The following is a 526,384-nucleotide window of genomic DNA, read 5'->3' as shown; positions in this document are numbered from 1 at the left end:
ACTGAATAGACAGCCCTAGCCTTAGGCCGCTTTTTAGATGGACATAATACGGGTGTTTTTGTTTTTCAGATGCAACACCTGGACCCCCTGGTTCATCAAAACATAGGCTTCTATGGTGCTTTAACTCTGGTTTTGAGGAATCGTGTGAGGTCCAGGTCTTGCATCCCGAATAAAAAAAGCACCGGTATTATACCCCTCTGAAAGCAACCATAACCACACATGAGATCTTTTACCCAGTTGATTAAGATGTAATTTCATTTGGTCCGTATCGTCGTCACTACCAGGTTTATTTTATTGGTAGATTCCATTCAACCTTTGTGATGCTTCTTAGTTTTTCTATGTCAATGGACAACTTTGTAAAGGTCACTTTGGTTGGAAGGTCTGAGAGCTTGAACCCTCACCAATGTCCTTTAAGCTGCTGGTTGCTATTTTTTTAAATTTTTGAAGTATAATTTTTTTTTTTTGGGGGGGGGGGCAGTGACATTTCTCAGATGATAATTATGAACTGTACATTCATACATCGAAATGTCACAAAGCAAAATGAACTCCATAGCCATTTCCTAAACTTGTCATGCATTCTGTGTTGACACTTGGTGACTTGCACTATTGTGTATTGTTGAGTATTAGAACCTATGCCTTTTTTATATCTGCTTTTCTTCCAATGTTTTTCTTTTTCTATGTTTTGAAGAAGTGACTTGGTCATGAACAGCCGATACTGGCTGATAATCCGGTAAATTGTAAAATCATCCAAGAGGCTATATCTGAATTGGAAAACAACCCCTAACACCTTGCTCGCCCACTAGAGTGCTTCCAATAGGACAGTTTAAACTTAATGGGACACCATTGAGTTACTAATATAAAATACATTCAATCTAGAATAGACACTGAGATCCCAAAATATGTTATAAAAGGCAAGTGATAGAAATTGACAAGTGTTTCTGTGACTATGGAAATACATGAAAAAGTGACTTTGATGGTAACGTCTATCCTCTATATGCTATGCATTAAGGATATTCAATCACTTAGGCTGGATTTACACGGGACATAAATGCTGCAGATTTTTCCGCTGCAAATCTGCAGCAATAGCCGCACCTGTTATACAGTGAAGGAAATAAGTATTTGATCCCTTGCTGATTTTGTAAGTTTGCCCACTGTCAGTCATGAACAGTCTAGAATTTTTAGGCTAGGTTAATTTTACCAGTGAGAGATAGATTATATTAAAAAACAAAACAAAATCACAGTCAAAATTCTATATATTTATTTGCATTGTGCACAGAGTAATAAGTATTTGATCCCCTACCAACCGTTAAGAGTTCAGCCTCCTCCAGACCAGTTACACGCTCCAAATCAACTTGGTGCCTGCATTAAAGACAGCTGTCTTACATGGTCACCTGTATAAAAGACTCCTGTCCACAGACTCAATTAATCAGTCTGACTCTAACCTCTACAACATGGGCAAGACCAAAGAGCTTTCTAAGGATGTCAGGGACAAGATCATAGACCTGCACAAGGCTGGAATGGGCTACAAAACCATAAGTAAGACGCTGGGTGAGAAGGAGACAACTGTTGGTGCAATAGTAAGAAAATGGAAGACATACAAAATGACTGTCAATCGACATCGATCTGGGGCTCCATGCAAAATCTCACCTCATGGGGTATCCTTGATCCTGAGGAAGATGAGAGCTCAGCTGAAAACTACACGGGGGGAACTTGTTAATGATCTCATGGCAGCTGGGACCACAGTCACCAAGAAAACCATTGGTAACACATTACGCCGTAATGGATTAAAATCCTGCAGTGCCCGCAAGGTCCCCCTGCTCAAGAAGGCACATGTACAGGCCCGTCTGAAGTTTGCAAATGAACATCTGGATGATTCTGAGAGTGATTGGGAGAAGGTGCTGTGGTCAGATGAGACTAAAATTTAGCTCTTTGGCATTAACTCAACTCCCCGTGTTTGGAGGAAGAGAAATGCTGCCTATGACCCAAAGAACACCGTCCCCACTGTCAAGCATGGAGGTGGAAACATTATGTTTTGGGGGTGTTTCTCTGCTAAGGGCACAGGACTACTTCACAGCATCAATGGGAGAATGGATGGAGCCATGCACCGTCAAATCCTGAGTGACAACCTCCTTCCCTCCACCAGGACATTAAAAATGGCTCGTGGCTGGGTCTTCCAGCACGACAATGACTTGAAACATACAGCCAAGGCAACAAAGGAGTGGCTCAAAAAGAAGCACATTAAAGGAACAGTGTCATCACAAATATTTTATTAATATGTTAAAGATGTTAGTGCCTTAATATAAACGTTTATTTTCATTTGTGTGTTTGTGTTTTACTGTTTCTTTTTTTCACACTTTTTTTTCCCTATGGGGGCTGCCATTTTTTGTTCCATTTCTGTGTGTGTCGATTAACGACACACACAGACATGGAATACGGCAGCCACAGTCCCATAGGGACTGCGAACGGCTCCCGTCCCATTGACTGCCGTGTACGGCGTCTGTGTGGGAACTGCGCATGCGCCGCTCCCACACAGTCCTATTCGAAATTGGCGCCGTCCGGCGCCATTTTCCTGTGGACCGGAAGTCGCGGCCGGACAGTAATATTACTACTTCCGGTCGCGGCTTCCGGACAAGTGCACATGGAACAGCGGCAGCAAAGGGAGCGGACGGGCCGCGGCGGCAGGAGCAGGTAAGCGATTTCAATGTATGTTAGTGTTTGTGTGTGTTTACTACTGCATGTAAACCTACTACACTGTGGGTTACCTCAAAAAATGGCGACGCACAGTGTAGCAGGTTAAACCTTTCAAACCCCTCGTTTATCCCGGCACTAGCCAGGATAAAGGAGGGGGGGATGCTGAGCGCTCACTAGAGCGATAGCTTTTAACCCAATGTTGCAATGCTGCAATTTTGGGAACTAGCTCCAAACAGCTCCATCTAGTGACCAAAAATGGGTAGTATTATAAATTTGAAAAAATTTATAATATTTCCTGACTCGCGAAAAAAATAAAAAAAATTTGAACAATGTTTTATCACCCACACACTAAATGTTTAAATTTTAAAAAAAAAACATGTTTTTGGGGCGACACCATGCCTTTAAGGTCATGGAGTGGCCTAGCCAGTCTCCAGACCTTAATCCCATCAAAAACTTATGGAGGGAGCTGAAGATCCGAGTTGCCAAGCGACAGCCTCGAAATCTTAATGATTTACACATGATCTGCAAAGAGGAGTGGGCCAAAATTCCATCTAACGTGTGCAAACCTCCTCATCAACTACAAAAAACGACTGCTGTGCTTGCCACCAAGTATTAAGTCTTGTTTGCCAAAGGGATCAAATACTTATTTCTCTGTGCACAATGCAAATAAATATATATAATTTTGACTGTGATTTTCAGTTTTTTTTATTTTTATATAATCTATCTCTCACTGGTAAAATTAACCTAGCCTAAAAATTCTAGACTCTTCGTGTCTTTGACAGTGGGCAAACTTACAAAATCAGCAAGGGATCAAATACTTATTTCCTTCACTGTATGTGAGTATTTATGCAGATTTTGCTGCGGATTCCACCCCTTCTACATTGTAAAGCATGAAATCCGCAGTGAAAGCCCAAAACATGAGCAAGCTGCAGATTTGAAAATCCCCAGCATGCACTGCATTTTGTCCAGAAAATGTGCAGCTTCAGGTGGATGAGATTTTTTTTTTTTAAATCCCATCCACGTGGCTAGAATCGTAATACGCTGCCATTTTTTTGCGGAACAAGCAGGGAAGACTTTTTTTTTTATTATTACATTGTCCATGTTTTCTGCTGTGGTTGGTTTCCTTTCTTGGTTAAAAACAAATAATGGTGGGAAAACAAGTTTACTTATATTAACAATCCCTTTTAAAATGTTTTATAGTGCAGTTCCAAACTAAAAGTGTACCCACCGTTTTTAGATACATTTGCTAATATAAAGGGGGACTTTTATATACTATTATATAGCCGAATCATCATCAGGAGCGATCTGAACAGTGGCCGAGCCTGGGTAGATTTGCGGTAAGCAAATTCCCTGATGTTCCCTGCTGGTTATTATAAGGTCACACTGTAGCTTATAGTTTGTCAACAAGCTCCAAAGACACTTCTAGGAAATGTATTTTCCCTACAGCTTCCCTGCTCTTTGTGCTTTCAGCAGGAGTGATTCTTTAAATGGGTAGTATATTAGGAAGTTGCATATAATGTCCTACCCTAATATGTTTAGCAAGTGTATTTCCATACTGGAGGCGCACTTTAAGACTTTAAAGGGTACAAACTTCTGACGTGTAATAGCGACATGTCAGAAGTTTTAATTGGTGGGGGTTCGAGTACGGAGACCCCCACCAACCGCTAAAACGAAGCAGCAGAAGTGCTTGTGTAAGCGCTCCGCTGCTTCGTTTCTGTTTGGCTTTTCCAGAAATCAATGTAGCGGTGTGCGGGCTCATTGGAACATCTCTGAGCCCGTACTCCGCTACATCGGCTTTCTGGAAAAAGCCGAACAGAAACAAAGCGGCTGAGCGCACACACTAGGACTTCTGCCGCTTCGTTTTAGCGATTGCTGGGGGTCTCATTGCTCGGACCCCCACTAATCAAGACTTCTGACATGTCGCTATAACATGTCAGAAGTTTGTTGAACGTTTAGTTACCCTTTTAAGCTGCTACCAGGATAGCCATTCAAACCCCCTGCAATAAACTTGCTACACATTAATTATGGCCCCAGTCGGGGCTACTTTAATGAGGTGTTTTACAAATGTGTCTGATTAGTAGTTGTGTTAGTGACCCTGCAGAGGATTTCTAGGGTGTAGAGTCTAGGTAGATGAGCAGTAGCAGGTTGTGTTGTCTTCTGTTGAGCTGACAGGCGGGTGTAGATGTGAGCATTAGGCCGGATTCACACGAACTATTGCAAACTCTGACGTGGAAAAACTGCCGTTTTTCACGTCCGAGTTGCACCCGTGCAGGTCCCATTTTCATGGATCCCCATAGACTTGAGTCTATGGAGGGTTCTGTGAAAATGGAAGAAAATAGGACATGTTCTATTTTTCAACAGACACTTCACACAATCCATTGAAACAGCCTTGTGAACGGCCCCATTGAAATAAAACAACGGCCGTCACACTGATTTATTCTACATTCATGTGAATAAAACCTTACACTGTGACACTTGTATCCTTGAACTACCTGTAATGCAAAAATACATGCCAGACCGTTTTTGTCAATGACTTTTCGGAAAAAAAAAAAAAATAATGTTTTACGTTGCAAGTCTTACATGACTGATATTTAAGGTCTTCATTTAGTTTTGAAGGATTTGTGACCAGTAAAACAATTTTTTTTTATCCATAAAGTTTTTGTTTCCAACAGAAAATAACAGGCAACACTGGTCAGTCAGGGTTGCATGCTGAAATTGAGGTTGGTTCTGCCAGTAGTAAGGCTACATGAAGGTAAACGGATTCCACGTGTTTATGAAAAAAATTCAGGTGAGAAGGATCAGGCTTTCCATTAGGCCCCATGCATACGACCATTGCCCATAATCACTATATCATTATAAAGTATAGGAGCATGGTATGTAAAATCAAAAAATAGGACGTCCTATTTTTTACGGAAGATTTCTACAGCACGGACACCTTTCTGTAAATATATGGGAAGTTGTCCGTCGGCCACATAAATGAATGGGTCTGTAATTACGGATGAAGTCTACGGTTGTGTACACGGGTCCTTCGCTTTCTTCCTAGTCTGGGATTTATTCCCACTGTTCCTATTAAAAAAAAAAAAAAAATGACATTTATATTTCATATAACCTGTCCATTGTTGTGCCAGTATTGGTGACCAAGAGCACAAGCCCGGTTTGTTATATAGCTAGACAAAAGTATATGGCACGTGGAGCTTTATTATTACACAGTCCATATGCCTGGGCTACACTAGAACTTTAGTTGCACAACAGTTATGGGATAGACAGGTCCATAAGAATGAACAGAGTTGCTTTATTTGTTAATTTCAATTCTTTTATGACAGGAGGTGCACAGAGGTTGCTTCTTAATGCAATTTTGGTTCAAATTGCAACTGTTGCACTTGATAAAGGTGAATTGGAAAAGAGTTTGTTGTGCAACTTTACGTCTATTGGAGCAGGGACATTGTGTAACAGTGGCATCATCCAACTTAAGCCCCACAATTCACAGCAAAAGTCATAGTGTGGCTCTCGTCTTAAAACTCTTCCTGCGGCCCCTGACCACTGCCCCTGTATTAGTGCCACCATATGCTGACAGCATCTGTTTGTAGTTTGTTGCTAAGGAGCAATCGACAGAAGTTAAATGTGGGAGATGTCTGTAAAAGTGGAGCTTAACTTTAAATCATTATCTTCAAATCAAATAGTTTTTTGTTACAGTATTAAATGGCTACAATGGTCTTTACAACGTGCTCTTTAAAATTTGCTGATTTTGGACCTGGCAGTCATTTGTATAAACTTACCAGGGTTTAGTCAATTGCAAGACCTAATAATATAGAAATGCAGATTCCCCTCCAGCTATCTACTAGCTTACTTTGCTGTTGTACTTTGAGAGATAGCATTTCCGAAAAAACAGGCCACCACCGGTTTGATGGACAAAGACCATTGCTGGTTCTCTTGCAGAAACAGGAGATTCAGAATCATGGGGGGGGGGGGATTGGCAGGCATGCAGGGAAACCTCTCCAAAAGACCACCTCTTTGAGAAGGCCACCTTAAGTTGTTCTGTATGGTTTTAAAAAATAAAATCTCTATAAGGCCCCATGCACACGACCGTGTTTTTGCGTCCGCAATTCCCCCGCAAATCCACGGGAGAATTGCGGACCCATTCATTTCTATGGGCCCATACACACTATCCGTGTTTTCACGGGTGTCCGCACATCCGTGCCGCAGAAACTCAGGACATGTCTTATTACGGGCCGCAAATTCGATGCGGACATGCCAATAGAAGTCAATGGGCCCGTGGAAATTGCGGATACACCTCCGTGTGTCATCCGCAGTTTGCGGATTTGCGGAAGTGTTGCTAGGCGACGACCGGGAATGAGTTCTGTCGTCATCCTGTTTTACCCAGGCTTTTTTTTTTTCATCCGCATTTTGCGGATTACATACGGATGAACTGCGGATTAGATACGGATGAACTGCGGATGACATTTCACGGAACACGGTCCTGGAATTTGCGGACCAGAAAAACACTACGGTCGTGTGCATGAGGCCTAAGGCTTCATTCACATCTGCGCCAGGGTCCAGTTCCAACAGAGCTTTTCGTCGGAACTGGACCCTGACTGACACAAACGGAAACCAAAGGTTTCCATTTCCATCACCTTTGTTTTCAATGGTGACGGATCCGGTCTCAATGGTTTGTTTGTCTGTTGTGCAAGGGTTCCATCGTTTTGACGGAATCAATAGCGTAGTCTGAACAGGACCCTGGCGCAGATGTGAACGAAGCCTTAGTTACACAATGTGGTGTGAAGTCTGGAATTTAATGATCCTTTGCCTTAAAAGAGCGCGGTATTGTGTGTCTTGCTTCTAATGTATTGATCAGCCTGTTTCACTAATTTGTCGACTTGCAGAAATGTAGAATTTTAAAGGTAACGTGAGGATTATGGCCATTTTCTTTCATCGTGTGTAATCTGCTGAATTTGCTTTCACTGCTTTCGTCCCTTTCTACTCTTATTTAAATATTTATAAGCTAGTAAAAACAGCTTTATTTTTTCAGCTCTGATACTACGTAGAATTGTGCCTTTTTGTCCATATGTCAATAAATGCTGTACATTTTGCTAAATGATTTGTCTTGTTTTTTTTTTTTGTTTTTTTTTTACATCCCCATTGTCCAATTCTGTTCTGTATCCTGCTAACATATAGATAACACAATAGGCAATTAGAAGAAAATACTACAGCAATTATAAATAGTCTCATGCAGCTATATAAGGTATAGTATAGGATGCATCCCATTTATACAGAATATATAAATCTACAAAATAATGGGACAAAGTACCACAATAATGGAAAAAAAATATCAAAAACTTTATTAACAAATGAAACACAATAAAAATGGAGTCCTGCAATGGATAAATCAACATCACCGGAATAGAAACTACAGAATTGCCCTGTGTCCAAAGCAAGCATTAAACATATGATAGATGCATATCATGGGTACAGTGCTACGTGCTTTTAAAAGTTGCATAGCAACGTGTCATGTGTATGAGAAATCGGCACAAAAACATGCAAGCTTGTTCACAGGTAAAGATAAGCGGCAAAATGTGCGGACAAGTATCAAATGGTAAGTCAAATACAGTATCCTGCCCTAATACATACCCATCTGTAATATCTTTGACCGGGATGGCGCCAACCCGACACGCATTTCGGCACAGCCTTCGTCTGGGGGTAGTCATCTCACAAGGGCAGTAATGTATGGCACATTAACCAATCAAAGGATTTGTCCATCTTTCCCCCCACAAAGAATCAAATGCTATTCTGCAGCTCAATACGATTGTAACGATACCATATGTATATCGTTTTTTTTATATTTTGCCGCGTCTGCACTATAACTGCACTATAAAATCACTTGTTTCGGCAAAAAATCTGTCGGAGGTCTTGTTCTTTTTTCGCGGGACGGGCTGTAGTTTTTAATGGTATAATTTTGGGGTACATGCAACTTTTAGATCACTTTTTATTCTGTTTTGGAAGGGGGTAGTTACTCTGAAATTGTATTTAATTTTTTCACTTTGTTCACCGTGCGGGTAAATTAGCGTGATATTTTTATTGTTCGGGTCATTACGGACACGGTGAAATCAAATGTGTACTTGTTTAAATGTTTTCCATTTTTTCCTATAGCAAAAGACTTATGGGAACAAAGGCGGTTATTGTTTTTTTTAACTTGAAACTTACTTTTTACAACATTTTTATTAACTTTTTTTTTTTTTTTTGTCCCCCTATGGGACTTAAAAGCATGAAACAAACAAAAACAAAAAGGTACGATCCTGCATTTCATGAAGAAATCTCATGACTTTATTTTATAAACATTAAAAATGCACCCAGCACATAAAGACAAAGGACCAGTACGCTTACGCATCTGAAACGCCCAAAGCGTTCTTAGTCATAGCATTGGTGCTGTGAAAGACGCTTTGGCCAGGGCGAGGTCCGTGCACTGGATCACTGAAGACGCTGGACAACGGTGAGCTGGAAAAATATTTTAATTTTACTTGAAGGCATGAAGCCCTTATCGCTATTCTAAAACATTGCATTACCTACATATTGAAGTGTACACCGTGTTCCAAATTATTATGCACATTGGATTTAAGTGTCATAAACATTTAATTATTAGTTTTTCAATTAAACTCATGGATGGTATTATGTCTTAGGACTCTTTGGATCATTGTAATCAATCTCAGACACCTGTGATAATTAGTTTGCCAGATGTGCCCGATCAAAGGAAAACTACTTAAGAAGGATGTTCCACATTATTAAGCAGGCCACAGGTTTCAAGCAATATGGGAAAGAAAAAGGATCTCTGCTGCCGAAGAGCGTGAAATAGTGCAATGACTTGGACAAGGTATGAAAACATTGGATATTTCAAGAAAACTTAAGCGTGATCATCGTACTGTGAAAAGATTTGTGGCTGATTCAGAGCACAGACGGGTTCGTTCAGATAAAGGCATAATGAGGAAGGTTTCTGCCAGACAAATTAATAGAATTAGGCGAGCAGCTGCTAAAATGCCATTGCAAAGCAGCAAACCGGTATTTGAAGCCGCTGGTGCCTCTGGAGTCCCGCGAACCTCAAGGTGTAGGATCCTCCAGAGGTTTGCAAGTGTGCATAAAGCTATTATTCGGCCACCCCTAAACAATGCTCACAAGCAGAAACGGTTGCAGTGGGCTCAGAAATACACGAAGACTAATTTTCAAACCGTGTTGTTTACTGATGAGTGCCGTGCAACCCTGGATGGTCCAGATGGATGAAGTAGTGGATGGTTGGTGAATGGCCACCATGTCCCAACAAGGCTGCGACGTCCGCAAGGAGGTGGTGGAGTCATGTTTTGGGCTGGAATCATGGTGAGAGAGCTGGTAGGCCCCTTTAGGGTCCCTGACGGTGTGAAAATTACCTCTGCAAAGTACGTAGAGTTGACCACTTTGTCCGTAGTACAAAAAGAAGAACCGTGCCTTCCGTAGCAAAATTATTTTCATGCATGACAATGCACCATCCCATGCTGCAAAGAATACCTCTGTGTCATTGGCTGCTAAGGGCATAAAAGGAGAGAAACTCATGGCGTGGCCTCCATGTTCCCCTGACCTCAACCCTATTGAGAACCTTTGGAGTATCCTCAAGCAAAATATCTATGAGGATGGGAGGCAGTTCACATCAAAACAGAAGCTCTGGGATGCTATTCTGACATCCTGCAAAGATATTCAAGCAGAAATTGTTCAAATACTCACAAATTCAATGGATGAAAGAATTGTGAAGGTGATATCAAAGAAGGGGGTCCTATGTTAAGATGTAACTTAGCCTCTTAAGTTTTTTTTGATTGAAAGAGCTTTTGATTTCTGTAAATATGACTCCTGCTGCGAATTCAACAAATTACCATTTTAGTTCTCTTTACAACCTTTAAAATGTTTTGATCTCTGTTGTGCATAATAATTTTAAACCGTGCATTTTGAGTTTTTTTACTTAAAAAAAAATAAAATCTGTTATCATTAGGAGATTTGTTCAATAAAATTTGCGTTATACTCCAACGGTTGATGGCTTGAAGATTATACTGACTGTCATTTGCATCGACTATTTAGGAAAATCAGTGAAAAATAACATTTGCATAATAATTTGGAATGCGGTGTATTAGAGCTGTCCGCTATTCACTGAGAGCAAGCCTATTAGGCTTAGCCTACAGGGGGGCTTGATAGACTTCCATACTAGGAGGCCATTGTTAGGCCTCCGGTTGCCATAGCAATCATTGGCACACCCGCGGGTGCTGATCGTTGCCACTAGCAACCATCTGGTGTGTTCTAACCAAAATCAAAAGCGATCGCTGCATCTAAGGGGTTAATTGGCCGGATCGGAGCCTAGCTCCGGTCCTGGCTGTTACACAGGATGTCAGCTGTGACAATCAGCTGATGCCCGTGGCTAATGGCGCAGGCTCAGCTTCTGAGCCTGCACCGTTTTCTTGGCCCTGATAGGCCTTTTAGGCTAAAAGGCTTCCATACTTGCCCATTTTTAAGCCTCCGGTTGCCATGACAACCATTGGCATCTCTGAGACTTTGTCTCGGGTGCCGACAGGCTAGAAAACACCAAGATGCAGCTATCGCTGCGTCTAAGGGGTTAATCGGCTGGATCAGAGGCTAGCTCTGGTCCTGGCCGTTACACCGGGGGGTGGGAGCGGCTGTATAACACAGCCGACAACCGGAGGTGAGGGTGCTGGCTCCGCTTCTGAGCCAGCTCCATCACCATCACGTACAGTTACATGAAAATGTGCTAACACGCCAGCGCCCATCACATAACTGTATGTGATTTTGCAGGAAGGGGTTAAGATCAGCGGGTTAACTTAAAGCACCTGAGGGCAATTAACCCCTCCCCTTAATTAGGTGCACAGCAGAAAAGAAAAAAAGGTTTTTAAATTGTGTCAGTAGTTAGAACATAGGCTGCACACTTGGCAGCTAGGTGGCCATTGTTGGGCCTTCGGTTGCCATAGCAACCATAGGCACCTCCCCCTGATTGCATCGATGCGGTGCCGATCGGCTACAAACTACCTAAATGCTGCGGTTGCAATTGACCGCAGCTTTTAAGGGGTTAATCAGCGGGGATCAGACCTCGGTCCAGTCCCTGCCGTTACAGCAGAGTCATCTGTGATATACAGTTGACACCTGCTGGTGATGGAGCAGGCTCAGATTCTAAACCTGCTCCATCACTGTTACGTGACAACGCGCTAACCCCTCGGCGACTGCGACACAACTGTACGTGATACGTCGCCAAGGGGTTAATAACCAAATCCATTTACTTTCGCACTGGGTGAAATGTGGTGATGTTGCCACCCTGAGTTCAAAGGATAATACAATCGAAACCTTGGGTTTTGAATTCTCTCTGTCAACCCAACATAAATTTTGGGACATGGGCAAGTTGCATAGTAAACAACTGCCTTGGTTGAACAGATAATATAGTGGGTTATGACATATCTTTTGTTGCCCAAAGAATAAAAAAATAAAATAAAAAAGGACCTTAGATTGTTGGGAGAGGGAATACATTGTCCACAAGGGGTGCAACCACATCTGGGCCCCTCAGTGCCAAAGACACTTGGTTTGGGTTACAAATGACTCCTCTAGTGATCACGTTGATTTTTTTTTTACCTTCTTGCCTTTATATTGGGGTACACAGACAAATGCTTTACAAGTATAGGATCAGTTAAAAGAATAGGCCAATCTTTTTTCATACATTCTCTCATTTTGTTTCAATGAGAATAACGTAATAAATGTCATCGGTTTTTTTTTTGTTGTTTTTTTTACATCATTTGTATAAAGTAACTGTTGACGTGGTGTATTCTTTGCTCTTGTATATTCTTTTATTTTTATGAATCTGTGGCTATTACCACGGTCTTATTTTAAGATCAGTGGCCTGTTGTTTAAAACGTTCATCAGTCAAACAGATTTGTCGCATACGAAGAAACTGGCTGACCGGAATAGCCCGAGCGGTTTGTACTGGATGAGAGGAAGTGGCATGGAGAAATTAATTAACTGATGTATTTCTACAGAAAACATTTGTCTGAATATACCCACATCCAAAAGTTCTACTTAGCTGAAATCCCATGTGTATGTGAAACGTATATTGCGGGAGCTGGAGTCAGCATGAATTCATGTAGCTGATCCGAAGTACCCGGCCAGATCATGAAAACATCATCAATGTAACGTGCCCAAAATAGGACACTGTCCATTGATGCATCATCTGCTGACAGGAACAGGTCCCTCTCTCACAGTCCCAGTAACAAGTTGGCGTATGAAGGTGCACGGGCAGCCCCCATAGCTGTGCGTTGGAGCTGCAGGTAGAAAACATTTAAATATATTTTTTAATTTATTGTAGTGCTTTGTCCCATTATTTTGTAGGTTTATGTAATCTGGATATATGGGATGCATCCTATACTATTCCTTCAATAGCTGCATGAGACTATTTGTAATTGTTGTAGTATTCACTTCTAATTGCCTGTTGTGTTATCTATATGTTAGCACATTCATTATACGCTGTATTTTTCACAGATCCTGAGGTAACAGACAACATGGACCTTAGGGCAAGTTTTAGCGGTCAAGGAAATGTACGTGAACTCCAGAGTTCTCTAAAAAAAAACAACTTTTGCTCAAGTGCATGAAGACATGGTGGAACATGTCTTCATGCTGGTTGAATTGGGATGTCAACCAAGTTGAATTTTTGGATGTACTACTCGAACGTGCCTGTGGGTATATTCAGACAATTTTTTTCCCATAAGAATGCTGTAATGACGGGGTAAGGAGACAGACAGGTGAGCCCTTATCTACCCGCCACTCAGTCCCTGCCTAATTGCACGACCCATCCTAGGCGACGGCGTACAACTGGGCGACGGTCCCTACGCTCAATATGTGCACTAGAGACAAACAGACGGGTACACAGAAGCTACGGGAAATGGGGCAGTTTCCCACGGCAACACCGTGAGCAACAAGAGTAGTGAACGAGCCGAGTCAAACCAGGAGTGTACGAGGTACCAAACGCAGAGCAAGAGAGTAGTCAGTAAAGCCAGGGTTAAATTGAAGCAGAGGTCAATAGAACAAGCAGGAACAGCAGAGCCAGGAAACCAGACAGAATCACAGGCAAGGAAGAGCAGGAAATGAAGGTATAAATAGACAGAGGGCAGGATCTAGCTCCATCTGGCCAGGCTGTGATAGGTTCTCCCACTCCTCAGCCTACCAGCCTGAGTGGTAGCAGATGGAGTCACTATCAGACCTAGGAGCAGATGCAGACTGATTAATCACGGGCGTCGACACAGAAGCGGTGTCAAGCAGATCCTTTACAAATACATCTGTTAATTCATTGCTCCATGCCACTTCCTCTCATCCAATTCAACCTCAGGCTATTCCGGTGGCCCAGTTTCTTCGCATGCGACAACAGGCTGCTGAGGTTGAAACCTTGTGGGTGGAGTTGCAAAGAGAGGTAAACGCTGAAATTATTTCTCGTGTAATCTATAGACCCCCCAATATAACTGAGAAAATGGAAGGTCAGCTATATAAACAGATGGAGCGGGCAGCACAGGCTGGTACTGTAGTAATAATGGGAGATTTTAATGATCCAAATATTAATTGGTGTCATGGTTCGGCTTCAACTGCAAAGAGGAGACATTTCCTCAACCTGCTGCAGGAACATTTTATGGACCAGTTTGTGGAAGACCCAACTAGAGGTGAAGCTCTGCTGGATCTGGTCATTTCTAATAATGCAGAGCTTGTTGGGAACGTCAATGTTTGTGAAAACCTCAGTAAACGTCATCACAATATAGTTACATTTTACCTATACTGTAAAAAGCAATCACAGGCAAAAGCACTTAATTTTAACCCCTTCCCGACATCCGCCGTATATATACGGCGCTGTCGGGAAGAGGTTCCACAAACCACAGTACTATTACGTTGCGGTGAGCCGGCACCATCACCACCGGGTGTCCGCTGTATGTTACAGCTGACACCATGCTGTAGCAGTCAGGACCAGAGCTAGTCTTCGATCCGGTGATTAACCTCTTAGATGCTGCGCTCAAGAGATCGCAGCGTCTGAGGGGTTTTTAGACACCGGCACCCCAGCGACGCAATCGATGGGATGCCGATGGTTGGTATGGCAACTGGAGGCCTAACAATGGCATCAGTGTCTGCCTTGTATGGAAGCCTATGAGGACCAACCTCTGGCGAGTCCTCATAGGCTTGCTGTCATTGTATAACTAACAGCTCTAATACACTAACGTATTAGAAAAGCGATCAGTGTTACAGGCCTTCAAGTACCTTAGTGGGAAAAAAAAAATCGTTTAAAAAAATATGCATAATTGGTATCACCGTGTCCATAACGACTCAAACTATAAAACTATTACGTAATTTATCCTGCATGGGGAACACTGTAAAAAAAAGAATATAAAAAACAAAAACGCCAGAATTACTGTTTTTCGCTCCCATCTCCTCCCAAAAAAAATGGAATAAAAAGTGATCAAGAAGTCACATTTACCACAAAATGTACCTATAAAGCAGCCCGTCCCGCAAAAAAAAAAATCCCTGACACCGCTTTGTCTATGCAAAAATAAAGTTATAGGTCTTCGAATATGGCGAGACAGAAAAAAAATGATTTTTAAAAAATTGTTATTGTGCAAAAGCTGCAATTCATGAAAAAAGCTATATAAAATTTGGTATCGCCGTAATCGTATTGACCCAGGGAATAAAGTTAACATTTAATTTATGGCACACAGTGAATGCCAAAAAACTAATTTCATAATTGCTTGTGTTTGGACATTTCATCTTTCAAAAAAATTCAATAAAAAGTGATCAAAAAGTCATTTTGTGTTCCAAAATGGTACCAAGGAAATCTACAGTTTCTCACAAAAAAGCAAGCACTCACACAGCTCCATCAACCGAAAAATAAAAAAGTTATGGCACTAGTAATTCGATGATGAAAAAACATCCCGTTGTGCAGGGCAGAGGGGAACAGTTTCAGGGCCCTAGTATTTAGGAAGGGAAGGGACATAGCACATCTGCTGGAAGCGAGGGCACCCGTATTATACCAGGGCAACACTTTACCAGCAAAATTTACCAAACTACAAAGGAGGACTACAAAACTCCCCAAAAGGTGCAGAGTGTTACAAAAGGTTATAACAGAAAGAATACAGTTTATCAGTGCGACACTGGCCTGTGCATAACTGATTGCTTCACAGCGTAACACACTTCTCATGGATGGTTTTATTATTTACCGTGTTATTATACCCCTTAATATTATGCCCTGATGTACTCCGCACAGATTACAAACTGAACACATTATAAACTGAAATACCAGTAAGGGGGATTCACACGAACGTGTATTCGGTCCGTGCGGGCCGCGTGGTTGTCACGCGCCACGCACAGACCAATACAAGTCTATGGGGCAGTACAGACAGTCCGTGCTTTTTGCGCAGCATTTGTCAGCTGCGCAAAAAGCGCGACATGTTCAGTATCTCCGCGTATTTCGCGCATCACGCACCCATTGAAGTCAATGGGTGCGTGAAAACCACGCAGGTCGCACGGAAGCACTTCCGTGCGAACCGACTGAAACAGCGCACCAGCTGTCAAAAGGATGAATGTAACCAGAAAAGCACCACGTGCTTTTCTGTTTCCAAACATCCAAATGGAGTGTCTTTGAGATGAGCGAACCCGGACAATCGAACCGAACTTCACCGGGTTCGGCCGAACTCGTTTTGGCCGAACCCGGCAAAAAAATTTCCGGTACGCGACGTCAGGAGATAGTCACTGTCCAGGGTGCTGAAAGAGTTAAACTGTTTCAGCACCATGGACAGTGACTACCGATCACAATAAACATGAACCTGTAAAAAAAAACGAAGTTCTGACTTACCGATAACTCCCGGCTTCTTCCTCCAGTCTGACCTCCCGGGATGACAATTCAGTCCAAGTGACAGCTCCAGCCAATCACAGGCCAAGCACAGGCTGCAGCGGTCACATGGACTGCCGCGTCATCCAGGGAGGTGGGGCCCGATGTCAAGAGAGGCGCGTCACCAAGGCAGCGGCCGGGAAGTTCTCGGTAAGTACGAACTTTTTCTTTTTTTTTAACAGTTTTCTCGATATTGTGTTCGCCATTCACTGTCGAGGGTGCTGAAAGAGTTACTGCCGATCAGTTAGCTCTTTCAGCACCTTGGACAGTGACGGGCGTCGACTAGCCTCATCTCTATGATGGCGGCTGCGCGAAAATCACGCAGCCGCGCATCAAACACGGATGACACACGCAGCTGTCAAATGGTTTTTGCGCGCGCAAAACGCCGCGTTGTTTGCGCGCGCAAAAACGCAACGTTCGTCTGAATCTGCCCTAATACTCAAACAAAACTACCACCAAGCAAAATCCACGCTCCAAATAGCGGTCATTCCCTTCTAAGCCCTACAGTCTACCCAAACAGCAGTTTACGTCCACATGTAAGGCATTACCATACCCGGGAGAACCCACTTAACAAATTATGCGGTAAGATTCTCCAGTGGCAAAAGCTGGGCATAACATATTGTGTGGTGAAATGGCATATCAGTGGAAAAATTGAATTTTTTACTTTGCATCACCCACTGCGTATTAATTTCTGGAAAACACCTGTGGGGATTAAATGCTCACTATACCCCTTGATAAATGCCTAATGATAAAATGGGGTCACTTTTTTTTTTTTTTGTATATCAGCGGTTTTCCAAATGCGGCATGGCGTCAACAAACCATATCAGCAAAATCTACGCTCCAAAAGTCAAATACCATTCCTTTTTTTTCTAAAACCTCCCACCACATGTGTAAACAGCAGTTTATAACCACATATGGGGTATTACCATACTCTAAGAAAAAGCACCCCAACACTTGTAAAGCAATTTATTCCTTTATTCCTGGTGAAAATGAAAAATGTTGATCCTAAACCTACATTTTATTGAGAAAAAAATATTTTGCATTTTCACGGCTTAATTCAAATTAATTCAGCAAAAAACGTTTGGTGGTCAAAATTTTCACTATACCCCTAGATGTTCCCTCAAGGGGTGTTGTTTCCCAAATGGAGTCACTTTTGGAGTGTTTCCACTGTACTAGAACTACAGGGGCTCAGCAAATGCGACATAATGCCCAGAAACCATTCCAAAAGCCAAATGGTGCTCCTTGCATTCGGAGCAATACCGTGTGTTCAAACAGCAGTTTATGGCCGCGTGTGAGGTATTACCGTATTTGGGAGAAGTTTCTTTACAAATGTTATGGTGCTTTTTCTCCATTAGTTCTTGTGGAAATTAAAACAAAATTGTTAAACCTACATTTTATTGGAAAACATGTAGATTTTCATTTTCACGACCTACTTCCAATAATTTCTCTGGGGAAGCCCCTGACATCACTGTCCACATATGGACAGTATGTCAGGAGCAGAGCAGGAGTCCCAGGCAGAGTGTTAATAGCGCTCTGCTCTGGGACTCCGTCTCTAGGGTTTCCCCTGACATCACTGTCCATATATGGACAGTGATGTCATGAGCAGAGCTGGAGTCCCAGGCAGAGCGCAAGTAGCACTCTGTCCGGGACTCCTGCTCTGGGGTTGCCCCTGACATCACATTCTGGTCCAGGAGGATCCCCTGCATATGAACATTAACGTCAGGGTTTCCTCCAGCAGAGGAATCCCCGGCCAAAGAGTGGCATCTACAGGGGGGCTGTGTGGCATCATCTACAGGGAGGGCTGTGTTGCTCTATCTACAGGGAGGGGGGTTGTGTGGCACTATCTACAGAGGGCACTGTGGCACGATCTAAAAAACAGATGTGTGCCACTGTCTACAGAGTAAAATGTGAAAGGGGAAAAAAAGAGAAGAGGAAAACAGTGCTCCTCTAAGGTAATACTGTTTTGAAGGTATATAGATAACAGTGCATAGTGAGCTGGTTTACTCACCTAGTTTTGTTGTGCAAGTATAGGCACAACGCTACTGCTTTGCATTGATATTAGTGATGGTCTTTCTCTCGGTGCCCCGCTGCTATCCCTCGGGTGAAATCCTCTGTGCCCGGGGAGAAAGAATCAATAGATTATCTATTGACTATCTACAGAGGGCAATGTGGCACTATCTACAGGGGGCAGTGTGGAATTATCTACAGGCATCAGTGCGTGGCAATAACTACAGCGAGTAGTGTGTGACAATATCTACAGGGAGCAATTTGTGGCAATATCTACAGGGGGGCCATGTGGCATTATCTACAGGGAGCAGTGCGTGGCACTATCTACTGGGGGCAGTGTGGAGCACCATCTACAATACGCACTGAGTGTGGTACTATCTACGCTAGTTTTTACACTACCAGCAGTGGTCAGCACATATCGTCTAGCCCTAGTGATAAAGCCCTAGCCCTAGTGATAAAGTGCGACATCACCTGCCAGTATATAACAGGAAAACCAGAGAGAGATACTGGCTACCAAAATAGTTGTCAGCCAAACTAGTCCAGACATTTTTGTTAGTTTATTTTTATTCAGAAATTCTGAAAAGCCACGCCCCATCAGATAAGACACACCCACCTGGAAGGAGACACGACTGCGGAGCTCTAAGGATACCCGTGTGCCACTAAGTGGTAGGGGGAGACGCGATGAGGCAAGGGAGAGACACACCTGATCAGGGGATTCCTGGGAGTAACAGGGGGGGGCACACAGGTTACAGAGGAAGGGAGAGAGAAGATGGCAGGGAAGAAAAGCAACTAATGCTACATTCGCACGACAAAAATAAAAACTTCTGTCACACGGCTGTTGCTCACTAACATTTTTAAGGAATCATTCCTTGGAACGGCTGGTAAAAGCTGATCCATATATGGACCATGAAGTCAGGGGCTACTCCTGGAGTGGAATCTCTGGCCAGAGCGCTGCTGCCGCCTTATAGGAAGAATATATATATATTGTGAGGGTTTAGCATTAGGAGAGGTTGGTACAGCGGTTTCTTTGTAGCCAGAGACAGGGACACCGTGCATTAAAATGCCATTTATTCTTGTCAAAGAAACAGCCTCTTGTACAACAAGGCAAAATACAAAATAAATCCTGCTCGTCTGAGCACTAACTAAACAAGATATTTATCGAACTATACCGAGTGCCTTCCTACCAGGCACTGGACACAAAGTAACACAGGTCTTTACTCACATAGAATACAGGCTACTCCAGCCTTAGTAGTCTCCAGTCTGAGTCAGGGGCGAGACTCCCACACACTGTGTCTGCATCTTTTTATACACAGGCTACAGGTGCAGCTAATTGAGCAGCAGCCTTGTCCTACAAACAACTTGCAGCACTCCAATATGAAAAAAATGGTGGTTTATTCAGTCAAGCACAAAGCGACGTTTCTGTCCTACAATAGGACCTTTATCATGCTTGAATATATATATGGACAGAGACGTTAGTGGCTCCATCTAGGAGCGGAATCCCCAGTCAGAGGGATTTCGCTCCTATAGGGAGCTACGGTGGTTTTATCTACAGGGGGAACTATCTACAGGGGGGTGCTATCTACAGGGGGGTGGTGCTATCTACAGGGGGGTAATGCTATCTACAGGGGACACTGGCGCTATCTACATGGGCACTGTGGCACTATGTGGGCATCTAGGAGCGGAATCCTCAGTCAGAGGGATTCCGCTCCTACTGGGACCTACAGTGGTGCAATCTAAAAGGGGCGTGGTGCTATCTACAGGATGGGTGCTATCTAGAGGGTGGGTGGTACTATCTACAGGGTGGTTGGGCACTATCTACAGGGAACACTGGCGTTATCTACATGGGCACTGTGGCACTATGTGGGCACTGGCATTTTATATGTGGGCACTATAACACTATCTATAGTGGCCACTGTGGCACTATGTGGGCATTATCTACAGTGCACACTGTCACTATTTACCGTTACTATCTACTTGGGCACTGGTGTTTTTAGGGGGTTGGGGCACTATCTACAGGGGACACTGGTGCTATCTACATGGGCACTGTGGCACTATGTGGGCATCCAGGAGCAGAATCCCCAGTCAGAGGGATTCTGCTCCTACAGGGAGCTACAGTGGTGCTATCTACATGGGGGCTATCTACAGGGTGGTTGGGCACTATCTTTAGAAGACACTTGCGCTATCTACATGGGCACTGGCACGATGTGGACACTGGCACTTTATATGTGGGCACTATGGCACGATCTAAAGTGGCCACTGTGGCAATATGTGGCCATTATCTACAGTGCACACTGTGGCACTATCTACAGTTACTATCTACTTGGGCACTGGTGTATTTAGGGGGTTAGGACAAAAAAAAAACCCTGGCAAATGAAATCCATCAGTTCTTTTTAACGGCCATGAAAAAACGGATGGCAAACGGTCATTAAAAACGGACAGACGGACTAGAAATGGATCAAAATTTAGAGACACACTGATGCAAAATGGCCATGAAGAACTGACAGTTGATCAGTTTTTAATGGCCATTTTTTTTCACTGTCGTGCGAATGTAGCTTAAAGGGGGTTTTACACAAGACTATTATCGGGCAGACGGCATATAACGCTCGTTGCAGATAATTGCCCTGTGTAAAAAGGGCAGCGATCGTCAGATGAACGAGCAAACGCTCGATCATCTGCTGGTCGTATAGTTTTAAAAAAAGTAAAAGATTATCGTTGTCGGCACCACGTCTCCCTGTGTAAACAGGCAGACACGCTGCCAACATGATGATAATGTATGGGAACGAGCGATCGGAGTAACGACTACTCATCCCCATCCATAGCTCTGTGTGACAAGAGCAAGAAAGCGCTGATCAACAATGTCTTGTTGATCAGTGCTCGCTGCACCGGCCGAGTGTCGGCCAGTGTTAAAAGGGCCTTTAGGCTTCATTCACACGACAGTGAAAAAAAGTGGCCATTAAAAATCTGATCAACGGTCAGTTTTTCATGGCTGTTTTGCATCAGTGTGTCTCCAAATTTTCATCTATTTCCAGTCCATCTGACCGTTTTTAATGGCCATTTGTCATACTTTTTTCATGGCCGTTAAAAAAAACTGATGGATTTAATTTCAGGGTTTCTTTTGTCCCAACACCCTAAAAACACAACAGTGCCCATGTAGATAGTGCCACAATGTCCCTGTAGATAGTGCCACAGTTCCCACTGTAGATAGTGCCAGTGCCCATCGTATCCACATAGTGCCACAGTAGATAGTGCTGCAATGTCCCTGTTGATAGTGCCAACATAGATAGTGCCAGTGCCCACATAATACCACAGTGCCCACATATAAAGGGACATAGTGCCAACTTGCCCACTGTACATAGTGCCACAGTGCCAACATATAGTGAACTAGTGCCCAGTGTCAGAGTGACCATGTAGATAGTGCCACACAGTGCCCATGCTGATAGTGCCAGTGTCCCCTGTAGATAGTGCCACACCCCACATATAGTGCCACAGTGCCCATGTAGATAGCGCCACTCCCCTGAAAATAGCGCCACTGTAGGAGCGAAATCCCCGGCCAGAGCCAACTCTGGCAAGGGATTCTGCTCCTAGAGGGAGCCCCTGACTTCTCTGTCCACATATGTCCCCGGTGCTGACGCAATGCCCAGGGATTCGCTCTCGGAGGAGCCTCTGACGTCATTGCCCATTTATGGACAGAGACGTTAGGGGCTCTCTCTAGGAGCTAAATCCCCGGCCAGAGTGGGCTCTGGCCCGGGATTCCGCTCCTAGAGGGAGCTACAGTTGCACTATCTACAGGATGGGTGGTTCTATCTACAGGGGGTGGTATAAAAGATCTGCCAGACACAGCTTCTGTGTCGACGCCCGTGGTTAATCAGTCTGCACCTGCTCCTAGGTCTGATAGTGACTCGATCTGCTACCACTCAGGCTGGTAGGCTCAGGAGTGGGAGAACCTATCACAGCCTGGCCAGACTGTTCTAGTTCCCGCCCTCGGTCTATTTATACCTGCATTTCCGGCTTGTCTGTGCCTGTGATTCTTTCCTGTTTCCTGGCTCTGCTGCTCCTGCTATTATTATTGACCTTGCTTCATTTTGACCCTGGCTTTACTGACTATGCTCCTGCTCTGCGCTTGGTACCTCGTACACTCCTGGTTTGACTCTGCTTGTTCACTACTCCTGTTGCTCACGGTGTTGCCATGGGCAACTGCCCCATTTCCCTTAGCTTCTGTGTACCCTTGTCTGTTTGTCTGTCATACACATATTGAGCGTAGGGACCGTCGCCCATTTGTACGCTGTCGCCTAGGACGGGCCGTGCAAGTAGGCAGGGACTGAGTGGCGGGTAGATTAGGGCTCGCCTGTCTGTCTCCCTTCCCCGTCATTACAGGTGGATGGTGCTATATACAGGGGCATGCGATCTTCAGGAGGTTGTGCTATCTACCTATCTGCCATGTAATTGATGCAGATGGCAAGCGAGCCCTTTTTCTTTTTTACATTTCTGTCCAGGCCCCTGATGGCAGTACTGCCAGTATCGCCCTGATGGCGGCACAGAAGGTATTAACTAATAATATCATTCTATTTTCTCGTTGACAATCATGTAATTTTCTAATATAATCTTTAAAGGGGCTTTCTCAGCACAGACAACCACAGGATATGCCATAAATGTTTAATAGATGCAAGTCCCACCTCTGGGAGTTATGGAAACAGCACAGCAGAGTAAGCTAGGCTATTTCCATAATCCTGGTCACTTCTTCACCAGGGCCGGCCTTAGGATAGATGGCGCCCTGTGCGAAATTATCTTTCGGCGCCCCACCCCCATCATAAAAAAATGCCCCATAAAAAAGTAATATGCCTCCCCACAGTATAATGCCCCTTTAGTGCCCCACCCACAGTAGAACAATAATAATATTTAATAATATATATTATAACCTTTTCAAGGACACCGTATTTTGTCCTCTAATTGTGCCCACACAGTATTATGCCCCTAAGTACCACACACAGTATATTGCCCCCTGTACTGCCCCTACACAGTATAATGTCTGCTTAGTGGCCTACACACAGTATAATGCCCCCCTCCCCTGGCTGCCACATAAAGCCCCCCTTGTAGATAGTGCCCCATGGTAGATTGTGCCATACAGCTTCTGTGTAGACAGTGCGATAATCCCCCACCTCCTCCATGTACAGTGCCATTCAGCACCCCCCCTTGTAGACAGTGCCCTACAGCCCCCCATCTCCCCCTTGTAGACAGTGCCCCCAAACAAAAAGAATTGTACTCAACTAGGCCACTCACAGATGCCCCCTGTAGATAGTGACACACAGCCCCCTTGTAGATAGCACCCCTCCCTGAAGGCGTGGAATCCCCCTGCGGCCAGGGATTCCACTCCTGGACAGAGCACTTGATGTCTCTGTCTATATATGTACAGTGACATCAGGGGCAACTCCTGAAGCGGAATTCCCGTCCACAACGTTGCCAACGCGGTGACCGGGGATTCCACTCCGCAAGAAGCCTCTGACTTCACTATCCATAAATGGACAGAGACTTCAGGGGCTTCTCCTGGAGCCGAATCATCAGCCAGCGCGCCGGCAACGCTGTGGACGGCGATTCTGCTTCAGGAGTTGCCCCTGATGCACCCAGTTTGGGAACCACAGGCCTAGCAGAGTAGGGGGATACCTCCCTGCTCTGCTATAGTGTTCAATAGTATCTGCGTCCTAAGGACGCAGATACTTTTAAATGTGGCGTCGCTACCGCTGTAGCAGCCACAGCGGCTGCTAGCGGCGCCACCGGCCATGGTTGGGCACCCTCATGCCCAATGTCGCCGCAATGGCTGCTACAGCGGTAGAGACGCCACTGAGTGAAGAAGCACCCAGGTGGAAAAGGCAGCTGCTGAGTCACCGAGCGCTTCTGAAACACAAGTAGGGGAAGGGAGCCAGCGCAGCTCCCCCTTCCACCTGCTGGAGTGATGAGCCCTGTGCAATGGTACAGGTCGGACACCCCTAAGGCCGGCAGTTACGCTGTTTTCGTAACTCCAATAGAACTGAATAGTAGCTATGGAAACAGCGTAGCTCACATGCTACTCTGCTCCCATAACTGCTATTTGCAACTATGGAAGTTACGGAAACAGCGTACCTGAGCGAGTCACGCTGTTTCTGTAAGTGCCGACAATGAAAACAGTAAGTGGCTGGGAGGCAGCGTGAGCACAAAAAGCTAGAACAGGGTTTAGGGGGCCCCGTTCTAGAGATAGGTGCGGGTGGGACCCGCATCTGACATTTATGACATATCCTATCGATATGTCATAAATGTCCTTCATGGGAAAACTCCTTTAAGGAAAAATTTACTTTATTGTTAATTGATCATGAAGGTAGTTGATGTCTTGTAGATGCAGAGGAGACAGAATTTTAAATGTTTTGTGGGACCTCGAATGCACACAGTTTATGAAAGTTGACATTGGTTTTCTTGTAACTATTATGTTAGGTAATTCCTCAACACTTGGATTGTAATATTATATTCTGTGAAAACTGATGTTGTGTAAAGTATTGTTTTTCTAAAAGATTTAATGCATCAGGAAAGAGCATTCAGAAGTAAGTCATCTCAGAGGGAGGCCTCCTGGTAAGGACCACTTTATGCAGTATAAAGTCATTTCACATATTAACAGATAATTGAGTATCCCCATGCCATTTCACACTTCATAGCGCATAGTCAAATGGCCTAAAGAGGGAGAAACTCCTTAAATCATCTTTAAAAAAATTATCCAACTCTTACAACTAAAATGTCTTGAAACAAAAGATTTTCTTTTCCAAGTTCATGTTACTTTTCTGGTGTCTATAAGGCTAAGCATGCCATACACATTAGAATAACAAGCTGGACCTGTTGATTTGGGGGTAAGGGTTCAGGGTGATAGTCATACATTCTAATGTTACATATTTGGGAATTTCCCCCCCCAAAAAAAGACACAGGTTCGTCAAGTCCATCCTATAATCCTACCATGTAGTAGGACAGCCCGACAATTCTAGATTTTAACATGCCCAATCCTGTAATATATGTCGACATTTGTATTCTATTTTAAAAGGGGCTGTTCCATGAGGATAACCACGGTCTATATTAGGGCATATAGATGTTATAAGGGGATGACCCCCAGACTCACTCTATGAGCCAAATTAAAAGCTGTCCATGTATTACATGAATGGCCGCCATGTAAATGTCTGGCTGGACACAGCTTCCCACTGCAATCAGCTGGGGCTCCAATCTGAAAGTGGTCATCAACCTTTACATATACTTCGCCTGATTACTACTGTTTTCTTATGCTTTCTCTGTCATTTCACTGTCCTGGCTTTTCCACTAGCTGTGTTTTGCGGTTAGTCTTCATGTATATTAATAACATACTGTACTGCTGCTGTTTGGTAACCTGTTTAAAATACCCCATAAAAACAGTTTTCAAAATAAAGAACAATACTTTGTTACAATGTGTCAATGAGCATTATCCTCAGGATAAGCCATCAATAAATATATGATCGGGAAGGATCAGCTAATTTGAAGGGGCCGCGGCGCTTGTGTGAGTGCTGCTTTCCCTTCATAGCTCATACTTTTCAATACTGTAAAAATGCTGACACACTTGTAGTGGTGGTTCACAGTATACAGCCTCCTCCCATTCTGGAAGAAGGCTGTAATACCGTGAACTGACGCTCCATGTGTATCAGTGTTTGAGAGTATTGAGCATTAAAAGGAATGAATAGGAATCAACGTTTGCACGAATGGCGCAGCCTCGTTAAAACAGCGGATCGATGAGAGTTGGATCCCTTAAGTATGCCCTAACAGGAAATATGGTCAGACAGCCCTGGGGTCCTTCAATAGACCCTGGCATGTCTGTCCATATAAATCTAGAAACTAATATTCCCTTAGCCCAATTTAATCCTCTGAGGACGCTGCTTTTGTGGCAAAACATGTTCGGGGGGGGGGGGGGGGGGGCTATCGTGTTTTTAATATCAATGTTAGGCTAGCACTTTCACTGCAATCCAATCTCTAAATCAGCGGATAGTTCAGCAGTCGGCAGCTGCTGACCCAAGCATTTATATTCAGTCACCACAAATATCCATTTATATGCTACAGCAACGTACTCTGACGTGATACGTTGTGCTAGCCTATCTTGGCTAATTTTTATTTACCTTATATGTTGTATGTCTTTCCTTGGACATTTTAAACTTACAGTATTAAAAGTTATTTTATTTTTTTCATTATTTAAGTAGTTGGGAACAAGAGAACGGCGGAGATCAGAAGCTTCTCTTATCTCCACCGTTAGAGCGGGGCTGTGTATTACAGCCATCGCCCCGCTTCTGAACGCACAATCAGCGTGATGTGGACGCTGCTGCACTAATGAGTGGCTGCGCCGACACTAAAGACAGTGAACATGGGTGCGCTCACCATGTTCTTTGTCTTCAGGGCCGACCGCATCACAATATATCATTGCAGTGACTAAATTTATTACAGTACTAAGCTGTGCAGCCCCACAGCTTGGTATCGAAATTCTTGAATTCACGGTATTGAAGGTGCACAGCATTCAAATAGTATCGATATTTTGATGCATCGTCCAAACGTAGTTGTCACTCCTAGACGCTTCCACTTCACAATAAGAGTATACGGATATCCCTTCACAGTACCACATTCAAAGTGACTGAGCTCTCCAGTACAACCAACAATACTACCAATGTTTGTCTCCATAGATTGAACGGCTGTGTGCTTGGTTTAATGTACCCATTTGCAATGGATGTGACCGAAATACCTGAGCTCAATAACTAGTTTTGCCATATAGTATATATTGGAATAAAAGTAAACACAGTCATAGCTTTTTTTTTTCAACCGAGCGAAGGAAGATTAAACCAGATTTGCCATAGTCTACACTAATAACTCTGATTCCTTGTGCCTTTCTGGAATCAGTCAGACCGTCAACTTCAAGAAGGAATTGAAGTGCTGATTTCCTGTAGTATAAGGGGATGTCCACACTGAGTATTTTGCAGAGTTTTTTGACGCGGAAACCGCGTCGCAAAACTCAGCAAAAACGGCCCGAGAACGTCTCCCATTGATTTCAATGGGAGGCGTCGGCATCTTTTTCCCGCGAGCAGTAAAACTGCCTCGCGGGAAAAAGAAGCGACATGCCCTATCTTCGGGCACTTCCGCCTCTGACCTCCCATTGACTTCAATGGGAGGCAGAGAAAGCGTATTTCGCGCTGTTTTATGCCCGTGGCGCTCAATGGCCGCGGGCGAAAATCGGCGTGCAGGGAGAGGAAAATCTGCCTCAAAGTTCCAAACGGAATTTTGAGGCAGATATTCCTCCCTCAAAATACTCCGTGTGAACATAGCCTAAATGCGATCACAACAAGCTACACACAATGACTAAGTTATTAAGTCAAAATATATTTTTCACAAAAGAAAGCCAGCCGCTTTTCTGAAAGGAATGTCAAATCTCATCATTTACTTATTGTGCCTTAAAGATCTGGTGTCACAACTGAGCGTCACACATCATTCGTCTGCAAGAATACATTGTTGCTGGGAAAAAGCAGATGCCAATATACCCAATAAAACCTGATGTTTATCTTGGAGTCAACCTATATCTATTATCTATTGTGACATGATCTGTTCGTAAACAGGTGAATTGGGAATACAATATTATCTTGTGAATATTCATGGAACGATTAGCTTTTCATTGACCCTCATTGGTTTAGTTGTGTACAGAAATTCACCTTTAAAGAGGCTCTGTCACCAGATTTTGTAACCCCTATCTGCTATTGCAGCAGATCGGCGCTGCAATGTAGATTACAGTAACGTTTTTATTTTTAAAAAACGAGCATTTTTGGCCAAGTTATGACCATTTTTGTATTTATGCAAATGAGGCTTGCAAAATTCCAACTGGGCGTGTTTAAAGTAAAAGTCCAACTGGGCGTGTATTATGTGCGTACATCGGGGCGTGTTTACTACTTTTACTAGCTGGGCGTTCTGACGAGAAGTATCATCCACTTCTCTTCACAACGCCCAGCTTCTGGCAGTGCAGACACACAGCGTGTTCTCGAGAGATCACGCTGTGACGTCACTCACTTCCTGCCCCAGGTCCTGCATCGTGTCGGCCACATCGGCACCAGAGGCTACAGTTGATTCTGCAGCAGCATCAGCGTTTGCAGGTAAGTAGCTACATCGACTTACCTGCAAACGCCGATGCTGCTGCAGAATCATCTGTAGCCTCTGGTGCCGATGTGTCCTCGCTCGTCCGACACGATGCAGGACCTGGGGCAGGATGTGAGTGACGACACAGCGTGATCTCTCGAGAACACGCTGTGTGTCTGCACTGCCAGAAGCTGGGCGTTGTGAAGAGAAGTGGATGATACTTCTCGTCAGAGCGCCCAGCTAGTAAAAGAAGTAAACACGCCCAGATGTAACGAACACAATACACGCCCAGTTGTACTTTTACTTTAAACACGCCCAGTTGGACTTTAGCAAGCCTCATTTGCATAAATACAAAAATGGTCATAACTTGGCCAAAAATGCTCGTTTTTTAAAAATAAAAACGTTACTGTAATCTACATTGCAGCGCCTATCTGCTGCAATAGCAGATAGGGGTTGCAAAATCTGGTGACAGAGCCTCTTTAAACACTAAAGGGTAAAATACTTTTCTTAATTAAACTAGAACAATTTAGAAGAATAATACATATTCAGTAACCAGGATTGGGGATCTTGAGAAAAATGATAAAAATTGCAACAGAAGCTTGTAAAAAAAGTTCTAGCTTAGGGGGTTGTTCACATCTGGGTTGTGCTATTCCGTTGTTCTGCTCCCTCAGAGGAGCAGAAAAATGGATCACTGGAAGCAATAGTTTCATTGCCCAACGGGTACTGCCATCGGCCGACAGAACCGATTGACTTCAATGGGTTCCGGAGGGGTGTCCGTGAATTTGCTGTACTATGGTTTCCAGTAATCCATGCTGGATCTGCGACAGAGGCCACGAACAGAGCTTCCAACACAGATGTGAACAGCCCCTTAAGGAACTCGCTAACAAAAACTATTGTCACTATGTGGAACATGCTTTAGATAACCCAGGTCATACTTGATCATTAACTCTGGAACACTCAATTGGTCAATTAACCTTTATGCTGTTACGTTTCCGTGTTCCCAGGTAATAGAAACATTACACAGGTTTGTGTCTATTTTATATTTTTTGTGTACAAAAACAGTTCATTAGTGCATACATGCGTGATCCTGAAATAGTTAATAATTTGATTAATAAACCATTCAATAGTTCAAATAATTCCATTGAATAAATATTACCATGGGGCATATTTTGAGACTTTGCTTTCTCTTATAGGCTTTCAGCTCATTGAGTTGGTTGAGTGCATGATTGATAGCTACAGATGTTCTGTTGTATTACCTTTTTCCTATACTGTATTTTTTTCTTGCAGTCACACATTGGAGCTGTATTTACCATATATATATTTGACATGTTATCTGCTGTCAGCCGCTCATGATTTCCCCATTGCAGAGCTAGAGATGAGTGCCTTAATAGGCTCTCCAGCAGCAGCAAAATGCTATTTCATATAGTTTTTATAAGTTTGTGACTCGTATACCACACGTTTTTTTTTTGCTGCCACATTAAGGCCTTATGTACATGGCCGTCTTACCAGCTCCATACAACCTCGCAGTTGTACAGAGGCGTAATACAATTCCCATAGACCTCTGATGCCATTCTGAGGTTGTTCTTAAACAGAATCAAACTGAAAAAAAATTATTACATCCTTTATCGAATGCCATATTATGAGGCTATTCTACCCTAGACTAAATGACCTTCAATACCTCACAACATTGTGCCTCTACACAGGCTCCACAGTGTGAATGACACCTTATACTTATTTTTATTATAGGGTACGTTCTTGAATAATGGCTCTCTGCATCTCTTAATGGCTATTTAAAGGATAAGTCACATTTGCCTCTGGTTTATTAATACATCCACAAATATTATTTCGTATTGGCCACTGGGTACTATTTGGTACTATTAACTTTTTTAAAAACGTTATTTTCCTCGTTTTCATTATCTATTTTATATAATAATCTTTGAGAACTTTGAACACTACAATGCACAAGAACATGAATAGATGGTAACGGACATACAGAAAAAAGCACAGCACTGCGGAATAAGCAACAGGAAAACAAATAAATTGTTAGAAGTTTGCCGAACGTTAACTACACTTTAAGCTGTTAAATGCCGCCAATAGCGACCGCGGCATTTAACTTGTTTACAGAGTGAGCTCCCTCTGTCACCAATCGGGGCCCACAAATGCAATCGCGGGTCTCCGATGGGGTGTCATGGCAGCCGGGGGCCTGATAAAAGCCCCCCAAGTCTGCCCTGGGCATATGCCTATTAGGACGCGCCGGAGGCACGTCCTAATAGATTGCCTGTCAGATTTACACGGACAGGCAATAATGCTCTGGTATACGAAGTATATCAAAGCATTATAGCAGCGATCTGAAGATCGCATAGTAAAGTCCCCTAGTGGGACTGAAAAAATAAGTAATTAATGTGAAATAAAGATTATTAACAAAAATTACAGTAAAAAAATAAATAAAACAATTTTTTTCCATAAAAGGTGGTTTTATTTAGTAAAAAAGTGCAAAAAATAAATAAAAGTACACATATGTGGTATCGCCGCGACCATAATATCTAAATTAATAAAGTTAATATGTAATTTAAACCGCAAGGTGAACACCGTAAAAAAAACCCGCAAAAAACAATGGCGAAATTGCAATTTTTTTCCATTGCCCTCCAAAAAAGTCATAAGAAAAATGAATCAATAATTCCCATGCACCCCGAAACAGTACCAATCAAAACTACGTCTCGTCCCGCCGAAAACAAGCCCAAAAAAATCACTACAAAGATGGAAAAATAAAAACATTACGGCTCTTGGAAAGCGACGATGCAAAAACAAATAATTTTAGTTCAAAAGTGTTTTTATTGTGCAAAAGTCGTAAAACACAGAAAAAAACTCTAAATATGTGGTATCGTCGTAATCATACCGACACATGGAATAAAGGTAACGTGTTATTTACGCTGCACAGTGAACGGCGTCAATTTAAAACGCATAGAACAATGGTTACATTTCAGTTTTGTTTTTTTTTATAATCCCTCCCAAAAAAAAGTTAATAAATGTTAATAAAAAAAATTATATGTACCCTAAAATGTTGCTATTAAAAATAACAACTAATCCCGCAAAAAACAAGTCCTCATACAGCTATGTCGACGGAAAAATAAAAAAGTTATAGCTCTTTGAATGCGACTATAGAAAAATGAATAAAATAGCTTGGTCATTAGGGCCTAAAATAGGCTGGATCAGAATATATTACAGTGGGCAGGACTTTCAGAAGTCTTCATGTGATCCTACTTGCTCTGAACATTGTACTTGAGCATTACTGATGGAGTTGTAGACTGAGCTTGCACAATTTATGGGTTCTGGTGGTCATCTCCACTGGAGACCATATTCAATCAAGTAGCAAACATTGCTGCTGTAGTGGCTATAACAAGGTCAAATTTGGCAGGTTTTGTAATCCCCATATATTGTAAAAATAAATAGTCTATAGGGCGCAATCTAAGTAAAGCAATTTATAATCACATGAATACCACTTTGTGTCCTTTCTGACCCCAGCATCTCCTTTCTATATACTCGCTGTTTCCGTATTCAGACTAAATATTTGTTGATTAAATCATTGTAGGCCAAATATGAAGAATTTTTCAGCTAAACTGATTTTGTCCATTTAGAGGGAGAGATTTTGTTATACAGATGCATAAATCTTCATGTAAATTCATAGGCATTGCCTTTTATCTTATAAATACATTTAAAAAAAAAATATTAAAATAGAAAAAATGTTTTCTAGTGAAGTATGTAAATTATGAAGAAAACATGCCCTTAATTAAATGAAAATCTCTTGTCATTTGAATTCCCTTTGAAGTGTAAATTTCTTATACAAATTATGCTTGGTGACTAATGCAAAATTATATATTTTCCTGTTCTAAACTAATGCAGGAGAATTAGTGGCTGGAAGAAATCCTCAAGGCTATAAGCAATGACAGGCAGCCATTTAGGGCGGGTTCACACGTGGCGGAATTTCACTTAAATTCCGCTGCGGACACTCCGCAGCGTTAATCCGCAGCGGTGCCGTTTGTCCATTGACTTACACTTTAATTTAGCAGTGTTCGTTTAGACGAGGCGTAAAATTCCGCTGCGGAGCATAGGCTGCGGAGCGGAATTTGGTGTCCGCAGCATGCTCTGTCTGTTGCGGAGCAGTGGCGGACTCATGGCGGAATTTCTCCATTGACTTCAATGGAGAGTCAAAATTCCGCAATGAAGTCCGCAGATCTTATGTGTGCTGCGGAGCGTATTGGTTTTGCTACCATGACATTTCTTCATTCTGGCTGGACCTATGTATTTCTAGGTCTACAGCCAGACTGAGGAAGTCAATGGGGCTCCCGTAATGACGGGAGCGTTGCTAGGAGACGTCTGTAAATAGTCACTGTCCAGGGTGCTGAAAGAGTTAAGCGATCGGCAGTAACTGTTTCTGCACCCGGGACAGTGACTACCGATCTCAATATACATGTATCTGTAAAAAAACATATAAGTTCATACTTACCGAGAACTCCCTGCGTCTGTCTCCAGTCCGGCCTCCCAGGATGACGTTTCAGTGTAAGTGACGGCTGCAGCCAATCACAGGCCAAGCACAGGCTGCAGCGGTCACATGGACTGGCGCGTCATCCAGGGAGGTCGGGCTGGATGCCGAAAGAGGGACGCGTCACCAAGACAACGGCCGGTAAGTATGAAAGTCGTTTACTTTCACTAGGGAAAGTGCTGTCCCTTCTCTCTATCCTGCACTGATAGGGAGAAGGGAAGCACTTTTCCCGCAGTCCGCAGCAGCTAGTCCGCATCAATTTTCTGCACATTTTGTGCAGATCCGCAGCAGAATCTGCAACGCAGATTCTGTGCGGCATTGATGCGGACAGTTGCGGAGGAAATCCGCCACGTGTGGTCATGCCCTTACTGGGAAATGTACAGCACAAAGGTGGTTATTTTTACAGATGGATCTCATAGTGCGGTTTCCCTTGTCACCAGAATCACAATACTTGTCAGTTCTTACATGGGGAAAAACGGTCCTATGTTACATTTACACAATCATCAAGTTTTGCATAAATTTGATAATGGAAAAATATTTCAAGCTTTTATAATGAGGAATGGTCTTATTTTCCCACTGATGTCATCTCTGGCTTAGAGAGATTGAAAAAACTAAAATAGCAAGGGAGTTTAAGAGATTTATGTGGCCCGTGATTCACCCTTATAATTAACACTCCATTAAAGTCTATAGAAATGATATACATAATGCAGCGCGCCTTCCTTTTCTCTAAAGTTCTGCAATTTGAAGGATGGGCCAGGAAAACACTTATGCAATTCACTGAAAATAAAAAGCACAGACAGAACACCTCATAGGACAGTAGCCATTTATTGCGCTTTAAGCGGTGTTGGTGGAAGAGTGCTCACCTATTTTGGTTGGACAACCGGTGCAGCATGACAAGGGTATCAACCTGGGTGAAGCGGTCTAGATTTCTTCACATGCTTGGTCTTCCAGACTCCTGGCTGGCTATAGTAACAATCTGTTTTGTTAAAAAGGTACTTGACTGGCACAACCCTTGGTTTGTCAGAATAAAATAACTGGACTGAGTCCTTGTGAGCTTATAGGGTTGAAAACTTCCTCATCAGATAAAAATGATATGTCTCATTTTTATCTAATGAAGAGGTTATCTCATAAGGACTCAATCCAGTTATTTTATTCTGCCAAAGGAAGCGTTGTGCCAGTCCTGTATCTCTTTAAAGAGGCTCTGTCACCACATTATAAGTGCCTTATCTCCTACATAAGGAGATGGGCGCTGTAAAGTAGGTGACAGCAGTGCTTTTTATTTAAAAAAAAAACGATCTGTTTTCACCACTTTATTAGCGAATTTAGATTTATGCTAATGAGTTGCTTAATGCCCAAGTGGGCGTGTTTTTACGTTAGACCAAGTGGGCGTTGTACAGAGGAGTGTATGACACTGACCAATCAGCGTCATGCACTTCTCTCCATTCATTTAGGCAGCGCATAGGGATCCTTTTAGATTGCGATGTGCTGTCTTATACGAACACATTAACGATACTGAAGTGTTTAGACAGTGAATAGACATTCCACGGGATGTCTATTCACAATCTCTGCACTTCGTTACTCTGTCTGTGGTAGTTACAGCAGAGGACTCGTAATCTCGTTGTAACCTGTCACTTACCGCGTAATCTCGCGAGATTACGCTTCCTCTGCTGTAAGTACCACAGAAACAGTAACAAAGTGCAGAGATTGTGAATAGACATCCCGTGGAATGTCTATTCACTGTCTAAACACTTCAGTATTGTTAATGTGTTAGTATAAGACAGCACGTAAGGATCTAGCAGGATCCCTATGCGCTGACTAAATGAATGGAGAGGAGTGCATGACGCTGATTGGTCAGCGTCATACACTCCTCTGTACAACGCCCACTTGGTCTAAAGTAAAAACACGCCCACTTGGGCATTAAGCAACTCATTAGCATAAATCTAAAATCGCTAATAAAGTGGTGAAAACAGATTGTTTTTTTAAAATAAAAAGCACTGCTGTCACCTACATTATAGCGCCGATCTCCTTATGTAGTATAATGTGGTGACAGAGCCTCTTTAACAAAACAAACTGAAAACCTAGTTCAGTAGGGACTGGCAGCTGAGACAAAGTGCAATGAAAAGTAAAATAAAAATATTCCAGAAAATTCTGACAATCCTCTCTTTTGATCTTGTTTGGTCTCATTGCTGTGTGACAGTGGCCCTAATTGCAGTATATTTTCGTCAGTATTTTGCATTAGTATTTGTAAGCCAAAACCAGCTTCCAAATATTAATGCAAAATTCTGCGGTGTGAAAAGTGGCCTAAGACTGAAAAACACAAAGAAATCTTCTATGTGTCCTAGGGGATCAGTCATGTCCCCCTCCTCTTCACAATCCGGTCTGGCTGAAAGACAACTGGCTTGAGTACGAGCATCCCCCTCTGCCATGTCTGCAGTAGGGGGCACAGATTGTTAAGCCACGCCTCTTTGCCAAGTCCAACCCCTTCGCAGCTCACCAGCCAACAATTAGAACAGATCAGCAGGAGATTAACCCCTATGTTCTCTGCAGGATTTCAACAAGACTGTTTATTTCAGGAGCATGCAAGAAATATGGCAGACTGACATACATTGTGAGAAAGTTTCTTTTGTTTACTTTTATCATTCATTCCTAGGTTTGGTTTTCCTTTTATTGGTGAGAAATTGCGTATACATGGCCCCCTCACCACTGGAAGGGACAATGGAAATGGCTTATTTTCAGGTTTGTTGGGCATCTCATTTGCCAGACCCTTACTTCATTAACTAAATCGCTGCTCATGTTAAAACACAGAATAAGCACAGCAGCCTCCTGTCACTACCATCAGAATACAGCCAACATTTCTGGCAGCCTGTTTTCAGTAAACGGAGTGAGAAGAGCAGTTGTCAATGTTCTGTCTCCATTTAGAGAAGACCGATCCTGTAGACAGAACTTGTATTCTGCGGACTACAGCAGAATACATTTGCTCTTTACTATTAACCACACCTTTCCCGCTCATAAAGAAAGTGGTTCCGATAATGCTGATTATTTTCTCATATAAATCTTAAATCGGCTCCTAGGTGGAGCTTTATTGCAAGAATGCGCCTTACACCACTGCTGGATGAATATATAAAACTTTCTATGTAGCCATCTACAATTCCCATTTATAATATTAATGTGGCTCGGATGTTGACACAAGAGAGAGTTGGAGAGTGGCACAAAGCTCTAAGCACTGGTAAAGTGGGGTGGAAATTTGTATACAGCACCTGTTCAATAAAAGCCATATACAAAATATCAGGGTGTGCGACCTGTACAGTTGCACATGGCGCATTATGTGTCAATACAGAAGGGGGCACAACTAGCCATGATGGTCCAAGCAAACTGAGTTTGCAACCCAGATCCCAAAATTTGGTGCCAGGACCTATGGAAAGGCAACTTCATAGCCTAGTTTATTGATGTGACAAATTTGGGCACTGTATGTTTGATTTATTTGGGCTATACAGTGCCCACCAAAAGTTCCGGAACACCCTCATAACTTTTGAACGGCTCGAGGTAGAGGGTTGAAATTTGGTGGGATTTAATGGGGTCATAAAATCTACCAGTTAATGGAGGGGTGGGCGGGGGCAGCAAAATCTTAAATGGCACGGCGGGTGAGCTTGGGAATGTCACATCAAGGTGACTTTAAATTACATATTATTACAATCGCCTCGGCGATACAAAATGGACTTGGTCTACGATTGTAACATGATTTCATGTGTACGCATTTCGGTAGTCGCTTGTGAATTTCAGAGAGCGCTAATTCGGAGAATAATGCTAACACCGGCAGTAGCCGATAATGAAGATAACTTTAACGTTAAATATCTCAGCATTTAAATGACAGTTTACAGTGTCATCTCGCAAGATTACGCTTGCCTTGCTGTAAATCTCACACAAACGTTACCGAAGTGTCAGGATTCTGAATAGACATCCCGTCATGGCTGGAGGTGATGCCTATTCATTGTCAGGACACTTGAGAAACGTTAATGTGTGTGTATGTGGCTGCACATAGTGATCAAGTAAGATTACTATGTGCCGTGTAAATGAATGGAGAGAAGTGTATGACGCTGATTGGTAGGGGGCACAACATAGCATAAAGCTAATATAGGTCATAACTCCATCAAAAATGATATTTTTTCTTTATAAAAAAAACACTGCTGTAATCTACATTACAGCACCGATCACATTATGTACAAGATAGGGCACTTATAATGTGGTGAGAGAGCCTCTAAGTCACATGGAGGAACTAGGGATCTTATCTGGGGTTTAAGTCTGGAGGAGGCTGTTAGGAATCTCTTAATCCAGGGGTGTTCTGCTAATTTAGAATTAAAAAAGGAATTTAGTGCAGAAATCTGAACCTTTAAACGTGCTAGGCCTAAGGTTCTTATTTAATCCTGCCTGGAGAAAATCCAATATTAAAGGGATATCTGGTTTGTCTAAAGGATTAATATCTCGGTCTGCAAAATTCAAAAATGCTTTCCAGGCCCTCAGATATATTTTTGAGGTAACTTGTTTTCTACTAGCTAGCAGGGTGGAAATGACGGACTCTGAGAATCTCTGCCTAAGGATTATCCTTTTCTTTCCAGGCTGTCAGATGGAGTTTCTGAATCTCGGGGTGCATTACTGGGCCCTGGTAAAGGAGATTTGGTACGTTCGGGAGAACCCATGGTAGGTCTGAGGACATTTTCTCTAACCACGTGAACCATGGTCTCTTTGGCCAGAAGGGGGCTATTAATATCACGCTGGCCTTGTCTTCCCTGACCTCTCGGATTACTCTTGGAAGAAGGTTTATGGGGGGGGGGGGGGGGAGAGATAGCCCCTCTCTTGACTCCAACATTGGGAGAATGCGTCAATCGCTGTTGGGTGTTCTAAGAGGTCTAGAGAGAAGAATCTTTTGGTCTTTCTGTTTTCCCAGGATGCTATTGAGGGGGTCCCCCATTTGAGGATGATCTTCTGAAATACTGTTGCATTCAGACTCCATTCTGACTGGCGAAGCCTTTCTAGGCTTAGGAAGTCTGCTACCTGGTTGTCTTTTCCCTTAAGATGGACAGCTGATAGGGCAACAGGTGGTGCCAGAGAACAGATCTGTGAGGATAAGTCCATCAGCAAGGCCGATCTTGTACCCCCCTGTGGTCATGTTGTTGGAATAGATTTTTAAGTGTCGACCTGAAATTACCTGTATGGATTTCTTCATGGCCTGAAGAACTGCTGCCAGTTACTTTAAGTTGGAGGATCTCTGAACCTGTTGATCCCACTGACCCTGAAGAAAAGAGGAGTTGTCATGAGCTCCCCACCCCCAAGAACTCGTGCCTGTGGTAATGTTGAGAGTAGGGGTTAATTTCCAAGGAATGACCCGAATAAGGTTTTCCCTGTTCACCCACCACCAGACAGCCTGGCTGCAGATGAGATGTGTAGGGATTGGTCTAGGGAAAGACTGCTCCTGTCCCACTGACTGAAAATGTCCCACTGTAGGGCCCTGGATCTGAAGTGGGCCCATAGTACAGCTGGGATGCACGACGTCATGAGGCCCAGGACTGACATAGCCTAGGTTGTATGGTCTAAGTAGAGCTCTCATACTCGGTCTATCAGGGGATTGATTTTCCCTTCTGGAAGAAAGGACATTTGCTTGGAAGAGTCTAGCAGAATTCCTAGGAATACACATCTGTTTGATGGGGTTAAATTTGATTTTTTTAAATTTATGTTCCATCCTAGCCTTGTTAGTATAGCGCGAACTATCTCTATTGGTAGGGTCAAGGTCTGAGATATTTCTGTGACTATTAAAAAATCGTCCAGATACGGGATCAGGAGGATGTTGTTTGTCCTGATGTAAGAAGTAATTTTCGCTGTTTCGAGAATACCCTTGGGGCTTGTGAAATGCCAAAGGGGAGGGCTCTGTATTGTAGGTGAATTAAAGACCTTTTCAGGGTCACTGCTACCCTCAGATATTTTTGGTGAGGATGGCATATTGGTTCGTGGTAGTAAGCATCCTCCAGGTCTAATCATGCCATCACACAGTCCCTGGAGAGGAGATTTATAGTTGACGCAATGCTCTCCATGCAGAATTTTTTGTAGGTCAGATAAAGGTTCAAACTTTTTAGGTTTATTATGACCCTGTGTCTTCCTCCTGGTTTGTTCACCAGGAAGAGAGGGGAATAAAAGCCCTGACCGGTCTCTGTGCTTGGGACCTAAATTAGGACTCCTTTTTCTATGAGTAACAGGACTTCTAATTCTAAGACTCTCTGCTCCTCTGGGTCCCTTAGAGGCGTTGTGGAAAGAAATCTGTCTGGGGAAGAGACCTCTATCACATACCCTGCCTGTCTTTATGATTCCTAAGATCCAAGGATTCGCCGATATTCTCTGCCAAACCTTGAAAAATAGGGAAAGACAACCCCCCACCATGGACCCTTTGGCGTCATTGTTGGTCTCTATTTTTCGGGTAGTTTTGGGGCCTGAAGAGGAAGCCCTTATTCTTCCTTGTAAATTTTGAAGATCTAAAATCCTGTCCCCTAGGGTTAGGTCTTCTGTTATTAGGCCTTTTGGAACAAAAGGAATCTTTTGTTGGACTTGTTTGGGTAGGCAACCCCTTTTTGCTATTGGACGTTTCTTCTAGAAGGTCGTCAAGCGGGGGCCCAAAAAGATAATCTCCAGAGCAGGGAATAGCGCACAGCTTCTCTTTTGACCCAGCGTCTGCCTTCCAGGTTTTTAGCCAGATAGCCAGTCTAGCGGAATTTGACAGGGCTGCTGATCTGGCAGAAAGGGAGGATAGGATTTGATCCCTAGAGGTCTTGTCTTTCAGATGAAGCTCTAATTGTGCGAGCCATATTTTTAGAGATCTGCCACGCAGGTGGCTGCAATGCCCGGTTTAAAGGGCCCTGTAGAAGCTTCCCAGGTCTTTTTTTTAGATAGAAGTCGGCCTTTCTATCCATGGGATCCGACAAGGAGCCTAGATCCTCAAAGGGAGTGTTTCCTTGAAATTTTTGCCACTGGGGCATTGAATCTAGGGGTTTTATTCCAGTCTTTACATACATCGTCCTCAAAGGGATATTTCCTTTTGAGGAATATGGGAATACCCGCTTTCCTATCAGGATTTTTCCATTCTCTTTTAATGAGGCTGGTTATGTTCCTATGGATGGGAAAGGTTCTATTCTTTTTAGGCCCTAGGCCTTGAAACATTATGTCCTGGCTAGACCGAGGTTCTTTAGGATCATCAATGTTAATAGTTGCCCTTACAGTCTTGAGAAGTTGATCTAGGTCTTCCGTTGGGAACAAAATTTCTCTCTCCCTCGTCTTCATCTGAGTCATCTAAGGTGATGTACTCTCCTCCTTCCTCTGGTTGAGAATCCTTTTCTGCTGAGGAAGCAGATAGATCTATCCGGCTAGAAGAGGCAGGTGGTAAATCCTTTTTTCTTTTAAGGGACTTTAGGGAGTTCCTAACTTCTGCCCTCACAATATCTTTAATACTTGAGGCTAAGTTTGTAGACTCTTTCGAGATAATGTTGTCTAAACACTTCTGACAAAGTCTCTTATTATAGGAGGATGCTAGTTTGTTTTTACAAACAGCACATTCCTTGTTGTGGGTTTTTTCCTAGGTCAATCCCTGGCCTAAACATATGCAAAAAAATGGGAACAGTATTTAGTAAGGAAGGTTTTTTTTTTTTTATCTTAACCCATAGTCCTGACTTTTCCTCAAGTACCGGACTGGAGGATTTGGTGGAATCCGAGCGGTCAGCGCGTTCTGGTGCTTCTCCTGGCGTTTCCATAATGGAGGAAGAAGCTGGAGACAGAGGCTCCTGATGTTCAGGTCTAAATAGGCCTTGAATTGGCTGGGAGGTCCTCTGCTCCGGACGCTTGGAGGACCTTCTCCCCGCTAGGGTCAACCAGAACCAGCACCTCCTGGAGTGTTGGACGCGTCAATCCGCCGGAAGTGACGCGTCGCGGTGAACAGAAGTCTCTCAGTAAATGCGCCGGAAGCTGCCAACGCTGGGCATTGTCTGGCCCCACTAGGGAGATGAATATGACCCCGGGAGACCGCTCTACCACCAGAGGAAGGATTCACCCTGTGGACCTTAAACCACCTCCGAGGAGGGAGGCGATGGACCAGGAGAGAAGGGAGTAGCTGTACCAGGCTTAAGGTTGCTCCCTCCAAAAGAGACTTACCTTATTTCCACTAGTCGTGCTCTGGAAGGTGTAAGACCTTGCTAGGGTGTCTACAACCCAGGGAGAAGAATTTTTCCTCAGGACAATCCTTCCAGCCGAAGGACAGGAAACCTGACTGGGTGTGTGGAGGGGTGTGTCCCTTTTTATATCCTCAGGTTTCCTGTCCAGCGGATGGGATGTCTCTCCAGGGGTGCTGTCATAGGTGAAAGGGTAAATGGAGCAATTGAAGAATACTACAGAAGTATTAAAAACAGTAAGCAAATTAAGTATAAATAGTTTAATCTTACAAAATGGCGTTATTAAACAATAGAATATAATATTGAATCTTACAAATAAAAAATTTAATGAAAACATATTTGCAACAGGTGTTTCTTTTTTCCCATTATAAAACCGTCATAGATTGTCCACAACTGAACGATTTGTATTGCTGTCTGCTGCAGCATTGACAAATAGTCATTAATTGTTTATGTTCTCCCGTCTTCTGCTTTAGGTTATATAATCCCAATTATAGGAGTTGTATTTTTATTTTTAGATGTTCTCAAGGTCCAGTTTATGAGTTGTTTTTCTCCTCTGGGAAACAACACGACTGAGCTGCAAAAACATATGCAAATGGTTAAAAGAAAGACAATTTCTCTGAGCAACAGAACAACAAGTTCACGTTGAGAAATAAAGCACCAATTCTCGGCATGAGATTTCCCTAATCATGTAAGAATGTTCCTGGGTAATTGGACAAGACTATCAAAAATCTAGATCTACAAATAAAGTCAGCTCTAATTCTTTGCAGAACTTTTATCCCAGCGTGCAGCATTAGTATACTGTACTAGCCCAGGAATAGGTACATGTAAAGTTAAATTTTACCAGAGTAATGCTGAAAGAGTAAAAATTGCATTAAAATCCCTGTCATGGATGTACTTGTCCTCTTTCACATGTGTCAAATTTCCAAACTTGACCGTCCAGGATTTGCAATCTTAATAAGAATAAAACAATTAATTTGTCCTTTTCTTGTACCTTCCCTTTAATCTTCCAGCCAAGAATTGTCCAGACAGCACCCATAGATCCCACCATTACAGTATAGATAACAGTTTATGGGAAAGCTGCGATCTATAGTGTACATGTTCACAGTGCTCCTGCTTGTATATAATGCCATTTATAGAATAAAGTGTAGCTATTAACATTGGCCACATCATCATCATCATCAAATGGAAAATCTAGCATCTTATATATATTATATTGTTATTCGTTTTCTCACCTCTCCTGTCATGTGAATGGGTTCAGGGTTTGATTGGCTCATTAAAACACCTCAATACCCCTGCAGCCTGGCACATTAACACACAAATACCCACTGCAACTATTACATTTTCATATCTTTATCATATTGCGGTGTGTGTTATTGTGCTTGGCTATCTCAAGTATTCACGCCATAATTAGAATGAAAAAAAAAGCCATAATATCATTTGTCAGCTAGTCGGCATGATACTTGGCCAGGTAGCATCAGATTTTTTATTCACACTGAAAAATAAGTAATGATGACAAAAAAAGTAATATAAATGTATTAACCCCTTGGCAACATCCGACGTACATGGATGGCAGAAGCCGACGGTGTATGTATGGAGCAAGCCCAGGAGCAGATTCCTCTCCAAATGCAACTGGTATCAGCTGTATATTACAGCATAAAGTCGGTTTCCCACGGGTCGGATACGCTGCGTATAAATCACGCTGCATATCTGACCTGGGACCCGCAGCACCTTCCATCCGAGAAATCAAACCACTATGAGGCGCGGTTTCTTGGATGGAATTTCTACCAAATAGAAAGTCTATAGGTCCGTACACCAACTGCTCGGCTTTCCGATAAAAGCCGATCAGAAACTAAGTGGCACAGCGCTCACCCGATCAAAACTTCTGACATGATGACAGGTCAGAAGTTTTCTGAAAGTTTATTTACCCTAAAAAAATTAACAGTTAAAAAAACGTGTAAAATCAAAACCCTAATGCACAATGTCCGAATTGCTATTTGTTTTACAATCTGTGCCATAATTTTGTTTTAACAGCCTTTTAGTTTATTATATGGTACATTAATTAATAATTTAATACATTAAATACAACTCGTCCCGAAAAAACTAGTCCTCATACAGCTATGTAGATGGAAAAATAAAAACATTATAGCTCTTGGAAGGTGGGAAGGAAAAAAAATGAATGAAAACTGGCTGCGGCGCCAAGTGGTTAAATAGTTCTCATGATTTAATATGACATTTCTCTGTTAGATCACGCAAAACAATTTTTCTTTTGAAATCATTTTTAAAATATATGCTGCTGTCTGTAGATCTTGATATTACATACTTGTTATGGTGCCCCCAGGTGTTCTTTTGATTCCCGATTAGACTGTCCACCTAATCTACTAAGTGCTGGTAAGAAGAAGCCACTTCTAGTTCTGCCGCCCGTGTACAAGAGGATCCAGGCGGTGGGATTGAGCTATTTGTTGTCTGTGACCTGCACTGGACACATTTGGGGGATGTTCTGGGACAGCATGAAAACACCAGGGGGCGCCATAACTAGTATGGAACAGCAATATCTACACACAGGAGCATTTTTCAAAAAATTATTACAAATTAAAAAAATTGTTAGATCTAACAGAGAAATTTAATATTTAATCGTGGGACAACCCCTTTTATCTAGAGCGGTCTTCTTATGTGACACATACTAAACATGTCTTTACAATGACCCAGAAGAAAGCACCATTGAATGTTAATACCAATTGCAACTGGAGTTGCCTTTTAAACAGATACATACAGTCAAATATGAAAACCAATAGAAATACATGTGCTGATGTGCCAACATTTTGCAAGTAGAATTATAAAATGGCTGATTGCCGTGGGCACTATATTTTCCATGCATAGTTTTTTGACCGCCAATGTGTCAAACTAGTAGCAGTAAGAGTTATTTTTCCTATGCTTCCTCCCTACACTAACTTAACACATGGATTCTTTTTAAATTATTCCGTTTCAGCGAGACTTTAGGCAAAATATCGTCACAGTAAACCATGCTGACTATGACAAATCCTCTTACTTGACCATACCTGAAAATATCGGATTCTGTCTTTTAACATATCGAAAGACCAAACGTGCATTCAGATACATGGACCAAAATCTACATTGATATTTTAGATTCGGACACTTCCATTACTTGTAAGTGAGGATATATCTCGCAGCGTGTTTTACCAACATCATTTGACATGCTGAGAGGTTTGTCAGAATCCATACAATAAAGATAATTGAATATATTTTATTCTGCATTAAATGTACACATTGCATTCTTTATAACAGGGGTGTGGAACGTACGGCCCGCGGGCCGTATAAGGCACGCAAGATCATTTGGTCTGGTCCGAACTCACTCAGACCACGCTGCCGCCGCAGCATTCGCTACTTGACTCCGTGCACCCTACTCACCATTTAGGAGCAGGAGGAGGGCAGACGGAGCCAAGTATGGCGGCGGTCTTAGTGAGATCAGTGCGTGTTGGCCCGAGAGTGGACCATTACGGTTACCTGACCTGAGTCACCTGACCCAGTCAGTGACGTGAGGTCAGCTGACTGGACCACTCCCGTCACAGCACGCACCGACCTCACTCTGACCGCCGCTGCCGCCGTGTCATTCCCTGCTTGGCTCCATCCGCCCTACTTACATTACGGAGCAGGAGGAGGGCGGACGGAGCCAAGTATGGCGGCGATCTGAGTGGGACCGGTGCGTGCCGGCCGGGGAGTGGACCAGTCCAGTCACCTGACGTGAGGTCCGGTGACTCACGTCAGGTGAGTAGACTGGTCCACTCCCGATCCGGCACGCACGGACATCCTCGCTCAGACCGCCGCATCCTCATTCACTAGTAGTGAATGACAATACTTGACTCCAGTGGCGTAACTACCGCCGTAGAAGCCGTAGCGACTGCTACGGGGCCCGCGGCATGAGGGAGCCCATGTCGCCCGCCGGCACGGGCCCCCCACCATGGCCGCAGGCTCCGCTAGCAGCCGCTATGGCTGCTACAGCGGGACGCCACTGAACACTACGGCAGAGCAGGGAGGTATCTCCCCGCTCTGCCATTAAACAAAAGACATGTATCCCCTATCCACAGGTTAGGGGATACATGTGTGATCGCTGGCAGCGATAGGGAGAATGGGGGACTGAAAGTCCCCTGAAGTTCTCCATCACAAACCTCGGACTTCCGGAGTCTGTGTCGGCAGCTCCGTAGAAATGAATGGAGCGCCGGTCGTGCTTGTGCGCATGCGCGACCAGCGCTCCTTTCATTTTTATTGAGCTGCCGACACAGACGCCGGAAGTCAGAGGTTAGTCATGGAGAACTTCAGGGGACTTTCGGTCCCCCGTTCTCCCTATCAATGCCAGCGATCACACATGTATCCCCTATCCTGTGGATAGGGGATGCATGTTATTTGTAGGACACACTATAGGTCGCATTTTTTTTTGGGGGGGGGGGGGGCTGTACGGCGTTCCCTACAGTGGGGGGCGATGTTTGGCGTTCCCTGCAGGGGGGGGCGCTGTATGGCGTTCCCTGCAGGGGGGGGCGCTGTATGGCGTTCCCTGCAGGGGGGAGCGCTGTATGGCGTTCCCTGCAGGGGGGGGGGGCGATGTATGGCGTTCCCTGCAGGGGAGGGCAATGTATGGCGTTCCCTGCAGGGGGGGCGCTGTATGGCATTCCCTGCAAGGGGGGGGGGCGCTGTATGGCGTTCCCTGCAGGGGGGGGCGCTGTATGGCGTTCCCTGCAGGGGGGGGGGGGTGCTGTATGGCGTTCCCTGCAGGGGGGGGCGCTGTATAGCGTTCCCTGCAGGGGGGGGGCGCTGTATGGCGTTCCCTGCAGGGGGGGGGGGCGCTTTATGGCGTTCCCTGCAGGGGGGGGCTTTATGGCGTTCCCTGCAGGGGGGGGGGGCGCTGTATGGCGTTCCCTGCAGGGGGGGGGGCGCTGTATGGCGTTCCCTGCAGGGGGGGGGGCGCTGTATGGCGTTCCCTACAGGGGGGGCTGTATGGCGTTCTCTACAGTGGGGGCTGTATGGCGTTCTCTACAGTGGGGGCTGTATGGTGTTAGCGCCATACAGCCCCCTCTGTAGAGAACACCACACAGTCCCCCCTGTAGATAATGCCACACAGTCCCCCCTGTAGAGAACGCCACACAGTCCCCCCTGTAGATAACGCCACACAGTCCACCCCTGTAGATAACGCCACACAGTCCCCCCTGTAGATAACGCCACACAATCCCCCCTGTAGATAACACCATACAGTCCCCCTCTGTAGATAACGCCATACAGTCCCCCCTGTAGATAACGCCATACAGTCCCCCCTGTAGATAACGCCATACAGTCCCCCCTGTAGATAACGCCATACAGTCCCCCTCTGTAGATAACGCCATACAGTCCCCCCTGTAGATAACGCCATACAGTCTACAGGGGGGGGCGCTGTATGGCGTTATCTACAGGGGGGACTGTAAAAAAGGCACTATCTACAAGGGGGGGGGTTGTGTGACACCCAGGGGAGGGGGGGCCCCAGTCAAAAGTTTGCTATGGGGCCCAGTCTTTCCTAGTTACGCCCCTGCTTGACTCCATCTGACTTCCTCCTGCTCCGAGTCCTGACCTAAAATTTAGAAACTTAGCGGAGGCCTGAACGTAGAAATTTAGCTGCAGTGTAGACATAGGACCTGTCCTAAACGCATGAAGTGAGGTCAGGTGACTTAAAGGGGTTTTCCCCATCAAGGACATTTATGATATATCCACAGGATGAGTCAAATCTCAGATAGATCGGGGGTTTAGGGGGCCCTGTTCTAGAGAGAGAGATCTGGGACCCTCACCTACCTGTTTGTGTTGTGGCTGAAGCTTGATTTCTGACCATGAAGAAAAAAAACGTGTAAGTCCCATAGTACTGAATGGTAGTAACGGAAACAGCATAACTCGCATGCTGAGCTGCTTCCATAACTGCCATTCACTACTATGGGAGTTACGGAAACAGCTTAGCTCAGTGAGCTACACTGTTTTTCTTCGTCATCAGAAATCAGCCGGAACACAGAGAGGTAGAACGGGGTTTCGGTGTTTATGGGGTCCCGTTCTAGAGAAAGGTGCAAGTCCCAAAGGTGGGATATCTCATAAATGTCCCTGATGGGAAAACCCCCTTAAAGTAAGTCGGAACAACTCACTGCTGGAGGAGTACTTTTCAAAACTTACAATTGCAAAAAGAGTGGACTGTGCTCCAGACTGATCGACACAGTAGCAACATCATCAATATCGGCTAACGTCACATGCCTCACTAAAGAGAAGCAGTTCCTGCCATTACATTAGGGGTGAGTTAATTAAAAATTAGCATGCTAGATTTAAGTTGCTCATTTTGTATGGCCCGCAAATGTTATCCAGTGTTACCTGCTTGGAAGCCTCTACTGCTTGCCCTTCTGAGTGATCCAGGCGTTTCTGAAGCCTCAAGCCTTTTTCCTGTAAATCTGCGATCAGGTTTTCAAGCTAAATAAAAAGGAGGATTAGTTAAATATCTTATTTCTAAATTAAGATATAAATACATGTGCCCAGTACAAAATATCTTCACGTTCATTGTCTGCCTCATTATAAAGGCAGATAACAGTTTATATATGGGTCATATACACTACCAAACATAAACTGAAGTATAAATGACAATGGTGATTAACAATATAAGGTCCTGTTAGAAAACTAGGAAGGCCACAATGTAAACTGTACAGCTTTGTGACCCGAGTTGTTATATGGAGAAGCAGTTTGCAGCAATGCAAGAAATGTTGGTTTGTCCAACTTCGCCACACAGCGGTTTTTACTAAAGCAAAAATGTACTGCATCCAGCTGCTGTATAGTCCAGGCAATGAACCATATCAACTGTATATTTAAAGAATACTTGCCAACTTTGGAGAAGGGACAACATGTAGCTTCCAAAACACATTGTATAAACCGGTGCACTATACGTACCATGCAAAAATGTATGTCTTTTAAAACACACACAAACACACATCAAAATAGACTTCCTAAACAAATACAGAGCCCCTAAACTTAGACACCAGACCTCAGACCACCTAAGAAATACGAACCCTAGACCAGATGCTCCCTTAACCCTTTCGCTGCCGTAACAATTTTTCACATCTTTGACATGCACAAATGAAACCATAGTTCTAATTTATTTATTTTTTTTAAAGTATATTATACCCCCTTACCCATCCATTTTCTGAAAATACACCTCATACATTGTAAAAAAAACGCCACCAAGCACTTAAATGTTAATGGGCGAAGTCATGTAGTTTTGCTTAAGAGTAAAAAATTTGTAAAAAATGCATAACCGTTATTTTTGTGGCTAAAAGTGTGAACCAGAGAGGCGCATGCGTGCGGGGCTAATGGTGGACGTGTTTCCCAAGAGCTCAGCACCTCAACGGGAGTATACAGCTATTTTTTAGCTATTTCTAGCCGCTCACCTCGCTCACATTCAACCGGAATTCCTCCTGCTTCCTCTCAGGGTTCTTTTGATGGCGAAATCAAACGCCAAAAAGTACGGGATCGTGACCAGATCCATGGCTGCTGAGATGGAGCCTCCATTGCAGATTGCACACGCGCAGCAGGCCATGATGGCGCTGAACCCACCTCACCGGACCCGATACACAGCGTGGATGGAGGTACCCCATGTTTTCAGAGCCCAAGCCCTGCCTCAGATTTGTTTGGGGATGATTACTCCAATGCTTCCTCCGCAGACGCTGCGGTACGGGGGTTTTCAATTAGCCAGGCTGGGTCCCCTCAATTATCCTCCTCGCAGCTGCAAGTGGACACTGGGGCATATTCTGGTCACAAAGTTCTTATTGCACACTTCTCACAACGCTTACTGCAAGAACTTGAAAAAGCATGTGTGGCTGGATAAAAATCTATACCGAATTGGACACTTCTTTGATAGACTAGGTGTAAAACCCTGTCATTATTATCAGTCTATCTACCACATGCCGGACTGAGATTTTTCGCTTTCACCAGATTCACCATTTTATGTCCTCATTTAAACCTACTTTGGTTCTACAAAGTACTTCAGTATTTGAAAATTTATGCTTGAATAATTCTAGTGGTCATCATCTCGTCTAATATTTACTAATTTTTGGTTTCTCCATTGGACAAACAGTCATATATGTCTATGTGGGAGAGGGACTTACACACATCCTTTACTGTTAGGGAATGGCAAGATATGGCAGAACGTACTGCGAAAATTTCCATTAACGCTTCGCTGGTCGAAGCCAATTATAAAGTATTTTTATGTTGGTACTTAGTTCCCTCTAGACTGGCCAAGATGTTCCCTTCTTCCTCATATTCTTGTTTCAGACACTGTGGATGTGTGGCAGACCCTCAGCATATATGGTGGGATTGCCCGAGGGTACACAGATTCTGGCGACAAATCTTTAATATGTTATATTCCATAACTCAGATTAACTTGAAACTGTCCCCGTCACAGGCATTACTTAAAGGGAACCTGTCACCAGCATTTCACCTATAAAACCAGCAATACCTGGTGGTAGTGGGTGAAAAATCATTTCTATATAACCTATAATTATCTTCTTAGTCGGCTCTGTAGCTTTAGTATTCAGTATTTTAGTGTTCCCACACCATATGCTAATGAGCAGAAAAGAGTAAAATCTTCGTTTGAAAAGAGTCATATCTTCATTCCTCAAGTCTTTCCGAGTTTACCCCGCCTCCTTACTTTTGATTGACAGCTCCTCGCCTTCCCCAGCACACAAAAAAACCGCGCTAGTGCATTAATGTCCTCTTCTGGGGTGCGCGCACAAAGGGACACCGGATTATTATAAAAGGCGCAAAATGTTTGCAGACCGTTATTTACAGTCGGAGGAGGAGCTTGGGAGAGGGGATTAAGGCAATGAACTTTTGATAGCAGCGGCCAGTGGGGGATATGTGAAGTTCAATAGGTGAATTGCTGGTGACAGGTTCCCTTTAATGAGACCATCCCAGGATTATCTAAGGCCTCTCATACATTTGTATCCTTTTTCCTGGCAGCCAAAATTGCTATAGCTAAATCTTGGAAAAGTCATGTGATTCCTCTTCATCTGGTTAAGACTAAACTGAATTGGATTATGGTCAATGACCATATACACTGTATGGTCTCAGATAAGGAAGAGCTCTTCCTTCAAGTTTGACAGCCACGGCTTAGTTACCTTGGGACGATCTCTTAGGTTAATTTTGCCTAGAAGACATTTGACTCTCATTCTCCTACCTTTCTCCCTCTTTTCTCTCCCTCCCTTTTATTTCTTCTTTCTTTTTTTTGACATGTGGCAATATTTGGGATATATTTGTCTGTCATGATTCGATTTATGGGGATTGCCCCCGGCTGCTACTTACATTGTTTTATGTATGGTTTACCTTTTCTTGAAAACCTTCAATAAAAATTACTGAAACATAAAAAGTGTAAAGCAAGTAGTACCTGAGACACGCAACATCTCTTAGTACAAAATGTGAGGAGTTATGCCTATTTCTACATGCACATATTTTCACGTAACGGACCAGGCCAAAAATCTCTGCGATTCAACTACGTAGACTCCCTGAAGGTGTTAATATAGACCTCAGACGGAACTCCCCTTAATACAGGCCCTAGACCAGACACCCCTTAATACAGATATCAGACCTGATCATCCCTTAAAGCAGACTCCAAAGCCCCTTCAATATATACCTCAGAGCAGACCTCCTTTAAATATAGACCCCCTCATTAATATAGACCCCCTTTATTATAGACCTTCGACCAGACCCCCTTTAAAATACACCCCAGACAAAACCGCTTGCTTAATACAGACCCCACTTAATATAGACCCCCCCCCCCTAAATTTGCCTGCTCTTCTGGGAGTCTAAGATAACTCCTCCCTTTCCTGTAGACATTTTGGGAGATTTGGCAAGTATGATTCAAAGTGGCAATTGCCAGCATTCAGATATAAATATAACGTTATGGATGAGTATAATAATGTATTATGGTGTTTTAACATCTTCGCTTAACGTCTAGCCTGGGAAGGTCTTTCCAGATAACGACCAGGTAATATCCACACTGAATGGGTGAAATTGCTCTTTAAATCCCTAATAACACGAATTCTCAAATCTGACACATTTATAAGAGGATTATCGGTTTTATTAGAATTTCTAAAAAAAATATCACTTGAGAAATGAAAAAAAAAATCTAATTCTATTACACACTGTGAAAAAAAAAAAAATCAGCTTGAAGGGATTTTAAAATTTCCATTCACAACATGTCACAGATGGGTAACAACACAAACGTGTCACGTCCCCCTTACGGCACACTACGTGGGAATGTTTCTTGAGCTTTACAGGTGAAGTCACACATACAAGACAAGAACTATGTTCCTTAAATGTAATTTATTTATAACTAACTTCTTAAGAATTTGTTGCGATATGTGTAAAAGACCTTGATCTGGGCAGCTAATATTTGTAACCAAAGAAGCTTATGAACTCCACTACTGGTGGATTCATCCAACTCAATAGATCTCACGAAAACAGAGCCATAGGAGAGGTTCTTAGAAACTTATCAAGAGTTTTATTTTCCAAGCTGCCCCAGAAAACTAAACATGGCTGCCAGGGGCGTAGCTAAAGGCTCATGGGCCTGATGCAAAAGTTCTTATTGCCCCCCCCCCCCGCAAACTTCTCATGGCCGACGGCCCAAAGCCTTTAGCTGCATCACTGGGTCTCCTAAGTGACCCAACAATGCAGCACTAGCAGCCAGGGGCGTCACTAAGGACTTAAAATGTCAGGGGAAATAGCCCAAATACATATACCCCCATGTGTGTGTGTGTGTATATGTGTGTGCATATAGCAGACAGCATATCTATAGCACTACGACCCTATAAACTATGGATAGGATTAGATACAGTGGCTCAGCAGACAGTATCACACAATTGGATTAGATACACAGCTCAGCAGATAGTATCACACATGATAGGATTAGATACAGGGCTCAGCAGACAGTATTACACGATAGGATTAGAGACAGGCCCAGCAGACAGTATCACACATGATCGGATTAGATACAGTAGCTCAGCAGACAGTATCACACATGATAGGATTAGATACAGTGGCTCAGCAGACCGTATTACACATGATAGGATTAGAGATAGGGCCCAGCATACAGTATCACACATGATGGGATTAGATACAGTAGCTCAGCAGACAGTATCACACATGATCGGATTACATATAGGGCCCAGCTCGCTGACATTGCGGCTCCAGCGCTGGACCCAGGAAAGGTAAGAATAATAATTGTTTTGCTTTTTTGTGTGTTTTTTTACAGGTTTGATCGTTGGACTACGTCCGATTCGAGGACTACTTCAATGATGGCGTTTTTTATTCTCGATAAAATGGTTAATGAGGGTTGCGTGTTTTTTTATTTCAATAAAATATTTTTTCTATGTCCTTGTATTTTTTTAAACTTTATTATTACCGCCTTAGTAATAGCCGCTGGCTGATTGACAACCCCCATTACTAAGGCAGGGTTTAATGTTATGCCGGTGCAGAGGCTAACACTAACCCTCATTATTACCCCGGTGCCCACCGCCACCAGGGGTGCCGGGAAGAGCCGGGTACGATCCAGTACCCGACCATCTGTAGTAATTGTCGGCCACCGAGGCGGATGCAGGCTGGTATTATAAGGCTGCGGAAGGCAAAAAACAGCGTCCCTCCCAACCCTGGTAATGCTGTGTTGTATCTGTCTGGTTATGAAAATTGGGGGGGGGGACCCCACATCGTTTTTTTGAATGATTATTATTGTTTTTTTAAAGGATGTGGGGTCCCCCCCATTTTTCATAACCAGCCAGATACAATAAAGCAGCAGCAGTCTAGCATTACCAGGGTGGGAAGGGCTGCTGTTTCTGGCCTGTCCCAGCCTGATAATACCAGCCTGCGCCCGCCCCGGTGGTCGACCATCGCTACAGATGGTCAGGTACCGGATCATACCCGGCTCTTCCCAGCACCTCTGGTGGTGATGGGTACCGGGGTAATAATGGGGGTTTGTGTTAGCCTCTGCACCGGCTAACACTAAGCCCCGCCTTAGTAATGGATGCGGTCACTCAGCCAGCGGCCATTACTAAGGCAGTAGTAATATAGTTTAAAAAAATATTTTATAGAAATAAAAATAAAAAAAACACACAACCCTCATTAACCATTTTATTGATAATAAAAAAAGCCGTCACCGAAGTAGTCCTCGAATCCGATGTAGTCCAACGACCGAACCTGTAAAATAACACAAAAAAACGATTAGTAACACATATGGTAGGCTAGGATACAGGGTCCATGTGTGATACTGTCTGTCAAGGTAGGCTTAGATACAGGGTCCAGCAGACAGTTTCACATATGGGCAGTAATGTTATACAGTATAAGATTACGGTCTGCTGGGGCCCTGTATATAAGCCTACCGTGATCCTGTCTCATGGGCCCTCTAAGCCTGCTACATTGTAGGCTTAAAGGGGTTGTCCAGTCCCTAAACATTGATGGCCTATCCTCAGGATAGGCCATCAATAGCTGATGGGTCGGGGTCCGTCTCCCGGGACCCGCCAATCAGCTGTTTCGAAGGGGCCGCAGCACTCGTACAACAGCTGCTCCCCCTTCATTTCCCTTACTAGCTCACATTGTGAATCGCCGACACGGATTCACAGTGTGAGCAAGTGACCGGAATGAAGGGGATGCAGCTCTCGTACGAGTGCTGCAGCCCCTTCAAAACAGCTGATTGGTGGGTCCCGGGAGACGGACCCCGCCAATCAACTTCAGCAGACAGGGATATTAATCTTACCCTCCTCTTCAGCCGCAGCGGATGTCCTTACTCTAACCAGCATCAGAATGCTGTGCGCGGCTCATAGCGTTGTGACGTCAGGACCTCTGCTGCTCTCCAGAAGCAGGAAGGTAAGTACTGTAGTTACTATATTAACAGTGTCCCGCGGCCCCAGTTACTATAGTAACTTTTTATTGATGTGGTGCGGGGGGCCGCGGGCCCCCTGGCTTCGGGGGCCCAGTCACAATTGCGACCTATATAGCTACGCCACGAATGGCTGCTATGAATGGAGAAACCACTTTGTCTTCGAGACCGTATTTATACAGAAAAGCCAACATGCTCTTCTAGGATGATTCTTCACAATCCCATCGGTGTTCGCTTCTACAAAGACTTAAAACTTGAAGAACTTGAACTGTCTAGAAAAGTCGAAACTAACGACTTATTTCTTTTTGGTGGTTACTTATCTTGATTATAAATATAGTAAAGCTCATGATGTCTTACCTCAACATTTTTCTCATAGGTAGTTTCCAACTGAGAGACTAACTTTCGATTGTGTCTCTTCTGATCATTCAATTGACTTCTGTAAAGAAATATGGGTCAATGAATTATACAGTAAATATTATTTTAACCCTTACTCTGTTTCTCAAGTAGTAACCACTCCACTATTCATACCCAGATACAATCATGTCAAGCGCTATTAATATGATTAGGATATTGAAGCCATACAACATATCTGTGCACCCAGCTGTAGTGTAAATCTTTCGTAATGCCTCTTGATCCCCCAGTATTTTACCCTCAGCGTGTGATGACTCATGAGGATAAAGTTTGCAGATTCATTTAGAGGTCACTTGATGATCATAATCCCACTTAGCAGAGCGGCAATAAAAGCAATTCATTCTATAACAAACTATTTAAATGGTTCGTGGCAGAAAGCAGACACGGGCTTAATCAAAATGCCAGGTCCATTTTGCCTAAATGAGTCAGAAAATAATGAAAAACTGCGAATTACTTTATTACGCTAAAACAAGAATAACCTTCATTTATAAATCTAAGGAAAAAAGCATAGTGTATATTATTGGTGACAGCATTTTTATAGTGTACTTTGGTAAATGCCTCGAAGTGCACAGAAGTCAAAGAATATCAGCCTCAATTTAAGTGAAAATTAATCTCATTTAAAGCTTAATTACATACATCCGTGTGGTAGGAATATCTTAAACCCCATGTACAGAAATAAATTGTGTTAGAATGCAGAGATCACATAGTGGAGATATATTTTATTATATCATCTGTTCTTAATAAAGAGCCTTAGACATGGTAGGATGAGTAGGATGCCATGATAGACCGCCGTGCCATCATTCTCTTTAACATCTCCATTGCTACTTACCACCAGAAGTATTGTATACGTCCGGCCACTTCAACACACATGGCCCAGGGTACACTACCTAGTCTCTCTAGACAGATACGTGCCTATCTCCATAGGCTATGTCACAGACCTCAGCCACTGAAAGGGAACCTGTCACTCTGCACATGCAGTCTACTCTGCTGGCATTATGTTTTAGGGCGGGAGAAGTGGAGCAGATTTATATATAGTTTTGTGCAAAAAAATCAGTATAACCTCTAATTTATTTAAATCCCTGCCCATGGCGGAATTAAGAGTCCAAGTGGGCGGTCCTGCTGAGTGACTGACAGCAGTGTCTGTATTCAAAGTCATACAGGGAAGACTGTCAATCAATAGGTCAGTCCGCCCAATGGACTATTTAGCCCACAATCAGCAGGTATTTAAGAGTATAAATTAGAGGTTATACAGAATATTTTCCCACAAAATTATGTATCAATTTGCTCAGCTCGTTCTGCTCTATAACAGATCGCTATCAGATAAGACTTTATGTTCATGTGACAAGTTCCTTTTAAAAGGCAAATTCTGGTTTCAGCAAATAAAATGTATTCTTTGAAGAATCAAAAGTGCAACACACAAACACATCGCACAGAAAAGTTTGTGATATATGAGGTTTCCAGCACAGGCTTTACTTCAGCCATTATACAATTATGTTTAAGTTTATGCTGGTTTTGCATGGTTTTTAGAAGATGCTGTTCAGACTTTTTTTTTTTTTTTTTAAGAACACACAGACGAATTTAGACTCTTGAAATAAAACAAGCGTCCAATGAATGTGTCTGAAATAATGTTGTGCAATTCTAGTCTTGCTTATTTTTCATGTCCTTGCTGCTTTGGAAACAATAGGAGTGGCTCTGCCTGCTACGATACATTGCATTTTTTATGTTTTATATAACTCTGCAATCTAGATTAAAAACGCATTACTGTAAGCAACCTTTAAAAAGCCAGAGAAGCTGTAAAATCCTGTAAAAATCGCAAAAATTAAGTAGCTGCAAATATTTCTGGCACCTGAAAGTCAGATAAACAAAATGCTTTTAAGCTGCTTAGAGGTACTAATATAAAAAGCTACTTGAAGGTAAAAAGCAACCTGAAGACCGCACCATCGGTGGAGCTGCAGATGATACTGACTAAGGAGTTTTGAAAAGCTAGACATTTAACATAGAGCACATTTTATTTCTCAATACCTTTGCCTATTTCATAGCTTGGCAAATAGGTTTAGGATGTGCCAGCTGTAGCTGGTGCATTATTCATGATGCACAGATAACAAATTAACAGAGCTTGTGCCAGATGTGTTTTGTTCTAGTGAAAAACCGGCAATATGCTTTAGTTACTCTCCGTGATTATGGATTTCTGTATTGTGCCAGTACCTGCAGCTGTCTTACTCAACCAGCAGAAAAAGTCTTTAATGATATTCTTTTGTCAAGATGGGACAGCTGCCAAGCAAAACACACATGCAGTTCGGGAATATAAAAAAGTAATACTTTCAAAAGTAAATACAGAAATGAGTGCGGATAGCATTAGTATGCACCTTATATCGGGACATTGGTGATCCACTCATTTCTGGAATACAAGGCACTTGGGAACTTCTAGCAGTGTGAACAATCTTATCAGGCTAAACACAATCTCATTTTGTTTGATGGTGGTGGCATGGAAATAGGTGACTCTGCCTGGCACTACATATAGGAAGAGGTAAAGATGCAGATTACTGTGGTGACATGGATGACACCTTCTGTTTAAGAACTCTACAATTTCAAAACATTAGTAGAATCTATATAAAACGTTGAGTGACTTCATCAATCTTGTACTGATCCTGGGTTAAATGAATTTTTCTCTTTCTCCTATAAAAAGGTCCCATTTACATGTTGTGGATATCATTTTAAAAACTTTTTTTTTACTAGGGCTGGATGTATTTCTAAACAAAGCATACCCGCTCTTTTGCCTTTTTGTGCCATTTTCCCTCATTGAATTGAACTTCATTGTGGCATAGAAGAGGTTCTAAACAAAATCTCTAAAACTACGGCTTTTAAAAAAAAAAAAAGTGCTACCACAAAAGTGAGCTTCTTACAGGACAATAAATGCAATTCTTTACAAAAATACGCCTTTATTTATATTTAAACTAAGAAGTGTAAAGGAGACCACCCAGAAGGAATTTATAAAACACTCTTTATTGTACATTCTGAGATTCCGATGACAACACTTCCTGTCTTGATTTCTGCCAAGTGCCGTGTTGTCATGGAGACCTGGTGTGGGTACAAATCAAAGTGCAGCCATATTATAGTCATGTAACCATATATTAGTGCGCGCACGCGCACACACGCAAAAACTGGAACACTGTATGGGAGAAAAACAAATATTTGCAAAATGCTAACTAAAATGCATTAAAGAAAATCTGTTTTATAAATCAGAACCTAAACAACTGTACAAACTACAAAATACACAATCTACCTACATACTCAACACATGAATGAGCATTGTTCCCTGGTCCTGCTTCAGATAACGGTACATAATCTTCTTCCATATACAGTGAATATCTGGTGCCCGAGCCTAAATGTATATACATTCGTGTGAGTATGACCTATAGTACTGGATGGACTAGACAAGCCAAAATGAAGGAGTGAAATATCATGTATATTAACACCCATGTAATCATCACTCTGATGTAGGAAAAGGAGCCACAATTTGCAAAAACGCCAAGAAGCTGATGGCAGGGAAGCACCCAATGACTATAGATTGCTCTGTCTGCCTCAATGTACTGCAGATACGGGTTCTATTAGGCTGCTAACTCTTCAGAGTGACTGCTTCTCCCATACCAATTTAAAAATCTGGGCAACGTTCCAGCTTAGTCTCTGAAAGATTTACAGATCTCCTGTCAGCACACAAACAGGAAAAAAAAAAAAAAGACACAGACGCGCACTTATATTCAAATACTATATCCAGCGGAAAACAAAAACTACCAATGCCAAACACGGCTCTGCTTCCATTCTGAATAATGATCACGTTTAAACAAATACCAGCTGTTTAAAGAATATTTTCCTTAAACTGTCCGTACTATGGAGGGTCACTATTTGCTGAAGCCATTCTCAAGCAGTATAAATAAAACCGCAACACTCAATTCTGCTGAGCCAGTTTTTAATTAGCATACCTTGGAAAAGCAAAGCACTTGGATGAGCTTCAAGTCTCAGCAAAAATGTCAGCTAAAGGGCACGAGAATGAAAGAAATGTGTATGCAATGCATATTGGTAAATACAGATGAAGTGAGCGCACACTTGTGCCATGCTATCAATTATTTTATACACTTTGGTTCCTTGGCAAAACAGATTTTTTTTTTTTAAGCAGAATAAAAATAGAATCCGCTAGATCATGGTGACATTCTGGAGTAGAACGGTTTCACTCGGCTAAAATGAAGCCGAGTTTGCAAAACACAATTTATTAATAGGGGAAATTTGAAGCTTCTATTACACACATCACTTGTAGGAGATCTGACAGTGCAGAGACCCTTCCTGCTGTGTTTCTAGCATTTCCACTCAAATACCTTTACTAGTTACTTTTCAAAGAATTTTTCTACTGTCTCCCGCAAAGTGGTTTAGTTACAAAAATAGCAGCAGCTGGTTTTGTCTAACTATATGGTCATAAATGCAACGGTCTAGGTAGCAGCGCCACTTCCAATACAATGGCAGCTTTTTTCTTCACTGTAATTACACTGGTACCTGATCGCTGCAGCGCAATTACACAGGATGTCATGGTGATGTAGGTTAATAGAACTTTAGAATACTGCCACCCCCAATGACTATAGGGTGAAGAGGTAGCCTAGACCAGGGGTAGGCAACCTTTTATGTATGGCGTGCAGATGACAAAAAAACAAATCAAAGAAGAACTACTCATTGTGCAAACATAAAAGTCATATAACACAAACTGTTACCATGTATTGGACATAAACCAATCAGTTTATTGAACTTGCATTTCAATGTGACCCTTGTCCCTGACTTTCTTTGCAAACATGATCCATCTTTGGTGCATTCGAGGTGACTGAGCTGAATCCAGGCCTCATAGTGGTCGACAGTTGAAATTAACAAATGTCCACTTTATCCCGTTTAGCTGCCTTGTTATAATACAAATATATGAAGAGCGGCTACTGAACACCATCTTAGAGGGGGCAGCACACAGGAGAGAGAGTGGCTACTGAACACTAGCTTGGGGGGGGGATGCACATAGGAGAGAGAGTGGCTACTAAACATCTCAGGGGGCTGCACATAAGAGAAAGTAGCTACTGAACACCATGTTGGGGGAAATGGATACACATAGGAGAGAGCAGCTATGAACACCAGCTTGGGGGGGGCTGCACACAGGAGAGCGGTAACTTTCTTTTTAAATACACCTGTTCTGTGATTTTAGTGGCAGAGTGACTACTGAACTCAGTCTTGGCGGTGCAGAACACCAGGAGAGAAAGCAGCGCTGCATTATGTGCTTGGCGAGGCTGAACACCAGGAGAGAGAGTGGTGTTGCATTATGTGCTTGCAAAGCACACAACAGAGCGCCACCCCTGGTTCAGTGCCAACAAATACAGAATGGAGCGCTGTGCTCTTAGTGTTCAGTGCCACCAAACAAATAATGCAGCGCCGCTCTCCCCGTTTTCAGCACTGCCAAGCACACAACGGCACTGGACACTGGGAGAGAAAGCGTGCCAGCAAATCATGCTCCATGTGCCAGCTATGGTTATGGTCCCCTGGTCTAGACAATCCCTATCAAGTGAAGCATCTAGTATTATATGTTTGCAGTCTAAAAAAATAGAATGGATGGGCAGAGACATGTCCCATAAATCTCCCCAATTATTCCACACCAGAGAGACAGTCAGCGAAACGTATTGCTTTTCGACTAGTTGCCTAGCCAAAAATTGGTCATTTATTTTCTTGAAATTAACGGTGTTGGTACAATGTCTGCCTCTTGCGATCCTCCTCTTTTAGCCAAAGGCGAGGTCAGGGAGGACAGAAACCTTCTATGGAGCAGGAGGGCAAAGAGTGGTCCTTATGTGTACATATATTACACGGATTCCAATTAACGTCAATGTTCCAGAGAAATAAATAGTGGGTAACTCCTTTCCCCCATTGATAACAGACGATTGATGAAGGTTGCTGCAATACTACCAGCTCCTCCAGATCAGCTCACTGTTGTGGCCAACGGACAAGGGTTGCCCAAAGTTGTTAACCTCTAAATAATGAAATGTCTTTTGTGTACCTAGTAATGTAGCACTGTATTCCTTATTAACTAAAGGATAAGACTCCTCAAATAATACTTTTTTTCTAAACTGCAGCATCCAATAGTGCTGTAAACAACCAGGTTTATATCGAATACGCAGGGTTCAGTTCTCCAAAATATAAAAGCTGGAAATTATGCACTTTCACAATAAAGTTGATGCCTGAAAATATCAAGTTGCCCGTGTTCAGCCTTTGTGAATGAGATCTTAATGTGCCCGTACACGTTAAACGAACATCGGCCGAACCAACTAAAATTGTCAAGACGGGTTGACCATCTAAGGTGTACGGGGTCTCCGGACCGCAGATGTTGAGGAAAAGAAGGATCAGGTATGTTGGGTTTCAACATGCCTGATCCTCTCTCACTGGTCATAAGCCGCTGCCAAAGGTGTCTGGTAGTGGCTTAATCCCCTCTACTCATTGGGTGCATGTGTATGTGGGTGTCGGGGAGGAATAGCTATCAGCTGATGGCTATCTACGATGTATCACCACCTGTTGCTGCTGACTTGGGGGAAGGGGGAAGTTGCTAAAGGCTGGCCTTTTCGTAAAATTGGCTGGGCAATTCGAAGGTATCAGGTCATTAGTGCTTTCTGTAAAGGCACAGGTTTTAAAATGCAAAACATATTTTAATAAAATTTTTAAAGATTTACTGGTTATAATAAACACCTGTACAGACAAAGAACAGGGCTTTTCCATACAGCTTCCATTAACCAGTAAGAAAACAGATATCAGCGGTCATAAAATAAGAATCCAATGAGGACCAGTGTCTGCATTTTTCACTTTGTAGCTACTTTGGCATATTCAAAGATTTAAAAAACATCACGTGAACTGTGAACTTTATTCCGAAGTACACGATGCAGTAATCCAGTATATGAGAGTGTGTAGAATGTTCTGAAGCCCTGTATTCATACTTTTGGACCATGCGTAGTTATGAGCCAGCAGCGGTTACAGCCCATGGACTATCACCACAGACTAGGACTGAATTACACAGTGTTTGGAAAATGTGAGATAACAGGAGAGATTGTCACAGTCTCAAAACATTTCTATTGTAATTAAGAGGAAAAAAAGAATTTAACTTCACTCACAGCCCATTAACGTTGCATCAGGTAATTCACGTGCGACATGTTGTATACATACCGCAGCTTTCTCAACCTGCTCTCTGTGCTTCTAGTAAGGTTGGTTGTCTCCTCTTTCCACTTGTAGCTTGCTTTCTGCTGAGCCATCAGAAGCTTCATTAATTCCTCAATAGACTTTCGATATCCGTCTTCCATTTCCTGTAACTGCACCTTGAAGCCTTGCTCCTTCACTGAAAATTCATGTGCCAAAGTGCTTAACTACAAGAATAAAAAACAAGCACTGACAAAGTGACACAGTCCTCACACAGAAAGAGATTTACCAGAATATCATATTTAAAAGGGTCCCTAGACAAAAGGCTGATGACAAGGTGTCCCCCCCCCCCTTGCTGGGACCCTCAAGGATCAGCTTTATTCTGTGGGGAAACCTGGCAGTAAGTGTTCAATTTTGCTGCAGCACCACCACAGGGGAAACAAAGGCATTACACACTGCCCATTCAGATCAATGAGCAATCCATGTAATTCAGGACAGATCCTCCAGGGCGAGCAAGGCTCTTTGTATCCACTCTCTTCTCTGGCTAAGAGATGAGGATCCTCAACAGAACACCACCTTTATTAACTCAAAGTTCACTCATAAGGTATATGAAAAGGTTTTTTTTTTCTAAACTTAGACAACCCCTTTAAAGAGCAATTCTACCCAAAATGTAACATTTATCTTTGGATGGAATCTCGACATAACATTCAAGTATTATTAAAGATCCACAGTGGGAAAGACCCAAGATTATTTTGTCAGCATTAAAGTTTTATTCATAGTTTTAAAACATTGCTGTATATGAAAACATTGTGGCCTAGTGAATAAATGCAAAACTTTTATTTAATCAGGTTGCATTATAAACTACAATAGTTTTCACTGCCCTTATGGAAAATATAGAGTATGACCAAAATATCATAAATGTTCAACCCAAAATGGTGTCCCATTGATAGTTAAAGCCCAACTGCACTCAAAACCTGGAAACTCAGGTTTGAGAGCAGTAATTTCCTGCTGAGCTAATATTTGCTGTCCCTGAACCGGTCTGAGACATCGACTTTGTGAACAAAACAGAATCTCCTACACCCGATCCTCCTGAGTGACTGCTGATATACTACCTGACAAAATAATTCTGCCTTGTTTCATTCATCAGTGGTAGTCTGTTGTAAAGTGAAGTTTATTTGCAGCCAACTTATTATTATTAATGATTCATTTTTCACATATAGCAAACTTTATTCTATTGGACAAATGTATCGTTAGGCAGCCATCCACTTAAAAGGGGTTTTCCAATAAGAGATAGGGACCCACTGAACCCTGTTCAGCCACTCTGTGTTGTGGCTGAAGGAGGTGAATTCCAACCATGAAAAAGGTTATTTGGTCGAAAATTATGAAAACAGCGTAGCTCGCTGAGCTACGCGGTTTCTGTAAGTCCCATGGAACTAAATGGTAGTTACGGAAACAGCGTAGCTCACATGCTATGCTGCATTCGTAACTGCCATTCACTACTATGGGAGTTACGGAAACAGCGTAGCTCAGTGAGCTACGCTGTTTGTCTTCATGGTCGGAAATCAGCCAGAACACAGAGAGGTAGAACGGGGTTTAGGGGGTAACTCCCGACCATATAACCAGGAAGTGGCCGGGAGGCAGCGATAGCAGACAAAGCTAGAATGGGGTTTACGTGGCCCCGTTCTAGAGATAGGCGCGGGTCCCAGAGGTGGGACCCGCATCTATCGGACACTTATGACATGTCCTGTGGATATATATACATACATATCTACAAACACACAAACACATTTGTGGTTTTCTATTTTTTACAAATTAGGCAGTTCGATTACCCCTTGATATCCTGATTTATATTTTTTCTTTCTAATAAAGGTTACAGGTGCAGAAATAGTCTGTTTTTTTTTATAGAAAAGCTGAAAAAGAGAGAAATACTTTTAATTTAATAAGATTACAATATGAAACAATCGCTCTCCAAAAGCTCCAAGTGTTTGCATAGTTTCATGTTCCTGCATTTGCCATCTGTCTGTTGAAGTAATTTGCATGGATACATTTGGCGAAACATTTTTACATTGTAATCTATAGAAAGTGCTCAGTTTCTATTTACTGTACTGCAATATACATAAATAAAACTTAGATTGGCCTTCTGAAACCAGAAATGTAAGGCTAAGTTCACATCTCGTTTTGTGCACATGTTTGTGGTATACGACGACGTATACGTTTTTAAAGTTACAAAAACGTATGCATTTGGAATATATGCTTACGTTTTTATACGTTTGTGTCCGTTCTTACTTATAAAAACGTATACTTTTTTTGTTCTTTAGCTAAATCATATAGTGTAAAGTCAAGATTTCCCATATAAGGTTACAAAAACGTAAACGTTTTACGTATGCAAACGTAGGGTTAATATTGCATACGTCGCCATTGACTTCAATACAAATAAAAACTTATACGTTTTGGAAAAGTACTGAAAAGCGTAGTAGACTATGCTTTTCAGGACATGGAAAAAAAACAAAAAAGGATACAACTTAAGCAAACAAAACGTAAGCACAAACTACACCATTAGGGCATGTGTCCGGACCATGGAAATCAACTGTGGTACGCTGTTTTGACACAGTTTTCTCATGTTAAAACGTGCACGTCAGACATAGAGTAAAAACGAGATGTGAACTTAGCCTAAGCAGTGTTTTCTCTCCATTTTTGTTTTTAAGAGGCTCTGTCACCACATTATAAGTGGCCTATCTCCTACATAAGGAGATAGGCGCTATAATGTAGATAACAGCAGTGCTTTTTATTTAATAAAACGATCTATTTTCACCACTTTATTAGCGATTTTAGATTTATGCTATTGAGTTGCTTAATGCCAAAGTGGGCGTATTTTTACTTTAGACCAAGTGGGCGTTGTACAGAGGAGTGTATGACGCTGACCAATCAGTGACCAATCAGCGTCATGCACTCCTCTCCATTCATTTAGGCAGCGCATAGGGATCGTTTTAGATCGCTATGTGCTGTCTTATACGAACACATTAACGATACTGAAGTGTTTAGACAGTGAATAGACATTCCACGGGATGTCTATTCACAATCCCTGCACTTTGTTACTGTTTCTGTGGTAGTTACAGCAGAGGAAGCGTAATCTCGCGAGATTACGCTGTAGATGACAGGTTACAACGAGATTATGCTTCCTCTGCTGTAACTACCACAGACAGAGTAACGAAGTGCAGAGATTGTGAATAGACATCACGTGGAATGTCTATTCACTGTCTAGCAGAAAAAGAATGGCGACAGCACACTGCGACACTAATGCCACCTAAACCACGAAATATAAATAAATATGCACTAAAGCTAAATCTACTTATAATAGGGAGGTTCTTAGTGCACATTTTGATCAAAAAGTGTTCGCCCACCTGCCACGACAAGGCAACCTCTATAAGGTGGGAACCTACGCTGCACATACACCAAGAACTATTCACTGTCTAAACACTTCAGTATCGTTAATGTGTTAGTATAAGACAGCATATAGTGATCTAACAGGATCCCTATGCGCTGAGTAAATGAATGAAGAGGAGTGCAGGACGCTGATTGGACAGCGTCATACACTCCTCTGTAGAACGCCCACTTGGTCTAAAGTAAAACCACACCCACTTGGGCATTAAGCAACTCATTAGCATAAATCTAAATTCGCTAATTAAGTGGTGAAAACAGAGCATTTTTTTAAAATAAAAAGCACTGCTGTCACCTACATTATAGCGCCGATCTCCTTATGTAGGAGATAGGGCACTTATAATGTGGTGACAGAGCCTCTTTAAACATAAAAAGTTGTTTTAGGGTGGGTAACGTTTGGATTTGCAGCTGTGACAAACTAAATCTGCCTATGCTATTGTTTCTTCCTAAAGTTTTACTGAGAGAGAAATGTATGAAATGGAAAACCGTAACTCCCTGGTTATCAAACAGCTCTTGGTATATTATACTGTAGATTATATTTTTCTACAAGTCATGTTTGTTTATTTCCTGTAGTGTAGATAGCGCCAGCATATTCCGCAGCGATATACATAGATTACCACCACTCACAGTCCCCACAGTCTAATTTTCCTATTTCACCACACTCTAGGGCCAATATTAGATCAGTATGTTTTTGGAGTGTGGGTGGAAACTGGAAAACCCGGAAGTAACCCACGCAAAATTGGGAAGAAAATACAAACTCTGTGCAGATATGGTCCTTGGTCCGGTTTCTAGCTTAGAGCAAAGCTGCTTTTTGAAAAATATGTTTGGGGTCCACATATTAATAGTTTTAGGTTTGAATAAATCAGCAAGCTATTTTATATGTGTTTATACTTGGACAACTAGATTTTTGCTGTAGGTTCTTTTATATAATTTAGGTTTTCCTCCTCTGTCGGCTCTCCTGGTTTTTAACCCCTTCCCTCTTTGGCCACTTTTGACCTTCCTGACAGAGCCTCATTTTTCAAATCTGACATGTTTCACTTTATGTGGTAATAACGTCGGAATGCTTTTACCTATCCAAGCGATTCGAAGACGGTTTTCTCGTGACACATTGAACTTTATGTTACTGTCAAAATTTTCTCGATACATTCAGTATTTACTTGTGAAAAACCGCAAAATTTTGCGAAAAATTGGAAAAATTTGCATTTTTCTAAATTTAAATGTATCTGCTTGTAAGACAGGCCGTTATACCACACAAATTTGTTGCTAATTAACATCCCCATATGTCTACTTTAGATTGGCATCGTTTTTTGAACAACCTTTTATTTTTCTAGGACGTTACAAGTCTTAGAACTTTAGCAGAAATTTCCCAAATTTTCTAGAAAATTTCAAAAGGCTATTTTTACAGGGTCCAGTTAAGTTGTGAGGTGGCTTTGAGGGCCTTACATATTATAAACCCCCAATAAGTCACCCCATTTTAAAAACTTCACCCCTCAAAGTATTTAAAACAGCATTTAGAAAGTTTCTTAACCCTTTAGACGTTTCACAGGAATTAAAGCAAAGTAGAGGTGAAATTGACAAATGCCCTTTTTTTTTTGCTGAAATTCATTTTGAAGCCATTTTTTTTTTGTAACACAAAAAGTTTTACCAAAAAAATGCAACTCAATATTTATTGCCAACATATGTCTCATGGGACTATAGAGTATATGGGCTAAGTCACCAGCAGGTGCGGTTTTTATTATTGAACTCCCCAGTAACAATAGAAACTCCAATCAATATTAAATAGAACACAAGAGAAAAAGGAGTCAGAAACTATTAAATAATATAAATTGCCAATGGCATAGAAAAATACAAATTTTATTGGACAGTACAAATAACATGATTAAAATTAGACTACAAATCAGAGGAAACTGTATATCTCCAATAGTTTAGGAGGGGAACTCGGGTCACAATAGTAAGACAAATAACAATACAGGCAGCAATTTCTATCAGTAATTCTGAGTAGTTGCAGTATAATAGATACAAAAAGAGCGAAGATAGGCTGCAAACATGCACAGTATTGCTACATATCACCAAAAGCAATATGTCTAATAGCAGGCAGTGAGGAGTGAACACAGTGGTAAACAGAGAGAGTCTCCGTAAAATCAAGCCTGTTATCTAAATCGACATAGAGTGTTTAAACTGAACCTATCTTAAGTGCAAAAAATAGGTGTATCGATAGGTATGCAGAGTAGTATTACAGGTATTAAGGTTGCAGGAAAATCAACGCTGGTACTGACCCATATGGTTCCACGGATGTAGTAACTCCCAGGTGTGGAGAGACACCAACGCGCGTTTCGCGAAATGCGCGTTGGGGTCTCTCCACACCTGGGAGTTACTACATCCGTGGAACCATATGGGTCAGTACCAGCGTTGATTTTCCTGCAACCTTAATACCTGTAATACTACTCTGCATACCTATCGATACACCTATTTTTTGCACTTAAGATAGGTTCAGTTTAAACACTATGTCGATTTAGATAACAGGCTTGATTTTACGGAGACTCTCTCTGTTTACCACTGTGTTCACTCCTCACTGCCTGCTATTAGACATATTGCTTTTGGTGATATGTAGCAATACTGTGCATGTTTGCAGCCTATCTTCGCTCTTTTTGTATCTATTATACTGCAACTACTCAGAATTACTGATAGAAATTGCTGCCTGTATTGTTATTTGTCTTACTATTGTGACCCGAGTTCCCCTCCTATACTATTGGAGATATACAGTTTCCTCTGATTTGTAGTCTAATTTTAATCATGTTATTTGTACTGTCCAATAAAATTTGTATTTTTCTATGCCATTGGCAATTTATATTATTTAATAGTTCAATATTTATTGCACAGATTATGCAGTTTTAGGAAATATCCCACATGTGGCCCTAGCATGCTAATGGAATGAAGCACCAGCCTCAGAAGCAAAGGAGCACCTAGTGGATTTTAGGCCTCCTTTTTATTAGAATATATTTTAGGCACCATGTCAGGTTTGAAGGGCTCTTGCGGTGCCAAAACAGTGGAAACCCCCCAAAAGTGACCCTATTTGGGAAACTACACCCCTCAAGGAAATTATCTAGAGGTATAGTGAGCATTTTGACCACACAGGTTTAGTGCAGAAATTATTGGAAGTAGGCCGTGAAAATTAAAATCTAATTTTTTTCAAAGAAAACGTTGGTTTAGCTAATTTTTCCTCCTTTCCACAAGGTCTAAAGGGGAAAAAGCACTGCAACATCTGTAACGCAATTTCTCCCGAGTAAAACAATACCCCACACGTGGTCATAAATGGCTGTTTGGACACACGGCAGGGCTTAGAAAGGAAAGAGAGTGCCATTTGGCTTTTGGTGCTGAAATTTAGCAGGAATAGTTTGCGGCGGCCATGTTGCATTTGCAAAGCCCCTGAGGGGACAAAACAGTGGAAACCCCCGAAAAGTGACCCCATTTTGGAAACTACACATTGAGAAAATTCTCTAGAGGTATAGTGAGCATTTTCACCCCACAGGTATTTCATAGAATTTATTAGAATTGGGCAGTGAAAATAAAAACAATCACTTTTCTTCAATAACACGTAGATTTAGCTCAAAATTTGTCATTTTCTCAACAAATAAAGGAAAAAAAGAACCCCAACATTTGTAAAGCAGTTTCTCCAGAGTATGGCAATACCCTATTTATGGTTATAAACGGCTGTTTGGGCACACAGTAGGGCTCAGAAGGGAAGGAGTGGCATTTAGATTTTGGAGTGTAAATTTTGCTGGATTGGTTTCTGGTCACTAAATCGTATTTGCAAAGCCCCAGTGGGAACAAAACAGTAGAAACCCCTGAGAAATGACCACATTTTAGAAACTACAACCTCAAGGTATTCACCTAGGGGTGCAGTGAGCATGTTAACCCCGCAGGTGTTTTGCAGAAATTGGTGTGCACTCGATGTTGCAGAGTGAAAATGGGATTTTTTTCCATAGATATGCCAATATGTGTTGCCCAGCTTGTGCCACCATGATAAGACAGCTCTCTAATTATTATGCTGTGTTTCCCGGTTTTAGAAACACCCTACATGTGGCCCTAACCTTTTGCCTGGACATTCGACCAGGCTCAGGAGTGAAAGAGTACCAGCTCGGATGTGAAATAATAAGAGAAACCCCTGAGAAGTGATCCCATTTTGGAAACTACACCCCTCAAGGCATTTATTAATGGGTGTGGTGAGCATTTTCACCCTACAGGTCTTTTCCATAAATGAATGCGCTGCGGATGGTGCAAGGTAAAAACTTCAATTTTTCCCTAGATATGCCATTTCAGTGGCAAATATGTAGTGCCCAGCTTGTGCCACTGCATACACACAGTCCACAAATTGTTAAAAGGGTTCTCCCGGGTATGGTGATGCCATATATGTGGAAGTAAACAGCTGTTTGGGCACGCTATAGGGTCCAGAGGGGAGGGATCGCCATTTGGCTTTTGGAGCGTAGATTTTGCTTGGTAGTAGTTCTGTTTGGAGTCTTACTGGTATTTCAGTTTATAATGTGGGGGTACATGTAAGCTGGGCAGAGTACATCAGGGGCATATTCAGGTGGTATAATAATGGAGTAAAAAAACCAAAAACAATAAAATAATCCATAGATGTGTGTTACGCTGTGAAGCAATCCTTTCTGCACAGGCCAGTGTCACACGGATATATGGTGTCCTTTCTTATACCCCTTTTGGTCCACACTCCTCCGCACCTTTTGCAGTTTGGGGACTTTTGCTAGGAAAGTGTTGTCCTGGTATAATACGGGCACCGTCGCTTCCAGCGGATATGTTTGGGCCCTCCCCTTCCTGGTTCCCTAATTTTAGGGCCTTGATAAATCGCCTCTTGAAACAGAAGAAATGTTCCCCTCGGACCTGCACAACTGCATATTTTTTCTTTCCTGGCTTATTGGAGCTTTAACTAATTTTATTTTTTCATAGACGTAGTGGGATGAGGGCTGTTTTTTTGCGAGATTAGCTGTAGTTTTTATTGGTACCATTTTGGGGTACATGTGACTTTTTGATCCTATTTTTTGGGAGGCCAGGTAACCAAAAAACTGCAATTCTGGCATAGTTTTTTAGGGTTTTTTTTTATACAGCGGTCACTATGCAATATAAATTACAAGTTAATTTTATTCTGCGGGTCAGTCCGATTCCGGCGATACCAAATTTATAGCACTTTTTTTTATGTTTTACAACTTTTTGCACAATAAAATTACTTTTGTAAAAAGAATTTATTTTTTCTGTCGCCAAGTTGTGAGAACCATAACATTTTAATTTTTTCTTTGACGACGCTGTATGAGGGCTTGTTTTTTGCGAGATGAGCTATAGATTTTTACGGCTTTTTTTACGCCGTTCACCGCGTGGAATAAATAACATCATATTTTTATAGTTAAGGCCGTTATGGTCGGGGCGATACCAAATATTTATGATTTATTTTTTCAATAATAAAGGACTTGATAAGGGAAAAGGGCGGTCATATTTTATTTTATTAATTGAAACTTTTATTATATGTTTTACAACTTTTTTTTTTTACACAATTTTTTACACTTTTCTTTAGTCTCACTAGGGGACTTGAAGGTCCAACAGTCCGATTTTTTTTTCTAATACATACCTATGTAGTGCAATGTATTAGATCTGTCAGTCATTCACGGACAGCAAGCCGATTAGGCTTCGACCCCTGGCGGAGCCTAAATCGGCTTCCGTAATGGCAGAGTAGGAGGCTATTGTTAGGCCTCCTGTTGCCATAGCAGCAATCGGCAGCCCTGATTGCATGGCAGGGCTACTGATCTGCTAGCAACCTCCAAGATGCAGCAATCACTTTCAATAGCTGCATCTAAGGGGTTAATGGTAAGGATTGGAGCTAGCTACAGTTACAGGTGGATGTCAGCTGTAACATACAGCTGACATCCAACGCTGATGACGCTGGCTCAGCTCCTGAGCCGGCTCCATCTTGCGGTCGGCTATGGAAGCCTTTTAGGCCCCGGCTCCGGGCAGGGCCTGAACTTCTTCCGTGCTAGTTAGACTGGAAGGCCAGTATTAGGCCTCTGGTTGCCATTGCAGCCACCGGAAACCTCGGCAATTTCATTGCTGGGGGGCCAATGAGCTGCAAACACCTTAAATGCAGCGATCACTTTTGACTGCTGCATTTAAGGGGTTAATGGCGGGATCTAAGCTAATTTCGGTCCCCGTCATTTCAGCTGTAATACACCGCTGACATCCGGCGATGATGGCACTGACTCCGCTTCTGAGCCGGTGCCATCCATTTGTCGCATGGATACGGCGAAATGCGGGAAGCACTAGCTTTCCATGACATATCCATAAGACAAATGTCGGGAAGGGGTTAAAGGGTTTTTCTCCACCATAGATGTCGGCATATCTCTTAGGTATACCATCACTTTCTCGTCAGCTCATAATAACACAGCCGGAGAACGAAAGTGCTGTGGCCCTATTTTTTAGACACCATACTGACTCAACCAAGTAAGGGCATTGTGTAGGAAAAAAATAATAATCAGGGGGTCACTGTGCTGGCTTATCGAAGCAATATGCAATCTCCGTCTATGCTGCCCCATAAAAAAAAAAAAAAAGAGAATAGAGACACATGAGAACAATGGAGACAAATAATGCATGAAAAGGAAAGTATTTTTTTTCCAGCAACACATCATGCTGGTCTATTGCTTTGTCATAATCAATTTAACAAAGGTCGATGTTATTTATCCCCTTCTCCGTCACAGATGAGTTTTTTGAGGAATATAAAATATTCAGTGTGTATACAACCTTATACTGAAAATTACCTGAAATGTGAGTTTTTGCTGTGCCTCTGTAGCAGACTTTTTCCATTCTTCCACATCTTTTCGTAATAGTTCATTTTTCTGCACTAGTTTCAGCCTTTCCTCACTCACAGAGCTACTCTCTTTTCTCTCAGACTCCAAAACCTCATTCAGCTTCAGAATCGTTTCACGGCATCTTGACAGCTCGTCTTCAGAACTAAAAATAACAACATATTTATACATAAACATTTTTTAGCAGCTAATTGCAAATAAGATATATTAATTTCTCTCAAGCTTTTAGACCAGGATCTCAGCCGTGGTTAGAAATCTGGGCTATATAACAACAGAAGTAGGCCCTGTTCACACTGAGGTTTTTCTTCCCCTGCCTGCAATTTCTTGCCATGGTTTGTGCAGCGTTTTTTGGCCGCGGCCATTGAGTGTTGCGCGCAAAAAAACGCCACGAAAAACGCTTTCTCTGCCTCCCATAGATTTCAGTGGGAGGTCAGAGATGGAACCGCGGGAGGAAAGAGCATGTAGCTTTTTTTTCCAGCTAGCGGCTAAAAGCATGAGCGGGGAAAAAACGCCTCCGCCACCCATTGAAATCAATGGAAGGCGGTTTCGGGCATTTTTTTTGGTGCGGATTACGACGTAATTTTCACTTCAAAATCAGCGCTAAAGAACTCTGTGTGAACAGGGCCTTAGGTAACAGAAAAGTCACAGGTTGATCTAGTCTGAACTTCTGTTTATATACACTATATGAACAAAAGTATTGGGACACCTACACATTACACCTACAGGAGCTTTTATGACATCCCACTCTAAATCCATAGGCATTAATATGGAGTATGTCCAATCTTTGCAGCTAAAACAGCTTCCACTCTTGTGGGAAGGCATTCTACAAGATTTTGAAGTGTGTCTGCGGGAATTTTTGCCCATTTATCCAAAAGAGCATTTGTGAGGTCAGACACTGATGTCGGAGGAAAGGGCCTGCTTCACAATCTACATTCTAGTTTATCACAAAGGTGTTAGATGGGGTTGAGGTCAGGACTCTATGTGGGATAGTCAAGTTCCTCCACACCAGACTCATCCAACTTTATAGACTTGCTTTGTGCACTGGGGCACAGTCATGCTGGAACAGAAAAGTGCCTTCCCCAAACTGTTCCCACAAAGTTGGAAGCTACAAAATGTATTGGTATGCTGAAGCATTAAGATTTCCCTTCACTGGAACTAAGGAGCCTAGGCCAACCCCAGATAACGTTCTGTTATTCACCAAAAGAAGACTAGCCCATCAGACAGAGAAGAGAAGCGTGATTCATTACACCACAGAACACGTTTCCACTGCTCCAAAGTTCGGTGGCAGCATGCTTTATACCACTCCATCCGACACTTGACGTACTTGGTGATGTAAGGCTTGCATGCAGATGCTCGGCCATGGAAACCCATGGCATGGAGCTCTCTGACACAGTTTTTGTGTAAATGCCAGTGGATGTTTGGAACTCTGCAGTGATTCAGTCAGTAGAGGGTTGGCGACTTTTATGCACTATGTGCCTCAGCACCCCACGACCCCACTAACTTTACGTGGTCTGCCACTTCATAGTGGAGTTGCTGTAAATCCTAAACACTTCCATCCTATTTCAGTACCATGTTGGAATTCGGTGAACAGCTAGAATGATCCATTCGCTCACAAACGTTTGTAAAGACAGACTAAATGGCTAGGTGCTTGATATTATACACCTGTGGTAATGGAACTGAATGAAACACCTGAATTGAATGATTAAGTGGTGTCCCAATACTTTTGTCCATATAGTGTATTTGTCAAATGTATTCATTGCCACATGGATCTATCAGCTAAATAATGTTCTATACAGTCTTCAAATGACCTTCTCTCTTTCTTGGTCTTCATACAGTTAACGGGAAGGTGTCACAATTTTTTTTTTTTATAGATTATTGCATTTAGTATGTCATTAAAATAAATTTTATTTATTTGTGTTTTTGTGTTGTACTTTTTTCTTTCTTTTACTGCTCTATGGGGGCTGCCATTTTTTTTTCATCTCTATATGTGTCGATTAACATACAGAGATTGAATACGGCACTTACATCCCCATAGAGAATGCGAACGGGAGCCGTTCCATTCACTATAGCGTACGCCGTCTGTGTGGTAAAAAAATAATAATGCTGTTCAGGCCTATCTGGTTCTATGTGAAAAGCAATTGCCCCCTTGGCTATCAAATCAACCAGTTAACCAAATTCAATTGACAATTGGGTTGAATTTCACTAGCCACACCGAGGCAGGATTACTGCTGGACCTGTTGAATCTAAACATCATCTAAATAGAACCTGTCTGGCAACGTGAAGCAGACTAGAAGCTCTCAAAAAGCAGCAAATGATGCCACTTTCTAAAGAAAATCAAATATAGATGTGAAACCAAGTCACTGAAATCTACCAGCCTAGAAAGGGTTACAAAGCCATTGCTAAGGCTCTGGGATACCAGCGAACTATTGCGAGAGTCATTATCCCCAAATGAAGAAATTTTGCAACAGTGGTGAAGCTTCACAGGAGTGACTGGCCTACCAAAAATTAAATCAAGAGCGCATCGACGACTCATCCTGGAGGCCACAAATGAACCCAGACGAACATCTAAAAAACTGTCGGTGTCGCTTGCCTCAGTTAAGGTCAATCTACACAATTCCACAATAAGAGTATATTTACATGCTTAACAAAATACAGCTGAAAATACGGAGCTGTTTTCAAGGGAAAACAGCTCCTGATTTTCAGCCGTTTTTTAATCAAAGTAGCGTTTTTTGCTGCGTTTTTTTATGGCCGTTTTTGGAGCTGTTTTTTCTATTGAGTCAATGAAAAACGGCTCCAAAAAACGGCTCAAGAAGTGACATGCACTTCTTTTCACGGGGGCGTCTTTTTACGCGCCATTATTTGAAAATGAGCCATAAAATAACGCCCTATTGGAACAGAACGCCGTATTTCCTATTGAAATCAATGGGCAAATGTTTGTAGGCGTTCTGCTTCCGATTTATCAGCCGTTTTTTGGGATGTTTACGGCCCGAAAATCGGCAGGAAATAGCCCGTGTGTACATACCCTTAGAAAGACACTGGGCAAAAATGGCATCCATGAGAGAGTTGCAAACCACTGCTGATCAAAAAGAATACAAAGACTCATGTCACATTTGATAAAAAACATCTAAATTACTCCAAAGACTTTTGGGATAATATTCTGTGGACTGAAGAGTCAAAGGTGAAACTTTTTGGAAGACATGGGTTTTGTTACATCAGACGTAAAGTTAACACCGCATTCCACCATAAGAACATCTTACCAACAGTCAAACATGGTGGTGGTAGTGTGATGGTCTGCAACTGGTTTTCTTCTGCAGGACCTGGACAACTTGGCAGAATTGATGGAACCATGAATTCTGCTCTCTATCAGAGAATATTAAAGGAGACTGTCCGCCAATCAGTTTGTGACCTAAAGCACAAGCGCAGTTGGGTTATAACGCAAGACAATGATTTTAAGCAGGGCCTGTCACATGGCGAAGAGTCATATCGTCATCAAAGGCGGCTGTGCAACTAGACTTCCGATGCCCCGGCAGCGCTATAAAAATATATGTCAATCTCAGAATCAGCGCGATGGGATACCGTAATGTATATTAGTGAGAGTACTCACATACTGCAGCGAGTACACCGGTAATAATTTTTGATCGCCACATAACACCTTTAATGCTTCAGCATACCAAGACATTTTGGACAATTGTTTGCTTCCAACTTTGTGGGGACAGTTTGGGGAAGGACCTTTTGTTCCCCCAAAACAAGGTCCATGAAGACATGGTTGGGGGAGTTTGGTGTGGAGGAACTTGACTGGCCCACACAGAACCCGGACCTTAACCCCATCGAACCCCTTTGGGATAAACTGGAAAGGAGATTGGGAGACAGGTCCTCTCATCCAACATCAGTGTCTGATCTCACAAATGCTCGTCTGGATGAATGAGTAAAAATTCCCACAGACACACTCCAAAATCTTATAGAAAGCCTTTTCATTAGAGTGAAAGCTGTTTTAGGACCATCTACATATTAATGCCTATGGATTTAGAAGAGGATGTCAGAAAAGCTCCTGTAGGTGTAAAGCGTATTATATATGGTGATGGATAGCTAGGTAGACCTCCTATGAGGTGCCATTTCTGAATACAAACCTACACTTTTCACTAGAGGGCAGCCGGACAAAAAAAAAAAAAAAAGGAAATATAAATGCTATCTATATGAATAAGAGTGAAGACAATTGTCATTTTATACAGCCATCAAACCAGAGGATATTTATTTTATAAAAGTTTAAATCTTGCTGAGAAACCCATTGCATCATTACATTATATATTTTCTTTCAGTGTGCACACTTTTAGAAGACAAAATGCAGGGTGAAGCTATTCTCCCAAATGCCACAGATCAGCAGGCTGTGATCTATGTGTTCTACCTAGAAATAACGTGCTAATCAAAAGTGACTGCGGGTGAAGTCAGAATATAATATTGTCATCTTGCACTTACTAATTCAGGACATGGAACAATAGCTTAAAGTGTGTGAGATTTCATTTGCATCAGATCCGAACAGTAGAGCTCTTTAGGTAGTCTGAATCCAGAAAGAAAAATATGCCCTTTGGAGAATTACAATTGTAACTGTAATCACAACTTTTCAGAAAAAGGTATTACATATAGATTTATGCAGCTGAAAGCTAAAAGTGTTCATAAAAAAAAACTAGAGTATAAAAAATGGAAAGATAGAATCACATAAAAAGGGATAGCAGCCATAAAAAAGAAAGCTGGAAGTTATGGGCTAATAATATTTTTCTTCTATGACAAAACACATTACTTTCAGTAAATAAAATATTACAGGGTACGGAGATTGTGGAAGAGGACGGTTTACTAAGATCTCAATGCACTAAGTAAATGTATAGGAGATCCCATAAAGACAACGAGACTATAGAGATCAAAGAACATGTGAAGCACATCATATCCGTCTGCTTCCTGAGGGAAGCGCAGTGGGGCTGGCATTTTAAGTGCTTTCCTAAAATATAAACCGCACTCTTGACACTTTTCAACACCAAAGTTTCATTCAAATAAGCCATGGCTACATGAGGTATCATTATACAGTCACAGCAGTTTTACTCAAAGTTTCTGAATATCCTGCTGAAGTCTAAAGATTATATTTGATAATGGAAAAAAGTACCAAACGGTCTAGGTTCAAAATTAGTCTCTCTAATTTCCATAATGTCGAGGTCTCCTCAAGGGTCTACCTTGAAACACAATTCAAGAGTTTAACTATAGGACTATCCTTCATAAAAGTTGAGTAACTTTGCAAATATGTTGCATCACTTATCTTGTGCTAATCCTAAATTACAGCCTTCGTTATAATCCAGAGCTGCATTCACAATTCAGATGGCTGTTGCTGGAAACAGTCAGCAAACTTATCATCGGACACCCCTTAACATCTTAGTTGAGCTCATATAAAGCAGTGGGACCGTTTTATTATTATATCAGATGTGGACTATAATGAAATGTATTTATTAAGATAGGCAACAACACGCTGATCCCCGTGGATTTATTGAACTAAACTTGGCTCCCGATGTAGTCGTGAGGAACCGGTCTTACTCAACTTCTAATGTCGATTTATTCTAAATGTAAACTTTAAAAACTGCGTGTGAAGAAGATGATTTAAGATGGACTAACAACTGCTAAACGGTTAAAGAATGGTCAAACCATATCAAAGTTCCCCCAGAAAAATGTGGCCTTGTCGTCAAGGTATTTGATAAACTGGGCGTAAAAGATAACATTTGGCATTAGAAATCGATTGTTAAGAAAATAATAAAAGTTATAAAAAAAAAGGAAAATTGGTTGCAATGAAAATAAAAAAGTAAAAAAAAAAGAAACTGGTTGCTATGGCCAAAAAGGTATTTTTTTCTTATCTCAGAAAGTTTTGATACATAAGGGCCACACAGACTAAAGTGAATCAAATACGCGACCATGTATTTCTCTATACTTCTGTCTTTACGGCTATCCTGAGAATTTACAAACGCCAGTCCCCTGCTCTCATGCGTTCTCTATGCACACTAAACAAAGAAAAAAAACCTCTTAAAACTCTTTATAGAGCCTACAAATCCATCAGAAAACTAAAAACAAATACAACACCTGAAGGATTGATGTTTCTTAAAAAATGAAAATATCATAGCTGTTCAGCGTTGATGGTAGAAACACCTTTCTTTATTGATGGTAGATGAAACTAGTTTACCAGAACTTTGAACATAAGTGACCAAACATGGTGCCTGAAATGGGCTCATGGCGCCAGTTTATAGTGGATTCTATGGGATGTTCACTTTATGACAATATATTGTTTGGATGTGAAGCAATAAATAAACATTTTATTGGTTCATGCAAGAATATTAAAATGACCTGGGCACTATGGGGAGAGGTGAGAGCTAATGCAAGTACATAAGTACATCCCGTGTGCCGTATTCATAAAGGGCTTCCTCCAATTCTCCTGCCACAAGGTAAGAGGGGGCTATGGCCGCACCAAGTGCAACTGATTTACTAAAGTTTTCAACCACTTTTCTATTCTGAAAAGTAGTTTCTTTAGAACTAACTTATGATTAAAAGGGTGATCGGTACCATGGACATTATAAGGAAAAAAGAAAACCATCAAATATACAGAGACTGGTGTTGGCATAATCATTCTGTGATTTTAGGAATATAAACACACATGGACTGAAATAAATCACAGCAACGCAGATGGTGCCTCACAAGAACCATATGAGAAGAATAAAAAAAAAAAAAGTGCACCCTGTAACTGCAATTTTACCAAATTGGAGAATTTACAGCTGCCATTTTAAAGACGTGTCTTTTATGCGGAAAGCACAGTAGAATAAATGGCCAACAATGTGTGGTCTCATCTCATAATGATGTACAATTCCCCACAGAACGCTAATCTACATAGTCATCTTGGAAACCTTCAGCAGCACTTGACTTTCCCCAGATATAATTGATGGTTAAAAAGCTTTGCTCACTTTAGCTCCAGTTGTTTCATTTTCTTTTGCGCGGCACTCAGACTTATCTTGAGGTCATCTTTTGTGCATTCTGCCATCAGGCATCGCTGCTGTAGTTCCTCCAGCTTCCTAGAATCTTTCTCATTTCCCCGGCCTTCTCGATACACCTGCAAAAAGAGATTGGATCATGTTGGCAATAGATTACTATGAAGAATTGAAATGTAGTCACTGGATAAAAGCCAAGTCACAAAGTCAAAAGCAAAAAGAAACTTCATACATAGCGTATCAAAGAAGAAATTTGTCTTAGCGTGTGTCATTTTATGTGTTTTGTTACTATAATGTATAAATCATTTCATAGGAGCCTAAACGTTATGTAAAACATCAACTTGTAAAAATAAATGTTACTACTTAAAAACAAGGGGAATTGCTTTGCCTCAGAAAATGTTTTATATACTCAGTGCTGCAATTTAGTCCCCAGTGCTGAAGTTCTTGATCTGCTCAGGATCAACGATGTGAAGGGTGAAAAGGTTTGTTTAAAGGGACACTCCGGCCCATAAATAATAAATATTACACCTGACCTAGTAGGAGCATGAGACTGTTTTGCGGGTGTTTCTTGTAGTGTAAGTTTCCCATTTGCCACATACAAGAGGCTCTACTATTACTGGGTTGGTAGCAGCAGTTGTCATAACCACCCCCCCCCCCCTGACATCGGTCAGTGCTTTACAGCGATTGGTTGAACACCTATGTAATGCTCAGCCCCATTGGGCCCACAGGAAATTTAGACAACAAGGAACATTTGCAAAACAGTTTCTTTTGTGGAAAAATTACATCAAGATGAATGGGGAATTTATTAGGACTGGCATTTCATACGCCAGTATAATAGGAAACAAGCTGGAGTACAACCTGACAAATTTATTAAGAGGCCTTGTCTATTATAAAACCATCACATCTTCGGCTGTTTCTGCGCCACTGAGTGAAATCTATGGTAGTAAGGAGCTATAATTTATGCCAGTTTCTGATGATAGTAAATGTGTTGGCAACAGTGACCACACCCCCTTCCAGTAAGCTCCACGCACTTAATTTTGTAACGTGGCAAGTTCACATTTTTGTGACTTTTTTTTTTAGCCGTTTGTAACTCTTCTATGCCAGTGGCGTAGAATCGCTGATAAAACCGACCATTAGTGGAATTTAAAATATAAGGGGTGTATTTAACAATTATTAATTTTTCAACAATTCATTCACTTTTTGAAGTACGTTTGTTCATGGCAGTATGATATGTTCATGTAGATCACATCAATGGGTGATTGTATACAAAACATAGCACCCAAACCCGTATTCCCCAATCAATCACTCTCCTCACAGTCCCCAAGATCAGTGCTCAGGGATGCATAGATTAGGAATTTAGAGCAGGTCTAGAAAAAAAAAGGAACTTGTATAAAACTAAAATCCTTTTCTTTACCTTCTCTAACTCTTCCTCTGCTGCTCGCTTGTCTCTTAGGGCACGATCAGTTAGGCTTTGCTTCTCAGCACATTCCTTTGCAAAAAAAAAAAAAAAAGTGAGCATCATTTCCATGAGAAGTATTACATTCTGTATAACAAACACTTTTAGTGGATCTATAGTGCAGGAGGAGTTTGGTTATTTTTTTTGTGGGTAAAAAACATGGTGGTGGCTGCCTGCTATCTGGCTCTACTATGTTGATTCTCCTTAATGCACAAGATCGAATATGGGACACTACATGTCCCATTTGGTTGCTCTAGTTCATCTGCTGTTTATTGTCAGCTTGAAGGCAGAGTATTCCTAAAGTCAGCCATATACATAATATAATGATCAGTCACAATGCAGCCAATAAATTGTCCGTGTGGTCATTCATACGACCGATCCCACCAGTAACCGAAGAATCTAAAATAGCCGATCAGGGTGTCTGTTTAAAAAAATTAAAAATGACTCCCTGTGGCAAATGATCGACCAAAATTTTCGAACCTCGCGAATCTTAGGAGTCTGCCATTAGCTATCCCAAATGACTGTTCGCGTTAATTTCTCAAACAGTGGTGGGCCGAAAGCAACCATTTTGGTTGACTTATTTCATGTGCATGGCCAACTTAACTATGCTATAGGGCTTGATAAATTCTAGTTGAATAACAGCATCCCAAATTAGGAAGGGTCTTAAATGTGGTACAATTTAACACCCCAATATTAGATAACCAATGCTCTAACTGGCAGCTGAATGTCGGGTCTCCAGCAGTCAGGGACTGCTGGGGACCCTGAGGAGAGGATAGAAGCCGTTTTGTTGCTTCTGTATTCTCCAATCTATTTTACACAGCGCTCAATGAGTGCGGTGTATAGGAATTGAGGAAGCGGCCGCGCCACTGTCTCTATTGGTCCCGGTGACTGGTCACATGATCGCCGGGTACCATTAGTGACAGACTGCTGCTGGGTCTTACTAGACCCAGCACAGCCCTATTAGTCATAATAGTCACTATGAGAGGACTGATTTCCCCTGTAACTGGGGCTGCTGTGCAGCTCCAGTTACAGTGGAGAAAGATGGTGTAAGGCCTCATGCACACGACCGTAAAAACTCCCGTTATTACGGGTCGTAATAACGACCCCTAATAACGGGCTCATAGACTTCTATTGGCGACGGGTGCCTTCCCGTTTTCTCACGGGAAGGTGCCCGTGCCGTTGAAAAAGATAGAACATGTCCTATTTCAGGCCGTAATAACGGCACGGACAGTCCATAGAAGTCTATGGAGCTCTCGTAATGACGGGTGGCTACATGTGTGCACCCGTCATTACGGCAGCGTTGCTAAGCAACGTCAGTAAATAGTCACTGTCCAGGGAGCTGAAAGAGTTAACTGATCGGCAGTAACTCTTTCAGAACCCTGGACAGTGACTACCGATCTGTATAAACCTGTAAAAAATAAAAATAAAAGACGTTCATACTTACCGACAACTTCCTGCTTCCTCCAGTCCGGTCTCCCGCCCGTTGCCTTGGTGACGCGTCTCTCTCGACATCCGGCCCGACGTCCTGGATGACGTTTCAGGCCATGTGACCGCTGCAGCCAATCACAGGTCAATCACAGGCTGCAGCGGTCACATGGACTGCCGCGTCATCCAGGGATGTCGGGCTGGATGTGAAGAGAGGGACGCGTCACCAAGACAACGGCCGGGTAAGTATGAATTTCTTTAACTTTTATTACAGAAAGGGCTGTCCCTTCTCTCTATCCTGCACTGATAGAGAGAAGGGCTGCCGATTAGTGCAGTGCTATTTTGCCGCCAAAAACTTGCTCGTAAATACGGGTGGAATACGTGTGACACCGGACCCATATTTACGAGCACGGGTTCGTAAATACTGGTGCAAAACGGGTGGAATACGTGTGACACCGGACCCGTATTTACGCCAGTATTTACGGGTGGGAAAAAATACGGTCGTGTGCATGAGGCCTAAGAAAGAAGAAAAATATATAAAGTCCCCCAAAGGTCTTTTCTGACCTTCGAGGGACAGACCATAGTAATAAAAAAATAAAAGTAAAGTAAAGTGCAAAAAAATTAACAATATATATATACACATAAAATACCCACCCCAAAAAAAACGTCCCCCCCACCAATCATTGTTGTAACGCTAGCCCTGACTCAATTACCCTAATATAGATATGTAATATATTAAAATTTACGGTTGACAATGACGATCACAAATAACAGGTGTATTTTAGGGTAAAACTATGTTACGGAAAAAATATCGCAAAAATCACGTCGCTAGCCCGAGAAATAAAAAAGTTATAGCCATTTAACTAATGCGTGCTAAAACTGGCTAAACTGTGTCTGGTCCTGAAGGCTCAAAATAGCCCGGTCCTGAACTGGTTAAAGTAGCTAGTGCATGACAGCTGTTAAATAAATAAACCCATAAATGAAAAGACACTGATAAGTAAAGCGGCAGATTTTACAGAATCTTTATCGCATTGCTGCTATATATATTAATATTTGTATTGTATCTTTATTAACTCCTTCCCACCAGATGATGTACATATATAGATATACTGTATACGTCATAGCTCCATTGCCCGTGCCATCACTTGCGGATGCCAGCAGTATTATACAGTCAACACCTCGCTACGGGAGAATTCTGATCCCAGCCATTTAACTCCTCAATAGTGACCGCAACATCTAAGTGGTTAGACATAGGTAGGGGGCTCTACATAGTATTGCTGCACGACCATGACTATAAAATTATGACGTTAATTACCAAGTAAACGGTGTAAAAAAACAAAACAAAAAAAACCATGCCAGAATTGATGTTTTTAGTTCACCCTCGCCTCCAATAAAACAGAATAAGTGATTAAAACGGTGCCAATGAAAAAGTCAACTCAACACGCAAAAGACAAGCCCTCACACTGCTCCAAGTGTATGGTTCTCAGTGCATACTTATTCTACAGTTCACTACAAATTCATCCCATTCAAGTGAATGGGATGTAGCTGTAATACCAGGAACAGCCACTACTAAACGTTTAGAGCTGTGCAGTACAGAGCTGTGTAAACAATGAAGGGAACGTGGCGCTCACTGCAACACCTTCAAATGGCGGATCATCGGGGGTGCGGAGTGTCAAACCCCCCACAAATCTAATAATAATGGCCTATCCTAAGTATAGATCATCAAGAAGCGATTAACCCCTTTGTTAATCACATCCTATTTTTATGCATAGGCTTATAACTTTTTTTTATCAGACAGTGCAAATTACATATACAGTCGGAAATAAATGGATTTCAAGAGATCAACTCAAAACGCTGAGAAAGGCAACAGCAGAGCATTCTCTGGATTTTCAAAGCAATATAAAAAGTCAATGATTTGCTAAGTAAATAGAACGGGTTGTGTTATCTTAGCTGAAGAAAATATGACTCTGCATTATTTGCTACTACAAATGCGATCGTCTTTCCTTGTAGTATGAGCTCCTTATTAACAACCAATAAAACTTCATGTCCATAGTTAATGGCTTTAATTCAAGTTTCTTTTTTAATCACATAGCATTTTGGAAGCTGAAAGAAAATGATCTTGCGGAATCCTTAACAGCCTTGCTGTATTCACACTATAGTAGATGGAAAAAAAAACACACATTCATCCATAGATCTTACCGCCATTTTCCAAATTATCCCTTAAGTGTTAAATGCTACTATTTGCATTTAATGAGCAGAAAATGGTACCGAATTATAAGGACATAGACTATAGAATCATTCCGCTTGCATTGAAGTGGACTATGCCATCATTCGGAAAAAACATAATGTACCGTTAATCACACTTCACTTCAAAAGGAAATTTGGCAATTTAAAAAATAATTTTTAGGATTTGAAATTCAACTCTATGAAAGTGCTGCAATAGAAAATCAGTTATTACTAGACACAAGTTAGAAAACATTTACATACTGAAAAGTAACATTTCGGGGGAAAAGCTTTAGTTTAAAGCAACCATGCCGCTGTGTGTATGCTGCATCTTCTTGCTTAACAATTAAATGTACTGTATAGATTTAATGAAATACAGAAAACCAAGGTTCACATCTAGAACGCAGGTACATACCCTTTGTAGCAATGAGATCTCGCTGGTCAACTGTGAAATCTTTACATTATACAGCTTTTTGGCAAGATCTACCTGAAATAGAAAGTTGCACGCATCATGCATATATAAGCAACGCCAGATGAATAAACTAATAATACACAGGGAAGACATGATCAATACACTGAATATTAAACGGAGGGGCAAGATGCCATCAAAAATAGAAGTAGATTTGCGTAGTATGGCCAACACAGTGCAATATTGGATTGGCATGATATAGAAAAATTTATCATTTCTAATATTGTTTTTTTTTACACCTTAAAGGCTATGTAAACCTTTGATGGGCATTATTATTATTATTTTTTTTAAATAAACCGATCAGTGTGTTTGGTGTAACTTTATAATTAGTCTTTATTAAAAATGTGTTTTACTTGTTTAGATTCAGCTGCTTTATATTCTGTATACAGAGAAGCTGTATGTAGCGCTAAATCCTGCTCCCGTCAGGTCAGCGGCACTGACTGGTTCAGTGAAAGCGGGTCCTGCGTGTCTCTAACACGCAGGATCCATCTGTTATCTATCACATCAAAGTTATGAACTTGGATATAAATCGATTACAGATGGATCCTGCGTGTCAGTCCGCGGGACTGACAGATTCAGGTCACAGCGAAAGATACAGCTGCTCTGTATAAAGAGGACAGAGCAGCTGAATCTGAAAAAGTAAAACAAATTATTAATAAAAACAAATCAAAGTTACACGAAACACACTGACTGACCTGTTTATTTATCAAAAATAAATTTTAAAAAATGCCCATCAAAGGTTTACATAGCCTTTAACCTCATCCCTTCTCATGCTTCTCCCAATTTCATAAAAATGACATCAAGTCAAGCGGTAGATCCATCCCACCCCTCCTGACATGATGAGGAACAACATGGGCACAGCACCAGGTAACTCCTCCTACCTCTAATTTGATGCCCTGTTGAATGCGGCCATGATATTATATACTGTATAGTATCGGGGCAGCAGTCTCTGTATAGTATATATAGCTGGCAGCTGTGCTATTATTTTTATTATGTAATGTGTATATAGCATATACGGACAGCTGCACCAGTTCTATTTGCTATATAGTAACAAGACAGCAGGGTGTAAGTTCTAGGATAGGCTACAATGTACGTTACAACAGTTGTCCCTGCAATGAATTTACTTATTTGCATATTTTCTCTAAGAAGCAGCTTACATATCTCTAAAGTCCATTTTGTTGTTTAACAGAAGCATTTCTGGTTGTGTACGAAGAAACGTTTTTTTCCCTAAGTTTAAGCCCAGATAAAAAGCATTAAAAAGGATTATATTATGGAAAAAAAAAAAAAAGCAAAAGAAGACACTACATAAACAGAACAGACAATGGTTTTCTTAATACTAAAAATAAGAACTTCATATACAGTTTTCAATGTTATAAGTCTTATCTACTGGATATACTCGTAGGAGATTTTTATATATATATACACATACACACACATACATATACACACACACATACATACTAGTCCTTCTCAATGTATACAACGTATGTATCTGTATAGATTAAAACAAATAACGGATCTACTTCTATTTCTGTGGGTATATTAATCCACTTAATTTGCTGCATGGAGGAGTTCTATTCATCTTTAGTGGAAGTATCGGCAAGATGGGTGGTCTTCTAAAATTGCCAAGTATTACATGGGCCGCGGACTTTGGTCTATCTATAAAATGTTTGACCACTGAAAGCAGTGAAAGAGTTTTATAGAAAAGCAGGAAAAAAAAAGGACAGTCTGTCGAACGCACACAATATTAAACACATTAGCAGGAAATTGGGTCTATTTCCAATGACTCTGTAAAAGAAATGGTGCATCTAATAATATATGTTTAATCCAGGCTTCTAAACCACATATCATTAGTCTATTATAGGCTACATCTACTATGTGGTACCTTGTGTGCGACATGTAAAGAATTATTACTTTGACTAGATAGATCACCTACTGTATTTACATTGATTATTTCCTTTCATAGTGCTGATCAGAATATCATTATGTTCGGAAAATGGAGTTCTGAGTAAATTCAACTAACGCAGATATTATTTAAACCAGGGAATGCCAATAAATCCTAGAAGGTTGCGAAGAACCTTCTGCAGTTAGAATTTTTTGTGCCACAAAATCATCAATTTAAGGGCAGAACGTCATTAACTTTCTCACATGCAAATTTTCGCACAGTTACTGGGAGTGCAGAGGTTACAGAGGCACCTAGGCCATGGTTGCGGAGTGATAAAAAAAAAAGTCCCCTCTGCATACATAACGTGAGAGCAGGAGTGCTATAAGTAGCAGTGTAAAGGTGTGAGGACATTACATGGTAATTGAACAATAATGTAGCAAAGCTGGACAGAGCTAAGGGTTGTCAAGGATTAGAAAAACATGGCTGCTTTCTTCCAAAAACAGTGCCACACCTGTCCATAGGTTATGTGTGGTATTGCGGCTGATCTCCATTCACGTAAATGGAGCGGAGCAGCAATTCCAGACAAAACTGATGGACTGGTGTGGTGCTGGTTTCTGAAAGTAAGTAGCCATGTTTTTCTAATCCTGTACAACCCCTTTAACTTTACAGGACGTTCAGATTGTGTGAGGGTTCTGCTAAACCCAAGTTACGTGATCATAATGATAACTGACTAGTGTGAATGAAGGAGGTGGTCAATTGTAAAGTAAAATTATAGCATTGATTTTCATTGACTGTGCCGTAAGAAAAAAAACGTAATCAGCGGCACAATTGGCAGATGTAAGTGATGTGGCATAGAGGCGTTTCCTCCCCACTAGCAGCAAAACTGGTCCAGATGGAAAAATCAGATCATCGTTCCATGACTGTTCAAATCACCGATTGTTGGTTGTAGGCGTAAAACGGTTTCATGTGAAAGGGTCTTAACATATTATATTCAACATACTTCTCACACACACACTGCGGTTACTTAAAGAGACTCTGTCACCACATTATAAGTGCCCTGTCTCCTACATAAGGAGATGGGCGCTGTAATTTAGGTGACAGTAATGATTTTTATTTAAAAAAACGATCTATTTTCACAAAGTTAGGAGCGATTTAAGTTTATGATAAAGAGCTTTCTTAATGCCCAAGTGGGCGTACTTTTACTTTCGACCAAGTGGGCGTTGTACAGAGGAGTGCATGACGCTGACCAATCGGCATCATGCACTCCTCTCCATTCATTTACACTGCACTAGCGATATAGTTATATCGCTATGTGCAGCCTCATACACAAACCCTAACATTACTACAGTGTCCTGAAAATGAATACACATGACCATCCAGCCTGGACGTCATGTGTACTCAGAATCCTGACACTTCTGACTCTTTTTTGTGAGATTCCAGCAACGGATACGAAATCTCGCGAGATCTCGGAGCTAAACGAGATTTGGTTTCACTTGCCGGAATCTCACAGAAAAGATTCAGAAGTGTCAGGATTCTGAGTACACATGACGTCCAGGCTGGATGGTCATGTGTATTCATTTTCAGGACACTGTAGTAATGTTAGGGCTTGTGTATGAGGCTGCACATAGTGATATATCTATATCGCTAGTGAAGTGTAAATGAATGGAGAGGAGTGCATGATGCCGATTGGTCAGCGTCATGCACTCCTCTGTACAACGCCCACTTGGTCGAAAGTAAAAGTACGCCCACTTGGGCATTAAGAAAGCTCATTAGCATAAACTTAAATCGCTCCTAACGTTGTGAAAAAATATCGGTTTTTTAAATAAAAATCATTACTGTCACCTACATTATAGCGCCGATCTCCTTATGTAGGAGACAGGGCACTTATAATGTGGTGACAGAGTCTCTTTAAACGGTTGAGAGTCAGCATTTCCTTCTACTCTACATCAGGGCTTCTCAGTTTTTTTCTCCTAGTGCCTCAACTGGCCAGAACATGGTGATGGATGGTTCTCATCATTTGTAATAGTCTCTAGTAAAATCTAAAAAAAAAATTACCTCAATTTATCATTTATCCCCTATGCCCAGTAGAACATTTTAAGCACAAATGAGTCTGTTATATTGGTTATAATTATGTAGCATATATTCACATCTGTCTAAACTGCCTCCCCAACAATTGGGGGCCGACTCTCATTACTCTAGATCAGGGGTCAGGAACCTTTTTGGCTAAGAGAGCCGTAAACGCCACATATTTTGAAATATAATTCCGCGAGAGCCGTACAATATGTTTAAAGGGCCATTGACAGATCAATCGCTCCAATGTTCACTTAGTACAGCAAGGAATGCTCCTCCCTGCTGTATAAAGCCACAACTGGACTGAAACAATGGTAATTAGCAGTAAAAAAATTAAATAAATAACTTACATTGTGAGCTTGCGATGCATGACATCAGTCCAGCAGTCTGGCTTCTTCTTTTTCCTGCGCATGACTGGAAGCTGGCATTCTTCCCACCTGATGTTGAGAGAATGCCAGCTTTGAGGCATTCGCAGAAGAAAGAAGCTGGAATGTTGGACATGTCACACAACGCATTGTCAGTTATGTCAATTATCTATTTTATTATTTTACAGCGAATTATTGTTTAGGTCCAGCGGTGGCTTAGTGCAGCAGAGAGGAACACTCCTTTGTGTACTAAGTGACCGCTGGAGCAATTGTATCTGTCAGTGGACGCAGGTGCGTGCTTGCAGACGGCGCGGCTATGCAGGGAGTTATGGGAAATGTAGTCCATGCTCCCTGCCGCTCACCACTGCCGCCAATGCTTATCAGGCCATCAAAGAACTACCAATATCAGCGTGCACCGCGGCCTGATGGAGCGCGGTGCACGGGCTGATGGAGCGCGGTGCATGCATCCTTCCCATAGACAGGTAGGAGCCCTGTCTGCGAGCCAGATACGGCCATCAAAAGAGCCATATCTGGCTCGCGAGCCATAGGTTCCCGACCCCTGCTCTAGATAGAAGAAATGTTCTACTCCTGTATCCTATGATAAAAAGGGGAAAAAAGCATTTTTTTTAACTTTTACTCTTATAAACTAAAAGAATATATAAATAATAAATGAAATAAATAGTGGTATGTAACTGGCTTAATATTATTCTACTTTTCAAGTGTACAATTTATTGCAGTTGGCATCTGCACTTTGGTGTATCATGACAGCACTCTAGGAAAATAGACTCATTTTAAATATATTTGTCGTGCAAAAAACATAGAATAAACTTTTCTCATCACTGCCAGACTTTATTTGTAATACTTTGTAGCTTTAATATTTAATAAGATGACTGCAGACATCAGAAACTGCACACTAGCAAAGTTCCCATCTCCAAGGAATTTGGGTAAATCTTTGCTTCATTATGATTATAAGGTACATCGGTTACAACAATGCAGATGACCCTCTGAAAGCCGCACTCCTGGATAACTCAGAATAATGGAAGTATCATCTAGCGATTTCAGTGCTGTATAATATTATTATTATTCTGAACTGTTAGATTGTAGACAGAATGCAATTCACAAAAACCTCCATAATCATTTGCTGCATTTAAAGCAAGGCGTTACAATGCACAGTTGTTTTAAATTGCATATACTGTAGGTGAAGACGGATATGCTATGTGCCCAGCTGCCCTTTAACATAAATCGGCTATTTGGCGAGACATAACCTTCTCTTTCCCAGTTGTCAAGTGTAAATTTGCTAAAATTACTATGTAAGCAAAGAAAAAAAAACCCCCTGTATTATATCATCATAAGATAAAGTCGGAAGGGATGGGGGGGGGGGGGTCAGGAGTTGAGATCCCAATCGAGTGCTAGAACCAAAAAAGAGCCAGATCTCTTCAGTGTCTCCTGCCGTCGCATGTCAGGAAAGATGCAGTTGAGCCATTATAGTTTTTGGGGCGTTTTGTGCTATACACTGTAAATGATTAGACAGCATCTCTACGGACACGTGAAGCCAGGAAAGGCCACTGAACAATCGGTGGCTTAAATAGTCATACAACAATGATTTGTTGGCAATTTCCATCAGAAAAATCTTCGCTGCTGGGAGGGAGAAAACTCCTTTACATCACCTGAGGAGCGCGATTGTAGCCTAGCAATGGCTCTTGCCAGAGCCGTGCACTCAGCAGCAGTGCCTGTAGTATACGTCCCTACAAGCGTAATACAGTAGTATTATAGTATACAGTAGTATATGTCACTACAAGCACCACTTATATTTGTCGATCGTGCTGTGGATTACAAAATTGTTTACTACGTCACAATCAATGAGGATCAATTATAAACGTTTTCCTTCCTTATGTGGTTAAGCGCCTAAGTGCCAAAGCCAAATATTACCTAGCTGCATTTCACAGACATAACTTTTTAGTTATGACTAGGTCGCTATTTTAGGCCTTGTGTTTTGCATAAGTTGTGCAGTTCTGAAGGGGATGCAGCAATATACTGCTTCCCCCACATACATGTATGTGATATTGCAGTAGTTAATATTATTAGGACAGTTCTTACTACAGTCCATTACAATAAATTCTGTATTTAAAGAGGGCCAGTCACTAGGTCATATAAGTTGGACTGGTTAAGGGGGTGCAGGAGAAAAACAACAATGCTGGAATCAGGTAGACAGCGCTATTCAGGTCACTTAATCAGTTAAACATATATGACCTAGTGACAGGCCCTCTTTAAGAAATGTATAATGGTGTTAGCACTTATAAATAATAGGTGATAATATAATGGCAACATATTCTGCAAGGCTGTACAGAGAATGAATTAAGTCTCTGTCCCCAATGGGGCTTCCAATGTAGTTTTCCTGTCTGACTGTGAAATCAAATGTGAAAGATCCTAGAGCTAGGATACCTGACATGATGTGAAGAATAATTCCCTATTCAGTCGAGATTTACAACGCTCGTCTGAATACAGCCCAATTAACAATACACAGAGAAGAATGCAGACCTGGTAACAGAATGGAAGACTAGAGCAGGTTTCAGTATGAACAGTCTGTTACCCTGTTCGGTTGTATTCAGATCAGCGTTGTAAAAATTGTCTGTAGTTCAACAGGGAAAAGATTTGACATCAGAGTTAAATCAGTCTCGTGTTAGAGTGTGTTTCGTGTGTCAGTTTTTAACGTCTGTAGAATCAGTGATCATCAGATTTTCAAGTCTGTAAACAAAAAAAATAAAAAAAAAAATAAAATATTATATATATATATATATATATATATATATTCCTGCTTTCTCTTCAGCGTCTTCTAGCAACCCGTCTGTAAAAAACAGATCCAACTCTAGTGCAGGAATTCGACCAAAGCAGTGCGTGGTGCGATTATCGGACGTTGGACATGTGAATTAGCCCATTGACTTTAATGTGTCGGTGTTCAGACTGTGTGCCGTCTGTTTTACACTCAGACAGCACTCGAACGTGGACAACGCCTGTCTGACTAGGTCCATACAGTTCACTGAAAGCCCTTATTTTACTAGTCTGTCAGCACTACAAATCGGATATATTGGAGAAGACATCTCTACCTCCTTTCGTGTTCTCGCAGCAGCTTCTTGAATTATCTTAGAAGTTGCCTGTTTCATAGTTTGAATTTCTTCCTCCTTTTGTTTTTCTCTGAGAAGTGCCTGCAAATGATAAAGATATTCACCTGATAAGTAAACTACAAGTGGAAGCTCATCACAGCACCCCAAAATTAAAGCAAAACAAATCATCATTTTATAAGAAAAATACACTGTATATTGTACACTATATGATTACCGTATGTCTTGACAGTGCCTCTCTATATGATGGATAGGAATCTTAAAGGGGCTGTCTGCGTTGGACAACCCTTTTCAATATGACCTATTAGACCATGCTAACCCTGCTGCAATCTAAACTCCCGCTGTAAATAACGAAAACTCACCGATATCAATATGTGCCTTGTAATATTTAATATTCTTTGCAGTGCAAGCTAGATACTAGGTATCATCAGTAGAATACCCACATAAATATATTATTAAACGTAGTATTAACCATGAAAACAAGTGCCTCACCAAGGTTTCTAAGTGTCCTATGCAAAAAATAAAATTACTTATGGGAATTTACCATATTTTTCTTGCCAATTACTCGCTTGACCTAAAAGTAGAACTATCTCACCTCACTTACTACAATATTAGGGCAGATTTACAAAGTTTAAGAGCGTGTGAACTTTGATCAATTTGGCACATTTTCTGATTGCCTTGTCTAAGTGGTGCACACTGAATGATAAATTTGGCGCATCTAGCTATACATGCCAGACACTTATCTCTTCCTTATACCCCCTATTAGTTGGTTTAGTTTACCCCACTTTTTTGCAAGAAAATTTGGGCGCAGGGTTGCATGTTTAAGCCAAGCCCACTTTGCTAGACCACGCTTCTTTAACAGCTAAGCCACGCCCCATTCTCGCATGCATCGAAAAAAAAGTTTCTAAAACAGTTTATAAATGTGGAATATGGCATCCACACCAGAATTTTGGCTCAATTTAAGCCAGAATTTTGGCGCATTTAGACTAGTAAATCTGCTTAATTTTGGGTAAAATATTGGCTCTGTTTGAAATAAAGGACAAGATGGCTATTTAACTTACACACATATAAAGGAAGACATATATGTATATAACAGAGGTCAGCAACAAACTTCCCACACCTTGCCATTTCCGACCTCCCTTGAACAAGGTGGTTTCATTTACTATTGGGAGGTGAGCCAAAAGTCTGGTGTGGTACAGTAGACTTGGTAGCAATTACGTAAATTAGAGTGACACCAACATAAGATCCCGTGCTGGGAAACACATTCATTATTTAATTGACGGCCAAGTGTCAGCAGGCATCAGCTAATGCACAAACAACGTGACATAATGTCTATATGAAAAAGATTAACAAACAGCTCCTGCAATTACAGATGCAATTTCTAAATCTGCTTCATCATGGTCTGTTTAACTCACATTTTCTGAGCTATGACAGGCTTTTAGAAGTAGTGATCCATTAGCCAATACTAAAAACTCAAGATTTCTTATGGTAGACAAAAAAAACAAAAAAACGACAAGACCAATTGTACAGTGGACAGAAAGAGAAAGGAAACCTGCAAACGTATAAATATATGTTAATATATTTAGAGCATATAAAACTTTAAACCCTATTTTACAATATACTTCTACATAGAATTACTCTATATTATTACCGTAGATCAATCTGATGCAGGAGAAACTAAGGTTCAGATTTTGACCTGCCTGCAAACTATTGCTGCGAATTTCGCTGTGTTTTTCACCCCCAGCCATTGAGTGCCGCGGGCAAAAATGCTGTGAAAAACACTTACTCTGCCTCCCATTGAAAGAGCAATGCAAGAAAGAGCATGCAGCTTTTTTTTTTAGCGAGAGCGGCTAAAAACGACCACAGTAAAATACGCCTCCGTCTCCCATTGAATTCATTGGGAGGCAGTTTCGGACGTTTTGTGCCGCCGATTCAGACGTGGTTTTCACGTCAAAATCAGCATTAAAAAACTGTGTGAACTGGGCCTAAGAGTCCTCACTAGAATACAGATAGTGTGAGCTCTAATACGGGCTGTAACTCTGGGATAGTACAAGATAAGAATTCGTTGTATCTTCTAAGTTACTCAACTTTTTATCCGTTATATTCTAACCATATATAAAATGCAAAATAGTGTTCAAATGTGAACATACATTTTCGATTTACTAGGGTCGTAATTTAAGATATGGGTGGAAATGAAAAAGATCCAGCCAATGAGTGTCACACTGATGCATTTTCAATTATATTGACCGGTTTAGGATCAGGCACCGTTTAGTCATTTTTAGCACACGTTAGTAAAACGGCTATAACTTTTCCATGTGTTGGGCTAGCGACATGATTTGTGCAATTTTTTTTTGTGACCAATACAGGTTTCTTTTATGATTTTTAGACACAATTTTTTTTTTTTGCCTTTAGGCCTCTAGTTTGACAAAAATAATACAAAATAAAATAAAAAAAATGCTTTTTTACTATGGAGCTAATTGTTTTTCTGGCAATAACATAGTGATACCCTAAAATAGACTTTTTATTTGTGATCACTGTCGTCTACTATATATTGATAGACTTCATGTTCTGTTTAGGGTAATTAGGTGAGGGCTAGCGTTCCGACAATTTTTGGAGGAGGGTATTTTATATGTCATTTTAATTTATCTCTTTTTTTACTTTTGTTTTTTTATTATTATGGCCAGTCACTGAAAAGTCAGACAAGACCTTTGGGGGACTTTATTTGTTTTTAAACTCTACTCTTCCACTGTATATGGGGCTGCACCATTGTCACTGTTACGGCTCTGCTGGGTCTAGTTAGACCCAGTAGCAGCCTCCTACTTCCAGCATCCCGGCGATTATGTGACCAGTCACATTAGTACTCGGACCAATACCTACCACTAACTCTATTCTATACACATCGCTCATTGAGCACGGTGTACCAGAGTAGAGAAGACAAAACCGGTGAAAACCACTTTTGTGTCACATGTCCAGTTGCAGATTCAGCAGAAGTCCCAATAAGTTCTTGCACATGAAGTTGGTTTACCTACAGATCTGTTTATATGGCTTTGTCCTACACTTAACACAATGTGTCATAAAGGTCACCTAGTATATGATGTCCGTTACTAGAATGATTGGCTTTACCTGGTCTTTCTGTAGGTTGGCTTCTTCTATGATCTGTAAACTGTCTTTAACTCTGGAAACAGCTTCGTACTTCTCGACTTCCAATTCCGAGTATTTTGTCTGTAGTTCCCCAAGGTGCTTTTCGAATCGTGTTTTTTCTCCTTTTAACTGTTCTACATCTTGTACTGCGGCTTTCAGCCTGTGTTGAAAATCAAGCATTAAAGGTTATTGAACATAAAACAGAATTCAAGTAAATATATGAAGGAACATATAGAATTTACTGTGTCGCACATTCCCAGCATAGATCCATTAACAGCAAAAGTGCAAAACAAGCCCATAAGGAAAAGGCTGCTCACCTAGAAAATGAAGATCGATAGACGGCATATAGAAACAACTGACAAATGTACATTGTACATACAGTATAGAACTGCACCATGTCTTCACTCCGTGTGTTATCTGGTATCTAAGGGACATATCCATAGATTTCTATGGACAGAATGGCAGGCAGCACATTGCTTGTTCACTCCCTGCTGCTGATCACACAGTATATTATGTGCTGCACAGTCATCAACATCTTCTCAGATACAAGGACTATAAACCATCATATTCATAAACACACATGTCAATTAAAGTATGTAGCTCAATACTGGCCACAAATATGAATAGTTTTGTCTGTATTTATATTGTGCCAGTACGGTGCCAGAATTTTATACTTTAAGTCCCACATTGCTTCTGTGCTTTTCGTTTATATTCATTTGTACTTTCATATTTCAAACCCAAAATATGAATCCATTTTTGCATGGTGCATACTGAAATATACACAACACACGTATGTGTTTGTACATAGAATAGGAATATGGGTATAGCAAAATAGAACTGGATCTGTAGTAGCAGTCTATTTCTGATTTCTCAGTGAAAATGAAGTCTAACACATACACCATTCAGCCATAACTTTAAAACCAACTGCCTAATATTGTGAAGGCCCCCATCGTGACGCCAAAACATCTGACCTGGCGAGGTATGGACTCTACAAGACCTCTAAAAGTGTCCTGTGGTATCTAACACCAAGGAGTTCGTAGTAGATCATATTAGTTGTTAGGCGCGAGGTGAGGCCTCCAGGGATCGGACATGTTTTTCCAGCACCTCCCACAATGCTCAATCGGATTAAAATCTGGGAGATTTAGAGGCCAAGTGAACACCTTGAACTCTTCGTCATGTTCCTCAAACAATTCATGAACAATTTTTGCAGTGTGGCTGGGGCATTATCCTGCTGAAAAAGACCACTGTCATTAGGGAATACCGTTGCCATGAAAGGGTGTACTTGGTCTGCAACAATGTTCAGGTAGGTAGTACTTGTCAAAATAACATCCACAGGAATGCCAGGATCCAAGGTTTTCCAGCAGAACTTAGTCAAGAGAATTACACTGCCACCGCTGGCTTGCCTTCTTCCCATAGTGCATCCTGGTGCCATCTCTTCCCCAGGGAGCGATGCATATGCTCTTGGCCATCCACATTATGTAAAAGAAAATGTGGTTAATCAGACCAGGGCCATTGTAGGCGCTTTTGGCGGTGGACAGGGGTAAGCATAAGCACTCTGACCAGTTTGCGGCTACGAAAAACCAAACGCAGCAAGCTGTGTTGCACTGTGCGCTCTGACACCTATCATAGTCAACAATAACTTTTTCAGACATTTGTGCTACAATAGCTCTTCTGTGGATCAAACCAGACAGGCTAGCCTTCACTACCCACACACATCAATGATCCTTGATTGCCCATGACTATGTTGCCAATTCACCTTCCTTGGACCACTGCATATACATTTTGGAGATAATCATCTAACCATCACAATTTACCCTTGTCAAAGTTGCTCAGATCCTTATACTTGCCCAAAACATAGTTCCATAGTTAGTACGGTTGAAAAAAGACAAAATGTCCATCAAGTTCAACCAAGGGATTGGAAAAGGGAAGGGAACAATTTCTACACATAGGAGAATCAAATGCTATTCGATTCACCTGTTAGCAGTTTTAATGTTACAGCTGTACTGTGTGTGTATACACACACACACACACGTAAGAAAGAGAAAGCGGAACTTCAAACATTGGTTTAATCTAGAAATCACGTTTTATTCACCCATAGTGGATAGGCAATGTTTCGACTCTACCTTCTGGGATTACAAATTCTCTGCACATTGCCACACACACATACACACAGACGAGTCACGTCATTATGACCACCAGCTAATATCCAGAGTAACCGCCGTGTGCAGCTCGGACAGCAGCTAGACGGTCTAGGAGTGACTCCATAAGGTGCTGGTAGGTTGTCTCAGATATATGGAGCCATGCTGACTGCAGTGCATCCCACATTTGCTAGAGGATGCATGGGAGAGGATCCATAGAGCGAACAAGACGATCAAGTTGGTCCCACAGATGCTCAATTGGGCTCAAGTCGGGCGAATTTTGGGGCCAGGGAAGTACTTGGAAGTCTTGGTTGTGCTCTTCCAAACACTGTTGGACATTTCTGGCCGTGTGACATGTCGCATTGTGTTGCTGGAAGATTCCATCTGCCCCAGGGAAGACAAACAGCAGTTATGGGTGGACGTGATCTGCAACGATGGATTTATACCGAAAACGGTTCAGACTTCCACATGGATGAGTGGGCCCAGAGAATGGCATGAAAAAATTCCCCAGACCATAATGCTGCTACCACCAGCTTGTGTTCTTCTAGCAATGGTTGTAGGGTGTTTTTCCTTAAGTGTTTTTCTTCTGACACGCCAACATCCTCCCATCCATTCGATGAAGCAGAAAACGTGACTCATCAGAGAAGGCAACCTTTTGACAGTCATCGGTGGTCCAAGCCCGATACTGCCATGTATAATGAAGCCCTTTTTTCCGATGCACCTTTGTTCGCATAAAAGCAGTGACTATCCATCTGCTTCAGAGCCTCATACGCAGTAGGGTTCACTGAACTGTTTTAGACACATCTGGTATCCCCCTGGTAAATTTTCACGGAGAGCTGCTCCACTGTAGTGTGCCGTTTGGCCCTTCGCACCTTCACCTCTCACAGTAATGGCACATGGTGCTCAGCAGTTTCCACGTTGGTTATTCCAAATGGTGCCTTTCGTCCAATCACTATACATTTTCACCACAGCAGCACACAAACAGTTCATAAACGACTACAATACTGCCACCCTTGGCCCGAAAGCCAATAATCATCCCTTTTTGCAGTTCTGATAAATAGCTCCTTTTACCCATGGCAACGAGTGATATGTGTTCAGATAGCATATAGTACACCTTATATACCCTTCAATCCAGCCCACGACGAATCACTTCCTTCACAGGCTACGAGCTGCCAACATCGAAAGTAGGAGGTGGTTATGTGTATGTATATATATACACACACACACACACACACACACACACACACACACACACACACACACACACACACACACACACACAGAATGTATTCAGCCCCTTTAACTTTCTTCATATTTTGTTATGTTTTGTTGAGGACATTTTTTCAAATTTATTAAAAATGAAAAACTAATTTCACATGGACATAAGTATTCAGACCCTTTGCTAGGACACTTGAAATGCAACTCTAGGGGCCTCCCATTTCTCTAGATAATTTTTAAAATGTTTCTACACCTTAATTGGAGTCCACCTGTGATAAATTAATTAGATTGGACATGATTTGGAGAGACACACCCCTGTAGAGGACAGGATTGAGCGGAGGCACAGATCTGGAAAAAGGTACAAGAAAATTTCTGCTGCACTTAAATGTTCCCAAGAGCTGTGACTTCCATGATTCTTAAATGGAAGAGTTTTGGAACAACCAGGACTCTTCCTAGAGTTGGCCGCCCCACCAAATTAAGTGGGGAGAAGGGACTTTGTAAGAGGTGACAAAGAACTCAATGGATCTTTGTTGGGAAAAACTTCCAGGTAAAAAACACATGAAAGCCCGCCTGGAGTTTGCAGAAAAACATTTCAATATAACAAAATCATTTTTGAAAATAGGCTTATATAATATTCTAATTTCCTGACACAAAATTTTGGGTTTATGGTGTGTGTATATATATATATATATATATATATATATATACACACACACACACACACACACACACACACACACACACACACACATATATATATATATACACACTACCGTTCAAAAGTTTGGGGTCACCCAGACAATTTTGTGTTTTCCATGAAAACTCACACTTATATTTATCAAATGAGTTGCAAAATGACTAGAAAATATAGTCAAGACATTGACAAGGTTAGAAATAATGATTTGTATTTGAAATAATAATTTTCTCCTTCAAACTTTGCTTTCGTCAAAGACTTCTCCATTTGCAGCAATTACAGCATTGCAGACCTTTGGCATTCTTGCTATTAATTTGCTGAGGTAATTGGGAGAAATTTCACCCCATGCTTCCAGAAGCCCCTCCCACAAGTTGGATTGGCTTGATGGGCACTTCTTGCGTACCATGCGGTCAAGCTGCTCCCACAACAGCTCTATAGGGTTGAGATCTAGTGACTGCGCTGGCCACTCCATTACAGATAGAATACCAGCTGCCTGCTTCTTCCCTAAATAGTTCTTGCATAATTTGGAGGTGTGCTTTGGATCATTGTCCTGTTGTACGATGAAATTGGCTCCAATCAGGCGCTGTCCACAGGGTATGGCATGGCGTTGCAAAATGGAGTGATAGCCTTCCTTATTCAAAATCCCTTTTACCTTGTACCAATCTCCCACTTTACCAGCACCAAAGCAACCCCAGACCATCACATTACCTTCACCATGCTTGACAGATGGCGTCAGGCACTCTTCCAGCATCTTTTCAGTTGTTCTGCATCTCACAAATGTTCTTCTGTGTGATCCAAACACCTCAAACTTCGATTCGTCTGTCCATAACACTTTTTTCCAATCTTCCTCTGTCCAATGTCTGTGCTTTTGCCCATATTAATCTTTTCCTTTTATTAGCCAGTCTCAGATATGGCTTTTTCTTTGCCACTCTGCCATGAAGTCAAGCATCCCGGAGTCGCCTCTTCACTGTAGATGTTGACACTGGCGTTTTGCGGGTACTATTTAATGAAGCTGCCAGTTGAGGACCTGTGAGGCGTCTATTTCTCAAACTAGAGACTCTAATGTACTTGTCTTGTTGCTCAGTTGTGCAGCGGGGCCTCCCACTTCTCTTTCTACTCTGGTTAGAGCCCGTGTGTGCTGTCCTCTGAAGGGAGTAGTACACACCGTTGTAGGAAATCTTCAGTTTCTTGGCAATTTCTCGCATGGAATAGCCTTCATTTCTAAGAACAAGAATAGACTGTCGAGTTTCACATGAAAGCTCTCTTTTTGTAGCCATTTTGAGAGTTTAATCGTAACTACAAATGTAATGCTCCAGATTCTCAACTAGCTCAAAGGAAGGTCAGTTCTATAGCTCCTCTAAACAGCAAAACTGTTTACAGCAGTGCTAACATAATCGCACAAGGGTTTTCAAGTGTTTTCTAATCATCCATTAGCCTTCTAACACAGTTAGCAAACACAATGTACCATTAGAACACTGGAGTGATGGTTGCTGGAAATGGGCCTCTATACACCTATGTAGATATTGCATTAAAAACCAGACGTTTGCAGCTAGAATAGTCATTTAGCACATTAACAATGTATAGAGTGTATTTCTGATTAATTTAATATTATCTTCTTTGAGAAAAACTGTGCTTTTCTTTCAAAAATAAGGAAATTTCTAAGTGACCCTAAACTTTTGAACGGTAGTGTATATACACACACACACCTATATTATATATAAAAATAAAATTATTTCAAAAGGTGTGCATAGCCTTTAACCCCTTCCCGACATTTGACGTATCCATACGCCAAAGTCGGGTAGAGGAAGTATGGAACGGGCTCACGGAGTGAACCCGCTCCATACGATGCCGATGTCGGCTGTTTGTTACAGCCGACACTTCAGAGTAACGAGCGGCATCGCGCTCGAGCGCGATCCTGCTAGTTTAACTAGTTAAATGCTGCGGTCAATAGTGACCGCAGCCTTTAAATAGTTAGAAAGAGGGGGACGACCCCCTCTAACAGCTCTTCGCGCCCCCCGCAACGCAATCGCGTGGGGGTGGGCGATGGTTGCTATGCTGCCAGGGGGTCTAATAGATGCCTGTCAGAATCACGATATACTGCAATACATTAGTATTGCAGTATATCGTGCAAGCGATCGAACGATCGCTGGTTGAAGTCCCCTAGGGGGACTAATAAAAAAAAAAGTAAAAATGAGTAAAATTGTGTTTTTCCAGTACATCCCTCATGACAGCACTACAGGAGGTTGCCCTCTTGACCTCTGTAGGGACAGGAAGACAGAGAGGTTAAAAGGCCCCTCCCACCACCCACTTGCCAGTGTTCTTCCTGTCCCCACAAGGGTCAGGAGCAGAGAGCGTCGCTCCTGTAATAGTGAAAGAAACTCGGGCAGGGGGCAAGATCGGGGGGTCCGTGCACTCCCCCTTCTCTTCCCCCTAAAGCCCAGGCTAACACCCCTCATACGACGGGTCCCTTAGCTCCCTCCCTAAGACACCTACCGGAGGAATCCTAGGCAGGGTTCTGGTAGTGTGTGGGGGCTGGGTTTCCCAAGCAGGCTTCGGCCGGACCGCGGACCAGGCGGGGACCGGCAGCTCTATAGGCATGGACGCACCGGCAGGGATCCTTGCTGCACCGCATAGCAAGCCTTAGCGCCGGCTATGGTGGCTGCACTCCAGGTACACGCTGGACGAATAGCCGACCGGAAATGACGTCGGGCTACTTCCGGTCCGCGGCCATCTTGGAAGGCAGGAAATTCAAAACGCCCGCATTTAAAAGGGACACGCACAGGTATGTAGTTAGAGCTGATAACTCTAACTTGGATTTATTTTTTGTGGATTGCATATTGCATTGCCTGTTACCTGTCGCGATATGGAACTTCCTCGTCCTGATGGAACTCCAGATATGTCCCAGGGTCACGTGAGTCTCACCCTTGGGGGAAGGGTATGACCCCTTATGTATGTACGCCATACTTTACCTACCTTCTGTTTTCTCTAGGAAAAAGATTTCTCTCAGAGACAAACTGATAAAAAGAAGGTTAAAAAATGTGCGACTTGTGCAAAAAAATTGCCAGAGTCCCATAAAAAACAATTGTGTCAGGATTGTATTGCCAAAATACTAAAGGAGGAACAACCAACGTTCATGTCCGAACTTAGGACTATGATTCGTGAGGAAGTGGGTCAGTCAGTAGCCTCCCTCGCCCCTCCGCAAGAAACTCCCTCACACTCCTGGGCAAAAAGACCACGGATTGAAGTGGATCAAAAATATTGGCCTCCTTCTCAGGGGTCGGACTCTGAACAGGAATGCTATTACCTATCGGAAGATGAGTTAGAAGAAAGAGAGGAACTATTACCTTCAACTTCTTCCACTCAAGAGAAAAAAATGTTTTTCTCTTCCGAGATGTCGGATACCTTAATTCAAGCAATACGGGAAACTATGGATATTCCCGAAGAGGACCAACCACATACCATCCAGGATGAGATGTTTGGAGGTCTAACGGAAAAGAAAACAAGGGTTTTTACGGTAAACGAAAATCTTAAAAGAATGGTGACAACTGAATGGGAAGATTCAGAAAAAAGGCTCTTCATTTCAAGAGATTTTAAGAACAGACTTCTCTTTGATCCAGAGGACACTAAGCCTTGGGATGAAATCCCAAAAGTAGATGTCCCAGTCGCCAGGGTTGCTAAAAAAAACGCAATCCCATTTGAAGATTCCTCTCAGTTGAGGGACGCCATGGACCGAAAGGCAGACGGATTACTGAAAAGAGCGTGGGAATCTTCCTCTGCCTTGATCTCAACTAATATCGCGGCCACATCAGTAGCAAGAGCAATGTTCATATGGCTAAACCAGCTAGAAACCCATTTGATGATGAAGACATCACGACAAGAGCTACTAGAATCTCTACCTTTACTAAAAATGGCAACCGGATTCTTAGTAGACGCTTCAGCGGAATCTATTAGATTTGCTGCCAGGAATGGGGCTCTCTCAAATTCTGCTAGAAGAGCATTATGGCTCAAAATGTGGTCAGGAGATACTAAGTCCAAAAACAAGTTGTGTTCTATCCCATTTACAGGGTCTCTGATGTTCGGTCCTCTCCTTGATAACATACTGGAGAGTGCAACAGATAGAAAAAAGGGGTTTCCTGAAGAGAAACCAAAAAAAAAACCTCAATTTGGAAGATTTCGCCAACAGAGGGATCCTACTTCACAGAACTACAGCGGTAAAGGGAAGTCCGGACGCTGGAGTTACCCCAAAGGAAAAAGGGGTCGAGGATATCTCCTTAACCCAAATAATTCATTCCAGCCCTCAAAGCAATGACGCCAAGAGTGTGGGGGGAAGACTCCTACAATTTTATCCCGAATGGTCGAGAATAACCCAGAACCCCTGGGTTCTAAAGATAATAGAAGAAGGATACAAAATAGAATTTTCCTCCATTCCTCCAGAGAAATTCCTAATAACCCAGTACCAAGCGAAAGATCTTCATCAGATACTTATCCAGGACGTCCAGAAACTACTCAGATTGAGAGCCATTTCCCCAGTCCCCCACGACGAGATATGCAAGGGCCATTATTCGAAAATCTTCTTGGTCAAAAAACCAAACGGTTCCTACAGGACAATAATCAACCTGAAGGTCCTAAACAAATGGGTGAATTATCGGAAATTCAAGATGGAGTCTATCAGATCGACTACTCCTCTAATAAGGGAAGAGGCATCAATGTGTACGATCGATTTAAAGGATGCGTATTATCACGTTCCTATCCACCCCGCATACCAGAGATTCCTCAGATTCGCAATTCAGGACTGTCCTTCCATTCTCCACTTCCAGTTTGTCTGCCTCCCCTTCGGCCTTTCCTCCGCCCCCAGAATTTTTACAAAAATTATGGCAGAGATCATGGCATTCATAAGAAGTCAAGGTATAGTAATTATCCCATATCTAGACGACTTCTTGTTGACAGCAGATACTCCGGCTATCTTAGTCAGTCATCGGTCACAGGTTCTTTCCCTACTACAAGAATTGGGATGGATAATCAACTTTCAGAAGTCGAGTCTTCCTCCCCAGAAACAGAAGGTCTTCTTAGGAGTACGGCTGGACTCCTCCCTTCAACATTCCTTCCTCCCAAGAGAGAAACAAATACTCCTACTGGCAGAAGTAAGAAAATTTTGGGGGAAAGACACCTGTTCCATAAGGGAATGTATGCGGATGTTGGGAATGATGACGTCTTGCATCCAATCTATTCCATGGAGCCAATTTCACTCCAGACCCTTACAGAATCTGATCTTGTCCCGGTGGGATCGAAAACAAAACTCCCTGAATTTAAAAATTCTAATTTCCGAGACTGTGAAATCATCTCTCCTGTGGTGGCTCTGCACAAACAACATAGACAAGAGAGTCCCCTGGAGAACTTCTCCTTATGTAGTGATTACCACAGATGCCAGCTAAAACGGCTGGGGGTCAGTAATCCAAGACCAACACTTTCAGGGCACATGGACTGGTCAAATGAAGATGATGTCTTCAAACTTCAAAGAACTAAGAGCTGTATGGGAGACACTTAAGAGCTTCACCCACCATAAAAGGGAAGCATATAAGAATTTTATCGGACAACACGACAGCAGTGTCCTTTCTTCGCCATCAAGGGGGAACAAGACACACTTCTTCAGGGCCTCTCTGCACAAATTTTCAGTTGGGCAGAAGAAAACGTCCTATCAGTCACGGCAGTCCACCTCAGATTTCCTGAGTCTGGAAAAAGTAGACCCAGGAGAATGGTCCCTAAACAAGGAAGTCTTTCGGTCCCTAACCCGAATTTGGGGTTATCCACAAATAGACCTGTTTGCCACGAGGAAAAACACTCAAGTAGAGACATTCTTCTCCCTAAATCTCAGAGACAACCCATTGGGAGTAGATGCATTGTCCCAACACTGGGACATGGATCTGGCCTATGCCTTTCCTCTAATACCAATGGTGTTAAGAAAAATCCAGGAAGATTTGACATTATTCTTCCCTATTGGCCGAAAAGAAGTTGGTTTCCAATCGTACAATACCTAGCGTTGGAAGATCCTATCATGCTCCCAGTCAAGGAGAATCTTCTCTGCCAGGGTCCCTTATTCTTCCAGGGAATAGAGACTCTGAAATTGTCAGCCTGGATCCTGAAAGGCAGATCTTGAGGAACCACGGTCTGTCAGACGAGGTAATTTCAACTATCTTATCAAGTCATAAAGAAGTTACCTCAAAAATCTATCAAAAGATTTGGAAGAAATTCTGTTCCTGGCATGGAATCCCAGGACCAGATCCCTTTTCTCCCAACATTGCAAAAATCCTAGATTTTTTACAATCGGGATTCAAAAAAGGACTTAGCCCTAGTACCTTAAAAAGGTACAGATTTCAGCCTTAGGTAATTTTTTTAACACTCCTCTGGCTGAACATCGGTGGATCAGAAGATTCACCCAAGCGGTCTCTAAACTGAAACCTTCCCTAAAGAAATCAGTTCCTACCTGGGATTTGAATGTGGTGTTAACGACTCTTTGTGAGCCCCCCTTTGAGCCGCTCAACGAAATTAGTATGAATTTTTTAACTCTAAAAGCTTTTAACTCTTAGTCGCTATTACTTCAGCAAGAAGGATTGCAGAAATCCAATCTCTGTCAATCATAGAACCGTACCTAAAAGTACAAGAGGATAAGATCATCCTAAAGCTGGATCCCTCATTTATTCCAAAGGTATCTACCGCTTTCCATAGAGAACAAGAAATAATTCTACCTTCCTTTTATCCAGATCCAAAAGACCAACAAGAAGAAAAATTCCATTGCCTGGATGTCAGGCGAACAATTCTTCAGTATCTGGATAGAACCTCCTCCTGGAGACGAGATAAAAATCTATTTGTCCTATTCGGGGGAAAGAATAGAGGAAAGAAAGCCTCAAAAGGCTCTCTAGCGAGATGGGTAAAAACCACCATACAAGAAGCCTACAAGTCCCAAGGACTATGTGCCCCACAAGGCATCAGAGCCCATTCAACAAGGGCAGTCTCGGCATCCTGGGCAGAAAGAAGAGAAGCCTCTATGGACCAAATCTGCAGAGCTGCCACTTGGTCAAGCCATCATACGTTTTACAAACATTATAGACTTGATGTGCTGTCCAATACGGATTTAAGTTTTGGACGGAAAGTCCTTCAATCCATAGTCCCGCCCTGAGCATTATAATCTGGTATTGCTCCTGTAGTGCTGTCATGAGGGATGTACTGGAAAATAGCAATTAGACCTACCGGTAATTGTATTTCCAGGAATCCATCATGACAGCACCATTACATCCCTCCCTTATTGAATTCTGATTTGTGCATTTAACATGTCAGTTATTATCCCTAGAAATAAAATAGGGTTGCATCCATCCTGGTGTAGTAATTGAAAAACACTGGCAAGTGGGTGGTGGGAGGGGCCTTTTAACCTCTCTGTCTTCCTGTCCCTACAGAGGTCAAGAGGGCAACCTCCTGTAGTGCTGTCATGATGGATTCCTGGAAATACAATTACCGGTAGGTCTAATTGCTATTTTTTAATGTGGGCGATGGTTGCTATGGCTGCCAGGGGGTCTAATAGATGCCTGTCAGAATCACGATATACTGCAATACATTAGTATTGCAGTATATCGTGCAAGCGATCGAACGATCGCTGGTTGAAGTCCCCTAGGGGGACTAATAAAAAAAAAAGTAAAAATGAGTAAAATTGTATTTTTTTAATGTAAAAAAAAATAATTAAAAATGTAAAGTTCAAAAATCCCCCCCTTTCCCATTTTCCCCCTAGTGCATAGTAAAAAATAAATAAAAAATAAACATAATTGGTATCTCCGCGTTCGTAAAAATCGGAACCATTACAATATATCATTATTTAACCCGCACAGTGAACGCCGTAAAAAAAAATAATTCAAATTGTAAACGCCAGAATCTCTATTTTTTGGTCACCTCATCTCCCACAAAAAATGAAATAAAAAGTGATCAAAACGTTGCATGTACCCCAAAATTGTATCATTAAAAACTACAGCTTATCCCACAAAAACTTAAGCCCTCATAACACCTAATCGACGGAACAATAAAAACGTTATGGCTCTCTGAATGTGGCGACACAAAATACATTTTATTTTTTACACTTAGTATTTTACTTGTAAAAAGTAGTAAAAAATATAGAAAAAACTATATATATTTGGTATCGCCATAATCGTATTGACCCACAAAATAAAGTTAAGATGTTGTTTTAATTGCACAGTGGATTCCGTATAAACGACGTTAAAAAACAATGGCGGAAGCGCTGTTTTTTAAATTTTCTACTCAACAAATAATTTTTTCCCCGTTTCCTAGTACATTATACGGCACAATAAATGGTGCTATGAAAACTGCAACGCGTCTTGCAAAAATCTAGCCCTCATAGGACTATATTGACGGAAAAATAAAAAAGTTCTGGCTTTTGGAATGTGGGGAGGAAAAAACGAAAATGAAAATCTGAAAAAGGGCTGCGGCGGGAAGGGGTTAAAGCTACAAGGGTACTATACTTGAATTTACTAAGCATAGTGTCTTCTTTTTGTCATGAAGAATGGATATCTTGGGACAGCTGACCTTGTTTACAGTGCATTAACTACATACAGTAGTAAAAACCTGTAGTCTGAATTTTAAGTTCCATTCCATTACACTTTTTTTTTTACTAAACATATCTTTATAATGATAAAGATTATTCTGTACTAGCTGTGCCCGCGACTTTCTGCACGCAGGCCACTGAAAAACATACCGATACCGTTTTTTGTAAGTATACTCCTAGCCTTGGACTATACCCAAAACAAAAAACACAATAAACAAACTACAATTAACCCCTTAATGACCAGGCCATTTTGTACGTTAATGACCAAGGATTATTTTTTGTTTTTTCACGGTCGCATTCCAAGAGTCGCAACTTTTTTTTTATTCCGTCGACATAGCCGTATAAGGGCTTGTTTATTGCGGGACGAGTTGTATTTTGTAATTGTACCATTTTTAGATGCTTATAATATATTGATTAACTTTTATTAACTTTATTTTGGGAGAGTATTGAAAATAAGCAGCTATTCCAGCATTGATTTTCACGTTATAAATTGACGCCGTTTACTATGCAGCGTAAATAACATGTTAACTTTATTCTATGGGTCGGCACGATTACGGGGATACTAAATATGTAAAGGTTTTATATGTTTTCCTACGTTTGCACAATAAAAAGCCTTTTAGAAAAAAATTACTTGTTTTTGCATCGCCGCATTCCAAGAGACGTAATTTTTTTATTTTTCCGTCAATGTGGCCGTATGTGGGCTTGATTTTTGCGGGCCAATGTGTAGTTTTCATTAGTACTATTTTGTGGTACATAGGACTTAGATACATTTTTGTTTAATTTTTTATGGGGGGAATGAGAGAAAAGAGAGAATTTTGCCATTGTTTTTTGCGTTTTTTTGGACGCTGTTCATCCGGCGGTTTAATTAATGTGTTCATTTTATTGTTCAAGTTGTTACGATCGCGGGGATACCATATATGTGTATGTGTTATTTGTTTTGACACTTTTACTAAATAAAACCACTTTTTGGGCAAAGAAAAAAGTAGTTTTATTTGATTTTCACTGTAATTTTGTATTTTTTTTTCCCACAAAAGTTATTTAACGGATTTACATTTTTTTTTTTTAGTCCCACCAGGGGTCTTTACTATGCGATCTGCATATTTGCCTGTCAGTGTAAAACAGACAGGCAATCCATTAGGTCATGCCTCCGGCATGGCCTAACAGGCATTTGCGGAAGACAAGACTGGGGGTCTTTGTTAGGCCCCCGGCTGCCATGGAAACCCGACGGCGACCCGCGATTTCTTTGCGGGGGCGCCGATGGGGTGACAGAGGGAGCTTCCTCCCTCTGTCAAACACATTAGATGTCGCTGTCAATATTGACAGCGGCATTTAATGGGTTAAACTGCCGGAATTGGAGCGCGCTTCGATTCCGGGAGTTGCAGCAGGAGCCAGGCTGTGTATAACAGCCGTGCTCATGCCCCTGATCGCGTGGGTACAGTGGCAGTACCCGCACCATCACATGATGGATATATCCGTCCTCCTGCGCGAACTAGCAGCTGCAGAGGACGGATATATCCGTCCTTCGGCATTAAGAGGTTAAAAATGGTTTTATTTCAGTAGTCAGGTTCATTACGACAACGCTCCCCTGTAAACAATGTTAGCAGTAGAACCACCAGGGATGTGTGCATAAAGATTGGTGAAGTTGCTAACACGGGAGAGAGCAACATAGAGCTGGCCATGTGCAAAGCAGCTGACACGGAGGTCCACGCCCACAACGCGTTTGGCCCTGCGCTTTGTTTATGGTCATAGCGTAACATAAGCTGACAGGAAACTGTACACGTTTAAAGCCGAAGGGAAAATTATTTGGAATGAGGGGGATTCGGGGTATAGAAAAAGCTATCACCTGCGCAATATCTTGTTAAAATCTCAGCTTCTATCACATTTTGTTGTAGATTTGTGATTTTTAGTCGGGTGCCGTTAAATAGTTTTGGTGGGCTTAAATTTCTAAGGAGAATTATGGGGACGTCGACTTTTAAATTAATTTTGTGTGACGGAAGACCGGGTGTGCTTAGGGAATTTAAAAATTACCGTCTACCTGTTCAATGACTGTTGATAGAGATATATTCTGCACTTTCCCCATGAACACAAGTCAATATTTCAGCGTTTATTGCTGCTGCCTGGTCGTTGCGAGGGGTCAAAATAGCGCTTTCGCATGGCCAAGAGTTTATGATTTGTTATTTGCGTTGGGTCCCCATACACACAAGAAATTAGGTCTTGCAGTGACGGAACAGTACAACATAAGTTATCAGGCAAAATAACTTTCCCTTCTTCTTGCGGATACGCGCCGTCACCAATTTTTAGTAATAAATCTGAAAACAAAACTCTTGTACATTTGGGTTGCCTCCTGTTCGCTCCTGCATATTTATTGTTAAATTCATCGTTGTACTGTTGCGCCACAGACTTGAGCTCTTTAGGCACGCTGTAATTTCATCTGCCCTCGTTCCTCGTGGTATGACTGGCAAAGTATGCCTAAAATCGCCACAGAAAAGCATTGTCATACCACCCATGGGCCGGTCATTTTGTCTGATATCTCGCAAGGTTCTATCTACTGCGTCTACCACTTTACGGTTTGCTATACTGCACTCGTCCCATATTACTAAGCAGCAATCTCGTAGAACCCTTGCTTTTTCGCTGTTTCTAGAAACATTACACACTGGGCTTTCCGTAAGATTCTTGAACATTGTATGGGCGGTTTTGCCTCCGGGCAACAATGTGGCTGCTATGCCCGAGGAAGCGACAGCAAGAACAATTTTGTTTTGATTGCGTATTTGGGCCAAGATGACTTTGGTGAGTAACGTTTTTCCTGTCTCACTAAAAACAGGATTTCTCCCAAAGTACCATCTACGGTACGCTATGACACACGTGATCGAATATTATATGCTGTTCCGCTGTCAGAGTCGAGACACCGTTTAGCAATGTTTCGCCAGTTCCGCTAAATTTGTTTATTTCCGCCGCGTACTCCGTTAATGTGTTTCCCGTCTAAAGCTGGTGCAGGCATACCATATTGAGAGACAGGATTACCCCCTATAGATGTAACTAGATCTTGGATAGCCAGCAAACATCGATTCATATTACTTTCACGCAACGTGTCATTCAGTCCGCCGTTATTGTTTAGTTGTGCATTCCTGAAAACGTCTTCAACTAATTTTTCCTGATATTTTTGCCACAACTGTGCAGCATCCGAAAGTCCACAAAAAAACAGCAAAATGGCAAACAAATGACGCAAGCGATGCGGACTATAGCTGATGCATACTTCTGCCAAAGCGCCATCCCAATGCTGATCACCATCTAGCAAGTGACGCACTCGGCAAGCAGCCTGGTAAGTAGGATATTCAATATCGTCAACCTTTCGCAATTCGCCAAAAGAAGTAGGTTCTCACACTGTATGTAGAAGTAAGCTTAAGTAATAGTATTCAGAGTTGTTTGGATGCACCGTATAGACTCTTCTAATCTCGTGTTCTTTTAAAATGCTGGGCTCGCCATTCACAGCTGTTCCACGTCTTCTACGGTTGAAAACACCTTGCTGCTTATTAGAAGTATAATATGACGGAACTTCGTTATATAATAGTGTTTTTGCAAAATCACCTGTTTCACAAAGTTGAAAGTATGCCAGCAGAGTGGTTTGTCACGGGTTTTCTAACCGCTCTGCCACATTTTCAGGGTTGAAGTACACCCGTTGCCCGCCTTCAAGGTGAAGATCAAGATGCATCACTGGAGGATGTCTCTCGTGAATGTGGAAGATCAAAATGTGCCACAACGCCTCAGAAGAGCTTATATATTGGCCAGATTGGAACCTCGTGACTTCATGGTATTCATTATTATTTCTCAATGCAAACGTGGCCCTTGTTGACGTATTTACATATATATTTGATGGCTTAGATGCGGTTAAATATTTCGACGTTTATGTGAGCTTGAAATGTTCTTGATAACACCGGTGAATAGGGTACAACCCATCGATTGTCCAAAACAATTTCTTGACCATGTAACTTGACTCTACCCCTACAAGGCTGTTTCACAGCTAATCTTCGATGATACAACGGATACCCGTTTTCCCCTGATCGTTTGCTCTAATAGCGCTCTAGGGTATCTTTTAGAGCAATGACCCTCCTGCATGCAAGGAGAGTTTCTATTTAAAGCGCCGCATGGCCCATAACCCATGTGCATCTTTACAATCTCTTGCAATATCGGATCCTCGTTCCGGTCAGGAAATTCAGCACTTGTGACCGTGTCAACAGCATCGTGACACATTTTTTCTTGCAGCCACAGGAGTACGTGGGTTTGTGGCAAGCCACGCTTTTGCCACTCAACGCTGTACATGAAACAAAGCGCTGAACCAAAAACTTTTTGTTTTGTGATCAGGTCGATCATCAACTTTAGTTTTAAGTGGAAATCTCTGGCTATAATATTATGCCTATCATGAGACGCCTATCCTGTGAGAAGTTCTTGGGAAATTTCGTACCACTTTGCATTAGTTGTGACCGTTATGAAAAGGTCGGGCCGGCCGTATTTTCGGACATAGCAGAAAACATCTTGTGTACGTTCATGCATGTAATGCGGACCACCGGTAAAACTGGATGGCAGGATAACTAATAACCCTACGTTTTCCACATTATTAACTTGTTGCATGGCGTCTCGCAGATGTACGTAATCTTCAGCGCGTAAACGTGTCTTGTTAGTGCGTATGTACACTAAAAGCTCAGTCTCTATTTTCACATATGTGTCCACAATAAATTGGCTGAACAATCCTCGAAATCGATGCAAATAGATAAAACGATTACACCTTATCCGCAGCAGGTATGAATAAAATTGCTGCGCTGATATATTTTTATGAAAACTTGTTACCCTAGTAGTAGGATTAACTTGGTAGAGTCAAAAATTGTACCCATCTTCGCCGTGGCAATAAATTAAAGGATATTGCAGGGAGTCGAAGCTCTGTGTGTTTCGAAAATGCTTTGCAGGCGATCGTCGTGAGTGCGCAACACGATGTCACGCCTATTGCACTCCTGATCAACTAAAACCACTGCAACTTCATCTGTGACGGGGCATTAACCCCTTAGTGACCAGCCCATTTTAGGCCCTAATGACCAAGCTATTTTATTCGTTTTTCTATAGTCGCATTCAAAGAGCTATAACGTTCTTATTTTTTCGTCTACATAGCTGTATGAGGACTTGTTTTTTGCGGGATTAGTTGTGCTTTTTAATGGCACCATTTTTGGGTACATATAATTTTTTTATTAACTTTTATTAACCTTTTTGGGGGGGGATTATAAAAAAAAACTGAAATTCCGCCATTGTTCTATGCGTTTTTAAATTGACGCCGTTCACTGTGCGACGTAAATAACATGTTACCTTTATTCTATGGGTCGGTACGATTACGGCGATACCACATATGTGGAGGTTTTTTTATGTTTTACGACTTTTGCACAATAAAAACTCTTTTGAACTAAAATTATTTGTTTTTGCATCGTCGCTTTCCAAGAGCAGTAATTTTTTTATTTTTCCATCAATGTAGTGATTTTTTGGGCTTGTTTTCTGCGGGACAAGACGTAGTTTTGAATGGTACTGTTTTGGGGTGCGTTGGACTTATTGATTCATTTTTATTATGACTTTTTTGGGGGGCAATGGAAAAAAATTGCAATTTCGCCATGGTTTTTTGCGTTTTTTTTTTACGGTGTTCACTTTGCGGTTTAAATTACATATTAACTTTATTAATGGAGTCATTACGGTCGCGGCGATACCACATATGTGTACTTTTTTTTTTTTTTTTACACTTTTACTAAATAAAACCACTTTTTATGGAAAAAAATTGATTTATTTTTTTACTGTACTTTTTATTAATAAGCTTTATTTCACTTTGATGACTGATTTTATTAGTCCCACTAGGGGACTTTACTGTGCGATGTTCCGATCGCTGCTATAATGCTCTGGTATACTTCGTATACCAGAGCATTATTGCCTGTCAGTGTAAATCTGACAGGCAATCTGTTAGGACGTGCCTCCGGCGCGTCCTAACAGGAATATGTCCAGGGCAGACCTGCGGGCTTTTATCAAGCCCCCGGCTGCCATGACACCCCATCGGAGACCCGCGATTTTATTCGCGGGCCGCCGATGGGTGACAGAGGGAGCGCACTCCCTCTGTAAACAAAGTTAAATGCCGCGGTCGCTATTGACGGCGGCATTTAACGGGTTAAACGGCCGCGATCAAAGTAAACTTCGATCGCAGGCGTTGGAGCAGGAGCTCAGCTGACATCAGACAGCAGAGCCCCGGCTCCAGCCTGCACGGGGGACCCGTGCAGGACTTAGACTAGGCTGACGTGAAAAGGCGTCAGCCTAGCCTAAAGCCCATTAGTGACCGACGTAAAAAGGCGTATTAGTGGTCACTAAGGGGTTAAAGCTGGTGCGGTGTTCAGCAACAGGACGTCTATCTGCGCTGATGATCATTTTGTAATCATTGCTTTGCCCCTGCGGAATAGACTGTAATGCAGCTTTGAAACTATGCACTTACGGATTCACCTGATGCAGCATGTTTTGAAGTGGAGATATAAGGTTCATGAAAGCATCGAGCGGATTGGTTGCTTTATCCCTCTTCTAAGTGTAATATTCAATACAGACAAACGTTGGAACTGTTGTCCATAGCAACCAATCAGATTGTAGTGTTTGTTGTTGTACTAATGCAATGTAAATGAATTTTTGAAAACATTAACCCCTTCCCTCTTTGGCCGCTTTTGACCTTCCTGACAGAGCCTCATTTTTCAAATCTGACATGTTTCACTTTATATGGTAATAACTCCGGAATGCTTTTACCTATCCAAGTGATTCTGAGATTGTTTTCTCGTGACACATTGGACTTTATGTTACTGCAAAATTTGCCCGATACATTCAGTATTTAATTGTGAAAAACACCAAAATTTAGCGAAAAATTGCAAAAATTTGCATTTTTCTCAATTTAAATGTATCTGCTTGTAAGACAGGCAGTTATACCACACAAAATTATTGCTAATTAACATCCCCCATATGTCTACTTTAGATTGGCATCGTTTTTTGAACATCATTTTATTTTTCTAGGACGTTACAAGGCTTAGAACTTTAGCAGCAATTTCTCACATTTTCAAGAAAATTTCAAAATGCTATTTTTACAGGGGCCAGTTCAGTTGTGAAGTGGCTTTGAGGTCCTTAGATATTAGAAACCCCCAATAAGTCACCCCATTTTAAAAACTGCACCCCTCAAAGTATTCAAAACAGCATTTAGAAAGTTTCTTAACCCTTTAGACATTGCACAGGAATTAAGGCAATGTAGAGGTGAAATTTACAAAGTTCATTATTTTTTTCCAGAAATTCATTTTGAATCCATTTTTTTTGTACCACAGAAGGTTTTACCCAAGAAATGCAACTCAATATTTATTGCCCAGGTTCTGCAGTTTTAGGAAATATCCCACATATGGCCCTAGTGTGCTACTGGACTGAAGCACCGGCCTCAGAAGCAAAGGAGCACCTAGTGGATTTTGGGTCTCCTTTTTATTAGAATATATTTTAGGCACCATGTCAGCTTTGAACAGGTCTTGTGGAACTAAAACAGTGGAAACCCCCCAAAAGTGACCCCATTTGGGAAACTACACCCCTCGAGGAATTTATCTAGGGGTGTAGCAAGCATTTTGACAGGCCAGTTTTTTTGCAAAAATTTTTGGAACTAGGCCATGAAAATGAAAATCTAAATTTTTTCAAATAAAATGTAGGTTTAGCTAATTTTTTTTCATTTCCAAAAGAACTAAAGTAGAAAAAGCACCACAACATTTGTAGAGCAATTTCTTCCGAGTAAAACAATACCCCACATGTGGTAATAAACGGTTATTTGGACACACGGCAGGGCTTAGAATGGAAAGAGCGCCATTTGGCTCTTGGAGCTCAAATTTAGCAGGAATGGTTTGCGGAGGCCATGTCGCATTTGCAAAGCCCCCTAGGGGACAAAACAGTGGAAACCCCCAACAAGTGACCCCATTTTGGAAACTATACCCCTCGAGGAATTTATCTAGGGGTGTAGCAAGCATTTTGACCGGCCAGTTTTTTTGCAAAAAGTTTTGGAACTAGGCCATGAAAATGAAAATCTACATTTTTTTCAAATAAAATGTAGGTTTAGCTAATTTTTTTTCATTTCCACAAGGACTAAAGGAGAAAAAGCACCATAAAATTTGTAAAGAAATTTCTCCCGAGTAAAACAATACCCCACATGTGGTAATAAACGGTTGTTTGGACACACGGCAGGGCTTAGAAGGGAAAGAGCGCCATTTGGCTCTTGGAGCTCAAATTTTGCAGGAATGGTTTGCGGAGGCCATGTCGCATTTGCAAAGCCCCCGAGGGGACAAAACAGTGGAAACCCCCAACAAGTGACCCCATTTTGGAAACTATACCCCTTGAGGAAATTATCTAGGGGTATAGTGAGCATTTTGACCCCACAGGTTTTTTGCAAAAAGTTTTGGAATTAGGCTGTGAAAATGAAAATCTACATTTTTTCAAATAAAATGTAGGTTTAGCTAATTTTTTTTCATTTCCACAAGGACTGAAGGAGAAAAAGCACTATAAAATTTGTAAAGAAATTTCTCCCGAGTAAAACAATACCCCACATGTAGTAATAAACGGCTGTTTGGAGACACGGCGAGGCTGAGAAGGGAAAGAGCGCCATTTGGCTTTTGGAACTCAAATTTAGCAGAAATGGTTTGCGGAGGCCATGTCGCATTTGCAAAGCTCCTGAGGGGATAAAACAGTGGAAACCCCCAACAAGTGACCCCATTTTGGAAACTACACCCCATGAGGAAATTATCTAGGAGTATAGTGAGCAGTTTGACCGCACAGGTGTTTTACAGAACTTATTGGAAGTAGGCCGTAAAAATGAAAATCTACATTTTTTCAAATAAAATGTAGGTTTAGGTATTTTTTTTTCATTTCCACAAGGACTAAAGGAGAAAAAGCACCATAAAATTAGTAAAGCAACTTCTCCCGAGTAAAACAATACCCCACATGTGGTCATAAACGGCTGTTTGGACACACGGTAGGGCTCAGAATGGAACTAGCACCATTTGGATTTTGGATAGTGTCTGGGCGCCATGTCACATTTGCTGAGCCCCTGTAGTACTAGTACAGTGGAAACACCCCAAAAGTGACTCCATTTGGGAAACTGCACCCCCTGAGGAATCATCTAGGGGTATAGTGAAAATTTTGATCCCAAAGGTTTTTTGCTGAATTAATTAGAATTAAGCTATGAAAATGAAAAATATTTTTTTTTTCCAACAAGATGTAGTTTTAGATCAACATTTTTCATTTTTACAAGGAATAGAGAAGAAAAAGCACCCCAACATTTGTAAAGTAATTTCTCCCGAGTACGGTAACACCCCATATGTGGTTATAATAGGCTATTTACGTATATGGGAGCATTCAGAAGAAAAGGAGCGGTATTTATCTTTTGGAGCGTAGATTTTGCTGGAATGGTTTGCGGACGCCATGTTGCATTTGCAAAACCCCTGATGTACCAAACAAAAGTGACCCCGTTTTAGAAACTACACCCCTAAAGGCATTTATCAAGGGGTGTAGTGAGAATTTAGACATTACAGGTGTTTTTCAGAAATGAATACGCAGTGGATGGTGCAAAGTGAAAATTGAAATTTTTCCACTGATCTGCCCATTCACCGCACAAGATGTTGTGCCCCTAGAGAATCTTACCCCATAAATTGTTAAGCGGGTTCTCCCGGGTATGGTAATGCCTTACTTGTGAACATAAATTGCTGTTTGGGCACACTGTAGGGCTAAGAAGGAATAGACCGCCATTTTGAGCATGGATTTTGCTTGGTAATAGTTCTGTTTGGGGTTTTGCTGGTATTTCAGTTTATAATGTGGTGGCGTATGTAATCTGTGCGGAGTACATCAGGGTATATGTAATCTGTAAGGAGTACATCAGGGTATATGTAATCTGTGCGGAGTACATCAGGGCATAATAAGAGGGTATAATAGTGGGGTAAATAATACAATTATCCATAGATGTGTGTGACTCTGTGAAGCGATCCGTTATGCGCAGGCCGGTGTCACACTGATAAACGGTTTTCTTTCTTATCCCCCTTCTGTAACGCTCTGCACCTTTTGGAGACTTTTTCTCCTTCATAGTTTGGGAAATATTACTGGGAAAGTTTTGCGCTGGTATAATACGGGCGCCCTCGCTTCCAGCGGATGTGCTGTGTCCCTTCCCTTTCCTAGTTCCTCAATACTAGGGCCCTGAAACTGAAGGAATGTTCGCCTCCGGCCTGCGCATTGAGATGTTTTTTCATCACCGCATTACTAGTGCCGTAAATTTTTTGTTTTTCAGTTGATTGAGCGGTGTGCGGGCTTGTTTTTTGCGAGACGGGCTGTAGATTTTATTGGTATCATTTTAGAACACATACGACTTTTTGATCACTTTTTATTTCATTTTTTGGTAAAGGAAATTACCAAAAACAAGCAATTCTGGAATAGTTTTTTATTGTTTTTTTTATCAGCATCCACAGTGTGCCCTAAATTACATGTTAGCTTTATTCTGCGGGTCGATACGATTACGGCGATACCAAATTTATATAGTTTTTTTTATGTATTGCAGCTTTTGCACAATAAAATCACTTTTTATAAAATCATTTGTTTTCTGTGTCGCCATATTCTAAGACCCATAACTTTTTTATTTTTGCGTGCACTAAACGGTGTCAGGGATTATTTTTTGCGGGACGGATTGCCGTTTTTATTAGTACTATTTTGGAGTAAATGTGACTTTTTGATCACTTTTTATAGCATTTTTTGGAAGGAGATGTGACCTAAAAACAAAGATTCTGGCGTTGTTTTTCATGGTTTTTTTTTACGGCGTTCACCGTGCGGGATAAATTACATAATAGTTTTGTAGTTTGGGTCGTTACGGACGCGGCGATACCAATTATGTATAGTTTTTTTAATTTTTACGGTTTTTCCCATAATAAAAGACTAACTATGGGAAAAAAGTTAGTTTAGTTTTATTTTTATTTGAAATGTGTGTGTTTTTATTGTTTTACCACATTTTTATTATCTTTTTTTTACTTTTCTGACTTGTCCCACTAGGGGACATGAGGGCCTGATGCCCCGATCGCTACTCTAATACACTGCACTACATACGAAGTGCAGTGTATTAGCGCTGTCAGTTATTCACTGACAGCAAGCCTATGAGGACACGCCGAAGGCGGGTCCTCATGGGCTCCCATACAAGGCAGACTCGGACGCCATTTTCTGGCGTCCGATTGCCACAGCAACCCAGCGATTGCATCACTGGGTTGCCGATCGGGTGAAAACCTATCAGATGCTGCGCTCTATTGAGCGCAGCATCTGAGGGGTTAATCTGCCGGATCGGAGAATAGCTCCGGTCCTGGCAGTTACAGGAGGGTGCCAGCTGTATAATACAGCTGTCACCCCGCGGTGATGGTGCCGGCTCTGCTTCTGAGCCCGCACAATCACTGCGCCGTACATGTACGGCGCTTTGCGGGAAGCACCTCCCGACAGCGCCGTACATGTACGGCGCATGTCGGGAAGGGGTTAAACTCGCATATCTTATGATTGAGCGAACCGATTGCGATGAAATAAAAACTAAATGTTACTTCAAGTTGACCCCTATATTTCTAAAAACTCCATCCGAATTGGGTCAGTAGTTTTTACGTGATGCGTGCACAAACAGACAAAAATTCCAAAAATGATCTTAATGCATTCTATCACTTATCCTTCATCCCCCCCAATTATTTTTTTTCGCAAATATTTTCAATGAACAGACACACAAAGTTTACAGCTTTATAATATGTAGAGATATTGACTGCATATGTAACTATTCATTTAAACCAGCAGAGCCTGAAAGTATTGGAAGGCAAACAATAATATTAATAACCACTAGTAGTGTATCTTGCATTATTTTCTTGATACACACAATACTGCACTACATCTTCTTATAATAAAAAGATGACATGCTTAAAGGGAATGTGTCGCGAATTAAACTTTTTTTTTTTTTTAAGTAAGTTATTTATTTCTATTATTTTTTTTACGTTTTTTGTTGTATTTTTTTTTTTCTTCTACATCGTGGAAAGTATTAAAAATTAAATAATAATTTGACATGTTTTCCTATGTTGGCCACCAGAGGGAGCACGCCCCAGAATTACAGCAAGGTGAATAAGGCAAAGCAACCTGACTCACAGCTGCCGTAAATGTGGGAGGGAATCTCACCGCCCCCCTCCTACAAGCCAGGAAAAGGTGTCTTCATATTGCTAAGCAGTGTCCGGCTGCCATTTTGGGTGCGATTGTTGAAATGCAGCTCGCAGAAGCTATAGGACACACCAAAAGGCCAAGGGTATGTTCACACGCTTACTAAACAAAGGGAAAACAGCTCCTGATTTTCAGCCATTTTTTAATCAAATTCGTGTTTTTGGCAGCATTTTTTACGGCCGTTTTTCTATAGAGTCAATGAAAAACTGCTCCAAAAACACCCCAAGAAGTGATATGCACTTCTTTTTGGCGGGCGTCTTTTTACGTGCCGTTTTTGGAAAATGGACGCGTAAAAAAAACACACGCTGATTTTTCAGACGTTTACGGCCCGAAAAACGGCTGAAAACACTGCGTGTGAACATACCCTTAGAATGATGAAAGTGAAGTGAATGACTTTTCAGTTGACAGGTTCACACGGCGTGTATGACACCTTTTTTTTTGCGCATTTTACATGCCTCTCCTGCTAAATGTCTTTATCCCTCCATCCTGCTCACAGTCTCCTCCAGGATCATCACCCAACACTGTTGACAGTCTCCTCCAGCGTCACCATACAATCCTGCTGACAGTCTCCTCCATTTTCACCACCCAATCTTGCGGAGTCTCCACCAGCGTCACAATACAATCCTGCTGACCGTCTCCTCCATTGTCCCCATACAATCTTGCTGACAGTCTCCTCCGCAGTAGAGGAGACTGTCACACCACTCTGATAAGAATAACCATCTTCTGCTGACTGATACCTCACCCGATCACAGTCCGCACACCGTCCACACTAATACATCTAGCGACAGGGGGGGGGGGGGTCCGGGGCGGGTGGTTTCCGCCGGGGGTCACAAGAGCGGGGGTCTTTGAGAGAGAGAGAGAGAGAGGGACAGACAAAAGACACACACACCTTACCTGCAGTGCAGCCGGTCTTCATAATGGTGCCTGCTATCTCCCTACAAACCAGCTTCTCTGCTGTGTGGCTCTGAACTGCGTTTGCGCAGTACAGCGGCAGATAGCAGAGGCAATGTGCTGCCATATTCCATCCGTGTATGTGTCGTTAACAGACACATACACGAATGAAATAAAACATGGCAGCCCCCAGTACAGTAAGAAAGTGTCAATAAAAAAAAAACTTTGTGTCTGAAAAATTAAATAAAGTCAATATAATATTTTATTAAATAAAAACACAAATTAAAAAGAAAAAAAATCATGACACTCTCCCTTTAAAGAGATCCCCAGCATACTCATTAGCTAGACCCGGCTATTGCCTGCGTACATGGAACTATAAGGATTCATATTCAGCACAGAAGTCATTACCTGGTTTCTAATTGCGTTACTGCAGTCTGAAGCTGTTGCACCCGTTTGTCTGACGCGTCTTCCTTGCCCCCGGCTGCCAACACCTCTCCTTCCTACAGAGCACAGAGAACAAATTCAATATAACCCATTTCCAGCACTAACAAAAGCACCTGGATCTCTTTCTGCTCATTATGAACTGGAGAGACTGCAAAAAACATCATTACATATACATTTTTATTGCTCGCAATGTTTACTTATTGATTTCTTAGCAGTGTCTCAATTATGGCTTCAGACATTAGGACAGAGATAGGCATAGCTCTTCCACTTTTTGCTACCCCTTCGGGGGCTATTGCTTGAAGTGAAATATCCACCATCTTATCAGTAATGAGAGGAGATCGGGCAGATGCTGGATTAGGATTTCACAGATCTGCTATTACAGAGGTTATTCGCTCCATGAAGTGCAATTCAACTCGAAAAAACAAAGAAGCTTCACAGTGGAAAATATAGAACATTCAGTTCATACAGTAACATTATTAACAAAAAAAAGAACATACATAGCTAACTTATGTAATATCACGCATTATCTGTGATCTTACAGGTAAGTTTAGCATTGTATTAACATATTATATGGGTTCCCCGGGACTTAGAGGACCGGTCACCGTTTCCAACATGTCTATGGTAATAAATAATTGTATTCCCCATGAAATAACAATGCTGAAACATATTTTGTTAGAGCTCTGCGTTGTGCCATTCCGCTCTTATTTCTCAGAGCTATGTATGAATAAATTGACCAATGGGTGTTATCTTGTCAGAGGTATCACATCCTCAACTTATAATACCCGGTTGTCAATTGTCAATTTATTCATACATTTTTAGTAGGAATAACAGAGTTCTAAGAAAAGATACCACAGAATTGTTATTTAATGGGGAGAACAATTATTTACTAAAACAGACATGTCAGAAGAGGTGACAGGTCCTCCTTAACAATTGGTGGCCTAAGCATAGGCCATCAATATTTGATCTGACCTTTGGAAATTCTGCAGAAGAAACCAGATGACTGCCTAGTACTGCAGCCAGTCCCATTCTGGTACTTAAAAATATCTAATGTGTATGGCCATCTATAAAGTGACCCATAACTTTGGTTTCTCTTTAATTCACAATCTACTGCACTGATAGGTTTGTTTGTCCTCACTCCTCCTGCTTTTTATCTACAAGTAACCTTAAAGAGGCTCTGTCACCAGATTTTGCAACCCATATCTGCTATTGCAGCAGATCGGCGCTGCAATGTAGATTACAGTAACGTTTTTATTTTTAAAAAACGAGCATTTTTGGCCAAGTTATGACCATTTTTGTAGTTATGCAAATGAGGCTTGCAAAAGTCCAAGTGGGTGTGTTTAAAAGTAAAAGTCCAAGTGGGCGTGTATTATGTGCGTACATCGGGGCGTTTTTGATACTTTTACTAGCTGGGCGTTCTGATGAGAAGTATCATCCACTTCTCTACACAACGCGCAGCTTCTGGCAGTGCAGATCTGTGACGTCACTCACAGGTCCTGCATCGTGTCGGCCACATCGGCACCAGAGGCTACAGTTGATTCTGCAGCAGCATCAGCGTTTGCAGGTAAGTAGCTACATCGACTTACCTGCTAACGCCGATGCTGCTGCAGAATCATCTGTAGCCTCTGGTGCCGATGTGTCCTCGCTCGTCTGACACGATGCAGGACCTGTGAGTGACGTCACAGCGTGATCTCTCGAGAACACGGCTGTGTCTGCACTGCCAGAAGCTGGGCGTTCTGAAGAGAAGTGGATGATACTTCTCATCAGAGCGCCCAGCTAGTAAAAGTATTAAAAACGCCCCGATGTACGCACCTAATACACGTCCACTTGGACTTTTACTTTTAAACACACCCACTTGGACTTTTGCAAGCCTCATTTGCATAACTACAAAAATGGTCATAACTTGGCCAAAAATGCTCGTTTTTTAAAAATAAAAACGTTACTGTAATCTACATTGCAGCGCCGATCTGCTGCAATAGCAGATAGGGGTTGCAAAATCTGGTGACAGAGCCTCTTTAAGGCTATGTTCACATCTGCGTCAGGGCTTCGTTCTGACTTTCTGTCGGAACGGAACCCTGACTGACACAAACTGAAACCAAAAGGTACTATAATGAAACGTCGGAACGGAGCCCTGACGCAGATGTGAACGAAGCCGAACGTGTATATTTAGCAATTTGTGATTTACCTTTCTCTTCACCTGATCTTCCAGTGTTTTTACAACCGTGGCCATTTCTTCAGCTTTCATAGTTGCTACTTTTACATCCAATTTTGTTTGCCTGTTAACATACATTCGACCAAATAAAGAGGCTATTATAACCACATACTGTGAAAAAAAGCATCTGAATGGTTTGCACTAATAGATTTACAGTAAAATAATCTGTGAAATATACAGTGCGTATGAAAAATGCACCTCTGTTGACAACAAAATAGTCACAAACACGCAGGAAAATTGTTGGATCGCATTACTAAATTATGACATTGTAAAATCCATACAAGACAATTTACGGTCCTAGCTTCACCTTGCTATTTTCTATTGCTATCCATGTTTCAGACTCCATAATACTACAATAACTGGATGCAATTTTACAAAAATACTACTATACAATTAAAATTATACACATCCATACAGACATGCAATACCTTAGCTGTTTTTGAAGCTGGTCGATTTCCATTTGCTGCTCACCCACTGTATGCAGAAACTGTTGATTTGTCTCAAAAATAAAAACATTTTTGTAAATAAACAATATGAATATTCAGATAAGTAAGGCTACACTTAAAATAAAATATTAGAAATAATTGAAGACTGCAATAGCGGTGTATAGAAGATAAAGACTTAGTATTATGCTTTTCAAGGAATAACGAAGTACAGAATAGAATAAAACGGACAGGCATCTGCTAGGACATGCCTCCAGCATGACCTAGCAGGCATACACTACAGGCAGACCTGGGGGCCTTTATTAGGCCCCCGGCTGCCATCGGAGACACAGACACTCGGCGATCTGATCACTGGGTGTCGGTGGGATGAGAGGGAGCTCCCTCCCTCTCTCCAAAACAACTCAGATGAGGCGCACGCTATTGAGCGCGGGATGTGAGGGGTTAAACGGGTGAGATCGATACTTATAAATCGATCTCACACGTTCTAGCAGGGATGCCCGCAGCTCTGAGCTACATCTGGCAGCTGAGAGCAGGGAGATTTGACACTCCGTGCTCTGTTTATTTATCCTGATGCAGCGCCGTAAAAAGGCTTATGCATCAGAATAAAGCCCATTAGTGGTCGCCGTGAAAAGGCGTATTGGCGGTCACTAACGGGTTAAACGGGTATTCCCATTATAAACAATGGTGACATATCCACAGGCTACACCTTAATTGTCTGATAGGTGTGGGTCCCACTACTAGGACCCCCGCCTATTTAGATAACAGGGGTCTCCTGTCCCCTGCATCCAGGAAGAGAATGAATAGACTTCTCCAATCAGGTCTATGAGTGTTACGAAAATAGCCGAGCAGGTATGTAGTGAAAACATGTTTGGCCAAATTATTGCACGATAAAGATTGAGGGATGAAAACAAAATATCCAGTCTTCCTTTAACTGTACAAAGATGACCATGCACAATTGTAATAGGACATCAGTCATGGAAGGTATCAAAGTGTTGAGTTAAAAATCAGAAATTTTACATTTTTGCCACCCTGGGAGGCACATTAAAGAGGAGAATCTAATCTTTCATATGAAGATGCAGTTGTAGCTGTGACACAACCAGAGAGATCACCAGTTGAAAACACAGTTGGGAATGGAAGCTGTATACTATATGATCACACTGTGTTGCTTGGTTTGGAAGAGGGAGAAGCTGTATGCTGATTGGACAGCGTCATACAGAAAACATTACACAGCCCAGAGTGAAAAGAAAAAGTCACCTCCCATTTGGCAAGTATAGCCAAATTAGCAGGTTTAGGAAAATGCTCATAACTTTGCAAATAAGTTTTTTTTAAAACAAATCACACTGTAGTTATCAGCAGCAAAGTGCCTATTACCCTACATTAGGTAGGAGATGGGCAATTAATAAACTGGTGACAGAGCCTCTTTAAGTAAAATTAGCGGTCCATAGTTCTACAAGTTGAGTATTGCAAATTTAAGATAAACAAGCAATGTGTGCCCCAACACACGGCTCAATTTCTGAAAATCAATTCAATTATCCTGTCAAGTCTTACTAAAGTTGTGGCACATGTAGGCACATTTGCAACATATTCTATTGCATAGGTTAAAAGCATTAAAGGTCAAGAAGCAGTAACAAGTTTGGATTTTATGTTTAGTATGTTCCGGCCTGATAGTAGATACTAGCATCCAATAATAGCAGTGTCTCGGGTACATATCCAGGGTCAAAAGCAGTATCCATAAAAACCTTTCAGAATGCAGAGACTTAGGGCATGACCACACGTGGCGGATTTCCTCCGCAACTGTCCGCATCAATGCCGCACAGAATCTGCGTTGCAGATTCTGCTGCGGATCTGCACGAAATGTGCAGTACATTGATGCGGACTAGCTGCTGCGGACTGCGGGAAAAGTGCTTCCCTTCTCCCTATCAGTGCAGGATAGAGAGAAGGGACAGCACTTTCCCTAGTGAAAGTAAACGATTTTCATACTTACCGGCCGTTGTCTTGGTGACGCGTCCCTCTTTCGGCATCCAGCCCGACCTCCCTGGATGACGCGCCAGTCCATGTGACCGCTGCAGCCTGTGCTTGGCCTCTGATTGGCTGCAGCCGTCACTTAGACTGAAACGTCATCCTGGGAGGCCGGACTGGAGACAGACGCAGGGAGTTCTCGGTAAGTATGAACTTATCTATTTTTTTACAGATACATGTATATTGAGATCGGTAGTCACTGTCCCGGGTGCAGAAACAGTTACTGCCGATCGCTTAACTCTTTCAGCACCCTGGACAGTGACTATTTACAGACGTCTCCTAGCAACGCTCCCGTCATTACGGGAGCCCCATTGACTTCCTCAGTCTGGCTGTAGACCTAGAAATACATAGGTCCAGCCAGAATGAAGAAATGTCATGGTAGTAAAACCAATACGCTCCGCAGCACACATAAGATCTGCGGACTTCATTGCGGAATTTTGACTCTCCATTGAAGTCAATGGAGAAATTCCGCCATGAGTCCGCCACTGCTCCGCAACAGACAGAGCATGCTGCGGACACCAAATTCCGCTCCGCAGCCTATGCTCCGCAGCGGAATTTTACGCCTCGTCTAAACGAACACTTCTAAATTAAAGTGTAAGTCAATGGACAAACGGCTCCGCTGCGGATTAACGCTGCGGAGTGTCCGCAGCGGAATTTAAGTGAAATTCCGCCACGTGTGAACCCAGCCTTAGACAGATGGGCTTATTTTTGCCATCAGAGTCAAACTCAGAAGGCAGAAAGATTACCAGGGGTTTCATATATATGGACACTTATTAGAACAACCCCAGGAAAAGTAACTTGCGGTCTTTTATCCTTTATGGCAATATTTATTGGTCATAAGACACACGGTTACAAAGTTTATTTAGTGTAAAACGGACTGAAGTGGTGATTTTAACACCATTAGTGTTACCTTATGGGAAGCCTGTAATGGACCCTTAAATATACACGGTGAATACTTCAGTAAAGACATTGAGCCCTGCTCATTCAACCACTCTTTCACACATCACAGTCATAACTATGGAAACGGTTACTTCACCTACCTGTTCTACCTTTTCATGTGCACCATGAAGTTGTCTGGTTAGCTGCTGGAGGTTCACTAGTTCATCCTAAAATAAAATTAAATGTATCCATTTACTATGCTTTCCTTTGTAATAATGTAAAGCACAGCGTGTTTGAGAATTACTGAATGTAAAAGAAAAAAATAAGTAAAACGATTTAAAAAAACCCCACAGATTCCAAAGTCAAACAAGCCACTAACCAACTCTACTGCTCAAGTAAGACTATATTCCCACGAACAATGAAGTTCTACGGCTGTGTTCACATAGTTTGTTTTTTTTTTGTTTTTTTTAACGGCCATGCTCTATTTTTGGACGATTTCATGGCTCGACTGCCAGCATAGAACTCAACGGATAATTTTTTGACAGCCGATTTTGATAAATCAATCCATGTGACAGCTATTAACTACTCATCGGTTACAAGGGAATCCAATCGTATCCGTGTCCTTAGGACGCAGACACAATTGACAACGCTGCCAAGGCTAGGGAACCATTGGTTCCCTTCCTCGCCATTCAGCGTTTTTTTGTGATCCAGGCAGCACAATGACGTCATCACGCCGCCTGCTAGAGCAGGCCTGGTTAGAAGAGACGGCCTGCATCGCTAGAAAAGAGGACTGCACGGAAACAGGTGGGTGGTTCTGTCTACATTGGGCACAGTGTCACTATGTGGGCACTGGCACCATCTATGTGGACACTATCTGCAGTAGGCATTGTGGCACCATGTGGTCTTTTTTGGCACGATCTACAGACAAAAAAAACACCTACTTTGACATGTATTGTGCGGTTATTTATTGCAGATTTTCATTGCGGAATACGCACCGAAAATCTCCAACAAACCTGCCACATCCGATTGTGGTATTATTTGCGCCTAAATCATGATGTAGGTAAAAGGATGTACAGTTCCCTCTAGCAGGAGTAAGAGGTCACTTTGCAGTCATAGGTTGGAGGCTACAGCCAGTGCAAATGCATATTCTGCTAAAAAAATTATAATAATGCAAAAAAGGCAGCGCTACTCAGGAACATGGGGAAGGGATAGGGTATTGTTGAGAAATGAATTTTCACAGGAGCGTCTGTTCAGTAATTCAAATGTGATTTTAATTCTCAAGAGAAAAATCATTCTATTCACAGGAAAAAATCAATGCAGATTTGCTTTGATCTAATGTGCTTATGCCAAGCTTAAAGTTGTTTTTTAGGGCTTTGATATTGATGGCCTATCCTCAGATAGACGCCTGATGAAGACGGCGGACAGGCGTTGAAACGAGTTGCCATTGTTTTAAGAGGCTAATAAAATACCTCCTTTAGGCTTCGTTCACATCTGCGTTGTGGCTTCCGTTCAAGCGTATCCGTCAGAGGACCACAAGAACGGAAGGCAACGTTTCCGTAAAAAAAACCATTGATTTCAATGGGTTTTATTTTTGCATCAGTTAGGCTCCGTTCCGTCAGGTTTCCGTTTTTTTTTTACAGAAGAAATACCGTAATCTGCTGCACTATCGTTTCCGTCAAAAATGCCGGAAACCTGAAGGAAAGGAGCTTTCCATTTTTCTTATAACATTGAAGTCAATGGATGAGGGATAGAAACGGATATGCCATCCATTTCTATCAGTTATGCATTACGTTTAACGGATCAGTTTTGTTTTTTGACGGATCCGGTAAATTGATCCGTCAAAAACAAACATATTTTACCTTCCGTTGCATTCAGTCTGGTATGTTAGTCTGTCAGTTTTTTTTATTTCAACGGATCTGCTAAAACGGATGCCACAATGCAGATGTTAACAAAGCCTTACCTACGTTGCATCATCGTTGATTTATGTACATGTCGTATTTCCCCTGTTTTTTTTTTCTTCCTTTATCCTCAGTATAGGCCATCAATATCTGTTCAGTGGGGCGACAGACTCCCGGCACCCTCAGCTGATTGAAGGTTTGCAAGCGGCTTATCCCCTTCATTGTTTAACAGGCACAGCTCCGTACATTTGGTAGTAGCTGTGCCTGATACTGCAGTTCACTGCTGCTCAACCCTATTCAAGTCAATGGGGCTTGCAATACCAGGCACAGCTAGTGCCAAACGTATGGAGCGTGCCTGGTAAACAATAAAGGGGAAGCGCGGCACGCTGGATCAGCGGGGGTGCAGAGAGTCGAACCCTCACAGATTGGCGATTGATGGCCTATCCTATGACCATCAATATCAAAGTCCCGGAGAAACCCTTTAAAGAAATTGGCAATTTTGTTAGAAGGATCCCGTTTTCTTTTAAATGAGAATCATCACATGATGCTCATTGAAATCTGGCTAACAAAGAGGGGTCCCAAACGAGCACCACAGCCCCTTTTCTGCAGTTCCCGACACAGTGTGGCTGTGGCTGGTACTGCTGCACATCCCCATAAACTTACTTGGGCTGTGATGTAGCACCAGGCACAGTCACACTTATGTGGACATTGCTGTGCTGGATACAGCAGTGAAGGAGCTGTGGAGCTCCAGCAAGCACCGATGGGTTAGGGATCCGGAGGTGGAACCCCTCTGATCAAAAATTGGCTTGGTTTTCTATCAACGGCTACAATCGCATCCACTAACAGCTGCCCAAAGTGCCAAACAGGGGGGTGGAAAAGAAAGAAAAGGGCTCTGTGGTATCACATGATCTCTCTCAGTGCTGCTGATTGGATGAGAAGGATCTTGTGGTGCTCTTTATTACGCCAAGGAGGCAGTTGAGCCATAGACCGTACTAACACAGGATCCTTCACAGACATTCAGCATCTGACACCGATCATATGACACCTGTCATGTCATAAATAGAACTAGTGAGACTTTCAACCGCTTGGCAATTTGGGCAGCAGGTATGTCCTACTAAGAGGTTGTCATTAAACGGAGCACAACAAATGTTACAAGCCCCAGCAGCAGACCACCTTTTGCTTATGTTTCTCTGCCACATGTATGTGTGCATCAGTCATATGTCTCTGGTACACATCTTGCAAGCGATCCATTTCCTGTGTAACCGTCTGCCACAGCTGTAACGCAGTGTCTTTTTCCTAGAAAAGAAAACCAATAATAAGCTTTTTTTAATCTGGTCAGTAAGATGGATGTAAATAGAGGACTAGACTGTATATTTTATAATAATAAAATAAAAGCAGGAGGGCAATTTAGCTGTATTTTATTAGTGGCGTTTTATCTGCTATTTACGCACAGAAAATTGTAGCCATCTTAGAAACTTAACTGAAAGCCTTTCATTACAATGAAGGTTAAGCAAAAAGTCCATTCCTATCAAGCAGGGGGCACTGTTGCCTCACCTATCGCCAGCGCACGCACCATCAGAGGCTGAAGGGCTGAGCAGTATATTGCTGTACCTTGTGTACTCCAGATACAATTTCTATTCTAACACCATATATGAAGAGCTAATTTAATAGGTCACAGATGTTTCGTGAGTTAGTGTACATCTGTGTAGTTTAAGAAAGCTGTGCCAGCAGAGCTAAAATAGCTCTTACCAAGGCCATAAAAGGTTTATTTCTTAGTTATTTTTTTTTACGTTTATCCTGGCTTAGCTTTAAGGGAAAAGGAAATCCACATAGGTATGATGCCAACAGGACGGTATATACATTCTATAGGAAAACATTTCAGAATAAGGCAAGGTTTCCAGCTTACTCGATTTGCAAGTTGCAATTGTTCCTGTAGGTTTTTAATCAATTCTTGTTCTGTACAAGCTTCGCCGGCCAAAGCAGCATTAGAAGGGAGCGATTCCAGCTGCTTCTCCAGGGACTTTTTTAATTGTTCGTGAAGCCTATGAGAAGTAAAGGCAATCTCTTTAGAGTTCTTTACATAGTGCCACCTCCCTCTCCCTTTCTGTCACTTTCCATGTAGTGTTTTGTCGCAGTCTGCGCAATTGAACCTCTAATTAACTTTCCACAGTTACAAGATCTGAAGGGGAATTACACAGTGACATTATTCACATTATCAGCTGTATCCCATGTTATGTGCAATGTGTATGATGGCTTTATTAGTAGAAGCCTCATGTAAATGTAGTGATTCTCAAAAGTTGGCAAGCGAGGATGGTAGCAGTTATAGTGCCAATTATAAAGCACTCTGCCAAATGGATAGAAAGCATATCTTTGTACATTTTCGAGAACTATGAAACGGAGTCAATATTATATGTAAGCTGTATACATAGAAATGTGATGAAATAAAAACAAATGAGGCGGTCAGATGAACTCAGCCAAACAACTGTGTTTTATCTGGTATAAAATTGTAGAGTTGGTCACTGTAAACAAAAATATTACTGCATTGTTTATTAGAGAGAAGACATGTCCATTAATCCCGTGATTGCAATGTATGTACATCTAAAATCATCTAAACAGAAATGTAAACACAAGACTCTACGACTACTACAATCCTATATACAGTGGAACAACTTCAAGAATATTATTAGCCCAATATTATTTTCCCCAATGCTAGGACTATTAGAGTTCATTGCCAGGTCTCTCAGATCTCCTCCAACATGGCTGTACTGTATGTTTATAGGCATTAAAGAGGAGAGGCAAAATCACCCAGCTTATTATACACTAGTAATGAAAAGTACTATGTTCACACTGCTGTCAGAGCCTCCGTCCACAGGTCTGTCAGGAAGAATATGGGTCAATGGGGTCCTTTGGGCGCCGGTGGTATTCGATGTACGGTGATCCAGCAACGTCTATAAATAGAAACTACGCAAGGGTGAACAAGGCCTAACATGTAGCGAAGGGGTTATGATACCTCATTAATGTAAGAAGGAGCGCCTTTTAATTTGAGGGTTATAAACATTACCCTGGCAAGAGAGATAAATAAGACCACCTACGTCATCTTGAGAATTTTGTTTTTTCCCCGGTTTCAACTGTATCTGCGTCCTCAGGACGCAGATACAGTTGAATCCTATGGTAGAGCAGGGAGCAGTTAGCTGTTAGCCTAAAAATAATGTATTAGTTGTGATCAAGGTTACAAGTTCAATTAATCGTGATTTTGATTTAACCCCTTCCCTCTTTGGCCACTTGACCTTCCGGACAGAGCCTCATGTTTCAAATCTGACATGTTTCACTTCATGTGGTAATAACTTCGGAATGCTTTTACCTAGCCAAGCAATTCTGAGACCGTTTTCTCGTGACATATTCGACTTTATGTTACTGGAAAAATTTGCTCGATACATTCAGTATTTAATTGTGAAAAACACCAAAATTTAGCAAAAAAAAAAATTTGCATTTTTCTAAATTTAAATTTATCTGCTTGTAAGACAGGCAGTTATACCACACAAAATTGTTGCTAATTAACATTTCCCATATGTCTACTTTAGATTGGCGTCATTTTTTGAACATCCTTTTATTTTTCTAGGACGTTACAAGGCTTAGAACTTCAGCAGTAATTTCTCACATTTTCAAGAACATTTCAAAACGCTATTTTTACAGCTCCGGTTCCTGCCGTTACAGGTGGATGTCAGCTGTAACATATCACTGACATCCACCGCTGATGAGGAGCGGAGCCGGCGCCATCTTGCCGTCGGCTACAGAAGCCTTTCAGGCTCCGCCTCCGGGTTGGGCCTGGAAGGCTTCCGTGCTAGGCAGACCGGGGGGCCAATAGTAATCCTCCGGTTGCCATTGCAGACACCAGAACCCCTGCAATTTCATTGCTGGGGTGCCGATGAGCTGCAAACAACTTAAATGCAGCTATCTCTTTTGACCGCTGCTTTAAGGGTTTAATGGCGGGGATCAAAGCTAATTTCGGTACCCCCGCCATTACAGTCGGATGTCAGCTGTAATACACAGCTGACATCCGGCGATTATGGCTGACTCAGCTTCTGAGCCGGTGCTATGCATTTGTCGTATGGATACGGCAAAATGCGGGAAAGACTAGCTTTCCATGACGTATCCATACGACAAATGTTGGAAAGGGGTTACTTCATAATCGCCCGGCCCTAGTTGTACTTTTAATGGTGAAACACTACAAACTAAAACTCCTATGTGTATTCAAATTCCAATAAGTATGTTCACACGTAAACGCAAAATACGTCTGAAAATACGGAGCGGTTTTCAGGAGAAAATAGCTCCTGAATTTCAGAAGTTTTTTGCGGCATCCATTACGGACGTAATTGGAGCCGTTTTTCAATGAAAACCGGTTACAAAAACGTCCAAAGAAGTGACATGCACTTCTTTGACAGCGATGCGTAAAATTACACCTAGTCTGAACAGAACATCGTAAAACCCATTGCAGGCAATGGGCAGATGTTTGCAGGCGTAATGGAGCCGTAAACCTTCCGAATTACGTCTGAAAATAGGCCGTGTGAACATACCCTAATACTTCTACTTAAAGGGGTTGCCTAGTTTAGAAAACCTATTTTCATATATCCTATTAGGGAATTCTGAGGTAAGACACTGTGGTCCCCTGTTCAGGGTCCTCATATCATATCTTGGCCAGAGTGGAGAGCAGTTGCAAAGAACATCTCACTTTGGAGGATCTGTCCTGTATTGCGTAGACAACCCATCAATATAAACGGACACTGAATTGCTTATTTTTCCATGCAGGGAAACTGAAACTGGTCCTTACAGTTAATTAGAAGCAATGGTTTCCTATCGAAATACTGACCCAAAGCTATGGGGTCCACTGCAATTATTGGAATACACATTCACAAATTGAAAAATGTATAAAGCTGGGATTCAAGCTGCCCCAGGTTTAATTCCCTCTACTACACCCGCACCTCATAAATTATCACCATGTCTATGCAGATGCTTTTAATAATCAAACTCAGCATCACAGAAGGTGGTTCAATATGAAGTGTGACCTGACGCAACATCTGAAAATCACAGCATTGTTGTCAGGTCATATTCAGGTTGCAGTGTGCCTCTGGGCACTAAAACATGTGGCCTAAATAATAAAGAAAGGGATTTATAACCAATGCATATGTTATTAACAGCTATCATGGGAAATGACCCATGATTTATAGCACAATAAAATGTATGCAACTACCATATGCAAATGAGCATAAACCAAAAGTACATTTCGAACTAACAAATACGAATTATATCTCTCTCTATAATGTGTATATATATATATATATATATATATACACACACACACACACACACACACACACACACACACATATACATACACAATTCAGAAGATTTCAGTGAAAAAAAGTGCGCTACTTTATTCATCCTTAAAGGGAATCGGTCACCAGCATTTCACCTATTGAACTCTACTCCTTCCTCACTGGCCGCTGCTGTCAAAAGTTCATTGCCGTTATCCCCTCCTAAACTCCTCCTCCGGCCGTAAATAAAGGTCTGCAAAAATTTGGCGCCTTTTATGGTAATCCGGCAGTCTCGTTGGTTCCTGTTCTTATGCCCGCCCACCGCGGAAAACTGGCCCGCAGTGAATGCCGAAATCTCATCTAAGATAGCGCGCATGCTCCTGTCATGTATGGTCCAACACCCTTCCCTGCTTCGTCCGGGCCTCAAATCTAGTTACCGCGCATGTGCCGCTATGGTGTCCTGGAGCATGCGCACAACGGAACAGGGCATCTTTTATCAATCAAAACTAAGGAGGCGTGGCTAACTCGGAAAAGCTTGAGGAACGAAGATATGACACTTATGCTCATTAGCATACAGCACAGGAACACAAAAAACAAAACAAAAAAAAAAAACCGCTTACTACTAATACTAAAAAGGTACAAAGTCTACTTAAAAGATAATTATGGGTTACACAAAAATTATTTTTCACCCCACGTGACCGCTGCAGCCAATCACAGGCTGCAGCGCTCACATGGCCCGCAAAGTCATCCAGGAAGGCTGGAGTACACGCATAGAAGAGGGAGGGGATAAGCATGAACATTTATTTAAATTTTCTGGTGCCGCTATACACAGCGAAAATTCTGCCGAAAAAACGCACCACAGAGTGGTGCGATTTTTCAGGTTGGCAATCTCTGCGTTCAGGGAGGATACGCTGCTCAGCTTGACGCAGGGTATTTGCCCTGAACGCGTTATGCGTGTTCCTTCCCTTACAAAGTGTACTGGTGATCTCCCACCTGACCTGACATAGGGCGTGGAAAGACACCATAGCAAGCTGGAGCTGGGTCCAAATCGAAAAAAAATCGGAGATCTACGAACCACATTAGGTCGCCATGGCCACTGTAACACACTGCGTGCTGGGCAAAATCTTGTCATAAGCACAAGACAATACGGTGTTCTCAACTTGCAGCCATGATTTAGCGACTTAACCGGAACTCACATGTAAGCAGCGGAGATAAATCACTACAAAAAGCTGTTGGGCTGGGTTCATACATCATGGCAAAAAAAATATTAAAAAAAATGCATTTTGACGTGTGAACGTAGGAAGCAGTAATTTATGGTTGGTTCTATCCAGGATGCTTGGAAATCATAAGATTAGGGTGTCAGCTGCCCAATGAGCCTCATGGAAAAAATTATGGTTCCATGTTTTATAGCAAGCCATAATAAAAAACAAAAACATTGTTTCTTGCCCTACCACAAGACATACTGTGGCAATGGCAAAAAACAATGAAAGAACTTTGAAAATGGTATTGAGAGTTATATTTTACAAGACTGTATTACACTGAATGCTTCGGTCGCATGTTGATACAGCACGTCATCGTTGCTGGAATGTAAACAAAGATAGGTGGGGACTACCAATGCATCGCCGCTGGAGTGGCAGCAGATGTAACGGGTGAATATAGGTTTGCTTTTATTATTTGAAAACTTTCTGCTACCCGTTTTTTGTTTTTTATTTCACTCTTGGACAACCCCTTTAACTAGCATTAATGTGGACTATTTTAACGATTTAACACATTTACCTGCCTGCATGTAAATTGCCTGTTTTCACTAATCGCAGTGTCAGCTTAAACATACCACCACAGTCATTAAACTCGACATGAAATACAAACTGAAATGATTTGTACTTGGTCACATTCGGAATTGATAACTTTTAATAAGTCAACAGACGATCAGTAGAGATTGTGCATTCAATCTAGTACTGTACTTCCCTATGAGCAGCACATATTCAGAAGTTTCAAGTAGAAGCTTTTTACTTTATGAGTTGCCACAGCAACAGGCCGACACATCATTTTTATAGACTAGACTGTTAATACTAAAAAAGTAAAAGATAAAATACTCTGCCTAGCATAAAACTTTAACAACTTTATCTCTAAAGGGCTTCAATGAAGAGAAGGGTTGCAGTACCATTCATTTTAAGGTCGGCCACTACACGTAAAGCTAGTCAAACTAAAAACCAAGGATCTTGAAAATAGATTGCGTCGAAACAACCGGGTGCCAGCTAAACCTCCGCTGCCCCAAGACCCTTCCTGGTCAAATTACAGAGACTGGGATGCGGCCCTGCAACAGGCTCGTTTGACAGGCCCACTTTAGTTCGACCACTCGACTGTTTCTATTTTTCCTGACTTCTCCGCTGACCTTCAGAAACAGGCAACCTTTACAGAGATTAAGAGGAAATTTAGAGATTGTGGCATATCATACTCAATGGCGCATCTGCCTCCATATAGTTGTCGATTTCAGAGTGGTGTTTCCGTCTAAGGTGAACGAATGGCAGCAAATGCACCCTCCATCGATTTGATTGACGTCCAAGGTCACCGTTTAATATCTTTGGACTCTCCTGGTGACACCTACAAGTTGACCCTTAGGGACAACCTGTTCTTTGGCTAAAGTTGGTTGGTGATTCATTGATACTGCTATTTTCTTACTTCTAAATATTACAACTCGGATGGAGGAATATTTCTCCTGGTTAAACTTTACCTCTCAAAATGTACTTATATATTTCTTAAAAAGTGTAGCTAAACGTTCGACAAACTTCTGACATATCATAGTAACATGTCAGAAGTTTGGATTGGTGGGGGTCCGAGCACGGAGACACCCACCAATCGCTAGAACGAAGCAGCTAAAGCACTCGTGTGAGCGTTCAGCTGCTTCGTTTCTGTTCGGCTTTTTCCAGAAAGCCGATGTATCGGAGTACAGGCTCATAGATTTTCTATGGAGTCCGTACACCGATACATTTATTTCCGGAAAAAGCCGACCAGACACGAAGCAGCGCAGCGGTCACACGAGCACTATAGCTGCTTCATTCTAGCGATTGGTGGGGGTCTCCGTACTCGAACCCCGACCAATCCAAACTTCTGACATGTCACTATGACATGTCAGAAGTTTGTCGAACATTTAGCAACACTTTAACTACGATGCCTTTACAAACCATTATTGTAAGAACTCCTTGAAAAAGCTTTACTTGCGAAACGCGCTGCCTCACTAATTGGGCCACTTGACTACACTCCACATCTATGGGTAAAGCATGCCTTTTCTCCTTATATTTTATCTAAGTATTTCAACTCCATTGTACACTTGACACGTATTTGTCCATGAGATTAGCTGCTTACAAATACGGTTTCGAGTTACACCCGCTTTGTCTGTGACTATACCTTTGTTACATGTTGATGATGTATTCCTATGAATTCATGGGGCGGATATTTACCAATTAACTTAGATATACCGCACGTACCCTATTGAAATTTGTATGCACTTCTAGTCTTGGTAATGCCTGCTCTGTAATAATACGCAGTTTTCACTGTGCATGCATGTATCCATTATCTTGTAATCACCGTGGTGTAAGGGTATGTTCACACGCAGTGAGCAAAAACGTCTGAAAATACGTAGCTGTTTTCAAGGGAAAACAGCTCCTGATTATCAGACATTTTTTAAGCCACGGCCGTTTTTGGAGCTTTTTTCAATAGTCTATGGAAAACGGCTCCATAAACGTCCCAAGAACTGTCCTGCACTTCTTTTTCGCGGCCGTTTGTTTACGCGTAAAAAACGCAGCAAAAAAACGCCAAAAATAGGCCGTGTGAACAGACCCGTAACGTTATCATGCATGTGGCCCATATACAGATTGTGTTTTGAGTTTTTACATTTCTTCATTGAATAAGGATTATAATAAATTTGATACTTTTCTATTTTTCAATATTAATAGTGTCGGACTACCTTTTCTCACTGTTAATACATGATATTTGAGTCTCTATTCTTGTATTTTTTTGAACCTTTGGAGGGGTTTAACACTATGTTGGTATCATCTAGCCAGTAATTTGTCCTGTGAGATTTATGTTAATTATTAAGCTAGGTTGTTTGCCTGACCTTATACGAGTCGGGTATCCACCATTTTTCTATTTTGAAGGTTAACCCTACTATTACACCTTGACAGGGTTACCTCTTGATGATTACGAATTGTTACAGTTACACCTCTTTGTTATGGTTAAACAGGTCTATGCCGCAATAAACTAGTAAGAAAATCAAATTTAGTCTTTCTGCACACTAGTTGATACTTTGGGTTTAGCTACATTTGTCGGGTCACTTCGTAGAAGTTATTTTTTTATATTAACTATATGGCTGTATCTCTGAATTGTATTTCCTGTAACATACCTGGTCTGGGTACTGCACATAAATGGGTCTCAGTCTTCTCTCATATAAGGCAATCCAGCACCCACATCATAGGCCTGCAAGAAACCCACCTAACTGCTGACAAGTCTGATTATCTTAGGAAGCCCTGGATACAATGGTCAGGTCACTCTTTCCATGCCTCATTCTCCAGAGGGGTCTCTCTACTAATACATTGTTCCGTACGCTGGCATCCAATACTTACCCGTAGGGACACAGATGGTAGATTTGTATTCGTATATGCGAAGATTAACACCAAACCATATGCTATCCTGTGCATTTATAACCCTCCGCAGGCGAATGCTTATGTGCTCCAAACTGCAATCACATTTGCACATCAATTTCAGACATCCTTTGTTAGGAGCATGGGCAAATTTAATCAGGTGATGCACCCATCTATGGATAGACTTACCCAGGGTCTCCCTCCAGGACATACACCCCCTTCACCTTATGTCAGCTAATGGATGGTCTCGGTTGGATAGACCTTTGGAGAGATCACCACCCAGATGTTCTTGAACATACTGGTCACTGGTCGGGGCGACATTCTTGATCTAGAATTGATTATATCTTTGGTTCCGCCTGTGTCTCGGTATAGGTTTCTTAAAATTTCCCATAACTGTAAGAGGTATTTCTGACCATAGTGCGATATCGCTTCTACTGGAATTCCCAGGCAAACTTATTCTACCTAACTGGAAAGTACACCTAGATTGGCTGAAACTTATTGGCCCTTCATACCGTATTCCGGATCAAATTGAACACTTTCTACATGTACATGACTCCTCAACTCCACATACCCTTAGATGGGATACATGTAAAGCATATTTACGTGGCTGTTTAAGGTCCACAATATCATATATTAAAAAAGCCATGGCTTATTTAGAACAGGAACTAGAGAAGCATGTAAATACTGCTCAGTCGCTTTATATTTCTGATCCGAAGGATACTCCTAAAGCGGATTTGTTGGGTTTGACTCGTTTGTATACACATCACAACCACATAAAAAGAAAACCAAAAAATAAAAAAAATAAAACTTTTTCACCCGCCAATATTACTTTGAAATGGGATACCAGTCAAGCCATCTATTAGCACATTGGATTAAGCAAGAAAATGTCTCTAAGGCCCTATTCACACAACAGGGCTACTTGGCCGTGTGGCAGCCATCTATTTAACGGCAGTCCCACGGCCACAGTAAGAACAGTAGACCGCAAATGGGGTTATTCACATGGCCAATTTGGAGAATGCCCTATTTTGGGCCGTTCTCCCGGCCCGCACGGCTCCCATAGATGTCTATGAGGCCGCTTGCTCTCCTCCTCCTCCTCCTCACAGTGCATGTGAGATTTTTTTGCTGTAGATAGTGCCACAGCCCCCTTGTAGATAGCACCCCCCCCCCACACTGATAGAGGGACTCCGCTCCTACAAGGAGCTACAGTGACGTTAATCCCTGGCCACAGCGTTGCCGACACTGTGGCCGGGGATTCTGCTCCAGGAGAAGTCCCTGACGTCACCATCCCTACAGGGGGGCTCTGTGGCACCGCCCACAGGGGGCAGTTTGTGGCATTATCTACAGAGGGCAGCGTGTGGCAAAAAATGTACAAATGACAGTGATTATATACATAGACAAAAACTAGTCAACTAGATCTGATTCTTGAAAAGAATAATTTTTGCCATACTTTGAGAAATTTATCATACTTTCTACATCTACTCTATGTCTTTTTTTCAAAGTTATAAATTTTACAAGTTTCCTTGTACCAATCTTTTATTGAGGGAGTATATTTTTCCATCCATAGGCAAGAAATAAACTGTTTTGCCGCATTTAATAAATGTAATGTCAGTTCAGTGTTGAGGTCACAATTTTGAGTGTCAAAAAGGTTTGACAATAAGATTAGGTGTCAATTTTATAGATGGCGTAAATAGTGTTTAGAATTTTTTCTATAGTATTCCAAAATGACATAAGAAACAATGTATCCATGTGAGAAGTTCCCGGTTTCCTTACCACACCTCCAGATAAAATTATCTTTTAATGTTTCTATCTGTATTTTACAGATTATCTTTCTAGATCATCATTAAAGAACGGGTGTCGTGTAAAAATTTTTTTTTATATAAATTAGATTTTAGTGTGTTATTACAATACATTTTATTTATTTGTGTGCTTGTGTTTTACTTTTTGATTTTTTCTAACTTTTACTTCACTATGGGGGCAGCCATTTTTTTTCATCTCTGTATGTGTCGATTAACGACACATACAGAGATGGAATACGGCACATACATCCCCATAGAGAATGCGAACGGGAGCCGTTCCATTCATTATGGTGTACGCCGTCTGTGTGGGAACGGCGCATGCGCCGCTCCCACACAGTCAAAAAGGAAGGTCTTCGGCCGAGCGACATCCGGCGCCATTTTCATTTTAGTTAAACAGTTAGTATATACATCATTACACATTGTTCTAATTTTTTCACAAGTCAGGAAATATTATAAAATTAGATTCTAATTCATAACATTTCCATGTGCTGGTCACTAGAGGGAGCAATTCCCAAAATTGCAGCATTGGCATGTGGTAAAGCAACCTCATTGCTTTATGCTGCAAAATTGGAGAAGACACACTCGATCTAGTGTGCTCAAACACTCCCCCTCCTTTATCCTGGCTAGTGCCAGGAGAAAGGAGGGGGTTGAATGTTCAAACCTCCTACACAGACGGCGTACGCTATAGTGAATGGAACGGCTCCCGTTCGCATTCACTATGGGGATGTATGTGCCGTATTCCATCTCTGTATGTGTCGTTAATCGACACATACAGAGATGGAAAAAAAATGGCAGCCCCCATAGAGAAGTAAAAGTTAGAAAAAAGAAAAAAGTACAACACAAAAACACAAATAAATAAAATTTATTTTAAGAACATACTAAAAGCAAAAACATAAATTTTTTTTTTTTCATGACACCTTCCCTTTAATATCAAAGAGCAAGGAGGATTCATGAGAGCATTGACAATTAACCCGTCTTATGTCAGATAAGGAAAGAGATATGGGAGACTTCCACGATTGCGCAATAGCTAGTCTAGTATCAATTAAAATGTGGTGTATAATAACTCTGGAGGATGAAGGGATCTGATCTAAGGCTATATCTAAAATTGCAAGAGCAGGATGTCGGTCTAAGGCTGGGTTCACACGACCTATTTTCAGACGTAAACGAGGCGTATTATGCCTCGACTTACGCCTAAAAAATACGGCTCCAATACGTCGGCAAACATCTGCCCATTCTTTTGAATGGGTTTGCCGATGTACTGTGCCGACGACCTGCAATTTACGCGTCGTCGTTTGACAGCTGTCAAATGACGACGCGTAAAATGACTGCCTCGTCAAAGAAGTGCAGGACACTTCTTTGGACGTTTTTGGAGCAGTTTTCTCATAGACTCCAATGAAAACAGCTCCAAAAACGGACGTAGAAAACGCCGCGAAAAACGCGAGTTGCTCAAAAAACGTCTGAAAATCAGGGGCTGTATTTCCTTGAAAACAGCTCTGTATTTTCAGACGTTTTTGATCACTACATGTACAAATACCCTAAAGGCTTGTTGGAAAATTCCGACATTAAAGCATACACATCTTCCCATAACTTAGTTATGATCGGACATGACCACCACATATGTAAGGTAGAACCGATTCGGCCACACCCTCTCCAACAAGAATTAGAATAATTTGCAAACATATGTGTTAATCTGGATAGCGTTAAATACCATCTAAGATGAACTTTCCGCATTAATTATATGTGATTCACACATTTAGAGTGTTTCGAAGGCCAGTTAGAGGCCAGTAGCCACTGCTCCTCTGAATAGGATACTTCCATCTCTCCCTCCCACCTTTCCATATATTTCGCTCTTCCGCTCATATCTACATCAAGTACCAAATCATAACTAGAAGCAAGGCCTTTTCTATGTCCCTGCCAATTACCCATACATTTATGAAAAGTGGTAAAGCAATCCAGAGCTGTAGGAAAGTTTATCTTCTGCAGTAGATGTCTCACCTGAAGAAATTGTAAGAAGAGCTTGTTTGAAATACCAAATAAATGCGTGAGAATTGCAAAGGACTGAAATGTGTAGTTTACATAAAAATCAGAAATCATTTTAATACCCGTGTCAAGCCAAGGTTTTATTGAAATATGGGGAATAAGAATTTCTATGACTTGTATCGGAATAAGATTCTGAGAAATGTGTATCCAATTATATTTGCAAACATATAATTTCCAAACCTTCATGGAATGAGACATCGTCCGCAGAGGCGTAATTGGTAGTTTCGCACCAAGGTACTCCGCTATAAGAAAGTGTCTAAACAGAAATCCAGGAACTATAGCATCCTCTATTTGTGCTCATAAAATCGATCCCATAGAGGACCAACTCGAATGCATTTGATCCATGATCGCCGCTATATTATAAGCCGCTAAATTCGGGACCCCCAGGCCTCCCTTTTTAAAGTCTATGAAATAAAAGGTGTTTAGATACTCTCGCTCTCTTTTTATTCCATATAAATCTAAGAAATAGGGATTGGATTTGTGACAATAAAAAAGATGGCATAAGGTACAGAATAGACCTACATTAGGTAGAGAAACTTTGGTAAAAGTAACATCTTAACCAAATTTATTCTAGCTATCCAGGACAATTGAAAGGATTCTAGCAGGCCACATTCTTGTTTCAGTGACACCAAAAGATCTGAATAATTTAAGGTAACTATTTGAGATGGATGAAGTGTCAATGTAATACCCAGATATGGAAGACCTTTACCCACGTAAAATAGCGATATTTAATAATAGGATACTTTAGAATATTCTGCGATGACATTGACAATCTCCATTAAAGAGGAAAAGGGAGAAGTGCAGACGAGAACCACATCATCCGCATACAATCCTATTTTATGTTCTTTGTCACCTATAATAATCCCAGAAATATTGTGGGAAGTGCGGATCAATTCCGTTTAAAGGTTCCATACATAGATCAAAAATTAAAGGCGAAAGTGGACACCCCTGCCGAGTGCCATTGCGAATTAAAAACGATTTGGAAAGAAAGCCTGAAGTTAACACGATCGCTGAGGGACTAGAATAAAGGGAACAAATTGCTTGTTTTATGAAAGAATGAAATCCAAATTGGTCAAGAACCGCGTCTAAGAAATTCCAGTTTACCCTATTGAATGCTTTTTCAGCATCTAAAGAAAGCACCACCGTGTGTTCCATTGAGTCATACGCCACTTGTATCAAGTCTAACATTCGTCTGGTCCCGTCTCTAGCTTGGCGACCCTTTACAAAACCAACCTGATCTAAAGAAATTAAAGATGGCAAGCAATAATTTATCCTGTTCTCTAATAATTTAGAGAATATCTTAATATCGCTGTTCAGCAGAGAAATTGGGTGGAAATTTCCAGGAGAATCAGGCAATTTACCTGGTTTGGGAAGAGTAACAATAACCGCTTGAAGCATTTCAGCAGGAGGTGCTGCCTTAGAAACTATTGCATTAAAGGTAGTTGTCATATAGGAGAGAAGAACCTTTCCAAATACTGTATTACATTCATTAGATAGACCATCAGGTCCCGGAGATTTATGTTGCTTCAAACTATGAAATAATTTTTTAATTTCTAAGTCTGTGAAAGGTTTATTGAGAGTAAGAAGTGGAGTGTCAGATAATTTTGGCAAATTGAGGATGGATAAGAATTCAGTAGCCACTGCTTTGGAAATAAGAGATAAAGATGGGTCCATGTTTAAATTATAAAGCTTACTATAATAGTCCGCAAAATAATCCGCAATCTTCCGAGGATCATAAATAGATCTTCCATCTGGGGATTTCAAAAAAGGGATCTTAAATTTGGCTATTTGTTGTTTAACTTTTTTGCTAGTATTTTGCTGGGTCTATCTCCTTGAACATAAAAAAGTGCCATTTAAGACGTTTTAGAGTCTTTTCATAATTTATAAGGTTTAGAGATCTAAGGCTCTTAAAGTTTTGAGCTTGTCGGTTGGGGTAATTTTCATCTGGGATTCATTTAAGAGGATCTCCTAAAGAGGAGAGTCAATTCCTTTATTTTTTTTGTCTTTTGGCTCTAGCTGCAAGTTAAATAAATAGTCCTCTCACATAAGCTTTATGAGTACACCATAATAACTCTGGAGATGAGGACGAGGGAGAAGTTATACTAAAAAATTCAAGAGCCGAACTAATAGTAGACCTCGTATGAGGGGATTTCAGAAGGTGTGTATTCAATTTCAACGGCGACCTAGGTGCCCAGCTATATCCATCCAACAAGGTCAGATAGACAGGAGCATGATCAGACCAAGTGATAGACCCCACTCCAGACTCCGATGCAGTCAAGAAAACCTCCTTATCTAGTAAAAACAGGTCTATTCTAGAGTAAATTTTGTGTGGGGAGGAAAAATAGGTAAAATCCCTCTCAGAAGCATGATGGTATCTCCACACATCATGCAAATTTTCTTCGGTAGCTAAGGCATTTAGTTCAGAAGTCAGTCTATTCCCAAAAGAAGATCTGTCTAATCTAGAGTGCATTACAACATTGAAATCCCCACAAATAAAGTAAAACCACCTTGTTGCATAGACTTAGCTTTAGAAAGAACTTTAGATATAAATGGTAATGGTCTAGAATTCGGTGCATACAGAGAGACAATAGTATAGGGAACCAAATTTAACTTACATACCTCAATTACAAATCTACCCCTAGCATCAGTATACAGTGAAGGAAATAAGTATTTGATCCCTTGCTGATTTTGTAAGTTTGCCCACTGTCAAAGACATGAACAGTCTAGAATTTTTAGGCTAGGTTAATTTTACCAGTGAGAGATAGATTATCTAAAAAAAAACAACAGAAAATCACATAGTCAAAATTATATATATTTATCTCCAAAAAATATCCAGTTTTATTTATATATTTCACTGAAATATACTACCCTTACTGGAGACTGGCTAGGCCACTCCATGACCTTAATGTGCTTCTTTTTGAGCCACTCCTTTGTTGCCTTGGCTGTATGTTTCGGGTCATTGTCGTGCTGGAAGACCCAGCCACGAGTCATTTTTAATGTCCTGGTGGAGGGAAGGAGGTTGTCACTCAGGATTTGACAGTACATGGCTCCATCCATTCTCCCATTGATGCGGTGAAGTAGTCCTGTGCCCTTAGCAGAGAAACACCCCCAAAACATAATGTTTCCACCTCCATGCTTGACAGTGGGGACGGTGTTCTTTGGGTCATAGGCAGCATTTCTCTTCCTCCAAACACGGCGAGTTGAGTAAATGCCAAAGAGCTCAATTTTAGTCTCATCTGACCACAGCACCTTCTCCCAATCACTCTCAGAATCATCCAGATGTTCATTTGCAAACTTCAGACGGGCCTGTACATGTGCCTTCTTGAGCAGGGGGACCTTGCGGGCACTGCAGGATTTTAATCCATTACGTTACCAATTGTTACCAATGGTTTTCTTGGTAAGATTGGTGAGATTTTGCATGGAGCCCCAGATCGATGTCGATTGACAGTCATTTTGTATGTCTTCCATTTTCTTACTATTGCACCAACAGTTTTCTCCTTCTCACCCAGCGTCTTACTTATGGTTTTGTAGCCCATTCCAGCCTTGTGCAGGTCTATGATCTTGTCCCTAACATCCTTAGAAAGCTCTTTGGTCTTGACCATGTTGTAGAGGTTAGAGTCAGACTGATTAATTGAGTCTGTGGACAGGAGTCTTTTATACCTCACTGGTAAAATTAACCTAGCCTAAAAATTCTAGACTGTTCATGACTTTGACAGTGAGCAAACTTACAAAATCAGCAAGGGATCAAATACTTATTTCCTTCACTGTATGTGCGAACATTTTCATAAATAACAGAATTCTTGACTGCAACAATGACCCCTGCTTTTTTTTAGCAGCCGCAGTAGCCGAAATTATATGTGGAAATTTAGAATGCTTGAGAAGATGAACATGTTTTTGACACAAATGAGATTCCTGTACACATAACACATCACAATTTTCCCTAGTAGCTTCCTTCCAGAGCAATGAACGCTTAAATGGAGAATTTAAGCCATGGACATTGACATAAGAATTTAAGACCCATCATAGATCATGTGAACATTGTAAATTAAATCCAAGATTCTCAACGGACATGAGGTTGAGAAAAAAATAACATATATAAAGCAAACTAACAAGTAACAACATGGCACTCCTACAAAGGGAAAGAGCACTTGATATCCCTCTTTCAGGGAAAATCGGGGACGGCCCAAAGTTAAAAGGACTGTAAAGCCTACAAGTAGACAATCGGACAACAGCTACAATCCCAGCTGAAGCATTTCAGAGAAAAACAAAAACTTGATCAAAGTGAAGGTCAGTTCCTAGATCTAGGTTTGGTGCGTGTGACTTTCTCCGACCACAAAGGAGTGACTATTTCCGGACGGGATTCATTCCTACGAGGAGGACTGCCAGAGGGAGACGAAAGGAGGCCCCAGTCGTGAAGTAAATCTCTAGCTGCATCAGAAAACGTACAGACTTGATGACCACCATTTATATAAATTATAAGCTTTACTGGAAATCCCCATTTATATACACCGCGTTCCAAATTATTATGCAAATGTTATTTTCTCGCTGATTTTCCTAAATAGTCGATGCAGTATAATCTTCAAGCCATCAGCCGTTGGAGCATAATAAAAATTTTATTGAACAAATCTAATTTTTTTTAGAAGTAAAAAACACAAAATGCACAGTTTCACATTATTATGCACAAGAGAGATCAAAACATTTTAAAGGTTGTAAAGAGAACTAAAATGGTAATTTGTTGAATTTGCTGCATCAGGAGGTCATAATTACAGAAATCAAAAGCTCTTTCAATCAAAAAAACAAACTTAGCAGGCCAAGTTACATGTTAACATAGGACCCCTTCTTTGATATCACCTTCACAATTCTTGCATCCATTGAATTTGTGAGTATTTGGACAGTTTCTGCTTGAATATCTTTGCAGGATGTCAGAATAGCCTCCCAGAGCTTCTGTTTTGATGTGAACTGCCTCCCACCCTCAGATATTTTTATTGAGGATGCTCCAAAGGTTCTCAATAGGGTTGAGGTAAGGGGAACATGGGGGCCACACCATGAGTTTCTCTCCTTTTATGCCCATAGCAGCCAATGACACAGAGGTATTATTTGCAGCATGAGATGGTGCATTGTCATGCATGAAGATAATTTTGCTACGGAAGGCACGGTTCTTCTTTTTGTACCACGGAAGAAAGTGGTCAGTCTAACTCTACGTACTTTGCAGAGGTCATTTTCACACCGTCAGGAACCCTAAAGGGGCCTACCAGCTCTCTCCCCATGATTCCAGCCCAAAACATGACTGCCACCTCCTTGCTAACGTCACAGCCTTGTTGGGACATGGTGGCCATTCACCAACCATCCACTACTCCATCCATCTGGACCATCCAGGGTTCCACGGCACTCATCAGTAAACAACACGGTTTGAAAATTAGTCTTCATGTATTTCTGAGCCCACTGCAACCGTTTCTGCTTGTGAGCATTGTTTAGGGGTGGCCGAATAATAGCTTTATGCACACTTGCAAACCTCTGGAGGATCCTACACCTTGAGGTTTGCGGGACTCCAGAGGCACCAGTGGCTTCAAATACCTGTTTGCTGCTTTGCAATGGCATTTTAGCAGCTGCTCTCCTAATCCTATTAATTTGTCTGGCAGAAACCTTCCTCATTATGCCTTTATCTGAACGAACCCATCTGTGCTCTGAATTAGCCACAAATCTTTTCACAGTACGATGATCACGCTTAAGTTTCCTTGAAATATCCAATATTTTCATACCTTTTCCAAGGTATTGCACGATTTCACGCTTTTCGGCAGCAGAGAGATCCTTTTTCTTTCCCATATTGCTTGAAATCTGTGGCCTGCTTAATAATGTGGAACGTCATTCTTAAAGAGGCTCTGTCACCAGATTATCAAATCCCTATTGCATGCGATCGGCGCTGCAATGTAGATAACAGTAACGTTTTTGTTTTTTTTAAGCCGTTCATTTTTGGCCAAGTTTTGAGCTATTTTATATATATATGCAAATGAGCTTTGAAATGGACAACTGGGCGTGTGTTTTTTCGTATTTCCAACTGGGCGTGTATTGTGTTTTTAACTGGGCGTGTTTACTTGTTTTACTAACTGGGCGTTGTGAATAGAAGTGTATGATGCTGACAAAATCAGCATCATCCACTTCTCATCGTTCCCACCCAGCTTCTGGCAGTGCACAGACGTCTATTTGACCATTTGTGAACATTTTCCTAAGAACGGCGTCATGCAGTGCTGACAGCCGTGATTTCAGCGATGTGTAATTTCTATGACTATGCAGTAGTTTTGTTAAACTTATGGTTTATTAGTTGCAGCGCGCTGTGAGCCTGGCGTATTCATGAGCTGAGGGATAGCTGCACAACCACCACTGATTCATAGCTTTTACTGTGCATAGAGAGAAAGTTGTCAATCAGCAGCGGGGGAGCCTGAAGCTCACGGTTACGTTTGAATATAAGTTCACAGGGCCTGCAGCGTACTGCAGCTGGTAGGATATTAGTTTACCAAAACGACTGCATATTTACACACAAATGACAAATTGCTGAAATCAGCATTTCTGTCACTACTGCATGCTTCTCTCATAGAGTGCATTATTAAAGGGGTTGTCCACGACCGGACAACTGATGACCTATCAACAGCGTATTCTCGCGAGAACACGCTGTGTGTCTGTGCACTGCCAGAAGCTGGGTGGGAACGATGAGAAGTGGATGATGCTGATTTGTCAGCATCATACACTTCTGTTCACAACGCCCAGCTAGTAAAACAAGTAAACAAGCCCAGTTAAAATCACAATACACGCCCAGTTGGAAATACGAAGAAAAACCCAAAAAAAACACGCCCAGTTGTTCATTTCAAAGCTCATTTGCATATATATATATATATATATATATATATATATATATATAAATAAAAAATAGCTCATAACTTGGCCAAAAATGAACGTTTTAAAAAAACAAAACGTTACTGTTATCTACATTGCAGCGCCGATCACATGCAATAGGAGATAGGGATTTGATAATCTGGTGACAGAGCCTCTTTAAGTAGTTTTCCTTTGATTGGGCACACCTGGCAAACTAATTATCACAGGTGTCTGAGATTGATTACAATGATCCAAAGAGCCCTAAGACACAATACCATCCATGCGTTTAATTGAAAAACTAATAATTAAATGTTTATGACACTTAAAGGGAACCGGTCACCAGCATTTCACCTATTGAACTTTACATATCTCTCACTGGCCGCTGCTATTAAAAGTTCATTACCTTTATCCCCTCACCTAAACTCCCCCTCCGACTGTAAAGAACGATCTGCAAACATTTCGGAGTCCCTTTGTGCGCACACACCAGAAGGGGACATCAATGCACAAGCGTGGGATTTTGTGTGCAGGGGGAAGGCGAGGAGCTGTCAATCAAAAGTAAGGAGGCGGGGTCAACTCTGAAAGACTTGGGGAATGAAGATTTGACTCTTTTCAAACGAAGATCTGACTCTTTTATGCTCATTTGCATATGGTGTGGGAACACTAAAAAACTGAATACTAAAGCTACAGAGCCGACTAAGAAGACAATTATAGGTTATATAGAAATTATTTTTCACCCACTTCCACCAGATATTGCTGGTTTAATAAGTGAAATGCTGGTGACAGGTTCCCTTTAAATCCAATGTGCATAATAATTTGGAACACTGTGTAGTATGCCTTTTTCTCTCAAGATCTTAGTAGCAGGTAAAAATTATCTACGACACATCATCGTGGCTGCAGACAAATCTGGGTATAAAGCAAGATCTTTAAATCTGTCTGGAAGATCAGGAGATGTTTTAAGTAGTCTGAGGAATTCATCTTTTATATGGTAGAAATGGATGCGAGCTATAGTGCCTCTAGAAAGAGGAGCTGCAATATGCCGAGGCTTTGGAATGCGATGGATACGATCAATCGTGAGATCCAAAAGTAGAATTTTGAGGAAGCTTCAGGGCCATCAAATCAGTAAGATATTGTAAGAGTAAGTCAGGCTAAACAGATTCCGGAATCCCTCTAATTCTCACATTATTTTGGCGAGATCTATCTTGTAGATCAAGGACTTTGTTAGACAATCTGTGAACTTCTTCCAATGTAGAGTTTGCCAAATCACACAACATGTTAATTGATGCTAAGGCTTCCATTTTATGCGCAATATGGTCAGTACATGACGCTATAGCCAGTATATTTCTTTTCAGGTCACCCATCATTTGCTTTAAATCTGAGTGTAGGGAGTCTCTCAGGGAATTAAGCAATTTTTTGATTGCCGCTTCCCACACAGGATGGGAGTCAAGGTAATCTCCCGTTTCTATATCAAGAGGTTCCGCTCTAGAAGACGGGGTAGGAGATGAGGGGGAATAGACAATGGTCTCTGAACCACCAGCTGTTGAGATAGTGAATTATTGAAGAACTCTGAGTTTAGTGGGCTTTGATTTGGTATCCTTTTTTCTCGTGGTACCTCCCATCTTAGATCTTGAGAATATATATCTGTACTATTGTTGTTACAAACAAGTGTTTTTTTTTTTTTTTTTACTGTCCTGTCTCACAATTGTATGCTCCCTCTCCTCATTTGCGGTAAATCACTCTCCCTGGAGGCTCTGACTAATCGGAGCCATTCCACAGAAACAAACTGCAAGCAATATAGCAGATATATGAGGCTATGCCAGAACCACACCAAGGAGTAGAAAATGGCGGCGTTTCCCACCAACTGTAACAGCCAGTGACACCGACTTAGCAGAAAGTGCTTTATGGAAGCAGCAGCCCAGCCAGAGGAGAAACCAGAGGTTTCCGACCAACACACAGATGTCCCGTGTACCTGCTGGGTTCGTGGTCGTCGCTACTGCAGAGGAGCAAGTATGGTTTCCTCACTGCTCCGGCGAGTGTCTCACTTCCGGTGGTCTCATATGTCTCAGGAGAAAATGAAGAGTCAGGCCGCAGAGCTTGTGTTCCCTCGCCGAAACCGGAATCGGCAAATGTCTTGGACGCCGCAAGACGAATACCAGGTCATACCAGGTATGATTTTGGAATAGTAGGAACTTGGATCTCGTAAAGAGGGTTTAGTTGTGCAGTTTTAAGCTTCAGCAAGCAGGAGCTCTCGTTCACACGTCCGTTCTCATTCAGATCCAAGCCACGCCCCCCATTATAGTATTACTAAAACCAGACAAAAGCCCTGGAAATTGTGGCTCATACAGGCCAATTTTGTTGGTTAATGTAGATCATAAAATCCTGACCAAAATTCTAGCCAAGAGATTAAATCAAGTTATCTTAATTATCCACCCGGACCAAACCGGGCTTATGCCCGGGAAATCCACCACCATCAATATCAAAAGGGTCCAGACAGCCATACAGTTAGGCAGAGCACATAAATATGCCTTGGGCTATCGGTTCCCTGGTTACTATGAAGGCTTTCGATTCAGTTGAGTAGCAGTTTTTAGTGGAATGGCTACAACGTTTTGGCTTTGGTCCTAAATTTCAAAATTGGATCAAACTCATTTATAGACTCCCAAAAGCCAGTCATAGTTAATGGCATCCCCTCTGAATCCTTTCCCCTCTCTCGTGGCACGAGTCAGAGTTTGCCCCTTTCCCCAGCCTTATTTGCAATTGAAGCAGTTGCGATTTGTTTAACCCCTTCCTGCTTTTGGGCGTGACTGTACGTCCAAATTCAAAGTGCAGTACTGCACACGGGAATACGCTCACGCCCTGTAGATAAAGCGGACACAAGGGCTGTGCGCGCTTTGTCTTCAGCGGCTGTCAGCTGTCATACACAGCTGACATCCCGCTGCAATGGCTGCGATGGCAGTTACCGCTGATAGCAGCCATTTAACCCCTTCAATGCGGCTGTCAATGGCGTCCGCCGCATTGAAGTGGTTGACCGAGGGAGGGAGCTCCCTCTGTACCCTCGGGCCCCCCCGCAATGGATCGTGGGTGGCGATGGTTGCTATGGCAACCAGGAAGCCGTTGCTAGGCTTCCTGGTTGCCCAGGTACGGAAGCCTATTAGGTCCTGCCCGAGGCAGGACCTAATACACTAACGGTCAGCTGATGAATGACAGTTATAATACACTGCACTACATAATTAGTGCAGTGTATTGTACCGGGGATCAGAAGACCAGATCTTCAAGTCCCCAGGTCAGTGTAATAAAAAAAAAAGTGAAAAATAAATAAATAAATAAATAAAAGTTTTTGTTTCCCTGATCAACTCCTTTATTATTATTAGAACAAAAATGAAAACAGGAAAAAAACTATACATAATAGGTATTGCCGCGTTCGGAACGGCCTGATCTATAAAAATGTCACATTATTTTTGCCACAAGGTGAACACCGTAAAAAATTTTCAGCAAAAACAAATGACAGCATTTTATTTTTTCGTCATCTTGTCTGAAAAACAATGTAATAAAAAGTGATGAAAAAGGCGTGGCTTGGCTGTGGAGAGAGATGGACGCCTGATAGAAGAGCTCCTGCACCCAGCGACCTAAAGCGACGGCTGACAGCCTCATACCCGAGCCCTACACCAGTGCTTTTAGCGGAGGAATCCTGGAGATGCCGAGGAGGCGGCGTCCGGTCACTAAACCGGTGAAACTCACCGACTTCTATCCCCTCTTACCGCTGGAGGATGGAGACGCTGCGGACACAGGCTCCCAGGCCGGATCACTCACCTCAGAGCCGCCGGCGGCAGATACCGCCGAGATTAAAGCGCACAAACGGCGCAGTTCGGACCCGGTGGGGACACAAAGCTTACCTCTGATGGAGGGGATTATCCCGGTGGCGAGTCCCGGGTCGCGTCATGAAGATGCCGACACACGCTCTCTTCGCTCTGCACCACGTGGGCCAGTCGTTTCGGCGCCATCTTCCCCCTCCGGCAGGAGCCCTGACACGCAGAGACACAACCTGCTCAGCTCTGCTCAGCCCTCAGATGGGGTAAGACAACATCCTTTCCCTTCAGATTTTACACCACAGACCTCACAGGAGGCCTCATGTGATATTTTAGGCAGCTTACCGTCCTCCTCAAACCCAGTCACTGAACTGATGTTGAAAAATATGTTGTTAGCACTACAGCAATCCCTGCATGCAGGAATGGCAAGCCTTATTAACCCTCTGTCTGCCTCTGTACAAGAAGTGGAACACAGAGTGCAACATCTAGAACACAAAATGGGTGAGGTCACATCATCTCACAACGACTTAATTGATGCGCACTACGATTTAGCGGATGATTTAGCCCAAGTCAAGGCCAAAATGGGGGATATAGAGGACAGATCACGGCGCAATAATGTCAAATTTCGGGGTATACCGGAAGAAGTTAATCCTCAAGATCTTAATGCATTTGCGCAAGATTTCATCAAAAGCATGCTGCCTGAGAGTTCACAAAGGGACTTGATTATTGACCGAATACATAGTCTCCCCCGACCTAAACATCTTTCAGAGGATGTCCCAAGAGATGTTATAGCGCGCATTCATTTTTTTCATATCAAAGAAAGCCTAATGCAGGCCACTAGGAAAAAGGATCAGATACCGCCTCGTTTCAGCAAGATCTCGGTCTTCACAGACCTATCGGCCGCAACTCTGAAACTGCGAAGGAATCTGACCCCCATTACGACAGCACTTAGGGAAAACCAAATTATGTATCGATGGGGTTTCCCAGTGAAGCTTATGGTGAAACGCCACAACACCATGCATATTATTGGGACACTGGAAGAAGGTCTGCAATTGTTACAACAGTGGAACATAAAGATTCAACCCCCGGCCACAACAGGGACAAACCCTCCACGCCAGTTGATGGTGGAATGGCAACAGGTCTCCCGGAAAACTCGAAAGCGCAACGGATGATGATTGGACGCCTTTTGGAAAAGGCTCAGCATTGCAACACTTTGTGCACAAGACGTCCACCTTGAACTCCACTTCACAATGACTGTTTTCCCCCCTGTACACGTATGTTTGACAGCCTTGGCTGTTCTTTTGTTTTATGTTCTGTTCGAGTTATTTGTTGGAAACTATGCTTCATATATAACTAAGTTGCACCACAAATGTATGGGCAGATTGTATGATCTTTTGAAACTACAAATCCTAATCCTGATTTTTCTCCTATATCTATATGTGGGTCAATGGATTATTAGGCAGCTTCCTCTATGGGTCTGTTTGCATGAGGGAATGTTAGGTCGGTCGGGGCTCCTGATGGTAGGGCGTTGGGAGGAGGAGTTCCAGCATCTTGATTATAATGTACCAATGACACTTAAAATAGCGTCTTTAAATGTGAATGGGCTTAATACCCCTCAAAAACTTAATTTTATGTGGAAAGAGGCCAAATCAATGGCCTGCGACATTCTGTGTGTACAAGAAACACACCTCCTTGCTAAGGACGCGCACCGTGTTAAATCCCCGGTTTTTCCACATGTCTTCCATTCCCACTTCCACAGTAAATCCAAAGGGGTAATGATTGCTGTTGGGAACAATGTAGCATTCCATTTGATTCACGCTCAGATAGATCCTAATGGCCGTTATATTGTGTTGGTGTGCCTCATTAACAACGTAAAAATCACCTTGGTTAACCTATATGCGCCTAATACACGGCAGTTACGATTCACACAAAGTGTTTAGAGCCCTAAACAAACACAAAGATGGCAAGGTAATCGTATGCGGAGATTTTAATATGGTGATGGATGCAACTTTAGATTCCACCTCTAGTGCCAGATTAGGACAACCCCTTTTAAAAACCTTAATTCAGCGGGAGGACTTGTATGATAGCTGGAGACTGCATCATGCTACAGAACGGGACTATACGTTCTACTCCAGTCCACACAACTGCTATTCAAGGATAGACATGTTCCTTATTGATAGGAACTCTTTGCTCAGTATGGTAAATTGCACGATTGAAGGGATTACTTGGTCAGATCACGCAGCCATAACCCTTACATTACAAGAACACAATAATGCCAATAATGCCTTTGTCTGGAGATGCAACCCATACCTTCTTGCCCACTCTAAGTATAAACAGGACATCTTGAGAGACCTAAATGAATATTTTATGATGAATGACACGGGGGATGTACAGGCTAGCACATTGTGGAATGCACATAAGGCGTATATCCGGGGGTCTTTAATACGCATGGGACATAGCGAAAGGAAGCAACGGGTAGCCATAATTACCGGCCTCACGGAGCGATTATATGCCTTAGAGGCGTTAAACAAAGCTTCGCCCTCAACCCAGCATGCCGAGAATCTACGTAATGTACGTCAAGAATTGCGTCTAGCGATGGTTTCTGAATATGAGAAGACATTGCGCAAAACTAAAATTCGTTACTACTCGCAAAATAACAAGGCCGGCAAACTATTAGCTTCTCGCCTTAAGCAACAGAGGCAAAAAACAAAAATCCCCTTTTTAATAGACCCTTCTTCTCGTGCCCATATTGAACACCCACTAAAAATCGCAAATCAGTTTAAGACCTTCTATGAATCCCTATATAACCTAAAAAACAGATCCATTTGTATCACACCCCACTCCAGAGGAAATTCAAACCTTCTTACAGGACATCCCCTTGTCAAAACTCAGGGAGGACCAAATACAGAGCCTGAATGCCTCGTTCTCTGAAGCTGAAATACACAAAGTTATTCTTAAATTAGCTCAGGACAAAGCACCTGGTCCGGATGGCCTCACGAATGCATACTATAAATCCTTTAGGGAGACCCTCACTCCGTACTTATGCAAACTTTTTCAGTCAGCACAGATGTCTGGTTCTTTCCCCAAAGAAAATCAAGAGGCTTTAATAATCACCTTACCAAAACCAGGGAAACCTAGTGACATACCCCAAAATTTTAGGCCGATTTCTCTACTTAACATTGATTTGAAAATCTATGCTTCCACTATTGCAAACAGATTAGCCCCTCTCCTGCCCCACCTCATAGTAGAGGACCAGACTGGCTTTATAAAGGGGAGACAAGGATCAGACAACACAAGACGGATAGTTGGGCTGTTACACCATATTGACCAACACCAGATCCCTTCTGTTTCGCTTGCATTGGATGCTGAAAAAGCCTTCGATCGTATTTCATGGTCTTATGCATTTGCAACACTACAGAAGATGGGTTTCTCGGGGACCATAATGGCGGCTATTCAGGCTCTGTATTCGGACCCCTCTGCAAAAATGTATACTAATGGGGTTCTATCCCAGGACTTTAAAATTACCAATGGTACTAGACAGGGATGTCCACTATCAACCCTCATATTCGTTCTCTCTATGGAACCGCTGGCCCAACTTCTCAGATTAAACCAGGCAGTCCAGGGCATTAAAATTGGATCAAAGACTCACACCATATCACTCTATGCAGATGATGTAATTCTATCATTGTCCGACCCGGAGACCTCCTTGGAAGCAGTGATGGACTGCTTATCACACTTCAGCAGAGTCTCCTTGTATAAACTTAATGCTACGAAATCCCAGATCCTTCCTTTGAATATCTCCTCGTCTTCCCTGCATTTTCTGCAGACCAGATACAATTTTGTATGGAACATGAAAGAGATAACATATTTGGGTCTTCGTTTGACCAAAAAACACAAAGATTTATTTGAAGCAAACTATATACCAATCAACAAGGTGATCCAGGCGGATATTGATAGAATGCTGAAGGTGGAGATCTCCTGGTTGGGTAGGATAGCGGCGTTCAAGATGATGGTTCTGCCAAAATTATTGTACCTTTTTAGGACTCTCCCTATAGAAATCCCTGCCTCATATTTTAAACGTACTCAACGCTTATTAATGTCCTTCATTTGGGAGAAGAAGAGGCCGAGAATTGCCACTCAGGTCATGTATAAAACTCAGGCCGCGGGGGTCTGGGCGTTCCTCATATATATAGCTACTACGTGGCGACTCTAGCCTCACAAGCAGTGTATTGGTGGAAAGAAGACCTCTCGAAACATTGGGTACAGATTGAAGCGTCATATATAGGCTCAAAGCACCTGAAGGCCTTATTGTGCCTTCCACTAGCAGGACTACCACTTCCGGGGGGACTGTCACCTCTCACCAAAGCGACTGTGGAATGTTGGGCACATATGCACGTGAAAGCCTCAGACACATTAGACATACCTAGATCATACATTCCGATAGACCTTCTAGAATTAGCAAATGTAGATTTAGACCTTAGTAAATGGAAGGCACACGGCATCACGACCTGTGATCAATTGTTTCATAAGGACGCATTACTGAGTTTCGCTGACCTGACTAAGTCCTCTTCTCTCCCTCAAAATGAACTATTCAGGTATATCAGAGTTAAACACTTTACACAGAGTCATGCAGGTCTCATGTTCCAAGGGAACTTATTATTAGTGAACAGCTTCATTAAAGGTATGAGGGGCCTAAAACACATATACTGCTCAATATCTTGTCACTCGGTCTTCGAGAAAACGACCCCGATAGTTGCTTGGGAAAGAGAGTTGGAGACTTCTTTCACACAAGACCAATGGTCTCGGGCTTTGAAATGGATACATATGTCGTTCAAGTGTGTTTCACATTTAGAAGCCGCAAATAAAACCTTGTTTAGGTGGTACTACACACCAGACCGCTTACAGAAAATGTATCCTGCTTCTAGCGCATTGTGTTGGCGGACCTGCGGCCACAAAGGTTCCCTAATCCATATGTTATGGGAATGCCCCAGCATCCAGCAATATTGGGTAGGAGTGTATAGGCTCCTGGAGGACGTGTTCTCCATGAGCATACCTTGTACACCTCACATGTCCTTGCTATTCCTTGATTTGGAAAATATCCCTTGAAATAACAGGAGACTAATATGTAAAATTCTGGTAATGGCTAAACTGGTAATAACGAGATATTGGAAAAAACCTGAAGTTCCTCCTATCCAAGAACTCATCGCACTATTCAACACCACTTTTATATATGAAAAAGCAATAGCGTTTGGGAACTTCTCAATCCTTTCGTTTAACGAATATTGGGCAGCCTGGGTCAGTTCATCCTTCTGCTCACGTCACATACAAACGCAACAGGTCTAAACACTTTGTACCTGGTAACTCGACAAGTTTTCTTTTGTTATTTTCTGTTTGGTTATTCTACGTTACTCATACTGCTGATGTTGGTGTACTATGCTATGCTCTGTCAGCACAGATGGTTGAAGGGGTTTATGAGGCCAAGGGGTTCATTATGATGCGGCGAGTCCATATACGTATGGGTCGTGTAGTAGTGGACTTATAGCATTACAATATTCAATATTGCTTTACTGTATGTTACACAAGAATATATTCTGAACTCTTTGCCAAGTGTAATTTTCTTTTAACAAGACAGACTTGCATTAACACCATGTTGTACTGTTATGTTTTATTTGTCTGACAAAATTTCAATAAAAACTATTTGAATTAAAAAGTGATGAAAAAGTTGCAAGTAACGCAAAATGGTACTAATAGAAACTACAGTTCGTCATGCATAAAACCAGTCCTCACGCTGCGATATCAACTAAAAAATAAAAAAAGTTATGGCGGTCAGAAAATGGCGACACTAAAACATGATTTTTTTTTTAGAAAAGAGTTTTTATTGTGGGAACGTAGTGAAAACGTAAAAAAACGATATAAATTGGGTGTCGCTGTAATCGTATCGACCCGCATAATAAGGTTGACATGTTGTTTATACTGCACGGTGGACACCGTAAAAAAAAAAAAAAAAAAAAAAAAAAAACTTGCTAGAATGGCTGTTTTTTGGTTTCCTCATGACCCAAAAAATGGAATAAATAGTGATTAAAAAAAATAAAAATCGCATGGAACCAATAAAAATTACAGCTCGTTCCACAAAAAAACGCACCCTCACAGAGCTCAGTCACCGGAAAAATAACACGTTATGACTCTCAAAACGCAATGAGGCAAAATTATGCTAAAGGACGGCCCAGACTAATTTTTTAGGTCCAGTAGAATTTCACCAAATACCCCACATTGTCATTTGCTGGACCCCACAGGTGGACCCTGTAGATGCAGCAGAGATGAGGAAACTTTAGGGCCTTGTGCAGCTTATAGGGCTAGTGAAGAAGTCAAATATAAGGCAATACTGGAGCGCAGATATTTTGTATAATACTCAATAAACCCGGCCTGTGCATAAAGGATTGGTTCAAAGCGTACCACACCAATCCATGGATTATTCATTCACCTCATTATTACATCATCCTATTATGAACTGTTGCACTCCGCCCAGCCTACACATACCCTGATGTACTCTGCCCAGCTTACATATGCCCCCACATTATAAGCTGAAATACCAGTAAAACACCAAGCAAAATCTGCGCTTCAAAAGCCAAATGGTGATCTAACCGAGCCTGGCAGTGTGCCCAAACCGCAATTTATGACCACATTTGGGGTATTACTGTATTCTGGAGAACCCGCTTAACAATTTATGGGATGTGTGTCTACGGTGGTACAAGCTGGGCACAACACATTGGGCACTGAAATGGCATATCTGTGGAAAACAGCAATTTTCAATCTGCAACATCTATTGTTTACTCATTTTTGCAAAACACTTGTGCGGTCAAAATGCTCACTACACCCTTAGATAAATTCTTTGAGGGATCTAGTTTCCAAAATGGGGAAATTTTTCGGGAGTACCACTGTACTGATACTATAGCTCAATGCAACATGGTGTCAAAAACGAATCTTGTAAAATCTCCACTCCAAATACTAAATGGCGCTCCTTCCCTTTAGAGCCTTGCTGTGTCCCCAAATAGCAGTTTATGACCACATGTGGGGTATTTCCCTACTCGAGAGAATGCTTTACAAATGTTATGGTGCTTTTTCTCCTTTATTTGATGAGAAAATGAAACATTTTGACCTAAAGCTATGTCTTACTGCCCAATTCTAATGAAATCTATGAAATACCTGTGTGGTCAAAATGATCACTACACCCCTAGGTGAATTCCTCTAGGGGTGTAGATTCCCAAATGGAGTCACTTTTGAGGGGGGTTTCCACTGTACTGGTACCTTAGGAGCTTTACAAATGCGACATGGTGCCGAGAAATCAAACCAGCAAAATCTGTACTCCAAAAGCTAAATGGCGCACCTTCCCTTCTGAGCCTTGATGTGTATTCATACAGTGGTTTATTACCACATATGGAAGTTGCTTTACAAATGTTGGGGTGCTTTTCCCCATTTATTTGTTGAAAAAATAAAAAATTCTGAGGTAAAGCTACATCTTATTGGAAAATAATGTAATTTTTCATTTTCACTGCCCAATTCTAATGAAATCTATGAAATACCTGTGTGGTCAAAATGATCACTACACCCCTAGATGAATTCCTCTAGGGGTGTAGATTCCCAAATGGAGTCACTTTTGAGGGGGTTTCCTTTGTTTTTGCACCACAAGACCTCTTCTAACCGGACATGGTGCCTGAAACATAAATTTGAAAAGGAAGGCCGAAAAATCCAATAGATGCTCCTTTGCTTCTGGGGCCTTTGTTTCAGGCCTGTAACACTAGGGCCACATGTGGGATATTTCTAAAAACTGCAGAATCAGGGCAATAAATATTCAGTTGTGTTTCTCTTGTAAAAACCTGCAGTATTACAGGAAAAATTGGATTAAAATGGAATTTCTGCAAAAAAAAAAATGAAATTTCCAAATTTCCCTTCCACTTTGCTTTAATTCCTGTGAAACGCATAGGGTTAAGAAATTTTATAAATGCCGTTTTGAATACTTTAAGGGGTGAGGTTTTTAAAATGGGATGATTTGTGGGGGTTCCTAATATATAAGGCCCTCAAAGCTACTTCAGATCTGAACTGTTCCCTAAAAAAATTGGCCTTTTGAAATTTTCTTGACAATATGAGAAATTGCTGCTAAACGTATAAGCCTTGTAACGTCCTAGAAAAATAAAAAGGATGTTCAAAAAATGATGCAAACAAAGTGGACATATGGGAAATGTTAACTAGTCAGTATTTTGTGTGGTATAACTATCTGTCTTACAAGCAGATACATTTGAATTTAGAAAAATGCTAATTTTTGCAAATTTTCTCAATTTGTGTTTTTCCACAAAAAATATTGAATTTATCAACCAAATTTTTTCACTAACATAAAGTACAATATGTCACGAGAAAACAATCTCAGAATCGCTTGGATAGGTAAAAGTATTGTAGAGTTATTACCACAAAGTGACACGTCAGATTTAAAAAATGAGGCTGTGTCATTTGGTCCAAAAGTGGCTGCGTCCTTAAGGGGTTAAGAGCTACCCCCTTTGTGACAGTTATCTTATGTGAGGGCAGGTCTAGTCTAGTGGGCCTATATGCGGATGACAGGGTTTGTTTTTTTTACTAAGAAACCCCAGTTACTCACTTCATCATGCTATTTGCATACTAAATACCTTTTCACGATACTCTGGTCTAAGAGTCAATTGGCAAAAATCGGCCATATTATATACGGTTTCCAATCTGACCCCTGAACCCTTAGCAATACAATATGGTATGGTTTAGCGGTTGTCCGAAATTTAAATACTTGGGCATTACCATGGTTCTTGACAATGTTGAAACAAAACTAGAAACCACTACTTCGCGATTATCCCCGATAGGGCTGGTCGGTGGCAGGTCACATTAACTTAATTAAGATGGTCGTACAACCTAAATGTATGTATATTTTGCAATAAATTATTATTTATTTCAGTTACTTATATAGCGCCAACATATTACGCAGCGCTGTACAGAGGTCCTCTTTTTTACTGTCCCCATTGGGGCTCACAATCTAAATTCCCTATTGGTATGTTTTTGGAGTATATGGAATATATGCCTGTTGGAGTCCCTATATCCTTTTTTCGCTCACTTAATTCTTTACTCATTAAATTTATTTGGGGTTCCGCCCATTCAAAACTTAAATTAACTACTTTACAACGCTCCAAAGCAGATGATGGAATGGCACTCTTAGACCTGCGTATGTACTACCTGGCGGGTGTGCTCAGTCGTATGTGAGACTGGTTGTTGGATTCCCCGTTATCAGACACTGGCTAATATTTGGCCTCTGTGGTAGCTGGCAAAAAAAATAAATCGAATTAGCTTATTAGCATAGCCCAAGTTTACACCTAGACCCACACTACTCGCCATACATATATTGGCATTCGAGATTTGGCGAACATCTAAAGACATATTCTACAATACAAGGACACCCTCCCTGAACTGCCCTTATGGCATAACCCCATTATCCTTACAGACCATACCGGCAAGAATTAGGGGTGACAAAAGTTGATGACCTATTTCATGAAGGCTCTTTTCTCACCTTTTTACAGTTACAGGAAACCCACCAACTTCCTCTACTGCAGTGGTATAGAGATCTTCAACTCTGGCATACCATTCAAATGCAATTCCCATCTACAGAAACGATTATTTCTAAGTACTCCCTAATAGGTAGTTTAAAATCTCAAAGGCCTGATTTCGGCATTATACACTCACCTATTGTCAGACAAAGTTGCCTCAACCCCACTACCAGTATTTGATAAATGGTTGTCCCAAATTCCAGATCTTTCTCTTGATAGGAATGAAAGATCGAGTTCCCATTTGACTGTATCCCCCTCTATTAATAATAAGTTGATCCAACTATGCTTTGTACATCAGGCCGATTAAAACCTACTAAACGGTTTTGGATGGGCAGAATTAACACTTCTGCAAGTCACAAATGTTATTGTCTGGAGGCAGATTTCGGTCATTTTGCCTGGCACTCCCCTTACATTTCTACTTTCTGGACACGGGTATTTTCCATTCTAGTATCCCTGTTATCTATTCCTATACCGAACACTCCTAAAATTGCCTTATTTGGCATTTTGGATGAAGAACAATGGACACATCACACAAGCATATTCTTAAAGGAATCTTTATTCTTAGCCAGGAAAAACGATTGCAATGCATTGGATGGCAGATAGGCCACCGTCTGTAATAGCATGGAAGCTAGTTAATACGGTTATAATTTATGAGCGTCTGGTGTATCAGCATTGTCGGTGTCCTGACAAATTTCATAAAGTATGGGTCCGTGGTTAGACTCTCCAGAAACTGTGGATTACAGGACCCATAATATACCCATTGTGCACCGGTTTTAAAACTTCTTTGGTGTAACACCCATGGCCACGGGCCGTCGAGATTACGCACCTCCCGACAGCCATGGATCTGTAAGCGCTGGCCCACATCTCCTCCTCAGGAGACCCCAGCGCTCACTTCCGCTTCATTCTGCTGTGTCCCATAGGGTGCGTGTGCACGTTCGTGCCCGGCCTTAAAGGGCCAGCGTGCGCACATGAAGTAAATATGTAATTAGCCCATACTCACCCTGGACTATAAGGGCCCTGCCCCTTCCCTCATTGCCTGAGCGTTGTTGTGTTTACCTGTGTTAGTCTTTGCAAATGGTCCCTTAGTGTTTTCCAGTTCCCAGTGTTCCCGTACCTGCTACCTGTATCCCGTGCTACCTTGTTCCTGAGCCATAGAGAGTTGGAGTTGTGTTGTGCCGTATACTATGCCTTCTGTGTTACACCGTGCCTGGTGTCTGCCTGCTGCCAAGGTCCTATCCGAGCCTGCCATTGCTACTTCCTGAATTACCACAGGTTCCCTTTTTCGAACCAAAGACATTGACTTGTATCCTGTTGGCCAGCTGATATCCAGTCACGGCGGTACGGCCCAGTGGGTAAACATACCCACACATCGTGACATTTGGTTGTCCAACCTTACCCTATTTTTCTTCACACTATTCTATAATTATCTCAAGTGGCATAGACAAATGGTTATGTTATTAAAAAGTTGTTTCTCTTTTATTTTGATTCTGTATACCTATAATTATACTGTTGGTATTGTACTGATTACACGGATTGTAAAGAATTGTATTCCTTGCATTGTTTAACTCAACTGTAAGATCAATGCCTCTTATTAATTCTGATTGCAACATTGTAAAAAAAACGAATTAAAAAAACAAAACAACTGAATGGGTCGGCCAAATGTTACCAGGGTGTGTTCACATCACCGTTCGGTTCCGCTGAGGTGCTTAGTCTGAGGTTTCCGTCGGGTTAACCCCTCAGTGGAAAGTCAAATGGAAACATTAGCTTCCGTTTCCCTCACCATTGAACTCAAGGGTGACGGAAACCTAGCTAATGGCTTCCATCTGTCACCGTTGTGACAGGGTTCCGTTGTTTTGGAAGGAATCAATAGCGCAGTTGAGGCAAGCCTTCCAAGAAGAGTGGAGGCTGTTATAATAACAAAAAAAGGGGTCTAACTCCAATAGTTTTGGAATGGGATGTTCAACCCACTTAAATAGTTGTGTGATGGTCAGGTGTCCACATACTTTTGATTATATAGAGTATCTCCATGGTCTTCTGCATAGGCTTCCTGCCATTTGCAGATGCATTCACATTTTTGTGTAAAAGTAAGACTTCTCCTTCATACATGAAGTAAACAGCATTGCGTATAGGATGATACACTAAAATGGCTGTTGACATTAACATAAAAGAGTAGAAGAATAGGGTAAACATGCAGCAAAAAGCAGCAATTTTTTTCTATAAATCGGAGAATCCATTAAAGAGATTTTGTCACGTTGAATATGCCGCTCTATCTGCAGGCAGCCTGTTACAGAGCTGGAGGAGCCGATTGATGTATAGTTTTGTGGGAAAAGATTATATCTTGGAATTTATTTAAAATTGCTGCTCCCTGTGGGCTTATTACTCTTGTGTTATCTCACTCAATGATAGACAGCCTTCCTATATGACTGAATACAAAACCGTAGGACTGCCGTCTGGACTTCTAGATCTAACATTTTCCTCGGCATGTAAACATGGCATGAGGATTTGAGGCATGGTGTTCACTGAGAAAAAAACCTGAAAGAAGTGGAGGGCCATTTAGTAGGTGTAATTGTGCAGTCTAATTCATTTTAAAAAGGTGATGGGTCCTCATTAAAGCAAAATAAAAAGAAAGCGAAGAAACAAATTTATAGGAATATGTATAATATATTTATGGTAAGTGATCTTTTACATATTGAAATCCAAAATAGGTGAAAAATAAACGGATCTGTCCTCGATATGTCAAAATATGCATCCATTTTGTTTCCCTACTTTCTCCCCACTTTCATGGCGATTTATAAAATCTGGTGAACAGGGGTGGGGCTTAGGCTATTTGTTTATTTGAAAGTCAGCTTGCTGCAGCAGAAACCTTTCACAAATGAGATCTAGAAAGTGGAGTAACGGCCCTCGGTCACTCTACAGCTGAAGACGGTGGAAGGAAACAAACCCATTTTCTCTATCGGATTCCTTTAAAAGGAACATGAAACCTAGAAATAATAATAAGTAACAGGAGAAAAAAAACTTGCCGACACTATATTTGTCAGTCTGCAGAATCAACCTTGGAGAGTAGCAAAGGGGATGGGGCTTAATAATTTGTGTGTCATACTGCAGGCAGGGCACAGGGGAAAAGGCTCCTGCTGCAGTCAGACTTCTTACAGGATTGTGACGAGGAGGAGGGGGAAATGGCGAATATCCTAGTACACAAATAAAATAAAAAAAGATTTATATATTTCTCAGCTTTAAATGCAATACAAGCAAATGAAAAGAGGAGATTAAAGGGGTAGTCTCACAACTAACCTCAGTGCTCATTGCATCCAGCATTTTATCAAGTATAAACAATTTCTTAAAATACTACTATCTGCGGATATCCTCCAACCTCAAACAAATTGGCTTCTTCTTGTTTGAATCGGTTGCCCTTGACACGGCCAGCAGCATATCTCCTTAAGATGGCCAGCCACATCCAATACGGTTTGCCATGTCCACTATTTTCCTGGACTTTTCCCTGTGCCACATGCAGTACCGTGCCTGACCTATACTCTTCTGCCCAGCCAGAAGTTCAGGTGGCTTCAGGAATGTGTAATAAGTTTTATTACTACATTTCATGCACTCAGAGTTTGTATGAGAATCACAGATATTTGAATGTATACTTGGATGTAGCAACATGGGAACATGTTAGTTTGTAGAGTACATACAGTCACGTGAGGCTATAAGCCCACACACAACCTGAGATGACAATTCAATAACCAAAAGCAGTCGTGGTACAACCCCTTTAAATAGGAAAAAGTTGAGGGGGTATTTTTTTTGTGTATTTTCTAGGTTTAGTGTTCGTTTAAGACTGCTTGCCTTTTTGTTTCTCTCCCTGCTTTAGAAGTCCTTCAAAGTGGATCTGTCTGTCGACTATGATGCCCTATGTGAGCTCTTTTATTAGCCAAAATGTCACAAAAAAACGGTAGTTATTGACAGCTGGCTGATCACTATGAGGAGGGCGGGGGCAGGCATCCCTATAAGCATACACTGGACTCATAACTTTAATAAGCAACTTTTATTCAGCATGCAAATATAAAGATTTCACTACATACAACCAGCCAGTATTTTAATTTAAAGAAATGTTATGAAATCCTCAATAGTGGACCTTGATCTTTTGTTTTGGCAGTAATGAACTGAACAGCTACAAAGTGAAAAGCTGCTTTTATGCAAGACGTACTAGAACATGTAATAGCAACCTGTCATCTACCTAGAATAGGACAATAACAGGTATTGGCAGGCTGACTTATTCTTACTGGTCAGACAAGGCAGGAATGAACATCTTCAGACTACTACTGACATTAGCTTTAGCTCTGGTCTGTCATCAGGACAGTACCTCCAAAAATGTCATGACCAGGTCATTTTTCTCTTGTAGGGAGGTTCACACATTTCATTTTAGCCGGTTTTCATGCTTTAAACAAGTAAACCTGAAATGCCCTATCATTCGCACTAGGAGTTGGACATGTCCACCATCACAAACAAATTACCATTCTTTTTAAACTGAGCTTTTCTGATAAAGCGTTTGCATTATCATTATAAAAGCAGGAGGTAATGAAATACTATATGAAGAGGAGCTCTGGGCATTATTTGGTGTACAACAAATACACTAATCTGAGAATTACAATGAAGAAAATAAACATGTTATGAAAAATCTCAGACGGCAAAAGTTTCCTAAGTGTAGATTAGGCCTTATTCAGACGAACGTGTAATACGTTCGTGTGACGGCCATTTAAACAACGGCCTGTTACACGGACCTATATAATTCAATGTTGTTTCAACGGACCGTGTGAAGAGTCCGTGAGAAAATAGAAACAGAAACTCAACCCGCATAATAACAATTGAGCGAAAAAGGGTATCAGATGGCACTATTTGTAAGGATTTAAACAAAGTCAAAGCGTCCCACTAAAGTTCAGGAAAATCAAAATCACTTACCGGTAATTGTTTTTTCTTGAGCCCATTACAGCACCCATGGAGAGACCGCCGCCTCCTCTGGACAGGAAACAGGAACTAGGATTCATTTAAAAAGGAGGGAACACCCCCCTCATCCCCAGTTGTTGACAAGAACTGAGGACTAAATTCAGTTTCATTTTTTTCTTTTGCACATTTTTATACTATTTTATATTACATTTTAACACACCTCTATTAAAATCTACCAGAAGTGAAACCATGGGTGGGAATTGGTGGGAGCAGTCATGGGCTCAAGAAAAAACAATTACTGGTTAGAAATTTTGATTTTCCCGATCATCCTATGACAGCACCCTTAAAGAATAGGCTAGATAGCCTAGGGTGGGACTACTGCCTGAAAAACGTTCCTACCAAAGGCCAGAACTTCGTTTGAGGAGAGCTGAAGTCTATAGTATGCAGAGAACTCCATGTGGCCGCCTTACAAATCTGTTCAATGGAAACACGTGTGCTTTCAGCCCAATAAGTAGATACTGAGCAAGTGGAATGTGCACCAAACCCCGAAGGTGGAGTTTTACCAAAGAGGAATAGGCTAGAGAAATGGACTGCTTAATCCACCCTGTTATAATTTATGATGAAGCTGCCTTCCCTTTATTCTGACTCTGAAACTGGAGTAGTAGCCGGGAAGATAGTGTCCATTCCCTAGAAACCTGAAAGCACTCCAATAAACAACATCTAAGTCTTGAAACTTCTCCTCTTTCTTATTTTTGGGATATGCGAAGGAGGGTAACACGATTTCTTGAGATCTATGAAAATCTGTGACAAATTTAGGGAGAAAGGACGGATCAGGAGAAATAACTATGCTCCAGAATGTTAGTATGTGGCCTATTTATGGTAAAAGCCCTGATCTCCCCCACTCTTCTAGCTGAAGTGATTGCTAGGAGAAAAGCCAATTTAAGGGAAAGATTCTTAACAGAGATTTCTTTAATGGGCTCAAGGGGAGGCTCTATGAGGGCCGATAAAATTGTATTGAGATCCCAAAGAGGGGATTTTATTTTTAAAGAGGGTCTGAATCTACCGGCTGCTCTCAGGAACCTTTGAACCCAAGGTTGCTCGGATATCCTAGCTTCAAATAGGGCACTAAGAGCGGAAACCAGGACCCTCAATGTGCTGGGCCTAAGATTTTTATTTAAGTCCTACTGTAAAAATTCTAAAATTAAAGGGATATCTGGAGCTCCAAAGTTAGCGACAGGTTTACTCCCTAATTTACAGAAGGTTCCCCAAGTTCTAAGGTAGATCTCGGATGTCACCTTTTTTTCTACTGGCTAATAGAGTATTGATAACATGATCGGAAAGGCTTTTTTTCCCTACAAACTGCCTTTCAAGAGCCATGCAGTCAGGTGCAGGCTTTTTACTTCTGGGTGAAATACTGGGCCCTGGGACAGGAGAGTCTGACTTTCCGGAAGAACTCATGGGGTCGCTACTGACATTCGTCTAAGCCATGACAACCAGACCCTTCTCGGCCAAAAATCGGAGCTATCAGAATTACTTTTGCAGAATCCTCCCTGACTATTTTCAATGTTCTCGGACTCCACCTAAGAGGGGGAAAAGCATACAACAGGCCTTTTTTTCCCAAGATTGGGAGAAAGCATCCAACCCCCTTGGAAAATCCCGAGGAGAAAGGGAAAATAAACTGTCCACCTTTTGATTTACTCAATAAGCAAACAGATCTATTACCGGGACACCCCATAGATTTGTAATCTGAGTGAAAACTTTCTGATTCAGACTCCATTCCACCGGATTGATATGATGACGGCAGAGGAAATCTGCCTTATGGTTGTCTATCCCCCTGAGGTGAACTGCTGAGAGGGAACTGAGAAAGGATTCTGCTAACTGGAATATTTTTAGAGACAGGGATAACATGTCAAGGAATCACTACTTGAGCAATTCCCAAGAGTGCAAGTTTTTGGAATTGCTATACGAGTAACTCCCCAAAGACAGCTGGAGACTGTCTGGATCGAGCTTGCAAGTAAATCACCTACTTCAAGTCTGTCACCACTCTGGTCTGCAGAGTCTAAAGCTACTCTATGGACTTCACCAGAGCCCAACGCAAGGCAAGTTGGATTTGGCTGCATAGAACCCAGGTTGCTTTACAGAATACGGTGTTGGGACAGGAGGTGCACAAGCAGGCAATACCAAAACTGATAACCAGACAAGCCAGAGGGGTAATCAGCAAGCAGCGTACAAAACCAGGAGATACTAAAAGTCCAAATAGTCAAAGGTGATACAGGGAAAAACAAGGAGCTTGATCAGGCACATGCATACACAAGAAAAAAAACAAGCAACAATGAGAAAACTGAACAGATTTAAGTACTCCATTCTTGCCCCCGATAGGCTGCAGACAGAGAAAGGAGATGGTCTCTGCATCTCAAACCAGGGCCACCCAGAAGCTTGACTAGTAGTCATGACAACCTTAAGGTGAAGGACGTTTCCTAACAGACTTGGGATTCTTGTACCCCCTTGTCTGTTTATGTATACGACCACTGTGGAGTTGTCGGAATATTTTTATCCACTGCGATCCCTGACCACTGGTAATGACTGGGATAATGATAGAAACACTCATCAATTCCCTGAGATTCTGGGATTCAACCCTTGCCTCTTGATCCCACATGCCCTGTAGAAGAAGAGAGTCTGTGTGTGCTCCCCAACCGTGTGGGCTGGCGTCTGTCGTTAGGTTGAAGATATTCTCTTTTCCAAGAGATTCCCTTTCCTAGATTTCCCAGATACACCCACCAAGATAGGGATTGCAATGTCTCTGGGGACGAAACGATCTTATGATCTAAGGACTCCTGTGTCTTGTCCCATTCAGATAAAATCTGATGCTGAAGGAGTCTTGAGTGTAACTGGGTCCATTCTACCGCTGGGATACAGGCTGTTCGTAATCCCAGGACCGACATCACTTATTTTAAAGAAACCACCTTCTTCTATATGACCTTCCTGACCCTCATTACACACACTTTACAACTCAAATGTCTTCTCTTCCCTTCCCTTGAAGAAAGCAGAGTCCAGCATTATCCCTAGAAAGTTGCACTGTCGACAGGGGACTAGCTTAGATTATTCCTCGTTCCTTTTCCAGCCATGCTCGAAGAGAATAACCTCTACTATTTTTATTTACTGAAGCAGAATCCAATCAGACTCTGCTACCAGCAGAAATGTCCAGATAAGGTATGATCACAATGTCTTTTTCTCGAATATTGGCCAGCATCTCTGCTACAATTTTCGCGAATACTCTTGGGGCTTCTGAGTCCAGAGGGTAGAGCCCTGAACTGTAAGTGACAAAGTGTTCTCCAGAAATACTGCTACTCTTCAGAATCTCTGGAAGGGACTGGGGATGGGTACATAATAATATGCATCACGCAGATCCAGAGTGGCCATGACACATCCCGGAAATAGATTGTTTATTGTAGAAGTAATTTATTCCATGCGAAACGTCTCATAAGATAGGCTTAGATTCAGCTTCTTTAAAATTTATAAATTTAACATTTTCTGCCAATCATGGGAAAAAAAAACTTAATAGAAGCCCTCCCCCCAAAAGGGACCTCAGGCATCATTGCTGGGAGTTCTTTCTAGAGGGATCAGGCTGGGAATTGAACATAAATCCTTTGTTCTTTTTTTGGACCTTTCCGGTTCTTGTTCTTATTGAACTGCTTGAAATCCTCCCTTTTATTGCTCTGAAAGGATTTGTTGTTATTGGGAAGCATCACTGAGGGGAACCCATTTTTCTAGCGTATGTTTTTTCAAGTAAATAGTCTAGGGCTGGGCCAAACAACTCCACCTGACAGGGTATGGCACAAAGTTTTGACTTGGATCTCGCATCACCCTTCCAGCATTTGAGCCATAAAGCTCTACGAGCTGTACTAGACAATGCTGCCTCTCTTGCACTTAAGTGCAAGAGCTCAGTTGACGCAGGCGAAACAAAGTCAATGGCCCTGCTTATGGTAGGTAATGAAGTCAGCAACTGATCTCTAGGAGTACCGCTCTTAATATGGGCGTCTAACTGGCAAATACAGATTTTAAGGGCTCTAGCTACATATGTTGCTGCAATAGCAGGTTCGAAAGCAGAGGTAGTAGCTTCCCAATTTTTTCTTAGGTGTGCCTCCCCTCTCATCCATAGGGTCCCTTATCCCTCAAAAGGGTAGAGAAGCCTTTTTTTAAATTTTCACCACAGGGGCATAAATTCTAGGAGCCCTATCCCAGATAGGAGACTCCTCTTCCTCAAAGGGGTACTTCCTTTAAACTGATTGTGAAATAAAACAATTTTTTTTATACTCCTTAACAGAGATGGGCCCTCATGTCAGAGAGATCTTACATAGGCTGAGGGGAGCCTTTTCTTGCAAATTCCACATTCTCTGTTGTTTATAAGTTTAGCCGATCTTTTCCCCGGGTCCTTAGAGCTATATTCTACAGTAAAAAATAGGGTCAATAAAACACCCAGGGGCAATAACCCCTCTTACCCCACCAGCATATACCGCTTCGGAATCTGTGCCAGTGTCACTGGGATCAGCGTGCTGTGAAGCATCCATATCCAAATGCTAGGAAGCTGGAGGGCTGCAGAGATCCTTCCAAGACACAGCTCTCCTAAGACTGGCTGGGCGCCTTTCAAAGCGCGTGCAATAGAGACTCGGCCCACTTCCAGTCCCCACGATGAATCATACCCACGCCCGCACAGAAAAACCTGTGTCACTTCCTGTTGTGATTCACACCGGTTCACTGGTCTAAAGCCTGCCAGCGAACATACAGACACAACCTGTAGAGGTTTCAAGCTGCACACGGTGCCCCTGAATGCACCACTTTATTAGAGATCGGAGGACCCAGGGTGTGCCAAGAGAACACTTCCCACACCATCCCTGCGCCTCCACCAGCCTTAACTGTTGACACCTGACAGGAAGGGTTTATCAATTCATGATGCTTGCGCCAAATTCTTACCCTACCATCAGCATGGTGCAACAGAAATCCGGATTCATCTGACCAGGCAATGTTTTTCCACTGATCATTGATCCAATATTTGCATATTTTTTTGGCCTACTTGAGTCATATCTTTCTGTTTACCTTGGGCTATAACAGACGGAGTGTTATTGCTGTCTATCTGTGCTAAAGAACAACAAATCATACATTCGGACACGTTAGTTGGAGCACCATCGTTGTATTTAGCTGTAAGTTGTAGTTCATCAGAACGATTCTGCGCATTTTTATATAACCCCCTTTCGTCGACAAGATGTGAACGTCCACAGGATTCCCTTTCGAGGGATGCTTTTCCTCAAATCACACTATTCTTCCTCTACTCTCGACACCGTTGCATGAGAAAACCTCACAAGGTTGTCAGTCTTCAAAAATGCTAGCCCTTGCTAGTCTAGCAACGATGCCTCATTCAAAATCTCTCAGATTGCACAATTTTCCCATTCTAATGTGGATTCACACTGAAACCTTCCCACTGAAAAAGTGTTCACGTGATTTTATGCTGCACCCTGGGGTCATGTTTATAGTATCCATACAAGGAAGCTCCAATTGTGAAAGGGCAGGTGTCTCTAATAAAGTGGCTATTTAGTGTATATGTACAGGAAGTTAACTGGTGGAAAATATACAAAAGACTTAGAATACATTTTTGTACTCAATGACCGCTAATTATTATTATTATTATTTTTTAAAGATAAACCGCTTGGTGTTTGGAGCAATACAGTGCAGAGAGAACAGCACATAAATAACCAAGACATTAGCAGAGAAGAATAGGCACTAAGAACTAGAGGCCATATTTTGGTCATTATGTAATACTGATGACTTGGATATCACAATGATACATGCAAGTTGCCTTTCCCAATAAACACGTATGTTTGATCGCTGGGACCACCGCCAAATTAGTAAAGCAGACCCACAACACCCCCTCATCCGCACAACCGTAGTGAGGAGAAGTTTTAATGGAGCGGTCGTCACTCCAAAGTCTATGATGGTGACAGAACCAGCTGAAGTTGCAAGTTGTCTGTCAGAGGAGCTTTTCTGCATGTTTCCTCAAGACAGCACTTTCTGGTCATGTGCTCTTTCAGCTCAGATATACCATAGGGACACCGAGGATCATGGAGACCAATCAGAATCTTTATGAAGCCACAATGTAGATAAGATAATACTGAGCTGCCCCGAATACAGTGTAAGTAGGTTTTACTATACGGACAAAAGGTACATACAAAAAGGTTTCAGTAAAGGGGGTTTTACACAGGATGATTACCAGGCAGACGAGCGTTCATATAATGCTTGTTGCCTATAATTGCCCTGTGTAAACAGGGCAGCGATCAGCAAATAAACGAGCAAACGCTCGATCATCTGCTGGTCATATCGTTTTAAAAAAGTAAAAGATTATCGTTGTCGGCAGAATATCTCCCTATGTAAACAGGGAGACGTGCTACCGACATGATGATAATGTATGGGGACGAGTGATCGGAGTAATGACCGCTCGTCACCATCCATAGCTCCGTGTGACAGGAGCAAATGAGCCCCGATCAACGAGGTCTCGTTGATTGGCACTTGCTACACCGGCCGCCTATCGGCCTTTAGCAAGGAGTACCTATAAAACGTAGCTTTTATTAAGCTGGTGGAACTGTGGAAAAACACACATTTCATTAAGTAACACACGTGGACATACACTGGGATTGAGGTTCCCTTTGATCATATATTGACCCTATAAAGACCACATAACCAAAGTCTTTTATTAGGATCACATTCTGATGCTCTTGCTGTCCCCTATAGCCATAGTGGTCTAACCCAGTATTTAGTAATACCACCGGGCACCCGTTCCGAAAAGAACGACCCTATTACCCCTGGAACCTATCCCTAGTGTCCTCTTCTATTATTCTCTAAAAATAGAACTCCTGCTCCTACACCTATCTAGTAGTCGAACATTCTTTACTGTAAACACTTAGTGGAATACAAATTTTCTTTGTAGAGATACAAGTCAGAAACTGAGCACCTATACGTGAAAGTTGTTGAGTAGGCTAGACAAAAGGGGTCAACTGTCCTTCGGTGGGGTTTGATGGGTACATTTTAATATATTTGACTGTACGAAGGAGAAGTGAATCCCTATCACCAAGTCTACTGGCTAAAAGTCTTTCAACACTTTGCCATGCTACAATGAAGAATAAAATCAATAAAAAACAGTTGTAACTAAAGAAATGACTGACTGTTACAGCTTTAAAGAGGTAAACCCAGCTCGGACCATTTATGGTATATCTAAAGGATAGATATGACCCCAGTTAGGTTTTGCTACGCTGTTTCCGGAACTCCCACAGAAGTGAACGGGATTTACGGAAACATAGCATAGTGGGCTACACGGATTCCGGTAACTTGGAAACTCCTTAAACAGCATAGCTTGCGGTGTAATAATATGTGAACAGTGATTCATTATGAAGAAGGAAACCAAATGCACCACTGAACAGGGATTGACTGAATAACTATGAAGAACAAGAACAGTTTAACTTACGTCTCATTTTCCATCACAATGCTTTCTAGCTTTAACCTCATTTCAGCCATTTCAGCCTTTTCAAAAACATAAAACAAAGAGAAAGTGTAAAAGGACAGGAATAATAAAAACATGAAAAGAAATAGCATAGACGCCATTTACAGCTTTACATTCTTGTTCATTTATCACCAGCTGAATGTAGGCAGATAATGTACAGACAGGTTAGATAGATACCTGATATAAATGGAGTTGGTTACTCATTTCCTCTCTGTATTTGTCAAAGTCCCCAATTAGTAAATCCGCATTTCTAGAGAAAGAAACAGATTTGCATATTATGAGGGGAGAGGTTAGGATATATTTTGGTATGATCTGTGACTAATACCGTGCTGGCTAATGTTGTCAGTTTTCATAAATCCACCTTGATATAAGAATCTTATTTATAGGTCCAGAGAATATCTAAAATGCACCATTTTTGCTATGTTTATCCTAAATTAAAAGAGCTGTCCAGTGTTGTGTACAAGAGAGTATCCGGTCTTCTAGCAATCTAGCAGTGAGACATTAAAGTATCCTATAAAAACCAGTATAGTGTTGTGTGTTAAAGGGGTTTTCCAGGCACAAAAAAAAAAGTGATTTTCAATTACCAGTACATCCAACGTTATATACCTTTCTAATATAACTTAAGCAAATTTCTCCCACTTCTGTGGGTTCTAGTCCGAGCGCCGCAAGACCAGAAGTGGTAGTTCCTATATTACTAACTTCATGTCGATAGGCTCCTGCATTGATCAAACAGTCCCCCCCCCCTCCTGTCTCACCCTGTGTTCCCTATAAGGTGCGTGGCTGCGCACTTTCCACAGTCCACCAGCTCACTAAAGTTTAAAGCTTGCGCACGGTCAAGGGCAGCGGGCGGATGAAGTGGCATCGAGAGCTTCGGAGGGGGCTCCGGTGCTAGCGACAGCCACATTCACTTGTATGTGCGTCCTCAGGACGCACATACAAATGAATACTATAGGCTGCAGGCCCAGGGTTGCCAACCGTCTGTAAATTTACAGACAGTCCGCAAAAACTGGTGTTTTTTTATGCCGACCGTAGCACCGTGATTTTTCTGCAGTCTCCCAGAACTTTGCACTGCACGTGCGCCAAAATGTGCACGCACAGTGCAAAGGAATAGTAGGCTGCGGCCAGGCATATTTTCAGATTCTGCAGAATCTGAAAATATGCAGGCCGCTGCCAAGCGAGGTTGGTGCCCGGAGTGGACCAATCCAGTCACCTGACATGAGGTCAGGTGACTGGACTGGTCCAGTCCTGTGCCGTCAGCGACCCCAGTGAAAAGTAATCCTCCGCCGCATGACCACCTCCTCCTCCTAACGGTGAGTCGTGTCAAGCAGAGTGGAGAGTGTTAGTGGTAGGCTACCGCTCTCTGTACTGTTTGCACTAAGTACAAGGAAAGAGGGGAAGCGGTGTGTGTGGCCATCTGCAAGGGGGAGCGGTGTGTGCGGCCATCCGCAAGGGGGAGGGGTGTGTGCGGCCATCCGCAAGGGGGAGCGGTGTGGCCGGCCATCCGCAAGGGGGAGCGGTGTGGCCGGCCATCCGCAAGGGGGAGCGGTGTGGCCGGCCATCCGCAAGGGGGAGCGGTGTGGCCGGCCATCTGCAAGGGGGAGCGGTGTGGCCGGCCATCTGCAAGGGGGAGCGGTGTGGCCGGCCATCTGCAAGGGGGAGCGGTGTGGCCGGCCATCTGCAAGGGGGAGCGGTGTGGCCGGCCATCTGCAAGGGGGAGCGGTGTGGCCGGCCATCTGCAAGGGGGAGCGGTGTGGCCGGCCATCTGCAAGGGGGAGCGGTGTGGCCGGCCATCTGCAAGGGGGAGCGGTGTGGCCGGCCATCTGCAAGGGGGAGCGGTGTGGCCATCTACAAGAGGGGGCTGTGTGTGGAGTTATCTGAAGGGGGCACGGTTACCGATGGGGCCCTCTAATTGTGTTGAGCACTAAGGGATCGTTATCATCTGGATCACGAGTTTGTTTAGAGGATGGGGTATAGGTGTGAAGGATGCTGAAAAAGCGAGAAACCAACATGTCTGTGTGTCAAATTCTGCAGAGACAAGTCGTGGCTGGAATATGTCATCACAGTGGTGTGGCGCCATCTCCGGGGGGGGGGGGGCCGCGTGTGGCGACATCTCCGGGGGGGGCCCGCGTGTGGCGCCATCTCAGGGGGGGGGGCCGCGTGTGGCGCCATCTCCGGGGGGGGGGGGGGCCGCGTGTGGCGCCATCTCCGGGGGGGGGGGGCCGCGTGTGGCGCCATCTCCGGGGGGGGGGGGGCCGCGTGTGGCGCCATCTCCGGGGGGGGCCCGCGTGTGGCGCCATCTCCGGGGGGGGCCCGCGTGTGGCGCCATCTCCGGGGGGGCGGGGGGGGGCGTCCGCGTGTGGCGCCAACTCCGGGGGGGCGGGGGGGCGTCCGCGTGTGGCGCCAACTTCGGGGGGGCGTCCGCGTGTGGCGCCAACTCCGGGGGGGGGGCGTCCGCATGTGGCGCCAACTCCGGGGGGGGGGGGCGTCCGCGTGTGGCGCCAACTCCGGGGGGGGGGGGGCGTCCACGTGTGGCGCCAATTCCGGGGGGGGGCGTCCACGTGTGGCGCCAACTCCGGGGGGCGTCTCCGTGTGGCGCCATCTCCGGGGGGGGGCGTCTCCGTGTGGCGCCATCTCCGAGGGGGGGGGGGGTTCGGGGGCGTCCGCGTGTGGCGCCATCTCCGGGGGGGGGGGGGCGTCTGTGTGGCACTATCTATAAGGACAGTGGTGTAAGAGAGGAATTCTTTTATTGATGCCTATAATTGGTGTTTATAACGGTCATCTATTTTACTGCTGGACTTGTAATATTATAGTACTTAAAAATGTAATTAAAACTAATTTAAAGTAGGATTTCTTATTCTCTTATTTAGTCGCTATATTAGTGTTTACTGGGGGTATTACTTTTGGTCATCAGATCGCCCATCCTTGATGGAAACTCGCCCTGCTCCCTAACTGCTCTGCTCGGGAGCTGCCAAGACTTAGAGGGAACATTGTTCTCAACACGTCAGAGCTCTCGTAATCTAAGTGGGCTTGGCTTGTATTCCTCCTGTTGATGCAAGCCATCACTCTTGCTGCGTCTTCTCACCCACTTCTGCTTCCTTCCCACAAATTATGTCACCGGTAGGGAGAAGTCACGTAAGATATATGGATAGTGAGGGTGGGAGGGAGGAAGGAAGACAGACGATATTCCGCAAAGCGTCATAGGAATTGTAGTTTAGAGCAGCGCACTTAGCTAATGGACCACCCAGTCTGAGAACAGCTTCCTACTATCCAGTGATAAATTTAAAAAAAATTTGCCAATAACTCCAACATGACCGAGCGAACAAGAAACAGATTTCAAATGGATTGCAGGTATTTTTTTTACTTCACTGGAAAACCCCTTTAATTGCAGATAGTTGAGTTTACGTGCTTACCTTTTCTCAGCAAGACTGAATGAAGCAGTCTTTAAATTACCAGGAGTCTACAAAAAACAAAAACAAAAGATATGAAATTGCTATAAAGTACTTTATATTCTACTGTTTGTATGCATATGTATAGGAAAGACAATATGTTAAATGTATTGTATAGTAGTAGTTATACAGTAACTTTATAATAACAGACATTTGTAAATGTTTTTCATTATATTGTCTCAGACCCAAGTTTGATTATTTCTTAGCCATGATATAATTTTAGGCAAGGAAAACCTGAGTAAAGCAATAACCGTTATGGAATTCTTACTGCATTTATTTAATGAATAAAATTATCCAAAACTCATTACCTATGCCCATTTAAAGAGAATGTCCCATGTTCACCGGTGTTCCAAATTATTATGCACATTGGATTTAAGTGTCAAACATTTAATTATTAGTTTTTCAATTAAACTCATGGATGGTATTGTGTCTTAGGGCTCTTTGGATCATTGTAATCAATCTCAGACACCTGTGATAATTAGTTTGCCAGGTGTGCCCAAAGGAAAACTACTTAAGAAGGACGTTCCACATTATTAAGCAGGTCACAGGTTTCAAGCAATATGGGAAAGAAAAAGGATCTCTCTGCTGCCGAAAAGCGTGAAATTGTCCAGGGTATAGCACTAGGTACAAAAACACTGGATATTTCAAGAAAACGTAAGCATGATCATCGTACTGTGAAAAGATTTGTGGCTGATTCAGAGCACAGACGGGTTCGTTCAGATAAAAGGCATAATGAGGAAGGTTTCTGCCAGACAAATTAATAGGATTAGGAGAGCAGCTGCTAAAATGCCATTGCAAAGCAGCAAACAGGTATTTGAAGCCACTGGTGCCTCTGGAGTCCCGCAAACCTCAAGGTGTAGGATCCTTCAGAGGTTTGCAAGTGTGCATAAAGCTATCATTCGGCTACCCCTAAACAATGCTCACAAGCAGAAACGATTGCAGTGGGCTCAGAAGTACATGAAGACTAATTTTCAAACCGTGTTGTTTACTGATGAGTGCCGTGCAACCCTGGATGGTCCAGATGGATGGAGTAGTGGATGGCTGGTGAATGGCCACCATGTCCCAACAAGGCTGTGACGTCAGCAAGGAGGTGGCGGAGTCATGGCTGGAATCATGGGGAGAGAGCTGATAGGCCCCTTTAGGGTCACTGACGGTGTGAAAATTACCTCTGCAAAGTACGTAGAGTTTATGACTGACCACTTTCTTCCGTGGTACAAAAAGAAGAACCGTGCCTTCCGTAGCAAAATTATCTTCATGCATGACAATGCACCATCTCATGCTGCAAAGAATACCTCTGTGTCATTGGCTGCCATGGGCATAAAAGGAGAGAAACTCATGGTGTGGCCCCCATGTTCCCCTGAGCTCAACCCTATTGAGAACCTTTGGAGCATCCTCAGGCAAAATATCTATGAGGGTGGGAGGCAGTTCACATCAAAACAGACGCTCTGGGAGGCTATTCTGACATCCTGCAAAGATATTCAAGCAGAAACTGTCCAAATACTCAAATTCAATGGATGCAAGAATTGTGAAGGTGATATCAAAGAAGGGGTCCTATGTTAACATGTAACTTGTCCTGCTAAGTTTTTTTTGATTGAAAGAGCTTTTGATTTCTGTAAATATGACCTCCTGATGCGGCAAATTCAACAAATTACCATTTTAGTTCTCTTTACAACCTTTAAAATGTTTTGATCTCTGTTGTGCATAATAATTTTAAACCATGCATTTTGAGTTTTTTACTTCTAAAAAAAAATCTGTTATCATTAGGAGATTTGTTCAGTAAAATTTGCATTATACTCCAACGGTTGATGGCTTGAAGATTATAGTGACTGTCATTTGCATCGACTATTTAGGAAAATCAGTGAAAAAGAACATTTGCATAATAATTTGGAACGCGGTGTAGTCTCAATAAATAGCTGTAAGTCTGCAGAAGAGAACTAACGGGGCAGATTTACTAATGTGATAATGCCTGGACTGTGTCATAAAATGACAGTGAGTGAGAAGATAATCCCATCAATTCACAGGGAAGCTCTCCAGGCTCGTTCAGTCCTGGAATTCCTCATTGCAGACTGACGATAGTGCATGTGGTAGGCCTCCTGCTCTGTGCTACATATGGTAACCTGGGTTGTGAGCACATCAACCCATATGATACATTGGTTTTATTTGCCGTTGTACATTGCTGATAATCTCGAACCAGTAGAACTTTTTACATACAGCTCCGTTGCATTATGTTTTTCAAGTATTGATCTTGTTTTTTGACTACCTCTTTTTGATTACTAGCCTTGTTCCCTGATAAACCTGACAAATTTCAGGAGAAACACGTTGGAACGCAGTTTATTTTAAGTCAATCAGAGCCACCTCTCTAGACATACTGTTTTATTTTCTATCTTTCGCCTGGTGGTGGTGGTAGGTTTTTGCAGGGTATCATATCCCCCCCCCCCCATTTTTGCCTACCCATTGTTGTGCACAATCTGAATTTTTGCTTTTTCTATTTGTGCATTTGCCTATCTAGTTCCCACCTCTGTACCGGATATCCACTATAAAGTAGTGGCTAGGCCATTAATAGGGTATCGAGGGTACAGGTTAAAGGTTGGAGTCATCCCTTGAGTAGGGGTATTACCCAGACTAGGAAGGGTGACCCAATAAGGTATACCAGGGTCAGTTGTTTTTCTTGTTCTCTCAACTCAATGAACAAAAGACGAAAAAAAAAAAACCCCTCGTGTTTATTATTTTTTGCATCATTATTTGGAGGGAGAATCACTTTCTTTTTTTTATTCTGATATATTGATTAAAGGTTACGTTGTACTGTGTCATTTTTTTGGTCAGCTGATTTTTTTCTGTGATTTCTTTGACTACATAATCACGGACTATACTTTTGGCCTGCCAAAGCCGCTATATTTGTTTGGTTCTGTGAGCATACCTTTTACCAGCAGTCAACATTGTATTCAGGTGTTCGTTGTGAATGTGAGAAGACCATTACTTTTGGAGAGCAGTGATTTCTAATTTCCCCAATATAATGGCAGACACCACTAGGTATAACCAAGAAGCTTACTGAATACAGATTTATTATTGAAGGGGTTGTCCACCACCGGGCAACTGATGACCTCTCAACCGGATAGGTCCTAGGAATATGATCTGTCGGGGACCGACACACGAACCCTGCTCCTGCAAGCACCGGACGTCCATGCTGGAAGCAGACGGCTCTGGTCACGGAATAGTGGCCAGGCTGCAGTACTGCAGCTCTGCTCCTATTCGAGTGAATGGAAGCAGAGCTGCAGTTCAGCAGCACGGCCGCTATGCAATGTACGGAGCCAATTGCTTCCGGCTCCATACACTGCATACTGTGCAAGGACATCCGGTGCCCTCAGGCAGCCGGAACAGCTGATCAGTGCAGGGTTCGGGTGTCAGACCCCCACAGATCATATACGGATGACCTATCAGATGTGCAGTAGTGGACAACCTTTTTAAGTTCAACTGGATTTTAATAAATGTATTTATAGTAAGCTCCCCCAAGTGGTGGATGCAGGCATACAGTATTGTATCATTTAACTAGAACTTTGTTTAAAGGAAGGCAGGGGTTTGGAGATCTATATCAGAAAAAAACAGAGCTCCGATCCCTATAAAGATGGATTATGAAATTAATCAGCACAGAACTTTGGACCCAAAAACGAAATAATGTTCATAGTTGGAGAGTTGTGTGGATGTTCTTCTGGGATGTTTCTTAATTTTATGGATGGTAGATAAGTTCTGGCAGGCCAGCTACTCCTGGGAAAATTCACAGTTAAAATTCCTTTCCATATGGAGATAATGAGTCTCACTGGTTTGATGGAATCCAAGATCCTTAGAAATAGTTTTCTAACCCACTCAAGACTGATCTATATCTATCTATCTATCTATCTAAACATCTTTTTTCCCTTTCCTTTGATCTTGGCATAGTGTTCCTGTAGAAATGTTGTGTTGATTACATCACAGTCAATCATTTTCAATCTATAAAATAGGTATATGATTATCTTGGTCTCTAAATACATGTAGTAATAATTGAATAAATGTGTAAAGTGGGGCATTCATTTGTGTTAAAAGAAAAAAAAAAAAAAAGAAGGAATGGGAATGTGGACACAAAAAAAATTCAATTGATTAGCCATAACAGAAAATAGGAAGAAAACGCAGGTCATAAAAATTTTACTCCAACATAGCATTACCAAGCACAATAATAGGTATAATTTTTTTTTTAAATACACATGTATATAGTATTTCTTAACACACAAAATCTCTTTAACCCCTTAAGGACGCAGCCTTGTTTGCGCCTTAAGGCTCAGAGCCCATTTTTTGGAATCTGACATATTTCACTTTATGTGGTAATCACTTCTGATTGCTTAAAACCTATCCAAGCGATCAGGAGATTGTTTTCTCGTGAAACATTGGGCTTTATGTTAGTGGTAAAATTTGGTCGATATATTCAGTTTTATTTGTGAAAAATTGCAAAATAGAGAAATTTTTTTTTTTTTCATTTTTCTGAATTTAACTGCAGGGCTTTGTAAAACAGATGGTTATACCACCCAAAATAGTTACCAGTTCACATTTCCCATATATGTCTACTTTAGATTGTTCAAAAAACGATGCCAATCTTATTTTTCTTGGACGTCACAAGGCTTAGAACATAAACAGCAGTTTCTCATATTTTTAAGAACATTTCAAAAGCCATTTTTTTAAGGTACCTGTTCAGTTCTGAAGTGGCTTTGAGGGGCCTATGTATTAGAAACCCCCATAAGACACCCCATTATAAAAATGATACTCCTCAAAGTATTCAAAACCGTATTTAGAACTTTTTTTTAACCCTTTATGCATTTCACAGGAATTAAAGCAAGGTGGAGGTGAAGTTTGCAAATTTCATTTTTATTGCTTAATTTAAATTTAATTCAATTTTTTTCTGTAACAGAAGGTTTTACCAGAGAAACACTACTAAAAATGTATTGTCCAGATTCTGCAGTTTTTACAAATGTCCCACATTTGGCTCTAGTGCGCTCGTGGACTAAAACACAAACCCCAGAAGCAAAGAACCACCTAGTGCATTTTGGGGCCTCTCTTTTATTAGAATATATTTTAGGCAGCATGCCAGGTTTGAAGAGTAGGAATCTCCCAAAAGTGACCCCATTTTGGAAACTACACCCCTCAAGGAATTAATTTATGGTTGTTGTTACCATTTTGACCCCACAGTTTTTACAAAGCACGCATTTGAATTGAGCTGTGAAATTAAAAAATGATAAATTATTTTTTTCCAATAAAATTTAATTTTTCATCAAAATTTCTTATTTTCACAGGGAGTAAAATACCCAATTGCCCTATTTGTCCTGAGTGCAGCAATAACTGCCGTTGGGGCCCATGGGAGGGCTCAGAAGGAAAGGACCACCATTTAGCCTACTGGGGATTTTGTGGTGCGAAGTCATGTATGCAGAAGCCCCTGAGGTACCAGTACAGTTGAAATCCCCTAGAAGTGACCCCGTTTTAAAAACTACACCCTTAAGGCATTCATCTAGAGGTGTAGTGAGCATTTTGACCGGAGATATAACCTCATAAACTGTAATGTGGGTTCTCCCGGGTACGGCAATACCCTACATATGGCGGATATCAGCTGCCTGGACACACAGCAGGGCTCAGAAGGGAAAGATGAGGGAGATAAGCTGTGCGGAGTGCATCAGGGTAAGTAAAACTGGGGTAAATTAAAAATAAAGGGATGTATGATACATTTTAAAACCCTTTCATACAGAGCCCTGGTTATTCGGGACACGTGTCACATTGATATATTGTGTCCTTCCTTATCCCCCTCTTATAGCAGACTTTGAACCTCTTGACTTTTTCCCTTCTTGCCAGTTTGGGGAACTTCTCCTGGAAAGTGTTGCCCTGGTACGATGCGTGTGGCCTCGCTTCCAGAAGTACTGGGATCCACCCTTCTTGGTCCCTAAAGATTAGGTTCTGGATAACAACCTCTTGAAATTCCAGGAACGTTCCCGTCTGGCCTGCACATCGATGTAGCACGTACGCATTGTACAATGCCATCTGTATGATGTGCACAGCCAGCTTCTTATACCACACCGCATGGCGCTGTAGGGCTTCAGGACTTGATTTGACAAGTCCACCCCTCCCATGTACCTATTGTAATCCAGGATGCAGTCTGGTTTTGGGATTTCTGTACTGGTACCTCGTCCTGGTACATGGGTACTGGTGTGGCCATGTATTGTTGTCAATACAAGGACATCTCTCTTGTCTTGTACTTGACACGAAATATGTTGCTGCTGGATTGTGCCCTACTCTCACCCCTTCTGAGTGTTTGCCCAAGCAGAGTCTTAGGGAGGCCTCTCAGATTTCTTCTAGCATGCCGCAGGACTTCTGGAAGAGAGGCACTTGAAGAGTGGGACGCTGGTATAAAAATTATCCAGGTTTAGGTGGTAACCCTGGTCCAGCAGTGGGTGCACCAAATCCAACACAATTTTTGCATTAACTCCCAGTAAGGGGGGGCATTCTGGGGGCTGAATACTTGTGTCTTTCCGTTCATATATCCTAAATTTGTAGCTTATATATCTTCACGCCATACCTTGCCCTCTTACTTGGCAGGTACTGGCGGAAATTGAAGCCTACCTTTAAAATGTACCAAGGACTCATCAATGGAAATAAAATTCTCGGGGGTGTATGCTTGGGAAAACCGGGCACTGAAATGGTCTAATAGGGGTCTCCGTTTATACAAACGGTCAAAACTGGGGTCATCTCGGGGTGGACACTGCTCATTATCAGTATAATGTAAGAAGCGAAGTATTGCCTCATTTTTTTTTTTTTTTAGGTTTCAGTTCAGTTCTGAAGTTGCTTTGAGGGGCCCATATATTAGAAACCCCTATCAAACACCCCATTTTAGAAACTAGACCCCTCAAATTATTCACAACAGCATATAGAAAGTTTATTAACCCTTTAGATGTTTCACAGGAATTTAGAGCAAAGTAGAGGTGAAATTTACATATTTATTTTTTTTTGTCAGAAAATCCTTTTTATAAATTTTTTCCTGTAAAACAGAATATTTTACCAGAGAAACGCAATTTAATACTTATTGCCCAGATTCTGCAGTTTTGAGAAATATCCTACATGTGGCCCTAATGTGGTAATGGACTGAAGCACCGGCCTCCAAATCAAAGGAGCACCTAGAGGATTTTGAGCCCTCCTTTTTATTAGGCACCATGTCCGGTTTGAAGAGGTCTTGTGGTGCCAAAACAGTGGAAACCCCCCAAAAGTGACCCTATTTTGGAAACTAGACCCCTTGAAGAATTCATTGTAGTTTTCTTGGGGTGCATGCGGCTTTTAGATCAGTTTTTATTCTATTTTTAAGAGGCGTGGTGACTAAAAACAGCAATTCTACTATTGTTTTTTATAGCGTTCACCGTGCGCTATAAATTACATATACACTTTATTCTGCGGGGCGATGCGATTACAGCGATACCAGATGTTTATAGTTTTATTTACGTCTTATGGCGTTTGAACAATAAAATACTTTTTGTAAAAATAATTTACTCTGTGTTGCCTTATTCTAAGAGCCAGAACTTTATTTTTCCATCAATAAAGCCGTGCGAGGACTTATTTTTTGCGTAACGAACTGTAGTTTCAATCAGCACCATTTTTAGGTACATGCGACTTTTTGATCTCTTTTTATTCCATTTTTTGGGAGGTGAAGTGACCAAACAATTGTGATTCTGGTACGGTTTTTTATTATTTTCTTTTACGGCGTTCACCGCACGGGATAAATAACAACATAATTTTGTAGTTCACACCAATTATGTATAGTTTATTTATTGATTTTTATTAATAATAAAGGACTGATAAGGGAAAAAGGGGGATTTTTACTTTTAAAACTTTTATTTTCCTATTTTTACACAACTTTTTTTTACTTTGTTCCACTAGGGAACTTGAGGGCAGGAGGCCCTGATCGCTATTCTAATACACTGCACAACATGCGTAGTGCAGTGTATTAGAGCGGTCAGCTACTCGCTGACAGCAAGCATAGTAGGTCCTGACTTTGTTAGGACTCTGGTTGCCATAGTAGCCATCACCGCCATGTAGCGGGCCGTCGATTTTGGCTAAACCCCTAAGAAGCCGCAATCGCTATTGAACGCGGCTTCTAAGAGGTTAATCAGCGGGGACCTCCGCAATCGGTCCCTGCACACTGAGTGGTGATACCTGCTGTTTCCGACAGCAGGCTATCACAAATCAAACATGCGCCGGGGAAAGATGGCGCCGTGTCAGGTCAGTACTATTACTTAGCTGAGTGCGAACGATGTGCTCAGCACGACGTAATAGTACTGAGTGGGAAGGGATTAAAGGGAGCCTGTCACCAGCATTTCAGCTATTAAACCAATAGTACCTGGTGTAATTGGGTGAAAAATAAATACATTTTCATGTAACCTAGAATTATCTTCTAAGTAGGTTCTGCACCTTACGTATTCCATTTTTTTTAGTGTTCCTGTGCCGTATGCTAATGAGCAAAAAAAAAAAAGAGTCATATGTTCATTCTTCAAGCCTTTCCAAGTTTACCCTCCCTTTGATTGACAGCTCCTAGTCTACCTACAGCACACACGAAATCCCGCGCTTGGGCATCGATGTCCTGTTCTGGTGTGTGGATTGGAGTTTAGGAGCTGGGATAACGGCAATGAACTTTTGACAGCAGCGGCCAGCGAGGGGTGAGTAGAGTTCAATAGGTGAAATTCTGGTGACAGGTTCCCTTTAAAGTTTATGTTTATCTTTGATCACCATTTTACAGGTAATAAAAAGTTAAGTGACTTTGTAAATACATTGCATTAGTGATCTTGTACAGATCCGGAGTTACAGCCTGAATTATATTCCAGATCTGCATTTACAGTTCTGCAAACTTCACAGCATCGCTTGCTCACTCCGTGCCTGCTCAACAGGATCTGTACAGTAATCTGATATAAGAAAAACTAAAGTTTCCCAATGCATTATAAATCACCACCTGAGCTGTTAAGTTTGTTGTTAGACACATCCCTATTGACCGTTTCCAAAAACATCCAGCAGAACTAAGAAAACAGTTCTGAACAATAATGTAGGCTGTAACATAGGGTCAGGTCAAGATTAGTGATGCAATGGGGGGGGGGGGGGGGGGTGTATTAGTTAAAGCTGGCATATCATACACCAGTCTTAAAGGGGTTTTCCCATCAGAGACATTTGACATATCCACAAGATACGTCATAAATGTCAGATTGTTGCAGGTCCTACCTATCTCTAGAACGGGGCCCCCCTAAACCCTATATTCTACGGCTCTGGGTTGTGGCTGAATCGTGCGATTTCTGACCACGATTTACAGACACAGCGTAGCTCACTGAGCTACATCGTTTCCGTAAGTCCCATAGAACTGAATGTTACAGAAACAGCATAGCTCGCATGATACTCTGCTTCCGTACCTGCTATTGACTACTATGGGAATTACGGAAACTGTTCCGTAATTCATAGTTGGAAATCACACTTCAGCCTCAACACAGGGCAGTAGAACACTGTTTAGTGGACTACGTTCTAGAGATAGGTGCGGGTCCCAGAGGTGGATATGACATTTATGACATATCCTGTGGATATAGAGCCAAAAACAGGACATTTTTGAAGCAGCACAAGACCCGTGTTCCTGGTGCGGTGCATGCTGTCCGGCCAGGCAAACCTTCTCTGGCATAATGTAATTTCCAACCAAAGCAGTAAGACAACAGCACACGTCTCCAAATCTTGAAAAAGACCCTTCACTCACTGCGGGTCGAAACGTTGCCTGTTTGTCGCAGGATGTTTTGAGAATAAAACCTTTTTGAAGATTTGGAGACGTGTGCTGTTGTCCTACTGCTTTGTTGGATATCCTGTGGATAGGTCATAAATGTCCCTCATGGGAAAACCCCTTCAATGGAAGGAAAAGTTTGAGTAAGATGTAACATGTATTAAGAGGTGAACGTTTCTTAATAATGGTGTTGCATCTTTAGGCCGACCATGCGCCACAATTGTGGCGCAACGACCGTGGCATAGCGCCATCCATTGGACACCTCACCACTCTTCTCCTCCCCTCCAGGGCCCCCCAGCAAGCCAATGTCGCTCATACAAAACCCTGATGCTGAGCAGTGTCAGGGCCTTATATGTGACACAGCACTTCAACATCAGTGCTGCGTCGCACACAACGTCCAGGTAGGGAGTAAGAGGATCGGTGGATTAAAAAAAAAAATTCTATTTTTTTTTTTAAATTAACTGTTTAATGGGAGGAGGCGAGGGTAGTCTGATCAGCTGGAGGGGGCAAGGTACGAGGCCCAGCATGGGCCGCTACCTTGCTACGCCCCACAGAGTGAAATTTATGCCTGCTAGGAGTTAGTAGACTTCCGCTATAATTTACGCCAGCTTAATGGCGGAAATAAATTTGTCTAGCTGGAGCGGCCTGCCCCCTATTCAGCAGACACGGGCCCTTGCCAAAAAAGTAGCGAGGGCGGCTTAAAAAGGCCAATAGGCCCTTTTGCGACTGACGCCAGAAAACTGACGTAGAAAGGTTGATAAATCCCCCCAATGCATTCACAAAGCTGTTCAACCGTATATATGTGAATTATAAGAGTATTCGAAGTCACTGAAAGCACAAAGCCTCGTGCATTTATACAGGTCATGGCACTCAGAGGAGACTTGATATTCTTAATAAGTTATAGTAGGTGGCATAATATTCCTTATAATAAACACCTCAGGTACTGCATAAGACTACCAGGGAGCTTCCCGTCCACTATCTATTCACGGACATGAAGTTAAGTTATGTTCTGCAGCAGCTGGGACACAGTAAGGCCAGGGCTACACCTAGACTTTTTGTAGTACTTCATAATTGATTTTAACTATTGACCTACAGCTGAAGTCCAAATTAGTCCATTGAGTTGCGTGCAATCTTGGACTGCAGCGGTCACTCAAAAGTTCAAATAAATGATGTAGTACTACAAAAAGTCTAGGTTTAGTCCTGCCCTTGCATATAATACATTGCATACTGGCTATTTAGCAGAAGTAGTATTAAAGGGGTTGTCCACTACCTGACAACTGATGACCGATCCACCGGATAGGTCATCAGTATATCATCGGTGTGGGTCCCACACCGATCAGCTGCTCTGGTGGCCTGCGGGCACCGGATGTTATTGCACATTAGGCAATGTACAGAGCGGGAAGCAGTTGGCTCCGTACATAGCATAGCGGCCGTGCTGCCGAACTGCAGCTCTGCTCCCATTCCATGACCAGAGCCATCTGCTTCCGCATGGATGTCCGGTGCCCAGAGGCAGCCGGAGCGGATTAGGTCATCAGTTGTCCGGTAGTGGACAACCCCTTTAAGGAGAGGAAGCACCTCATGTAAGGTGGCACTGGAGAATACATTTCCTGCAGATGTTTGACAGACTGCTTCTGCAGAAATACAAGAGCAGCAGCACTACAACATAAGCATGTGAGGATTTAAAAGAAAAAATAGCATCCACAGACTGATAAAAAAAATGCATATTGTGGTGTAGGATAAGTAGATAATATCTATAAACTGTAAAATGGTGTTAAAAGTCAGACATACCCTTTTAGTCCTTTATACTATGAAATATATGCAATACCTGTAGTACATCATGTCCAGAAAAGTCCATTTCTTCAAACTTCTTTAATCTCGCTCCTAATTTTTGGACTAGAATTAAAAAATATATATCACTTTATGAAAACAGAAGGTAGAAGCACAGAGGTTACTTTGTGTAGGTTTGTTCAATAATCCCAATGCATTTACAGAACGTTACATAATGAACACTTTATTTCTGCAAGTTTTTGTAAAAGGAGTACACAGTATATTTAAATATGTAAACCTTTGAAGCCTTTTTTTCTTTTACGAAGGCCTCATGCACACGACCGGAGTGGTGTGCACGGCCTTGAATTGCTCCGATGGCCATGGAGTATCACCCACGGGCCGCCTGCAAATCGCGGGCTGTGCACATGGCCACGTCCATTCTTTTCTATGAGCCTGGACCGCAAAACACGGCCGTAATAAGACAGGTCTGTTCTTCTTGCGGTCCAGGCTCCTGGGCAATGCACGGACCGTGGAAACCACAGTCGTGTGCATGGGCCCATTGAAATGAATGGGGTCGCAAGTCACCCTCAGATTTGCGGGTGAACTGTGGCCGCAAAAATATGTTCATGTGCATGGGGCTTAAAACTGTGTATTTTAGGGTGTTGTGCAACTTCGTTATGTTATTCATAACTTAGATGTGATCGATAACTGCTAGATCACATGCTGGACCCGCTGTCACTGAAGAAGTCAGTCCCGCTGCCCGTCTTACCGATTCAGGTTTCAGTGCACGATACAGGATACGTAATCTGAAAAAGTACAAAAAAAAATTTAATAAAAAGAAAACTCCAAAAAGTTGCACAACGCACTAAAATACACTGTTTTAGTGATAAAAACAAAAAAAAAACAAAAGACAAAAAAAAAAAAAAAAAACGTCAAAAAGGCTTGCATAGCCTTAACGGATAATGGAGATTCTTCCAATATAGGATTACTCAAAAAGCACGTCACCATTTATCAGATATAATTAGTGTTAAATTACTATTTCATCTCAGGTAAGTATTTATTTAAATTACGTTCCTATTTGTTTAACTGTTCCAATTTTATTTAGAACAGAATTTCGATAACAGTTGCTCTTTAATCATCTGTTAACGGTTTTATTCGTTATAATTAATGTCACATTATGTTCTCATGGGAGGATTCAATTAAATAATATTTCTTAACGTTAGTGTCTTACTGAGCGTTTTTTCTGAATATTTAGAGGCAAATGAGTCTAAGGGTCAGTTCACACGTTGCGTAAATACTGCAGATTTTCCACAACGGACTTAGTTGCAGAAAATCTGCAGCAAATACAGTAGCAGCAAAGTGGATGAGATAAAACAAAATTACATCCACACGCTGCGTAAATACGGAGCAGAAAAATAGCTCAGAAATTGACCTGTGGTGCGGAATTTTATTCCACAGAATGTCAATTGTATTTGCGTATACGTTGCTTATTTGTTGCAGGTTTCCCCATTGAATTCAATGGAGAGATAATGGCCGCGACAAATAGCAGTTGTTGAGTTTTGCGCGGCGGGTTTGCAGCGAATCCGCCGCAAAAAACTCAGAAAAATAAAAAATATCATACTTACCAACAAGTCTGTGCTCCTCCCTCTAGCACGGCCTCCTGGAATGACGTTTCTTCCCATGTGACTGCTGCAGCCAATCACAGGCTGAAGCCGCTGTCACATGGGATGAAACGTCATCCCAAGAGGCTGGCCTGGATGACGTCAGAGGGCCGGCCTCCTGGGATGACACTTCATCCCATGTAACTGCCGCTGCAGCCAATTACAGGAACAATAAAACGTTATCCCAGGAGGCCGGCCTGCTAGCAGGCTGGCTAAGTGCTGCAGTTTTCCAGAGCGCACATTCCAGGCGAAAGTCTGCGCCACAGTTTGGTGCGTTTTTTTTGCCCGGAGTTCCCTGGGTGCTTTTATGCAGCATATCCGTCCAGTGCGAACTCAACCTAAAGGGTTTGGCTGTCTCCTAATAGGTCTGAAGATTGGAGTTCAAGAGAAGGCTTAAACCAATGACATGCACTATATATGTCAGGTCACATGAAAGGCCAGTCAGCTGTTCGTATATAAAAGGAAGCCGGTAAATTATGCATTCTAAGAGGGTCAGTGAAAGAACCCCTTAATGAATATTCTAGAGCAGCCATTATGGTTGGCTTCCCACTCTGCAGCTAACCGATTCCACTGCAGGCGAGATGGTGGGATTACATGGCGTCAAGTCAAATGAGTGGACGGACATCTAATACAAAGCTATACAGGGACTTGTAATTTGCAAGAAACATCAGGGGAGATTTGTTAAGACTGGCGTTTCAATGCTTCCAATTAAGAAATTTGGCGCATATGGGGCAGTCCTAAAAACAGAAAAATAATAATATACGTCTGCTGTGAGCAGGTGTAGATTTATGCTACAATTAACACCATCTTCAGATTTTAAAAATGATAAAATGTCGGAAACTTGCTGGCCTGCCCAGTTAACCACACCCACTTTTCTCACCACTTTTTAAAAGTGGTGAGAGGAAAGAAATGTCGCACAATAATTTGCGACATGTGCCATAATTTAGTCAAAAAAAGGGAGTATTGAAGCAGCACAAGTCCCGATAACAGGAGCGGAGTTAAACCCAATCTGGCGTAATGTAATCCTCAGAATAAACATGGTTGAACAGCAGCACACGTCTCCAGGAATTCAATCAAAGGAATCTTATTAGTCAAACATCCAGCAAAATAATGGCAGCGTTTTGACCCGTGAGATTCTTTAAAATCTAAAATTTAATACCACTTAGAAGAGATGGGCCTTTTTAATGCTTCAGGTGACTTCATTAATACATATTGCACCTGGGCTATCTCCCTCTATGTAGCATTTGGTCTGTCTGCGTCCTGTTGGAGGTTGTGTGTGTACCTTCCTTCATCAGTAAGTTTCGGCCCGTTCAGTGATGATATATATATATATATATATATATCGATTCTTCTACTGAACAGTACTTTAACTCTCTGAAGGAGAAACTCTAGCACCCTGGAAAGGGTTAAAACGGAGGTTGGAAATAATAATTAAAAAAAAAAGATAAATGGCATCAAGATTTAGAGGACGATCGAAATGAAAAAATATATAATTGGCAGAGCAATCATTTTAATTCCTTTGCATCTCAACGCCGAAGGAAATCGAAGAAAACAAAGACTGGTAACTTTCTTTACACGACCAAAGATTCTGATTCTACGGATGATTCGGGTCACACAGCTTTTTTCCAAGGGCCCCATGGGACGCAAGCACCAGCAGGAGCGTAAGAGGACATCTCCGCATGAAGTAGAGACCCCCAATGAGGAGGTATCCCCCCCCACGGGTGAAAACTTAGTGGTAAATATGTCCTCTGTAGCCCTCTTGGATGATCATTTACATGTTCTACAGAAGGGATTGTCATTTTGCTCGGATACTCACATTGACTGGTTCGAACCCAATTTGGATCGGAGGAATTTTTTCAGACGTTTAAATTTGAAAGTATTATATTCGAATGAGACTGATGATGTGCTACATGACAAGGTTGATTCTAGTTGTATGTTTCAAGCGAATACGTTTGGTCTTAGACCGGTTAGCAGCTACATCCCTCCATCTAGTCCAGTCATTTTCTAAAATTGTGCTAAATGAAATTAGGGCATTAAAGGAACAAACCAAAGAGAATGCTAGAATTAATCCAAAACTCTCTAAAAGAGATCGGAAAGCCCTGAAGGATCTAATGGGCAACAAAGCGATTAGAATAAAAGCAGGCAGACAAGGGGGGGGGAGGAACTGTGATTATGGATACTACTATGTATGACTCAGAGATACATACACAGTTAGCATATACTGGAGGTGTATTGCATACTATCTAAAGATCCAAAATTTGATCTATTAAATGAGATCAATGGCATGGTTTGGGAAAGCAGTGGAGCAAAACATCATTGATCACAAATTGGGAGAATTTCGAAGAGTGGACAATCCAATCACACCACTACTATACACACTCCCTAAAATCTAGATGCTCCCCAGGAGGGAGCCCAATTGTATCGGGAAGGGGCTCAGGTTTTCAACAACGTTACAATCTTTTTAGATAAGGTCTTGAGACTATGCAGTAAAAGCCCCTTCTTATAAGTAAAAGTATAAGAAGTAAAAGCCCCTTCTTATAAGTAAAAAATAAAAAAAAGTTATAAATAAAAAGTTATCCCTTAATGGGATAAAAAAAAACAAAAAAAAAACAATTTTGCATAAAATATTTTATTGCCCCTAACGACTGCCCACCATATTTTGACGGCAGGCGGTGCATGTGCTTAGTCTACAGCAACTTCTTTTGGTGTCGCTGTAGAAGAGGCTGACGAGCGCTCCTGTGAGCGCTGATCCTCTAAGCAGGAGCTGTAACTAACAGCTCCTGATCTTAGAGAAGCCTGCTGAATACAGCTGAGGTCGGAAAACAGTCAGACCCCAGCTGTTTAACCCTTTGATCGCCGCGGTCTGTGACCAGATCAAGGGGTACTTCCCTCTTTGATTCCCTCAATTTCTTTCACTGGAAACCTGGTGACATGATCAAAGAGCAGGGACTCCCTCTGCAGTCAGCCCTGGGCACCTAGAAAGGACCCCAGGGCTGTTTGTTCCCTTTGCCTGCGGTTAGAGCAGCACATAGTGTGCCCTAACAGCAGCCGGTGTCATTGTGACACAGTATAATGTATTAGCATACAGGAGTATGCTAATACAGAAGTAAAAAATAAAAAAGTTATAAATAAAAAGTTATCCCTTAAAGGGAGAATAAAAAAAGAAAAAAGAAAAAAAAACAACATTTTGCATAAAATATTTTATTGCCCCTACACTAGATAAAAACAAAAAACCTACACATATTAGATATCTAAATGACCGTAATAACCTGAAAATTAATCCAACTGGTTATTTAGCGTGAAACATGAACGGGATAAAAAATAAAGAAAAACGATGCAGAGAATCGCTTTTACCTATATTCACGCCGTAAAGATATTTTTTTTCTGCCTGTGAAAAAATATATACAATTTCCCCCCGCATAAAACAAGGCCTTATACGGCCACGTCAATGAAAGAAAAAGAAAAAAAAGTTATGGCTGCTGAAATGCAAAGAGGTAAACACTGAAAAATGTAGCGGTCATGAAGACCTTTTTTCAGGCCCGGTCATTAAGGGGTTAAAGATATTACTGTTTTGTTTTTTTTTAAGCGGTTAAAAAGTGTTGACTATTGGTACTCCACTCCTTGTCTCGTTTGATGTTGTGGCGCTATACACTAGCATTGAACATGATAGAGATTTAAAAGCAGAATAAAATATAATACTTTGGTATACCCTCAGTGTAAAACGGACAGGCAATTAGGCCATGCCTCTGGCCTAATAGATTGCGTCGCTGGGTGTACCGATGAGGTGACAGAGGGAGCTCCCTGTCAAACACATTAGATGCCGCGATTTCCATTGACAGCGGCATCTAACGGGTTAAACTGCCGGAATCGGAGAGCGCATAGATAACGGAGGTAGCCTGGCTGAGTATAACAGCCATTCTCCTGCCGCTGATCTCGTGGGTACAGTGGCTGGTCGCACGAGATCAGAGTGATGGATATATCCATCGCTATGCAGGAACTAGCTCCTGCTTGTGACAGATATGCCAGTCATTCGTCGTTCAGGGGGTTATTGCCAATCAACAAATTGTACAGTTTGTTATGTTTATGGGATATACACACACACATTTTACTTTTTGGCACATTTCTATTTTCTTTAACATTTAAAAATAAAGGAAGTTATCTATTAAATAAATAAAGTGTGTATAAATAAGATGTTCACATGACAGATTTTTCCGAGATTCCACTGCAGAAATTTGAGGCTGACCCTTGGAATTCTGCAACGATTTTTCAGCAAAAACAGCGGGGTTCCTGCACGCAGATTTTCCCCACTCTATGGGGATTATCTGTGGGCGTCTACACTTTTTTTTAACCCTTTCAGGACCAAATTTTTTGGCCTTCAGGACCAGCCCCATCTTTTCAAATCGGACATGTGTCAATTTATGTGGTAATAACTCGAATGCTTTTGCCTATCCAAGCGATTCTGAGATTGTTTTCTGGTGACATATTGTACTTTATGCTAGTGGAAAAATTTGGTCAATAAATTCATTGCTTATTTGTGAAAAACAAATTTAACCCCTTCCCGCTCCTTGACATACTATTACGTCATGGCAGCTGTATCGTTCGCGCTCCATGCCGTAATAGTACGTCTCGGGAGTAACGGCCGTTTCGGCCGTCCTCCCGACACATACAGGAGCTGTGACGCTGCTGTCTTGTTCAGCAGCTGTCACAGCTCCTACAGCGGGGACCGATCGCTGTGTCCCCGCTGATTAACCCCTTAAAAGCCGCGTTCTATAGAGATCGCGGCTTTTTAGGGGTTAAGCTGCCATCGCCGGCCTGCTACGCGATAGCGGCCGGCGATGGTGACTATGGCAACCGGACACCAAACAATGGCGTCCGGCTATGCCATAGACGGAAGCCTAGTGGGTCCTGACAACGTCAGGACCCACTATGCTTGCTGTCAGTGAGCAGCTGACAGTTCTAATACACTGCACTACGCATGTAGTGCAGTGTATTAGAATAGCGATCAGGGCCTCCTTCCCACAAGTCCCCTAGTGGGACAAAGTAATAAAGTAAAAAAAAAGTTAAAAAAAGATGTGTAAAAATAAGAAAATAAAAGATTTAAAAGTATTAAAAGTAAAAATCCCCCTTTTTCCCTTATCAGTCCTTTATTATTAATAAAAATATATAAACAAACAAATAAACTATACATAATTGGTATCGCCGCGTCCGTAACGGCCTGAACTACAAAATTATTTCATTATTTATCCCGCACGGTGAACGCCGTAAAATAAAATAATAATAAACCGAACCACAATCACAATTCTTTGGTCACTTCACCTCCCAAAAAATGGAATAAAAAGAGATCAAAAAGTCGCATGTACCTAAAAATGGTACTGATGGAAACTACAGTTCGTTACGCAAAAAATAAGTCCTCGCACGGCTTTATTGATGGAAAAATAAAAACGTTATGGCTCTTAGAATAAGGCAACACAAAAAGTGAATGATTGTTTACAAAACGTATTTTATTGTGCAAACGCCATAAGACATAAAAAAAAACTATAAACATCTGGTATCGCCGTAATCGTATCGCCACGCAGAATAAAGTGAATATGTCATTTATAGCGCACGGTGAACGCTGTAAAAAAAATAGAATAAAAAAACAATAGTACAATTGCTGTTTTTTAGTCACCACGCCACCTAAAAATAGAATAAAAACTGATCAAAAAGCCGCATGCACCCCAAGAAAACTACAATGGATTCCTCAAGGGGTCTAGTTTCCAAATTGGGGTCACTTTTGGGGGGTTCCACTGTTTTGGCACCACAAGACCTCTTCAAACCGGACATGGTGCCTAATAAAAAAGAGGCTTCAAAATCCACTAGGTGCTCCTTTGCTTCGGAGGCCGGTGCTTCAGTCCATTACCGCCCGAGGGCCACATGTGGGATATTTCTCAAAACTGCAGAATCTGGGCAATACGTATTAAGTTGCGTTTCTCTGATAAATCCTTTTGCGTTATAAAAAAAATGGTATAAAGAGGATTTTCTGACAAAAAAAATATGTAAATTTCACCTCTACTTTGCTCTAAATTTCTGTGAAACACCTAAAGGGTTCATAAACTTTCTAAATGCTGTTGTGAATACTTTGAGGGGTCTAGTTTCTAAAATGGGGTATTTGATAGGGGTTTCTAATATATGGGCCCCTCAAAGCAACTTCAGAACTGAACTGTAACCTAAAAAATAAATAAATGAGGCAATACTTCGCTTCTTACATTATACTGATAATGAGCCGTGCCCACCCCGAGATGACCCCAGTTTTGACCGTTTGTATACACGGAGACCCCTATTAGACCGTTCCAGTGCCCGGTTTTAAAAAGCATACACCCCAGAGAAGTGTATTTCTATTGATGAGTTCTTGGTACATTTTAAAGGGAGGGTTCAATTCCACCAGTACCTGCCGGGTAAGAGGGCAAGGTATGGCGTGAAGATGTATAAGCTGTGCGAGAGTGCATCAGGGTATACCTACAGGTTTAGGATATATGAAGGAAAGGCCACCCCCAAACCAGACTGCATCCTGGACTACAATAGGTACATGGGAGGGATGGACTTGTAAGATCAAATCCTGAAGCCCTACAGCGCCATGCGGTGTGGTATAAGAAGCTGGCCGGGCACATCATACAGATGGCATTGTACAATGCGTACATGCTACGTCGATGTGCAGGCCAGACGGGAACTTTCCTGGAATTTCAAGAGGTGATTATCAAGAACCTAATCTTTAGGGACCAAGAAGGGGGGGGCACCCAGTACTTCTGGAAGCGAGCCCACACGCATCGTACCAGGGCAACACTTTCCAGGAGAAGTTCCCCAAACTGGCAAGAAGGGAAAAAGTCAAAAGAGGTGCAAAGTCTGCTATAAGAGGGGGATAAGGGAGGACACAATATATCAATGTGACACGTGTCCCGAATAACCAGAGCTCTGTATGAAAGAGTGTTTTAAAATTTATCATACATCCCTTGGTTTATAATTTACCCCAATTTTACTTACCCTGATGCACTCCGCACAGCTTATCCCCCCTCGTCTTTCCCCTCTGGGCCCTGCTGTGTGTCCAGGCAGCTGATAACAGCCACATGTAGGGTATTGCCATACCCGGGAGAACCCACATTACAGTTTATGGGGTGTATGTCTCCGGTCAAAATGCTCAATACACCTCTAGATGAATGCCTTAAGGGTGTAGTTATTAAAACGGGGTCACTTCTTGCGGGTTTCAACTGTACTGGTACCTCAGGGGCTTCTGCATACATGACTTCGCACTAGAAAATCCCCAGTAGGCCAAATGGTGGTCCTTTCCTTCTGAGCCCTCCCATGGGCCCAAACGGCAGTTTATCACAACAAATGGGGTATTGCGGCACTCAGAACAAATTGCGCAACAGAATGGGGTATTTTGTTTCTTGTGAAAATAAGACATTTTCAGCCAAAACTACATATTATTTGAAAAAAATAATTTTGTTTTCATTCCCAGCCCAATTCAAATAAGTTCTGTGAAAAAACTATGGGGTCAAAATGGTCACAACACCCATAAATGAATTCCTTGAGGGGCGTAGTTTCCAAAATGGGGTCATTTGTGGTGGGTTTCTATTGCTTTGATACCTCTGGGGCTCTGCAAATGCGACATGTCACCCGAAAACCAATCCAGCAAAATCTGTACTCCAAAGAACACACAGCGCTCCTTTCCTTCTGAGCCCTCCCATGGGCCCAAACGGCAGTTTATCACCACAAATGGGGTATTGCCGCACTCAGGACAAATTGGGCAACAAAATGGAGTATTTTATTTCTTGTGAAAATAAGAATTTTTGAGCTAAAATGACATATTATTGGAAAAAATATATATTTTTTAAATTCCCAGCCCAATTCAAATAAGTTCTGTGAAGAAACTATGGAGTCTAAATGGTCACATTACCCATAAATGAATTCCTTGAGGGGTGTAGTTTCCAAAATGGGGTCACTTCTGGTGGGTTTCCATTGCTTTGATACCTCTGGGGCTCTGCAAATGCGACATGGCACCCGAAAACCAAACCAGCAAAATCTGTACTCCAAAGAACACACAGCGCTCCTTCCCTTCTGAGGCCTCCCATGGGCCCAAACGGCAGTTTATTGCCACAAATGGGGTATTGCCACACTAAGGACAAATTGGGCAACAAAATGGGGTATTTTGTTCCCTGTGAAAATAAGAAATTTTGATCACAAATGACATTTTATTGGAAAAAATGTCATTTTTTTCATTTCAGAGCCCAATTCAAATACGTGCTGTGAAATAACTGTGCGGTCAAAATGGTAACAACAACCCTAAATGAATTCCTTGAGGGGTGTAGTTTCCTAAATGGGGTCACTTTTGGGGGATTCCTACTGTTTTGGCACCTCAACACCTCTTCAAACCTGGCATGCTGCCTAAAATATATTCTAATAAAAAAAAGAGGACTCAAAATGCACTAGGTGCTTCTTTGCTTCTAGGGCTTGTGTTTTAGTCCACGAGCGCAGTAGGGCCACATGTGGGACATTTCTAAAAACTGCAGAATCTGGATAATACATATTTAGTAGTGTTTCTCTGGTAAAACCTTCTCGGTTACAGAAAAAAAAATGAATAAAATTGAAATTCAGCAAGAAAAATGAAATTTGCAAATTTCACCTCCACTTTGCTTTAATTCCTGTGAAATGCCTGAAGGGTTAAAAAAACTTTCTAACTGCTGTTTTGAATACTTTGAGGGGTCTAGTTTTTAAAATGGCGTGTTTTATCAGGGTTTCTAATACATAGGCCCCACAAAGCCACTTCAGAACTCAAGAGGTACCTTAAGAAAAAGGCTTTTGAAATTTTCTTAAAAATATGAGAAATTGCTGTTTATGTTCTAAGCCTTGTAACGTCCAAGAAAAATAAAATAATGTACAAAAAATGATGCCAATCTAAAGTAGACATATGGGAAATGTGAACTAGTAACTATTTTGGGTGGTATAACGGTCTGTTTTACAAACAGATGCATTTAAATTCAGAAAAATGCAATTTTTTTAAAATTTTCTCTACATTTTGCAATTTTTCACCAAATATATCGACCAAATTTTACCACGAATATGAAGCCCAATGTGTCACGAGAAAACAATCTCAGAATCGCTTGGGTAGGTTTAAGCATTCCGACGTTATTACCACATAAAGTGAAATATGTCAGATTTGAAAAATGGGCTCTGAGCCTTAAGGCCAAAACTAGGCTGCGTCCTTAAGGGGTTAAAGAAAAATTGCAAAAATTATGATTTTTCTCATTTTAAATGTATCTGCTTGTAAAACAGACAGTAACTATTTTGTGTGGTATTACTATTTCACATATTCCATATGTCTATTTTATATTTGCATTGTTTTTCGAAAAAAAAAAATTTTCTAGTACTTTACAAGGCTTAGAACTTTAGCAGCAATTTCTCACATTTTCAAGAAAATGTCAAAAGTCTATTTTTCAAGGACCAGTTCAGTTCTGAAGTGGCTTTGAGGGCCTTATGTACTAGATAGACCACATAAATCACCCCATTTTAAAAACTGCACCACACAAAGTATTCAAAACAGCATTCAAAAAGTTTCTTAACCCTTTAGGCGTTTCACAAAGTAGAGGTGAAATTTATAATTTATTTTTTTTTTGCTGAAATTCATTTGTAATACAGAAGAAAATGTAACAGAAGGTTTTACCAGAGAAACGCAACTCAATATTTATTGCCCAGATTCTGCAGTTTTCAGAAATATCGCACATGTGGCCCTAGTGCGGTAATAGACTGGAACACCGGCCTCAGAAGCAAAGGAGCACCTAGTGGATTTTGGGGCCTCCTTTTTTTAGAACATATTTTGGGCACCATGTCAGGTTTGAAGAGGTCTTGTGTGGCCAAAACAGTGGAAATCCCCCAAAAGTGACAGTTTTGGAAACTACACACCTCAAGGAATTTGTCTAGGGGTATAGTTAGCATCTTGACCACACAGGTCTTTTGCTATATTTATTGGAGTTTGTCTGTGAAAGTGAAAGTCTTTTTTTCTGAAAACATCAAAAAAAATAATATTTGCAAGGAAGAATAAAAAGTACCCCAAAACTTGTAAAGCTACTTCTCCCGATTACGGCAATGTGCTACATGTGTGGTAACAAACTGCTGTTTGGACCCACGGCAGGGCTCAGAACGGAAGGAGCACCATTTGGATTTTGGAGTGCAGATTTTGCTGGATTGGTTTTCGGTGCCATGTTGCGTTTGCAACACCCAGGAGGGACCAAAACAGTGGAAACCCCCCAAAAGTGACCACATTTTGGAGACTAAACCCCTCAAGGAATTTTTCTAGGGGTATAGTTAGCATTTTAACCCCACAGTTTATTTTTGCTGAATTTAGTGGAATTAGACCTTGAAAATGAAAATCTACTTTTTTATGAAAAAACATAGAAATGTTAAATTTTTACAATGAATAAAGGAGAAAAAGCACCCCAACATTTGTAAAGAAATTTGTCCTGATTATGGCAATACGCCATATGTGGTAATAAACTGCTGTTTTGACCCACGGTATGACTCAGAAGGGAAGGAACAATATTTGGCTTTTGGAGCTCAAATTTAAATGGAATAGGTTTTGGGTGTTTGCAAAGCCCCTGAGGTACCAAACCAGTGGAAACACCCCAAAACTGACCCCATTTGGGAAACTACACCCCTTAAGGAATCTATCTAGGGGTATAGTGAGCATATTGACACCACAGTTCTTTTGCAGAATTTATTAGAATTAGGCCGTGAAAATGAATATCAACATTTTTTCCACAAAAATGTTTAATTTTTTTTCATTTTCACAAAAGGATAAAAAGGAGGAAAAAGCACCCCAACATTTGTAAAGCAATTTCTCACGAGTACGGCTATACCCCACGTGGTCAAATGCTTTTTCAGTCGAAACTAATTAATCCTTTCAGGACTGATCCATTTTTTGCTTTTACATTTTAGTTTTTCCCTCCCCACTTTCCAAGAGCCATAACTTTTTTTATTTTTCTGTCACTAGAGTGGTGTGAGAGCTTATTTTTTGCGAGAGGAGTTTTAGTTTCTAATGACACCATTTAAAGTACCATTTAATTTACTGGGAAACTGAAAATAAAATTCTTTGCAGGCTGAAATTTGGAAAAAGCTGCGATTTCTCCATTGTTTTTTGGGTTTCGTTTTTACAGCTTTCATCTTGTGGTAAAAACAACAACTTATTTTTTTTCTGAGACTTAATACGATTACGGTGATACCAAATTTCTACTGTTTTTTTTATATTTTACTACTTTTACAAAGTAAAAACTGTTTGTTAAAAAACCCAAAAACGTTTGATTTCAACACATTCGGGGAGGCATCAGTTTTTGTTTTTTTTTGGTCGATTGAGCGGTGTGGGGGCTTATTTTTTGCGGGACGGACTGTAGTTTTTATTGGTACGATTTTATTTTTTTTTACATACAACTTTTTGATCACTTTTTAGGATTTTCCTTTTAAAAAGCTAAGGTGACCAAAAAACAGCGATTTTGGCCATTTAAATTCTCTTTTTTACGGCATTCCCAGTGCGAGTTAAATAATGGTATATTGTAATAGTTCGGACTTTTACGGATGCAGTGATACCAATTTTGTTTATTTTTTTATTTCTTACATTACTTTAGAGGAAACATGGGAAAAGGGGATTTTTTTGGACTTTGAATATATTATATATTTTATTCAGTAAACTTTTTTTTTTTTTTTTTTTTTTTTTTTTTTACACATTTTATTAATCCCCCTAGGGGACTGGAACGGGCGATCATTAGATTGCTGGTACAATACACTGCAATACTAATGTATTGCAGTATAATGTCATTTTTACAGGCTCCTGTAGCAGCGCGATCGCTGTTCCTGTCCTTTAGTCCCGGGCGTCAGCTGTAATACACAGCTGACACCTGCAGAATATGGCGCGGGCGCAGCGCATGAACCCGCTCCATATATAACACCCCACACCACGACATGCTATTAAGTCGTGGTGCGCAAATGCGTTAATGCGCAGCGGATGGTGCAAAGTGAAAATTAAAATTTTCCACTGATACGCCATTTTAATGCACAATATGTTGTGCCCAGTTCGTGCCACTGAAGACAAATACCTCATACAATGTTGAGCGGGTTTTCCCGAATATAAAATGTCATATGTGGACGTAAGCTGGTGTTTGGGCACGCTGTAGGGCTCAGAAGGGTGGGAGCGCCATTTGGAGAGCAGATTTTGCTTGGTAATAGTTCTGTTTGGGGTTTTGCTGGTATTTCAGTTTATAATGTGGGGGCATATGTGAGCTGTGAGGAGAACATCAGGACATAATAAGACGGTATAATCATAGGGTAAATAAATAATAATTCATAGATATGTGGCCGGTGTCGCACTGATAAATGGCGCCCGATCTTATCCGCTTTTGGACACTCTGCACAATTTCTGTCGCTATATTCTGAGAGACAGAACTTTTTTATTTTTTCTCCTCCAGAGCTATGTGAGGGCTTATTTGTTGCGGAACAATCTGTAGTTTTCATTGGTACCATTTTAGGGGACATGTGATTTTTTTTGATCACTTTATTAGATTTTTTTGGCAAGCAAAGTGACAAAAAAACAAATTCTGACAATGCTTTTTGTCTTTTATTTTTATTTTTTTACAGTGTTCACCATGCGGTATAAATGACATTTTACTTTATTCTACGGGTCGATACGATTACAGCGATACCATATGCATATCTTTTTTTATGTTATGTGGCGTTTGCGCAATAAAATCACTTTGATAAAATTTATTTTTTGTGTCACCATATTCGGAGAGCCATAACTTTTTTATTTTTCAGTCAAAAAAGTTGTGTAAGAGCTTGTTTTTTGAGGGACGGATTGTGTTTTTTATTGGTACTATGTTGAGGTACATGCAACATTTTGATCTCTTTTTATTCTATATTTTGGGAGGGGTGATGCCCAAAAAAAAATAGTGATTCGGACATTGTTTTTCAATTATTTTGCGGTGTTCACTGTGCGGGAAAAATAATATTATAGTTTCATAGTTTGGGTCGTTGTGAACACGGTGATACCAAATATGTGTAATTTTTTTTCCATAATAAAAGACTTATCATAGGAAAAAAGCATTTTCTGTTTTTGTAACTTATAACTTGTTTTTACACTTTTATAAAACATTTTAATTATTATTTTTTTTTTTTACTTTTTACTTGAAGACCTGCAGCACTGATGGCTGCTATAATACATTACACAACCTAGGTAGTGTAACGTATTATAAACGGTCAGTGTGACGCTGAGAGTCACTGACAGGAAGCCTATGAGGACCGGCCTCCGGCTGGTCCTCATAGACTGCCGTGCACGGAAGACCCGGAGACTGTTGTATGGTCTCCGGTTTTGCCATGCAACCGACTGCAGCACCCGCAATCAGTCCCTGGGAAAGTTTGTTGTAGCAACAAACTTTCCAGTTCGTTGCTACAACAAACTTTCCCTGCTAACACATGACCGGGACATGAACCAATTTGGTCCCGGAGACATGATCGGGACCTGAGGCAGGGGATAACAGCACGATCCGTGTGTCAGCACTACTCTGAGACACCCTGATCGTGCTTTTAACACCCACTGTGAATCCACATTGGCGCTGCACAGAGCCCAGCAAGTGCCGATGTGAATTTACTGTGGGCGGTCGGGAAGCGGTTAAATCAACAGTATTTTTATTGAGATTTTGAAGATTTTTTTCCAACATAACTGAGCAGAATAATGGTCCTTTGAACACGGATCCAATCGAAAAGTTTTGCAAAAAGTACATGCAAATGAAAAATATACAACATACAAAATATATACAGTAACATACATCAACACTGCTGCGTCATAGAAAACAAATGGCAGAAAATAATTAAGCACGACATTAAGACTTAAGGGCACATTCAGACATGGCGGAATTGCTGTTGAATTCCGCTGGGTAATTCTGCAGCAGCCATTTTTTGCGTTTCTATAAATTTTTAGGAAACTTCGTTCAGATGTTGTGGAAAATAACTGCAGAATTTAAGCTGCAGTGCAGATTTTTCCCTCCGCAGCATGCACATTATGTTGCGGAGAAGCCGCAGAATTTCACTGCGGATTTCAGCATTTGCATTGCAAAGGCTTAAATCTGCAGCAAGTCTGCTGTGATATCCACGTCTGAATTACCTGTCAAATATGAAAATGTTGCTGCAAATTCGCAACGAATCTGCAGTAACATTTTCAGCAGAAAAATTCTGCCACGTCTGAACATGGACTAAGGCAGTTTACAATTCCGCACACTGAAAATTATGGTTTCCATTGAAAGCAAATGGGGGCTTTTTACAAGCAGAATTCATGCGGATTCCGACTCGGAAAATGAATAGGAATCAGCGTAAATTTTCAGCTGTGTAAACAAGGCCTAACGCATTGACAATTTACTTGAATGATCTGTAACCCCATTTTTTTTTTTCTGTAGTGCTCCTTTGCTGAAAATGAAAGGTTAAAATGCATTGTTGGTCTCAGCATAATCAAAGGAGATGGAAGTACGAGATAGAAGGAAAAAAAAAAGGAAGATTTACAAAAGATCAAATGAAAAGGAACATAACATTTTCTATAGAACACTCACGTCTAAAGCCTGCCATTCTCCATACAAAAGGACACAATGCACACAGATCTCTACAACCGGGGGATTGCTGGAAGTGAAGCTCATAAACCGCTCCACTGACCAGCACGCAGATGTGCAAGGTGACAGACAAAGTCATTAGCCATGCCTTAAATGGCCGCTTTAAAATGTCAAATACATTTATTGGGTGTGATGTAGTGTAATTAGATTCAGACTAATACAAACAATAACGATACGCCTTTACTATTCCATTTATCAAACAGTGAGAACAAAGAATCATTCATGAAATTTGTCATTATGGACCTTCTAAGGCCATGTTCACATCCGCGTTGGAGGTTCTGTCCCCAATTACGTTAAATTTGCCAGGAAAATATACTACTGTATGCAACGCTATTTTTTCCCGTCAAAAACGACGGACACCTCGACGAAGCCCCATTATATGTCAATGGGGATCGTCTTGCAACAGATCAGGCACTACTTCGTGGCTTCTGTTCTAACAGGAAGCCATGACGCACAGCTTGTGGGTAGGGAAGGCGGCCCTACAGACTCGCTAACTAAGAGTTCCTCCACTCTTTCCAGTTGTGGCTCCTTTATATTTCCAGATTGGTGAGCGGGCCTTCAACCCTTCCCATGTGACTGCCAGGTAGAGGGGAGCAGCGGGACCATATGGGTCAGCACAGTGCTGTCTCCCCAAGTCTCCCTACATAGCAAAGCCAGACTGCTGCGCTGCACTACTTTTTATCTTACGGACGGATGGATGGATGGATGGATGGATGGATAGGATACTGACCTTCCCCTGGTTAGGTTATAGAGTCTTGGAAGATAAGGAGTGTGAGGTGAATGATGACTGACATAAGAGCATGTGGTGTGTGCCCCAAACCCACTTATGTGTATACGTTAAGCACCTAATGTTATGTTATGTAATGCAACTGTATTTGTATTAGAACAGGTTCTCTTTCATAGAGCACTATATATTTTGTGTGGCACTATCTATGCTGGTTTTTACGCTACCAGTAGTGGTCAGCACATATCGCCTAACCCTAGTAATATAGTGAGGCATAGTTTTTCTGGTTTATTTTTTTATCCCGTTCACGTTTCACGCTAAATAACCCATTAGATTAATTATTCAGGTTATTACGGTTGTGTAGATACCTAATACGTGTAGGTTTTTTGTTTTTATTTAGTGTAGAGGCAATAAAATGTGTTTTATGCAAAATAAAGACTCTTTTTGGGACTTTTTTTATTACTTTTTTTTTTAATCCCATCAAGGGATAACTTTATTTGTATCTTTTTTTACTTGTAATGTATTAGCATACTCCTGTATGCGAATACATTACACTGTGTCACTATGACACAGGCTGGTGATCGGGCAGCACATAGTGTGCCCGAACAGCAGGCAAACGGAACAGACAGCCCTGGGGTCCTTTGTAGATCCCCAGGGCTGACTGCAGAGGGATTCCCCGGTGTTTGATCGCATCACTGGAATCCCGGTGACGCAATCAAAGAGGGGAATGCACTTTGATCATGCCGCTGTCACGGACCTTGGTAATCAAAGGGTTAAACAGATGGGGTCCGAATGTTTTTCGACCACAGCTGTGTACAGGAGGCTGCTCTAACATCAGGAGCTGTAAGTTACAGCTCCTGCTTAGAGGATGAGCTCACACGAGCGCTCATGAGCCTCTCCTACAGCAACGCCAAAAGACGTCGTTGTAGGCTCGGGACATGCACCGCCTGACGTCAAAAGACAGTGGGCGGTCAGGAAGTAGTTAATATAGTGACAGTTGGTGAGTGATGGAGGAGAGAGAGAAAGTGATGCGTGTGAGAACAGCATGTCATATGAGAACAAAGATCCCCTGCACCACAAGTTTAAAGAGGCTCTGTCACCAGATTATAAGTGCTCTATCTCCTACATAATCTGATCGGCGCTGTAATGTAGAGAACAGCAGTGGTTTTTATTTTAAAAAAACGATCATTTTTGAGCAAGTTATGAACAATTTTAGATTTATGCCAATTCGTTCTTAATGACCAACTGGGCGTTTTTTTTTTAGTCTTTAACAAGTGGGCGTTGTAAAGAAAAGTGTATGACGCTGACCAATCCACGTCATACATTTGTCTTCATTCATGTTTAGCTTGTTTCACTGCACAGCGTGATCTCGCGAGATCACGCTGTGACGGGACTTCCTCCCACAGATCCTTCACCGGAGCGATGGAAGAGTCAACAGACATCGCATCCAGCCGTGCCAGGACATTTATCCGAATCTGCAGCGGCTGGAGGCGATGTCTGTTGACTCATAACTTGCTCAAAAACGATAGTTTTTAAAAATAAAAGCCACTGTTATCTACATTACAGCGCCTATCACATAAGGTAGGAGATAGGGCACTTATAAACTGGTGACAGAGCCTCTAACTGGAGACTGAACCATTACCCAAAACTATGTCCCATTCTCACTAGTTATAGCAGAAACGGATAAGTATAGAGCCTATTTATTAGGGAAACCATCAAGCTTATGTACCAAATATTGTAAGGCAGAAAAAAGAAGGTTGGAACCAGCGCTGGGAATAATGATTCTGTTTAAAACAGGAAACTATTTCCAAGTTTTAATGTTGATTTGAATAAAAACAGTGAACAGAAAAATGGTGGTGACGGGCAGGTAATGTCCAAAAGTTCAGGGGGTGTTGAGAGATAGGCGGTAGCCTACGCGTTTCAGACCCTATCTGGGTCCTTAGTCATGGCTTGTAAAATTACAAGCCATGACTAAGGACCCAGATAGGGTCTGAAACGCGTAGGCTACCGCCTATCTCTCAACACCCCCTGAACTTTTGGACATTACCTGCCCGTCACCACCATTTTTCTGTTCACTGTTTTTATTCAAATCAACATTAAAACTTGGAAATAGTTTCCTGTTTTAAACAGAATCATTATTCCCAGCGCTGGTTCCAACCTTCTTTTTTCTGCCTTATCCCTCTGCGTGTGCCGACACGAGGATCCGTGTGCTGACCACCCTACCTGTGACTAGGTGAGCTGGAGGAAATTCTCCCCCTTGTTTTTTCTGTACCAAATATTGTAACCATGAAGAATGTGCCTCTGTTGGATTACAGTTCTGTTCAGCATCTTATACCTGTGACGTCTGAAGTTCTTGCTGTGCAATTTCCTCTGCGGGGCAGTAACCATCCTAAACACTCTCCCACCTGTTACAAGCAGGATGGCTCCTGTCCATGCAAGCAATGAGGAGCTGCCCTGCTTGTAACTTACTTTTACTATACAGCAGCTCACGTTACATTGCAGCAGGACATCTCAGCCGTGCAGTCAGTGTCTTACAAGCAGGAGGGGAGGGGAGCATCACAGTGGAATTCTTATATTTCCCATTTAAATACTGTGCCGCTGGTCCAGTGGTCTCCCATTGGTCCCGGTTTATATTGCTATTTAGGCACATGATCCCTCCCTCCAGTTGATCACTGCCCACAGGTAATTTCAGCAATGTAAATACAGATTGGAGCGACAGGGGATTTGAAAAGGCGAGTATGTGCTATTTTGTTATGTTATTCCATAGCCCCTTAACTTTAGCCTCGAGGACCGAACAATTTTTTGTATATTTCCCTCTTTGCATCCCGGCGCTCATAGAGTTTTCATTTTTTGTCCGACGTAGCTGTATGAGACTTTGTTTTTAGCGGGACGAGTTGTACTTTATGTAGGTACATATACATTATCGTTTAATTTATATTGATTTTATTTTGGCAAAAACGTAGGAAAAAAGCAGTTCTCTTTTGTTTTTTTTTTACACCATACACCGATCATAAATAGCGTTATACATTTATTGTACAGGTTGTTACAGACATGGCGATACCAAATATGTGTATATTATTTCATGTTTGGAGACTTGAAAAGTTTATTTATTGTAAAAAAATTTTTATTTGTGTATTTTTATTTTATTTAACACTTTTTTTTTTTATCCCATAGAGGGATTTTTCATTTTGATTTTTAAATCTATATGCCAGTACTGATTGTACAAAGTCAGTTGTTAAGGCATACTTAGTTATGCCCTAACAACAGGAAATATGGTCAGACAGCCCTGGTATCCCTCAATGGACCCTGGGCTGTCTGCCCACACCAGGTATAGTCATTGATCGCGTCACAGCGATTTTCTGTGATGTGATCAAAGGGGAGACCCCCTTCTCACTTTAGCTTTGAATGCCGCGATCAGCTTTGATCGCTGCATTCAAGGGGTTAACGGCGGAGAGAAGAGGTTTCTCGTCTCTCTGCCGATAGAGTGGGGCTGTGGCTGTGTATTAAAGCCGTTACAGCCGCTGCCCGGCTCATCATGGCACGCAGACACTGGCTGTCACACAGGATGAGAATACTTGTCCTAATGCCACAAGTACCCACCACTCAGGACGAGTATTCTCGTCCTGTGCAGGCAACCAGTTAAAGGGAAACGGTTATCAGATTATAGCCTACAAAACAGCTAAAACCACAAGTCAGCTATAATGTAAAGGAGTAGAAACATACCAGTGTAAAATATGGCCTTTCATCAAGGTGAAAAAATGTTTTATTCTGCCACGTGCCATATGCAAATTAGTTTTTTCAGAATCTGGCGAACCAGAAAGTGTCCAGTATATTGAGCTCCAACCCCTCCCCTCCGCAGTTGCTTATGAGCAGAGTGTCAATCAACTGCAGAAAGGAGGGGAGGGGTTTGAATGTAAACAGGGCAAAGAACAGCCGATAAACGAGCAAACGCTATGTGGCCAAAAAATGGTAGCTAGTCAGCATGACATCTGTCTGAGTAAAAAGGGGATGTGCTGTCGAAATGATGAAATTGTATGGGGACGAACGATCGTATGAACGATAGTTCCTCCCCATACATTACTGAAGATTGCTCCTTGTGAATGGAGCTAACATGAGTTTTTAGGATTTACAGCACGGTACATTGGGGTTTGAGCGAGGATGTCTGTAGTCCAATATGTAATGAATGTGGGTTTTTTATAAAGGCCCATAAACAACAAAAGCCCTCAAAATGTCAACATTTCTGTTTAATTAGTAAGTACCCATCTCTGGGTTCTGGAAAAATGGAAGACTGGGTGAGGGGCAAAAAACTGCTTTGTGTTTAAGTTTTGTATTAACTCACCCCAAAAAAAAAAAACACAAATAAAATAAATCTTTTTCCCGGTTACTCGTGGTGTACGCTTTTCTTCCCAAAGGGGCAATAAAATAAGGAATTCGGGCTCTGTAGGGGGCAGCGAGATGGTGTTGCTTACAGTAGTCTGACTCTAAACGCCACTTCTTTTGCGCCTCTGAGGAGGTTCCTCAATATCACTAGAGGAAGATGTAAAAAAGAATTGGAACTCCTCATCACTGTTTGTGTCTGAAAAGACAATCGCATAAGACTCCTGTGCTATAAGCGCCAAGACATATTAACTGTTTTTTGTTTTTTTTAATGAAAGACTCACTCCGGGTCATGTTACACGTGATCTCTCCTCGGACTCCATGAATCGAACAGCATCTGCTGTGTGGACTGGAAGTCAATCTCTTAACGCAATGTCTTGATGAGAGTCTCATAGACTTGCATTGAGAGATTGCCTGCTGGTCCATTCCGTGAGTCAAAGTGGGGAAAAAAAAAACGAATTACCTTTCACTTAGAGGCTCTCTCACCAGTTTATAAGTGTCCTATCTCCTACCTAATCTCATAGGCGCTGAAATGTAGATAACAGTGGTTATTTATTTATCATTTTTGAGCAAGTTATGAACAATTTTAGATTTATGCGAATTAGTTCTTAATGACCAACTGGGCGTTTTTTAACTTTTTACCAAGTGGGCGTTGTAAAGAGAAGTGTATGACGCTGACCAATCAGCGTCATACACTTCTCTTCATTAATGTTTAGCTTGTTTCACTGCACAGCGTCATCTCGCAAAATCACGCTGTGACGGGACTTCCTCCCACAGGTCCTTCACCGGAGCGATGGAAGAGTCAACAGACATCGCCTCCAGCCGCTGCAGATTCGGATAAACGTCCTGGCACAGGAAAAAAACAGAGGCCCCCAAAAAAAAGGCGGCTGTGCACAAAATCAGCAATTAGTAAGGACACAATACACGTGTAAAACATGCCCCACAAAACCTGGCCTATGCAATAAAAAAAGCCTTCAAAACTGATCACACCCTCAAATTTTTTTTTATTCATCCCTTCTGACAAATTGTGATAAGATAAAACATGGCTGCCAATAGTCCCGACTATGCCGCGACTGTCCTGGAAAATTACTGTTCCGCAAACTGCCATATTCAATTGTATCTGTGTCCACAGGACACAGATACAGAACAATTGAATACTATGGCTCAGCAGGAAACTATCCACTCCCTGCTCTGACATTCCATCAGGGCATCAGAGTATTGCAAGTTTTCTGGCTGACTCCTGTCTTGGGAAACCCCCAGACGCCACTGTCCATATATGGACAGTGACGTCAGGGGCTACTCCTGGACCGGAAACCCCGGTCGGAGAGTTGCCGACACGTGGGGGGGGACGGGACGTGTGGCACTATCTACAGGAGGAAGAGTGTGGCACCTACTGGGGGCTATGCGGGGCACAATCCACAAGGGGCAATGAGTGTGGCACTATCTATGCTGGTTTTTACGCTACCAGTAGTGGTCAGCACATATCGCCTAACCCTAGTAATGTAGTGAGTCATCACCTGCCTGTATTCAACCGGATAACCAGAAGATACTGGCCACCATAGTAGTTGATAGCCAAACTAGTTCAGAAATTTTTGTATGCAGAGATTCTGGGAAGAAAGTATTGCCCATTAGCCACACCCAGATAAGTCAAGGCCCCATAAGACACACCCACCAAAGCCACACCCTAAATGCCCCAGAAAAATATGTAAATTCAAAATGTTGATAACTATGCATTAAATACGCCCCAAAATAAAACTAAAAATTCTCGCTATACACTGTAGGCCCACAGCTGGAATAGCAATGGAGGGAGTTTATATCTCACCCTGGTTGCAAAGCTGGATGAGAAGAAAGAATTCAGGAAAGCTGGGTTTTCTCAGCAAATCTTTTTTTGAAGAGATTTCGCTAAAAATTTATTTTTCTGGGCCTGGTTTTAATGGAAAGATGTGTAGGTTGGTAATGGGACCTGCCATTCCCTCTATCTCCACTGTGGGATTTTCATTTTGACTTCAATCACTTCGAGAACTAAAAATCCTCCCTATCCCACTAGATGAATACAAATACCATAAATAGTGTCACATAAAGAGAGCCTTTCTGCAGGGCTGCACAAACCCTGGGGCACTTTAAAAAAAAATTCCTATCCTCCTCCATTATTTAGATATCGGTGCCGTTATATGTGGCGCCTGATATTTAAAAAACCCCCTGAACGGTCAATGGGGCGTGTAATTGGCAAGGGGGCGCAGCGCTCTCACTCACTCTTCAGCTCTCGGCAGACAAGAACGACAAGACTGCGTGATCTCTCACGAGAGTTCACACAGTCTTGTCCTGGTCTGCCGCGAGCTGAAGAGTGAGTGTGTGCACGCGCACACGCTCTCCTCTCTCCAGCTCTTGCTGTGGCACTGTCCGTAGTGGATTGGACAGTGTCACAGAAATGTTCCACGCCTCATTGACAGTTCAGGGGGTTATTTAAATGTATGGGCAGGTGAAAGGTTCTCTTTAACAAACGGGTTAATTTCTGTAGGACTTTCTTAATTTCTGGAACCTCAGAGCCTTTTTCAGGCACTATTGTGTGTTTGCAATCACTCAAGAAAAAAAAAAAAAATTCTATAAATTCCCCTAAAAACCACAGGGTATTCCTTCTCTATTGGACCCTGCTGTGTGTTCAGGCAATAGAAAAAAAAAAAATACCTATAAAATACTACAGTTCACAAAAGAAACAACATAATAAATATACAGTGGAATTTCTGCAGGGGTCCCTGCTGGGAACGAAAAATGTTGCTCTAAATGATGTGACTTTTTTTTACATGCTTATTCTGCACCACCCGATTGCAGCAACTAATGCACAAACGGTTTGTATTGTTAAAATGCTCACAACAACTTAAATGCCATGCGGGGTATAGTTTCCAAAATGGGGTCACTTCTATATGGGGTTTTTAATAATTCAACATCTCAGAGTCTCTGTAATCACGGCACAATGAAGTCAATTTCACCAAAGTAAGCCTCAATGTTGCATGGTGCTCTTTCCCTTCTGAGCCCTGCGATGTGCCCAGGCAGCAGATTACGACCACATATGGTGTATTGCCATTCCCAGGAGCTTTGTAAATGTGACATGGCATTCAAGCCATTCCAGCAAAATTTGAGCTTCAAAACTAAAATAGCGCTCCTTCCCTTCTAAGAGCTGCCATGTGACAAAACAGCTGTTTACGACGGAAGAATTTGCTTTACAAATGTTGGGGTGCTTTTTTCCCTTTCTTCCTTGAGAAAATTAAAAATTTTGAGCAAAGACTACTTTTTATTGGGAAAAATGTAGCTTTTCATTTTCACTGACAAAATCGAATAAATTCAGCAAACAGTGCTCTTTCCTCTTGAGCTCTGCCATGTGTCCAAATAACAGTTTACGGCGACATGCGAGTTATTGCTGTACTTCGGGAGAAATTGTGTTACACATTTTGGGGTGCCTTTTCTCTTATAATCCTGGTGAAAATGAATAACGTTGGGCAAAAACGACATATTATTAAAAACCTAACAATTTCACATTCACATGGCCCTATTCTAATAAATTATTTGAAATACTTTAGGGGGGGGTCTAAATTCTCACTACAAACCTAAAATGAATATAGGCCACTATAAGCCACTTCTGAACTGTATTGATATTTAAAAGTTAAATAGGTAATTACAAATTTTCTTGAACATGGGAAACATTGCTGCTATAAACATCCTAAAAAACCTAGAAGGATGTTTAAAAAATAAATATCAACATAAAGTAGACATATAGCACACAAAATAGTTCATATTTAGCATTTACCATAACTATCTCTCACAAGCAAAGAAATAAATATTAAGAAAAATGTTAATTTTTCTAACTGGTCGCTAAATTTTGGTGTTTTTATCCCAAATAAACAGAGAATGTATAGACCAAAATTTACCACTAACAAAGTACAACCTGTCACAAGAAAACAACCTCAGAATCACTTGGATAAGTAAAAGAACTACAACGTTATAACCACATAAAATGACACAACAGATTTGAAAAAAATGGGGCTCGGTCATTAAACCAAAAATTAAGGGTTAATGTCTGGAAAACTCCTTATGGCCCTGTTTTTTTGCAGGCGGAAAAATCCCTGGAGGAATTTTGAGCCAGATGATTTTGACCTGCCTGCACTCTTTGCCATGTTTTTTTGTGACGTTTCTCGGCTTTTTCGGGCGCAGCCATTGAGCGCTGCAGGCAAAAAACGCTGCGAAAACCGCTTTTTCTGCCCCCCATTGATGTCAATGGGAGGTCAAAGACGGAAACGCCTGTAGAAAGTGCATGACACTTCTTTTTTCCCCGCGAGTGTTTTTTTCTGCTCGTGGGGAAAAAAATGCCTCCGCCTCCCATTGAAATCAGTGGGAGGCATTTTTGTCTGCTTTTTGGCGCGGTTTCCATGCAAAAAAGTCTGTGTGAATATACCCTAGCAGTTTTGTAAAAGAAGACACAGGATTCTATTCATTGGATTTGCAACCAGGTAGCGTGACGGTTACAAAATGTTAAGAGTTACTCACCTTGATCTCGAAGGAACTCAATTTCTACGCTTGCCATTTCACTGCTCCTAAAAACATGAAGTTCCGACATAATTAAAATTGAGATCATTCAGAATTACGTGGTCCCTTACAATAGCTATTAAAAATAAAAATGTTCATGAGAATAATGACGGGCCATTACATAAATGACGAACTGAAGAAAATGGATCGGATATGAATAGAGTATAAGAGGTTTCCAATATTAGGCCAACGGAAAACACACTATAAAATAAAAACATATTACGATCTTGCCTCCTTGTTCAAGGAATTGCTGCAGCTCAAGGCAATATAACAACAGCTCACATCAATCTCTAATTCTAGCCTACACCAAGCTTGTCCCATTCAGTACCATTATAGGTTCCAGTGAGCTTCCGCTATACACAGGGCATTTCTATTTATAGAAGGATACAATTATGAAAGATTTAAATACAGTATGCAGCTTTATGCCTGGAGACAGGCCAATCCCCCTCCCTGAGATCAGGATTTTTCTCTACGTGGTGTGGGTGGTTTATGACACCATCAATAGCGGCACTTGGTCTGTGTCATGGTCTGCTGCATTAGCTATATAAAGACAAATTATACTATTAGTTTATACAGGTGACCAAGTCTCCAGTGCATACATGTATACACAGCGGTCAGTCAATCGCTGGCCTAAAGGGCGGAGGGAGTTTTCGCCCCTAAGTACACGGTGTATTCTTTCAGCGCTCCGCTGAAAAATTTTTGCCCGGCTACTTGGGGTACGGACCCGTAGCTGGGCAGCATATTAAGCGGACAGATTTACTTTTAGGGAGATGTAAAGCGCTGGAGGTACACTTTAGTCTCACTTCATGACACAGACATCCTGATATATGGGTTTCATAGAGCATTTACATCAATAATTAAATGGCTTGTATTATACCAGTAAATTTAAAGCAGTTGTCCAGGTACGGGGCACTTTTCCATACTGATGACCTATCCACAGGATAGGTCATCAGTATGATTGGTGGGGGTCCGACAACCGGACCCCGCACCGATCCGCTGTTGGAAGCCATTCAGTAGTTGGTGCAGGAAGAAGATGGTTCCGTACACTGTATGGCGGCCGTGCTGGGCAAGGCCTCATGCACACCACTGTGCCCGCATTTTCGTGCCGTGCTCCCATTCAAAGTATAGGAGCACAGCCCGCAAAATCCGAAGAGTAGGACATGCTCCATATTTCCTGGCACGGTTCTACGGCACGGACACCTGTCCATAGCGATACGGAAAGGTGTCCGCGGCCAATAAACCGGGCGGATCCATAATTGTGGACCGTATTGCGGTCCGCAATTACGGAGTTTTTTTTACGGTCGTGTAAATGGACCCTTACTGCAGCATGGCCGCTATACTGTGACCGGAGCCATCTGCTTCCAGCGCAGAAACCATATGTTTCCGGCGCAGAGGCCATCTGTGACCACTGCATAGCTTCCGGACCCCCCACCAATCATATACTTATGACCTATCCTGTGGATAGGTCATCAGTATGAAAAACCACCCCCTGTCTGGACAACATAAGGATTTTCTAGTAGATACAATGTATGGAACTCTTTTCTATTGATCAATAAATGTATCTGATCTGTTTATGCGACATGACTTTCCAGATGAATTTTCAGAAAAATTAATTGGTTTTTGCAAGTATTTTGCTGTAGAAAAGCTGCAATATTTGTGCTATAAGTTGCGAAAAGGGGACAGGGTTTAGCAGAAAGGGTATGGCCAACAGCAGTCCCTCAAACTTATTCATATATTTTTCTGAGATTTCAGTCTGACTTTAGCACAGCCCTAGATGTGCCAAAAAAAGAGGCGTGCACCTCTTAATAGATTTGGCAAATTTTACTCCAATGCACTTCAGATTAGGACTAGCGCATAAAACACCAGTCTTAATGAATCCCCTCCATTTTGTGTACACATCAGTAGTAACAATATTCTAGACCACAATGCCACTTGTATAATAAATTTATTCAGCAGTTCATCCTCTGCAGGCTCTCTCTCTGACAGATTTACCTGAGCTCAGCTACAGAAGGAGCTGTAGCTGATATGATATTCTCCACACTCCGTGCCTTCCTCTAATAAACTTGCAGAGGATTCAGATCAGTGTTGAGTGAGCGCCCCAAGTTCTCCCTGCCTCAAAACACTGATTTTTCTGCTCCACCATGAGAACTAGTAATCGGTCTACACCCTAAACCTCCCTTCCTTACCTCCCTCCGACAGACACAACAGCAGTGGAGTGTTTAGCCTAGGACATAAGTATACACTGAAAAGTCTGAGCAATTGAGATAGTCTTTGTCAGGGGTCTCAAACATATGGCCCGCTGAGGGCCCCTGAGGCTATCATCTGCGTCCCGGTGGGCACCGAGGCTCCCTCGGGAGAAGAGTGAGCAGGCTGAAGGAAAAGCACATCGGCGCAACTTCAGGACGTCATGAAGGAGCACAGTCCCTTTTGCACGCTGTTGGATGGTTGGTGATAGGTGAGCAATGGCCACAGAAAACCTGTAGATAGCAACTCCACCCTGTAGATAGCACCCCACACTGTTGACAGCGCTACACCCCCCTCACTGTAGTTAGATCCATTGGGGCTCCCTCTAAGAGTGGAATCCCTAGCCAGAGCGTTGCCGACACTCTGGCCGGGGATTCCTATGCTGGAGTAGCCCCTGAAGTCACTGTCCATATATGGACAGTGACTTAAGGGGCTCCTCCAGCAAAGGAATCCCCGGCCAGAGCTCTCTGACCAGGGAATCCAGTGCAGGTGGATCCCCTGACGTTACTGTCCATATATGGACGGTGACTTCAGGGGCTCCTCCAGCAGAGGAATGCCCAGTTAGAGCATCGGCAATGCTCTGGCTTGGGATTCCACTCCTAGAGGGAGTTCCAACGGGGCTATCAACAGAGGGCACGTGTGTGGCACCATCTACAGAGGGCACTGTGGCACTATCATAAAGGGGCTGCCCAATTTTGAAATCCTTGTGTCTGCCAAACGCTGCCAACTGAGCAGCCAGACTGCATTTAGAGACAGGTGAACTGGAAAACTGGATTGTTAAAATAGGCACGTGGAGTAAATGCACAACTTTCCGGTAAGTTTAAACCTAGCGCTATTATTATAGTACTGTAGTATTATTATAGTAGCTCAAATAAGTAATTGATTAACAATAATTTGGTATTTTATCAAATTTGAAAGTAATGTGGCCCGTCAATTTCTAATTTTTTCTATGTGCGGCCTATTTACCCGCCCGAGTTTGAGACCCCTGGTCTAAGTCATACTAGAAGATGGATTGTTCAAAAGGCAAAATAGCCATCCTCCAAAAGTGACCTGTGTATGTGGGTACATCCACACCCCCCACTGAGTAAGGGTGTGTTCACATCAGCATTCGCTTTCCGTTGGTGGGTTCCATCTGAGCTTTCCATTAGGGGAACCCATCAACGGAAAGGCAAAGCTTTGGTTTAAGTTTGCCTTGCCGTTGATAGGTTCCTCTGACGGAAAGCTCAGACGGAACCCATCAACAGAAAGCGAACGCTGATGTCAAAAGGCCCTAACATGATCCCTCAGTGAGACAAAGCTGCAATGATTTTCATGCCTCAGTTGATACTGGGGCAAATTTACTAATACCGTATAAGTTGAAGACCGTGTAAACTTAGACAAGTCAGTCAAGAAAACATGCCAAAATTAGTGGTTTACGTTAAAAGATAAATTTGGCACATCTAGCTAAACACTTTTCTCGTCCTTAGGCCTCGTTTACACGAGCGTGATATCCGTCCGTGCGACACGCGTGCTTTTCACGCGGGTCGCACGGACCTATACAAGTCTATGGGGCAGTGCAGATAGTCCGTGAGTTTTGCGCAGCGTGAGTCCGCTGCGTAAAACTCACGACATGTTCTATATTTCGCCGTTTTTCGCGCATCACGCACCCATTGAAGTCAATGGTTGCGTGAAAACCACGCAGGTCGCACGGAAGCACTTCCGTGCGAACAGCGTGATTCGCGCAACAGCTGTCAAACTCTGAATCTAAACAGAAAAGCACCACGTGCTTTTCGGTTTACAAACATCCAAACAAAGTGTCATAATGATGGCGGCTGCGCAAAAATCACGCAGCCGCGCATCATACGCTGATGACACACGAAGCTGTTAAGTGCCTTTTGCGCACGCAAAACGCTGCGTTTTTTGCATGCGCAAAACGCACACGCTTGTGTAAATGAGGCCTTATACTGTACCAACTCTTGGTTGGCGTCGCACAGTGTCACATTTTTAACCCACACCCCATACTGCTAAACCACACTTTTCCACCGCCCTTGCCGAGTGCGTCGGAAAAAAAAAACCTAAAACTGTTAAGAGTGGTGCACAACATGTAAGCCAAAATTCTGTGGCATTTTGAAATGTGTAAATCTGCCCCATTGTTTTTAAGTTAGTACAGAATTTCTGAACAGTTAGACAATAGCCAAGTATAGGGGAAAGGGGGTCTCATAAGTGAAGAAGCTTTTTTTCATGAACATGATAATTTAGATAGTCTGTTACTTCCATGTCTCCCCCTGTACAGCTTTCCAGTTACCCCCTGTGCCTATTCAGGCCACATGTCGAGATTTTTGGTTTCTTTAATTTTAATAATTTTGTAGAGAGATGTGCATCTAGATCTCGTGTGTGTTAGGCAGGGCCGGTCTCAGCATCCGGCGAATCCAGGCAAGGGCCGTGGGCCCACTGCACTGGGGGGGGGGGGGGGCCCACTCAGCCACGGGTGCTTTACGCTGCCTTTTTAGCTCCTCTGGAGTAGCTGCTGACGTCACGGTTTATATATGGCCTGTGACGTCAGGAATTCCTCCTGGACCGGAATCCCCGGCCAGAGCGTTGCTGACGCTCTGGCTGGATATTGCACGCCTAGAGGGAGCCCCTGACGTCCGTATCCATATATATTAACGGTGACATCAAGGGCTCCTCCAGGCGCACAATTCCCGCACAGAGCGTTGCCAACCCTCTGGCCGTGGATTCCGGTCCAGGAGGAACTCCTGACGTCACTGTCCATATATAAACCGTGACGTCAGCGGCTACTCCAGGAGAGGAATCCCCTGCCAGAGAGTCGGCAACGCACTGGCTGGGGATTACACTTCTAGATGGAGCCCCAAAGGCGCTATCTGCAAAGGGGCGTGTGTGTACGCGGCACTATCTACAGGGTGCACCGTGGCACTATCTACAGGGGGCACCATCTACAGGGGGTACAAACCGGGGGCCTAACTTAGATATCGGGGCATAAACAGGGCCCAGCTTCTATAAGCGGGCACAAACTGCCATTTTACTGCCGCTGTGAATTCCCCAGCAAAGGGGCCCACTAAGTCTGTGTCACCCCAAGGACCCACACAAACTTTGAGCTGACCCTGGTCTTAAACACGACTTTGTTTTTTCTAGAAAACGTTACGATTTGATGTCAAATTACATGAAAGCGCTCCATTAATTTAACATGTTAGGTGGCATTTTCCCAATGTGCCAGGTATCTACTTTCAGAAAATATGGGGCTTGGGGGTATGATATGAGGTTTGAATTTTATAATTTAGATTTTAGTTGTCTATGTGAAAATTGGCCCAAAACTCTTGACAACCAAGTGGTTAAAGAGAACCATTCACCAGCCCATGTATGTGCAGCTGAGTGCAGTATGTAATAGGCAGGGCTTTAGCAAGGTCATGGAAACTGAATATTACCATTTCTATCCCCGAGCTCACGAATCTAGTGGACATTGCTTTTATAATGGAACGAATACATGCGCTAAGATCTAATAAATTAACTAAAATTAGTTCTATTTGGGAACCCTGGATCCAATATCTGGCCTCCAAAACCCAAGGGGTAGAGCACCCATCGCTAGAAAATATTTTGTAAGCACATGTGTATTGTTTACAGACATACATCTAAGTTTGGGATATTGGATTCATGCTATTGAATTTCCATTGTGGGTCAAATAAAAGTGATCCAGGTAATACGGTATTCACGATTGGCTAAAATTTTAGTTTAACACAGAGGTCTCCTTATAACAGACGACATTTCGGGTACAGATAAGGTGGACATGTTCAATAGGTTTCTTTTTGTTTTTTAATTGTATTTTATTTTCTCATATCTTTTCATTTCACATGCTAATTTCTTGGGTTCTGGATTGACCCATTGTTTGGTTCTGAAATGCACAATGACCATATACCTTTAGAAACCATGTGTAATACTTACTTGAAGAATGTCCCAATTTATATGTGATATGTGTAACTATGTACAGTATCTGAAATTTTAGGACTTTTTAAATTGTCATTGTATGCATTTTTTGGATTGTGAAAAATCAAATAAAAATTTGATTTGGTAATAGGCAGGGCTGAACAAACCTTGTGTCACTTTAAATAACGGAGGAGGCTAGAAACATAATTTAGATATCTGGGCCGTTATAATTGGCGCTCAATATGTAAATAACCCCCTGAACTGTCAATGGGGCGTTTTTTTTAATGTAAATGGCAGGGGGCATGCTACTTATCGCTCTGACACGGTCCAATCAGCAATACTGGAGCTATATTAGAGCCCAGAACTATACTGGAGCTATATTAGAGCCCGGAACTGTACTGGAGCTATATTAGAGCCCGGAACTGTACTGGAGCTATAGTAGAGCCCGGAACTGTACTGGAGCTATAGTAGAGCCCGGAACTGTACTGGAGCTATAGTAGAGCCCGGAACTATACTGGAGCTATAGTAGAGCCCGGAACTATACTGGAGCTATAGTAGAGCCCGGAACTATACTGGAGCTATAGTAGAGCCCGGAACTATACTGGAGCTATAGTAGAGCCCGGAACTATACTGGAGCTATAGTAGAGCCCGGAACTATACTGGAGCTATAGTAGAGCCCGGAACTATACTGGAGCTATAGTAGAGCCCGGAATTATACTGGAGCTATAGTAGAGCCCGGAACTATACTGGAGCTATAGTAGAGCCCGGAACTATACTGGAGCTATAGTAGAGCCCGGAACTATACTGGAGCTATAGTAGAGCCCGGAACTATACTGAAGCTATAGTAGAGCCCGGAACTATACTGGAGCTATAGTAGAGCCCGGAACTATACTGGAGCTATAGTAGAGCCCGGAACTATACTGGAGCTATAGTAGAGCCCGGAACTATTTTATCTGGTCTGCTTGCCACGGACGTATCCTATTCCCTACGCGTTTCTGCACCCCGATTATTTAGGGGAGCATCCTCAGGGGACAAGACACCAGTGTCATATACGCGCCGGGAGAAACTGACAGTACTTTTGTGCTGACCAGCAACAATAACTATTATTTGTGTTACCCCTGAGGATGCTCCCCTAAATAAATTGGGGGTGCAGAAACGCGTAGGGAATAGGACACGTCAAACAGACCAGATAAAATGTGCTACTGCTGATACAGGTGTTCATATTTAGGAATATAACAGCGAGATTGAGCAAACGCTCTGGACACATTGTTTCCGTTGTTGGATCTGTCTGCCAATGCCCGTTACCAGATCTATTTGGGCAGTGCCTAGGTTTTAATATTTCTACAATAAATTTGTTTTAAACATTCATTCAGGCAGTGATAATAAATATCACTTTAATATTTGAACGTATACCTTCACTTGGTTGTTCATAGATATTTAGGGGAGTCCTAACAACTGCCTGTGTGCCATCAGTACACAAGCGAATGCACTGGCATATAGATAGATATATGCCAGTGCATTAAAGTTTAAAAATATAAAAGTAAAAAAAGAAATGTTAAAAAAAACACACGTTTTACAATAAACATTACATTCAGTTTTGATACATAAAACACACATTCTGTATCGTCACGACTGTAATAACAAATTTATAGCGCCATTTATGATGTTCACGCTGTTAAAAAATAAACACTGCTTTCTTTCACTTATTGTGGGGCACGAGGTATTATGAATTTTGAACCTCCATGTGCCTCACATTAATAGTAATTAACCCCATCATGTACCTTACACATTAACCCAATGTTGTATATTATGACTGTGAGGAACATGATGGGGTTAATTACTATTAGGCCTCATTTACACGAGCGTGTGCGTTTTGCGCAGGCAAAAAAACGCAGCGTTTGGCGTGCGCAAAAGGCACTTGACAGCTCCGTGTGTCATCAGTGTCTGATGCGCGGCTGCGTGATTTTCGCGCAGCCGCCATCATAGAGATGAGGCTAGTCGACGTCAGTCACTGTCCAGGGTGCTGAAAGAGTTAACTGATCGGCAGTAACTCTTTCAGCACCCTCAACAGTGAATTCCGATCACAATATACACCAACCTGTGAATTAAAAAAAAAAAGACGTTCATACTTACCAAGAACTTCCTGCTTCCTCCAGTCCGGTCTCCCGGCCGTTGCCTTGGTGACGCGTCCCTCTCGTCATCCGGCCTCACCTCCCTGGATGACGCGGCAGTCCATGTGACCACTGCAGCCTTTGATTGGCTGCAGCCTGTGCTTGGCCTGTGATTGGCTGCAGCTGTCACTTGGACTGAATTGTCATCCCGGGAGGTCAGACTGGAGGAAGAAGCCGGGAGTTATTGGTAAGTCAGAACTTCTTTTTTTTTACACGTTCATGTATATTGTGATCGGAAGTCACTGTCCAGGGTGCTGAACCAGTTTAACTCTTTCAGCACCGTGGACAGTGACTGTCTCCTGACGTCGCGTATCGGAAAATTTTTTGCCGGGTTCGGTCAAAACGAGTTCGGCCGAACCCGGTGAAGTTCGGGTCGCTCATCTCTAATTTGACACTCCGTTTGGATGTTTGTAAACAGAATAGCACGTGGTGCTTTTCTGTTTACATTCATCCTTTTGACAGCTCTTGCGCGAATCACGCAGTTCGCACGGAAGTGCTTCCGTGCGGCATGCGTGGTTTTCACGCACCCATTGACTTCAATGGGTGCGTGATGCGCAAAAAACGCACGATTATAGAACATGTTGTGAGTTTTACGCAACGCACTCGCGCGACACAAAATTCACGCATTGTCTGCACTGCCCCATAGAGTAATATAGGTGCGTACGACACGCGTGAAAAGCACGCGCATATATTACGCTCGTCTAAATGAGGCCTTAATGTGAGGCACATGGAGGTTCAAAGTTCATCACACCTCGTGCCTCACATCAGAAAATGGAAGAACTTTTTTTAATTATTATTTTTGGCAAAGTATCGTTTTGGTATCGAGTATCGCAACACTACACGAAGTATCGGTATCGAACTCCAAATTCTGGTATCGTGACAGCCCTAGATGTGAATGGGTCTGTAATTACGGATGAGTTCTACGGACATGTGCTTTGGGCTTTAAGCAGCACCCCGCGACAATAAGCTAATGGCAGGGGTGCAGCAGAATACACAGTTATTACTATAGTGCTCCCATACAGATTATATGCCAGAAAGTGTCCCCAAATATAAAGCAAGACAGAGAGTGAAAGCTAGCGTCCCCGTACAGTGCCAAATAGTATCCCCCGTATACAGTGCGTACCAGAGTGTACCCATACAAAGGCCTAGTCACAGTGCCCTCATACTTAGCGCCTGCTAGACTAACGCCCCATGTAGTGCCAGACAGAGGGTCCCCCATATACAGGGTCAACCAGAGTGCCTCCAAAAAAAGTGCCTGCCAGTGAATGCCTACATACAGTGTTAAAGGGGTATTCCGGAACTAAAAAATTACATTTATTTAAATAAAACAATGAAAAAGATATAACTTTCCAATGTACTTACGTTTCATCAGATGGCTGTAGCGTCGTATATCCTCCTCCGTCGCCGTCCCCTTAGCAATGCAAAATCTGCACTTCCTGTGCAGACCCGTCCATTTGGTCTTCTGCCTTGCTTCCGGTTTCCGGCTTTCACACTGTACGGTTACGTCAAAAATGACGTAACCGTACCACGTGCTTCTTTATTGAATTAGAGCATGCGTGGTGAACACACTCCACCGCGCATGCTCTGTGAAATTATGTGGCTGCGTCTTCAGCGGCCGTGTATATTACACTGCGCATGCGCAAGGTTGAAGGTGTGTAGCGGTGTGTATACGAAGTTGCAGGAATAACGGCCGTTTCGGCCGTCTTCCCGACAGGTGCAGGAGCTGTGACAGCTGCTGTCTCGTACAGCAGCTGCCGCAGCTCCTACAGCGGGGACCGATCGCTGTGTCCCCGCTGTCTAACCCCTTAAAAGCCGCGTTCTATAGAGATCGCGGGTTTTTAGGGGTTAAGTTACCATCGCCGGCCTGCTACACGATAGCGGCCGGCGATGGTTACTATGGCAACCGGACACCAAACAAAGGCGTCCGGCTATGCCATCGACGGAAGCCTAGTGGGTCCTGACAAAGTCAGGACCCACTATGCTTGCTGTCAGTGAATAGCTGACAGTTCTAATACACTGCACTACGGATGTAGTGCAGTGTATTAGAATAGCGATCAGGGCCTCCTGCCCTCAAGTCCCCTAGTGGGACAAAGTAATAAAGTAAAAAAAAAAAAGTTAAAAAAAGATGTGTAAAAATAAGAAATTAAAAGTTAAAAAAATCCCCCTTTTTTTCCCTTATCAGTCCTTTTTTATTAATAAAAATATATAAATAAACGATACATAATTGGTATCGCCGCGTCCGTAACGGCCTGAACTACAAAATTATTTCGTTATTTATCCCGCGCGGTGAACGCCGTAAAAGAAAATAATAATATACCGTACCAAAATCACAATTGTTTGGTCACTTCACCTCCCAAAAAATGTATTAAAAATAGATCAAAAAGTTGCATTTACCGAAAAATGGTCCTGATCGAAACTACAGTTCGTTACGCAAAAAATAAGTCCTCGCACGGCTTTATTGATGGAAAAATTATAAAGTTCTGGCTCTTAGAATAAGGTAACACAAAAAGTGAATGATTTTTTACAAAACTTATTTTATTGTGCAAACGCCATAAGACATAAAAAAACTATAAACATCTGGTGTCACCGTAAGGCCGAGTTTACACGAGCGTGTGCGTTTTGTGCAAGCAAAAAGCGCGGCGTTTTGCGTGCGCAAAAAGCACTTAACAGCTCCGTGTGTCAGCCCTTTATGATGCGCGGCTGCGTGCTTTTCGCGCAGCCGCCATCATTATGACACTCCGTTTGGATGTTTGTAAACAGAAAAGAACGTGGTGCTTTTCTGTTTTCATTCATCCTTTACAGTGCTGTTGCGTGAATCACGCGCGTCCCACGGAATTGCTTCCGTGCGACATGCGTGGTTTTCACACACCCATTGACTTCAATGGGTGCGTGATGCGCGAACAGCGCACAAATATAGGACGTCGTGCGTTTCACGCAGCGGACATACGCTGCGTGAAAATCACGTACCTGTCTGCACGGCCCCATAGAGTAACATAGGTCCCTGCGACGCGCGTTGCAAAAACGTATAATACGCTCGTGTAAATGAGCCCTAATCGTATCGCCCCACAGAATAAAGTGAATATGTCATTTATAGCGCACGGTGAACGCTGTAACAAAAATAGAATAAAAAAACAATAGTATAATTGCTGTTTTTTAGTCACCACGCCACCTAAAAATAGAATAAAAACTGATCAAAAAGCTGCATGCACCCCAAGAAAACTACAATGTATTCCTCAAGTGGTCTAGTTTCCAAAATGGGATCACCTTTTGGGGGTTTCCACTATTTTGGTACCACAAGACCTCTTCAAACCGGACATGGTGCCTAATAAAAAGGCGGCCTCAAAATCCACTAGGTGCTCCTTTGCTTCTGAGGCCGGTGCTTCAGTCCATTACCGCCCGAGGGCCACATGTGGGATATTTCTACTGCAGAATCTGGACAATAAGTATTGAGTTGCGTTTCTCTGGTAAAACATTTTGTGCATAAACTTTCTAAATGCTGTTGTGAATACTTTGAGGGGTCTAGTTTCTAAAATGTCGTGTTTCATAGGGGTGTCTAATATATAGGCCCCTCAAAGCCACTTCAGAACTGAACTGGAAGCCCAAAAAAAATAATTAGGCAATACTTCGCTTCTATACGAACTAGTTAGCGATTCACAGTGTGATGAAGTAAGGGGAAGCAGCGCTTATACGAGCGGTGCACCCCCTTCAAACAGCCGATGACTTTTCAGTTCACAGGTAGCAGAGTTACATGATGGGGAATTTGTTTTCCTGTTGTGTAACTCTGCTACCTGTCAATGGAAAAATCAGCTGCCAGAGTGAAAAATGTTTCCACACAGAGGAGTACCGCAAAGAAACACCTGGGAATCAGACATGATGGACTAACATTTTTCCCTGTGGTGGATGACTTTTCAGTTGACAGGTAGCAGAGTTACATGAAGGGGAATTATTTTTCATCGATGGCTAGTTAGGAGCGCTGCTTCCCTTTAGTTTTTTCTTGCTCACTGTGAATCTCCGACACAGGATGCAGCGGCGATCCACAGGTATTGCTCCTTTTATCCCAATTCACATGTTAGAATTCAATTTTTTTTATTTTATATATATATATATATATATATAAAATACAGTATTTAAAACTAAGACTGTATAAACAGTTAATATACATTTAGAAAACTTATAATTATAAAGACCAAACTTTACGTATCATCATATAGGGTCAGTGTTGTTTAAAAACGCAGATATCCAGTGATTTCAGCTTGTGCTAGCAGTAATAGAATGAGAGCACCAAAATGAAGACTGAGATTGCAGAAGTTAGTAGAGCTGGGTGTAGTAGGCGGAGCAAGTGCACTGCTGCATGCACATTGCATGCTGGGACTAGAGCAGTGCATGCAGGGAGGAGAAACACAGGAAGAGAAGATGAATGAACTTACTGAGCAAAACAAACCTCTCCAGGTAAACAATAGGGAGTAATGTTACTAAAACCATTTATTATCAAGAAAAAGCTAGACAGAGTGCACTAATATCTTAATAGAGGAACATTGCATTGATTTAAAAAATAAAAAAAAGTATTGGAAAACCCCTTTAAGCCAGAGTGCCCCCATATGCAGTGCCTGCCATACATATTCCCAATTAGAGTGACTGGTAGTAGTGCCATCCACAGAGGGCCCCCATACACCGAACTGGAACACTGGTCCTCAGACCGACCTCAACAGCTCTCAGAATACAGGCTGCCTTCATTAGGAGCAGACCACTTGTGTAGATAGAAGCCACGTACACGTCTGACCTGTGAACATACCTTGTGCTTACACCGTGACAACAGCCGGCTGCACCAAGTAACCGTACAACTGAAAAGCACTGGAGACCGGAAGAACTCGGCAACTTGGAAACTGAACGCTTCTCTACTGTCAACATCCAATCAAAACGACCACTTTGAAACAACCAATAACTGCGCGTTTCCTCTGTGGAACCTCTGTTGTCGTACATGAGAGAAGCGTGGTGATTTGCTGCTAGTAGCGGCGCTGACAGAACACATAGATGAAGCGCTATTAGGAGAGAAGTGAGGTGACGTTCGACGTGTGTCATGTGATAATAATCTGCGGTACCTCGAGCTACTGTTCAGTACTGCAAGCTCTGTGCGACTGGTAGCGGTCCCGCATGTGTCCCTGTCCTGGAGAACTAGGAAGTGGGCGGGTCACTGCCTCCGCAACTCATGACAGGAACTGCTCCAACTTTAATAAGGTATGGTCCAGAAGAACAGATGACACGATGATGGGAGTTTTCTGTGTTACTCTATGGCAACTCTAATGCCAAGAAGCACATTGACTTATAATGGGTACTGTCCGGTGCTTCAGCTTCTGTATCTAAATGGACACCACAACGAAATATGAATGGAGGCTCCGACATAGTTGTGAAAGGCTGGATTCACATCTGTGTTTAGTTTTACATTGTTCTGCTATCTCGAAGGAGCAGGACACCGAAAAAAATCAGAAGTGCCGGATCCGTCCCATGATGGGCACCAATGGCGCCTGACGGAACCCTTTGAATTGAATGGGTTCCGTCTGGGTTTGGTCCTGGTTTAGGGCATGTTCACATGTGCATTGGAGGCTTTGTTAGATACCGGAAACAATAGCGCAGCATGATGCGTTATTGTTTTCAGTAAAATCACAGACACCATGATGGAAACCCGACGGAAGCCATTAAAGTCAAAGGCTTCCGTCGTGTGTTGATGGTGTTCGCATGCAACGGAATTGGCGCTTCTGGTGTGTTCGTTTTGCTCATCTGACAGCAGAACAACGAAAACACTGACGCAGGTGAATCGGTCATTACCGGACAAAAATGGCACAGCATGCGTTCCGGGTTCCGTTGTTCTGCTCCGTCATGGGATCCGGAGTAACGAGAATACCAGAAGCTGTGGATCAGTTGCGTGACGTAAACCAATGGTGCCCGACAGAACCAATTGACTCATAGCATTCTGATGTAGCCTCCGGCTGCGAGTTATACAGGGTCCTGAGGCCAAGCAGCGTCAGGGTCTTATATGTGATGCAGCACTCAACGTCCTGACTGCGGCTCCACATGCAACGTCCTGACTGCGGCTCCACATGCAACGTCCTGACTGCGGCTCCACATGCAACGTCCTGACTGCGGCTTCACATGCAAGGTCCTTACTGACACTCCACATGCAAGGTCCTGACTGCCGCTCCACATGCATCGTCTTGACTGCCGCTCCACATGCATCGTCCTGACTGCCGCTCCACATGCATCGTCCTGACTGCCGCTCCACATGCATCGTCCTGACTGCCGCTTCACATGCATCGTCCTGACTGCCGCTTCACATGCATCGTCCTGACTGCCGCTTCACATGCATCGTCCTGACTGCCGCTTCACATGCATCGTCCTGACTGCCGCTTCACATGCATCGTCCTGACTGCCGCTTCACATGCATCGTCCTGACTGCCGCTCCACATGCAACGTCCTGACTGCCGCTCCACATGCAAGGTCCTGACTGCGGCTCCACATGCAACGTCCTGACTGCGGCTCCACATGCAACGTCCTGACTGCGGCTTCACATGCAAGGTCCTTACTGACGCTCCACATGCAAGGTCCTGACTGCCGCTCCACATGCATCGTCTTGACTGCCGCTCCACATGCATCGTCCTGACTGCCGCTCCACATGCATCGTCCTGACTGCCGCTTCACATGCATCGTCCTGACTGCCGCTTCACATGCATCGTCCTGACTGCCGCTTCACATGCATCGTCCTGACTGCCGCTTCACATGCATCGTCCTGACTGCCGCTTCACATGCATCGTCCTGACTGCCGCTTCACATGCATCGTCCTGACTGCCGCTCCACATGCATCGTCCTGACTGCCGCTCCACATGCAACGTCCTGACTGCCGCTCCACATGCAAGGTCCTGACTGCCGCTCCACATGCAAGGTCCTGACTGCCGCTCCACATGCAAGGTCCTGACTGCCGCTCCACGTGCAAGGTCCTGACTGCCGCTCCACGTGCAAGGTCCTGACTGTCGCTCCACGTGCAAGGTCCTGACTGCCGCTCCACGTGCAAGGTCCTGACTGCCGCTCCACGTGCAAGGTCCTGACTGCCGCTCCACATGCAAGGTCCTGACTGCCGCTCCACATGCAAGGTCCTGACTGCCGCTCCACATGCAAGGTCCTGACTGCCGCTCCACATGCAAGGTCCTGACTGCCGCTCCACATGCAAGGTCCTGACTGCCGCTCCACATGCAAGGTCCTGACTGCCGCTCCACATGCAAGGTCCTGACTGCCGCTCCACATGCAAGGTCCTGACTGCCGCTCCACATGCAAGGTCCTGACTGCCGCTCCACATGCAAGGTCCTGACTGCCGCTCCACATGCAAGGCCCTGACTGCCGCTTCACATACATCGTCCTGACTGCCGCTCCACATGCAAGGTCCTGACTACCGCTTCACATGCATCGTCCTGACTGCCGCCGCTTCACATGCATCGTCCTGACTGCCGCCGCTTCACATGCATCGTCCTGACTGCCGCCGCTTCACATGCATCGTCCTGACTGCCGCCGCTTCACATGCAACGTCCTGACTGCCGCTTCACATGCAACGTCCTGACTGCCGCCGCTTCACATGCAACGTCCTGACTGCCGCTGCTTCACATTCAACGTCCTGACTGCCGCCGCTTCACATTCAACGTCCTGACTGCCGCCGCTTCACATTCAACGTCCTGACTGCCGCCGCTTCACATTCAACGTCCTGACTGCCGCCGCTCCACAGGCAACGTCCTGACTGCCGCCGCTCCACAGGCAACGTCCTGACTGCTGCTTCACATGCATCGTCCTGACTTCCGCTTCACATGCAAGGTCCTGACGGCCACTTCATGGTGTCAGTATGTTGTATGACTTTCGGTCTTCTGTGAGAGCCTGCGTAGGGGAGGAGTGCCAAGTTGATGTATACATCTATTTTTCTATTGTCTGATAGGGCGGGGCAAGGTACATGGCCTGGCAAGGCCCCACAGAGTGAGCTCTACGCCATATAAGAGATGGCATAGATTTCCACTATAGTTTGCGCCAGTTTTCTGGCATAAATTGTAATAAAGTGGCAGGTTCGAGGTGGCCTGTCCCCTTTTTGTAAGCTAGGAGTAGAAAGATTGATCAATTCCTCCCACTATCTTTTGTGTTTAGTGTTATGAAATAAATGGACTTTATTAAAACGCTCTGTTCACCATGACGCCAGTGTGAACAGAATCGAAAGATGTTTTTTTGTTTTTTTCTGTGATTACAAAAATCTTGGCAAAAACTGTGACCAAAAAAAACTCCAGTAAATATACCCTAATAGAGAAACTGTATTTCCACATATGCCAAAAATGTTAGTCCCACCTCTGCGTCATTCACGTCTCTCTAGAACGGGGCCTCCTGCCCTCCGTCCTACGTTGTGTCGCTGGGCTCTGGCCACTGACTGATGAAGTGGCTGTATTTTTCTGGAAACACATGAGCACATTTTCTTACACTGTTTACGGAACTCCCGTAGTAAATGGGATTTATGGAAATCCTGCAGTACAGCAAGCTGCTGTTTCTGGAAGTCAGGAGCTAGGGAAACAAAAGTAGGTCACTGTTCTACGCTGTTTCTGAAGCTCCCATTCACGTTTATGGGAGTTCAAGAAACCGCACAGCCAAATACGCTTAACTGTTTCCGGAAAACTCTGCTCCAGAGCCCAGTTCTAGAGATAAGTGTGGATCCCACCATAGGAAATTTATGGCATATACTGTGGCTATGCCATAAATGTCCGAGATGGAAATCCTCCTTTAAGGCTCCATGCACACGAACGTAAAAATGCACGTAATTACGGGCCCATGGACTTCTATTGGCCACGGGTACCTCCCCGTATGCTTACGGGAAGGTGCCCAGGCCATTGAAAAATATAAAACATGTCCTATTTCAGGTCGTAATTACGGCACAGGCAGGCCCATAGAAGTCTATGGGGCTCCCGTAATTACGGGTGACCACGTGTGTGTGCACCCGTAATTACGGGAGCGTTGCTAGGCGACGTCAGGGGATAGTCACTGTCCAGGGTGTTGAAAGAGTTAAACGATCGGCAGTTACTCTTTCAGCACCAGGGACAGTGACTACCGATCACAATATACATCAACCTGTAAAAAAAAAAGACGTTCATACTTACCCAGAACTCCCTGCTTCTTCCTCCGGGGATGATATTTCAGCCCATGTGATCGCTGCAGCCAATCACAGGCTGCAGCGGTCACATGGACTGCCGCGTCATCCAGGGAGGTCGGGCTGGATGTTGAAAGAGGGACGCGTCACCAAGACAACGGCCGGGTAAGTATGAATTTATTTTACTGCGGAAAGGGCTGTCCCTTCTCTTTATCCAGCACTGATAGAGAGAAGGGGCTGCCGATTACTGCAGCGCAATTTTGCAGCGAAAACGTGCCCGTAAATACGGGTGGAATACGGGTGACACCGGACCCGTATTTACGGGCACGGGTCCGTAAATACTGGTGCAATACGGGTCGAATACGTATGACCAAAGACCCGTATTTACGCCAGTATTTACGGGAGGACAAAAATACGTTCATGTGCATGAGGCCTAACCTTGTGTTTGGACTTGTCTGACTGGTTTTCCTTTTTTTTAACCTTGTAGTTTTTAGTAGTGTAAATTACAAGCCGATTTGGACACACTAAGGGTATGTTCACACGCAGTGTTTTCAGGCGTATTTCGGGGCATTTACGCCTCGAAAAATGGCTGAAAAAAACGGAAGCTGAACACCTACAAACATCTGCCCATTGAAATCAATTGGAAAAACAACATTTAGTTCATATAGGGCGGCTTTTTACGCCTCGGTTTTAAAAATAAACGGAGTGTAAAAAGACGCCCCGTAAAAAGAAGTAGCATGTCACTTCTTGAGGCGTTTTTTTGGAGCTGATTTTCCATTGAACATTATGAAAAACGCCTCAAAAGAAGCTCCAAATTAAAAGAAGCGGCATTTTCAGCTTCAAAAACGCCTGAAAATCAGGAGCTGTTTTCCCTTGAAAACAGCTCCTGTATATTCAGACATTTTTGGTTAAGCGTGTGAACATACCCTGAGTGTTTGGGCATCCACTTGGCACATGAGATTTAATGTAGATAAATGTAAAGTTATGCATCTGGGTACCAACAATCTATATGTATCATATGTCCTAGAGCAGGGGTGTCAAACTTGGCCGGGTAAATGGGCCACAAAAAAATGTGAAGTTGACACATTGAAGTAAATCCATTACTTGTTTGAACTACTATAACAATACTACATTACTATAATAATACTACATTACTATAATAATACTACATTACTATAACCATACTGCGTTACTATAATCATACTGCGTTACTATAATAATACTACATTACTATAACCATACTGCATTACTATAATAATACTACATTACTATAATAATACTACATTACTATAACCATACTGCGTTACTATAATCATACTGCGTTACTATAATAATACTACATTACTATAACAATACTGTGTTGCTATAATCATACTGCGTTACTATAACCATACTGCGTTACTATAACCATACTGCGTTACTATAACCATACTGCGTTACTATAACCATACTGCATTACTATAACCATACTGCATTACTATAATACTACATTACTATAACCATACTGCGTTACTATAACCATACTGCGTTACTATAACCATACTGCGTTACTATAACCATACTGCGTTACTATAACCATACTGCGTTACTATAACCATACTGCATTACTATAATACTACATTACTATAACAATACTGTGTTACTATAACCATACTGCGTTACTATAACCATACTGCGTTACTATAACCATACTGCGTTACTATAACAATACTACATTACTATAACAATACTGCGTTGCTATAACCATACTGCGTTACTATAATAATACTACATTACTATAACAATACTACATTACTATAACAATACTGCGTTGCTATAACCATACTGCGTTACTATAATAATACTACATTACTATAACAATACTACATTACTATAACAATACTGTGTTGCTATAACCATACTGCGTTACTATAACCATACTGCGTTACTATAACCATACTGCATTACTATAATACTACATTACTATAACAATACTGTGTTGCTATAATCATACTACATTACTATAACCATACTGCGTTACTATAACCATACTGCGTTACTATAACCATACTGCGTTACTATAACCATACTGCGTTACTATAACCATACTGCGTTACTATAACCATACTGCATTACTATAATACTACATTACTATAACAATACTGTGTTACTATAACCATACTGCGTTACTATAACCATACTGCGTTACTATAACCATACTGCGTTACTATAACAATACTACATTACTATAACCATACTGCGTTGCTATAACCATACTGCGTTACTATAACCATACTGCGTTACTATAATAATACTACATTACTATAACAATACTACATTACTATAACCATACTGTGTTGCTATAACCATACTGCGTTACTATAACCATACTGCGTTACTATAACCATACTGCATTACTATAATACTACATTACTATAACAATACTGTGTTGCTATAATCATACTACATTACTATAACCATACTGCGTTACTATAACCATACTGCGTTACTATAACCATACTGCGTTACTATAACCATACTGCATTACTATAATACTACATTACTATAACCATACTGCGTTACTATAACCATACTGCGTTACTATAACCATACTGCGTTACTATAATAATACTACATTACTATAATACTACATTACTATAACAATACTGTGTTGCTATAATCCTACTGCGTTACTATAACCATACTGCATTACTATAATACTACATTACTATAACAATACTACATTACTATAACAATACTGCGTTACTATAACCATACTGCGTTACTATAACCATACTGCGTTACTATAATACTACATTACTATAACAATACTGCGTTACTATAATAATACTGCGTTACTATAATAATACTACATTACTATAACAATACTACATTACTATAACAATACTGTGTTACTATAACAATCCTACATTATTATTATAATACTACACTACTGTCACAATACTACATTACTATAATAATGCTACACTACTATAATAATACTACATTACTATAACAATATTACATTACTATAATAATGCTACATTACTATAACAATACTGCATTACTATAATAATACTACATTACTAGAGCAATACTACATTACTATAATAATACTACATTACTGTCACAATACTACATTACTATAACAATACTACATTACTATAACAATACTACACTACTATAATACTACTACATTACTATTACAATATTACATTACTATAATAATGCTACACTACTATAATAATACTACATTACTATAATAATACTACATTACTATAACAATATTACATTACTATAATAATGCTACACTACTATAACAATACTACATTACTATAATACTACATTAATATAACAATACTACATTACTATAATAATACTACATTACTATAACAATACTACATTACTATAATACTACATTAATATAACAATACTACATTACTATAATAATACTACATTACTATAACAATACTACATTACTATAATAATACTACATTACTATAATAATGCTACATTACTAGAACAATTAGGGATGCACGATGCATCGAAACTTCGATCCTATTTCGATACTCTGCATCCCCAAACAATTCGATACCGTTATTTCATGTATTCCAATACTGAGCTGTGCGGCCGCATAGCTCAGTATAGTAACACATGAATGTATGAGCCATTTCCCCGCTCTCGAGTCCTGACATGTGCATGCCGTCAGCATGATGTAATGCGGCCAGCGATGCACTAATGAGCGGCGGCACTGAAGACAGAACATGGCGGACGCTCTACAAAACACCCGCATGTTCTATCTTTCAGTGCCTGAACCGCCGCTCATTAGTGCGGGGCCGGCCGCATCTCCTCATGCTGACCGCGCACGCACTTACTGTCAGGAGCAGGGCAATGACTGTATTACACAGCCGCAGCCCCGCGCTATAACGGCGGAGATCAGAGAAACCTCTCATCTCTGCTGTTATTCTCCTGAATGCTGCGATCACAGTGGACTGCAGCATTCAAGAGGAAGTGAGAAGGGGGGATGCCCCTTGGATCGCATCACAGGAATCCCTGTGACTCGATTGAGGGACATATCATATATGGGCAGACAGCCCATTGAAGGACCCCAGGGCTGTCCTACCATATTTCCTGTTGTTAGGGCATACTTAGGTATGTCCTAACAACTGCCTATGTACTATCAGTACACAGGCTAATGTACTGGCATATAGATATATGCCAGTACATTAAAGTTTAAAAATAAAGTAAAAACATAATGTTAAATTAAAAAAAAATACACATACACCTTTTTTACAATAAACATTAAAATAAGTCTCAATACATACAATATACATATTCGGTATTGGCGCGGCCAGAATATCCTGCACAACAATGTTTTTGCATCATTTATGATGTGTACGCTGCAAAAAAATAAAATAAAAAAACTGCTTTCTTTCACTTATTGTGGGGCACGAGGTGCGATGAATTTAACCTCCATGAGGCACATTCAAAATTCATCACACCTCGTGCCTCACATCAGAAAACTGAAGAACTTCTTTTTTTTTTAATTACTGTTGGCAAAGTATTGAAATCGCAATACTAAACGAAGTATCGGTTTCGAAGTCCAAATTCTGGTATCGTGACATCCCTAATAACAATACTACACTACTATAACAATACTACATTACTATAATAATACTACACTACTATAACAATACTACATTACTATAATACTACATTACTATAATACTACATTACTATAACAATACTACATTACTATAATACTACATTACTATAACAATACTGCATTACTAGAACAGTACTACATTACTATAATACTACACTACTATAATAATACTACATTACTATAACAATACTACATTACTATAATAATACTACATTACTATAATACTACACTACTATAATAATACTACATTACTATAACTACTGCATTACTAGAACAGTACTACATTACTATAACAATACTACATTACTATAATACTACACTACTATAATAATACTACATTACTATAACAATACTGCATTACTAGAACAGTACTACATTACTATAATACTACACTACTATAATAATACTACATTACTATAACAATACTGCATTACTAGAACAGTACTACATTACTATAATACTACACTACTATAACAATACTACACTACTATAATAATACTACATTACTATAATAATAATGCTACATTACCATAATAATACGGCATTACTATAACCATATTACATTACTATAATAATGCTACACTACTATAATAGTACTAAATTACTATAATAGTACTACATTACTATAATACTACATTACTATATTACTATAACAATACTACACTACTATAACAATACTACATTACTATAATAATACTGCATTACCATTACAATACTATATTACTATAATAATCCTATATTACTATAATAATCCTACATTACTATAATACTACACTACTATAACAATACGACATTATTATAACAGTACTATATTACTATAACAGTACTACATTACTATAACAATATTACACTACTATAACAATACTACATTACTATAACAATACTACATCACTAAAATAATACTACATTACTATAAGAATACTACATTTACTATAATACTACATTACTATAATAATATTGCTAGGTTTAAACTTGACGGAAATTTGTGAGTTTTCTCCATGTTCTTATTTTAACAGTTCAGTTTTCCAGTTTAAGTGTCGCTAAATGCAGATGCTGTCGCAGTGCCCTCTGTAGATGCTGTCGCAGTGCCCTCTGTAGATGCTGTCGCAGTGCCCTCTGTAGATGCTGTCGCAGTGCCCTCTGTAGATGCTGTCGCAGTGCCCTCTGTAGATGCTGTCGCAGTGCCCTCTGTAGATGCTGTCGCAGTGCCCTTTGTAGATACTGTCGCAGTGCCCTCTGTAGATGATGTCAGAAGATTCCGGCTCTGGGGAATATATGGCATACAGTGAAGGAAATAAGTATTTGATCCCTTGCTGATTTTGTAAGTTTGCCCACTGTCAAAGACATGAACAGTCTAGAATTTTTAGGCTAGGTTAATTTTACCAGTGAGAGATAGATTATATTTAAAAAAAAACAGACAATCACATTGTCAAAATTATATATATTTATTTGCATTGTGCACAGAGAAATAAGTATTTGATCCCTTTGGCAAACAAGACTTAATACTTGGTGGCAAACCCCTTGTTGGCAAGCACAGCAGTCAGACATTTTTTGTAGTTGATGATGAGGTTTGCACACATGTTAGATGGAATTTTGGCACACTCCTCTTTGCAGATCATCTGTAAATCATTAAGATTTCAAGGCTGTCGCTTGGCAACTCGGATCTTCAGCTCCCTCCATAAGTTTTTGATGGGATTAAGGTCTGGAGACTGGCTAGGCCACTCCATGACCTTAATGTGCTTCTTTTTGAGCCACTCCTTTGTTGCCTTGGGTCATTGTCGTGCTGGAAGACCCAGCCACGAGCCATTTTTAATGTCCTGGTGGAGAGAAGGAGGTTGTTACTCAGGATTTGACGGTACATGGCTCCATCCATTCTCCCATTGATGCGGTGAAGTAGTCCTGTGCCCTTAGCAGAGAAACACCCCCAAAACATAATGTTTCCACCTCCATGCTTGACAGTGGGGACGGTGTTCTTTGGGTCATAGGCAGCATTTCTCTTCCTCCAAACACGGGGAGTTGAGTTAATGCCAAAGAGCTAAATTTTAGTCTCATCTGACCACAGCACCTTCTCCCAATCTCTCAGAATTATCCAGATGTTCATTTGCAAACTTCAGACGGGCCTGTACATGTGCCTTCTTGAGCAGGGGGACCTTGCGGGCACTGCAGGATTTTAATCCATTACGGCGTAACGTGTTACCAATGGTTTTCTTGGTGACTGTGCTCCCAGCTGCCTTGAGATCATTAACAAGTTCCCCCCGTGTAGTTTTCGGCTGAGCTCTCACCTTCCTCAGGATCAAGGATACCCCACGAGGTGAGATTTTGCATGGAGCCCCAGATCGATGTCGATTGACAGTCATTTTGTATGTCTTCCATTTTCTTACTATTGCACCAACAGTTGTCTCCTTCTCACCCGGCGTCTTACTTATGGTTTTGTAGCCCATTCCAGCCTTGTGCAGGTCTATGATCTTGTCCCTGACATCCTTAGAAAGCTCTTTGGTCTTGCCCATGTTGTAGAGGTTAGAGTCAGACTGATTTATTGAGTCTGTGGACAGGAGTCTTTTATACAGGTGACCATTTAAGACAGCTGTCTTTAGTTACATAGTTACATAGTTAGTATGGCTGAAAAAAGACACATGTCCATCAAGTTCAACCAAGGGACGGGAAAAGGGAAGGGAAACATTTCTACACATAGGAGCTAATATTTTTTAGTTCTAGGAAATTATCTAACCCTTTTTTAAAGCCATCTACTGTCCCTGCTGTGACCAGCTCCTGCGGTGACTATTCCATAGATTCACAGTTCTCACAGTAAAGAAGGCTTGTCGCCTCTGCAGGTTGAACCCTTTTTTCTCCAGACGGAGGGAGTGCCCCCTTGTTTTTTGAGGGGGTTTTACATGGAACAGGATTTCACCATATTTTTTGTATGTGCCATTAATATATTTATATAAGTTAATCATGTCCCCCCTTAGTCGTCTTTTTTCAAGGCTAAATAGGTTTAATTCTTTCAATCTTTCCTCATAACTTAAATTCTCCATGCCCCTAATTAGCTTCGTTGCTCTTCTTTGTATTTTTTTCCAAAAGGGCATCCTTTCTATGAACTGTAGCCCAGAACTGAACTGCATATTCTAGATGAGGCCTCACTAATGCTTTGTAAAGTGGTAATATTACATCCCTGTCCCGTGAGTCCATGCCTCTTTTAATACACGACAATATCCTGCTGGCCTTTGAAGCAGCTGATTGACACTGCATGCTGTTATTGAGTTTATGATTTACAAGTAAACCCAGATCCTTCTCGACAAGTGAATCCGCCAGTGTAGCTCCCCCTAGGACGTATGATGCATGCAGGTTGTTGGTACCTAAATGCATAACTTTACATTTATCTACATTAAACTTCATCTGCCAAGTGGACGCCCAAACACTTAGGGTATGTTCACACGAGGGCGTCCGTTACGGCTGAAATTACGGGGATGTTTCAGCCTGAAAACATCCCCGTAATTTCAGCCGTAACGGCATGTGCAGGCGCTTGAACGCCGCGTCAATTACGGACGTAATTGGCGCTGCTATTCATTGGAGTCAATGAATAACGGCTCCAGTTACGGCCAAAGAAGTGACAGGTCACTTCTTTGGCGCGGGCGTCTATTTACGCGCCGTCATTTGACAGCGGCGCGTATATTACGCCTCGTGTGAACAGACAAACGTCTGCCCATTGCTTTCAATGGGCAGATGTTTGTCAGCGCTATTGAGGCGCTATTTTCGGACGTAATTCGGGGCAAAAACGCCCGAATTACGTCCGTAATTAGTGCGTGTGAATATACCCTAAGTTTGTTTAAATCTGCCTGCAATTCATGAACATCTTCCATAGACTGAACTATATTACATAGCTTGGTGTCATCTGCAAAAATAGAAATAGTGCTATTAATCCCATCTTCTATATCATTAATAAATAAGTTGAATAATAGTGGTCCCAGCACTGAACCCTGGGGTACACCACTTATTACCGGGGACCATTCAGAGTAGGAATCATTGACCACAACTCTCTGGATACGGTCCTTGAGCCAATTCTCAATCCAATTACAAACTATATTTTCTAAACCTATAGTCCTTAATTTACCCATTAAGCATCTATGGGGGACAGTGTGAAATGCCTTTGCAAAGTCCAAAAACACTAAATCCACAGCGGCCCCTCTGTCTAGACTTCTGCTCACCTCTTCATAAAAACAGATCAGGTTAGTTTGACAACTTCTGTCCTTAGTAAAACCGTGCTGGCTGTCACTTATAATGCTATTTATTGTCACATAATCCTGTATATAGTCCCTCAATAGCCCCTCAAACATTTTCCCCACGATGGATGTTAAGCTTACTGGTCTATAATTACCCGGGGAAGACCTAGAGCCCTTTTTGAAAATAGGCACCACATTTGCGCTGCGCCAGTCCCTTGGCACTATACCAGTCATGAGAGATTCTCTGAATATTATGAAAAGGGGGACAGAAATAACTGATCTAAGCTCTTTAAGAACTCTAGGGTGTAACCCATCTGGTCCCGGGGCCTTGTGCACATTTATTTTATTTAATTTAGCTTGGACCAGATCTACATTCATCCAATTCAGTATATCAACTGATATATTAACAGCACTGGCAGCGGCTACATCAGCCGCTCTTTCTTCTGTTGTATATACAGAGCTGAAGAACTCATTTAGTAACTCTGCCTTCTCTTGATCCCCTGTGATCAACTCCCCATTACCATTATCTAGGGGTCCTACATGTTCAGACCTTGGCTTTTTAGCATTTATATACTTGAAGAATTTTTTGGGATTTGTTTTACTATCCTTGGCCACCTGCCTTTCATTTTGTATTTTTGCTAATTTTATTACCTTTTTACAGATTTTATTAAGATCTTTATATTTTACAAAGGCTGCAGATGTACCCTCAGATTTGTATTTTTTAAATGCCCTTTTTTTGTCGTGTATTGCCCCTTTCACAGAAGGTGTAAGCCATGTGGGGTTTAATTTTAGTCGTTTATACTTGTTACCTATAGGAATAAATTTTGCACTATAATAACTCAAAGTAGATTTGAAAATCTCCCATTTATCATTTGTACCATTATTTGACATTAGTTCTTCCCAGTCCATATCCTGAATTGCAGCCCTCATCCTGGGGAAATTGGCTTTCTTAAAATTAAATGTTTTTGCCCTCCCAGCCTGCGTTTGTTTTTTACAGTATAGGTAAAATATAACTATATTATGATCACTGTTACCGAGGTTTTCACGAACATTGACATTCCCAACAAGATCTGCATTATTAGAAATGACCAGATCCAACAGAGCTTCACCTCTAGTCGGGTCTTCCACAAACTGGCCCATAAAATTTTCCTGCAACAGGTTGAGGAAATGTCTCCCCTTTTGCACTTGAAGCCGAACCATGACACCAATTAATATCCCGGAAATTAAAATCTCCCATTATCACTACAGTACCAGCCTGTGCAGCCCGCTCCATCTGTTTATATAGCTGAACTTCCATCTCCTCAGTTATATTGGGGGGTCTATAGATTACACCAAAAGTAATTTTTTCAGTGTTTACCTCCCTTTCTAGTTCCACCCACAAGGTTTCAACCTCCTCACAATCTTCACCCACTATTGTCTCTTTCACACTCGCGTTCATATCGCTTCTCACATACAGACATACACCACCACCTTTCCTATTTGTCCTGTCTTTCCGAAAAAGTGTAAAACCCTGTAGATTTACAGCCCAGTCATGTGAAGAGTCCAGCCATGTTTCAGCAACACCAACTATATCTATATTTTCTTCCAGTATCAAGGCCTCCAGCTCCCCCATTTTGCTTGCTAGACTTCTGGCATTTGTGAACATACACTTTAATTTGCCTGTCAGTTTTTCACTTTTATTATCAGAAATGTGATTTGACATTAATTGGGCCTTTTTATTTACACTGATGTTTTGTAACGAAAGGATCTCCTTATCTTTTTGTCTAGTTCTCTCCCCACATTCTGTTTCTCCCCCCACCATGCAGGCACCAAGTTGATTTGGAGCGTGTAACTGGTCTGGTGGAGGCTGAACTCTTAATGGTTGGTAGGGGATAAAATACTTATTTCTCTGTGCACAATGCAAATAAATATATATAATTTTGACTGTGATTTTTTTTATTTTTTTTTTATATAATCTATCTCTCACTGGTAAAATTAACCTAGCCTAAAAATTCTAGACTGTTCATGTCTTTGACAGTGGGCAAACTTACAAAATCAGCAAGGGATCAAATACTTATTTCCTCCACTGTATATGGACAGTAATGTCAGGGGTTTCCACAGAGTCCCGGGGCAGAGTCTATACTAGCGCTCTGCTCTAGAACTCTGGCTCTGGGGAAGCCCCAGACATCACTGTCCATATATGGACAGCGATGTCAGAGGCTTCCCCAGAGTCTCGGATCAGAACCTATACTAGCGCTTTACCCAGAGTTGCGGCTCTGGGTAAGCCGCAGACATCACTGTCCATATATGGACAGCGATGTCTAGGGATACCACAGAGTCCCGGAGCAGAGCCTATACTAACGGCTCTGTGTCCCGCGGGCTGCAGATGACAGCCTCCAGGGCCGCATGTGGTCCGTGTGTTTTGAGACCCCTGTCCTGGAGGCAGCTACACTGGGAGAGTCACTTGTTGAGAAGGATCTAGGTGAACTTGTAGATCATAAACTAAATAACAGCATGCAATGTCAATCAGCTGTCTCTAAGGCCAGCAAGATATTGTTGTGTATTAAGAGTTATGGACAAGGGATATAATATTACCACACTGCAATCATTAGTGAGGCCTCATTTAGAATATGCAGTTTATTTCTGGGCTTCAGTTCATAGAAAGTATGCCCAGTAATTAGAAAAAATACAAAGAAGAGCAACGAAGGTAATAAGGGGCATGGAGAATCTAAGTTATGAGGAAAGATTAAAATAATTAAACCTATTTAGCCTTGAAAAGAGATGAGTAAGGGGGGAGACAATTAACTTCTATAAATATATGAATAGATGTATAGTGAAAACCTGTTCCATGTAAAACCCCCTCAAAAGAGACGACATGCCTTCTTTACCATAAGAACTGTGAATCTCTGGAATAGCCTGTGGAATAATCAGGTAATATAATAATGGGGTAAAAAAAGCAATAAAATAATCCATGTGTGGTACACTTTGAATCAATCCTTTCTGCACAGGCCGGTATCGCACTGATAAATGGTCCTTATACCCCTTTTGGTCCACAAGGGGCAGTTTTTTTTTTCAGGACGAGCTGTAGTTTTTGTTGGTACAATTTTGGGGAACGTGCGACTTCTTGATCACTTTATATCCTATTTATATCCTATTTTTTTGGGAGGCAAGGTGACCAAAAAACCGCAATTATGGCATCGTTTTTTAGTTTTGAGTTTTTTATACAGCATTCACCATGCGTTATAAATCACATGTTAACTTTATTCTGCGGGTCAGTACGATTCCGGCGATATCTAATTTATAGCGCTTTTTTATGTTTTACAACTTTTTGCACAATAAAATTACTTTTGTAAAAACAATGTCTTTTTTTCTGTCGCAAAGTTGTGACAACCATAACTTTTTTATTTTTTTGTAGATGGAGCTGTCCGAGTGCTTGTTTTTTGCGAGACGAGCTATAGTTTTTATTGGTACCATTTGTTGGATACATGCGACTTTTTGACCACTTTTTATTCCAATTTTTGGAAGACAAGGTGACCAAAAACCAGCAACTCTGGAATTCTTTTCTTAGGTTTCGTTTTTTTTATGGCGTTCACTACGCGATAAATAACATAATTTTTATAGTTCAGGCTGTTACCAATTATGTATGTTTTACCATATTACCAATTGTGTATGTTTTGGGGTTTTTCAATAATAAAGGGTGATTTTGTTTGTTTTATTTTATTACTTGAAACGTTTATTGTTTACAAGTGTTTTGTTTTTTATTGTATTTTTTACAACTTTTATTTTTACTTTTTTGACACTATTTTTTTCCACTTTTTTAGTCCCACTAGGGAACTTGAAGGTCCAACTGTCTGATTGCTGTTCTAATACATTGCACTACCTATGTAGTTCAATGCATTTGAACTGTCAGTTATTCACTGACAGCAAGCCTCCGGGCAGGGCCTAATCTGCTTTCTTAATTTGCAGAGGAGGAGGCCATTGTTAGGTCTCCTGTTGCCATAGCAGCCATCGGCACCCCCATGATCGTGTTGCGGGGTGCCGATTGGCTACAAACCACTTAGATGAAGGAATCGCTTTTGATGGCTGCTTGTAAGGGGTTAATGGCGGAGATCGGAGCTATCTCATACAGCTGACACCTGCCGCTGATGACGCGGCTCAGCTTCTGACAACGGAAGCCTTTTAGGCCCCACCTCCGAGAGGGACTAGGGGGCTTCGATACTCGGCAGATTGGGAGGCCCGTGTTAGGTCTTTGGTTGCCGTTGCAGCCATCATGTCGCGGGGGGGCTGATTGGCTACAATTCCTTAAATGCAGTGGTCGCTCTTGACCGCTGCATTTGAGGGGTTAATGGCGGGTATCGGAGCTAACTTCGGTACCCACCATTAAAGCAGGGTGTCAGCTGTAACGTCCGTGGCATCCATTTGTCGCAAGTACACGACAAATTGCAGGAAGCCCTAGTTTTCCATGACTTATACTTAAGACAAATGTCGGGAACGGGTTAAGCTTCCCCTGGATCAATAGGGGTAAAACAAAGTTCCATACTTTCTCCCATCCCTTCCCTTTCACCCATCCCTTGGTGTAAATTGATGGACATATAAAGATTTTTAACCGTACTGAGTATGTAACCTTAGCCTTTGATAAATGAGTTTATTAGTACATTTACAGCATGACTACGCCCACATTTCCTACTTGTTGTTTTGTTTTGTTTTTTATAGCGAGACCACAAATTTGTCACAATTTAATAGATGCGATTTTTTTTTTTTTTTTTTTTTTTTTTTTTTTTTTTTTTTAACCTGTGCAATTTCTGCCAAAATTAGGCGTAAACGGAATACGTGTCTACACGTAACGAAATTGCTGCAGAAAATTTCTGCAGCATTTCCGTTATAACTAGCAGACTTTCCACTGCGGAAAAAATGCATAATTTCCTGCGTTTTTTACTGCAGAAAACGGTGCAGATTTTGCGCTTCAATTCAGTCTACTTTCTGCAGCAGGAATTGACATGCTGTAGTACAAAAAATAGGCAACTCCGGACGGAAAATATGCAGCAATTCCATTACGTGTGAACAAGCCCTTATAAATATAGGCCATAGTGTTTCATGCCCCTCCCAAATAAACTGAAAAAGAGTCATCTGAAACCTGCAATCCTCAATGATTGGACAGTGACAGAGGGGCTCAGGTTCATGACCCTTTGACACTTGACTGTGGAGACTGCCCAGTTTTCAATGTATTCATCAATTAACATACTGGGTGCCAAAAATAACGGGGATCCTACTGGAGGAACAGGAAAAACAAGTGCTCTGGAATCGGGGTCAGGAAGGAAATAAGGTATGCTGCTGGTGTTATTTATTTGGGGACGTGAATTTGTGTGATTTTCGCGCAGCCGCCATCATTATGACACTCTGTATGTTTGTAAACAGAAAAACACGTGGTGCTTTTCTGTTTTCATTCATACTTGTTACTGCTGTTGCGCGAATCACGCACGTCACACAAGTGCTTCCGTGTGGTGCGCGTGATTTTCACTCACCCATTTACTTCAATGGGTGTGTGATGCGCGAACAACGCACAAATATAGGACATGTCGTGAGTCTTATGCAGCGGACACACGCTGCGTGAAACTCACGGACAGTCTGCACGGCCCCATAGACTAACATAGGTCCGTGCGAGGCGCGTGAAAATCACGAGCGTTGCACGGACGTATTACACGCTCGTCTAAATCAGCCCTGAGGATGTTATTTTTTTTAAATCTAATTATTACTGACATGGTTGTCAAGGAGTATAAAGTATGGAGCCTGTATAAGCTCCTTCCTTGGGATGCCTCATTGCTGCTAATTCACCGATACGTGGAGGACTGTTTAGCGTTGTACATCCAAATTAATATGAAGACTAGTTTCCGTTCTAAATGTTTATGTAGCTTGTCAGACTTTATGCAAGTACAACTGTTTTGTTTCAGGACCTTGGAGTTAGGGCTGGGCGATTTTGCCAAAAAATAAAATCTAGTTTTTTGTTGTTTTTTTAATCCCTATGGGCGATTTTCGATTTGAATCTCGATTTTTCTTATTACTGTTAAATAAACTGCAAAAATACCAAGAGATCATTTAATACATTATTTTCTTTCTATAAATAACTTTTTGACATGTATTGCTATAATAATTGTACGTAACTTCACAACTTTTAACTTCTGCAAATACTTCATCGAAAATACTAATGGAAACATTTTCTATCTAATTGATTATAACTTCTGTGTTCCCCGGCAGGGAACAGGTTGACAGAATCTATATCCATTATGCACTGCATGCACGAACATCCCTCTCTGCCCGTCACCACCTCATTGTAAGCGAGAGCAGTGTAAATTGCAGCAGGGCCAGGCAGATCGCGCAGAGCGGACACTCTGTGGCGAGATTACATTATAGTGTCTGAAGTCAGCAGGACATTGTGCAGTACCGGCCCCACGATGGTGTTTTCAATAAATGACATTAAGACCCGATTCACACTACCGTGATTGGTCCATGTGTCAGCCGGATTTCCTGGCCCAAACACGATACATGCGAACGGGACTCCTGGCATCAGTCATTTAGGTGTCAGTCACATGACAGTGAAAAAAAATGGCCATTAAAAACTGATCAATTGTCAGTTTTTCATGTCCATTTTGCGTCAGCGTCTCCAAATAGATTTCTTTTGTCAGGTTTTTTTTTTGTCCCAATCCCCTGAAAACACCACAGTGCCCATGTAGATAGTGCCACAATGTCCCTGTAGATTGTGCCCCTTATAGTGCCACATGGCCCCTATATAGTGACACCCCCCTCCTTGTAGATATCAGCACCACCCCCCCCCCCTTGTAGATCGCAGCACCACTTGTAGATCGCACCCCCACCCCCCTTGTAGATCGCAGCACCCCACCCCATCGCACCCCCACATGTAGATCGCAGCACCCCACCCTATCCTTCTTGTAGATGGCGGCCACTGTAGCTGCCACTAGGGGCTGAATCCCCGGCCAGAGGTTGCCGACACTTTGACCAGGGACACAACTCCTAGTGGGAGCTACAGTGGCGCGATCTACGAGAAGGGGGGTGCTGCGATCTACAAGAGGGGGTGCTGCGATCTGCAAGGGGGTGTGGTGGCGCAATTTGCAAGGGGGGTGCTATCTACAAGGAGGGGTAGTATCTACAGGGCGGTGTGGCTATATATACACTAGGAGTCTGCTTCCCCACGGAACTGCTGTTCCATACTGTATCATTTTGTTCACTACAGAACAACGGTTCCGTAGGGAAGCAGGACAGAACGGAGCGCAGCTTGTCAGACGCGGCAGATCAGGCAGTGACGAGGCGGCCGGGCGGAGCTTCCTCCTGCAGCACGGCGCCACTGAAAAAATAGATTTAACGATTCTGTTAAAAAACATAATCGTCAGAGGCCTTGAGGGCGAATTAATCAAATGAATTTGATTAATCGCTCAGCCCAACTTGGAGTAGTTTAGATCCAATTGCACCCAGTAGTTTAGCTTTACTAGAGAGAATTTACAGGGTTTATGACCCTGAACATTGATGGCATATCCATAGGAAATGCCACCAATGTATGATGAGTAAGTATTGAACTTATAGGATTCTGGCCACACAAGCGTATGAAGGGGCTTTGATTTACTTTATCTTTTTTATAGACCCAGTGCCATTGTTTTCGAGTGAATACAGATTTATACATCGAACTAAACTTCAGAAAGCCCAACTTTGCAGGGTTTACTGTAGCCTTTATTCTGTTAACGAAGTATTCAAATGGGTTCTGATGTGCAGTACAGAGTACCAGCTACTGTAAGCAATGCAAGTATAATGTTGGAGTTGTTTCAAATCAACCCCTTCAGTGTCCTGAGTTTCTTATCCGAGTTACTTGCAGCTTTCTGTCAGCTTGAAGAAGTCTGCCAACTCATTAATGGGTTTGTTATATCAGGGTGTCACGAAGGGTCTGTGGACCCACTGAGCCGTACCGCCTTGGCGGTAAGGCAGCTGGCCAACAGGGTGCAGGTGAAAGTCTATGGTTCGTATAGGTACCTGTGGCAGCTCAGACAGCAGCAGGGCAGGCTCAGCTAGGACTAGGCAGCAGGTAGACGTCAGGCGAGGTGAAGCAGGTCTGATGTGGAATACAGCACGACACGACTTCGGCACAGCACAGTGCTCGACCAGGATGGTATGGAATGCAAGGAACAGGAAACTGGAACAGAAACCGGAAACACACTAGGAGGCCATCACATAGACAAACTAGGAAACATCAACAACGCTCAGGCATAGAAGCAGGGGGCTGGACCCCTCTTATAGTCCAGGGTACTCACGGGTCAAGGTTCATCAAGAAGTCCGGTACACGTGCTGCCCCTTTAAAAGCGGGCATGATCGTGCGCGGGCACCCTATGGGATCCGGCTGAGGTGAGTGGAAGCGAGCGCTGGCGTCTCCTGAGGAGGAGGCTGGGGCCAGCGCTTGCCGACACATGGCTGCAGCTCTCAAGAGGGGATTGGAGCTGACAGCCCGCAGCCACAGACATTACACAGGGCATATGGGTGTGATAGAAGAGGAATTCCTCCATCAGACACCCCATCCCTTATCCGCCAAATCAGAGAGCCCCTGCAAAGTATCTCTCACTCTGGAGGACTTGGTGTGACCCACCTTTATTATACAGGTCCAGCAGTGCCAGTATTGGAGGAACATTTTTAGGGCTCTGTTTACATATGCGGTAGAAATCCGTTTGGAGCCTCCGGCGTAGATTCCGTCACATTTGATGAAAACAACTATGACGGGACCCGATGGACTACACTACAAATCAATCCGTCACAGCTTGGATTATACTTTTCTGCTCGTATGATGGTGCCGAAAAACGGAATTCACAAAGCAGATGTTAAGGCTGTATTCAGACAAGCATTGTAAAAATCGTCAGTATTTCATCAGGGAAAAACTGACTATTTTACATCAGAGTTCAATCAGTATTGGGTCAAAGTGCGTTCAGTTTGTCAGTTCTTCACTTCCATGTGCCATCTGTGATCATCGGTTTTACACATACTTAAAAAAAAAAAAAAGCTTTTCTTTTTTTCTCCAACCTCTCCTAGTAACTATTCAGTGAAAAATGGACCGTGCACTGTCTGATTTTTTTTCACCGACCCATTAACTTAAATAGGCGAGTCTAACGCAAGAAGCGGATTAAATTAGTGCATGCCGTGATTTTCTCTGCATGGTCATTGGTCAGTTCAGAAAATCGAGTTCATTGACTTATGGGTCATTGTTTAGTCTGTGTGCTGTCAGTTATACACTCAACTGAACCTGGATATGAACATCCCTCGTCTGAATAGGCTCTAAGATGACTTGAATATGAAATATTGATTAAACCATGTAAGGCTCTTTTGGTAAAATCAAAACAATTTATCTATAGAAAATCATTGCAAATTTCCTAACCACTACTTTTTTTATTTGCCCCACATGGGACACACTACTCAATAGTTTGGCAATTCACCTTGAAGCCGCTCACAGTTAAGCTGTGAAAATCACGAAAAGTTGGCAGATCCCAAGAACAGTGATGCCCCTACCTTCTACTATTTAGCTAAAGTAAGCTCATGTAAATTAACTGTGACATTTCCCACTGACCTTTCCCATCGTAATACAGAGATTTTATTGTTCGCATAAGCACATCTCAGCATGAAATTAAACAAAGGAATTCTCCACTTCTCTCTTTGCTATATCACTTTCTGCTAATATTTTTCTATCCATCATTCATGAACTACAGTACTTGCTTAAATCCATAGTTATAAATTCTGCTCAGCCAGAGACTACTTTGTAGAATCAAACTAGCTCTAGTGGCAGCACGGCCCTGGCATCACAATGAGCTTTGTCTCATGCATACAATGTAGCCGGGCAGGATTTTCACTTTTTCAGACTTTTTCAAGGAGGCTCCGTCAATGAGTCTGTAAAGATCCAAGCACCTGCTGCAGAAACAACTTCACTCAAATGTATGGAAAGGAGTTTCAGTCACAGAAATTTCTGCAACAAGTCTGCAGAATGTGATCAGATTGTTTATAGCTTCTAAATATTTCATTATAGCCTTTGATGCACTTTTGTTTGTGCTCAAATTTGGAACAATGTCGCCATTTTCATGATCACAAAAGCAATTTTGGAACCACCAAAGTAGGTGGTTCCAAATGTCCAACCTAGTAGAAATGCCATGTAAAACTTGTGGCTAAGCCCACATTGGCCTGCAATGTAGAGATGTCCCTGCAGAGTTGTTTACATTTAACATACATTGAAACATCCCATATATAAATGGCCATACAAATTTAACCCCTTCAGGACTGAGCCTGTTTTGGCCCTGTGGACGCCGCCGATTTTATATATTTTTTTTCAAATCTGACGTGTCACTTTATGTGGTAGTAACTTGGGAATGCTTTTACCTATCCAAGCGATTTCTGATCGTTTTCTCATGACATATTGTACTTTATGTTACTGGAAAAATTTGGTCGATAAATTCAGTACTTATTTGTGGAAAAAAACACCAAAATTTAAAGGAAATGTTCAAAAATTAGCATTTTTCTAAATTGAAATGTATCTGCTTGTGAAACCGATAATAATACCACACAAAATAGTTACTAGTTAACATTTCCCATGTGTAGTGGCTGCTACGGGGCCCGCGGCATGAGGGGGCCCGTGTCGCCCGCCGGCATGGGCCCCCACCATTGCCGGAGGCTCCGCTAGCAGCCGCTATCGCTGCTACAGCGCGACGCCGCTGAACACTCCGGCAGAGTATATCCCCGCTCTGCCATTAAACAAAAGACATGTATCCCCTATCCAGGGGATACATGTGTGATCGCTGGCATTGATGGGGAGAACGGGGGACCGAAAGTCCCCTGAAGTTCTCCATCACAAACCTCGGACTTCCGGGGTCTGTGCCGGCAGCTCCGTAGAAATGAATGGAGCGCCGGTCGCGCATGTGTGACCAGCGCTCCTTTCATTTTTATTGAGCTGCGCAGACTCCGGAAGTCAGAGGTTAGTCACAGAGAACTTCGGGGGACTTTCGGTCTCCCGTTCTCCCTATCGCTGCCAGCGATCACACATGTATCCCCTATCCTGTGGATAGGGGATACATGTCTTTTGTAGGACACACTTTAGGTCAGATTTTTTGGGGGGGTTGGGGCTGTATGGCGTTACCTACAGGGGGGCTGTATAGCGTTACCTACAGGGGGGGGCTGTATAGCGTTACCTAGAGGGGGGGCTGTATAGCGTTACCTACAGGGGGGGGCTGTATAGCGTTACCTACAGGGGGGGGCTGTATAGCGTTACCTACAGGGGGGGGCTGTATAGCGTTACCTACAGGGGGGGGCTGTATAGCGTTACCTACAGGGGGGCTGTATAGCGTTACCTACAGGGGGGCTGTATAGCGTTACCTACAGGGGGCTGTATAGCGTTACCTACAGGGGAGGGGCTGTATAGCGTTACCTACAGGGGGGGGGCTGTATAGCGTTACCTACAGGGGGGGGGGCTGTATAGCGTTACCTACAGGGTGGGGGCTGTATAGCATTACCTACAGGGGGGCTGTATAGCGTTACCTACAGGGGGGACTCTGTATGCCGTTGTCTACAGGGGGGGTCTGTATGGCGTTCTCTACAGTGGGGGCTGTATAGCGTTCTCTACAGTGGGGGCTGTATGGTGTTCTCTACAGTGGGGGCTGTATGGCGTTCTCTACAGGGGGGGCTGTATGGCGTTCTCTACAGTGGGGGCTGTATGGCGTTAGCGCCATACAGCCCCCACTGTAGAGAACGCCATACAGCCCCCCCTGTAGATATCTAAGAAGGGGGCTGTATGGTGTTATCTACAAGGGGGGGTTGTGTGGCACCCAGGGGAGGGGGGGCCCAGTCAAAAGTTTGCTATGGGGCCCAGTTTTTCCTAGTTACGCCCCTGCCCATGTGTCTACTTTATGTTTGCATCGTTTTTTGAACATCCTTTTATTTTTCTAGGACGTTACAAGGCTTAGAACTTTAGCAGCAATTTTCAAGAAAATTTCCAAAACATATTTTTTTCATGGACCAGTTCAGTTTTGAAGTGCTTTTAAGGGCTTTATATATTAGGAACCCCCATAAGTAACCCAAGTTTACAAACTGCACCCCCCAAAGTTTTCAAAAACCGCATTTAGAAAGTTTCTTAACCCTGTAGGTGTTTCACAGGACTTACAGAAATTTGGTGGTGAAATTTATAGACTTAATCTTTTATTTTATTTTTCAAAAATACATTTTAATCCATTTTTTTTATGTAACACTGAAGGTTTTACCAGAGAAGCGCAACTCAATATTTTTCCCCAGATTCTGCAGTTTTTATAAATAACCCACACGTTGCCCTAGTGTCATAATGGATTGAAACACAGGCCTCAGAAGCAAAGGTGCACCTTGTGGATTTTGGGGCCTCCTTTTTATTAGAATATATATTAAGCACCATGTCAGGTTTGAAGAGGTCTTGTGGTGCCAAACCAGTGGAAACACCCCCAAAAAGTCACCATTTGGCAAACTACACACCTCAAGGAATTTATCGAGGGGTACAGTGAGCATTTTTACCCCACAGGTTTTTTGCTGAATTTAGTGGAATTAGACCGTGAAAATGAAAATCTAATTTTTTTTTCCAATAAAACGTAGAAATTATCAATTTTTACAAGGCATAAAGAAGAAAAAACACCCAACATTTGAAAAGCAATTTCTCCTGATTACGGCAATACCCCACATGTGGCAATAAACTGCTGTTTGGACCCACGGCAGGGCTCAGAAGGGAAAGAGCACCATTTTACTTTTGGAGCTCAAGTTTTCTGGATTGGTTTTCGGTGCCATATCGCATTTGCAAAGCCCCTAAGGAACCAGAACAGTGGAAACCCCCCAGAAGTTACCCCATTTGGGAAACTACAGCCCTAAAATAAGTTATCTAGGGGTATAGTGAGCATTTTGATCCCACAGTTTTTTTTGCTGAATTTTTAGTGGAATTAGGCCGTAAAAACTTTACGGCGTTCTCCGTGCGCTATAAATTACATATTTTGTTCTGCGGGTCGATGGGATTATGGCGATACACCATATATATAATTGTTTTTTATGTTTTATGGTGTTTGCTTGATAAAGTCACGATTTTAAAAAAATTATTTCGTTTTTGTGTCACCATATTCTAAGAGCCATAACTTTTTTTTTAATTTTTCCATCAAGAAAGCCATGTGAGGGCTTGCTTTTTTGCGGAACAAACTTTTTAGCTTTTATTGGTACCATTTTTAGGTACATGCGACTTTTTGATCCCTATTTAGTTAATTTTTGGGGGGCTGGAGTGACTAAATATAGCGATTCTGGTATTTTATTTTTATTTTTTTACGCCGTTAAATAACATTAGATTTTTATAGTTCAGGCTGATACGGACGCGGCGATACCAATTATGCATATTTTTTTTTTCTAATAATAAAGGACTTTATAAGGGGAAAAGGTACATTTTTTTAAATTTTATTACTTGGAACTTTTACTTTTTTTTATTTTTATCCAACATTTGGATCGCTGTTCTAGTACCCTGCAATACTTTATGTATTGCAGGGTATTATACCTGTCAGTTTCACAGCCTCTGGCAGGACCTAACCCTGAGGCCTTTGTTAGCCATGTTGTTGTAACTCCTTAAATGCGGCAGTCGCTATTGACCGTCGCTCCCACCCGATGTCTTTGGTCAGTACTAAGGCTGCTAGTAGCATCCAGTGCGCTCCTGTAGGAGCACACATAGATTTTTTTTTTTTATAAATTCTTTTATTTATCAATTTTCCAAACATAACACGTTAATGCAGGAGAAGATAAGGTACCATTAACCTTAACCCTGGCAGATGGAGAGGAGTAGAGGCTCGAGATCCTTTGCATCATGTGGGAACCCAGTCCGACGTGCCGCAAAGTGGCCGACATGAAGTCCCAGTCCACCCTGTCAAAGGCTTTCTCCGCGTCCGTGGACAGCAGCAGCGTGGGCAGAGACGAGGCAGTCGCGTGATAAATCAGATTAATTGCCCTAGTGGTATTATCCCTAGCTTCCCTCAGGGGCATGAAGCCCACCTGATCATAGTGGATCACACTGTGGAGAAGGGGGGTAAGTCTATGGGCCAAGATCTTTGCAAACAACTTGAGATCTACATTAAGCAGGGAAATAGGACGGTAGTTTTGGCAGCTGGTGGGGTCCTTCCCTTCCTTGGGTATGACCGTAATGTATGCCCTTCAAGGCATCCTGAGGGAGAGAGCACCCGTCTGTGAGAGAGTTATAGGCCTGCAGGAAATGAGGCACGAGAAGGTCTGAGCAAGCCTTGTAGTACTGAATGGGGAGACCATCCGGGCCCGGCGCCTTCCCCACCGGGGAATCCTTCAGGGCCCAGGACCACTCCTCTGGAGAAATAGGCTCTTCCAAAGCCGCTAGAGCTTCCTGTGGGATAATTTTCATCCCCGAGGAGCGGAGATATGCCTCCATCTGCTCCCGTCTAGTTCCCCCCTCTGCAGTAGGGGAGGTTCGCGGGAGATTGTATAGTGAGTGGTAGTACGCCAGGAAGACTTCCGAGATGTCCTGGGGGCGGTGCAAACCCCCAGCTCCGGGTGCCTGCACTTGGGGGACGTAGGTTCGTGACCTGGTTTTCCGCAGTGCCCGTGCCAGAGTCCTGCCTGGTTTGTTACGGAATTCATAGAAGTGTCGCCTACACTTTACAAGGGAGACCCTAGCCTTAGCAAGACAAAGAGACCGGACCTGAACACGCAACTGCCCCAGCTCCGCCCCCACCACCCGGTCCAGGGAAGCCTTGTGGGACTGCTCGAGGCGGTGTATGCGAGCTAACCGGTCACTCAAGTGAGCCGTACGTTCCCTTTTGAGTTTAGATCCGATCCGAATAAAGGAACCTCGGATCACGCACTTATGTGCCTCCCAGACACTAAGCGGACTTACATCTGGAGATACATTCGTAGCAAAGTACTCCCGTAGATCCCTGTGTATTTCTGAGATTACCGTCGGGTCCTGCAGAAGCGAGTCATTTAACTGCCACTGCCAGGAGCGACGGTGGGCTGCGGGGAGACAGAGAGAGAGTGTAATGAGGGCGTGGTCTGAGAAGGTTATGTTCTCTATAGAGACTGAGGAGAGGATGGAGAGATGGGAGTGGCTGAGGAAGAAGTAGTCAAGTCTGGTATATGTGTTGTGGGGAGCCGAAAAGAAGTTGTAGTCTTTAGTCGTCGGGTGCATAAGCCTCCACGCGTCTATCAGTTGGTGTTCATGTAGCAGCCGACGCACCCGGCGGTGTGCCGACCTGGGTAGCGACGAATGTCCACGTGAGGAGTCTATAGTCGGGTCCAATGTAAGGTTCAGGTCCCCCCCTAGTATGAGAGTGCCCTCCAAAAAACCGTCCAACTCCGTCAAGACCCCTTCAAAGAAGGCGACCTGACCAGTGTTAGGGAGATAGCATGTGGCCAGTGTGTTAGCCAACCTACCCTTCACGAAGATATACCGTCCCGCTCCATCTGTGCGAGTTTCCACGTGTTCCCACGGAAGAGAACAAGAGATCAGGATAGAGACCCCCTTTGTCTTGGAGTCCGGTGAGGTACTGTGATACCTCTCCGTATAGTGAGAGTCCGTCAACCGTGGCACGCTGTCCGCCCGGAAGTGAGTTTCCTGGAGGAACGCCACGTGCGCTTTCTTTTTCCATAGGAGACGAAGGATGGAGGATCTCTTCTCTGGAACGTTCAGACCATGTGCATTCAGGGAAACAACCGTAATGTTAGACATATGGAGCCACAGAAGGGAAACAAAAAGGGGGGGGGGAAGGGCGTGGAAAGAAATGGATACCCCCGTAGAGAGGAATGAGGGCCGAGAAGAGGGACACTAGCGTCCCACTAACAGCGGGGTACAGAACCCCTAATCAATACTTTCTGTGTTATGCCGGGCCCGGGAGAAAATACCCCCTGAGCACGACACAACAGCGCGGAACCTAGTGGGGAACGTAGAAGGACAGCAGCGTGAAGAGGTGATCTCCCTGAGACTCGCCACCAATTGAGCCTGAGGTAGTAAGTGCCAAAAAGAGAACTGCCCGGAGCCCCGGACCCATGCGGCCAACTGTAACTGGTGCATGAAAGTTCCCAACCTCCCACCGCGGCGCAGTGTGAGGGGGGGAAAGGGTCCCTCAGACAATTCCCTGGACCACACCGACAGAACCCCCTGGCCCACCTAAATTCCCCTACGGCCTAGCAACAGTCCCTCCCGCAGAAACCTGAGGAGAAAAGGAAGGGGGGTTAGACACTCATTGCTTGTAGAAGTGCACCCTGCAGATGACATCTTGTGGGCGGTTACTGTCCCTGTTCCGTGGGCCTGCTAAGCGATGTACCCTGTCCATTTCAATGGCCGAGTCACGTGGTCTGTCCATGAGCTTGTTAAAGATATGGGTGACAACCTCGTATAGTTCCTCGGGCGGCACAGATTCTGAAATGCCCCTCAACTTTAGGTTGTTCCGCCTCCCCCTGTTCTCCACGTCGTCCAGGTGCAGGGAGAAGGCCCTAATTTGGGTAGCTTGGGTGTCCATTGACTGAGAGAGAACCGAGATATCCGTAGTGTGAACACAGTTCTGGCGCTCCAGGGCGTCTACCCGTGCAGTTAAAGATCGTAAGTCCTGGGACACCTCCCCTATGGCCCGGTCATGTTTCTCTTCCATTCAGACAGGGCGAGCGTCCAAATCCGATTTCGTGGGTAATGCCCTCACCATCTCCCATTACTCTGCCAGGGTCCATTCCATGGAAGGAGGGGGGCCAGTAGAAGAAATTGGGTGGGGGTCCCCGCGGTCCACGGAGGTGGTGAACGGGCCCATTAATATGGCTGGTGTGCCCTGACTCAGGGGTGTCATGTCTTCTATGTGGAGTTGCAGGGGGGCAGAGGAGGAGAGTGGCGCCTTATCAGTCGCACCTTTTAGTGCCCGGCAGCCATGTTCCTGCACGGGCTCAGGAGGAAACTGCTGGGGAGGGGAGCGGCAGCTCTCCCCGGAGGCACAGACCCTGCCACGGTCCCTGCCTCTGGACCTACCTCCGGGGACGGAGCAGCGAAGGCACGGTCCTGTTGGCCTCTGTAGGATCCGGCTGGAGCAGCGGTGCCGGTGGGCGGAGAGTCCCCACGCGACGTCGGGGATCGACTGCGGCCTACGGTGGGAATGGAGGAGGGCCGTGGTGAAGACCCGTCACGGCCGGATCGGAGGTAGCGATCCATCGAGGAGGGACCCGGAGTGACCGACTGAGACTTGCGGTGTCTCCCCTTGGTCATCCCGACGTTGGAGCAGGTGAGAGAGACCCGAGGTAGTGTGTAGAAAGTGGTGCGGGTCGGGAACTCCAAGCACACGCGTCTTCACACCGCCATCGCCAAGCCACGACCCCGGAGCACACATAGATTAACGGGCTGCAAGCACAAGGACCAGCGCTGCAGCCCGTTAATGTATTTGGGGTGGTCGGGAAGGGGTTAACAAAGTTAAACAAACCCTCCACTTCTGCATGTTCAATCATTGATCCAATGTGCATATGTGCTGTCTGGCAGTCCCCTGATGGAAGACATTGAGGGGAACAAGAATCAACTATGTTATTTTAACATGTCTGATCCCTTTTGCCCCTGGGAGAGACAGATACGAGTGTGCTTGTTTATAAGCGGGTCACACCATGTCCTCTAGAATGATAGCCATACTTGGGGGGGGGGAGGGCTCTCTGCTTTGCCTAATAGAGGGGTCCTCTATGACATTCATGTTCCCTGATAGAAAAGAAACCTTCAATAAAGAGTTTGGAAAAGAAAGGCCAGACTTGCGCAAGGTGACACAAAACTGCACGTTACTCGGATAAACAAGCTCAGCACATTGAACCTTGAAGTGAATGGTCTACAACAGCAGGTTTCTCTCCGCTCCAGTGGACACAGATTTGCCAAAACCGGACAGATAAATATTGGAGAAATGGCTAGCCTGATCAACCTCCGTTTCTGCTGCACCATGCACGTGGCCTGTTTACAATTTGGCGTAAAACCACATAAATGGATGTATCCATCCTGCTTTGTCTTGGCGGTTCCGGATATAATGGTTTTCTTGAAAATAAAAGTTGTTTTGAAGGATGAATTGGACTAATGATAATGAGCATCATTTAAATGCCACAGCCTGAGTATTATTGCTGACCATGTACTGTACAACCATTTATGACCAGCCGTCTTCTAGTGCAGGGGTCCTCAACTAACAGACCGTGGTCCGAACTCGGACTGCAGATGCCAGTTTCCCGGACCAGTGACGTGGCCGTGAGGATCCCCGGGCATCAGCCATATTCAGTTGTATCTGCGTCCTCAGGACCCAGATACAATTGAATACTATGGGAGAGCAGTAAGCTATCCGCATCCTACTCCACCATTCACTAAGCTACAGGTCACGTTAGGCCTGCATCTTATAAGTCTCTAGGACAGGATTCCTACATGGGGCGTGTGGCACTTTTCTACAGGGGTTACTGTAGCACTATCTACAAAGGGCAATTTGTGTGACACTATCTACAAGGGAACCTGCTCGGCACTTTCTATAAAAAAAAAATGTCCCCCCCGCTTTTATTTCTTATAAATAAATCCCCCTTAATACCTTTTTATTGTTTTTCTTTTCCGTTACAATTCATAATCCTTGTTTGTTGTTGCCCTGCAGTTTATTTACATGCATTTATTCGGTCTGTCGGCACTTCGGGTCTGCCCGCTCCCAGCATGCACCGCTTGTCTCCCAGCATGCAATGCGCCGGGAGCATAGTCTTTCAAACACGCCGAGTACACCCACATGTACAGGCTCCTTCCTCCCCTTCACCATTTTACTGCTCTCAGTACATCACTCAGATCAGCAAACGCAAATATATATGAAACACCGTGCTGCACCAAACACCAGTGTCCCTTCCAGCATTGTAATAATATTTGATGAAATGGGAAGAAGGAAAAGAGGCTGGCACTGCTGAACCGGCACAATCGGAATAGGAGTGTGTAAAATGGCTTCTTTTCTAATTGGAAAATTGCAGGTAAGTTGCCACGGAGTTGCTCATCGGTAGTGTAGCACAACCAGCTAAATATATTATAGAAGAATGATCGAGGCACTCACCGGACTGGCAAAACAATTTCTTTATTTCAAAAGATCTCGGTCAGGATGTGGAATTGCCTACGGCCGTTTCACGTGCGTACACGCTTTCTCAAGGCCCTGAGAAAGCGTGTACGCACGTGAAACGGCCGTAGGCAATTCCATATCCTGACCGAGATCTTTTGAAATATAGAAATTGTTTTGCCAGTCCGGTGAATGCCTCGATCATTCTTCTATAATATTTGAGACAGCATGCAAGGTTCAAAGAGAGATTATTTGTACGGCACATGGGTGAGCTTTGGACATTGTCGACTGGGATAACCCACTGAACGAGCGTGTCTGATGACTCTACGTTCAGGGAGAAGGCCGGAAGAGGACTTCGTCTGAAAGTTCAGAAGAACGGTCGGGATGTCACCGGATGTGCTGAATTTCAATGGGGACGGCGTCACGGTACACTCATTGCGATTTGAAGAAATGAAGATCTTTCAAAAGGTAAGTATATTTGAATGTTAGTTTAATACCTATTTTGTATATATGACTAAATCCTTTTATAAAGTGGAAAATCCCTTTAAGGAGCATTGTGGCAGATAAGCCTCGGATCTCTGCCATGGATCCATGGGTCAGAATTGGCTATGGCAAATCCGACCTGTATGAATATGGCATTCCTGTTGGTGTTCAGCTCGGACCTTAACCTGACCGCAGACCCAGGTAAATGGATCTTCACTAAAAATAGTTAAGTACCCCTATTCTAGTGGTCGCTTCCAGCAGCATAGTGCAAACACCTCTCAAGCTGGTTTCATGGAAATGTCATTGTAATCCAACGGACTGCACAATAAGCAAACTTCTATGCAGAATATCACGTTTTACGCCACATGCACACGATACCTACTACATGCAGCGCATGGATTTTCCTTCGGCAAATCTACAGCGTAATACAGTACCAGGAAAGTAAATGATATCCAAAGTAATCTCATCAACACGTTGCTAAATTTTTCTGCTCATAATTTGAGCTGCGGTGCAGATTTTATAATTGGCAGCATGCCAATTTATATTGCATTTTTGTCTCCGAATTGTATTTGACGAGTTTATGATTATTTTTTTTTTTTTTAAAGTACCAAAATCCGCAGCATAAAATCCGCAACTGCATTTATCTGCGGTTTTGATGTGAATTTTCCACATGAAACTATGCAGCGTGTGCATGTAGCTTTAGACTGTGGTTAAAGTGGAGTTTTGCAGAGTGAATGTAAAACTTTTACTGCTCCACTTGATCATTGATTATGTTTGAAACATACATTGTTGTTTCAGGGATTTGTGTTTAACAAAGTTTTATGGATATTTTTGTAAAGGTTTGGTAGGAATACATTGCATTTCTCCATTTGTGACTCCATGCTACTGGGAATGTTTTTCTGTAATTTTTAAATTTACTTCTGTTGTAAGAAAAAGAAAGTTGTTCGCCTTAAAGTGCATGAAAAATACATTATATAACCCTAATAATACATTCCAGTGTAGTGCAAAAATTGGTTGTCTCAATAAGATCTCTTTATATACTAGTCCTTCTCAATGAATTAGAATATCATCAAAAAGTTAATTTATTTCAGTAATTCAATTCAAAAGTGAAACTCATATTATATAGATTCATTACACACAGAGTGATATATTTCCAGCATTTTTTTTCTTTTAATGTTGATGATTATGGTAACTGTTAATAAAAAACCCAAAATTAGTGTCTCAGAAAATTAGAATATTATATAAGCCCAATTTCAAAAATGATTTTAAATACCGAAAGGTTGGCCTACTGAAAAGTATGTACAGTATATGCCCTCAATGCTTGGTCGGGGGTCCTTTTGCATGAATTACTGCATCAATGTGGCGTGGCATGGAGGCGATCAGCCTGTGGCACTGCTGAAGTGTTATGGAAGCCCAGGTTGCTTTGATAGCGGCCTTCAGCTTGTCTGTATTGTTGTGTCTGGTGTCTCATCTTCCTCTTGACAATACCCCATAGATTCTCTACGGGGTTTAGGTCAGGCGAGTTTGCTGGCCAATCAAGCGCAGTGATACTGTGGTTATTAATCCAGGTATTGGTACTTTTGGCAGTGTGGGCAGGTCCCAAGTGCTGATGGAAAATGAAATCAGCATCTCCATAAAGCTTGTCAGCAGAGGGAAGCATGAAGTGCTCGAAAATTTCCTGGTTGACGGCTGCGCTGACTCTGGACTTGATATAACACAGTGGACCAACACCAGCAGATGACTTGGCTCCCCAAACCATCACTGACTGTGGAAACTTCACACTGGACCGCAAGCAACTTGGATTGATGCCTCTCCACTCTTCCTCCAGACTCTGGGACCTGGATTTCCAAATGAAATGCAAAATTTACTTTCATTTGAAAACAGGACTTTGGACCACTGAGCAACCGTTGGTCCACTGTGTTATATCAAGTCCAGAGTCAACCCAGCCGTCTACCAGGATCCGGTGATTATCCGGATGACTCATCCGGTGCAAATGGTTTCTGTTTGTCACCGTTGTGCAAGGGTTCCATGGTTTTGACAGAATGAATAGCGCAGTCGACTACAGTATTGATTCCGTCAAAATTACGGAACCCTTAAACAATGAGGACAAACGGAAACCATTTGTACCTGATCCGTCACCATTGAAATTAATGGTGATGCAAACGGAAACCTCTGGTTTCCGTTTGTTTCAGTCCGGGTTCCGTTCATGGGTTCCCCTGATGGAAAGCTCCGACTGAAGCCATGAACGGAGCTCTGACGCAGATGTGAACAAAGCCTTTTCTATATAAAATGTTAAATCAGGCATATATTGTTGCCATATTATCATAAAAAAGTCAAATACTTTTTCCATTTTACATGGCATTCTCTTCTGAATAAAGCATCTGTTCCAAATCTTTATATTTTATTCAACAAGGAGAGGTCTATAAAACATTTTGAATGTATAAATAATGTTTCAGTCTTTTCGTCCCTTTAAGAACAATTGCATTTTGGCTTTCAAGTTTATGGAACAATAAATTCTTCCATCTGTTTCCTTCTACAGTTCACAATTCTATACCTGAAGGATGGGAAAGAATTGTGATGTCCCTCAGTGTAGCTGGATCTTAAAAGAGTACAGATAGCAGCCAAATCACATGCAGAGTTACTTGGCGACACATTTTCTGCTATCTGTTACTATAAGTGTGAAGCAACATCACGAGCTCCATCTTGATATGCTGCTATTATTAGCATAAAATCCAGATTCGCAACTCTGACATAGTAGACCGGTATAGTGCAAGGTGATCCTCCAAAGACTATTAGCCTTTCCCACTCTTAGGGAAAATAAATGTGTATAAGGTTGAGTGACCGATACATTTGAAACCACTGCATTAAAGGGGGTTTCCACTACCGGACAACTGATGAATTATCCACCGTATAGGTCATCAGTATATGATCGGGGCGTGTCTGACACCTGGACTCCGCACCGATCAGCTGCTCCGGCTGCCTGCGGGCAAAAGGATGTCTTTGCACTCTATGCAATGTACGTAGCCCGGAGGCAGACGGAGCAGCTGAACGGTGCGAGGTCCCGGTGTCGGACATGCACTGATCATATACTGATGACCTATCCGGTGGATAGGTCATCAGTTGTCCGGTAGTGGAAAACCCCTTTTAAGAGCCTTCCACTGGGGTATTAGCTGTAGCTTTCTGAAACACTTAAGGCATTTCTGTCTAGGTTTGTTCTCTTGTAAAGTACAAATGACCTGATACATATGACATTTATTAACGTTTTAATTAATGTGGAAATGGGAGAGTAAATAAAGTAACCAATTTTACAAAAAAATCTAAATGCCGGTATTTTGGGTTGTACAGCAGTTTCTATTGGGCTGCATGCCTTCTGAAAACAGACCTTCCAAAAGAAGTGCACATTCAGTGTACATTAAAGGGGTTATACCAATACAACTTCTCACCTATCCACCGCTGGAACCCCAACAGATTCAGAGAACGAGGTTCCGGGTCACCTTTATGAACAGAGCGGCAGGTTGCGCATGCACGCTGCCACTTCATTCATCTTAAACGGGACAGCTGGACATAGCCAAATACGGCGCTTGGGACCCCGTTATCTCAATTGGTGGGGGTTCTAGCGGTGGGATCCCAGTGATCAAACACTTGTTACTGTAGATAGGTGATTTTCTGTTTTGGTGGCATAACTCGTTTTAAAGATGTGAAAATAATGTTTTAGTATCTCGCTTCTATGCTGAAATAGGATTGCTTAGGGTAGCAACACACACAGCGTATTCAGGGCGGATACACTGCGTCAAGCTGCGCAGCGTATCTGCCCTGAACACTGCAGGAAATGCCGTCCGAAAATCCGTACCACACACTGGTGTATTTTTTCGGGCATAAATTCCGCTGGGTATGTTATTGCACATACTTACCCCCTCCCTCCTCTGATGCCCAATCCGGCCTCCCTGGATTACGTTGCAGGCCATGTGACCTCTGTAGCCTGCGATTGGCTGCAGAGTTCACATTGCCTGCTATGTCATCCAGGGAGGCTGGACAGGAGAAGAAACCGGGAATTCTTTGCGGTGGAATCGATGTGATTCCGCCGCAAATATCGCAACATACACCACTTTGTTGCGAGTTTAAGCACCCCATTGAATTCAATAGGAAAACCTGCAACGACAACTTTGAGACCTCCAGTGTTTCTCTGCATATTGTCAGCTATAGTGTATAGACTAATCGGTTAACCGTACTGTCCCATGACTGACAACTAATCGTCTACAGTCTATCGAGTGCCCACGTTTAATCTAAAATGTGCGGGCCTTGAGTAAGCTGCTTGCTGGATAGTAAAAGAAAGTAGTTGAGGTGATTGATTTGTTGAATAGTTGAGCTATTTGGTAGATTGCTGCAGGTTTGCTGATAGGACCTTTCTTTGTAAGAAGGCATTTTGTCACTTTTCATTCTGTTTCATTTCTTTTCAGAAAAGCTTTGTACATCTTCAGCGTCAATGTTTGTCAAAGGGCAGTTGAAGCTTCGGCTACGTTGCACATATGCCTCCGTCGCAGACCCAGCATGAATTACCGGTGATTACCGGAAACCGTATTGCAGCATGCTGGGCTATTGTGTCCGGTAAAATCACGGACACCCCCAATGGAAAGTCGACGGAACCCATTGAAGTCAATGTGTCCGGTCGGCTGCCAGCGGTGTCTGTTGTGCACTGGAACCGTTGCTTCCGTTCTTCCCTTGTTCTGCTCCTGTGACGGAGCAGAACAACGGAATATCACAACGCAGGTGTGAACATAGCCTTATCCTGTCTGGCTAGTAGCTTGGGATTGAAATGAACTGATCAGTACAATTGTGGAATATCACAAAACAGTTGTGGATATAATTTAGGGCTGGGCAATTAATCGAAAAATAACCAAAAATCGGGGCAGATAGCCTTCATCATCTTCTCATTTTTTTTTTTTCGGTTAAGCTATTACATGTAGCCCAGCCTCTGCTGTCAGTAACTGTATTCTATCCAATTAGAATCGCTGATATGTGATTAACATATCAGCGATTCTGATTGGATAGCATACAGTTACTGGTGTTTGGGATAGCCAATGGCAGAGCAGGCTCAGTGTATAGGCATTGACGCTACTCCAGAATGCCGACGGTATGACTGCCTGGAGTGCAGGGATTCTCCTTTACAGCACGTTCAGGCTGGCTGCTGAGGCACAAGCAGACCCACCAAATCAGCCGGTGGGCCCTGCCTGAGCCAAGAGTGGTCCCCCACCCCCACACAAGTGCAGCGCACGGCACAGTGCCATCGCTGCACTATTTACAGCTTGTCCACCTTGTTTTGGTCAGCCGTCGCCGCTCATCCCCCCCCCCCCCCGGACAGTTCGCATACTTTCTGCTTTGATCCGTCAGCTTCCTCTCTGCTGCCGTTGCCACTCATCCCCCACCCAGACGTTCCCCATGCTTTCTGCTTTGTTTAACCCCTTAAGGACGCAGCCCTGTTTTGGCCTTAAGGCTCAGAGCCCATTTTTGAAATCTGACCTATTTCAATTTATGTGGTAATAACTTTGGAATGCTTAAACCTATCCAAGCGATTCTGAGATTGTTTTCTCGTGAGACATTGGGCTTTATGTTAGTGGTAAAATTTGGTCAACATATTCAGTGTTTATTTGTGAAAAATTGCAAAATTGAGAGAAAATTTAGAAAAAATATAATTTTTCTGAATTTAAATGTATCTACTTGTAAAACAGACGGTTATACCACCCAAAATAGTTACTAGTTCACATTTCCCATTTGTCTACTTTAGATTGGCCTAGTTTTTTGAACATTCTTTTATTTTTCTTGGACGTTACAAGGCTTAGAACATAAAAAGCAAATTCTCATATTTTTAAGAAAATTTCAAAAACCTTTTTTTTAAGATACCTGTTCAGTTCTGAAGCGGCTTTCAGGAGCCTATGTATTAGAAACCCCCATAAACACCCCATTTTAAAAACTACACCCCTCAAAGTATTCAAAACCGCATTTACAAAGTTTTTTTTAACCCTTTTAGGCATTTCACAGGAATTAAAGCAAAGTGGAGGAGAAATTAGCAAATTTCATTTTTTCAATTTTTTTCTGTAACACAGAAGGTTTTACCAAAGACACACCACTAAATATGTATTGTCCAGATTCTGCAGTTTTTAGAAATGTCCCACATGTGGCTCTAGTGTGCTCGTGGACTCAAACACAAGCCCCAGAAGCAAAGAAGCACCATGTGCATTTTGGGGCCTCTTTTTTTTTATTAGAATATTTTTTAGGCAGCATGCCAGGTTTGGAGAGGTGTTGAGGTGCCAAAACAGTAGAAATCGCCCAAAGTGACCCCAATTTGGAAACTACACCCCTCAAGGAATTTATTTATGGTTGTTGTTACCATTTTGACCCCACAGTTTTTTCACAGCACATATTTGAATTGGGCTGTGAAATTAAAAAAATGACATTTTTTTTCCAATAAGATGTCATTTTTGATCAAAATTTCTTATTTTCACAGGGAACAAAATACCCCATTTTGTTGGCCAATTTATCCTGAGTGCAGCAATACCCTATTTGTGGTGATAAACTGCGGTTTGGGCCCATGGGAGGCCTCCGAAGGGAAGGAGCGCTATGTGTTCTTTGGAGTGCAGATTTTGCTGGATTGGTTTTCGGGTTCCATGTTGCATTTGCGGAGCCCCAGAGGTATCAAAGCAATGGAAACCCCCAAGAAGCGACCCCATTTTAAAATCTACACCCCTTAAGGCATTCATCTAGAGTTGCAGTGAGCATTTTGACCCCACAGGTATTGTCTGAAAGGTAATGCGCAGCAGATGGTGCAGTGAGCTTTGCAATTTTCTATACATATATGCCATTTCAGTGTCCAATATATTGTGCCCAGCATGCGCCACCAGAGATATACACCCCATAAACTGATGTGGGTTCTGCTGGGTACGGGAATACCCTACATGTGGCTGTTATCTGCTGCTTGGGCACACAGCATTGGCTCAGAACGGAAAGATGAGTGGGATAAGCTGTGCGGAGTGCATCAGGGTAAGTAAAACTGGGGTAGATTAAAAATCAAGGGTTGTATGATAAATTTTAAAACACTTTCATACAGAGCCCTGGTTTTTCAGGACACGTGTCACATTGATATATTGTGTCCTTCCTTATCCCCCTCTTATAGCAGACTTTGCACCTCTTGACTTTTTCCCTTCTTGCCAGTTTGGGGAACTTCTCCTGGAAAGTATTGCCCTGGTACGATGCGTGTGGCCTTGCTTCCAGAAGTACTGGGTGAATTACCCAGCTAGAGGTGGTAACCCTGGTCCAGCAGTGGGTGCACCAAATCCCACACACTTTTTGCATTAACTCCCAGTAAGGGGGGGCATTCTGGGGGCTGAATACTTGTGTCCTTTCGTTCATATATCCTAAATTTGTAGGTATACCCTGATGCACTCTCGCACAGCTTATACATCTTCACGCCATACATTGCCCTCTTACTCGGCAGGTACTCGCGGAATTGAAGCCTCCATTTAAAATGTACCAAGGACTCCTCAATAGAAATAAATTTCTCGGGGGTGTATGCTTGGGCAAACCGGGCACTGAAATGGTCTAATAGGGGTCTCAGTTTATACAAACTGTCAAAACTGGGGTCATCTCGGGGTGGGCGCTGCTCATTATCAGCATAATGTAAGAAGCAAAGTATTGCGCCTCCTTTTTTTTTTTTTTTTTTTTTGGGTTTAGATTCCAGTTTAGTTCTGAAGTTGCTTTGGGGGGCCTATATATTAGAAACCCCTATCAAACACCCCATTTTAGAAACCCCTCAAATTTATTCACAACAGCATTTAGAAGTTTATTAACCCTTTTAGGTGTTTCACAGGCATTTAGCGCAAAGTAGAGGTGAAATTTGCATATTAATTTTTGTTTTTTTCAGAAAATCCTTTTTATTCAATTTTTATCTAAAACAGACGGTTGGACCAGAGAAACGCAACTCAATACTTCTTGCCCTGATTCTGCAGTTTTGAGAAATATCCCACATGTGGCCCTAGTGCGGTAATGGACTGAAGCACCGGCCTCCGAAGCAAACGACACCTAGTGGATTTTGAGGCCTCCTTTTTATTAGGCACTATGTACGGTTTGAAGAGGTCTTTTGGTGCCAAAACAGTGGAAACCCCCCAAAAGTGACCCTATTTTGGAAACTAGACCCCTTGAGGAATTGATTGTAGTTTTCATGGGGTGCATGCGACTTTTTAATCAGTGTTTATTCTATTTTTAAGAGGCGTGGTGACTAAGAAAGCAGCAATTCGGCGATACGAATACGGCGATGCTTTATGTTTATAGTTTTTTTTATGTCTTATGGCGTTTGCACAATAAAATACTTTTTGTAAAAAATCATTTACTTTTGGTGTTGCCATATTCTAAGAACCAGAACTTTTTTATTTTTCCACAAAAATGAGGACTTGTTTTGTGCATAACGAACTGTAGTTTCGATCAGTACCATTTTTAGGTACATGCGACTTTTTGATCTCTTTTTATTCCAGTTTTTGGGAGGTGACGTTACCAAACAATTGTGATTCTGGTATGGTTTATTATTGTTTCATTTTATGGCGTTCGCCGAGCGGGATAAATAAAGACATAATTTTGTAGTTCAGGCTTACGGACGCGGCAATACCAATTATGTATAGTTTAATTGTTTGTTTATTTTTATTAATAATAAAGGACTGATAAGGGAAAAAGGGTGATTTTTACTTTTTATCACTTTTTTTTTTTTTGACACTTTTTTACTTTGTTCCACTAGGGAACTTGAGGGCAGGGGGCCCTGATCGCTATTCTAATACACTGCACTACATGCGTAGTGCAGTGTATTAGAGCTGTCAGCTACTCGCTGACAGCAAGCATAGTGGGTCCTGACTTTGTCAGCTTCCGTAGATGGCATAGCCGGACGCCATTGCTAGGCCTCCGTTTGCCATAGCCACTATCGCCGCCCGCTATCATGTAGCGGGTCGTCGATGGTGGTTTAATCCCTAAGAAGCCGCGTTCGCTATTGAACGCGACTTCTAAGGGGTTTATCGGCTGGGACCACCGCGATCGGTCCCTGCACACTGAGCTGTGATCGTCTGCTGTTGGAAACAGCAGGTATCACAGCTCAAACGCGCCGTGTTAACTCAGGTCAGTACTATTACTGAGCTGAGCGCGAACGATGTGCTCAGCCCGACGTAATACGGTAGTACTGAGCTGAGCGGGAAGGGGTTAAGCATGGGGACCGTCCGGGGGGGCGGGATGAACTACGATAGCAGCAGAGAGGAAGCTGACTGAACAAAGCAGAAAGTATGGGGACTGTCGGGGGGGATGAGCGGCGACTGCAGCAGGGAGGCAGCTGACATTGCGCACCGAGCACGGCCTGACCACCTCTGGTGACATACAGTATGTGAAACAGGCCTGTGATTCCTCTCTTATAAATTGCTACTCTTCAATGTTTGTGTACTTTTCTTGATGCTGAAAAGAAGCTGGGTAGAAGGACCTCGAAGATTAAGAACACACTAGTCAGGAAGAACTTGACTTTGAGATGCCTTAGCCAAGTCTTTTTTTTTTTTTTAAATCAGACAAGTTTTTATTGAAAATACAACATAAATTATACATCCTTTTCATTTCTGATAAAGTACAAAGAATCAGTCAACAGGAAAAAAAACCAAAGTACCAACATGACATCTTGTGCTTAGAACAAAATTCCTGTAATTTACATTACACTTTGCCTTTCATCATCATTAGTTGTACCAGTATATATATCCCTTTCCCTAACCCTAACCCCCGAACTCCCCTCCCCTTTCGCAGTACCTCCTCTGTTCCTTGATTCGCCAAGTCCCTCCACCTCTTCCCTCCTTCCTGTATGCCTGCCCGTGATTTCACCATACTTTACACATATATATGCGTCAGTCCACCTTCAAATCCCATCTAATGTGTCACATTACTATAGGTGTTCTCCCATTTACTCCATTGCTTCTCATATTTATGCATTGCCCCTCTTTTTAGATATATTCGGTGTTCCAGTGATACCGTGTGGTTAACATATCCAACTAGCTCAGCCACCTCCGGGGGATCCGCCTGCAATTTTGCAATTAATTTCCTAGCATGGTACAGAACCTTTTTTATAGCCAGTAATTCTACCCCATCTGCTCCTTCCTCCCCCATACAACCCAATAAAAAGATCTTAGGTTCCAGTGGGAAATCTCTACCATATACTCTAGATACCATTCCCTTAACTGCTTTCCAATATATATTCAGCTTTGGGCAACTCCAAAACATATGCTTTATATCTGCTCCATCAAACATACATCTGGGACACTCTTTTGTTGTTCTAATTCGCATTTGCCACAGCACCTTAGGTGTCCTATACACCCTATGCAGCAGAAAGAGTTGCGACCTCCTGTGTGCCACACTAATAGAGATTATTTTGGGCGATCCGATTAATTCCTCCCATTCTTCATCCGCTATCGTCCCTACATCCTCTTCCCACTTTCGTCTAGTCTCTACCAACGGATCTCCTAGGAATTTAGTAAGTAGCATACTATATAGCACCGAAATAAGCCCCTTAGTATCCTGGGCCTCTAGCACTCGTTCCATCCCTCCCGCCTTAGCCAAGTCTTAGTGGAATGGTATACTACTGAATATAATATATACCCCCTGTGCCTGCCTGCTATATAATATAATATAATATGCAGTATGTATACCCCCTGGCTCTAAACCTTCTGCATACTAGTAGTATACAGCAGACTCCGGGGGTATATAATATACTAGTAGTATACAGCAGGCTCAGGGGATAAATATTAATTCAATGGCGTAGCATGCCAATAGGAGTCGTGGCATTCAAAAGAGAAAATAATTGTTCAATAATCGTAATAGAGGTTACATGTTTAATCGTGATTTAGGTCATAATTGCCCAGCCCTAATATAATTTGTATGTTAATGTTAAAGGTACATATACAAGCCTTCTGTTGGTAGTAAAAAATGTTTTTTTACCAGAGACTACTTAAAAGGGTTGTCCACTACCAGACAACTGATGACCTATCCACCGGATAGGTCATCAGTACATGATTTGTGGGGATCCGACACCTGGACCCTGCACCGATCAGCTGCTCTGTCTGCCTCCGGGCATCGGACATCCATGCCGGAATCAGATGGCTCCAGTCACGGAATAGCGGCCGAGATGCAGTACTGCAGCTATTCAATGTACGGAACCAACTGCTTCCGGCTCCGTACATTGCATACTGTGCAATGACATCTGGTGCCTGCAGGCAGCCGGAACAGCTGATCGGTGCGGGGTCCGGGTGTCGGTGGATAGGTCATCAGTTGTCCGATAGTGGACAACCCCTTTAATTATTGTGTGCCATTGTGTACATTTACTAAATTAGTAACAATGTACTTTATAAAAGAGCCATTTCTTTGTATAGTAATATTTCTAGGTCTACAGTCAATGTTATTGTGCATTTATCATGACCTTATTACCAGAAATTAGCATTATAATAATAATAATTTTTATTTATATATCGCCAACATATTCCTCAGCACTTTACAGTTCAGGGGGTTCGTGTACAGACAAAATCAGACATTACATATTGACAAAACTACATTTACAATTCAAACAAGAGGAGTGAGGGCACTGCTCGCAAGAGCTTACAATCTATGAGGAAATAAGGGAGACACAAAGTGTAAAAAATGCTTAAAGAGGCTCTGTCGCCACATTATAAGTGGCCTATATTGTACATGATGTGATCGGCGCTGTAATGTAGATGACAGCAGTGTGTTTTATTTAGAAAAACAATAATTTTTGACGGAGTTACGACCTATATTCGCTTTATGCTAATTAGTTTCTCAATGGACAACTGGGCGTGTTTTACTATATGACCACGTGGGCGTTGTACAGAGGAGTGTATGATGCTGACCAATCAGCGTCATACCCTTCTCCCCATTCATTTACACAGCACATAGCGATATAGCTATATCGCTATGTGCAGCCACATACACTAACGTTACTGCAGTGTCATGACCATGAATATACATGACCTCCAGCCAGGACGTGATGTGTAATTAGAATCCTGACCACTTCTGTAGCGTCTGTGTGAGACCACAGCATAGCACAGCGAGATCTCGCTGTAAATGACAGTTTACAGCGTAATCTCGCGAGACTACGTCTGCTATGCTGTAACTCACAGAGAAGTGTCAGGATTCTGAATACACATCACGTCCTGGCTGGAGGTAATGTATATACATTGTCAGAACACTTGATTAACATTAATGTGTGTGTATGTGGCTGCACATCGTCTTCTAATAAGAACACTATTCTGCTGTGTAAATGAATGGGGAGAAGTGTATGACGCTGATTGGTCACTGATTGGTCAGCGTCATACACTCCTCTGTGCAACGCCCACGTGGTCATATAGTAAAACACGCCCAGTTGTCCATTGAGAAACTCATTAACATAAAGCTAATATAGGTCATAACTCTGTCAAAAATTGTTTTTCTAAATAAAAAACACTGCTGTAAGCTACATTACAGCGCCGATCACATCATGTACAAGATAGGCCACATCTAATGTGGTGACAGAGCCTCTTTAAGTACAATGGTCCAGACATCTTTTATACATATGGGGTAGTACACATAAATCTGCATGAGTCGGTCACCAGCCAGTGTTAGTGTATGACAGACATTAAGTGTATTAGGGTGCAAAGAGTGTGGGGGATACTGCTGAATGAAGGGGGCCTCATAACTAATGTACAGGGGGGCCAGGGAAAGGAATTAGATTAGGGAATGTTATAGGCCTGTCTAAAAAGATGTATTTTTAGGGCACGTCTAAAACTATGGAAGTTGGGAATTAGGCCTCATGCACACGACCGTAAAAACTCCCGTTATTACGGGTCGTAATTACGACCCGTAATAACGGGCTCATAGACTTCTATTGGCCACGGGTACCTTCCCGTTTTCTTACGGGAAGGTGCCCGTGCCGTTAAAAAAGATAGAACATGTCCTATTTCAGGCCGTAATAACGGCACGGACAGTCCATAGAAGTCTATGGAGCTCCCGTAATGACGGGTGGCTACATGTGTGCACCCGTCATTACAGCAGCGTTGCTAAGCGACGTCAGTAAATAGTCACTGTCCAGGGAGCTGAAAGAGTTAACTGATCGGCAGTAACTCTTTCAGCACCCTGGACAGTGACTACCGATCAGAATAAAGAGCAACCTGTAAAAAATAAAAATAAAAGACGTTCATACTTACCGAGAACTTCCTGCTTCCTCCAGTCCGGTCTCCCGGCCGTTGCCTTGGTGACGCGTCCCTCTCGACATCCGGCCCGACGTCCTGGCCGTCCCTGGATGACGTTTCAGCCCATGTGACCGCTGCAGCCAATCACAGGTCAATCACAGGCTGCAGCGGTCACATGGACTGCCGCGTCATCCAGGGATGTCGGGCTGGATGTGAAGAGAGGGACGCGTCACCAAGACAACGGCCGGGTAAGTATGAATTTCTTTAACTTTTATTACAGAAAGGGCTGTCCCTTCTCTCTATCCTGCACTGATAGAGAGAAGGGGCTGCCGATTAGTGCAGTGCTATTTTGCCGCCAAAAACGTGCCCGTAAATACGGGTGGAATACGGGTGACACCGGACCCATATTTACGGGCACGGGTCCGTAAATACTGGTGCAAAACGGGTCGAATACGTGTGACACCGGACCCGTATTTACGCCAGTATTTACGGGTGGGAAAAAATACGGTCGTGTGCATGAGGCCTTAATCTGATTTGTCTGGGGTAGTGCATCTAATTGACCATGAGTAAGAGCGAATTTTTTTTGTGGTTGCTGTGTCCTATTTGAAAGGATATTAGGTGATGGGGTGCCAGCAGAAAACGACAATATTTAAAGTGTACATCCGAAGTTTGACCCCCCAAAAAATTATACATACCTAAATTCTACTTTTGAAATACAATTAAAACGCTTTATGAATTGTGTTTGTACCATGATCCAATGTACTGTATGAACTCTGCTCAAAGCTCTATGTGGAACATGCAGTTTAAAGGGTAACTAAACTTTCAGAAAACTTCTGACATGTCATAGTGAAGTTTCTGATCGGCTTTTCTCGGAAAGCCGAGGTAACGGTGTACGGACTCAATAGAAAGTCTGAGCCCGTACACCATACTTTCCGAGAAAAGCCGATCAGAAACTAAGTGGCAAAGAGCTCTCCCGAGTGCTTCTGCCGGGTTCATTTTAGCAATTGGTAGGGGTCTCCGTTCTCTGAGCCCCACCACTCAAAACTTCTGACATGTCACTATGACGTGTCAGAAGTTTTCTGAAAGTTTAGTTACCCTTTACATCAGCTAGTTATTATGATCCACAATAATACAGCACAAAAGCAAGAAATGATCGCCATTGAGACATGTCTAATCCGTCAGAGTCCTTAAAGGGAACCTGTCACCAGCATTTTGGCTATAAAGCCAGCAATACCTGGTGAAAGTGGGTGAAAAATCATTGTCATCTAAGCTATAAATATGTTCTAAGTAAGCTCTGTAGCTTTAGTATTCCGTTTTTCAGTGGTCCCGCGCCGTATGCAAATTAGCAGAAAAGAGTCAAATCTTCATCTGAAAAGAGTCAGGTTTTCATTCCTCCAGCGTCTCAGAGTGGACTCCACCTCCTTATTTTTGATTGACAGCTCCTTAGCCAGTCAGGGCCAGACAGATGGCAACGGTGGGCGGGGTTAAGAAGCTGCATCCCAGAGGGAAAAATAATTACCATAAAAGGCGGGAAGAGTTTAAACGACGATATTTACAGACAGAGGAGGACTTCAGGAAAGAAGAGAACAGGAACGAACTCTGGACAGCTTCGGCCATTGAGGGGTCAGGTGAGTTTAACAGGTAAGATGTTGATGACAGGATCCCTTTAAGCTGAGACCCTCTGTCGACACAGTTTGAAAACCTAAAAATCTCCAAGCTATAAGTCATGGGTGCCCTTTATTCTAGCGAGTGGTAGAGGATCCTGGCTCAGAGAACCCGACTGATGTATTTTCTCACAATTACGTGTCATAAGTGCAAAAGTGAAACTTCACTTTAAATAATATATTTTAAAGAGATATAAGCTGCAGAACTTATACCTTGTACCTCCGTGACTCAGGAACTTCCGCTCCCGCCAATAATAAAATATTCTATCTGGAGCTTAAAGAGGACTTGTCACCTCTCATGACATGTCTGTTTCAGTATATAATTGTATTACCCATTAAATCTTTTCTTAGGACTCTGCAATGTACTATTGCTCAGTAATTCCTCCTAGAAATGTATTAACACATTTACTATTGGGTGTAACTAGTTGGTTGGTGTGTCCCTACATAGTTTGACACTGTCCAATCAGTTCTGACAAAATGAGACTGTGTAAGGACACACTCCAATGATAAGGGAAATGGTAACATCAAGTTGTCAATATATTCATAAATTGCTAGGAGAAATAAAAGAATTATGGCACAACGCAGAGTTCTAAGAAAATATGCTCCAGAATTGTTACTTCATGGGGAACACAAGTATTTACTTAAATAGACATGTCAGGAGATGGGACAGGTCCGCTTTAAGGCGGTGCCTTTTAGCACTACTCCATCGCAATAAGCATTATAACAGCAGTGACTGATTACCGTGGGGAACCCCTGAAAAGTGTTTTCACACCAGGGGAACCCCTACTCCCATGCCTATCTCAAAGTTTGGTGTAGAGGAGGGTAAAGCCTTCTAGAATTTTATATTTTGGCTGAGATTTGTTGACCGCTTTGCCTGTACCCCAGCCAAGTATCTGAGAGCAGGCTGGGTTTCCTTGCTGCTGAGTTTGCTTCTGCTGTTTCCGGGGAATACCTGACCAGGTTGCAGCAAACCCTACTTGGGAATCCCCTGGTTAGAAAAATTATTTATATTGTTGTAAAAAAAAACAAAAAATATAACCCTATTGAGTAGTGCTGTGTTTTACTCTTTTTTTCCTTTTCAGTTTTTATCAGCCACAGAAACCCTTCATGTATCTACTTCTTATACCTGTTTTTGCTTTCACGCCTTTAGAAATTCTTTCCTGAACGTAACCAACTTGGTTTTTTGAAACACCAGTTCTGTTTTTCTTGGTTTAGATGGAATTTGCTATTCAACATGAATGGAACAGTGCCCCCACAACACATGACCCAGTGACAATCTGTCTAAAACCAGCACCTGAAGGGTTGCAGATGAATGTTTCTGCCAAATTTTTCAACGACCCTCCTGCACCCTTAGGCCCAGCTGGAGAACCCTTTCAAGCACTTTGGGACTATGAAGGTTTGTAATATAGCATTTTTTGTACGGTGTTATTTTTATTGTTTATCTTTTTTTATACATAGGTACAGCTATAACCTGGATTTAGGTAAAGGAAAAATAACATTTTGATGTTCCAGTAGTACCATTCGGGTATGTTCACACAGCATATTTTCAGCCGTTTTTCGGGACGTAAACGGCTGAAAATATGGCGGCTGAATGCCTCCAAACATCTGCCCATTCATTTCTATGAGAAAAACTGCGTTTTGCTCCTACGGGTCGTTTTTTAAGTGCCGTTTGTAAAAACGGCGGGTAAAAAAAGTGCATGTCATTTCTTGAGCCGTTTTTGGAGCCGTTTTTCATTGGGTCAATGGAAAAAAACAGCTCCTAAGACGGCCGTAAAAAAAGGCTTGATGCATAAAAACGGCTGAAAATCAGAGGGTATTGTCCCTTGAAAACCGCTTCATATTTTACAGCCGTTTTTTGTTTAGCATGTGAACATACCCTGAGTGTCTCTTGTTGGCAGGGGCTTTTGAGGTAAAAGTAAAAACATCTCTATCTATCTGTAGCTTGTACCGCTTGTCTTGTCAGCTTTTGTAACTTATGTACATTTCATTCTAACTACAGTTTTAGGGTATGTTCACACAGAGTTTTTTGCAGGCAGAAAATTCTGCCTGTAAAAATCAGCTCCGGTTTTTTTGAAGTGGTTTTGCACCACATGCGTTTATTGATACGTGTTTTTGCCGTTTTATTTTTTAGGCGTTTTTACCTATTTCTTCAACAGACAACGGGAAATAACCCGAGCGGTTTTTCACAAAAAGCGCGGTAAAAAAATGGCGTTTATTTCTGTCTCCCATTGATTTCAATTGGGTTTTTGAGGCGGAAAACGTTGCTGCTTTTTCCACACGAGCGTTATTTTTTTCTTTTTTGTGCTCGCGGGAAAAAAATGCCTCCATCTCCCATTGAAATCAATAGGAGGCAGTTTCGGCCGTTTTTTGCGCGGTTTCCGTGTGGGGGAAAAACGCGTGGGAAAAAACTCTTTATGTTGACTCTTATGGCAGGAGTATTCTTTCTTTCTTTCTTTCTTTCTTTCTTTCTTTCTTTCTTTCTTTCTTTCTTTCTTTCTTTCTTTCTCGCTCTCTCCTATCCATAATTGCGGATAGTATACAGAACGTTATAACTTATGGGCCAATGTCCACGACCGTGGTTTCCACGGTCCGTGCGTTGCCCATAGCCCGAACCGGGAAAAAAAATAGGACTTGTCATATCGGGCTCATTAAACTCAATGCACTCTTGTGTGTGCACAGTCCGTGGTTGCGGATGGCCCGCGGATGACACTCCTTGGGGCCGTCTGTGCCGTAATCCCGGACCGTGCCGACGGCTGCGGTCGCGTGCATAAGGCCTTAGAATCGAGGATATCCGATGGTATGTGGCTTTGCATATTGTGAAAACATACTTGGCACAGTTAAAAGGGAAGATGAAAGAGAATGACCAGCAGATAGATAGATGGACACTTTCTTTCATTAGAAATCGTGCACATTCGTTTGAGAACCCTCAAGATCGAACAGAAGAAACCCCATTATAAAGAAATAATATTAATTTGGTCACCAAACAAAACCGAAACCGACAATGCATGATCTATTTCATAAGTAATGGTACTGTGAGCAAAGAAGTGGCATTCTTCAATATCTATTCCTTAACATCAGTAAATGTGAAAGAAAGCACTTCTGATGAATGCAATCCCAGGAAATGTTTTCAATCCAGCACTTTGTCTAATTATTGCTTTGTTCCAGGACCATCTACTATTTTAAAGGGTATTCCCTTGTCAAGGAAAAAATTATTTTGTGGATCTGCCTAGAGAGGTTCAAGTTGGTCTGTTCTTGACTGATTACTGTATTGTCTTATTATAAAGACCTGCTTTCTCTCGCATGACTGCTCGTGGATCTGCAAGTTTGGAGCAAAGTGGGTACTTTCTGTAGAGTATTTTTTTCTCTCTCCTTTTTTTTCTCTTTTTTTCTCTCTCTCATTTACTCTCTCTCTTTTTTTTTTTCTCTGTCTCTTTCTCCTTCTCCTTTTTTTTTTTTTCCTGCCTGACTCTGCCCCAGTGCACAAAGCAAGGTCCATAAAGGCATGATTGGGTGAGTTTGGTGTGGAAGAACTTGACTGGCCCACACAGAGCCCTGACCACAACCTTTGGGATGAGCTAGAATGGAGATTGTGAACCAGGCCCACCTGTCCTACATCAGTGCCTGAAATTTACAAATGCTCTTCTGGATGAATGGGCAAAAAATCTTGTAGAAAGCCTTCCCAGAGGAGCGGAATCTGTGTCTGTGTAGGTGTCCCAATACTTTTTGTATATATAAAGAGTATATGTGTGTGTATATGTGTGTATATATATATATATATATACACAGGGTGGGCCATTTATGTGGATACACCTAAATAAAATGGGAATGGTTGGTGATATTAACTTCCTGTTTGTGGCACATTAGTATATGAGAGGGGGGAAACTTTTCAAGCTGGGTGTTGACCATGGCGGCCATTTTGAAGTTGGCCATTTTGTATCCAACTTTAGTTTTTTCAATGGGAAGAGGGTCATGTGACACATCAAACTTATCGAGAATTTCACAAGAAAAACAATGGTGTGCTTGGGTTTAACGTTACTTTATTCTTTCATGAGTTATTTACAAGTTTCTGACCACTTCTAAAATGTGTTCAAAGTGCTGCCCATTGTGTTGGATTGTCAATGCAACCCTCTTCTCCCACTCTTCACACACTGATAGCAACACCGCAGAAGAAATGCTAGCACAGGCTTCCAGTATCCGTAGTTTCAGTTGCTGCACATCTCGAATCTTCACAGCATAGACAATTGCCTTCAGATGACCCCAAAGATAAAAGTCTAAGGGGGTCAGATCGGGAGACCTAGGGGGCCATTCAACTGGCCCACGACGACCAATCCACTTTCCAGGAAACTGTTCATCTAGGAATGCTCGGACCTGACACCCATAATGTCACCCATAACTTGTAAATAACTCATGAAAGAATAAAGTAACGTTAAAACCAAGCACAGCATTGTTTTTCTTGTGAAATTCTCGATAAGTTTAATGTGTCACATGACCCTCTTCCCATTGAAAAAACGAAAGTTGGATACAAAATGGCCGACTTCAAAATGGCCGCCATGGTCAACACCCAGCTTGAAAAGTTTCCCCCCTCCCATATACTAATGTGCCACAAACAGGAAGTTAATATCACCAACCATTCCCATTTTATTTAGGTGTATCCATATAAATGGCCCACCCTGTGTATATGTGTATGTATATATATATATATATATATATATATATATATATATATAATATACACACAAAGGAAAGCAGCACAGCTCCAGTGATGGGCTCAGGCTAGGAGCCCTCAGGTATACAGCAGATAAGAGAATTGAGGCAGCACACCAAGGTAGTGAATGAAAAGAGAGGTGTGTTTATTCACCCCACAGGCTTCTGTTCATTCACTTTTGTGAACTGAAAATAAACAACTATTAACACATCTATTTTTTAAAGCATTTTTACTTTGCAGCATTTTTCCACAACTGGCTAAAACTTTTGCACAGTACTGTGTATGTACAGTTAGGTCCAGAATATAAACTTATATAATCAATATGGGCTTAAAGTGCAGACTCTCAGCTTTAATTTGAGGGTATCCACATTCTAATTTGAGGAAGGGCTTAGGATTTACAGCTCTTTAATATGTAGTTGCCTCTTTTTCAAGGGATCAAAGGTAATTGGACAATTATCTCAAAAGCTATGTAATGGGCTGCATGGGATATTCCCTCGTTAAACCATCATCAATTAAGCTGGTAAATGGTCTGAAGTTAATTCCAGGTGTGGCATTTGCATTCGGAAGCTGTTGCTGTGAACCCACAACATGAGGTCAAAAGATCTCTCAATGCAAGTGAAACAGACCATCAATAGGCTGAAAAAAATGAAGAAATCCATCAGAGAGATAGCACAAACGTTAGGAGTGGCCAAATCAATAGTTTGGTACATTCTTGAAAAAAAGCGCATCGGTGATCTCGTGAACTCCAAAAGGCCTGGATGTCCACGGAAGACAACACTGGTGGATGATTCCAAAATACTTTCCATGGTGAAGAAAAACCCCTTCACAACATCTACACAAGTGAAGAACACTCTCCTGGAAGTAGGTGGATCAGTATCTAAGTCTACCATAAAGAGAAGACTTCATGAAAGCAAATACAGAGGGTTCACTACAAGGTGCAAACCATTAATCAGCCTCAAAAATAAAAAGGCCACATTAGACTTTGCCAAACAACATCCAAAGCCAGCCCAGTTTTGGAACCGCATTCTTTGGACAGATGAAACGAAGATCAACATGTACCGGAATGATGGGAGCAAGGAAGTATGGCGAAGGCTTGGAACGGCTCATGAACCAAAGCACACCACATCCTCTGTAAGACACGGTGGAGGCAGTCAAATGGTATGGGCATGCATGGCTGCCAAAGGCACTGGGTCACTAGTAGGGTTGTCACGATACCAGAATTTGGACTTCGGTACCGATACTTGGTGTAGTATTGTGATTTTGATACCAAAACGATACTTTGCCAACAGTAATAAAAAAATAAATAAGTTCTTCTGTTTTCTGATGAGAGGCACGAGGTGTGATGAATTTTGAATGTGCCTCACATTAATAGTAATTTTCCCCATCATGTTTCTCAGTCATAATGGGTTAATGTGTAAGGTACATGATTGGGTTAATTACTATCAATGTGAGGCACATGGAGGTTAAATCCATCGCACCTCGTGCCTCACAATAAGTGAAAAAGCAGTTTTTATTTTATTTTTTTACAGCGTACACATCATAAATGACGGAAAAAAATTGTTGTGCAGGTTATTATGGCCGTTCCAATACCGAATGTGTATGTTTTATGTATTGAGACTTATTGTAATGTTTATTATAAAAAAGGTGTATGTGTATTTTTTTATTTTATTTAACATTACTTTATGTTTTTACTTTATTTTTTAACTTTAATGCACTGGCATATATCTACCGTATATGCCAGTACATTAGCCTGTGTACGAATAGTACACAGGCAGTTGTTAGGACATACCTAAGTATGCCCCAACAGGAAATATGGTCAGACAGCCCTGGAATCCTTCAATGGACCCTGGGCTGTCTGCCCATATATGGTATGTCCCTCAATCGCGTCACCGGGATTTCCTGTGTCGCGATCCATGGGGCGTCCCCCTTCTCCCCTTGAATGCTGCGGTCAGCTTTGATCGCTGCCTTCAGGGGAATAGCGGCGGAGATGAGAGGTTTCCCTCATTGTAATACAGCCATTGCCCCGCTCCTGACAACAAGTGCGCACGCGGTCAGCATGAGGAGATGCGGCCGCCCCTGCACTAATAAGCGGCAGGCACTGAAGACAGAACATGGGGGTGTTTTGCAGTGCGCCCGCCACGTTCGGTCTTCTTTGCCGGCCATCATTAGTGCAGCACCGGCCGCATCACATCATGCTGACGGCGCACACTTGCAGGACTCAGGAGCGAGGCAATGGCTGTATCACACAGCCGCAGCCCCCCTCCCATACATTCATGTGTTACAATGCTAAGTTGTGCGGCTGCACAGCTTGGTATCGAAATACATGAAGTAACGGTATCGAAGCGTTTGAGTGGTATCTAAACAGTATCGAAGTTTCAATGCATCTTACGTCCCTAGTCACTAGTGTTTATTGATGATGTGACTGAAGACAGAAGCAGCCGGATGAATTCTGACGTGTTTAGGGATTTACTTTCTGCTCAGATTCAACCAAATGCAGCAAGGTTGATTGGACGTCGCTTCACAGTACAGATGGACAATGACCCAAAACATACTGCAAAAGCAACCCAGGAGTTTTTCAAGGCAAAGAAGTGGAATATTCTGCAATGGCCAAGTCAATCACCAGATCTCAACCCGATCGAGCTGTATTTCACTTGCTTAGGACAAAAGTTAAGGCAGAAAGACCCACAAACAAGCAACTACTGAAGACAGCTGCAATAAAGGCCGGGCAAAGCATCAATTGCATCTCACTTGTTTCCTTTCAAATCCAATGTGGTGGCATGCAGAGCTCAAATCATGACGATTGTGTCACTGTCCAAATAATTCTGGACCTAACTGTATGTATGTATGTGTGTGTGTGTGTGTGTGTGTGTGTGTGTGTGTGTGTGTGTGTGTGTGTGTGTATATATATATATATATATATATATATATATATATGTATCAAATTTGTTTTTATATATACTCTTTTTAACATTGAAATTGCAACAACAAAGAGGAAAAGTTTTGGAATTGTGGAAATCACAGGATCGATAGACATGTTAATGATATGCAAATGATAAAAAAAAAATGCAAGCAAAATATTCCAAACATCTTGATTAATTCAGTATTAAGCATGAGTGCCACGCACAGAACTATACTCACTTACACACCTTGGCATGCTATCAATGAAAATGGTTGTCTGAGGAATGCTATGCCTCGCTGAATGCACTTGCGCACGCAAAACATCAAGATTGGCTGCTGGCAGCTGCAAGCCATGGTAGCACTTTTATGTCACGCAGGATGCTCACAGTAGCACGAGCAACATTTGGCCTGCAGCTGTCCTGTTGAAAAACAGCTTCTGGGACACTTTGTGGAAATGTCTGTACCACTGGTTCCACGACCAAATCAATGTAACGCCAAGCTATTCGTGTACCTGAAATTAAAACGAGAGGGGTCTGGCTACCGTACATTATGTCACCTCACCATAATCCCGGGAGTAGGACCAGTGTGACGTTCCCTTGTGAAGGCCTCTTCATGGCGTTGCCCACGTCTCCATACCAATCTCCGGTTATCATTGTGTCCGAGACAAAAGCGGGACTCATCGCTAAAGAGGATAGACCTCCATTCCAGCCTCCATTGCTGTGTTGCTGTGCACCGTGATAGCCTTTGAGAGTGGTGGCATGAGGTGAATTGAACATCTGTACCTGGAGATCTGGCTCGTAGCCCAATGTTGTGCAAACGCCTTCTGATGGTTTGTGTGGACACTGTTTCCCGCCCTAGGCTTAGGATGTAATGTCCAATTTCACTTGCAATAAAGAATGAATCACTACGACCCATTCTTAATAATCAGACGATCCGTCAGTGCAGAGGTTCGCCTCTGCGCACCTCTTGATGTCATTCCCGTTAGTTGATGTTCCCCTAACCTCTGGGGCACATAACGCTGAACAGTGCTGACATCTCGGCCAAGTTGTGTAGCGATCTGCTGGAGTGATAAACCTAGGTCTCACAGTCCAAGGATTCTGTCCCTCTCCGTTTGCGACAAGTGGCGATAACTGGCACGTCGACAAACCGGAGGCATCTCACAATCATTCCACACCACTTGATCTGATTTTTGAGGTTTCATGTGGCTAAAAAACTTTACTTTCAATCTGGCTTTTATGCCCTCCCACATGCCACAGATTGGAGCTAGGGGATCGTTTGCAGATCTTATCAACACCTGCTGCTTCCTTGATTTGCATAACTTTACAGCTTACCCTTCTTGGTGTTTCAATTTCAATGTCGAGGAGTGTAGATAAGGGTATGTGCACACGACATCGGCAATTCCGTTTGAAATTACGGAGCTGTTTTCAGGCGAAAACAGCTCCTGAATTTCAGACGTTTTGACAAGTGCACGCGTTTTTCACGGCATCCATTACGGACGTAATTGGAGCTGTTTTTCAATGGAGTCAATGAAAAACGGCTCCAATTACGTCCCAAGAAGTGACATGCACTTCTTTGAGGCGCCGTCTTTTGACAGCGGCGCGTAAAAAAAAAAAGCCTGTCTGCACAGAACACCGTAAGACCCATTGAAATATGGGGGAAGATGTTTGGAGCCGTTTTTTCAGGCGTAATTCGAGGCGCAAAACGCCTGAATTACGTACGTAAATAGGGCGTGTGAACATACCCTAAAAGTCAACCTCTTCACTTCCCGATTTATGGACTGTAACAAACAGGCTCTCCACTGAGAGGATACAGAAACAACTGTCATTAACTACTAATGAGCAGACACAAACTATCATACAGTTATAATGAAGGAGGTCGCAGCTCAGCTTCCTGACTTATAAAAATGTGTGACAGTTGTGTGTCTGCTCATCAGTAGTTAGTAACATTAGTTTCTGTATCCCCTCTGTGGAGAACCTGTTTGGTATAGTCCATAAATCGGGAAGTGAAGAGGCTGACTCTTAATTACATTAACTACTGTAGGTTTTATCAGGTCAGAGTGATGTCACATGACCCAACTACAGAGAAAAATTCAGATGGAAAGGAATAATCAAGTAAGATAATACTCGCTGAGTAAATATATTAGGCGGGATAGGAATCCAAAGATAGAAAAAAAAAAACACCACAGAATGCTTCTTTAACCCTATCCTAACATCTGCCGTATATATACGGCGCTGTCGGGCCGGGGTTCCTGCAAAGCGCAGTACCATTACGTCGCAGCGATATTGCGGGCTCAGGAGCTGAGCCCGCACCATCACCGCCGGGTGCCAACTGTTTGTTACACCATTTTACAGCTGACACACTCATGTAACTGCCAGGACCGGAGCTAGCCTCCGATCTGGCCGATTAACCCCTCAGATGCTGCGTTCAATAGAGAGCACAGCATCTGAGGGTTTTTTTAGCCACCGGCAGCCCAGCAACGTGACCGCTGTGTGACGGTGGCTGCAATGGCAACCGGAGGCCAAGTACTGGCCTCCCGGTCTGCCAGCAATGGCAGCTTCCTGTGCTCTGCTCGGAGGCGGGGCCTAAAAGGCTTCTGGTACCAACAACAAGATGGCGCCGGCTCAGAAGCTGAGCCAGCATCATCGGCAGTGGGTGTCCGCTGTATGTTACAGCTGACACCCCGCTGTAACGGAAGAAACCAGAGCTAGCTCCGATCCCTCCTATTAACCTCTTAGATGCAGCGATCTAAAGCGAACGCTACATCTTAGTAGTTTGTAGCAAATCGGCAGCCTTATGACCTTAACCTTATTGATAGCATGTAAGTGCGTGTATTTCTGCGCGTGCCGCTCATATTCGATGCTAAATAAATCAAGATGTTTGGAATATTTTGTTTCTATTTTTCTATCATTTGCATGTCATTAACATGTCTATCGATCTTGTGATTTCCGCAATTCCAAAACTTTTCCTTCTTGGTGTTGTAATTTCAATGTTGAGGAGTTTATATTATAAACAACTAAACCCTGGCAGCGAAAGGGTTAAAGGGGTTGGCGCAAAAAAAACAAAACACATTTATCACCTATCCACAGGATGAGCGGTGGGAGCCCCAGTGATTTATACATTTATTACCTATACTGTGCGCCAACCCCTTTTATACTCCTCTGTCTTTAAATAAAATGTTAAATTTATGGTCCGATGCCTACAATGTTTTTGTGCTAGACCATCAAGCAATGCGAGATATTGACAGTGAGACATTCATTATACTACATCACTGCGAGGCTATGTTCACATCTCATTATGTGAACACATCCGGTATATGCATCAGGAAAGAGCCCGGCGCATATGCTGCAAACTTGCCTTAGGCCCCTGCTCACCCAATAGTTGCCTAAAGAGCTTTTGGCCTCTATCGGAGTGGTCTGCGTTGGCATACCTTTGTTTTAATTGTAAAGGAAAGCATAGCAGACTGCGCTTTCCTACACAGTGGGCCACCACAAAAAAAGTGTACCATGCAGAGTTTGTTCTTTCAACATTCTGGCCAACGGCCGACATATTCCACTGTATGGCTACGTCAGAAGTATACATTGGAGATATATGTGGAGAAATATATAGACTTATAGATGTGAACAGGGCCTACCTAACTTGCTTGCTATATCTGGCAGTTGAACCTTCTCATAGACTCAAGCAATGTATGTTTGTTTATTTTCAGTGGGATTAATTAGTGGTTCGTTCATTCTTATGCCAATTGACTTCACTAATAATTAACCCCGCTCTGATTAAACGGAAGTCTGCTATAAAACCCGGACCTTCGAGATCAGTGCTGTTGATTCTCACTATGGAGAATAGCTAACCATCCACACTATATGGACTTGACCTGTCTGGATTTTAAAGTACTTTTTTTTTTTGTAAGTAAGGATAAGTACTGAATTTGATTTACATTATTAGTCAACATTCAACCCCTCGGTTTCTAGGGCATTGGCTGACCTGGTACAAACACCAAGAACTGATACATTTCAGACTGTATTCAAGGATAACATTATTGAGCAGCTTTTTAAAAGGTTTATAATCTAAAATGGACCCACTAGTGCAAACCATTAAAGGGAACCTGTCTGCTCCTATTTGCCAACCAAACTGGTCCGAGCGTTTGGTAGTTTGTAAAACTCTGTCCCCACATGCCTTTTGATTGTTTTGTATTACAGTACCTTGTTTATACAACTTTATTGCCATATGCAAATGACTCTGCAAGTGCCACTTGGGCGGTCTGTTTTCCTGCAAGTGCTCCTTTTCTTGTTATTTTAGCCTGCTCAACTCCGCCCCCTCGCTATGGCCACGTCATTCTATCCTCACTGAAGTTTCTAATGCGGCACTTGCATTCCATCACAAGGTACGTGGGCACATACGCCCATGCTGGGACCAGTATGGAAGGCAAATAGGAGCTGACAGGTTCCCTTTAAATAAAAGTCACAATTCTTTAAAACATGTGGATATCCAGATCTCCTTACACCACTCACAATGCTTTTAAGAATTTGATGGGATATATAGCAAAAATCTCACTGTGTATCCATCTGAACTGTAATAGTCTGTCTTCATACTGTTAATTCTAAGCATGGGGAGTACCATCGTCTTTGACAGTCCCCACCTAAACACATTTTGTTATGTTTATGCCTCATAATTTTTTATCTTTTTTATTTTCATTTCTCAGATATTTCTTTAAATAAACTGGTGCATATTGGTTATGTAGGAGTATTTCCTTTTATAAGGAATGTTTATATAGGTCCTTGAACTGTCTATCGAGGTGTTTGAAAACTAGTTTTAGCTATTTCTTCGTAATATCTGGTTCTGGTAAGGATGGGTGACAACCAATATATCCTAGAGACAGAATGCAAGTATGATATCCGTTCTATTTTGATATGGCCATTTGGAAGCATCACTGCATATTAAGGCAGATTAACCCTTCTGGAGTCTGGAAAAGCTATCCTTATGGAACTGTAATAATAGGTACAATGGCTGTGAACTGTTTTCCCAGAAACATATTCAACTAATATCAGTAAATACAATTGAAACAACTTAATAAAAAAGGATAACTCAAGCACTTTTTTTTTTTTTTTCAAGCACATAAATGTATTGATATTTTAAAGTCTCCCTACCCGCCAAACTTCCTAGTTTTCCTAAAGAGATCATACTATATCTACTTTTCACACTGGTCAAATTATATCCTGAATTGGGTGGTTGCTTAAAGTTAAATGCCTTTTTAGAGACATGAGCAGCAGAAAGTTACCTATTTTTCCAGTTTCAATGATACGCCTTTCCTTCTGCAGTCTTGTTTCTTCCATTGCTAAGGGCTTATGTCTGTTTTCCCATAGATCGTAACTGGGGGTCAATGCCAATGTTTTTATAGCCCATGTGACGTTAAATTAACCGAAGTTAATTAATTCATCCCACGTGATTGATGTTCTAAAGCAAATGTTAAGTGAAGTAGAAAATGATCAGTTGATAGGTCTGCTTTAAAAATATAATAATGTATATTCTGGAAACCGTTTAATGCACCCGAGTCATCATTTATAATACTATGGTTTATTCTATTATACACTCTGAACTTCAGTCACTATGCTGAGATCTCCAGGTCTATAGCAATGGCCTCACATACATTTTAATGGTTATGGTAACCTCTTTCATCTTGGCACATGGTGAATACAAATTCTATGATACAAAAATACAGCCATCCCCTCCTGCCCTAACACAGAATTTACAGTAAATTCTCCCCTTTCCCACAAAAACATCTATAAATTATCCCCCATCCCCCTCATAGGTGAATGACTGAGTCTCCATTTGTGTCAGCTGTAGGGATGCATGATGCATCGAAACTTCGGTCCTGTTTCGATACTTTGCATCCCCAAACGGTTCGATATCGTTGTTTCATGTATTTCGATACTGAGCTGTGCGGCCGCATAGCTCAGTATAGTAACACATGAATGCATGAGAGCGGGGCTGCGGCTGTGTAATACAGCCATTGTCCCGCTCCTGAGTCCTGACAAGTGTGCACCGTCAGGATGATACGATGCGGCCAGCACTGCACTAATGATCGGCGGCACTGAAGACAGAACATGGCGGGTGCACTGCAAAACACCCCCCATGTTCTGTCCTCAGTGCCTGCGCCGCCGCTCATTAGTGCAGTGCCGGCCGCATCACCTCATGCTGACCGCGCGCACACTTCCTGTCAGAAGAGGGGCAATAACTATTACACAGCCGCATCCCCGCTGGCGGAGATCAGAGAAACCTCTCATCTCCGCCGCTATTCCCCTGAACGCTGCGATCAAAGCCGACTGCAGCATTCAGGGGAAAATGAGAAGGGGGGATGCCCTTTGGATCGCGTCACAGGAAATTCCTGTGGCGCGATTGAGGGATACATACCATATTTGGGCAGACCGCCCAGCGTCCATTGAAGTACCCCAGGGCTGTCCTACCATATTTCCTGTTGTTAGGGCATACTTCGTACACAGGCAGTTGTTAGGACATACCTATCAGTACACAGGCTAATGTACTGGCATATAGATCTATGCCATGACATTAAAGTTTAAAAATAAAGTAAAAACAAAGTAATATTAAATAAAAGAAATACACACACACTATTTTTAAAATAAACCTTAAAATAAGTCTCAATACATAAAATCTACACATATTCGGTGTTGGTGCGGCCGTAATAACCTTCACAACTATTTTTTTACGTCCTTTATGATGTGTACGCTGTAAAAAAAAAATACAATAAAAACTGCTTTCTTTCACTTATTATCGTGCGGCACGAGGTGTGATTAATTTAACCTCCATGTGCCTCACATTAATACTAATTAAACCCATCATGTACCTTACACATTAACCCATTATGAATGAGAAACATGATGGGGTTAATTACTATTAATATGAAGCTCATTCAAAATTCAATAACACGTCGCGGCTCACATCAGAAAATGTACGAATTTTTTTATTATTATTGTTGGCAAAGTATCATTTTGGTATAGAAATCGCAATACTGCACGAAGTATCGGTATCGTGACATCCCTAGTCAGCTGCCATATGCAGTTGCAATTAGGAGAGTAGGAAAGCTATGTGTAAGAAAATTGCTCCTTTCCTCCCAGTCTTTAGGATTACTAACTTCATGGAACCCGTGCACTGCAGCAAACAGACGGGCCCTTTTTTTTTTTATCCCAAAGAATGGGACCCCATATAGCAATGCCACTTGATAGTTTCACTGATTACAGAAGCAGAACTGTGCTGTGTTTATTAACATGTGATGGCCCATATACAATGCATTTGGAAATTCTTCAGACCTTTTAAATTTTTTCACATATTGTTACTCTGAGGCCTTGTGCTAAAATAAAAAAAAAATTCACGTTGTTCCCCATCATTCTGCACTCAATACCCCATAATAACAAAGTGAATACAGGATGTTAGTAATCATTGCTAAATTATTGAAAAGCAAGAACTAAAATATTGCATTCAGACCGTTTTATTCAGTACTTACTTGAAGCACCTCTGGCAGCGATAACCACCTCCAGTCTTCTTGAGTATGATGCCACACCTGGATTTGGGATTTTCTGCCATTATTCTCAAGATCCTCTCAATCTCTGTGAGGTTAGATGGGAACCGTCGGTGGACAGACATTCTCCGGTCTCTCCAGAGTTCGATTGGGTTCAAGTCAGGGCTCTGGTTGGGCCACTCAAGGACATTCACAGAGTTGTCCCTATGCCACTTCTGTGTTGTCTTGGTTGTGTGCTTAGTGTCATTGTCTTGTTGGAAGGTGAACCTTCGGCCCAGTCTGAAGTCTAGAGCACTATGGATCAGGTTTTCATTAAGAATATGTCTGTACTTTGCTCCATTCGTCTTTACCCTTAACCCTGACCAGTCTCCCTGTCCCAGTCGCTGACACCCTCACAGCATGATGCTGCCACCACCATGCTTCACTGTGGGGATGGTATTGGGCAGGTGATGAGCAGTGCCTGATTTTCCTCCATGAAGCTTAGAATTGAGGTCTAAAAGTTAAATCTTGGTTTCATCAGACCACAGAATCTTTCCCAGAGCCTGATAGTTCTTTAGGTGCTTTTTCTTCTTTTTTTTTTTTTTTGCAAACTCCAGTTCGGATTTCACTTTTTTACTGAGGAAAGGCCTCTTCCTGGCCACTCTGGCATAAAGCCCTGATTTGGAGTGCTGCAGTGATGGTTGACCTTCTGGAGGTTTCTCCCATCTGTACACAGGATCTTTGGAACTAGGCCAGAGTGACCAATGGGTTCCTGTTCACTTCTCTTACCAAGGCCCTTCTCCCCCATTTACTTAGTTTGGTGGGGCAGCCGGCTCTAGGAAGAGTCCTGGTTGTTCCAAACTTATTCCATTTAAGAATTATGGAGGCCACTGCTCTTGGGAACTTTCAGTGCAGCAGAATTTTTTTTTTCTACCCTTCTCCAGATCTGTGCCTCCACACAATCCTGTCTGAGCTCTACAGGCAGTCCTTTCCTCCTCATGGCTAGGTTTTTGCTGTGATATGCATGGTCACCGTGAGACCTTATATTGACAGGAGTGTATATTTCCAAATCATGTCCAATCAAATGGATTTACCACAGGTGGACTCCAATCAAGGTGTAGAAACATTTCAAAAATGATCTAGAGAAATGGGAGCCCCCAGAGCTAAATTTTAATGTCCTATCAAAGGGTCTGAATATTTGAGTTTTTAATTTTTAATAAAATTGCTAAAATTCTGTTTTCACTTATGGGAAATTGAGTGCCGTATGATGGGGAAAACCAGTGGCTTCTTGTCTCATTGTCTGTTGCTTTATCTGGGTAATATGAATTGTCAAAGTCTTCCTCATCTTGTAGGTGTAGAGTCTGCTACTATGTATGACTACAGCTTTCCTATATATTTGTTAGTGGCTATTAACTTATTCATTCTCCTTACTTTAGAGGGAATCTGTCAGCAGTTTTGAGTCCCCAAAACGGCTGACAGCACTATAAAAGCGAGGGCATTGTAACAATACCTGTTGTCTAACTTGGATGACCCAGAAATCGACGTTTAATTCCCCTGGCGCTGCAGTTGCAAGTTCTACTCTCTGCTTTGAGTGACGGCTCTAGCGTCTTGAGGCCTCAAAACTGCTGACAGATTCCCCTTAAATCAGGAAGACAAGGAGTTAAATTAAAATCCTATAAACATATCTCAACTCACAGAACAGTGTGGAATATGTTCAAAATGCTGCAAAACAAAGACCCCTCTAGGTATGAAAGTGATGAGCGTTGAAGTATTTAATGCAGTCTACCCTTGAGGATTTGTACACAGCCTCTATTAGAGCTTTATGTAATAGAGTATGTTCTACTTTTTTATCAATCTGAAAGTTTTAATAATAGTTTTAGAAAATTGCAAGATTATTAGGGCACTTCGCACAGGTTTGCGAGCGTGTGCAGTAATCTACATGTAATTGAATACTTCGGTCTGCTTTTTTTATGCATGCATGTCTATTTTGAAGCTTCACATATGGATTCATAAAAGATTTAAAAAAATCGGTTTTGCCTATTCAGTTAGGATTGGTAATATCTAAAAACTTTCTAGACAAAACCTGCAAAATTTAGGGAATGCTACAGATTTTTTTTACAGCATAGAATTGGAATGCTCAAAATCTCAATGTGAAACATTGTGTTAAATTTGGTTCAGAAAATGTTTGTGCTCTATTAGTAGCTCTTTTTGAACGGTTGACAGAAAATACAGTCAGGGCAGGCAAAGGGAAAAGCACCAATAAAGCCATAGTATGCTCACCAGATGCATCTTATGGTATCTGTAGTTCCTCACTGGAGCACAATGGAGGGGAGCTTGCAGGCTAGCAAGAAACATCCATAGGGAGGAAAACGAAGATGATTTTCTCCAGCACATTCATTAAAAAGTATAAAGTTTTAGACGTACATCAAGTTAAAATCCAGAGAGAGCATAGGTTAGGCGTGTAGACGCTTACGCGTTTCAAACAGAAGTGTTCTTACTCGTGTTCCTTTCAAAGCAATCTCATTGGGGTTTCTTGGGTAACTCACTCTGAGATTCACATTCTGGCCTCATTTATGCTAGCTCCCCCAATGGCAATTTTCCCCCTCCGAGGCCCACCCAACCAGGTACACATTGGCCTACATTTATCAAAAATGTCGTCATAATTTAAGCAATGCTTAGTTAAAGCTAGACTAATTTTTTGTCATATGATTACCCCCTTGGATAAATCTGGCAAAGCATACATCACTACCTTTTAACTTTCACACTGGCTAACATTACTATTCTTAATTTTTTTACGCCAGGTTCTGTGTGGAGTAACGATGCAATTTTTCTTCTGATTTGTTACTTATTTTAAAAAGTCACATTTCATAAATTGCATAGATTGAGAAAGGTTGAACTTTATGGACCTTTTAGTATTTTTTTTTTCAATCAATTACCCATCTTTCATTGCGTGATCAGTTATAACTCCCAATGCCATTTGTTAGTAAATAAACATCTATCCTTTTTTAAAATGTTGACCTAGTATGTGCAGGATAGGTGATAATTGTCTGATCGCCCCACCGCCTGGTCCACCACCGATCGAGAGAATGGGGGTCCTGAAACCGCTGCTCCTACTTACTGTTTGACTGCAGTTCTCCAGGTTGGTGGGGTTTCCAGCAGTGGGACGCCCAGCCAGGGCCGCACCCTCCATGGGACGAGATGGGCATCTCGTATCAGGCGGCGGCCTGCTGCCTCTCTGAGGGGGGCGGCGGTGCCACTGAAACCAGCCACCACCACCCGATCCTGCACTATATTTGTACATGTGTCTATAGGATGCAGATACAATTACATGCATAAGCGCTGAATGGCGTAAGCAGTGCGATAACGTCATGGCGCCGTTTGCATTGTTAAATGGAAGGACAAGGCACCCTGACAATCTGCGCCTTTCAACGATGCAAGTGGCACGATGACTATCGCGCTGCTTGAGTCGTTGAAAGGCGCTGATTGGCAGGGCAGAATGCCTTTTAATGATGCAAGCGGTGAGATGACATCATCGCGCCGCTTGCGTTTTTCAGCCCAAGCAGACCTGTTCAGATAAGAGCAGGCCTGTGTTGCAAACGGATGGCGCGGAAATGGGATCAGGTGAGTATATAAAGTTTTTTGTTTTTTTCTGTTAAGTGTGAGGGGCTATATGTGGGGCACTATTTACAGAGGGCTATATGTGGGCCACCATATACAGGGGGGGGCTATATGTGGGGCACTACCTACAGGGGGATCTATGTGGGCCACTATCTACAGGGGATCTATGTAGGGCACTAGCTACAGGGGCCTCTATGGGGGCACTATAGGGGGCACTATTTACAGGGGCTCTATGGGGCAGTATCTACAGGGGGCTCTTTGTGGGGCACTGTTTATGTGGGGCACTGTCTATAAGGGGCTCTATGGGTAGCACTATCTACAGGGGGCAATGTGTGTGTGGGACACAGTGTATGGTGCTATTATAATTAGAGGTGCAGTGTATGACGCTATTATATTTAGGGGCGTAGTGTGTGGCACCATGAGAATTGATTCTTCGTTTATAGGTGCAGATATGTTTTGAAAAGTGAGAAGCTGAAGACATCTGAGCGGGAAAACTGCAGAAATGGACTGTGCCCGGAAAAAGCTATCATAAATGTCTGGACCGGATGGAGAATCGAAAAAAAGAACTAGAATCTGAGAAGACGTCACCTGTGAGTCACTTAATGTAAATGTTTCTTCTGCCTCTAATCAGTACTTTAGTCACTGTATGATCTGCAGCGAGATGATGGGTGGTATGATTTTTTTTTGGTGAAACCGCAACTTCCATCATACGCCGTACAAACCTTTACGGCAGGGGTTACACTAAATTGATAAATTGAGCTGTATTTGCGCTGGTGCTGTATTTGTGTACTGAGCTTGGTTCTGGAGCTGTAATTATGTAGGATATATTTATAATTACAAAATTGCAGGGCAGATGGAATTGTTTTCAATTCATTGTATATTTAATGTGAAACTGTCTGGTAATTTTAAACCCTCTAAACGCCACCATGCGGTAATACATGACCTAACAATATTTCCAAACATTACAATGTATGTTTTTTTCAGATGCAGCAAAATCTATAAAAATCAACTTTTAAAACGGCACACGCTGTATGCTAATTACTCATTAAAGGTTCATTGGCGGTGCCGCTATCCTGAAGAGTCACATAGTCCTGCCTCCAAACCCACCTGTCCATACTTGATTGACATCCCCCTGGCTCTTATACATCACTACCAGTCTCCTCCAACCTTCTCGGATGCGCCATTGCCTTGCACTACTTGGGCACGCACCGTGCAGCGAGGTGTACTCTGCCAGGCTTCATCTCTGCACCGTGCATGCCAGGGGAGTACAAGGCAACGGCTCATCTGCAAGAGTTGGAGGATGCTGCTAGTGATATAGAATCAAATCAAAATCTGGGGGAGCCATTTAAATTTTTGCCTCAGGCAGCATAAAAGCTAGAATCGGCTCCGCCCCCAGTGATCAGACTATCTTGAGAATAGGTGATAAATGTTCTTAGTGGGAAAACCCTTTTAATGCAATACATGGCAAACTTTTTAGTTTTGGCATGAATTTTCCATTAACACAAATAATGTATTATAAGCTAACATTTGTTATAACAGTGACAGATTCTCTCTAACCCCTTAACGACATGTCTCATACAGTTACATCGTTGCAGCTAAGGATTAGCGCAACATCACGTACGTGTCAGTGAGGGAGTGGGCTCAGAATCTGAGCCCGTGCCATCACCAGCTGGTGTCAGCTGTATATTACTGCTGACATCCTGCTGTAACGGCCAGGAGCAGAGCTGGTCACTGATCCCCGCCATTAACCTCTTATATGCCACGGTCAAAAGAACTTCGGCATCTAACTGGTTTCTAGCCGATCGGCACCCCCGCAACGCCATTGTGTGTGTGTGTGTGCCGATGGTTGCTATGGCAGCAGGAAGCCTAACAATGGCCTTCTGGTCTGCAAAGTAGGGAAGCCTATTCGGGTATGTGCACACACAGAATCAAAAACATCTGAAAATACGGAGCTGTTTTCAAGGGAAAATAACTCCTGATAGTACTTTTCGCATTAGGACGAGCATTCTCGTCCTGTGTGACAGCCGTCCCTGCGGGCGATCGACAGCGGGGCAACGGCTGTAATACACAGCCACGGCCCCGCTCTGACAGCGGAGAGGAGAGAAACATCTTCTCTCCGCCGTTAACCACTTAAATGCCGTGATCGCGGCGTTCAAGGAGAGGGCACTGCACTTTGATCGCGTCACAGAAGATAACTGTGACGCGATCAAAGCCCATAACTCATATGGCCCAACAGCCCAGGGTCCATTGAAGGACCCCAGGGCTGTCTGAACATATTTCCTGTTGTTAGGGCATACTGAGATCTGCCCTAACAACTGCCTGTGTACAATCAGTACACAGGCTAATGTACTGGCATAAAGATCTATGCCAGTACATTACAGTTACAAAATAAAAATAAAAATGCTAAATCCCTTTATGGGATTAAAAAAAAAAGTCAAATTAATGTAAATTTTTTTTTATGGTAAATAAAAAGTAAAAGAATTACACAGAAACACAATTTTTTTTATAATAAATAAATAACGTTTTTAAAATATATGTCCCAAAACATGAAATTATATAGACATATTTGGTATCGCCACGACCGTAACAACCTGTACAACAAATGTATATCATTATTTATGATGATCGGTGTATGGTGTAAAAAAAAATAAATTAAAACTGCAGCAGAACTGCTTTTTTTCTGCATTTTCGCCAAAATAAAAATGTATAGAAATTAAACGAGAATGTATTTGTACCAAAAAATGATACCTACATAAAGTACAACTCGTCCCGCAAAAAACAAAGTCTCATACAACTATGTCGTACAAAAAATAAAAGTTATGAGCGTCAGGATGCAAAGAGGGAAATCTAAAAAAATTGCTCTGTCCTCAAGGCCAAAATTGGCCGTGTCCTTAAGGGGTTAAGCCACTCGCGTCTCAAGAAGTGACATGCATTTCTTTTTCGCGGCCGTTTTTCCCATTGCAATTAATGGGCAGATGTTTGGAGGCGTTCTGCTTCCGATTTTTCGGCCATTTGCGGTCCGAAATATGGTAGAAAATAAGCCGTGTGAACATACCAGAAGGCTTTCTTGTCAGAATAAGGGTATGTTCACACGGCTTATTTTCGACCATTTTTTGGGCGAAAAATCTGAAGCAGTTTTTTTGAAAGACGGCCACGTGAAAAAACGGTTGCGAAAATTAAGTGCATGCCACTTCTTCAGCCGTTTTTCATAGACTCTATAGAAAAATCGCTCCAAAAACGTCCGTGAAAATCGCGAGTGGCTTAAAAAACATCTAAAGATCAGGAGCTGTTTACCTTGAAAACAGCTCCGTATTTTCAGACGTTTTTGAGTTTGTGTGTGCACATACCCTAACACTGACAGCTCTAATAAACTGCACTATGTAGGTAATTCAATGTATTAGAATCGATCAGTGATGAATCCTCTAGTGGGACAGAAAGTAAAGGTTAAAAAATGTTAACTAAAAATGTACAAAGGAATAAAAATAAAAGTTTCACGTTAAAAAAACTAACTGCCTCTTTCCGATAATAAGACGTTATATTTCCTGCACGTTGAACACCGTAAAAAAATAAAACAATGCCAGGATCGCTGTTTTTTGGTCACCACCTCTCCCAAAACATAGAATAAAAAGTCGCATGTACCCCATAAAAGGTACCAATAAAATCTACAAACCGTCCTGCAAAAAATAAGCCCTTATGCAGCTTTTTTGATGGAAAAATAAAAAAGTTATGGCTCTTAGAATATGATACAAAAAATAAATGACTTAAAAAAAACAAAGCGATTTTATTGTGCAAATGCTGTAAAACCTAAAAAAAACTATATACACATGGTATCGCCGTATTGATATCGACCCGCAGAATAAAGTAAATATGTCTTTTATAGCGCACGGTGAACACTCTAAAAAGAAAGAATAAAGAACATTGGCAGAATTGCTGTTTTTTTTTTGTCACCTTGCTTTCCAAAGAAAGGAATAAAAAGTGATTAAAAAGACGCACATACCACAAAATGATATCCGTGAAAACTACAGATTGTCCCACAAAAGCACAGCTTACATATGCCCCATATTATAAACTGAAATACCAGCAAAAACCCCAAACAGAACTACTACCAAGCAAAATCCGCGCTCCAAAAACCAAATGGCGCTCCCTCCCTTCTGAGTTCTAAAGTGTGCCAAAACAGTTTATTTCCATATATATGGCAATCCTATACCCGGAAGAACCCGCTTAACAGTTTTATGAGAATTTTTTTCTGCAGTGGCACAAACTGGGCATAACATGGTGCACTAAAATGGCATATTAGTGGAAAATTGCAATTTTCACTTTGCACCATCCGGTTAATGTCTAATGAAAAAACACCATTGGGGTCAAAAAGCTCACTACGCGCTTTTAGAATGCCTTAAGAGGTCTAGTTTACAAAATGGGGGTCACTACTTGGGGGTTTGTTTTACTATTTGACCTCAGAGCCTTGCAATTGTGGGCCAATGCTGAGAAAATCATCAAAATAGGCCTCAAATGCGCATTGTGCTCTTTCACTCCTAAGCCCTGTCATATGTTCAGAAAAAAAATCCTGTGGGGTCAAAATGCTCACTAATACCCCTTTATAAGTTCCTTGAGGGCTGTAGTTTGCCAAATGGTGTCTTTTTGGGGGGGTTTCCACTGTTTTGGCACGACAAGACCTCTTCAAACCTAGCACAGAGCCTAAAATATATTATAATAAAAAGGAGGCCCCAAAAGGTGCTCCTTTGATTCTGGGGCCCGTACTTCAGTCAATTAGCACACTAGGGACACATTTGGGATATTTCTTAAAACGATAGAATTTTCCAATAAATATTGAGTTTTGTTTCTCTGGTAAAAATCTTATGTCTTACAGAAAAAAATGGATGAAAAATTATTTTCTGCAAGAAAAATGTAAATTTCACCTCCACTTTGGTTTCATTCCTGTAAAACGACCTAAAGGGTTAAGAAACTTTCTAAATGCTGTTTTGACTACTTTGAGAGGTGCAGTTTTTGAAATGGGGCGATTTATGGGGGGTTTCTAATATATAGGGCAAGCCACTTCAGAACTTATCTGGTCCCTAAGCAAATAGGTTTTGGAAATTTTCTTGAAAATGTGAGATTTATTGCTAGTTCCTTGTAACGTCCTAGAAAAATAAAAGGACATTCAAAAAATTATGCCAACATAAAGTAGACATAACATTTACCCTAACTCGTAATATTTTGTGTAGTATTACTATGTGTCGAACAAGTGGATACATTTAAATTGAAATGAAAATGAAAAAAATGCAGATTTTTGCTAAATTTTGGTATTTTTAACAAATAAACACAATGTATCGACCAAATTTTACCACTAACAAAGTACAATTTGTCACGAGAAAACAGTCTCAGAATCGCTTCGATAAATAAAAGCATTCCAAAGTTATTACCACATAATGTGTGTCATGTCAAATTTGGAATAATGGGACTGTGTCCATAAGGCCAAAACAGACTGTGTTCTTAACCCCTTAATGACCGCCGATAAGCCTTTTCACGGCGGTCATTAGTGGGCTTTATTCTGATGCAATAGCCTTTTCACGGCCCTGCATCAGAATAAATAAACAGAGCAGGGAGCCGTTAAATCTCCCTGCTCTCCGCTACCAGAGATAGCTGGGGGCATCCCTGCTTGAACGTGTGAGATCCATATTAGTATCGATCTCACCTGTTTAACCCCTCAGATGCGGCGCTCAATAGCGAGCGCCGCATCTGAGTGGTTTTGGAGAGCGGGAGCTCCCTCTCATCCCACCGATACCCGGCGAGTGTCTTTGTCTCGCCGAGTGTCTGTGTCTCCGATGGCAGCCGGGGGCCTAATAAAGGCCCCCAGGTCTGCCTGTAGTGACTGCATGCTAGATCATGCCAGAGGCACGGCCTAGCACATGCCTGTCCATTTTAAACGGACAGGCAGTAATACACTGCAATACAAAAGTATTGCAGTGTATTATAAAAGCGATCGGAGGATCGCATATTAAAGTCCCCTAGTGGGACTAGTAAAAATAAAGTTAATAAAAAATAAATGAAAAACCCACTTTTTCCCCTTACAAAAAAGTTACACGTATCGCCGCGTCCGTAACTACCCCGACTATAAAGCTATTACATTATTTAACCCTTACTGTGAACGCCGTAAAAAAATAAAATAAAAAAACAATGGAAAAATTGCTGTTTTCTGTGAATCCTGACTTAAAAAAAAATTTGATAAAAAGTCGCATCTACTCCAAAATGGTGCTACTAAAAAATACAACTTGTCCCGCAAAAAACAAGACCTAATGCAGCTATGTCGACGCAAAAATAAAAAAGTTATAGAACTTCGAATGTGACGATGGAAAAACTATAAAAATTGCTTGGTCATTCAGGCCCAGAATGCAATCAGGGGAAAGGGGTTAAAGGGAACCAGTCACCAGCATTTCACCTATTGAACTCTGCTCACCCCTCGCTGGCCGCTGCTGTCAAAAGTTATTTGCCGTTATCCCCTCTCCTAAACTCCACCGACCATAAATAACGGTCTGCAAACATTTTGTGCCTTGTATGTGAGTCCTCGTTTGTTCCTATTCTTATGCCTGCCCATCGCCAAAACCGTCGCCTGTCATGTATGGTCCGATACCCTTCCCTGCTACGTGCTGGCCTCAAATGTACTTACTGCACATGTGCCGCTACGGTATCCCGTTGCGCGCGCACACAACCATACAGGACATCGATGCGGTAGCGTAGGATTTCGCGTATGCTGGGGGGAGTCCATCAAAAGTAAGGAGGCGTGGCTAACTCGGAAAGGCTTTAGGAACGAGGATATGACTCTTAGGGGGGATTCACACGAGCGTGTATTCGGTCCGTGCGGGCCGCGTGGTTTTCACGCGGCACGCATGGACCAATACAAGTCTATGGGGCAGTACAGACAGTCCGTGCTTTTTGCGCAGCGTTTGTCTGCTGCGCAAAAAGCGCGACAGGTTCAATAACTCTGCGTATTTCGCGCATCACGCACCCATTGAAGTCAATGGGTGCGTGAAAATCACGCGCACCACACGGAAGCACTTCCGTGGGATGAGCGTGATTCGCGCAACAGCAGTGAAAAGGATGAATGAAAACCGAAAAGCACCACGTGCTTTTCTGTTTCCGAACATCCAAACGGAGTGTCTTTGCAATGAGCGAAGCCGGACAAGCGAACCGAACTTCACCGGGTTCGGCCGAACTAGTTTTGGCCGAACCCGGCAAAAAAATTATCGGTACGCGACGTCAGGAGATAGTCACTGTCCATGGTGCTGAAAGAGTTAAACTGTTTCAGCACCATGGACCGTGACTTCCGATCCCAATATACATGAACCTGTAGAAAAAAAAACGAGGTTCTGACTTACCGCTAACTCCCGGCTTCTTCCTCCAGTCTGACCTCCCGGGATGACAATTAAGTACAAGTGACAGCTCCAGCCAATCACAGGCCAAGCACAGGCTGCAGCGGTCACATGGACTGGCGCGTCATCCAGGGAGGTGGGGCCCGATGTCACCAAGGCAACGGCCGGGAAGTTCTCGGTAAGTACGAACTTTTTCTTTTTTTTCTACAGGTTTTGCGATATTGTGTTCGGCATTCACTGTCGAGGGTGCTGAAAGAGTTAGCTCTTTCAGCACCTTGGACAGTGACGGCCGTCGACTAGCCTCATCTCTATGATGGCGGCTGCGCGAAAATCACGCAGCCGCGCATCAGACACGGATGACACACGCAGCTGTCAAATGTTTTTTGCGCGCGCAAAACGCAGTGTTGTTTGCGCGCGCAAAAACGCAACGTTCGTGTGTATCTGCCCTAAGGCTCATTCGCATACGGCACATGAACACAAAATAATGGAATAGTAAAGATACAGAGACTACTTAGAAGACAATTATAGGTTACATAACAATGATTTTTCACCCACTTCCTGGTTTAATAGGTGACAGGTTCCCTTTTAGGCCCCATGCACATGTCAGTATTTTTCATCAGTAATTACGGACAGTAATTACTGACCGTAATTACGGACCCATTCATTTCTATTGGCCACGGAAACCTTTCAGTATTTTTACTGATGGGTGTCCGTGCTGAAAATATTATAGAACCTGTCCTATTCTTGTCAGTAATTACGGCACAGACACTCCCATAGAAGTCTATGGGAGCTTCCGTAAATACGGACGGCTACTGATGTGCATCCGTAAACCGTCCGTATTTACGGAAGCATTGCTAGGCAACATGTTGATGACATCTTTTGCAACCTCCCTCTTTTTGTACGGACCTGTATATACGGATGGAATGCGGACCATGTTTACAGACACCCTTCCGTATGTACAGATGAAATACGGATGCCTACTGATCCGTATTCACGGACAGTATTTTGGGACAGATGAAAATACTGTCGTGTGCATGGAGCATTAGGCAGCGGTCCCCAACCTTTTTTGCACCAAGGACCAGTTTTATGCAAGACAGTTTTTTCACGGACCAGGGGGGGGGGGAACACGTGCATTACAAAACGCCCTGCGCAGACTGCAATTAAATGGAAATAAAATGAAAAAGACTTTAGGTCGCTTCATACATTGCGTAAATCCGCGGCATAATACAGTAGCTGCAAAGTGGATGAGAGAGAACAAACCTCATCCACATGCTGTGTAAATAGTGCGTGTCAAAATACGCTCAGAAATTGACATGCGTTGCAGAATTTTATTCCGCAGCATGTCAATTGTATTTGCGTGAACGTTGCTTATTTGTTGCGGGTTTTCACCATTGAATTCAATGGGACGTAAAACCTGCAACAAATAACAGTTGTTGCGTTTATTGCGGCGGAATCACAAAAAACACAACTCAGAAAAAAAAAAATCATATACTTACCCAGAAGTGTTTCTTCCTCCAGGCCAGCTTCCTGGGATGACTTTTCATCCCATGTGACATGGGATGAAACGGCATCCAAGGAGGCCGGCCTTGATGACGTCAGAAGGTCGGGACTCCTGGGATGACTTTTCATCCCATGTGAATGCTGATGCAGCCAATCACAGGCTGCAGTAGTCTCCTGGGATGGAAACGTCATCCCAGGAGGCCGGTCTGGTGACAGGCCGTCTAAATGCTGCAGTTTTCCGCAGTGGACATTCCGGGCAAAAAACTGCACCAGAGTTCGCCAGGAATTCTCTGCAGCCACCGGGGTGGATACGCAGTGTAACTTTACCCGCTTCCCAATGATCCACGGCCTGGTATTGGTCCACCACCCGGTGATTAGGGACCACTGCTTTAAGGGGTTAAAGAGCATATGTCAGCAAAATGTGGTTTTTGTATGTTTTCACACAAATAATTTTTGGATTGTGAATAGGGTTTTTTCCTATTAAATAGTGTACATATTGATTCTAGTTAATTTCATCCACCTTTTTCAAATCAGCATTTTACCTTATGAATATTCATTATGGATTCTGTTACTGCACGGCTCTCCCAGATTATATCATTACAATATATTATCTAAAACCATACACAGAAAAAGTTAGTATAGCAATCTTACATATGCAACATAGCATGTCAAATGAGGTTTGTGTCTTGCATATCTAGATGCAGTTATTATACAGTATATACGGAGCATAAATTCATGTTAATTTACTTTAATTTTAAGCTTTCATTTTCTCCAGTCTTGGCGTCTAAAAGCTTTCTAAAGGGTTTTACCACAATGCCTCACTTTTGATTCAAAATGTTGCGCAGGTAACTGCCATGGTCCCTAAATCACATAAAGGACAGTCATGGTCACTCTTTTCATGCAGGTAACCATGGGAAGATGTTTAATCTTTTAAAAATGAAGGTAAATTACTATTATCATAAAATATATACTTTGAACATATTAGTACATCCACCCCCTTTCTTGATTCTATCAGAAGACTGGATGTTTCTTACATCTTGATCACATTGGAATTGTGTTAGCAACGAGTCTCTTCGCAAATGGCCATGTTATCAGATTTACAACTGTGTCAATCCAAGTTTATAGCTGAATTAATACTATTTACACTTTTTTTTTTTTGTAGAAAATATTCTTAGATAAAAAAGATTTGTATCACACTATGCCTGAATGTGCTGAAGTGGAAACTGAGATCTCTAACACCATGCAAATTGATTTCTATGTTTTTTCTGCTAATTATATCGAAAACTATTTGTGAAAAGTTTAAGTGCAAAACATGATCACATAAAAGTAAAATGTGTTGTTTCTAGGTTAATCTTAAAGAGGATTATTAAAACAATGTTCTTTTACTAGTGACACAGATTTAAATGTTTTGCAATGTTATGTAGTAGATTTATACAACGGAATTGTAATTTTGTTTTGTATGTTGTATTTCAGCCTCCGTTTGAAGTATACGGCAGGAAAAGCACCCGACGTATACTTCTGACCGAAGGCTGCGACGAATCCCACTATATAGGCAGATGGTGGGATATGTCGTCCTGATTTCGCTGCTATACAGAATCCTGTATGCTTCAGATCAGTGGCTATCTTGGTTTCTAGATTCCCTGCTGCCCCTCTGGGAGAAAATGTTTGTTTCAAATCCCATCAATTCTCACAACATGGCATTAGGAGGTGGAGTCCGCAATATGTCTGCCTACTGCCTCTGTCACTGTATCCAATCATCGATATTCTATGGTGAGGAAACTGTTATAGAATTCTTTAACAAACGTAACACCCTTCACTACAGTAAGGAAGCCATAACACTTCTCAACTTTCATATACTTTTTTAAATAGTTGACATAAGCATATCTGAAATATACCAAGGTACATTTCAAGCTAAGTATAGTAAGAAAGTAAATAAAAGAAAAACATTACCCTAGAACAAAATAGTAATTGCGGCATATAAAAGAGAAAGGGCATTTAGTCAAGCAGAATGCCTAATAACCTTAAAACCATCCACTTAAAATAAAAGACATTGCGCCACCATTTTTATTACCACCTTTAAAGAGACTCTGTCACCACATTATAAGTGCCCTATCTCTTACATAAGGAGATCGGCGCTGTAATGTAGGTGACAGCAGTGCTTTTTATTTAAAAAAACCGATCTGTTTTCACCACTTTATTAGCGATTTTAGATTTATGCTAATGAGTCGCTTAATGCCCAAGTGGGCGTGTTTTTACTTTAGACCAAGTGGGCGTTGTACAGAGGAGTCATACGTCATGCACTCCTCTCCATTCATTTAGTCAGCGCATAGGGATCCTTTTAGATCTCTATGTGCTGTCTTATACTAACACATTAACGATACTGAAGTGTTTAGACCGTGAATAGACATTCCACGGGATGTCTATTCACAATCTCTGCAGTTCGTTACTCTTTCTGTGGTACTTACAGCAGAGGAAGCGTAATCTCGCGAGATTACGCTGTAGATGACAGGTTACAACGAGATTACGCTTCCTCTGCTGTAACTACCACAGACAGAGTAACGAAGTGCAGAGATTGTGAATATACATCCGTGGAATGTCTATTCACGGTCTAAACACTTCAGTATTGTTAATGTGTTAGTATAAGACAGCACATAGCGATCTAAAAGGATCCCTATGCGCTGACTAAATGAATGGAGAGGAGTGCATGACGCTGATTGGTCAGCGTCATACACTCCTCTGTACAACGCCCACTTGGTCTAAAGTAAAAACACGCCCACTTGGGCATTAAGCAACTCATTAGCATAAATCTAAAATCGCTAATAAAGTGGTGAAAACAGATCGTTTTTTAAAAAATAAAAAAGCATTGCTGTCACCTACAATATAGCGCCGATCTCCTTATGTAGGAGATAGGGCACTTATAATGTGGGGACAGAGCCTCTTTAAACTATGCTCACAAATCTATCAGATAGACTTAAAAAAAAAATATTGATAGATCAGCAAGGGATGAATAATTTGTATACCAAAACTCCAGACATGCTGTTAATATTTGTTTTAAAGTAATTTGCAGTGTTTCTAGCATTTAATAATCCTTTTTTAATCTTGTTTCGATTCCCCGTGTCTCCCTTGGTGCTGCTGCTAATATGTGCTCCTGGGGGCAGTTTCTGAGCAGAATCCGTCTACTTTCCTCTCTGGTAGTTCAAAATATAATCCTTTCTTACTTTCCCCCGCAGATCGGTAATATTGGATCCAGAGTAGTGACTATATATACTGTGTGACATCCACCGTATGTACTCCCTTAGGAATCAGTGAAACTAAAATTAAATAAAACAAATACTAAGTGGGCATGTGCAGGTTTATATCTTCTGTCAGGATGCAGAGCTTTACATTCTTAAATAGCTGAGAATGAGTCTCCTTAGCTCTCTGCCATGGTACTGCAGAGGCTCTGCTCCTTCCCTGACAAGCAGGACAGAAAGATCTTTCCACTGTCTGCTCTGCAGTGAATAGAGGGTTGCTATTCAATGACCTGGCTGCCTGGAGAGTGACTTTGCATGAGTGTCCACCAGCCCTCAGCTCATTAGATGAAATATTGCCATACACTTTGAACAACAGATGGCTCCATACCATGTAAGTTGAAGGTCCTGCATCGTGTCGGACGAGCGAGGACACATCGGCACCAGAGGCTACAGTTGATTCTGCAGCAGCATCGGCGTTTGCAGGTAAGTCGATGTAGCTACTTACCTGCAAACGCTGATGCTGCTGCAGAATCAACTGTAGCCTCTGGTGCCGATGTGGCCGACACGATGCAGGACCTGGGGCAGGAAGCGAGTGACGTCACAGCGTGATCTCTCGAGAACACGCTGTGTGTCTGCACTGCCAGAAGCTGGGTGTTAACGAACAGAAGTGGATGATGCTGATTCGTCAGCATCATACACTCCCATTCCCAACGCCCAGCTAGTAAAAGAAGTAAAAACGCCCAGATGTACACACACAATACACGCCCAGTTGGACTTTTACTTTAACCCCTTGCGTACCTTCGACGTAATAGTACGTCGCTGGCCGCTTATTCCAGCGTACCTTCGACGTACTATTACGGCGCAGGAATAAACTGTCACTATGTGAAATCACATAGTGACAGAACAGCGGCGGCAGCTGTCATCGACAGCTAACCGTCTCTGCTACCGGCCTGGGGACCAATTAGCAGTCCCCAATGCCGGCGATTGCTGTGATTGGTCAGTCTCTGAAGACTGACCAATCACAGCCATCTGTGACGTCGTCTGTAGGAGAAAGCTCCTGTCACTTTCTCTGATCTCCTCACTTCTGTGAGATACGTGAGGAGATCAGAGAAAGCGGTGTAAAAAAACAAAACACTATTTTTATCAACCCCTTCCCGAAAATGGGCGTATAGTAACGCCCTGAGGATGAAGCGGGCACAGGAGCTGTGCTCGCTCCATCTTCATCGGATGTCGGCTGTAATATACAGCCGACATCCCACTGCAACTACAGCGATCACTGTCCTCTCCGATCGCTGTAGTTTAACCCCTTAAATTGCGCTGTCAATAGCGACAGCAGCATTTAAGTGATTGATACAGAGGGAGGGGGCTCCCTCTGCACCCCATTGCCCCCCCGCGAAAAATCGCGGGGTTCTGATGGTTGCAATGGCAACCAGGAAGCTTAGCAACGGCTTCCTGGTTGCCAGGTACGGCAGCCTATTAGGTCCTGCCCAAGGCAGGACGTAATAGGCTCAACTGTCAGTTGTAAAGTGACAGTTACAATACACTGCACTACATCAGTACATACAGAAGTAGTGCAGTGTATTGTGCAGGGGATCAGAAGATCAGATCTTCCAGTCCCCTAGTATGTGTAAAATAAAAAGTGAAAAAAAAGTAAAAAAATAAGTTTTAGATAAATAAGTAACCGTTTTACGTCATAAAAACAATAATCGCCTTGTTTCCCTGATCAAGCCCTTTATAATTAGAAAAAAAAGACAAAAACTAGACATAATAGGTATTGCCGCATTCGTATCGGCCTGACCTAAAAAAATATCATATTATTTATCCCGCACGGTGAATACCATAAAAAACAATGGCAGAATTTCCTTTTTTGGTCACGTTTCAAAAAAATGGAATAAAAAGTGATCAAAAAGTCGCGCGTAGCCAAACATGGTACCAATAAAAACGACAGTGTGTCACGCAAAAAATGTATGTACTCCGCACAGATTACATATGCCCCCACATTATAAACTGAAACACCAGTAAAACACTAAACAAAACTACTACCAAGCAAAATCTGCGCTCCAAAAGCCAAATGGCACTCCTTCTGGGCCTGGCAGTGTGCCCAAACAGCGGTTTATGACCACATATGGGGTATTACCGTACTCTGGAGAACCGCTTAACAATTTATGGGGCGTATGTCTCCAGTGGTACAAGCTGGGCCCAATGCATTGGGCACTGAAATAGCATATATGTGGAAAATGTCAATTTTCAATCTGCAACATCCACTGTGCACTAATTTCTGCAAAACCTTTGGGGGTCAAAATGCTCACTACACTTCTAGATGAATTCCTTGAGGGGTGTAGTTTCCTAAATGGGGTCACTTCTCGGGAGTTTTCACTGTACTCGTACCTCAGTGCAATGCAACATGGCGTCAAAAACAAATTTTGTAAAATCTCCACTCCAAAAACGAAATTGCACTTTTTCCGTTTAGACCCTTGCCGTGTGTCCAAATAGCCGTTTACAACCACATATGGGGTAATTCCGTAATCAGGAGAAATTGTGTAACACATTTTGGGGTGTCTTTTCTCCTGTATTCCTTGTGGAAATGAAAAATTCTGAGCTAAAGCTACAGGTTATTGGAAAAAAAAAATGTTTTCATTTTCACGGACCAATTCTAATAAAATCTATAAAACACCTGAGGGCTCAAAATGCTCACTACACCTCTAATTTAATTCTTTCAGGGGTATAGTCTCCAAATTGGGATCACATCTGGGGAATTTCTACTGTACTGGTACTTCAGGGACTCTGCAAATGCGACATGGCCCCCAGAAACCAATTCAGCAATATCTGAGCTGCAAAATCCAAATGGTGCTCCGTCCCTTCTGAGCCCTGCCATGGGTCCAAACAGCAGTTTATTACACATAATGGGGTATTTCCGTAATCAGGAGAAATTGCTTTACAAATGTTGAGATGCTTTTTCTCCTTTATTCCTTATAAAAATTAGAAAATTCTGTGTTTTTTCCAAAAAAAAGTCTCTTTTCATCTCCACAGACTAATTCCAATAAATTCAGCAAAAAACCTGTGGGGTCAAAATGATAACTATACCACTAGAAAATTTCCTTGAGGGGTATAGTTTCCAAAATGGGGTCACTTTTGGGGGATTCCACTGTTTAGGTCCCTCCAGGGCGTTGCAAACGTGACACGGCACTGAAAACCATTCCAGTAAAATCAGAGCTCCAAAATCCAAATGGCGCTCCTTCCCTTCTGAGCCCTGCTGTGGGTCCAAACAGCAGTTTATTACCACATATGGGGTATTTCCGTAATCGCGAGAAATTGCTTTACAAATGTTGGGGTGCTTTCTCTCCTTTATTTCTTGCAAAAATTAGAAATTTTTACGTTTTTCCAGAAAAAAAGTAGATTTTCATTTTCACAGACTAATTCCAGAAAATATAGCAAAATACCTGTGGGGTCAAAATGCTAACTATACCCCTAGATAAATTCCCTGAGGGGTGTAGTTTAAAAAATGGGGGTCACTTTTGGGGGTTTCCACTGTTTTGGCACCACAAGACCTCTTCAAACCTGACATGGTGCCTAAAATATATTCTGAAAAAAGGAGGCCCCAAAATCCAAGAGGTGCTCCTTTGCTTCTGAGGCCGGTGTTTCAGTCCATTATCACACTAGGGCCACATGTGGGATATTTCTAAAAACTGCAGAATCTGGGCAATAAATATTGAGTTGCGTTTCTCAGGTAAAACCTTCTGTGGTACAGAAGAAAATGTATTACATATGAATTTTGTAAAAAAAAATGAAATTTGAAAATTTCAGCTCTACTTTCCTTCAATTCCTGTAAAACGCCTAAAGGGTTGAAACACTTTCTGAATGCTGTTTTGAATACTTTGAGGGGTCCAGTTTTCAAAATGTGGTGTTTTATGGGGGTTTCTAATATAGAGGGTACTCAAAACCACTTCAGAACTGAACTCGTCCCTGAAAAAATCGCTTTTTGAAATTTTCTTAAAAATATGAGAAATTGCTGCTAAAGTTCTAAGCCTTGTAACGTCCTAGAAAAATAAAAGGATGTTCAAAAAACGATGCAAACATAAAGTAGACATATGGGAGATGTTAATTGGTAACTATTTTGTGTGGTATTACCATCTGTTTTACAAGCAGATACATTTAAAATTGGAAAAATCATAATTTCTTCATATTTTCGCTAAATGTTGGTGTTTTTCACAAATAAGCAATGAATTTATCGACCAAATTTTTGCACTAAACTAAAGTACAATATGTCACGAGAAAACAATCTCAGAATCAATTGGATAGGTAAAAGCATTCCGGAGTTATTACCACATAAAGTGATACATGTCAGATTTGAAAAAATGGGTCTGGTCCTCAAGGCCAAAATGAGCTGGGTACTCAAGGGGTTAAACACGCCCAGTTGGACTTTAGCAAGCCTCATTTGCATAAATACAAAAATGGTCATAACTTGGCCAAAAATGCTAGTTTTTTAAAAATAAAAACGTTACTGTAATCTACATTGCAGCGCCGATCTGCTGCAATAGCAGATAGGGGTTGCAAAATCTGGGGACAGAGCCTCTTTAAGTCAGACAGGGATCTGGAATCTTTGTCTAATATGAATCTGAATTATTACTAGTAAGTAATGTATGACATTAGCCAGTACAAGAAACATGTATTCTGTGCTATTGGACCTCACCTGAGAGCCTCAATGATCTTTATCACCTCGTCGACTATCCGTATATTTTGTAATGCTTTTAACCCCTTCGCGCTCAGGTCAGTAATAGTACGTCCTGCTAAGTAGAACGTTCGCGCTCAGGTCAGTACTATTACTGACCTGAGTAAACACGGCGCCATTTAATCCCGGCGCGTGTCTGAGCTGTGATACCTGCTGTTTCCGACAGCAGGCTATCACAGCTTAGTGTGCAGGGACCGATCGCGATGGTCCCCGCCGATTAACCCCTTAGAAGCCGCGTTCAATAGCGATCGCGGCTTCTTAGGGGTTAAGCTGCCATCGCCGGCCTGCTACACGATAGCGGGCCGTGATGGCTACTATGGCAACCAGAATCCTAACAATGGACTCTGGCTACGCCATCGACGGAAGCCTAGTGGGTCCCTACAAAATCAGGACCCACTATGCTTGCTGTCAGCGAACAGCTGACAGCTCTAATACACTGCACTACGCATGTAGTGCAGTGTATTAGAATAGCGATCAGAGCCTCCTGCCCTCATGTCCCCTAGTGGGACAAAGTAAAAAAAGTGTAAAAAAGTAAAAAAAAGTTGTGTAAAAATAAGAAAATAAAAGATTTAAAAGTAATAAAAGTAAAAGTCCCCCTTTTTCCCTTATCAGTTATTTATTATTAATAAAAATATATAAATAAACAAATAAACTATACATAATTGGTATCGCCGCGTCCGTAACGGCCTGAACTACAAAACTATGTCGTTATTTATCCTGCGCGGTGAACGCCGTAAAATAAAATAATAATAAACCGTACCACAATCACAATTGTTTGGTCACTTCACCTCCCAAAAAATGGAATAAAAAGAGATCAAAAAGTCCCATGTACTGAAAAATGGTACTGATCGAAACTACAGTTCGTTACGCAAAAAATAAGTCCTCGCACGACTTTCCTGATGGAAAAATAAAACAGTTATGGCTCTTAGAATAAGGTAACACAAAAAATAAATTATATTTTACAAAATGTATTTTATTGTGCAAACGCCATAAGACATAAAATAAAACTATAAACATCTGGTATCGCCGTAATCGTATCGCCGCGCAGAATAAAGTGAATATGACATTTATAGCGCACGTTGAACGCTGTAAAAAAAATTGAATAAAAAACAATAGTAAAATTGCTGTTTTTTTTTAGTCACCACGCCACCTAAAATTAGAATAAAAACTGATCAAAAAGTCGCATGCACCCCAAGAAAACTGCAATGGATTCCTCAAGGTCTCTAGTTTCCAAAAAGGGGTCACTTTTGGGGGGTTTCCACTGTTTTAGCACCACAAGACCTCTTCAAACCGGACATGGTGCCTAATAAATTAAATTAAATTAATTAAATGTCACCTCTACTTTGCTCTAAATTCCTGTGAAACGCCTAAAGGGTTAATAAACTTTTTAAATGCTGTTGTGAATACTTTGAGGGGTCTAGTTTCTGAAATGGGGTGTTTGATAGGCGTGTCTAATATATGGGCCCCTCAAAGCAACTTCAGAACTGAGCTGGAAACTAAAAAATAAAATAAAAATGAGGCAATACTTCGCTTCTTACATTATACTCATAATGAGCCGTGCCCACCCCGAGATGACCCCAGTTTTGACCGTTTGTATAAACGGAGACCCCTATTAGCCCATTTCAGTGCCCGGTTTTCCCAAGCATTCACCCCCGAGAAGTGTATTTCTATAGATGAATCCCTGGTACATTTGAAAGGGAGGCTTCAATTCCGCGAGTACCTGCCGGGTAAGAGGGCAAGGTATGGCGTGAAGATGTATAAGCTGTGCGAGAGTGCATCCGGGTATACCTACAAATTTAGGATATATAAAGGGAAGGACACCAGTACTCAGCCCCCAGAATGCACCCCCTTACTGGGAGTTAATACAAAAATTGTGTGGGATTTGGTGCACCCACTGCTGGACCAGGGTTACCACCTCTACCTGGATAATTTTTATACCAGCATCCCACTCTTCAACTGCCTCGCTTCCAGAAGTCCTGCGGCATGCGGCACTGCTAGAAGAAACCTGAGAGGCCTCCCTACGACTCTGCTTGGGCAAACACTCAGAAGGGGTGAGAGCAGGGCACAATCTAGCAGCAACATATTGTGTGTCAAGTACAAGACCAGGGAGATGCCACACCAGTACCCATGTACCTGTACGAGGTACCAGTACAGGGACCCCCAAACTAGACTGCATCCTGGACTACAATAGGTACATGGGAGGGGTGGACTTGTCAGATCAAGTCCTGAAGCCTTACAGTACTTCTGGAAGCGGGGCCACAGGCATCGTACCAGGGCAACACTTTTTAGGAGAAGTTCCCCAAACTGGCAAGAAGGGAAAAAGTCAAAAGAGGTGCAGAGTCTGCTATAAGAGGGGGATAAGGAAGGACACAATATATCAATGTGACGCGTGTCCCGAAAAACTAGAGCTCTGTATGAAAGAGTGTTTTAAAATTTATCATCCATCCCTTTATTTTTAATTTACCCCAGTTTTACTCGCTCTGATCCACTTCGCACAGCTTACCCCATCTCATCTTTCCCCTCTGAGCCCTGCTGCGTGCCCAGGCAGCTGATAACAGCCACATGTAGGGTATTGCCGTACCCGGGAGAGCCAACATTACAGTTTATGAGGTGTATATCTCCGGTGGCGCATGCTGGGCACAATATATCGGACACTGAATTGGCATATATGTATAGAAAATTGCAAATTTCACTCTGCACCAACTGCTGCACATTATCTTTTACACAATACCTGTGGGGTCAAAATGCTCACTACACCTCTAGATGAATTCCTTAAGGGGTGTCGTTTTTAAAACGGGGTCACTTCTCGGGGGTTTCAACTGTACTGATACCTCAGGGGCTTCTGCACACACGACTTAGCACCAGAAAATTCCCAGTAGGCCACATGGTGGTCCTTTCCTTCTGAGCCCTCCCATGGGCCCAAACGGCAGTTTATCACCACAAATAGGGTATTGCCACACTCAGGACAAATTGGGCAACGAAATGCGGTATTTTATTCCTTGTGAAAATAAGAAATTTTGAGCCAAAACTACCTCTTATTGGAAAAAATTACATTTTTTTGAATTCACAGCCCAATTCAAATAAATTCTTTGAAAAAACTGTGGAGTCTAAATGGTCACAACACCCATAAATGAATTCCTTGAGGGGTTTTGTTTCCAAAATGGGGTCACTTTTGGTGGGTTTCCATTGCTTTGATACCTCTGAGGCTCTGCAAATGCGACATGGCACCCGAAAACCAATCCAGCAAAATCTGGACTCCAACAAACACATAGCGCTCCTTTCCTTCTGAGGCCTCCCATGGGCCCAAACAGCAGTTTATCACCACAAATGGGGTACTGCCGCACTCAGGACAAATTGGGCAACAAAATGGGGCATTTTGTTCCCTGTGAAAATAAGAAATTCTGATCAAAAATGACATCTTATTGGAAAAATTGTCATTCTTTTAATTTCACAGCCAAATTCAAATACGCGCTGTGAAAAAACTACGGGGTCAAAATGGTAACAATAACCATAAATTAATTCCTTGAGGGGTGCAGTTTCCAAAATGGGGTCAGTTTTGGGGGATTCCTACTGTTTTGGCACCTCAACACCTCTCCAAACCTGGCATGCTGCCTAAAATATATGCTAATAAAAAATCACCACCAAAATGCACTAGGTGCTTCTTTGCTTCTGGGGCTTGTGTTTTAGTCCACGAGCGCAGTAGGGCCACATGTGGGACATTTCTAAAAACTGTAGAATCTGGACAATACATATTTAGTAGTGTTTCTCTGGTAAAACCTTCTTTGTTACAGAAAAAAAATTGAATAAAATTGAAATTCAGAAATAAAAACGAAATTTGCAAATTTCACCTCCACTTTGCTTTAATTCCTGTGAAATGCCTGAAGGGTTAAAAAACTTTCTAAATGCTGTTTTGAATACTTTGAGGGGTCTAGTTTTTAAAATGGGGTGCTTTATGGGGGTTTCTAATACATAGGCCCCTCAAAGCCACTTCAGAACTGAACAGGTACCTTAAAAAAAAGGCTTTTGAAATTTTCTTAAAAATATGAGAAATTGCTGTTTATGTTCTAAGCCTTGTAACGTCCAAGAAAAATAAAATAATGTTCAAAAAACGATGCCAATCTAAAGTAGACATATGGGAAATGTGAACTAGTGACCATTGTGGGTGGTATAACCGTCTGTTTTTCAAGCAGATGCATTTAAATTCTGAAAAATGCTATTTTTTCTAAATTTTCTCTAAATTTTGCAATTTTTCTCAAATAAAGACTGAATATATCGACCAAATTTTACCACGAACATGAAGCCCAAAGTGTCACGAGAAAACAATCTCGGAATCGCTTGGATAGGTTTAAGCATTCCGACGTTATTACCACATAAAGTGAAATATGTCAGATTTGAAAAATGGGCTCTGAGCCTTAAGGCCCAAACTAGGCTGCGTCCTTAAGGGGTTAATGAGGTAACACTGAAGGTGGCCGTGTAGTAAAATCTAATGTTTCTATTTAACAAGCTCTCTAAATCTCAACATTTAACAAATACACCCCTAAAATACTAAAAGCATTCTTTTCACACCAGCAGTAAAGAAAAATAACACATTTCCATTCCGCTAAATTAATTAGAGATGTTTTACAACAGTATCTTGGAATAAATGCATTTTAAGTATCTAAAATGAAGGTGAAATTCTTCATTGATAAGACCAAATGCATTATTTCACCCTATGTTATATCATATTACATTATCGTATATTTATTACCTTACCAAGAATCCACTTATGAAATGTGTCATTGTAATTGCAAGGAAATGTTCAATATATAGGCGTCTCCTTTGTTCTCTGAAATACAGTGAAAACAACTACACCTATTTCTAGTCAGGGGTGCAGCTATAGGGGGTCCAGAGGTAGCGATCGCACATAGTGCCTGAGGAGGCCAACAGTCCCCGTCTTGTTTCCTGTTGCCTTTATAGTGCCAACATATTCTGCAGTGCTATATGGAGATTGCATCCTTCTCATCGTCCCTGTCACCAACGGGGCTCACAGTCGAATTCACCAATCTCAGACGCACTAGGGCTAGTTTTCATGGGTAAATCATTACCCTATCAGTATATTTTTTGGAGTGTGGAAGGTAACCATAGGAAACTCTTGCAAACACAGGGAAAACATACCAACTACATGTAGATCATGGCACATGGTAGGAGAGGGCCCTGCTACAGATTTGGCATTGGGACCCAGGAGCCGCAAGTTACACCTCTGTATTTAGTTATGAGCTGTTTCCAGTAGAATGCTTCATGCATGCTTTAGACCAGGGGTCTCAAACTCTGCCGGGTAAGTGGGCCACATATAGAAAAAATGGGAAGTTGACGGGCCGCATTACTTTCAAATTTGATACAATACAAAATTATTGTTAATCAATTAGTTATTTGAACTACTATAACACTATATTACATTACTATAATAATAATACTACATTACTATAATAATAATACTACATTAATATAATAATAGCGCTAGATTTAAAATTTGAGATATTTCTCCACGTACTTATTTCAACAATCCAGTTTTCCAGTTTAAGTGTCGCTAAATGCAGTCCAGCGGCTCAGTTGGCAGACACACGTCAAGATTGGGCAGCCCCTTTTTAGATAGTACCACAGAGTCCTCTCTAGATACTGCCACAGTGCCCTCTGTAGATGCCGCCACAGTGCCCTCTGTAGATGCTGCCACAGTGCCCTCTAGATGCTGCCACAGTGCCCTCTGTAGACGCTGCCACAGTGCCCTCTGTAGATGCTGCCACACACCCACTTGTAGATGCTGCCACAGTGCCCTCTGTAGATGCTGCCACAGTGCCCTCTAGATGCTGCCACAGTGCGCCCTGTAGATACTGCCACATTGCCCTCTGTAGATTTTCACACACTGCCCTCTGTAGTGTCACACACTGCCCTCTGCAGATAATGCCACACACTGACCTCTGTAGATAGTGTCACAGTGCCCTCTGTAGATACTGCCACACACTGCCCTCTGTAGATAGTCACAGTGCCCTCTGTAGATGGTGCCACAACCTGCCCTCTGTAGACCGTGCCACAAACCACTGTAGATCATCACCCCCCTCCCCCTATAGATAGTACCACATCCCCCCTATAGATAGAACCACATCCCCCCTATAGGAGTGGAATCCAAAGCCAGAGCATGCTGATTCACTGGCCTGGGATTCCTTTGCTGTAGAATGGGCCCAACACACCCCACCCTGCTGACCGCACCACACGCCCCCTCCATGTAGGTAGCTCCATTGAGACTCCCTCCTCGACCGGGGTGGGTAGCGCTGAAAAAAGTGTGGTGTGTGGGGTGCTACCACAGAGGGTTTCCACTACATGGGATTGTCGGACCACTACTCGCCAATGCGTTCGCAGTGTGGGAGGACTGACGTTGCGAAGGAGCGCTCCTCCTTCTGCCCGCTCTATCATCTCCCCGCGTTCTCACCAATGCGTTCGCAGTGCGGGAGGACTGACATCATGGAGTGCTCCTTCCGACCGCTGTATCCTCTCCCCGCGGGCTCACCAATGCGTTCGCATTGCCGGAGGACTGACATCATGAAGGAGCGATCCTCCTTCCAAACGCTCTCTCCTCTCCCCGCGGGCCGCGGGCCGCAGATGACTGCCTCAGGGGCCGCATGCGACCTGCGGGCCGCGTGCTTGAGACCCCTGCTTTAGACAAATGATCACCAGTGTGACTGCACAGAGACTTCAGCTTTCAGTAGAACTCCTCAGAGCATGGACGCAACATTAGTCTAGCATTATTTAATCAAATAAATGTTTTTTTCTTTTCTCTATAGTTGTGGAAGCTTTTTTCCTAAATTCTGAAAAGGAGCAGTATCTAGAAGTCGAACTTGGGCCGTAAGTTCTTCATTTGTATCTCTAGTAATTTATTTCAGTATGTGCGAGTGGCTTGTGACTGAAAATATGCAGCTCATTGTTAGGGTATATCCACACGGGCCGGTAATGGTGCAGCAGGAAGTCACGCCACATTAAGGCTGGATTCACACGAGCACATTACGTCCGTAATAGGCGGAACGTATTTCGGCCGCTAATCCCGGACCGAACACACCGCAGGGAGCCGGGCTCCTAGCATCATAGTTATGTACGATGCTAGGAGTGCCTGCCTCGCTTCCAGACAACTGTCCCATACTGTAATCATGTTTTCAGTACGGGACAGTAGTTCCACGGAGAGGCAGGGACTCTTAGCATTGTACATAACTATGATGCTAGGAGCCCGGCTCCCTGCACTGTGTTCGGTCCTGGATTAGCGGCCAAAATACGTTCCGTCCATTACGGACGTAATGTGCTCGTGTGAATCCAGCCTAAAACTGCATGTAAATTCATGCAGCCTTGCTGCAGTGCGGTCATGGTTCATCTCTGTGATGTAGCATTTCCGTCCCGTGTAAATATTTCTTTTCGAGGTACCACCTGTTAATAATGCCCTGTATGGCTCCCAATTTCTCGGAGTACATCCAGCATGTTTGGGCATTGGTTGGATAGCTTCGTAAATGAACTACCAGCCTTTTACATTCATTTTTATTCCGGTAGTTTATAGAGCAGTGTTTTTTACTCTGGCCATTAATGGTTAGAAATACACGTTCCAATTCATGGCTATAAGTAACAAACCTTAATCTGTTACAAAACACGTCACCATTTTTATCCTGTACTATTATATACCCTTAATTAAAACCTATGTTTTCTCACTTTCTTTCTCTTCCATGGAAGACAGTGGAAATATTGCTTCATTTTTGCATGGTAATTTCCATTGACTTGACTGGAGTGTAACTGTCATACAGCAGCGTTATATCTCTGAAACTGTAAGAATAAACAGGTTGACTCATGGCCTATTAGGGAATATGGACGTCATAGAGGGGTTTCCCCATTGAAAATCCACAGCATGCTCTCATTTCCGCTCTGACTTTTTTCACTATGCGTGGATGGGGGTCTTCAAAATTCCATCAACATGTATTGAACTGTAATATGCATCTTAAATCTGCGGCAATTACACTACATCTGAACTTGGCCTAAGTGTGGATCCTACTCTAGCTGACCTGAAGTTCATCTGAATGGCCACAATGTATTTTATTTCATTCCCCTTGAAGTTCCTCTGCCAAATCAGCTCTTTGCCTGGAGCCGGACCTGTGGTGAACTATTCTCCCACGGCGGCTCTTATCTGAAAGGGGTTGTCTCTATGAGAGCTTGGGAGAGAATGATGGGCACATTATGGCAGATTTACTACTGTGTCTACTTCTAGAATGTGAGGCAAAAAATGTGCCACAATTTGGCACATTTCATTTCAGACGAGATGTTTGTGCTTTACAAGACTCTTTTTTAAAGTCTTGACTTTAAAGGCGTGACTTACCGGAAAGGTGGCTTGGCTTTAAGTTCGCAAAAAAATCTGTTGCAAAATAAGCCAGATCAAAGGTGGTATATTAGGAGGAGAAAAGGGTCTAACAAGTCAATCGAGATGTGCCATATTTGTAATACAACATGCAACTCTGTAATATATTTGGAGCGTCTTCTGGCTGCCTTGTCGTAGTTTACACTATCTAAATCTCAGACAGCAGTCGTAAATCTGGCCCACTGAGTCCCACAAATAGCCCAATTCACTGCTTTCGTATAGATTTTGATTTTGGGTAAATTTTTGTAGAGAAAAGTCACGCAAAATAGGTTTTCTAAGGAAGCCTAAATATGGCTTCTTCATGTTAACTAAAAATTGCCGAGCAAATAAATGTATAGGCGATACATTAATTGCATGATAAATGTATGATAGCTGGGGGCCCAACTCTGTCATTTGAACGAGTCAAGAGTGTCCAGTTCCTCATCAGCTACACGACCGTGGTGAGGAAGAGTATGAAAGAAATGGCAGTCGTTACTGTAATATTTAAATATATTACATTGAAGCATGCTGAAGGGTTTTATATATAAATCTTTTAGTAGGTCTCCTTTAACCCTTTGGCGACATCCGCCGTAACGTACGGCAAATGTCGCCCGTGTAAGTATGGAGCAGGCTCAGGAAGTGCAGCTGATACCCTGCTCTAACGGCCTGGATTGGAGATATTGACCATACATTGCAATACAGACATATTGTAATGTATTGCACAAGCGATTGCATGTTTAAAGCGATTTACACCTTTTGAGGGGCATTTTTTTTTCTTTTTTCATAAACCGGTCAGTCGGTGTGTTTAGTGTAACTTTTTAATTAGTCTTTATTAAAAAATATTTTTACTTTTTTAGATACAGCTGCTCTGTATTCTGTATACAGAGCAGCTGTATCTTTCGCGATTACTTGAATCCGTCAGGTAATAGTGGAATTGCTGGATTTTGTTTTTTCTATTCCACCCCACAAAAAAATTGAGTTTTTCAGTACATTATATGGTACAATAAATAGTGTAATTAAATAATGCAATTTGTTAGGAAAAAAAACAAGCCCTCATATGTATGTCAACAGAAAAGTAAATAAAAGTTATGGCACTTGGAAGGTGGGGATGAAGAAAACAAAAATGAAAACTGGCTGCGGTTTCAAGGGGTTAATAAGTGTTTTAAGTTTAGACAGAGACAGTAAATAACATTGATGAGGTTCCAGTCGCAGATCTGACCGAGAATACTGGAAACTATAGTGCAGCATGCTGGGCTATTGTTTCCGGTAAAACCACAGACACCCCGATGGAACCCATTAAAGTCAATGGATTCCGTCGGCCGCCGGTGAGATCCATAGTGCAACGGAATTGGTGCTCCCGGTTATTCCCTTGTTCTGCTCCTCTGACGAAGCATAACAACGGAGTGGCGAACGCAGATGTGAACGAGGCCTAAGGCTGGAATTACACATGTAGTTTTCATGGCAGTTTTGATGCAGTTTTTTGTGTTAAAGCCAGGAGTTGATCCAAATGAAGGATATAATGAAAGAATACTTTGCATTAACTTCTGTGTTCGGTGAAAAAACTGCCACAAATACTGCACGTGTGATTCCAGCCTTTAATGACCATTTGTCTTCTGATCACTTTTTTTGCAGCTTGAAGTGGCCTAGAATAACACCACTCATTTTACTGGAGCCTTGTGTGCATATGCAGTTACAATTCAATGCTATGTAGAGCTTTAGAAAAGTAAGAGACCAAGCTGAAATTAAGGGTTCCGCACCTATTTGGAGGTCCTGGGATCCTTCTTTCAGGCTATTCGTGGAACACCTTACTGCATTTCTTTTTTCTTACATTCCCAAAAATATTAGTACTGGAAAACTTTGTTATCCGGACAAGCTGTTTTTTTGTTTTTGTTTTATGGGAATGACTGTCCGGGCATAAATCATTCTAAGTGCTGTAAACCGTGTTTAATCAGTAGCAGTTAAGATGCTACTGAAATTTTGCAGAGCTGAAAATGAGCTATCCTAAAACGTTCTTGTGCCGCACTACTCTTAGTACTTATGAGCATACTGCATGCTAAAAACGATCCGTACATGGAAGAATTAGTGGTGTTAAAGAGAACCTTTCACCTGCCCATACATTTGCAGCTGATTACAGCATGTAATAGGGAGGGCTGCACGAACCATGGGGCACTTTACATTTTTTTCCTACCCTCCTCCGTTATTTAGATATCGGTGCCATTATATTTGGCGCCCGCTCACGAGAAATCACACAGTCTTGTATGTGTCTGCCGAGAACTGAAGAGTGAGTGAGGGCATGCATGCGCGCGCGCATGCGTGCACAGCTCCCAGCTGCTCTCCTTTCTCCAGCTCTTGCTGTGGCACTGTCCGTAGCTGATTGGACAGTGTCACAGCGATGTTACATGCCCCACTTGCCATTACATGCCCCATTGACCGTTTAGGGGGTTATTTAAATATTGGGTGCCAAATATAGCGGCACCGATACCTAAATAACGGAGGAGGGTAGGAAAAAAATGTAAAGTGCCCCAGGTTTGTGCAGCCCTGCCTATTACATGCTGCACTCAGCTGCACATGTATGGGCAGGTGAAAGGTTCTGGCTCTGTTCACACGTCGCCATCGAAATCCGAAGTGTATTTCAACGTCAGAAATCCGAGGCTAAACCTTGAGTTTCTGCTACAGATTTGCTGCGGGGGTGCAGCAGATCCGCACGAGTATTAGTCCCATTATCATTCATTAGGGCTTATCCTCTGCTTTTCCGTGCGGAATAATTAGCAGGCTACTTATTTCCGCATCAGATTTTTTACTTCTGTGTGGACAAAAATCTGTGCGGAAATTATTCTTAGCATATGAAACCCCGTTGAGGAAACTCCATTCAAATGCAAGAAATGCTGAATATTGTCGGGCAGATATCGGTGCAGAATTCCACACCCGTGACAAGGGCCATATCATGCTCCATTATGGGGAGCATTTATTAACATTGGCCCACATTTATTATTGAGTTTACACCTGATTCTGGCAAAAATTGCACAGGTTAAAAAGCTGCATCTAAAATTGTGTCCGATTTGCGCAAGCATGTTTGCGGCATTTTTCTTCTCACTCTCACTCATTTGCCTTTAATGGAAAGGTGTCATGATTTTTTTTCTTTATTAATAATTTGTGTTTTTATTATATTAAATATTATATTTACTTTATTTATATTTTCACATAATGTATTTTTTTTTATTTAGTTTTTTTTTAATTTCATCTCTGTATGTGTCTCTTCACGACACACACAGATGCAATACGGCAGCTACAGGGCATAGGAGATAGGAACAGCTGTCTAAGGGCTTATTCAGACGAACGGGATATACGTCCGTGCAACGCGCGTGGTTTTCACGCGCGTCGCACGGACCTATATTAGTCTATGGGGCAATGCAGACAGTTGCGTGATTTTTCCGCAGCATGAGTAAGCTTCCAAAAAGTCACGACATGTCTGTTCTTTGGGCGTTTTTCGCGCATCACGCACCCATTGAAGTCAATGGGTGCGTGAAAATCACGCATGCCACACGGAAGCACTTCCGTGGAACAAGCGTGATTCGCGCAACAGCTGTGAAAAGGATGAATGAAAACAAAAGCACAACGTCCTGTTCTGTTTACAAACATCCAAACGGAGTGTCATAATGATGGCGGCTGCGCGAAAAGCACGCAGCCGCGCATCATACGGGGCTGACACACGGAGCGGTTAAGTGCCTTTTGCGCAGGCAAAACTACCGCGTTTTTTGCGTGCGCAAAAAGCACACGCTCGTGTGAATCTGGCCTAACTCTGTACTGCGCATGCTCTGCCACATGCAAAGTTCAGAGCGACCCAGCATAGAAGCTGATTTGTATGGGGAAAGCCAGCACCATTTTGGTGAAGACCGGCCGCACTGCAGGTAAAGTGAGTGTGTATGTGTGGAGGGGTGCGTATGGGGGATGTGTGTGGGGGGTACATGTGTGTGAGGGGGTACCTTAGGGGGTTTTGAGTCGTTGCATGTTTGGGGGGAGGCTTGTGTAGCGGGTGTGTGTGTGTGCGAGCGTGCATGTGGTGAGTGGTTTGTTTGGGGGGATGGGGCATGTGTGTGTGTGTTTGGGGCGGTGCGGTTTATTTTTTCTAAGCCGCTGCATGTTTGGGGGGTTTGTGAGGAGGTGTGTGTGGGGGGGGGGGGGTTGTTGGCGGGGGTGCGTGTGGTGGCTGGTTTCTGTGTGGGTGGGTGGGGTGGGAAATCTGTGTGGGGGTGTGTGGTTGTGTACTTGTGGGGGTAAGTGTGTGTGTGTGTGACTGTGCGTTGGGAGTGGTGTGTTTTGTTTTTTTTAGCGGCTGCATGTGTGGGAGAGGTTTGTGAGGGGGAGCTCCATTATGCGTCAGAATTAATAACTATTAATATTTCTGCTGCATCTCTAGTTCTCATCCCAGTTCATTTACCTCTAGTTTCTTTTGCGGCGCAGGGGAGAAAACAGACGTCTGCTGTAAGTGAGTGTAAGTATTTTTAATATTACTAACTTTATTTTTTTTTGTTTTGCAGGTTCTGCTGGACCTATTGGACTACATCATAGATTCGGTGGACTACGACGATGATCTACGTGTTTTTTTTTTTTTTAATAAAATGGATAAACAAGGGTCTTGTGAAGGAGTTTATTTCAAGAAAAAAATATTTTCTTGTCTGTTTTTTTAATACTTTCTTAGTGCGTTATTAATGGGAGTTGTCTGTTTGACTACATCCATTACTAAGGTGTGGCTTAGTGTTAGCCAGTAAAAAGGCTAGCAGTAAGCCCCCATTATTACCCTTGTACCCACCGCCACCAGGGGTATCAGAAAGACCTGGGTACAATCCAGTACGCGACTATCTGGAGCGGCCACAGGCTGGTATTATGAGGCTTAGCCGGCCTAAAAACTGTGGCCCTTCCCACCCTTCTAATGCAAGGCTGCTGCTGCTGCTTTATTGTATCTTGCTGGATACGAAAAATAGGGGGGACCACACGTCGTTTAAAAAAAAAAAAATTTAAATCAATAAATACTTGACGAAAATGACGTGGGGTCCCCCTTATTTTCATAACAAGCCAGATACAATAAAGCAGGAGCAGGTTGGAATTACCAGGGTGGGAAGGGCCACTTGTTTTGGCCCTTACCAGCCTAATAATACCAGCCTGTGGTTGCCTTGACCATCACTACTGGTGGACGAGTATCGGATTGTACCCGGCCCTTCCCGATACCCCTGGTGGCGGTGGGTATCGGGGTAATAATGGGTGGTTAGTGGTAGCCTTTTTACTGGCCAACACGAAGCCCTGGACGTCGCCAAACAGACAACTGCTATTACTAAGGCGCTAATAAAGTATTAAAAAACAGCCATAACTCCCTGTTCACACAGAGATGTTTGGCGTGGAAACCGCGTCGAAATACGCACCATAAATCCCTCAAAATTGCCCCGCATTGATTTCAATGTGATGCAGAGGCATCTTCTTCCCGGGCGGCTTTTGGCCCACTCGTGTGGAAAAAAAGCGGCTTGTCCTTTCTTGGCGCAGCTTTCTCCTCTGACCTCCTATTGAAATTAATGTGAGGCAGAGAAAACCTGTAACGCTCGTTTACGAGCATGTTTCATGGCGTTTTTTGGCCGTGGTCCTTTCATTAGATTCAATAGCCGCGGGTAAAAAACGCACCGAAAACCACGGACAAAAAAAGAGCAGGCAGTTCAAAATCTACTTCAAAATTCCTGAAGGAATTCTGAGGCAGATTTTTTTCTGCCTGCAAAAAACTCTGGGTGTACATGCGGTTTTCCCGCGCGGCTGAAAAGCACATAGAGAAATGCATGTGTTTTTATCGCAATTTTTTTCGATGCGGTTTTCGCTCTGTGTGAATATACCCTAAGAAAATATTGAAATAGAAACTCCCCCACACAACACTTGGTAAGCATTTTATTAAAAAAACAAACAAAAAACTTTGTTCGAAGTAGTCCAAATGGTCCAGCGGAACCTGCAAACAAAAGTTAGTAATATGAAAAATAAAAAAAATTACCCACAGCAGTCTTCTGTCTTCCTCTCTACACCGCAATAGAAACTAGACGTCAATGAAAAATAATTTCCTTAGGGCGTGTTCACATGGCGCTAAAAATCCCAAAGTGTAAATGTGTCAAATACACAAGCGTTTCTTGTGAAGCGCTTTTTAAAATACAGGCGTTTTTCGTGTATTTTTATATGCGTTTCGTGCGTGCTTTTTGCAAGTTTTTTGGCGCATAATTAGGACACCCACTGACTATGGGAGCATTTTACGCACCAAAGAATTGACCCGACACCTCTGTGCGCGTTGTGTGTACTAACAGCTCGCTTTACTATTGATGTAAATGGGTAGCTTAATAAAGCGTTTTGTTATGCGTTTTTTTGGCGTATACAGTGCGCCAAAAAACTTGTAAAATACACGCCGTGTGAACCTGTCAACTGAAAAGTTATTCACCACAGGGTATTCCCTCTTGACATTCATCATTTTTAGACTGTGTGTTATATATCTTCTGCCGGCTGCCATTGTAAAATCACTGTACAATGGCAGTTGGACACTGGTTGACAATTTGAAGACACCTTTTCCTGGCTTGTAGCCACAAATAGGGAGGGGGGTGAGTCTCCCTCCCACATTTACAGCAGCTGTGAGTCAGGTTGCTTTACCTGATTCACCTTGCTGTAATTCTGGGAAGTGCTCACTCTGGTGGCCAACATAGGAAAACGTCAAATTATTATTACATTTTTAATACATCCCACCTTGTGGAAGAAAAAAAAAATACACCAAAAGAAAAGAAGAAAAAGAAGTAACTTGCTTAACAACAAAATTAAATTTGCGACACATTCCCTTTAAGTGGGCATGGTCAAGCTGTAAATGTACTTTTAGACTTATTTATCAAAGGCAAAGTTTAAAAAAAGTCACAAAATATATACAGAAGTGAGGGTTTTTAATGTAAAACGCACAGCAGCAAGTATTTTTTTTATTGGTTTTAGATTGCAGAACTCGAGGACTGGTCTTAGCAGTGTGTGACTTGTGTGGTTGCACAGGTCGCATAGGCCCTCCCAACTTAGAGGTCCCCACCAAGTGTCTTAATATTGAGTGAATAGCAGTAATAATTAGACATTTTATAGCGCTGTTATTAGATTACTTCATGTATGGTGCTATTATTTGGTCTCTGTATGGTTGTATTTGCTTTGTGTGGCACTGTTTCTTAGGCACTGTACAGTTTATAATATTTCACTGTTTGGCGGTGGCGGCAATTGTTAGTTACACTGTATAAGGGTATGTTCACATGCAGTGACCAAAAACGGCTCCTGATTTTCAGATGTTTTTGTAGCAACTCGCGTTTTTCGCGGCGTATTTTACGGCCGTTATTGGAGCTGTTTTTCAATGGAGTCAATGAAAAATGCCTCCAAAAACGTCCCAAGAAGTGACATGCACTTCTTTTTTGCGGGCGTCTTTTTACGCGCCGTATTTTGACAGCGACGCGTAAAATTAAGGCTCGTGGGAACAGAACACCGTAAAACCCATTGAAAGCAATGGGCAGATGTTTGTAGGTGTATTAGGGGCGTTTTTTCAGGCATAATTCGAGGCGTAAAACACCCGAATTACGTCTGAAAACACTGCGTGTGAACATACCCAAACGGTACACCGCTGAACAAAGCGTTTATATTGAGAGGTTGCTAGATAAACCCTGTGATGTCCTTAATAACATCACAGGAATTCCCTGTGCAGAGAAGTCACAATCTGCGTCTTCTTTGCCTGTCTGTATATGAAGATCACTGATAATGATATAATGTGCTTTTCCCAATGGATCACTGATCTGTACACCGCGTTCCAAATTATTATGCAAATGTAATTTTTCGCTGATTTTCCTAAATAGTCGATGCAAATGACAGTCAGTATAATCCTCAAGCCATCAACCGTTGGAGTATAATGCAAATTTTATTGAACAAATCTCCTAATGATAACAGATTTTTTTTTTTAGAAGTAAAAAACTCAAAATGCACTGTTTAAAATTATTATGCACAACAGAGGTCAAGACATTTTAAAGGTTGTAAAGAGAACTAAAATGGTAATTTGTTGAATTTGCAGCATCAGGAGGTCATATTTACAGAAATCAAAAGCTCTTTCAATAAAAAAAAAACCTAACAGGCCAAGTTACATGTTAACATAGGACCCCTTCTTTGAAATCACCTTCACAATTCTTGCATCCATTGAATTTGTGAGTATTTGGACAGTTTCTGCTTGAATATCTTTGCAGGATGTCAGAATAGCCTCCCAGAGCTTCTGTTTTGATTTGAACTGCCTCCCACCCTCATAGATATTTTGCTTGAGGATGCTCCAAAGGTTCTCAATAGGGTTGAGGTCAGGGGAACATGGGGGCCACACCATGAGTTTCTCTCCTTTTATGCCCATAGCAGCCAATGACACAGAGGTATTCTTTGCAGCATGAGATAGTGCATTGTCATGCATGAAGATAATTTTGCTACGGAAGGCATGGTTCTTCTTTTTGTACCACGGAAGAAATTGGTCAGTCATAAACGGTACGTACTTTGCAGAGGTCAATTTCACACTGTCAGGGACCCTAAAGGGGCCTACCAGCTCTCTCCCCATGATTCCAGCCCAAAACATGACTCTGCCACCTCCTTGCTGATGTCGCAGCCTTGTTGGGACGTGGTGGCCATTCACCAGCCATCCACTACTCCATCCATCTGGACCATCCAGGGTTGCACGGCACTCATCAGTAAACAACACGGTTTGAAAATTAGTCTTCATGTATTTCTGAGCCCACTGCAACCGTTTCTGCTTGTGAGCATTGTTTAGGGGTGGCCGAGTAAAAGCTTTATGCACACTTGCAAACCTCTGGAGGATCCTACACCTTGAGGTTCGCGGGACTACAGAGGCACCAGTGGCTTCAAATACCTGTTTGCTGCTTTGCAATGGCATTTTAGCAGCTGCTCTCCTAATCCTATTAATTTGTCTGGCAGAAACCTTCCTCATTATGCCTTTATCCGAACAATCCCGTCTGTGCTCTGAATCAGCCACAAATCTTTTCACAGTACGATGATCACGCTTAAGTTTTCTTGAAATATCCAATGTTTTCATACCTAGTGCAATACCTTGGACAATTTCACGCTTTTTGGCAGCAGAGAGATCCTTTTTCTTTCCCATATGGCTTGAAACCTGTGGCCTGCTTAATAATGTGGAACATCCTTCTTAAGTAGTTTTCCTTTGATTGGGCAGACCTGGCAAACTAATTGTCACAGGTGTCTGAGATTGATTAAAATGATCCAAAGAGCCCTAAGACACAATATCATCCATGAGTTTAATTGAAAAACGAATAATTAAATTTTTATGACACTTAAATACAATGTGCATAATAATTTGGAACACGGTGTATATGGGAAACAACAAAGAATACACAGATCAGGTGTTCCCCAGTATGCTATGCCCCTATAGTCAAATAAATAAATAAATATAGTAAATTGTAAAAAAAGGAAAAGCCACCCTCCCCTTAAAAAGTGCACCTCTATGAACCTGTCACAGTGCGGGGTGTAGACTCACTGGGCCGTACCGCGTAGCGGATAGGCAGCTGGCCAACCAGGTACAATACAATGTCTCTAGTCCAGAAAGGGTACCTGTGGCAATGTAGACAGTAGCGGTAATTCAGGCTTAAGATAAGGCTCCAGCAGCAGACCGAAACCCGGTGGGTGTAACACAACAGATGCAGCGGAAGACACAGCTCAACTTCAACTCTAGACGGCACAGTAGCACAGGATACAGGGTACAGGCAGCAGGAACGGGTAATACTGGGAACTGGAAAACACTGGGAGACCATTTGCAAGACAAACTTAAGGTATACAACAACACTCAGGCAAAGATCGAGAGGGCAGAGCCCTTTTTATAGTCCAGCAGCATTCTGGACTGATTGCAGATTGGCTGCAATTGTGCGCGCTCTGGCCCTTTTTAAGGCCATGCACGCGAGGTCGCACGCACTCTGTGGCAAACAGTCCCAGAAGCAGGAAGTGAATGCCGGCGTCTCCCTGGAGGGAGATGCCGCTGTGAACTCACATGTCCATGGCCGCGGCTGTCAGAGGGTCAGAACGACGGGCCGTGGCCATAGACGTTACAGAACCCACATGCTCCAATATTAGGTGCACAAACTGATTTTACATGGGTATCTGATGCTCAGGCAATAATATGTCCCTGTCACACAGAATGTATGTCACCCAAGACATTTAATAATTACCCCCGGACACCTATTTCTGGCTGTTCTAACACGGCTATATCTGCTTATAAAACTAATATAGAATTTTTGTTATGGACACTATGATGACATCATACGTTACACAATATTCACAGTTTTTACATCACTATGTACCGGAGACTAAGGCTGGGTTCCCACAAGTTGGATAAAAGCATATCCGACCTAGGACCCGCAGCAAATTCCACCAGAGAAACGACACCAAATTGTGGTGCAGGTTTTCGGGTAGAAACTCTGCTGCGGAAAGCAGCACTTGGAAAAAAAATAAAGTCTGTACTTACCCCGGGTCTTTGTCATTGTGAGGGGTACGTGTAGTCTGGCCTCCTGAGATCACGCTGCAGCCCATGTGAACGCTGCAACCTGTGATTGGCTGCGGCAGTCACATGGGATGAAAAGTCATCCCAGGAGGCCTACCTGGACTAACAACAGTGGAAAGCGTCGCTTTGACAGCCGCATCGCTTTGACAATATTTTTTTTTTTTTTCATTTTACACATCAAAAAGGCTCACATTTTATTTTCTTATTTGCGATTTATACGGGTGAATCGCAGCGTTTCCGCTGCAAAAGTCTCAACACTTGCTATTTGTTGCAGTTTTTACATCACAAATGAATTCAATAGGGAAGACCCGCAACAGAAAAGCAACAAACTTGCAGCATAAATTGACATGTTGCACATTAAAACTCTGCACCGCAGGTCAATTTATGAACGTTCTCCCTGCACATTTTTTCTGCAGCATGTGCTTGAGATTTGCTAAATCTCATTCACTTTGCTGTTACTGTAAATGCTGCGACATTCCAGCACAGAGTTCCGTTATTGTGTAAATTCCATAAAACTTACGTTAGAGGCTCTGTCACCACATTATAAGTAGCCTATATTGTACATGATGTGATCGGCGCTGTAATGTAGATTACAGCAGTGTTTTTTTATTTAGAAAAACAATCATTTTTGACAGTTATTACCTATATTAGCTTTATGCTAATGAGTTTCTCAATGGACAACTGGGCATGTTTTATTATATGACCAAGTGGCCGTTGTACAGAGGAGTGTATGATGATGACCAATCAGCGCTAAACACTTCTCTCCATTAATTTACACTGCACTAGCGATATAGCTATATCGCTATGTGCAGCCACATAAACACACTATAACATTACTGCAGTGTCCTGACTATGAATATACATTACCTCCAGCCAGGACGTGATGTGTATTCAGAATCTGTAGCGTCTGTGAGAGACTACAACACAGCGAGATCTCTCTGTAAATGACAGTTTACATCGTAATCTCGCGAGACTATGCCTGCTATGCTGTAAATCACCGAAAAGTGCAGAGAAGTGGTCAGGATTCTGAATGCACATCACGTCCTGGCTGGAGGTAATGTATATTCATTGTCAGGACACTGTAGTAATGTTATAGTGTGTTTATGTGGCTGCACATAGCGATATAGCTATATCACTATGTGCTGTATAAATGAATGGAGAGAAGTGTATGACGCTGATTGGTCAGCGTCATACACTTCTCTCCACAGCGCCCACTTGGCCATATAGTAAAACACGCCCAGTTGTCAATTGAGAAACTCATTAGTATAAAGCTAATATAGGTTATATCTCCGTCAAAAATGATTGTTTTTCTAAATAAAAAACACTGCTGTTATCTGCATTACAGCACCGATCACATCATGTAGAAGATAGGGCACTTATAATGTGGTGACAGAGCCTCTTTAAGTAGGAACCGACCAGCCTTAGGGGAATAATTTCTGGAGTACATATTATTCAATCACCTTTAATGCAACATTCCAAAAGGTGAAATTTTGTTCCGGGCATCAAGGCATGTTCATGCAGGGCTGATACACTGCCTAAAAGTATGCAGCATATCTCACCTAGAACCTGCAGGGAATTCTGGACGAAAAACGCACCAAATTGTGGAGAAGTTTTGGGAAATAAAAGGTCTATACTTACCCCCCGGGCATTGCCATAGCTACGCATCCCCCTGTTCTCCGTGCAGCCCGGCCTACTATGATGATGCTGCAGTCCATGTGACTGCTACAGCCTGTGATTGGCTGCATCAGTTACATGGGAAGAAAAGTCATCCCTGGAGGCCAGACTGCAGAACAGAGGGAGGTGTCACTGTGACAACTTCCAGGGGTAAGTATAGAGCTTTTTTTTAATTAAATTTAAACAATAAAAGGTTGGTTCTTTCTGATTTCAAATTTTTGCAGTGGAATCACCGCTTTGCCACTGCAAAATGGCAAAATTTGCTATTGGCTTTACCGCCCCATTGAATGGGAAAAACCAGCAACAAAAGTGCAGCAAAATGTTCATAAATTGACGTGTGGTGCATTTTTGTTTAATCCGCAGCATGTCAATTTCTGAACATTTTCTCAGCTGATTTTTTCCGCAGCGTGTGGATGAGATTTCTTCAAATCTCATCCACTTTGCTGCTATTGCAACTTGCTGCGGATTTTCCACTAAGAAATCCATTACGGAAAAAACGCAGATAATCCACCACGTGTGCACATAGGGTATGTTCACATGCTAGACTAAAAACGGCTGTAAAATACGGAGCTGTTTCAAGCTGTTTTCAGATGTTTTTTATGTATCAAGCGTTTGTTGATGCATTTTTTACAGACGTTATTGGAGCTGTTTTTCTATTAAGACAATAAAAAACGGTTCCAAAAAGAACTCGTTATAACTTATTTATGGGGCATTTTTTCACGCCATTTTTACAAACGGACGCGTAAAGAAACGCCCCGTGGGAACGAAACGCCGTTTTTCCCATTTAAATCAGTGGGCAAATGATTGGAGGCGTTCAGCCTCCGTATTTTTAGCTGTTTTTCGGGACGTTTAGGGTAAAAAACATCTCCCGATTTTGAGACGTTTTTTAAGCAAACTTGCGTTTTTCGCTGCATTTTTTACGGCCGTTTTTGTAGCTATTTTTCTATAGAGTCAATGAAAAACGGCTCAAGAAGTGACATGCACTTCTTTTTTTTCGCAGGCGTTTTTTTACGCAGCCGTTTTTAAAAACTGCTTCCGATTTTTAGGCCGTGTTTCGGCTGTTCACGGCCCGAAAAACTGCCGAAAATAAGCAGTGTGAATATGGAGTGGATACACATGCGTCAGATTTTGTTGCAAAAAGTTCTGCGAATTAGTATCATTCATCCGGCACTTTCAGCAATCCATGCACCTGCTGCAGATCAACTCAATTCAAATGAATGGAACTGATTTTCAGTCGCAGAAATTTCTGCAACAAAATATGTTGTGTGTGAATCCACCCTTTGGCCAGGATCACACACACAGTTTTGGTGCAGTTTTGGGCTGAGTTTTTTTTTTAGCTAAAGCCAAAAGTGGATCCAAAAGAAGAAAGGAAAGGTACAAAAAAAAGATTGATGTATCTCCTTTCAGAAAAGCTGAGCCAAAAACTACATCAAAACTGCATGTGTGTGATCTGGCCTTAAAGAGTTTTTTTGGTTCTTTTTCTTTTTTTAAAAGAATTCTTTATTTTATCTTTTTATATAGCTATAGTGGCCAAATCCAAACAAGAATCCACAACAAAATGAGATCAGGTATTACAAATTGTTACTACCGGATTCCATTTATATATCTTACAATCTTGACTTACGGAAATAGGAAAAGGAAAAAAAAAGATAAAAAAGGCCCCGCTGCACAGGCATATACCTCCATCTCTTCCAGTAGCCATATAGTAAGCCATGGTAACTTCATCCTGAGCAGCCCCACAATAAGATACGATACTCATCGTATTTCTGAAATTCCACTGAGGGATACCATATTTTATAGACTCTATCATATGCGTCAATCAAAGAAGAGGTTAGATTTTACATTTGCATGATATCGTTCACTTTAGAGACCCATAGAAAACGCGTAGGAGATGCCGTTTTCTTCCACATTAATGGAATGCACATTCTCCCTGCCGTTAATAAAAAACATAAAAACGATAGTTTATGATAGATAATTGGAGTCTCAAATGGACACAGAAGGAGCAATGCCTGGTTCAGGTCCAATCTAGCCCCGGTAACGCTGCAAATAGTCTCCTTTATCCCCTCCTAAAAAGGAGATAGTAGATGGCAGGACCAAAAGGTGTTTATAAGGGTGCCAATTTAATTCCCGCATCTCATGTTGGATAAGGGCATGGAGGCATGATGAGACCCTATACTATTTGGAAAGTAGTTTATAGCTGGCTTCCTGAAAACGTTAACTAAGGGAGGATTTATGTGTCCGAGTAAAAATTCTTAGTCTCTACTCTGAGGTGAGGGAATTACTGAGATCCACCTCCCACTGTAGTATAAATGGTGGAGGTGCTTGGCAAGCACAACATCTCAAAGGAGGTTTTATCCTTTATATAAAAGTTTGGTGATGGGAGGGACATAAAGAAGGGTTTTAACTGTATTGATTTCCAAGGCCCCAATGGAATAGGAGGCGACAGGCTTATCAGAGAATCTGAGGAAGGCTATAGATTGTTCATTTGTAGGTCAGTTACTCGAAACTTAGCAGCAACCTGTAACGCTAGTGGAGGGCCCCGCATCTGCCAGCGGTCCCCGCCGCCGGGTCTCGTGCCTCTCTTGGTGCGCTCCATCTTCTGCGGCTCACGGGTGCCGGATCCCTAGAGCGGCCACCTCTTGAAAGGCCACTGTGGGTGACATTTCTAAAGTTACCCAATCACCCCTGCTGTTTCCCAGGACTATTTAAGGCACCACCTCCATCTCCCAAGTGCCTGAGCAATGTTGTTGCTAACCCAGTGTTAGTCTGAGATGGTTTCGTAGCCTGTTCCTGATTCCTGTATCCGTGACAACTTCCGTGTCTGTGACTACTTCAGTATCCATGTCCAGTGTCCGTGACGAGTCCAGTATCTGGGTCCAGTATCAGAGTTGACAGGATTAACCAAGTGCTTGAAAATTATCTTTGCAATTTTGTATCTGCTCAACACGGCAACTGGGTACACCACCTTCCATTGGCTGCATTCTCTTATAATAATCACACGAGTGAATCTACTGCTACATCCCCATTTTTCATTGTTTACAGTCAACATCCACATGTCCCTCTTCCTGTACCTGCTACATCCCAAGTGCCTGCAGCTAATGCTTCTTTTAGAAGTTTTCTCCAGAACTGGCAGCAAACCAAGTCTGTGATCCTGCAGGTGGTGGATCGCATGAAGAAGTATGCTGATAAGAAAAGAAGGCCGCCTCCTCAGTTCCTTCCGGGAATTAAGGTCTGGTTATCTTCTGAGAACATATACCTGAAAATTCCCTCCTACAAATTTTCTTCTAGGTTTCTCTGTACCTTTTGAAGTCTTGCAACAGATTAATCCAGTGTCCTACAAGTTACGTTTACCTCCTACCCCCAAGATTCCCAATTCCTTCCAAGTATCTCTCCTGAAACCTGTGATCCCCAACCGGTACAACAAGTCCTCCATTTCTTCTGGCCCCAGGGGTTCAGCTGATGTCTTTGAAGTCAAGGAGGTTTTGAACCACAAGCGGGTTAGAGGAAAGACTTTATCTTGTGGACTGGAAGGGCTTTGGTCGTAAGGGGGGGTACTATAATGGTAAGTTCACGTAGAATTTTTTTACGTGGAAACCGGTCGAAAACTGCGCCAAAATTATTTCCAAAATCGCCTCCCATTCAGTTTAAAGGCCTATTTTGGACCGAAGGACGCAGGTTTTTTTTTTTTCGCTTTTTCATTTCTTACTTTTAATCTTTCTTGGTCAAAGTACCCATAGAAGTACTTTTTTTTGTTATGTGACAAGATGTATTTTTAATGGCACCATCCAGAGGTACTTCTAATGTATTGTATAAGTTTTATTAACTGTTTTTTTCGGGGTGGGAAAAATAGCAACTCCACTATGTGTTTGTTTCACTGTGCATTAGAAGTTATTTGATAACTTTATTCTGTGGGTCGCTACAATTATGGCTATACACAATTATGGCTATACCAAATGTATCTAGTTTATTTTTTTATTTTTTTCTACTTTTGCCCAATAAAAACACTTTTTTTAGAAAAATATTTTTTTCTGCATTCAAAGCCCCCTAACTTTTTTGATTTTCTGTCAAAGGAGCTCTATAAGGGCTTGTTTTTTGCAGGACAAGTTGTAGTTTTAAGCTATATTCAGATGACCGTGAAAAAAAAATGTCCATTAAAAACCGATCAATTGTCAGTTTTTCATGGCCATTTTGCATCAGTGTGTCTCTAAATTTTCATCCATTTCCAGTCCGTCTGTCCATTTTTAATGGCCGTTTGACATTCGTTTTCATCAGTTTTTCATGGTTGTTAAAAAAAACCTGATGACTTTCATTTGTCAGGCTTTTTTTGTCCCAACCCCCTGAAAACACCCAAAAGAAGGTCACATGTTCACCTAGACACTATTTACAGCCTCCCTGTATATGATGCCACACACCTCCCTGTATATGATGCCACACACCTCCCTGCTGTCGCGTTGGGGACGTGGACACACTGGGCCGTACCGCCTTAACGGGATGGCAGCTGGCCAACAGGACACAGGTCACAGTCTATAGTTCGTATAGGAGTACCTGTGGTAGCTCAGACAGTAGCAAGACAGACTCGGCTGGGACTAGGCAGAAGGCACGCACCAGGCATGGTGTAGCAGGACTGGCGTGGTACTCAGTGCAGCACGACTCCAACTCAATACGGCACTTGGTCCAGTATAGCACAGGATACAGGTAGCAGGAACGGGAAACACTGGGAACTTGAAAACACTTAGGAGACCACTTGCAAAGACAGACTAGGGTAACGACAACAAAGCTCAGGCTATGCAGGGAGAGGCAGAGCCCTTCTTATAATCCAGGGTGATTTAGGAGCAATCAACTCAATGTCACACATGTGTGCACTCTGTCTCCTTAAGGCTGGACTGAGCTCGCGAGCGCACCCTAGTGGTGGCTGCGGAACAGGATGGGCGCATGTGCAGATATCTCTGGAGAGAAGGGTGTCGACAGGATGGGAGGAGTTCATGGTCAGCGACCACGGACGTTACACCTGCCACACATGGCCGTTTGTCACTGTCGTGTGAATAAGGCCTTAATTGGTATAATTTTTGGGTACATACTATTTTTTTTATCACTTTTTATTCTGTTTTTTAGGAGGCAGGGTGATGTAAAAAAAAACAATAATTTTTTTTTACATTTTTTATGCCGTTCTCCATGTGTGATAAATAATGTGTTATCATACGGGTTACCAGGAAAGCGGCAGTACCTAATAAATCGTTGTTTTTAATTTATATTTGCACTTCTTTTTCCAAAAGAAAGTGTTTTGTAAGAGGAAAACAGGCGATAGTTTTTTTTCTTCTTATACACAGTCGAGTCACATTATTATGACCACCTCCTACTTTCGACGTCAGCCGCGCCTAGCCCATGAAGGAAGTGATGTGTCATAGGCTGACTTTGTGGGTATATAAGCTGTGCGGTAGGCTTTCTGAACATATATCACTCGTTGCCATTGGTAAAAGGGGCGATTTATCAGAGTTGCAAAAAGGGATGACTATTGGCTTTCGGCCAAGGGAAGCAGTATTCCTCAAACAGCGCAGCTTGTGAACTGTTTGTGTGCTGCTGTGGTGAAAGCGTATCGTGAGTGGACAAATGGCACTATTGGGATTAACCAACGTGGAAACTGCCGAGCACCACGTGCCATTGATGTGAGAGGTGAACGTTCGCTGCGAAGGTGCGCGGGGGCCGAACGACATGCTACATTTGAGCATCTTTCAGTGAAAATCAACCAGGGGGCTACCGGACGTGTGTCTAAAACAACAGTTCAGCTAATCCTACTGCGTATAGGGCTCCGAAGCAGACGGATGGTCACTTCTCCTATGCAAACAATGGTGCATGGCAGTATCGGAATTGGACCACCGATGATTGGCAAAGGGATGCCTTCTCCGATGTGTCACGTTTTCTGCTTCATCAAACAGATGGATGTTGGCGTGTCAGGCGAGAAACATTAGAGAACAAACATCCTGCAACTGAACACAAGCTGGTGGTGTCAGCGTTATGGTCTGGGAAATTTTTTAATGGCATTCTGTGAGCCCACTCATCCATGTGGAAGTCTGAACCGATTTTGGTATGAATGCATCGTGCAGATCACGTCCGCCCATAAATGCTGTTTGTCTTCCCTGGGGCAGATGGAATCTTCCAGCAACACAATGTGACATGTCACGCGGCTAGAAATGTCCGACAATGGATGGAAGAGCACAACCAAGACTTCCAAGTACTCCCGCCCCCTTCTTCGCCAAACTTGAGCCCAATTGAGCAACTGTGGAACCACCTCGATCGTCTTGTTCACTTTATGGATCCTCCCCCACGCACGCTCCAGCAAATGTGGGATGCACTGCAGTCAGCATGGCTCCAGATATCTGAGACAACCTACCAGCACCTTATTGAGTCACTCCCAGCCCATCTAGCTGCTGTCCGTGCTGCACACGGCGGTTACTTTAGATATTAGCTGGTGGTCATAATAATGTGACTCGACTGTGTATGTTTGTTTTTTTGTATTTTTCCCAAAGTTTTTTAAATGGTCTTTCTATTAGTCCCGCTTTGGGACCATCTCAGATCCTAGCAGACAGGGCGGGATGTCGGCTGTATATTAAAGCCGAAATCCACAAGTGATGTTGACAGCTCAGCTCTTGAGCCCATGCCATAACAGCGTCCTATAGTTCATCAGCTCGCATTAACTAATTGCGATTCGTTATGTACTATTACAGAGTAGCGCGGGAAGAGTTAAAGGGGTTGTCCGAGATACCATCGTATTTTCAAAAAACCCCTTTAATGCATGTAAGTTCTAAATACAAATACTTTTGTAATATACTTACGTTTTCCAAAGTGGCCCTGTTTCCAGATCCTGCCGTTGGGAACTTGATTGTTGACGTCTCTCTCTGCTCCGGCTCTGCCGCTTTGTTGCTCTTGAATTCTTTGCCGGGTATACGACACGTCACTTGTGACGTGGTGTATATCGGCTTGTTCTGTTGTAACGCGCATGCGCGGCCCGTGCTGTTATCTCGAGAACAGCAGGGACCACGAGAACAGCAGTTACAGGCTGTGAAGCAGAAGAAGCCGATATACAGCACGTGACAAGTGACGTGTCGTATACCATCCGAGGTCTCTCTGGTTCGAGACCATGTGATCGGGATACGACACGACAGTGGAGGCGGTTGAAAAGGTGACGTCAGAGCTCATGTGACCAGAAGGAAGAAAGAAGCAAGATTGCACATGTAAGTCTATTATGCAATTGTAAATATGTGTAATGTGGTTTTACATGTAAAAAAAAAACAAAAAACTCGGACAACCCCTTTAACATTTTCAATATATCGGTTTACTATGAGTGAATGAGATCACTCCTGTTGCATTTAGAGGCCACAAACCCAATACATAGCTACTCCTCTTTTCAACTAAGATGTGGGTACAATTTTATCCAGTCTAGGTAATTCTCAGTGAGCTAGGCAGCCTGGAATCTAGAGTGATACATTGTAGCATGCTATCAGAGAGATTTATCCACTGCTGCTGAACATTGCCTAGACTGGATACATTTATATCAACTGCTCAGCTGAGAGCATGACTAGAGGGGAATTTATCAACCTTTCTAGCCAGTTTTCAAATTTGAAAAGTCGCAAAAGGGCCCAAACGTAGCAATTTGCGGTGCAATTATAGTGCAAATCAGATTTCACTCTAGGTTGAAAAGGAATCTTGAACAAAAACTCTCGTCTCATCGTGAAATTAAATGAAAGCTGTATTAGAAAAGAAAAATTACAATAATAAGTTAAGAGAGTGAGAGAAGTAAGAATAAGAAAGCCCACATAGTACCACAGTGCCCACATATATAGTGCCATACTGCCCACACAAAGTGTCGGTGCCCACATAGTGCCACAATGGCCACTATAGATAGTACCACAGTGCCCACATATAAAGTGCCAGTACCCACATAGTGCCACAGTTCCCATTGTTAATAGTGCCACAGTGCCCACATATAAAGTGCCAGTGCCCATAGTGCCACAGTGCCAATTGTAGATAGTGCCACAGTGTTCACATAGTACCACAGTGCCCACATATAAAATGACATAGTGCCACAGAGCCTATTGTAGTTAGCGCCACAGTCCCCAGATAGTACCACAGTTCCCACATATAAAGTGACATAGTGCCCACATACAAAGGAGCAGAGCCGGAACAGTGTGATGGTGTTTTGCAGGGCGAGCTGTAGTTCTTATTGCTTCTGTTTTGTATTGCAGTGTATAGTACTTTTACCTCTCCTATTAAACCCTGCCTCTTGGAGGGCTGAATATGAGCACCGGCATGGCAGACCTGGAGGCTTTCATTAGCCCCCCAGGCTGCCAAGACAATCATAGGTACCCCACAATCACATGAAACTTATAGCCTTAATTACATGCGTTTTAAAATGCAAAAAAATACAGGGTGTGTTAAGAAGACACAGTAACAACAATATCAAGACAATGTGTGTCAAGTTAGCACAGTAACAGCGATATCACGACAAAGGATCATTTTTTAAAAATGACATGGAAATTTTTTATGTTTTGCGTGTTCTAAACGTAATATCTAATATTTGTCACTTTTCATTCTGTTAAAACGCACGGATGAACACTAAAATTGTGGTATGGAATATTAGGGGTATGGGGGAAAAATTAAAACGTTTTACTATTAAGAATTATATAAAAAAACAGTTTCCATCAATTACATGTTTGTTAGAAACACATTTGACACAATCCCAAGATTGGGTAATAGGTGGTGGTCACAACAGTTTCATTCTATACACTCCTCCTATTCCAGGGGAGTGAGTGTTCTTATTCACTCGGGAGTGCAATGTGAGATACTTGATAAAAATATAGACAACGAAGGTAGATTCATTTTTATTCACTGTAGATTAAAGGAATTAATTTGTATTTTAGCTTTTGTATACATTCCACCTCCGTTTTCATCCGTGGTGTTCAGGAAATTATGTAATTATATTATTAGTAGAAGCGATTGTCCTGTAATGGTTTTGGGGGATATGAATTGTGTTATGGACGAGGTAATGGATAGGGTTAGCTCTAAGGGAAGAAATAAGAGCCCAATTAAAACATCATTGGCGAGGATAAGTGAAGAAATGGGTCTAGTAGATATATGGAGACTGAAAAACCCTAAAAAGAAAATGTACTCTTGTTATAGTGGTTCACACCATACCATGTCACGTATTGACTTGGTATTGTGTAGTGAATCACTTGTTACAACTATAGGGAAAATAAAATATGACAACAAAAGCATTTCGGATCATACGCCACTTATTGTGGACATAAAAATAAATGAAAAAAAGGAATTCATTAAGCCTATAAAAATAAATCCACATTGGTTCTCATTATTAAAAGACCTTGAAAATATTAAAGTTGAAATTCATAATATTTTGGCACTAAATTGGGAGACTGCCCCAGACTTAATGGTCTGGGAAACATTAAAAGCCTGTATAAGGGGTATCCTTTTTGAAAGAATAATAAGATTAAAAAGAGAATATAATAAGATTGAGCAGGGAAAAGAACGAAGTGCAAATTTGTTTGAGGCAAATTACTTTGAAACCCCTACGGAAGATAGTTTAAAGTTGTGGCTTCCGGCCCAAGAGGAATATAAGGCCTGGTTAATCGAGAAAGCACAAAATAAATTATTTTTTCTGGGGCAGAAAAATTTCTGTGAATCAGGAACACCAAATAAACTGTTAATGAGTATTATTAAAAATCAAAGTCAAAAGAATAATATTTTGGCAATTCTTGATAAAAGAGGGAATATGATTAAGCAAGATTATGAAATTAGATCAGAATTCTTGAATTATTATTCAGAATTGTATGGCTCCGGAAAAAAGTATAATGAAGAACAATTGGAGCTCTTTCTAGATTCAATGTCTTTCTCCCCCTTGTCTGATATTCAGAAAGATGAGTTGGATCGACCAATCTCCTTGGAAGAATTAAGAAATACATTGACTAGTGTTAAAGAAAATACAGCTCCAGGTTTGGATGGTTTCCCATTTGAACTGTATAGAACATTTGGGGAAGAACTATTACCAGCCCTGTTAAAAACATTGGGTTCGGCAGTGGTAGAGGGCAAATTGCCAAGCTCAATGGTAGAAGCTAATATAGCTTTGATATTGAAACCAGGTAAATGCCCGGAAAGGATGGAATCTTACAGACCTATTTCCCTGTTGAACACGGATGCTAAACTTTTCGCCAAAGTGTTGGCGGGAAGGTTGGCTAAAGTAATCTCTACTGTAGTACATAGTGATCAGCAGGGATTTATTTCTGGTAGAACGGTCAACCAGTGTGTTCGTCGGGTATTTGGGAATATTCAAGTTACACCAGGAGAGGCCCCCCGCTCCATTCTGTCTCTCGATGCAGTCAAAGCATTTGACAGAGTGGAGTGGGGCTATTTATGGGCAGTCATGAGAAAGCAAGGTTTTGGAGAATTTTTTATAGGAATGGTTAAATTATTATATAATGGTCCTAGAGCAAACATTAACATAAATGGTGAGAACTCAGAATTTTTCAATTTAAGTAGGGGCACAAGACAGGGTTGTCCTCTTTCTCCCCTACTCTTTGCATTGGCAATGGAACCTCTCGCCTGTTTGATCAGAGAGGATGGAAATATTGTGGGTTTTGGAGCTAGGGGGGAAGAGGATAAAATTATCTTATATGCTGACGACCTTTTATTTTTTTGACGAACCCGGAAGAAAAATTGGATTATGTTATATCTACTATTCAAAGATTTGGATTCTATTCTGGTCTAAAGATCAATTGGGAAAAATCCATATTAATGCCACTAGATAAAAGCGATTTAGTACTACAAACAAAAATTCGAATCATATATCCAGGAGAAAGTTTCAGATATTTGGGTATAGAAATTTCAGATAATATAAAAGAATTTTTGGATTATAATTTGCTCCCCCTTATAAACGAAATGGAAAAAAAAAATAAGAATATGGAACAAATTGCCAATATCAAAAGCCGATAAAATTGTCTTGATTAAAACAGTTCTAATCCCCAAACTTTTATGTGTTTTTGGGGGTTACCCCGGTGTGGATACAAGATAAATATTTTAAGAAAATCATAACTATCTTTAATAACCTGATTTGGGGAAGGAAGAGAGTTCGGATTAAGCTAGACTACTTATGTCCTTCAAGAGAACAAGGAGGACTAGCATTTCCAGATATTCGAGTATATTACTTAGCAGCACAATTACAATACATACAAGAATGGGATAAGGCCGAGTTCTTACAATGGTTATCACTAACATTAAAGGCCGTTTTTCAGATATTTATGAGGTGTTAGAATCTGGTCAATTAAAATCTGGAGTTATGGAAAACGTGTTGACAGCACAACTCCTGCATGAATGCTGGAATAGTTTAAGAAATATGACTGGTCGAAATGGTTTTTTATCCTTTTCCCCGTTATGGCACAATCTTAATATAGAAGAATGTAAGGCTATCCCAGAGTTACCATTGTTAAAACTTAGAGGGATTAGATATGTATTAGATATAATGGAAGAAGGAAAAATCAAAACATGGGAAAAATTATCAGTTGATTTTGACTTGATGGAGAAGGAAAGATTCTCCTATATCCAATTAAAGCACGCATTTGATAAATTTAAAGATGGCAACCCTCTCAATAAAGACCATATGGATGACTTTTACAAAAAACTGAGAAAATACAAATGTGAAAAAAAAAACCTCTCTCCAGGTTGTATAAATCCCTGATGGAAATAAAGTCAAGGAAAATAAAATTTAATTGTGTTCTAAAATGGGAGAAGGAATTGAATAACGATTGTGTTCTTGATTGGAACATAATATTTCAAAATATTTCTAAAGTATCGATAAGCATGAACCATCAGCTTATTCAGTTCAATTTGATACATAGGCTTTACTATACGCCAGTCCTTTTGAGTAAGTTCTCGATTAATAAAGCTTCTAACTGCCCCAGATGTGGTGCAACGGAAGCAAACTATTTGCACATGTTATGGAATTGTATTAAGATTGCTGATTACTGGGATAGAATTTTTAAAAACATTTTGGAAAAAATAGATCCAGATATAGTGTTTCAACCTCAACTGGTATTGCTGGGTGATGATTCCAAATTAAAAATTTCTAAGGAAAAAAAATGTGGATTAATAAAACTATTATTTATTGCAAAATTACTAATAGTTAGAAAGTGGATATCTAGCTCCTCACCGGAGGTTAATGCTTGGGTAAATAATGTGAAAATTATAATGAAATATGAGAAAATCTATAATCAAGGCAAACACCGTAAAACCTATTGGGGGGAGTGGTAAGAATTTTTGTTCTCTTTGTTTTTTGTTTTTTCTTTTACCAAGATCGGTCTTGAGAGGGTGGGGGGTGGGAGTAGGGGGAAAATGTAAAAATGTGCATAATTGTATTTTCTTTATTCCTTACTTGTATGGAATTTTATATTGTATTGAATAAAAAAAAAAAAAAAAAGAGGCTCTGTCGCCACATTGTGGGTGCCCTGTCTCCTGCATGGGGAGATCGGCGCTGTGGTGTAGGTGACAGTGGTGCTTTTTATTTTTTTAAAAACGATCTATTTTCACAACGTTGGGGGCGATTTTGGTTTGTGCTGATGAGCTTTCTTGGTGCCCGGGTGGGCGTATTTTTGCTTTCGGCCGGGTGGGCGTTGTGCGGAGGAGTGCATGGCGCTGACCGGTCGGCGTCGTGCGCTCCTCTCCGTTCATTTGCACTGCACTGGCGATGTAGATGTGTCGCTGTGTGCAGCCTCATACACGGACCCTGGCGTTGCTGCAGTGTCCTGATGGTGAGTTCACGTGGCCGTCCGGCCTGGGCGTCATGTGTGCTCGGAGTCCTGACACTTCTGACTCTTTTTTTGTGGGGTTCCGGCAGGTGAAACCGAGTCTCGCGAGATTACGGAGCCAAACGGGATTTGGTTTCGCTTGCCGGAGTCTCTCATGGGGGGAGTCGGGGGTGTCTGGATTCTGGGTGCGCGTGGCGTCCAGGCTGGATGGTCGTGTGTGTTCGTTGTCGGGGCGCTGTGGCGGTGTTGGGGTTTGTGTGTGTGGCTGCACATGGTGATGTGGCTGTGTCGCTGGTGCGGTGTGGATGGGTGGAGAGGAGTGTGTGGTGCCGATTGGTCAGCGTCGTGCACTCCTCTGTGCGGCGCCCACTTGGTCGAGGGTGGGGGTGCGCCCACTTGGGCATTGGGGGGGCTCATTGGCGTGGACCAAAATCGCTCCTAACGTTATAGATCGTTTTTTGAAATGGGGAGCATTGCTGTCGCCTGCGTTGCAGCGCCGGTCTCCTTGTGTGGGGGATGGGGCGCTTGTAGTGTGGTGGCAGAGCCTCTTTAAATAAATGATCCAATAAAAAATAAAAAGAATAAGAAAGCCCACATAGTACCACAGTGCCCACATATATAGTGCCATACTGCCCACACAAAGTGTCGGTGCCCACATAGTGCCACAATGGCCACTATAGATAGTACCACAGTGCCCACATATAAAGTGCCAGTACCCACATAGTGCCACAGTTCCCATTGTTAATAGTGCCACAGTGCCCACATATAAAGTGCCAGTGCCCATAGTGCCACAGTGCCACAGTGCCAATTGTAGATAGTGCCACAGTGTTCACATAGTACCACAGTGCCCACATATAAAGTGACATAGTGCCACAGAGCCTATTGTAGTTAGCGCCACAGTCCCCAGATAGTACCACAGTGCCCACATATAAAGTGACATAGTGCCCACATACAAAGGAGCAGAGCCGGAACGGTGTGATGGTGTTTTGCAGGGCGAGCTGTAGTTCTTATTGCTTCTGTTTTGTATTGCAGTGTATAGTACTTTTACCTCTCCTATTAAACCCTGCCTCTTGGAGGGCTGAATATGAGCACCGGCATGGCAGACCTGGAGGCCTTCATTAGCCCCCCAGGCTGCCAAGACAATCATAGGTACCCCACAATCACATGAAACTTATAGCCTTAATTACATGCGTTTTAATATGCAAAAAAATACAGGGTGTGTTAAGAAGACACAGTAACAACAATATCAAGACAATGTGTGTCAAGTAAGCACAGTAACAGCGATATCACGACAAAGGATCATTTTTTAAAAATGACATGGAAATTTTTTATGTTTTGCGTGTTCTAAACGTAATATTTAAATGTGGGACAACCCCTTTAAGCTTTATTAACTTCAAATCAGAAAACCCCTTTAAGTAATTAATTGTAATTTAAGGGGTATTCTCATCTCAGACATTTATGGCATTTCCACAGGATTTGCCTCAAATGTCTGATAGATGTGGGTCCCAACTCTGGGACCTGCACATATTACTAGAACATGGCTCCCTGACCCTCGTCCTACCTTGTTCCGCTGTCGCTGCTCTCTGTAGCTCCCAAATTCCAGAAACAGCATAGTTCGCTGTGCTATGTTGTTTTTGTAACCCATATTCACTTCTATGGGAGTTACTGAAACAGTGTAACTTGGCGAGCTCAGCTGTTTCCGTATTTCCAGCAACCACATAACTCAGTGGCCAGAGAACCGTGACAGTGGGACAATGTAGAACGGGCGTCAGGGGCCCCCATTGTAGAGATAGGTGCGGATTCCAGAGTTGGGACCCACATCCATCAGACATTTATTGCGTACCCTGTGGACAGGCCATAAATGCTCGATATGAGAATACCCCTTTAAGTAATGCTAGCTATGATATATAGTTTTTTGTCTTTCCACAAATGTTGCCCTTTTTTTTGTGGTTTTACTATTATTGAAGTGAATAAATAAACACTTATGTGCAGAATGTATTATTATTTTTAAATGACCTTTCATTTTATGACTGTTTTTAAATATATATTTTGGGGTACAATTCTGAAAATGAGTTAGAACAGCGATTAAATAAATATCTAAAAACTTACAAGGTCCATTTCTATCTTTTATATCACAAATAATAAACAGAAGGGTAAAGTGACCGTATCCTAGTTACTGCATAACCTGTTTGACAGAACAAATATCAATTATTTGAAATGTACTGACTTTCCGTAGGTCTCACTGCCGGAAAAGCTGCTGATACGTAAAAAGAAAATGACAAATCATAACATGTCAGTATTAGTTTGTGAGCCCAGAAACAAACCGCTGAACATTCTGTTACACCATTTCAGTAACTTTTAATGGCACATAGACTATGAATGCAGTCTAAAATGTGTTTACATTTTTTTTAATAATAATTACGTGTGTGTGTGTGTATGTATGTGTGTGTGTATATATATATATATATATATACAGTGAAGGAAATAAGTATTTGATCCCTTGCTGATTTTGTTTGCCCACTGTCAAAGTCATGAACAGTCTAGAATTTTTAGGCTAGGTTAATTTTACCAGTGAGAGATAGATTATATATAAAAAAAAAAAAAGAAAATCACATAGTCAAAATTATATTTATTTATTTGCATTGTGCACAGAGAAATAAGTATTTGATCCCCTATCAACCATTAAGGCTGGGTTCACACGACCTATTTTCAGGCATAAACAAGGCGTATTATGCCTCGATTTACGCCTGAAAATAGGGCTACAATACGTCGGCAAACATCTGCCCATTCATTTGAATGGGTTTGCCGACGTACTGTGCAGACGACCTGTAATTTACGCGTCGTCGTTTGACAGCTGTCAAACGTCGACACGTAAATTGACTGCCTCGGCAAAGAAGTGCAGGGCACTTCTTTGCAACGTAATTTGAGCCGTTCTTCATTGAACTCAATGAAGAGCAGCTCAAGATTTACGAGCGTCACAGACGCCTCGCATAATACGAGGAGGAGCATTTACGTGTGAAACGAGGCAGCTGTTTTCTCTTGAAAACAGTCTGTCTTTTCACACATCGTGTGCACATACCCCTACAGTTCAGCCTCCTCCAGACCAGTTACACGCTCCAAATCAACTTGGTGCCTGCATTAAAGACAGCTGTCTTAAATGGTCACCTGTATAAAAGACTCCTGTCCACAGACTCAATTAATCAGTCTGACTCTAACCTCTACAACATGGGCAAGACCAAAGAGCTTTCTAAGGATGTCAGGGACAAGATCATAGACTTGCACAAGGCTGGAATGGGCTACAAAACCATAAGTAAGACGCTGGGTGAGAAGGAGACAACTGTTGGTGCAATAGTAAGAAAATGTAAGACATACAAAATGACTGTCAATTGACATCGATCTGGGGCTCCATGCAAAATCTCACCTCGTGGGGTATCCTTGATCCTGGATGATTCTGAGAGTGATTGGGAGAAGGTGCTGTGGTCAGATGAGACTAAAATTGAGCTCTTTGGCATTAACTGAACTCGCCGTGTTTGGAGGAAGAGAAATGCTGCCTATGACCCAAAGAACACCATCCCCACTGTCAAGCATGGAGGTGGAAACATTACGTTTTGGGGGTGTATCTCTGCTAAGGGCACAGTACTACTTCACCGCATCAATGGGAGAATGGATGGAGCCATGTACCGTCAAATCCTGAGTGACAACCTCCTTCCCTCCACCAGGACATTAAAAATGGCTCGTGGCTGGGTCTTCCAGCACGACAATGACCCGAAACATACAGCCAAGGCAACAAAGGAGTGGCTCAAAAAGAAGCACATTAAGGTAATGGAGTGGCCTAGCCAGTCTCCAGACCTTAATCCCATCTAAAACTTATGGAGGGAGCTGAAGATCCGAGTTGCCAAGCGACAGCCTCGAAATCTTAATGATTTACAGATGATCTGCAAAGAGGAGTGGGCCAATATTCCATCTAAGAGGTGTGCAAACCTCATCATCAACTACAAAAAATGTCTGACTGCTGTGCTTGCCAACAAGGGTTTTGCCACCAAGTATTAAGTCTTGTTTGCCAAAGGGATCAAATACTTATTTCTCTGTGCACAATGCAAATAAATATATATAATTTTGACTGTGATTTTCTGTTGTTTTTTTTTTTTTATATAATCTATCTCTCACTGGTAAAATTAACCTAGCCTAAAAATTCTAGACTGTTCATGTCTTTGACAGTGGGCAAACTTACAAAATCAGCAAGGGATCAAATACTTATTTCCTTCACTGTATATATATATATATATATATATTAGTCCTTCTCAATGAATTAGAATATCAAAAAGTTAATTTATTTCAGTAATTCAACTCAAAAAGTGAAACTCATATATTATATAGATTCATTACACACAGAGTGATCTATTTCCAGCATTTTTTTCTATTAATGTCGATGATTATGGCTAACAGTTAATGAAAACCCAAAATTTTGTGTCTCAGAAAATTAGAATATTATATAAGCCCAATTTAAAAAATGATTTTTAATACGAAAATGTTGGCCTACTGAAAAGTACATACAGTATATGCCCTCAATACTTGGTCCTTTTGCATGAATTACTGCATCAATACAGCGTGGCATGGAGGCGATCAGCCTGTGGCACTGCTGAGGTGTTATGGAAGCCCAGGTTGCTTTGATAGCGGCCTTCAGCTCGTCTGCATTGTTGGGTCTGGTGTTCCATCTTCCTCTTGACAATACCCTATAGATTCTCTATGGGGTTTAGGTCAGGCGAGTTTGCTGGCCAATCCAGCACAGTGATACTGTGGTTATTAAACCAGGTATTGGTACTTTTGGCAGTGCGGGCAGGTGCCAAGTCCTGATGGAAAATGAAATCAGCATCTCCATAAAGCTTGTCAGCAGAGGGAAGCATAAAGTGCTTTAAAATTTCCTGTAGACGGCTGCATTGACTCTGGACTTGATATAACACAGTGGACCAACACCAGCAGATGACATGGCTCCCCAAACCATCACTGACTGTGGAAACTTCACACTGGACCGCAAGCAACTTGGATTGATGCCTCTCCATTGTTCCTCCAGACTCTGGGACATTGATTTCCAAATTAAATGCAAAATGTACTTTCATCTCACAATACTTTGGTCTGTTGCTCAGTGGTCCAGTCCTTTAGACCCCTTCCCGCATTTTCACGTACAGTTACGTGATGGGAGCTGCTGTTTTCCCGCAATTCCACGTAACTGTACGTGAAGGAGATGGAGCTCGCCGGGTGACGGCTGTATGTTACAGCTGGCACCCTAAGGTATCATCCAGGACCGGAGCTAGCCTCCGATCCGACCGATTAACCCCTCACATGCTGCGTTCAATAGAGATCGCAGCATGTGAGGAGTTTATAGCCACCGGCACCCCAGCAACGTGATCGCTGGGTTGCCGGTGGCTGCAAAGGCGATCGGAGGCCTAATACTTACCTCCCGGTCTGCCAGCAACGAAATCCTCCTATGCCGCGTCGTCGGTGGGGCCCAAAAGGCTTCCTATATCATCGGCAAGATGGCGCCGGCTCAGCTTCCGGCACAGAACCTGAGCCGGCGTCCTCAGCAGTGGGTGTCCGCTGTATGTTACAGCGGACATCCCACTGTAAAGGCAGGAACCGAAGCTAGCTCCGATTCCTGCCATTAACCCCTTCAATGCAGCGATCCAATGCAATCGCTGCATCAAAGTGGTTTGTATGAAATCGGCAGCCTGCCATGCGATGGCAAGGCTGGCGACTACTACTATGGCTACAGGAGGCCTAACAATGGCTTCCTATCTGCCATTACGGAAGCCAAATAGGCCCCGTCCGGAGGCGGAGCCTGATCGGCTTGCTGTCAGTGAACAACTAACAGTTCTAATACATTGCACTACATAGGTAGTACAATGTATTAGAACATCAAACAAACAGTTGGACCTTCAAGTCCCCTAGTGGGACTAAAGAAAAGTGTAAAAAAATTGTGTAAAAAAAAGTAAAAATAAAAGTTGTAAAAAATACAATAAAAGTTTCAAGCAATAACATAAAACACAATCGCCCTTTTTCCCTTATCAAGTCATTTATTATTAAAAAAAATAATAAAGCCATACACCGTAACGACCTGAACTCTAAAAATATTATGTTATTTATTCCGCACAGTGAACGCGTAAAAAAATAAATAAAAAAATACTGACATAATTCCTATTTTTTGGTCACTTTGTCTTCCAAAAATTGAAATAAAAAGTCGCATGTACCCAAAAATGGTACCTATAAAAACTATAACTCGTCTCGCAAAAAACAAGCCCTCATACAGCTCCGTCAACTAAAAAATTAAAACCGTTATGGCTCACAAATTGGCGATAGAAAAACTCCATTCTCTTTACAAAAGTTATTTTATTGTGCAAAAAGTTGTAAAACATAAAAAAGTGCTATAAATTAGGTATCGCCAGAATCGTACTGACCCGCAGAATAACGGTAACATGTAATTTATAACGCGTGGTGAACACTGTATAAAAAGAACTAAAAAAATATGCCAGAATTGCTGTTTTTTGGTCACCTTGCCGCCCCAAAAAAGGATAACAAGTGATCAAAAAGTCGCATGTACCCCAAAATGGTGCCAATAAAAACTACAGCTCGTCCCGCAAAAAAGAGCCTGCCTACCACTTCGTCTATGAAAAAATAAAATTAGTTAAGGGTCCAATAATTCAAGAAAGAAAAAAATATGCAGTTGTGCCGACCCGAGGGGAACATTTCTTCTGTTTCAAGTGGCGAATTATCAAGGCCCCTAAAATTAGGGAACCAGAAAGGGGAGGGCCCAAACATATCTGCTGGAAGCGAGGGCGCCCGTATTATACCAGGACAACACTTTCCCACCAAAATTCCCCAAACTGCAAAGATACCGAGTGTGGACCGAAAGGGGAATAAGTAAGGACCATTTATTAGTGTGACACCGGCCTTTGTGGAAAGGTTTGTGTCACAGCGTAACACACATCTATAAATTATTTTATTGGTTTTTTTACCCCATTATTCTACCACCTGACTATGCCCCTTATATACTCTGCCCGGCTTACACGTACCCCCACATTATAAAAGGAAACACCAGTAAGACTCCAAACAAAACTACTACCAAGCAAAATCCACGCTCCAAAAGCCAAATGGCGCTACCTCCCTTCTGAACCCTACAGTGTGCCCAAACAGCAGTTTACTTCCACATAAATGGCATCACCATACCCGGTAGAACCGTTTTAACATTTTTTGGGGTGTGTGTCTCCAGTGGCACAAGCTGGGCACAACATATTTGCCACTGAAATAGCATATCTAGGGAAAAATTTAAACTTTTACTTTGCACCTTCCGCAGCGCAATCATTCATGGAAAAGGCCTGTGGGGTGAAAATGCTCACTACGCCCCTTAATAAATGCCTTGAGGGGTGCAGTTTCCAAAATAGGGTCACTTCTCAGCAGTTTATTTTATTATTTCAGAGCCTCTGCAATTGTGATCCAATACTTTGGAAATTGCCAAATTAGGCCTTAATTATACATGGTACTCTTTCACTCCTGAGCCTAGTCGAATGTCCAGGCAACAGATTAGGGCCACACGTAGGGTGTTTCTAAAACCGGGAAACACAGCATAATAATAAGAGAGCGGTCTTATGGTGGCACAAGCTGGCCACCAGGTATTGGCATATCTATTGAAAAAATCCCATTTTCACTCTGCAACATCGAGTGCACACCAATTTCTGCCAATCACCTGTGGGGTTAATATGCTCACTACACCCCTAGGTGAATACCTTGAGGGGTGTAGTTTCCAAAATGGGGTATTTTCTGGGGGGGTCCACTGTTTTGGTCCCACAGGGACTTTGCAAATGCGACATAGCGCCCAGAAACCAATCCAGCAAAATCTTTACTCCAAATGGCGCTCCTTCCCTTCTGAGCCCTGCCGTGTGCCCAAACAGCAGTTTATGACCACATATGTGGTATTGCCGTACACAGGTAAAGTTGCTTTACGAGTGTTGGGGTGCTTTTTTTCATTTATTTGTTGAGAAAATGAGAAATTTTCAGGTAAATCTACATCTTATTGAAGAAAAAGGATTTTTTTTATTTTCACTGCCCAATTCTAATAAAATCTACGAAACACCTGTGGGGTAAAAATGCTCACTACACCCCTAGATGAATTCCTCAAGGGGTGTAGTTTCGTGAATCTAGTCACTTTTGGGGAGTTTCCACTGTACTGGTACCTTAGGAGCTTTGCAAACGTGACATGGTGTCAAGAAACCAATCCAGCAAAATCTGTGCTCCAAAAGCCAAATGGCGCTCCTTCCCTTCTGATCCTTGCCGTGTGCCCAAACAGCAGATTATGACCACAAATGGGGTATTGCCGTACTCCAGAGAAGTTGCTTTACAAATGTTGGGGTTCTTTTATTCCTTTATTTGTTGAGAAAATAAAAATATTTGAGCTAAAGCTACATCTTATTGGAAATAAAGGATTTTTTTTATCTTTTTCCCAATTCTAATAAAATGTATGAAACCCCTGTGGGGTCAAAATGCTCACTACACCCCTAGATGGATTTTTCAAGGGGTGTAGTTTCCTAAATGTAGTCACTTTTTTGGCGTTTTCACTGTTTTGGTCCCTTAGGGGCTTTGCAAATGCGACGTGGTCTCCGCAAACCATTCCTACTAAATTTGAGCTCCAAAAGCCAAATGGCGCTCTTTCCCTTGTAATCCCTGCCGTGTGTTCAAACAGCCGTTTATGACCACATGCGGGGTATTGTTTTACTCGGGAGAAATTTCTTTACAAGTGTAGTGGTGCATTTTCTCCTTTTAGTCCTTGTGGAAATTAGAAAAAATTAGCTAAACCTACATTTTCTTTGAAAGAATGTAGATTTTCATTTTCACGGCTTACTTCCAATAACTTCTGCAAAAAACCTGAGGGGGACAAAATGCTCACTATACCCCTAGATAATTTCCTCAAGGGGTATAGTTTCCAAAATAGGGCCACTTTGGGGGGATTTCCACTGTTTTGGCACCGCAAGAGCCTTTCAAACCTAACATGGTGCCCAAAATCCTCTAGGTGCTCCTTTGCTTCTGAGGCCTGTGCTTCAGTCAATAAGTGCACTAGGGCCACAAAAGGTACTTAACAGCTCCGTGTGTCATCCGCCTATGATGCGTGGCTGCGTGATTTTCGCGCAGCAGCCATCATTATGACACTCGGTTTGTATGTTTGTAAACAGAAAAGAACGTGGTGCTTTTCTATTTTCATTCATAGTTTTTACTGCTGTTTCGCGAATCACGCACGTCACACGAAAGTGCTTCTGTGTGCTGTGCGTGATTTTCACGCACCCATTGACTTCAATGGGTGCGTTATTGGTCAGCGTCATACACTCCTCTGTACAACGCCCACTTGGTCAATAGTAAAACACGCCCAGTTGTCCATTGAGAAACTCATTAGCATAAAGCTAAAATCGCTAATAACGTGGTGAAAATAGATTGTTTTTTTTATAAATAAAAAGCACTGCTGTCACCTACATTATAGCGCCCATCTCCTTATGTAGGAGATAGGGCACTTATAATGTGGTGAAAGAGCCTCTTTAAGGGGTTAATGACCAGCCTATTTTAGACCTTAATGACCAAGCCATTTTTTACGTTTTTCCATCGTCTCATTCTAAGGCCTCATGCACACGACCATGCTCGTAATTACGAGCACGGCCTTTCACGGGCGGCCACGGGCAGCCGGCCGCTTTTGCGAGCCGTGCTGCCATTATAAAGTATAGCAGCACGGCCCGTAAAATAGAACATGTTCTATTTTTTTAACGGCACGGGCACCTTCCCGTGAGAAAACGGGGAGGTACCCGTGGCTAACAGAAGTATATGAGCCCGTTATTGCGGGTCGTAATTACGACCCGTAATAACGGGTGTTTTTACGGTCGTGTGCATGAGGCCTTAGAGCTACAGTGAAGGAAAGAAGTATTTGATCCCTTGCTGATTTTGTAAGTTTGCCCACTGTCAAAGACATGAACAGTCTAGAATTTTTAGGCTAGGTTAATTTTACCAGTGAGAGATAGATTATATTTAAAAAAAAACTGAAAATCACATTGTCAAAATTATATATATTTATTTGCATTGTGCACAGAGAAATAAGTATTTGAACCCTTTGGCAAACAAGACTTAATACTTGGTGGCAAAACCCTTGTTGGCAAGCACAGCAGTCAGACGTTTTTTGGAGTTGATGATGAGGTTTGCACACCTGTTAGATGGAATTTTGGCCCACTCCTCTTTGCAGATCATCTGTAAATCATTAAGATTTCGAGGCTGTCGCTTGGCAACTCGGATCTTCAGCTCCCTCCATAAGTTTTCGATGGGATTATGGTTTGGAGACTGGCTAGGCCACTCCATGACCTTAATGTGCTTCTTTTTGAGCCACTCCTTTGTTGCCTTGGCTGTATGTTTCGGGTCATTGTCGTGCTGGAAGACCCAGCCACGAGCCATTTTAAATGTCCTGGTGGAGGGAAGGAGGTTGTCACTCAGGATTTGACGGTACATGGCTCCATCCATTCTCCCATTGATGCGGTGAAGTAGTACTGTGCCCTTAGCAGAGAAACACCCCCAAAACATAATGTTTCCACCTCCATGCTTGACAGTGGGGACGGTGTTCTTTGGGTCATAGGCAGCATTTCTCTTCCTCCAAACACGGCGAATTGAGTTAATGCCAAAGAGCTCAATTTTGTCTCATCTGACCACAGCACCTTCTCCCAATCACTCTCAGAATCATCCAGATGTTAATTTGCAAACTTCAGACGGGCCTGTACATGTGCCTTCTTGAGCAGGGGGACCTTGCGGGCACTGCAGGATTTTAATCCATTACGGCGTAATGTGTTACCAATGGTTTTCTTGGTGACTGTGGTCCCAGCTGTCTTGAGATCATTAACAACTTCCCCCCGTGTAGTTTTCGGCTGAGCTCTCACCTTCCTCAGGATCAAGGATACCCCACGAGGTGAGATTTTGCATGGAGCCCCAGATCGATGTCGATTGACAGTCATTTTGTACGTCTTCCATTTTCTTACTATTGCACCAACAGTTGTCTCCTCACCCAGCGTCTTACTTATGGTTTTGTAGCCCATTCCAGCCTTGTGCAGGTCTATGATCTTGTCCCTGACATCCTTAGAAAGATCTTTGGTCTTGCCCATGTTGTAGAGGTTAGAGTCAGACTGATTAATTGAGTCTGTGGACAGGAGTCTTTTATACAGGTGACCATGTAAGACAGCTGTCTTTAATGCAGGCACCAAGTTGATTTGGAGCGTGTAACTGGTCTGGAGGAGGCTGAACTCTTAATGGTTGCACAATGCAAATAAATATATATAATTTTGACTGTTATTTTCTGGTTTTTTTTATTTTTTATATATAATCTATCGCTCACTGGTAAAATTAACCTAGCCTAAAAATTCTAGACTGTTCATGTCTTTGACAGTGGGCAAACGTACAAAATCAGCAAGGGATCAAATACTTATTTCCTTCACTGTATAACATTTTTATTTTTGTGTCGACATAGCTGTATAAGGTCTTGTTTTTTGCGGGACAAGTTGTAATTTTTAATAGCACCATATTGGGGTACATAGAATTTATTGATTTAACTTTTTATCTTTTTTTGGGGGGGGAATAGAAAAAAAATAGCAATTTCACCACTCTTTTTTGCATCCTAAATTTACGCCGTTTACCGTGTGGTGTAAATAACACAATAACTTTGTTCAGTGGGTTGTTGCGATTGCAGCGATACCAAATTTGTATAGTTTTTATGTTTTACTACTTTTACACAGTGAAAACCCTTTTTTTTTCAAAATGATTTGTTTTTTGTGTCTCCATATTTGAAGAGCCGTAACGTTTTTATTTTTCGCCGATGCAATTGTAGGAGGGCTTTTGTTTTTTTGCAGGACGACTTGTAGTTTTTATCGGTACCATTTTGGAGTAGATGCGACTTTTTGATAACTTTTTATCACATTTTTTTTAAGGCTGGATTCAAAGAAAACCGCAATTTTTGCATGTTTTTTTATTTTATTTTTTACGATGTTCACCATGCGTGTTAAATGATGTAATAAGTTTATAGTTGGGGTCGTTATGGACGCGGCGATACCAAATATGTGTAACTTTTTTACTTTATTTTGTTTGTTAATAATAAAGCAGTTTGTAAGGGGGAAAAGTGTTTTTTTCATTTTTTTTTTCACTTTTTTTTTTTCACTTTTTATTAAACTTTTTTTCACTTTTTTACTAGTCCCACTAGGGGACTTCACTATGCGATTATCCGATCGCATTTATAATACACTACAATACTTCTGTATTGCAGTGTATTACTGCCTGTCCGTGTAATACGGACAGACATCTGCTAGGTCATGCCAGAGGCATGACCTAGCAGGCATTCACTACAGGCAGACCTGGGGGCCTTTATTAGGCCCCCGGCTACCATCGGAGACACAGACACTCTGTGATCTTATCGCCGGGTGTCAGTGGGATGAGAGGGAGCTCACTCCCTCTCTCCAAAACCACTCAGATGCGGTGCACGCTATTACGCACCACATCTGAAGGGTTAAACGGGTGAGATCGATACTAATATCGATCTCTGGTAGCCGAGAGCAGGGAGATTTCGCAGCTCCCTGCTCTGTTTATTTATTCCGATGCAGTGACGTAAAAAGTCTATTGCATCGGAATAAAGCTCATTAGTGACTGACTTAAAAACCCTATGGGGCGGGCACTAACGGGTTAAAGGCTTAGGAAACCTTTGCAGGTGTTTTGTTATGATTCGCTGATTAGAGTGTGACACCAGGAATCTACAATCTTCAACTCTTACCCAATATTCTAATTTTCTCAGGGACTACATTTTGGGTTTTCATTAACTGTTAGCCATAATCATCAACATTAAAAGAAAAAAAATGCTGGAAATAGATCACACTGTGTGTAATGAATCTATAGAATGAGTTTCACTTTTTGAATTGAATAACTGAATTACTGAAATAAATCAACTTTTTGATGATATTACAATTCATTGAGAAGGACTAGTATGCGTGTGTACATATATATATATATATATATATATATATATATATATATATATATATATATATATATATATATACAGTCCAGAGATGGATGAACACAGCACTCCAATGGTTCCAGGAAATCAGGCCATGTGCTCGTTACCTGGGAGTGAATAAATTCCCCAACATCCAATAGAGAGAAGTATAGAACACAGTAACGGCACCAGGACTTCAGAGTAGATGAATGCGAAAGTGGATTTATTCACCTCAATACAGCAACGTTTCGGTTCAACAGGAACCTTTCTCAAGCTTGAGAAAGGTTCCTGTTGAACCGAAACGTTGCTGTATTGAGGTGAATAAATCCACTTTTGCTTTCATCTACTCTGAAGTCCTGGTGCCGTTACTGTGTTCTATACTTTTCTCTATATATATATATATATATATATATATATATAGTCACGATCCGTGGGTATGTGGACCCACTGGGCTGCACCTCCGTAGCTGAGTAGCAGCTTGCCAAGCAACAGTCCTAGTACAATAGTACCTTTAATAGTCCAGACAGTAATGGAGGCTCGGCACAGATGAACTTGTAGACACCAGGCGTGGTGTATATCAGCAGGCGTGACCGGTGGCACAACACGACTCCAACAGGTTAAGGTACAGTAACAGATATAGCACAGGATACAAGTAGCAGGGCACGGGAACAGTTTAACATTAAAGGACCATTTGATAAGACTAACATGGGTAAACACAACAACGCTCAGCCAATGAGTGAAAGGGAAGAGCCCTTTTTATAGTCCAGGGTGATCATGGGCTAATTACAGATCTTACTCCTGTGTGTGCACTGGCCTTTTAAGACTGGACGCGAGCGCGCATGCGCACCTCACGGGAACCAGTGCAGCGATGCGGAAGTGAGTGCCGGCATCTCTCAGGAGGGAGATGCTACCCAGCACTCACTCGTCCATGGCCGCAGCCGTCGGGGGGCAGGTAAGAACGATGGTCCGTGGCTGTAGACGTTACACATATATATATATATATATATATGTGTGTGTGTGTATGTATATATAGTTTCCCTCATTTTTTGATACTCAACAGTTGCAAATCGCGTCCTTATTCTTTTTTGGTATATATAGTGTCCATAAAATGTTTAAAAATCCCTAGTATGCCTTTGTTCACCTGGCACTCATGGTTGTGTCAATAATATAACATCCGATGAAAAAGATCGTAAGACCCCATTCATACTACATTTCAAACATATCCACTAGAACATCTATATGCGTAAGAGTACATGAGAGTATATAACAGCGTGCTGGCTCAATGGTTGGCACTGTTGCCCTGCAGCCTGGGACCTGGGTTCAAACACGACCAAGGACAAAATCTGCATAGAGTTTGTGTGTTTCCTCCCACGTTTACATGGTTTCCTCCCACTCATACAGATAGGGAATTGGCTTTCTGACGATAGTGCCTCTGAAATAGGGAAATTAGATTGTGAGCCTCATCGGAGGCATGTGCAGTATAAGCAACAAAAAATAAAATAATTGTTTTTATATACATTTCAGAAAAAAATATTCAAATTGTGTGTGTTTGTGTGTGACTGTAGATAAAACCCTATCCACATGTAGCAGAAAAAATCTGCAATAAAAGCAGAGCATGCTGCGGTTTTTGAAAACTTTAGCATGCTCGTACGGTTGCGGAAAAGCATCAGATTTTCAGAGTGGATTTCAGCTTTTGCAATGCATATCCTGAAACCTGCGGCTAATTCTGCACAAAATATGCAGCTTTCATATGCAGATATGCAGCGGTTATGCGGCAAAATCCACAGCAGAAATTGTCTGGTATGTCTTAAAGTGCCCTATAAGTTGTCCCTATAACTCCCAAGAGTGTAGAGAAAAAGTTTTGCGAAAGGGGGCTAACATTGTACGGTGGCACAGGGAGTCCCTACGCCTCTAGTACATGCCACAATTTTTTCTATTCGATTCTGTATGAAATTGGAGGCATAGTAAGGTACAGTAGGTACCATATTAGCCACGTGCACGTGGCCTCACTGTGGATTTTTTTTTAGATGTAACGAGTAAAGCTATGTTATTATATTTGAGTGCCAAGGCAGCAATAGTGCATTGAAATAGTTAAACCTTACAAAATGTTACTTATAATGCATTAAATATTCCCTTTGGAGCTTTCTATGGTGCACAGAAAACCGGTTCAGATGTAGTTAGAAATAGTATACAGATACCTGCTTTCCCTGACATGAACAACCTGGGAAGGTTAATCCCCTCTGCGAAATATTGAAGTAAAGCTTATATTAGAAGTAAAGTATACACTTTTTCTTGACTCATTAGAAGCCGAAGACGTCTCCAGTAGGAAAGTAGCTTTTTTATTCGGAACGTGTTGTAATCCCATGAATGACGGTGCATCACTGGCTTAGTATTATGCCGTTGTGCAGGTGCCGCTGTGTGCGCAGTGTGAAAACAATCATACCTGCATTACGTGTCTCTCTCCTCAGCCGTAGAATTAAGGTACTTATACTAGAAATGACTAAACTACAGACTGCTGTGCATTTTTATTTTTGCAGACACGGGCATCATTTGGTGCTACTTCTCTCACAACGCAGACATATTTGGAAGGTAAGTGAGGGTAATGGTTTTGCTGTGTCTCAGATCCTGCTGAGCAGCCTGAAACGCGGATCATAAACATATAAAACAGCTGAAAATCAGATCCTCAATACGGCACTGCAGAAGAGAAAATGAGCTACCTGGAGGATCGTCCGCCTTCTCTTTCCTCGTCCTTTCATTCCTAGTCTTTTCCTGCCAACAGCCATTTAATAAAATGAAATTTCTAATTAAAGCTGGCATGTTCTGTACCACACAGTTGTCAGCCATAAAACAGGAGGGCGGGCGAAGATTAGGGATAATACAGTTTAGGAACCTTCAGTTTCCTCCTTTCTTCTTAGCTCCATGAATAATTAGCGGTGATTTGCCAACTTTAGACGGTGTCTGTAGTCTCCAGCTCTTGGCTTCATCGCAGGATCATTATATCTAATTGATAATTTGAACAGAGTGTTAAGTGCATCTGTATAACCCCATAAGTAATGGGAGCTTGATGTATATTGGTGGAAATTTAATATGAGTGTAGCATGGCTGGATGACAAACCACTACCAGTACTTCGAGATATAAAAAAAAAAAGAAAAATGTTGACTGTGTAACCATATAGTTTGCTGCTGGACGAGATATGTAATAACACGAATACTATATGACTAAATACATTACACGTGGGCTGCGCTGCGTGGTCCGTTTTCATTTTAACTGTATTTGTGTAAAAACAAATTTTGAAAGGGAAAACATACTGTATGACCACAAGGGTGTTAAAGGGGTTAAACAGTTTTCAGTCAAAGGGTTTTTTCAGGACTTAACAGTGATAGTCAATCTTTAGGATAAGTCAATAGGGTTTAATTGGTGGGAGTCCAACCCGGGGGTCCCTTTACTGCACTTCCCGACACAGCACTATCCATTTCCATGCATCTGTGTACTGAAGATTAGTCCTAAATCAGATCCATTTACTTGAAAGGGCAGATTGCTAGTGAGCCATGAGGGAGTTGTTCTTTAAAGAGCACCTCACTCTCCACAGCAAATGGTTGTTCTTGCACAGGGGCTTCTCCCTTCTTTCTTGAAGTCCACTTACTGTTATGAAAAACAATCACCTGATAATTGTAATTTATGCTGATAAACTTGTTGGAAAAATGTTTTTGAAAATAAAATCAGAATAGCACTTGGGCTTCATGCAGATAGCAATGCCTTGTGCACAGACACCATTTGACAGCACACACTGCCTGCGGGTCCATATTACGGACGATATAGATATATATTTATATATACACTACCGTTCAAAAGTTTGGGGTCACCCAGACAATTTTGTGTTTTCCATGAAAACTCACACTTATATTTATCAAATGAGTTGCAAAATGACTAGAAAATATAGTCAAGACATTGACAAGTTTAGAAATAATGATTTTTATTTGAAATAATAATTTTCTCCTTCAAACTTTGCTTTTGTCAAACAATGCTCCATTTACAGCATTGCAGACCTTTGGCATTCTAGCTGTTAATTTGCTGAGGTAATCGGGAGAAATTTCCCCCCATGCTTCCAGAAGCCCCTCCCACAAGTTGGATTGGCTTGATGGGCACTTCTTGCGTACCATACGGTCAAGCTGCTCCCACAACCGCTCTATGGGGTTGAGATCTGGTGACTACGCTGGTCACTCCATTTCAGATAGAATACCAGCTGCCTGCTTCTTCCCTAAATAGTTTTTGCATAATTTGGAGGTGTGCTTTGGGTCATTGTCCTGTTGTAGGATAAAACATTTTTTTCCAATCTTCCTCTGTCCAATGTCTGTGTGCTTTTGCCCATATTAATCTTTTCCTTTTATTAACCAGTCTCAGATATGGCTTTTTCTTTGCCACTCTGCCCTGAAGGCCAGCATCCCGGAGTCGCCTCTTCACTGTAGACGTTGACACTGGCATTTTGCGGGTACTATTTAATGAAGCTGCCAGTTGAGGACCTGTGAGGCGTCTATTTCTCAAACTAGCGACTCTAATGTACTTGTCTTGTTGCTCAGTTGGGCAGCGGGGCCTCCCACTTCTCTTTCTACTCTGGTTAGAGCCTGTGTGTTCTGTCCTCTGAAGGGAGTAGTACACACCGTTGTAGGAAATCTTCAGTTTCTTGGCAATTTCTCGCATGGAATAGCCTTCATTTCTAAGAACAAGAATAGACTGTCGAGTTTCACATGAAAGCTCTCTTTTTCTAGCCATTTTGAGAGTTTAATCGAACCCACAAATGTAATGCTCCAGATTCTCAACTAGCTCAAAGGAAGGTCAGTTGTATAGCTCCTCTAAACAGCAAAACTGTTTACAGCGGTGCTAACATAATTGCACAAGGGTTTTCAAGTGTTTTCTAATCATCCATTAGCCTTCTAACACAGTTAGCAAACACAATGTACCATTAGAACGGTTGCTGGAAATGGGCCTCTATACACCTATGTAGATATTGCATTAAAAACCAGACGTTTGCAGCTAGAATAGTCATTTAGTACATTAACAATGTATAGAGTGTATTTCTGATTAATTTAATGTTATCTTCATTGAAACAAACTGTGCTTTTTTTTCAAAAATAAGGAAATTTCTAAGTGACCCTAAACTTTTGAACGGTAGTGTGTATATTTATATATATATATATATATATATATATATATATATATATATACAGTGAAGGAAATAAGTATTTGATCCCTTGCTGATTTTGTAAGTTTGCCCACTGTCAAAGACATGAACAGTCTAGAATTTTTAGGCTAGGTTAATTTTACCAGTGAGAGATTAAAAATAAAAAAGAAAATCACATTGTCAAAATTATATATATTTATTTGCATTGTGCACAGAGAAATAAGTATTTGATCCCTTTGGCAAACAAGACTTAATACTTGGTGGCAAAACCCTTGTTGGCAAGCACAGCAGTCAGACGTTTTTTATAGTTGATGATGAGGTTTGCACACATGTTAGATGGAATTTTGGCCCACTCCTCTTTGCAGATCATCTGTAAATCATTAAGATTTCGAGGCTGTCGCTTGGCAACTCGGATCTTCAGCTCCCTCCATAAGTTTTCGATGGGATTAAGGTGTGGAGACTGGCTAGGCCACTCCATGACCTTAATGTGCTTCTTTTTGAGCCACTCCTTTGTTGCCTTGGCTGTATGTTTCGTGTCATTGTCGTGCTGGAAGACCCAGCCACAAGCCATTTTTAATGTCCTGGTGGAGGGAAGGAGGTTGTCACTCAAGATTTGACGGTACATGGCTCCATCCATTCTCCCATTGATGCGGTGAAGTAGTCCTGTGCCCTTAGCAGAGAAACACCCCCAAAACATAATGTTTCCACCTCCATGCTTGACAGTGAGGACGGTGTTCTTTGCGTCATAGGCAGCATTTCTCTTCCTCTAAACACGGCGAGTAGAGTTATTGCCAAAGAGCTCAATTTTAGTCTCATCTGACCACAGCCCCTTCTCCCAATCACTCTCAGAATCATCCAGATGTTCATTTGCAAACTTCAGACAGGCCTGTACATGTGCGTTCTTGAGCAGGGGGACCTTGCGGGCACTGCAGGATTTTAATCCATTACGGCGTAATGTGTTACCAATGGTTTTCTTGGTGACTGTGGTCCCAGCTGCCTTGAGATCATTAACAAGTTCCCCCCGTGTAGTTATCGGCTGAGCTCTCGCCTTCCTCAGGATCAAGGATACCCCACGAGGTGAGATTTTGCATGGAGCCCCAGATCGATGTCGATTGACAGTCATTTTGTATGTCTTCCATTTTCTTACTATTGCACCAACAGTTGTCTCCTTCTCACCCAGCGTCTTACTTATGGTTTTGTAGCCCATTCCAGCCTTGTGCAGGTCTATGATCTTGTCCCTGACATCCTTAGAAAGCTCTTTGGTCTTGCCCATGTTGTAGAGGTTAGAGTCTGACTGATTAATTGAGTCTGTGGACAGGAGTCTTTTATACATGTGACCATGTAAGACAGCTGTCTATAATGCAGGAACCAAGTTGATTTGGAGCGTGTAACTGGTCTGGAGGAGGCTGAACGCTTAATGGTTGGTAGGGGATCAAATACTTATTTCTCTGTGCACAATGCAAATAAATATATATAATTTTGACAATGTGATTGTCTTTTTTTTGTTTTATATAATCTATCTCTCACTGGTAAAATTAACCTAGCCTAAAAATTCTAGACTGTTCATGACTTTGATAGTGGGCAAACTTACAAAATCAGCAAGGGATCAAATACTTATTTCCTTCACTGTGTATATATATATATACACACACACACACACACACACACACACACACACACACACACACACACACACACTTTTTGAGGGTTTTGTTTAATAGATTATTTTTCTTGTTGTTTTTACAGAATAAATTAATTTCTTTTTTTACCTTTCAGATGGATCCAATTACATACCGTGCAAACGTTTGCAAATGTATGCAGTTGAGCGTTAAAGCTCAGCTGCCAGTGCTGTACGTTTAAGGCACAGATTGGGAAGAAGTTAAAGGTCTTTTCCAGCCAAAATAATTTATTATTTATCCACTGGTTAGGCGATAAATGTTAGATTGGTGGGACTCCTACTGATTGCTAGAACGGCGTACCTTGGTTCCCCATCCCCCTCAGCAGTACACCCATGGCTAGGAGGAGTTTTAATGGAGTGGTGGTCAAGTATGCAACATGCCTCTCCAGTCGATGTCTATGGCACTTACGAAAACAGCCATGTGCTCTCCATTCATACTTCCCCCTAGCAATTGGTGGGGCTCCCATCGGTAGGACCCACATCAATCTATAATTTATCACCTAAACAGTGGATCGGTGATAAAAGATTTTGGCTAGAATACCCCTTTATTGGTAGAGCATCTCCTAGATAAAATTCCAACATAAATCTGCTTCTATTGACTTTGGCCGCAATACACGTCACGCGGCCAAAGTTTGCTGTGTCACCCCACCTGCTTTGCAGTTAATGAAAGTCAATCTGGCCACTTTGCGACCCACAAGTTGCCGCAAAGCTACAGTCACAAGAATTTTAGTGTGTTTGAATTTTTTGCAACTGTGCAGTCGTGGTTGTGGCAACTTGCTGTTCACAAAGCGGCAAGTTGTACATACATACATTGATTTTCATTACCTGCAATGCAGGCATGGTATCTCATAATTGGATGTATCTGCTTAGCGCTCTGCTTTTATTTTAAGTTTCTAGATTAATTTGCAGTTCTTGTGTCAGACTGTCAGAATTTGTGGCCTATAAGGATTCCATATTAAAATAATGGTTTTATATTGTTTATTGGATATATGTTGTTACAAAAGTCAATATTTGCTTTTATATACAAAAGATATGTTTGGTACAAGTAAAAAAAGAGATGTGTCTGTAAACTGCATGCTAGACTGCTTGGGGAAAAATCAATTATTTCTAACAGGTTTGCGGAAATTTTATTTTTAGAGATTCTTTCACACTCTTTAATGACTTCACCATAAACACCTAATAGTAATATTATATTTCTCTCTTCTTCTTTAAGTAATCTTTAACATAATGACTTGTGGTTTTATTCATATGCACATGTTGTATTCCAGGAGACATGAGCACATAGCTGAATATATGGATGGGGCTGTTCACTCAGCAGTGTGTGCCAACATGTTACATTTGTCTTTGTCAGGCTGAGACTTTGTCCTTCACGCTACTGCGGGCTTGTGTAGTAATAATGCATGCTGCTGTTTCTCTAACACACTTGTGTGACCCTGAGTGTATAATATCCTGTATTAATTCCTTCTACAGGACTGTCTACCACTGTCCTTTCAATCGTCCATAACAGAGGAGACTTGGAAGGGCAGAGCACTTCTTCCTTGGGAATACTTCCCCCCGTCAGTAGACCGGTTTAATGCTTTTGCAATTCACGGTTCTGGGTTGAAGAGAACATACGAGGCACTTTATCCAATCCCTGCAAAGGAAGTACAAGAAGGGCAGCAACCTGACTTGTAAGTGTTCCAAATATTGATGTGGACATCTGTTTTCTTATGTGAGAAGGAGTCATTGATCTCTGTACTATGGTCTGAAGCCAATACAAGTAACAAGGGAAACAAAAGGCATGGCGGGAGCTGAAATACAGCTACGGTGAAAAGCTTTGATCACTAATTCAAGACATTTGATAAAGTTGTTTGCAGAAGTCGTAATGTGAATAAAATAGTTTACTGGGAAGAGCAATTTGTAAAACACCTTTCAGTCTGCAGAATTAGGAACCAGTTCTTTATTTTGCAGGTAGTGAAAGTTGTGAAGCAGCGATGTGATAATTGTATTGCTGCAAATAAGTAAGGGGAGAGCCGTCTCATGGTGTACATAGCAGGTGGTAAATAATGTCCCTGCAACCGATACGCCACTGTATTGTCAATGGGAAATCTTTCATCCGTATTGCAAACTATACAGAGTTCTGGAGTCACTGGAGATAAGGAAAAGTGCGCTTTGAATACTGCCGAGCACCAATTTGCCCCTACTCCGTGCCAATTTAGCGATGAGATGAAGACCTGTGTAAATTAAGACAGATTGGTTGCTAGGGATGTATTGCCTAGTAACCTCATTTAAACTGCTGTAACTAGCAGCAAATATTGTATTAATAGCAACCAGTCTGTCTCAAATAACTTGGCAGAAGTCAATCCATGTCTCCAGGTACTTCTTTATCGAATAGAAATAATTTAGAAAAAAGGATTATTATGCACAATCCTGTGCTATAATCGTTTTTCAGTGAAAGTGGAGGTACACTTTTAATATATTTGTTTAGTGTATCTGCCAATGCAAAGTCAATGGGGCACTGGTTGTCTTAGGTTGCGTCTACCTACTGGGCAGTTGTAAGGTGGAGGTGCATGCTCAGATCACACTGCCCTGTCCTTCGTGTGTCTGCTGCCTCCCCTCCCTTGCTGCTTCTCATACACTGACAGGAGGAGCTACAGTGTAGTCTAGGCCCTGGGTTGCTGAATAGCAACAAGCTTGAGGAGTAGGATGGCTCCTGTCTTCTGTTTTTCATAAGATCCCAGGCCCGTTTGCTGGCTGATCGCATTATTTTTGGGCAGTAAAATGTAATTGTTTTTGGCAGCACATCTCCCCATGTAAACGGGAGCTGCTGCCGACAATGATGCAAACTGTATGGGGACCAATGAACTTGTTCGTACATATTTGTTAAACAGAGGCTGTAACAGATGCCTACCAGTAGTATCGGACATCCATAGACTATAACGCCTCGTGCACACGACTGTGTGTGCTGTCCGAGTCCCGTCAGTGTTCCGAGGAAAGATAGGACATGTTAAAGTGAAGGGGTCCGTGAAGACTATCAGATGCCACTCGGATGCCATCAAAAACAGCCGTGGCACAACGGTTGTGTGCATGAGGCGTTACAGTATTAGTTTAACGGACGCGTAATGAACTCTCATGACCCTTTTCATTATCTATCCGTTAAGCGGATACCATTATAGCCTATGGGTGATGGATGCTATTGTTAGCACTCTGTTTAGCGCATCCGTCACCTATAGGCTATAATGGCATCCATTTAACGCGTACATCACGAAAAAATGTTGAAAAGCTCATGATGTATGCATTTAACGGATGCATGTGACGGATGCCATACTGTGGAATTTGTCACCCATAGGCTACCATGTAAAAACAAAAAGTATATATTTAATATATCATTTTTTTACTGGATGCCTCTGGATAGAAAAGCATAGTCTACAGTATACGCAACCAAGGTCAAAAGAACAATAATGGGAGCTTATTGGTATGTTTCACATATGCGCAGGAAGCTTTCCCAAAGCATATGTCAAACATACAGGGAAAACGCAGTGTGAAAGAGGCCTTACCATCCAACTTGCCCTTATCTAATAAGAGAGAAAGTGACACTGCTGCCCTGAACTTCATTTTATCTTTACTTCATAGACCGCTCACAGCATCTGCAGAAATATATATATATATATATATATATATATATATATATATATATATATATATATATATATACATACTAGTTCTTCTCAATGAATTAGAATATCATCATTTATTTTAGTAATTCAATTCAAAAAGTGAAACTCATATTACATAGATTCATTACACACCGAGTGATCTACAGTTCAGAATTATTTGGACAGTGACACAGACTTCATGATTTGGGCTCTGCATGCCACAACATTGGATTTGAAATGAAAGTGTAGACTTTCAGGTTTAATTCAAGGGGTTGAACAAAAAAATCCTGTAAAATGTTTCGGAATTGCAACCATTTTTGTACACAGCCTCCTCATTTCAGGGGCTCAAAAGTAAATGGACAAATTATCATTACCATAAATAAAATGTTTTTTTAATACTTTGTAGAGAATCCTTTTCAGGCAATGACTGCCTGAAGTCTGGAACCCATGGACATCACTAAACGCTGGGTTTCCTCCTTTGTGATAGTTTGCCAGGCCTTTACTGCAGCTGTCTTCAGTTGTTGCTTGTTTGTGGATCTTTCTGCCTTAAGTTTTGCCTTAAGCAAGTGAAATGCAGCTCGATCAGGTTGAGATCTGGTGATTGACTTGGCCGTTGCAGAATATTCCACTTCTCTGCCTTAAAAAACTCCTGTGTTGCTTTCGCTGTATGTTTTGGGTCATTGTCCATCTGTACTGTGAAGTGACGTCCAATCAACCTTGCTGCATTTGGTTGAATCTGAGCAGAAAGTAAATCCCTGAACACTTCAGAATTCATCCGGCTGCTTCTGTCTTCAGTCACATCATCAATAAACACTAGTGACCCAGTGCCTTTGGCAGCCATGCATGCCCATGCCATCACACTGCCTCCACTGTCTTACAGAGGATGTGGTGTTCTTTGGATCATGAGCCGTTCCAAGCCTTCTCCATAATTTCTTCCTCCCATCATTCTGGTACAAGTTGATCTTAGTTTCATCTGTCCAAAGAATGCTGTTCCAGAACTGGGCTGGCTTCTTTACATGTTGTCTGGCAAAGTCTAATCTGGACTTTCTATTTTTGAGGCTGATTAATGGTTTAGACCTTGTAGTGAACCCTCTGTATTTGCTCTCATGAAGTCTTCTCTTTATGGTAGACTTAGATACTGATACACTTACTTCCAGGAGAGTGTTCTTCACTTGGGTAGATGTTGTGAAGGGGATTTTCTTCACCATGGAAAGGATTTTGCGATCATCCACAACTGTGATCTTCCGTGGACATCCAGGCCTTTTGGAGTTCACGAGATCACCAGGGTGCTCTTTTTTTTCAAGAATGTACCAAACTGTTGATTTGGCCACTTCTAACATTTGTGCTATCTCTCTGATGGATTTCGTAATTTTTTTCAACCTAACATGGTCTGTTTCACTTGCCTTTGACGTAATGTTGTGGGTTCACAGCAACAGCTTCCAAATGCAAATGCCACACCTGGAATCAACGCCAGACCTTTTACCTGCTTAATTGATGATAGATTAACGAGGGAATAGCCCATGCAGCCCATTAAATAGCTTTGGAGATAATTGATCAGTTAACTTTGGTCCCTTGAAAAAGAGGCAGATATATATTGTAGAGCTGTAATTCCTAAACCCTTCCTCAAATTGAGATGTGAATACCCTCAAACTTGTGTCACTGTCCAAATAATTCTGGACCTAACTGTATGTATGTGTGTGTATATATATATATATATATATATATATAGTTACATAAACATTTATTTTATTCCTGGAGCACAGCTCATACTTTATTATAATATTCACTCCATTTCATGATGCACTATTTTCTATCACGTGGTGGGATATCATAGAATAATGGCAAAAGTCCCCCAATTTATGGACGGACAGTCGCCAGCTCTGATTCTAGAGATGAGGGATAACATTTAAAAAAAAAATCCTTTATATTTATTTATCAGGACCTGCTGGTATAATTCAGCTTGTGAACCCGGCCTAATGATTTCTTGTCCCCTGGTCTCCCTGAAAAAGTCCATAGACCACAGCATATGACATCAAGACTGTTTTCGTTTTTTAGCAAGCTGATTCATATAGGACATGAACAGCTCTTCTCCAGCTAATAGCTCATTGCTATACATATCAGTGAAAAAATATTCCTATTTAAACATAGCTTTTAATTGTATTATTTTTAAAAAGTAAACTTCTTTAAGATTTCCCATTTTTGCTTTGGCAACCATTGATTATGTAGTGTGTTGTTGTTGTCGTTGTTGTTGTTGCTTTGCTTATGATCCAGTTATCATAACTCCATATTTTATGTATTTATGTATAATTACTAGTGTAGGGGGTACTTTCCTCTTTGGTGCTTCATATTTGTACTTGGCTTGGGTAGCATTGGTCTCTACTTTGGTTCAGACAAACAGGTATGATATTATACAATGGTTGTAATGTCGGGGTAGGGAGACAGACAGGTGAGCCCTAATATACCCGCCACTCAGTCCCTGCCTACTTGCACGGCCCGTCCTAGGTGACGGCGTACAACTGGGTGACGGTCCCTACGCTCAATAAGTGCACGACAGACAAACAGACAAGGGTACACAGAAGCTAAGGGAAATGGGGCAACACCGTGAGCAACAAGAGTAGTGAACGAGACGAGTCAAACCAGCAGTGTACGAGGTACCAAACGCAGATAGTACTACCAGGAACAGCAGAGCCAGGAAACCAGACAGAATCACAGGCAAAGGAAGAGCAGGAAATGCAGGTATAAATAGACCGAGGGCGGGAGCTAACTCCGTCTGGCCAGGCTGTGATAGGTTCTCCCACTCCTCAGCCTACCAGCCTGAGTGGTAGCAGATCGAGTCACTCTATCAGACCTAGGAGCAGATGCAGACTGATTAACCACGGGCGTCGACACAGAAGCTGTGTCTGGCAGATCCTTTACAATGGTCTTGAAGGTTTTGGGAAAATTGCTGCTAGGCGTTACGTTGCTATAGCGTCAAGTTCCCTGATACATTGACGTGCTTTAATGTCGGTTAAGCAACTTACCTTTTTAGTGACAATCTGCCATATTTGTAGCACTATAACCATTGTTGCTCCATTAATTTATGTTCTTAATAGGTTATTATTGTATTTTGTTATCCCCTGGACTGAAATGTCTGACTGTTTAAGCCGCTTGCGCTATATTATTGTGTACCACGCGCCTGTAGAGGCGTCTCATTACCATAACCACTACTTTGGTTCCTGGGACTCTATTGGTGAGCATCTTTGTTGGCTAGGTTACTGACGTAATACGTGTCCAATATTCTACTTGCTCTGCTGGCTTGACATACCATTAGCCAAGCTAGGGTGTCACGGTCTGTGGGTATGTGGACCCACTAGGCTGCACCGCCATAGCGGGAAGCAGCTGGCCAAACAACAGAGCACCCAAGCAATACAAAGTCCAGCACAAGGGTACCTGAATAGTCCAGACAGTGGCAGAGGCTTTAGCACGGATGACAGCAGGTGTAGCAGGTTGCGCTAGACATGGCGGATGACAGCAGGTGCAGTAGGATGCACCAGACATGGCTGATGGCAGCAGGTGCAGTAGGTTGTGCCAGACGTAGCGGACGACAGCAGGTGCAGTAGGTTGCGCCAGACTTGGTGGATGACAGCAAGAACAGCATGACACGGCTCCAATCACTAACAGGCTCAAGAACAATAATACAGCACGGGATATAGGAAACCGGCAGCAGGGCACGGGAACAATGGAAACACTAAGGGACCATTTGCAAAGACTAACATGGGAATACTAACAATGCTCAAGCAATGAGCAAAGGGGCAGGGCCTTTCTTATAGTCCAGGGTGATCATAGGCTAATTGCCGATGATTCCCATATGTACGCACTGGCCCTTTAAGGCCGGGCACGGGCGTGCGCGCGCAACCCTACGGGAGACAGCGGACCGGAGCGGAAGGGAGTGCTGGCGGCTTCACTTGGGGAGGAGATGTGGGCCAGCGCTCACAGAACCATGGCTGCGGCCGCCGGGCGGTTAGTAATCCCGACGGTCCACGGCCATGGACGCTACATAGGGTAATGTCAAGGGTTAATTGTCAAGACCCTAACAAATAATAGCTATACACAGAAGAACAACGAGCCATAAAGCCGATTTATATAAAACTTACATTTTTATTTAACATATATTACATATCACAAATACGGTTTAAAAAGGTTACATAAGAACAAGACCCTAGTATGAACAATGGAGCAATTTATTAACCTTTGCAAGATGATATACACTGGTGTAAAGGCCATATAAATGAATTGCATAAATTAAGTGCAGACCCTAACAAAAGGGAATTATCCTATTATAAATCCAATACCTTATTAGTATAGTCAAAAATGAGTACGAGATAGAAGGGAAGGAAAAGATAAGATAAAGTGAAAATACTTTAAAGCATCATTTATATTTAGCAGCCTTACCCATAACAGCAATGAAAAAGTAATGGTTGGTATCTGCTCCTTCACATGGACCCCAACGCGCGTTTCACTACGGTTGCTTCCTCAGGGGGGATGTGTCACACCGTTGCTTTACCAGAAGTGTGTCTCAAGCGGACCGGAACCATAGTAGTGTTCAGTCATAGAGCAGCCACTAAGAGAGCCACTTTGTTTCCAGCAGACTCCAATAGTGCTGCATAGAGCATTTGGAGGATATTTGGCATTTACTGGCTGGACCTCCAGGGTGGGGAAGTTTCAATTTTAATAGGGACCAATGTTGTCTGTCTTTGTTTGTGTCCCCACCGATTTGTTGAGGTTTTAACAATTGACTCTTGACATTACCCTTGTTTGGCTAATAGTACTAGTGCAGACCATGGATGGGTGTTCATCACTTCTATTTAGATAGTATCTACACAGTGAATGTCCAGCTGGCACATGGTCTTGAGAAAAACGCTGTCTAGTCACCTGACTGCTTCTTTACCTGTTTGCTTTTGGATTTGAACCCATATAAATCATGCAAAAGTCAGAGCTCAAAAGCTCATTTATTCAAATATATCAAAATGTATTCATTAAATATAGTTAAAAAATAACACATACATAATGTATGAATCCTCCTAAGAACAAAATGGATCATACAATTGTCAGAACATGGTAACTAGCGAGCAAATTTAAAGCCATATCTAGTATAATAGAACAGAGTATCCCCCACTATCCCACAAACGTGAGGGAGAAATGGGATGTTATACTAGTTTACATCCAGCCATAAAATGGCAGCCCCTACCAGGGAGTAATATAGCCAGTCAAAATACATACAAAATACATGCATCTGTGCATAGAGGTTAGGGTTGATTCTAGGGTTCATTAGCATCAACTTGTGGGGTTGCCCCTTTCGAGGCGGTAGTAAGGGAAAGCAAAGGGAGACAGGAGCATACGAGAGATACACGAGCATACGAGAGACACCTGTCTGTCGCTAAACAGTAATACTGCTAACAAGGCTATTGATCCACTTTGCGGTCTGGTGTTTCGTTTCCACTATACACAAATTTGCACCAAGCAGTGAGTAACCATGGTTTTGTTCAGTAAAATATTTCGACCTCTATGCCTGCGGCCCAGTATAAATTGGTTGTTCTTATTCACTTTGATCATTGAGTCCTGTTTACCTATAAATGAATGATACAATTAAAAGCTACATTTCAATAGGGATATTTTTTTAGTAACAGGTCATAATTTTTTCCTATGGTAATTAAAGAGGCTCTGTCACCAGATTCTCAAATCCCTATCTCCTTTTGCATGTGATTGGCGCTGCAATGTAGATAACAGTAAGGTTTTTTTTTGTTTTTTTTAAAACGTTTATTTTTGGCCAAGTTATGAGCTATTTTATATATATATATATGCAAATGAGGTTTGAAATGGACAACTAGGCATGTTTTTTTTTCTGTTATGTCCAACTGGGCGTGTATTGTGTTTTTAACTGGGCGTGTTTACGTGTATGACGCTGACCAATCAGTGACCAGTCAGCGTCATACACTCCTCTCCATTCATTTACACAGCAGCGATGTGCAGCCACATACACAGAGATTAACGTTAATCAAGTGTCCTGATAATGAATACACATTAAATCCAGCCTGGACGTCATGTGTATTCAGAATCCTGACACTTCTGAATCTTTTCTGTGAGATTTGCAGCAAGGGAAACGAAATCTCGTTTACCTCCGAAATTTCGCGAGATTTCGTTTCGAGATTTGATCTTTTTGTTGGGTTGTATTGCTTGGCATAAAGAAAACATAGGAAATTGAGTAATGTAGAATGTGAGTAAAATGAATGATTTGTGTTGTGAAATGGATCTTATGCGCCAAAGTCTCCAACCAGCCACATCTACATTATACGTGAAATAATAGCTGTATGGAACAAGAGAAATTTCTTACATATTTAATAAGATCTACAATGTTTTTGCTTTATTTTATAGTCACCAGTTGGAATATTTCAGGCCTTTTAACTACAATGTGTTGATGGGTGAAGAATGGAAGAAGCCCGCATCCAATCTCTGGAAAATGTGACTTTTCTGCACACCTACGTTTATCCTTCAAGATGACATAGGGACCCAAAAACCAAGGAGCTAATTATTCAAATCAGGTTTTTAGATATCCGCAGTAAAAATCACAGTAGCGCAAATGTTGTAAGACTTTTTATTACAGTCTGGGAAAGTTCTGTATTAAAATCCTCCAGCTGTAGAAAAACAATCACATCAAACTATTACCTTGCTGCAGATGGGAGATTTTTTTTCCCCGACTGGTAAACCTGATACGTCAGGTGATATATGGTAATATGTCTCTAATATTTACTGCTTGGAAAAGTTTGCTTAAAGGAACGGTGTATCATTAAAAATTACTGATTTCAAAATCTATTTTGTAGCTCTTTTTCTAGAAAAATTAATTTGATAAACCTAGACTTGTGATTTCCTGGGCAAGGATTGATTAGACATATAGCGACCCAAGCTACTGCCTGCAGATAGGGATTTACATCAAGATAGCATTATTCCTTTCTAAAAAGCAATTCAGAGGTGGCGTAGGGGGAAAATAGACGGTGGTTCATGTGGCTGCTGGAGATTTATCTCCTTTATCTTTAAATGACACGTTGGGTATGTTTACACGCACTGTTTTCAGACGTAATTCGGGCGTTTTACACCTCGATTATGCCTGAAAAAAACGGCTCCATTACGCCTACAAACATCTGCCCATTCAATGGAAATTACAATGTTCTGTTCCCACGAGCCTTTATTTTACGCGTCGCTGTCAAAATACAGCGCGTAAAATGACGGCTCATCAAAAGAAGTGCAGGACACTTCTTGGGAGGTTTTTGGAGGCGTTTTTCATTGACTCTATTGAAAACAGCTCCAAAAACGGCCGTAAAAAACGCAGCAAAAATCGCGAGTGGCTTAAAAAACGTCTGAAAATCAGGAGCTGTTTTCCCTTGAAAACAGCTCCATATTTTCAGACGTTTTTGCTCACTGCGTGTGAACATACCCTTTCACTTACCCCACCCAAACCACCCCAAAAGAGAACTTAGGGTGGGGTGCTTTAAGAGTATCTGCACTTTCAAAAAACCTTAGATATGTCAGATGTATCAGGCTGAAGACTGCTAAGGCCTCGTTCACACAGAGTTTTTTGCAGGAGGAAATTCTGCCTCAGAATTCCGTTTGGGATTTTGAGAAAGATTTTGTCTTTCCTGCATGTCATTTGCGGCGATTTTCGCCGTGTTTTTCGCGAAATACGCTTTCTCTGCCTCCCATTGATGTCAATGGGAGGTCAGAGGCGTAAACGCACGAAGATAGGGCATGTCCCTTCTTTCTCCTGTGAGGCAGTTTTACCGCTCGCGGGAGAAAACCGCCCCCACCTCCCATTGAAATCAATGGGAGGCATTTTCGCCCGGTTTTTGACGAGTTTTGCAGAGCGGTTTCTGCTCCAAAAAGCTTGTCAAAATACTCGGTGTGAACAGGGCCTAAAGGCTGACTTACACGGGCAGATTTCTTCCCATAACAAGCACCGATCAACGATATAAGTCGATAAGCACAAAACAGGCCCTTTTACTCGTGCCGATTCTTTCTGTATGGGGACGAACTATCGGTAATATGATCGTTCCGTCCTCATCAGCTTGAATCATTGTTAGCAGCACATCCACTGTTTACATGAGGAGATGTGGTGCCGACAACGATGTTCTTATAGCCTGGATAAATGATGTGATCACCTGTCAAACAAATGTTTACTCATTTGTCGGCTGATCGCTGCCCTGTTTACACAGGCCAATTATTGGGAATGCTTGCTTGACCGATTATTGACCCATGTAAATGAATTATTGCCCTGTGTAAAAGGCGTTGCAAAGGGTGCTGGGGCACAGCTTCCTGACAAATGTATTATAATTTACGCCGGAAAACTGGCGTAAACTATAGTGGATATCTGTATTAATGGAAATCTAGATTTCACTCCGTGGGGCGTAGAAAGGTAGAGGCCCGTGCCAGGTCCCGTACTTGCCCCCCTGGATAATACTGCCCCCCATCGGACAAATAAATAAAAAAATATATATATGCTCACCACTCCTTTTCTCTCCTACAGGTCCCCACAGGATTCCTCAGCATTATTCGACTCATAGAAGGTCCTGACGTAGGCAGTGTCAGAACAATTACTGCTTTTCTGTTGCAGGTTTTCCCCATTGAGTTCAATGGGGAGGTGTAACCCGCAACAAATAATAGTAATGCTTTTATTTGTGATTCATTTTTAGAAACTTGTTTTTTGTAAACAGTGTAATATTGTCTAATAAAAAGATTATGTAATTTTTGACTTAGAGACTCCTTGGTTCTTCCTTTTGGTGCAACAAATAGTAGATGTTGCAAGTTTTGTGGCGGAAAAGCTGCGATCCTGCCGCAAAAATTGCAACTCAGAAAAATAAAAATGAAACTTATACTTACCCCGTTCTCTATACTTATCCGTCCAGGATTGCCTCCTGGGATGACGTTTCCTCCCATGTGACTGCTACAGCCAATCATTCTGCAGCAGTCACATGGGATGAAACGTTATCTTAGGAGGCTTGGCTGCACCGACAACAGAGGGACGCGTCTCCCTGACTATGGAGAGCCCTAAATTCTTTGTGAACCTTACCAAGTTTTAAGAGATCTTATTTACTATTATATCTAAACTTTCTGCTGAGGTTTTGCTATCTAGAAAACTAGCAGAAAGAATTTCAGAAAAGTCCCAACAATTGAGTTGATCTGGAAGCCAAACATTTTGTCTTCTCTCGTGTTGACGGAAACAGTAGACCGCAGTAAATCGCTTCTTTTATAGATCTCTCACTTTATCGTCCTCCCTTCTAATCTTACATATATCAGTGTATGTCATTTCTGGTGCTTTCCCTGCAAATTTATTCCAAGCAATCACGATCTTTTCAACATCCCCGATTCCTCATTTTCTATTTCCCTGCAATTATGTTCATTATGCACAACCCTAGAAAAATGCAGTAGTAGGCAAAAATATGTAGTGATGGCAGCTTAATTTTTAATGTTAGTGATGCAATTGTACATTAGAGCAATATTACATTCATGATATATTGAGATTATTTTCCCAGAACAAAAAATAAAAATCTGCTTGCTGCTATTTTAACCTTGATTAATGACTATTTAGTATAACTGGGATTCATCTGACACATAGAAAATATGATTCATCAAAAAAACATTGTGGAAATTTATATTGCTATTTTACAGTCAAATGTCTGCATTCTAAAAAGATCCAGCTCAGGTCTCATTTTAATGAACAGTTCATGGCGGGGGAGGGGAGGCCCTCACAGAACATTCGTGGCCGGTGACCACCGCGGAAATGATTAAGTCTACGATATCTACATAATACTTAAAATGCGGTACCGTAGCTCCTTTTACCTTCCTTCATGCATCTGTTTTGCATATTTAAAAGGACTTGCTGGTAAGCAAATTTTCATTCATGAGAAACGTGTTTTATTTTAATATATAACAAAAATTAAAATTCCTGGCACACGTTTATATATTTTTCTGCAAACCTTTCCTGTTTTTATATGGATTCAATTTTTTTTTCCAGATCACAGATTTTATAACATGTACATCTTGACATGCTGTAAAATAGCAAAGTATTTTAAGTCATTTACAGAAAATTCAGCAATATCTTAAAGGGGTTCTAAACCTTTTTAGAAACATAAAACAAGAGAAGCAATTTTCCTATTTTGCACTTTTTCTTCCTTTTTCTCTGAATACACGGAGCAATGTTAACAATGGATGCCCATCCATTAGTCTATCAATCTGTTTATCTATCCACTATTTCTTACCGTCTATACTCGATATTATTCAATACACTAAACTACTTGTGTGACACATAAAAGAAACACAGTGGGGCCCTGTTCACACAGAGTTTTATGCAGGCAGAAAATTCTGCCTCAAAATTCAGTTTGGAATTTTGAGGCAGATTTTAAACTGCCTGCACTCCGTTTTTCGTGGTGTTTTTCGCAGCGTTTTTCACTCGCACACATTGAGCGCCACGGGCAAAAACGCAGCGAAATACGCTTTCTCTGCCTCCCATTGATGTCAATGGGAGGTCAGAGACGTAAACGCCCGAATATAGGGCATGTCGCTTCTTTTTCCCGCTTCTTTTTTCTCCGCCTCCTATTGAAATCAATGGGAGGCATTTTCGGATGTTTTTTGGCGCGTTTTCCAACGCAGTTTCCGCGTCAAAAAAGGTGTAAAAAAACTCCATGTGAACAGGGCCTTACAGTAGAAATTAATTTGAAAACCAAATCGCAGGACATTTTAAGCCCTGCCCAGTTCAACCAGGAATACACCCAAAAGGCCCAGAAAGTCCCCTATTTGAGCAAATTGACATTACTAGTTGCATGTATGGAGCTGGAAAATCATACAAAATAGAATCAAGGTTTAAAGAGGATTTCCACCCAAAACGTTACATGTTATTTATTCTCTGCTGCATATTTAATACAAACATCGCCAGGCCTGCCTTCAGTAGTATCAGGAGCCTTTACAGACAAAAAGTAAGCAGCCCTTGGACACCCTTCCTCCCATCCTCCATATTGGTCCCCAGTGTTGTATTTTAGTGGATTCTTCGGGGAATTACATAATAGTTTTTCTACATAAAGATTTTTTTTATCCCCTTTTACACACTGAGTGGCCCATAGATCTGAAGGATCTACTGTACATATTTGATGGATTCCTGTAGAATGGAGAAGCGGAAGGCAAAATAGAGACTCTTCATTTTCACTTACATGACATATATGGGGACCATTTTAATACATTAAAGGGGTTGTTGGACAGTTAAATAAATCAGGCAGGCTGCAGGAAATGTTATAAAAAAAAAAAACATTACTCGCCTGTTAAATTCACCGCCGCTCCAGGGATGATGTTCTGGTGGTCTCCGTTGGTCTTTGTTTATTTTCCAGGAGCAATTGTGTGCCGTACATTCACGTGATCGCTGCAGCCAATCTCTGGCCTCAGCAGTCATATGCTTTACATGCTAACATCACCGCTGGCGCTGAGGCATGTACGTCACATCATCGCTCCAGGAAAATACACAAAGACCGATGAGTACACCTCAAGTGACGGGAGATTTAACAGGAGAGTTTTTTTTTAAACATTTCCTGAGGTCCGGTTTATTCCTTAAACTCTCAGACAACTCCTTTAACAATAGGGACATCGTGCAGGTCCCATGGTATGAATACTAGGTATCAATCAAGAGCTGACGGGTGAGGGTGGACCCCTGTTTGGACACCTTTACCTAGGCCCCTGAAGGTAGTGCCAGCTGTACTGCCCTGATGACAGCCATGCACAACGCTATATAGGGATTGTCATCATTAATTGGCCATATTCTGGTCATTTAGAAGTTAAAGCTATTATCATAGTCTGGTAATTATGTTTTATTTATTAATTGAATTAATGGTCTTTTTCTTTTTGGAACGTTGCAAGGGCCATTTTTGCTAGTGACAACAGGGAAGTGCAGCCATATTGGGTGTAACTTGGTGACACGTGTAATAGATGTCAGCTTCGTCTTAAGTGAATAGAGTGGGCTGGCACAGCTGTTGACACCAGTCACCAGCATCTGCTCCCGAACTCCATTTTGAAGCTGTGGGCCAGAATAGTAGCCACGGGAAAAGGTGAGGACTGGAAGGTTGCTTTAATATTGTGGTGGTGCTTAACTATTTGCAGTGAGCAGTATTTATTTTAGCTTTTGCAGAATTTGCGCGGAGCTGCATAAGAAATGGGCATGTTGTTTTTTTTTTTTGTTTTTTCCCAGGGTGATAATCAAGCCTAACATGGGCCAGTTTCTGTTTACCCAAGAAAGCATTTCTCACCATCCGCTATAGCATACTTTAATCACAGAGCTGGAAGTGTGGTAAATATGGCCAGTGCTCTAAGCCATCTTTTCTATTAAATTGACAGAACTAGGAAGAAAGGAGAGAAATGAAACATGTCGTTTTGAGAACTAATGACAGAAAGGGAAATGACTGTTAGAAAAAAAAACAATTTGGAAAGTCAATGAGGAGTTACAGTGTTCAGGGATAAAATAATGCATTGAGGAATTTGCGGTGAATGGAGAGACATGCTCTAAGATGAGACTGAAGAAGGAGAAAAAGAAGCGTTCATTTGAACATATTCTGTACAGTTTCCCTAGAGACACGGGTTAGATTAGGTTTTAAAGTTGACCTATAGGTCAATATGAACTATAAACTGTAGGAGTTAAAGGGTATTTCCCTTCAAAATAATAATAAAAAAATATTGTAAAATACAGGTCCTTCTCAATTAATTAGAATATCATCAAAAAGTTCATTTATTTCAGTAATTCAATTCAAAAAGTGAAACTCATATATGATATAGATTAATTTCACACAGAGTAATCTATTTACAGCAATTTTTTTCTTTTAATGTTGATGGTTATGGCTAACCGTTAATGAAAATCAAAAATTTAGTCTCTCAGAAAATTAGAATATTGGGTAAATGTTGAAGATTGTAGACTCATGATGTCACAGTCTAATCAGCTTTTCAACACAGAACACCTGCAAAGGTTTCCTAAGCCTTTAAATGGTACAACAGTCCGGTATGTCCAACAGTTAGGTAGGCTACACAATCATGGGGAAGACTGCTTACTTGACAGTTGTCCAGAAGGCAGTCATTGACACAAGGAGGGTAAGCCACAAAATGACATTGCTAAAGAAGCTGGCTGTTCACAGAGTGCTGTATCCAAGCATATTAATAGAAAGTTGAGAGGAAGGAATAAGTGTGGTAGAAAAAGGTGCACAAGCAACGGGGATAACCGCAGCCTTAAAAGGATTGTCAATTGAGAAGGACCTGTATAAATTATATTTTACAAATTATATTCAGCCATATATATGCTTGTGGGAAGACTGGTTGTCAAGCCAACATGGGCGCCATTAACCCCTTCCCGACATTTGACGTATCCATATGCCAAAGTCGGGCAGGGGAAGTATGGAACGGGCTCACAGAGTGAACCCGCTCCATACGATGCGGGTGTCGGCTGTATGTTACAGCCGACACTTCAGAGTAACGAGCGGGATCGCTCGATCCCGCTCGTTTAACTTGTTAAATGGCGCAGTCAATAGCGACCGCAGTGTTTAAATCGTTAGAGGGGGACGACCCCCTCTAACCGCTCATCGTGCCCCCCGCAATGCAATCGCGGGGTGGCGATGGTTGCTATTGCTGCCTGGGGGCCTAATGAAGGCCCCCAGGTCCGCCATCTTTGTGCTCCTATTAAGCCCTGCCGGAGCCTGTCAGAATCCCGATATGCTGCAATACATAGTAAATTAGTCAAATAATGTTTTTTTGGTATGTAAAAAAAATGAAAAGCTAAAAAACAAACCCTTTTCCCATTTTCCCCCTAGAGCATAGTAAAAAAAAAAGAAATAAACATAATTGGTATCGCCGCATCCGTAAAAGTCTGAACGATTACAATATATCATTATTTAACCCGCACTGTGTACGCCATAAAAAAAAATGTAAACGCCAGAATCGCTCTTTTTTGGTGACCTCATCTCCCACAAAAAATGAAATAGAAAGTGATTACAACGTCGCATGTACCCCAAAATGGTATAATTTAAAAACTACAGCTTATCCCGCAAAAATTAAGCCCTCATACTACTTAATCGACGGAAAAATAAAAAAGTTATGGCTCTAGGAATTTGGCGACACAAAATACATTTTATTTTTTACACTTAGGTTTTTACTTGTAAAAGTAATAAAATATAGAAAAAACTATATATATCTGGTATCGCCATAATTGTATTGACCCACAGAATAAAGTTAACATGTTGTTTTAATTGCACAGTGAAGTCCGTAAAAACGAAGCGCAAAAAACAATGGAGGAATCAATGTTTTTTTCATTTTCTACCTGTTTTTATTTTTTCCCGTTTTCTAGTACATTATATGGCACAATAAACGGTGCTACGAAAAACTACAACTCGTCCCTCAAAAATCAAGCCCTCATAGGACTATATTGACGGAAAAATAAAAAAGTTTTGGCTTTTGGAAGGTGCGGAGGACAAACCGGAAATGAAAATCTGAAAAATGGCAGCGGCGGGAAGGGGTTAAAGCTTCCTCAGGAAATGTGAAAGAGCTTCCTGGACTCTAGAATAGTTTAAATGTTATCTATGCTGTCGTATCACCGTCCAGTAGTTTATGCCCTTACAGATACATCTATAGTAATTCTGCAGAGGGTAGATTGTTGTGTACTGTGGATGGATTTGAGGCAGGTGGAGATCTCCATCATGCAAGCCTCACCTATTCATGTGTCTTGATATCATAAAAAAACACCGAAAAAGGCCATACTTACAAATGGACACAGCCAGGTCAGAAACGCTGATGAAAGAGAGTGAGCAGGTGCTTTAAATAATAATAGCCACTCCCACTAGTCTTGAGGGGAGTGGTGTGTGGTGCATGGGATGTGTAGTAAGAAATAATAAATGAATAGTGTATATGCAAGTGTAATAATGTAAGTGAAATATAGGGGGCAGTAATGATCACTAATACCCCAGGTATTTTTCATTATTACTTATATTCGCTTCTTTTGGACACAGCCGGGTCTTTGATGCTGGGAGAGCATGGTGTGTTGTTGTTTGGCTTAGCAAGCAGGGTAGCCCGCTCTATGAATTATCAAGGCATCACAAATAGGCTTCTACCTGGCTATACACGTTGCGCCTCATGACTTACACACTATCCCTCCATGTTTCACACACTTGCACCCCATTATTCATTTATTTTTGAGGCACTTTACTCATAACTGCCCCCTATATTTCACTTACATATACACTATTCATTTATTATTTCTTACTACACATCCCATGCACCACACACCACTCCCCTCAAGACTAGTGGGAGTGGCTATTATTATTTAAAGCACCTGCTCACTCTCCTTCATCAGCGTTTCTGACCTGGCTGTGTCCATTTGTAAGTATGGCCTTTTTCAGTGTTTTTGTATATATGTCCCCTTGTTTTTATCTGTTTTGTCTTGATATCATCTAAGCAGAGGACCTTTCCCCATTTAAAAAACAGACAAAACGGGCTTTAAAATGGCTCTTACCAACATTTGAAGCCCTCGGTCCACCTGGGAGTCCCCCTTTTAATGCAAAGTTTGTATAACCTCCTTTTGTGGTCCAGGACTGTTAGCAAGCATTCACTTAAGAGAGGGTTTACAAAAGTGGTCAACCCTTTTACCACATTATCCGGGATTTTAAAATTGATGGCCTAGCCTCACAATAAGCCATCAATATTAGATCAGTAAGGGTCCGACGCTCGACACACCCGTGGTTAGCTGTTTTTTTTATGCGCCGTTATAGTTGTAGTGGCTGTGTAAGGTATTGCAGCGTTGTCCTATTCAAGTGAGCATCGCGGCCCTTTAAAACAACTTATCAATTTTAAAATCCCGGATAACCCCTTTAAGAGTATGTTAACACGGATTTGATACGCTGCGTAAAAGTACACCACGTATCCGATCGAGAAACCCGCTGCGAAAAACAGCAGAAAAAAGGTCAATACTAACCTTCACTGGTGTTGCTATAGCGACGTGTCCCTCTGGTCTCCATGCAGCCCAGCCTTCTGTGATGACGCTGCAGCCCATGTGAACGCTACAGCCTGTGATGAAACGTCATCCCAGGAAGCCAGCAGCACCGAGAACAGCTGCGGAACAAGGAAACGTCGCTATGACAATGCCAGGGAAGTAAGGATACACTTTTTCAAGAGGGGATTTTTGTTTTCAGATTAGCGATTTTTGCGATGAAATCGCAGATGTTCTGCTGTAAAAAGCGCAAAATTCACTATTTGTTGTGACTATTACCTCCTCGTTGGACTCAAATGCAACAAGAAGTGCAACGATTCCGCAGCATAAATTTACATACTGCGGAGTAAACGTTCTCTCTGCAAATTTTTTCCGCAGCGTGTCGATGAGATTTGTTGAAATCTCATCCACTTTGCAGCTACTGTAATACCCTGCGTATTTTTCACAATGAATTCCGTTGCGGAAAATATGCAGCTTAAGCCGTCCTGTGTGAATATACCCTAAAGTGGTATAGTAGTTTTCATTGAATTTATTTTCTTATATTATAGGGAGCTGTACAATTTTCTCCTACACACGCACATATCTCCCTTATACCTGCGCTGTAAGCTCCTGTCTCTGCATAGTCGAATGATTTAGTGGCCGAGCCCCATGCCTATGAGTCCAGTTGAGTTATCCCATGCATGCATTACACTGGACTGATCCATAAGCTATAGAATTTGTCTGTGAAGAAACAGGTCGTCTACACTGGTATAAGAAAGGTATGTGAGCAGAATTTTAGGCTCATGTATGGGTCTCTAATTTATATATAAATAGATAAAAAGAAACCGAATACCCCTTTAAAGATCAATAATTAACATGCAATGTGTCCTGAGCTATGGACAGGGCAAGTGCTTGATAAATGGTGTACAGCGGGGCTCCCCAGTTGTTTGAATGATCAGAACTAGAAAAAAGTCTGTTCAAAATTGTAATTACACGTATGAACAAATTTAATTGATGACTGGTCAAAATCGATGAATAAGTATGTCTTTATGGCTTAATGTGTTTTTAACAGGCCTCTCATTCTTCCCTGCATAGCGATCATTGCGGCACTTCTATCAATAGTTGTCAAAATCCCCTGCCTTTCCCCTCTAATGTAGTTTTTTTCATAGGGAGAAATGTTTTTTTTTTTTTTTTTTTTTTTTTTAGATAATACAAATTCACTTATAACCAGCTGCACAGTTCATTGGTGAATATTGTTTTTTTTTCCCAAGACAGGCATTGATGGCATATTGCTGTCTGATTGACACGGGTCCAACCGCTGTGACCCCAGATGTTCGCTATAACAAAGTGGCTCTGCTTTGTCTGGCAATTGCCGACCATGGGGCCTCCAGAGAAAGCTGTACGGAGCAAAGAGTAGTCAAGGTGGCACAATGCTTTCCTAGCACCACTGCCACTTCATTCTAGAAATCGGCGCTAGTCACAATGGTCAGACCCTCACTGATTAGACATTGATGGCATATGTCTTCCACTGAGGCAACCCCTTAATTTATGATTTTGGAAATACCCCTTTATCACCTATCCACAGGTCGTGTGAACAGGGGTCCCGAACCCCCAGATCCTCCTCACTGCACTCACTCGCAGTGAGGAGGAGTTTGAACGGAGCAGTGGCAGAGCATGCGAAGCCGCATTTTTCACAGTCTATGAGAATCACGTAAACAGCTGAGCGACGACTCAGCTATTTCCATCATTTCAATAGACGTTGAATGGAGCAGCAGCGCACATGATTGAAAGGAGCAGCGGTCAATGTCCTCCTCACTGCGGTTGAGCAGGAACGGGAAGTTTGGGACCTCCGTTCTCACGATCGATCGGGGTCCCAGCAGTGGAGCCCCCAGCGATCAGAAAACGATCAACTATCCTATGGATAGATGATCATTGTCAATTCTAGGAATACCCCTTTAATTTATAAGTTCTGTTAATGGGCTTGTCACAAAAAATACGTGTCAATTAGGCATAAAAGTCAGATGGGTGGTAGCCAGCAACCGACACACGAACCCTTTGGTCCTGACATTAGATATTAGGAAGCTGTACATACCAGGTCACTCTCCTTTTAAGTAAATGGGAGATACGCGAGATATGGAACCCCAATTATGAAATAAGGTTGCCTATAAATGTATGATCGTGAAATACCTCTAGATCCTCACACCCCTGACGTGCAGGAGATATCTGCATATTTTGTACTAGCATTTTATTTTGGGGTGGTCATCTTCAAGGCTCTCTACCCATAAGTAAATTTTAATAACTTGTGACCATATCCGTTAATCTGTCACTCGTCAGGTCCCATTAAAGCCAGATTAAAGGACTTGTGCCGTATTTAAATGTATATTGATTACTCTGAGCATCATCTTTGAAATATATTTATATCATTCAGCAAACTTTTGATTCACATTGTGAATTTGGATCTCACTACTTAGGAACTTTGCTCATTTCCACTTTTTACCTTGAACGATTACTTAATGCTTGTTAACAATTTCTCTGTTCTGTTTGTTCAGGTGGTGAACTTACATCTTTACTCACAACATAATAAAATATTTTAGTCTCTTATGTACAAGTTTGTCTCACATGTCATACCTATAAATGAATGTGCATTATGTCTATGTAAACTAAAAGCTAATAGAAGTCTAGAAGTTGTCAGATAAATCCATGTTAATATTTGCAGTAAAACAACAGCTGCTATTTTATATCAGAATGGCAACTTATTGCATTTTATTAATCACTCGCCCCTACAGGGACCACTGATATTGTAACCGCAAGATAGCATCTGGTATGTTAACAAGTTAAAGGGGTTTTCCGATTTTATGTAAATAAGGCTTAAATAGTAACTGCACTTTTATCAAACCTTTCATATGTCATAGAGACATATCAAAAGTTTGGATAGGTGGGGGGCCACCGAGGGGCTTAGCTATATGGGGTGCAGAGGTAGCAGTCGCACCCGGACCCTGGAGCCTGAGGGAAGCCAAACACCCCTCAGCCGCTCATAGGAAGACACTAGTTTTATAAATTATATATGTTAGGTGGGGGCCCTGTTATAGAATTTGTATTGGGGCCCCGCAGCTTCAAGTTACGCCTCTGCCCCCACCGTTGCTAAAACGAAGGTGCAAAAGCATTCAGCTGAGCGCCCTGCACCTTTGGCTGTGATCAACGCTCATCGTCAGGCTGAAAACGGCTTACATAAGACATGAGATGACTAGTAGCGCTGATCATGGCCAAAGGTACAAAGCGATCAGCTGAACGCTTCTGCACCTTCCTTTCAGCAACGGTGGGGGACTCCGCACCCGGACCCTCACTCACCGATCCAAACTTTTGATATGTCTCTGGAGTTATAAATACAGTGGACTCATAACTATGAGTCTGCTGTATTCTTAGCGACCAATAAAGAAGAAGACAGTATTTGTTTGGTATAATAGTTTAGTGGACTTGTCATTATAATATGCAGCATATTCTGATGACAGATTCACTTTAAACTTAAAAAATAAAAATAAACTAGTTTATGTCATTTTAATCCATCACAATAGGGACTCGTGTAAAACACCCTTAATAGGGAAGATAGCGCTATTCTACACGGTAATAGACACTATAGCTCTGACGTTTTCTTACATTAGTCCAGTACATTAGAATAAAATGCATGGTTATGTCGTTCCATTGTTGTAAAGTAGTGCATGCTAGCATCAACTATTTTATCTTTAGCGGATGTACCTAGCAGCTTTTTACACCTATTTGAATGCATAAAGGATGAATAAAATGCATCACTAGAGCTAAAAGTGCATGCTTGTGTAGTGGTAGTGAGAACCCGGCCTGTTATATAATGCACATTCCTTGTAAGGCATATTAATTCCCATAAATATTGTATTTCCCTTTTAAGCCTATACATTATAATACAATACGGACACTCCTTTACCATTTTTGTACTGCCTTGGCAAGATGTATTCAAGTAAACTAGAAGAGAGACACAGCAACAGCTCCAAATACTATATAGGTTTATGAGCTTTACAGATTGGAGTTCGACAAATGGACTGTAAAAGGCACTATAAATGCCAACTTGCTGTGTACTGACTTTTTATTGTTCATTTCAGGCTGGAATGGGATATCCAGTTCACATTATTATATATTTTTGTCCTTGTGTGACATTGAAAGTGTGCTCTATGATATACATTTTGCTGTCACAATCTTTCACAATAAAATGTCATTGCCTGAGGTTCAAGGAGTTAAATTGATTTGTTCCCATGGTCACTGGTGTTAGGATTCAGATCAGGTGCACAACTGAATTTTACATCACTATAGCCCGCGAACAGGAGCGTTCACTATATAAAAGAAGTATAGCAAGATATAGTAACTTTAATAAATAGGGAATAGAGTGATCCTGTACAAAATACCGTAATGTTTTTATTTACCATTAATAGGGGTAATAACAGATACACTATATGGACAAAGGTATTGGGACACCTACACATTACACATACGGGAACTTTTCTGACATCCCATTCTAAATCCATAGGCATTAATATGTAGATGGTCTCCTTTGCATCTAAAACAGCTTTCACTTTTCTGGGATGGGTTTCTACAAGATTTTGGAATGTGTCAGTGGGAATTTTTGCCCATTCATTTAGAAGAGCATTCAGACACTGATGACGGACGAAAGGGCTTGGCTCGTAATCTCCATTCTAGTTCATCCCAAAGGTGTTCGATGGGGTTGAGATCAGGGCTCTGTGCGGGCCAGTCGAGTTCTTCCACACCAAACTCACCCAACCATGCCTATATGGACTTTGCTTTGTGCCCAGGGGCGCAGTCATGGGGGAACAGAAAAGGGCCTTCCCAAAACTGTTCCCACAAAGTTGAAAGCTACAATTATCCAAAATGTCTTGGTATGCTGAAGCATTAAGATTTCCCTTCACAGGAACTAAGGGGTCTATGCCAACCCCTGAACAACAACCGCATAGCATTATCCCTCCTCCACCAAATTTTACAGTTGGCACAATGCAGTCAGGTAGGTAACGTTCTCCTCGCATTCACAGATCAAACTAGTCCATCAGACTTCCAGATAGAGAAGGGTGATTCGTCAATCCACAGAACACATTTTCACTGCTCCAGAGTGCAGTGGTGGTGTACTTTACACTACTCCATCCAACGCTTGGCATTGTGCTTGGTGATGTAAGGCTTGTATGCAGCTGCTCAGTCATGGAAACCCATGGCATGAAGCTCCAGGAGCATAGTTTATGTACGGATGTTAATGCCAGAGGAGGTTTGGAACTGCAGTTAGCATTGGTGGCTTTTATGCACTATTTACCTCAGCACTCGGCGACCCCGCTCCGTATCTTTACGTGGTCTGCACTTTGTGGCTGAGTTGCTTTGGTGCCTAAACACTTCCACTCTGCAATAATATTACAGTTGATCGTGGAATATCTAGGAGGGAAGAAATTTCACAAACTGACTTGTTGCAGCGGTGGCATCCTATTACAGTACCACACTCTAATTCATTGAGCTCTTTAGAACCCCCCTTATTCTTTCACAAATATTTGTAAAAGCAGACTGCATGGCTAGGTGCTGGATTTTATACACCTGTGGCAATGGGACTGAATGAAACACCTGAATTCAATGATTAAGGCCCCATGCACACGACCGTAAAATTGCCCGTAATTACGGACTGCAATTACGGTCCGTAATTACGTGCCCGTTCAGTTCTATTGGCCGCGGACACCTTTCTGTATTGATATGGATGGGTATCGGTGCCGTAGAAAAGTTCCGAAAATTATGGAACATGTCCGTTCTTCTGCAGTTTACTGGCCGTGCTCCCATACTTTGTATGGGAGCACGGCCCGAAAGTGCGGACATCGGCGGCTGGCCGTCCCCGCAATCGCGGTCCGTGATCACCGGCACGGCGGTATGCATGGGGCCTTAGAAGTGTGTCCCAAAACTTTTGTCGATATAGTGTATATCCATCAACTGATCCCAAAGGCTCTCTTCACACCATGTTTATTGGGAATGTCAGGAGCTTACGTTTGGTTAGAAAAAAAAGTGTTAGCTTGTTACGTAACCAAAGTTATGCCAAAAAGCATATACATATATATATATATATATATATATATATATATATTATGGTATATGGTTATTTGTCATGTCAATGGCAGACATATGTGATTATATTGGCGTACACAGTAGTTTTACATGGTTTTTTTTGTTAAGAAGAGAAGAAAAAAATAAAGTATACCTCAACTGTATGCTCCACTTGTGTTATGAATGGACCATAATTTATATAAAATTCAAAATGGCCATTTTGGTGCAAGCCGGCATCCATTCTGTAAAGCTCAGCTGTATTTTTTTAGTCCTGTACACATGTACCGTTTAAATATACATAGATTCAATAAAACATTCAAGTATCTGAGTAGTGTTGCATCATTATTCAGGCGTTTATACAAGCATTTATCAGTCAGTGGGAAAACACTAGATTTCGCGTGAAAATATGATCAAATAATAAATATGTATTAGTCAGGCCTGTGAAGTATAGATGGCAAACAGTATAAAGCCTTATTCACACGGACGTGTCCGCTTTGCGCGCGCAAAGGGTCCATGTGTCATCAGCATATGGTGCGCGGCTGCGTGATTTTCGCGCAGCCGGCATCATGATGACACTCTGGTTTTATGTTTACAAACAGAAAAGCACGTGGTGCTTTTCTGTTTTCATTCATAGTTTTTACTGCTGTTGCGCGAATCACGCGCAGCAGCCGGAAGTGTGCCGAGCGCGATTTGCACGCACCCATTGACTTCAATGGGTGCGTGCAGCGCGAAACACGGCCAAATATAGGACATGTCGTGCGTTTCACGCAGCGGACAGCCCCATTCAGTAACATAGGTCCGTGCGACGCGCGTGAAAATCACGCTGATATGAAGGAACGTATTATACGTTCGTGTGAATAAGGCCTAAATCGCAACTTTTCTTCTCCATGAGGTACCACATAATAGTATTTGAGTACTGTTTGTTCGGAGTGAAGGGTTTATGTTTCTTCAGACTTATTGAAGTCAGAAACATGCTAGTGGTCAGGACATGGCACATCTCATGGGGGACCTGTGAGCTATCGGCAGAATATATGGAATCCTGACAACTGTGCAAAAAATATGTTTGGGCGTTTCCTGTGTTGGAAGAGCCATGGTAACAGAGTGTATGGATACCCATAAACCCTGAGATGGTGGAAGAATGGACCAGGCTCCCTGTCGTAGACTGGTATAGTCATTTACATAGTACAGATAGAATCTGCTTAGTAGTAGTGTAGTAGGCCCTGTGAAAAGTAAAATGTATCTTTCATCAAAAGTGGAAGAGGCACAGTTGGGGTGGGTAAAGCTAGGTCCCACTTATCATCTGAAATAGGGACAACATCTTATAACCATTTGTTTGTCCATCACATAAATGAAAATTTAGGAGCCGGGGAGATCAACCTTATATTACAGGTGTTTGGCCCTCAGATAACATTTGCAGCTTGTTTGGTCAAATTCAGATTACAGGTCTAGTAAAGTGAAGAAAAAATTTAGTAGTCTATAAGGTCAAAATAAAATTACAGATCTGAGAATAGTTTGATACCCGTTTATGATACATCTGGTCAAGTGCTCCACTTACAAGATAATGGAGAGAATTTACTTTTCTACACCAGTTTTCTCCGTAGAAAAGTCTTAAACAGAACAAAAATCACAATCAAAATCTCAAAACTTGTTTAAAATGGGTGGAGCTTAGCAAAAGGGGGTGGTGCTTTTATTTACTATAATTTATGCCATAAACTGGTGTAAATTAAAGCGCACATCTACTCCAGCTGGTATCTGGAGTAGATTTGACTTTCTAGCGCACAGACGGCCAGAGATGCGCCTTATTTATTAAGAGGCGTGCATCTCTTAATAAATTAGGTGCATCTTACCAGCGATCCTTGTATTAAGTCTGGTGTATGAAACCAAAGTATTTTTACATCAGGCATTGCCATTCCTCCACTATCCCATGGTGCTGGCAGCATTTAAGATGCCCCTCTGGCCCCTTCGCTTATCTATATGAAGTGAGCAGCAGATTGCTATTGCAGCAGAATGTTTGATTCCAAATGTAAACTAGGAAATGTTGCACAACAGACAGAATCTTAGCCATCAATATTTTAATTAGTTCTATCTTCACTGATGTAGAGAATCCGTTTATTTAGACCTTGAGAAAAGCAATTACTGGGTTAATTTTGAGGAATTCAAAGTCTTAAGCTGGCCATACACATGATGTAGGACTTCGATCGACCAGAATGCAGACGATCAATCGTCCGTGGCAATGGCAAATGTGCTAATTCAGCCGACTATAATTGCATAATTTCATGTGTATGGCCAGCTTAACACGGACCTACAAAGTACAAACAGCTGAGAGGTCCGTTCATTAGTTGTTACTTTGGAAGACTACAGAAACTTGACCCGTCAAACAGCTTAGCAACATCCAAGTACACTACCATTCTTGTTCCTACGTTTTGGTAAGTGGCATATAGATGTTAGATAATTGACAGGCATTTAGGCTTCCCAGTCATAAAGCATTTTTGGTTGTCGTGTGCAGTACGCGGGAAAGTAGAATAATTTAGTCTAGTCTACATTCTCTTTTAGTAAGTAGTTAAAGCTAGCTATTTTAGTAAGCAGCTGAAATTACAACGTACCCCGTCGATATTGGCAGATCGCTGGGGCGGCTTTAGTCATAAAAGTGGTTTTCCAGTTTAATTTACAAATTGCAATATGTTTGCACAGTTCTGAATTATAGCAAAGCAAAACATTTCTTCAATATATATTCTTTAATTTATTAATGGATGACACCATTTTAAAATAATACCATGTAACCTGATGAACTTTTACGCATACCAGAGGGACATTCACCGACATTACGTTAGCTACTAGCCTGGACATTCAATTTAGTTTCATAACGCTTAGAAAGTACTTTTCAAATAACATCACTAACAATGGAAGTGGAAATAACGACGGATCATGTCCACAACCAAGGAGTTATATATTTTCATGCTACATTTGCTAAAGGTCTGTTGCCAAAAGGCTTTAATATTTGAACCCTTATGATTGGTCTGGCCATTGCTACAGCTATCAATTCTGAAAGTACTCAAGGGTATATGTGTCATTAATCATTTCTTTTGTTGGAAGGAGCTGAATATTTTAACAGTTACTTGGCTGTAACAAAGCACATTGGGTATAAATATAGGAATCACATTTATTGAGCTTGAAATTCATGAAAAGGTCTGAAAATGAAGATTCTGCTGATTTTAAGCCTTATCATTGAGTGCTACACTCCTCATCCGTTGTCTAACAGGTATTTCACCATTTAGGCTGTAGAGGAAATGAACATTTGACTTTTAAGACTAGCTTTTTGATTGTATACTTTGTGCTTTAAATGACTGTATTTGATATTTTATGACTGACTCAATGGTTTTCAGCAGAAAGTTTCTATATACAGATTTCTTAGATGATATTCTATATATGCAATTCTGTGCACCCATTGGGGGATATTTCCTAAGCAAATCTGTTGCAAATTGTGCCAAAAAATGTAGCACATGGCAAGTTTATTATTTGTTTTTCACACTTCTTTTTTCTCCTACCTCAAAACCTGGAAAAGTGTGAAGAAAAATATATTAATGACGCACATAATTTTTCAGCACTAAATATTTGTGTGTATGTACAGCAGCGATATTGTGGCGTAACGAAGAGAAATATGTCTATCTTGCCTAGCAAATTAAGCCAAATTTATTATGCCACATGCACCTATATTCAAGCATCCTAAAACAACTGATTCATCTTCCCCATCGATTGTTTTCATACGTACATTAGTGCATTCTGCTTGACCACTGGATGTAAACTACATCAGCGTTTCCCAACCTGGGCTCGTTGAAAACTGGTCAGGTGTTCCTCAGAACATAAGTAGACATGGTGTTCCTCAGAACATAAGTATACACCTCAGAACATAAGTAGACATGGTGTTCCTCAGAACATAAGTAGACACCTCAGAACATAAGTAGACATGGTGTTCCATGCATGTCTTTAGTAAGAACAACCCCTTCAGTGTCGTTGCGCTGTAGCAGCCATAGCGGAGCCTCCGGCCATGGGGGGGGGGGGCGGGCCGCACAGGCCTCCTAATGCTGCGGGCCCCGGTAGCTACAGCGGTAGTTACGCCACTGGACATGGTGTTCCTCAGTAGACATAAGACGTGTTTGAATATAAAAATAATGGAGCCAATCAATTTCCTAGGAATCCGGGATTTCCATGAGACATCACTTTTTTTCTGTTAGTTACTGGCGTGATGGCTTTCTCATAAATCTTGACCCATCAAAATATTGTTAGGAATCACTGCTACACAGGCAGTATGTAGGTTAACCCAGCACTTGTATCTTGCCATGATAATGACATGCTTTATTCTTTTTTAGACCCCCCCCCACTCAATCCAAATGAGATCCATATCCATCGGAAGCTCATGTATTTGTATCCTTCTATTATTAACTAGCAGTAGCATTGATATATTTTCTCACTTCTCTTTTTTGTCTGCTTTCACTTATTGATCACTATTTTCAAAAAGGTTGAGCACTTTTAGAAGTTCAGTCATTTGATGTATTGTTTTTACCAACTTTAAATTCATTTTGATTTCTCCAGCTATATCCAGATCTGCATTAACCCCTTCCCAACATCCGCTGTATATATATATGGCGCACGTCGGATGGGGGGGGAGTATGGAGCGGTCTCACGGTCTGAGCCTGCTCTATAGAACGAGCATGTCGGCTGTATCTTACAACCGACACTTCAGTGTAACGAGCGGGATCCTGCTAGTTTAAGCCCTTAAATGCCGTGTTCAATAGCGACATTGCAACGCCCCCCCCCACAATGCGATTGCGTGTTGCCGATGGTTGCCATAGCAGCCAGGGAGCTTGCTGAAGGTCTGCCATCTTTGTACTCCTCCTGCAGGGCTTTATAGGTGAGTGTTAGTATAACGATATACTGCAATAAATTAGTTTTGAAGTATATCATGCAAGTGATCCAACGATCGCTGGTTCAAGTCCCCTAGGGGGACTAGTAAAAAAGTTAAATACAGTTAAATAAAAAAAATTAAAAAATATTAAAAAAAAGGAAAAGTTAAAAAATACCCTTTTATTATTTTCCCCAAGCACAATGTACAAAAAATAAAAAATTAACATAACTATTATTGCCACGTCCGTAAAAGTCTAAACTTATACAATATATCATTATGTAGTCCGCACGGTGAACGCCGTAAAAAATTAAACCACCAGAATCGCAGTTTTTTGGTCACTTCATCTCCCACAACAAAAGGAATAAAAAGTAATCAAAAAGTCGAATTTTATTTTTAGCAATCAGTTTTTTCTTTCTAAAAGTAGTAAAACATAAAAAAAAACTATATCAATTTGGTATCACGGTAATCGTATTGACCCGCAGAATAAAGTAAAAATGCCTTTTTTTTCCTGCACGGTGAACGCTGTAAAAGCGACACTCCCCAAAAAATTGAGGAATCGGTTTTTCCTATTCCAACCCACAAATATGTTTTTTCCAGTTTCCCACGACATTTAAATGGTGCCGTGAAAATCCACAACTTGTCCTGCAAAAAATCAAGCCCTCATACGGCAGTATTGATTGAAAAATAAAAAAGTAATGGTTTCGAAAGGTAGAAAGGAAAAAACAAAAGTGAAAATCAAAAAAATGGCAGCGGCCGGAAGGAGTTAAAGCCCTTGCTCATCTGTCAAACATGTAATCTTACAGAAAGAATGTATCCAGGGATGACCAGGTTTATTACTTTGTGACTTTGAAGGAGAAGTGGACAAAAGTTTCATCTGCTTTAGGAAAGTATAGTCATTCGGCAATATTATATTGTCTGCGTTTGGGTAAGGCCAAATTCAGACGACCGTAGTATACGTTGGTGTGATGGCCGTCAAAACAACGTCTGTCACACGGACGCGTGTATTTCAATCGGGCCGTTGTTTTAACAGACCGTGTAAAGGGTCCATTGAAAAAAAGAACATGTCCTATTTTCATCTGTTTTCACAGATCCCTCGATAGTCTATGGTGATCCGTGAAAACGGGTCCCACACGGGTGCAACTGAGACGTCCGAGATTGCAAGTGTTCGTGTGAATCTGACCTTAGAAGCAGGAAATCTAGCTATTTTTCTTTTAACTATCAAAATTATTTTTAATTTTGTTGATGGAGAGGCTATAGATAAATAGAAAGATCGATAGATATGATACATACAGATATGAAATAGAAAGACAGCTATGAGCTAGATATATAGGAGAAAGATGTACAGAAAATAGATAATGGATAAATAGTTGTGAGGCAGGTAGATATTAGATAGCTAGAATATAGATAATAGATGTCAATCAATATATTCTATAGATAGATGTAAAGTACATGGATATGAGATAGATAAAACATAGATAACAGATACAATTTACATAAAAGAGATAGGTGGATATGAGATAGATAGATAGATAGATAGATAGATAGATAGATAGATAGATAGATAGAATATAGATAATAAACAAAATATAGATAATAGAGAGGTGGATAGATAGATATGAGATAAATGCATAGATAGATAGATAGATAATAAATAGAATAGATAGAGAGGTAGATAGATAGAAAGAACATAGATAATAAAAATAATATAGATTATAGAGCGGTAGATATGAGATAGATACTGTATATAGGGATAGATAGATAGATAGATAGAGGCAATATAAATAATATAATTGTGTGAATCTAATGAATAACCCCTTTGCTTTATTTCCCAATAAGTAAAATAAAGTATTCTATTTTTCCTCTTTCAGAATTGTTGAAATGTGAATATAAATGCGTTTACTTACCATCTCTGTAGGGTCTAAGAAGTTTAATCATTCACTTTACATGTTCTTCATTTTAAACAGGTCAAAACATCTGTCATGCATGAGGTGGGAGAAACCTTTCTAGCTGATAAATTTGTGTCAGGAATCTTAGTTAACACCACGATTCATACATTCTCAGCGCCGTATCTGCATAGGTAATGAGATCAATGCTAAATGCAACTAAGAAATTCAGGATGACAAATGGAAGTTATAAAAGGCACATTACTTAAAATGCTGAATGTTTAAGTATGAAATTCACACCTGCACATTGGTTCCTGTCAGTTTCCTTTCACCATTTCAAAATGATTATAGCGGTTATAGTTTTAATGATCATCCAGTCTATTGCTACTATTAATAGCTGGAATAATGAAGAAAATGAGATTTTCTTCCTTTGGCCGCCAACAGTTGGACATTGGCTACTTCAGTAAAAAAGACTCATTTTATTCTGCTTTTAGGCCCTGTTCACACGGAGTTTTTTGCAGGAGGAAAATTCCTCCTGTAAAAACTGACCCTGGAGGTTTTCATGTTTGATGTGGTTTTTGACGTGGTTTTTGACGTGGTTTTTGAGGCGGTTTTCCAGGCGGTTTTTCAGGCTGTTTTTGCCGAGGTTTTCACACGCATGAGGCTGGGTTCACACAACCATGTTACGTCCATAATGTACGGAACGTATTTCGGCCGGAAGACACGGACCGAAGACAGTGCAGGGAGCCGGGCTCCTAGCATCATAGTGATGTACGACACTAGGAGTCCCTGCCTCTGCGTGGAACTACTGTCCCGTACTGTAATCATGATTACAGTACGGGACAGTTGTCCTGCAGCGAGGCAGGGACTCCTAGCGTCGTACATCACTATGATGCTAGGAGCCCGGCTCCCTGCACTGTCTTCGGTCCGGGTCTTCCGGCTGAAATACGTTCCGTACATTACAGACGTAACATGGTCGTGTGAACCCAGCCTGACAGCCTTCTGTCAACGGATCTGTCACCATTGAAATGAATGGTGATGCAAACGGAACTTACTTCACACTTGCCTTTCCGTTGAGGGGTTCCCCTGACTGAAAGCACCGACGGAACCCCTGAGCAGAAACCACGCTGATGTGAACAGGCCCACATTAAAAAAATCATTGTTTTCTGTTTGCATCATCATTGACTTCAATGCTGATGGATCCGTTGCTAATGGGATTCCCTACACTGCGGTATTGGTTCAGTCGAAACGACAGAACCCTTTGCACAACGGGGACAAACAGAAACAATTAGCAACGGATCTGTCACCACTTCACACTTGCCTTTCCGTTGAGGGGTTCCCCTGACTGAAAGCACCGACGGAACCCCTCAGCGGAAACCACGCTGATGTGAACAGGCCCACATTAAAAAAAAAAAAAAGTATACTTACTTCTTGAATCAATTTCCCAACATCAATGTCCATTCGGTGGTACACCTCTGCTGTCGTAATTTCTGTTCCTGAAATGTTAAAAAAAAATAAAAAAGAGATGACATACATGAACAACTGCATAACAAAATTAAAAAATTAAAAATAAAAAAATCTAAAAAAAAAATCTAAAAAAAAAATCTAAAAAAAAAATCAGAAAAAAAAATTAAAAAAAAAATTCTAAAAAAAAAAATGCACAGCTCCATACATGTATAGCATGTATGGAACATAGGAGCAAGTGCACTTACTTGTATTTGGATGCAGGACTTCGGTTTTCTGTATCCCTGAGTTCTGTCCACGATGTTTTTCAGCCTCCACGAGCAGACAGGAAATGACAGCCCCTTTCTGGGCTGGACTAGCAGCAGGAGACTGCAAGAAACTCCTCCAAAACTCTCGGCAATATACTCGTCAGAAAACACCTCACTAGTTCGAGGTGTTTTTTGACGTGTCCCCATTGCTTTCAATGCGGTTTTGGACGCGGAAACCGCATCAAGAAGGGTCATGTCCCTTCTTTTTGCCGCGAGGCGTTTTTTTACTCGCGGTAAAAAAACGCCTCCGTCTCCCATTGAAATCAATGGGAGTCATTTTGGGTCGTTTTTGGCGCGTTTTCCGACGCGTTTTCCGCATCAAAAAACGTGTCAAAAAACTCCGTGTGAACAGGCCCTTAAAGTTATTTTTTACTCATCGTAACTGTGACTCTGTGCAGAGCTATAGAAATGAAATATTTTCAGCATACTAAACTCTTCTTCAGCCAGTCCGCAAATTTCTAGGTCTGTTATTTCTGAAATACCTAGATTAAATATTAACCAGCAGCCTAAATGACTCCAAATTTATTGTAATAAAAAAAGACTTCTCTGAAGGACCTTCTGTCATCGCTGTGAATCTTAAATCAAAAATATTTGACTGCAAATTGCTCCTGAACATCTTAGCGCCGTATTAATCAGTTGCTATAAATTTCTTCATTATAATTGTCAGAAGAGCCACTAGCATCTTTAATCAGTTGCCAAGCAATTAGTCGAATTCAGTATCGCTACCTGCATCTAATTGAATTTATTGTTATTTTGTCAAGATAAATAGCGTTTTGAAAGTCATCTAGTTTCGTTGCCTAATTCATCATTGTTATACCAAGGAATAGACTCGGGTATAAACAGATTAATTTTTGTAGGCAGTGAAAAATGGACGTGCCAAAAAAGTCTGTGGTACCAATATCATCTAGGTCCCTGTCAGCATTCTCATGTAGTGCATGAAATGAGATCTGGATGTTAATATGTTGTTCTGCCATGTACAATTCAGTTGACCAGCCTTCTTAATGTTGTCACTTACATAGATTCAATAGTCCTTTTCTTCCATTTCATCTAGTGACAGAAAATTGTAATTACAAACTAATTGGAGTGAATCTCGCTTAAAGAGTAGGAGGATGAGTTGTTTATGATGCAGATGTAAATCACTGCTTATTCATTTACCCTATTTATCATCCAGACTCACTTGGAAAGACTGCCGGGAGTCTGACTTTGATTGGTGAAATGGCACACCTCTCGGAGAGTGACGATTAGAAAGTTTAGGCTGTGACTTTTCTATTAGTGCTACTGATTTCTGCTTATACGGTCGAGATACTTTAAATATGTAATTTTGTGTTTCTTGTAGATTAAAACAAGAAAAGATGTTTAACAATTTGGTCAAATAATCTTCCATCAGAGTTTAATTCTACAACATAAATATCTGTTTTATTTCTATTCACTTATATAGCGCCAACATATTCTGCAGCGCTGTACAGAGATTGTCATCACTCACATCAGTCCCTGTCCCCATTGGGACTCACAATCTAAATTTTAAATCAATCTGTCAGTATGTTTCTCAGGAATGTGAGAGGAAATGAAAGGAAACCCACGGAAACACGGGGAGAACATGCAGATGTTATCCTTGGTCGGATTAAAATCCAGAAACCCAGTGGTGCAAGGATATAGTGCTAACCACTGAACCGCCAAGCTGCCCATCTGTAGATGGTAAATTGTGTTGTTGCTGTACCTAAGCCCACAAGCTCGCCTATGAGAACTTGATGTGATATCATATGTGCTGACGTCACAAAGATATAACTAATTATGCATTTTGCATGGTAAGCCATTAAAGCTCTGCTCTGGACACTTCTGGTCTTTCCCAGTGAAGACTTTGCTCACCAGTATGTTAGGTACCTTAAAAGCAAGTCTCGACTTCACACACTTCCTTTCCCAGGAATAAAGACAAGAACGCAGTGGGTAGACCAATATGCCAGGAGCCGATGGGATAGCTGCAACAGAATATGGTGAACCACAGCAACTGGCACTCACGGGCTGGCGTGTCATATCAGCTGGAGCAGAGTATGGCACAGTAGTGGCTGGTGCTCTGAAGTGGCACTCCTGGACTGGTGTGTCATATCAGCTGGAGTAGACCATCACAGACAGAAGTGGCAGTCATGGACTGGTGTTTCATACCAGCTGGAGCATAGAGGCATAGAGACAGCTGGAACAGAGTATGGCTGAAAGAAGAGGCTGGTGCTCTGAAGTGGCACTCATGGACTGGTGTGTCATATTTGCTGAAGCATGGCAGACGGTAGTGGCTGGTGCTCTGTAGTTGGACTCATGGACTGACATGTCATATCCACTGGAGCATAGATACAGCTGGAGCAGAGCCATGGCAGACAGTAGTGGCTGGTGCTTTGAAGTGGCACCCATGGACTAGCGTGTCCAGTGGCGGATTATCATATGGGCGATTCGGGCGGCCGCCCGGGGCCCGAGGCTCCCAGGGGGCCCATGGCAGCCCGAACCGCACATCATTTTACAAACCTATTCAGCGCGCTAGCGCTGCTACAAGCCGAAGATGAGAAGGGGAGGAGCAGGGAATTGGCCGGGATCCAGGGGTAGGACACGCCTCCCTGACAAGTGCGAGCGCCGCCATTGAGTAACAGAACAGCGACGGACGGCTGTTCTGTTACTCCAAAGCTGCAAGAAGAGCCGGGCGGGCGGTCACAGGCGCTGAGGTTAGTTGGCTTATCCTCCTGCCCAACTGGTTCCCGACCGCTGGCTGTATTTTTACGGCCAGCGGTCAGGGACGGGTCCTTAAAACCCGAGCCATAGACTTTCTACGGCTCGGGTTTTAACTTGCTGCCCGCGCGATCGGGCAGCTGAATGTCGGGTCTCCGGCTGTCAGTGACTATTCTGCTTCTGTCTTCTCCGATGTCTTCTTACACAGCGTTCAATGAACGCTGTGTATAGGAATAGAGACAGCAGCAGCGGCGCTGTCTCTATTCCTCCCGGTGATCATGTGACTGGTCACATGATCGCCGGGTGCCGTTAGTGGCAGACTGTTGCTGGGTCTAACTAGACCCAGCACAGCTCTATTAGTGACAATCGTCACTATGAGAGGGCTGATTTCCCCTGTAACTGGGGCTGCTGTGCAGCTCCAGTTACAGTGGAAAAACATGGTGTAAAAGAAAGAAAAAAAATATAAAAAGTTCCCCAAAGGTCTTTTTTGACCTTTGAGGATCAGACCACAGTAATAAAAAAATAATAAAGTAAAGTGCAAAAAAAAATTAAATAATAAATACACATAAAATACCCACCCCAAAAAAAACGTTCCCCCCGCCAATCATTGTTGTAACGCTAGCGCTGACCCAATTACCCTAATATAGACATGTAATATATAAAAATTTCCGGTAGACAATGACGATCACAAATAAAAGGTCTATTTTAGGGTAAAACTATGTTATTACCAAAAAAAATAGCTGAAACGTAAAAAAGCTTATTTTTTTACTATTATTTTCAAACTTTATGAATAAAAATTCTAAAATAGCAAAAAAGGTGTGCATAAAAACGATAAAAAACGAAACCTGCATTGTCTACGGAAAAAACGTCGCAAAAATTACGTCGTTTTTATTTATTTTTTATAAAAATGTGTGTTTGGTGCAACTTTGTAATTACGTTTTATTAAAAAATATTTTCACTTTTTGAGATACAGCTGCTTTGTATCCTGTATCCGTCAGGTCAGCAGGACTGACGGGATCAGTGAAACGGGCCCTGCGCTAAATTATAATCTTAGATGTGATAGATTTGAGGTGGATCCTGCGTGTCACTGATCCTGTCAGTCCTGCTGACCTGACGGATACAGGATACAAAGCAGCTGTATCTCAAAAAGTGAAAATATTTTTTAATAAAATCAATCAATCACACACATACTAATATATATATATATATATATATATATATATATATATATATATATATATATATATATATATATATATATATAAAATGATGATATAAAGTTTTTAAATGTGTACATAACCTTGTGGCACTATATACAAGGGGGGGTGCTGTGTGCCACTATATACAACGGGGAGCGCTGTGTGGCACTATATACAAGGGGAGTGCTGTGTGGCACTATATACAAGGGGGGGCGCTGTGTGGCACTATATACAAGGGGGAGCGCTGTGTGGCACTATATACAAAGGGGGGCTGTGTAGTGCTATCCACAGTGGTATGTGTGTGGCGCTCTTTATAGGGGGGGCTTTTTGGTGCTATTTACAAGAGGGGGAGGGCTGTGTGGCGCTCTCTACAGGGGGCTGTATGGCACTATCTATATGGGGCTGTGTGTAACGCTCTCTACGGGGGGGATGTGTGATATATAGAGGGGGCTGTGTATGGCGATATCTATGGGGGTGTGTAATATCTACAGGGGCTGTGTGTGGCACTATGTACAGGGGGCTGTGTGTATGTGGTGTTTTACAGTGTGTGGTATTATTATATTCAGGCACGCAGTGTTTGGTGCTATTATATTTAGGGGCACAGTATGTGGCACCATGATAACTTTATTTTCGTTTATAGGTGTGGAAATGTTGGAAAAGTGAGGAGACGTCTGAGTGGCAAATTCTGCAGAAATGAGTCATGGCCGGGAGAAGTCGTCATGAGCGCTGGACCGGATGGAGAAGAAAAGAGGAAAAAAACGACTAGAATCTGAGACGTCGTCACCTGTGAGTCACTAGATTTATAGAGAATCTGTCACCTCTCCTGACATGTTTATTATAGGAATCCTTGTATTTCACAAAAAGTCTTTCTGCAGTCCAGGACTGATAGACAATTCCCCTTGTCAGGAGGTTGTGTCCCTGCACAGTGTGATACTCTCAGTATGTATGGACACAGCCCTGTGACAAGGGAAATCGTAACACTGTTAATGCTTGCCCAAAAAGATAGTGTTAAAAATAGTTACGGCGCGGCAGGGCGGCGGTGAGGAAGGGGGGCCCAAGTTTGGGTAACAGCCCAGGGCCCATGGTCTACTTAATCCGCCACTGAGCGTGTCATATCAGCTGGAGCATAGAGACAGCTGGAGTAGTGTATGGCATACAGAAGTGGCTGGTGCTCTGAAGTGGCACTCAGACTGGCGTGTCATATGCGCTAGAGCATAGAGACAGCTGGAGTAGAGCATGGCAGACCGTAGTGGCTGGTGCTCTGAAGTGGCAGTCATGGACAGGTGTGTCATATCAGCTAAAGCAGAGTATGGCACATAGAAGTGGCTGGTGCTCTGAAGTGGCACTCACAGACTGGCATGTCATTAGCTGGAGCAGAGTATGGCATACAGAATTGGCTGGTGCTCTGAAGTGGAACTCAGACTGGCATGTCATATCAGCTAAAGCAGAGTAGTGAAGTGAAGTAGCAGTCATGGACAGGTGTGTCATATCAGCTGGAGCAGAGTATGGCAGAAAGAAGAGGCTGGTGCTCTGAAGTGGCACTCACGGACTGGCGTGTCATATCAGATGATGCATAGACAGCTGGAGCGGAGTATGGCAGGAAGCAGTGGCTGTCACTCTGCAGTGTTGTATCGGCTATAATGTAGAAACAGCTCGAGCAGGGAACAGTAATTTGAGCAAGATCGGGGTCACACTGGATCAGTGAGAATTCACATGTGGCAGATTTGTTGATGACATTTCTGAGACTATTCTATACATCAGAATGGGGTTTATAAAAATCCATGCACATGCTGAAACCAGCCTATTTCAGCCGGGAACACAACACCTTAGGGCTTATAAAATTGAACCAAGCCCATTGGAAAACTCTCCCTGAGGAGTCATAGCTTTCTTCTGTACTCAGACAGTGCTGGAATGAGGAAAGCTAAATATTGTAACACGGGCGTCGGGCCCCTTTTTATTAGTCTCTGTAAACCCTATTTCTACTTTATTACTGAAGCTTAAAGTTGTTGTCTCGCCACAGACAAAACTTTTAAAAAGAGAGCTGCTGTGCCGATCATCTGGACTCAGCGGGTCAGTCATAATAATAGTTGGGCGGCCTAGGGCGCTGCTTGTTAGTGGCTCTCTGCTCTGGCTCATAGAGGCCGTTCCATTGTACACATGACCCAGTGAGGTATACGGACAGCTGCTGTACTGATGTGTCCTCATAAGATAGTAATACGTAAACAAAGAACTGCATAAGATGCCTATAGGGGGTTATGCCAGTGGAATCACTGAAGGTCTGTCATACGGCCCATTGAACTGGAGTTTAATGCTCCTGTTCACTGCTTCTGCCTAACTGCATTGACTTGTGGTGTTTTCATAGGGGAGAGCTTCTGCCATCCTTCTGAATTGGATGGACATGCCTGTCAGTGAGCGGCTCTATGAGCATTGCTTCTATTTGTACTTATCTGATTCGGCATCGCATGACGTTATTTAGCCCATTCTCATTTAGAGCCCTAGTCTGTGTGTCGACATTGTTGACTGATTCCAGTACCAAACAACCGAATACTGAATGAATCTCTGGGCTATATAACACATGTTGTAACATAACGTTTTATGAAGATTGTATCTTATAAAAACTGTAATGTGGTATTTAAAGGTGTGTCTACATTATTGACACATGAAGTCCCATAATGAAAAAAAATGAGCGGACTACCTTTCATTTCCACCATATGATGGCTACAATTCCCCTCTCTGTATTTATTGGAAAGCTGAGTGAAAACCGACAACCGAGTAAAAAACTGGTGTCAAAAAGTCACTGTGACCCTATTAAAATTAAAGCTAAAAGCATGCAAAGGGTAAAGAACAAGCAATTAGACACTGAAATAAAATGGATTGCATTAACATTTGTGGCTTCTTCTAGCTATTACAGGCATGCTCATATGCAAGAGAGCACAAAATGACCTTTTGTAAGCTGGGCAAAGATTACTGCTTTTCCATTCAGAGCATGTATCCGAACGCAACTGTCCAGAATATATATATATATATATATATATATATATATATATACACTACTGTTCAAAAGTTTGGGGTCACCCAGACAATTTTGTGTTTTCCATGAAAACTCACACTTATATTTATCAAATGAGTTGCAAAATGACTAGAAAATATAGTCAAGACATTGACAAGGTTAGAAATAATGATTTTTATTTCAAATAATAATTTTCTCCTTCAAACTTTGCTTTCGTCAAAGAATTCTCCATTTGCAGCAATTACAGCATTGCAGACCTTTGGCATTCTAGCTGTTAATTTGCTGAGGTAATCGGGAGAAATTTCACCCCATGCTTCCAGAAGCCCCTCCCACCAGTTGGATTGGCTTAATGGGCACTTCTTGTGTACCATACGGTCAAGCTGCTCCCACAACAGCTCTATGGGGTTGAGATCTGGTGACTGCGCTGGCCACTCCATTACAGATAGAATACCAGCTGCCTGTTTCTTCCATAAATAGTTCTTGCATAATTTGGAGGTATGCTTTGGGTCATTGTCCTGTTGTACGATGAAATTGGCTCCAATCAAGCACTGTCCACAGGGTATGGCATGGCGTTGCAAAATGAAGTGATAGCCTTCCTTATTCAAAATCCCTTTTACCTTGTACAAATCTCCCACTTTACCAGCACCAAAGCAACCCCAGACCATCACATTACCTCCACCATGCTTGACAGATGGCGTCAGGCACTCTTCCAGCATCTTTTCAGTTGTTCTGCGTCTCACAAATGTTCTTCTGTGTGATCCAAACACCTCAAACTTCGATTCGTCTGTCCATAACACTTTTTTCCAATCTTCCTCTGTCCAATGTCTGTGTGCTTTTGCCCATATTAATCTTTTCCTTTTATTAGCCAGTCTCAGATATGGCTTTTTCTTTGCCTCTCTGCCCTGAAGGCCAGCATCCCGGAGTCGCCTCTTCACTGTAGACGTTGACACTGGCGTTTTGCGGGTACTATTTAATGAAGCTGCCAGTTGAGGACCTGTGAGGCGTCTATTTCTCAAACTAGAGACTCTAATGTACTTGTCTTGTTGCTCAGTTGTGCAGTGGGGCCTCCCACTTCTTTTTCTACTCCTGGTTAGAGCCTGTTTGTGCTGTCCTCTGAAGGGAGTAGTACACACCGTTGTAGGAAATCTTCAGTTTCTTGGCATGGAATTCTTCTCGCATGGAATAGCCTTCATTTCTAAGAACAAGAATAGACTGTCACGTTTCACATGAAAGCTCTCTTTTTCTAGCCATTTTGAGAGTTTAATCGAACCCATATCGTAATTCTCCAGATTCTCAACCAGCTCAAAGGAAGGTCAGTTTTATAGCTCCTCTAAACAGCAAAACTGTTTACAGCGGTGCTAACATAATTGCACAAGGGTTTTCAAGTGTTTTCTAATCATCCATTAGCCTTCTAACACAGTTAGCAATCACAATGTACCATTAGAACACTGGAGTGATGGTTGCTGGAAATGGGCCTCTATACACCTATGTAGATATTGCATTAAAAAACAGACGTTTGCAGCTAGAATAGTCATTTCGCACATTAACAATATATAGAGTGTATTCCTGATTAATTTAATGTTATCTTCATTGAAAAAAAACTTGCTTTTCTTGCAAAAATAAGGAAATTTCTAAGTGACCCTAAACTTTTGAACGGTACTGTATATATATGCTGATGTGTGTAAAAACAAGTCCAATCACACTGTAAGAAGCATATAAGTAAATCGCAGAAAATGGGATCATATTTACTTAAAATCACAGAAAAGCGCATACTTACCAATTCGCATGACCCAGGTGTATCGGTAAGGTTAAAAAACCATTTCCCAGCAGGATGCAGACAAGCCACAATGCTATATGGACGGATAGTATTGTAACTGCACATAGATAAGGCTTCTATAGGGTGCCAGTCCCACAGATACGTGTAGTGCACCGTGCTGGCATACAGCCTATTAGTTACACCAATACTATTAGATCAGGCGGGCTGCTCGGCACCCTCAAAGTGCACCACACAAAGTACTGACACACTATTCTCCCCCAACATTACACGGCCTGGCTCCAACCTGCAAAAGTGATAAACATGAGGTATTAGTTGATATTTTGGACAAATTCCGCAAGCTCACAACTTGTGTCAAGGGTCCTGCGAGTCCCCACACTAATATTACATTTTGCCTTGTCTGCATCCTGCATGGAGCTGGTGGTCTAACCTTCCCCTGTATCAGCAAAATAGCATGCGCTGGGGAAAAGGGGGTAATAATCCCTACTCTACACTACCTGAGCTTCCACTACCCTGTCTCCTACCGGCCGTGACAGGCTCAGTGATGCCCCACAGTGAAGGTTACGGTGTAAGTGGGACATGTGGGCAGAATTATACTAGAAGTCCTGATTCCATGCTGAGAGCTCTGCAGGGATATGTGGACGGAGGTGGTAAACCATAGAAAGAAAATTCCACCTGGTTACCTGTTTATATAAAAGGTATCAGTCTGTTATTTTTGACCCCTTCTAAGAGTATTTATTTGAAAACGACATGACATTTTTATATAGACATTGTACAGTATAGCATTATTATTATTACTATTATTATTATTATTATTATTATTATTCAAGTACCAGCTGTATGGACATTAATGCAAATAAATACAAATGGTAAGTGGAAAAGTTGCCTTGGCAAAAAATGAGATCACCATCTAATGACCTCTGCAATCTGATTTGTTAGTTATGGACAACTGCATTTCCGTTGCACTATTTTTATAACTCTCCCTCTGTGTTTGCTCTGCTTCTGTATGTGAGAACTTATTACATTGTGCCCTGACACCCATTAGGCTCTATTCTCTATACTGCCATTGCAGCAGGGAAAAGAATATGACACTGTCCGCTATGCTTTTCTCTATAGTAATAAGTGGTTAACCCTCCAGAGAAGCATCCCATACAACTACTAAGGTGCCAGGGATGTGTAGAAGCCTCGCTTCTGATGGAGTGCACTATGTGGCGTGATACCATCAAGATTTTCTATGGGGACTTCTCCTTAATTTTCCAGTAGTAGGTAGTAAAAAGTAGTAAGAGAGATAATATTTGCATTATGTAAGAGGTAGGTAACTAAGGGTAAGCAACTTTGCTTTCCTATTTGATAGTAATTATCATACATACACTACATGGCCAAAAATGTGTGGACACCTCTCCTAATTATTGAGTTCAGGTATCTCAGCCACACCCATTGCACACAGGTACATAAAATCAAGCACACAGCACTGCAATCTGTGTTGTCAACCATTGGTAATAGTATGAGTTGTACTGAAGACCTCAGTGACTTCAAACATGACTATGACAGTAATATTGCCCCATTTCTACCCCAGCACAGTAAAAATGTCTATGCCTACAAATGATTAAACCCTCTTTCTGCCCCAAAACAGTAATAAGGACCCCCCGACAATAAAAAAAAATGTCCCCTTAATAGGTAATAGTGCCACTTTTGTTCCCGGAAAATAGAAAAAAATTCTTATTGTCCTTAGGTCATTTTTTTTTCGGCATTTGAAAGCCAAAATCACACAGAAAAAAACTATAAGAGAAAGATTTAATACTGAAGCAAAATACTGACCAGTATACTGCGCTCTGAATGAGACCTAAAGTGGCTGTGGCCTATGAAAGAGAGAGGCAGGGAGCCTATGGCGACCTGTTCTGCTATAGGTTTCAGCTGTATCCGCATCCTGAGGACATAGTTAGCGACACCACAGCCTCCTGTTATAAGCTGCTGCTGGGTTTAGCTAATGGGGAAAGGAAGGAAGGAACGAACGAACGAACGAACGAACGAACGAACGAACGAACGAACAAACGGTGGTAGAACATTCATCAGCTGGACGCATCATTATATCAGTTTTGAAAGTGTTGACACGTCCCTATAATGTGTAATGAAAAAAATTCCATAGTTGTACAAACGTAATAAACACTACATAAGCAAATGTTGGGAATTACCGATGAGACGGCAAGCATGCATTATGGTTGACTTCAGTAAACACTGAATATTTTCCTTAGATTTTTCAAGATGACTAATTATTTATGTATCACAGTCATCTTTCCCAGTGAGAAGTCCAAGTGGCGTGTCTACATCAGTATGCATGCGCCTCGCTGCGTTATCAGTACGCTCCAGCTCTGCATGTCTCCAACTCATATCTGTGCTGCTTGGGATTCATGAACTTCATATCACTTAGTTAAGAGTAATCGCAGCTTTGTCCTGTACAAACTCTAAAGCCGAGATACTGCTAATTCATGTATTGCAGCTGCACAAACAGGACTGTGTGTTGGTTTTCTAGTCTGCTGCTAGCATGAATCACTCTTTACATTTGTATACAAGGCCTAGGCAACTTCTGCTAATGGTTCCTTTATCAACCCATCAGTTCTAACAATAGCTATCGTCCCCGCTAACCACTGAACATCAACCCGTCAGTCCTAGCAATCGCTATCGTCACCGCTAACCACTTTCTGTTCCTCAGAAGAAAAATGGGAGGTAAATGTACACTGTTGTTTTAAGGTCGGGCCTAAACTTTACCATAAGACGGATAGTTCACATTGACATTGGATTCTGTATTATTGGATCCAGCCTCTTGCTAATTATTTAAAGGGAACCAGGACAGACCCCCATTTACATTAGGACCTGTTACGGATGCCCTGATCACCCTCAACTCCTGGCTGTAATTCTGCCTGACAAATGACCTCAGAAGTGTCGATCAGGAAGGAAAATGACTTGCCACTTTAATAATGTCCATACAATATGCCCCCTAATAATAAAATGGCATAAAAAAATTGTTAATATAGAGTGAATGAAAAAGCTCTTGTATGACCTGCCTATTTGTAAAATAAGAGCCCAAGAGATCTCTTGCACGTGCCCGGCTTACTATGTATGTAATAATAAGAACTTGAATCCTTTGGGTCTTATGTATGGTACTGATCCCTGGAGAGGCAACACCTGTTGGTTTACATCATATTTCACAGCTCCTCGGTTTCCTGCAGAACCAAATCATCTTTCCTTTTTTTCATGTAGTGAATTATGTACATAGCATTTTTACTCTTTTCAGTGAAATTAAGGAATATTCTGTCCACATTATTGTACATCAATAGCCTATTAGATGGTTAGAGAAGATTTTGTATGTAAAAATACTGGACTTTACCCAATTATCCTGAAGTGCAATACCACTTTCTGCCACTAGATGGGAGAAGCAGCTCAGAAAAAGAATATGATTCTTATTTGTGCTTTTTAAAAATTACATCCTATAACAGCTGCATATTAATGCAATTTCTGAAGTAATACAGAAATCACTTGTATATGTCACAACTGTCAAGTCAACCATGCTATTGGCTTTTTCTGTTTTCTTTTTTTTAATAAAGAAGCCTGGATATATTTTTTATCATCCGCCATCACATGGAAAATACAAAAAAACAAAACAAACATGAACCACTGACTACCATCTTTGGGGCTCATTTTTAGCTATGGCATTTGAATCTGCAGCAGTAAATAGTTTTACATTTAATATCCGACAAGCCAGATTTTATTATAGTTTATTAAACTTTCATGAAATACATTTAAAGCTTAGCAATATCTCATTTAACATGCTGAGTAATTATGGCCCTTTAAGAGATCTTTTAAATGGATTTTACAATTCTAAGCCTCTCTAATCCACTCGCTGCATAAAATCTGTGTAATGTGACAGCTCTAAGGAAGCATCCATCTTTCTTTTACAAAGATATGAGGCTGAGTCCAGAAGGCTTTGCTATAAGATATATATTCTCAAGCATACCGTATCCGTATACACACACCACATGGTCATTAGGATATCATCGGTTTCCTACAACATATATAACACTGCTCTATTCACACGACAGGGTCCGAGTGTCGGCCGATTAAAAACAACAGTTTTGGTTCAATTTTCCAGGCCGTTTTGCATCCGTTCCGGGCCGTGTTTCCGTTTTTAACGGATGATTTTGACCTGTTTTGCATCAGTTTCTTTCCCTGTCCTTTTTAAAAACGGATGAATTTAATTTGTAAATTTTTTGCCACACACTTCCCTCTGTAGATAATGCCACGCACTGCCCTCTGTAGATACTGCCACAGCCCCCCCTGTAGGTAGTGCCACACAGCCATCTTGTAGATAGTGCCAAACAGCCCCCCTGTAGGTAGTGCCACACAGCCCCCTGTAGGTAATGCCTCATAGCCCCCCTGTAGGTAGTGCCACACAGCCCCCCTGTAGGTAGTGCCACACAGCTCCCGTGTAGGTAGTGCACCACAGCCCCCCTTTAGGTATTGCTATACAGATCCCTTTTACATAGCAGCCTCCATAGATGGAACCCCCTACCGTCCTGTAGATAGCGCCACTGTAAGGGACCATTCCAGGAGAAGTCCCTGACTTCACTGTCCATATATGGACAGTGAAGTCAGGAACTTCTCCTGGATCGGAATAACCGGCCACAGCGCAGGGGATTCCGCTTCAGAAGTCCCTGACATCACTGTGTCCATATAAGGACAGTGAAGTCAGGGACTTCTTCTGGAGCGGAAACACCAGCCACAGCACTGGGGATTACGTTTCAGGTGTAGGAAACCGCTCCAGGAGAAGTCCCTGACGTGACTGTCCATATATGGACAGTGAAGTTAGGGACTTCTCCCGGAGCGGAATCCCCGACCACAGCTTCGGTAATGCTGTGGCCGGGGATTAGGTATTCCTCTCCTAAAGGGAGCAAAAAAATACCCTCCTCCTCACATGCACTGTGAGGAGTGGAAGAGAGCGAGCGGCAGAAAGCTTGGCCGTCACTCGGATCACATCCGAGTGACAGCCGTGCTTTACACGGCCTCATAGACTTCGATTTGGAGACGTGCGGGAGAACGGCCGAAAATAGGGCATGCTGCATTTTTTGGGGCCTTGTGAATATCCAAATTTTGGGTCTATTGTTCCTACTGCGGCCGTTCAAAAAAACGTCCGTCACTCGGGCGGGAATCCCTGTCGTGTGAATGGGGCCTTACCTATGTTTCTCTGCTTTTGTATTAAAGGAAACATATCTTCTGGACCAGTCCAGACAATGAAGATACAAAAGAGTATCAAGAAAAACAGGTGAATGTTTATTGATTGGTATCCATATCCATCAGCATAGGACCGATCACTTTATTAATAATAATAATACTAATAATAATGTTTATTTGCATAGCGTCAACATATTCTGCAGCACTTTACAATTCGGAGGAAACATGAACAGACAATATCAGACATTACACTTTAAAATCTGATAAGCTTTTAGAAGTTCTATTAGATCATGATATGGCTAATGATCTTTGATACTATGCCACATCAAAGATTGGTACATAAAATGAGAATGGTTTATTGATTGATAGTACACAGAGGTCGTTAAAGGAACATGGGGCATAGACATAAATGTCAAAATTAGCATTCTGGCTACCTGTAGATTCCAGTAGAGGGAGCGTGGGAGCTACATCCATATAACAGTATGCAGTAAGCTTCTACGCTCCCTCTAGTAGTGGCTATAGGTCGCACATTGTTTTCTGTATGTTTTGGTCACTCTGTTCACAGTCTAGTGTAAACGCTACCACCATACAGTCCACAGTCTAGTGCACACACTGCCACCGGTCATTCCAGAGTGTAGTGTAAAAGCTGCCAATGTTCAGTCCACAGTCGAGTGTAAACGCTGCCACCGGTAGGTCCACAGTCTAGTGCACACACTGCCTCCGGTCAGTCCACAGTGTAGTGTAAACGCTGCCACCATTCAGTCCACAGTCTAGTGCACACACTGCCACCATTCAGTACACAGTCTAGTGTAAACGCTGCCACCATTCAGTCCACAGTCTAGTGCACGTGCTGCCACCGGTCAGTCCACAGTCTAGTGTAAATTCTGCTGGTCAGTCCACAGGCTATTGCACACACTGCCACCGGTCAGTCCGCAGTCTAGTGTACACGCTGCCACCACTCAGTCCACAGTCTAGTGTAAACGCTGCCACCACTCAGTCCACAGTCTAGTGTAAACGCTGCCAATGGTCAGTCTGCAGTCTAGTTTAAACGCTGCCAGCGGTCAGTCCACAGTCTAGTCTTAATGCTGCCATCAGTCAGTCCACAGTCTAGTGTAAATGCTGCCACCGGTTAGTGCATAGTCTAGTGTACAGTGTTGTTGTTTTTTTTTTTGTAAGATTAGGTGCACTTTAAGTCTCTGATTGAAAAACAGTGTTTCCATTCACTGACATCAAACAGATCTTGAAAACGGTGAAGAATTGAAGCACAAAGTATATTAGAAAGTTGCACAACTTTTCATTATTCAATGTTTCTGTTTATTTGCACAACACCCAAAAATCTCTTTAAATGGGTTGTCTCACATGACAACTCCTGTTTTTACTTTACGCCAAACTGGTGATCATCTGATTTCCATGGGTTTGGCTTCAGAAATGACGTCCTGCTGCAGGGAATTTGTATCATTACATTCCGGCCAATAAAATGAATGGCTATCCATATAAAAGTGTTTGTGGTGGCTATCAGCTCTAGTTAATATAGTGGGGGGCTATGATATCCATATGTCCTAAGAAGGCATATTGAAAGAGGTTGTTGAGAGGAGACCAATCCGTCAATGCTAAATATTCGGACTGGGTTACAGTTAGGGTATGTTCACATGCAGAGTCTTCAGGTGTATTTCGGGGTGTAAGGCCTTGAAATACCACTTGAAAAAATATAGCTAAATGCTTACAAACATCTGCCCATTGAATTCAATGGGAAAAACTGTGTTTAGTTCAGACAGGGGCGTTTTTTTACGCCACTGTTTTAAAAAAAACGGTGCGTAAAAAGACGCCCCAGTAAAAAGAAGGAGCATGTCACTTATTGTGTTGTTTTTGAATCTGTTTTTCATTGTGTCAATGGAAAAACAGCTCCAAAAAAGCCTTTAAAAACGTTTTCGTCTACAAAAATGGCTGAAAATCAGGGACTGTTTTCCCTTGAAAACAGCTCCGTCATTTTAAGCCATTTTTGATTTTGCGTGTCAACATACCCTTACAGGTAAGGAACCAGAGTAGTCCGCATTGACCTAAGTTATTTTCAATTTATTAATGAACTTGTGGCTGTCTTACTGAGTAAAATACTATGCTGTGTAATTGGCTCAGTAGAAGACAAAGTTGTATTAAAGAGCTTTTTGGACAACTTAGAGGCTTGGATTACATTTAATATAAGAAAATGTAAGGTTATAAGATGACAAATTTCACCACTACACATTTAATTCTAAAAACCTGGATAAAACTTGCACAAAGTAGGAATTAGGGCTGTTTGTGCACTCAAAACTGGACTGTAGTAACCAGTGCCAAGCAGCTGCTGCCAAGGCAAATAAGATCACAGGATGCATCAAAAGGGGCATAGATGCACATGATGAGACCATAATTTTAACTCTATATAAATTACTAGTTAGAACACATATCGAATAATGGAGCAAATTGACTAATGTGTCTGCGCCTGGAATGTGCATAAAAATGTACCACACTTTATTGCATTTTAGCGCAATTTAGATATTTTTTTTTTAGAACAGATGTTTTTATTACTCTAGACACTTAAAAAAAAGATCAGACAAAGGGGCTTGCCTTAAAAATGTGTCAAAATGCACCAAAGATCTAGCTTAAAGTTCTTTTGCAAATTAAGCCAAATCAAAAGTGGTATAAGGTTTGAAACATTTTCTATTCTAGCTAGATGCCCCAAATTTATCATAGAGCATGCAGCACTCTCATTAATTTGGTGCCTCTTTTGACCGCCTTGTCTAAGTTTACACTGTGTAATTAGTAAACCTGCCCCAATGTGTATAGTTTTGGTCACCAGTACCCAAGAAAGACATAGCACACCTGGAGTGAAGTCAGAGTAGATCAACCCTTTAACGATGAGCGAGGGATATATCCATCAAAAGCGTGTGCTTGTTTCCGTATGGTGATGGACATATCCATCACTCTAATTTATTGGGTACTGCCACTGTACCCATGAGATCAGCATCAGAAGCACGGCTGTTTTTACATAGCCTGGTTCCTGCCTCAACTCTCGGAATTGGAGATAACTCCGATCCCGGCAGTATAAAACCCTTGGACGCCGTGGTCAATAGCGATAGAGGCATCTAAGGTGTTTGACAGAGGGATGAGTCTCCCTCTGTCAGCCCGTTGGTGGCCAAAGAAACCATCGTGAGGCACAAATTGGCTACCATGGCAGTTGATGGCCTTACAAAGGCACCCAGGACTGCCATCAGTATCTGCCTATTAGGATATGCCAGAGGTTTGGCCTAATAGGTTGCCTGTCAGTGATACACTGACCGGCAATACTGCTTTGAAATACTATGTATTCCAAAGGATTATACAAGTGATCAAATGATCGCTGCTTCAAGTCCCCTAATAGGACAAAAAAAAGTATAAAATTTAGTTTAATAAAATGTAATAAAAATTATAAAAAATAAATAATATAAAACCCTTTTTTTCATAAAAAATTATTTTATCTTTAAAAAAAATGGTTCCCTTTAAATAAATATACTTATTAGGCACTGCTTCAATAGAAACAACTTGTAGAATAAAGATAAATTAAAAATATTATTATAATATCAATATTTATACCGTAACATTTTTTTAAAAAACAAGGAAACACTGATAAATTTGCTGTTTTTTACATTTCCTTCCAAAAAATGTTTTTATAAAAATTTGTCAATAAATGATATGTAACCCAAAATAGCACAAAAAAAAAACCACAACTGTCCCACAAAAAACAAACCCTCATGTGGCTATCGGCAGATAAATTAAAAAGGGATCGCTCTCAGAATGTGGAGACACAAATTTGACTTTTTTCCATAAAACTTGTTTTATTGTGCAAAGTACTAAAATGCAAATAAAACTAAAATGTGTTATTTTTACTGCACGGTAAATGGCAAAATAAAATCCTGCTAAAAACGGTGAAAGAATTTGTTATTTTTCAATCTCTTCCCAAAAAAAATGAATAACAGTTGATTGATAAATTATATGTACCCCGAAATGTTGCCATTGAAAAAGACAACCTGTCCCGCAAAAAACAATCCCTCATACAGCTATATTGATGGGGAAAAAAAAGTTATGGCTCTTGGAATGGATGAAAAAATAATAAAAAATTATTTGGTCATTAAGAGCCAAATAGGCCTGGTCATTATGGGAATGAATGGACTGCAGTATCCAAAACATTATCAAAATTAAGATTATCTATGTTGGACATATTTTGAGATGAAAAGGAATTTCTCTTCTCCAAAAATCTGGACTGTATGCAGCTATTTCATAGGGGTTTGTTTATTTATTTCCTCTGGATTAACACTGAATGATAATAGGATGTATTACTATTTATTGTAACTATATACTAGACGAAAAAGCTGTCACTCAGCTAAGGTCAGAACGTCACATGCTGCACTATAATATGCAACATTTCATTTACAGTATTATACACCCAATAGCCAGATTTATCTTTGACAGGTATATTTGAAGGAAATGTTCACACCTACATATCTTACTTGATGGCACAGTTTTTGAAACCGTTGTTGCCAGTATTACATAGTATCATTCTGCCTCCCAGCTTTTCTCATTTTCAAGAAATACCATCATCTTCATAAATTTAATTGCTATTGTATACAACATAGAAGTGGTCTATGAACAGATCTTTGCCCAAAGACATAACTGAAAAATGTTGGTGAACTAGCACAAAGTCTATCTATCTATCTATCTATCTATCTATCTATCTATCTATCTATCTATCTATCTATCTATCTATCTATCTATCTATCTATCTATCTGTCTGTCTGTCTGTCTGTCTGTCTGTCTGTCTGTCTGTCTGTCTGTCTGTCTGTCTTCTATATATTTTTCTTTCTATCTTTCCCAGTTTGCCAAACGTTGGAAGAGCTTCCTAATGATGTAAAGTTAACATTATCTCAATATACGGTAGATTTCACAATCTACAGCTGCTGCCAATTTTCCACGGACCAAGGAACTGACTGTAACTTCAATTCAAGGTTTTAAGGTTACATACAGTATATAGACCTTTAGCAATACTCATTCCATTTAAACATGATTGTTATCATTTCTATTCAGTCATGATATTAACTTGAATAATTTATGAGCATTCTCCAATTAGCTAGATACGTATAGCCCTTAGTGTGGTCTTATTTGCATTGTGAAGCCTTCATGGGTGAACAATGTTTATAGAAGAAGCCCTGCAATAACTTACAGGGGACATGGATACATTTTGGATGCATGGGCCTTACATACCAGAGATGGACAGAGAAGATGCAAAGGTGATCTATTATAACCTCAAATTCCTGGATATTTCTTATGATATTACTTTAATTCTAGGAAGATTGTGTCTTAAGATCTATTTTATTCTTATGCAGTATGCATGGTGAGTTTTGTATCATCCACATGTTATTTACATAATATATCTTTAAAAAAACAACACTATGAATTCAAGCAATTTGTTTTCAAATAGTTAATCTACAGAATAACTTCAACATGGGATAGCAAACAAGTGTTACATGAGCCAGTGACAATCACTTTCAAGCCACATCAAGATGGACTGCTCATGGAAGTTTATGCCCTATTCTTTAATGACCCAACAGCACCACCTGGGAAACCTGGCGAACCTTTCAATGGTCTTTGGGATTATGAAGGTAAGGTGCATTTTGTACTTGTATTAATCCACTGATCTTAACACATTGTTTTTAGTAGTTCTGGTACTAGTTAATTTGTCCTATGCATCGTTAAACAGTAGTCTCTCAACTTTTAATATACATTTGTTATAAAGCCCCCAAAATGTCAAACCAAAATAAAAGAAATAGAGCTAAAAAAAAAAAAAAAAAAAGTAATACAGATAAAGCAATTCTTTACATATAAATGTAAGAAAGAGTTACTGGAAGCTGGTGAATCACTTTCTGTCTGGAGGACATTAGTGTCTTCAGGGTCCAGTGCAGTACACACAGTATAAAAATAAAATTGAGCTGCCCTCACCTGGTGTCCAAAGGAGCGGCTCATGCTGGAGCATGTAGAGAGCAGTGCCGTGTATGTTGTAAAGGTAGAGAACAGTACAGTACATGTAGTACAGGTAGAGAGCAGTGTCGTGTATGTTGTAAAGGTAGAGAACAGTACAGTATATGTAGTACAGGTAGAGAGCAGTACAGTACATGTAGTACAGATTGAGAGCAGTACAGTACATGTAGTACAGGTAGAGAACAGTACAGTACATGTAGTACAGGTAGAGAGCAGTACAGTACATGTACTACATATAAAGAACAGTACAGTACATGTACTACATATAAAGAACAGTACAGTACATGTACTACATATAAAGAACAGTACAGTACATGTACTACATATAGAGAGCAGTACAATACATGTGGTACAGGTAGATAGCAGTACAGTACATGTAGTACAGGTAGAGAGGAGTACAGTACATGTAGTACAAGTAGAGAGCAGTACAGTACATGTAGTACGGGTAGAAAGCTGTACAATACATGTAGTATAGGTAGAGCGCAGTATAGTACATGTAGCACAGGTATAGAGCAGTACAGTACATGTAGTGCAGGTAGAGAGCAGTAAAGTACATGGAGAGCAGTACAGTAAATTTAGTACAGGTAGAGTACAGTACATGTAGTACAGGTAGAGAGCAGTACAGTACAGGTAGAGAGAGCAGTACAGTACATGTAGCACAGATAGAGAGCAGTATGTTTCACACAACACAGGTAGAGATCAGTACAGTACATGTAGTACAGGTAGAGATCAGTACAATACATGTAGTACAGGTAGAGAGAGCAGTACAGTACATGTAGCACAGATAGAGAGCAGTATGTTTCACACAACACAGGTAGAGAGCAGTACAGTACATGCAGTACAGGTAGAGAGCAGTGCAGTACAGGTAGAGAGCAGTATAGTAAATGTGGTACAGGTAGAGAGCAGTACAGTACATGTAGCACAGATAGAGAGCAGTATGTTTCACACAACACAGGTAGAGAGCAGTACAGTACATGTAGTACAGGTAGAGAGCAGTGCAGTACAGGTAGAGAGCAGTATAGTAAATGTGGTACAGGTAGAGAGCAGTACAGTGCATGTAGCACAGATAGAGAGCAGTATGTTTCACACAACACATGTAGAGAGTAGTACAGTTCATATAGCACAGATAAATGGTATTACAGTACATGTAGTACAGGTAGAGATTAGTATAGTACATCTTGCCCTGTACTGTACGTCAGAGAGGCACTGCTAGACAGCCAATCTGTGCATGCTGACAGTAATACAACATCTGCTGCCTGGCTTTACTTGCCCCAAATATGATGCATTGTACAAGTGATATGCCCTCGGTGTTAGCTGCATCTTCCAGCCAATTGCATGTGCCACAGATCATCATTATTGAAATGGAGAAAATATTGGATTGTTCACAGACTTACCAAACAGTCTACATTCTACATTGAGATTGTGTGAGGGGGTAGGCAGGGTTTTCTGGGTAGAGCTAGTGATCTCCAGTTACAAAAGTACTGATCCTGAGTTAAGGTATATATTTAATGCTGTATAGAGAGTGTAAGAAGCAGTTCAATTAAGCAATCCTCCAGGAAGGAAATACAGTATAATAAAGTATTTGGGTGCACCCTGAAATTTTGCTTGGAAGGAAGGGGGAGGGGGGGGTTGTTGCTGACCCAGGATTAGACCCAAACATTAATTCAGGCCACAGACCCCAAAATAATTTCAGACACCAAAATTAGTTCAGACCCAGATCAAACCACTGTGTAAATACAGACCCCAGACCAAATCCCTAAATAAAAACAGATCCTAGATCAAACCCCTAAAAAAAAAAGACCAGACCAGATACACTAAATGAATGCAGACCTGAGACAAGACCCTAAAATAATATAGACACCAGACCCCAAAATGTATTCAGACCTCAGACTAGACCCTTTCAATAAATCAGACACCAGACCAGATCCCAAAAAACTACAAACATCCTAAATAAATCAGGCCTAAAACCAGACCCCTGAATAAATACAGACCCCTAAATAAATATAGACCCAAGACCAGACCCCAAAATTAATTCAGACATCAAGCCAGAATTTTTAAATAAATAAATATATAAATAAATAAATAAGATCACAGGTCATGTGGATTTGATTCGCAAGATGCCTATCTAGAAAGTGTTTCTTAAATCTTTATCAGCATTTGGGGGATCCAGACCCGACGGCTCCTGCCTGTGTCTGCCCCACTGTATAAAAGTATGGAATTAAGGAAAAAAAAATATTTTTTTGATACTTGTGGGAGATACCATATTATATACCGGTGTTTCACAACCAGGGTTCCCCTCTTCTCTCACTTTTACAGCAGAGAAAGCAGATTTTAGCCTGCTTAAAGATATTTGGCAAAAAAGTTAACACATCTATACCAGAAAATACACTCCTCAACATTGAAATTCCAACACCAAGAATGGCAAGCCATAAGGTTATGCAAATCGAGGAAGTAGCAGGTGTCAATAAGATCTGCAAATGATCAAATTTTCAAGCACCTAGCTTCAATCTATGGCACGTGTGAGGGTCATAAAAGACAGATTGAAAGCAAAATTTTTTAGCCACATGAAACCTCAAAAACCAGATCAAGTGGTGCGGGATGATTGTGCGATGCCTCCTGTTCGTCGACGTGCCAGTTATCACCCCTTGTCACAAACTGAGAGGGACAGAATCCTTGAACTGACAAACCTTGGTTTATCACTACGGCAGATCGCTACGCGCCTACGTCGAGATGTCAGCACTGTTCAACGTTGTGTGTCTCAGAGGTTGGGGGAACAACAACTAATGGGAATGACAGCAAGAGGTGCACGGAAGCGAACCTCTTCACGAACGGATCGTCTGATTGGAAGAATGGGCCGTAGTGATTCATTCTATACTGCAAGTCAAATTGGACGTCACATCCCAAGCCTAGGGCAGCAACCAGTAACAAAACAAACTATCAGAAGGCGTTTGCACGACCTTAGGCTAAGAACCAGACGTCCAGTACAGGTGTTCCATTGACCACACGCCACCGCTCTAAAAGGCTATCATGGTGCACATTAAGCCGGCAATGGAGGCTGGAATGGAGGTCTATCCTCTTCAGCGATTAGTCCCACTTTTGTCTCGGATGCAATGATAGCCGGAGATTGGTCTGGAGACCACATGGGCAACACTATGAAGAGGCCTTCACAAGGGAACGTCACACCGGTCCTACTCCCGAGATTATGATGTGGCATAATTGTACGGTAACTGAAATCCTCTTGTCTTCATTTAAGGTACGCTAATGGCTTGGCGTTAGATTGATTTGGTCGTGGAACCAGTGGTACGGCTATTTCTCCAAAAAGTCCCAGAAGTCGTATTTCAACAGGACAGCATCAGGCCGCATGTTGCTTTTGCTACTGTGAGCAGTCTGCGTGGACTAAACGTGCTACCATGACCTGCAGCCTCTCCGGACTTGCCTCCCATCAAGCACATCTGTGACGTCATTGCTCGGCAATTGCAAAGGGAGCCTCCAGCAGCCAATCTTGATGATTTGCATGCCCAAGTGCATTCAGCGTGGCATAACATTCCTCAGACAACCATTAATAACCTCATTGATAGCATGCCAAGGGTGTAAGTGCGTGTATTTTTGAGCGTGGCGCTCATACTCGATACTGAATAAATCAAGATGTTTCGAATATATGGTTTCCATTTTTTTATAATTTGCATATCATTAACATGTCTATCGATCCTGTGATTTCCACAGTTCCAAAACTTTTCCTTTTTGGTGTTGAAATTTCAATCTTTAGGAGTATAGTTTTAGGCACAAATTATAGAATGCTATACTTGCCCCTACACCAAGCTTCTTTGATGTAGGAATGGGGATAGGTATTGCCTGAGAAGGGAAAAATTGTTCAGCGATTCCCCCATGGTAATAAGATGGTAATAAAATTAGGAATTACTGTTGCATACTATGCCATAGTAAAATATGTCACCCAAATATATGTTCTATCATTCTTTGCCGGTACTTTCTTCCTTTTTTAGCATATAACAGATGGCATCTTACCAGAGAATACAAGATTGAAAAACTGCTTAAAGGGAACCTGTCACCAGCATTTCACCTATTGAACTTTACTTATTCTTCGCTGGTCGCTGCTATCAAAAGTTCATTGCCGTTATGCCCTCTCCTAAACTCCTCCGACTGTAAATAATGGTCTGCAAACATTTTGCGCTTTTTATCGTAATAATCCGGTGTCCCGTTGTGCGCACACACTTGAAGAGGACATCAATGCACAAGCGTGGAATTTTTTTGTGCTGGGGGAAGGCAAGGAGCTGTCAATCAAAAGTAAGGAGGCGGGGTAAACTCGGAAAGACTTGAGGAATGAAGATATTACTCATTTCAAACGGAGATATGACTCTTTTCTGCTCATTAGCATACGGTGTGGGAACACTAAAAACCTGATTACTAAAGCTACAGAGCCGGCTAAGAAGATAATTATAGGTTATATAGAAATGATTTTTCACCCACTACCACCAGGTATTGCTGGTTTAATAGGTGAAATGCTGGTGACAGGTTCCCTTTAAATAAGAAAAAAAAATTCAGACATTGAATACATTGGTATTTGTAAAGTCCAGGAGTATGTAGGATTTTTAACTCAAATTATTATTTGTCTGTCAAATCATCATCTGCATCTTTTACAGGGTTTTGGGTTTAGTATAATTTTAGTAGAAAATAATAAACAATTGAGAATTAGGAAATTGTAACGCATGGTTATCTTAGTATCAAATTGTATTAGATAAAGTACAGTACCTGCGAACATGATCTTTTACCTAATATTTTTCTATACCATATAGTGAACTCATCGAAGTCATGGTCTTGTGGTTGACCACACATTTTAATCATTCCTAATCTTTACTGTGTCATTTTAAAGGCATCATTTATATTGGCTATATCTTGCTTAGGAAAATAGTTATCTACCAAATATTATTGATGGATGCCACTGGCAAAGACTGATGAGAAAGTCAATAACTCCAATGGCGTTAGATGTCACCTGTACTGTCTGGATCATTGCTCGGTGGTGGAGCATATTATCCCTTTATCTTCATAAGGAAAATATCTAAAGAACAGCAGGCTGGGAATGTGTCAGTCCAAGAACTGTGGGCATCTCCGTGAGGCATTACTTCTTCTTCGCTTTATGAAAACAAAGAATTTTTACAAAAATGGCTTCTTCCTATGTGTCACTTAAGCTCCATCAAACTAATAAATCTTCATTTTTCTTCCTTTTACTTGCAGTGGTTGAATCTTTTTTTCTGAACAGCAAGACCACTCAATATCTGGAAGTAGAGCTGTGCCCGTAAGTACATTTCTGCCTTTGTATAAAATCATTTTTAAGTGATGAAAACAATGACTTAAAGCCGACAGCACTGAACTGTGAATGCTATAGACATTTAGCAATGGAGCAGGTACAACATTGACTGTAAATGTAGAGAGTTTCTATAAACTGTTAAGCTTTGACAGCCCTGACCCTTTGTCAATGTAAGTCAGAAAAAAATGGCTCTATTTTACACTGTCAGTGAAACTCAGCCAAGAGGGAAGCATTTTGGATTAAGACATGTTTTAGTTGGCTGATGTACAAGCGAGCATGAAGTCTTTAAATCTTGCTACCGAGAAAGTCTCTGAATGACATATACACACTTCTTTATCCCCACATAGCAATGTCTGTGGCAGCCAACCATTGTAAATGTTGATGTTTTAGGGAATAGCGAAAATGAGTAAGACATACTATCCCTTGTGTGTCTCTAGTGACTTTCCTGTTCTTCCCATTGTAGGTTCTTTCTAGTAGTCTAATCGATATACTTAGCCTTAGTTTCCTTACATCACTCACCTTTGGCTTTCTTAATCTCCTATAAAACTTTCTACCTATGTAAAATAAAACATGTTCTACTACTAAATTCTCTACCAGAACCATTACCTGTTTTGGTATGCGTTGTGAGCCATAATGAATACTATATCGATATGGCCCTGAAATATTTGAACTCCTATCCTTATTTCTGTTAGTTGCACCATTTTATTGTTTTCATTGGCAGACCATGCTAGTAATAGTGTCCTATAGGATTATGGATGTCTAATTATTCCCAATACTCTTCTCCTGGTATAGTCGGCCATTCTCCTATAATGCAAAAAGAGCAGAGATCGGGAGGACTGAGTTAGGATGTCATAGGAAATGTCACAGACACCAGATTTGAGGAACAACGAGGCTTTACTTAGTGCTGTACGATTCTTAAATATTTTAGATTTGCACAATTGTCACAATCTAGGGGTATGTTGACCCACTAGGCCGGTCCACCGTAGCGGAGTGGCAGCTGGCCAAACAACAATCTATACAGTCTATGCAAAAGTCCTTAGCACGAGAGTACCTGTAAGAGTCCAGACAATAGCAGAGGCTTTGGCACGGGTGGAACGTGGCAGATGACGCCAGATGTGGCGGATGATACCAGATGTGGTATAAGGCACCAGGCATGGCAGATGACAGCAGACATGGCAGATGACCGCAGACGTGGCAGATGATACACACGACTCCAACTAAAGGCTTAGGTACAGGAGACAATACAGCAAAAGGATACGGGATATGGGAACACTGGGTGCAGGATACAACTAAGGGACCGTTTGCAATATGAACATGGGTAAACAACAACAACGCTCAGGCAAGGAGTGGAAGTGCGGAGCCTTTTTTAGAGTCCAGGGTGATCTGGGGATTGGGTAGGGAACACTTAGTATGCGAATGCTGGACCTTTAAGGCAAGGGATAAGCGCACACACGTGCACCCTACCACACAGCCCAGGACAGGATGGGCGTGCAAGCTGGTGTCTCCGAGGAGGGAGACACTGGCAGGAGGCCATAAGCCTGTGGTCGAGGACCTCCGATGGAGGTGAGTGGCGGCGGTCCACGGCCGCAGCCGTAACAACACTTCAATAACACAGTGAGCAACAGTAGAATAAGTGATCTGGAATAGGTTTAAGATACGAGTCCTTCTTAGAAATGATTCGGGGTGCTCAAGTACAAGTCTCCTTTAACAGTTTCTGGAGTTCTTTGTGTAGCACAGTCTCTGTATTAAATTAGAATAACACAGTATCTGATATATTAGTTAATCATACCCTCGATACACCTGGTGCCCCCTGTTGTTTGCTTGACTCCTCTGCATTCACATGTTCCAGGTAGCTTTGCCACTTCTCATACTGACTGGCCATTCCCTGCAGTTTGTGGCTCCCTGATTTGCTCTCATGCTCAGTGTGCCCCACTGCTCTGGGGTATACTGCACACGGATTGTAAGGGGTAGTTCACACAGCATTTTTGGGTGCTGATTTTGACGTGGAAATTGTGTCTAAATCAGCGCCATGAATCGCCCCCCATTGTAGAGGCCACTCACGGAAAAAAAAAAAAGCGGCATTCTCTTTCTTTGAGCGGTTTCTGCCTCTGACCTCCCATTGAAATCAATGAGAGGCAGAAAAAACCTGCAGTGCTTGTTTGGAGCGTTTTGTGCCGTGGTTTTTGACCACGGTTTTTGCATTCGATATATACGGATAAAAGAAACGCAGCAAAAAAAGTGGAGAAAAACAATAAAAAATAAAAAAGCTAGCATTTTAAAATCTGCCAGACAAAAAAACGCTGTGTGAATTACTACCACTAAGGCTACTACTGACCTCTGACTGGCGCTGCACTGCACTATTTCTGCTATCTCTCACTGTTTGGCTTCTTGTTCTCTTCGGTGCTCTGCACCACACTCTTCTTTGCTCTGCTCCTGGCTTGACACAAACGCTGCATACATGATCGCGCCTTACACCACATTCCCCAGACTTCCCTTGCTACACAAATCTTTCCCCTTTGAAACTGGCTTAACTCAGGTTAGGTTGTCTAGCCCATGCCTTGTGTCTTAAGCAGTGTACATTCAGTTCTTGACTTCCTCCTCCCTGCTACTTTGCCACTTATAGTGCTTGTCACAGGACCTGAATCTCTCAGATAATGCTTCAGTTACCTATGTGGTTGCTCTTAAACTTCATTCAGGAGATTTTTAATCAAAAGTGGGAATTGATCCTAGTACAAGGGGAAGGAAAACATTCCCATGCATTTGCATCGTGAATATTTCCCTTCTTCTTTGTACTAGCATCATTTCCCATTTTTTATGAAAAAGAAATGTTACTGGAGAGTGGATCTCCCAAAAGAAGTGCAAAGGCACCCTTCTCAAGCCTAGTAGTCCAACAGGAGCAAGTCCAAGAGGGCGCAATGACAGCCTGTGAGTAAGGAGATCCTGTCCATGTTACATTATTGCTTGTACAGGGTTAGAAACTGGCAGACAAGAAAGCAGAGGAAGTGCAGCTACAGCTTCTAGCATGAAAAGACTCTAAAAAGCCCCAGAAAACTGCTGAAAAGTAAAGAAATGTAGTAATTGATACATTTCTAGCGATAACTTAGACCGCTTTAATCCATGTGCCGGGAATTGTACGTTAATTTACCTGTGCCGATGTTTTAATATGATTGTGCAATCATGATAAACTACATGGGAGTTTTTGGAACATTCTACCTACATTACTAATATAAAAAAACGGCATTTAATATGATCTTGTTTGTAGAGCATCTCTTACCTGATAATTGCTATATAGTTTAGTAGTTTAGGACTACTTAAGGGGATTCAGTGGGTGTATTGATTGGGAGGGGAACGAAAGGCGAAATAAGACAAATTTTTTAAAAGAAAATATTGTAAATTGGTTTAACATAAAAAATAGATTCAAACAAAAGGTAATTTTCTGATGGTGGTCATTCTCTTAAACTCATAATAGGCTTAGATACACCACCTCATCAGTACTCTGTACCTAAATATTACTTTATAATTCAATTCATCTCTACGAAGCATGGAACCTGTATCCATAAATGTTTGTGTCACATCAGTACTGCCTAAATAATTTGCCACTGTCAAACACATTAATCTATATATGATAATACAGTCATACATTTACCCAATAACACTTAACACGTACCATCACAAGTATCATTACACAGCAAACCATACGAGTGAATACAGTACTGATCGTACTGAATGACATTCAGTGACGCACAGGTGATGTCTGCTCTTATTGGAGTCATTCTCTTTCTCATTTCTCCTCCTTCTGGCCCAGAGCGCCATGATCATTTCTCTCGGTCTTGATTGCAGAGTCCACAGACATATTTGGCTCCTCGCTTGTCTAGTACATCCCCACCTTCTCAACACAAACTCCAATTTCTGCAATTTAAAAGTGCCACCCTGCTACTCCTATGTACTGCACCTGCTGTGCTGCCCAACACACAATGCAGAAATATTAGTGCCGTACAGATCGCCCCTTCAAAATACTAGTACCGCTCAGATAGTGGCTTCTTCAGTAATTAGTGCCACACATAGCATCCTCAGAAATAATTGTGCCAAGTAAACAGTGCCCCTGGCAGTAATAGTAATAGTGCCACAGTGTACCCTAAATGTTGTCACAAGCTGACAGTTGCCCTGACCGTAATAATGCCCATTAAGTGTCCTGACAAATAATATTGGCAAGTTGATAATGCCCGACAGTAAAAGTGCCCCCGTAGTGCTTCAAATAATTGAGCAAAGCAGAGTGCCCCCAATAGTAGTAGTGCTTCCCTATAGTGCCCCCAAAATGTAACTGTGCCAACTAGAATGCCCTTAACAGCAATAGTTCTCCCCCAGAGTACCCCCATAGTAACTGTGCCAGAGTACCCCCATAGTTCCCCGGATAGTAATAATTCTATCTCAGCATGCCCCATTAGTAATAGCGCTCCCCCATAGTGCCCCCAAAGTTAAGTGTACCACAGAGGAAAAAAAAGTTAAGAAATCCAATAGTCACCTAACTACCGTTCTATGTCACCATCAGCAGTTCAGTGCATGACCATGAGGATGAGCGGTGAGTCCCCATCGCAGGATTTAACTGCATCCACAGGACCTGGATTCAGTTGACTGTGGTGCTCACCAATACATTTTGGGCACCGGGCAAAAAGTCCAGGCATATGCCCCAGATGCATGTTGCTAGCGGCGCCACTGCCACTCTGATCTATTGATTGGAGGGGGGGGGGGGGGGCAAGGGGATTTAGTGGGTGTCAGTGCACCCACTGACTTCTCTTTAGCAGGGCATCTTATAAAAGCCTGTAATCTGGGCAGTACAGGTGGTACTGCTTTGAGGAGCTCGTACAAATAAGGGGCCCAAACTTACCCGATAACCACTATTGGCTATATGAGAGAACAAAGTTTCACTTATAAAATGAAAGGGCCTTAGTTCTTCATGAGGTGAACTTCTTTTCACGTGTATATTGACAGCTCTCTATAAGTATTCCTTCCCCCCTCTCCCAGTAAATAAAAGGTCTGGTCCTGAGTGGCTGCATAAAGATCATATTATTCCTACACATTTCAAAATAAGTGGGCTTGAGAAAAAGTGTAACACCCATTCTAAGATACCTACCAAATGTGCACATTAGGGTGCAAGATGTAGGTTGATGGACATAAAAGCCTTGAGGGGCCCTGACTATTTGCATATATTTCTGATGGCAGCCCTGATCTTATATTCAGTTATATTAATACTAAATATCAGAAAACACAAATGCAATAATAGTGGTAATAGAGGAAGAATAAACAATTGTAGGTTTAGTCTTCGTACTATATACCACTCATTGTTTTCCTGATGTAATACACATATTTACTTTCCATTTGTGCACATTGTTAAGGGACAGGACGTTAGTTTTAATACGGCAGCATCCCACACTCTCTTATGACCCCAGAGAATATTGTTGCTTTCTATGCACTTTATTGTTAGTCCATTTATATCAGTTTTCTAGTGCATCTGCAATGTGGGATATGTGGTATAAAAAAGGTTGGCTTCTGTTCATTTATTTAGCAACAGCCTCTGGCAAATCTCCAGGCTAATATGCATAACAAAACCTAAAGCATAAAAAGATATTTTAGGCCTCTGGAGACTTAGCTAAACATGTTTGGCAATCTGTCACTGGACGGTTATCACTTTTACCGACACCAAACTGCATATTTACTTGTCTAAATAATGTCAAGGCTTTGCCACTCACAGTGTCGTCACATTTTTCCCTAGTGACACTTGTACAAGTTTCAGGACCTGCCACATGCATAATTTATTGTTGTACTGAGAATGGATGGCATTAGGAGTTTGGCCTAAAATTTAAAACTAGTCTCTTGTTTTATTAGTAAGTCTTAGAGTTTTTTGACGAAGGAGGGTTGAAATAGTACACCCTTACTTCCAGGTCATACATTGAAGAGAGCTACCACACCTCACATCACCTGAAACAGAAGGGACGGATAGTTGTTTCCCCACATCCACTTTCTATGACCTTTGGTGTGCTAACAGCAATTTCTGTATAATAATATTGTATAGGTTCTCTCCAATGATTAGAAAAAGAGATCTGGCAACCTGGACTGGGCCCATTATTCTTGCCTTTATTCTTTCTGCTCTAAACATTTTTACAACAATAATCTATTAGTACAGTGAGAGTATGTTCACGTGCTGTGTTTTCAAGCAATAAACGGTAGCTAAAAAACGGCGCGTAAAAAATACGCTCTGTAAAAAGAAGTAGCATGTCACTTCTTGGGGTGTTTTTTGGAGCTGATTTTCCATTGAACAGTATGAAAAACGCCTAAAAAAAGGCCTCAAAAACACATGTCAAAAGAAGCTTCAAATTAAAAGAAGCTTTATTTTCATCTTCAAAAATGGCTAAGGGTATGGTCCCACGCTCAGGGCCGGCCTTAGGGTTGTGCGACCTGTGCCATTTCACAGGACGCATCACCCCAGCGGGTGGAGGGGGGCACTGCGCTGGCTCCCTTTCCCTGCTTGTGTTTCAGAAACGCCTGGGCCCGGCGACTCAGCAGCTGCTTTTCCCGCTTCTTCTCTCAGTGGCGTCGCTATCACTGTAGCAGCCATAGCAACTGCTAGTGGCGACACCGGGCATGAGGGCGCCCTTGCCGCCCATCAGGAAGCCTTGGCTGGTGGCGCAGCTAGCAGCCACTGTGCCTGCTACAGCGCTGGCGACGCCACATTCAATAATATCTGCATCCTTAGGACGCAAATACTATTGAATACTATAGCAGAGCAGGGAGGTATCTCCTGGAGTGGAATCCCCGATGCTGTGACCGGGATAAATGGACAGTGACGTCAGGGGCTTCTGGAGTGGAATCCCCGGTCACAGCGTTGGCAGTGCTGTGGACGGGGATTCCGCTTCAGGAGTTGCCCCAATGTCACTGTCCATATATGGACAGAGGCATCAAGTGCTCCATCCAGTAGCGGAATCCCCAGCCACAGTGAGTGGGGGGCTGATAGTAATTTTAATGCGAGTGGGGGGCTGATTTTTTTTCTTTCCAGTGGTGCCTCGAGTCCGAAAAGGTTGGGAAACTCTGTACTAGGCTACAGGATCACGCCGGCCTACGCAAGGATCCCATCATCTGTGTTGTGGTGCAGTGTATGGCGCTATTATTTAGGGGCGTTGTGTGTGTGGCACGAGAATTTTATCTTTGTTTAGGGCTGCAGAAATGTTTGAAAAGTGAGAAGCTAAAGACATCTCAGCGGAAAACTGCAGAAATCGGCCATGGTCTGGAGAAGTCATCATAGAGGTCTGGACTGGATGGAGACGTCACCTGTGAGTCACTTAATGTAAATGTTTATACTGCCTCTAATCAGTACTGTAGTCATTGTATGATCTGCAGCGAGATAATGCGTGGTATGATTTTTATTTCTTTTGTGAGGCTGCTAGTGATGTAGGACCGCCAGGAGGATGTTAATGAAGATCTGGGGGGTGAAGCAACATTCAAATTTTGGCCTCTGGCAGCAGAAAAGCTAGAACCGGCCCTGCTGGTTCAGTGTCTACACAGTGAATGTTGAGGTGGTTTGCATACTAGCAAGGGTTGTTTTTATATCAAGAACGACTGTATACATCAATGTAGGAAAAAACTAACCCTCCCAAAGCACAGATCATTGCATTATAGGAGCACAGCTAAGCTTAGATATTTATGTTTACACCTCCCAACATTTGCATCACGAATTGGGGGACATTTGCAGTCCCAACACTGCATCAGAAAACAGCACAGGATCACAATGCAGTTCTACAAAAAAAAAATGGACTGTTGGCGTGTATATATACACCGTTTTCCAAATTATTATGCACATTGGATTTAAGTGTCATAAACATTTAATTATTAATTTTTCAATTAAACTCATGGATGGTATTGTGTCTTAGGGCTCTTTGGATCATTGTAATCAATCTCAGACTCCTGTGATAATTAGTTTGCCAGGTGTGCCCAATCAAAGGAAAACTACTTAAGAAGGGCGTTCCACATTATTAAGCAGGCCACAGGTTTCAAGCAATATGGGAAAGAAAAAGGATCTCTCTGCTGCCGAAAAGCGTGAAATAGTGCAATACCTTGGACAAGGTATGAAAACATTGGATATTTCAAGAAAACGTAAGCGTGATCATCGTACTGTCAAAAGATTTGTGGCTGATTCAGAGCACAGACGGGTTTGTTCAGATAAAGGCATAATGAGGAAGGTTTCTGCCAGACAAATTAATAGGATTAGGAGAGCAGCTGCTAAAATGCTATTGCAAAGCAGCAAACAGGTATTTGAAGCCGCTGCTGCCTCTGGAGTCCCGCGAACCTCAAGGTGTAGGATTCTCCAAAGGTTTGCAAGTGTGCATAAAGCTATTATTCGGCCACCCCTTAACAATGCTCACAAGCAGAAACGGTTGCAGTGGGCTCAGAATTACATGAAGACTAATTTTCAAACCGTGTTGTTTACTGATGAGTGCCGTGCAACCCTGGATGGTCCAGATGGATGGAGTAGTGGATGGTTGGTGAATGGCCACCATGTCCCAACAAGGCTGCGACGTCAGCAAGGAGGTGGCGGAGTCATGTTTTGGGCTGAAATCATGGGGAGAGAGCTGGTAGGCCCCTTTAGGGTCCCTGACGGTGTGAAAATGACCTCTGCAAAGTACGTAGAGTTTATGACTGACCACTTTCTTCCGCGGTACAAAAAGAAGAACCGTGCCTTCCGTAGCAAAATTATCTTCATGCATGACAATGCACCATCTCATGCTGCAAAGAATACCTCTGTGTCATTGGCTGCTATGGGCATAAAAGGAGAGAAACTCATGGTGTGGCCCCCATGTTTCCCTGACCTCAACCCTATTGAGAACCTTTGGAGCATCCTCAAGCAAAATATCTATGAGGGTGGGAGGCAGTTCACATCAAAACAGAAGCTCTGGGAGGCTATTCTGACATCCTGCAAAGATATTCAAGCAGAAACTGTCCAAATACTCACAAATTCAATGGATGCAAGAATTGTGAAGGTGATATCAAAGAAGGGGTCCTATGTTAACATGTAACTTGGCCTGTTAAGTTTTTTTTAGTGAAAGAGCTTTTGATTTCTGTAAATATGACCTCCTGATGCTGCAAATTCAACAAATTACCATTTTAGTTCTCTTTACAAATTTTAAAATGTTTTGATCTCTGTTGTGCATAATAATTTGAAACAATGCATTTTGAGTTTTTTACTTCTAAAAAAAAAATCTGTTATCATGAGGAGATTTGTTCAATAAAATTTGCATTATACGCCAACGGTTGATGGCTTGAAGATTATACTGACTGTCATTTGCATCGACTATTTAGGAAAATCAGCGAAAAATAACATTTGCATAATAATTTGGAACGCGGTGCGTATATATATATATATATATATATATATATATATATTTCCCAAGGAAAAAAAATAAAAAAAATAAATATATATAAATATATATAGCACACAAAAAAATGGTGACCGCACACGGCGAACACCAATGTCACCTAAACCGCTAAATCGAAATAAATATGCATTACATGCTAAATCTACTTGCAATAGGGATGTTCACATTTTGATCAAAAAGTGTTTGCCCACCTGCCACGACAAGGCGTCCTCCATAGGTGGGGACCTACTCTGCACATACACCCAGAACTGGGACTTAGCCTACATATACCTGGGGATGGTAGGAACCAGCATTAAACTAATTAAAATCACCCAGGGCAGAATGGGAGGAGTGCGGAAACAAAAAATGGAGGCAGTCACTAACCCCACGTATATGAATCACATAAACAAAATAAAAGATTGAACAGCACATCCCCCAACAAAATGAAAGAAAATGTGTATACAGGTGCAAGAACGCCTGTGACTGCAAATATACAGCACACAAAAAAAAAATGGCGACAGCACACTGCGGACACCAATGTCACCTAAACCGCTAAATATAAATAAATATGCATTACTGCTAAATCTACTTACGATAGGGAGGTTCTTAGTGCACATTTTGATCAAAAAGTGTTTGCCCACCTGCCACGACAAGGCGTCCTCCATAGGTGGGGACCTACTCTGCACATACACCCAGAACTGGGACTAAGCCTACATATACCCCCTCCAAGGTAGTGCCACACAGCCCCCTTCTCAGGTAGTGCCACACAGTCCCCCTCCCTGTAGGTAGCGTCTTTGGGGCTCCCTCTAGGAGTGGAATCCCCAACCAGAGCATTGTCGACGCTCTGGCTGGGAATTCCGCTTCAGGAGGAGCCCCTGATGTCACTGTCCATATATAGACAGTGATGTCAGGGGCAACCCCAGAGCCATAGTCCCGGGCAGAGCACTACTAGCACTCTGCCGGGGACTCCTGCTCTGCTCCTGACATCACTGTCCATTTATGGATAGTGATGTCCGGTGCAGAGCTGAAGTCCCGGGCAGATCGCTAGAAAGACTCGGCTCTGGGGAAGCCCCTGACATTACTGTCCATATATGGATAATGATGTCAGGGGCAATACCACGGCCAAAGTCCCAGGCAGAGAGCTACTAGAACTCGGCCTGGGACACTGCTCTGCTACTGACATCACTGTCCATATGTATGGACAGTGATGTCAGGGGGTTCCCCAGAGACGGAGTCCCGGAGCAGAGCCACTTCTAGCGCTCTGCCTGGGACTCCTTCTCTCCTCCTGGCATCACTGTCCATATATGGAAAGTGATGTCAGGGGCAGCCCCAGACGCAGAGTCCCGGGCAGAGGGCTAATAGCACTCTGCCTGAGAGTCTGTAGCCTAGTAAATCGCAGATAAGGGAGCTACCTCCCTGCTCTGCCATAACGTACAATAGTATTTGCGTCCTAAGTACGCAGAGACTATTGAATATGGCGTCGCCACTGCTGTAGCAGCCATAGCCTTCATGCCGTGGGCCCCATAGTAGCCGCTAGGGCTGATACAGGGGTAGTTACGCCACGTCCTAGACAGGGGCTCCCTCTAGAAGCGGAATCCCATCGGCAACACTCTGGCCGGGAATTCTACTCCTGGAGGAGCCATGACAGCAGCCGTGGTACCTGGCAGCCGAGTGGGCCCCCGAAGGGTAGTGGGCCCCGGCAGGGACAACGGATATATGTGACGGCCCCTTAGAACAGTGTTTCCCAACAAGCTGTCAGGGGTTCTCCAGAATATAGCAGCAAGACCTGTCACTTTTAGGGTATGTAAACACACTTCGCAAAAAACGTCTGAAAATACGGAGCTGTTTTCATGAGAAAACAGCTCCTGATTTTCAGACCTTTTTTTAAGCAAGCCCCCTTTTTTGCGGCGTTTTTTACTGCCATTTTTGGAGCTGTTTTTCTATAGAGTAAGGCCTCATGCACACGACCGTATTTTTTCCCACCCGTAAATACTGGCGTAAATACGGGTCCGGTGTCACACGTATTTGACCAGTTTTGCACCAGTATTTACGGGCACGTTTTTGGCTGCAAAATTACACTGCACTAATCGGCAGCCCTTCTCTCTATCAGTGCAGGATAGAGAGAAGGGGCAGCCCTTTCTGTAATAAAAGTTAAAGAAATTCATACTTACCGGCCGTTGTCTTGGTGACGCGTCCCTCTCTTCACATCCAGCCCGACAATCCTGGATGACGTGGCAGTCCATGTGACCGCTGCAGCCTGTGATTGGCCTGTGATTGGCTGCAACGCTCCCGTAATGACGGGTGCACACACGTAGCCACCCGTCATTACAGGAGCTCCATAGACTTCTATGGGCTGCCCGTGCCGTTATTACGGCCTGAAATAGGACATGTTCTTTTTTTTTTCAATGGCACGGGCACCTTCCCGTAAGAAAACGGGAAGGTACCCGTGGCCAATAGAAGTCTATGAGCCCATTATTACAGGTCGTAATTACGACCCGTAATAACGGGTGTTTTTACGGTCGTGTGCATGAGGCCTAAATGAAAAACGTCTCCAAAAACTGTCCAAGAAGTGACATGCACTTCTTTTTTGCGGGCGTTTTTTTTATGCGGCCGTTTTTAAAAAAACGCCCCGACGGAACAGAACGCTGTATTTCCCATTGAAATAAATGGGCAGATGTCTGGGGGCGTTCTGCTTCCGATTATTTGGACGTTTTTTTGCAGTTTACGGTCCGAAAACGTCCGAAAATAAGCCGTGTGAACATACCCTTACAGAAGAGGAAGCAAGCCGATTTTAGCCTACTTAAAGGTCAACAATCAACAGTTAAACCCGTCTAAACCAAAATATAGTTCTTTGCTTGCCCCTACACTAAGTAGGAATAGGCATATGGGTTCCAGGGAATGAAAAAATGGTTCTGGGGTTCCCCCAAGGTAATAAGATTGGGAATTATTGCCTTAGAATGTTGTGTCAGAAATTTCCAGTAACCAAAGTCTTCTAGTGGTGCTGAATGAGTTTAGGACTCTGGTAATGCTACAGTCGCTTTACTCTGGAAATCAGTGATGGTCCGAGCTCATGGGTTCCATTGTTTTTATCCTCTGATACTTCTCTAAAACATGTCAGGAGATCAATTTTGGATGGATTTACTCTTTAAGCTGACAGACATTATCTTGGTAAAATTCTTCTTTAGAACTGACCATTGCTTTGACACCTGGGTTGCCACTATAATTACAAATATACTCAATCACAAATGGTGGGTGTCAAGGGAACATCAGCTTATTAAACATGGAAATGATATGCTAAATGTAATTAATAATGATTCCTATTATTTTATAACTAAAATGCCGGAAAGGCATGTGTTTTTGGCTGCCCTTTCCTAGGTACTCACTATAAGTGTTCTTTTGTAATTTTAAGATATGCCTAGACTCTGACATTTTAGTCCATTTCATTTAATCAATAAACATTTCCGGCTATTTTTAATCTTTTATTGTACATTTACGTTTTTCTAGACATGGGCAGCATCTGGTTCTACTACTCTCTGGAGTTGGAAATGCTTTTAAAGTGAGTACCACAATGCAGAACCATGCAACTATTTGCAATGATTACTGAGGGAAAAAAACATCTCAGAAGGAATCATGTTTAGTAAACAAAGGCGTGTATTGGCACTGACACCTCAACCTGGCATTATCACACTGTGAATGTCATAGGAGAGTCTGATTTATAATCGCTTATGAATTACCAGTTCCCTAAAACCAGAATCTGCCATCTCTGAATAAGCGTTGGTTAGAAGAAGGTAATTCAAAGGGACATTAGCCCTGTGTACTGCTCCTTCATGGGGTGAAACAATGATCAGCCACATTCACTTCTAACACCTCCATCCCCCTGGCAAAACACATGAGTAGTATTCAGGTCAAACATATTTATAAACTAGAAAACTCATTCATATGCAATTCATAGAGCAGTCAATGGTTTGTGTCTAAGAGATGGGTATTAAATATATTAATCCCCTGAGCCAGAGAGGGCTGACACACATAGCAGAGTGCTAAGTGGGTATTTTTTATTGTTTTAATATTATTATGTAGATAATTAATTAACATTAATGAACATTTTTTTACATAAACTATCTCAAACGAAAAAAAACCTACTTTTTTTAATACATCCCTATTCCCCTTGCCTTATCTAAACAACAATAATAATAATGCCATGATATGTCATCCTTGTGATGACATATGTCATGTGACCACATAGTTGTGATGTCAAAAAGATGACACAACACAGTTATTGTTTACATTAAATGCAGGTATTAACACCTTAATGACCACCCACTGTTTTTGATGGCAGCTGGGGCAGGTACTTAGCCTGCAACAATGTCTTTGGCTTCGCTGTAGAAGAGGCTTATGATCGCTTGAGCGAGTGCTCATGCTCTAAGAACGAGCTGTTACTAACAGCTCCTGTTCTTAGAGCAACTTCTTGACTACGGCTGGGATAGGGCATGATCAAAGGAGATTCCCTCCTTTGATAGGGTCACCGGGTCTCCCAGTAACCTAATCGGAAACTGGGGAACCTCTTTGTAGTTAGTCCTGGAGACCTAGAATAACCTCAGGGCTGTCAGTTCAGTCTACTGTTAGAGCAGAGAAAATGTTATTTAACAGGTTCTTTAGTGTGAAACATGAATGTTATAAAAATTAAACAAAAACAATATTGAAATACATATTTTTTTACCATCACACCACAAAAAAGTATATAATTTGCACAGTAACTTGTCGTAATTCCAAACCGTGTCGAAAAAATATATAATTTCTCCCGTATAAAACAAGGCCTCATGCAGCCACGTCAATGAAAAAATAAAAATGTTTATGGGTGCTGAAATGCAGAGAGGAAAAAAGGGGCAAAAATTTAGCTGGTCATTAAGGCCCTTTTAGTCCTGGCCAGTAAGCGGTTAAACAGTGGCAGCCAAGGGCAAAATCACCAGCATATATGGGTAAGTACTTCATTTTAAGATGTTTTCTAAAAACTGAATGTAAATATCTATGTAGGAAATTGCAATCTTCTGCTTTTGATAATAATTGAATAAATATTAATTAATAATGAAAAAATACATAACTTCAGAGAATCATCCAGGAGTGTAATAGCTGGAATAGATATTTTCTTTGTATAGTATAGTGTGTTTTCTGTTTGCATTAGATGTACTTTACACCATGGCCAATAATACACAGTTGCTATTCTTCTTGGACTTGAAAAATAGATAAGGATGTCTGAACAGTTAATGTATACACATGGCTCACCAAGAGCCTTTTAAATGACTGCTAAGCCTAAAATTGCAGTTGTTTCAGATAAAAGAGCCAAAAGTTACATTCACAAATAGTTTCAGAATGTAGAAGATTCTGGAACTCATCCAACCAAATCCAGCTTGATCAAACAGTCTTTTGATCACATAAAACAGAAGTCATACTGTGCGATAGTTGGTCAGTTTGGTAGAAAGATATCAAACTGGGAGATCAAAACTGAAGAAACAGTGCTGGGAAGACACAGATCAGTACTATCACAGGACTTAAAGGGAAATGAGACATGTTAGATGATAACATCTGTAGGAATCCATGAACTGGGATTCACAACTATTGTCAAATCATAAGGGAAGTGGTGATCGGTAAAGTACTTAAACGCCTTTGACACTGACAGAACCTTCCATCACTTATAATAAAGTGCCATGTTATTGAGACATATTAGAAGATAGCATTGTTAGGAGTCAATGGGCTGGGACTTCCGTCTGTTGTCAGAATGAATGGGTCATGATGCGTGTGTTAGAGTAATCCCTTCATTAATAGAAGTTGTCGATAATCAGAGGTTTTACCGGCCAGGAGATAACTAATATGCAGATCATCAGGTAGCCTATAATGTAATCTGAGGGAGGTCCCAAAGTTCGCTTTATTTATAACAAAAGGTGTTACGACCAGCAGGTGTTTGGACCCACTGGGCTGCTCCACTGGCTTGGCTTAGGGCCACCTCTAAGGGCATTATCTAAGCAGCCTCCCCAGTCTTAACCCTTTAACCCCTATACAGGGATCTGGTCTTCGCTGTGGGAAGCCTATCAGGTTGCTACCTCTTGAGGTAGTCCCGGTGGAGTAGTTGCTGGCCAAACAGACATGAAATAGGCACTAGCAGATGGTACCTTGAAGGATGGAAGCTGACAAAGGACACAGGCAGGTAGCGGGTAGCGGGTAGCTGGACACTGGCAAACAACTTATAGCAACAGCGGACTGAATACAAACTGGTAATGGATAACCGGATACAGGCTGACCACAGATAGCAATAGCGGACTGGGTACAGGTGCATACAGGAACTTTCACTGGAAAACACTATGTTGGTCTAATATCACTCAGGTACCTGGTGGAAAGTGAAGGTACCTTTAATAGTCCTGGGGGCAACAGGGATTGGTGAGACAATTTAGAATTTTGCACACGCTGGACCTTTAAGACGTGGATGGAGCACTAAGGAATACTAATACACCGTAAGTAAAATATAGATACATTACTGCAGGAAAATACTAAAATGCTAAAATGTTATTTCTATCATTCTGCTGGCGTGCTCTATTGCGCATGTCTAATGAAAACAAACTAACTGAGCTCCAAGGCCATACACATTATTCTTGCTGAACAAATTATTCTTAACCCTATAAGCATAGATTAATCTTATAAGTAGAAATACCTGAAAATTGTTTTAATTCATTAAGTACTATTACACTTGGTAAAACAACAAATATCAACAGTGATCTACCTAGTGGTAGAATGGGTTGGAATATATGTCGTACATACTATTTTAATGATAAGTACAAAGCTATAGGAATAACTTAATGTATTTGTACATGTGATTCAAATGAACAAAAGCCACAGCCAATAAAAGAAACGTGAAGAGACAGGAAGTGTGAAAAATAACTAACAAACAATACTAGCAAAGTTTCATGTGTCCCTATAGTCTCCTGCTTCTTCTTACAGACCTCAAATCAGATCATCTCCTAGCTATAAGCCAATCTAGTTCTGCAGACACCTACCCCACTGCTCCGTTGTAACGGCTATGGCCGCGGTCCGTCGTTCTGACTTACCCTCTGACAGCCGCGGCCATGGACATGTGAGTTCTCGGCGGCATCTCCCTCCTGGGAGACGCCGGCACTCACTTCCTGCTTCAGAGACTGTCTCCCGCAGGGCACGCGCTGGACTATAAAAAGGTCTCTGCCCTCTTGATCATTGCCTAAGTGTTGTTGTATACCTAAAGTTTGTCTTGCAAATGGTCTCCTAGTGTTGTCCAGTTCCCAGTGTTACCCGTTACTGCTGCCTGTACCCTGTATCCTGTGCTACCGTGCCTCTGTGCCGTCTAGAGTTGAAGTCGAGTTGTGTCTTCCGCTGCATCTGCTGATTTACATCCACTGGGTGTGTGTCTGCTGCTGGAGCCTTATCTTAAGCCTGAATCACCGCTACTGTCTACATTGCCACAGGTACCCTTTCTGGACTATAGACATTGTGTTGTACCTGGTTGGCCAGCTGCCTATCCGCTACGCGGTATGGCCCAGTGTGTCCACACCCCGCTGCGTGACAGTACGCTCAGGCCATGGATCCCGCTGGTCAATTCAAAGGTCTGTCACCCTCCCAAGCCATGCAGGCGGGCCTGCAGGATTTGCGAGCACGACAGGATCAACTTCTTGTGGCAGTAGATTCCATGGCACAGCAGCTTGGGGCACTAGCTGCTTCCTTCTCTGTAACTGTTCAAGTCCCTGCGATTGTATCTCTTGCTACACCTCCTGGCAGCTCTGGTTCTGATCCTCGGTTCTCACTGCCACCTCGTTTCCATGGAGACGCAAGCGCGTGTAGGGGATTTCTTTACCAGTGTCATATCCACTTCACCCTGCGCGCTAGAGCATTCCCTTCAGACGGAGCCAGGATTGCCTCAATTATCTCCTTACTTGCCGGCAAGGCCCTGGCGTTGGCGAACTTAATCTGGGAATGACAGGAACCTGAGACCCAAGACTTCCAGGGGTTCGTGCAGTTATTTTGTATGGTGTTTGAGGAGCCTGGATGAGTCTCGTCGGCAGCCACTGCTATGCTGAACCTTAGCCAGGGAGCTGCCTCTGTGGGCGAGTACACCATCCAGTTCCGGACCCTGGCAGGAGAACTGTCTTGCAACAATGAGGCGTTGGTAGCTTCCTTCTGGCATGGCCTATCACCCGAGATCAGGGACGAACTTCTTGCCCGGGATCTACCATCTACCTTGGACAACCTGATTCTATTAGCCACTCGAGTGGATATAAGGCTCAAGGAGAGGTCTCAAGAGGTTCGATAGGAGAGACGGCTTCCTAGACTGGCACCCAACTTCCAGCAACCCCTCTTGCCTGCTTCTACTGCTCCACCCGAAGTTCCTATGCAGGTGGACCAGATTAAACAGTCAGTCCAGGAGAGGCAGCGCAGACACACCTCTGGACTCTGCCTATATTGTGGCCTCACTGGCCATATCGTTCGTCTGTGTGCCCAGAAGCCAAAAAACTCAGACACCTAGGATTGGTTGGAGAGACCACCCTGGGCGATACAGCATTTAATAGGAACTCTCCTCCAAAGTGTTCATTCCATTGTCGCTGGCGATAGTCCACATCCGGTCTCTGCCTACCTGGACTCTGGCTCTGCAGCCAATTTCATCTGCCAAGACCTTGTGGATCTTCTTCAGTTGCCCACTGTTTTGCTGGAAAGGCCGTTGATCGTTGCCTCGGTAGATGGACTGCCGCTGCCTGACCCAATTTTGTCTGTGACCAAGCCATTGAGGCTTCAAGTGGGAGCCCTTCACTCTGAGCTTATCTCCTTGTTTGTCCTGCCCAAGGCCGTCAACCCCGGGCTTGCTGGGTTTGCCTTGGCTCCGTCTACACGGCCCTGTCCTGGATTGGAACTCCGGTGAGGTTCTCCAGTGGGGTACCAAGTGTCTCAACCACTGCCTGGGGCATATCCATCCGCCTCAGTCTCCTCCGCATCATTGGCAGTGTTGCCACCTTGTTACTCTCTCTGTTCTCAGACGTCTTCGACAAGAAGGAAGCAGAGACGTTGCCACCACATCGAGCGTATGATTGTCCTATCGACTTGGTTCCTGATTCGTCCCCTCCTCACGGAAGAGTATACCCTCTCTCCTTACCTGAAACCCAGTCTATGTCAGCCAACATTAAGGAGAATCTGGAGAGGGGCTTCATACGTAAATCCTCATCCCCGGCCGGAGCCGGGTTTTTCTTTGTCAAAAAGAAGGACGGATACCTCCGACTCTGCATTGACTACCGAGGCCTCAACCAGATCACGGTGAAGAACAGGTACCCATTGCCTTTGATTTCGGAATTGTTTGATCGCATACGGGGGGGGGCAATTTTTTTTCTAAACTAGACCTGCGGGGGACCTACAATCTAATCCGGATTCGTCAGGGTGACGAGGGGAAACGGCATTTAATACACGTGATGGGCACTACGAATACCTGGTCATGCCCTTTAGCCTGTGTAACGCCCCCGCTGTGTTTCAAGAATTTGTCAATTACATTTTTCGTGATCTCCTCTATGTCTTTGTTGTGGTGTATCTCGATGACATTTTGATTTTTTCCCCAGATCCTGTAACTCATCAAAGTCATGTCCGCCAGGTTTTGCTTTGATTAAGGGAGAATCATCTTTATGCCAAGCTGTAGAAGTACATGTTTGAAAAAAAGTCTCTACCCTTCCTGGGCTACATCATCTCCAATCAGGGCCTCAAAATGGACCCTGAGAAGGTAAAGGCTGTCCTGGAATGGCCACGCCCTCAAGGCTTAAGGGCCATACAACGCTGCCTGGGATTCGCCAACTTCTACCGGCTGTTCATTCCCAACTTCTCTTCATTGACGGCTCCCTTCTCCACCCACACCAAAAAGGGCATGAATGCCAAGGAGTGGACTCCAGAGGCAGAAGCCGCATTTAAAACCTTAAAAAAGGCCTTCACGTCAGCCTCTATTCTTCATCACTCTGATGTTTCCCTACAGTTTTCGTTAGAGGTGGACACTTCCTCTGTTGGTGCTGGTGCACTGTTGTTCCAGAGAGGTTCGAAAGGCAAGACTGTAATATGTGGCTACTATTCTAAGCTGTTTTCTCCCGCAGAGCGCAACTACTCAATTGGGGATCGGGAGTTACTGGCCATCAAGCTGGCCCTGCAGGAGTGGAGACACCTACTAGAGGGCGCAGCTCATCCTATCCTTGTCTTCACGGACCACAAGAACCGGACCTATCTTCAGACAGCTCAGCGGCTGAATCCTCGTCAAGCCAGGTGGTCGTTGTTCTTTGCTCGGTTCCGGTTCGAACTCCACTACCGACCTGCCGACAAGAATGTGAGGGCCGATGCCTTGTCTAGGTAGTTTGAAACAGACACTGTGGAGTCCCCACAGAATATTATTGATCCTTCCTGCATCTTCTCTGTCAATCCTCTGCAAGTTAGAGACATTCCTCCGGGAAGGACCTTTGTACCTCTGGCAGACAGAGGAAGAATCCTTCGCTGGGGGTCACAGTTCCAAGCTGGCAGGTCACGCGGGTGCCCGTAAGACCCGATACCTAATTACCCGTTGGTTCTGGTCGCCCACACTGCCCAAAGACGTCATGGACTTTGTCCCCTCCTGTACGGTATGCGCAGCAAATAAAGTTGCCCACTCCAGACCAGCTGGTCTGCTCCAACCACTACCTGCGCCCGATGCTCCCTGGCAACATATTGCAATGGACTTCGTCACAGATCTGCCTCTCTCTGCTGGATGCAGTGTGATATGGGTGGTGGTGGATCGATTTTCCAAAATGGCTAATTTTGGTCCCCTGACTGGCCTGCCTTCTGCTGCTCGACTGGCTGATCTCTTCATTCAACACATCTTCCGTCTGCACAGCTTGCCTCTGCATATTGTCTCAGATCGAGGGGTCCAGTTCACCTCAAAGTTCTGGAGAGCACTCTGCGGTCCACTCGGTGTAAAGTTGGATTTTTTCTCGGCCTACCATCCCCAGTCCAATGGTCAAGTCGAGAGGGTTAACCAGATTATGGAGAATTATCTGCGGCACTTTGTTTCCAGGCAGCATGATGACTTTGTGCAGTTGCTCCCGTGGGCTGAGTTCTCTTATAATAACCATACTAGTGAGTCCACCACCTCCAGTCCGTTCTTCATCGTCTACGGCCAACATCCTCGAATACCTCTTCCTGTCTCTACTATATCCCAGGTGCCTGCAGCCGACTCTACCTTCAGGGATTTTCTGCAGATATGGCAACAGACCCGATCTTCTATTCTGCTGGCGGTGGACCGCATGAAGAGAAAGGCAGACACTAGAAGATGAGAGCCTCCTCAGTTTCTTCCAGGTACGAAGGTCTGGCTGTCTTCCAGGAACATCTAGCTGCGGGTGCCGACTTGCAAATTTGCTGCCAGGTTCCTCGGACCCTTTGAGATTCTGCTACAAATTAACCCTATGTCTTACAAGCTTCGGCTGCCTCCTATCCTCAATATCCCTAACTAGTTCCATGTCTCCCTGCTGAAGCCCGTGGTTCTGAAATGCTACTCCAGGACTCCTAGTTCCACAGTGGCTCCTGGCGGCTCGTCAGGGACTTTTGAAGTAAGGGAAATACTGGCCACCAAGAAAGTGGGAGGAAGGACGTTTTATCTGGTGGATTTGAGGGGATTTGTTCCAGAAGAGAGGTCTTGGGAGCCAGAGGAGAACATCGATGCTCCTATCCTCGTGAAGAAGTTTCTCTCCCCCTCTGACCCCAAGAAGAGGGGGCGTAAGAGGGGGGATACTGAAACGTTTATGGCCGCGGCCCGTCGTTCTGACTTACCCTCTGACGGCCGCGGCCATGGACATGTTAGTTCTCGGCGGTATCTCCCTTCTGGGAGACGCCGACTCTCACTTCCTGCTTCAGAGACTGTCTCCTGCCCTTTTGATCATTGCCTGAGCGTTGTTGTATACCTAAAGTTTGTCTTGCAAATGGTCTCCTAGTGTTTTCCAGTTCCCAGTGTTACCCGTTCCTGCTGTCTGTACCCTGTATCCTGTGCTACCGTGCCTATAGACATTGTATTGTACCTGGTTGGCCAGCTGCCTATCGGCTACGCGGTACGGCCCAGTGGGTCCACACCCCACTGTGTGACATCTGTCATCAATGAGGGACCAGGCAAGCATAGCCCTTCCCCACCTCAGCCTTCGCCTGTCCCTAGGTAAAATACTGTAGAAGGGATAAAGAGTAGATGGCATTTCCTCTGCAAGATTTCTCCACATATTACTGATGGGAGTTTACAGAAAGTCTTGTAGATTAACAGTTGAATAACTAACTACTTTTTTTTTATTATTTATAGTTTGTGTCATTTTACTTTTTTATCACTATGGTGCTTTGATAGTCCTCCAATCACTTCCTATAAGCTTGCACGCTCTCCAGAAGTTGGAAAAGTATGGGTAAAAAATGCACTTAGACAAAAGTGTAGGCCAGATAAGCAAAAAGTACAAAATTAGTAGGTGTGGTGGCCAACAAAAAAATACCATTCCAAAGTAACAATAACCCTAATTGTGGACTCATTTTAGAAGGGAGAACATAAACTACTGTAAGCAATACAGGAGTGATATAATAACACATATTCTTTCCTGCTCATTCACTAGATGCAATAGAGACCTAGCAGGTAATCATATGGATATAACATGCGTTTCTATGGTTTTTGTGTCTGAACATATTTAGTTTGCCTTAATTTTTAATTTTGTCAAAATACATTTTTAAAGGTACAAAGAGTACTAAAGTACAAAATGGAATATCAGCATATACACTCTCCAGGGAATATCTGCCTTAAAAAATATCTGGTCTAAGGGATGTTTGATGAATTTTTCATTGAATAATATCTAAACCAAGCCAGAAGTGTGAAAAATGTCTCAGCTACCAGAGGTGTAATATTAATTGTCACCTTTGGGATAGGAAGGGTTGTGCTTAGTTTAACCACTAGAGTCATACAAGTAGTTTTTACACCAGGGTACTGTAGGATCTAATAACTACAGGTCATATGGTACAGGATCATTTGGACCTCTTCAATAAACACCCTACTCATTATCTATTCTCATGAAGAGTAAGGAATAACCATGCATTGGAGAAGATTGTAAGTAACCGCATACCTCCCACCTTTTAATTATTGCAAAGAGGGACAAGAGATGCAGCGTGCAAAGCGACAATTAACATTACAACAAAAAACAGTACAACAAAAAACACCCAAGCTCTGGGAGAGTCTGTTGCAGTATGGCACAGGAAGAGAGAACCCCTACGTTCACACGAGCGTGACAGATTTGCGTGCGTAAATTTGTCCGTGTGAGTTGCGTTGTTGCATCAGTGTGCTTTGCGAGTGGCATGCGTTTTTCAAGCACTCGCAAAGCACCTCTGTTTTTTTTTCAATGGAATTGTTGTGCAAATCACGCACAGCACACGGATGTGCATCCGTGTGCTGTGCACGGTTTTCACACACCCATTGACTTCAATGGGAGCATTGGTGCTTGAAAATGCACCAATATAGGACATGCAGTGAGAACAGCCCCATTGAGATCAATGGGTCCGTGTGCAGTGAGTGATTTCCACGTACAGCACACGGACGAGTTTTACGCTCCACACTTGTGTTCCATCTTTTATAAGATAATTTATGCAGCTTTTAATAAACTAATCACCATGTTGCCCTTTTTCTTAATACAATTAGCACCTACAGTAGTGTCGCTTTATTTCAGTATTAGGCGCTATACATTTCTGACATATCAAACTGATATCTACTAATGCATTTTTTAAAATAGTAATGTGTTTTGTCAGAGTGTAAAAATTATGAAATTCTTTATATCTTTGCCCTTATATCTGTAAGGTGCTGCTGCTGTTTTTTTTTAGTTACCCGGCTTCGCACAGGTTTATTTGTTTGTTGTTTGTGTGTGGGGCTAAAAACTTTGTGTCCTACTGACAAAGTATGGGAGCATGGCCCGCAAAATGCAAAAGGACGGACATGTTCCATAATTTTCTGAACATTTCTACGGCACGGACACCCATCCGTAGCGCTACGGAAATGTGTCCGCGCTCAATGAAAGTGAATGGGTCCATTTTTGCGGACCGCAGTTGCGGTCCGCAAAAACTGAAGTTATTTACGGTCGTGTGCACGGGGCCTAATTGTGAGGCACAAGGTGCGTTGATGAATTTAACCTCCATGTGCCTCACATTAATAGTAATTAACCCCATCATGTACCTTACATATTAAACCATTATGACTGAGAAACATGATGGGGTTAATTACTATTAATGTGAGGCAAATTCAAAATTCATCATCACACCTCGCGCCTCACATTAGAAAATGAAATAACTTTTTTTAAATTACTGTTGGCAAAGTAAACGAAGTATCGGTATCGAAGTCCAAATTTTGGTATCGTGACATCCCTACAATCTGGATTGCGTCCCCCTGGGGGTTCGTGAGTCACTCACCGAGGTCCCGGTTCCAATCAATGCTGGAGCAATAAGCTGACATCTCCTTGATCCAGCATTCCCTGTGCCCTGAGCGGCTCGACGCAGGCAGGCGGGATGTAGCAACATCATCACGCCTGCCTCGTTGAGTCACTCATAGCACACACCGGAGGAAGCGAAGGATCTCCACTCGACGTGGGAACGGGGATAGGTAAGTAATTATGCACATATGGGGGCATTATACTGTATGGGGGGCTGATATTGTGGGGGGCATTATACTGTATGGGGGGCTGATATGGGGAGCATTATACGGTATGGGGCTGTTATGGGGGGCAGTATACGTTTTGGGGCATTATACTGTGTGGGGGCAGCTATGGGAGCATTAACTGTGTGGGGGCATTATACTATGGGGGCTGTTGGGCAAGGCGTCTGGGCATAGGAGCGCACAGGGGTCTGATGATGATGGTAGTGCTGGGGAGGGGTAGGGGGCCCAAGCTGAATTCTTGCACCCGGGCCCATGAGCCTTTAGCTACGCCCCTGGCCCTGGGACCAGATGGGTTACACCCTAGAGTTCTTAAGGAGCTTTATTCAGTTATTTCAGTCCCCCTCTTCATAATATTTAGAGATTCTCTAGTGACTGGTATAGTGCCAAGGGACTGGCGCAGGGCAAATGTGGTGCCTACTTTCAAAAAGGGCTCTAGGTCTTCCCCGGATAATTATAGATCACTAAGCTTAACATCCATCGTGGGGAAAATGTTTGAGGGCCTATTGAGGGACTATATACAGGATTATGTGACAAAAATAGTCTTATAAATAACAGCCAGCACGGTTTTACTAAGGACAGAAGTTGTCAAACTAACCTGATATGTTTTTATGAAGAGGTGAGCAGACGCCTAGACAGAGGGGCCGCTGTGGATATAGTGTTTTTGGACTTTGCAAAGGCCTTTGACACTGTCCCTCATAGATGTCTAATGGGTAAATTAAGGACTATAGGTTTAGATAGTATAGTTTGTAATTGGATTGAGAATTGGCTCAAGGATCGTATCCAGAGAGTTGTGGTCAATGATTCCTACTCTGAATGGTCCCCGGTTAGAAGTGGTGTACCCCAGGGTTCAGTGCTGGGACCACTATTATTCAACTTATTTATTAATGATATAGAGGATGGGATTAATAGCACTATTTCTTTTTTTGCAGATGACACCAATCTATGTAATATAGTTCAGTCTATGGAAGATGTTCGTGAATTGCAAGCAGATTTAAACAAACTAAGTGTTTGGGCATCCAGTTGGCAAATTAAGTTTAACCCCTTAGGGACGCAGCCTTGTTTTGGCCTTAAGGCTCAGAGCCCATGTAAAGGATCTGCCAGACACAGCTTCTGTGTCGACGCCCGTGGTTAATCAGTCTGCATCTGCTCCTAGGTCTGATAGAGTGACTCGATCTGCTACCACTCAGGCAGGCAGGCTGAGGAGTAGGAGAACCTATCGCAGCCTGGCCATATGAAGCTAGCTCCCGCCCTCGGTCTATTTATCAGCAGATTTGGCTTCCAGTACCATCTCTACGCTGATGACACCCAATTATATACCTCTTCCCGTGACATCACCCCTGCTCTAATACAGAACACCAGTGATTGTCTGTCCGCTGTCTCTAACATCATGTCCTCTCTCTATCTGAAACTGAATCTTTCTAAAACTGAGCTCCTTGTGTTCCCACCATCTACTAACCTCCCTAAACCTGATGTCTCCATCTCTGTGTGTGGCACTATCATAACTCCTAAGCAGCACGCCCGCTGTCTCGGGGTTATTTTTGACTCAGATCTTTCCTTTACTCCTCACATACAATCACTTTCACGCTCCTGTCATTTTCACCTCAAAAACATGTCTAGAATCCGCTCTTTTCTTACGGAGGAAACTGCCAAAACTCTCATTGTTGCTCTGATTCACTCTCGTCTTGACTACTGTAACTCATTACTAGTCGGTCTTCCCCTCACTAAACTCTCCCCTCTCCAATCTATCCTCAATGCAGCAGCCAGGCTCATCTTTATGACCAACCGCTACACCAACGCCTCTAATCTGTGCCAGTCACCTCACTGGTTGCCCATCCCCTTCCGAATAAAATTCAAACTTATTACTCTCACCCACAAAGCTCTCCACAGTGCTGCACCTCCTTACATCTCCTCCCTCATCTCTGTCTACCACCCTACTCGGGCTCTACGTTCTGCCAACGACCTTAGATTAAAATCCTCCATAATCCGAACCTCCCACTACCGTCTCCAGGATTTCTCTCGTGCTGCACCCGTCCTCTGGAATGTGCTACCCCAGACAATCAGATTAATTCCCAATATCCACAGTTTTAAACGTGCCCTGAAAACACATCTATTTAGACAGGCCTATAACATTCCCTAATCTGACTCCTTTCCATGGCCCTCCATTTAGATTAGTCATCAGAATAAGATTCCCTCACACTCCTTCTCTTCATGTCCGTCATACACGGATACTGGCTGGTGACCGGCTCATGCAGCTTTATGTTACCACCGCATGTGTATAAAAATGGCCGGACCATTGTACAGAACAAACACTATTACACTTTGTGTCTCCCTTATGTCCTCATAGATTGTAAGCTCTTGCGAGCAGGGTCCTCACTCCCCAGGTTTGAATTGTAAATGAACTTTGTCACTATGTAATGTCTGATATTGTTTGTTTCATGTTCCCTCTAAATTGTAAAGTGCTGCGTAATATGTTGGCGCTATATAAATAAAGATTATTATTATTATTATTATTATTATTATTTATACCTTCATTTCCTGCTCTTTCTTTGCCTGTGATTCTGTCTTTTTTCCTGGCTCTGCTATACCTGCTAGTACTACTGACCTCTGCTTCAAATTGACCCTGGCTTTACTGACTACGCTCCTGCTCTGCGTTTGGTACCTCGTACACTCCTGGTTTGACTCGGCTCGTTCACTACTCTTGTTGCTCACGGTGTTGCCGTGGGCAACTGCCCCATTTCCCTTAACTTCTGTGTACCCTTGTTTGTTTTTCTGTCGTGCACTTATTGAGCGTAGGGACCGTCGCCCAGTTGTACGCCGTCGCCTAGGACGGGCCGTGCAAGTAGGCAGGGATTGAGTGGTGGGTAGATTAGGGCTCACCTGTCTGTCTCCCTACCCCGACATTACATAATCACAGGCCCAAATACCTTTTCTACCCTGGTTCCTACACAACTATGGACCCCCTTGAGACCCTGGCTCAGCAAATGCAGGGTCTCTCCCTACAGGTCCAAGCCCTGGCTCCGAGGTGTAACGAGCGTGATGCTAATCAGATAGTGCCCTCCACCTCACTTCTTGAACCACACCTCAAGTTGCCTGACCGGTTCTCAGGGGACAGGAAGACTTTTTCTCCTTTCGGGAGAGTTGTAGGCTCTATTTCCGATTAAACCCCACTCCTCAGGTTCTGAGAGCCAGGGTATAATTATGTCCCGGCTCCAGGACGGCCCCCAAGAATGGGCCTTCTCCTTAGATCCTGACGCCCCTGAACTTTCCTCTGTTGACCTTTTTTTTTCTGCTCTCGGGCTCATCTATGACGAGACTGACAAGACTGCCTTTGCCGCGAGTCAGCTGGTGACCTTACGTCAGAGTAAGAGAACCGTTGAGGAGTACTGTTCTGACTTTAGGAAGTGGTGCGTGGCTTCTCAGTGGAATGACCCTGCCTTGAGGTGCCAGTTTAGATTGGGTCTGTCGAACACCCTGAAAGACCTATTAGTTAGCTATCCCTCTTCTGACTCTCTAGATCAGGTTATGGCTTTAGTGGTACGTCTTGTCCGACGTCTCAGGGAACGACGACTTGAACATTTTTGTGCCTTCTCCTCTGGCTCCCCATGATGGCTCCCGAGGTTCCGTTGCTTCGTTCTTCCACGGGAATCTTGGATGAACCATTGCAACTCGGTGTCTCCCCAACAACGTAGAGGGCTCCGCAGGAAGAATGGTCATTGCTTCTACTGTGGGGATGACAAGCATCAAGTGAACAACTGTCCTAGGCGTAAGAATGAGCAGCCGTAAAACTTCCGCGCCTAAGTGACCATCAGGGAGGTCGCTTGGGCGCACAGGTATTTCCCGTAAATATGAAACCTAATAAGATCTTGCTTCCCTTTCAGGTCTCTTTTGAGGGTAGGTCTGCCACCGGCAGTGCCTTCGTGGCTTCAGGGTCTTCTGCTAATATTATGTCTGTGGAATTTGCTATGTCTCTAGCTATGCCATTAATTGATTTGCCTAAACCCGACTCCACTTACTAATGGTTATTTTACGCAGCATACCCCTGTTTTTGAACTCATTGTTGGCTCTATTCATTTGGAGCAGTGCTCTGTACTGGTGATGCAGGGATTATCATCCGATTTGGTTTTAGGCCTTCCCTGGTTGCAGATGCATAATCCCACGTTTTACTGGAATACTGGGGATCTTACCAAATGAAGTAATGAATGCATGACGTCCTGTTTTTCTATTAATTTTATTTCTCTCCCTGAGGAGGTGAACACCCTACCTGAGTTTATTCAGGACTTCGCTGATGTTTTTTCTAAAAAGGCCTCTGAAGTGTTACCTCCTCATAGACAATACGATTGTGCAATCGATTTGGTACCAGGAGCTAAGCTCCCTAAGGGTAGGATGTTTAATCTCTCTTGTCCCGAACGTGAGGCCATGAGAGAATATATCCAGGAAAGCCTGGCCAAGGGTTACATTTGCCCCTCTACTTCTCCGGTAGGTGCTGGCTTCTTCTTCATAGGGAAGAAGGATGGTGGTCTTAGGCCGTGCATCGATTACCGAAACTTGAACTAGGTCACTGTAAGAAACCAGTATCCCCTTCCTTTGATTCCTGATCTCTTCAATCAGGTTCAGGGGGCCCAATAGTTCTCTAAGTTTGATCTTCGGGGGGCTTATAACCTTATCCGAATCAGAGAAGGGGATGAGTGGAAGACTGCGTTTAACATGCCCGAAGGTCATTTCGAATACCTCGTCATGCCCTTTGGGTTGTGTAATGCTCCCGCGGTCTTCCAGAATTTCATAAATGAGGTTTTAAGAGACTACCTGGGGGTATTTCTTGTAGTGTACCTTGATGATATACTTGTGTTTTCCAAGGACTGGTCCTCCCACATTGAGCATGTCAGGAAGGTGCTCCAGGCCCTTCGGGAAAACAAAGTCTTTGCTAAATCCGAAAAATGTGTGTTTGAGGTGCAGGAGATACCATTTTTGGGTCAAATCCTCACTCCTAATGAATTCCGCATGGACCCTGCCAAGGTTCAGGCTGTGGCTGCATTGGTCCAACCTGCCTCCCTGAAGGCGTTACAGTGCTTCCTGGGGTTTGCTAATTATTACAGGAGATTTATTGCTAACTTCTCGGTCATCGCTAAGCCTCTTACGGATCTTACTCGCAAAGGTGCTGATCTCCTCCACTGGCCTCCGGTGGCGGTCCAGGCTTTTGAGATCCTTAAGAAGTGCTTTATCTCTGCCCCAGTGCTGATTCAGCCTAACCAAATGGAGCCATTCATCGTGGAGGTTGACGCCTCCGAGGTGGGAGTGGGTGCTGTCTTGTCCCAGGGTACCAGGTCCCTCACCCATCTCCGTCCCTGTGCCTACTTCTCCAAGAAGTTCTCGCCCACTGAGAGTAACTATGACGTGGGCAACCGTGAACTCTTAGCCATTAAATGGGCATTTGAAGAGTGGCGCCACTTCTTGGAGGGGGCTAGGCATCAGGTAACGGTCCTTACCGACCACAAGAATCTGGTTTTCCTAGATTCTGCCCCGAGGCTAAACCCGAGACAAGCTCGATGGGCGTTGTTTTTTACTAGATTCAACTTTGTGGTCACCTATAGGGCTAGGTCTAAAAATATTAAAGCTGATGCACTGTCGCGTAGCTTCATGGCCAGCCCTCCTTCGGAGGAAGATCCTGCTTGTGTTTTGCCCCCAGGTATAATCATATCCTCTGTCGATTCTGACTTAGTCTCCGAAATTGCGGCTGATCAAGGTTCAGCACCTCATTGCTAGAAACTATTGGTGGCCTGGGTTGTCTAAAGACGTTAAGGCCTACGTTGCCGCTTGTGAAATTTGTGCTAGGTCCAAGACTCCCAGGTCCTGACCAGCGGGCTTACTATGTTCTTTGCCCATTCCCCAGAATCTGCCCGGAGGCTAAACCCGAGACAAGCTCGATGGGCGTTTTTTTTTTACTAGATTCAACTTTGTGGTCACCTATAGGGCTGGGTCTAAAAATATTAACCCCTTAACGCTCCAGGACATACTATTATGTCATGGTAAGTGCATCGTTCGCGCTCCATGACATAATAGTATGTCATGGAGTAAACACGGCGCCGTTCGCGCGGGGCGCGTTCATGAGCTGTGATAGCTGCTGTTTCCGACAGCAGACTATCACTGCTCAATGTGCCGGGACCGATCGCGGAGCTTCCCTGCCGATTAACCCCTCAGAAGCCGTGTTCAATAGCGATCGCGGCTTCTTAGGGGTTAATCCGCCATCGCCGGCCTGCTACACGATAGCGGCCGGCGATGGTGACTATGGCAACCGGACACCAAACAATGGCGTCCGGCTATGCCATAGACGGAAGCCTAGTGGGTCCTGACAACGTCAGGACCCACTATGCTTGCTGTCAGTGAGTAGCTGACAGTTCTAATACACTGCACTACGCATGAAGTGCAGTGTATTAGAATAGCGATCAGGGCCTCCTGCCCTCAAGTCCCCTAGTGGGACAAAGTAATAAAGTAAAAAAAAAGTTTAAAAAAGTTGGGTAAAAATAAGAAAATAAAAGTTTTAAAAGTATTAAAAGTAAAAATCCCCCTTTTTACCTTATCAGTCATTTATTATTAATAAAAATATATAAACAAACAAATAAACTATACATAATTGGTATCGCCGCGTCCGTAACGGCCTGAACTACAAAATTATTTTGTTATTTATCCCGCACGGTGAACGCCGTAAAAAAAAAAAAAAATAAACCGTACCACAATAACAATTGTTTGGTCACTTCACCTCCCAAAAAATGGAATAAAAAGAGATCAAAAAGTCGCATGTACCGAAAAATGGTCCTGATCGAAACTACAGTTCGTTACGCAAAAAATAAGTCCTCGCACGGCTTTATTGATTGAAAAATAAAAACGTTATGGCTCTTAGAATAAGGCAACACAAAAAGTGAATGATTGTTTACAAAATGTATTTTATTGTGCAAACTCCATAAGACATAAAAAAAAACTATAAACATCTGGTATCGCCGTAATTGTATCGCCCCGCAGAATAAAGTGAATATGTCATTTATAGCGCACGGTGAACGCTGTAAAAAAAATAGAATAAAAAAACAATAGTAGAATTGCTGTTTATTAGTCACCACGCCACCTAAAAATAGAATAAAAACTGATCAAAAAGCCGCATGCAACCCAAGAAAACTACAATGGATTCCTCAAGGGGTCTAGTTTCCAAATTGGGGTCACTTTTGGGGGGTTTCCAATGTTTTGGCACCACAAGACCTCTTCAAACCGGACATGGTGCCTAATAAAAAAGAGGGCTCAAAATCCACTAGGTGCTCCTTTGCTTCTGAGGCCGGTGTTTCAGTCCATTACCGCACTAGGGCCACATGTGGGATATTTCTCAAAACTGCAGAATCTGGGCAATAAATATTAAGTTGCGTTTCTCTGATAAATCTTTTTGTGTTATAAAAAAAATGGTATAAAGAGGATTTTCTGACAAAAAAAAAATAAGTAAATTTCACCTCTACTTTGCTCTAAATTTCTGTGAAACACCTAAAGGGTTCATAAACTTTCTAAATGCTGTTGTGAATACTTTGAGGGGTCTAGTTTCTAAAATGGGGTGTTTAATAGGGGTTTCTAATATATGGGCCCCTCAAAGCAACTTCAGAACTGAACTGGAACCTAAAAAAATAAATAAATGAGGCAATACTTCGCTTCTTACATTATACTGATAATGAGCCGTGCCCACCCCGAGATGACCCCAGTTTTGACCGTTTGTATAAACGGAGACCCCTATTAGACCGTTTCAGTGCCCGGTTTTCCCAAGCATACACCCCCGAGAAGTGTATTTCTATTGAGGAGTCCCTGGTACATTTTAAAGGGAGGGTTCAATTCCGCCAGTACCTGCCGGGTAAGAGGGCAAGGCATGGCGTGAAGATGTATAAGCTGTGCGAGAGTGCATCAGGGTATACCTACAGATTTAGGATATATAAAAGAAAGGCCACCCCCAAACCAGACTGCATCCTGGACTATAATAGGTACATGGGAGGGATGGACTTGTCAAATCAAGTCCTGAAGCCCTACAGCGCCATGCGGTGTGGTATAAGAAGCTGGCCGGGCACATCATACAGATGGCTTTGTACAATGCGTACGTGCTACGTCGATGTGCAGGACAGAGGGGAACTTTCCTGGAATTTCAAGATCTAATCTTTAGGGACCAGGAAGGGGGGGCACCCAGTACTTCTGGAAGCGAGGCCACACGCATCGTACCAGGGCAACACTTTCCAGGACAAGTTCCCCAAACTGGTGGAAAGGGAAAGAGTCAAAAGAGGTGCAGAGTCTGCTATAAGAGGGGGATAAGGAAAGTCACAATATACCAATGTGACACGTGTCCCTAAAAACCAGGGCTCTGTATAAAGGATTGTTTTAAAATGTATCATACATCCCTTGATTTTTAATTTACCCTGATGCACTCCGCACAGCTTACCCCCCTCATCTTTCCCTTCTGAGCCCTGCCGTATGCCCAGGCAGCTGTTAACAGCCACATGTAGGGTATTGCCGTACCCAGGAGAACCCACATTACAATTTAAGGGGTGTATATCTCCGGTGGCGCATGCTGGGCACAATATATTGGACACTGAAATGGCATATATATATATAAAATTGCAAATCTCACACTGCACCATCTGCTGCGCATTATCTTTTACACAGTACCTGTGGGGTCAAAATGCTCACTACACCTCTAGATGAATGTCTTAAGGGGTGTAGTTTTTAAAATGGGGTCACTTCTCGGGGGTTTCAACTGTACTGGTACCTCCGGGGCTTCTGCATACATGACTTAGCACCAGAAAAGCTCCAGTAGGCCAAATGGTGGTCCTTCCCTTCTAAGCCCTGCTGTGTGCCCAGGCAGCTGATAACAGCCACATGTAGGGTATTGCCATACCCAGGAGAACCCACATTACAATTTAAGGGGTGTAGATCTCCGGTGGCGCATGCTGGGCACCCTATATCGGACACTGACATGCCATATATATATATAAAATTGCAAATCTCACTCTGCACCATCTGCTGCGCATTATCTTTTACACAGTACCTGTGGGGTCAAAATACTCACTACACCTCTAGATGAATGTCTTAAGGGGTGTAGTTTTTAAAATGGGGTCACTTCTCGGGGGTTTCAACTGTACTGGTACCTCAGGGGCTTCTGCATACATGACTTAGCACCAGAAAAGCTCCAGTAGGCCAAATGGTGGTCCTTTCCTTCTGAGCCCTCCCATGGGCCCAAAGGGCAGTTTATCACCACAAATGGGGTATTGCCGCACTAAGGACAAATTGGGCAACAAAATGGGGTATGTTGTTCCTTGTGAAAATAAGAAATTTTGATAAAAAATGACATCTTATTGGAAAAAATATCATTTTTTTCATTTCACAGCCCAATTCAAATAGGTGCTGTGAAAAAACTGTGCGGTCAAAATGATAACAAAAACCATAAATGAATTCCTTGAGGGGTGTAGTTTCCAAAATAGGGTCACTTCTGGTGGGTTTCCATTGCTTTGATACCTCTGGGGCTCTGCAAATGCGACATGGCACCCGAAAACCAATCCAGCAAAATCTGGACTCCAACAAACACATAGCGCTCCTTTCCTTCTGAGCCCTCCAATGGGCCCAAACGGCAGTTTATCACCACAAATGGGGTATTGCCGCACTAAGGACAAATTGGGCAACAAAATGGGGTATGTTGTTCCTTGTGAAAATAAGAAATTTTGATAAAAAATGACATCTTATTGGAAAAAATATCATTTTTTTCATTTCACAGCCCAATTCAAATAGGTGCTGTGAAAAAACTGTGCGGTCAAAATGATAACAAAAACCATAAATGAATTCCTTGAGGGGTGTAATTTCCAAAATGGGGTCACTTCTGGTGGGTTTCCATTGTTTTGATACCTCAACACCTCTTCAAACCTGGCATGCTGCCTAAAATATATTCTAATAAAAAAGAGGCCTCAAAATGCACTAGGTGCTTCTTTGCTTCTGGGGCTTGTGTTTTAGTCCACGAGCGCAGTAGGGCCACATGTGGGACATTTCTAAAAACTGCAGAATCTGGAAAATACATATTTAGTAGTATTTATCTGGTAAAACCTTCTCTGTTACAGAATTTTTTTTTATAAAATTGAAATTCAGCAGAAAAAATGAAATTTGCAAATTTCATTTCCACTTTGCTTTAATTCCTGTGAAATGCCTGAAGGGTTAAAAAACTTTCTATATGCTGTTTTGAATACTTTGAGGGGTCTAGTTTTTAAAATGGGGTGTTTTATGGGGGTTTCTGATACATAGGCCCCTCAAATCCACTTCAGAACTGAACTGGTACCTTCAAAAAAAGGCTTTTGAAATTTTCTTAAGAATATGAGAAATTGCTGTTTATGTTCTAAGCCTTGTAACGTCCAAGAAAAATAAAATAATGTTCAAAAAACGATGCCAATCTAAAGTAGACATATGGGAAATGTGAACTAGTAACTATTTTGGGTGGTATAACTGTCTGTTTTTCAAGCAGATGCATTTAAATTCTGAAAAATTCTATTTTTTGTAAATTTTCTCTAAATTTTGCAATTTTTCACAAATAAAGACTGAATATATCGACCAAATTTTACCACGAACATGAAGCCCAAAGTGTCATGAGAAAACAGTCTCAAAATCGCTTGGATAGGTTTAAGCATTCCGATGCTATTACCACATAAAGTGAAATATGTCAGATTTGAAAAATGGGCTCTGAGCCTTAAGGCCCAAACTAGGCTGCGTCCTTAAGGGGTTAAAGCTGATGCACTGTCGCGTAGCTTCATGGCCAGCCCTCCTTCGGATGAAGATCCTGCTTGTGTTTTGCCCCCAGGTATAATCATATCCTCTGTTGATTCAGACTTAGTCTCCGAAATTGCGGCTGATCAAGGTTCAGCTCCCGGGAACCTTCCTTAGAACAATCTGTTTGTTCCCCTGCAATTCCGTCTAAAAGTACTCAGGGAAAATCATGACTCTGCACTATCTGGCCATCCAGGCATCCTGGGTACCAAGCACCTCATTGCTAGAAACTATTGGTGGCCTGGGTTGCCTAAAGACGTTAAGGCCTACGTTGCCGCTTGTGAAATTTGTGCTAGGTCCAAGACTCCCAGGTCCCGACCAGCGGACTTACTATGTTCTTTGCCCATTCCCCAGAGACCTCGGACCCATATCTCCATGGATTTTATCACCGATTTGCCTCCATCTCAAGGCAAGTCGGTGGTGTGGGTTGTAGTAGACCGCTTCAGTAAGATGTGCCACTTTGTGCCCCTCAAGAAACTATCCAATTCCAAGACGTTAGCTACCTTGTTTGTCAAACACATCCTGCGTCTCCATGGGGTTCCTGTTAATATTGTTTCTGACAGAGGGGTACAATTTGTTTCATTATTTTGGAGAGCTTTCTGTAAAAAGTTGGAGATTGATCTGTCCTTCTCCTCGGCCTTCCATCCTGAAACTAATGGCCAAACTGAGAGGACTAATCAGTCTCTAGAACAATATTTAAGGTGTTTTATCTCTGAGTGTCAATATGAGTGGGTCTCCTTCATTCCCCTCGCCGAATTTTCCCTTAATAACCGGGTCAGTAACTCGTCAGGGGTCTCCCCCTTTTTCTGTAATTTTGGGTTTAATCCACGGTTCTCCTCCGTTTCACCTGGTGGTTCCAACAATCCCAAGGTAGATGTAGTTAATCGGGAACTGTGCACAGTCTGGGCCCAGGTTCAGAAGTACCTAGAGGCGTCCCAGAGCATACAAAAGACTCAGGCAGATAGAAGACGTTCTGCTAACCCCTTGTTTGTGGTCGCGGATCTGGTGTGGCTATCTTCAAAAAATTTGCGGCCCGGTATATAGGGCCGTACAAGGTCATTGAGGTCCTTAACCCTGTGTCCTCCCGGCTGGAGTTACCCCCGTCTTTTCAAATACACAACGTGTTTCATGCCTTCCTCCTGAAACGCTGCTCCCCATCCTTGGCTACCTCGAGGAAACCTCCGGTCCCTGTTCTCACCCCTGAAGGGGTAGAATTCGAGGCGGCCAAGATTGTGGACAGCAGGATGGTCCAAGGCTCCCTTCAGTACCTGATTAACAACCAAAAAGGTCTCACAGGTATGGTAATTTGGCTAGGTATCACCCGCAATGCGAAATGTTCTACCTCCAAAAATGTCACTATAAACTAGCGAAAACTCCACAATAACATTAGAAACCATGAGAAAAAGGAGTCATAGACTATAAGTACACAAGAAAATATAATTTTATTGTTACACTCAAAAAATACAAAAATATATAAAAACACAGGTACAGAACGAGGTGTATAAAATTGAAAGCCGATAGGTGGATCAAGTGTCAAAAACCCTCAACACGGGCATGCCATATGTACAACAGTATAAGAGGTTCCGTTAGTATATATTTTTGACACTTGATCCACCTATCGACTTTCAATTTTATACACCTCGTTGTGTACCTGTCTTTTTATATTTTTTGAGTGTAACAATAAAATTATATTTTCTTGTGTACTTATAGTCTATGACTCCTTTTTCTCATGGTTTTTAATCCCTTCAGTACCTGGTCCATTGGAGAGGATACGGGCCTAAGGAGAGGACTTGGGTACCCGCCCGGGATGTTCACGCTGGGGTATTGCTCAGGAGGTTCCATCTTTGGTTCCCCAATAAGCCAGGTCCACCTAGGAAGGGTCCAGTGGCCCCTCATAAAAGGGGGGGTACTGTAAAGGATCTGCCAGACACAACTTCTGTGTCGACGCCCGTGGTTAGTCTGCATCTGCTCCTAGGTCTAATAGAGTGACTCGATAGGCTACCCCTCAGGCTGGTAGGCTTAGGAGTGGGAGAACCTATCACAGCCTGGCCTGATGGAGCTAGCTCCCGCCTTCTGTCTATTTATACCTTCATTTCCTGCTCTTCCTTTGCCTGTGACTCTGTCTTGTTTCCTGGCTCTGCTGTTCCTGCTAGTACTATTGACCTCTGCTTCAAATTGACCCTGGCTTCACTAACTACGCTCCTGCTCTGCGTTTGGTACCTCGTACACTCCTGGTTTGACTCTGCTCGTTCACTACTCTTGTTGCTCACGGTGTTGCCGTGAACAACTGCCCAATTTCCCTTAGCTTCTGTGTACCCTTGTCTGTTTGTCTGTCGTGCACTTATTGAGCGTAGGGACCGTCGCCCAGTTGTACGCCGTCGCCTAGGATGGGCCGTGCAAGTAGGCAGGGACTGAGTGGCGGGTAGATTAGGGCTCACCTGTCTGTCTCCCTACCCCGACATTACAGCCCATTTTTCAAATCTGACATATTTCACTTTATGTGGTAATAACATCGGAATGCTTAAACCTATCCAAGCGATTCTGAGATTGTTTTCTCGTGACACATTGGGCTTCATGTTCGTGGTGAAAAATTGCAAAATGTAGAGAAAATTTTGAAAAAATTGCATTTTTCAAAATTAAAATGCATCAAGCTTGTAAAACAGACGATTATACCACCCAGAATAGTTACTAGTTCACATTTCCCATATGTCTACTTTAGATAAGCATTATTTTTTTTAACATTATTTTATTTTTCTTGGACGTTACAAGGCTTAGAACATAAACAGCAATTGCTCATATTTTTAGGAAAATTTCAGAAGCCTTTTTTTAAGGTACCTGGTCAGTTCTGAAGTGGCTTTGAGGGGCCTATGTATTAGAAACCCCGATAAAATACCCCATTTTAAAATCTAGACCCCTTAAAGTATTTAAAACATCATTTAGAAAGTTTTTTTAACCCTTCAGGCATTTCACAGGAATTAAAGCAAAGTGGAGGTGAAATTTTCAAATTTAATTTTTCTTGCTGAATTTCAATTTTATAAATGTTTTTTCCTGTAACAAAGAAGGTTTTACCAGAGAAATACTAGTAAATATGTATTGTCCACATTCTGCAGTTTTTAGAAATGTACCACATGTGGCTCTAGTGCGCTCGTGGACTAAAACACAAGCCCCAGAAGCAAAGAAGCACCTAGTGCATTTTGAGGCCTTTTTTTTATTATAATATATTTTAGGCAGCATGCCAGGTTTGAAGAGGTGTTGAGGTGCCAAAATAGTATGAATTCCCTAATAGTGACCCCATTTTGGAAACTACACCCCTCAAGGAATTAATTTATGGTTGTTGTTACAATTTTGACCGCATAGTTTTTTCACAGCATCTATTTGAATTGGGCTGTGAAATGAAAAAAAATTAATTTTTTATCAAAATTTCTTCTTTTCACATGTAACAAAATACCCCATTTTGTTGCCCAATTTTTCCTTAGTTCAGCAATACACCATTTGTGGCGATAAACTGCCGTTTGGGCCCATGGGAGGCCTCAGAAGGGAAAGAGCGCTGTGTGTTCTTTGGAGTGCAGATTTTGCTGGATTGGTTTTCGGGTGCCATGTCGCATTTGCAGAGCCCCAGAGGTATCAAAGCAATGGAAACCCACCAGAAGTGACCCCATTTTTGAAACAACAACCCTCAAGGAATTCATTTATGGGTAATGTGACCATTTAGACCCCATAGTTTTTTCACAGAACTTATTTGCATTAGGCTGGGAATTAAAACAAAATTAATTTTTTCCAATAATATGTAGTTTTGGCTGAAAATGTCTTGTTTTCACAAGAAATAAAATACTCCATTTTGTTGCCCAATTTGTCCTGAGTGCGGCAATACCCCATTATTGCTGATAAACTGCAGTTTGGGCCCATGGGAGGGCTCAGAAAGAAAGGACCACCATTTGGCCTACTGGGGATTTTCTGTTGCGAAGTCATGTATGCAGAAGCCCCTGAGGTACCAGTACAGTTGAAACCCCCAAGAACTGACCCCGTTTTAAAAACTACACCCCTTAAGGCATTCATCTAGAGGTGTCGTGAGCATTTTGACCGGAGACATAAACCCCATAAACTGTAATGTGGGTTCTCACGGGTATGGCAATACCCTACATGTGGCTGTTATCACCTGCCTGGGAACGCAGCTGGGCTCAGAAGGGAAAGATGAGGGGGGATAAGCTGTGCGGAGTGCATCAGGGTAAGTAAAACTGGGGTAGATTAAAAATCAAGGGATGTATGATACATTTTAAAACACTTTCATACAGAGCCTTAGTTTTTCAGGACACGTGTCACATTGATATATTGTGTCCTCCCTTATCCCCCTCTTATAGCAGACTTTGCACCTCTTTTGACTTTTTCCCTTCTTGCCAGTTTGGGGATCTTCTCCTGGAAAGTGTTGCCCTGGTACGATGCGTGTGGCCTCGCTTCCAAAAGTACTGGGTGCCCCCCCCTTCTTGGTCCCTAAAAATTAGTTTCTTGATAACCACCTCTTGAAATTCCAGGAACGTTCCCGTCTGGCCTGTATATCGACGTAGCACGTACGCATTGTACAATGCCATCTGTATGATGTGCACGGCCAGCTTCTTATACCACACCGCATGGTGCTGTAGGGCTTCAGGACTTGATCTGACAAGTCCACCCCACCCATGCACCTATTGTAGTCCAGGATGCAGTCTGGTTTGGAGGTCTCTGTACTGGTACATCGTACAGGTACATGGGTATTGGTGTGGCCATGTATTGTTGTCAATACAAGGACATCTCTCTTGTCCTTGTACTTCACACACAATATGTTGCTGCTAGAATGTGCCCTGCTCTCACCCCTTCTTGTTTGCCCAAGCAGAGTCTTAGGGAGGTCTCTCAGATTTCTTCAAGCAGTGCAGCATGCCGCAGGACTTCTGGAAGCGAGGTACTTGAAGAGTGGGACGCTGGTATAAAAATTATCCAGGTAGAGGTGGCAACCCTGGTCCACCAGTGGGTGCACCAAATCCCACACAATTTTTGCATTAACTCCCAGTAAGGGGGGGCATTCTTGGGGCTGAATACTGGTGTCCTTCCCTTCATATATCCTAAATTTGTAGGTATAGCCTGATGCACTCTCGCACAGCTTATACATCTTCACGCCATACCTTGCCCTCTTACCTGGCAGGTACTGGCGGAATTGATGCCTCCCTTTAAAATGTACCAAGGACTCATCAATAGAAATACAATTCTCGAGGGTGTATGCTTGGGAAAACCGGGCACTGAAACGGTCTAATAGGGGTCTCCATTTATACAAACGGTCAAAACTGGGGTCATCTCGGTGTGGGCACGGCTCATAAGCCGTATAATGTAAGAAGCGAAGTAATGCCTAATTTATTTATTTTTTTAGGTTCCAGTTCAGTTCTGAAGGAGCTTTGAGGGGCCTATATATTAGAAACCCCTATGAAACACCCCATTTTAGAAACTAGACCCCTCCAAAGTATTCACAACAGAATTTAGATTATTTATGAAGCGTTTAGATGTTTCACAGGAATTTAGAGCAAAGTAGAGGTGAAATTTACATATTTATTTATTTTTTGTCAGAAAATCCTTTTTCTACCATTTTTTTTATAACACAACAGGTTTTACTAGAGAAACGCAACTTAATACTTATTGCCCAGATTCTGCAGTTTTGAGAAATATCCCACATGCGGCTCTAGTGCGCTAATGGACTGAAGCACCGGCCTCCGAAGCAAAGGAGCCCCTAGTGGATTTTGAGCCCTTCTTTTTATTAGGCACCATGTCCGGTTTGAAGAGGTCTTGTGGTGCCAAAACAGTGGAAACCCCCCAAATGTGACCCTATTTTGGAAACTAGACACCTTGAGGAATTCGTTGTAGTTTTCATGGGGTGTTTGCGGCTATTTGATCAGTTTTTATTCTATTTTTAATTGGCGTGGTGACTAAAAAACAGCAATTCTACTATTGTTTTTTTTATTCTATTTTTTTACAGTGTTTACCACATTACAAAGCATTAGTGAGGCCTCATCTAGAATATGCAGTTAAGTTAAGGATGCCCTGGAGTTGGAAAAAATTCAAAGAAGACCAACGAAGCTAATAAGGGGCATGGAGAATCTAAGTTATGAGGAAAGATTAATAGAATTAAACCTATTTAGCCTTGTAAAAAGATGACTAAGGGGAGACATGATTAACTTCTATAAATATATTAATCCCTACACGCACGAGGAAGTAACTGTATGTCGTCGCGGGAGGTTACTTCCCACACGACGACGTACAGTTACTGAGTTTTTCCCGGTGCACACTGTCGGCGACAGTGTGCACCGGGAACCGGGAGGTCAGCTGTCGCCGACAGCTGACACTCCACTTTTGCCGACCAGCGGTCCTTTGCCGCTGATTTCAGCGAATTAATCCCTTAAATTCGGCGATCGGTTGCAATCGCCGAATTTTGGGGGTTTCTAACATGTCGGCAGACCCCGGTCCGAAATCGCGGTGTTTGCCGAAAGTTAGCATGGCTTCCGTGTCTGCCATGGACGGAAGCCCATCAGGACCAACCTTTGGCTGGTCTTGATAGGCTTCCTGTCAGAGTGACAGGCAGTCACTGTGTCGTTCCCGATGCAACGGCCTCCGGGAATGCCATGTATGGAAGCCTATGAGGATCAGCCTCTGCTGATCCTCGTAGGCCAACTGTCAGAGTGACTGTGAAGTCACACTGACAGTTGGAATACATTACACTACCTAGGTAGTGTAATGTATTCTAGCAGCGATCAGTGCTGCAGGTAAAAAAAATAAAGTGTAAAAAGTTAAAAAAAAAGTTAATAAACAAAAAAATAAAGTGTAAAAAGTAAAAAAGTGTTAATAAAAATGTTTTATAAAAGTGTAAAAACAAAAGGTTTTGTTTTCCTATAATAAGTCCTTTATTATAGGGAAAAAATGAAAACGTTAAAAAAAGTACACATATTTGGTATCACCGTGTTTGTAACGACCCAAACTATGAAACTATAATGTTAATTTTTCCGCACGGTGAACGCCGCAAGCAAAATAAACGGAAAACTGTGAGCATCGCTATTTTTTGGTCACCACCCCTCCCAAGATATAAGATAAAAAGTGATCAAAGAGTCGCATTTACCCCAAAATGGTACCAATAAATACTACAACCCGTCTCGCAAAAAACAAGACCTCCTACAGCTTTTTTGACGAAAAAATTAAAAAGTTACGGCTCAGAATAGCGTGTCTCAGAAAATAAATTATTTTATAGAAACGTAATTTTATTGTGCAAACGCTGCAAAACGTAAAAAAAACTATACACATATGGTATTGGCGTAATCGTACCGACCGGCAGAATAAAGTAAAACGTCATTTATTGCGCACGCTGAACGCTGTAAGAAATAAAGAATTTAAAGCGCCAAAATCGCAGTTTTTTGTTTACCTAAAAAAGATCCTGTGGGGTCAAAATGCTCACTATACCCCTAGAAAAATTCCTTGAGGGGTGTAGATTCCAAAATAGGGTCACTTTTGGGGGGTTTCTACTGTTTTGGTCCCTCCGGGGCGTTGCAAACCCGACATGACACCAATCCAGCAAAATCCGGGCTCCAAAATCCAAAAGGCGCTCCTTCTCTCCTGAGCCTTGCTGTGGGTCCAAACATCAGTTTATGACCACATATTGGGTATTGCCGTAATCGGGAGAAATTGCTTTACAAATGTTGGGGTGCTTTTTCTCCTTTATTCCTTGTAAAAATGAAAAAATTCTATGTTTCCACAAATAGGTGATTTTCATCTTCACAGACTAATTCCACTAAATTCTGCAAAAAAACTGTGGGGTCAAAATGCTAATTATACCCCTAGAAAAATGCCTTGAGGGGTGTAGTTTCCAAAATGGGGTCACTTTTTGGGGGTTTCGACTGTTTAGGTACCACAAGACCTCTTCAAACCTGACATGGTGCCTAAAATATATTCCTAAAAAAGGGAGGCCCCAAAATCCACTAGGTGCTCCTTTGCTTCTGAGGCCGGGGCTTCAGTCCATATGAATTTCGGCATAAAAAATGAAATTTGTAAATTTCACCTCTACTTTGCCTTAATTCCTGTGAAATGCCTAAAGGGTTAAAATACTTTCTGAATGTGGTTTTGAATACCTTGAGGGGTGCAGTTTTCAAAATGGGGTGATTTATGGGGACTTTCTAATATATAAGGCCCTCAAAGCCACTTCAGAACTGAACTGGTCCCTGAAAAAATGGCCTATTGACATTTTCTTGAAAATATGAGAAATTGCTGCTAAAGTTCTAAGCCTTGTAATGTCCTAGAAAAATAAAAGTACGTAAAAAAAAAATGATGCAAACATAAAGTAGACATATGGGGGATGTTAACTAGTAACTATTTTGGGTGGTATTACTATCTGTTTTACAAGCAAATACATTTAAATTTAGAAAAATGCAAATTTTTGCAAATTTTTGCTAAAATTTGACGTTTTTCACAAATAAATATTGAATTTATCGACCACATTTTTTGCACTATCATAAAGTACAACATGTCACGAGAAAACAGTCTAAGAATCACTTGGATAGGTAAAAGCATTCCGGAGTTATTACCACATAAAGTGACACATGTCAGATTTGAAAAAATCATCTGTGTCCACAAGGCCAAAACAGGCTCAGTCCTGAAGGGGTTAATGGCACATACAAAACTTGGCTGTACAGTTCATAAATAAGTAGGAGAGTTACCCGGTTTCACACTGGTCCATTTGTTTGTTGTTTGTGTGTGTGATTAAAACTTCATTTCCTACAGATATGAAGCCGACATATCCAATAAAGTCCAAGTGCAGAGTTCCTTTCTGGAGGCATGACTGGTCTGCAAGGGGTTCAATTCATGAGAATGCTGAAATCTACGGGCTTGGTTCTGTTGAGAGGTTTCAGTAGCTCGGGCAGCAGCCATGCTCTTTGCCACGGGAGTCTTTTGTCTAAGTGCAGGGTTCCTTTTTGGAGGCATGACTGGTATGAAAAGGTTTCAATTCATGAGAATGCTCAAATCCAGTATAGGTTCAGTTCGTTTACAGAGAGTCACACGTCGAGTAAAGAAAAATGGCTTGGTTGTTATGGAAACCTGACCTAAAACTGTGTGTATGTGAGTGAGGCTAAGAATGAAGGACCTGCGAGCTTCTATTGGCTAATACAGGTCATCTGATGTGATATGGAGGAAGGTCCTTGATGTGGATGCCAGTGGTGTCATATATGCTTTTAAGAATATGTTCAGAACGGGAGGTTCTAGGGAGCTGAAACTCTGTCTAAACCTTCGGAAGCGCGTGGTTTACTTATGCGCCAAATTTGGTGCAGATTGGTCCAGTCGTTTGGCCATGCATAAAGAACATGCAACAGACAACAGACATCAGACAACAGAAATTCATTTCTATATAGAGAGAGATATAGGGATAAAGATACAGTATATAGTGACTGGACAGGTGAAATGCCGGATAATTTGTATCCTGATTACTAGAAGCACCTGGCTTTCTTTGTGTGGACATTTGCATGCATGAATGGTGCAGGAAGCGAACCAGCTGCTTTTCTCTGCGGGCTAAATGTCTGGCTTTTGTTCAGTTTGGCAAAGCTGAATAGCAGCAAAATTAGAGCCTCTGTAACCAGAATGACATTACATTCACCATAGAAACATGCACAAAGGTTATTATTCCAAACATGTTATACTCATTGACCACTTTATTAGGTACACATGTATGTCTACTCCTAAAAGGGGATTCCACGAAAAGCTTGGAAAAACATGGACATACTCATTATAAATCAGAAGTTACAGCTAAAGCTTGTTATTAATATTTATGTTGTTTTTTTTACTTGGATATATTGAAGTTTTTTCCATGGCACCTATCATTTATGGAGAAATGTCTAAGGCTATATTGGTTGTTTCTCTTGGCTTTGCTTCTCCGCACTTCACAGCCAATGGCGTTTTTCTTAGAATGTTTTGCTAATAACAAAGTGATAATTGGTCATCAGTTATTGAGAAGCTAATTTAACCCCTTAAGGACGCAGCCTACTTTGGGCCTTAAAGGGAATGTGTCGCTAGAATATTTTTTTTTTTAGTTAAACAATTATTATTTAAGTGATTACACATTGTTTTAATTTTTTTAATTTTTTCACAAGTCAGGATATATTATAAATTAAGTTCTAATTTATAACATTTCCATGTGCTGGCCACTAGAGGGAGCAGTTCCCAAAATTGCAGCATGGTCAATGTGGTAAAGCAACCTCATTGCTTTATGCTGCAAATTTGGGGTAGACACACTCTCTAGTGTCCTCACACAATCCCCCCTCCCTTATTTTGGCTAGTGCCAGGAGAAGGAGGGGTTTGAATCCTCAAACCTCCTACACTGTGTGCCGCCATTTTCTGAGCGACTGCACAATGTAGGAGGATTAGATACAGTGCTCAGCAGACCGTATAATACGAACATACACGAACATAATACACACATCACATACACAAACATAAATTACCTGCTCCTGCCACCGCTGCTGTCTTCGCTCCTATGCTTTGCGCCTTCGTTTCCTTGAACATATGACCGGAAGCCGCGGCCGGAAGTAGTCATCTTACTGTCCGGCAGCGGCTTCCGGTCCACATGAAAATGGTGCCGGATTTCGCTCTGAGAACGAGCTTCATTTTGGTCTGTGTAGGACAGCGTACGCTGCAGTGAATGGAACGGCTCCCGTTCGCATTCTCTATGGGGTTGTATGTGCCGTATTCCATCTCTGTATGTGTCGTTAATCGACACATACAGAGATGAAAAAAAATGGCAGCCCCCATAGAGAAGTAAAAATAAGAACAAAGTAAAAAGTAGAACATGAGAACACAAATAAATAAAATGTATGTTAATATCATAAAGCAATATGATAATAAAATAAAAAATTTCATGACACCTTCCCTTTAAAGGGAATGTGTTGCCAGAAAAACATGTTTTGTTTTTTTTTAATTAAACATTTAGTGTGTAGGTGATTAAACATTGTTCAAATTTTTTTTATTTTTTTCACGAGTCAGGAAATATTATAAATTAATTCTAATTTATAATATTTCCCATTGCTGGTCACTAGATGGAGCTATTCCCAAAATTGCAGCATTGCAAAATTGGGTAAAAAGCCCTCGCTCTAGTGAGCTCTCAGCATCCCCCCCTCCTTTATCCTGGCTAGTGCCGGGATAAACGAGGGGTTTGAACGGTCTAACCTCCTACACTGTGTGTCGCCATTTTTTGAGCTAACACACAGTGTAGTAGGTTTACATACAGTAGTAAACGTACACAAACACGAACATACATTGAAATCTCTTACCTGCTCCTGCCGCCGCGGCTCCCTCCGGCCCGTCCGCTCCGTCTGCTGCCGCTGGTCCAAGTGCACAAGTCCGGAAGCCGCGACCGGAAGTAGTAATATTACTGTCCGGCCGCGACTTCCGTCCACAGGAAAATGGCGCCGGACGGCGCCAATTTCAAGTTGGACTGTGTGGGAGCGGCGCATGCGCAGTTCCCACACAGACGGCGTACACAGAAGTGGATGGGACGGGACCCGTTCGCAGTCTCTATGGGACTATGGCTGCCGTATTCCATGTCTGTATGTGTCGTTAATCGACACATACAGAAATGGAACAAAAAATGGCAGCCCCCATAGAGAAGAAAAAGTGTAAAAATAAGAAAAAGTAAAACACAAACACACAAATAAATATAAACGTTTTTAATAAAGCACTAACATCTTTAACATATTAAAAAAAAAATTGTGATGACACTGTTCCTTTAAGGCTCAGAGCTCATTTTTCAAATCTGACATATTTCAATTTATGTGGTAATAACTTCGGAATGCTTTTACTTATCCAAGCGATTCTGAGATTGTTTTCTTGTGACACATTGGGCTTTATGTTAGACGTAAAGTTTGGTCGATACAGTAAGTGTTTATTTGTGAAACATAGCAAAATTTTGAGAAAATGTTGAAAAATTAACATATTTTTACATTTAAATATATCTGCTTGTAAGGCAGATGGTTATACCACACAAAATAGTTACTAATTAACATTTCCCATATGTCTACTTTATGTTGGCATAATTTTTTTTCTAGGATGTTACAAGGCTTAGAACATAACCAGCAACTTCTCATATTTTACCAAAAATTTCAAAAGCCTTTTTTTTTTAGGTACCAGTTCAGTTCTGAAGTGGCTTTGAGGGGCCTATGTATTAGAAATCCCCAATTTAAAAACTATACCCCTCAACGTATTCAAAACAGCATTTAAAACGTTTTTTGTAACCCTTTAGGCGATTCACAGGAATTAAAGCAAAGTGGAGGTGAAATTTGCAAATTTAATTTTTCTTGCAGAAATTAAATTTTAATCCATTTTTTTCTGTAATACAGAAGGCTTGACCAGAGAAACACTACTAGATATGTATTGACCAGAATCTGCAGTTTTTAAAAATACCCCACATGTGGCCCTAGTGTGCAAATAGACTAAAACACAGGCCTCAGAAGCAAAGAAACACCTAGTGCATTTTGGGGCCTCTTTTATTATTAGTATATATTTTAGGCACCATGCCGGGTTTCAAAAGGTTTAGTAGTGCCAAAACAGTAGAAGTCCCCCAAAAGTGACCCCATTTTGGAAACTGTACCCCTCAAAGAATTCATTTATGAGTGTTGTGACCACTTAGACCCCACAGTTGTTCCACAGAACTTATTTGAATTGGGCTGTGAATTAAAAAAAATGAAACATTTTCCAATAATATGTAGTTTTTGCTCAAAATTTCTTATTTTTACAAGGAATAAAATAGCACATTTTGTTGCCCAATTTCTCCTGAGTGCAGCAATACTCCATTTGTGGTGATAAACTGCCGTTTGAGTCAGTGGGAGGGCTCAAAAGGGAAGGAGCGCTGTGTGTTCTTTGGAGTCCAGATCTTGCTGGATTGGTTTTCGGGTGCCATGTCGCATTTGCAGAGCCCCAGAGGTTTCAAAACAATGGAAACCCACCAGAAGTGACCAATTTTGGAAACTACACGCCTCAAGGAATTTATTTAAGGGTGTTGTGACCATTTAGACCCCACAGTTGTTCCACAGAACTTATTTGAGTTGGGCTATGAATTAAAAAAAAGTAAATATTTTCCAATAAGATGTCATTTTTGCTAAAAATGTCTAATTTTTACAAGTAATAAAATACTTCCTTTTATTACCCTATTTCTTCTGAGTGCGGCAATACCCCATTTGTGGTGATAAACTGCCGTTTTGGCCCATGGGAGGGCTCAGAAAGGAAGGAGAGCTATGTGTTCTTTGGAGTCCAGATTTTGCCTGATTGGTTTTTGGGTGCCATGTCGCATTTGCAGTGCCCCAGAGGTACCAGTACAGTTGAAAAACCCCATTTTTAAAACTACACCCCTTAAGACACTCAGGTGTAGTGAGCATTTTTACCCCACAGGTATTGTGAAAAGATAATGCGCAGCAGATGGTGCAGAGTGAGATTTGCAATCATATATATATATATATATATATATATATATATATATATATATATATATATATATATGCCATTTCAGTGTCCGATATAATGTGCCCAGCATGTGCCAGCGGAGATATACTTCCCATAAACTGTAATGCTGTAATGTGGGTTCTCCCGGGTACGGCAATACCCTGTATGTGGCTGTTATTAGCTGCCTGGGCACACGGCAGGGCTCAGAAGGAAAGGACCACACTTTGGCCTACTGGAGCTTTTCTGGTGCTGAGGCATGTATGCGGAAGCCCCTGAGGTACCAGTACAGTTAAAACCCTGAGAAGTGACCCCATTTTAAAAACTACACCCCTTAAGACATTCATCTAGAGGTGTAGTTAGCATTTTGACCCCACAGGTACTGTGTAAAAGATAATGCGCAGCAGATGGTGCAGAGTGAGATTTGCAATTTTCTATATATATATATATATATATATATGCCATTTCAGTGTCCGATATATTGTGCCCAGCATGTGCCAGCGGAGATATACACCCCATAAACTGTAATGTGGGTTCTCCCGGGTACGGCAATACCCTACATGTGGCTGTGATCTGCTGCCTGGGCACACGGCAGGGCTCAGAAGGGAAAGATCAGGGGGATAAGCTGTGGGGAGTGCATCAGGGTAAATTAAAAATCAAGGAATGTATGATAAATTCTAAAACAATCTTTCATACAGAGCCCTGTTTTTTTGGGACACGTGTCGCATTGGTATATTGTGTCCTTCCTTATCCCCCTCTTTGAGCAGACTCTGCACCTCTTTTGACTTTTTCCCTTTTTGCCAGTTTGGGGAACTTCTCCTGGAAAATGTTGCCCTGGTACTATGCGTGTGGCCTCGCTTCCAGAAGTACTGGGTGCCCCCCTTCCTCGTCTCTAAAGATTAGGTTCTTGATAACCACCTTTTGAAGTTCCAGGAAAGTACCCCTCTGGCCTGTACACGTAGCACATACGCATCGTACAATGCCATCTGTATGATGTGCATGGCCAGCTTCTTATACCACACCCTTGATTTCTGCATGGTGCTGTAGGGCTTCAGGACTTGATCCGACAAGTCCACCCCTTCCATGTACCTATTGTAGTCCAGGATGCAGTCCGGTTTGGGAGTCTCTGTACTGGTACCTCGTACAGGTACATGAGTACTGGTGTGGCCATGTATTGTTGTCAATACAAGGACATCTCTCTTGTCCTTGTACTTGACACACAATATGTTGCTGCTGGATTGTGCCTTGCTCTCACCCCTTCTGAGTGTTTGCCCAAGCAGAGTCTTAGGGAGGCCTCTCAGGTTTTTTCTAGCAGTGCCGCATGCCACAGTATTTCTGGAAGCAAGGCACTTGATGAGTGGGACGCTGGTATAAAAATTATCCAGGTAGAGGTGGTAACTCTGGTCCAGCAGTGGGTGCACCAAATCCCACACAAATGTTGCGTTAATTCCGAGTAAGGGGGGGCATTCTGGGGGCTGAATACTGCTGTGATTCCCTTCATATCTTCTAAATTTGTACTTATACCCTGATGCACTCTCGCACAGCTTATACATTTTCACGCCATACCTTGCCCTCTTACTCAGCAGGTACTGGGGGAATTGAAGCTTCCCTTTAAAATGTACCAGGGACTCATCAACAGAAGTACACTTCTCAGGGGTGTATGCTTGGGCAAACCGGGCACTGAAATGGTCTAATAGGGGTCTCAGTTTATACAAACGGTCAAAACTGGGGTCATCTCGGGGTAGGCACTGCTCATTATCAGCATAATGTAAGAAGCGAAGTATTGCCTCATAACACGTCCTGGACATGACCATGCGTTACATTGAAGTATGGTATAACATGTCTGTACTCTAGTAGGTCCTAATGGATGGATTTTTCAGAAGCCCCATGTTCAAGAGCAGTACCCAGAATTTGCCCAACTCTGCTGCGTCTACAGGAGTCCACCTGTGGGATTGAGCATAACATGATGTGGGGTTCTTTGTTATATACTGTTGGGCATATGAATTTGTCTGGGACACCATAAGCTCTATAAATTAATCCGTGAAAAAGAACTTGAAAAAGTCCATCTCTCTGAGCCCTGCCGTATTAAAATTTTATCCTTGGGCTGCTCGTGTACTCAGGGATTTGGGGCTCGTAATTGTCTGGTGTGGTGGTCCAAATGGGGTCACTTCGCTCGGAGGTTTCAACTGTTGCGGGGTCACTTCTCTAAGGGGTTTCAACTGTGGTGGAGGTCCTGGGGCGTCTCCTCGGTGGTCCCTCTATCGTCATTTGACGAGTTTGTGTCAGAGGCAAGAAACGCATAGGCCTCTTTGGCAGAAAATTACCTTTGGGACATATTTTATTATTTATGTGTCACATGTGTAAATTGTGTGCTTAGACGTGCAAAATGTGTTCTCTTGCACAGGCAGAGCTTGTGTGCTTGACAAGAACAAAATAAAAGTATACTTTTATTAGTACTAGTAGAAGAAATAGACTGCTAGGTAAAACTTTTTTATTTTGCTTTTATAGACACTAACAAACCCTAATACTAGCTGAGATGCTACAGATAACCAAGTATCTAATCTTTATATATATATATATATATATATATATATATATATATATTTTTTTTTTTTATAGAACGAGTGGACTTCCCTGACACTAAACCTAATTAGGTCAAGGGTTCCTAACACTAAACCTAACTAGATTTTATGTGAACTTCCCTGACACTAAACCTAACTACGGCGACTATTCCCTGACACTAAATCTAACTAGATTATTCTAAGCTTTCCTGACACTAAACCTAACTACGGTGACAGGTGCCTGACACTAAACCTAGCTAGATTATTCCAAGCTTCCCTGATGCTAATAACTTATTTTATGTGAACTTCCCTGACGCTAAACCTAACTCCAGTGATGGATCCCTAACGCTAAACTTAACTACGGTGACGGATTCCTGACGCTAAACCTAACTAATTGTGACTGATTCCTGACGCTATATTCGTTGACGCTATACCTAACTACGCATTTTGACGGTTCCCTGACACTAACTAATCCTAATACTAAACTAACTACTGACTTTCTAAACTGACTTTTTTTATTTATTTTTTTCTATTATATTTTATAAAGAAAATTAAAAAAAATAATAATAATCCCCAGGGACCAAAATGTTGCCCTGAAGACTCAAAAGTGGTCAGTGATAGAGATCACTGACCAAAAACGTGGCTGGCAAGGGGAACACAAGGACAGAAGTGGGAAGTGGAAGTGTATAGAAGGTGGGAAAAGTTTTGAAACTACTGCTACAATGTTTTTCTCTAAACTAAACTGCACTGCCTCACGCCACAACCGCTCAAAAACTCCAACAGAGAGCGGGTGCGGCAAGAAATTACGTATATGATTGCTGCTATTGTTCCGTCGTCACTAACTAACCACTAGCAGCGATCGCGGAGTCGGGATCACTACGATCTCTCCCTGCACACTGAGCTGTGATAGCCTGCTGTCGGAAACAGCAGGCATCACAGCTCGATGAAACGCCGGGGGAAAACGGCGATGCATTTTCCCCTGGACGTACTATTCCGGCGCTGAGCGCGAACGATGCACTTAGCGCAACGGAATAGTATGTAGCTGAACGCAAAGGGGTTAAAAATTACAACTTGAGATGCAAACATTTGTGAATTAGTGTGGAATTCATCGCCTATTAGACTTTATTGTGCAAATATAAAAAAAATAACAATTGCACCTGTAAGGGGGTGGTGCGGCCCCTTTAAATTCTGTGCCCCCATCACTGTCTGCGTCTTTCCCGCCGTACCTGTCTTGTGTGTTCCACCGTCTTCTTTCCCTCCTGGTGTTTGGGTGAGTCTGCCCCCCTTGTCCTTTGTGTCAATGCCTCCGGTAGGAGTGCAGTGTCTGGTGCAATAGCGGTGGAGCGTTGCTTTCACCATGGCGACAGCCAGGGGTGGATTATATTGAGGGCAATCTGGGAAAGTGCACAGGTCCCGAGGCTGAAGAGGGGCCCGGTTCACCCTGGTTCTCTCGTACCGGCTGTTAAAATTACAGCCGGTTCAGAGAACCTGGGTGAAGCGAGACCTCTCACAGAATTGTATCCTCAACCTTAGGACACAGATACAATTGCTTACTTCAGCTGGCGAGACAGGAAACTATCCGTTCACTTCCTCCCATTCGACGCTTTACTAATGACGCAATCGGCGAGATGACATCATCACGCTGACTGTGCTGTTACAATGGATGATGCCGTCAGGTCTCTGACCATTCCTGCGTCGCTGGAAGATGGAACGGGGACAGGTGAGAATGTTTGTTTTTTTTGGTTCTGTGGGAAGCATTGGAGGCAATATCTGCAGGCGGCACTATCGATGGGGGTCTCTATCTACATTGGGAAATATGTACAGAAGGCATTGTGACTGGTGCTATCTTCAGGGGGCATTGTGACTGGCGCTATATACAGGGGGCATTATCTACAGGGGACATTGTGACTGGCGCTATCTACAGGGGGCATTGTGACTGGCGCTATCTACAGGGGGCATTGTGACTGGCGCTATCTACAGGGGTAGTGTGACTGGCACTATCTACATGGGGCAGTGGGACTGGCTTTATTTATAGAGCGGATTATCTATAGGGGGCATTGTGACTGGTGCGATCTAAAGGGGACATTGTGATTGGCACTATCTAAAGGGGGTATTGTGACTAGCGCTATCTACAGGGGGCATTGTGACTGGCGCTATCTACAGGGGGGTAGTGTGACTGGCGCTATCTACAGGGGGGCAGTGTGACTGGCGCTATCTACAGGGGGCATTGTGACTGGCGCTATCTACAGGGGGGCAGTGTGACTGGCGCTATCTACAGGGGGCATTGCGACTGGTGCTATCTACAGGGGGAATTGTAAGTTTGGTGTGGTGTTTTACTTTACAGTGTTTGACGCAATTAAATTCATGGGGACAGAGTATGTTCTATTATATTCAGGGGCACCGTGTATAGTGGTATTGTATTAAGCGGCACAGTGTGTGATACTGTTATATTTAGGGTCATTGTGTGTGGCACCATGAGATTTTTATCTTCGTTTATAGGTGCGGAAATGTTGGAAAAGTGAGGAGCCGAAGACTTAGAGGCAAACTCTGCAGAAATGGGCCGTGAACAGGAGAAGTCATCATAAACGTCTGGACCGGATGGAGAAGGAAAGAGAAAAAGAATGAAAAAGAATCTGAGACGTCAGCTGTGAGTCACTCAATGTAAATGTTTATTCTCCCTGTGACTGATCAGTTCTCTAGTGACTGTATGATCTGCAGTGAGATGACGGATGGTAGCATTCTTTTTTGTGAAACTGCAACTCCTAGCATATCCTAACCATTATTCAGGCTATACTGGGAGGTGTCGTTTTATGTCATACAAACATATGGCAGGGGTTAAACGGAATTTGAAAATGATCTCTGTACTGAGCTGTATTTGTGCTGGTGTTGTATATACGTACTGAGCTTGGTTTTGGTGCTGTATTTATTTACTGAGCTTGGTTCTGGCCTTGTACATATGTACTGAGCTTGGTTCTGCGGCCTGTATATATGTGTACTGAGTTTTGTTCTGGTGCTGTATTTATGTACTGAGTGTCACAGCACGCGGTGTGGACCCACTGGGCCGTACCACGTAGCGGGGTAGCAGCTGGCCAACAAGGTACAAAACAATGTCTATAGTTCTGAACGGGTACCTGAGGCAATGTAGACAGTGGCAGGAGCACGACTTGACTTTCACAGCAGGTGACGCCGCGGATGCAGCGGGAAGACACGACTTGACTTTCACAGCAGGTAACGCCGCGGATGCAGCGGGAACACGACTTGACTTTCACAGCAGGTAACGATAGCACAGGATACAGGGTACAGGCAGCAGGAACGGGTAACACTGGGAACTGAAAGACACTGGGAGACCTTTAGCAAGACAAACTAGGGTATACAACAATGCTCAGGCAAGGAACCAGTGGGCAGGGCCCCTTATTATAGTCCAGCAGCCATTTGGGCTGATAATTGATCTTAGACAGCTGGACGCGTACTGGCCCTTTAAGGCCGTGCACGGGCGCGCGCGCCCTGCGAGACACAGTCCGAGGACCCGGAAGAGAGTGCCGGCGTCTCCCTGGAGAGAGCGAACACCGAGAAGAGAGACGTCCATGGCCGGGATCGTCAAGGGGTAAGTCAGAACGACGACCCCCGACCATAGACGTAACACTGAGATTTGTTCTGGTGCTGTATTTATGTACTGAGCTTTGTTCTGGTGCTGTATATATGTACTAAGCTTCATTCTGGTGCTGTTTTTATGTACTGAGCTAGGTTCTGGGTCTGTATATTTGTACTAAGCTTGTGTAATGATGGGGTTGGAGACAGACAGGTGAGTCCTAATCTACCCGTCACTCAGTCCCTGCCTACTTGCAACGACCCGCCCTAGGCGACGGGGTACAACTGGGCGACGGTCCCTACACTCAATAGGTGCACGACAGACAAACAGACAAGGGTACAAAGAAGCCGGGGAAATCGGGTAGTTGCCCACGGAAACACCGTGAGCAACAAGCGAGGTGAACGAGCCAGTCAAACCAGGAGATGAGCGAGGTACAAAACGCAGAGCAGAAGAGTGGTCAGTAAAGCCAAGGTCAAACAAGCAGAGGGCCAGTAGTTCAAGAAGCTGCAGTAGGGCCAGGAAACCAGCAGAGAAGAATCACAAGCAAAGGAGGAACCGGAAAGGCAGGTATAAATAGACAGAGGGCGGGAGCTAGCTCCGTCTGGCCAGGCTGTGATAGGCTCTCCCACTCCTAAGCCTGCCATCGTGAGTGGTGGAAGATGGAGTCAGTCTCACAGACATAGAAGCAGGTGCAGACTGATTACCTATTAGCGTTGACACAGAAGCTGTGTCTGGCAGATCCTTTACAGCTTGGTTCTGGGGCTGTATATTTATGTACTGAGCTTGGTTCTGGGGTTGTATATATTTACCTTATCCTAAGGTCAAATTAGATGTTAAATCTACTTTTATCTTAAGATGAGGTAAATATATACATACAGTAAAACCAAACCCCCAAAAACATGGAGGAACCACAGTTTTTTTCCAATTCACCTATTATATGGTACTTTAAATGGCACCAATAAAAACTACAGCTCCTTCTGCAAAAAATAATCCTTCACACATCACTCCATTGACGTAATAATAAATTGAAATAAAAAAAAAATAAATGGCTTGGACTTTAAGGGGTTAAACAACAGAGACTCGTTCTTTATATTTACGCACAGCAGATTTTTTTTTTCTGGAAACCACTAACAATTGAAAGCTCCTGACCTCTTTAGTGTCTCAAAGTATTCTACTTTTTCTCTTCTGTATGGCTCATTCTGCTTTTACAGCGAATTCAAAACCGTGCCAGATCTGTGGCCGCCTAAACTGAAATATGCAAATATACGGTACAGCGTCCTCAGAGTTGGGGCGGGGCACACTTTGTGAACTGCCCGGGGCCCATGGTAGCCTTAATCCACTCCTGGCGACCGCACTCTATAATCACTGAGCAGCTGATGCTCTAAAACCGAGGGGTGAATGGAAGTTTCCCCCGACGTGCAGGGGACTTGATGAATGTGACGACGCTGGCTCTGCGACACTACGCTCAAGAGGGGATCTGCTCTGTGGATATAGGAGAGTGAGGTGGAAGGAGCCTGTCAGTGTATGCCGTGAAGACAGGGAGAGTGGCTGCATGCTGTGAGGGAGAGTTAGGACTGTTCTCAATCCTAGGAAGTGATCAGAGGCTTATTTGCATCCCTACAACTAGAGGGAGAGAGGAGAGTCAAGTGCAGTACTGAGGCTAGGAGCAGAGCGGCTCTAAATCTGGGGAGGAAGTCTGCTGAAAGTTAAGTGACACTGAAGCTCTCCTACTGGCACCTAGAAGGCCCTGGTTACATTTGCCTGCTTGAGATGGTACTCCAATTAGTGTTTGGACTAAGAACTGTGTGTAGGCCATATCCTGACTAGGGACCGGGTACTATATTTTGGCGCAGTCTGATATTGGAATTACTGCGGAGCTGAGATTCCCCGGTCTGAGGGTGCTCAATAAAGTGTATAATACTGTTTAATAAAGAAGCAATTTGTTCCACTGTGACATTTGTGTCATCTTCTGGGAGACCCTGCTACACATCCATTGTATGCAATGAACCGGTGAATTTGTGAATACAGCAATTCTGATTTACTAATATATGGCCATTTTTAGGTTTTAGGGTATGTTCACACACACTAATTACGGACGTAATTCGGGCGTTTTTGCCCCAAATTACGCCCGAAAAATGCGCCTCAATAGCGTTGACAAACATCTGCCCATTGAAAGCAATGGGCTGACGTTTGTCTGTTCACACGAGGCGTATATTTACGCGCCGCTGTCAAATGACGGCGCGTAAATAGACGCCCGCGTCAAAGAAGTGACCTGTCACTTCTTGGGGCGTAATTGGAGCCGTTATTCATTGACTCCAATGAAAAGCAGTGCCAATTACGTCCGTAATTTACGCGGCGTTCAAGCGCCTGCACATGCCGTTACGGCTGAAATTACGGGGATGTTTCCTCCTGAAAACAGCCCCGTAATTTCAGCCGTTACGGACGCTGTCGTGTGAACATACCCTTAGTGGGAACTACTAATGCAAATATCTAATCAGCCAACTATGTGGCAGCAACTAAATGTATATAAGTTTGCAGACCTGTTGAAGATGTTCAGTTGTTGCTTAGATCTAACACGAGAATGAGGAAGAAAAGTGATCTGTGTGAATTTGAATGGGAAGGGATTTATGGTGCCAGATGGGGTGGATAAAGTATATCAGAGTTAAAAGAGAATAATAAACCTCCATTGTGCATCAGTTCACTGGGGAAAAAAAATACATTTTTGTCTCGAAAGATCAGAGGAGAATACATACTAGCCCAAGTTGGCTAGAAGTCAACAAGTAATCTTAGCATATAGATAAGCATATCTCAACGCACAATGGATAAACCATAGCATTGATAGACTCTACCAGTTTTCACTCCCATCACCTAAAGAGGCTCTGTCACCAGATTTTGCAACCCCTATCTGCTATTGCAGCAGATAGGCGCTGCAATGTAGATTACAGTAACGTTCTTATTTTTAAAAAACGAGCATTTTTGGCCAAGTTATGACCATTTTTGTATTTATGCAAATGAAGCTTGCAAAAGTCCAAGTGGGCGTGTTTAAAGTAAAAGTCCAAGTGGGCGTGTATTATGTGCGTACATGGGGCGTTTTTACTACTTTTACTAGCTGGGCGTTCTGACGAGAAGTATCATCCAATTCTCTTCAGAACGCCCAGCTTCTGGCAGTGCAGACACACAGCGTGTTCTCGAGAGATCACGCTGTGACGTCACTCACTTCCTGCCCCAGGTCCTGCATCGTGTCGGCCACATCGGAACCAGAGGCTACAGTTGATTCTGCAGCAGCATCAGCGTTTGCAGGTAAGTAGTTACATCGACTTACCTGCAAACGCCGATGCTGCTGCAGAATCAACTGTAGCCTCTGGGTGCCGATGTGGTCGACACGATGCAGGACCTGGGGCAGGAAGTGAGTGACGTCACAGCGTGATCTCTCGAGAACACGCTGTGTGTCTGCACTGCCAGAAGCTGGGCGTTCTGAAGAGAAGTGGATGATACTTCTCGTCAGAACGCCCAGCTAGTAAAAGTAGTAAAAACGCCCCGATGTACGCACATAATACACGCCCAGTTGGACTTTTACTTTAAACACGCCCACTTGGACTTTTGCAAGCCTCATTTACATAAATACAAAAATGGTCATAACTTGGCCAAAAATGCTCGTTTTAAAAAAATAAAAACGTTACTGTAATCTACATTGCAGCGCCGATCTGCTGCAATAGCAGATAGGGGTTGCAAAATCTGGTGACAGAGCCTCTTAAGAACAGGAAACTGAGGCTACGGTGGACAATCAGCACATCTGGATAGTTGAAGATTAGATGAACATTGCTTGATCTAATACATCTTCTGCTGCATCATGCAGATATTATAATCAGAATTAGGTATAAACCACATGAAACTATAGATCTAATCTGCCTTGTCAGTGGTCAGGCAATTGGTGGAATTATGGTTTAGGAATGTTTTCTTGGCACATTTAAGGCATTGGCGTTGTTTAACCCTTTAGTGACCAGCCTATTTTAGGCCTTAATGACCAAGCTATTTTTTAAGTTTTTCCATCGTCTCATTCAAAGAGCTATAACTTTTTTTATTTTGCATTGTCGACTATATAAGTCGCTATATAAGGTCTTGTTTTTTGCAGGACAAGTTGTATTTTTTAATAGCACCCTTTTGGGGTACATATAATTTATTGATTAACTTCTATAAACTTGTGTCTCCATATTTGAAGAGCCATAACTTTTTTCTGATGCAGCTGAATGAGGACTTTTTTTTGGCGGGACAACTTGTAGTTTTTATTGTTACCATTTTGGAGAACATGCGACTTTTTGATCACTTTTTTTCACATTTTTTTAAGGCAGGATGCACAGAAAACAGCAATTCTATCATTGGTTTTTATTATATTCTTTACAGCGTTCGCCGAGCGGGTAAAATAATGTAAAAATTTTTTTTTTCATAATAAAGCTTTTTGTAAGGGGAAAAAGAGTTTTTTTTTATTTATTTATTGTAAACTTTTATTAAACTTTTTTTTAACTTTTTTATTAGTCCCACTAGGGATCACCTGATCGCTTTTATAATACACTGCAATGCTTCTGTATTACAGTGTATTACTGCCTGTCCGTATAAAACGGACAGGCATCTGCTGGCAGGCATTAACTAGAGGCCTTTATTAGGCCCCCGGCTGCAATAGGAGACACCGGCAACCTGCGATCGTATAGCAGGGTGCCAGTGGGGTGACAGAGGGAGCCCCCTTCCTCCCTCCAAAACCACTTAGTTGCAGCGCTCGATATTGAATGCCACATCTGAGGGGTTAAACTAGCAGGATTTATACTGATATCGATCTCACATGTACTAGCAGGTCTGCTCCCAGCTTTCAGCTACCTACGGTAGCTGACAGCAGGGAGATTTAACAGCTCCCTCCTTTGTTTACTTATTCCATTGCTGCGCCGTAAAAAGGCTACGGCATCGAAATAAAGCCCGTTGTTGGCCGCCGCAAAAACACTAATGGGCAGTCACTAACTGGTTAAATGCTGCAGCCTAAGTATTGTTGCTGATCATACTGTATACATCGCTTTATGGCTACAGCCTGTCTATCTTCTAAGGGTATGTTTACACGCGGAGTCAAAAATGGCTGAAAATGACAGAGCTGTTTTCAGAGAAAACAGCCTCTGATTTTCAGCCATTTTTGAAGTTGAAAAAAAAATTCAAACATTTTTTATAGATGTTTTTGGAGCTGTTTTTCTATTGACACAATGAAAAACCGCTCAAAAAACGTCCCAAGAAGTGACATGCTCCTTCTTTTTGCGCAGCGTTTTTTTACGAGCCATCTGAATGAAACACCGTTTTTCCTATTGAATTCAATGGGCAGATGTTTGTAGACGTCTAGCTACCGTTTCTTCAGGATTATTTTGGGGTGTTTAAAAAAAACGCCCTGTAAAAAGGAGCATGTCACTGCTTGAACCGTTTGTGGAGCTGTTTTTCATTGTGTTAATGGAAAAACACTTCGAAAAATGTCTAGAAAAAAACACCTCAAAAAACTTTTTCAACTTCAAAAACATCTGAAAAAAGCTCTCTAATTTTCAGCCGTTTTTGACTCAGCGTGTGAACATACCCTAATGGATACTTCCAGGAGCATGAAGTAGCATGTTAGAAAGCACAGGGCACTAGATCTTAGTCCAATAGTGCAGTTTTTACATTGAATTAAAAAATTACATGGGAAATAACTTAAGAAAATATGTAGATCGTAAATTGAACTGTAGCAACTAGTGCCAGATAGCTGCTGCCAAGGCAAATAAGAACATGGAATCCGTCAAAAGGGGTATAGATGTATGTGAGGAGAACACAGTTTTATCTCTATACAGATCACTAGTTATACATGTTGTATTGCAGACCTGGAACAGGTTCTGAGGCTGACAACTTAACAAATAAAATGGGTGACTGCAGTACCCGGATAGATTATCAAAATTAGGGATATTTAATTTGGAAAACGGTGGCTTTTAATCAAAGGTCTGTACAGGGATCTGACTAATGATCTTTTCAACAACAGGCACGTAAATGTAAAAAGGGGCATCTACTATGTCTACAGGAAAGAAGGTTTTTAAATTTTTTTTATGTTTTTATTGAACATTTTTTTTATAACAACTCCCAGGGAGCGTGTATGCGTTGTCAGAATAGTGACAAAACTTTCCCGTATGTTGAAAAACATACTACCTTTTTTCCTTAGAGATGCTTATATAGGGGAACCAGGCCCAATTCAAGTCTGACACAACTTTCAAGTAGTTATTTATTATTTATTTCTGTTACTTATATAGCACCAACAAATTCCGCAGCGCTGTACAGAGGTTGTCCTCACTCACTGTCTCCATTGGGGGCTCACAATCTATGTTTTGGGGTGTGGGGAGAAACCGGAGTGCCCGGAGGAAACCCACACAAACACTGGGAGAACATCCAAACTCCATGCAGATGTTGTCCTTGGTTGGATTTGAATGCAGGACACCAGAGCTGCAAGGCAATATTTGTTTTAACCCACTTAGACAAGGATTTAAACTTTATATGTAGTAAATTAGGTAGTCCCATTTTCTGACAGGGACATTGTTCCAATTGTGCATCAGCATATATTAGGCTATTGTGAATCCAGTCTTTTGTCACCCTCATAATTGTTACCATATTGTATTTATTAACGTCTGGGAAATTTATACCTCCGTTCAACTTGGGTTGTGTTAAAAGGTGAAATTCAATTTGTGAGCGTTTACCTCCCCAAATAAAATGTTGACACAGATAAATAATCTGGGCCATGTCTTTTGGTCTCAGTACTATCGGTAATAATTGTAATATATAAAGGAGTATGGGAAACTCTGACATTTTTAACAGATTAGCCCTACCCAGGAATGATAAGAAAAATTATGTATCCATTTAACAAGTGTAAGTTTTAGTGAGGTTACATAAGATTTTATATTTACTTGATATAGTTTGGTCTTTTGGTAAGCTGAGTGCCAAAATATGTAATTGGGGATGTACACCACATAAAGGGGCAATTAGCTGACCAGAGTATTCTGCTTGGGCCTTTGAGCAATAGTACTTCAGAGAATAAGCATGTAGCCTAACAAGCGTCCAAATTCAGTTAGTTCACCTAACAGAGGCTGTAGTGTGTTTTTTGGATCTGAAATCTTTAAAAGCAAGTCATCTGCAAAGGCAGATAGTCTAAGTTCCCGGTTTCTAAGCATGATTCCCTTGAAACAGGAAGTCGTGATAGAATGGAAGAAGAAAGGGTCCAGAGATAGGATTAAATAAATGGGGTGATAGTGGACACTCCTGCCTAGTGCTACGAAAAATATCCAGACAAGAGGTGTTTCTGCCATTTACCACAATCGTCGTGTGAGCATCAGTGTATAATAGAGAAATTCGATTTTGAAACTCTGGGCTAAAATTTTAGTTTGATTACAGTAGAACATAGATAAGACCGTCCGATCCAGCTTTATTGCTATTACAAATGATTTGTACTAAATTGCTGGATACGGGTTGTTGATGTGATTGGAACCAATTACTTATGAGTTATTTGGAATGAAGAAGGACCTTCTAAGATGAGGAAATTTTCCTTCTGCCTCATGGGGATTGTTGTGCTTTCCCTTGAATAACAGATGGATTTATGTATTTTTTCAACCTTAATATGTTTGGGATGTCGCAGAATGGGAAATTCACAGCATGAATATGCAGTCAACAGATCTGAAGCAATAGCTTGATGTTGTCATCCGGAATTGTGAAATTTTAAACATGTACCTTTGAGTAAAAGCTACTGTAGCTAATGCTCTGTTTACACATGCATTGTGGCTTCTGTTGACTTTATATTAAAGTCCGTCGATAAAATCTTGTTTTATGCAGACGATCTACTGTTCATAGGGGTTCGAACCTCTGTGGATCACGTAGCACATTTATGCTGAGAATTTGAAATTTGGCTGGCCTTCAAATTAACTGTCAAAAATCTAGTTTGTTAAATATCTTGGCTGAGGTAAGCTCTAAGATCTTTTTCTGTTCGGGGATATTCAAATACCTCAATACATCTATCCCATAGCTTATAACAAGATTTTCCCCTTCGTCCCTGTTTGAAGCCAAATAATATGTTTTTTCAAAGACCATTACTCTATTCGCCTTAAAATGCCGCTCTGCTACCCGTGGGGAAACTTTAAATTCATTTGTAGATAAAAGCCAATCTTGCCAGAAACAGAATCTTTATAATTAATTTGCTACAGCCACAATCTTTCAAGAGATCAGAGATGTCAAAAATAAAAAACCTCGGCTCCAATGTAACCTCTTCCCGGATCATCTTAGAAATAGTATCCGCCCCCCTACTTCCATATCTGTGTAATTTGGGGCAACACCACAATAAATGGATGAGGCCAGCTTGATGTATTAAACATCTCTGACGTTATTATTTCTTAACCACATAATCTTTAAAAGCTTCAGGGTGTAATAAAGACTATGATTATGTAAAGGATCTGCCAGGCACAGCTTCGGGGTTAACTCCCAGAACTAATCAGTCAGCACCTGAGAATACATCCCTGAGACTGACTCCTGCTTCCACCATTCAGGCTGGCAGGCTTAGGAGTGGGAGAGCCTATCGTAACCTGGCCAGACTCAGCTAGCTCCCGCCCTCGGTCTATTTAAGCCTGCACTTCCTGTCCCTCGGTGCTTGTTATTGCTTGTGTTTCTTTCCTTGTGGTTTCCTGGCCCAGCTACAGCTCCTGCTATTTTTGATCCTGCTCCATACAGACCCTGGCTTACCGACTACTCTTCTGCTTTTCGTTTTGTACCTCGCACACTCCTGGCTTGACTCGGCTCGTTCACCACTCTGGTTGCTCACGGTGTTGCCGTGGGCAACGGCCCCTTTTCCTTGCTTGTGTTCCTTGTATGTTTGTCGTGTTTGTCGTGCACTTACTGAGCGCAGGGACCGCCGCCCAGTTGTACCCGTCGCCTAGGGCGGGTCGTTGCAAGTAGGCAGGGACAGAGTGGCGGGTAGATTAGGGCTCACTTGTCCGTCTCCCTACCCCCTGCTATTACATAATAACAAGCCCATACCTAGTCTACCCCTGGTCCCTGACACCACTATGGATCCCCGTGAGACCCTGGCTCAGCAAATGCAGGGTCTCTCCCTACAGGTCCAGGCCCTGGCTCAGAGGGTCAACCAGCCTGATGCTACCCTGGTAGTTCCCCTCACCGCACCTCTTGAACCCCACCTCAAGTTGCCCGACCGGTTCTCAGGGGACCGGAGGGCTTTTCTCTCCTTTCGGGAGAGTTGTAGGCTTTACTTTCGTTTAAAGCCTCATTCCTCAGGTTCTGAGAGCCAGCGGGTGGGTATAATTATGTCCCGGCTCCAGGAAGGGCCCCAAGAGTGGGCCTTCTCCTTGGCTCCTGACGCCCCTGAACTTTCCTCCGTTGATTGTTTCTTTTCTGCTCTCGGACTTATTTATGACGAGACTGACAGGACTGCCTTTGCCGAGAGTCAGCTGGTGACCTTAAGCCAGGGTAATAGACCTGTTGAGGAGTATTGCTCTGACTTTCGGAAGTGGTGCGTAGCTTCTCGGTGGAATGACCCTGCCTTAAGGTGCCAGTTTAGGTTGGGTCTGTCGAATGCCCTGAAAGACCTGCTAGTTAGCTATCCCTCTTCTGACTCCCTAGACCAGGTTATGGCTTTAGCGGTACGACTTGACCGACGTCTCAGGGAACGACAACGTGAACGTTTATGTGTTTTCTCCTCCGACTCCCCTATGATGCCTCCCGAAGCTCCGTTGCTTCGTTCCTCCCCGAAAGATTCAGAGATACCTATGCAACTCGGGGCCTCCGTGTCCCCCCAACAACGTAGAGAATTCCGCAGGAAGAATGGTCTCTGCTTCTACTGTGGGGACGACAAGCATCAAGTGAACAACTGTCCTAAGCGTAAGATTGCAGCCAGAGAACTTCCGCGTCTAAGTGATCATCGGGGAGGTCACTTGGGCGCACAGGTATTTCCCGTAAATATGAAACGTACTAAGATCTTGCTTCCCTTTCAGGTCTCTTTTGGTGGTAGGTCTGCTACCGGCAGTGCCTTCGTGGATTCAGGGTCCTCTACTAATATCATGTCTGTGGAATTTGCTATGTCCCTTGCTATGCCTCTTATTGATTTGCCTAAACCTGTCCCGGTAGTGGGTATCGACTCCACTCCTCTTGCTAATGGTTATTTTACACAGCATACCCCTGTTTTTGAACTCCTTGTTGGCTCCATGCATTTGGAGCAATGCTCTGTACCGTTGATGCAGGGATTATCGTACGATTTGGTTCTAGGTCTTCCCTGGTTGCAGTTGCATAATCCTACGTTTGACTGGAATACTGGGGAGCTAACCAAATGGGGTAATGAATGTTGTACGTCATGTTTTTCTGTTAATTCTATTTCTCCCCCTAAGGAGGCGAATACGCTACCAGAGTTTGTTCAGGACTTCGCTGATGTTTTCTCTAGGGAGGCCTCCGAAGTGTTACCTCCTCATAGAGAATACGATTGCGCTATCGAATTGGTACCAGGAGCTAAGCTTCGTAAGGGTAGGATATTTAATCTTTCTTGTCCCGAACGTGAAGCTATGAGAGTGTATATCCAGGAATCCCTGGCCAAGGGTTACATTCGTCCCTCTTCTTCTCCGGTAGGTGCTGGCTTCTTCTTCGTGGGGAAGAAGGATGGTGGTCTTAGGCCATGCATTGACTACCGTAGCCTGAATAAGGTCACGGTAAGGAACCAGTATCCCCTTCCTTTGATTCCTGATCTCTTTAATCAGGTTCAGGGGGCCCAATGGTTTTCTAAATTGGACCTACGGGGGGCGTATAACCTTATTCGCATCAAAGAGGGGGATGAGTGGAAGACTGCGTTTAACACGCCCGAAGGCCATTTCGAATACCTCGTCATGCCCTTTGGGTTGTGTAATGCCCCTGCGGTCTTCCAGAATTTCATAAATGAGATTTTGAGAAATTACCTGGGGATTTTTCTTGTAGTGTACCTTGATGACATACTGGTGTTTTCCAAGGACTGGTCCTCCCTCATTGAGCATGTCAGGAAGGTGCTCCAGGTCCTTCGGGAAAATAAACTGTTTGCCAAAACCGAAAAATGTGTGTTTGGGGTACAGGAGATTCCATTTTTGGGTCAAATCCTCACTCCTCATGAATTCCGCATGGACCCCGCCAAGGTTCAGGCTGTGGCGGAATGGGTCCAACCTGCCTCCCTGAAGGCGTTACAGTGTTTTATGGGGTTCGCTAATTATTACAGGAGATTTATTGCTAACTTCTCGGTCATCGCTAAGCCCCTTACGGACCTCACTCGCAAAGGTGCTGATCTCCTCCACTGGCCTCCTGAGGCTGTCCAGGCTTTTGAGGTCCTTAAGAAGTGCTTTGTCTCGGCCCCGGTGCTGGTTCAGCCCAACCAAATGGAGCCATTTATCGTGGAAGTTGACGCATCTGAGGTGGGAGTGGGGGCTGTCTTGTCCCAGGGTACCAGGTCCCTCACCCATCTCCGCCCCTGTGCCTACTTCTCCAGGAAGTTTTCGCCAACTGAAAGTAACTATGATATTGGCAACCGCGAAGTCTTAGCCATTAAATGGGCATTTGAAGAGTGGCGCCACTTCCTGGAGGGGGCTAGGCACCAGGTAACGATCCTTACCGACCACAAGAATCTGGTTTTCCTAGAATCTGCCTGGAGGCTAAACCCGAGACAAGCTCGATGGGCGTTATTTTTTACCAGATTCAATTTTTTGGTTACCTATAGGGCTGGGTCTAAAAATATTAAGGCTGATGCACTGTCGCGTAGCTTCATGGCCAGCCCTCCTTCGGAGGAAGATCCTGCTTGTATTTTGCCTCCAGGTATAATCATTTCCTCGATCGATTCTGATTTAGTCTCTGATATTGCTGCTGATCAAGGTGCAGCTCCCGGGAACCTTCCTGAGAACAAGCTGTTTGTTCCCCTGCAATTCCGGCTAAGGGTACTTAGGGAAAATCATGACTCCGCACTATCTGGCCATCCAGGCATCCTGGGTACCAAACACCTCATTACCAGAGATTATTGGTGGCCTGGGTTGCCTAAAGACGTTAAGGCCTACGTCGCCGCTTGTGAGGTTTGTGCTAGGTCCAAGACTCCCAGGTCCCGACCAGCGGGCTTACTGCGTTCGTTGCCCATTCCCCAGAGACCTTGGACACATATCTCCATGGATTTTATCACCGATTTGCCTCCATCACAAGGCAAGTCGGTGGTGTGGGTGGTGGTGGACCGCTTCAGTAAGATGTGCCACTTTGTGCCCCTCAAGAAACTACCCAACGCCAAAACGTTGGCTACCTTGTTTGTCAAACACATCCTGCGTCTCCATGGGGTCCCTGTCAATATTGTTTCGGACAGAGGGGTACAATTTGTTTCATTGTTTTGGAGAGCCTTCTGTATGAAGTTGGGGATTGATCTGTCCTTCTCCTCTGCCTTCCATCCTGAAACCAATGGCCAAACGGAGAGGACTAATCAATCTCTAGAACAATACTTAAGGTGTTTTGTCTCTGACTGTCAATTTGATTGGGTCTCTTTCATTCCCCTCGCCGAATTTTCCCTTAATAACCGGGTCAGTAACTCGTCAGGGGTCTCTCCTTTTTTTTGTAATTTTGGGTTTAATCCACGGTTCTCCTCCGTTTCACCTGGTAGTTCCAACAATCCTGAGGTAGAGGTCGTTCATCGGGAACTGTGCACAGTCTTGGCCCAGGTTCAGAAAAACCTAGAGGTGTCCCAGAGCGTACAAAAAACGGCTGATAAAAAACGTTCTGCTAACCCCCTGTTTATGGTCGGGGATCTGGTGTGGTTGTCGTCTAGGAACTTGCGTCTCAAGGTTCCGTCCAAGAAGTTTGCTCCCCGGTTTATTGGGCCATATAAGGTCATTGAGGTCCTCAATCCTGTCTCCTTCCGGCTGGAGTTACCCCCGTCTTTTCGGATACACGACGTGTTTCATGCCTCCCTCCTCAAACGCTGCTCCCCGTCCTTGGCTCTCTCGAGGAGACCTCCTGTTCCCATCCTCACCCCGGAGGGGGTGGAATTCGAGGTGGCCAGGATTGTGGACAGCAAGATGGTCCAAGGCTCCCTCCAGTACCTGGTCCATTGGAGAGGATACGGGCCCGAGGAGAGGACTTGGGTACCCGCCCGTGATGTTCACGCTGGGGTATTGGTCAGGAGGTTCCACCTGCGTTTCCCCAGTAAGCCAGGTCCACTTAGAAAGGGTCCGGTGGCCCCTCATAAAAGGGGGGGTACTGTAAAGGATCTGCCAGGCACAGCTTCGGGGTTAACTCCCAGAACTAATCAGTCAGCACCTGAGAATACATCCCTGAGACTGACTCCTGCTTCCACCATTCAGGCTGGCAGGCTTAGGAGTGGGAGAGCCTATCGTAACCTGGCCAGACTCAGCTAGCTCCCGCCCTCGGTCTATTTAAGCCTGCACTTCCTGTCCCTCGGTGCTTGTTATTGCTTGTGTTTCTTTCCTTGTGGTTTCCTGGACCAGCTATAGCTCCTGCTATTTTTGATCCTGCTCCATACAGACCCTGGCTTACCGACTACTCTTCTGCTTTTCGTTTTGTACCTCGCACACTCCTGGCTTGACTCGGCTCGTTCACCACTCTGGTTGCTCACGGTGTTGCCGTGGGCAACGGCCCCTTTTCCTTGCTTGTGTTCCTTGTATGTTTGTCGTGTTTGTCGTGCACTTACTGAGCGCAGGGACCGCCGCCCAGTTGTACCCCGTCGCCTAGGGCGGGTCGTTGCAAGTAGGCAGGGACAGAGTGGCGGGTAGATTAGGGCTCACTTGTCCGTCTCCCTACCCCCTGCCATTACAGATTAATCATAAGGCACATATAACGATGAGCATGATTCAGTGACATTTCCCCAATATATTTATAAACTGACACCCAATCGATCATAATTCCAAGATCCTTATCCCATTTTTCTTGTGATTTTCATCCACAAGAAGGAATTTTTTTTATATACTAAGGACAACAGTCCTTTCTTATTTTTTTAAATGCTGTAAAGATGGAAATGGTGTAAGTGTAAACCTTGATTTATATTTAATAGCCAAAAAAGTGTGCTTTATTTTAAAATACCTAAAGAGTTCATGATCAGGGACCTTGTACAGTCTCTGCAGTTCAGGGGGTAATTTCCGTAAAAGTATTTATCTTTTCCATAAGCTTAACAATGTCCCGGACCCGCTGCTGGTTTACATAGATAGGCCCTAGCCCCAGTTCAGATGTCAATATCCCAGCTTCCAAAAGTTCGAATACATTAGACCATTTACCCCGTAGTGTTTACAGTAGAAATCTATTGGCACCGAGGCTATCCCAGTCCCCGAAACTGTTGGATCTGAGAAGCCCAAAAATACTTTTTCCAGTCCGGAAGGGCAAAGCCCCCTTTATTTACAGAATAAGTAAGGGTAGAATATTTAATTCAGTTTTTGTTTCCCCTTCCAAATTAAATCGTTAGCGATGACTTCAAGGATTTAAAAAACAAAACAGAAAAACAAACAAACAATTACATTAACCAGAGTGGGCAATTGGTGAAGAAATTTAATACTTTATGTAAAACATTTTTTTTTTTTTTATCAGTGCCTTGTTTGCAGCTCTATTTAAGGGTAATTTATTCCATCCTCTAACTTTCCCTCTCAAATATCCAAATAGGAGAATTATATTCAATGTGATGTAACCTGCAGGATCCCTAGAAATTTTTATGCCTAAATATTCAAATACCTCAACTGAATTCAAGGAGGAGACCTGATCAGGGTCGACTTTACGGTTTGGTATGTAATTTGTGTCTGTATATGATGAAGAAGAGTTGTTGTTGTTTTTTTTCCGCTCTCCCTTTCTCTCTCCCCCATCAGATATTTTTTAGAGTTTATTCGGGTCGCTGTTTTTTGTCTAGTATCCCTTACGAGGACCAGTGGAAGGCAGAATGCCATGGATTAGGAGGCTCCTTATAACTTACTTTTTAACACTTCTTTTGTCAGCCCAAATGAAAAGATATAACAAAGGGGTGACTGGATTGATAAAAATAGGTGAAATCTCAGGGTGGCCATAGCTAAGCTCCCTCCCTTATTTTTGGTACTAGTAAGGCCCCATCCCACGCACAAAACCGTAGCTTTAGTCTGTAATTACGGACCATAATTACGGTCCGTAATTACGGATCCAATCATTTCTATGGCCAACTGACACCTTCCTGTATATTTACTGGAAGGTGTCCATGCCGTAGAAATGCTCCGCAAAAGGTAGGACATGTCCTATTTTTTGCTTTTGACGGACTGTGCTCACATATGTGATATGGAAGCACGGGCCTCAAAGGCGGGAGGCTGTCAGTGGCCGGCCATGCCCGTAATCACAGACAGTGATTACGGGCACGGCCGTGTGCATGAGGCCTAAGAGATTAGTTTATTGCTGCCACTGAGGTGGGCTCGGTATATAGGGTTCATAAGACCCATAGTCTGCCTTAATGACTGGCCATTCTGAGTCGATTCACTGGGTGTCAGGGATTGCATGGTTTTTCCTTTTTTAGATACTGTATGTATTATGTACACTATGTCAGATCTTAATGTTAATTATGTTAAATTGTTCTTCTTTTGTGTAATACAGTGCACTTTGATTGACGAAATACAATAATATATAAATTAAATAAATAAATAAATATTGGAGTCCGTTGTGATCTCATCGGGGTTTCCATCATTATGATGGCAAAAATTAGCGCTGCATGCAGTTTAGACAGGGGAACTACAAGAAATTCCTTCTTGTTTCTCTGCAGCCCATCAACGGCTATAGACTGTTCTATGATATCTAAAAAAAATAATAATCTCATTTTGGTTGGGAAATGTCAATTATCTTTGCCTAGGTGACCTACTGTAAGTAACTTTTTCACTAGAAAAATTGGATCACAGTCCCACCAATTTTTTGTCATTATTATTTGGACATTTGAGTTTTTCTTGCTTGCAGCTATAACAGAAAACATTGAGATTCCGATATAAGTACTATGTATGACTATATGTTAATGTGATTGGGGCTTTAGCTTTCTGAGATTTATTGATAAAGCCTTAGTTATTTTACGCCTTGTTTTATATGAATTTCCTTCTTATGAATATGTGGAAGCAATATTTTCTCCCCACACCAAAAAAAAAGACAAGAAACAACTCCTACCAAGTTTTTGAATACGGACATCGGAATGTGAGCGATTCCATGATTTTTCTAAATTATTTTAATTTATGTTAATGGAAAATCTAACTAATGTAGTAAATGCAGTAGTTGAAAAGAATGAACAATCTTTCAGCATAAAAACTTAATAGCAATCATTTGCAAATCATCTTATTCTCCAGTATAATTATTATTTTTTCGGAGACACTGGTAATGTTTTTCAAAGCCAATTAAACGCAGAAGAGCTATCTTTTCTGCCTTACAGCTAAAGGTAGGAGGCTGAAATAGATATTAAGACAATGTTATTCAGCTTTGGGGCTTGATAGAGAACAAGAGAGAGCTACCGTGGAGAATTGTCAGGGAAAAAAACTAATGGGGAAGGTGATATCATTGATATGTTATGTAATTTCTCAAGGTCATCATTTTAATTGCGTTGATAACATTACTCTAGTAATTTTCATTATCACTTCCTATCGTTTGCGTACTTCTGGCAGTTGGTGTATTGCATATCAGCTCTTTATTCTCGTTCTGTTTGCTGCAGAGGATAGTAAATTTCTCTGATCATTTATGCTGCTGTCTGAAACATATATCTTGTTAATAGTGGACCATTTGTTAGAATAACGCCACAAAGTCTTCAAATCCCTTGTAAATTGGTTTCACATATTTTCTTCAATCAAATTAATCAAAAAGCCACCTGAATAGCGAACCCGAGACACGTCATATAGATTTTTTTCCATGGAGCAAGAACCTGTTTTAAGCATCTGAACTCCCCATAACTCCCCCCAGGCCACATCATGTTTTGAATAATGGAGTAATTTATTCTGCATAAGATATTATAGAATATGTAATGGAGCTTGTCTCAAACTAGAGTATTCCTTTAATATATTGCAATAATGTTTCCCGTTGCCCAGAAGAATATTAATACTTCATTTTTTGATTAGACAGAAGGGTTAGGGCAAATATCTGATCAATATGCATCGCAGATGCTGACAAACATCCAACGCTAAGCATTAGTGTAGATGTGATTGTTTCGTGTTGGCAGTAAGATGGATTTAGCTCCTAGCATGCAGTCAAGCAATCAAAGACAGAAATTGGAATGGCATCTGTTTGCTTAAAAAAAATAAAATGACACTAGTTGAGAGTTTCTGAAATCACTTAAAATGTCACACTGGTTAACAAAAACTACGATTGGGTTTGACTGGTGTTGAAATAACCACGGTAACTCTTTTATATTGTCATGTACCACAGACTTCCTCAGAACCCCGCAGCAGACATGCTTCAGGAGCTAAGCTTTGAAAAGTCCCAGAGTTCTTACAGTTCGGTTTTGATTCAGTGCAGAGGGAATGCTGCAGTTGTCTTAATGTTATTTTTCAGTAAACTAAAGATGAAATAACATTTTTGCAAAGAGGAACACTTTCTATCTTTTCTCAAGATCTGAAGTGAAGATGTGGCGGGGTTGAATAGTCTGTCCAAGCGCTTTAAATGAAAGAAAATGTAGAATAAAATTAGCCCTGGGGTATTTTCGGATGAAACTACTGAATATACGTCCAAATGTAATTCCTTAATGCCTTAAACTGTCTCAAATTTGGAACATTAGGTTATACATAATGCAAGGTTGACAGATGGTAAGGCCTTCTTATCGCCAAGTGACGTCTTCTTGTGTGTATTCAGATACACAGATGCCAGGCTACAACCAGGTTTTCATTCAAAATGTTATGTTCCTCACTTAAATAGCAGAAATATAATCTGTAATCACAGTGATATCCTTCTGGACTCCAAACTTTCAAGAACTTAAAAAAAAAAAAAAAAAATGTACATGGCCATATTATAGTTCTGTTATATTTAGCCATAATGCAGCACCAATTGCAGTCTATGAGCCTATACTGTACCTTCATATCTATCCAATATTATATGGAGGCATGCAGACATTTTTTTCATGGATTTATGTAAAATCCAACAAAAAAAATAATTTTGCTATGTTCTTGTAATAACGGGGTAGGGAGACAGACAGGTGAGCCCTAATCTACCCGCCACTCAGTCCCTGCCTACTTGCAACAGCCCATCCTAGGCGACGGCGTACAACTGGGTGACGGTCCCTACGCTCAATAAGTGCACGACAGACAAACAGACAAGGGTATACAGAAGCTAAGGGAAATGGGGCAGTTGCCCACGGCAACACAGTGAGCAACAAGAGTAGTGAACGAGCCGAGTCAAACCAGGAGTGCACGAGGTACAAATTGCAGAGCAGGAGCGTAGTCGGTAAAGCCAGGGTCAAAAATGAAGCAAGGTCAATAATCATAGCAGGAGCAGCAGAGCCAGGAAACAGGAAAGAATCACAGGCAAAGGAGGAGCAGGAAATGCAGGTATAAATAGACAGAGGGCGGGAGCTAGCTCCGTCTGGCCAGGCTGTGATAGGCTCTCCCACTCCTCAGCCTCCCAGCCTGACTGGTAGAAGATCGTGTCACTCTCTCAGACTTAGGAGCAGGTGCAGACTGATTACCCACGGGCGTCGACACAGAAGCTGTGTCTGGCAGATCCTTTACAGTTCTATTGGATTTTGCATTACAAAGATATTCTCCCCTAGAAGCATTTCACTGTACCGGCTCCTCTGTGCATATGGCTTTTCTGTTTGAATAAGGCCTAACCTACATACTATTTGTCAATAATCTTCCTTACCATATGCCTTTCAAGTTGTCAAATACAGTCAAAGTTAAGCAGTTCGGCTCCTGATCGACAGGTGTAGCATCCAGGCAAAATAGGACCACCCTAGAATTTAGCTTGGGATTGCACCAGATTCTGGAATTTTACAGCTGTAGAGTGAAAGAGAGAAGAAAACAGAAAAATTTGGAAAGATATATATAAAAACGACTCCAAAGGAAAATTATACATCTTTCCCACTATGTGGAGACCCCTGAGTAGAGATGAGCGAACTTATCAAAAGTTCGGTTCGGCTAGTTCGCCGAATTTCACAAAAAAGTTCGGTTCGGACCGAACTAGTTCTGACCGAACCTGTCACTTACGTGCGCCGAGCATGCTACTGTCCAGGGTGCTGATAGAGTTAATGGGCTGCACTAACTCTTTCAGCAACCTTGACAGTACATGCTCGGCGCGCGGAAAATACCATTTAAATGTAATAAAAAAATAAAAATTATACGTTCGTACTTACTTTCCTCCTGTCCGGCCTCCAGCGATGACGTTTCATCCCTTTCGCCGCTGCAGCCAATCACAGGCTGTAGTGGCGGTCACGCACGTCAGGATGACGCTACATCCCACGTGACCGCCTCTGCAGCCAATCACAGGCTGCAGCGGCGACATGAATGAAACGTCATCGCTGGAGGCCGGACAGGAGGAAAGTAAGTATGAACGTATTATTATTATTTTTTGGCATGTATGTATGTTGTCATGTATGTATGTATGTATATCTGTGCATGTATGTTTGCATGTATGTTGGCATGTATGTATATATGTGCATGTTTGTATGTATATTTGCATGTATATATTTGCATGTATGTATGTTTGCATGTATGTATTTTTGCATGTATGTTGTCATGTATGTATGTATGTTGTCATGTATGTATATATGTGCATGTGTGTATGTATATTTGTATGTATGTATGTATGTTTGCATGAATGTATGTATATTTGCATGTGTGTGTATATATATATATGTATGTATGTTGTCATGTATGTATGTATGTTGTCATGTATGTATATATGTGCATGTATGTTGGCATGTATGTATATATGTGCATGTGTGTATGTATGTATCTATATTTGCATGTATGTATGTTGTCATGTATGTATGTATATATGTGCATGTATGTTTGCATGTATGTTGGCATGTATGTATACATGTGCATGTTTGTATGTATATTTGCATGTATATATGTTTGCATGTGTGTATGTATGTTTGCATGTATGTATGTTTGCATGTATGTATGTTGTCATGTATGTTTGTATGTATGTTGTCATGTATGTATGTATATATGTGCATGTATGTATGTTTGCATGTTTTTATTTTTGCATGTATGTTTGCATGTATGTTTATATATATGTGCATGTATGTAATTATGTTTGCATGTATTTATGTTTGCATGTATATTTGTGCATGCTTGTATATATGTATGTATGTATCTTTGCATGTTTGTTTGTATGTATGTATGTTTTCATGTGTGTGTGTATGCATGTATGTATGATAGTTTGCATGTATATATGTGTGTATGTTTGCATGTATGTATATTTGCATGTATATATGTGCATGCTTGTATATATGTATGTATGTTTGTATATATGTATGTATATATGTATGTATGGCCATGTATGATACTGTCTGCTGGCGCCCTGTATCTAAGTCAACTTCGCGGCAGGCTTCTATACATGGTATAACAGTCAGTATCACACATTAAACTGAATCTAAGCCTACGACATGTTTTATTTCATTATTTTATTTTTTTACAGGTTTGGTGTTTGGACTACGTCGGTTTCGAGGACTACTTCGATGACGGTTTTTTTTCTACAATAAAATGGTTAATGAGGGTTGTGTTGGGGGTGCTTTATTTCAATAAAATATTTTATCTATATCTTTGTCTTTTTCTTTTCAAATTTTATTATTACCACTTTAGTAATGGCCGCTGTCTGAGTGACAACATCCATTACTAATGCGAGGCTTAGTGTTAGCCGGTGCAGAGGCTAACACTAACCACCATTATTACCCCGGTACCCAAAACCACCAGGGGTGCCGGGAAGAGCCAGGTACGATCCAGTACCCGACCATCTGTTGTGATGGTCGGGCCCTGGGGCGGCCGCAGGCTGGTATTATGAGGCTGGGAAGGGCCAAAAACAGTGGACCTTCCCACCCTTGTAATGCTAGGCTGCTGCTGCTGTGTTGTATCTGGCTGGTTATAAAAGTGGGGGGGACCCCACGTCATTTTTTTTAATTATTTATTTATTTACATTTTTTTTTTAAAAAAGACATGGGGTTCCACCCAATTTATCATAACCAGCCACATACAACACAGTGTTATTAGCCTGGGAATGGACAAAACCAGTGGCCCTTCCCACCCATGTAATGCCAGACTGCTGCGGCCTTGTATATGGCTGGTTATTAAAAATGTGGGGGACCCGTCTATTGCTAAATTTGTTAAATTCCAAAAAAAAACGACGTGGGGGTCCCCCCCATTTTTATAACCAGCCCGATACAACACAGCAGCAGCAGCCTAGCATTACAAGGGTGGGAAGGTCCACTGATTTTGGCCCTTCCCAGCCTCATAATACCAGCCTACGGCCGCCCCAGTACCCGACCATCACAACAGATGGTCGGGTACTGGATCGTACCAAGCTCTTCCCGGCACCCCTGGTGGTGGTGGGTACCGGGGTAATAATGGGTGGTTAGTGCTAGCCTCTGCACCGGCTAACACTAAGTACCGCCTTAATAATGGACGCTGTCAATCAGCCAACTGCCATTATCTAGGCACTAATAAAGTTTGAAAAAAAAAACACAAAGACAATTCTTTTTTATTGAAATAAGAAATCCCCAACAAAACCCTCGTTAACCATTTTATTAAAATTTGAAAAAACGCAGATCTACGCAGTAGTCCAACGAATCGTAGATGTAGTCCAATCGGTACATCAAAATCTGCAACAACATAAAAAAACAGTTATCAATGTGAACAATAACAATACTTCTACTCACCTACACACATATATACACGCACACACAAACAAACAACCATACACAGACACACACATATATACACAAACACAACAAGATATACACACACACACACATAAACAGACAAACACACACATATACACGAACTCACACATATACAAACAAAAACACACATATCCAAACACACACACACACAGTTATACACACATACACGAACACATATACACAAACACATATACAAACAAAAACACACATACCCAAACACACATATACACAAACACATATACACAAACACACCCATATATACACACAAACACACACCCATATACACATACAAAAACACACACAAACATCTACACACAAACATATACACAAATACACCCATATATACACAAACATATACACAAAACACATATACACAAACACACCCATATATACACACACACACATATAAAAACAAAAACAGACAAAGTCACATACCCAAACACACATATATACACAAACACACACATACACAAACACGGTTTCTTTTAAATGCTGCTGGGGAACCCGCTCGATCCACTATATACGGCTGCGCTACAGTGCAGCATTTAAAAGAAACAGGATCCTGACCTGTCCATAGAGTTTAAGGCAGCACAGAGTATTTCAGGAGATGAGCGTGCAGATTCAGTGCTGCTGCGAACTCTGCTCTTACCATTACGTAGCTCTCAGTCTGTTACCTCTCCTCCACTCCTGTCCTCCAGAACACCTTCACATGATTGGCAAGTCACCACGTAATGGTAAGAGCAGAGTTCACAGCAGCACAGAGTATTTCAGGAGATGAGCGTGCGGATCTTGTGCGGGGTGGTGACTTGCCAATCACGTGAAGGTGTTATTGAGGACAGGAGTGGAGGAGAGGTAACAGACTGAGCTACGTAATGGTAAGAGCAGAGTTCACAGCAGCACTGAATCTGCACGCTCCTCTCCTGAAATACTCTGTGCTGCTGTGAACTCTGTTCTTACCATTACGTAGCTCAGTCTGTTACATCTCCTCCACTCCTGTCCTCTATAACACGTTCACATGATTGGCAAGTCACCACCACGCACAAGATCCGCACGCTCATCTCCTGAAATACTCTGTGCTGCTGTGAACTCTGCTCTTACCATTACGTGGTGACTTGCCAATCATGTGAAGGTGTTCTTGAGGACAGGAGTGGAGGAGAGATAACAGACTGAGAGCTACGTAATGGTAAGAGCAGAGTTCACAACAGCACTGAATCTGCACGCTCATCTCCTGAAATACTCTGTGCTGCCTTAAACTCTGTGGACAGGTCAGGATCCTGTTTCTTTTAAATGCTGCACTGTAGCGTAGCCTTATATAGTGGATCGAGCGGGTTCCCTAGCAGCATTTAAAAGAAACAGGATCCTGACCTGTCCACAGAGTTTAAGGCAGCACAGATTATTTCAGGAGATGAGCACGGGCAGCCGTTCGTTTTTCCGAGCCGTGCTCCCATCATGCACACGACCGTAAAAACACCCGTTATTGCGGGTCGTAATTACGACCCGCAATAACGGGCTCATAGACTTCTGTTACCCACGGGTACCTTTCCGTATTCTCACGGGAAGGTGCCCGTGCCGTTAAAAAAATAGAACATGTTCTATTTTTCTATTTTACGGGCCGTGCTGCTATAATTATAATGACAGCACGGTTCGCAAAAGCGTCCGGCTGCCCGTGGCCGGCCGGCCGTGCTCGTACTTACGAGTCGTAATTACGAGCACGGCCCGTAAAATAAAAAAATAGAACATGTTCTATCTTTTTAACGGCACGGGCACCTTCCCGTGAGAAAACGGGAAGGTACCCGTGGCTAACAGAAGTCTATGGGCCCGCTATTTCGGGTCGTAATTACGACCCGTGATAACGGGTGTTTTTATGGTCGTGTGCATGAGGCCCCGTAATGACGGGTGGCTACATGTGTGCACCCGTCATTACGGCAGCGTTGCTAGGCGACGTCAGTAAGGGTATGTGCACACACACTAATTACGTCCGTAATTGACGGGACGTATTTCGGCCGCAAGTACCGGACCGAACACCCTGCAGGGAGCCGGGCTCCTAGCATCATATTTATGTACGATGCTAGGAGTCCCTGCCTCTCCGTGGAACTACTGTCCCGTACTGAAAACATGATTACAGTACGGGACAGTTGTCCTGCAGAGAGGCAGGGACTCCTAGCATCGTACATAAGTATGATGCTAGGAGCCCGGCTCCCTGCACTGTGTTCGGTCCGGTACTTGCGGCCGAAATACGTCCGTCATTTACGGACGTAATTAGTGTGTGTGCACATACACTAAATAGTCACTGTTCAGGGTGCTGAAAGAGTTAACTGATCGGCAGTAACTGTTTCAGTACCATGGACAGTGACTACTACCGATCACAGTACCTGTAAAAAAAAAGACGTTCATACTTACCGAGAACTTTCTGCTTCCTCCAGTCCGGTCTCCTGGCCGTTGCCTTGGTGACGCGTCCCTCTCGACATCCGGCCCGACATTCCTTGATGACGATGCAGCCTTGTGAGCGCTGCAGCCAATCACAGGCTGCCGCGGCCTCTGCAGCCAATCACAGGCTGCAGAGGCCTCTGCAGCCAATCACAGGCTGCCGCGTCAGAAAAGGTCGGAATGGAGGAAGAAGAGGGACTCGTCAACAAGACAACGACCGGGTACGTATGAAATGCTTTTTATTTTATTTTTAATCAGCAGCCTCTTTTCTCTATCAGTGATTGATAGAGACAAGTGGCTGCCGATTTGTATAATGTTTTTGACCGGGTTCGGTCAAAACGGGTTCGGCCGAACCCGGTGAAGTTCGGATTCGCTGCGAACCGAACTTTACCGGAAGTTCGGACCGAAACCGGGTTCGGTTGTCCCGGTTCGCTCATCTCTACCCCTGAGCATCAGTCTTACATTTTTGGACAATTCGGAAATAAGAGAACTTGAAGGTTTCCATACACGTTGCAATAACACTCATGATTTGTAATTGGTGTATATAGGCTACAGATAATTATCCTCCCAAGTCAAGAAGGTGAAACATTTTTCACAGTCAATATCTCTCTCTCTCTCTCTCTCTCTCACTCTCTCTCTCTATCTATATATATATATATATATATATATATATATATATATATATATATATACACACACACCGTATATGTATATAAATACACACATTATATATAAATATATATATTTTTTTACATGTACACACACAGTATATGTGCAGGTAATAAGGAGTCTCATCTTCTTTTATGTATTTATTTCCAAATGTATGCATAAATTAGTAATGCAAAGTATTAGCAAAGTAAAATAGGAAATAAACAGGCCAACAGTCTCAGGTTTTCCTTCCACGCCAGCCTGTCTTCTTACCATCTATTTTTTATGTCAAAGATTTTATGCAGTGATGAGGTTTATATTGAAAGTGTGGTGACATATTGCAGCCATCACGGGAGTCTTCTTTGATATTAAAATATGAATAAACTTTCATTTGGAGCTGTCTTCATCCTTCAATACAAAAGGGCCACCAAACCTCAGGATTGATTGCAGTGTTAAAGGATTAGATCAGTGGAATTAGATTTCCCTATCAGAGGCATTGAATTCATCCCAAGTGTCTCATTGATATTATGGCTTCAGGAAGGGAAGCAGGCGCCCTGCTCTGAATGACTTCAAGCAATCAATGTCACTTTCCTTTATGTGACTTTTTGCAGGTGTGTTTTCTATTTGAATTCAACCGAAAAATAGAAAAAGAAATACAATGAAAAAGCAATTAATTATTTTTTTATTTTATTATTTATGTGCAAACCAAGAAAGTTATTTTTTTTATAAGTTATTATGAAAGTGAATCATAATAAAAGGTACTGCAAATATACAATAATATTATGCAGCTTATATGGAATTCTAACTAAATCTCGACTAATTGATAAATGGGAACAGACAAAACTGTTTTAGGAAGGTCAACAATCCCATAGTAAACCTCAAGACTATTGTCTAAAAACATGAACTAATTTGAAGTTATTGAAACAATTGTTAACATTACTTTTGTTTGGTAAAAACTCTTTCCTGGCCAGCACATTCTCCATATACCTCAATGACTTTCCATAATTCCCCATCACTTTAATGGAGAGGACCGTAGACAAGTTCGGCCACCTCTTCATTCAGGTGTATAGAGAATGCATGGAGACTCCTATCCTCCAGATGGATAAGGGTCCTGGAGGTGGACTAAGAGGACTTTAACCCGTTAGTGACCACCAATACGCCTTTTTTAAGGCGGCCACTAACAGGCCTTAGGCTAGGCAGATGCCTTTTCACAGTTGCCTAGTCTAAATCCTGCATGGGTGTCCAGCGGGTGCTCCTGTTCTAACAGTCAGTATCAGATTTACCTTCTATCCTGACTGTTTAACCTCTGAGATGCCGTGGTCAATAGTGAGCACGGCATCTAAGTAGTATTAGAGGAAGTGGGCTCCATCTGTCATCCATCGGCAGCATGCAAATGTGATTGCGGGCCGCCGATAGGTTGCCATGGCAGCTGGGGCCTAACAAAGGCCCCGAGGCCTGCCATGGTTATCTGCCTATTAGGCCAAGAAAGAAGCATGGCCTAATAGTTTTACACTGACAGGCAATAATGCTTTGGTATACTAAGTATACCAAAGCATTATATAAGTGATCAAAATATCGCATAGTGAAGTTCCCCATTGGAATTAAAAACAGAAATAGTAAAATATTAAAAATTTTTTTTAAAAGTGAACAGTAAAAAAAAACAACAAAAAAACCCACAATTTTTTGCCCATAAAAAGTGGTTTTATTTTGTAAAAGTGTAAATAAAAAATACAATTGTAATGAACCAAAAAATAAAGTTAACAAGTTGTTTGAACTGCACGGTGAACAACATAAAAAAAAGAACACAAGAAAGAAAGGCAAAATTCCTTTTTTTTCCATTCTCTCCCCCAAAAATATTATAATAAAAATTAATCAATAATTCCTATGTACTTCAAAATGGTACCAAGGAGAACTACCTCTGTTCCTGAAAAAACAAGCCCTCAAATGGCAACATTGATGAAAAAGAAGTTATGGCCCTTGTAATACGGCAATGCAAAAAACTAAATATTTTAATTCAAAAGTGTTTTTATTGCAAAAGTAGTAAAAAAAAAAAAAAAGTACACAGATTTGGTATCTCCATAATCATACCAAACCATAGAATAGAGGTAACATGTTATTTATGCCACACAGTGAACAGCATAAATTTAAAATGCAAAAATCTATGGCGTAATTGAATTTTTTTTTCATTCCCATAAAAGTAATAAAAGCTAATAAAAAAAATGACACGTACCCTAAAATGGTGCAATTGAAAAATGTAACTTTTCCCACAAAAACACATGTCCTCATACAGCTACGTTTGAATAAAAAAAAGAAATATATTGCTTGGTCATGTAAACCTTTCAAAAGTGAATTTTTTTCAAATAAAAATGTCTATCAGTATGTTTTGTGCAGCTTTTGAATTAGCTTTTATTAAAAATTATTTTAACTTTTTGAGATACAGCTGCTTTATATTGTCTATACAGAGCATCTGTATGGTTCGCTGAATCCTTCTACCGACAGGTCCGAGGGACTGACGGGTTCAGTGAAAGCGTGTCCTGCGTGTCTCTGACATGCAGGATCCACCTGTTATCCATCACATATAAGTTCATAACTTAAATGTGATAGATTACAGATGGATCCACGCAGGACACGCTGACCCTGAACCCGTCAGGATTCAGGTCTTAGTGAACGATACAGCAGCTGTATCTCAAAAAGTGAAAATAATTTTTAATAAAAATGTATTTGAAAGTTGCACAAAACACACTGACTTGCATTTTTATTGAAAAAAAAACAACAACACTTTTCAAGGTCTACATAGCCTTTAAGGCCTAAAATAGGCTGGTCACTAAGCGGTTAAATTGACTCTGCAGCCAGAGCGTCACTTTTTATAAAATAACAGGGGTCGAATACGTAGCTGTACATTCCATTTATGTCTTTATCATGATAGAGGCTAAACATCGCCATTGTGATTATAACACGAATCATGACAATAGATGACACCATAACTTGAGAGAAGGGACAGAGGGAAGAGGTAGTCCGAAACTGCCTACGGAGCCGTGCTGAGGCCTAATATAAGGACTCAACACAGTATCCCACAATGGAGCAGGCAGAGGTTGTGAGATCATTCCCCAGTGTCGGCGATCCTACGCAATGCTCTAGTGCTGAGGAAATTACCAGGTAAGTATTGATTTTTTTTTCCACATGTAGAACAATGTAGACCATGCTCTGCTGTATAGCGATGAATAAATATTAATATTTGTCCATATAATATATGTCGAAGTCAGGGGACCATGCTCACTATAGCTTACATTCTATAGGATACAATATCATTGGAATCAAATTTTGATTTCATCTGAGTATGTAGGAAAGCTATGAATAGCTTTATTACATTATGGAATATTAACCTGTGTTATGATTCACAGCAAACACGAAAGAAATCCTGCCAATATCAACAAAGTCCTGCATGAATGCAAACCATTTAGGGAGCTGTGCGTCTCTGTTCTCATAGCTTAACAAAACCAGCTTCAGGGCTAGCAAAGTTTATTAATAAAATATGAGCTGGATTTAGGTGCAGAAAAGTTATATGGAAAATATTCCCATGTAGATTGCAGAAAGTTATTAATAATAATAATATGTTCAGAGAATAATGCAAGAAAAATGGAAGTGTCACAAAATACAATCTTTTACTGTAGACATTTCAGACCAATAACCTGTATGAAGAGGAGGTAATGCACTTCAATAGCAGGTGATACATTTCCCTGCTAATAGAATATATTTTTAATACACGCTTTCAAGAGCAGAATTTTCCCTCGGTTTCTTAAAAATCCAATCACTTTTATAAGTTCTTATTATCTGGGGCCAAAATACATTATAATTTTTGTGTTCTTGAGCAGATTTTAACATTCCTCTGAGGATCTGACTGCTGATATCATTTTAAAATGATCTGCATTTTGAGAAATAATGTCCGACCAATGTATCTTTTATTATAAGCTTAGTAGTACGACTGTCATCAACTCCCGGAGAAGAGTCTGAAAGCCCAATTGAAATCTTTCGTTCTTAATGCAAAACCGGAGCTGTAGTCACTTTTTGACCTGTGCTGTATCTTTTTGTGATGCTTGGACTTAGAATACCGGCCGAGGCATATTATTCTATTTTCAGTTGAAATGATGGAAATTATTCTCTGTGCTTGAAAAAGTTTTCTATAGAACTTTATGTTTAAGAAATGTATAAGGCAATGACTAAGAGAGTAAATATCTTTCAGTCTGTATCGCTTTGTAACCGTCTGACTAGTCTGGAATTCACTACAATAGCCATATTAAATCTAATATTGGGCTGCAAATATGACATTTGAATATTATATTTTAAAATTTCACAAACATTAGTAAACAATTTAAATAAGACATTCTTACTATGAAATTGTAAATATTTTCATTGCATTTATATAGTAGCTTTCGTGTCTGATATATATGGCATAACGTACCCCCCTACTATAAATTATAAGAATATGATAAGTCACCAAGGAGTCCTGTGAACATATAAAAGCCCATTTATACAGGTCACACAACTCTAAAGTGATTCCTAATATTTTTAGGAATTTTTAGTAGGGGGGACATATTATGCCATGGTTTAAGGGGAGTGGGAGCTGTACAGTTAATTAGTGGATGACACAGCAAAAGGAACTTTTTGTAAAAGCAATCTGCAAAAGACCTCTTCGGCAGGAAGACGTTAATCTATGCCTATGCAGTACTTCTCATTTAAGTGTGATGATTTTACAAATATTACTTACAGACAGACAGGTCAATAACAAATATTTATTAACATCTATTACAGTTGCAAGAAAAAGTAATTGACCCGCACCCAATTTATTCTATTTTTGCTAATTTGTCACAATGTATCAGAACAACCAACTAATTTTAATATAAGATAAAGACAACACAAGTAAACACAAAATGCAGCTTTTACATGATTTTTCAATTTATTAAGGATAAAGATTTATTTTAAACTGTTCTTATTCTGACTCAATAACTTGGCTGTAAGTCTAATAGCACGCAAACTGTAGTACTGTTAATGTATTTTCTTGCAAGTTAGTTCTCCTCCAGGAGAAGGAAAAACAATCTCTGTAGTGCCACCTATTGGAAGTAGCTTCCCTTTAAGTCAATGTTTGATCCATAGAAGAGCCTTGAAACATGACTAGGGATTTTAGACAAGCCCGATTCTCTGGAGACAGCTTTTTCTGTCTTTTTTTTTTTGCCCCTCTTCAGTACAGAGCAGGGTGCTGACTGGCTGGGTGAGTGGCCTTTCACGTAGCACTGGGGATGTGCTGGTTCTCATTAACAGCGTCAGACTGGGGAGCCTAAGGCCCCCGAATTTGATTGAGACTGGGTCCCACACTATATCCTATTTTCCCGCCCTGCTCTACCCCAATTTTTTTTTATTGAAGACAGTATAGCTATACAACAATTTTTCAACAACACGACAGGCTTAGATACAGCCGCTTGTCAGTGCACTGCCCCTGGATATTACGTTATAATGAAAATCAGGGCTGTGGGCCTGGAACCTGTATCCATAGACACATCGGTCCTCCTCCAAATAATTTTCCCCATCTTAAACTAATGTCTATATAATGTATGTTTATATTAGTATAAATATGAATAAGCCAGTCACTAAATAATACCTTTGTACCATGACATACTGTATAACTGCCATAAAAGAGCAATATTACCACCACATAGTGACCATATAGTGGTAGATACTAATCCTACACAGGCTGCCTGCAAACCAGGTCAATTATACTACAGTTACATCTAGTGACTCACTGGTGAAGTCTTTTCTGATTCCAGGTGTTCACTTTCCCTTTTCTTCTCCATCCAGCCCAGACCGCTATGACAACCTTTTTTGGATACAACTTGTCTCTGCAGAGTTTGCTGCCCAAATGTCTTTGACTCTTCACTTTCCATTCTGCTGCGCCCTTTAACATTGCTCTTTGCCGCAAAAATAGTACCACACAGATAGTGCAGCTTATGGAATGGGCTCAGCCTATGAGCCCGCACCATAGTTCCCCTTCCGTATTCCCCTGTACATATACGGAAGATGTTGGAAAGAGGGGTTTATTTTTAGGGTTTGTGTTTTAAAACACTTGTTTATCTGTGTATTGCTCATGAGCATAAGCAACATCCAGCTATAAAGTGGAAATTTAGTAGGTAAAAAAAACAAAAAGCAGAATACGGCAATGTTTCCATTGCTATACAAACTGTAAATTATTAAATAAATATTATATATTACATATTACTCATTTAACATCTACTGCAGAGATTTTGATTAATTTATGTAGCCATCATGTTTTTTAACTGCCCCCTGCTCTCCACTTTAGAAGAATAGCATCTGTATATTACTTTAATACATTAGGAGTTGATTTGTGTTCTATCTATGGGAACCACAGCGATTTATAACCTGCATCAGGTAAAAGTTCTATCTGTTAGTTTATTAATAAATTAACTGTCTTTGCTACATTTAAAGTCTATCTTGTAGTTTGCATGCCTTTGAAATTCTCAGTTTATTACAAAGTAACAATCCACATTAATTGTCCACTACGTCTCATACATGACCCCATATGTTTTATGGTGTTTGCTGTTCATCTCTGAACAGTTGCCAGCTATCTTTAGTTTTCGCATTGATTTATTTCCACTAGAGAAGCTCTTTCGAGACACCCGCCTTTGTTAGGGAATCTTTCAGAAAACATATTATAATTAGTGTGACGATCGCCGATCTCAGGTCACGTCACAGGGGTGAACTACACTACTGAGTTTATTAATTTACCTCATAAATCCACGCCCACCTACTCTAGATGACAGGATTATGCTAAATTACTCCCGTAGTTTCCAACACCCCAATAATTTATACCACAGTATGCTACCACCACCTATACTTATCTAGGCAATAGGGGCCTAAGTCTCTATGTTCCCTTAACACCAGTTCCTATAACACAGGTTATCTAAATTGAACATAAAATACAGGTAACGTTCCTCACCTTCGGAAGATTAAGTTCCGTAAGACTACAAGGAAGAGACTTATAAATATTTCAAATTTAATACACAATAGTGCAGTGCAATACATAAAATAGATGTCAGATTAAAAGATAAAAAATATACATACAGTTACAATGCAATCAAACAGTTTATGAAAATAAAAGGGATAAAAGAAACAGAACAAAACCTTACTGATGTACAGCGGCGATATCCTGGCTGTGGGGACAGCTGAAAATATGGGCAGTCACTCCAACCGAGATATGGATCCCCAACGACTGACACTGACCCTCACTTCTCATGGCATTTTAAACCCAGTTTTTTCCCTCCAGTTCACTGGCTGGTGATGTCACTGAGAGGAGGCTGTTCATATGATAATGAAGGGTACTCCTCCCATTACACAGTTGTATTTCTATAGAGAAACATAAAAGTGATCATGTGTCCTTGCAGGAATCCCCTAGAAATATAATATTACCTGCATTCACCTGTGCAGACATTTACCAACCAGGGCATATCAAACACCACTATAATAGGCCCATGTTTTTAGCCAATAGCCAATCCCAGGTAGTTCCTCTGAGTGTAGGGATCTGAATTTGACATATATATGAGGGCTATTTTCCCTGATCATAACTAGCTATGTGGGTCATTACAAATATAAATTATGACGGGGTTTGCCTTGATGTATCATACTTTCTTTGAACACCATGCCATTCTCCCATGTTTCTCCTGGTCCACAGACAGACACACCACAGGCATCCATTTGCATAGCTTTAGATGTTTGGTCAGGATGTTTGGTCAGCCCTAGTGACAAATCCTTAATCAGCACATCTCGCACCTTGGTGAGGAAAGAGCCAATTAAACATTTGTCAGACAGTGGACATCCTTTGATGGCCAAAGATCTGCATTTCCTATGCAAATCAGATGTATCTTCTGTGTCAGAGGGAGTTATGAAATTACCTCCTAGTAACCTACTTTTGATTCTCTTACCTATAACACCACACCTCCCCCCTTAAGACATGGCATGGGATCATTGATATAGCCATCAATATCCCAAGCCGATCTCCGCAGCTTCCCCCTGGCGCGATAACCCATCTGCGTTGCCATGCTCACTGCCCTTTTTGTGCTGGATAGTGAAATCATATTGTTGCAAGGCTAAACTCCATCTCAGCAGCTTCCCGTTATCACCTGCTACCCTGTGCAACCAACTAAGTGGGTTGTGGTCGGTCACTACGGTAAATCTGCGCCCATAGAGGTATGCCTGTAATTTCTGCAAGGCCCATACAATGGCCAAACATTCCTTCTCTACAGTGGCATACGCAACCTCCCTCGGTAGAAGCTTTCTGCTCAAATACATTATTGGATGTTCATGCCCTTCTGGATTTACCTGGCTGAGCACTGCGCCTAGCCCATAGGCGCTGGCGTCAGTCTGCACCACAAACTTACGAGTGAAATCCGGGCTTTGCAAGACTGGGGAGCTAGCAAGGGCAGCTTTTAAAGCTGACAGAGAACTCTCGCAGTCGGCAGTCCAATTAACTATTTGAGGCTGTTTCTTCTTTGTGAGGTCTGTCAAAGGTTTTGCTAGGGAACTATAGTTAGGAACAAACTTTCTATAGTATCCTGCGGTCCCCAAAAAGGACATAACCTGTTTTTTGGTCTTAGGAGTGGGCCAGGCAGAAATTGCATCAACCTTTCCTGGCTCTGGCTTTAGTGTCCCTCCACCCACCTTGTGCCCGAGGTACTGCACTTCGGTCATGCCGATTTGACACTTTCCAGGCTTGATGGTCAGTCCTGCATCCTGGATACGCCTGAGCACCTGTGACAGGTGGGTCAGGTGATCCTCCCAGGTCTGACTGAATACAGCAATGTCATCCAGGTAAGCGACAGCAAACCCTTCAAACTTCTCTAACAGCTTGTTCACCAAGCGCTGGAATGTGGCAGGAGCATTTTTCATACCAAAGGGCATTACCTTGGACTCATAGAGTCCAAAGGGGGTGATGAAAGCAGACCTCTCCTGCGCTTCCACGGACATAGGGATTTGCCAATACCCCCGACTTAAATCCATAATTGTTAGGTACCGGGCACCGGCTAGCTGATCCAAAAGCTCATCTATGCGGGGCATTGGATACGCGTCAAACACAGTGATGGTATTCAACTTCCTGTAGTCCACGCAAAATCGTGTTGTCTTGTCCTTTTTGGGGACAAGCACTACAGGTGATGCCCAGGCACTTTGAGACTCCTGGATCACGCCCAGCCCTAACATTTCCTCTATTTCTTTCTTCATGTCAGCCCTCACTTCTAGGGAAACTCTATAAGCTGCTTGCCTAACAGGTTGGTGATGCCCCGTGTCTACATGGTGAGTTGCTAGCGGAGTTCTCCCAGGTCTCCCTGTAAAAGTGGCAAGGAAGGGGTTAAGTACCTCCTGCAGCTGGAACTTCTGACCCTCAGACAGCTGTGAATTGACTACGGCATCCTCAATGGATCCTATCTCCTTTGCGGAAGCCACTAAATCCAGCAGTGTTTCACTTTCTCCCTCCTCTGGCAAACTGCAGACTGGCAGAGCGCACATATCCCGGTCATAATGCGCCTTGATCATATTCACATGAAAAACTTTGTGTTTCTTGCGAACATGATCGATCGTGACTACGTAGTCCACATCGTTGAGGCGTTGATGAATTGGATATGGGCCTTCCCATGCTGCCTGGAGTTTGTTTTGGGTCATAGGGACCAGTACCCATACCTTCTGACCCACCGCATACACTCTCTCTCGGGCATTCCTATCATACCACCTCTTCTGACTTGCCTGTGCCTGCACCATATTCTCATGTACTAGGCCTGTCAGTTCCTGCATCCTCTCTCTGAATTTCAAGACATAATCTATCACAGAGACCTCTGGTGTAACCAATTCTCCCTCCCATGCTTCTTTCATGAGATCTAGGGGTCCCCGTACCCTCCTTCCATACAGGAGCTCAAAGGGTGAGAAACCGGTTGATGCCTGCGGTACCTCTCTGTAAGCAAATAGAAGGTGCGGGAGATAACGCTCCCAGTCTCGCCCTTGGGACGCCACAAGCATTCGTAGCATCTGCTTGAGGGTCCCGTTAAACCTTTCACACAGACCATTAGTCTGAGGATGGTAAGGGCTGGCCACCAGGTGTTGCACCTGTATTTTCTTACAGAGGCACTGCATCAAATTTGACATAAACTGGGTCCCCTGATCTGTGAGCATCTCCCTGGGAAATCCTACACGGGAAAATATGGTCAGAAGGGCGTCTGCTACCTTATCAGCCCTGATGGAGGATAATGCTATGGCTTCTGGGTAACGTGTGGCATAATCCACTACCGTCAGGATAAAGCGCTTTCCAGAACTGCTGGGTATGGCCAAGGGCCCTACCAGATCCACAGCAATCCGTCGAAAAGGCTCATCAATTATGGGCAAAGGAATGAGGGGGGCCCGGTGCACAGGTCCCGACTTCCCCATCCTTTGGCACACATTACAGGAACGGCAGTAATCTGTCACATCATTCCCCAGGCCAGGCCAGTAAAAGTTGTGTTTTAGGCGACTCTTAGTCTTACTTATCCCTAGGTGACCAGCTAGTGGTATTTCATGAGCCACCCGCAGGAGTTGTTCCCTGAACTGACGTGGCACCACTAGTTGCCTGTCTTTTAATACATCCTGCTGGGGGTCAGTGGAAATACTTTGTCTATACAGTCTCCCCTGGTCCCAGGTTATTTTTTCAGTGTCCCCCTCCTCTGGGGTCCGATCAGCCAGCTGTCGCAGCTTCTGCAGACTATCGTCAGTGCGTAGGGCCGTCTGAAACAACTGACATTCTGCGTCTGTACTGGCTGATAGCAACACATTCTGACTAACTTCTGCCGCTGGCTGCGGGCTGTCAGCTGTCCCCACTTCCTCTGCAGCAGACACAGTAGGGGGCCCAGAACCCAGGTTTGTGTTACAGGCACCCTGACTGCGCGTCACAGGAGAAATGGACACAACCTTCTCCCCGTCTTGGTGAACTGGTGTGTGTGTGCATGTGACAGGGATTTCATGCATGTTTATGACGTTTCCCGCTACTAAATCTACACACAAATCATTATCTGACGCTATACAATCACTTACATCATTGCTAGTTATACAGTCTATATCCAATGCATTGTCAGATGAGTCTAGGCTATCACTAAGCACAGTAACATTATGTAAGTCTATAACATTGCTGGACACAGGGTCATCACATTCCATAGTATTGACAGTTTCATTATTATCATATACTACCTGCGGTGACACACATGGGGCAGCAAGTACGCTAGAGTCCTCCTCAAGGTCTGAAGAAATATATCTGGAGACTAAACGTCCCAGATCGGTTCCTAGTAACACATTAGTGGGGATTTTATCCGTCACTCCCACATCCATCATCCCTCTTCCCGCCCCCCAATCCAGGTAAACTCGTGCCATGGGTAAGGCCGGGATCAGACCACCAACTCCAGAAACAGTTAGAGTTTTTCCTGGGATAATGTCTTCTGAAGAAACAAGCTCTGGGTGGACAAGAGTCATTTCGGCACCAGTGTCCCTCAGTCCCATGGTAACCGTCTTGCCCACAGTGACCGCTTGTAAATTGTCACAAGATGCCCTCTCCCTCCCACCCACAAACAAAACTGCTGGGGACAAAATAGATGGTTTGGGCAAAGGGGTATTTTTCATCTTCTCTGGGCAAGCAGTGCTGATATGCCCCACTTGGTTGCATCCAAAACACCTGCGATTATCAACAGCAGGCCTGGGAAGTGGGGCAGGGGCAACACCTCCTGGTGATCTGCGAGTAGGGGCAAAAGTGTTAATAGGGGGCTTTCCCCCTTTCCAGCCTGGAACAGCAGGCTTTCGCGCCTCTGGCGCTCTGTTGGCGGCATATACATCCGCTATCTGGGCAGCTTTATCCAGGGTCTTGGGCTCACGGTCCAAAATAAACTGTCGTACTTCCATAGGACAGGTGTGGAGAAACTGGTCCAGGATCATCAGATCCTCCAAATCTTCAAAGGTGTTGACAGCTAATCCCTCCGTCCACTGCCTGAAGTGGTTCTTTAGTCCATCGGCCAGGTCTGAGTAACTGTCAGTACCCGTGCGCTGCAAAGCCCGAAATCGTTTCCTGTATACCTCTGGGGTGAGGTTAAATCGTTGGATTAAGGCCTTTTTAATAGCCTCATAATCTTGATCGATAGTTGTGGGCAGGGCTGCAAACACCTCCAGAGCTTTGCCTTTCAGCCCTGGAGTCAGATACTTAGCCCAGTCTGCAGGTGGCAGTTGGAATTGTCTGCAGACCTTTTCAAAACCTTTCAAATAAACATCCAGATCGCCGTCTTTCTCCATGACAGGGAAACGCTCTAGACGGGGTTTAAGGTTGATTGTGCCTGTGGACTCACTCTGAGGCGAGGATGAAGCACTTGGCAGCTGCATTTGGGTCAACTTGAGCTGGTACTCCCGCTCTGCCTGGCGTTCTTCTCGCTCCGCTTGACGTTCTGCAAACTCTCGATCTGCTTGGCGTTGTGCAGCTTCTCGTTCTGCTTGGCGCTCTTGCATCACCAGTTGCATCCGCATATTCGGATCACAGTTGCCAATCTGCTGGAGGATTAAAGAAAGAGAAGACTCCATACCGTTTTGAGACCTGGTACTGCTGGTACTGCCATGCCCAGCCAGTTCCTGACTTGAGTCTCCTGTCCGTTCCTCTGAGGCTGAAGTTTCCTGCTCTGTTCCCTCGGAATGGTGGAGCTGTGTATCATCTGCCACCAACGCTAGGATCAGATCCACTTTATTTTTGTTCGTTCCGTCCAGCCTTCTCTCCTCACAGAGGACTAGCAGTTCATCTTTCCTCTTATTTCTATACACCTCTGCCATCTTATCAGCGGTTTTTCAAAATAAAAGAAAGAAAAGAAAAAAACAAGAAGGGGAAGGGAAACTGTTTTGCACGTGTGTATGTTAGCTGACAAATAGTATGCACTGAGTTCTTCCTTGTGGACTGTTGTATTCTTTTCAAGGATACTCCAGCCCTTAAGTGTAAAGGTTAATTTCTTAAACAAAACACTTAACGTCTTTAACAGTGTAAATGACAATAACACTATCCCACCGCTGCCACCACTCTGTGACGATCGCCGATCTCAGGTCACGTCACAGGGGTGAACTACACTACTGAGTTTATTAATTTACCTCATAAATCCACGCCCACCTACTCTAGATGACAGGATTATGCTAAATTACTCCCGTAGTTTCCAACACCCCAATAATTTATACCACAGTATGCTACCACCACCTATACTTATCTAGGCAATAGGGGCCTAAGTCTCTATGTTCCCTTAACACCAGTTCCTATAACACAGGTTATCTAAATTGAACATAAAATACAGGTAACGTTCCTCACCTTCGGAAGATTAAGTTCCGTAAGACTACAAGGAAGAGACTTATAAATATTTCAAATTTAATACACAATAGTGCAGTGCAATACATAAAATAGATGTCAGATTAAAAGATAAAAAATATACATACAGTTACAATGCAATCAAACAGTTTATGAAAATAAAAGGGATAAAAGAAACAGAACAAAACCTTACTGATGTACAGCGGCGATATCCTGGCTGTGGGGACAGCTGAAAATATGGGCAGTCACTCCAACCGAGATATGGATCCCCAACGACTGACACTGACCCTCACTTCTCATGGCATTTTAAACCCAGTTTTTTCCCTCCAGTTCACTGGCTGGTGATGTCACTGAGAGGAGGCTGTTCATATGATAATGAAGGGTACTCCTCCCATTACACAGTTGTATTTCTATAGAGAAACATAAAAGTGATCATGTGTCCTTGCAGGAATCCCCTAGAAATATAATATTACCTGCATTCACCTGTGCAGACATTTACCAACCAGGGCATATCAAACACCACTATAATAGGCCCATGTTTTTAGCCAATAGCCAATCCCAGGTAGTTCCTCTGAGTGTAGGGATCTGAATTTGACATATATATGAGGGCTATTTTCCCTGATCATAACTAGCTATGTGGGTCATTACAAATATAAATTATGACGGGGTTTGCCTTGATGTATCATACTTTCTTTGAACACCATGCCATTCTCCCATGTTTCTCCTGGTCCACAGACAGACACACACACCACAGGCATCCATTTGCATAGCTTTAGATGTTTGGTCAGGATGTTTGGTCAGCCCTAGTGACAAATCCTTAATCAGCACATCTCGCACCTTGGTGAGGAAAGAGCCAATTAAACATTTGTCAGACAGTGGACATCCTTTGATGGCCAAAGATCTGCATTTCCTATGCAAATCAGATGTATCTTCTGTGTCAGAGGGAGTTATGAAATTACCTCCTAGTAACCTACTTTTGATTCTCTTACCTATAACACCACAATTAGTCAAATAAGTATGCATTAGGGAATGTCACAAGTGACCTCTAGAATGAAGTCACCAGCACATATGTTATATGTATGAAAATCTGTCAGGTGTAATCATTGTACTAATTGTTATATTGTAATATTTATTAGAAAGAGCTACCACTGGAATTTGCAGCAGATACCACATCAGAATGGGGCAAATGGCATGGCGCTGTTCTAATCCCCTGGTCCTATTTCCCTCCTGGTGTTGACACGATGAATTCCTATGCTATCCATGGCACTGGGATTGGTAGAGTTTATGAGTCCTTATATCCAATTCCCCCACAGGAAATAGCTGAAGGACAAGGCCCCAATTTGTAAGTGTGTTTATATATTTCTTTAATATGATTTTTGAGTTAACTGTAATAAGGGTTTAATATTTAGTCATATTGAGTTAGCCCACGGATACATTACACTGGACTAATCTGTGGGTTATACCATTCTACTGGGAAAAGACAGATGACTTCCACACTGTTATAAAGAATGTTTTTGAGCAGAATTTCTAATGCATTTACATTATAAAACTGTATGATTTTCTATTCTATAAAAAAATAAAAAACGAACAACACCATAATGGCCAAGCAGAGAAAGAAGGTGAATAAGCACAGGTAAAATGTGAATAAAGGAGAGGTTAAAGGGGTTATTCAGGATGTGATTTTTTTTCATTATAGGCTGGAAATGAAATAAAAAATCCAAAAATCAATATAAACCTAGCCTTGCTCTTGACGATCCAGCGCTGTCGCCTTGGCAGCACCTTGTTTACATACACGTAACATGTGACTACTGCAGCCAATCAGAGGGCTCAACATTATGCCAGAAATACGTTACATCACCACCAAGCCCCACTGAGCCCTCTGATTGGCTGCAGCGGTTACATGTTATGTGCATGTAATTAACCGCCGGAGCGACAGTGCTGGGTCACCGGTGCAAGAATAAGTACATATTGCTTTTTTGGTTTATTTAATTTCTAGCCCCCTAATAAAAAAAAATACACATCACGATAACCCCTTTATTCAAGTTTGGCGCCATCCCCCTTTCCTTCCGCTGCCCCTTGTCACCTTCTGCTCTTCCTTGTTTGCCTTTTTCTCCTTTTCTTTTTTTTCCCCTCTTTCTCTTTGCTCATCTTCTCCTTCGCAAGTGTAATTGTCTTCTTCATCTCTTCTTTTTCCTGTCCATGTTTATCTTCCCCCATTACGTTGTCTCCTTGTCAAACTGTTTCTTCTTCTCCTTGTTATTTTCTTTGTTTCTCTTTTACCTATAAAGCACCTTTTTTTTCTTCTTCTCTCTTTGCTTCTGCTTGTTTGTTTTCTCCTTCTCCCACACCACCTACTATACAATGACAAGAGAAATAAACTGAACATAATAAAACACTAAATATTGAATTGGACAATACAGAAGAAGGTAGAAGTACTTGCTTTGTGTGCCAAGGCCATGTAAGGCTATGTAAACCAGCCATCCTGGCAGCTGCTGTGCAAACACTGTAGATTTGCGAAGGATATAACATGAGCAAGAGACATTGAATGCTAGATCCTGGTTTGATTGTCTAAAGTAGGAGACTTCAAACCATCAAATAAATCTTGGAAACAAGGGTTAGAATCAGAGGCCACAGAATATAATGGTTACAAGTAAATAACATATTGTATAGCCAGTAAAGTAGAATAAATTAGAATTAAATTTTAAAGTTTTTCCTCATGGATGTTTCCTTTTATAGTTATGCCCTGCCTTGGTATTCCCCCACCCCCCCATAATATTGTTTTTTTATTATAAATTCTTATTTACTATATGTAAATAGTTTGAGTTATTTATGCCTTAAGAGCAGTGCTTCAGTGCTTGTAATTTTCTTTACAAAATACTATAGGGATATTCTAGGGTATACGTCTGGGTAGCCACGTATCATAAATGCAGCGGAATTTCTACAACGTAATTGTGTGTGGAAAATTCTGCAGCATTTACAGCAGCAGCAAAGTGGATGAGATTTAGAAAATTTCATGCCCACGCTGCGGAAAAAAACGCAGCGTAAACGTTAGTAAATTAACCTGCGGTGCTGAATTTAATTCCGCAGCATGTCAATTTATGCTGCGTTTTTGTTTATTCTATGTTGCGAGTTTTCCCCATTGAATTCAATGGGGATGCAAAACCTGCGACAGATTGTCAAGTGTTGTTATGACTGCGATTCCGCCGCAAAAATCGCGACTCCAGAAAACAAAAATCATACTTACCCAGAACGCCCTCCTTCTTCCTACAATCCAGCCTCCTGGGGTGACTTTTTAGCCCATGTGACCACTGCAGCCAATCACAGGCTATAGCGTCACATGGCCTACAACGTCATCGTAGGAGGCCAGACTACACTCAGAGAAGATGGAGGGGGTAAGTATGAGTGCTTTCTTCCGCAGTGGATATTCTGTTTGGAAAAACCGCACCACAATGGGGTGTGATTTTTCAGACAGAACGTTCTGCAGGTTCCAGTTTGGACACGCTGCGTGATTTTTACGCAGCGTATCCGACCCGTGGGAACCCGGCCTAAAGGGATTGTCTGTTTTTAGGAAACCCATTTCATATTTCTTGTCTCTCAAATCCCATTGGTTATCTGTAATTTTCTCAGAATGTTAAATAATTAATAGTTTACCATTACTTGCTGAGAAGTTCATTAAAAAGTAATATTAAATATGGCTAAACTAGAAAAATTATAAAATCTCTAAAAAAAATACAATTACCAAACTTTGGCTACTGCTCTAACTTTTGATTTACTACATTTAATGGAGGTCCTTTTCAAAATATAGTAAGGAAACTTTCTCCTTTAACTTTAAAACTTCACTTCCCTTAGACACTGGTATAAATGCTTTAAGGGGAGATATACTCTGTACATACTACGCTACATCTGATGAAGCATGCTACGTTTTTTTTTAATTACAAGTGGAGTTAGGCTTTAATAAGATGTACGATAAGATATGTTTCTATGCATATATTTCTATAATTGTTTATAAATGTGTTTACTTGTATAGTCATCGTCTGGAATATTTCAAAGAATTTAACCTAAAATGGATTATGGGAGAAGAATGGCAACAGCCCAACTCTTCCTTCTGGGAATCTACTGCATGATAGTTGCTGGTGTCATCTTTACAAACATAAATGTACACAATCATTCCCTTTTTTTTGGTGCATATTAGTATGGAATTACCTTACTGTTTCCCATAACTGATTTCTGTACAATTATGTATGCTAACAATATTTTTATTTTATTTTATCCCACACTACTAGTACCTGACTCAAATATAGTGAAATTGAATAAATGCTTGGCTAAAGGACAGAAAACATAATGTTGTTGAAAATGGTGTAAATTCAAAAAAGGGACTTGTAACCAGAACCTCAAGGATCAGTTCCGAGTCCTATTTTATTTAATGTATTTGTTAGTGATATTGCTTATGGCCTACAAGGGAAGGTATGCCTTTTTGCATACGATACAAAGATTTGTATGAGGGTTGATATTCCATACGGTGTATGTCAAATGCATAGTAATTTAGAGAAAAAAAGAGGAATATGTGGAACAAATAAATCCAGAAAAAGAATACAGAATAAATGGTGAGGTAACACCGATAACTACAGAAGAATACAAACTTGGAGATATTTCAGATGATATGAAGGTAAAAGTCAATAAGTTACTTGGTTGTGTAGGAAGATGTATTACTAGCAGGAAGAAGGGGGTTAATGGTAAAAAAAAATCAAAGGAGGGCAACTAAAATGAGGGCGGGGATGGGGGAATTAAAATTGGAGGGAGGAAGACAGAAATGTAACAGAAGAAAAACTTCTTGTCAGAAAGAGTGATAGACCCATGGAGCAGTCTTCCAGCTGCTGTTGTGGGAACACTTAGGCTGGGTTCACACACCCTATTTACGGACGTAAATCGGGCGTTTTAACCTCGAATTAAGTCCGAAAATACAGCTCCAATGCGCTGGCAAACATCTGCCCATTCATTTGAATGGGCTTTACGATGTTCTGTGCCGACGGTCATTTTTTTTACTCGTCGCTGTCAAAAGACGGCGCGTAAAAAAGACGCCCGCGTCAAAGAAGTGCCTGTCACTTCTTGGGACGTAATTGGAGCCGTTTTCCATTGACTCCATAGAAAAACAGCTCCAATTACGTCCGTAATGGACGCTGCGAAAAACGACTGCACTTGCCATTACGTCTGAAATTCAGGAGCTGTTTTCTCCTGAAAACAGCTCCGTAGTTTCAGCCGTAATGGACGTGCACGTGTGAACATACCCATACAGTTAAAGCATTCAAGAATGCTTGGGACAGACATATGGTTATTGTCCAAACATTTAAAAATTAAAAAACGGGGGGGAGTATATACAGTGTTTGATTTTTTTTTTTTTTCTTAAATGTGTCTGGAGGGATTTGTATATTATGATAGGCAGACAGAAATCTACTTTGAACCTTTAAAACTGGAGAGATATTAAATTGTTGAACATGTTCTACATTTTTATTCTGTAACGGAGTTTCTCCATTTAATATGCATTTACTAATTTCATAAATAAAGTACATTTATTTTGTATATGGTTTTTTATTTGTTCGACTGGGTCCCCTAGTTTTCTTCCACCGACCAGGAGACATACGACTGGCATACAATGACACTGTCATCTGTGTTGGGTACATTGGACTGTTGGCCTCATGGGGGCATGGACTGATGTGTATGGTTTATAGATAAATTATAATAATATAGAATTAGGAATATCTTCTGTGCCCACTGCTACAGAGTGACAGAAGATCTCCCTGATCCCAGCCATATACTCCGTCATCTTTCTTATTGAAGCTGATTGATCCAGAATAGGGATCTCCTTAAACTAAACTGCCCAATTGACCAATTCAGGAAATATATGGAAACAATGTTAAGCACCTGAACTGAGGTTGCATATTGTCCAATACTATGTCCCTTTGCCGACATCTGCCATGTATATGCGGCAGGTGTCGCAGGGGGATGTATGGAGCAAGCTCAGGAGCTAAGCCCTCTTCATACACAGTGGTTGTCAGCTGTATATTACAGCTGACACCCTGCTCTAATGGCTATGATCGGCAATAACTCTGATCCTGGCTGTTTAGCCCTTTACATGTTCTGGTCAATAGTGATCACGGCATCTAATGGGCTAGACATAGGGGGAGCTTGCGCTCACCCCATCACACTTCCCGCGAATGTTGGGTGCCGATGGGTTGCCATGGCAGCCAGGGGCCTAATGAAGGTCTCCAAGTCTGCCATCTTAGTACCAATATGATAATGCTGACAGGATAATACACTGCAATACATGTATTGCAGTGTGTTATACTAGCGATTGCCACGCCCGTGACAATGTGAACTATTAAAATATCATGTTATTTATCATGCACGGCGAACAATGTAAAGGATTTTTATAAATAGTCCAGAATTGTTGTTTTTTGGTGACTTTGCCTCCTCCAAAACATTTAACAAAAAGTGATCAAAAGTTGTTTGTACCCCAAAATGGTGCCAATAAAAAAGACTTCTTACCCTGCAAAAAACAAGCCCTCGCACAGCTCCATTGAAGGAAAAATAATTTATTTTTTTTATTAAAAGGTGTTAGTATTTTGTAAAATTAGTAAAATATAAAAAATAGTACATAAATTTGCTAGCACTGCAATTGTACAGACCCACAGAATAAAGTTAACATGCCATTTCTATTGCATGGTGAATTTTGCACAAATAAAACCCATAAAACAAGGAACTGCTGCTTTTTTTCCATACCACCCCACAAAAAAAGTCTACATTTTCCAATACATTATATAGTATATGAAATGGTGCCACCCCCCATAAAAACAAAAAAATAAACAAAAAACTAAATAAAGAAAACTTTGCGTAAAGCCTATCACTGTGACAAAACCCTAAAGGACTTATACAAGTGAATATAATTGCATTCACTAAATCCACCCCCTCCCCCACTTTATGCTAGAAAGTGAATCTAATTGCATTAACTAAATTGCATCAATTAAAGAAAGCACTTCCTAGTTCTGTGAAGTCGCATCGTATATCACATGATCGCTCTTGGCCAGTCAACAGCTCTGAAATGGAACACGTGACACACACTCCACGGCTCCTTAAGAGCAGAAGTCATAAATGCATCAAATGTTCGTTTTCAGAGCTGCTGACTGGCTGAGAGAGATCATGTTATACAAAAGTTTGACTTCACAGTGCCAACAAGTGCTTTCTTTTCTTCCCCCTATTTGGCACTTTGGGTGATTGTTTAGTGAGGTATAATTGTACATACTAGTGTAAATGTATTATGTTATCATACTGATG

At 42.2% G+C, this 526,384-nt stretch overlaps 3 protein-coding genes across 11 annotated transcripts; 2 read left to right on the top strand and 1 right to left on the bottom strand.

The window, feature by feature from the left end:
- Positions 1–41,739: 41,739 nt before the first annotated feature.
- SCLT1 (sodium channel and clathrin linker 1) lies at positions 41,740–230,277 on the bottom strand. 2 transcript variants are annotated; one of them, XM_075860446.1, is made up of 23 exons: positions 230,215–230,277; positions 216,744–216,790; positions 191,540–191,576; positions 190,829–190,896; positions 179,166–179,212; positions 175,933–176,005; positions 175,720–175,775; positions 131,115–131,250; positions 130,382–130,504; positions 127,472–127,537; positions 124,398–124,468; positions 123,943–124,033; positions 121,725–121,816; positions 95,474–95,651; positions 92,336–92,434; positions 84,858–84,929; positions 80,753–80,827; positions 79,315–79,460; positions 72,284–72,476; positions 62,058–62,254; positions 54,780–54,858; positions 47,882–47,977; positions 41,740–42,068 (listed from the first exon to the last, which is right to left on the bottom strand). In XM_075860446.1, the coding sequence occupies exons 4-23, from the start codon at positions 190,856–190,858 to the stop codon at positions 42,006–42,008; spliced, it is 1,983 nt and encodes a 660-aa protein (XP_075716561.1). In that variant the 5' UTR covers positions 190,859–190,896; positions 191,540–191,576; positions 216,744–216,790; positions 230,215–230,277; the 3' UTR covers positions 41,740–42,005. The 2 variants fall into 2 exon arrangements, with proteins under 2 accessions (XP_075716561.1, XP_075716560.1); XM_075860445.1 differs by having other exon boundaries at positions 229,908–230,248.
- C1H4orf33 (chromosome 1 C4orf33 homolog) lies at positions 229,347–378,943 on the top strand. Of its 8 annotated transcripts, XR_012883021.1 has the most exons (8): positions 229,347–229,564; positions 277,383–277,571; positions 278,823–279,003; positions 319,980–320,040; positions 362,210–362,261; positions 368,000–368,199; positions 376,576–376,742; positions 378,719–378,943. XR_012883021.1 is itself a non-coding variant. In XM_075860447.1 (7 exons), exons 1-7 carry the CDS (start codon positions 229,478–229,480, stop codon positions 376,664–376,666), a joined length of 861 nt encoding a protein of 286 aa, XP_075716562.1. In that variant the 5' UTR covers positions 229,347–229,477; the 3' UTR covers positions 376,667–378,943. The 8 variants fall into 8 exon arrangements, 7 of the variants coding, with proteins under 7 accessions (XP_075716562.1, XP_075716567.1, XP_075716564.1 ...); XM_075860447.1 differs by having other exon boundaries at positions 376,576–378,943; XM_075860452.1 differs by lacking the exon at positions 277,383–277,571 and adding an exon at positions 262,557–262,690 and having other exon boundaries at positions 229,352–229,564; positions 376,576–378,943.
- A 41,305-nt stretch (positions 378,944–420,248) lies between these two features.
- Positions 420,249–523,179, top strand: LOC142737586 (UPF0462 protein C4orf33 homolog). The gene is made up of 5 exons (XM_075849707.1): positions 420,249–420,423; positions 426,050–426,110; positions 439,031–439,082; positions 520,192–520,397; positions 523,083–523,179. Exons 1-5 carry the CDS (start codon positions 420,336–420,338, stop codon positions 523,177–523,179), a joined length of 504 nt encoding a protein of 167 aa, XP_075705822.1. The 5' UTR covers positions 420,249–420,335.
- Positions 523,180–526,384: the final 3,205 nt, after the last annotated feature.

Source organism: Rhinoderma darwinii, chromosome 1 (genome assembly GCF_050947455.1).
Source record: "Rhinoderma darwinii isolate aRhiDar2 chromosome 1, aRhiDar2.hap1, whole genome shotgun sequence".
NCBI classification, from domain to species: domain Eukaryota; kingdom Metazoa; phylum Chordata; class Amphibia; order Anura; family Rhinodermatidae; genus Rhinoderma; species Rhinoderma darwinii.
This window is presented reverse-complemented; position numbering and strand designations above follow the sequence as displayed.

What these genes read in the sequence shown, in the direction of transcription:
- C1H4orf33 (XM_075860447.1), top strand. Translation starts at nt 229,478, where the DNA reads ATGCTGGGACTAGAGCAGTGCATGCAGGGAGGAGAAACACAGGAAGAG. An exon ending in TTCGGCCATTGAGGGGTCAG is followed by an intron (nt 277,572 to 278,822) that starts GTGAGTTTAACA and finishes TTCTTGGTTTAG; the next exon opens with ATGGAATTTGCTATTCAACA. An exon ending in AACGCAGACATATTTGGAAG is followed by an intron (nt 362,262 to 367,999) that starts GTAAGTGAGGGT and finishes TTCCTTCTACAG; the next exon opens with GACTGTCTACCACTGTCCTT.
- LOC142737586 (XM_075849707.1), top strand. Translation starts at nt 420,336, where the DNA reads ATGGAAGTTTATGCCCTATTCTTTAATGACCCAACAGCACCACCTGGG. An exon ending in CTGGAAGTAGAGCTGTGCCC is followed by an intron (nt 426,111 to 439,030) that starts GTAAGTACATTT and finishes ACGTTTTTCTAG; the next exon opens with ACATGGGCAGCATCTGGTTC. An exon ending in GAAGGACAAGGCCCCAATTT is followed by an intron (nt 520,398 to 523,082) that starts GTAAGTGTGTTT and finishes TTACTTGTATAG; the next exon opens with TCATCGTCTGGAATATTTCA.
- SCLT1 (XM_075860446.1), bottom strand. Translation starts at nt 190,858, where the DNA reads ATGGACTTTTCTGGACATGATGTACTACAG. An exon ending in GTAACGCAATTAGAAACCAG is followed by an intron (nt 95,652 to 121,724) that starts GTAATGACTTCT and finishes TTTTCAACACAG; the next exon opens with GCTGAAAGCCGCAGTACAAG. An exon ending in ATGAAACAACTGGAGCTAAA is followed by an intron (nt 72,477 to 79,314) that starts GTGAGCAAAGCT and finishes TGTTATTTTTAG; the next exon opens with TTCTGAAGACGAGCTGTCAA.